The sequence below is a fragment of the Lycorma delicatula genome, chromosome 1 (assembly GCF_047948215.1).
Source record: "Lycorma delicatula isolate Av1 chromosome 1, ASM4794821v1, whole genome shotgun sequence".
Classification (NCBI taxonomy): Eukaryota; Metazoa; Arthropoda; class Insecta; order Hemiptera; family Fulgoridae; genus Lycorma; species Lycorma delicatula.
In genome coordinates this window covers 316,733,181-317,309,896 of record NC_134455.1, presented here as the reverse complement: position 1 = coordinate 317,309,896, position 576,716 = coordinate 316,733,181, and the positions used below count along the sequence as shown (strand labels likewise).

General features: G+C 31.9%; 2 long non-coding RNA genes across 2 annotated transcripts; both read right to left on the bottom strand.

The window, feature by feature from the left end:
* Positions 1–1,293: 1,293 nt before the first annotated feature.
* On the bottom strand, positions 1,294–98,900 carry LOC142318353 (uncharacterized). The gene is made up of 3 exons (XR_012754879.1): positions 98,799–98,900; positions 8,680–8,893; positions 1,294–1,768 (listed from the first exon to the last, which is right to left on the bottom strand). It is a non-coding gene; the product is annotated as an uncharacterized LOC142318353 (long non-coding RNA).
* Positions 98,901–311,748: 212,848 nt separating this feature from the next.
* Positions 311,749–573,712, bottom strand: LOC142318352 (uncharacterized). Its single transcript, XR_012754878.1, has 3 exons — positions 573,534–573,712; positions 389,311–389,460; positions 311,749–312,503 (listed from the first exon to the last, which is right to left on the bottom strand). It is a non-coding gene; the product is annotated as an uncharacterized LOC142318352 (long non-coding RNA).
* Positions 573,713–576,716: the final 3,004 nt, after the last annotated feature.

Sequence of the window (576,716 nt, the reverse complement as noted above, 5' to 3'; positions counted from 1 at the left end):
ACCTAGGACGTACTTTAATAGTTTTTTACGTGCAAGATAATGAAATTTTAGGTAAAACAGTATCGGATATTTGCAAGGTATTGAACCAAGATCAAATATAGAATTTTGATAACCACTACCAGAAAATAAGTTCTGTACTAACAGGTAGCCAATTTTTTCTCAGTAAAATTTTTGATTTATATTTTTGTAAATTTTCAATAAATGGAAATTCAATTAAGTTTGTTTTCTATATAAACCCACAGATTTCTAAATTTATTAAATTATCATTTATTATGATAACTTTTTTATATTTCCCTAATTTTTTGACTAAAAAATTACCATATATATATATTTTTTTTTTTAAATTTTATATTAATTCTGCAAATATAATATTTCTGAAATTATTTTTTCAAACACTTTTATTTCACACTTCATCTGATAAGATTCAAACGATGTTACCTTTCGGTTTGAATGACGGCCAACGCTATTTTATCCAACCCACAGCATACGAAGTGACATACGTTCAAGTTAGACGAATCGCTTGATACCTATTTAAGGAAAATCAGGGCAAACGTTCTAGAGCTACGCAAACAAACACACATTTACACAAGACTGTAAACAGATTATTCTACTTCTGCAGTTTATTAAACAAACATCATCCTAAATACCTGTTTGGAATGCGGCTGTGGGAGGGCTACTGATTTAGCCCCTACCAATTATTTATAACCTTTACTTAAAAATAAATATTTTATACATATCTGCCCAATTATTTTTTTAATCGATCTCCTCGTTTAACTTCATTAAATATTTATTTAAATGAATATTGAAAATTTACAAAAATATAAATAAAAAATCGGTAGTGAAAAAAAAAACTGGCTACCTGTTAGTACAGAACTTATTTTCTAGTAGTGGTTATCAAACCACTATTTACCTTACTTCATTTTTGCCAAACATGCTAAAAACTATTACTAAAGTTTTTATTTAAATTTTATCTACCTTTAATCAGAAAAAAAATTGACGAACAGTCATCTGCTTAAAAGATGGCTGTTCGTGAAGGAAGACAAGGCATGTTTTTCCATGCATGACCGTTCCTACCATGAATGACAAGAGGCATGGTAAAAGTACGTATACTTAAAAATATTGTGAAGACTTATGATGCAATATTTTTAAACTTCATGTTACATTTAATAAAAAACCTTTTAATAAAAATAAAACCGATTTATACATAAAACGCATTAAAAATTAAAAATAATAACAATTTCTATTCAAAATTTGTTGCCAAATTAGAATAGCAATAACTTATTAACATAAAACTTGTTATTTTTTTTTAATTGGTTTTATTATTCTTATTGTTTTTTAAATTTATAATATTCTGTATTTCTTAGTTTCTTTTTTTAATTTGAATTATGTAAACACCCATAAAAAACACTACCCGTACGAAAAAACCTTAAAAAAAACAACAAGAACCTGCGTTTTGATAAAACTAAATAAAAAACTACTAATTAGCATATATGCTAAATCTCTGGAGAGAGAGCTGTATTATTTCTTTTTACCTTACGTTTTGCAGATTTTTTTTTGCTGCAGTACTTTTAATATCAGAATTTATATTATATTGTTGGGAATGATGTTGATTACAACTCCAGTAAAATCATTACGATACCACAAAACAATAATGACAGCAAAAAAAATATTTAAACTGTCCATGTAGACAATGTAGTTTTTCAATGTTTTTCACATCTTCGGCTTAGTTACCCGCAAAAACTTAATGGAAGCACTGGAGGCATTACCTCTGTAAAAAAAGTAATAAATATGATCAAAACTGGTCCAATGTAAAGCTTAGAAATAAAACATAAAAAAATTAGATATCTTAGAAAAAGAAATAAGAATAAGAAAATTAGATATCTTAAAAGGAAAGGTATTTGTCTTAAAATACCATAATAAAATCTGAAAAATAAAACTTTTTTAATTATTTCTACTTATTTTTCCTCTTTCTACTTATTAAATTCGACGCCAAATTATGTCAGTAAATTGTTGGAGGTAATTTTTTAAAATTTATTTTCAACTTAATAAATTTGAAATTTAAAGATAATTAATTAAAAAAGTATTATTTTCAAGTTTTTAATAAATTTTTTGAAGTCGGCTTTACTGTTTTAACCCTTATTTTACTTTAGCTAAATATATATTATCATTTTTTTTTTTTGCAGTAAACTGGCAAGACCTAACTCCGGACAACACCCGGCTTGGCATCCGCTTTAACTTCAAGCCGAAAAACTTTGGCTTGGGATCGAAAAACTTCAAGCCGAGACCACTGGGCTCCTTCTGTATTTCTCCTCCACTCTGTCTTCTTAATCGGCCTTTCTCCCGTCAGTCTTCCAAGTATCAATCCTCCTTCTTCGTTCGAAGAACAGTGTGTGTTTAGCTTGCAACTGCCGTCCAATTTTCTCTGTTATGTAACATTCTCTCGATCACGTTATCAGAACTGATGCTGCCTATCATGTCTTCAAGATCTTGTGTTTCGTCCTGCCCGTAAAAAATGAGTGTTCTGCATTGTTTCTCTCTTCTCCGCAGTATTTACAACGCGGTGATCGAATTTTTCCCCATCTTGTGCAAATAGGCGCGGAAGTAGCCATGGTTTGACAGAAACTGGGTGAGGTGGAAGTCCACCTCCCCGTGCTGTCGCCCAACCCACTGCTTAACGTAATTTATCAGCCGCGCAGTCCATCTACCCCTTCGTCCTCTTCCAAGATAAGAAGTATCTTATGATCCTTTATCAGAATGTTCGAGGACTTCCTACAAAATCTGACGAGTTTTTGGCTTCCATCGCAACCTGTGAACATCAGATTGTTACTGTGACTGAGACTTTCTTCGATTCTGCACTCAATACTATCAGTACTGAGTATTATCAGTAATTCAATGATAAGTACCTTGTACATAGAGCTGACAGATATCCAGAGTCCACTAACAAACACCTTGGGGGAGGATCCCTCATTGCAGTCAGCACGGACTTGCACAGTTTTAGAAGACATGAACTGGAACCGGTAGAGAATGTGTGCGGATCGAGGTGAAATTGCGCGATGGGCTTAATTTACTGATCGGCAATCACTATTTTTGTCCTGGTTCTTCTCCTGTGATGCTAAAAAATTACTTTGACGCGATCGAGCCTGTTCTGTACATCACACGTTATCGAGTAATTATGCTTCGTGAATTCAACATTCAAAATGTACCTTGGAAGGATCGTTGTTTGGAGCCCGATATACATTTTTATGCCACGAAAAAACGAGCTATTCTTTGAATTTATGGATAGCATGAATTTAATACAGCTAAACAACCACATCCCTTTTAAGGATAAATCTTTACTTGATTTGGTGCTGTCCAATACTGGTGTACAAGTGTCTGCAGAAGCCTTCTGTTTAGTCAACCCTGATGATCCTCATGATCTGCTCACTGTTGATGTCAGTATGAATGGTGTGATTCGTAACCACAAGGCATGTTTGATAAGCGATTATCATAAGGCAGATTTCCTGGGACTCTATAGGGCAGCTGAGGCAACAGATTGGGAATCATCCTTTAAGCTGTTGATCTGAAGGTGGGTGCTGGTGATCTGAATGATGCTATTGATGGTTTAGTGAACAGATTTGTTTCATTTCGTCGCACCAGAGTGCAGATGTTCACCTCTTGGTCTCAACAGATTTAATTGTAGCTCTACACAACAAGAAGAAGTTCCACAGGAAATCTAAGAAGGCTAGTCTTCTGAGGCATTATATTACATTCTCTGAATAAAGGAAAAAAGTGAAGATGCTTATAGCACGTGACAAAGACAGAAGATCACAGTTGGCTGAGAACAATCTCCACAAGAAGTCTTCTGACTCTTTTAAATATATTAAGTCTCAGTTAAATGATAGTTCTAGTGCTAGATCCATCGATATGAATGGAGAGGTTATTACAGATCCTTCATGGCTAAGTAATTTATTTGGGGAATATTTCCATTCTGTTAAGAACCCAAGTAGTGGTAAACTATTGGTCGATAGTGGTAAGGCTATAGGCCTTCAGGACATCTCCTACAAAGTAGGGGAAACCCAACTTGTGGATTTGATAAAATCTCCCCGATTGTGATTAAGGGTATTGGAAGTATTTTAGCACCAGTGCTATGTTCTGTATTTAATTTAAGTTAAAATGTGGTAAGTTTGCAGACATTTGGAAAATTGCAGTTGTTTCTTCAGTCCCCGAAAAAGGTAACGCATGACATAACTAATTACAGGCCAATCTCTGTATTGGGAGTCATCTCTAAGCTAATCAAGAAGATTGTTCATGATCATCTATAAGATGCACTTAGAGGCTAAATTTCATCACAACAACATAGCTGTGCTAAAAATAAGTCTACAACAATCAACCTAGTTGATATGCTGACTTACATTTTGCCTAAGGTTGAACATTGCAGTCAAGTGGATACCATTTACTTTGATTTCAGTAAGGCATTCGATACTGTTCCTCACAGTACCTTGATGAGTAAATTGAGGTCTTATGGTCTTACTAATCTAATGCAATGTTGGTTAAAGTCTTATTTAACGGATCAATAATTTAAAGTGAAGGTTAAGGAAGAGCTTTCTGCTGAGTTCCCGGTTTCTTCTGGAGTTCCTCAGAATTCCAACTTGGGGCCATTACTGTTTGTATTGCTTATTAATGACAAAGCCAGACATATATCCTCATCATTATTCATGTACGCTGATGATCTGAAGATATGTGCTGAGATTAGGAGTGCATCTGCTTGGATTGCCCTACAGCAGAACAAGTGGTCAGACGGAGTTTAACATCAGTAAGATTAATGTCATTACGTATACTAGAAAAACTATACCGGTTATATATGATTATAGAGTGAATGACACAGTCATTCTGAAGTCAAAAATATCAAAGGTCTGGCTGTTAATATCGACAATACTAAGATGTTATTTAGTGAGCATGTAGCTGGAATTGTCTCTCTTGCTAGGAGGAACCTAGAATTGATTTTCTGGATTAATAGATATTATAATATCCTACTATTCCTGCATTTGTATAATGCAATCATTAGTCCATTGCTGGAGTACTGCAACGTTGCCTGGAATTACAAGTGCAAGTCTACCATAGAAAGTATTGAGGCCATCCAAAGGAAATTCATTAATTCCTCAGTTATTAGAGCTTTTGTTGATCCAGCCCCTTATGTGCACCTGTGCAGATTCTTTCAACTGCCTTTAGTCAGTCAGCATAGTAGTACAGCTTTTGTCTTGCATCTTTACAATGATGCTTGATGTATATGTACATGTTGCTTACTTGTAACATTGGCTTGGACATCGCTTGTTATTAAGTGTGAATATCTAATCAATGACAATGAATCAATGAAGTTTTTTCTTCATATTTTTCTCCTGTTTATATTTTATTTTTGAATATGTGTTTTTTTATGAGTTAAGATTAATAAGTATTTGGCATATTAAGGCTTAAGGCTGTTCTGTCATATTGTTTCCCCATTGGTGCATGGTTGCGGGTCACATTTGTGGAAGTGTGACTCCCTCTACAGTGTGTCACTCTCCCCTACAGAGTGTAGGGGAGAGTGATAGGCCTGCAAAAAAAATTATTATTAATAAGTGTGAATTGACCTACTGGGGACCATGTAACAAATTCTTTTGCATATTTATTTTCTTTTCTTTGGCTGTTCTGCCTTCTTGCACTTTTGCCAGACGTTTGGCTGTTAGTTTTCATTTTGCTTTATTTTCTTAGCCTCCTGGAATTCCTTAAACTCAGTTATTATTTTCCTGTACTTGCTTCTATCTAGCACATCAATTTCTGAGAGTCCAAGTTTGGTTAAGTCTCTCTTGATTTCTTCTAACCACGGGTTGGGAGATTTTCTTTGGCATTTAATTTTAAATATCCTTTTGTTGAGCTTACTGCCGTCCTTCGTTATTAAGTGTCCAAAGAATATCAGCCTTCTTTTTCTTACTTCTGTTGTTATTGATCTATGTTGATAGATTTTTCATTATTATTTTAACCCATTTGTTATTGCATTTCTTGTTTCCCCCAAGAATCATTCTCAGGATCACTCTTTATTTTTTTTCAAGTTTCACTACTAGTCCCTTCTTTTTGGGGGTGAGTGTATCTGCTCCTTACTGTACTTCTGTTCTTATCACTGTATTGTAGTGTCTCAGTTTTGTATTTCTAGAGATGGACTTGCTGTTGTACACTTTTTGTGTTAAGATTTTTCTCCTCTTTAATTTACATACTCAAAGTTTAATTGCTTCTTTCTCTATCATTGTGTCCTTTATTGTTTCTCATAGATATTTAAAATATCTTACTCTTTCCATATTTCCTATGTTTGTGTATAGTGTGCTGCATTATTTATACTGGTTGGACATGAATTTACACTTTCGATATCTGTAGATCGAATTTAGCTGCATGTTTTGCTAGGATTTCTATTTGTTCAATTGCATTTTTTATATTTGTGGATAGAAGAGCAATATCATTTGTAAAAGCTAATGCGTATATCCATTAGTCCTTTAACTGAGCCACCAAAACAGTCCTTTGATTTTGTTTTCTCTGTATTCTCCCAATGTCTCGCTCATTAATTTTTCTACAGCTACGTTGAAGAGAATTGGGAAGAGTCTGTCCCCTTGTCTCATTGTCTCAATCCAGTATTGATTTCAAATGGTTGGGAGAGTTTGACTCAAAATTTCACTCTGGATTTAGTGTTCATAAGTGTTTGTTTTAAGATTTCTCTAGTTTTCCTTTAATCAAAATTCTTCCAGGGTTTTGATTAAGCATGCTCCATCTTGAGTCATAAGCTTTTTTTAAAATCTACAAACGTTGTTACTTGTGATTGGTCATTTCCTGTTCCGATTATATTTTTATGGTTAATAATTTTCTCTGAACAACTTCTTCCTTGCTAAATCCTCCTTGATATTACCCTATTTGAGAATCAAAAATTGGTTCTATCCTGTTTAGTAATGTATTTGACAAGACTGATAGTAAGGAAATTCCTCTGTAGTTATTCAAATTTGATCTGTCCCCTTTCTTTTGATAGGGATGTGGACTATCTTCTAGAATTTTGGGATCCTTTCTTTATTCAAAATTTCCTTCATAATTGTGTTATTTTTCCTCACCAAGATTTAGAAATTCAGCCGTAATCTCATCTTCTCCAGGTTTGTTGTTCTCGAGGGTTTTTAATGGCTTGTCGGACTTCTATGGTTGGAGGATCTGATTCTGGTGGAATTGCGAATTCTGATTTTTTGGGTGATCTTTCAGAGTTAAGAAGTTCTTCAAAGTATTTTGCCAAATTCAGGCAGTTCTCCTGGCCATTTGTGCCTAATTTTCCTTATTTGTCTCGGACTTGAGGGTTCATAACATTTAATATGTCTTTTGAAAGTTTGGTAGTAATCCCTAGATTACTATCAAACTAGATTAGGGATAGTAATCCCTATATTTTAGTAAACTGCTGTTGTATTTGCTGAAGGAATTGTCTTTCATATTGTCTCTTTTATATCTGATTACACTGGAAGATACTTTCCTCTCTTGTCTGAATTTTTCTGTGTTGGTTGGAGTCAGATTTGATTTGAATTTTTGCTAGATTCTCTGTCTGTTTTCTAATACTTCATTTAATTTGGCACTCCACCAGATGTTTCTACTTCTGTTTTTAGTTGGGAAAGACTCTCTGCTCCTTTGATTATTCCATATTCATCTCTTCCCATGATGAGCTTTGTAAGTTGGATTCATATGAGTTTTGTATGCCAACCTTAATATTCTTGGTTACAAAATGCTTTACTTTAAGTTTGCTCATGTTTTGGTTATTTTATTTTCCAATCCTTTCCTATATATCATTCCTACACCTCTTTCCTTACATTCTTTTATTTTAAAAATTATTTTATAGCTTCCTGACACAAATTCTCCTTCTCTTTCCCGTTTTACTTTACTCAGGCCTAACAGATCTATTCTATGCTTCTCCATTGCTACCTTTATATTTTCCTATTTCCCTTTTAACATACAACAATTCCAGCCGCAGAGTAATTCATTGGTTGTATAAATTGTATACATTAAGTAATGACTGGTAGCGAATTATTAATAATCAATTCCTTTATTTACTTTTTAATTTACATTAAATTAGTTAAACATTAATAAACATTCTGGCTAGTACAGATATAGATTTTCATGTTAATTCGTTCACATTATAAAGGAAAGCAAAAGTCATACCATTAATAATTCTAACAATAATTAAGACCACTGGTTCATTAACAAATAATAAGAAAGCAGAAGATGACAGGAGATGTTTACATTAAGCAAGAGGGCAAAATAAATAAATGAATCTGAATATACTGCCTATCAAAAAAGAAGTTCTTTTTTTATAATAACATAAGAATATCAATAAAATTATGATATAATATAAGATAGATAAATGTTATACTAATGCAAATATAAATTATATCATTAGTATAATTCAGTAGTACAAGGAAAACCAAGTATATTTATTTTACTTTTTTTTTTATCAATATAATATAAAATAGTAATCACAAATCAATGACAATGTATAAAAATAGTACTACAATAAGCATAATAATCATAATTTTCATAATATTAATAACTTTTAATAATATACGCAAATATATATATACATTCTTGCAAACTTGTACCTACACAAACCTTATAGGGACTAGGATTTCTTTAAATATGTTGTTTTTGACGCACCTGTTGCAAGAAGTTGTGTCCAATGGTCTGAATTACCATGATACCATTGGCTAGTAAGTGTAATAATGATGACTAATTGCACATTTAGTGACTTATCGCATCTATCTTGTACCTATTATCTTATAGTGACTAGGATTTCTTGAAATATGTTGTTCGTGATGCACCTATTGCGAGAAGATGTGTCAAATGGCCCAAATTACCATGGTGTCATTGGCTAGAAAGTGTAAACAATTATGATTTATTGCATATTTAGTGACTTATCACAGCTAATATGTAATATCTGTGTGTGTGTGTGTGTGTGTGTGTTTCTATGTTGTATGTATTGTCTGTGTATGTGCCTGTGTATAGTACATATGTATATGTAAATGTAGTATAATAATTAGTCTGTAGATTAGAGTGTTAGAAGTTTAAGAGCATATGAGTAAGATATAAATATACTGACATAATACAGAATATTACATTTAATATTACATTATAATAACAATATGTAACATTTATGATCATAATATAAATCACAATTGAAACCATATTAATAAAATACAGAAATAAGGTATAATATCAATCAATAAAGTTATTATTTTAGAAATATTCTCATCAGTAACATGTGAAAGGTTTTTTTTAAATAAACAATAATTAATTAATTGTCAGCTACTGGCAGCAAACAACTTATGCATAGGTCTTTGGAGCTGAACATTAGCTGTCTTTAAATCAATAACTCGAACTAATTGGTCAGGACCTGGATAAACTTTAGTGATAATTCTGAATTTCCATTGCATTAGTTCTCCTTAGAGATTAATACTAAGTCTCCAATAAACAGATTACGCAAAGGGAAACACCATTTATTTCTCTGCTGAAGAAAATGAAGATAGTCCTTAGATCATTGTTTCCAGATGGATTAGACAAATTTCTGGAGTAAATGCCAATGACCTAGGCAGTTAATTTCAATTTCTTTGTAATCGGGTTCAGGTAAAGACATAAGTGGACAACTGATAAGAAAATGTCTAGACAACAGTGGTTCTGGGTCCCTATGATCTGTAGAAACAGTAAAAATGGGACAAAAATTAAGACAGGCTTCAACCTGTACTAAAACCGTATACAATTCTTCAAAGTTTACGATTGTTTGTCCTACTGCACGACATAGATGATATTTTATGCTTTTAATTGTGTTCACCCATAAGCCACCAAATGGGGCAAAGTAGGTGGAATAAATGACCACGATGTGTTTTGTTTGGATGAAAAGAGCTGTTTTGAAATTTGATTTGAGCTGATTTGATTTTAAATTTTCCAAATTTAAGAATTTAAATATGTCATACAAAATATTTTTGGCAGAATGGAAATTGGAACCATTATCTGAAAATATTTGGGTAGGAATACCTCTTCGTGAAATAAATCTCTTGAGTGTTGCCATGAATGACTGTGTAGTCAAATCTGAGACTAATTCAAAATTAATTGCCTTGGTACTGAGGCATATAAAACATGTGATATAAGATTTACTTAAGGCTTTGGATCACTGCCCACGATGACGAATTGTAAGTGGACATCTGCTGTAAGTGGAAGTAAGTGGAATTGTAAGTGGAAGTCTACTGCACAGACAGAGAATGAACAAGAAGATACTATTCTGAAAGGTGGTAAATGACCTAGTTTTTGCAATTGAGTTTTTGCATTAAAATGAAACAATTCAAACATTTATTGATTGATGAATTGCTTACTTTAGCATTTAAGATCCAGTATTTCTGGGATAATGAATGATGAGTCAATTGTATATCAGAATGTAAAAGATGTAAATGCTCAGCAGTAATAATTAATTTAGTTACATTTGCCTTTGAGTGTAGGATAATAGGATGTTTAGCTTGACAATAGAATAAAGAGTGTTGTAATCTACCTCCCACTCGTAATAATCCTAGGTCATCCAGAAATGGGTCAAGTGAATGATTTTGTTTGGTTAGAAATAATTTGATTGTTCTTAAATTTATTTATTTCATCACTAAAATATACATGTGAGACTGTTTTATGAAAAAGGTAAGGGTTTGATTTAATTCCCTTATAGTTAAATTACTAGTGATTTTTCAGACCGATTTAATTTAAGATTGTCCATAAATCAGAAACCAAAGCTAAATGTATGAATTAGCTTATACATTATAAAGATGAAAATCGTTGTGTATAGTCAACTAAAACAATATGTACAAAATATGTTTATATATTTTTATGTTTTTCTTTGAGACATTTCAGATCTTTACTATAATTATTAAAGTTAATATGCGTATATTTGGCTAATGACATGAAAATTGTAAGAGCCAAGGAGGAACATGCCACCATAGCGAAATATCAATTAATTTACTTGGATTACAACTGCTAGACAATATGTTAGCTGGATTTTCCAAAGACTTAATATATGCCATTTAGCATTTGAGGTATCTCATTGAATTTCAGTTATTCTATTACTTATACCTTCCAAGCAGACAGACAGATGTCCATGAATCCAGGACAATAATATTGTTTCTGAATACAAATGTATTTCACTAATATGTATATCCAGAGCACTTATTACCTTCACTAATAAATGTGAGAGAAGTAAAAAACCAGATAATTCAAGCCTTGGTAGTGTTATTTGCTTTATAGAAGCAAGTCTTGATACTTTGGAACAAAGTAAATTACATGAAATTGTCTGATTAGAAAATAAAGTTCGAATATAGATACAACAGCCATAACCCTTTATGGAGGCATCTGAAAATCCGTGTATTTGGATTTAGTTAACCTCAGCGCCATTGCTCAATTTAATTGAGTGCATCTGATTGTATAATTTATATCATCAAGATAACATCATTGTGGGTAATTACTCATCCCCAATTAATTTAAGTTACCATAAAGATTGCATAAAATATTTACGATAAAAAACAATAGGGCCAATAAGAACTAATGGGTCAAATACTCCTGCAATAATAAAGAGAATAATTCTTTTAGTATCAATAGATTGAGTAATTTGAAATAATATGTCTGTAGAATTGTTTCATAAAATGCCTAAAGTATAAAACTCATGTTCCTGGGCTAAAAGAACTGAACAATAATGCTCAGGAATAGTATTATTATTATTATTATTATTATTATTATTATTATTATTATTATTATTATTAGAGAACCATTGATGAAATGAAAAACCATTACATTGGAGTAAATTAGAAACATCAACCTTTGAATAGCTTCATCTAGATGGTCAGAACCTGAAATAAAATTGTCAACATAAAAATCATTTCTAATAGCATTGCATGCTGATGGGAATCTCTTTGGATTTCATTTGATATTTGAATTAGGCATCTAGTGGCTAAATATGGAACAGAAGCAGTTCTATATGTTATAATTCTAAGTGCAAAATGTTTTAGTTATTGATCTCTAGATTCACACCACAAAATGCGTTATAAATTAGTGTCATAAGGTTTAAATAGTATTTGACAAAACATTTTCACTATGTCCAGTGTAATGACGTAGTTATGAATTTTAAATCTACGTATTATTGAGAATAAATCCTGTTGGACAACAAGCCCAACTAATAGTACATCATTAAGAGATAAGCCATTAGAGGTTTATGCTGAGCCATCAAAGAAGACAACTCGCATTTTAGTAGTTAGACTTGTGGGCTTAAATATTGGGTTGTGAGGTAATATACATCTGATTCATTAGTTAATAAATCATCAGAATTAAGTAATGACATATTACCTAATCTTAAGTGTTCTTGCATAAAGGCGGAGTATTCCCTTTTAAAATTATAATTGTTGTATAATCTTCATTCTAGATATAAGAACCTATTTTAAGAGTTAATGAAAGAATCATTTAGCTAAAATTGATGGTAGGCAACCTGACAAAACTTTGAATAAAACATAATAATAATAATAATTTTTTTTCCCTCTTGCGGAGGGAGGTAAAAATACATTTATGTATGGGGTGTCGGGCTCCTGCTGATGGTATTATCCATGGGGTGTCGGGCTCCTGCTGATGGTATTATCCAATCTCTACCAGCAGACTACCGACTAAAACCACCCCCCTTTCTACTAGGACTCGATCTGGAACCGTTTAACACATTACTTCCGGTCGAGTCTTCCTATACAAGCCTGATTAGGTGCTACCTAATTTTCAGGACTATCCAAGTTAACCTTTTTGGCCCTGAGATGTTGCCGACGAATCGGGCTACACTTTCCCAGCTGCTCAGGTCACGAAGCATCATCGCAACCACGTTGTGGGGATCAGTGGTTCGAGATCCGCCTCTAGTGTCCCTCGATCAGCCGTCCACCGAGCACATTTGAAAAAGGTGTGCTCAGCGCCGTCCCGTACACCGGGGCAATAGAGGCAGTCAGGGGACGGCGTTTTCCCTATGACATGGAGGTAAGCGCGGAAGTAACCGTGACCCGTTAAAAATTGGGTCATGTAGTACTCCATCTCTTTATGCCGTCGCTCCGTCCACGGACTGACCAGAGGAATAAGCTTTGCGGTCCATCGTCCTCTGTTCTCGTGGTCCCAAGTCTCTTGTCATGCGAGGAACGTGTGAGTGCGTTCCTCATTGGCAATGGTCATCCGGTCTTCGCCTGCCCGTCGCCTACTGTAGATCACCTGGCGCTCCCTTGCCAATAGCAATGGGTATGACGCCGGCGACCAGAAGTACTGCAAGCTCGGAGACCGTCCTATACGCGGAAGCAACTCGCAAGGCTGCGGTGCGTTGCACCTGCGCGAGTCGCTTAAAGTATGTTGCAATCCTTAATGCCTGGGCCCACACCTCCCACCCTTATAACAGGATAGAATGCACCGTGGACATCAGCAATCGCCGTCTGCTGGCCTTCGTTCCGCCGACATTCGCCATGAGCCGGCTGAGAGCAGTTACGGCTCTTGCAGTTTTGTCGGCGGTTCTACGAAGCTGCTCAGCAAGCTGAGTTTCCGGTCAATCATCATACCGAGGTACTTTGCGGCCGGCTTGGTCTCGACAACCTCTAACCCGACCCGCAGGGAGAGCAGGGTGTCGATACGCTTCTTCGTTAGAACCACGATCTCCGTTTTGCTAAGGGTTAGAGACAATCCATGGTCGTCCAGCCAGGCACCGACTCTGTGCATGGCTCGACTGAGCCTCAGTTGGGCGCGCTCCACGTTGCGGTCTGCGGCAAGTAGCACAACGTTGTCAGCGTACCCAACCAAGACAGATTCTTCAGGCATCTCCAGCCTCAGCAAGGCATCATAAACGGCGTTCCAAAGGGCGGGGCCGAGAATCGACCCCTGCGCCGCCCCTGACGTAATCGTAGTCCTACGCCAGCCTGCCGCGGTCTCGTAAATGAGACCGCGGCTCCTCAGGCATGCGTCCACCATTCTGAGAAGGTATTGAGGCACATGAAATGAATGCTCCAGGGCTTGAATCATATTGCTCCACAGTGCGGAGTTGAAAGCGTTTTTAATGTCCAACGTAACGAAGGACCACACGTCGCAAAAAATGATTGTGGTCCTCTGCTCGCCGCACTGCCTCAACAACCTCTTGAATTGCGTCTAGGGTTGACCGACCCTGCCGGAAACCGAACTGGTTAGGTGACAGGCCACCTGCCTGATTCATCGCCGCAACCAGTCTTTTCTTTAACAGCTTCTCCAATACCTTCCCAGCCGTGTCAAGCATACACAATGGGCGGTAAGATGACGGCGACTCTGAGTTTTCTTTTCCCTTGGGAATTAGCGCAAGACGCGCGGTCTTCCACCTGCCGCTATATACCCAACCTTCAGACATGCATTATACATGTCTAGTAGAAGATAGGACCTGCAGCGCCTCACTAGCTTGAATACCTCGGCCGGTATACCGTCGGGGCTTTTTTGCATTTCAGCGACCGTAGGACTCCCTCCAGTTACTCCATCGAGAAGAGCGGGAAGTCGCCCACGTCACCGAAGTCCCGCTCGGCACGGATCGAATCTTCTCGGGCCGGGAACAACATTCTCGGAGGGAGTGCTCCGCTTTAGCATCGTCTAGTGAAGCTGGTAACTGCGAGATCCCCAATCACCGAGTTACTAAGTTACTATCTTGTAACCCAGCCCCCAAGGGGTTGAATCCACGGTATCTGTCAGTTCTCTCCAGCAGTGTGCCTTGTTCACGTTGATGGCTCGACGGAGCCGTTTTTGCCATCTTATACTCGGCTGACCTGGCATTTGCATCTGTGCGCTTCCTTGCACGTTGCGCCACTCGTCGTAGTCGAAGACACTCTCGGCGCAACCCCGCAATCTCCGGTGTCCACCAGTACACGGGTCGTTTCTGGTGCCTCGGACCCCCGTGGGGCATGGAAGCGTCGCATGCAGAAACGATCAGCCACATGGTCGAAGCAACTACGGCTTCAGCGCCAGAGTCCCCCCCGTTGGTGATGTTTCCAGAGGTTACCACCCCTGAGATCTTTCTTTTGAATTTCTTCTAGTCGATTTTATTGATGTTGTATTTTTTCACCAGCCGTGGGTGCCCCGGGCGCTCTCGTGTACTATCTAGGACTCTAAATGAGATAACGGGTTATACCGGTGGTCGCTACCGGTATAATCCTCAAGAACTCTCCAGTCCTGAACGAGCGTGACCAGCTCTTTGGAAGCGAGGGAAATAGCGGTTTCCAAATATCCTGGGCGGCGGAATGTCGTCGTGTTTCCTGTACTGAGGATCACGAGTCCAGTACGTGCCGCCATGTCCAGAATGTATTTCCCTCTGGAGTTGGTATGCGCTATACTCCACTCTACCGCCCTGGAGTTGAACAATAATATTAATGGTTATAAATTCAAAAATTTACATCTTATCTCCTTTATCCAATTACATTTGTTTTATAATTTAATTAGAATTTCTGGCACTTCTACAACAATGTCAGTATATAAATATATGTGCAGGTGAAAATAATCACTAAAGAAATTTACATCACTGTCATACAATATTAACTGATTTTAATTATTAAAATATTCATTTATTAATAGAAAATGGTTTTAATTTACATAAGTTAACTATGGACAAGCAAAGAGGATCTGCGTAGTTCTGCAGTAATCCAGTATTACAGCTTTATGTGTTTTTAATATCGTTTATTATACAGGAGTAAAACCTACTCAGTTCTAAAACAAAGTTCTTCCTTGGTTGGAAAAAGTCTATTTAACATATTTGTTTACAGCAGTTAAAGTGCATCTCTTTGTGGGTGAAATAACCTGTGTAGAGTATACAAGAGGACAAAAGTTTCTAATATTGCATCCGGGAATACGTAGCTGTATTTCATTTTCCGTAGGATTACACCCGTGTAATGCTTTATGGAAAAACAGTAAATCAAAGTATTCTCTTCGACATACAAGAGATGGTAAATTATGAAGTAACTTAAGCTGTTTGGCAAGATGCTGAAGTTTAAATTTGTGAGACAGCCAAGATAGAAAGTTGTTCTGAATGGATTCGATGTTATTCGAATATATATTAATATGTATATTAAATATATAATAATAATAATAAAAATAAAATACTTGGATATATAAAAAAAAAACCATTAAAGAAGATAATTTATATTGATTCACTGTACAATATTTAACCTAACAGTACTAAATCATCATCTTTACATATGAGTTATTATTATTAACAAAAAAACTAAAATAATAGCAAAATAATTTTTATAATATTTTAGGAAATTGATGTATGTATATTTAATAATGTAAATAAAATATTGCATCATATATAAATAAACAAATATTAAAATTTGGAATAATTATTTATTAAACTGATTCAATTCCAATATAAATAGTATAAAAGTAAAACATGCAATAATGTAATGAACGATTAACCTCATGAGATTAAAATATTACATATAAAATAACCAAACCTATATATTTTTATATGTAAAAAAAATAAAATTAGAAGTAATATTGATGATAAATGATTGATTAATTATAAATGATTAACAGATTAGTATTACTGACAAGAGTGATGAAATATAATATAACAATTTCGTATGTTATTTTACTGTTATTTATATAAATAATAATAATAATAAAATAATATATAGGATAATTATTTTATTGTTAATAATCAGGTTAAGCTCTGCAGGAAAGTTTTGTTGTAATAATTAACAATTATTGCATCATCTCTTCCCTTTTTGGTAATTTCTTACATTTTTATCAAACTCTTTTTTAAAGATTATAGTAAATTTACATATAATGTTAATATATTACCCTATGAGGGTCGTGGCACGCTCTTATCATATAATAAAAAATAATAATAATATTCAGCTATTATAAAAAAATGCTAATTTTATTAATCATAAAATTCAAACAAAAAAACTGATGTAGACACCACATAACTTCCTTGTACGCCTATTAAATTACATATACACATTTTTTTCCTGCACTTCAATCCAACTTATTTCATTTGAAAGTGAGATACGATCCTTCAATTCTTTAATAAAGTAGACAGTTACACTGTTGCTGAAATATTAGTTTTTATTAACATCAAATATTTATACAATTATTAATTCAACAATCTTACATGAAATATTAGGATAGAGTAAAAGTCCCTTTATTACTCATATTACTAAATAAGTATTATTCGTATCTTTGTGAGTTGTTGATTAACAGAAGTTTTAGATTTCTGGTGTGTCGTATAACCAAACATTATAATTAAACTATTCCGTTTAGTAAACGCCTGTTTACTGGTTACAAATGTTAATTTTTTATCTAACGGTGTAAAATATTCAGTTTTTATTGTTGAATTATTTGGTGAATAATGAAAAATGAAAAAGAAACAATCATACAGAAAAAAGAAAGAAAACGTGAAGAAATATATCTCAAAAAACGACAAGAAGATGAATATGAAGAGGAAGAAAATGTTAAGAACAAGGAAAGAATATAACAATTAAAAGAAGGTGATAAGTATAAAGAGGAAGAAAACGTTAAGACCAAGGAAAAAAATAAAAAGATTAAGAGAGGATGATGAATATAAAGAGAGAGAAAATTTGAAAACTAAAGAACGTGTACACAAATTAAGATCAGAAGAATTATATGAAACTAAAGATTAAATGATGGGCAACAAAAAACAAATAAACCAAATGATGATCAACTCCGACTTAGAGATAATATTGTCAGACAATATCAGAGGAGTAATGAACTAAAAGATAAGAATTTTTTGCAGTTTATTAAAGATCGGGCACGTACGCCTCAGTGTATATGTTGTGCTTGTGATGGTCTATTATTCAGTGACTCTGTAGTTAACTTTAATGTAGATAAAATTAAACAGAAATTAAACTAGAAAATCAAAAAAATAATACGATTCTAAATTATAATTTTCAATTAACAATCAGATATTTCATCAAATCTATTACATATACATATATGTAATTATGCCTATTAAATTGCATATACACATTTTTAAAAGCACAAAATTTTATTTCACTAATAATATTTTTTGTTATCATTGAATTATTTATTATTTATTACATTTTTGTTTTACAATCACTAGTTAACAATTATTAAATCAATATATCTGAATTAAAAAAATGTAAAGTTAAAAAAAAACAAAATTGATGAAGTCTAATTCCAGCCGATTTGCCTTCCCTTAAGATCAAAATATTACATTAATTAAAATTTTTATTTTAATTTTGATTGCAATCAAAAGGAGAGATGCACAACTAGATTTTAGCAACAGTCCTAAATAAAAAATTTCAACATCCTACGGCTAATCGTTTTTGAGTTATGCGAGATACATACGTACAGATGTCACGCCGAAACTAATCAAAATGGATTCAGGGATGTCATAATTGATATTTCCGTTGAAATTTGAAAACCGAAATTGTTCGCGATCACAATACTTCCTTATTTCATACAAAGAAGTAAAAATAGAATAAATAATTATATTAAAATAGTAACTGGATATAAAGTTCATAATCACGCTAGTATACTATTACGCAGATAGCTTTTGCACTTGTGTTGACAGATCCATACGTAACTGCATACTTATATACATATATATGAAGTTATATTAGTTTTACAGCACTTAGATATGTGATTTTAAAATGTTTAAGCCGTGGAATCTGTTGCATATTTTTTAAAGAAACTTTACTATTTACTGAATTACTCATCTGACAATTTGATTTCATTGGAAATTAATCTGTTTCCTATTTATTTTTTTTTAATTAATAATTTAAATTATATGCTAAGGTGTTTTAATCTATTACAGAACCTAGATCCTAAGGTTCTTTGGATGGATATTTTAAATTAAAAAAATATATCTTTCATATATATTTTGGGGACACAAAATATGTAATTCATTTAATATCAGTTTGGCAAATGTTGTGCCACATAATATGAAAGTTAACATTTTGAACATTATCGGCAAATCACTTGTTATAGACCTTGACTAAATTATAGTATCTTATACAAGAGATTGAATTGTTATAATTCATACTCGTCTAATAACGAGAGTTTAAAAGAGTCGTTAATAGATTCTTTGTAGCTAGAACAGAGTTGCTCTATCTTAACAAGTTCTTTATCGGATAATGTATTTAATGAAGAATCTGAGTTTTTTTTCATTAGAATTCCATTTATTCCGTATGTACGATTAATACTCAAACATTGGAGAATGTATATGATTTTAATGTGAATAGTCCAATTTTGACTGGTCCAAATGACCATGAAATAATTGTCTTCGGTTATTTATTTAAAAGACTAAATAAAATATTTTGTCTTTTATAAATAACTTTATTTGAATTTTGATTTATATTAAGATAGTTTGGAATATTTAGTATTGCGTACTTAGTACAAAAATTGTAGTATAATTAATGAATATCAGAATAAAAACTACTATTATAATTTTTTTTTTTGAAGGTTAAGCATTGACTTCTGTGGTCATTAGCCCTTTTCCAAAACAAAAAATAAAGAAAAAAACCTTTTTCCTTCCTGATAAAAACACTAGCGACGTAATCAAAAGATTAGTCTTGTCAAACAGTTCATCCAAAAAACGACTTGTCAAAGAATATTAAAATCCTAAAAGAATCACAAGAAGACCTTGCCACTTAAAACACTCAAACCATTTCTAACAAAATATCGATCCATTCCCCGCTTCAGCCTGTGGAGCGGCTGAAGGTGCGGCTGTGCTCGCCCTTCGCCTACAGGTTTCATTGTTGGTCGTTCGAAATCTTCTTTTTCTAACATCATTACTTCTGGCTTCTCCATTCTGTGAATGAGGATTTTCTTCAATCTGTACTTTAGCTCAGTCTTCATTTTGATTTCATTTTCCCTCGCCTTTTGACTGGTCGAAGGCTCATTCTTCGGTTGTGTAATAAAGTTTGTTTGGAACATCTGCTTTATTCTATTTACTCTTAGGTTTCTCTAATTGGTTAACTTTTGAATTTGTGATCGATGATACGTTTGACCATATTTTCTAAAGCTTGTGTCACTTCAGAGATTACGTCCTTTGGTTCAAAGAAAGCTGCAGGAACCGTAGCAATCTGAGTATAGGACGCAAATTTCGGTTATTTGCTGAGAACGATTTTTCTGGCTTCAAGGTAGCTGGCCTTTTTAATGGTCTTTACCTACTGTACTGTTACGTTCTCCTTATAAATGGGACAGTTTTTTGATCTAGCAGAATAATGCCCATGGCAGTTGACACGAACTTTGTGGGTCGCCACAAAGTCAAATTTGTTTCTTAGTGCATCTTGCTGCTGTATGTCAGAATTTCTGACATCCGAAATATGGGATGGAATCGGGAAGTAAGAACAATCATCCACTTTATGAGAGCTAGCTTTAATTTTTTCTGGACACTTGGGTTTGTTAAAGGTCAAAACATACGACGCGGAGGGTAAGACTTCTCCGTTTAGTCGGGTGTTCAATCGGCGATATAAAATAACTTCTTGTCCATGGAGCTTGTCAACAATGTTGCCCTCTGTGCAGTTCAGCAAATCTTTGAACATAAATACTCCACTAGAGGTATTTAGTGTACCATGTGGTACAAACTCAAAGACTAAAAGTCCAATCTCCTTGGGTTTAAGTAGCGACGATTTTAGGTCATTGACGGTTTCAACAAACACTCCCACAACCGTCTTCCTTGCTTTCTTAACAAATCTTTCTGCTGCTTTTGTGATCACTTTTCTGTTGCTCTTATGTCATTCTTTTGTACAATAGCAAAAGGGCATATCTTGGTAAAGTTTCCGCCTTTCCTCTTTATCACCAAATATTTTTGCAATGCTTCAATAAATTGGGTTCGATCCTTCCTTCTTTTCCGTATGTTCGATCCTTCTTTTCCGTATCTCTGAACACGACGCTCTTCCTTCTCTTTACTTGCGAAGAAAAGGCTGTCCTGGACGAGGGTTTTTATGTGGACCCACTGCCAAGGAAATCGTGAATATCTTTCCTTGGCGCACCAGTAGGTGTTATTTTGTGTCCGGGCGGACCAGTAGCGCCCGGACACAAAATAAGTAAATTAAATGATTAAAAATTAACAATGAAAATTTACTTTAAAAATTAAAACGATGTAAAATGCCTATACGGTAAGCTAAGAGCAAAATAAAAACAATATCAAAAATCCAGCATAAAAAACAAAATTGCTGTACATCAAAATGCAAAAACATATTACAGTTCTAATAAATTTGAATCCAGATGCACGGCCTTAAGAAATCGTAAAACATTAGATAAAATCGATACATTGTTGCCCAGGATATTCGGATGTTAGCTCCTAGTTTAAACTTCCGACGCAATGCCGCATAACAGATACAGTCAACAAACAAAGATATGGTGTACCGTTACTTGGTAGTCGCAGCAAACACAGACGGGTGCATCGGTTGTATTCATGTCGTGTCCATGAATAAGTTTAGTCATAATGAGTAAGTTTATTTGCAAACGGTAAATAATAACCTTCTCTCGGTGGTTATTCCTGCATGAGGAGCTCCTCGGTGACACAACTGGACGAAGTTTATTGTTATAGCATGACATTCATTATGTCATTCATCACTAACCAGCCTATTCAGAAAACGGATAAAATCTTTCGAAACAACAAGATTAATGATAGGAGGCTGCAAACAGAACTTTTTTGCCGCACTATCAGCGCGCTCATTGCCTGAAATTCCAATATGACTTTCGTCTCCAGCAGATCGAACCAAATCGCTCGAGACTAAAGCCATAATTCCCGAGGGAAGGCTATATAACGTTGAGTAACAGAAGGTACTGGAGGTAATTCTATATATAGAGATAAGAAAAGGGGATGAGCTTTGATAGCTAGCGGAGTAGTAGATCTTGGCCGTTCTTCATATCGATTAACATTATGATTGGAAATTACCGCATCAAAAGTAGGATAATTTGGTTGCGCTTTAACGAGAGCTACAAAGAAGCATATCATTTGGTTTCTTTATTCTAAAGAGATGGCTTACCACTGTCCACTAGTAGACTTATCAATGGGTTTGAGCAAAACACAGCTGTAGCAAAACGGATAAATGAATGGCGGACTGCATAGAGCATCTTTAGAGCGGTAGCCTGTAAGGATGATTAAGTTACGTCTTCATAATTTAAACGGAAACGGACCAGAGCTCGATAGAAGCGCAACATTCATATAATTCATCAGCTTACCAACGAGTATTAGATAAAACTGTCAGCATGTCTAGCTTCTGAAATATGGCGTCAGTGAAAGACTGAGAACCTGGATATTTTCGTTTTTAAGGAATAGAAGTTTTGTTATCCGATTTGGTGGTGTGACATCCAGGAAAGAACTTCGAATAACATCCCCGGCGTGTCACAGGGTTCCAATTTGGACTCCTTGTTTTTCATCCTATTCTTTAATTACATTTCCGAGTGTATTTCTGTTAACTTTGAATTATATGTTTACTTTTAAGTCGTGCTGAGTCGATTTAAAAGTAACTTAAACGTTTCTTTTTTTGCAAAAAATCCTTAGATATTTCACAAATTTGAGTCTCTTGAAGATCATCACACTCTGCAGAGTTACAGTTTCTCATTGGTGAGAGGTAAATGCTATGCCTTTGATTGTTGATAAGGTCCAACTGATCTTTTTCTCTTGGAAAACTGTTGTGTTATATTACGCATACAGCGTGATGGTACAGTTATACACTGGCAGAATTTCGTTAAAGACCTGGGTGTCTTATTGTATGCTTAACTGTATTTAACTGACCGTGTTCAAGTAATTACAATAAGATAAAAAGAAATCTTGTTCTAATTAAATGGCTTTTGAAGACGTTTCAAGATCCAGTAACTGTATACTGCTTTTCAATACCCTGGTCAAAGCGTTCTTGAATATTGTTCGGTGATATGGAATAGGAAGAGGAATTGTACAATCGATAAAGTAGAATCTGTACAGAATAATTTTCCACGCTGGCTTTCTCATAAATTCAGACTTAGCAATCACCATAATGATAATCTTCGGTGCTGTGAACCAGACGAAATTTCTTCCATGTTCATTTCTATTAAAACCACCTTCACGGTCTTCACCAGTTCCCTCCCTATTCCTCTTTCTTTGAGAGTTCCTAGAGAGAATGGTGAAGGTAGGGGCTATGTACTCTTCTATTTCTCCATTTTCTAGATCTTCCGTTACTGCTTCTCAGTACTCTAATGATGTTGATTTTTTCTTACCTCCCCGAGGTTTCAAACGTAGATTTAAATCCAAGTTTTACTCTTAATCTTCGACTCTTTTTATTCATTTTGTTGTCTGAAGTTTCTTGTAAGTTTTCAGTTATGCGCATTTTGTTTTTCAAATCATTTCCGCACTAGTAAAAAGGAAAAAATAAATAAAATAATAATTAAATTACATGTATAAACATTTTGTGAACTCTTCTTTCTTATCTTTCTTTTTGCTTGACAGGCACCGTCAAGCAATCATTCCCTCCGAGAAAAACACCTCTGATTACCTGAAGAATTGTTATGAGATTTTAAATATGCTAAAGGATTTTTTCTTTATAAACCAGGGATCAAAAATAACAAGTTTCAGTCTTCTATTAAGATTCAGACTTCTATTAAGATTCAACATCGGCATTCTCATTATAAAAATAAAAACGTAATTTTTTGGGGATCTTCGATCGTTTGACTAATTTAACTTATATCTAACTTTGTTTTTATTTGTGCAACCTGTAGATGTCAGTACAATTATAGAAGCCTATCTGTTATTTCAACTTCTCTACCTCTCTTGTTTGATAAATTTTCTGCTTTTATCATCTTTTCAATTGTTATGTTTTTATCTATCCATTCTAGTATATTTATCTTTACTTCGGCAGGATATCCTTTATTGAGTGGTTGTTCTCTGTTTTAGAATTATTTTATTTTGTTCGTCTGGACCTTTTCTTTATACCAATCTTCTATTTGAAGTATCTTTTGTTGTCTTAATAATTTTCTTTTTAAAAATTTATCCATTTGTTTTCTGCGTAATCTATATTTGCCGTAATAATTATTCCTAAGCCTATTATGTTTTTGTTCAAATTTTTACTTCATAACATTCCCTTTTAGTCTATATCATTTGTATGTATACCAGTCTGTCTCAAGGTATTATTATTATAACAACGCTTTTATATTTTTTTTCCTTTATTTTATTGTAGTTAGAATCAACATCTGATCCTAAATGCTATTTTTAAAGTTTTAGATGTTTGTTTTTGGAGATCACAATTTATTTTTTTGAAATTTCTTCCTAACCATTAAAAAAATAATTTTTCTAATACTTTCTATTACTTCTAATATAATCTCCTAGACTCTCCCAATATCTATCTTCTTTTTTTTCTTAAAAAGAGTATTGACAATACTAATGTGTGCTTTACACAAAATTCCTAAACTTATTCTTGTTTTTTCCTTTAGTCTACACTCTCCAACAATTTTTCTCTTCTTGTCCTTCTTATACTATGACATTTCATTCTCCCAATTTCTATAAAAATGCCTTATTCTTTTTCACATTTAATTAGATTATCTACTTCTTCGAATATATATTCTATCTCTTCATCTTTTGATAAAAATTTCCATATATTTTGACTACTATTATAGTTTGAAATCTAGACTGAGTAATAAAGAATTACTATTACGTCATCGCACACAGTTCATTATGTGATTATTATTATTATTTTAAATTTGTTTGTAGCTTTTTTCTAATAAAAATACACGATTTGTAATAATATTGTATACAATTATCTGTTTCATCTAACATAAAAATATGAACTTACTTTCTAAATCTAGTAATAAGTAAACATAAAAAAACATCATTGTGTACAAGAAATAAAGTTTAAAACAAAAGAAAAATAAATATAAACAATTATATTATAAACATGCGAGAAATGATGAATTTGTAATCGAACCTTTATTTTAAAAAAGGGGAACTCTTTTACTTAATAATAAAAATGGGTATTCTTAGGGGTATTCTATGGGTATTACTTAGTAATAAAATGGGTAACATAAAACTAAAACGATTTCCTATCAATTACTTGAATCATTTTTTCTCATAAATTTCTCTAGATTACCCATTTTAGATTTTTATATCATGTCTTTCCAGTTATCGACTTTCTTTCGATTATAAGCTATATCTAATCAGGACTGTTTTTTAATAACAAAAAATAAAAAAAAGTTTTGTATTAGTCTAAACTAAAATATCAAAATTTTGCTATTATTGCTTATTTATATTTTTACTTCATATTTATAAGCAAAATTAATATCTGTAGTAATAATTTTTTATTACGTATAAATATTTGAAAATTCTTTTTTTTTTAGAAGTAGCCATTAAATTAACTGTTGCGGGTTGTTAAAAATGATGGGTTACCGCACTTAAAACAACACACTGATTAATCACTTTCTTAGAAACGTTATAGGAGTTAGTAATACTACACAACGTAAAACTTTTTAATTAAACATTTAAATTCATTAAAACGTCAAAATACTGTGAAAATAAGAAAACTCTATAGTTATGGATTAAAATAAAATATATATTCAAATGTTACTTTCCTGCCATCATAACTCTAGAGCTATCCTGCAAGAAGGTATGTATGGCAATTAGTTAAAAGATAGGGTACAGGTTATACTGCATTTTCGACTTTCATAACCCATGTATCCCAAAAAACAAAATATAATATGAGTAACGTTATTCCTATTACGTACACGTTACACGTGTAAATACTACACGTGTACTATTACGTACACGTTACACGTGTACATAAATACGTATCCCGTATTTATGTACACGTGTTGGCGTGTTTGAAGCTTGATAACTTTTGACTGGATAGCTGATTTTCATGAAATTTTATTGAGAGACTCGAATATATGTGGCAATTTGTGGGTAAAACATTTGGGTGAATATCTCCAGGGGGTAGGGTAGGTAGATTTTTGGGGTCAATTTTCTCAAAATTTTGCCAACACAACGCCACTTTATATTAAGCTCAGTATTTGTTTGCGTGCTTATCTTATCATTTTAATAAAAATCTTGCCCCAAATTCGCCCTTCCCCAAAGATAAAAAAAAGGTATATTTTACTTGTTGAATATTTTTTAACGGATTTTCTAATGACTCTAAAAATAGAAGTAGTGCAATTAATCCAAAAAAATACTTTGGGTAATATTGGGGTTGGGGAAGCCTAATAAATTTAAAAAATATCGATTTTTTTAATTGTCTAAAACCTTTTTTCGGTTAGTTTTCACGTATCATTATTTTTCCACTGCATAAGAATAAACAACCAATGCCAGGAAAGTATTACAATTTTGTTTTCAGATTTTTTCATACAAGGTTTTTTTTTCAACTTTTGAAAAGAACTAATATAAGTAAGTGAAATTTCTTAAGCAAATAAAGATAATTTAAGATCACCACCCTTCAATTCTTTCCAGAAGTGTAAACGTTACTACGATTTTGATTGCTTTACTTTTAAAGCTACAGCCAGATCTAGTCTGTATTAAAAAAAAAAAAAACACAGCAACAAAGGGTTAGAAATCGATGCAAATTCAGTAAAAACAATTTCAGATATTTAAATCACGTATAATGAAAAGGATATGATTTTTTTTTTCATTTTGTGAAAATAAAAAAAATCATAGTATGATTGGTCATCATTTTTATAATACATTAATTTTATAGTAAATTATTATACATTACAGTAAATCAAGAAAAATTGTAATCATTTGTACATACAAAAATATTTGTTTAGATAATGTTTAGGTTTGATAAATTATAACAATATTTATTAGTAATGTTTAAAATTACAGATATTTAGGGGATTATTAAATAACTAAGAAGGTCAGTGTGTACTTTGTTGATTTGCAGTGACACTCGTTTAAATAGTATTTCATTTGTATAGCCTAAGCACAAACAGATAACGGATGATTTTTTTGCTTATAATCAAATATATTTTATTAACTGTTTATTTAATTTGTAAGTTTATTTATATGAAATCAATTACTACTGCGTTTTAGTACTGTTATTAATAATCAAATGCACTCGTACAGTGATGTCGTATGTCGTGTTAAAGAACAACTTTATTAAATATTGTGAAAAAGTCAATATTTACCCTAATAAATAAACATTTGTACTTAATGTTAGTATTTTTAATAATATGAGTATTTCAAATTAATTTAAAAAAATTAAAATTATTGAAAATCACATGGAAATAGTTTTTTTATGATTCTGATAAAAATTAAAAAGTAATAAAAATCGTTTCCATCAGCAAAGGAATTGAGTCCCCAAAAATTGAACTGAAATAAGTAAAAAAAATAAAAAATAAAAGTAAATAAAATAAAGTAGATTAGATGGAACTGGCATACGAATTTTATGTTACAATACGTAATATATACAGGAGGAAAAAATCTATTTCGATAAATGCCAAAATAAGACGATATACCACAATTCCTGAACAAATTAAGAGCCTGCTGGTAGTAGAATTCATATCCCTAAACAATAAAAATCTTACAGAAGAACTGGAAAAGAAGAAAAGGAAGGCCCAAAAAAGTGATCAGAAAAAATATAGATTAAAATCCAATGAAATGTTATACCAAACGTAGAAAAACTCACAATCACCTTTTGGAAAAAACTATGCTTCTATGGTCGCATCAAGAGTATACCAGTGAAAAGAATTTACTTAATGGGGAGGGGGTCATTTCCAGTTTATAATAGTAACAGAAAATAAACAGTTAAATGTATTCCTGTTCAGCATCTATTCATATAAAATACTGGTAAAGCCAATTAATTATTTAATTCGCATTATTCTAAAAATAAAAAAAAATATGTTTATGTGAAAAATTTCATTTTATTTTCTTGTATTTATTTATTAATTATTATTTTTTTTATTTAATAACAGCTAGTGGGTACCAATAAATGATACCAAAAAAAGAAAATTAGCGAGTAAAGTGGAGTTATTGAATGTATATTATAAAGAAACTTGGAGATTTAATTTCAAAGAATTTAGGTATGTATTTTTACTCTCCTAAAAAATATATCGTCTGATCTGTAGCCGTGTTTGAAATAAATTGTACTCATGTTTTAAATTAAAAATGTTACAAATTAAGAGAATATAAAAGTTATGTTGTCAAAAAACAAAGATTAAAAAACATATTAACGTAAATTAACAATATTTTAAAGTGCATTTATTGATAAAATAGTTTAAGCGTTTTGATTTTGTGGGAAAATCCGCTCGGATAACTTCATCTACTTCAGTTGCTGGGGAACAATATTACCCTGTGTCAACAATAGTACTGTGCTTGAAAAAGGTTATAATGTAAGCAAAAAAGACCTTTAAAATAAATCTGATGTAATGTTTTCAACAAATGGATAAACATCTTTGAATTAATAATAAAAGAGATTGTATGCGCTGTTAGAAGTGAATAAATTTAAAAAATAAAATAAAACCGGAAAACAAAAGAAAAGTAATAAAATAGAAATATTCGATCATTCTTTACATTTCAACTTTATAAAGTTTAAAAATAAAGATTACTTTTTCAGACAACTTTTTCAATTTTACTTTTATTTAAAATGTAGTCAGGGCAAAAAAAAAGAACATAAGCAAAGCATGGTTTATGCGCTAGTGTGCATAAACCAAAACTGTCTGGAATAGGATAATTTTTTTTTAATCACAAGTTTTACAATTTTTTTTTTCAATTTTTCTATAATAAAAAAATAATTGAATATCCGAATGTCTTCTCGCTATATATTAACACGATCAACAGTCTAAAATCAAACAATGATAACGAAAAATAAAAATTAGCTTTAAATCTTCTACGCGATCATAACATTTTCATTTATTTAATGCTTCATTGATGTAACGTAGAAGAAATTTACCACGGTTCCACCCGAGGTATTTCACTCTAAAATAAAAGACCTTTTAAATCGGTAAATTTTGGTAGTAAAAAACGCGGGTCGAATTCAAAACCTTCTGCTTTTCTTAAGTTGATAAAAAATGAATTTAATTTGTTCAATGTATATTTATTAAATATTTTAGAAAAATAATTTATTAGAAAATATTTATTTAATGAACAGAAAAAAAGGTAATTCAATGTTAAAAAAGCTCTTCAATCAATTAAGACGACAGTACTAATCGATGGACAATAATGTGAACGAGATGTGCAATGGTTTTTGTCACTATATTCTAGTCGAGGTATTTAAAAGTTCTAATGAAGAAGTGGAGGGAGAAAAAAGGAGAGAGAAAAAGAAAAATATGAAAGGGGAGAGCAAACAGAGTGACGTAAATAGTATGAAAGAGAAAAACAAAGATAGAAGATGCAGGAAGTGTTCTTGAATGAAGGCCAAGGTCACAGTACTTGATGCACCACTTCCCACTGCATTCTCCGCTGCAGTGGACTGGCAATGCTCATTGTATTGAATGCACTATGCACTCAGTTGCAAGAATAAGCCTGTCCATTAAAAAAATAACACAAAAAACACATAACTCCGCATATAAGCCATTCTCAATTCAACCGCTAAATAGCTATTTATTTTGTCATTTCCAATTTATAAAGTTTAAAACAGAATAACAATGGATATAAAAAATGTATTATAAATTAATCTTTAAAAATAAAACATTGCAATTATAATGGAAACTGTGACTTAACAATATTATTATATCCGAAATTTAATTCCTAAAAAAAATTATAACAAATAATATTAAATTTTATCATTTTATAGATAGCTAACATAAATAGTATTTATTTTGCGTTTTTAGATTAAGAATAAAATTATATAAAATAAAAATAAATGAGTGGAATTTTTTCAACTTTTTCTTCATTTAGTGAAATTAATACAACTCAAAATAAAAAACTACAGGAAAATCTCAATCATTCGGAGATGATTAGATAGCAATGTGTCTTAATCCAGAGGTCGAAGTAATGGTTTTTTTTTTCCTAATAATACCTTGGAGAATTTAGACTAATTTTTTTTATTTTTTTATTTTAGAGACGTTAACAATATACATAGTTTATTGAAAAAAAATATGCAAGCTCGTAAGTCTGAAAAGTAGGCTAACGAGTGTAGTTTATCATTAAAAATTTAACGTAAAATCGTGTGTGTATTTTAAGAAATCTTTTCTTTTACTTCGAATTTCTAAAAGATGAATCCCAATCTTAGATCACTCATTTACATTCCACTGGGTGAGATCTCCCAATCTTTATATATAAAATATTATGACCAAGTGTTTTTTGTAACGTATTCATTCAATAATTTGGTACCGCCGCGCCATTTCGATCTGAACGGTTCCATTGCTACTGTATTTATTTTAACGTAAAACGGAAGGCGTAATTTTACCCGGATAATTTCTTTATTGGGTAATCTGATAGCGTGGCATAAGTAATGTCAGGCATGAACTGGGAGCGTAATATAATTATTAAGTAATATCTTAAATCACTGAGTAAACACTTTCTGTAAGAAATAACTCCATTTTCTCAAAATAAATTTAGGACGTAAACTGAAAAATTTAATCAAAATTTTTGCTCTGTTTTGTGTACACAAGAGGCAAATTATTTTAAATAATATTTTTAAAGTTAGTTTTTTAAGTAGTAAAATGCGCCTTATTTACACATTTTCTTTGTCATTCGAATTAAAAACTGATGGAACGGATTTTATTTCGATTACTACCGATTATCATTTTAATGAACTATCTAATATTATATTAATATTACAAAAAATATTCAACGAAAAAATTCAATTTGTTTTCCTTGAAAGTTTTATTTTTAAAAAAAGAATGGGAATTTTCCACCAGACTTTTGAAAATTTATACATTTTTTAATTATACGAACTATTCTACGAATAATAATAATTATACGAATTATTCTAATTTACGAACTAAAGGTTTATTTTAGCAAAAACTTTCACGGTATAAAAATAAAAGCGATTAGAATTTTAAATAACTTTAATCAGAACTTTAAGATAAGGTACCTTATATAAGATAAGAAAGGAATTCTGTTTGAAGTATTAAAATACCTCAAATAGAATTCTTTCATTACATTACTCTAGTAGTTTCTTCTATAGTTTAGCGGCTGGAAATATATTTTAGCGGAAAATTTTGAGGTGACCAAAATGAAAGAACTTGAAAAAAATTTAGTGAAAAAAAAAATGGTGGAACGCAAGGTAATTCAGCTTATCAGATATAAGTTACTATCCAACAACTGAAAAAAAATTATAAAATATTTACCGACTAATGCTAGTGCAAATATACGACCACTACCCGAGGTGTGATTTCTTCTAAAAAGTTGTGACGCTCAACTTTGTTAAGAACTGAAAAAGGAAAAATCTCAAATAATTTTTACAGATTTTTTACTAAGCTTTACTCGATTAACTTCGTCATTGTAGCCTGCAAAAAAGTGATTCTAAAACTTTAGTGGATTAAGGAATAACTCTTTCGTATTTTAATCAAAAAAGACCATATCTTGAAAAATATAAAACTCAAAAAAAATTATCACAGATTTTTTTGTAAAAAATTGCACATAAAATATTTTGTAATGAACAACTAGGTGAAGAAAATATCGATGAGTAAATTAAATGTGATAAAATAAATCCGGTTTTCAGTTATTTACGGGGAAAAAATTGTTAACAAGATTCAGGGTGAGAATAAATCTATGAAAAAGGAACATGACTGAAAGAAAGAATTTTATGGAAGGTGCAGAGTCAGGTATGTACGCGTATTACTATTTTAACTAAGGTGTTTTTTAAACTTCTTAAGCGTCGATTTTATAAAAAATATTTTTCATATACTTTGTCTAGTAAAATTTTTAATAAACTTAAAGAGACTTGTATACAAACCTCACTTCTTACATGTTAATTTGAGTGATTTTGGGTTTAAAAATATCTACATGGATCGTTTACTGACTATATTGTGATGAAATGTATTTTTGATTAAGAAATAAAATTTTCTTAATTTTTAAAAGTCCCTTGTATAATTGTAGAACTTCCAACAAAATTTAAATCTTTTAGAAAATTAGAGTAATTAAAAATACAAAATATGTAATCACATACAGAATTCTGTGAGTGAAAATTTTAGAAGATTACTTGGAAATTTTTAATAATATTCGTATTTTATAAAAGTATAAAACTATTAATAAGTAAACTATGGAATATTGGCGTTAAATCAATGTTATTATTGACAAAATCATTACATTTCAGAACAATGTTAGCTGACCAGAACCTACTCGTTTATATTTAACTTTTAATTTATTCCTCCTTTAATAAATTAATATTCAAAATTATTTTCAGCTTATATTCAAAGATGCCTTTTTCAGCTCTTTAATATGAGTTCCGTTAATCTCCCTTCAATTTTTGAATGAAGCTGCAGCCAGATTGTAAACCAATTTTTTTTTTTTAGATTAGGCTTTGCAATGTCTCCGTATACGTATATATATAATTCCAGTGTTTCTTGCAGTAAATATCTAAGTTTGTATTCAAATGATATTCAGTTAATTCATTCATGTTTTGCGTGATGCCGTGTAAACGTTTATCCGACAGTGTCCGATTTAATCAACCTTGAAATACTGAATCGATTTCATTTGTAAGTGGCAATTGATTATGTTTCTTACGATCATATAGAATAATATAGCGTTAAGCACTTATTTCATTAGTTTATCATACAGTGAACTTTATTATGCAGTATAGTTAATATTAAATCGGAAAATTGTAATGGATCTTAATTAAAAAGAAAATTTCAGCGATTTGTCTTATTCTAAAGAAATAATCAGGGAAAATTTGAGGTTTTTTTTGAAAATAAAAATTAGATTTGTTCACAATTTAAATCCCCCTAAAAAGTTCATTCGAAATTTTAATAAAATTCTACGGTATTGATTTTTTTTAATATTTTTTTTTGTTATTAAATCAACCATAAGGATGCAATGAAATTTGTAATATGCATTTAAATGTCCAAAAAAGGATAATCAAAGAGAGAGAAATTAAGTATGGATTTTCTTTTAGACATAAGTTGAAACAATAGAAGCGATTCTTTTCCAGTACAAAAATCGCTCCAATATATACAATCATTCGGATCGTATATTAATCGTAATAAAGCAGTTTTCATGGTCTAATCTGAGGCCGACTACGTCAGAATAGTGCCATTACTTTAACCCCAACAAACAAACTACATCGTTAATAAAGAAATTCTTAAACAAATTAATATATTAACATATTTTTATTTATACTTCTCTTTAGACTATTTTCAAAAATAATAAATAATAAATTCCACACCTTTGTTATTAAAGAATATGAAGGGTAAAGTAGTTTTCTGTTTGTGTGAAGTTAAGTTTATTTGGAATTATTTTTGGTTGTTTGATTCTTTTTTTTATTGAGGTTAATATTTCATTGTACATATCAACATGCCAATCCCCAAACTAAATGCAGTTGATATTCATCTAAGCATATCGTACCTTCAGTTTGTTCATCACTGGGAATGATTGTTTAATGAACATCATTATTGTCAAAAATAGAAATTCCGACTACTGCCCCTTGTACGTCACATTCTCTTTGTGAATCACAGCCATAAAAATAACTAAAAGTTTCTGTGTAAAGCAACAAATTAATATAGGTGCATTAATTTTCCTTTTTATGAGGAACAATACATTAAATTAATAAAAAAATCATTTGTTTATTCATTAAATTACGAATGTAGAAAAATCAATATTAAATTAATAATTTTATTATGTAATATAAACTATCGTTCTTCCGTCGCGGCTTTACTCGCGGTAGCAGTGGGATTTCATTCGCAATATTTTTTTAATAGCAAACTTATTTATTTATATATAAAAATTAATTAATCAACAATATTATTTTTTAGATTTTCATTGATTGTTTTTTTGTTTTTCTTCCTATCTCTGTTCAGGAAAAGAGATATAAATAAATAGTGAAAATAGATTATTTAGGCTATTTAATTTTATAACTAAAAAGATAAATTTTATCAGATTTATTCAGTAGATTAATAAATAAGAAAATAAAAAAGCGGAAAAATTATTAAATAATAAATTAGATGTTTTTAATAGATTTCAATATAACATTTATCTATTAATATATATATATATATATATATATATATATATATATATATATATATATATATATATATGCAATTATAGTTTGTATTTAATGCGATGCTAATTTTCTTAAATGTGATATTGAAAAAGCAAAAGCAAGAGAACACCAAATAATAAACCAATTAATGAAAATCTAAAACAATATTTTTGAATAAATAATTTTTGTCTATAAATTAATAAGTTTGCTAATATAAAAATATTGCGGATAAAGTCGCATTGATATCGCGGGTGAAAACGCGTTGGGAGAACGGTAGTTTATATTATTACATAATAAAATTAATTTAATATTAATTAGCTACATCCGTAATTTAATAATTATCAGTTAAAATAATTCCGAATAAACGTTCCATACTTCGTAAGGGTTGATTAATATATATTTATATCCATCTCACAGAAATTTTAGTGTTAGTGTATGGAACATACATATGGTATTAAGCTGTCCAATTGTTTGAATAGCAATAGATACGTTGAGCGAAAGAAAAATTTATTTAACGATATGGTATTGGAATCAATATATTTTTAGGAAAATAAATGAGATTAAATACTAATAATGAAATAACACTAATAAAATGATCATGAATGTATTTTTTTTTTTTTTGGACCGATTTGATGGTATTACGTCACCCAGGGGAGTGTCCGTTACTTTTGAGGTTTATTTCATTTTTATCCTTTATGGCACCACACCATACCTCAATGCCGTGGTGTGGGCCATGGATCTTTTGATATTTTTTATTCCTACCAAACACACCCAAGGAGTTCTCAGCAGATCATTGAAACCAGCAGAATGTATATTGTTCCAACAAATCTAAACTTAATGTGCTCTGTATCTCGATAAATTCAACCAGCGTAAAAGTGAGAAAAACTATTCTATTTATTACCTTACAAGATATTTCCTATTTACTCCTGAACTTTCATTTAAAAAGTCATTTATTTTTTACAATACATTCTTTTCCTTTATCACAATCATTTTGGGATGTAACTATACTTAGAAACAAACTCCATTAAATTACAACAAATTTACCCATCCTGCCCGTGAAATTTAGCCCCAAAAAAATCCAGAAAGTTACTAAATTGAATAATAAAATTATCTGATTCCATCACTGACGAATAGGATTTAAAAATTAAACAATAAACAAAACCAACAATAGAAAATTGTCGGCTTGTATAGTACAAGATCGGCTATAGTAAGCGATCTTTACTAAATAGTTATATCAAAACATCCACTGAATATGTAAATAAATTATATGAAGAATAATAAAATAATAATAAAGGAAGAGAAGAAATGAATGATACGATTTTTATAAAGGATTTATGAACAGTAACAGCTGCAATGCTTCATAAATATTACATAATTGAAGCGAATAACCTTAATGATTGCAGGCATCTCACACGAGTCATAAATCAATTCCGAAAACGACATATTCATTCTCAAGAATAACAATCACTCCAAACCGTGCGATTCATTAATATCAAGAAGAACTAACAAGCAGTACCAGTCTTCGTTGCAGAGTGGTAGTATCTTTGCCTTTCATCCTATTGATTCCGACTTTGAATCTTGGTCGGGCATGTAATTTTTCACGAACTACAAAAGTTTTATATCGTACATCTATGCACAAGCTTTAAGCTTAGACGGTGAATTAATTATAAAAAAATATATACACGACTTTCTAGAAAAAGTAAAAAGTGCCTTTTTAACAAGCAACTTATTCACCTTCTCCGTAATCTTCTTCATTAAATCGAATGTAGTTTCTTATCAGCACGATAAGCTTTTAGAAATACAGGAGATCTTCAGCGTTACAAGTGAAAACTCTGAACTGTTTATCAGAGGCTCTGGCTGTAAACATTAAAAAACTGTTTTTATTAAACAATAATAACTGTAATTGTTGTTTATTGGAGTTGTCATGCAATGACATGCATCACAGCATAATAAAAATTGTATACGTGTAAATAAAATATATGTGCTTCTTTAATTCAAGTGGGAGACACAAATATCAAATTACTTTTTTTAATTTAGAGCAACAAGATAGGAGTACTATTTTTAAATTAAAGAATAATTTCAAACTGGCATATACATGTTGTCATGGACTGGATAGAAATGAGTAGTTTGATATATTTTATTTATAAATAATCTGTAGGCTTTTAATTTTTTTTTTTTTTTTTTTTAATAAGAAACATATTTTTTCCCATTTATTACGTGAGATGTTTTTCTTTTGATACTTTTTAATAGCAATTCAAACTATTATTTAACTCTTTCTAATGATATAATTTTAATTTAAACTATACTTTAGTTATTAATTTCTTTATTATTTACAAGCATCCCCGTTGCGGCTTCGCCCGCGCTATAAGTTACATATGATTAATTGTGTGTCGTCCAATATTTTGTAGTTTTGGACAAATATGAGCCAAATTGGACAAAAAATATAATATTTCGATCCTAGCGCCATCTAGCGGGTCCAAACTAATTCAGAAACCTTCGCGGGCGTTCGCACAACACTCACAAACTTTTAATAGAATTTTATTATCTTAATTATGCAACCGTATGTAAATTTGTTAAACATTTTTTCATTTATTTTTATTTTTTACACTTTATTCACTAATGCACTTTTTTACAGTCCTTTTTTTGACCACTTAAGAAAATGTTTCAGAGATTAGATACTTTTGCCTGCGAGATCTTCAGACTATTTTTTTGCTTAGGTACGTGTTTGCTTGCGAGATCTTCCGGACGAATTTAAAAAATGTAAAATTTTGTAATATGTATCTTGTCCGCACCGGTAATTTTCTATCTTCTATATATACGAGTATAAAGAAGAAAGTCTGTTTGTATATTTTTGTGAAAACAAATATACGAATATACCGGCGCCACTTAGCGGGTATAGTTTTTGCAAAGGTTTTTCTTTTCACGTAACTAATATATATTCCGAATATGAGCTAAATCGGATAATCAATACAATTTTTTGAAATATCTCAACCCCAGCATCACCAAGCGGGTTCAAAGTAATTAAGAAACCTTCGCGGGCGTTCGCACAACTCATCAAAGTTTCATCGCAATCGAATGAATGGTACAGGAACACATACGAGACAAACAAATATTCATTTATATATGTACTAGCTCTACCCGCCACGCTTCGCTGTGGCACATTGTGGTTGGATGGATGAGAAATGAGAAACAAAACAAAGCATACGTTTCATAGAAGTTTAATTTTGCAATACTTGTGGATATACAATATTTTTTGTTTTTCCACTGTCAGCGTAGATATAAAGGCTATCTTGTTTGCCGATCGGGAACACGCAACATACAGTTGCCCATGTGAGAAGCAATCCGCATCTAAATCTAAACCACACAATTCTAAAGATTGACCTTGAGCTTTATTGATTGTGATTGCAAATGCCAATCGAATTGGGAATTGCAATCTTTTAAATTAAAATTGTGTATCGGTCGGAATTATGGGTATTCGAGGAATGAGGACATCTTCACCTTTGAAAGGCCCCGTTAAAATCGTTGCGGCCATTACGTTATTCATCAATTTCTTAACTGCAAGTCGCGTGCTGTTGCAGAGTTTTGGCTGATTAATATTCCGCAACAGGATAATTGTCATTATTTGATCCAACCGTTGCTAGAATCAATCTAATGAGGAATGTTTTCCAAGTTCCTCCTGGCGCATCCAAGAAGAAGGTCCCCCCAACTCCGTCATTTATCATTTGCATTATGCGATCATAAATGCCTTTCTGTTCGCGCGTTAATTTGGGAATGTTTGATTGGACATTTGATTGGACTGAAGATCACCAATGTTGTAACCCTGTTCACGGCGCGTTAATTTGGGAATGTTTGATTGGACATTTGATTGGACTGAAGATCACCAATGTTGTAACTCTGTTCTCGGCGTAAATCCACATCAAATGAAGCAATCGCAGCTCGGGTGGGTGCTGCATTCCCAATTGACTAAGAACTTTATTTGCAATAGCTAAGCACTTGTCTTCAATATTTATCAATGCTTCGTTGTAAATGCTTTCTGTAAATTCCATGGTCATATTGGTATTTTCTAGGCGTACTCTATGCAAAATATCCTCAGCCATATGCGATCGATATCTTTCCCATAACTCAGTGGGAGATGAAGGGAAGCAAGCGGTCAATATAATTGCGAATAATGCGCGAATTTGGTTTGGATGTGCAGTGTTGCACGCGTCATTAATACATATATCCCACTGTTGGTCGTTTTCTAATAAATTCAGAGCTTGGTGAAAGGCGCAGCTCAATCACGACACGATCACACAAAAGTACCTCGATTAAAGTAAATATTTAATTCAGATTGTATAATAATCTGAATCAGATGCAAGTGGATACGTTTTTTGTTTTTTTTTTTTTTTTTTGTTAATAAACAATGTAATTGGGAACAGGTATTGTTTCACATGTGAATGCGGTTGTCGTTAGCTAGTATGGCGAGTGTTCCCCTCGCTTCCGGCAGATGGCGTGATCACTGGTACACAGCTGACCGTTAAAAAACTGTTTTCTCGCGGTCGCGGGTATGTGACTGATGCGAAAAATAGATAAAACAATCTTTGATGCGGGTTATATATCGTGCTAAAATTTGAGCTCAATCGGTGCAGAACGTTTTGAGTTTTTGTAGCTTACACAAACGAACTTAACATTTTTATATATAAAGATTTGTGGACTGCGAAAAAAAGCCCTTAAGTCGTGCGAAAAACACATCATTTTAAATGCTTACAAAAGTAGAGTAATGCTTACAAATTACAGAATAATCAAACGGCGTTGATTTCAGATGTTAATAAACTGCTAACGTAAGTAGAAGTTGTGCTGCCTCAGTGTACAACGTGATTCTCGAGTATGAATCTACTAATGAATTTCGGTCTCCAAAGAAAACAAAACCCCGCAGGTCAATTGAGGAAAAGGTGAGATTTTGTTAAAAACGCATTTCAAAAAAAAAAATTACACGAATTTGAATTATTTAGAAATAGTTTAGCGTTGTATTATGTCCTTTGGAAGAGAATTCGGTTATTGTCTTCGACAACGCTTCTTATCATTAAACGAAAAGAATTCCAGCCGTGTTATAGAAAAACAATGATATCATAATGTGGCTTAGTTCAAAAGGAATAATTTTTGAAGAGGTTTAAGTTAATGTTCAATCATTGTAAAGGGTTTCGCGTATTAAAAGTAATTATAGTCCGTATAAAATTGGTTTGACACACAACGCTATATTGGTAAGTCGTGTTTTTATTCGGCTCCTAACGAATATGTTTGCCGGCCTCCGTGGCGCGAGTGGTAACGTCTCGGACTTTAATCCGGTGGTTCCGAGTTGGAATTCCGGTCAGGCATGGCATTTTCATACGCTATAAATCATTCATATCATCATCTGAAGCAATGCATAACGGTGGTTTCGGAGGTTAGAAAAAACAAAAAAACGTTCTTTGCTTTTACATAGCAAAGAACGCTAAATGACCAAAAAACGATTGTTTGGTCATTCATATATATGTAAAAAAATAACCTAACAAAGGAATTTTTGGTCATTATGTAGGGATATTATTTTCTGAGTATTTGGTTATTTCGATTTTTTTTGTTTGCATAGTCTTAAGTCTATCTGGGCCATAAGAAAGTTGGGCGTTTTAATTTATTTACTGTAAGTCATCCTTCTTGGTGGCTTTTCTTTTTGTTTTGGTGTTTTTTGTTTTTTTTTAATAAAATACAGATGTTTTAGCTGTTAAATATAATTCAAAGAAATTTGTTACTTAATCAGTTGTGATTTTGTTTACATTGGCAACGGCCATACGGGCTCTTTGTGATTGGTCGTTGTGTTTGATAGCGGCCATCTTGCATTGATCTGATTGGTTTTCCTTTGTTTGCATTTCCATCTGATTTATTAGCCTCTTATTTATTTAAAAAACTGTAAAAATTAAAAATAGATAGATAGATTTATTAAAAATAGATGAAAACAATCTTTGATGCGGGTTATATATCGTGCTAAAATTTGAGTTCAATCGGTGCAGAACATTTTGAGTTTTTGAAGCCGTACTCAAACGAACTTAACATTTTTATATATATAGATAACATTTATCATTTAATTTTTTTTTATTTTCATGATATTTTAGCCACAAAGAAATTAATATTTTTATTAGATTTTTTGAAATCATTACTTTTATTTGATATCCTTGAATTTCAAACAATTGTGTTTATTTTATTTGGAAAAAATGGCGCTTATCCCCCAAAGAATCTAGTTTCTTTTACATCTTTGCTTATTGTCCCCTTGTGTAATTAAGAAAACTCGTTTGATATATTTTTTTTCATGAAAATTAGTGGAGCTGTTCTGGAATTACAGGAACACAAACAAACAACCCTTTTAAATACGTTATCTTCCCCTTAAGTCGCCGGAAAAATCATGACTAAAAGAAACCCATATTATGCAATATTAGAGAAATTCTGAGAAAAACATAAAATTGTCTTGTATAAAATTCATTAACTTCAACTACTAGCAGTAGAGAAAATGCATCTGAAGCATGACAATTTTGCAAAAATAACCTTCAATATATATATATACATATATTATATTCCAATAGCGAGAGTCGAAGCCTTTTAAAATAAAATACATAGTTTCAACTGATCGTGTAATTTTAACAATCATTTTTCCTGTTTAGAGAAAATTTGTAAAAAATGGTCAGACATCAAAAATATCATTTATACAAATTTAAATGTTATAATTAGTCGCTAAGAAAATTAAATATGTTTAGATCACACAAGTAATAATTACCCTGCTACATAGTCATTGCATACGATTATAATAACGCATTGCTTCATATGACGAAAGTAAATCACCTAAGTTACACGAGGCACCCGAGTAGCTGAATTTAAGAATAATCATATTCTGTATTCTATTTGAATGTAGAAGTTGAGTATTACAGATATATTTAGTAAATGCCGTTTAATTACATCATGTGTTGCTAGATCCGAAATATCCATCTTAACACAGGAAAATCATCTAACCAAAATATCCTGCAGTATACTGCGTTTTAATTTAAAAAAAAAAATAATATCACCCCTTTCATTTACCTCTACTTTAAAGTACCCACTTTTAATTTTAGATCTTAGAGGTTATATAGAAATTTATTTTTGTGTATCTAATGACACATATATAATGTACATATGATAACAAAGAACTGATTTTATACACACACGCGCGCGCAAGCGAACGCGCACAAAATGAAATATAATTCTGAAAGAATATTCAGTAAAGAGAAATATGAAACCAGATTTTACACTGAAAGTAAAACTGGCTATGATTTTAAAACTTGAATAACTTCGGGTTTTATTAATGAATACAGTACATCCTCCACTTTACTATTTTCTTTGTAGTCACCCTTTCCTGTCATCATATTTAACCCCTTTTATAGATTTCTTTAAGGAAGGGAGAAGATTTTTTTTTTATGACCTAATGCTTCTCTTTATACTTAATCCTAGTATTATCTACGTCCTTAAATCCATAATCTTTCTCAGTTTATTTGTTTCCATTTTAAAATTCTTTTAGTATTCTTCTACTTCTTTTTTTATTTATCCCTGTTTATTCTTTTTTTTATCTACTCCTTATTTCACCTTTCATCATTCCCCTATTACAATTCATATTATTACCTTTAGAAAATATTAAACTGACATTAATGTTGAAAAAATATTCTAACAAAACAATCTTACTAATAAATATCGATGTAAATGCTGCTGGTTCGCTGAAATTCTGTTAGCCTGGTATATTATGGGATTTTTACTATTTTAATTCATCCTATGAAACACCGGCTTTCTTTTAAATGGAATTTGTTTCGTACAGCAGTACACTGATCTGAAGTAACTATCTGCTAAAAATTGTTAGTAAGGCTAACTATCTACTTATCGCCGAGTATTAAAAAAATAAAATTTAGTACTGTCCAACCAACGGAATTTCCAGTTTTCTATAATATTCCAGCTCGCATTAAGTATATCTGCTTAGAATACGTGAATCAACCTCTTCCGCTTCAATATTACTCAACACTGATTTTTGTTGGGGTAAACCTGATTAGAGGACTTACAATAACATCAGGCCCGGCCAAATCATCCGATTTGGTAGCAATCATCCGACAGAGGTACTCCGCCGATGTACAACTGACCACAGGGATCTGATCGAGTCACCCGTTAAACCGCCTGGTACTCAGGTTCGTTCTGCAGAGATGAAGGCGCATACTACTTTAGATAGATTCAAAAGAGATTATTATATTTCTCTACGCAGGATTACACATTGAAATGAAAACTTTCCACTAAAACTCAGCCAATCCGACCTCAATCGGCTGAAACTGTCTTGATATTTTCTCCAACATACTAGGATTAACAGCCGTCCCGAGGTACCAGAAAGTTTGGTTAGTTTTTGTACTGATCAGAGCCTGGTTGAATAAAAGAGATGTTGATTGGACTAACCCTATAAAATTATCTTCTCCAGAATCTTCTTGAAACTATTGAAAATTATCACTGCTTCTATCCTCTTAATACAACTTTGTCATCGAGTACCAACCTCAAAACATCTTCTAAAAAAAAAGAATTTGGTTGGATAAATCTCCTCCATAAAATTATCCTCTACTAAATCTTGTTAAAATCCTCTGAGCAAATTTTTTACCCAGACATGCTTGATGGTAATTCTATTGTATAAAATGTAGCTGAAAGTTCATTAGAATAATGTAAATAAAACGATTAAAATTTTCTGAAATTGATGATTATTTGAGGTGAACGTAAAAAAAAAAAATTAAACTGATAAAACTGAATCCTGTATATTTCATAATTGTTTTGTTATTACTTTTACTATTATTATCGTACGAAAATGTTTGACCAAAGTTGGTAGTATTTTTAATTTATATATTTTTTTCACCTCTAGCAAAATAGCTCTGTTTCATCCTGAAATGTTTTTTAATTGATACACTTCCTTAAATAATAAACGCGTTTTTAAGGTAGTTTAAACATCGAGTAAATTCTATGAAATATAAATATTTTAATTTTATTTTAGAGAACATTTTTTTGTCACTGATGGATTTTATTAAAAATACGAATTTTTATGTGTTCCGTACATTCTTTCCTTTACTTACTGACGGATGATTAAACTGCAATAGAAATAATTTTAGTTGACATTCTATTAGTAGCATGCTGTCTGCCATTCTTTATGTAGATCAAACTGGAATAAACTTGGAAAAAGTTTTTAATTTTTTAAAGTTGCTGTAATATTTGTAAAACCGGAATAATAAATTTTCGTAATTATTTTTCTGAAATCATATTTCTAAATATTATAAATTCATGTATTTCTAATAATAAATAAAAGAAAAAGGCCAATTTTTATAAAAATTTCATTAAGCTATCTCATCCTCGGCTAAATTGAAAAAAATTTGTCAGCTTCTAAATTTGTTTAACGCTTGAAAAAATAGTTTGCCTGACCAGGATTCAAACCAGAGTCTCCGGATGAATAGAGATCGAAGAAATCAGGAGAAAATTATCATTATCTTACAAAAAAAATAAATAAGATAAAATAATAAAATAATTTTGTTATTAAATTATAACATTATTATTAGTAAGGATTATAATAAAATATTAATTATAATATTAAATTTAAGAAAATAATTTTATTATAATGACCTTTGTGACTGAGTAAGTAGCGACTCGGCATTTCGTGCGGAGGTCCCGGGTTCGAATCCCGGATAGGCATGACATCTTTTCTTAAGCTATCAATTTCCACCGGGCTAGGGACCGTAACTGTTTGACCGCTCTTTCATAATAATAAAAAAAATGATTATAAAATAATTGCAATCTTTAATTATTGAAAATGAAAATCAAATCAATTAAAAGTTGTAACTAAAACACTGTATCGAAATAATAAATCTAATGAGGAAGAGAACGCTTTATAAATTTTAATTTTTTCATATTTTAATAACTGATGCAAATTAAAGTATTATTTAGAAGCTCAAACATTTGGTAATTTTTATCTATTAAATTTATTCTTACACAGTAACATTTGACATAAGATCTTTATTCAAGGTTAAATACGCATTGATAATCCGTCCATATACATATAAACAGAATGTGAGAAAGAAAGCAGGAGACAGAATGCGAACCTTTACAAATGCATAATAATGCAGCAAAAAACCGGTTTAAAATAATATCATGCAGTTTTAATCGCAAAAAAAATGCGATTATCTAATTATGTAAGTTAATAAATGGGTGTCAAGTGATGCACTGTAAATTGCTTTTATTATCAACAATGGCCTCATACATTTATTATTATGTTTTAAGATAATTTTCTGACATACATACCTCCTGGTAACCCCGCAGTTTAATAACGACTATAAATTGTTGTAATAATTCTGTAATAGATCAATCATTAATTAATTAATAAATAGGCATATTATAGTACGTTAGTGCATATGTATATGTATTTTTATGCTAACTCTAATATAAATTGAACGAAAAGAGATATAAAAGGAGATTAACACTAGCAACGAAGTTTCCAGACTTTTCAGAATAAGCAAAGAGCTTAAAATTTATAAAAATTTTACTTATTAAAAATAAAAATAAATTAAAACTTCTATAATTTTATTATTATTGTTTTTTTTTTTTGTTTTGTGTTTTACGGGCATCGACTGCTAAGGTCATTCATTAGCCCTAGTCACATTCTTAAAAAGAGGTTAGTATCACCATCAGGGTTGTCATATGTAACTTTACATCTTTATTTAAAAACACGAAGTACACAAAAACATTAAAACACAACAATAAACAAACTATACTTTTGGGGTGTAAAGAGCGCCGATCTTAAAATTTGAGATAATATCTCAAAGAACATGAAGGAAAATATAAGTCTATACAATACAATTATCTCCTTCTACCTGTCTCGTTTATTTATTAATTTTAGCACCCTCGGGGCGACAAGAACCGCCGTTAAGCAGTATATCAGTTGCCCCAGGATGCCGTGGCAGTTGACTTCCCCCTATAAACAGTCCCGTAGGACGTAACCCATCGGGGACCTCCCAGCGTCATAAGAGCAATCTGACCACCTGGTCAGGACGCCCAAAAAGCCCCTCGGCGGGGAGGCTACCCTTCCCGGTCCTGACCTACTTGGCTACAGGCATGCATTGCGCTTACCCATAGCTTCGCGCTCTCAGTCCACCCTTGAGGGTTCCCCATCATTGGACACACACCGACTCCCTGCTCTTGCATGCAGGCGAGCCAAGGTGGCCTAGGCAAGAGGGCTACCTCCCGTCACTACACGAGTCACGCTTCGAGACTCCCTTATATACACAAAAATTACCTCTTAGAGTTTGTTTAACACAGTTTTAAATTTTTCACTTTTACAGACTTATAAGAAGTCCACTGGTGTGTAAATAAGCAACTATCTTTTCTTCATTTCCACTATCTAAATCAGCAGCAATATCATTTCTTAGCCGGGACCTCTTTCTGAGGTTCTTATATATCGTACACTCTTCCATTAGATGCTTTATTGTAAGTGTTTTATTACAAACACCGCACATCGGTCTCTCTTCGACGGTTATAAATAATTAAAATACCTTTTAATTATTCGCTTCAAGCTGTAACTGGACTAAACTCCTACAAAAAGGCCATTTTTTCTATATTAATTAAACGTTTGTTACATGGGTCGCATACGCGATGTCCACACGGTACGTAAATTACTTTTATCGAATTACTAAAACAAATTTTACAGGTTTTTTTCTTTTATTTCATCTTCACCTAAAGAAGTTATTTCAACATCTTGTTCCGGTTCTTGGCCTTGCAAATCTGTTTTTTATCATATTTAACGATAAGTATTACTGGTTCTTTTATGTCATTTGTAAATGGATATACTCTGTATAATCCATCCTCAATAATTGATTGGTTTGGCTGAAAAAAGGGGAAACAAAATAAAACTATGTATCAGTTTATAATAAAACTAAAAACATTTATTTAAAACTGAAGTTAAAGTTTCACATAGTAAACATTTGATTGGTAAGTTCAAAAAATATTTAAATTTACAGTTATGACAAATGGAATGTCCGCATGGTACCGTAATAAATTGAATTAAATTTTTTTTACAAAACTGACAAGTTATAGCTTCACGCTCATTTAACTCTTAGGTAAAAACAACCTTAATCGGAAAACTATTTTCGGATGGTTTTCCATCATTTTTTGAAGCTTCAAAGCCACAATTTAAAAATTTATGCATGATTGTTCCATTTTTTACCTTATAACAAAACCCAGAACATTTTTTTATTAACGAATCATTAACCGATAACATAACCACACCGCAATGTTTTACCTCTTGCAGTGGAGTATTTTCTACTTTCATTGATATTTTGTATCTCTCCGTTTCTTCCGTATTTAAACTCTGTTCAACCCCAAAATGTGCATCCTCTTCGTCACATAGAAGTAGTGAATGGTTTAATTATTTAACTAGTAATGAATACAAATCGATATTATATAGGAATAATTAGTTTAAAATGTATATTTTGTAATTAAAATATAAGTACTGTAATCAATTTAAAAAATCTATATATTACAATCACCTTACATAAATCTATAAATTGTAATCAACTTAAATAAATGTATATATTGTAATCACTTAAATATATGTATTTATTGTAATAAATTAAAAAATATATCAATATTAATTAAAATAAATAGTTTTAAAAATTTACATTAGTTTTCAATTTTCATATCCTTTTTTCTTTATTTAAACTTAAAGCTATTTATAATGGGAAAGGATTAACAAAATTAAGTCTGTTATTTTGTAATATATTTATTGAAATAAAAATTTACAATAATTGTTTTGAAATATTATCACAAGAAAACCACAAAAAATTACATTTAATATAGAATTCATTCTGTCCCCTCTAAACCGGTTTTTTAGGATAAACATGAAACTTGGTTATGAATTCGGTAAACTGTTTTAGGATACTATTACTATAATACAGTAAACCAAAAAGCTCATGATCTTTCTTTCCGAATCTAATCATTTTTTTGAAGAATTCGTTAAACTCATAGTAGTTTCCGTTCTTGAAAAAATAAAGCATTCCGTTGTTGAAACGGGTCACCCCTTCTATATTCGTCAATATTCCGGGAACAGAAACGAGGTCAGTTCTGATTACAGTGAAAGAACATTCTTCTATCTCTAACACGTAATCTTTGTTGTAGATAAAATATGTTTTTCCAGTATACCCTCCTCTATGAATCATGAGACCTTGCCGTTGGTGAGGGGGCTTGAGTGCTCAGGGATACAGAGTAGCTGGACCGAAGGTGCAACCATATCGGAGAGGTATCTGTTGAGAGCCAGACTAAGGAATGATTCCTGAAAGAGGGCAGCAGCTCTTTCAGTAGTTGTTAGGGGCGTGAGTCAGGACGACTTAAACGGCCGTATCAACATCACTCAGTCCTCTGAGTACTGCGCAGCTGAAAGCAATGGAAAACTACAGCTGCTTTTTTTCCAAGAAAATGTGGCTCTCTGCATTTTCACATAGCAATAATGGAGGCGCCTTCCTTGGTAAAATATTCCGGAGGTAAAATAGTCCCCCGTTCGGATCTCCGGGTGGGGACTACTAAGGAAGGGGTCACCAGAAAATTAAAAAATAACATTCTACGAGTCGGAGCGTGGAATGTTAGAAGCTTGAAAAAGGTTGGTAGGCTAGAAAATTTAAAAAGGGAAATGGGTAGGACAAATGTGGATATAGTAGGAATTAGTGAGGTTCGGTGGGAAGAGGAAGGCGACTTTTGGTCAGGTGATTTTAGAATAATTAACTCAGCGTCAAATAATGGGCAGGCAGGAGTAGGTTTCGTGATGAACAAGAAGATAGGGAGGAGAGTGGAGTATTTCAAAACGCATAGCGATAGAATCATTGTAATAAGGATAAAATCAAAACCTAAACCGACAACGATTGTTAACGTCTATATGCCTACAAGCGCCCATGATGATGATGAGGTAGAGTGTGTATACGAAGAGATTGATGAAGCAATTAAACACGTAAAAGGAGATGAAAATTTAATAATAGTTGGAGATTGGAATGCAAGCATTGGAAAAGGCAAGGAAGGAAATATAGTGGGTGAATACGGGCTGGGCAAAAGGAATGAAAGAGGGGACCGACTTATAGAATTTTGCACGAAGTATAATTTAGTATTTGCCAACACCCAATTTAAAAATCATAATAGAAGAATATACACTTGGAAAAAGCCAGGCGATACTGGAAGGTATCAGATAGATTATATCATGGTTAAGCAAAGATTTAGAAATCAACTCGTTGACTGCAAAACTTACCCTGGAGCAGACATTGATAGCGACCATAATTTGGTGATAATGAAATGTAGATTGGGGTTTAAAAACCTGAAGAAAAGGTGTCAGATGAATCGGTGGAATTTAGAGAAGCTTGAGGAAGAGGAGGTAAAGAAGATTTTTGAGGAGGACATCGCAAGAGGTCTGAGTAAAAAAGATAAGGTAGAAAATGTAGAAGAAGAATGGGAGAATGTTAAAAAGGAAATTCTTAAATCAGCAGAAGCAAACTTAGGCGGAATAAAGAGAACTGGTAGAAAACCTTGGGTTTCAGACGATATATTGCAGCTGATGGATGAACGTAGAAAATATAAGAATGCTAATGATGAAGAAAGTAAAAGGAACTATCGGAAATTAAGTAATGCTATAAACAGGAAGTGCAAACTGGTGAAAGAAGAGTGGATTAAAGAAAAGTGTTCAGAAGTGGAAAGAGAAATGAACATTGGTAAAATAGACGGAGCATACAGGAAAGTTAAGGAAAATTTTGGGGTACATAAATTAAAATCTAATAATGTGTTAAACAAAGATGGTACACCAATATATAATACGAAAGGTAAAGTCGATAGATGGGTGGAATATATTGAAGAGTTATACGGAGGAAATGATTTAGAAAATGGTGTTATAGAGGAAGAAGAGGAAGTTGAGGAGGATGAAATGGGAGAAACAATACTGAGATCTGAATTTAAGAGAGCATTAAAAGATTTAAATGGCAGAAAGGCTCCTGGAATAGACGGAATACCTGTAGAATTACTGCGCAGTGCAGGTGAGGAAGCGATTGATAGATTATACAAACTGGTGTGTAATATTTATGAAAATGGGGAATTTCCGTCAGACTTCAAAAAAAGTGTTATAGTTATGATACCAAAGAAAGCAGGGGCAGATAAATGTGAAGAATACAGAACAATTAGTTTAACTAGTCATGCATCAAAAATCTTAACTAGAATTTTATACAGAAGAATTGAGAGGAGAGTGGAAGAAGTGTTAGGAGAAGACCAATTTGGTTTCAGGAAAAGTATAGGGACAAGGGAAGCAATTTTAGGCCTCAGATTAATAGTAGAAGGTAGATTAAAGAAAAACAAACCAACATACTTGGCGTTTATAGACCTAGAAAAGGCTTTCGATAACGTAGACTGGAATAAAATGTTCAGCATTTTAAAAAAATTAGGGTTCAAATACAGAGATAGAAGAACAATTGCTAACATGTACAGGAACCAAACAGCAACAATAACAATTGAAGAACATAAGAAAGAAGCCCTAATAAGAAAGGGAGTCTGACAAGGATGTTCCCTATCTCCGTTACTTTTTAATCTTTACATGGAATTAGCAGTTAATGATGTTAAAGAACAATTTAGATTCGGAGTAACAGTACAAGGAGAAAAGATAAAGATGCTACGATTTGCTGATGATATAGTAATTCTAGCCGAGAGTAAAAAGGATTTAGAAGAAACAATGAACGGCATAGATGAAGTCCTACGCAAGAACTATCGCATGAAAATAAACAAGAACAAAACAAAAGTAATGAAATGTAGTAGAAATAATAAAGATGGACCGCTGAATGTGAAAATAGGAGGAGAAAAGATTATGGAGGTAGAAGAATTTTGTTATTTGGGAAGTAAAATTACTAAAGATGGACGAAGCAGGTGCGATATAAAATGCCGAATAGCACAAGCTAAACGAGCCTTCAGTAAGAAATATAATTTGTTTACATCAAAAATTAATTTAAATGTCAGGAAAAGATTTTTGAAAGTGTATGTTTGGAGTGTCGCTTTATATGGAAGTGAAACTTGGACAATCGGAGTATCTGAGAAGAAAAGATTAGAAGCTTTTGAAATGTGGTGCTATAGGAGAATGTTAAAAATCAGATGGGTGGATAAAGTGACAAATGAAGAGGTATTGCGGCAAATAGATGAAGAAAGAAGCATTTGGAAAAATATAGTTAAAAGAAGAGACAGACTTATAGGCCACATACTAAGGCATCCTGGAATAGTCGCTTTAATATTGGAAGGACAGGTAGAAGGGAAAAATTGTGTAGGCAGGCCACGTTTGGAGTATGTAAAACAAATTGTTAGGGATGTAGGATGTAGAGGGTATACTGAAATGAAACGACTAGCACTAGATAGGGAATCTTGGAGAGCTGCATCAAACCAGTCAAATGACTGAAGACAAAAAAAAAAAAAAAAAAAAAAAATTCCAGTATACGTGTTTACAACTCTGTTGATATTGCAGGGCTGTGCGATTTTGAAGTGTGAACATATATTTTTTGGATATCCATCGTTCAATGTTTGAGTGTGAAGGTTAAACATGTACAAACGTCGGTCCGCAAACAACTATTTCCCCATTCGGTCGCTGGTACACTGCATCTACACTTTGGAACTGACTGGATAGAAACCTTAACCAATTAGTAATCGTTAGCCTTTGTAAGAATTCTTAGTTTCATGTTCACCATCATCGGTGATGTCTATTATCCACAACTGTCTCTTGAAAATCACATAGAATTTTCCGTTGACAAGTAGGTAATAAATTTTATAACTTTCTTCTTTTATTGAGCAAACGGCAATGACTGTAGGGGTTATGAAAGGTGTAAATGGCCTTCGAGTTGGTTTGGTAGTAGTTGTCATCGATCTGCCGCTGACATAAAGCGATTGCACGGCTAGTGTGTCGCCTTTGCTCTAATTTATACGTCTGTTTAGAAAAGGATACATTAACGCATCTTTATTGTAAGAGTAACGAATACCCAAGGCGTGTCCGATTTCAAGCATCAACGTACTCAATAGACTAATCTTTCCGTTTTCCGCTTTACTTTCAAGATCAAGACTCCAATCCTCCTCTTCATCTATGTGGATCTCGATGGGTTTATTGTTGTTTATGTTGGGAAAAAATGAATGCCCCAAGACCCCTCCCGGTCCGTCGAGTTTACTTGAGCACCGAATTCGTTCGTTTTTTCTACATGTGTGGATACCGTATTTGTCCGTAATAAGGAGATCATATCCGTAGTAATCTTGTGTGAAACTCAGCGATGTGTGCTTTGCTCATTCAGCAAACGCTATTCTGGCCAATTCAATTTTCTCAGCTGTTATCCGCTGGTAGTGCCATCTTCGTTCTACTTTTATCCATGCAATTATTGAGATTGAACACGGGAATATATATTGAACACGGGAAGATTTGCCCGACTATAGTCGGGCAGATCTTCATACACTTTTGCAGGAACGTATCAACCATAATGATCGATGATAAATCGTTTGGGGAGGTAGCGGAGAACATCCCGTCCAGGACTGATTAAGCAGCACTCTTGCGTTTTTTCCATAGCGTCTCCTACCACATTTAGTATATCATAGAATCTGCTGTGCTCACTCCACCATGTATGCAACCATAGAGTTTTGTTCATAGCAGAGTCGTGATTTTCGCTAAAAGGACAGATTTTGTTCATTTTACAATTAGTCATTTCGAACGTAGGACAATCGTATCCATCGGGGTCGTTTACTGCATATCGGTTATCGTTTAGTAATTGTTCTACCAATTTCTTCTTGTCTCTACCTTTTACATATATTGTAAAATTAGTTCCAAAACTTTTGAGAATAGATGGTAACTTTACGTATGTAATAAAACCCGACCAACTGTGACCTATTTCTTTTTGTTGATTCTGTATTGCAGCTCTAGTAGATCGAGATGATATTTCCTAGTAATCGAAAGGTGGTTTAAATAGATAATGTTCGAATCGGTAATCGTCAGAAGAAATAATTGCTAATTCTTTAATGTACACATCGATATCGGTTAGACAAAAAAACTGAAATCGGCTATGAAGAAAGACATGTTTCACCGAGCAGAAAACAAACTATACTGGTTGAAAAATGCCTCTGACCGTACCTTTTAAAGGCATATATTGCATCTCACAATCGGTTATCATCAAACAATAAGCTATCGTACTGGCGGGGATAGGGCTGGTAGTTTGAACCTCGATTTTTATATCTACAGCGCCATTTTTTAAAGAATCGCTCTGTTCTAAACAGTCTATAAATATCAACGGGATTGAAACGTATTTACTCGGAAAAATTAACGTTCCTTCGGTGCAATCTCGTCTGGACGAGGCCTCGTTCAAGGAACGAGGCCTCTTCCAAATCGGTGTTCTGCTCTCGTATGAGAGGCTCAACGTTATTACTCCCCTTGTAGCCTTCTTTCGAAAAATTATTACTTTAGTTTTTGTCGTTATCACAGAAAGGTACACGAATCCGGTTATCCTACGAGAAAAACTTTATAATATTGTAAATAGCGTGAATCCAGATTTTATTGTTTATAAAGACTGCTCTAAACACGATCACTCTGTTGGTTGTGCTTTGTGGTTGGCAATGAACATTATATGGTCTTACCAGCAGCGCCAGTGTTTTTGTCGCGAAGCTGTATGCTATTAATAAAGCCTAGTTAGCCCAACATTCCAGCAGGTACACGTCTGCTCAGTTTCCATGAGTGCCTTGCAAGATATTAGTGACATGTACTCCAGACACCCTTTTATCTGTGAGATAAGTATATTATTTCTGCAATGACTCCGTGTAACACAAGTGTTGTATCTCCAGCCATATTGAAATTTTAGGTAATGAGCGCGCAGATCGAGTAGCAAAGGAGGCTTGTTTGCAGCCTCCTTTCACAAATTGCGTTATTTAGTACGATCTTGTCTGTTTTCTGAAGAGGGTGTGGTTTGTGATGAATGGCAAAACGAATGAAATGCTACCATCATCTACAATAGCACTATGGCACCGTGGAACTCTTCATGCAGGAATTACCGTCTAGAGGAGATTATTATTTGCCGTTTGCGAATAGGACACCTATTCAGACCGATTCACCCGTTAGTGATTGCTGCGACTGTCAACTAACGACACATCACATTCTTGTAGACTGTATCTATTATGCGGCATTGCGTTGGAAATTTAAATTAGGAAAAAATTCGACCATGTTATCGGATGAATTGTTGTTTCTTAAGGCCGTGAATCTTTATTCGAATATTTACTAATAATTTAATATGTTTTTAGTGTTTTATAATTTTTTTTCTATATTTCCTGTGTTATTGTGCGTTTTGACTGTTAGTTTTGATCGCCCCAAAACATAAATAAAGAAAAATAACTTAAAAAAACGTTGTGCTACGTTGCTTCTTAAAACTAATATGGTCAGAAAACATTTCTTTTCAAATAAGATGTTAGTAAAATTAATTATATTAAAAATTTTGATATCTTACCACGAATATACAATTTAAATTTTATTTTTGTCATTTTTTTTTTTTTTTTTTAATTTTTAAACTGAACTTTTCTCTACATCTTTTAAATAGGTTATTTTTAATGTTTATTTTTGTGATATAAAAATGAAATATTAACATGCTGAACTATAATCAAGCTGCTTTTGTAACGCTCTGATAATCTACTAAGCTAGTTAATCTCTGAAAAAGATATATATATATATATATATATATATATATATTTTAATTATAATGTTTGTTTTAATTAAATAATAATAATAATAAAAGTATACTTTTCAAGTTTATGAAATCGTTTCATGAAGAAGTATTTCTACACTGTACCCAACATTTATTTAACATTACTCCATTTTAATTTAAATCGTGGTTCAGCGCACGTTACTATATAATAATGGCTAATTACATGTCAGGATCATTATGTATTATGTTTCACAATTCATTTCATTTACTAAATCTAAATTTAGTTCTGTGAGCTATCAAAAAATTTTTTTCAGTAATTAATTTTATTCACTAAATTATTATTTTTAATAAAGCTCTTATGGTTTCATAAATAAAATAAAATTGAGAAATTTTATTATTTGAAATTGTGATTATAATCGTGAACACTAAAGCATCTAAAAACATATGTTTTATTGTACATCTCTCTCTCTCTCTCTCTCTGTGTGGGTGTTTGTGCGCGCGTGTATGTTGTTCAGCATCGTCAAAAATGTTAGATGCGGATGTTGTAGTTGAACGTAAAATTAAAACTTGAAATGTATAAAAAAACTAATAATAATTCTTTACGAACTCAAAAGTAAAAACAAGTAAAATTGGTAACAAAATACAAATTTAACAGAAAGTTTATTATAAAACCTAAAGAAGCCCGTCTTCAATAATTTAAACGAATGTTATTGCTAATAAGAAAAATAAATTTACTATCAGATCTACTTATTAATAGATAATTACTGACTAAAAACTTTTTACATTTCTAATTATTACTACCATATTTGTAACCTCAGTAAAGAAATGGAGGAATTAGGGACGGAAGAACGAACTGGATTCAGAAAAGAAAAGGGGGCAAATAATGAAATTGGGCAATTAAGAATTATTGGTGTGAGGGAATGTAGAAATAAGTAAACTATAAAAAAATTTATATTGATATGGAAAATGAGTTAGACTGTATCAAATGAGATAAACTGTTGAAAACCTTATGAAATCAAAGTGTAGGTTAAAAATAAATTAATTAAAGAATTGAATAAATTACCTGAATAAGAAAATGTCTATAAACGTAACTGAGTAATTTGATCTAAAAAGAGGAGTAAGACAAGGACGCTGTCCATCACAAACCTTTTTTAATATGTATGTTGAAGATATGATCAAAGATACTAACGAAGATGAAGGAAACAGTGTAGGAGGGAAAAAATAGATTCTATAAGGTTCTCAAATCACTTGATTTTTATATGAGATGAATTCCAAGTTGTCATGAAATAAGGAAAAAATGAAGACAGGACAATAAGTCGATGAATTTCAGCACAAAAGAAGAAAGAATTGAACAAGTAAAATAGTACAGGGGTACTTAGGTTTCACGTTGAAAGAAAACTGCAAAAATGAAAACGAAATAAAATCAAGAATAATAATTGTTAAGGAAGCATTTAACAGAAAGAAGCTATGTAGTAAGTTAGGGTTAAAGTTCTGTTTTGTGAACTGTTACGTTTCTTGTGTTATTTTTAGTTTTTCTTATATTATGTTTGTTTTATGCCTGTCTTGTGGATTTGAAAGTTACGGATAACAACAAATCCTATGAAAAACGGAAAAAAGGCTGGAGGAATTGAAATGTGGACATGGAGGAAATTGGGAAAGAGTAAATAAACGGACAAATGAAGTAGTAATGAGAAGAGTTATCGAATCAAAACAAAAATCAGAACAAAATAGAATACGAATGATAAATGTAAAGGATGTATTACGAGAGAAAAATTACAAAAATTTAATTTTCATAAGATTTTTTAAAAATTTGACTGATTCAATGAAACAAATTAAAAGCTTTTTATATTAATTGAAGTTCTATAAGTGTAGATATAACTTTTAAATGTAATATTCAGGTAGGTATTAAATGTTCTGATTTATCCTAAAAATTACCTTTCTGTTAAAATAATCAATAGCATGTATTTAAGATGTTTCTAATCATGTTTTATTTTACTTTACGATAGAAAACTTCAGCATAATCATCAATTTGTAATAATTTATATATATACTTTACTGCGTCAATAATTGCAACTTTTTTAAATTTCTTTTGTTAAGAAAATAAATAATAAGTAAGCTCTAAATGGCAGTATATGTATTTATATTTTACTGAGGGAAAAGTTTAAATTTTAAATTATGTAAATACTGAAAAGGTTCAACACATCTTCAACTTTTTTACCTATATGGTAATTGAGCCTTCATCATATCCTTCATCATATTTTCTGAGCTTTTATCGAACTACTCTCTATAAACATGCAATAATTAGAAGACCCGATAGGGACATATCAGATAATAAAAATACTGTCCAGTCACCATAAGTAAACAATGTTCTAACTCGATCCAGAAAAGGAAGATCTCACCCCCTTACCGCAACAAACAAGATTCATCTGCTCTAGTTTCATAATCCACAGCATGGTCCTCAGATCTTTAGACCTTTATACCCACAAAACCTAAAACGGGGATAAAGGTGTGAAGGATAAGGAAAAATGGGTTCTTGAGAAAGGGCGACCTATCTTCTAAGTAATTGATGTTCAAGGCAAATAACCCCACTTAAATGAACATGTAAGATTTCTTCCAAACTGCAGACTCATTCCCACACAATCCCTCAGAAAATTGGACATTTTTATCCAGATGCAAACAACGAATTACAATGCGATCGACCGATTCTACCTGGCCAAGTTCTTTTGCTGTAAAAATTAAACAGAAAAACGGGAACAGGTAAACAGTCCCAAACAAACCTCGTTACCCCTGGTGTAGAATTATCTGAGGAAATATACAACAGATAAACTACAACTGCCAGAACACAAGTACAAAAAATAAAGCCCTCCATTAAAACATCCATTAGTTGGAGGAAATATAATCTAGGCCTTTGTATGCTTTCCTTAAATTAATTAGATATTCTGATAAGCTTAAAAAAATTATATAAGGTTTACAAAAAAAAAAAACCTTTACAAGATATTTTACAGATGTAAAGGCAATGAAGTTACATAGAAATCAGACTGTAAATTATATGTAACTTAGTATTTCGTTTTGTTAAATGTAGGTTGACATCATGTTTCAGAATCTGTATCTGCTTATTCTTCAACAAATACTACGTCACAAAAATATTTTGATGATCTTTTTTAATATGGAATCTTAGTGTTTTTTTTTTTTTTTTTTTTTTTTTTTTTTTTTATTTCAGTTAATATGCTGATATACTTTGTAAATGATGTTCAAATGAATAGTAAATGTTTCGTTTCTTCTCCGAACAAACTAAAAAAAGAAAGTAAGGAAAGAAGGTATGGTAAGAAGATAAGGAACAAACTAAAAGAAGTAAGTTAGTATTAAAAGCAAATTTAATTTAATTAATCAAAAGAAAATTTTATGTAAACCTTTATTATTAAAGGCAATGGAAGTAATAATTCATGTTGTAGTATAATATTTTTTTTATTGAGAGGGGGGAGGTGGAAATGCATTTACACAGGGAGTGCTGAGCTCCCACTGGTATCTTATCAAACTGTCTAAAAATACCCCTCCCTCTTATACCAGGACTCAGTCCGGAACCGTTTTACATATTACTTCAGGCAGAGCTAGCCTAAGAAGGCCGCTTCACCTGGCTTAGGACTATCCAGGTCACCCTTCTTGACGCTGAGAATGCTCCCGACGAATCGAGCTACAGTCTCCCAGCTGCTCAGATAACGAAGCACCATCGCAATCACGTAATGGATGCTCAGAGCTCCGAGATCCACCTCTAGTTTCCCTCGATCTGCCATCCACCGAGCAAATTTGAAAAAGGTGTGTTCGGTGTCGTCCCGTACACTGAGGCATTCGCGGGACGGCTCTATCCCTGTGGCATGGAGATAAGCGCAGAAGTACCTGTGACCCGTTAAAAACTGGGTCACGTAATACTCCACTTCTTCATGCCACCGCTCTTTCCACGGTCTGATCAAAGGGAGAGTCTTGCGGTCCATCGACCTCTAGTCTCGCGGTCGCACGTTTCTCACCTGGCAGACCTCCCCGGTCTTGAGGACCTCCCGGTCTTCACCTGCCCGTCGCTTCCTGTAGGCCGCCTGGCGCTCCTTTGCCAAAAGAGCAATGGGTATAACGCCGACGACCAGAATGGCAGGCTCGAAAACCATCCGATACTACCGGTTGTCAAATAAAAATCCCTATCTGTCTAGATAATTTGCATTCATAAAAAATAATACGAAGAATTTATTGTCATTTATCTATTTTTGAACACATATATTTAAAAAGATAAATTTTTACTTACAAGCTCATGGGTAATTTTTATTCTAAAATAACTATTTACAGTAAGCAATATCTTCATCATTAAGAAGAAAACACGAAAGTGAAAATAGTGTATGTAGCAAACGTTATTTTCAACGCGACTGGATGGTTACCTCTCCGCTGATTATCAAGATAAAGGTTTATTGCACTTCTGTAACTTCTTTCCATTCTGTCCTCATTTTTTTATTATCAGTTGATCTTTTGATAACGTAACATTTCTTTTTTTTTACTTTTTACGACCTCGTAATAAGCATTTTAATAAGGAGGATGAGATAAAAGAAATTACGACTAAAAAAATGTTAGGCCATTTCTGAGCCAATCTATAACACATAACTTTAACCACTAAACCACCAAACTCACCGGCCAGTCAGTTGATGTTTAGGTATAAAAATTAAATATAAACTGTTATATTTACGAGGTATATGCCTGTTACCATTAAGTAATGTATTATTTGCATAGCTTTTGTGTTTTTTTTTTCAGTATACTATTGACTTTTTTCTTTAATATTATAAACAAATTTCCTCTTGAAAGTTATTATGTACAGAGAAGACTTCAATGCTGTATAGAGTTATACACATTTGTACTTATGGGTAAGAGATTACAGCGGTTGAAATCTTAGGGTAATAATAGAATACATAATTAGCAAATTATTTCGCTAAAGGTAGAATAACAACGCAAATAATACAGTGATTTAAATATAAGCTTAATATGGAAAAATATAAGTGCAGCATTCTTTAATAATGAACAGAGAAGATAGACTCTTCTGTTAAAGAGATGCTATAAGTGTACGAGTATTGTTTTACCCATCCCATTTCGTGATTCACGTTAAGCTAGTGGTTTTAGGCCAAGAGTTTACATTTTGTATAACTATCGAATCCTTTCCCTTTGAATTGTACTCATGTACATGCGCTCGTGGCTGTGTTCGATTAGTAATAAAATAAATCTCCAAGTGTTGAGGTAAACAACCAGCATAAATGTGTAGGTGGTAGAAAATATGAATTTAAAAAGGAGAGGACTAAATTTCATTCATCCGATTTTAATCTAATTTAAAAAAAATTTAATGAGACTTTCATTTACAAAAAATAAAAAAAAAGTTTTTTTAAGTATCTGGAAAGTGAGGTTTTTTTACAGAAAATATAAAAAAAACTTTATTTTAAATATACATTTTATTGATATAAATAATTATGAGATTTAATTTTTAGATCAGTTATACAAAATGGTTTTAAAAATACATATAAAAATGAGGAGTAAACAATTCCCTATTGGCCCACGACGTAACTAAGCTACTCGAAGCTATGTACTGTTTTGATGAGTAGCACTATATTACTACCCTTCCAGCGTCTCCATGAAATCTAAACATGTTTAATAAGCTTCCTTCAAAATATTTCTGGATATCGTTTTTTACAAAGGGCTAGTCGGTGGATTGGGAAAAGTGATTAATAATAGGTTGTTTAACAGATGCTTTTGTTGCAAATATATTTGTGATAAGTTCTCTATTGTTGTATTCTTGTAATTAATAAAATTATTATTGTAATCTGTGTTTTATACTTTTATTATTTAAAAGGGCTATTTTATTTTTAGCTTTATATTAATAATAGAAATAGTTTTCTTCTGTAATTAAGAGAATTGTTTATTGTCCTATTTTAATAATTTCAAAAAAATTGCATGTTTGCAAATATCACAGTTTGTGAGTATAATTTACCGTTGAGTTCTTGGTTCAACAAATTGGGAACATCCTGGGTCTGCTGATGACGGTGATTTCTAAACTTTGTTGATAAGGAATTACTTGAAACTCGCTGTATGGAACATCAATGGTGTAATAAATCGCCGGGAGGAACTGGAGACGCTGATCTTCTGCGAGCTGCTAGATGTCGTTCTTATTTCGGAAACTCATTTTACTGATAGGAACTATTAGAGAATTAGGGGCTGTTCAGTGTACACAACCAACCACCCTGATGGAATTATGCATGGGGGTACTGCGATTGTGGTACGAAATGGGCTATGGCACAACCAGCTACCTCCGTTCAGCACCGCCCACATTCAGGCGATCTCAATTGAGATCTTAGACTGGTTAGGGCCTCTGAAACTATCAGCAATCTACTGATTACTACCCCTCGTCACTCCATAACCAGTGACATGTTTTGTGAGTATTTTGGCACACTTGGGCTCCGGTTCATTGCGGGAGGTGACTGGAACGCGAAGGACATATTCTGGGGATCTCGGCTTACGACTACATGTGGAAGGTCCCTAAAAGTGTCCGTTGATAGGATGCGACTACTCGTTATCTTTGGACTTCAACAAACCAACTGGCCTTCGGATCCAACGAAGATTTCTGAGTTGCTGGATTTTTATGTCAGTTCGGGGGTTTCGTCTTTCTATACTGATCTGAAGAACTACGACTCTATGTCGGATCACTCGCCTGTTCTGACGGTTAGTACGATGGTCGTGAGGAAGAAAAGATCACTGCTTCTTCACAACATTCGGACGGACTGGAAGTCATATGGATTGGATTGAGGAGAAACTACCTTTCGATGTGGTGCTGATGACGTGGCCGTAGCTACCAAGTGCTTAACCGCTGTCATGCCGGAGACGGCGTGGCGCTACTCCGTTGGAGATGGACCGAATACAACGAGGTACGGATTATCCCAGGAAGGATATAGAATTGGTTAGAACAAATAGAACGTTCAGAAGGAAGTGGCAGCGGTTCGGGAGGCCTGAGGACAGGGCGGCCTACACATTAATAGTACTATTGCGTGTGCACAAGAATGAGTCGTTCATTGAGTATGTTGTAAGTCTACTTCCACTGAGGAGGGACGATTATTGTTTGTGGAGGATGACCAGGAAATTCAAGCGGCCGCCAGTCACTTTCCCGGCGTTGAAGACGGTTGATGGGTGGGCCTGTGACAACAGCCAAAAGGCCGAATTGTTTACTGAGCACTTAGGGAAGGTGTTTCGGCCGCATGAGATGCACAGTGGTATCGAGGAGTTCTTAAACTACAAGTTAGTGAGTTCTTAAGTAGCCCAATTCTTTTGTGTCTCCCTTTGAGGCCCTTCTCGAAGGTGTAGATAGCACAGCCGGTGAAGAGGATTGGGTGCATACGGAAGACTCCAAGGTTTGACTGCAATATGCATAATTTGATATCTTCACTACCGTTACGGACTGTTTCTTTCATACGGGACCGCTTTAATGTAGTCCTAAGGACAACTCACTACCCTCTGGAATGGAAAGTGATGCAAATAACGATAGTCTGGAAACCTGGGAAGCCTTGCAGGAGGTGTCTTCGTATAGCCCTATCCGCCTGCTACTGGTTTTGATCCTTGAGATCTTTGAGAAGCTGTTCCTGCGCAGACTATTGCCAGTGTTGGAAAGTGAAGGAGTGATACCCGATCATCAATTCGGCTTTAGGGTTGGTCACTCGACTGCGGAACAGGCCCATAGAAATTACTGGTGTTATCTTCAGATGTCTGGAAGAGAAACAGTACTGTTAGGCGGCCTTTTTGGACATAGAGCAGGCATTTGACAAAGTTTCGATACCTGGTCTCCTTTTCATTTTCAATTGAAATTGTGCCTACTAAAACCGTACTTTATAACTCTTTGAAGCTATCTAGATGGTCGCTTCTCGCGCGTTAATTGCAATCAAGAGATATCAGCGTTTTTCGATAACTCGGGGGTTGCACAGGGGTCAGTTCTGGGGCCGGTTCTGTTCCTGATCTACACTTCTGACCTGCCTACTTCAGCCAATGTCACGGTTGCGTGGTACGAGGATGACACGGCGATCTTGGTGGTTGACGATAGCCTGGCTATTGTTTCGGAGAAATTGCAATCTGCAATGGATGCCATCTGCGTTTGGTTGAGTACATGGATGATAAAGGTTAAGTCCAGCCACATGATATTTACGATGAGGAGGGAAGATTACCCTGCGGTTTGGTTATATGGTGTCAGGATACCTCAAGTCAGTACGGTACGGTATCTGGGCTTTTACCTTGATCGCCGTTTGACGTGGAGGGATCATTAGGGAGAAGAGGAAGTTGTTTGAAATTAGCTTAAGAAGATGTACTGGGTGTTGGGTAAGAGATCTCAACTTTCTTTGTCCAACAAGGTTGTGCTCTACAAGGCTTTCTTGAAACCGATATGGACGTATGAGATTGGACTCTGGGGAAGTGTCAGTAACAGCAACGTGGAGGTCATTCAACAGTTTCAGAACAAACTTCTACGGAACATAACCCACGCGCCGTGGTTCGCGAGGAATACTGAGATCAACGATTACGTAGATATTCCATACGTTCGAGAGGAAATTGGTCGTCTAGTTTCAAGGTATGTGTCCAGACCGGATAAGCATATTAACCATTTCGCTTTGAATCTGCCAGACAACAGAGTGGACGTTAGGAGACGAAAAAGGCTCCGTATGCTTGATCTTGTTGATGGTCCGTTATGAAGATTCGGTTTGGCGGTTTAGTGCTCACGGTTATTGTTTCTTGGATGTTACAAAGTTACTGTTTCGTTTACTGTTCTACATAAAGTTAATATTTATAATGTTTTAATTTTAATTTTGACTGGACATTCGAATGGACATTCAAAGATACTATCAAATATTATATTATTTATGTCATACTATTGTTTTTTCGTTAAGTTATGCTATTGTTTTTGTATTACCTGAGGATTACCATTGGGTGGTCCACTTTCACGTGATGGAGAATCATACGACTTGCTTATAGCTTTATTGTAGAAGCTGATTGTAAGTAAATAAAGGAATTCAGAAAAAAAGAATTCGTTTTGAAAAGCATTTCTGATATCTCTAACAAAAAAAAATTTATTAAGTGGTTGTTAAGAAAAACATTTGTAATTTAAAATACATGAAAAATGTTTTGTTAAGAAATTGATTTTTTTATTCAATTTTTATCATTCAACATTATTTTATATTAAGTAAACATCTCTTAAAAAAAAAATCTTCGTCAACATCCGAAATATTTTTTCCCACGAAATTCATTTTCTATGCTAGAGAGTAAAATTATATTCTGGTAAGGAAAATATAGATAAAATTTTATGATTTTGCAGGTTAAAAATATAGACTGCACATGCTTCAACATAAATATTTTTTAATAAAAGAAATTGTTGACGAATAATTGAGCTGTAATAGTGATGGCAGGAATTATTTATCACGTGTACCTAATTTTAAAAAAAAAGTTAGTTATTACTAGTTAAAGATATTCAAATTATGTACTGCGTAACTACTAAATAAAAAAAATAAATAAATATCCAGGTGATATTTACTCCTTGTTTGTTATTTATTATTCTTTTTACTAAGTAAAATTTTATAGCTTAATGAGCTTTCTTTAACATTTTTCGTTTAATTAGTTCAACCTACACCGTTTGCTAGTTAAGTTAATAGCGCAATAAAATACTAATAAAAAAGTATGTATGTTAATGTCCGGTTTCAGTGGTCTGACGTCATCAGACAACTTTTGAAATAATGTACATTTAAAGTAAACATATTTGTCACACTTTTTAGATTTTTTATACAAGTAGTTGGCTGATTTAAAGAGCGACCTGATTGTAATATTTAAATGTCTGATAAATTCTAGGTTGAGTGGCACTATTTTCCTTCATTTGCATACTATTTGGAATACTCGAAAGTAAATTTGTTTTTTATTATGACATGTATTACCGAATTAAATGTTCATTATAAAACAGAAGTAACAATAAACCTCATGACCAAATCTGTACGTAAATTAATTTAGAATAATTAATTTATTAAATTTTAAACATTTTAACTTGTCTCTAGCATAAAAATTATATAAAAACACGTTACACAAAAGAGGATAAACAATTTATTGATCATTTTAAATAATTTATACAAGATGGATGTTATAATTAAATATATTACTGTATAATCGTTAAAACAGTTCATGAAACTTAAAATACCGGTAGAGAAATTATTTAAACTTAAGTTTTTTGATAAGAAATTAATATTTGGGATTTTATTAAACAGAAAATTTACTACTCTTGTGCTGAAAAAATTTGCGTTGAGTTTTAGTTTTGATAGGTTATTTTATCCAGATCATTGTGAAATTGGTTACTTCTTAGCTACCGTAGAAACAAATTTAATTAAATTGTCTCATGTACGAATATTTGTTTTTATAGGAAGGATTTCGTATCATAGACATTCGATCTGATTCAATCATATTTATTCAAGAAAAGATAAAACGAATTTTAGATTAAAAATCCCTTTTTAATTTGTTTAGTGTACTTTAAATAACACGTAAATCATATTGCAAATAATTAAAATTCCGACAAAAAAAAATTATTTATTTTTTTTAAACAAAATCTGTGATACTAATGATCATATTCAAACTGGTTGAGTAAATTTATCGTTCAATAGAGAAGGCCAGATATTGAATTAATTTTTAGACGTTTCTTTTTTTTAATACCTTTAACCACATTTTATTTTTAAATTCAAAATTGTTTGAAGTGACTTACTCAGTCCTTACTTAATGCTAACTTCAAAAAATACAAACTTTACAAAACTTTAATTTTATTGAATTCTATTTCATTTTTTTACTTTAACAATGGCGGAGATTCTGTGTTCGATCCATGAATATTTTATTAATTTATATTCAATCTTTACTCTTCATTATATGGAGCAATTTCATGATTATTTTTTCATTTGGAAAATTTCTTATGGCATCTCTAGTGGTAAACCTTTTCCAGATAACTTAAGTGCAAGATTTTTAAAAGAAAAATTATCATATACGATTTGAAAAGAAATTTATCGTTTTTTTGACGCATCAATTAAACAATAAGTACTTTTATAGTCAAATTTGAAAAAGAATTTTTAAGAAAATTTAAAGTAAAAAATTACAATACATTCCCGCGTTCCAGAAAGAATGATGTCTTAGCTCGGGTTCAGTAATAGTTTACATTCCTGGTAGTGATCAGTTTTTTTTTGTTTTTTTACACTTTCAAACACAGCTACTTCGCGTTTTGCGGTTTTTATTTAAACTGTTTTAAATGAAATAAAACTTTTAAAAACAATAAAGAAAAATATTTTTTAATTCTTTAAATTTTTACTTTATGAATTCATGTCAAGTTAAAAGTCATTCTAATTTGTATTTTAATTTTGTATTATTTGAAACTGATACTTATAACCTTATCTTTCGTAAATAATAACTTCCACGTATATGTTGGCAGAAAAAAAGTTCCATAATTCATTTATTCATATTACCGCTACTGACTGAACGTGTAAAAGTGTTATTAAAAATAAATAAATTGTAAGTATTGAATTGTAAGAAGTGATTCAAAGAATCTACAAACGTCTAATCATCTGAAAAATTAATATTGAAAAAGAAAATCACAGTCACTGTATTATTTTTTATTACTCTTATAAGTAAAAGGAAAAAATATATATATTTACATCTTCATGTACAAGAATTTGTCAGATAAAATGTACATGTGATCACCAGCTGTAATATTTTTTTTTTTTTTGTAATATTATACAATTAAAAGTCATATTCCAGTATTATATATATATATATATTTAACTAAATGTGCAATAGAGTATAGTAAAAAATATTAAAAGCAATGATAAAATATCTTCCGTATACTTCCATTTCTGATTTCCGTAAAATATTATAATTCAACGATAATATCTACTACATCCAAAGAATAAAAAATAAAATATATATATATATATATATATATATATATATATATATATATATATATATATATTGAAATGAAAATCAATTTTTACAGAAATTTAAAAATAATTATACTATCTAGTAAAATAATAATTTTATCTAGTTTCATCAGATTTAATTATTTTAGGGTAAATTATATCCACTAGGATAAATGGAGCCTTAAAGTTAAAACAGAAGATATTATCTAATAGTCAAAATTAATAAACTCTTCCATAGGAAATTTTTTTTTAATAAATAATAAACATGTTATCATAAACAAAGGTCATTCTCCTATCTAATTTATTGAAAAAAATAAGTTTTTGTTAATATCATAAATATTCTATTTTACGTAAAATGGTTAAAAAATACTAAAAATAAAAATGTGCTTTGTTTTTATATTTTAGTATTGTTTTTTTTAATTTTAATATTGTTATTAATAATATTCTGTTAAATCATTAATTATTAATGGTATTTTACTGAGAATTTATATATATATATATATATATATGTGTGTGTGTGTGTGTGTGTGTGTGTGTGTGTGTGTGTGTGTGTGTGTGTGTGTGTGTGTATGTGTGTGTGTGTGTGTGTGTGTGTGTGTGTGTGTGTGTGTGTGTGTGTGTGTGTGTGTGTGTGTGTGTGTGTGTGTGTGTGTGTGTGTGTGTGTGTGTGTGTGTGTGTGTGTGTGTGTGTGTGTAAGTACGAGTATATACTCGTATAAAAGAAATATTAAACTTATTTGTTATTTTTTTAAATATATTATTATTAAAATATTTTAATACAAAAATTAAATAAATAAAAATAATTATGATTCCATACATCTTTAAAAAATTATTAAAATTTAGTATTCACAATTTTTATTTTTATTATCAAGTTTTTATTTTTAATTAAACCTTGTACTATTTTATTATTATTTTTTTAAATTTTTAACATAATGACATCATAATAATAAGAAAAATAAACCCAGTTTAATCTAATATTGACTTAACAAAAATTTTTAAATAGTTTATAATCATTATCTTTCCGGAAAATTATTTACTAAAATGACAAGTGATCTAAGACATTTGACCTAGATCTTTTATAAATTGTACACTTCTCAACTCATGTGTATATTGAATCATACTCTTTTTTATAAAAGTAAACTTGTAAGTTGCGTTGTAATTTTATTTCATGACAAAAAAATCTTTATTTTTAACTTACACTGATTTTACGCCCGTGGAAAGATAATTTCTTATTAACTACAAAATAAATAATTTTTCCTCACTGTTGTAGTTAAATTTAGATATTTTTAACCAATAGTTTTTGCAGCTAAACTACTTATCAGTTATACTAACCAAGATTTATACTATTAGAAAAAATATATCAACGTTGTCTTCTTGCCTTCTGTACATCTTATAAAACAAAATTTAAAAAATTTAGTAAAAAAATTATTCATCTTAACTTCCGCTAAAAATTTATTACATTGAATTTATATCAATTTTACCGCTATATATTGCAATTGTGGAACTACCACGTTTCCGAAAAAACAATATAAAATGTAAAACTATAAAATAAAAATGACACCGTGAAACTTTATACAAAAAAAAATGTTATATACTTTCCTGGCATTGGTTATTTATTCTTCTATACTAGAAAAATAATAATCCATGAAAAAAGTTTTAAAAATATAAAAAAGACTATATTCTTTTACTTTTTTTCGTTCCCCCACCACCAAAATCAGTTCCCAAGAAACTTTTTTGATTTGTCTACGTTAAATATTAAATGGAAGATACTAAAAAAATTTCACTGAAAAATATGCAACCAATAAAGAGTTATAATTCATTTTTTTTAGAAGGGGAAGAATTATGATGAATTTCTTTTGTAATATTTTGTTATTAATTAAATAAACTAAAAAAGTTTAAAGAAACTCAAAAAATCGATATTTTTAAACTTCATCAGCTACCCCACCTCGAATAGTGCCTCTAAAGTATTTTTTTTTTTTTTTGGGTGCCACTTGCAATGCTACTACTCCTAGGAAGACATAAAAAAACATCGGTTAAAAATATTTAATAAATAAAATAATAGTAGCTTTTTTCGATTTTTTACAGATAAGGGAGAGAATCTGGGAACAATTGTTTTTTAAAACGTTAAGATAAGCTTGCATGCATGTACTGAGCTTAATATAAAGTGAGGTTATTTTTGAAAAATTTGGAGAAAATTTACCCCAAAGACCCCACCTCCTGTAGATTTTGACCCCAAACTTTCACCAAAAAATTTCTCCATACGCACCAAACTCTATTCCAAATTTCATCAAAATCGGTTTTTCCAATCAAAAGTTATTTCGCCTCAAACACGCCAGCATACGTACATACATTTGTACTATCTACGATAGGTACGTACGTACGAAAATGGCCCCCCACTTTTATTCTTGATCACGTATCTTTTTGTTTAGGTTGTGTGGATTTAGGTCAGATTCTTGTTTTGGTGTAGTATCTCTTGAACATAATTTAATTTTTGAGCAGATTTTAAGACAATTTCCTTGTTTATAAATTTTTAAATAATTTTAATAATTTTTTTTTTAAATTAAGTTAATACACCACTAGTAAGTACCATTATAGTAAATAATATACTAATTTAAAAAAAAGAAGAAAACAGTTTTGATTAGTAGACTGTATAAATATAAAGAAAACTTAATGTTTAAACACTCCGACCAGAATTAGGGTTCCATTTGAGTTTTTTAACACATTATAAAACAACTACTTCCACTATTCCTACAAGAGAAAATTAATTCTACTAATTAATTTAATTATTATTTAGGGTTTACTTCAAAGAATAAAACTAAATATTCATAAATGTTATTTCAGTCTCCTTAGTAAGATTAAATTTAACTTATACCCTGGGATTAAATTCAGTTCTTTTTTTATGAAAAATAATAATTTGTGCTTTGAATAGATTTTGTGTAATTTCAATCAAATGAAATTTAAATGTATTTTATGTAATAAATACCTAGGTTTTACTTGAATAGTTGGGTTTCTTTCCATCGTATCATGTAATAATTTTGTCAGTTATTGTTGTTATAGTAGAGTACTACTACCAGTATAATTTACAGCCCAAATATTTCAAAAGTTGAATCTAAAAAAAATTGCTATGTGGGTTTGTTATCAATTTATATTAATTACTTAATGTACTTCGGTTATTTCCTGGATTAGTGTATTTGCTGCTTTCCATTGTAAACGTTGTTTCCACAACAGCTAGTTTCAACAGCTTGTTAACGTGGGAACAACGTTCCCACGTTAATGGAAAGGGGCGAAACTGTTTTTTTTTTTCGGAAACCCGGTAAGGAGGTCGATGATCCGGGAGGGTACCGACCTCTTTGCTTGCTTAGCTGCATGGCGAAGCAATTCGAGAGATTTGGTGACGGAGAGACTCGTGGAGAAAATTGATCGTGGTCAAGGACTCAGCCAACACCAAATTCGGTTTTTGTAGAGGTCTCATCACGACCTTAGCAATCAATAGGGTCATGCAGTTGGTGAATCAGGCGGCGAGCGGTTCTGGAGGAGACGATCCATCCCGGCGGTGGTGCTGTTGGACGTAAGTTATGCGTTAAACTCGCTGCCGTTCGGGTGGGTGGTTAAAGAACTTACGAGACGAAACCTCAGGCCATATTTGGTTAGGCTCATTCACAATTAATTTCAAGGGAGGACGGTGGTGGGATGTACAGAGAGTACAAATGTGGAGGATAATATGCAAGCTCTGTCCTTGCACCTATTCTGTGAAATGTGGCATATAACGGACTCCTCAGACCCTGAGGGTGTATATCCTACAGGATTCGCAGATGATCTATCCCTGGTCGTTACTGATAGGGCGGAAGAGGGCGTTATGGCCAGAGGTAATGCAACTATGTGGCTGGTGTACGACTGACTACGAGAAAGGAAGCTCCGTTTAGCAGTGGAGAAGACAAAATTAATTGCGATGACAGGACGTCGCCACTTGCGCCCGATAACACTCGCGGTAGGAGGTACTGAAATTGCCCATGTGACTAAGGCCAAGTACGTAAGGATCTGGCTCGACAGTAGGAATCATTCTCACCTCGCGTGATCGAAGCTGTTAACAAAGCGAGAAGGACGATGACACCGGTCACCAGGTTGATGAGTAGGACCAGTGGACCGAGCTGCTTGAAACAGCGGCTATTAGTGTCGGTGCCGAGGTAAGTTGTATTATACGCGGTGCCAGCCTGGAAAAAAACATTGCAGAAGAAGTTAGGCAGGATTAGGCTTATTGGATTGCAACGGCCATTTGTCATTGGTGTGTGGGCTCATCGGCGAGTCTCTACAGAGGCGGCGCTAGTGATAGCGGCCTTACACTTCTAGCGGGGGATTTTGCTGCCTGGTCAACCACCAGGGGCTCGATCAGGACTAATGCCCGCGGTGTTATACTAGCGAATATGGCTGCAGCACTGGATCTAATCTGCCTAAACACGGGCAGCACTCACACCTTTAGGAAGGATGCTACTGGTGCAGTTGTAGATGTGTCTTTTGCCACCCCAGACCTGGCATCCAGGATCCAAGAATGGAGAGTGTGGCAAGGATGCACGGCTAGTGATCATCAGGCTGTCATTATGACAATCGCTGACGATGAACGTGGAAGAGGACAACATACCAACGAGGGCTGGAGCACTAGGAATCTGAACCAGGCAGCATTCGCCGAGGGACTTGACCTAAGAACAATCGGGAAGACTCCTGCGGCAGAAGAGAAGGCTGCACACCTAGTGGATTGTCTGCGGGAGGCCTGCGACAGGTCACTACCTAGAAGACACCAGATAGAAGATCACCCTCCGTCCTATTGGTGGAACTTGGAGATAGGAAAAAAGGAAGGAATATCACCATCTCATGAGACTGACAACGAGGGCATATCATTGCGCCACCAGTGCCCTATATGCAGAACAACATAAAATATGCAAGAAAGAACTAAATAAGCTAATAAGGGAGTCGAGTATAGAATGCTGGAGAAAACTCCTAGCCGAAGTAGAGAATGACCCGTGGGGGAGACCCTATAAGCTTCTCGTGAAAAGTGCGTTAAAACCCAGAGCTGCTGCTTCACGGGATGAATCGGAGGTTAGACGCATTATAAAGGGACTCTTCCCACACGGGGACTTACTGACGGAAGATACTGAGACAGGAACGGAATTCCGATGCCGTTTACCGATACCGAACTCGCGGCAGTAGTTGCCCCCATATCAGCGGATAAATCTCCGGGCCCAGATCATCTACCGAACTTAATGGTAAAGGTGGCGACTCGGGCTCGGTCCGATACGATATTGGACGTACAAAACGCCTGCCTAAGGGAGGGCATTTTCCCAGGAAAATGGAGAACACAGAGACCAGTCTTTGTGCAAAAGCCTGGAAAGGACCCGTAGCTACCCTCATCATACAGACCTCTCGCTATGATCGACGCTCTAGCCAAGCTGTTTGAGCGGATGATTCAGCGGAGATTAGAAGATGCGATCGAAGAAAAGGGTGGCCTCTCCGAAAATCAATATGGTTTTCGGAGGCGTAGATCGGTCCTTGATGCAGTGGCTGTTGTCCGTCGAATAGCTGAAGGGATCATCAGGGAAAAAGAAAACCGGGTTAGAGGCAGCCTATGCGTATTGGTGACTCTTGATGTGAGAAATGCCTTCAACATTGTATCATATGCAGTAATACGTAGATTCTTGATAACACGCAGAGTTCCTCCATGGATAACAAACATTATAATGTCGTACTTGACCGGCCGTAAATTGCGCTGTGAGGTGGAGAGTGGGATAGTGGAGCGAATCATCGAAAGGGGAGTTCCGCAGGGGTCGGTACTTGGCCCGACTTTATAGAATATTGCGTATGACGGAGTATTCCGGCTCCCACTAACCCCAAAAGTTTCTTTACTAAGCTACGCTGATGACCTGGCCCTCGTAGCTGAAGCCAAGAACAGGAGAGAGGCAGTGGAGAAGATAACCAATGCTTTCAACACAATAAGCGGATGGATGAACGAGGTCGAGCTACAGATGGCGCCCGAAAAGACAGAAGCTGTCGTGATCACAAAGGCCAAACAAAAGACCCACCATAGTGATACCACTGTAAGGACAAAGAATATTGTCACGACCGGCGGTTAAGTACTAGGCGCCTGAATAGACGCCCGGCTTCGGTTCGGCACGCACGTAAAGGAGGTATGTGAAAAAGCCGAAAGAACAAGGAAGTTAGTTGCTGCCCTTCTCCCGAAGAGCCATAGCCCGACGCAGCAAAGGAGGAAACTACTTGTAAGCGTAGTTTATTCAACGCTACTCTACGGAGCAGAGGTATGGGGGTGAGTTACGAAGTACCAAAAGTACAAAGGATGATGGAGTCCTTACACAGGAGGTGCTGCCTAAGAATCACGACAGCATACAGGACCGTGTCGAAGAATGCCATAGAAGTTCTTGCGGGAATCCTTCCGATAGATCTGGTAATTGAAATAAGGATAAGATTACGAGAGCTTGGTGTCCTCTCTCCCGCAGACAGAAGAAAATGGACACGCAGACTGATGGAGGCGATGGAGAACAAGTGGCAAGAACGGTGGGACGGAAACACAAAAGGCAGATGGAGTTACGAAACAATAGGCGGCGACGGAGGGTGCGGGGGCGGACAGGTTCTCGAGTGAGCGACTATGGGGTCCCACGTACATGTGGGGGTCGCCTTGACGTGAAGAGGCCGCGGATACTCCGCTCCCGTATCTGATGGCATCCGCTGCAGGTAGTATGTATATGTGACAGGTTAGTTTATGATGTAACTTTGCTGTACTGATATTATGATGTAATGTTTTTTTTTTCTTAGGTATATATTTGAGCATTTTGCTTATGATGTATTATATGTCTTTATGATGTCTTTCTGATCTTGGGCTAATTCCCTTTTATTTGGGGCCTTGATGTAATATGTAGTATTTTGTATTTGTGCATTCTGTGAGATTTTACTGTTTGGCAGCAGGTTTTTTTTTTTTCTGCTGTCTGATTATCCATTTTTAGTGTTGTGTTTTTGCACTGATCATGTAATATTAATGAATGTCTCTTTTGAGGTGTATTTTTATGTTCTTGCTGTATTGGTTTTGATGATTTTTTTATGATGTTTATGTTGTTATGAGAGTTGTTTTCTTGAGTTTTTCTTGTCATGTATTTGTATATATTGTGTGACTTTTTTCTCTGTATGTAGTTTCATAATCCATTTTCTGTATCTTGATGTATGGTGATGTATCTTGTTTGCTGTTGTTTTGTTGTAACTGATGTTTTTTTGTTCATATTCCTATTATGATGGGATTGTTCTTTGACGTATAAGTGTGTGAGTGGGCGTGTAAACCTCCTTCCAGAAAGAATGCTTCGTTAGCGGTTCCAGGAAGGGTGGTAGCCAGGGGTGGCGGTTTAGTCGGTAGTGCGCAGGTTTACATACGGATATTAATAACATCTCTCGGCACCTGTTAGTGAGCCCGACACTGCTTAGGCGTCCGTAAACGGAATTCCCCATCTCTTTAACAAAAAAAAAAAAAAAAAAAAAAAAAAAAAAAAAAAAAAAAAATTATAGCGGCGTTGCCTCCGTTCGACCTAGTGGCAGACAAGGAGGAGGAGGAGAAGACCTAGTGGTATAAGGAGAGCAGAGAGCATGCCAAGAGGCCAGGCGAAACAGATGCTACTGAAAAGCTGGCAGGCGAGATGGGATAGGTCACAGATGGGTAGGTGGACCTGGAGGCTAATCCCGGAGTTGAAACCGTGGCTGACAAGAACACATGGAGAATTGTCGTTTGAGCTGATAATTCTTGTCCGGCCACGGGTGCTTCAATAAGTATCTGTTTGAGAAGAAGCGGAAGAGGTCGGATCGGTGTTTCTACTGCGAGAGCATCCTGACCCCGTAGGGAAGACACCCTCCTCCATCCCCTCCGTTCCAAGCTCTTATGGGCTTTACCGGAGGTCATCTTCGAAACCTCAGCTTTTGACATATTCCAGTCCGTCTCGGCCAGGATGCCGCCGATGCGAATGCCACCAGTGACATTGCCATCGGTGTACTACTAATTAATGAACTCAAAACAATTTCACACAGCTCACCAAGTTTTAAGCAAGACTGAAAATACCTAACTAACGAAGGAATTGAACTCCCCTACCCGTAGAAGGCAAAAGTGAGTTAACACGCAACGCGAAACATAAAAATATTACAAGGAACAATAACAACACAGTAACATTAAAACAAAACAAAACAAGGACAAGAACAACAAAAACATAATTTGTGAAACAAAACATCAACAAAAATAAAATAAAAGAGAAATCCAAGCAAAGCCCTAAATCCCCTCAGCAATCCTTTCCTTTGTTAAGTATACTACAAAACTCTCCACTATTGCCCATTAGGCCTGGCTCCTCCAGTTTACATAGAGATCCAACGCCGACCCGATAAGATCAAGCCGACGGGCGGTCTCCGTGCGCATTAACTCGTATTTCGCGCACTCATAAAGAACATGGTAGGTGTATTCCAATTGTCTACACTGAGGACACTCAGTGAGGACTCGGCGGAACACACCATCTTCCATTGCGCCAGGTGGACCAAGGATAGAAGGGAGGTCCTTGCGGTGATTGGCGAGGTTACGCCTGACAATATCGTATCAGCTATTCTGCATGGTCCTAGAAATTGGGCCTTGATCACTGGCATGATTAGCGGTATTCATGGCATGGTAGTGGTTCCGGAGGCTAAACGAAGTAAGAAGTAGGTTGTAGGTTTACCCAAAATATATTTAAAGCAGAGAAATAAAAAGTTAAATAAATAAATAAAAGCCAGTTATGTGATACAATACAGTGCTGAATTGAGCTATAAACTAATCCTCATCCAAATGGAAACGTAACAAATTTTACGTTTTAAGAACAGCTGATGCAAATTAAAAGGTTCTTCTTAATTTTTAAAAATAATCGTTCCTGACTGAAATAACTGTGTCTTAGAAAATCGCAAATAATTGAAAAACTATTTGTTGAAAAAATTTCCTAAATTACAAAAGGACCAATGTATAGTTATAAAGCAGTTATTCAAATATAATTTTACTTTTTACTTGTTTGACACGAGCGTAAATTGCCTCAACTTTAAAAATAATTAAAAAGAGTTTTTTATTCTTTTATTTTTGGGGAAAAAAGATCTTTATGTAAAATTGAATATATTAATTGAAAATTGATCGAGAAATAAATAAGACCCTCAATATTTTATTTTATATAAGTTGTTCAATATTCAAAATAATGGACAAACATATAGCGCGATTTGAATAGTACAATAAACATATTTGATATACATAATCATAACACTGTAACAATAATTACATAATATTCATGTTTATTATATCCCGAAGTAAATTACGAAAACACGATTTATGCGCTAAGTTTCTTGAACTTAATATCCGCGTACTATATGGAATTAAATTAAACGCTTAAGTTAAATTAACTCTACTTTTATTATTAATTAAACACGGAAATTCATTTACGAAGTATGATATTAAATGGAAGATCATTTATCAGTAAAAGGAGTTAATAACGTATTTATTCAATCGGAAGTACGGACATCTCTTTTGAAATGGGAGTATGGTTAGTGATAGCTTATTTGGACAATAGTTTTTATATATTTTCTGTTATGTTTATTTACTATTAATTTTTTTAAGAGAAATAAGTAACGTTTATTCTATATATTTATAAATAGTCCTTCATATTTAAAAACAAAAGTGAAACGAATTTCTTGATAAGTTTATACATCTAACGGACGATAATTTAATGAGCACAACAGTTGCAGATAGGCTCAACTCAAATCCTGCTACATAATGAAGCCTAATTAATTAATAATAAAACTGCTTACCAATTAAAAGTTTAACGGCCAATGACTACAATCTATGTCCATTCATTATAATTAATTAATATATATTACCTGATAAATATAAGTATTAACAGTCACACGATCACTACTTATTAAACTAATAAGCCTCAAGCACAATAAATTACAAAAAAGAAAATAATAATAAAATACTCAGCTATCAAATGTACAAGAAATAATTTTTCAAAATAGATTATTTTTTGTACATATAAATCGTACACTTTCATTAGATTTTTATAACGTTAATTTAAAAAAAATTAAATAAATAAAATTTTACATATACATAAAACGGAGAGTTCTATTAAATAGTTAATAGATAATTTTTGAATAACATACTTTCCTGTTGTTTTTTTTTATATTTTTTCTAAAATGAAATTCGTTTTTTTAATAATTTTTTGAAATCGATTCGGCTGCAATATCAACCTGAGTTATACTGGTTTACATATGAAAATTTATTAAAAATTAAAAAATGAATAAAAAACAATGTAGCATATTTTTACTTTTTAAAAACAGTAGTAAAAATTATATTAAATAAATGAAACAATTACAATAAAACAATTACAACACTTTTTGAATCCTTCATAAAATTTTAAAGTCAAAATTTAAATATACATTATTTTTTTTTATGATTAATTCATTACATAAGCTCGAAGTTTGTGCATGGTAATATGAAATGGAAATTTTTAGTGAATGAAAAATGCCATACCTGACCATGATTCGAACCCGGGACATCTCGATGAAAGGCTGAGATCCTACCACCCCGCCACGGAGGCCGGCATTTTGAAAAGTTATTAATATTATTTTACTGTCTAGTATGTTTTTTTTAATGTAGGTTTGATTTTATTTTAAATTTGTTAATTTCTTTTTAAACCTAGTAATTTAAAGCCAGTAATTTTAAATACTGTCACGCCTACAAAAAACGTCGCTTATATGAAAAAGCCGTTTGAAAGTAACTCAAAGGCGAGAATGCTGTATCTTGATAAAAATAAAAAGTGAGTGCAAATTCACGCAAAAAAAATTCTATTTAGCATAAGAAGTGGATCTTTGGAATGCGGGAATCTGTTTTTCCACATTAAATTTCTTAAATTTTCGTATGAAGGTAGATCATCACGCTATATATCAGTGATCATGACAAGAAATAAGAAATATCCATAACTCATACGTGATGACGTTATTATTTCATTAAAAATTATTCAAACTATCTGACAAAACTTATAATGGAATCACATAGAAAATTCCTTTATAAAATAAAGAAGAATTATCAAAATCTTCAGTTTGACCGAAAGATTTAAAAAAAGATTAATTAAATAATAAAACAGCAGTTTGATCTGAGAAATTATTTTTTTTTGAAATCCTAATTTTTATAATTTCTAAAAAACCTTTTTTAGCATTCCATTTAAAAAAATCTTAAGATATTGATGGTGGTGGTGATAAATGTAAAGAAAAATTTATTTTAAAGAAATATTAACAAATCTGAATAACATTGAACACGAATATTTATGACGCTATGGAAAAAGAGAAGAGGGGTTTATGAATGGAATGTTAAGCATTAATACGATATGGAATGAACCACACCCCGTTAACACATCATCGTAACCCATTAAACACATCTAAAACCATCTTTATCGTACTATAAAAGAAAAAGAAAAAATGTGTGCTATTAGTAAATAAAATTATGTAGCAGTTAAAAAGTTGCCTACTGACCAACACAAAACTACAATAACCGCAAAATGGATGGATTTTTATTAAAAAAAATACATTTCCTGGTTAAAAAATCAGTGGGTAATTAATAATCTAAATAAATAATCAAACACATAAAATCAAATAATAATGTTAAGCCTATCCTAATATAAAATATTTACTGTTTTGTTAACAATTTTACAGAATGTATGTAAATTGACTTCCCTCTTATTTTTTTTTTCTATAATTGTTAATTTACAAACTCCTGATCAATTTCGTTCATTGTATGAACATAAATACAATTTTCTAACGTATTCAAACATTTTCGCCGCCATATTGGATTCAACATTTTAAATGTCTCTATGATCACGACAGACATTATATCCCTGAAACATGTGACGAAAAAATCGATGGAAAAATCCGCGCTTCGATGTTTATATCTATTTTCACGATACATAACTATTGAAAAGTCTCCTGACTCGGGTTTTAATTCTCGATATCTAGATTTTTACTAATAATAAATAAATCAGGTGAATATAAAATTTACTTTGCTTTTCTGAACTTGAAACAATATTCAATAATTTTCACAGTTAATAAAAATTATAGAAAACTAAAATAAAAATTAAATTTTTTTTTAGAATGTTATTTTTAATATTATTAGCACACTAAAGTGCTCAAAATGAAATTCTTTAATCTTTAGGCAATATTACATTCTATCTTGAAATCCTACCGCAGATAAAAAAACATCAAATGCCTATTTGCAGGATCATACGAACTACGCTTCTAACTTGCCCGTTCAAAGTTTTCTATTATTAAACTGAGGGTAACTCAAGAACGACTCAACCAATATTCATCAAATTTTTACATACACAACTTCAGGTACTCTTCTACAGCATATCTAAATTTCAAAGAAATTGATTAAGTGGTTTTGGAGATTTTCATGCCACAGAAGGAATAAACCTTCTGTGGCTTGAAAATCTCTGTAGGCCCATGTATAAACATGGGCCTACATTTATAAGAAACCCCAAGTTAGTGAATGGTATTTTCGTATTCTAATACCTCAAAATGTAATGAAAATTCATTTTCATCTCCCCTTTCCTACCATGCGACCGAACGTAATAGCGTATTTTTCTTCGAAAAGTCGGAAAAAGCAGTATTTATGTCCAAAACAAAGATGTATTATTGGTCAGGATTCTATAAATTAACAATTATAGAAAAAAATAGATCAGGAACTTACTTCATATACACTCTGTAAAAAGTATCTGTAAAACAACTTTGGAATATTAAATTAGATTTATTTTACCACATTTAGAATTACAAATATAAGTATTTAAATTACATGAAAGTATAAAGTCTAAAGTTTTTTTTTGAATAAAAAACTTAACTTACTGAATTTTTTCTTGGTACACAATGACCAAGTAACCCCAAAAGAAAAAAACTGTATCAGCTAAAATCGGAATTTCATGATGACCAAGTGAGGTAGCTTTTCTACATATCTAGCCTTCTAGAACCTGTTGATGAGCGCATTGCGCAGAACTTCTGCATGATCTGGAAAGACTCCAATTCAATTGGAAAATTAGGCCCTCCATATTTTCAAAATCCAGAAATACAAAGTTACCTAACACATCCAAGTACTCTTCGCTTGTATAGCCTGCTCATGGAAAAAGTTGGCCCAAAAATTCGCTTTCGGGCAGTTGCGGAAGAATTCCACGATTCGTATGGATTTTCTGAGGCCCATACTCGACAATTATGGCAATTCTCGATTCAATGAAGATCAAATGCTTCTTCATCAGAAAATAAAATGCGCTTCAGGCAGTTTCCATCAGTAGAAATGAAGTCTAACATCGTTACAAATCATTACAATTTGAACTCTTTGTGGTTTATCGATAGTTTAAATTTCATAGAGTAGTTAATAAGCACGAAATTTTAATCGCTTCTAACAACTCATGGGCATCATGCTTCAACGTAAAAATATTTAACTAACAAATTTCGAGTTTTGGACTTCGTTGAAGACAGTCGAATTCTTTCCGTATTTCGGCACTTGTTTTAGACCTACCTCGTGAATATCCTTTAAAAACGTTTCCAAAAACTGTTCACACCACTTAAGTATGTTTTTATCACTCGGAAAATTTCTACGATAGGTTCGCGTATAATTTCTTTGTACGACAGTCCCCGATTATATTTCTCTAAACCAGTACACGCACTGTGCTTCTCTTGTAGCGTAATTACAGCTTAGCCTGTCCAACAGTCTAACGTAACTGCTATATGACACAAAATATGTAAACCAAAGCTTAATTGTTGTCGCTTCAAGATTGCTCATAAAACACTGTTGAGTGCTGCAAAATAAAAACTATACTTTTTCTTGAAACTCCGAAGTTCTTTTTCCGAAACCCGATATATACTATTTTTGGTAGATGTGTGATATACCCAATTTATTTGCGTAATGTACGTATCCTCTCTTTAAGAAAGAAAACAGGGGAAAAAATAACATATTTACATGGTAGCCTAAGAATATAGTGTACTGCTCTAATGTTAAAACTTCAGCTACATCAATGTTAAAAATAGGCATTTTTCTTTTTAATTATTATTATAATTTCGTATAAAACAAAAATTTTTATTTACAAACATTTTAAAAAAGAAATGGCTTATTTATGAAAAGCTGTGTAAAAAAACGTGAATGTAATATTTAAAAAAAGATAACCATTATTTTAATGGGGATGAAATTTTATTTGAATTGCAAAGTAAAACTTAAATGATAACTACATTAATCGTTGTTGAAGAAAAATACTATAACCATTTTATAATAAAAATACCATTCTACATTCTATTGCGAATTTTTTATATAAAATAGGCGCCTGTTAATTATTATCTCGCAAACGTTACTTTTTTTTAACTGTAAATGAGTAAAGAATTTTATAAAACTTTTACTATTTACAAAATCACTTCATCCGATAATTAATAATAGTTATTTTTCATTACTATTAAATGTTTCTGTATCATTTATCAATACCAACATACCAGAATTTAACTTTACACAAAACAATTTCTGAATGGAATTGATATTTTTTTAAACAGCCGATTACTGGATTAACCTGTACGTTGTAAAATGTTCAAATTATAGTGTTCGTGAATTATTTGAATAACTTTGATATAATGTAAATAATTTATTTATTGAAATACAAAAACGGATTGTATGAATTTAGAAACATTCAAATTGAAAGGTTTATTTTACTTATGACATTCAATGTATGCACGATTAGTAATTCGCAAAATATCCAACCGGTAATCGGTTTCATGCCATGTTCATTGTAACATATCAAGATCTATGAATTCTAACGTGTTAGAAATCTTTTCCTTAAGGTCATCAATATTCACTACACAAGTTTTGTATACATTATCCTTGACGAAACCCCATAGGAAAAAATCACATGGAGTTATATCCAACTTAATCAAATGGAACGTGTTGTTGAGGGTTTCACGCACTAATTAACCCCAATGGTGCGGAACTCTATCGTGTTGGAATATGATATCGGGTTAAAACCCGATATCTACCCGATAAATATGATATCGGGTTAAAACATACTTAAAGAATATGATATCGGGTTATAACTCTTCAAGCTGAGAGTAAACAAACCCTTCTAACAAGTCCAAATAGATATTCGCGTCAATTGGCGTATGCCGTTTCCGCAAAGAAAAGAAATCCAATTACACGAACGTGAAGCAGTCCTTACTAAATATTAAGTTTTGGGCTATCTCTAATACAGTCAAGTGTAACATGTGAGTTCTCTGATCCCCAAATTCAAGCGTTCTGAGTGTTCACTTTTCCAGATACATGAAATACAACCTCATCTGTGAACAAAACTGTTTTAAGGTAACAATCATAATTTTAAGTTCTTTCAATCATTTCCACAGCAAATTCGTTTCTAGCAGTGTGATCTTGAGGTGTAATGTGTTGCAATATTTGTATTTTGTATGGACTCGCGCGCTGCACTCCGAGTTGACTTTCCAGGGCTGCATGATCACCATTTTTTCATATGATGTTCTAAGCCTGCCTACACTCTTCTTATGTTCAGCACTGCCAGTTTCTTTGAATTTATCATACCATGAATACTTGTTCTAGATGGTGGCTCGAAGTTATACCGAATTCTAAAATCGAATCGAACTAGTGTGTCTGATTTTGTTTCAATAAACTACCCTCTCTACACATCGTGCTTTCATCTGAGGGATTCATGGCGGCTGACGTATGCTATCACAGTGCTACCTGGTATTTGCCGAGGGAAACTTTATGAGTTACCTATTAAAGAGAACCCAACCATTCATTAATAGGACTTTTTTTCTAATCAGACATCAAAGTTATTCAGATAATTCTCGGATACTCGTTATATCGGGAAAATAAGAAAAAAGTTTTTTATTTGATTGTCAATAGGACATAGTTTTATAATATATTTTATACGTAAAATTTGAATACATAATTGTTATAAAAAGTACTTTTGTCTATCTTTTCTTCAGATTTTTAAAAGATCACTGTTATTTTTAGAAGATCAAGTTATAAAATAATTACTTCACATTTTTTAGCAGTCTGCTTTTTCTTTTAACATCTTTACTTACATGACCTTGAAAACTGCAATTGTGGTTTTTTTTTCAGTTATACATCAAGTCCTCCAATTCAGTCATATTTTATTCAAACCTGTACCGGTTGGTTATCCATTCAATACTATTCTGATGAATTTTTTTTTAACTTCGTTATTTACTGAGGGGGGGGCGTTATTTTTTTATGAAAAACCAACTAGAGAAATTATTATTGTTAAAGACATTTTGCAAGAAACGGTGGACAGAAGAAACTAAATAGCATAAATGATTTGTAAAGGGAACACAATTTTTTTGAAAAACCAAACCAAAATGTATAAGTGAGTCACTCAGAAAATGAATTAATAAAAAATAATCACAAAGAAATTCTTATCGATTACAAAAAAGCAGATTTAACAAATTTTTTAAATAACAGCTATTTTTATATGACCGATAACTGAAGAACCGTACATGGCAAAGTAACCAAATTACAATAGAAACAATGAGAAAAAATCTGTTTATTAGAAAATTAATAGCACATAAGTTTTGAATATTTTTTAGGTAATTCACTATATTATAAGATGGTATAACACATTTCTGTAGCGCGCGCGAGTGTGTGTATTAATTTGAGTGCGCGTCCGTGTATGTGTATGTGCGTGAACGCAGGTATGTCTTTACCACATGGAAAAAATTTTCAATCTCAGTTAAGTCTTTCTTAAATAAAATATACCATGGTTACAATCTTTTTTCACCCACCACTGATAATAGCAAACAAAAAATAATCCTTTTGCTTTTCAAAGTCTGATGTACCAGTTTAAAGAAATCTTTGCTACAGAGTAATATAAAATGTATTACAAACATATATAATGTTTGATATCAAGTAAAATTCGGGATTGTAAATTATGATAATGAAATTTTTACCCTTAAATTTTAAATAATCTAAAACCCACTTATAAAATCGTTTGAGTAAAATTTTGGGCAGATTACTAGAACAAACACGTCTAGCTAAAAAGTATTTTAATACTGCAGCTCCTAATTTCAAACAGCCATACCATTCGAATATCGATATTTAGTGAGAAGTAAGTTTTGCTTTATATGAAGTAAAAATAAATTCATAGAAATTATTTAAAATAGTATTGAGTAGAAATTATAAGCTTTATTTTCCGCGAGGTTATCGATCATATTTTAACCATAATGAAAACAAACAATAGTCAATTATTAACAGCTTTCTTACGAACAAGTATTTAAATTTTTAATTAAGTCATTTTATTTTAGAAAAATAGAATAATAACCAGGAAAAATAATATTTTTACATTACGTTTGAAAAAAAATAACGAAGCTTTTATGACTGCAAACATTTTGAAAATTAATCAGATTAATCAGAGATAAGTTTCTTTAAAAAAACCTTATCAAATTTAAACAAGAATGTTGACAAAAATTATTAAACATTTTTGAATACAAAAAACCAACAATACAGACAAAAAAATTGTCAACTGAATTATTTTTATTATAAGAAGGAGTAAAACCTTATGACATCTGAGAACAGTATTCTCTAGTCCAAAATTAGCTTTAAATGCTTACAAATAGCCAATAATATTTTTTATTCAAACTATATAACTATACTGTTTCTATAAAAATAAAACAATAAGGAATCTGTACCGTATTCAAGAGTATTTAGAAATTTTCAAGTGTTATCAAATATTTTTTGAACCATACTTATAATCTGTAACTTCTGAACTGACAGTCTCGTGTTCGATTTCCAGAAAAATTCGGGTTTTTCAAGTTGAGATAGAGTAATCTTTAAAAGTCTCCATTTTTATACTTTTGAGATATTAAAATGAGTGCTAACTAAGTACTGTTATGATATTGCTATATGTTTCGTTTAAATATGAATTTTTAAAGCAATTTTATATGATATTACGCTTAATAAGTGTTAAAAGTTTGGTTTTTGCGAACTGAAGAAATTGGTATTTATGAAACCGCATTTTTTTAAAGCAATTCTTCAACAGTAACAGTCATTAACACGTTGGAGAATAAGTTCAGAATGATTACATGAAAATTAATTGGTATTCGTGAATTTAAATACGAATTAAATTGTGTAATTTCTTCCTTTTAAACGTGTTTTTTAAAGACGGTTTTATTATTTTTAACTTATTTTGTTTTAAATAGTTCACTTCTATTTAAAATATGGTACAAACAAATTTAGTGTCACGTCAAACAAAAAAACGTCATCAATAATAAATACAAAAAATATTAATCTATAAAAATTTCGAATAGATCGTTATATTAATTAAAAGGAGTTTAAGATTGTATTTCTACAAACAAGGCAAGCTTATTTTAGTTGTATAATAATTTCATGAAAATTTAAAAAATTATTTAATAGTTTAACTAATAACATAGAAGAACAAAAACCGCATTCAAATTTTAAAAATGGATACACATAAATATACCATGTAACCACAATAAATAGTTAGATATCAAATTAACTTAAAACAAAAATAATAATAAAATAAAAATAAAAATTATTATTATTATTAGTTATTATTATATTAATTTTATTATAATTTTCATTTCGACATATCTGGAATTAAGTAGGCTCCCCACCGGGCCCCCATAAAGGATTGGATGGATGTAGGACAACTGGCACGCGACGTTGCCAACTGTTGCAGGTGAAAGTAAGTATTACATCATAAAAATCTACCTCTCCCACCAAAGTATCCTCATAGCACTTAGTAAGAGAGTACACCGCTTTTGATCGACCGATGATGCTTATTTACTGAATAAGAAAGACATCTGCTAAAGTTACAGTGAATGCATATCCTAAATAAGGTAGTATCGATACAGCTGACAAAGGTTAAATTAAAATTTATTATATAATCATAAATACATTGTGATTAATGCTGCGGGAATAATTTTTATTTAAATTTATATGTGCGTACAAAAACACATAAAAGCAAATTAGATAACAAATACACCCAGATTGTTGCCTACGAAACTGTACGATGTATACAAATACTAACTGATCTGAGTTTCAAACTGCCAATTTATTTACAGAAAACAAATAATAGTACAGTTTTTATTAATGATCACATCAAACCAAAGAAAACGAACTTTCATTTTTTATTCATACTTTGCATTAACATATTTTTAAATTCTTATTTCTGTTTATTAATGAGAAAAAATGAGTTCTGAAATTGTGACTGAATTTTTACGGCGTTGAAAAATCACCATTAAAAATACACAGTTAGTACATTTACAGCATATTGCTGCTGTGTTTTTATACGACAAAAAATTAAAATAAATAAATAATTTAATCAAATGGAGAAGATGTTACTGAATTTTGCCGGCAGTTTTTAATTACAACATACAAATTTAACTCTTTTCGCCAGTGGTAAAACTGAAAATTATAATTAATTTAATAGTTTTACTTGTTTCTGTTTACGAATTTCCTAATAAAACAGTAATAATAATAAATAGAAGAAAGTTTTAGAATGATTTATCGAACTGAGCAGGTAAAATGTTATAAAAATTAGTAATGCAAATTCAATCATATGCTAAATTATTTTAATTTCCAATTTGAATTTGGATAATTTCAATGCCAAAACGCCTAATAACACTATACTACACTATATGCCTTAATAACAACCAAAGTAATAATCATTTGGGCTGTTTAAAACAAAAAGATTAATTTTTAAAAACATTCAGTGCATAAATTTTATTTCAATAACAAAGATTACAAATTATTTCCGTATTGATACTTTACATATTTTTTAAAACAATGAATAATTTTTCAAAAATTGTGAAGTTAAAATAATTCGTTAGAAAAGTTTTCAGGATTGTTTCAGAAGTGGGAGTTTATTACCTGCCTACTTTTTAACAAGTACTGTTTCCACCCTAATAACTTCTCATCCAAAGAAAAGTTATTTTAAAGATTAAAGCTCATTTAAAATTTAAGTGTATCAAAATAATATAAAGTTTTTAGGAGGGTTGAATTTTTTTTTTTTTTAGTGATATTTCAATATAAAGCACCACTCAATATCTTTGCACTCGTAACTTTTATTACTTCATTGAATGTAAGAGAGTCAAATTCTAAAACACATAAGCTACTTAATATAAACATATAAGTAATTCAAGTTGTTATATTAAATTTCATGATTATAAATTAAACTGTTCGTGACATATAAATCAAAATAATAGATAATAATTAAACAAACATAAGCAGTCACAATCAGTTGACAGAATTAGTGAACAAATTGGAATCTTATTTTTTTTTATCTTCTAAATTATATTTTGACATTAACATTTCATTAATTTTAAAAGTATACGCATGCGATCGTTTTTTTTTTTGTTTTTTTGTCATTAATTAGGACAGGTGGAATTCCTAATAAAACTATTTTAATAGTTACTATTTTAAACATATAATTCTATCTCACCGTTTGGAGTCCTGCCGGTCACGAATTTAATTTTACGCCGATGCATGTGGTTGTGCATATCTATAGTTTAATACGGATATTTTAGCAAGGAAATTGGTTCTTATTTATGCTATTTGCAATCAACAGTATTACCTAAACTTATAACAAAATAGAAATTTATGTAGAACAGTACATCATTTTTTGCTCTCTTTTAGGCTAATTTAGGAAGACGCGTAACATTTAGACCTTTAGACATTTACGCCAGTAAACTAACCCGGTGGGTTAGACCTCAATGATCTAATGAATGGAAAATATATTGTTCGTTTCTTAAAGGACCAAAAGATTCGTTGGCTTGGATATAGTGAATGAATGATAAATATTAGTACATAAAAAATAATATTCAAGAAGAGGTTGTTCAGTAGGAAAAAGAAGTGTCGACCCTGGAAACGATGATTTTGTTAAGTAGTTTTGCTGCAAAGGAGAGAATGAAAGGATGGTTGATGATAGAGTAGGATAGAACTAGGAAAGAGCTACCGTAATGAAGGCAAAATATGTAGAATGTAAAGGCAAAAAAATCTCATAAAAAAGTTGATAAAAAAAATTGCATGTATGAATAAACGTTTTTCAACTTACAACTTTTTATCTGTTGTATTACCATAATCTAGCATAAAACATTTTTTCCTCTATGAAAATGTCACCGAATTTTGTTTAATCTTTATTCTATCATGCATTAACAAATTTCTCCTAATAAATTACTTTGACCAAAATGATGATTCAATATTTAAATTTTTAGTGAAAAATAAATAGTTTTAAACTTTTAATACTTTATTTAGTGCGTACTTAAGTATTTCCCGTAGCCTAATTTTTAAAACTTCTCGAGAATATTATAATGCTTAAGATCCTATAACATTTATTTACTAAATTTTCTAGGTTTTTAAAAAGCAACTTAATAAAATTAGCTGGTACAGTAATATTTAAAAACATAATTGCACCGCCATTAATATATTAAATTTTTACTCCATCATTAATTAAATAAACTCTCATTGCTTGAGTTTGGATTAGACTAGTGAACAACAAACTGTAATTAGATATATAACCTTCACATAGGAAATATTTCTTTTTTTTTAAGTATTATTGATAAGGAAGGGAGGACTATGATTTAAAATAATACATTTTTTGATTATTTTTCTTCTGGAGAGTTTGTTTTTTATAGAAAAATGTCTAAATGAAGAAACAACAGAAAATGTTTTTTAAACAGCAAAGGATCAGAAAAAAGAGACATGTTTGGGAAATTCAATAAACGGTTTAGATAAAGTGTTTATAAAAAACAATTATAATCCAGTTAGCTGGATGCACTGAAAACCACGGTTAATATAGAATGATTTATGAAGAATGTAACAAACTTTCAGGTCATGTTCTCCTACTCGTCATCGCAAATCAGCTGATTTCGAAGTAGAGAGTTCTAAGGTTAAAGGCAGTAAATTTTATACGGATTTGAATACTAGATCCTGGATACCGGTGTTCTTTAGTGGCTTTCTTTATTTTTTTTTCCTGTTTAGCCTCCGGTAACTACCGTTTAGATAAATCTTCAGAGGATGATATGTATGAGTGTAAATGAAGTGTAGTCTTGTACATTCTCAGTTCGACCATTCCTGAGATGTGTGGTTAATTGAAACCCAACCACCAAACCTGGCTTTACTAGAACTTGAACGCTGTAACTCTCGACTTCCAAATTAGCTGATCTGGGAAGACGCGTTAACCACTAGACCAACCCGGTGGGTGTTCTTTAGTGGATGTGTGGTTCAATTAACCACACATCTTAGGAATGGTCGACCTGAGACTGCATAAGACTACACTTCATTTACATTCATACATATCATCCTCATTCATCCTGTGAAGTAATACCTTACGGTGGTTCCAGAAGCTAAACGGAAAAAGAGAGAGGACATGTTCTTCTAGTTAAAATAAAGAAGAGAGTTCATGTAAACATAGATTCGGAAACGCTTGTTAAAGATGTCAGCTGACGAAAGTTTTCGCCTTGATTTCTGTGTCTTTGGTTAAATTAAACCAGAGTGTAATTCTTGTGACCCAAATTAAGGGGTAGATTTAGTAGTTTAATATGAAATCTGATCTGAAACATTGCCAAAAATAGGTCCCAAAACTGTATTTTTTTTTTTTTTTTAATTTTTAAGAAATATGGAATTGGAGTCGAAAAACACAATTATTTTATGTTTGGATAAAGTAACTTTGTTTAATGGGTTATAAACAGATAAAGGTTTTAAACAAAACTTTTAGAGAATATGATTCTGACTGAAAAGGAATGAATACAGTCCACAGAAACTGTGCAAATTTAAACATAAGAATTCAGATGTTTATTAAAAACAAAACACATCAAAATGTGCCAGATTTTATCAAGGTATTAAACGAAACAAAATTTTCAATATTATAAAATAAAATGATTAAATATTTTAGAAAAAATAATGAATACAAATCATACAATTAAATATTGCTGAATAAGTCCTCCACCTTATTGAATACAGCACTCTGTCCGACGAACAATGTTTTTGGTTGCTTTCCGTATTTCAACAGGGTTGTTTTGTATTAGTTGTATCGAACCGAGAATTCTCTTGTGTTACACTTTTATTCATATACCAATGATTTAAAGTGGCCCTACAGGTAGGTGTTAAGTTCGGTGACCTTGGAGGTCATTTGATAGGTCTGCCATGGACCTATTTTTAAGCTCCTAAAAGAGCTATACTGAAAATACTTAATACTATTTATAAGGCTAAATATATTTAAAGCTAAACTTTTCGAAAACCAGCGATAAATTTGGAATAAATAATTTTAAAAAAGGAAGGCGTCATCAACAAATATTTCTATCTCTTTTAATGTTAAGCTTAGTGGCTGAATGGTTCTTAAAGTATAGAATAACTTCTATTTAGACGTAAGACAGGCAGAGGTAAGAAGGTGGTAAAAATATTAAATTACCTATCTAGTAAGATGGTAAAAAAGTAACCTTCAAAATTTTACAAAAATGTTAGTCTATACAGAAATAAATAAAAAAGAGTATAAATATACATTCTCATATTTACTTTTTATTATAAGTTAACTTATAAAAAGGAAATAAAAATTTTATTTCGAAAAATGTTTAACATAAAAGAAGTATTTTATATTATAAATCGTTTTAAGTCTTCCAATGAACATAAACGTCGGAAGTATGAGATCATATTCTTCTTTTCGACATGATTTTCAAAACTTCGATAAAATACGAGTATAATTAATATCATATCTTTTTATTTATTTGTTATTGATAAATTAAAATACTATTTTTGATAAGTTAAATCAGTTATTTTTTAATTCAAATTAGTATGACTTACTATAAATAAATTTATCTTGTACACCCGATTAGACTATTTTATTTTTATTTCATGACTATTATGCAGCCTCAAAATAGCTGGACAATCAATCTTTTCTGTCTCACAGAGACGAAAACGATGTAAATCTTTTAATTTCTTTTAATTGTATCCTAGAAATAAAGGTACACCTGTTGTAACAGAAATAGATTTTAAATCCATTATATTCTAGCTATATAAAATTTCTTATATTAAAATAAAACCGTGTTGATAAAAATTATAATTCATGTGATAATAATTAATATATAAATTATGTAATATAACTACTCGTATATTAATCTTATATACTGTTGAATTATTTATGTTACGATATTTCTAATTATTTATATAATTTATATTAATATAAACACGCCATATAACTGCAATATTTTTAATATATACACAATATTGAAGCTGGAAAGAAAGATATAAATTCTGTCCTACATCCTTTCATTTACAATACAAACGACTGTAAACGATCATATAACATCAATAGTAAATTCTTTTTTATTTTACGTTAAGATTTTAATGTTATAGATTTATTTATGTAATATTCTAAACAGATGTTATTATTTTATAGCAGCCGTTAAGCCGGATTCGCATGGGAAACCTTGAAAGGTAGATGTGTTTTAGTAAACTCTTTCAATGAAAATTATCTGATATTAAAGCCAAAACCTTAGTAACCGATAAAACAAAATTTTTTGACAATTATCAAAAAGTTTTTTGACATCTGGATTTACATGGAAAATAGTCATAAAATTAAAACATATATTTTAAAAACCAAACCGACCTGAAAAATGTACTAAATATTACTAAAATATAAATTATTTATAATTAAACTTTGACTGTTTAAACTCAGTACTAAATTAAAAACGAAAAAAAATCTCCAAAAAAGATTCCTTCAATTTATCAAATAAATCTAATGATTGGGTGGCAATTGTCCGTCTTAATCTACGACATCTACTAAGACATTCGTTTCATCTTCTTGTAATTGCCATCTCCGATATCTTCGGCGAATTGCTTTAAAAGTTGTTGCCAAAGCCTTCGTTTATCCCACTGTTCAGATACCATTCTGTCTAGAATATTAAACACACAAACAATTATTATGTTTGAGTTAATATCCTAACCGTAAATGAATTTTGATTATTATGTTTGGTAACCATAACGAGCGACACATAAACACAGTTTTTTCAAATCCAAACTAATGCTCTTTGAAGCGGCTGCAGAAAGTGTAAGTTTTGTAAGCGTAGTTTTCATTCAGGTAGAAAGGGGTACTTTTGACTCGGGTGCGGGATAAGTAAGGAACTTAGTTTTGCAGCGCCAGAGTGGAGATAAACATACACATATGATTGATTAAAGACTGAATAGTGTCTTATTGTAACAACATTCACAGTTTTTTGACAGCAGCAATATAACGAAATTTTTAACGCGCTTATATGACATCATTGTGCGCGCGCACACACAAACACACAGAGATTTTCAAATCTTGTTGATGGATGAGTGGAGTAGACTGCTCCCCGAGTCGGTTTTTAGGCTGTTTTTATTATTTTCATTTATTTCTTTGTATTACTCATTTTATATTTATTATTATTTCTTTTGTTTATAGTTTTTTATTATATTCTTTATACTGAAGATATTTTTCGTTAATGCAACTAAATTACTGTTGTTAAAATCACTGGAAGAAGGGAAAAAATTAATTTGCCAAGAATTGTTAGTGAAGTTGAAAAGCGTCTTGTTTTCATAATCATGAGTAATTCGTAAAAGAACAAAAGGAATATTGAGGGAGAAACGAAGAATGCATATTAATTTTTTATCTAAAATTTTCTTGAAAGTTTGCATGAAAATCCTTCGAATACGAGAATTATTTTAGCCTTACCAGAATTATTTAGCCTTACGTAATTACGTATAATAATCTAAGTTAATTATCATTAATTAATGATGGCAAATAAATATAAAACATATTTAATCATCTACATGAAGTCTTTTTTTAAATTATCCATTTAAGTTACCCGGAAGAAAATTACTACAGGACCACTAGAGAAAGTTCCTGAACAAAACAAAAAAGAAAAAATCTTTAAGAATTTGAAATCAGTGCATTTTGTTATGAGAAAAATTCTGAAGATCATTTTTTAATTAATAAAAAATTGACTTTGTAACATTTTAAAAAAATAAGTTTCTATAAGTAAAGAATATATTTAATAAGTAAGGAATATAAATAAATTTCTTAAAATTCAAAATATTTTTTAATATTCCTAATTTTTATATAATTTTTAATTTTTTTTATTTTTATTAAATATTATTAATATTAAAAAAGAAATACTATTATCATTTACTTCTTTAATGTTTCATTTATTTATTTATTTTTTATTTTATTAAATTTTCAGAATTTACAAATAATATATACTGGAAAACAAGATTGTACTAAAAAAAATCATTTACAAAACATTTTACTTAAAATGTTAACCTAAATGGCCATTTATTTTCATTGTTAATATGATACTACAAAAAAGTATATAAAGTATCTGTACAAAAAGCAATTTGTCCTGACAGTCTGATTCATCAACGCCCAGCTAATACTACTGAAGATAAATTGATGAAAATTGGTATAATGTTCTTCTTACGGCGTGAGTATATAATAAGAAAGAATATTTTTTTAAATTCTTAGTTTAAAGGATTAAAATGGAGTAACAACAAAATATACTATTTTTATCATTTCTCGGTAATAAATGAAGATATCAACTTGATTTTTGGTGTGTGTAAATTCATGTAAATATCTAAAAACCAGTTACTAGATTTTTCGAAATTCCACCTTGAAAAGGGTAAAGAAAAATAAAAGAATTGAACATGATTGCAAGTTTTTCCAATTTCTGACTATACTGAATGAGATATTCACTAGACTGGGATTTGAAAATGCTCTTCAGATAAATATCTAAAAATAATTTACGTTTTTTTTTAATTTCGATTTTATAAGGGATGAACGTGCACGGCTGCTTAACCGACACAACCAGTATCATTGTATGTGCAACGTTACTGGCTGCACCTGTCTCCGGATACTAGACTAAAATACATAAAATAGATAAAATTTTTTTTTAAAATGACAAATGAAGTACGGTCACCTCCTAATGGTTTTTGTCGGGTAACGCTTAAAAACCGGGCAAAATGGATTTTTATTATGGTAAAAGTGTATTTTGCCCGGTTTTTTTGCTGTACGAAGTACGATTCCTACGGGTAACCAGATAAAACTAATATTTTTAAGATGGAAACCGACTGATTTGAAACCCACTTTCTTAGATCACTCAAAGTTTTGGGTCCTATACTGATCAAATGTTGTTCTTAGGAAATTACAATACACTGGTATTTTTTATAAATTGAACAGGTTTTAATCATTATTATTTTCACAAACATGAGTTTAATGAAAACAGCAGGATCCAAGGGGCAAAGTTCTCTGGGTAGACTGAAAGGGCGAGCGAAGCAAGCCATGACCGGCTAAATATTCCCTGACCGCGTCGGGAAACGCAAGTTACCTTTGAGCGCGGGTTGAAGCAGGGATGGGGATGCCAGATTGGGGATTGTAATACATTTTTCTTTATCTTAATTGTGTTTTTGGTTATCAATTATTATATTGGATTATTTCAATTCATTAATAAGATGGATTGGTCTGACAGATTTTTTTTATCTTCCTTTTACTGTTTTTCTTTATTTAAGCGTTGGGCAACAATTTTTTGTTATAGTATATTCTATATTTTAATAAAACTTTTATTCGCTGTTTTATCAGGATTTAATTAAAATTTAAACACAATATTCTTGATTAAATAATCATTTTTATTTATAAGTATTTAAAAGTTTGATATTAAAATTATTGCGGTGAAGCCGCGATGCGGGAACGCTAGTATACGAGTATACGATCGTATATATATATATATATATATATATATATATTTATATATTTTGGGTAAAAAAATAAGTTGTTTAAAAAATCGTTCAATAATAATAAGCAATATTATTTTATACATGAATCGTACTTTTAAATAATAAAAAAAAAAATAAATATTTTAGCCGAGATTTTAAAATAGAAATAAAAGTAAATGATACAAATAACGCCTATGCAAAAGCGTAAATTAAGTTTAATAACATCTAAACCATTTAAACCGCCCAATATAATCTTTATGAACAGTTTTTGGAGTGCAATGTTGTTTTTTACTACATATGTCAATAACAGCTTAGTTCTTTATTTTACTGAATCAACTTATAATGAATAGTACTTTTTGATAATAAATACATTTTTGATATTAAATTTTTATTTATTATTTGTTTAACAATTGAAGCGCACATCTGATCACAGATTTTTATACTTCGTTAACAGTAACCGATTTTCTTTTTCTTTGTAATTTTAATTTTTTTTTATTTAATCATAATTGTAAATTGTACTTTGATGTTTATATTAATCTTTTGCTTAATTTGATTTTAAGAAGAAATCTGTGTTTTATAGATTACTTAGATTTCCTTCCGCATTTAAACATACCACGTACGGCTAGTAAATTTATTTATTTCTTCCTATTACCTTTTTTATTTTTTTTATTTATTGCACGATCTAGACTATTATGGTTTTGTTGCCTTAAATTGTTATTCCCTTTATTAAAATCTATTAATTAATTTTAAATGGATAAATTTCCCTTTATTTCACATTTACTTCTAATTAAAAACTTTTTCATTGTAATTCAGAGATTCATAACAGTTTAAAATATATACATTACGATTAACTTATTTTAATATTCCTTTTATATTATTTTAAAAATAAATTATACACTAGCGCAAGGAGAGGTGAATTTAAAAGTATTTCTTAAAAACCATTTGAATGAATTAAAAAAAGAGTAATAATAAAAAAGGAAAACAATAAACAGCCATTTTGTTTATCTTTTATACGAATTTACTTATGTAGATATGGGCTTGGAGAGTAGATTATACAGACAAGTTTTAAATGGTAGTGTATTTTATGATAAGGGATTGGCTCCATTCATGTCACCTGTTCCACCTCATCTTCTTCCGTAAATTATGGTAAATAATAATGAATAAAAGAAATAGAAATAATAAATTGCTTATTTATCAATGAAACAATGATTTTTTTTCATTATTTAGAAAAGACGTTAACACTCATTTAAGTTTATTTTATTATTAATGCCGTAAACTACAATTATTTAAACGAACTGAAAAATTATCTACCAACTAATAGTTAAAAATAATTTACAAGCATAATTTACAGTTATTAATCACGTTATCTATAGTGACATAGAATAAAAATGTGGTGGCGCTCCCATTATAGCTATATCATAGGGCAGGAATTGTGGGCGCCGGTTAATTTAAATCGATTCAGAAACAAATAGTTCTGTGAACGTATGACCTCAAGCATACTCCAGTTAACAAACATAGCAGAAATAGTCTATGGCTTCTCGTCGTTTAAATAAAAACTTTAAGGTAACTCTACCTTATTAAAAAAGATTTGTGTATTTCGTTTTTAATATGGTCCATAATTATTATAAAATGTAATAAAATTAAAATTGACGATAAAGTTAGCCACCGCGATGTTTTTAATGCAGTTTGAAATATTTTTACCGTTCCAGTCAATTGTATCTCTTTATATACAACTTAATAATTCATTTTAAAATCACTGTAAAATTCGGAGGTGGTTTTATTTACATTTCTAGTAATTAAATTAATACCAGTTTACAAACAGTAATTTTCTGAAAAAAATACTTAAAAAGCTAGACCAGTAACCGATTTAAACCGCTTTTTAATTTAGCACAATTTCATTCACGTATGAAACTATAAATTTCATAATGAATTTATAAATTTACTAGATATTATCTAATAACTAACCTTTTATTATTATCATTACCTAATTTTGACTTATGAATCAACAAGTTCCAATGATTACCCGCTTTATATTAATAATTATTTCCAGTAGGAGTGGTTACTTTAAAATTAATAAATATAAGTAAAATAAGTATATAAAAGTAAAATTAATACGAGAATAAATAAAAATAATTACCGTTACGTCACAGATGAATTTTTAAAAAATAAAAGTGTGATTATAGACTTTGAGCCAGTAATGTACAATAATACTGTCAAGAAAAATTTACTCGGCGCTTTACCTCAACAAGAGCAACTATAAGATCTGTTATAAAGGCTACGTTATAACATGGTTACAACAATATTTCCACCTCGCAACACTTAATAAATTGATCTTTTTTAAGAAAATTATTTATGATTAAAGTTCATATTAATTATTTAAAATGAAAACACATGAAGTAAAATAATTTTTTTTTTATTTTTTTCATATTAATTATTTAAAATGAAAACACATGAAGTAATGTTAAGGTAAATACATTAAATACATGAAGATATTTAGTATAAAATAATTTACAATCCAGAAGGCTTTAATAAAAATGATTTGAGCACATATTTATGTACTCATTAAGCAATATGCAGAAAACGCAGCGGTTTTTTAAATTTTTAATTAGGATTACATAAAAATTCATGGACACAGTAATATTTCTCTATAAAGGTCAATCATTTACCTGTATTTTAAATATTTTGGTGGGAAGATTTTTTAAATGTTAACTTATTAAAAATAGCAACGGAAGTATAATAAGGGACTTTCTTATAAGCGGAAGGATTTTTTGTTACTCCACCACGGTAAAGGACATGCTTTAATACGAACACAGCCCTTAGGAGAAACTCAGGGGAAATTATTCATTCCGGTTCTTCTTCCATCTTCTTACGAAAAAGTTTTATAAGCATCGCAGACACCGCGTACCACGTCCGTTCAGTCTCCAGATAGTCCTAATGATATTATCTGGCGAAAGCAAGCTGAATTCTTACCAGCATGCTTCCCTACGCTGCAGGAACCAATCATACATGATCACCGTGTGTTCTGGAGTATCCTTCTCTCCGCTGTGGCCGCATTCCGTAAAGAATTTAACGTCCGAGCGCACAGACATGCTTTGAAACACACGTTACCGATAAGGAACTGGGTCAATTCGTATCCCAGTTCTCCATATTTGCGGTCTAGCCATCTCTGGATGTCAAGAATCAGCCATTGGAAGTCGAAGCGCTGCGTTGAGTTATATGAAAACAGTTCTGCTTTCTTGTCGGCCTCCGTGGAACGAGTGGTAGCGTCTCGGCGACGAAGTTCTTATTTTTTTAAATTCTTTTACAAAGCGGGAAATAATATACAAATATGAAAAATTAAATAGATAAAAGGAGAAATAATAAATATTAATTTACCAAACATTAAAAAGAGTACATCTAACAGCATTTGTAGGACAAAAATAAAAAAATATGAACTGTTATTGTCATTTTAGGCAATCTCAAATGAAAGCTTAAAGATAAAAAAATAGATAAACGTCTAAACACCTGAAACTTCCAGTTCAAATTCCTTTTTTATCAGGTTTTTTTCTTTTTATTTAATTACTTAGCCTAATTACTAACCTCCGGAACACTGAAAGGTATTACCTCACAAGATGAATAAGAATGATATGTATGAATGTGAATGAAGTGTAGTCTTGTACAGTCTCAGGTTGATCATTCCTGAGATGTCTGGTTAATTGAAATCCAACCACCGAACACCGGTATCCACGATCTAGTATTCAAATCCATATAAAAGTAATTACAGTCTTTACTAGGATTTGAACCTTACAACTCCCGAATTCGAAATCAGCTAATTTGTGATAACACGTTAATTACAAGACCAGCCCGGCGGGCTGCTCTAGTCGGCGCGCTATGTTATAACGTCACAGGTGAGTGGTAGAATTAAATAAATGAATATTATTTAAAGTTTAAAAAAGTAATTAAAGTGGCCGCTAGTGGCCACTTTAATTACTTAAGCTAAAGTGGCCGGGCGAGTGTGGCAGTACACTCGCGCGAATGAATGAAATACGGTATGCGCGCGCGCTTTAGTTAGAATCATTGAATTAAATAAACAAAAAATATTATATTTATATAAAACGATAAATATTTTAAATTGTGTGAATAAGCAATGCATCAGAAAAAAGCCGCGTGGCGAGAAAGTCTTACAACAGTGTTGTCAGCTTTTTTAAAATTGAGATGAACTGCACGTTTAGAAAAAAATTAAATAATTATAACCTACTCATTAAAAACAAGGGTGTTAATTTTTGTTTCAAACTGCAATGTATCAGTGTCACTTCCAAGATATAGAAGAATACCTTATTGAAATAAAAATTAAACGTGATTATGAATATTTAAAATTAATATTGAATTTTAATCCTTTCCGTTATCAGTAGTTAACCGGAAATTCGCAAGTGATTCAATTACATTTTTTTTTATTAACACTTCATATTTATTGATTGAATAAATAAACTTCAAATTTATTTGTTTACAATAACACTAGATTACATACATGCAGTGTTACTTACGAAATAAGGATGAATAATTTGATACCGATTTAATAAAAATCGGTGCAATCATTCTAGTTATTTGAACATAGCAGCTAGACACACCTTATCCTATTTCTGAAGTAGTTGGGTAGTAATAAGTCTAAGTAATAAGTCCGAAAAAGGACGAATTACTTAGGGAACAAAAGACAATCAATTCATAAAGATTTAAAGCTTTGTGATTTGTAACTTAATATTCAACTATGTCTAACTGAAAATAATATGAATAATATTGACGATACATTTAATATTTCTTTCAAAAAAAAGCAAACAAAAAAACGAGTAATTTATCGGAAAGAGCTTAAAATGTATTAGTTTACTGTTGTCGGCATTGTTATTACTATTTTTTTTTTCATAAATATTAATCCAGATTGGAGCAAATTATATTATTTTTAAATAATATTTATTAATATATCATAATGTATTTATTATTAAGTTAATATAATAGACAATAAATAATTAGTACATCAATTTACACTTAAATAATATTCAATACAACAAATAACAGATACTTATGATGCAATACACGATAGAAAATATGGTACGAGCTGTCATAGAATTTAGGAGTAGGCTCAATAGAATAGATAAGCAGTTACCGTATTATAGTAATGCAGTTAACACTGAGAGTCAGACACAGACATGTAGCAGATAAAACAGGCCTCTCTTCTACTAGGATCGCCTGCCGAGTAGCCTCCTTCCCTGCCAATGTCAAGTTTGAAGCAATAAAAGCCGGACAATTTACATAAATTACAAACCGCTGATGCACGTGGTAACATAGACCTTGGTAAAACTGACTACTTTATTATTGTAATTATTATTAAAATTTTGGTCATAAAAGGTATTAAGTATTTTATTATTGTTGACATAAATTATTTAATAAAAAAATAATAATAAATTTTATTTACTTTCATTATGTTCTATTGGTATTTACATCAATCACGCAAACATATAAAAGTTATTTATTTTTTTAATATTTGAAATTACTCGCATAAAATATATTATTTTATAATCTAATGCCGTCATATATTGTTTTTTATACTTTAGCTTAATTTATATTATTTAAAATAAAAAAATCATCAATACCCTTCGGGCATATAAAAACAGATTATTTTCATATTATGGATTAAAAATAAATATGTTTTTATGTGTTAAAAAAGAAACAATCATCTCATATTTATATTAATTTCATCTAAATAGTCGAAAACGGAGTAAAACGTTTGAATAGTAAGTTGTAATATTAATGTGTTTATTAAATAACTTGTTTTAGTCAAAATTAAACGCTCGCTCGGCTTCACTTATCTCCGTTAATTATTTTTAATGAATTTTATTCGAAATATAAATTAGCTAACTTATTCAGAAAAAACGTCCATAATAATTCGATTAAACTACATTGCACACATGATATGATTATGTACGATAGACAATCCACTATGTACAAGATAGACAATGTACGAGATAGACTTATCCACAGTTAAGTGGGAAGGCAGACAAACATCCGTAATTACGTTGTATAAAGAGTAGCGGTTGGAACTCTCAGTTGTTTATAACTATCAGATATGTTTTGACAGATTAGTCGCGTAATATTATTGCCAAAGAGTTTTAAGCTAAATAACTCGCTTCAATAACAGTAAAGATTTGAGAATGGTTTTATTTTATTCTACAATCAATTTTTCTGTTAAATTATCCAATTTTATTTATTTCTTTAAAAAAAAAATTAAGAAAATTAAAGAAACTACTTTTAAATCTATTTTATGCCTGTATGAAATGATAATAAAATTAGGGTATAACATATCTATTTCAATTACATAATTATAATAATGTTTAGAACTGGTGTTTTAATCATAAAAAGAACTGGCATGTCCATTTTAATAAATATGAATGAAACTAAATAAGAAAATGGATAAAATAGTTAAAAGGTAATGTAATGTAAAAATGGTATTTTTTTAATGATTTTTTAAAAATTTGTTCCATGTTTCAAACGGGTGTAACAAACGGGTAAGAAAAGAGTACTTCAGTTTTTATTTATTTAGACGAAATATATCCGTAATAAGGTTAAACTTTTCTACCAAACTTCAGAAAATAGAAACAATACCTACTTACTGGCAAAAATATAATCCAAGCAAAAGCGGATGGAAATTGGGAGAATTAGTTTAGCAACATGCTTTGTTGATAAAGAAATATTAGGCATCAAGAAGAACAAAACAGGATAAAATAAGCGGATAATCACTTAAATGCTAGAGAAAATGGAAAAAAGAGAGAATGTTGGAACAGAAGAAGGAATATGTATAGAAAACGTTTAGGAAGCTGGAAGGTTCATCTTGCTGCTCTTCGCCAAAAAAAAAATTTAATTTGGAAAAGCAATTTGTGTTTAGAAAACGTAAGGATAATGGAGATACAATTACATTTCATTTTCATTTTTAACTTGTTAAAAATGATACAAAATAGATTTATTGAAAATAATATCTATTACAAGGGTATTTGTTGCTTTTGTAGATTATAAAAAGGCTTTAACAGAGTTAACGACAAGTTTATAGAGATCCGCCCATCTATACTTGTGCTCCTATCTACATTCGACTGGGCCTATCAAGTCCATTACTGAAAGGTGTTATTGGTGTAGAGATAGTAATTCATAATTAAAATTACAGAAAAAATTTTAGTAAAAATAAATGTTCATAAAAAAAAATTAGGGGACTTGTTAAGTAGAAATTGAGTGTTTTGTTTTACATTATGAGGATAATTTTTTTTTTACGTTTTTTTTCACTACGCTAATGTCTAGTTATTATAGATAAATTATTGAAAGTGTAGTTGTAAATAGCGTGGAATTATGAATCAAATTTATATTTGAATTGAATTAGAAAATTGGTACTGGAATAATACTAATAATGAGGCGGAACGCCAAATAATGCAACTGGAAGAGAATGACGGAAAAGACAATAATTATTAGGGAAACAATAACCAGTGGCATGTTGTAAATGTCTGCTCAAATGTAATTGACAACCTGAGAATATGTGGAAGTATCGAAAGATATATTAAGAGAACATTTTCACAATTAACTTTTTTTTAAATTATATTTTTGCGAGTATTTTATACTTAAATAGATAATAGTATCGGCCTAGAAGGGATGGAACCCTTATATATAACCCTATATCTGAACTATTATAAAGCCTAAGTATGAATACCAAATACGATCCGATTTAATGAAAATCGCATTTTAATTAAAACCTAATCAGAATTTAAAGTATAACATATTAGAGATATACTTAACCCGCCATCCCAATGGGTCTAGTGGTGAAATCGTCATCGCAAATCAGCTGATTTCGAAGTCGACAGTTTTAAGGTTCAAATCTTAGCAAATGTAGTTAGTCTTATACGGATTTGAACACTAGATCGTGGATAGTGGTATTCTTCAGTGGTTAGGTTTCAATTAACCACACAGCTCAGGAACGGCCGAACTGAGACTATAAAAAATTACACTTCATTTATATTCGTACTTATCATCCTCATTCATCCTCTGAAGTAATACCTTTCGCTGGTTCTGGAGGCTAAACAGAAAAAGGAAAAGAAAGAGATAGACTTATTTAGTGTCGGTCTGTTTAATTCCACGTGATTTTATAACTATATGAAAATTCGATGTAAAATGTGATCGAAAAATTTATTTGTGATTGTTACCTAATATAAAAAAATCTTCCATATACATTTTTGTTTCGGTTTTCTCGCTCAGATGGCTATAATAACTTAAAATACTCCAAGAGATTTAAGAAATGACGGAAGACAAAGAAGATCAGTAAAATAATTTTGGAGATCATGAATCACTTTTTACAAAAAAAAAAAAACTGATTTGGACACCGTATGACTTCCTTGCACGCGTATTAAATTACATATACATATGTTTTTTTTTTTTTTTTATATAAAAAGTACATAAAATTTTATTTCATTAATAATTTCTAATATTTATTTCTTTTTTTTTATTGTTATTATTGAATTATTTATTGTATTTTTTTTTACAATCAGAGGTTAATAATTATTAAATCAATATATTTAAATTAAAAGTAAGGGTTGAAGTCGGATTTGAAAGATGTGTCTTCCCCTTGTAGAATTCAAATACTTCATTAAATAAAATTTTATTTGGCTATAACTCTGAAACCAATGAAAATAAGTACCACTTATGATATATTGCTGAAAAGCTCTCAATGAGAGCTTATTATTACAGTTAAGAAAAAGTCCAAAATTCTAATTGTTTGGATTTGGGGCTTTTTGGACACTTTTGGTTCAGTCGATTGTAATCAAAAGGGGAGGGGCACACCTAATTGTTACAACAGTCCTAAATCCAAAATCTCAACATCCTACGGCTTATCGTTTTTGAGTTATGCGAGATACATTCGTAGGTACGTACAGAAGTCACGCCGAAACTAGTGAAAATGGATTCAGGGATGGTCAAAATGAATATTTCCGTTGAAATCTGAAAACCGAAAATTTTCGCGAACTAATAGGCGAAAATGAAACTGATAGGCGGGCCATAAAAACGATTTTAAAATGCTTTTAATGGTCGTAAGGCAGTACAATCTAGATTATGAATTTGGCGAAGCGCTCACTTTGTTCACATTTAGACATACATCCATACTGATCTGTATCAAACCAAAACGCAATTAAGTTTTGGGTCTGAAACCTTGCAGCATGCTTCATTGAAGATAAAAACTCTTGAATCGTTTCTCTTTATATAATATAGAATATACTACAATTTATATACTACAGTAATATACTACTATAATATACTACATTTTCTGAAGTGAATTCTGAAACGATTAGAGCAGTCCTGTTGTCTTATAGAAGCCACGATGTCTACAAAGAAAACCAACAGCTTTTTTGGGTTTCAAAAATAGCCGTTCACAGAGAGTTGTACCAGGAACTAATACAGGCTGGTAATTACAAAAAAACTGAGTTTTCGGAAATGAACTGATAACATTTTTATGAATAATTTTTTTAATGATCAACAAGGAAATTTATTTGAGTTTATGGTGACATAAGATGAAGTGCATTTTAAATTTTTTAGTTAAAAAGCGTATTTTTAATTGTTTACCGATAAAAAATGCAATTTTCTTTACTGGGCTGATGAGAAACCTAAATTGATTCATGAAAGATCTTTTTTTGTTTAGCCTCCGGAACCACCGTAAGATATTATTTCAGAGGATAAATGAGGATTATATGTATGAATATAATGAAGTGCAGTCTTGTACAGTCTCAGGTCGACCATTCCTGAGATGTGTGGTTAATTGAAATCCAACCGACAAAGTCTATGTCTACAGTGGCGAACATCAGGACCCAATAACATCTAGGGGTGACAATAACCTGATATGCTAAGGCTATCGAAGAGCGGAGAAGAGGCTTTTAGCTGGAGAGACTCTAGTGAGAATTTATTATATGTATGATATGTTATAGGTGTGAATCAAGACAGTGGCTGAAAAAATGAAAACCGGCGAAGACTGAAAAGATGAGGACGGGTGAGCGAGGGGGTGAAGCACAGCCTCCTGCAGAGCCGTCGCTAGTCCGCGCTTGCATGCATGGGCGACGGTATCCAAGATCCAGAGTTCAAATCCGTATAAAAGTAAGTTTACTAGGATTTGAACCTTAGAGCTCTCGATTTCGAAATCGGCTGATTTGCGATGAAAGGTTCGCCACTAGACCAACCGGGTTGGTCTAGTGGCAAACCGTTAATTCATGAAAGACTTACACAGATAGTGACAGTTTGGTGTGGCATTTCATTTTACAGAATTACTGACCTAACGTCTTCTATAGTTCGGCTATAGAAGCAATAGTCGAACTATAAGCTATAGTGTGCTGTATAACTGTGCTATACAGCACAGCGTTCTATCGGAATTCTGCCTACTTTTCTAGAACCACAGTTCCATTGTCATGAAAAATATACCGTAGTCTGTGATTTCAGCAGGATGAATCCAACACTAACACAACGGACAACAGTGAGTATATTAAGGAAAGACAAACACAATTGTCAATCTGTTCATCTTTACATAATAAACTCGTACAGCAGTCCTGTCCCCTTTACTTAAAGATCTCTTTGTTTTACTCCTTTTTTTATTAATTATTTTTTTTCTTTAATTCAATCTCTTCGTTTCCAATTCATGCAACCATTCCATTCCGGCTGACTAATTTTTCCTCAGTAATACTTAGAAATAGAAGTATAAAATATAGCTGTTTTTATTTATATTAAAAAAACAATTGAAAAGTGTAAGAAGAGGAAAAGTGGGTTGGGCAGATGTGAATGATAATTTCCACACCTTAGTTATAAACTGTTATATTGTATGGGTTTATAGGTACGGTAATTGCCTCATTTGTTGAAGAGATAGTACCACGACGTTCTTCTATTTTTAGATTTCTTTTACTAAGCAGCGTGTTTAAACAGCAAAAATTTAAGTTCATTTTAAATTTAAATAAATTAAATATATTTGTAAATAAATGATTTCTGATAAAATATACTTCAACAATTTCTACTGTCTGTAACTTATGCATGGCTACATTTCCTTTGTTTTTCGATGACTAAATTTTAGCTTATTTAAAGTAAAAGTAACTAAAGTAGTTCCTGTTATGTTGAATTTTTCTCAGATTTATTTAGAAAAAGTATAACTTCACAAGAACTTATAAAAGTTTTTATTTAAATTATGACAAATTCAAACTATAATCTACCTCGTTATTAAATTGAAGTACTTATTTTACTTTCTTGGCGTAGCACAAACCTACAAAGATTTAAACTTTTAAATTAAAATTTGTTTAAAAATAAATTACAAGCTAGTTCTTAACCTTTTTTTTTATTTAAAAACTTAATGCCGATATTACATTTTTATACACAATTTATCTCATGAAAGAAATAATGTACAATATATATATATATACACCGAAAATAAATTTCTTAATTAATACCTTGAGGGACGTTCTCTCAGGTAAGACGTAATGATGAGTTATTGAAATTCTTCGACATTAGATCAGGTGTCCCTCAGGCTCTGTACTAGATCCTGTGTTATATTCATTATTCACTACGGACCTTCTAAACCTGGAAGGCTGCATCGTCGCCAAATTTGCCGATGACACTACTATCGTTGCCGTTAACGAAGACCCTGAACTAGCCTCGCGGAAGCTGCAAATAATATTGGACCAGAGAAGGATATAGATGCGCAGAGCCTTGTCTGCGCATGGCAGAAAAAATGGAAGATTAAATTTAATCAGGATAAATCAAAGCACGTCACATTCTTCATGAGAAGGGGTGACTGTCCTAGTGTGAACATGGATGATGTGTTTATCCCACAAACAGAGAATGTGCGCCTAGGACTTTCCTTAGATCGGCTTTGACCTGGAAGTGTCACGTGAGGATGAAATGAAAACAACTGAACGCGAAGTATAGGGAACTGCCTTAGCTGCAACGGAGAAAGTCACACCGCAAGTTGTCCAATAAAGTTCTGATTTCAAAGCTATCCTACTACCAATCTGGACTTAAGGTGTGGAGTTGTGAAGAACAGCAAGTAATAGTGATGTAGATATCATACAACGCTTCCAAAACAAGGTAACTAGAACAATTGCAGAGGCGTCATGGTTCACACAGAGTGATGAGATACATGAATATCTGCAATTTCCTACGGTTCGTGAGGTTGTGAGACACAAATCTTAAATACCAACAACGTTTAGGAAATCACGTTAACCACTTAGCGATCAATCTTGATAACAGTGTGGATGTCCGAAGGTTGAAACGTCTCCATGTGCTTGACTTAGCGGCTACTAAACGACAGTTTGCAGTTGCTATCGCCAAATTTAGTGATATTATTTTTGCTTACTTTATTTATTTATTTATGTGTTTGTTAGATATATAATTACTTGTTTTTATTTGTTATACATCTACGAATTGTTTTGTTCCTTGTTCGACTAGCTATCGCTTGATTATTTGTTTGTTTCTTTTATTGACTATTTATTTGATAATTGTTGGTTTTTATGGACTATGAAGTGTCGGCAGAAATATTTTTTTCTAATGAGCTTTAAGATTACTGATAATTGTTATTGTGGATTGACTTTTTATGGGAGAGTTCCTTTAGAACCTCCTACCATGTGTTTATTATCAAACTACTTAGTTATGGGTCCATTTAAGGAGCCGATTAAAAATATATTGATTTTGGAACAAAAAAAAATTATATCTAACAATTATCTATATTAGTAGTATAAAATTACAATTATATTAATGATATAGGCTGTAATTTTTAATTATTTACAAATCTTTATACCTTCATTCGGCTAATTATAAACCTTTTGATAATTTCTTCCTATTAATATTTAATTTCCTGCACGACTTATTTAAACTGACGCGGAATTAATATTTTCAATGATTTAAGTAAAGCTAGGTAAAATATAATTAGAGAATTATTTTATATAGAAATTAAGCATAGAAGGTGTAATTTAATTATAAACAAACCACGCTTAAGAGATATTTACGGTGTAAAAAGAAACTAATAAATTAACTCACTAAACCTCTAAGTAACCCGAACAGTTAGCTGTCCGCAAATGTCAAGATACGGAATGTACAACCAAATAAAAAATAAATGGAAAATCAAGAGAGTATTGGTAGGCTTCTGTCAACCAAATCTTGGTTTGAAAATCAAACAAGATAGTTTACTTGAAAACGCAAAATTCACTTATTAAATTCACGTATTCTGATTTAAATACACAACATATCACCTTCATCCATAAAATTATAAAACTGGAATGTTACATAAAGCTAATAGGATACTTAAATTACTCTTGAAAAATTAAACTTATACCAGTATACTACTATCCGCACGCGAGGATGCATACATTTAATTATGACATTGATACACGTTCGAAATTGTACATGTCAATACAAGTTTTACAACACAAAATATTCTTAGACTTCTTCATTCCATAAGAAACTATTTTGTTACGCAACAAAAATTTGTAGTTTGTTGTAAAATTATTGTTAAAAACATTGTAACTCTTTGTGATACAACTGTGAGTAATTGTGGGAAATAATTACTATCCAACGTCACATTAATAGATCTATATTATAAACCGGTTAGGAATGCAGTTAATAGATAACAAATAAAATATATAAACAATAATTAAAAAAGGTTAACTTATTATGGAAGCTAACGTAAGATATTAGCTTAACTAGTAAGTCAGCACGTGTTATTTTTTATTAATTATTATTGTTTCATTGCAATCATTTCCTGTACAATAAATGACCTTCTTCTAACATATTAATCCCGTCGTTATATGTTTGCACCTGTGATCCTGCACTTGATTTTTATAAAATGACGTCATAATGCGTGTGAATGTACATTTCAATGCGTGTCTTTTTGTGAGTAGGTGTATATTTATTTATAGGTCAATATTAATTATCACCCTTCTCACAATTAAATACCATAAACAGACTAAAATGGTTATTCATTCACATAAAAACAGTCTTGAGTCATGTTTTATTACTTCATAATTTTATAAAAACGTTTATTTTTAAAAGAAATACCGCAACAACAAAAAATGTAGGAAAAGTAGCAATTAATAGATTATGTATTTTTATCCGACTACTCTGGAAGATTAATGTGTTCAGGTGTGTGTTTTTTATACGTTTAATTCTGTAAAGGTTATATCAAATTACTTAAAAAAATTCATCCAAATCTAACGAGAGAGAACAATGGAAAAAAACAGAAATTCGAAGAAAAAAATCATAGATGTCATTTACCCAAACCGAAAAATAACACTGATTGAGAATCATTCATTAAACATGCTTTAATGAATGATTTCCAATACATATGCTACTTTCCAATACATATAATTTTGTTTAATCATTTCAAATATTACCCGTGAAAAATACTTATAATTTTAACATTTTCATAATAATTATATGAAAACAAGCATCCTCGACGCGGCTTCGCACGCGCTATATAGTTACTTGCGTTTCCCTTCGCGGTCAGGGGATGTTTACCCGGTCTAGGGGATTTCTAGCCAGGAGGCTCTGCCCCCTGGGCCCCTGTATTCATTAAACCCATGCTAGTGAAAATAATAATTATAAATAAAAATTAAAATGTCAAGTTGAGAACTCATACGGGAGAAGTCGTGCTGTATTATCGCTCTGCGATTATTACGTGTTATAGTTGGGTTTTCGGGATTCTTTAACAGTAGGAACGTTGGATTATAGTGGATTGTGATTTCTGGATGTGTTTAGCAATTTTCGATTATTGGACAACAGACAGATTTGTTTTCTACGCGATTTTTTCACTTTGTGGTAAAGCCAACACAGTGTTTTAAGTGATATACTGTGCAAGGAAGTTATTTGAAATACGGAAAGATCATTTAATTGGTCTATTTAGCTTTAGGCAGTTAATGAATATTTTTAAGTATTTTAATATTAATTGGTTTTATTAAATTTAATAATAGTTTAATAGGGCTCTCAGTGGAGCCCATCTACAAGACCGAGACCCTGATTCTGAAGTCGACAAGAATGTAAGCGGGCCTCCTGAGGACTGTAAATCCTGGGTCGCAGTCCCCCCTACTGCTGAAATTCTCTCCATCAGGAAAGCTGGTGAAGCGAGGGAGATTAAGATTAAAGACAGCAAAGTGAATGCAGGAGAATTTAAACGAGCCATTGCAACAGCCATAACGGAGGGGACGGTTCATACTCAGACAAGGACGGTGGCTCTCGGGATAAGAGATTTGGAAGAAGATATACAACCAGAGGATATAGCCCTAGGACTCGGTGAGGTGGCCGGACTGGAGATGCCTGGCGGCCTGCACTTCACGTTGAGGGCTGGCTATAGAAAGACTAAAGTTGCGATATGCAGATTACAGTCCTCTATGGCCACGGCGATTGCGCAAAGACTTCGGGTCAGAATTGCCTTGTGTCATTCGGAGTAGACGTCACAGAGATACCACTGAGGTGCTACCGGTGTCTGGAAGCGGATCACACGGCGAGGAATTGCAATGAGCCACCTCCAGTTTTAATTGCGGAGGTGTAAGAAACATTATAGAGGGCCTCTTTCCCCATGGGGAAGAACTGGTGAACAATAACAATAGTAATAGCGATGACGTGGAGCTCCCGCTCCCCTTCACCCAAGAAGAGCTGGGCGACACCGGAACCGGATTTGCTGCAGGGTCTGATGATTAGGCTGGCTATAAGGACTGATCAGGGGATGATATTGGAGGTTGTCAACACCTGTTTGGCAGAGGGCATTTTTCCGGTTAGATAGAGGCGTCAGCGGCTGGTATTGGTCCCAAACCTGGGTGGAACCCAGCACTTCCATCCTCGTACCGGCCACTGTCGATGATAGACGCCTTAGCCAAGGTACTAGAGCGCATGCTACAACAGAGAATAGCAGGAGCAGTGGCAGAGGCGGGCAGACTCCCCCTGTCAATATGGATTTCACAAAGGCAGGTCAGCCTTGGATGCCGTACCGATGTTTGCAGGGTAGCGAGGAGGGTGGTGAGAGGCCCTGGAAGAGGGATGTCGGGCCGGTCCTTGAACCGACCCTCTGCACGGCGTATTTCGGGTGGTTCTAACGCGAGAATTCATAATAATGGGCTGTACTGATGACTTCGCCTTGGTAGTCGAAGCCTTATGTCGTATGGGAACACGATGTAAGGCCACGGTAAAAAACGGCCGACTTCTGTACTGCAATAAGGGAATGGATGGCCGGAGCAGGGTGTCGCTGGCCCCAAAAACGACAGAGGCGGTGGTGATCTCCTCCGCCAAACGGAAGAGAGCGATCACGCCTGTGATAGAAGGTAGAAGGATTGCCTGCAGGTCGGCAATCAAATATCTTGGAATCTGGATAAACTTCAGGCTCAGATTCAGTGTACACGCTATAGAAGCTTGTGGCAGGGCTGAAAACATGATGATATTGACCTACTTTCTACTTCCAAACACTGGTGGGTCGACGCAGCAGCGGAGTAAACAACTGGCCGGGGTGGCGTACTCCCCCCTGCTGTATGAGTTGAAGCTGTGGGCAGGTGCAGTTAGGTATGCCAGATACCGTGGCAGACTGAAGGCGTTGCATAGGAAGTACTGCCTCAGGATAATATCGACATACCAAACAGTCTCTTTAGAGGCTGCTAAGGTTTTAGCTGGTCACCTACCCAATCGACTTACGATATCGTTGCGGAGGAAATTGAGGGAACAGGAGACTTTGCCACCTGTGGATAAAAAACGGCTAGCCAATGGCATAGAAAAAGAGCTAATGGACGAATTGCAGGAGCGTTGGGACCTATCTACGAAGGAACGGTGGACGCAGCGGCTCATCGGAGACTCAAGGGTTGATATAGGTGATCGAAAGGCTCGCTAGGTAACAGTGTCACTCAGTTTCTGGCGGCCGTGGCGGATTTAGGGCATACCTATTCCGATTCGGTCTAGACCACACCGACCTCTGTCCGGAGTGTAGAGAGGATGAAAGCCCCTTGCTCGTCTACGTCAGATGTCCACGTTTCAGGGAAGAGCGAAAGGAGTTAATAGATATCCTGGGCTATGGAAATATGTTCTGGCCGGAAGACACTCAGCGAATATTAATTAGCGGAAAGGAAGAGTGGACTGCGGTGGATCGATATGCTAGGAAGGTGACAGACAAGCTCCGTCTATGGGAGGAGTTTCGTCAAAAAAGAAGACGTAAAGGGTGCTGGGTTGGCAGGTCCGTGGCTGAGTGCCTTGAAGACTTCTGTGAGAATGCGGGGATTGCCTTGGCGCGTTGAGGCCGTGGACACTCCATTCCCGGTGCCTGAGCATGTTACTCTCATCATTGAAACAACGACTGATGGTTGTTATGGGTAAGTATGTGAGTTGAGTGTATGTTTTGGTAGACCTTGTGAGTGTGTGTACGCGACGATTGCATGTGTGGTTAATGGGCGCCTCTTTCGAGAGTGCCTTTCGTGCTTGGTGTTTCTCTCCACTTGAGTTCTTGCGATGTCAGTGTCTGTGCGTTGGCAGGGTCTATTCCCGTGTGTGGTACACGTGCGTATCTGTGGAGTTTGTGTTTGAGGAGGTCTCATGTGCCTGTGGAAGTGTTTGTGTTGATTGGATCTGTGTTTGATATCCTTTTGTGATGTGCTGTATTTTGTGATGCGCATAATGATATGGCTTTGATGTTTCCTTGTAATGACCAATTGTGTGTGGGGGGGGGGCGTTAACCCCCTCCCTGAAGTAATGCTGTACTAGCTGTTCCACCACGACGAAGGGAAGATCGTTGTATAAATTTATACTGGATTTGGGGGATGGTACGCCTCATGCTCGTTTTTAAGGGCAACGGGTGCCCGGGTGCTCACCAACTACGCTAACTTGAACCAATATCTGTTTCGGTTCCGCCTGCCTGCTGATGAGCTGTGCGTCTGCGGGGAGGTCCAGTCAAATCAACACCTGATGTTTGACTGACCTGCTCTTGGGGGGGGGAGGGGCAGAGACCGGGCCATCCTGGAATAGAGATCACGGGAAAAATTGGCCACTAACAAGTAGTGAATCAATGTGGAGAGAGCCGCATTGTCGGACCGTGTGGGAGTTCCTAGATGCGGTTGCTTTGTTCAACCGTAATCCTTAGTTTACTTAAGGGAACGACTCTTATCGTATTGCCGTGGAAAGCTAACCCTGAGTATGGCTGACCACCAGCCAATTACTATGGCTCCAAGCGCTATAAAATGGTGAATAGATACTTGCTGGCATTCAGCGACCTAGGCGTGGCAACGAATTGCTGCCTAGACGAAAAAATTTAATTATGGATGTCATATATATTTTTAGTAGTTGTGGTGCGCTACCGATTTTAACAAATACGAGGTGTGATGAAAAAATATGGTGAATAATTTTTTATTAAAAAAAGTGATAAGGTTACATAGAATTTGATTTAATCTCCTTCAAAGTACTGTCCTTGGCTAGCAATGCACTTATCCCAACGTTGACTCCATGACTGGAGGCATTTCTGGAAGGCGTCTTTCGGAAGGGCTTTCAGCTGCTCGGTCGTGGCCCTCTCAATGTCAGCAATGGTGTCAAAACGTTTTCCCTTAAGCACAGTTTTAATTTTTGGGAAGAGCCAAAAGTCGCATGGTGCTAAATCCGGTGAGTATGGCGGATGTGGACAGATAGGAACACTTTTTTCGGCAAAAAACTCGCGAATGAGAATCGAGGTGTGACACGGTGCGTTGTCGTGGTGAAGAAGGAAGCCATTAGTCCATTTTTCTGGTCGCTTTCTTCGTACTCATTTGCAATTCATTAGTTGAAATGCTTTGAACGGATCCGTACGAGATGTTAAGGTCTTCCAATAGCTCTCGAATAGTCATTCGCCTGTTTGTACGAACCATTGTTTCCACTTTTTGCACATTTTCAACTGTTTTTGAGGTTACTGGACTTCCCGCACGGTGCTCGTCTTCAACAGACTTATTTCCGTTTTTAAATCGGTCATACCACTTGTACACAGTGTTCAAAGTTACCACATTATCGCCGTACACCGATTCTAACATTTCGTTAGCTTCTTTGGCACTCTTTTGCAACTTAAAACAAAACTTAATCTTAATGCGTTGTTCAAAATCCATGTTGCGCGACAGACACGATAAACACGACCTCACTATAGCGGCTCTGGTAGCTGACTGGCAAGCTCGAACGTGTTACAACTTGTCCCTGCCTGTCTCAGTTGATCACGCTATTGGACATAATACAGCATATGAATGTAGCGTCAGCAGTTGCCGCTATAAAAATTCATTCACCCTATTTTTTGATCACACCTCGTATATGACCAGTGATCGGTTGGGACGCGTAAGCCGGTGGTATATGGGTATATGGCACCGCACTTAGTCCGCTCACGCTGTTAGGTAAGCTCTAAGAGCTACGTTAGGATACTGGTTGCTAAACTGTTCGAGGCTCAGTGTTTGTGGCACAGACATTCAGTCTTATGCTTTAGGGCAATCGAACTGGGTGGTTGGCGGGAGAAATGCGAAGCAAACCAATAGCTGTTCCAGGGTGGGGGGTGCCAGGGGTGGAAGTAAGTCGGTAGTGCGCAGGTATACATACGCACTAAATAACTACCTGCGGAACCCTAACGAGCCCGGCACTGCTTAGACGCCGGTAAATGGGGTTCCTTCACCTCTAAAAAAAAAAAAAAAAAAAAAAATGTTCAATTTATAAAAACTATCAGTGTATTGTAATTTCTTAAGATCAGCAATTTGGTCTGTGCAGGACCCAATAATTGGTTTTTAGATTTCCCGTCACGTCTTAACTCGCGAACTACATACTTAGAATTACAAACATAAATTACCATGTTACCAAATCTCATAAAAATTGATTCAATAGCCGTAGCATAAACGGCAAAAACTTTAAAAATAGATTTAACCCTTGAAATTTTAGAAACCCGAAAATGGTTTTTAGAATTATATTTGAAGAGAATCTGTAAGCTCAAATCGAACGAATATTTTGTTTAGTATAGTCGGAAATGGGGAAAATTTGCAATCATTGTTCGAAATTTTTTACCTTTCTTCGTTTTTATGAAGATTACACATTCCAAAAATCAAGTTGATAGCTTCATTTGTCTCCCAAAAATTAAAAAAAAATAAATAAATTTCATTGTCATTCCATTTTAACCTTGTAAACAAGCAATTTCAAAAAAATCTTTGTTGGTGTGCAGTTACAACGTAAGAAGAATATGCGTACAAAATTTACACAATTTATCTTCAGCAGTTTTAGCTGGGCGTTGATGAATCAATCAGTCAGGACATATTCTTTTGTATAGATGTTTTATACATATTTATAGAAAATAGGTAGATATATAATTTTAAAATTAAATAAAATCACACTATACGTAAAACATTTAAAAATAAAATGGTTTTAATTTTTTTTTTTTAAATATAATTTTTTTAAAATCGTATTTTCATCTGTCTCAAAAATATACGGGATCCAAAATAGCTTGGAAAGAATTTTTATAAACCTAAAAAGTATTATTTAGTATTTATTTACAAAACCCACCGTCATTTCCGAGCTTAAAATTAATTCGTATAGTTTTCATCTTCCATTTATTTTCATAAAAATATTATTTATTTACAATTTCTTTTGAGTTAAGAAATTTAATAAAGATTCCACGTAGTTTGTTTATTAATTTTTAACATTCTAGTTGTAATTTAATTATTTATATGATGTACTCATTGTAAGCGAAAATTTAATGAAAAATATATTCAAAAGACTATCCAACGAGGAAACATTTCTAATGAGAAAAAAGCAGATAAAAACAACCATGGGTTGTTTGAATGGCATTCAAACAACTCATGAAGTGTAATTTATTTTAATTATGAAAAAAATTTATAAAGATACTATCATGTATCATTTTCCACGGTAAAGTTTTCGATTTTTTTAATAAAATCAACTAGCTTGGCTATTCAGAAATGTAAAAAGTTGCAGGAAAACTTTTAGTTGACGAAAAGCTACATAGCTGCCTTTTTTTTTTTTTGTCTTCAGTCATTTGACTGGTTTGATGCAGCTCTCCAAGATTCCCTATCTAGTGCTAGTCGTTTCATTTCAGTATACCCTCTACATCCTACATCCCCAACAATTTGTTTTACATACTCCAAACGTGGCCTGCCTACACAATTTTTCCCTTCTACCTGTCCTTCCAATATTAAAGCGACTATTCCAGGTTGCCTTAGTATGTGGCCTATAAGTCTGTCTCTTATTTTAACTATATTTTTCCAAATGCTACTTTCTTCATCTATTTGCCGCAATACCTCTTCATTTGTCACTTTATCCACCCATCTGATTTTTAACATTCTCCGATAGCACCACATTTCAAAAGCTTCTAATCTTTTCTTCTCAGATACTCCGATTGTCCAAGTTTCACTTCCATATAAAGCGACACTCCAAACATACACTTTCAAAAATCTTTTCCTGACATTTAAATTCATTTTTGATGTAAACAAATTATATTTCTTAAGGCTCGTTTAGCTTGTGCTATTCGGCATTTTATATCGCTCCTGCTTCGTCCATCTTTAGTAATTTTACTTCCCAAATAACAAAATTTTTCTACCTCCATAAACTTTTCTCCTCCTATTTTCACATTCAGTGGTCCATCTTTGTTATTTCTACTACATTTCATTACTTTTGTTTTGTTCTTGTTTATTTTCATGCGATAGTTTTTGCGTAGGACTTCATCTATGCCGTTCATTGTTTCTTCTAAATCCTTTTTACTCTCGGCTAGAATTACTATATCATCAGCAAATCGTAGCATCTTTATCTTTTCACCTTGTACTGTTACTCCGAATCTAAATTGTTCTTTAACATCATTAACTGCTAGTTCCATGTAAAGATTAAAAAGTAACGGCGATAGGGAACATCCTTGTCGGACTCCCTTTCTTATTAGGGCTTCTTTCTTATGGTCTTCAATTGTTATTGTTGCTGTTTGGTTCCTGTACATGTTAGCAATTGTTCTTCTATCTCTGTATTTGAACCCTAATTTTTTTAAAATGCTGAACATTTTATTCCAGTCTACGTTATCGAAAGCCTTTTCTAGGTCTATAAACGCCAAGTATGTTGGTTTGTTTTTCTTTAATCTTCCTTCTACTATTAATCTGAGACCTAAAATTGCTTCCCTTGTACCTATACTTTTCCTGAAACCAAATTGGTCTTCTCCTAACACTTCTTCCACTCTCCTCTCAATTCTTCTGTATAAAATTCTAGTTAAGATTTTTGATGCATGACTAGTTAAACTAATTGTTCTGTATTCTTCACATTTATCTGCCCCTGCTTTCTTTGGTATCATAACTATAACACTTTTTTTGAAGTCTGATGGAAATTCCCCATTTTCATAAATATTACACACCAGTTTGTATAATCTATCAATCGCTTCCTCACCTGCACTGCGCAGTAATTCTACAGGTATTCCGTCTATTCCAGGAGCCTTTCTGCCATTTAAATCTTTTAATGCTCTCTTAAATTCAGATCTCAGTATTGTTTCTCCCATTTCATCCTCCTCAACTTCCTCTTCTTCCTCTATAACACCATTTTCTAATTCATTTCCCCCATATAACTCTTCAATATATTCCACCCATCTATCGACTTTACCTTTCGTATTATATATTGGTGTACCATCTTTGTTTAACACATTATTACATTTTAATTTATGTACCCCAAAATTTTCCTTAACTTTCCTGTATGCTCCGTCTATTTTACCAATGTTCATTTCTCTTTCCACTTCTGAACACTTTTCTTTAATCCACTCTTCTTTCACCAGTTTGCACTTCCTGTTTATAGCATTTCTTAATTGCCGATAGTTCCTTTTACTTTCTTCATCACTAGCATTCTTATATTTTCTACGTTCATCCATCAGCTGCAATATATCGTCTGAAACCCAAGGTTTTCTACCAGTTCTCTTTATTCCGCCTAAGTTTGCTTCTGCTGATTTAAGAATTTCCTTTTTAACATTCTCCCATTCTTCTTCTACATTTTCTACCTTATCTTTTTTACTCAGACCTCTTGCGATGTCCTCCTCAAAAATCTTCTTTACCTCCTCTTCCTCAAGCTTCTCTAAATTCCACCGATTCATCTGACACCTTTTCTTCAGGTTTTTAAACCCCAATCTACATTTCATTATCACCAAATTATGGTCGCTATCAATGTCTGCTCCAGGGTAAGTTTTGCAGTCGAGTTGATTTCTAAATCTTTGCTTAACCATGATATAATCTATCTGATACCTTGCAGTATCGCCTGGCTTTTTCCAAGTGTATATTCTTCTGTTATGATTTTTAAATTGGGTGTTGGCAATTACTAAATTATACTTCGTGCAAAACTCTATAAGCCGGTCCCCTCTTTCATTCCTTTTGCCCAGCCCGTATTCACCCACTATATTTCCTTCCTTGCCTTCTCCAATGCTTGCATTCCAATCTCCAACTATTATTAAATTTTCATCTCCTTTTACGTGTTTAATTGCTTCATCAATCTCTTCGTATACACACTCTACCTCATCATCATGATGGGCGCTTGTAGGCATATAGACGTTAACAATCGTTGTCGGTTTAGGTTTTGATTTTATCCTTATTACAATGATTCTATCGCTATGCGTTTTGAAATACTCCACTCTCCTCCCTATCTTCTTGTTCATCACGAAACCTACTCCTGCCTGCCCATTATTTGACGCTGAGTTAATTACTCTAAAATCACCTGACCAAAAGTCGCCTTCCTCTTTCCACCGAACCTCACTAATTCCTACTATATCCACATTTGTCCTACCCATTTCCCTTTTTAAATTTTCTAGCCTACCAACCTTTTTTAAGCTTCTAACATTCCACGCTCCGACTCGTAGAATGTTATTTTTTAATTTTCTGGTGACCCCTTCCTTAGTAGTCCCCACCCGGAGATCCAAACGGGGGACTATTTTACCTCCGGAATATTTTACCACGGAAGGCGCCTCAATTATTGCTATGTGAAAATGCAGAGAGCCACATTTTCTTGGAAAAAAAGCAGCTGTAGTTTTCCATTGCTTTCAGCTGCGCAGTACTCAGAGGACTGAGTGATTTTGATACGGCCGTTTAAGTCGTCCTGACTCACGCCCCTAACAACTACTGAAAGAGCTGCTGCCCTCTTTCAGGAATCATTCCTTAGTCTGGCTCTCAACAGATACCTCTCCGATATGGTTGCACCTTCGGTCCAGCTACTCTGTATCCCTGAGCACTCAAGCCCCCTCACCAACGGCAAGGTCTCATGATTCATAGAGGAGGATAGCTGCCTAAGCATCCCGAATCAGAAAAGCTGTACTAGATATTCGGAGACTTTAGAACATAAGGCAAATCAATCAGTCAAGTATTCCCTAAAATCGGAGTATACATTATTATTCTGCTATATTAATTGCAATGATTCTGAATTTAATTTAATTGATGACACAATCCTCCCCCCTACTTTTACACCTAATATTAAAAATGTATTTAATTACTGAAAAAAAAAATGGATTATCGATTAGTTGGCAGTATCATAATTGAAATAATTGTAAGCAATCAGAAATTAAATATATTGTAAATTACATCCGAAAATAAAGAAATCACGAGTTAATACCTTTTTTATTTCCCTTAACGACCAAGTAGATAATTTCTCTGTAGAGTCTATGTATGTATCATTAGTCAATAAACAGTTTACATTTAAGAGTAATAATATTTTCACCACATTTTTTTAAAATAACTTAACAGTAAGGTTCCTCCCGCTTTAAACGAGAGGTTTCATTTTAAGTAACGAATTAAATATTACAACAATCGATTCTTGCTGATTTTATCGATAAATGTGATAAAGATTAAAAATATGATGGTACATAAAGAGAACAATATATAATAGAAACTAAAACAATTCTACATGCATATAATTATTTTATGAATGTAATTATACATGCATATATATATATATATATATATATATATATATATATATATATATGTTTATATAAATAAAAAAAACAATTTAAATTAACCAACGCGCATAAAACTGACGTATAAGGTAATTCGTGCGTGACGTTTTCATTTTTTTCCTAATTATTAATAATTTATTCTTTTACTATGTAGCGTATTTTATTAAAGATAATGCTTTATTTTTCATTTACATACATAAATAATAAATGAAGTCAAGGAAGGGTTTCTGCATAATCGGGAAAACATCAGGTAATTTTTATTTTTATGTACGTATGTGTTTGTGTATATATATATATATATATATATATATATATATAAAAATAAAAATTACCTAATGTTGTTCCCGATTATGCAGAAATCCTATATGTATACGAGGGTAAGTCAATTATTATCCGCAATTTAGTTATATTTTTGTTTATGTTGGTAGTACTGTCTTGTTGCGTAGATGACGCATGCGTGATTTAATTGTTGTTATGTCTGTGCAGGTTTGATGCTGATATGCTAGTTCCATTATCGCTGCCCTGCCGTCAAACATGGTTGCTCCACTTTCTGTTTGCACCAAAGATCAACGTTCAGTAATCCGTTTTTTGTGGTCGGAAGGTGTATCAGGGGCCGAAATTCATTGAAGACATTCGGTGCAGTACGGGATCAGTGTGTTGCCGCAACGGAGTGTTTACGAATGGATTGAAAAATGCAAAAATGATCGCACAAGTGTTACGCATGACGAAGGAGCCGGACGACCGTTTACCGCCACAAATGAGAGAAATATTGAGCGTGCACGAATGCAAATTTTGCCTACGAAATCATCGACAACAGACTTGGGTTTCATAAAGTCTGTGCAAGATGGGTCCCGAAACAACTCACACAGTTGCATAAACAAACGCACTTGGAAATCTGCCAAAAACATTTGGATAGTTATGGTAACAAACGGGACATCTTCATAGACAGAATCATCAGTGGTGACGAAACATGGATTCATCATTACGAGCCGGAGAGTAAACGGCAGAGTATGGAATGGAAACATCCAAATTCGCCCTGCAAAAAAAAGATCCAACCATCCGCAGGAAAATTGATACTTACTGTTTTTTGGGACTCACAAGGCCCAGAGTACTGGAACATTATGAGGAAAAGCGCAGGACAATAAATAGTGCGCGTTAGTGAGATGCTTACTGCCAAGCAGAAGTCTGCAATTCAAAGCAAACATCGAGGACTGCTGTCAAGAGGTGTTGTGTTGTTGCACGATAATGTCCGTCCACAAACTGCTGTCCACATTACTGAAACGCTCCAGAAACTCAACTTTGAAGTACTGGCTCATCCTCCGTATAGTCCTGATCTTGCCTCTTCTGACTACCACTTCTTTGGTCCACTCAAAGAGGCATTAAGGGGCCGTTGATTTACTTCGGACGAAACAGTGAAAGAAGCGGTGCATTCCTGGCTCACAGCTCAACCGAAATCCTTCTTTTATGAGGTCATCAGGAAGCTTGTGCAACGATGGACCAAGTGCGTTGAAATGCAAGGGGAGTATGTTGAAAAATGATGTACATGTAAGTTTCCTATTTGTATATATATATATGTGTGTGTGTGTGTGTATGTGGGAGGGAGGGTTTGGGTGTGGGTATATTTGTGTGTATACGCGCGCGCGCGCGCGCGCGAAGAATGTAAGATGAAAAAGTTTATCCTACTTTGAGAAGGGATTCGAGTCATTAAAATAAGGAAAATATTTTTCAGACCGAAAACGTTTCATTTTTCGTCGAGCAGCTTTTTAAAAATGAATGGAATAAAAATTAATTTTCGGAAAATAAAACTTATGAGCTTGCATGAAGAACACAAAGATTTTTTTGAAGTGGAAAAAATTAAAGTTTGTGAGATGACTTAAGTAACTCTAAGAAGCATACTTACTTTGAGTGGAAGCTGTGGTGGAGATATGAAACAGATTTACAATAGAAAAACAGCATTTGGAAGGATCGAAGGATTTGTAATAGAAAAATACTACTGGAATTAAAGAAAAGGTTAGAAAATGTTTTCTTTGGAATTTTATGATGTATAGAGGGGAAACGTGGACCATCAAGGAGAAGAAAAAAATCTTCACAGTTTCAAAACGTGGTTATAACAACCGTGAAAATTTTATTTAGCGTATGGTCCCAAGACACAACACCAATTACAGTCAAAAATTACAAACATCTAACAAATTAATATAAGCTATTGATTCTGGAGTCGCCATCAGGAAATCTTCAGGAGTCCCTTCTTAAGCTGTCCTAGAGCAAACTTCCATGATGTATTTAACAGTTTGATTTTCACCACACTCACAAAGGGGCATCGGTGTTTTACCCTATTTATACAGGAAATAGGCGCACCTACCATGCTGAATTCGAATTCTGATTAACGTTGACCATGTCTTACGTGGCAAGTTAAAACCTGGTGGCTTTTGACTAATACATGGAATTTGGTTATTCTGCTTTGTGGTCCATTCTTGGCGGTAGGCGTCAGTTATTTTGAATTTCCTCTGTGACAGCAATTGCTGATTTGACAGATGGCTTTCTAAATCGAAGGCGACCATGATTGGCATCCTCAATGTCATCATGAACTGGATTATTGTCCATAATCTTCTTGTACTATCTTATAAGAGCGTTCATACGGCGCAGATTTGAGGGTGGCATGTGGCTCAATACTGGAAGCTATTCCACAGGAGTAGACCTGATAACTCCGGCAATCATTCTCATAGTGTTATTAAGTTGAGCATCAATTCTATGAATATAAGGACTGTAAAGCCAAACTGGCGCACAATATGCTGCAGCCGAGAAGAGGAGATTCAGTTCCGATGTGCGCAAAGTGGAAGCAGATGGTCCCCACGTTGTTCAACAGAGCTTATGGATAATGTTGTTTCTCGCTTTCAATTTCTCTGCAGTTTTCATTAGGTGCTCCTTAAATGAAAGCGTTTTACCAAGTGTCACGCCTTGTATACCAAGAGCCATGTATTCTCGAATAGAATTTTAAGCTCCCCATTAGCAAACTTGTTACATAGATGGAAGCAAGACACCTCTGGTTTACTAGCATTTGGTTGGAGGCGCCATCTCCGGAAGTACCTTCTCAGTTTCTCCAGATCGGCCATCAAAACCTCCTCCGACTCTTCAAATTATCTACATTTTGTTGTTAGCAGCCAGTATCGGCGTAGCCATGCTTTTTAGATGATTTTGTCTCTGGCATGTCTGTAACATAGAGGCTGAAAAGGAGAGGCACAAGTACCGACCCTTGTGGCAGGCCGTTCTTGAGTTTCCTTGGTGAGCTTATATCGGATCCCATGATAACTTGGAACATTTTGTCGTTCTACATCTTATTAAGGAGGCGAGCTGTTAATTTGCATGGGATTACACGGAGGACCTTACAAATCATGCCTTCTCTCCAGACTGTGTCGTAAGCGGCTGATAAAGCAATGAATGCAGCAGAGGTTTTAAAATTTCTTTCGAACCCCGCTTCAATCTACTTTGTAAGCGAGAGAACTTGATCGGTGCAACTTCATTTTGGCCTGAAGCCTGCTTGTTCAATCGGTATAACATTAAATATTCTCTGACAGATTCTGTTGTAGATAAGCCTTTCTAGTAATTTATATGTTACTGACAGCAATGCTATAGACCTGTAGCTCTTAGGTAAGTTTGCCGGTTTCCCTGGTTTTAAGATGTCTACTACCTTCGATTGTTTGAACTCTCTGGGTACGCTACCGGTCTGCATTATGTCAGTGAAGAATCTGGCCAGCCAAAGATTTATGTATTTTCTGCCATCTCATATCTGATTATATAATTCTGTCAATCTAAATTTTTCAGCAGTGCTTAGCTATCATGACGTAATATATTTCATCTGGACCAGTGTTGTATTGCCGGTTTTCTACAACGCTTTCACGAGTACATCTATTTTGAAAGTTTGAAAAATTAATTTTAGTTGCAAAATTTAGGTGACCGTTCAAGTTTTGTTTTTTGATTTTTTTAAATTCGTCAAAATTAGCCGTTCTACTGGTTCCTCTGAATTGATTTGCTAATATTTCAGCAATTTCGTCTGGTGGATTCACTAATTTATTAGCAGATTGAAGGCAAGTTACAGGAGTAAAGTTTGTACGCCCACATATGGCCTTCACTTTCTTCCAAACGTCTGTCGCAGTCGTATTTTTGCTAATGGATGACATCTATTATTACCTAGATCATTTTTTTAAAGGCAATTATTGTGTTTTTAAAGTCAATTAGATTTTCCGATGTTAGACGGTTGTTGAAAGTGTTGTTTGCGTTTTACTAATTTTTTATCACTTATTTTATCATTCCACCACCATACGGGTGTCTTCTTGAGTTTCCCGGATTATGAGTTTTTGGGAATATATCTTGATGACGAGTCAAATGTAGCATTGGTTATAGCGTCGATATCATTTTTGATATCTCCTGTTGATTCGGATAATTTCGTGTTAGCAATAAAGCTCGTCCAATCTGCCTTATCAAACAACCATCTTTTTGGGATTGGATGTATTTTCAATTGTGATGTAACATCAGTGGAGATTTCCACATCAAAATTATAACTTCCGTAGATCTCTTCTAAAACCTTGAAAGTGTACTTCGATACTATCGATGGACTTATAAATGCTAAATCTGTACAGGAATTTGATCAGGCTGTGGCATTAAAATAAGCTCCTGAGCCAATGTTTATATAACAAAGTCAGAATTTACTAGGAACTTTTCCTACTGTCTTCCCCGTAGTCAATTTGATCCCACTCCCAAATAGGATTGTGTGCATTAAAATCAACCATTAACAATATTGGTGAAAGAAACTGAGTAATTAAATGCATTATGTCATCCTCCTTCCAATCAAAATTCGGTAAGTATATGCTGCAGATATTAATCTACAGCGGACGCTTCATTCTGATTACCCACGCCTGCAGATTTGTATTTATTTCAACGGTCTATGGTACCTCTGTTACTATGTCTACTAGTTAATATGGCTACGCCACCTCCAACTCTTATATTTGGCGGTTGATATCTCCGGAAAATATATCTTCTTAAATTGGGATTTACATCTTGGCGAAAAATTTATTTCTTGCAGACATATACAAATAGGGTCCACACATGTACCAAGCGTCACAGTTTAAGGATGTTTGACAAATATCTATTAACATTCCATTCAAAAACGACTCGTTTTTATTAGAAGGTTAATTTCTGGGTTTGTCTTTTGGCCAGTCCTTTTTTCTCTTGTTTTCCATCTACCAAACTGCTTTGGGTTCTAGAAGAATTTCATCACCCGTGCAGCTCCATGCCTCCGAGTCGCAGACCAAGGAACAATCAAATGCCAGGGGTCGCACGGACCGTTGCCTCAGAAAGGAGAGAAACAGGCCCCGCTTGTGTGGTTTTAGGTAGTCTCGTTGGTTTTGGTTGTGAAACCACCTCAGAAGAACATGGCTTCAAAACCTCCTTAGGGGTTCCCGATGCAATAACCGTCTTAACAAGCTCATCTGAAGGATTATGTAGACGAACCCGAACTTAGTGTTTGTCTTCATTCTTGTTCTCATGATTGCTTGTTTCTCCTTCTTGCTCTTCTTTGGGTAACTCATGTTAAACACATAGGTTTTGGTAAAAAATATACTATCAATAATTAAAACATGAAAATTTAAATAGAGTTAATAAAATCGAAGTAACTATTATTTTATAAAATTAAGTAATTGGTTGAGAGAATAATATTTTGTTAGCATTATTATTTACAACCTTGGAAAAAATTCGGTAAGTCAACAAATATAAACAATAATGCTACCTGAATTTTTTTGAGCTCTCAAACATCGAGGGATGTTTATTAAGAACTTATTTTTACCGTTAGTGTTAATTAACAATATGTCTGTTAATTAAGAACATTTTTTTAATTTAATATAATTCATTACATGTACGTACAGAATAAATAATTATGTCACACTCATTGTAAATTTCTTAAACATGACAACAATGTGTTAACTTGATTAATGTTGTTAATATAACAACATGATTAATACATCTGCAGAAATTATTATAAGTAATTCTTTTTTAATAATATCAAATACAAATAAAATCAAACTTGTAATAAAATTAACTTTTACCTCCTTATTTAATTTTTTTAATATCCCTCCAGCAAATGTATTTTTCTTTTAATTTTTTCAGTCTTAGTTATGAACAACATTTCAGAAAGCAGAATCATTCTATCTTAAATTTAGTATGAAATTCTAATTAATTTACTCGTCTAACCTACACAGTAAACTTAACCTATTTATTACACAGCTTTCGGTTAACATTCCACAATCTGTTTCGGTTTTTAATTGTTTTCCGTTCTTAATTCTCTAGAATGATTTTACCAATGCATTCCAAGGGAATAAATCACAAAAATGAATTTCTTAAGAAGGAGAAAAGTATTTAAAATTTAAAAATTATTTCGTTTTAAGTGTTAAACCTTGAAATTTATGATTAAAAGAGGGTAAACTCTGAGTAAATCTTAAAAAATAAAGCATCGTTACCCAGAAGAGAAGCATGTTCTTATCCTTATTTCTAATTCAAGAAACAGTCCAAGAAATTTGTTATAAAGAACATTTTTTTTCCAATCTTTTCCATTAATGGACAGCTATTTTATCAGTAAAATTATAAAAGTTCCTTTTAGTCGAAATCCTTAGAATTATGAGCTGTATAAAACAAAAACCTACTAGTGGAAAGGGAACCTTTGATGACAGTAAAATTCTTTCATTGCAAACAACAAATAAAAAGTATTTTTCTTTTAATTTTATACTTCAATATTTTCTCCTCTAAAAAAAAATTTTCAAAACTTAAGTACAATAGTGTATATCGTCAAAAGCAGGTAGAATTATTTAGTGACGAGAAATAGATTTCCTTCAAAAGTTGTTTCATATCTTTGTACTGTAACATTCAGTAGTTGTAAAATAAAATTAATTTATTTTTTTGCAAAATCTTAGACATTAACAGAATGAAAACTCAAATTAATATAAGCAATATTAAATTTGTACATTTGTTTTTTTTAAATTTCCACACTTAGTTTTATCTTAGCGAAGATGATTTAATACTCAAAATTATTTTATACAAACAATGACGATGCATGAATTAAGTCATCTCAGACTTAACTACTCGACAAATTGCAGATTTACTCGTATCTGTACAAATCGTATTTCTTAGATCATTCTCGGAGTTAAACAGAAATAATAGTAAAAAATAATTAAAGGTAGACCAGAGACTCATAATATAATAATTTAAAAAATGAATTAACCTTATATAAAAATTGACAGACTACATACTGTAGATGCTACCATATATATAGATGATTTTGAAAATTGTATATTGCAACACTTTACAAATATAAAAGTTATTTAAAAATCATTACCTTATATTACTGTTGCTACTCACTGATACGTTTTTGATCTTGCAAATGTTAAGATTCGTTAGCATAAATCATTTTGTGCTTCCAACAAGATGTTATGAATTAATGGTTAAAATATTCAACGTAGATGGTAGCAACATTATTAGACAATTATCCTTCTTAAGTTAAGACTTGAATGAGATATGAATGAAATAATTGAACTTTTAGCAATAAAATGTTGAGTGTTACTGTTGTTATCTGTATTAAATAAAAATAATTACTCATACTCATTATACGAACCTGGATGAACAATACTCATATTTTTGTTATATTTATATGAATTTGTAAATGTTTTAATACTTCGCCAACAAAGCTTAACATTATTAAAAGATCTTGGTTTATGAAAAAAAATACGTATTTAATATAAATGGAACACAAAAAGATAGATGATAATTCTCTATTATACATAAATTGCGAAATATATTCAGATATGAACTGCTTCAAATCACGCAATTGCACATCCTTAATTAAGTCTTAATTAATTCTACCTTCGTGGAAGTAATATTTCATTTCAATATTTCTTTGGAGTTAGACTTCCGATTAAATAATAATATATTCTAACAATAACAGATAAAAATTGTACTAAATTAATTCTTATTAATATATTGTTATTACCTGCACTTGTGTAGGATGTACATGCTACTATACAGAGCGATATTAAAGTATGGAAACGACTTTAGATTTCAAAACTAAGGGATACTAGAAGGTAGAAATAAATGTAGAAACAAGAATAACTAACTACATTATTTCTTAGGAGTAACCTAAGCCTTGTGGCAAACAACTTTATTATTCGTAAAAAAATCTTTTTTTTATTAATTAGTCCACCGGGCTGGTCTAGTAATTAATTCGTCGTCGCAAATCAGTTGTTTAGCCGGCCTCCGTGGCGCGAGTGGTAGCGTCTCAGCCTTTCATCTGGAGGTCCCGTGTTCGAATCCCGGTCATGCATGGCATTTTCACACGTTACAAATCATTCATCTCATCCCTCTCATCGCCCTCTGAAGAAGTACTTAACGGTGGTCACGAAGGTTAAAAAAAATCAGGTGATTTTCGACGTCAATGATTCTAAGATTTAAATCCTTGTAAAATTAGTTGCTTTTATACGGATTTGAATGCTGGTATGGAAAATGTGTCAATAGATATTGTGTACTGGGAGTGGACAACGGTGTACATTGGTGGTTGGGTTTCAATTAACCACACGTCTCAGGAATGGTCGGCTTGAATCTATACAAGATTACATCTCATTTACATATACCATCTCATGTGTTCGGGGAGGGGGTACTTATTGTTCACTACTTGAACAAACTGCAACGTATGAATTAGGAAAATCAAAAAAATAATTATGTGGTCTTTTTGCGTGATATCCTAATAATTAGATAAAAATTGAAATAATGGTTTTTAGTTTGCTTGGAATTTCTCCCGCCACCACCCCATTCGGTCGCCCTAAAGGATAAGACCGAATGTCTGTGCCACAAACGGACACTGAGCCTCGAACAGTTTAGCGACCAGTACCCTAACATAGCTCATAAAGCTTACCTAACAGCATGAGCGGACTAAGCGTGGTGCCATACATCATCGGCTTACGTGTCCCAACCGCTCAATTGTATATTTGCCAAAACGGTTAGGCGCAACCCGTAAACTACTAAAAATATATATGACATCCATAATAAAATTTGTTTCGTCTAGGCAGATATTCGCTGCCACGCCTAGGTCGCTGAATCTCAGCAAGTACCTGTTCACCATTTTATAGCGCTTGGAGCCATAATAAATGACGGGTGGTGTCACACTCATAGTTAGCTTCCCACGGCAATGCAGTAAGAGTTTTTCCATTAAGCAAGGATGCCGGTTGAACAAAGCAACCCCATCTAGGAACTCCCATACGGTCCGACAATGCGGCTCTCGCTACATTAACTCGCCGCTTGTGAGAGACCAATTTTTTCCCTGACCTCTAAGTTCCAGGGTGGCCTGGTCCTTCCCCCCCCCCCCCCGGAGCAGGGCAGTCAAATATCAGGTGTTAATTTGACTGGACCTCACCGCAGAGGCACAGCTCATCGGCTGCCAGGCAGAACCGAAACAGATATTGGTTCAAGTTAGCGTAAATGGTGAGCACCCGGGCGCCCGTTGCCTTAAAATCGAGCTCGAGGCGTACCATCCCCCAAATCCTGTATAAACTTATACAAGGATCTTCCTTTACTCGTGGTGTCCCATTCCACCTGCCATGCTTCCATCGCGAGGTTATGCAGCCTCTTCCTCAGGTGGAAGATAGGCAAATGATCGAAATTTAGAACCGGTGCATTGTGATCACCGTTACACTCCGATACTGGCCCGGCTCGAAACCTCATACCACCAAATACCTCGGCCTTCCCGGCCTCTTCACAATCTTCACATGACTGCCCGAACTTTCACAACTAAATCGATTGGGAGAGCCTTTCCCAACACGGTGGCAGCCTTGTAGGAAGTTGTTTTAAAAACACCAGTGTACACAATTAAGGCTCTGCGCTGGGCACTCCTTAAATTTTGAAGAAGTGCTTTATTCATATCCAACCTATGCGCCCAAACGGGCGCTGCGTAAGAGACATGCTTTCGAAGACAACTCGGTACACCGTGTACATTTGACGGCCCGACAACCCATAGTCTTTCCGAGCAATCCTCCTAAGTTTGTGCATTGCTGAGACGGCATCCGCCGCTACTTGCCTAATGTGGTTGCTAAACAGCAAATTTTCATCAAACAAAACACGTAGGTACTTATGAATTCTAACTCGGCTAATTACACACACTTTATATTTAATATGAAGGTTACGACTGTACGATAATTTGTCTCCACCTTTGAGAAGCATAAACTTCGTCTTGGGCTAAGAAATCTTTAAATTTTGAATGTCAATCCAGCCCTCTGCGATTGATAAAGCCGCCTGCGCTGGGACTTCTAGCTGCGGTTGTGAGTTACCACGAACTAACAGGAGACAGTCACCGGCAAAAGCCTGGGCCGTGACCTCTTCTGGGAATGTCAGCCCCAAAAATTATTCGAATACCAGGTTACACAGCAGGAATCCGAGAACGGAACCCTGCGGGCTTCCCCTGGTAACGGATTTTTCCACAACTAGTTGCGCATCCTTAAACAGAGCCGTACGGTTAGACAAGTAGTCTCATACTACGGCCTGCAGGGCTACGGGAATATTGCGACGTTCCAACTCATAGAGGACAGAACTCCACCGCAAGGAAGGAAATGCTGCCTCTATGTCAATAAAAATCGCCGAAACATATTTACAGTCGGCGCTTTCCACCTCGGCAAGAGCATTTAAAATGCAATGCTCGGTGCTAATCTCTTTCGTGTAGCCATACACCTCAATTTAGAAGAGTGCATATCGATGTTTTCTCAAAGAAGTTCCACAACCAGACTTTCAAGCAACTTGCTGATTACCGACAAGAGGCTGATGGCTTAAAAACCTGTGACCTCACTCGGAAACTTTTCTGATTTTAAGAGCACCCTCACCAACAACTTGTTGATGAGAGGACCCTCAACTTAGGCATCCCGAGAACAGCCTGCTAGGTGGCTCTCTTATGACAGGCAGCAGATGATAGAAAATAACCGGGACAAGTTGGTCAATCCCCGGTGCCTTTCTCAGTGCCATTCAAGAAATCACTGGGTCTATATCTACGGGTTCCACAGCCTGTACGGCAGAGAATGGTGTCTCACCCGCCTTAACGCCGACTTCTACTTCTACCTCCGAATCATCTAGTATCCAGGGACGCCTGGTAAGTCACCACTATGTTAAAGTGTGGTCCCGACTACCAAACCTGCATCGAACCACTGGACAGTACTTGCAATGGCTTTGGCCGATAACATGACTTTGCGATCTGCCAACAGTTGCGCTGCAACTCACACATGGAGTCTTGCCAAAACTTGAGTATGGATTCCTTGATGGCATAATCGTACTCATTATAGACGCGCCGGTTGATCCGCAGACTCTCAGCGCGCACGTCATCAACGATAATTCCCGTTATGGGGGGACGCTGGTATCTTCTCCTAGCGGACATAACTCTTGCGCGCAGCACGCTAAGGTCAGAAAACCACCACTTTTTCCCAGGTCTCTGCCTGTGGCTAACAGATGGCTCCCCGGAAGCGGAGGTCATGACGGCTCCAGGCACTCGTAGATCAGCGGACTGGATACTACCAAAGGGTCCGTCTATTGGCCGAGGCCGCCGTAGGATCCTATCGCAACCATCTCGATTCCCGCCCCCAGAGGAGAAGATCCCGCCTCGTAGCGTGTCTGGTCACTACACCAACCCCTCCGTTCCTTACCAGTTGTGGCTTTAACGGAGGTCATCTTCTCTCTCTCTAACTGATCTTATTATTCCACAGTGCTCAGTCCGGCCTCGTGCCCTATAGCAACCAGTCTTGATGGCTCGACCGAGTTGTTCAACCATCAATTCCACTTCTTCTCTGTGCTCCATGCGTTATTCCAATCTCTGTAATGCAGCCGCACACTCGCGCCGCAGCCTGTCCTGATCCAGGCCCCTTAGGTAATAGCCTCCGGAATCTGGAGCTCATGAACCGCCACTGAAGCGATCTCATAGGATATAAGTCTATGACAGTGTGAAGTCATTCACACTGTTCTGGGATCAGACAGTCCAACTACTTGTACACCTAAGCAGATCGCTCGTCACCAACGTGACGTCGTTAAAGTTACTGGATAAAAACTTACATTGTTGGTTCATTTTCCCAACTGTTGGAACAATCCCCTCCAATAGGTAATGTTGCGATGGCAACACAAACAGAACGTCTTGAAGAAAAATTGGAGAGAGGTATGATTGAGGAGGAATTGGTATCTGTTGATGCACTTAGATGGCCGGTATCAACTTTGGTGACAACCGAAATAATTAAACAGACTGGAGAGACAAAATAAAAGCTTCTATAATACCTGGAGAGGAGGTGGAAATGCCTGGGGCAGTGAATTACACTGTATTCTACAACTCAAAGAATGAACAAGAAGTACTGACTGATGTATTAAAAGCATATAAGCTTTGTCAACTCAGGTTGACAAAGCTTATACGCCCGGGTTGTCAACTCAGAGATGTTGACAACCCGGGTTTTCATCTATTCCGGCAGATAAAAATGGTCATTCTGCAAGACTTCTGCTGGCATATTTTGGTAGGGGCAAAGAAAAATCTATAAGTGATTTTTTATCCTAATTGGAGAAGGCGGTACCAGGAGGTAAAAAAGACTACAGAAGTAGTTAAACCAGTGAATCAAGATACTGAAACACTGTCCATAAAATTAGTGGGCCGTTCGTACGCAGAATTATTAAAATCGATGAAAGAACGAGTATCATCAGACAAAATCAATTATGTCTTTTCACTTAAAAAATGAAGCCAGGAAGCTAACATTACATTTCATTAGTGTGAAAAATATGAAAGCAGCAGAGTCAGTTAAAGAGGTTCTTCACACAAAGGCCGAAGATTTACAAGTTTCCATACGATCCAAGGCAGATCGTCGGACAATAGTGCATGTGTGCGACATTGACGATGATACGGATGAATTAACAGTTAGAAGGGCGGTGGCTAATATTATAGGTCACGAGGAAGAATTCAGAGTGGCATCACTTCGTCCTGCCTACGGTTCGAAGCAGAGAGCTACCATGATTATGACATCGAGGGCAGCTAAAAAACTTACAGAACAGAGGGTCAAGATTGAGTGGATTTCCTGTTGCGCATATATAAGAACAGATGAAGACCGTTGCTGTAGGTGTTGGGCCTCTGGCCACGTTTCGGCCAATTGTAGGAGCATAGAAAAAACTAAATTATGTTTTCGTTGCGTTAAAGAAGGGCATAGGCACGTGCAGTGTGATTTCCCAAGAGTATGTGCTATATGTGGTTTGGAGGGCCACAAAAATGTGAAGTGTAATAAAAAATAATGAAGATACTGTAATTAAATAGTAACCCGTGTAGACAGTCTATATTTGACGTGGGAAGTAGTACTCAGAAATAATGTAGAGATTATCCTGTTTTCCGAACTACATCTAGGGGCTGTGACTGGACCCACATGGCTCGTTCACTGAAATATTGATGCCGCTATTGGTTTTCCGGTGGCTAGAAATAGTAACGGATCTGGTTTTATTTGGGCGGATTTGGTAGATGTGGCAGTGATTTCTTGCTACCACTCCCCAAGTACTACAACTGAAGATTTTTTTTGGTTTTCTGGACGCTGTAGAAGAAGTGGTTAGTCAGCATAGAGGCAGAAATATTCTTATGGCTGGTGATTTTAACGCGTAGTTACCGGAATTCGCAAGTGATGTGCGTAATATAAGTAATAATTTATTGACCGAAAGAATTAACTCTTGGGGCCTGGCGTGTTCGAACGAAGAAGCAGTCACCTTCCAGAGGGCTCTATAAACTTTGGTAATAGATTTAACTTTTGTGTCTGATAACTATTTAGAAGATTATCGGGATTGGAGTGTTATGCAGGAAGAGAGCTTATCAGACCATTATATGATGCATAGAGTGGAGAGCAGAAGGCATTCGCAAAGAATGATTACAATGATTTCTGGACGCAAAAGCTTCGCTGAAGCAATAGACCGATGACCTTGGAGAGAAGCCTCTCCGGAAGAATTAATTATACAACAATTACAGGTGAATGTGACAGAGCTAAGGTGGTTGTTCCATGCTTTACTAATAGACACGCGTATTGGTGGAATTCAGAACTGGCTACATTCAGACAACGCGCGTGGTCGGCTCGACGCCGATATCAGCGAGTTGCGAGAGGAGGTGTGGAAGAAGAAAGGATATATGTACACCGAGATTATATTGCAGCCAGAAATTTATATTACTACAAGATTAAAGAGGCAAGGAAAAAAGCATGGAAAGAATTGGAAGCTGAAGTTGACACAGATCCCCGGTGAAGAGGGTAACGTAGTCACAAAACGATTTAGTAGAAGACGGCTCCTGAACCACAGAGGGATTGTATAGCCGTCGTAGAGATAGAGCCTTTCCAGATAGAAGAACTGTTTGCCGCAAGACGCAAAATCAAATTAAAAAGTGCCCATGACCAGATGGTCTCCCTGTTAAAGAAATCAAGATTTTCATAGAGGTCATACCGGTGGTCGTTCTTGAATTAATGAACAACATATTAATAAATGGAGAAATTCCAAGTCTTGGAAAGAAAACAGAACAATTTTGATCGGGAAGCCTAATGCTGTGGATGAACCAGAAGCCTATAGACGGATTTCGCTGACTAACTATATATGCAAACTGCTAGAAAGAATGATATCTAAACGAATTCTTGATGATGTAGACGCGAACGGCGGTTTTCACGAAAACCAGTACGGTTTTCGTGAAAGGAGATCGACAATTGACGGGCAAATTTTATTATTGTAAGGGCAGATCAGGCTGCTGCTGGAAGACTAAGCTAATAACTGTGTTGGTTTCATTAGACGTAAAGAACGATTTTGGCTCCCTTCGATAGGAGTCGATTTTCGCGGCGGGCAAAGATAAAAGAATTCGAGACTCTTTGCAAAGATTGATCCAGAATTATCCATCCGAACGTTTTTCACCCTGTACGATAGGGGATAGGACAAAAATGTAAAGTCCTGTGTGGTTTTCCGCAGAGGTTCGTGTTGGGTCCCATATTGTGGAATTGGTATATAATGGGTTGCTCAGCGCGGACTTCCTGGTAGGAGCTACGGTCTCAGTTTATGCTGATGATATGATGATGCTTACAGAGAGGACTGAGAATGAAGGAAATAGGATTGCAGGAGAGACAATGACGAAAATCCAAGGCTAGATGATAGACAAAGGTCTTTGTCTGTGTCCAGAAAAAACGTCCTTGTTTCCCATGACAGGTTGGAGGAGAATTCTGAATATTAATCTACAAGTAAACAGCACCGGGTGGAAGTTTGAGATGCGGTTAAATATATCGAGATCTGGATGGACACCCGGTGGTCCTTTATGAAGCACACAAAAGAGTTATGTCTACGTGCAGAGCAGGCAGTCAAAGATCTAAGTAAACTGATGGCGTATGTCACTGGTCCACGTATATAAGCGGCGTCTATACGCACATGTTGTTCTATTCTCTCATACGGAATACCGGTGTAGCACAGAGTTATCAATATAAAACGTAATTGCTGACTTCTGGAAAGTATGCAACGTCGAATGACTCTAAGGGTAGCAGCTGCATACAGTTCAGTTTCAACTGAAGCCGCTATAGTGATTACCCGAATGATACCGTTAAAACAACTTACTGAATACCATAAAAGAGTTTATGATGAAGCAATCTTTTGAGATCATGATGAACGACTGGCAGAAGAGGTGGGATGCCACTGACAAAGGTAGGTGGACCGACAGACTAATCCCGCATATTGCGTTGTGGCTCCGGAGGGAGTTTGGGTAGCTGAATTATTGGCTCTCCCAGTTTCTGACTGCCCATGGGTCTTTCAAGATATATTTATACCACAGGAGAAGAGCAGAAAACGAAGAGAGTCCTTACTGTTCAGAAATTGACACCCTCGGAGCATGTAGTGTTCCTATGTAGGAGATGGCGCGACGAGAGACAGGAATGTGAAGCGGCCGTGGGCCCACTTCAAGTTAATAACATAATCTCCCAAATGTTGGACAACGAAGAATGGTTCGTCACAATAGCAAATTTCGTGGCTAACATCATGCGATAGAAAGACTGGACCGTAAGGAGATGAACAGTCATGAACTGACGTAAGAAAAAGTTCAGAGATCAGAAGAGGAGCTGGACCGGAGACCAAAGGGGTAATAGACAGCCCTCTGCGGAGCCATCGTTTGTCTGCGCCTGTGCGGATGAGCGATGGTGATGAAGCACGGGGAATCTATGCCCCCAAGCTCAAAGGCACCACCGGGGTCGTGTAGTGCTTAATTGCTGATCCAACCTCGGGTGAGGAGAAACAGTGAACTAAAAGTTTTAGTCGTTAGGGCACACATAGGCTCTTAATAACATCTAGCCAAACCCGTATGAGTCCGACACTCCCCCACGTTTGGGGGTACGTAACTGGTATTTCTTCGCAACATCGATAAAAAAAAAAATCCCCCCATACACAATCTATCGGGTAACACCCAAACGAACAACGAACTGCCAGAGGACGTTTGGGTGTAGAAGAAGTCTGGAAAGCCTGGGAAATCGTAGGTGGACACTAACGTTTCAGTGGATACCCAGTCATGTCAAGTTGACATGACTGGGAGACGGTGGCTGGAGAATGTTGCAAATTGTAATTTCCAACATACGTGGAAATGGGGAGGCCAACAAACTGGCCAAGTTAGGAACGACTCTACCCCAACCTAGTTGCCTCGCGTTCATTCAGGGCACTGGCCGATGCGACAGTCAACAGATGGAACGAACAGTCTCTTCGAAACGGCAACTGGTAGGAGGTGGGAAACCTTGGTCACTGACGGCCCTATTAGCCCCGGCCACCCGCGTGCGGTCAGCGCAGCTGCCTTCCGACTAAAAATTCGCCACGACTATCTTGCCTGTCACCTTCACCGCATTCATGTGCTGCCGTCCCCTGAATGTCCGCTGTGTGATTGCAGGATGATGAATACTGATCACCTGAGGGATTGTCCGGCCCTTGACTACACCCAGCTGGATGAGAGCCCGGACTTCATAGAAGCTCGTCTTTATTGATCAGCGCGTCGCCAAATGGCTCAACAGCCAAGGGTGGGCGTTGGCTAATAAGTAAGTGTTTTAGCTAGATTATCCAAATTCTTCTTTCTTCATCAATTTTCCGTAACACCTCTTCATTTGTCACTTTATCCACACATTTGATTTTTAACATTCTCCTGTAGCACCACATTTTTAAAGTTTGTAATCTTTTCTGCTCAGGAAATCCGATGGTCCAAGTTTCACTTCCATATAAAGCTATTTTCCAAACATATACTTTCAAAAACGCTTTCCTCATGTTAAATTAATTTTTGATATAAGCAAATTATATTTTTGACTGAAAGCTCGTTTCGCTTGTGCTATGCGGCATTTTATATCGCTCCTGCTTCGTCCATCTTTAGTAATTCTACTTCCCAAATAACAAACTTCTTCTACCTTCATAGTCTTTATATTCAGTGGTCCATCTACTTTATTTCTACTACATTTCATTACTTTCGTTTTGTTCTTGTTTATTTTCATGTGATAGTTTTTGCGTAGGACTTGATCAATGCCATTTACTGTTTGTTGTAAATCGTTTTTACTCTCAGCTAGAATTACTGTATCATCAGCAAATCGTAGCATATTTATCTTTTTACCTTGCACTGTTACTCCGGATCTAAACTGTTCTTTATCATTAACTGCTAGGTTTTGTGCAAAGATTTAAAAGTAACGGTGATAGGGAACATTCTTGTCGGACTCCCTTTTTTATTACTGCTTTTTTCTTATGCTCTTCGACTGCTATTGTTGCAGTTTGGTTTCTGTAAATGTTAGCAATTTACAGGAATCAAATTACACTCTACATTCAATTTCACACTACACTTGAACCCTACATTTTTTATAATGCAGAACAATTTATTCCAGTTTACGTTACCTAATGCCTTTTCTAAGTCTATAAATGCCATGTATGTTGGTTTGTTTTTCTTTAATCTTCCTTCTTCTATTAATCTGAGCGCTAAAATTGCTTCCCTTGTCCCTATACTTTTCTTGAAACCAAATTGGTCTTCTCCTAATACTTCTTCCACTCTCCTCTCAATTATTCCGTACAGAATTCTAGTTAAAATTTTATATAAGTTTGAGAAATTTTTTTTTTGCTGAATGATATTACCACATGAAGCTTGTGTGTAGGATATAGAAATGGAATTTTGAACCGCATGAAATATGCCATGCGTGACCGGGATTCGAACCCAGGACCTCCGGATGAAAGGTCGAGACTCTACCACTCCATCACGGAGATCGGCAATAAGTTATTAGTAATTTATTGTAATACTGTTCTTACAAATATCTACGAAATCTATATCTACAATAATAGTAAAATAGTATTTTTATTTATATCGTAGATTAGATATCTACACATCAGGCTTGTAATCCAAATTAAATTCAGCAATTAGTCTTTCCTGATCTCAATTTGCCATTCTTAAAACAGTATTATTAACTAAACCTAAACAGTCTGAACATTAGTAATAAAAGCAAGACATATTTAATTAAATGCAGCCAAATGAAATTGTTTAAAGGTAAATATATTTTTTCATCGGAGGTCCTACAATATCAGAAAACAGCTGCTGTCTGTGAAGATTTAAAGGGCTCACTCACTGATAGATTGGCGAGTGTTTTTACTCGTATATACAGGTATATGTGTGCACATATTCGTTTGAATCTACGTATCTAAAGTGAATTATTTTCTATATGTCGTGCGCTAGAATCTAAAAATAAACAGGGGCAATCTACTCAAGTTAAATAAATGCGAACCCGAGAGTTAAGTGGTGGACTAGTCAACCAATGGACACCAGATTAAACTTGGATTCTTTGCGGAGAGGCGGTAGGGGTTGTGAGTCCACGTGCCTCACTTTATGAGAGGTCAAGGTGGTACGCTGCGGTGGAAGTGGACTGCTATAAGATTTGCCGCCAGCTCTGATCTAATTTAGAATTGAGTTGAACAAAATTATATTATTATGAAAAGGAAAAAAGAAACAATACATTCATTGATAGGCTATTTTTCGATAAATTGTTCATTAAAAAAAAAAACCGCACTATATATTTAAGAAATAAAATTAATTTTATCATTGTTATAAGACAACAACCATTTTTGGTATCGTCATGTAATTTAATTTAAAATAAATATTATTTTCACTATTTAACTTGATAAATTTTAATGGATTTGTATTTTATCGTTTCCGTTTACCATAGACCATGCCTACACACCATATTAATGTTAATTTTTTTGTTCGCGTCTATTCCGTACTCCTTTTATCCCATATCAGTGAATATTTTAGAGATATCATTATGTCTCAGTCATTCTTGTTAATACAATCCGTGTATTTATAGAGGTTAAAATATCTCACCACTTTTTTCTCTTGCTCTTGATAGAGATTGAATGAAATAACCATCTTTTAGTTTTTCATGAGATTCAGTCAGAATATTCTTCAAACACATATTCATATATTAATTGTTTGGTAAGGTCGTTAATGAAAATGTGAATTATTCCCCAGAATTATTGATTTTTTTTAGATTTTTATTCTGATTTCTGATCAGTACGTATTAACTAGTATTTTATTCGGGTCAATGTGACCAAACTTTTTCTAAAATATCATTTCAATAATTATTTATTTTTTAATTCTTGTTACTGAAATATTTTGTTAAAACGTAACTCCAGCAAGTAAATTTAACGTTCTCCTGTTCAAAATATACAGAACCCAAACCCCAATTGACAATTAAAAAAAATTATTGATTTAAATTAATAAATATTCCCTGTTTTAACTTGAAAAGAGAGAAATGTTTTCCTAAATTACATATTTGGAATAAATTGTTAAAAAAAGCATTTCTTACCTCTGGAGATTTTTCTATTGACCAATACCTTAGTTAAACATTTTAAGAGATTCTTTTCTTATAGTAAAACCTCAGTTAAAATGTTTTTCTTGGAAAATTATTTGTATTTATATTTAATTTATATTTTCTATGGATTGAAACTTTTATAATGATACATAATGTATAAATAATATAAACAGATTCTTCAAAAAAAGAAATGGTTTATTAAGATTACCCGTTTAACAAATAAAAAATGTTTTTTACAAAAACTTTAACTTTTCACTTTAGAATTTGTCCCTTTCAATTTTTTATTACAAAACTATTTTCGAAAAGTAAATCATAGACAATATTTAAAAGGGATGTAGATACCCCTCAAAGTTTCAAGTAATATTTTATGGAGAAAAGGTGAAAATTTTAAAAAAATTAATAAAAGAAGTGGAGCTCTAAGTAAATATTTTTACATAGCTTAAGATTTGGTGACAGTGGGAACTTGATAAGACCGAGATGCTTCGTCTACTTCAAAGCTCTTACATTTTATTGCACTCCTTAACACTAACTCCTGTCATTAAACTACTTCAAAATAATTTAACTATTCAGACCAGTTTTTTTTTTTTTTTTGAGGATTTTGAGGTCACAGTGGACCACTTTAGTCAAACTCAAGTTCGTCCTTTCTTTTTAGTTTTCTTCTTGATTACTTCCCAGTACTTCTTCATTCTCTCAGATCTGGCTTTTTTGAGTTCTGAACAAACCCTCGTTGTTGTTTTTTTTCTCTTTAGTTTTAAATCTGGAATTTGCTTCTTTTAGTATTTTTATATTGTCAGTTTTGTTTCGTAAATCTTCTATTGTGATTTCTAGCTCTTCCATATCTTCTTTAATTTCGGTTATCCAAGTCGGTGTTTTGGACATTTTCCAGCATTTCTCGACCAGTTTCCTGATGAGCCTGTTCGGTTCTGTTCTTATTATGTGTCCAAAGAAGAAGATTTTTTTCTTTCTCAAGTAGTCTAGAGCTGGTTCTACGTCTTTATGTATCTCTTGGTTTGGTATGAGTCTCCATTCTCCCCCATCAATAAGTCGTCTTTTATTTATGCATATTCTTAGTATTCTTCTTTCTATTCTTTGCATCTCTGCTGAGTAGGAAATGTTGGATCTTAGTTTGAAGAGTGTTTCGCTTCCATATGATATTATAGGGCTGATTACAGTTTTGCAATGTTTGAGTTCGGTATCTATTGAGATAGCATTACATTTTATTGCACTCCTTAGCATTCTTTAACTCCTGTCATTAAACTATTTCAAAATAATTTAACCGTTCAGTCTAGTTATTTATTATTATATGTTTTATATTGTAATTCGTAGAGACAAAAGGTGATGCTTCGTTCATTAACTTAAAGAATTTTTTTTCTTTCTTTAATCAATAAAATATTCATATAATAATGTAACTTACATAATTATTCTAATGAAGTACTTTTCTCATTATAACTTACAAAAAACTATACATTGTCGGTAAAAAACTTATTTTTATATAAAATGTCAAGTATTCCAATTTTAATAAAATTCGTTGGTGACTCATTAATAATTACAGAATGATTCAAAGTTGAATCGAAACCTATTCTTAAACTTCTTATTATTGGGGAAGGAAATCTTTAGAGAGATAAACCTATTTTTGATTAAAAATTAATTCAAATATATTTTTTTAGGGGAAACATTTAATTGTATTATCAGAGGTACTAATGTCATGACTTATTTTTCTACAATCATGCCGCATAGCTATAACTACGAATCTAGCTTTTTATTTCCTTGTTCGAAATAAAGGAACTATTGTGATCGTGAAAAATTTCGGTTTTCAGGTTTCAGCGGAAATATTCATTTTGACCATCCCTAAATCCATTTTGACTAGTTTAGGCGTGACGTCTATACATACGTACGTATGTATCCCACATAACTCAAAAACGATTATCCGCAGTATATTGAAATTTTGGATTTAGGACTGTTGAAATATCTCCCCTTTTCATTGCAATAGACTGAACCAAAAGTGTCCGAAAAAGCCCCAAATCCAAACAATTCGAATTTTGGACTTTTTCTTAACTGCAGTAATAAGCCCTCATTGAGAGAGCTTTTCAACGATGTATCATAAGTAGTACTTATTTTCATTGGTTCCAGAGTTATAGCCAAATTAAATTTTAATTAATGAAATATTTGGATCTTAGGCACGGGGAAGGCACATCGGTTCGAATCAGACTTTATATTCTTTCTTTTTAACGTTTTTTTTTTAATTTATTAACTTTTTTTTAAATTTAATTATAATGATTTGTTAATAATTATTAACCAGTGATTATAAAAAATTTGTTACAATAAATAATTATTAAATAACAAAAAAATATATATAAAAAGAAATCAGAAGTTATTAGTGAGATAAAAGTTTATGCACTTTTAAAAATGTATATATGTAATTCAATATGTATATGTAATAGAGTTGGTGAAACATCTGACTATTTAATATTAATTGAAAATTGTAATTTAGAATCGTATTATTTTTGGATTTTGTAGTTTCATTTTATTTAATTATTCTGGAATTTCTGTTTTATTTTATCTACATTAGATTAACCAAAAGTGACTGAAAATAGACCCTCACAAGAACAGATACACTGAAGCATGCACTCCCGATCTTAATTGCAAAAATTTATTATCGTTAAGTTCATTACTCCTCTGATATTGTCGGATAATATTCTCCCTAAGTCGAAGTTTATCAACACTTCGTTTGTTTTTTGTTGCCATTCATTTAATCGCTCTTTGGTTTGATATAATTCTTCTGATAATTTCTCTAGTTTTCAAATTTTCTCACTGTTTATATTCGTCATCATCATCTCTTAATCTTTTTATTCTTTCCTTGATTTTAACATTTTCTTCTTCTTTATATTTATCATCCCTTAATGTTTTTATTGTTTCTTTGGTTTTAACATTTTCTTCCCCCATCATATTCATCTTCTTGACGTTTATTGAGATATATTTCTCCTTGTTATCTTTCTTTATCCTATATGATTGTTTCTTTATTGAATTGTTTCTTTTTAATTTTTTGATTATTCACCAAATAATTCAAGTATAAAAACTGAATATTTTACACCGTAAGGTCGAAATCAACATTTGTAACCAGTATGCAGGAGTTCACTGTATACCGTAGTTTACACATCGTTTTGTTTATAGTTTTTATATTCGTTTTTGTATACAGATTTTACATCGTTTTCACAGTATGCAGTAGTTTAACGGAATATTTTAATTATTATTGACTTTTGTTTATACAGCACACCAGAAAGCTAAAACTTTTGTTAATCAGCAACTCACAGAGATACAAATAATGCTGATCTAGTAATACGATTAATAAAGAGACTTTTACTCTCACCTAATATTTCACGTAAGATTGTTAAATTAATAGTTTTATAAATTTGATGTTAATAAAAACTAATATTTCAGTATTTGTGTAACTTATCTCACTTGTGTAACTGTGTACCTCACTTTCAAATGAAATAAGTTTAAACGATTTGCAGCAAAAAATGGGTATGTGTAATTTAATAGGCTTACAAGGAAGTCATGTGGTGTCCACATAAGATTTTTTTATATCTCTCTGCCCATTACATGAAATAAAGAGTATTTAACAAATTACTTGAAAAACATGATGAGATGTGATAAAATGTAAACAATTACAAATAACTCGCTTTCAAATTGTACAAACAAATGTTCTTCAAGAAGAATTTTGTTACCAAATTAAGAACCTCACTATTTAGTAGAGTAACCTGTGGCGCTACTGATAAAAAAATAGTGAAGTCCGTCTTAAAAAGTTTAGAAAATTCTTCAATATATAGTCAAATATTGTTCTATCTATACTCATTGTTAATTTGAAAAGTTATTTTTTTAATTAAAAAAACACACTAACATAACGTTTTGACTAAATAAAACCAAAAACAACACATTAGATGAAGAAATAAGATTTAAATCATATATACTCTTCATTTATTTACTAAAGAAGTTCTGTAACCTACCCTAACTAAAAAAAAATCAAAAGCTGGTATTAAAAATAACACTATTGTTAACCACAGTGTAACGAAGGAGGAGTTTCATAATTAGCCCACAAAGATTCGAAATTTTAATTAAACAATTTATAATTTTTAATAATTTTAAATTTAAAATAAAAATACAGACTGATCAAAGATTATTAAGCGCAATTTAAGGGGTTAATAAAAAAAAAAAAGCAATGTACTTGCATGATTTATTATTGAACAAGTCATATCTAACAGTTATATTTACAACATTTTTTTAATTTAAAACAAGTTTCACATGAGCATCATTTCTGGCGCGTAAAGTGTCTAGAAGATATTAAATTCACACCATACATTTCAAAGATTATCCAGAATTATTCAATTAATTACACCTTAGATTCTTCTTCGTAGTTCATTGAATCTTGACAACCTTTTTGCGAAAAACCTGTCTTTGACAAACCTTCAAAGAAAGAAACTGAGTGGCTTAACGTCAGTCAGGAGATCGAGGAGACCTGGGAATTGTCCATTACAGTCAATCCAACGCTGCGGAAATTACTCATATAGGTAATCCCATACATGAAAGCCCCAGTGCAGTGATGCGTCACCTTGTTGGAAGTTGCGATGTTCAATTTATGGTACTGCATACACCTGTAACTTTCTAGATAATTAGCGCTATAAGTGTTGGCTTGGTGAAGAAAAATGTCCGATCACTTCATAAGCAGTCAACGCACACCAAAAGTTAAATTTCGGACTATCACGCTGTGTTTGTCGAACGGCATGCTGGCTCTCGCTACACCAAATCCGGCAATTCTAACGGTTAACGTGATCAGAAGCATGTAAGGTAGCTTCCTCAAAGAAGATTACTTTTTATAAAAACGCATTATCTTCATTCGCTTTATTAAGATTCTCCACAGTAAAATTATAACGGGTGGTTTATCATCTTCAATTGCATGCACCGACTGAAATTTGTATGTATGAAGCTTTAGGCGCCTGTGTAAAACCTTCACTGTTGTCGATTGCGGTATCCCCAGCTCTAAACTCGCACGAGTCGATTTACCCGGGCTTCTCTGAAAAGTTTCTCTTACTCGATGCACAACTTCCTCGGAGACGAGAGGTGTGCCAGTACCTTTTTTGTGTACTAAATTTCCCGTATCCTTGAACTTCTGCTATCAGAATTTAACGGTCTTTATTATGAAGATGGCCGTACTCTAAACGAAAACGTCTATTAACAGTAATAACAGATAAGCTTTCATGAAACCATAGTAGGCACATTGCTTTCTCCTGCACGGTAGCTATTGCTCAACTGACCATCTCCCCTATCGTTATATCGCGCCGGCGTATTCATTCATAGTGATTAGTAACTCTAGTACCTACACTAATATTTGAAAAAAGTCAACGCGCGCTACATTGTTTTGTTCATCTTTTATTAACCCCTAAAATTGGCTGTATAATTTATCCTTACCTTAACCTTACCTTAGTTCTTTTACCTATTGATTTTTTAAGAAATGGGAAAAAAAGTTAGAGTGTTATTAGTAGTGTTATGAACCGTATATTTGTTACGAAGAGAAAAAACGCTTAACTTAGAGGTTGATGGACCTCTTGCTTGTAATTCGTAATTCAATTAAGTTTGATAGTAATTTTTGCAACATTTTCAATTAATAATCTACGTACATCTGTAAGTAACCCTTAAATCCCGATAGGATTTTTAATTAACTTCCAAAAATTCCAACTTTTCTACTTGTAACAAATTAGTTACTATGAATATTGTAACTTGAGGATTAACTTTGAAAGAAACTTATGATGGAATTCTTGAATTCCGTCATAAGTTCGCTAAAACATTTAAATCTTGGACATTGGCAACGTTTGAATTTTATATTATACTAAATTACGGAAAGAAAATTTTTTAATCATTTACACTCTTACCGTGGTGGGATTTGAAACGCATTTGAACTTCGTATGACAATGATATCAACCCGATTTATCTGACTGTTAAGTGGAATTATTTAAACACAATGTTATCAATTCTGGTTTACTTGTTTAACAATGGAATAATTATATAATTATTTTATTCACTGACCTTCTCTTGATTTCCATCGATATCGAATGATAAGAATTTGATAAACTGAGATACTGGGTTCGACGTATATGTGCATAATATATTTTGATTCTACGTGCGTCATTAAATTATTACTACGATAATTTTATAATTTTTTGATCAAAATTAGTTGAAGATGCATTTACAATATTCTAAATATTAATTAATTTAAATAAAACTTATATATCATACAAATTTTAACCTGTCCTTTTGTAACTATTATGAATATATATGTATTTTCAACTTTGTATGCCATTCTCTACAAATAATACCCTAAAAATTGGCATTTCTCTTTTAGCGTCAAGTAGTGGTTTTTATTTATTAAATTCATTACATTTTTATTTATTATGTATCAACTCTAACCTTCGAAAAAAATATATATATATTATCAAATAACTGTGAAACTTCAAATTTCAACTTAATCAAAATAATCGCAATGGTAACAGCGTTTGTAGAATAACGATAAAGTATGGTATAGAACGTGGAAAAAAATAACAAATTGCAAAAACAGGATTCTATTGCCTTGAATAATAATGGTAAATAAATGCGAAATAAATTGAAACGATCACTGAATTAGCAATTCTTTATGCAATCATTTGTGAAACAGGGGCAAAGCTTCAGAATGTAATATATGATGCAGATAAAATAATTCATGACTTCAGCAACAAAAGTTTTGTAATGACGACTGGAGGTGCCAACGATATCAATCTTAAGAGTCTTTCCTATTATTTATCTCAATTGAACTTAAAAATTTATATCTGTATTTAAACATACTCTTTTCTTCTTTTTCCTCACTTTGAAATTAAGCACGCAGTTGCTTTATACGTGATTCTTTGTATACAATCTTTAATCTATCATCACTACTAGAAATAAATTCATAAAACTGATGATTTTCTGCATGACATGTCTTTTTCATAAAAGACATCACTTCTGCATGGTTTTCACACGAACATGAGAGGAAAAAATGACTCAATTATTCATCATGATTGATAAGTTGAAACTCTTACCTTTCTTAACTATAACGAGGATATAAAGGCCGAAATTTTATTACGTTCAATCTTACAAGACGACTGGACTCTCCAGATCATATTAGACAGAAATATTTATCACCACGACCCCGTTTCCAAGACAGGTAGAAGAGATTATTGATTGTTTCTCCGAAAAGTAAGATTATGGAATATTTATTTAAATGTGTACTGGATTCACCTAAAATGACAGTTTATTTCCTTCAAATTATTTTCTTGAGAAGTTACGCATTGGTTTAAGTGTCCTTTGCACTGATCATTGCAATACACGAAGCCATTTTCCGTAAATGGTTTTTTATATTTTCAAATGATAACCTTCAACTTCGAATTCAGCTTAGGAAAGCGATAGAATTCGCGCATCGCTAGATCTGGGAATTAGGAAAATCTGGAAAAAATGGAATGTTTAACTTCTCCAGAAATGCTCGAATTTACAGCGCAGCGTGTGCTAGTGCGTTATTGTAGTGCAGCACCTATTCTTCTTTAATGGCCCTTTAGACTGGCCGGATCTAATTATGAAATCGTTCCAAGTTATCTTTATAAAAGGAATAATTAACTTTCTATCATGGAGATACAAGTTCAACGTGGGCAAATGCCGCAGCTGTCAAAAAAAATAAACTAATAATTATCTTTTCATCCTCCATCTGTTCATCCATGATTTCTTTAAACGTGGAGAATTTTTCACGTATTATTCCACTTTTAGCCTTTTTTCTCAGTATCGTAGAAACACCATGAATCGGTATGGAATATGTGTGTAGTAACTTTATGCCTTTGACATAAAAGTAAAGAACAAGGCTATCACAATTTAACTTTATTACCAAAGAAAAGCCGTAACTATAGAAGACCGGTTTAAACGTCATTAAAATAGCTCAAAATGGAAAAACACTTAGTCAAAGCGTGACGTGGTCAAAGTGCACAAGTAATTATCGTCAATGAAGCGTACAAAAAGCATTGTTTGAGAATCATAATTTTTATTTTGTTATAACGCGGCTGAAGGGAACAATGATCTTCAATTTCATTTTATTTGAATTTTGTTTTATTATTAAAATTATATAACGTTTTTGTTAATTTTTAATTCCGTATTTATTTATTATTATATTACTTTTACTACAAGTGACTTATGCAGATGTATAAAACATTATAAATTAAGACTTAGCAGTGTTTGGAATTAAAAGAAATAAACTACTAGTTTCTTTCTTTATTATTATTATGCTTTTACGGCCAACATGGGACCACTTAAGTCAATTTTAGTTGGATATTTTCTGAGAAAAGCGTGTTATTTTACTCTTCCGAGCTGCCCAGTATTTCTTCATCCGTTCAGATCTTGCTTTCTTTTCTTCATCCGTAAACACCCTCTTCGTTGTATATATTGTATATATTCTTTCTTTATATATTTTATTATTGTACGGAAACATCAGTTATGGACACAAAGATGAAGATAAGATTGTTTTAACGTTATTATACTTCCGAATCGAATACTTCTTGACATGTAATAACTTTAAATGGGTAGCAAGCGAAGACCTACCAAAAATCACAGATTATCTCGTAACGAAAACTTTCACAAGTTATTTGTCTAATTAGAGTACAACATTTTATGTTATAATACACTATTATTATCCTAAAATTATTATTTTTTTTTTTAATAACTAAAGATCATACATTTTGTGCTTCAGCCATGCTGCATAAATTTCTTGCATCATTACTAACTTCGCTTCCAGTACATAACAAGACGAAGCACTATGATTCATCTAGTACCTACATTCGAAGGAAATACGTTTATTGTAGAAAGTTTAAAAATCGATTCAGAAATTCTTGTATTATTTATTTTTGCATATAAGATTAAAATGGAATCAATCTTATTTGATTCTGTTTAATTAGAACATAAAATAAATAGTAAATTTATTGATTAACTACGCACAGGCAAAACTTTCAGTTTTATTTTACGTACATCTCAAATACAGTATGACTACACAAAAGAAAAAACACATAAATTAATAATTTACGTAACTTACGATTATACATGTATAATATACATAGCATGATAGTTGAATATCTCTCTCTGATATGTGATTGATATCCAATTTACTACGGTGAAAGTTATGAGACTAGTTGTCCTTTTCAGTAAGAAAGGTGATTAATAAATGTAATGCATTATTATAATACAGTATAAACAAAACTACGAGTTTAAATACCTTGTAGCTAATAAATGAGATATTTGTGAGCAAAACCTTGAACTTAAGACTATTTATACATATATATTCTACATTTCACATACTACTGTATGTATTTTTATTCATACTAATACAGTCGTCGTGAGTTTTTGGAAAAAAATTATATTTTTTATAAAATCCATTTTAAATTAATACGTTTTTAATAAAATATAATTTCCAATCTTAGATTACTTTTTTTTATTTACATTAATTATAAATTTAAATCAACTTTTAATTAAAAATTGTTTTATTTTCAACGAAATTAATCGACTAAACTATTTCTTTTCAAATTTTCAAAAAGTCCGTTATTACATACGTAACGTGCAATTTTTTCGAAATTGATGATCCATCATCCCTTTCCTTATGTCATCCATCATTACGTAAATATACATCAATCAGTAAATACATAATCATGTTTTAATTTAACGTAAGTTTTTATCTGAGATCAAGTTATAAAAATGTAACTAATAACACCCTTGGTTGTATTATACAACCACTCTCCATTGGAGAGCGGTTATTTATCTCTGACAATTATACATTACTTATATAGTACTGATTGAATTACATACAATTTACTTGGTTAGGCCTTCATCAAAAACTAGGTAATTTCATAGATAATGCAGGATTTTCATTAAGGAAGCATAATAAGACTTGGATAGGTGTTCAGTATGTGGAGAAAAATTAACTTATTCCAGCGTATACTTGAGGTAACACAAAAACGTTGGTAAGTAATATGTTATCTCGCAGCGTTCTCTAGTTATATAGAAATCATTGTGGCTGTTCCCACCCATATTTGGGTAAGATTTAATTGTCTCGTTTCGCTCGGTTCTTCTATGGAGACCAGCCGAATGTTTCCTTTTATAGGTATGTGTTTCCTTCCCATTAACCTTAACTTTTTTCCTATGTGGTATTCTGTAGGTTATGGCAAAATTTAACTAGATTGTATGCTAAACATCTTGAGACCTTAAAAGTTATGTCTCCTTTCTCTCTGTAAAGATTGTTGGCAGCAGATTTTCTGACGGTTTACCCACCGGGTTGGTCTAGTGGTGAACGCGTCTTCGCAAATGCGCTGATTTCGAAGTCGAGTTCCAACGTTCAAATTCTAGTAAAAGTAGTTACTTTTATACGGATTTGAATACTAGATCGTGGATACCGTATTCTTTGGTGGTTGGGTTTCAATTAACCACACATCTCAGAAATGGTCGACCTGAGACTATGCAAGACTACACTTCACTTATACTCATACATGTCATCCTCTAAAGTAATACCTGACGGTGATTTCCGGTGGCTAAACAGGAAAAAAAAGTTTTCTGATGGAGCTACATAGGAATAAATATTTTCTTTCCGATAGCTGTAAATCCTAAGATGGTTTTTGTGCAGCTAAGTGGGCCTCAGTGGTTAAAATTCAGATGAAACAAAACGCGTATACACAGCTGTTTATTGTTTAATTGATATGAACCTCATCGTTTTAATAGTTTTATTTTCTTGACATCATTAAATGAATCATCCGTCGGAGTTTTCCCCTTCTAGCAGATTATGACGCAATCTTCTAATATAAGAAGGTAACTGAGTTTTTTTATAACGACTGCTTTGATCATTAGCCACTAATAACTGTCATCAGCGAAGAGTGAACTCGTTTAACTTCGGTGCTCTACGAAAACGATTTTATTAAATGTTGCTTACAATTCTTTTCTTTCATAATAAATATTTTATTTATTGTAATATAGGTCTATTAATAGATAGTTTAACATATATTTACATTTTTAAGTTCTTCCGCAGGCGAATTTTGTGTATTTTTTTTTTTTTTTTTTTTTTTTTTTTTTTATATATTCTACACCATTCTGCTTATTGTATTAATCTTTTGTCCTTTTTCCTTTATCCGTTTCCCTCTTCCTCTGGAATGATTTATGAATAAAATGATATGAACTTTCTTTATTAAACAAAATGAAAAAATGAGATTTTAGTATACCTAACCTAATCTATGAACCCAGAAATATTAAAAATACACATACATTTATAGCTAGTATATAATATAGGCTTATATATTTCAAACATTTTTTTATTGCGTAAGGCAGGGAGAAATTGGAGCAGGTCGTATATTTTAGTCTGCTGTGCCTAAATATTATTTTCATTAAAAATAAATTTAAACACATATCGTTAGGTAACACTAATAACTACTTAGGCTTTACCAGTTATAAAAAGCTACAATTCTCTTCTTCTCAGCCTCCTATTAAAAATAATAAATAAATCAAGGGTTATTTTTTGAGTACATAAGCTATACATTTTATTTACAGTGGTTTCGAAAAAAGTTAATTATTTTAAAGGAAATATTAATGATTGAACGTAATACCTCTTAATGCAACATTTTTAACTTGTAAATTTTTAACTTGTAAATTTTAAATTCTTTGGTGAACAAAGAATTTAAAATTTAAGTATTATTCTACTATATATTAAATAGGAATGAATTGAGGGTCGCAATGGAAGAATAAGTCGAATTCTTGGGATATTTTTTACTTAAATTATTAATAACTGAAACTTAACTGAATTATCCATCTAAGTTTTAAGCAGAAAATAAAGCTTGTGATTTTTGACTCTTCTTAAAGTATTTTAATGACTCTATTAAATTAATTAATTTGACTCTTCTTACTTTAAATTATTATTATTATTATTTTCATCCTCGTCGACCTCTTTGTCCTAGTCGTCGTCATCGACGAAATATAAAAACAAATAAAGATGAAGATTTTATTTTCTTAAAATATAGAACAGGATACACTAGAATGTTTCGAGTTAAGAGTTCCTTGATATTTTAACCAGAAATTATATTAATTGTTATTAATATGCTCAGAGACTATGTAGTTAATGCGTGGACTGAGCTGGCACAGATATATTCGTATTTATTTATTATTTTGATTCTTACTTCTTTATTTTTACTATTAATTTTTTTCTATTTATTCTTTATTTCTTTGATTCTTCGTCTTGTACTACTCTACATTTCTTTCTGTTCTACGCTAATCTTTTAACTTCAGTTTGATAGTTAGATCCAAATCCTCGGTTACTAGTATTACATATGTCAATTTTGTTTTCCTATACCCTCTACTTACCCCATTCTTACTAAATTAGTTAAACTTGGATGTCATAAAATATATTCTAAGTGTGTAATATGTACGAGGTGCGACAATAAAGTAATGAGACTGATTTTTCTTTGCGACATGTGGCAACCCTGCAGCTTTCGTAGGCACACCATCTTTGATCATGGTCTATAAGCTACTTCTAGTCCAAGCGGCACATTGATGCAACTGCTCAGTCGTGAGTTGTGCTGTAATAAGTGAACACGTGTTTGTGTCTCTCGTCACAGAAATGAAACCGAAAAAATTGCGCAACGGTATGCCATTTCTTTTTGCGTTAAATTTGGTGAAAACGCGACAACTTATGGTAAGCTTCAGCAGGCTTTTGGAGAGAAGGTTATGTCGAGAGCTCAAGTTTTTCGGTGGCATAAAATTTTTAGTGAAAGCAGAACGAATGTTGAAGATGAAGACCGCAGTGGACGACCATCAACCTCACGGACAGATGTCGACTTGACCAGGGTCCGTGAAATCGTACGATCTGATCGAAAATTATCCGTGAAAATGATTGCAGAAGAACTCAACATCAATCGAGAAACGGTTCGTCTAATATTAACTGAAGATCTTGGTATGAGAAAGATTTGTGCAAAAATGGTCCCCAAAAATCTCACACAACAACAGCGAGAAACACGGAAAAATGTGGCAGCCGATCTGTTAGAGCAAACGGAAATCAATCCAGATTTGTTGAGCCGTGTTATCACTGGTGATGAAGGTTGGTTTTTTCAATACGATCCAGAGACAAAACGCCAACGTTTGCAATGGTAAACGAGTTCTTCGTGTCCGTGCCAACATTGCTGATAATTGGATTCTGCATCACGATAATGCGCCACCCCATACTGCACATGTCAGTACAGCAATTTTTAACCTCAAAACAGATTTCAGTACTACCACAGCTACCTTATTCACCAGATATCGCTCCGTGCGACTTTTTCCTATTTCCAAGAGTCAAAATGGCGGTTAAGGGACACCATTTTCAAACAACACAAGATGTCCAAAAAGCTGTGTCGAGGGTCTTGGAGGATATTACAGAAGATGAGTTCCAGAAATGGTACCATCAATGGCAGAAGCGCTGGAATAAGTGTGTGCAATCAGAGGGGAACTATTTTGAAGGAGACAACACTAAACATGACTAAAACTGTAAGCAACATTTTTTTCACATCAGTCTCATTACTTTATTGTCGCACCTCGTATATAATACAATTATTGTAAGGAATTGCTAACCATCTTTTTCAATGTTTACAGTTAGTTATGTTAACAAAAATAGAGTTAAAATTACACCTAATTATTTAACAGTTTAAAACTGTTTTCCTGGAATTGAAAACGGAAACAGATTACATTCTTTATCAGTCCTTGCTGAATCAGAACTTGTTTATCTTTATTTTCTACTTTTATCATTACTACCTGACTGTTATATTTATTTCTTCATAAAAGTTCCCTTTCTTCATAAAACTCCTTTTTCCCTATTTTCGATCTAATATTTCTTAAAATGTTAAACATTTCATTCCATTCCACATGAATATATCTCGACTGTACAACGGAATAATAGCTCTTAGCCTTTATTCTAATTAAACTTGGCATTTTTCGTACAATAAAAAGTTTAAATCTTATCAGTGAATGAATTTGGTGTTACTCTGTAATTGCTGAAAAAGAAAATGAATTTATGTGTATAATGAGACTGTAAACATCGAAGAATAAACATTACTAACACCAAATCAACAGCATAACAGGGACGTCAAATCGGATATCCACTCTTTCCTGAAAAATAATTATCAAATAAAGAAAAAATGTGCGCTAAAACAAAACTAATAAAAGAAATATTGGACAGTAGAAGTAATTAACTGATAACAAAAGAGAAGTGAGCCTCATCTGCGTGACTAATAAGATAATAGTTTCAGACCGATGTAAAAATCTGTTAAAAAGAGTCTGAAAGGAGTTGATCACAATAATGAGTTGAAGAAACGTCATTATGTGAAAATCTTTTGAACGTAACATAATATGTAGGGGTGAGGCACCTATAAGCGTTAGATGCTAATGATTTTTTTTAATTGTTGCGCAATATTTCTTCTGGGTACTTTTCATATCCATCAGTCCACCAATGGATACGTGCTTGCTCAAATGAAGTGAAAGCGGAAACAAAGAGAATGTTAGAGAAATGGCATTTCCGTTATCTATTTGCGTATAACATAATCTGCGATTAAAATTTCCCAGAAATGCATACAGGTTTTAATGATTAATCTGGTATAAATACTGAATTTTATTATAGGACTTGTTTAGCCTACAGATATTATTTGTTTTTTATTGTTAGATTCTCAGAATTACTGCAACTGTGGAAACTTTACAGTTTTATTACCAGTAACTCTTAAGAATACAACAGATTAATTATTTTACGCATAAACATTTATAATCACACATGTTATATTTTAAGCTCTACTCAAAAATCAGGACAGCGCAGTCACGTCATTGCCAGATTTTTTCACTCCCTTACTTCGACAAAATTTTCATAAATTGTATACCTCATATTAGTTTTACATTTTTTTTATTAAAATGGATGCCGTTATCGAAAACTTTTTTATTTATCGTAACTATAAATATGAGTATTTAACCTTTTCTGACATTATTCAATTTGTTTCGTTTATACCTGAATATATTATACACTCAGGTGAAACACACTGATCTTAAATAAGAGTTAATCAAAATTAACTTCAGTTATTAGGTTAATATTCTTTTTTTTAACTTTTTTTTTAATGTACAAATTAAGTATTTAAACCGGTAATAACACATAGTGGACCTACAAGGTTGCAAGGGGTTAACCATATTGCCAAGACCTCTAAATTAATTTTTTTTAAATTTCCATTAAATTTTTCCCAGTTCTTTTCCCCGCCTATATTCTTATATTTATTTCATTCTTCTCTCTTCTATTATTTAGGCTGAATATTTTTTATTTATTTTTACTGTTCGATGTGGTTATTAATTCTTCCTTCTTTCAATGAATCAATTATAGGTGAAAAGATCTACCTCTTTTTTTTGCTTAGATCAATTTTTATTTGGGAGGTTGGGTTAAATTTTGGGTGCATTAATTAAAACACCTAAACAATTTTTTAATCGTCTTTATTAAAACCTTCTTTTTACTTAATATCTTATCTCAGTCGTTCTAACATTTTTTTCTTGAGTGCAATTTTATTATTTTCTAGTGCTAATATTTCTCACGTTATCGATTAGGATCATCAGCAAACCTGATATACAATTTATTTGCTTATCAGATTCAATCTGATTTCTAGATGGGTATGAATCATTTAAAATATAATTTTATTATTTGACCTGAAAATCTTTCATTGTAATCAAAACAGTATTCTGAAGATAAGGTAAATAATAATATTCTATTTTAAATAACAAATCTGTATGTTTATTTCATATTTTATGAGCCCTAATTGAAGTTCAAGAGAATTTCCTGTTTTTTTAAGTTAGATCAATTTTTTGGGCTAGGTTAAATTTTGTGTACGTTAATCAAGAACACCTAAAATTTTTAAAATATTTTACTTAATATTTTAATCCTATCCGCAAAATCACATCTGCATCTTCCTTCACTTCCTTTCCATGATTTCATGAAATAATCTTTTTATTATCTATTCCAAGATCGAATTGTGAACAGGTCGTATTCTTTTCGAATAATCTTGGACGAAGAAGTTAAAATAATAAATAATAAAATTATATATTTTAATAAAAATAACATGAATGAAATGATGTATTCCTATTAAAAAAACAGATCATCATCCTTGCCGAGGATTACACACGAGAAAAGGTTATTTAGTGACTTCGCAAATTACCTATTAGGTAATATCTAAGTCGGTGGAAAGTAATAAAAAAGAAAGAAAATTCAAACGGAAACTTTTGTTTGAAATCCTTTTGTAGTAATGCTGAAACGTCATTATCATTAACGTTTTCTTCACCGTTGTAGAAGGGAAAGAAAAACAAAGTCTTATAAAACATAAATATCTAGTCCAAGCTAAAAATATCAAATTAAATAAATCAAAATTTATTTATTTAATCTGATATTTTTCTTTCTTATCGTTGATGTAAGCCTATTATTTCAGAAATCAATAAATAAATACATAAGTATTTAATTCAGATAATTTAAGTGATTATAAAATTGTATAGGTCTCTCACTAATGAACACCTGAAATCAGATGTATTATTCCGGGAGTAACCAGTGGAACTGATCAATTATTTTCCAGGAAGGATCAAGGGAAATACTGATTATGGTAGCAATACATAATACATAATTAATATCAATAAAATGGAAAAGTGGTTACAGTACATATTCAAATACAAAAATAAAGATTGCATGAAATATACTATATGTAATAATGATGTAAATACATGAAGGTAATTAGTACAAAATAAAATACATTTAAAGAAGTTAACTGAAAAATATTTGAGAACTTATTTTAAGTACACATTAAATACGATACAGAAAAACTTGTTATATTTTATTTATATTAAACAGCCTACTCATCGATGAAGGAAAATTGCTTTTATAGAGGAACTATTTTAGTTTTTGTTTTAAACAGACCGATTAGAAAATATTTTAAATAATAATTTAATATATTACAAACCACAGAAATATGATATTCTTTTAGTAGTTTAAAGTGTTTACCCGTATAGTAGGAAAATAATTATATATTTAACGTCATTACAATTATTTTAAACTAGTTTTAATAAATTTTGGTAATAAGTATGCGGTAATAAGCGAATGAAAACCTTCAATCCTGACTGGGATTCGAACCCAGAACCTTCAAAACAGAAGTTACTCCCACCACGGAGGTTGGTAGCAGCGTCCTATAGTCGAGATCTCTAGTGTTCTATTTATGTCCAGCACCAGTAATTTCTGCAATGATAAAAAATAAATAAATAGCCAGCGGAAGTATTAGTTATATTTTTACTCATATTTCACAAAATGTTTATATAAGACTGACCACCAGGTTTGTTTAGTGGTGAACGTGTCTTCACAAATCAGCTGATTTCGAAGTCGAGAGTTCTAACGTTCAAATCCTAGTAAAGGCAGTTACTTTTAAATAGATTTGAATACTAGATTGTGGATACCGGTATTCTTTGGTGGTTGGGTTTCAGTTAACCACTCATCTCAGAAATGGTCGACCTGAAACTGTACAAGACTGCGCTTCACTTACAATCATACATATCATCCTCATTCATCCTCTGAAGTAATACATGACAGCGAAACAGGGAAAAAAGGTCATTAAATTAAAACATGTTAGTTTTGTGTTTATATATATATTTCTTCCAATAAATTGTAGAGTCAGTGGTAGACGCCGGGCTGCGATACGGCTGATATTATTTATCGGCATTACGTTACTGCCTTTAGCATTATTACGGCCTGAAAAATAGGTTATTTTGTTTTCTAAATAGGTATTTTACCTATTTAGAAAATGTTAACGATATGATATTCTACTAATATTCAAACAGGAGATTGCATTTTAAGTAACAGACAACGTTATTGGTGAACTTCCCTAGCATAGGGATATTCCCTTAAATCTTAACCCTTCCCTTAGAAATAAAATAGAAAATTATTATTATATATTATATAATTAATTACATACATCTATATAATATTATATGGCTGTTATTATTATTATTCGTATTATTATTATTTCCTTCTTCCTTTCTTAATTTCTTATCAAAAATAAATAATAAGTAAAACAATAGTTTTATAGGCCGAACATTTAATAGGCCGAACCTTCCTGAAACGGTACGAGCTGGCATCCACCGGCTTGATGTACGAGCATTCATTCCGCAGCCGATGAGATGTTTTAACTGTCAACGATTCGGACACACAGCAGCTAGATGTGAAGCGCAGGAAATATATATATGTGGAGTGAAAACACATGAGAGTGACCCATGTAAAGACCCTCCAATCTGCGTTAACTGTAAAGGGTACCACAACTGTCGTTCAAGGAACTGCCCTATATATAAATTAGAAACGGCAATTCAGGAAGTTAAAACGCTTCAAAAGGTCAGTTATCCTGAAGCGAAGAAAATTGTTGGTCAGCGTTCACCTCGACCATCGACTTCTTATGCAGAAGCAGCGGCTGCCCTTCCACATCTAAAATTAACTTGGAGCAGTTGCTTAACACGATGGCTCCAAGTCTTGCGACGATAATTGAAAGAATCATTGATTCAAAGATTGAGTCGACTCATCGGATGGAACAAACTAAACATGAAAAGGCTCACTCTCCGTCTGACGCCGTTGACATGAGAGACGCACCAGCGCAGTTTAAAACACCAGCCAAACCTGCGATTATTAAGCCACCAACTGAAGTAAGAATAAAAAATCTTGACTTATCTAGCAAAGAGAAACAGATCACTCCGTCGTCTAGTCACAAGCCTAAAGAAATTGTGACAAGAAAATCTGAATTTACGGAAATGGAGGTGGAAGTTATTATTGAGAAACCACCAGACGTAGAGAATATAAAGCCTGTACCAATAGAGTCTCCAAAAGCGCAAAGATCAGCTTCGGTGAGAGCATCTATTTCAGCTGGACCCAGTACTGCAGTAGAGATAGAATCCAGCTCATCAGCCGCGGATAGTGCATCGCTTGCTAGTTTAGATTCCTTAGCAACGATGCTAACAGCACCGACGAAACTTTCATTACCTGATGTAAGTCGGCGAACGTCATTGGCATCAGATAGAGAGGATGATGCCATGTCCGAGGCCTCAGACACTCTCTCGTCAGAAGTTGAGGCCGTTCGCAGGATGGAAAAACGGTGCAAGAAAGGATGGCTGAAAGGAAAGCCTAGGAAGTAATTTTTTTGATATAAGTTGTAGAAGAATGCAAAATTTTGAACATTTTCAATTCATGAAAATGAATTACTGAACCCTTTTTTTTATTTTTTTTTGAAGTGTGATGGGGCTAATGACCAAAGTAGTCGATGCCCCTAAAAACCTCAAAAAAATAAAAAATAGTTTTATAATAATTTGGAGAAGTAGTAAATTGTTTAAAAATCAATTTCGAGATCTGGCGATGAAAAAATAAAACAAAACATGAAATCACCACAAATTAAAATAGTTTAGATCAGTTGAACTAACTGTTTATCGGGATCACAATTGTTAATGAAATCGAATTAATTTTATCCCAGATATTTAATCAATTCATCATTAATAATCGATCACTTCAAATAGCCTATAATTTACAACAAATTTATTTTTCCACCAGTTACAACATACCGCACAAAAACGGGCTCAGACTTCCTTAAGAGAACCTTTACATGTTTCCAAAATTGTGGAAGTGTAGTACTATAAACTATTGAGCTACTAAAGCATAATGTATAACAAAATACACAGGAATAGCCTCAACTGCCTTGACTATGATTCCTTTTCATAATACCATTCATGGATTGTAAAAAAAATTGCACTAATGAACTCAAACAATGATATCATTGAACAAGCAACAATATATAAAGTACGTGCGTCAAACAGTTTCTGACTTTCTAAAACGTTATATATTCTACACTAATTTTAATTTTTTTTACACCATTTACAACGTCAACATTAACATAATGTAAACTTTAAAAGAATTAAAACTGACCAAAAAAAATATCCTGAAATTTAAAAATATAATATTGTTTCCAGTTCTTTAATTTTCGACTCCGAAGTTCAAAATTAAAGAAGTTGCTTTCATTTTTTAAGTTTACACCAAATTAAAAACAAACTAAAACCAATATTTAAATACTTATTAATAATTAAATTTAATTTCAAAATTTCCAGATTTATAGAAAACATTTTATGAGTTTTTTGAAGTTTGTTTATTATTATTTTTTTTAGTTTATTTTGTCTTACATATTTTGCAGTTATTTTTACTTAAATAAATATAGATACCCCTAGAAGAATGTAACTTTTGTAAAAACAAGAAAACGAATGTAAAGAAGTAAAGTAAAGAAGTAATGTAAATTTAGTAACTACCACCGAACGTGAGTTTAGGCTATCTGGAATGCTGGAATATGGATTATATTTCTATGAATCTTAAAAATTATTTACCGATTGTCCAAGTGTAACATGTAATTTTTCATTTAAACTGCCTTTCATTTAAGCTATCTAGAGGAAACTTACTACGGAGATACCAAAGAACTTCCTACGTAAAATAAAAAAGAATTACCAGACTTTTTGGTATATCTAAAAAAACGGGAAATATATTAAAAAGTAATTATTACGGAATAAATTGAGAATCTTCTCATTTTTTATTAATCTGCTAAAAATAAAAAAATTAAATTATTTGGGATATATAACTACTCTTACTCAGACTTTTGATCTGAGCCAATAAAGAAAAAAAATTAAGATTTCTGAAATTAACGAAAGGTTGTTCCACGACGCTAATCCAAAATACTGAAAATAATTTTTGTTTTAGTGACAAGAATTCTGGGAAATGTATAGAATTAAATAATAACAATAAAATAAATAAAAGAATTATATTTTATGAATTCATTAATAATATTATAATAATTTATTTATTTAATTTTTATATAAAAATAATCTGGCGTTCAACATTCCATTTAATAATGTTGAAACTATTTAAATGTTTCTAAGATGAATTCAATATACCTTTCGTTTACGGTCGGTTAAGTGAGTATTTAAATTACACTGTAAACCAGCGGTATATATTATATCAAAGAGCTGAACGAATATATTTAGCATCTAAGCACGCTCTAACATCGAATGACGTAACTGTATTCAAGGACAAATACAGTCCTTAAGGATCATAGATCAGGATATAATAAATGGTGGGGGGAGTGGTTAGGAGGCAGGATAACTGTGCCGTAATTATATAACACTCGTTGAAGGTGAAAGTTGTCCTGATTTCTCCTTCTACAGTCTAGCTAAAAAGGAAAACCCGACATCTCTTACTAGAATATAAAATGAATACAGAGTGTTCTTCGTGGTTTGTTTGTTAAATACTTCAGTAATGTTAAACACATTCACTAAAAATTATAACCAAAATATAATTGCAGTCTATTCATAAACTCCTTTTTTTTAAATAGCACAAAGAATAAAAATATTTTTTTTTTTATTAGAGATCATGAACAGGAAATAAACGTGTTTTTTTTTTCATCAGTATTACAAAAAATTATAAGTAGTTCAAGAGTATTTTATAAATATATATATATATATATATATATATCCAGTGGTTTTGTATTCTTTATGTCATCGACATTATAGGTAAAAAAGGCATCCAATTTTAATTTGATTTGAAAGAAAAATCTGTTAAGATTGCATAATATTTTTTAAAAAATTAAGATCTTTTCTTGTCGTCAGTTATCTAACTGGTTTATGCACTTCATTTTTTTAATATAAATTTATTAATCTGAAACCTACCTTCTACTTCTTATTAACTCAGTAGATTACTCAGTTAGTTTACCTGTTTATAAATTATAATTATTTCACTTCTTATTTTATGTTTTATTCTTGATTCTAAAATTAAATTAGACTGTATTCCTTGATATATGAACTAGCCATCATTTTCAAAATTCTGCCGTATCTATCTAATTTAATTCCTTTAAAAATTAAGATCTTTATTTCTATCAAATAAAGAGCTATATTGATCCGGCGTTCTATTTTTCAATTTTTTTTTCTGATTTTCCATATTTCAGTAGCTCTAGTGAAATGTATTTCATTAATTTAATAATTTTTTACGTTAATTTAATAAATTTATTATTTTGTAGGCCACCAATTTTAATTTATTTGTCTTGGCATGATTGAGTTAATATTATCTCAAAAAAAAGTATTAGTATTACTATAAGAATTTATCTTTATTATTTATAATTTTGTACTTTTTAATGCCTATTTGAACATAGCGTTTCCACGGTTTCCCTTAATTAGTTCACTTAGGCAAATTCTGAAAAGTTTTTTATCTGTGAGAGAGCAAACCTAACATTTTTGAATTGACCTATGTACCCTTAGGTCAATTAAACATATATAACAAAGTATATATGTATAATTTGTTATTAACTTATATAAAGTATTAAGAAGTAATTGTATATTTAAAGTAACATTTATATTTAACGTAATATGTAATGTAATATATATATATATAATAATTATTCATCTCGTTCCCTAGTAAGTCTGACATCGGATTCTTGTTATTCTATAATAACAAGAATCCGATGTCATTCTTGTTATTCTTAGGGATCAATATGTCATTTTTGAAAGTGACTTGTGACTGTGATGTCTAAAAAACGTTATGTATAACAGTTAACGTAGAACATAAAATTATATTTGCTTTTAAGGAGAAAAATGTCTTAGCACCATCTTATTAATCTTAGCCAATTTTATCTAGTATTTCTGCCTAATCTTTGTATAATTGATTAGTAATTAAACACCGCTTTTAAAACATTATATCAGTTTTATCACCCTATTTCTTTCGACAATAAAATTTAACCACCGTGACATTTCCTCTTAACACAGTAACCAAGATTTACAAAATAACTTGTTTTAATGTTTCTTTCTAGATGGTTATAATGATCTTATTGCATCGACTAATCATAACATTATAGATTTCTGCGTTAATTTAAATCGGTATCAATCATATCAAGTTTTCTTTGCAGTTAATAATACCTTAAGTGGAGTCCATTTGTTGTTATTTATGTATGAATAAATTGAAGTACAATTCAAGTTAGATAGTACTGCGTTTTAATAACTGTAAATTACAAATCAGACCTTGTTTCAGCTTAAAATTTTTGTTGTTGTCGCAATAGTTTCATTTTATTCGTTTCATGGAAGTTAAAAAAAATAATAATAAAAAAGTTAATCCGTTGTATGTAGGATAGTGACATAGTTTTGTTACTAAGTAATTTATTTGAGGAGATTCCGAATGACACATCGTAATAATTAGGTGTAGGTCGTATCTGATTTCTGGCATAGAATCTATTTATTCCATTACCATTATTGCATTAACTTGATTTAGTTGAATTTCTTGGTAATATAGAAAGGAGGCTTTTTTCCTTTTTTGTGAATAGAGATAAACATAGACTATTGATATTTTACCATTGTAAATAACGGATCTAAATATATATATATGTATATGTGTGTGTATGTGTGTGTGTATATATATATATATATATATATATATATATATATACATTTCAAAACCGGCACAATTTAACTCAACTAATTCCAGGAAATTTATAACCGGATGTCCCAATCTTGTGCAACCTGCGAATATGACAGTTATATCAAAATTTTCTCTAGTACAAAAATTTTAATACATTATATGTAAAAGGTTTGTTCAAAATATCAACCCAACATTGAATTTTATCTTCAATACTGCTTTTACAACCGAATATACAAAGTTATAAAAGCACTGATGAGCTATATTATAAATGTTCAAAGAGTTATGACGTGGATGGTTAGTCTTTTTCTTTACATGCATTTCAACAAAAGAGATCCACTGAAAATATGACTAAAAACGATAAATTTAATAAACTTCCATAGCTGCACGTTATTTTATATATTTAAACGCAAAACAGTAAACATTCCAAAAGTGATCTACAAACAAAATTGAGATGCCATCCCAATTGTGACGAAAGATACTTCGTGTAGTTCTATTACGATTTTTACAATTCTAATAAAATATATTACAGTTTCTTAAACATTTCCCTTTAAAAATGTATTATACAATTAGAAAAAAAAAAATTACATCCTTATCAAAAAGTAGAAGAAATTATTATAGTTTATGGTATTAACAAACTTTAGATGTACTAGTAATAACAGTTCAATCTGGTAATGGGTGTATTGATAAGGGTCGTTAAGAATAGTTACTATTATATTATTTTCAGATGATACTATCAGAAAATCTGTGACAACATCAGAAATACAAATTGAGAAGAGAAGAAATTAGAAAAAATTAAAGAAAATTCTAGAAAAGGGTATAAGTATTATTATACCAAAAAATAAAAATACGTTTTTACGGCATTGAAACGTAGGAAAGAGTATTTATAAAACTACAGTTAACAGTATTAAATAGACATAAATATCTGGATCAAACGTAGAGATGAATGGAGCAGTAGAGGCTGAGATAAAATATACAACATAACGCGAGTAGGTGGATAGAAGAAAGCTAAAAAGTTTAATAGGAGAGAAACTGAAAAAAATGAAAGGAAAGATTCTATAAAACTGGTGAGGTCAGCAACATTATATGACTTGGATGTAGGATAAACAGAGATGCAAATGAAGAAGATTGAGATAACCACGGGTGGAATAATGAGATAATAAGATGGGGTAAGTTAAGAAATAAAAAGAATAGATGAACATCACCGGGTTGGTCTAGTGATGAACGCGTCTTCACAAATCAGCTGATTTGGAAGTCGAGAGTTTCAGCGTTCAAGTTCTAGTAAAGGCAGTTACTTTTGTACGGATCTGAATACTAGATCGTGGATACCGGTGTCCTTTGGTGGTTGGGTTTCAATTAATCACACATCTCAGAAATGGACGAACTAAGACTGTACAAGACCACTTTATTTACAACCATAAATATCATCCTCTGAAGTAATACCTGAACGGTAATTCCCGGAGGCTAAACAGGAAAAAGAGAGAAAAAGAAAGAAATGAAAGGATAAATAGAGATGCAAATGAAGAAGATTGAGGTAATCATAGGTGGGATAATGAAATAATAAGATGGGGTAAGTTAAGAAATAAAAAGAATAGCTGAACACCAAGGCAGTTCCTACGAAAAGCTGAAGGAATATTTGGCTGAGATTATTAAGACACGTAGACTTCCCTGAAGAACATGTGAAAAATAGGATTTGGAAGTTGGAATGACAGTAAGTAGTAGGTCATTAATTAAAATAGAAAGAGAAGAAGAAAAAATAGTTGAGATAGAACGTTAAACGAGAAATCCTAGGTCAAAAAGTAACGGTGGAGAAGAATTAAAATCGAAAACAGCGACTCGCATATGATATGAAATAAATCAAAGAAGAATACCTGTATATCTGGTTCGAATACAAGGGATAACATAATATTACAACGAAAAAGACCAGTTAACAGAAGGAAAAATGCCGAGGCAGAGATGTTAGATAATATGAATAAAACAGGTAACATTGAATGAGAATAGGTAATATCTTTTTATACAGATTTTAAGGAAAGATTAAAAATAATAACCTATTCAAATCCACATCAAATCAATTTGTCAAAGCAAGATTCATTGTAGGAAATCGAACTTGAAAAATTCGTTATAACCGATGATTGATTGAATGCGTTTTACGTAATCGAGACGGAAACTGGCAGTAGTACATTATGCAGTACGAATTTGACAGATTATTTAAATCTTCATAATAAGTTAATAATAAATGAGTTTCGTAATTCTCTGGAAAGTTAAATTATTATTTTCGTTTTTTATGGGAATCTACCTGGATCATTTGATATTTTTTTTAGGGCATTATTAATAAATAAAACACGTTTTGTATTTTCTGCTTTACTTATGCTAAATACATTATTGAAACCCTCTTTAATTTATAGATAAAAAAGTAATAGATATTGAACAATTTTTTCTCGTAAAACATAAGCGCTTAAGCAGCGTTTTTATGCAAACACATACATACTCAATGTAATGACATACTCTGTAACTTGAGCATCATGTTCCAAATTATATCTCTTCACACTTTAAATATAACATATAATGAATCTAATCCTACATCAGTTATGAGAAGCTTTAAATACCATAATATTTCCTCTTTCTTGGTTTACTTAATACATTTTATATTTTCATTACTTTTCTCCTGTCATTTAAACTTACACCGTTCATTTATCAAATTATTGAATTTCATGTCTTCATCGGACATCAGTATTCTGCTTTCAGATGAATTTATCAAAAGTTTTAAAGTATTTTTCAAATTTTCCAAAATTTTGTTTAATTCGTATCTTAATCAAGATTTATTTATCTAATAGTAATTTCTTTTTAGAGTTATCCCCATTAACTCCCTAATTCTTATCCAAGAAAAACATCAAAACATTTTAATAAAAAAGTAGGTTTTCTGAAATCAATAATAAAATTCTGTTTTAGGGACGTACGAAATGTAATACATTAGTAATACATAAATTAGAGAAAAATAATTATTTTAACCCATTATTTCATTGATGGGATCGGCAAGGCATGAGAATGAAATATTTTTAATTAAACTTAGGAAACATAACCAAAATATTACAGCAATAAAATTAAGTTACAACAAATAAACTCATATAATAGCAATACATAAGTTATTAGTCAATATAATTTTCGACGTTTTCCTACATCTCAATTTACAACCCTCATTTCACATTATTTATTGTATTTTTATTCTCATGTGTTAACTACATTAAATTCTGTATTCTATAAATATGTTTTAATCATTTAATCTGCATTTCTGATTCAAGATGATATTACAGTTATTTTTTTTATATCACTTGAGATATTCAACATTTTCTTTCTTTGTTCATTATTTTTAGATAATTTAGATTGATTTCTTAAAAGAACGTATAATAAAATAGATATAATTTTTTTTTTTAATTTATTTATTGATAGTATTTTTTTTTTAATTGTACAGTAATTTCATTAATCGTTATAATTCAATAAAAAAGACTGTTTCAAAACCAAAAATATTATTTCTAAGCTTTCAAAGGTAACCACTAAACTAACCACCCACAAATTAGTTGCATATTCAACGAAGCAGAACATTTTTCGTAACATCTGTTTCTAATATAGTTTAAGAAATACTTATTTATTACAGATAAAAAGACATATTTAATTGTTAATTATTAATTAATTCTTTCATTTTTACGGTTCAATTACTGTAGTTAACCGTCTATAATGAAGAAGAGATTTTCAATGAAGTACTCGTATATATTAAGAAACTTTAATTAGTAGAAAATTATCCTGGAATGACGCATTAAATCAAAATGATTTAACCCCATAAAAATTACTTTTTTATATTGCTTTTTTGGTTGTTTGTTGTCACAGTCATACAGTATTAGGTAGTCTGACATAAAATATACATTACTTCCTTTAAAAATAGTGTAATCATCCTCAAGAACAAGAATTTACCATACCAGGCATAGTATGGAAAATAAGGAATGAAATCTCTTCTTATTCATTTTGGCTAAGTCAAAATATAAAATTGCGCATGATTATTTTAAGCCTACTGAAATGCAAGAGACAGTCGATGCTACTAAATTTTACTTTCACTCTCTTCAGTAAAGGAAGAGAACCTTTACTGAATAATATCATTACACTCGGAGAGAGCAAGTTTTGATTTTGACGTGTCTTTAATCAACGTTTTATACACGTCGTAGTCATAAGAAAGATTGTTAAATAATGATTTATAGTTATAGACGGCATCGTCAAGAGAAACGAAGTATTTAAGAATGTATAAAATTAAAAATTTTAGAGAAAAGACTATCGAAAATTAGAGGAGATACAGAATTAGAGTTAGAAATTAGAGGAATACTTTTATAAAATAATAAAAAACCGAATATAAAAAGGATATCAATTTAAAAAAGTCAACGCATAAATTGTTTACTATTTGTTATAAATAAAAATCTGATAGTAAAAGTAATATAGGTTGACCAGAGTAGAAATCCCTATCTCCGTGGCGTATAGGTAGCATCTCAGCCAAGTAATTTTCAGTAATCTGAAGATTTCGGGTTTAAATCCCGATCAGGCTTAATATTTTTATTTACTACATAATTTCCACAGAATACTTTGCATAAACTTATGAAAAAGAAAAAAGAAAAAGTGATTATCGAAGCATTTATATTAAAACTAACAAAATCCTCGAAATTGAAAAGGAAGGGAGATAACCGTATTATATTAAGAAGGATTACAAAATCCTCTTTACTCAAGCCAATGGTTGGTCATTTTGTAAAACCACGAGAGACTCGTACAAATTTATAGACAGAGCCATTCTCATCAAACCATATAAATAACAAATTATGTAGTCACTTACAACAGGTTAATGCATCCATTAACTTGGATCCAGTCGGTGTGTAGCAAAAACCCCACAGAAACCATCATAGAGATAAAGACCTAGCATTAAGAAAGGTGTTGAAGGTTCATCTACCCACACAGGGATCGTGAAATGAGGCAACCCTATCGAAAAGAACACCTTTATAGGCAATGAGCATCCTCCCAACAACAATCTTGGAAAATCAAGACTTAGGCTGGATGGAATATATTATCGGTCAATAGTTCTACGAAGACCGGCTTAATGCCAAAAGAAATTGATTTTCTTCTAGATACTAATGGGCCACTTAACGCAAAATTGAGACTTCCTTAAGGAAGAATACGAATATATTTCGCCTTCCTCGGAACTATCTGGCATATGAAGCAGTCGTCTCAATAATATAATCTGTCCAGCCGGATCTTAATGGAGTATTAAAAAAGATAATAATGTTGGCTGATTGTTTTTTCATTCCACGGAACCATTATTAAATAATTCAAAATATAATACCATAAGATATATACAACTACGATTATTATTATTATTAAATGGTAGAGATACAAGTAAGTTAAATGTTCAAAATGTTCGAATCATTTTAGTTTTGTTTTTTTTTAATAAGATATTTTCCATCTGTTCTTCTTTATTTTACCAGAGCAAAATAATATGAATATTAATCACTTTTTAAATACTTTTCCCGGGGATAAATGGAAAGAATATAAAGTACAACTACTTTTTACCACAAACAGCTGCAGAAGCCATACAATCAGAATATTTATCTGAAAAGGAATCACAGGAATTATCACAGTATTATCTGAAATCCCTGAGAAAGCTTCATTAAAGTTATATAATTGTGTACAATAATTTTTGTAAATTTAAGAGGACTTCAAATAGGTATTCATAACGCTAAAGATTTTTTTTTAGTTTCACTAAGTTTTATTTCAGAAATTAATGCTATGAATGGTTAAAGAAAGTTAGATATAATGGAGTAAAAAGAAGCTCGAACTACGGAATAGAAGTACTGAAAGCATGAAAAAAAATTGAAATTTAAAAAAAAAGATATCCGAAATGGTATTTCTTTATCACAAGTGGAAACTAATTTCGCTGTATATTGATTATTTTATTACTGTGTTCAGATAAATGAATTTAATGATGTAGACTATATATAGAAATAAAAAAAGGTAAAAAGATTGGAAGAAAACACTAGAAATATTAAATTTGTAGGAAAAGCTACAGTTATGATCACAGTCTGTTTTACTTTACAATGTAAATGGATCGAATTGTGAAAATTTCAGTCAAAATTCTTTATTGGCTTTAATAAAATACGAGTAAATGGAAACTGGCTAAAGTAATTCCAGAATTTAAATCGGGGGATTGTAATGAAGTATCTAATTGTCGTCTCATTACAAATATTACTGCTTTTTCCAAAGTCTGAAAAACTACTGTACAAAGATTTATAGTGACGGACACTTCAAACCTCAAATTTATATTAACCAAGGATTCATTATAGGCGTTCAGTTGTTACTAACTTGTTAACTGAAGATGCTGTGTAAGTCCAAGATAATGGGGCAAGAGTGGATGTTACTTATACTGGTTTTCATTAAAGTTTTTGTTACTGTTGATCATTCTGTATTATTAAAAAAAAATTAACCTCTTCGTTGTCTCTAATGGGTTATTGCAGTTAATTGGATCATATCTAATGAACAGGAGGCAGTAAGTAAGTTATTCAAACATGGTATCTGGGGTTCCCCAAACATCTTAATTTGTGGCCCTTGTTTTTTTTTTATTGTTTGTTAATGACTGCGTGATGTTTTTCCGTAAGTAAATTTTCTATTTGCGCCGCTAATTTTAAAATTTATCATGTTGTGAGAAACGATCTGACTGCCGATTTATTGTAGCAAATTGACTTATTTATTGATCTGGTGTAACATAAATAAATTGTATTTAAATCTAAAGAAATATAAACAGACGGTTGAGTCTAGACAGAAATATTTAGTATCCTTAGCTTCTTATTTCACGGTGATAACATATTACCTGTAGAGTTGTCTATTAGGGATCTAGGAATTACACTTGATAAAATTTTTTCGTTTTAATGAGCATCTTCAGTTTATTTTAAATTATGCTAATAGACGACTGGCGTTTATAAGATACTAAATATTTTCAGGATATTGAAAATATCTCTATTGTTCCTACTTGAGAAAACACCTTGAGTAACCAATGCAGATATGGGTTTCGTCACTAATTATTATCGGTTGCACCAATTTTAGTAAATACAAAAGAGGTTTTTAAGTATATAATATACATTATTTTTTTTGTAGGTACTTTAGACAAAAATTATGTAATCGTTCAATGTTAACAAGGTGCATCGGGGCTGATAGCTGTAATCTACATTAATTGCTTATAAATAAATACATATACTTCCAAAAAATATATTTAGAAGATAGGGTCAAGACTACATCTAGGTCATATATATATATATATATATATAAATATAAATATAAATCATCAATACAATTTAATTTATATTTAGGAATAAATCAAAAACATACATAATGTAAAATAACAATACATAAATTAAAAGTTGTATTTTAGTTAACTATATTTTTAACCAATAAAACTAGAAAAATAAATGCAGTGGCAAGATTTTATTTATCATTGTAAGATTGTAGTTGCTCAGTGTGAGGCCTCTTTATATATCCATGCGCTCAGAATATATATTACATATGTATATATTGGTAGAATGTGTGTATGTGTGAGTGTGTGTGCGCGCGCGCACATACAAATAAATAAATCGGAATCGAAGCTAGTACGCCTGTGGGTGGGAAAGAAACACTTTCACTTAACGACCTGGATAGCAGCAAACACCACGCACACAATATACAAAACATAACACATTCACATACAGACACGTTGGAGAGGGAAGTTGTGATAGAGATGGAGAGAGAGCGAGCGAGAGAGAAAAATGAAAGAGAGTAAACTAAAATAGAGGGTATACACACGCACAAATACACATAAATACACCCACATAAGGGTGCAAACAGAAAATAGAAATTTTTACTTTTGCATATAAATAAAAGAAGTAAGGAGGTATTCATTATTTATATTGTTATTCTGGTAGAAAACAAAAAACTTCTAACTTTCGCGTTTAAATTTAACTTGTATATGCTTATTTATGAAGTAAATAATATAAATAGCACCTATCCTTTGTTATATTTTATCCTTACCAAAAAAAAATTAAATATGCAATACGGAAATTATTTTTTTTTTAAATTATATATTATAGTGAAAATTAATGAATGAAAGATCCATTAAAAATGTAAAAAAAAATACATGTGTATTTTTATAAAACAAGAACGAATTACTTTCATATCAAAAAAATATGAAAAATTTAATTAAAAATGGGGTAACCAATATTAAATCCATATATTGAATTGAGTCAAGAATTGTCTAACAAAAACTGATAACATTTTTACTGAAATTTTAAATAACTGACCTTAAGCATTTCTTTAGTGATAAAGTCAAAAATTTGTATTACTAATTTTCTTATTAAAAGAAAAATAACAAAAACAGACAACAGACTCGTATAATAATTATTGTCCCAGCGTTAAATTATCGCAAAAGGATCTCGAGTTATTTTAACATAAAATAGCAAAAAAAAAGAAGAGATAAAATATTACTTTACTTTCCTATAAATAATATTAATACGAAAAGTTAATTGTTAGAATTCTGCCCTTCTCTTGTTAAAATTAAAAATCCACCCATACACTTCATGCTTAACTTATGAATGTTTGACACTGAAGTGCAGGGGAGGGATTTTATAAATCTTACTTTATTTTACTATTTCAATTCATGCAAACCCAGTCAAAATTACTTTCAAAATAGTTAGATAGAAATTATCTAAACAAGAATAAAAAAATTGATAAAATGTAGTTAAAACGCCAATGCAACTTTAAATTCGTTTACTTTGATTTTTTTTATTTGGAACCTTTTTATTCGCCCCTTCACCTTCAAGTCACTTTCTTCGCCACAGGTCTTGTGTACGGAACTCTGATTCCTTGCTGGTAATCTTCAGTTCTCTTACTGATCTGGCTCCTGAATCAGGCTCTATCCCGTTCTCTAGCTTCTCTAGCTTTAGTTTTCAGGATTCTAATAGCTAGGTGTACTACCTTGTCCCATTCCGTTCTTCCTGTCAGCATGTACGGAACTGTTTCTTCCGGAGAAAGCCAGCTTAGCCCGACATCTTGTCTTACCACGTCCCACGGCTGGCATTGGTAGATGGTGTGCTCAACGGTATCCTCAAGATCGCAGTACCTGCATAGAGGAGACACTCTCCTGCCAAATCGATGCAGGTAGGCTTCAAATTCGCCATGTCCAGAAAGGAGCTGGGTTATATAGAAACCTACCTCACCCAGTCCTCTCTGCACCCATACATCTATTCTCGGAATTAATTTACGCGTCAAACTGCATCCCTTGCCCCTTCTGAATACAAATTCTTCTTCTGCAATCTACTTGCTCCTTTTTTTTTTACTCGGCCGTCCCTTAATTCACAGGAAAAAATTAAACAATATGTGCAGAAAATTTCTTAAGGATGAACTCCTTAGTAATAACTGTGTAATTCTTAATGAGCGGAAGAAATACACTTACAAATTCTACAATACTCACTTACTTAGATTTGTAAAACCAACAATATATCAATCATCCTTCTGAGATTCAACATCCCTTTTAGAAAAAAATCAGTTAATAATGATTATATCCGTAAAATACCAATTAACGCTACCTCCTGAATATCGTTTTCGTCTAATGATGATTAGCAACAGGACTCGTATAAAAATGTATCCGTATATTGTTCGAAATACGATAGAAACCTTAAACATTTTCCACTACTCACGAATTATATCTACTGTAATTGGTAAATTTCTTACTTTTCTGGTTATTTTAACATTATTCAATCGTCTAACGTTTGGATTTAATCCATCTCATATATATTAAAGCAACGTCGTTAAAATTAAATTTATGAATGTTAGTTCTCTTACAGAAGAGTTGTAGGCTATCTGACACAAGACACTAGTACATATTGAACTGCCATAGTTATTCCTACGAACAAGATCGGATGCCGGGATTACAAGGGAAGTGAGAAATGAGATTCCCAATCCCGTCTTCACTCAATAGAATATAATGCTGCATATCAACATCTTAAGCCCACTGAAATGCGGAAGGAGTTTGACTTAGACATTCACTCTGTTCATCATAGAATTTGGCTGTACAATGAACATCATTATTCCCACAGTAAACAAATATACCTGCTTCTTCTTGTACCTCATATATATATATCACAGTCATAAGAAAGAGTGGGGTAGAAGTGTAAAACAACAAATTAATTCATTCCTTTCAGCGGGAAACAATGCATTACACTGTAATTCACATTGTCTCAATACAGTAGGGAAATGTTATTATTAAATACATTCATCAACAACTTCTACAATTTATGTCGATTACCACATACCTTAATGAATATAGTAAAATAGAAAATAATGGACTTATAATATTTATTTACACACATATACAATCGTTTAATATTTAGATTCTTTTTGCTTTCTCATGTAGGTCTGCTATCGGACAACTTATCAACTAAAAATGGTAGAAAATTAAGGCGACTTTTTTAAAAATTTCAAATTTATTATAATAAAAAATCGAATTTTAAATTAAATTTATTTATTTATTTTTTATAGATGAGATCATACGCTTTTTAAAATAATAAAATTTGAAAAATAATCGTACGTGTCAATTAAGCTATTTATTTATTAGGCATGGCATTTTTCACACACGCTACAAAACACTCATCTCATCCTCTGTGGAAAGAATTTCTTTGCGGACCCGGAGGTTAACAAACAAACAAAAAAAAGTGTAAATTCATAAATTTATTTTATAAATAAAAAATAAATATATACGAATTTATATATATATATATATATATATATATAATTACACATACATGTACTACTAATCTCGAGATTAAAATTTTTAAAAATGTACATATTTTTTTATATTAATATTTAATTATCTCATAATAAGTTATAAGCTCTATTATTGTTTTAGAGTCGATCATGATCAATCTCAGGTCGATCTTTTTTCAGAAAGTGTCATTAATTATACCGTGACTATAAAAAAAACGAAGTGTTAATAAATATATTTTAATTATTTGTTAGCAGCATTACAGAACGACCTATTTAGTAAGAAATCTTTAAAATATTTAAGGTTTTAATATTCATTTACAAAAAGATAATCTACTTTTTTATAAATCTAATTGATTTCTGATATTTTGAGTTAATAAGTATTCTTTTTTTAGAATTCTACATTAAATAGATATCTTACATGTGGAATTTTACTACAAATTTAAGTCCGTTTTCACTCTACCGTACACCTACGCCCAAACAAACGTGCTGTAAATATAGAGAGAATACATAATACTGTAAACATAGTACATATAGTATGTATATCTAAATTTTTTGTTCACGTAAATAATTTTTATATAGTATCTCTGTTATATTGTAAACTTTAACTTGAAAGTAATTTAATCAATAAATAAGGTATTAAATAATTACATACTTAAAATACAAGTATTCATTATTAGTACACATATAAATACTTAAAATGCAAGCATTCATTAAATATATCAGTATATATATATATATATATATATATATATTTTTTTTTTTTTTTTTTTCATTGTTAATAACAATGAATTTATTACTTTACTTTTTTTTTATGTTCAGTACTTCACAGATATCTCTGTTTCATTAGAACGGATTGTGGAAATTTTGTTAAAAATCTAGTACGTATTAAAAATATAAAGAGATATGTTTATCAACTCAGACACTGGTATAAAATTAACTATTTTGCCTCAATTGCAATATGCAGGAATTAATCGAACTAATGTCTTTTATCATTAATAAATTAATTAAAAAATATAAATTTAAATATAATAATAGGATAAATAAATTGTTAATACTAAACGAGAAAAAGGTATAATTCTCTTTTAAATATAATTCTAACATATATGAATATTAAAAAAAGATTAACTAATTTATTAAATTACCTATAAAACTAACAGTAAACATTTATATAAAATCCTTAATAAATTGCAATTTCCAAGTATAGAAAATATGCATATATAAACAATAAATAATAAAAAATTAAATCTCTTAATCTAGAGAATATACACAAAAAAGCAACGAAAATTTAATTGATGAAAAGAAAAATTTTAATTGTGACAGGTAATGGAACCGTTGGTTTGATTTCATAATTTGAATTTATATTTTTTTATCTAAATGTGAATAATTAAAATTAAATTATTTCCAAAGTAATATATTTAATATTCAAAATATTTTATGAAGTACAAATCTCTGCAAATGAAGAAACATAGAGAAAAAATAGTGCAACATATAGAAAAATATTTTTTCTACAATTAATTATATTTACTGCAAGGATGGAATTTGCTATTAAAAAAAAAATATATATATATATATATATATGTGTGTGTGACGTGTATGTTGCTGTTTTAAATAAAATTGTAAAGATAAAACACGTATTTATTAACCAACCAAATCAATTTTTACTAAACTGTATACATGTTTTAGAAAGAAAATGAAACGGTGAGATTCGGATAAACGGGGTTAATTCTAGACTCGATGATGTAAGTAAATTAAATAATTATCACCAAAATAGAAGTATTTGTAGTGGGAACTACTATTATTTTTTATAATTATATTGGCTATCCAAAATAAAAAAACTACGCCTCTTAATTACCTTAACTATATAAAAAAATTCATCGAATAACATCAACCTATATTTTTAAAATCTAATTGGAATATCAAATAAAAAAAAAATAGTTTTCTTAATTGCCAAGAAATAAAACAAAGTATAGAAAAGTTTTTGAAAACATTAAACAAAACTTACTATGTTTTACGAAATATAAAATAATGAATAGTGGCAGATATGATTGATTCTATCATAACAGTTTAAATAATTAAAATTATGGGGCATTTTTTTTTTGTTTGGAACTTAATAATTCTTTTAACTTTTATGCAATAAATATACGTGTAAAATGTAAAAGAAAAAATACTGACAAAAACAAAATTGGTAAAAGAGTTGAGATTTTCAATAAACGTATCAGTCTTATTCAACAATTTTCTACCCAAATTAATTAATTACTATCACACATTCAAGGATCAATCTTGTAAAATTAACCTAAAAACTTTATTAGTTGTTTGAGATGTATATTTTATCAAATAAATAAAAGTACAATATTAAATATCAGAAAAAAGTTATTATACTTAATTTATTGTATTATTAATATATTTTCTTAATACATCTCGTATTATATTAAGATAATTTTTAAACTACTGAAAGCGAAATCTTTGGGGGCCCTAGCTTTAAAAAACAAAACCTTCAGAGTTTAAATCCAATTAAAAATTACATCCGTAAATTCCTTACAAGTGTTCTTTACTCGATATAATTTGATATAAGTACTCGGATGCGCATTATCAATGAACTGGCATCCCGGTTGTTTTTGGCTGTTAGAAATAGCCAACGTTTTCATAAAATACCAACTTGTTCATAGAATTATGTAAAAGTTGCCTATTTTTAATTGTATTAAAATTATTTCCCCCAGTTTGAGAGTATAATAACAATCAACCCTGGGATCGAAGTTGGTTGTAATTTTTCTTTTTTATACAGCCTAAAAACTCAAATTGCATCCCATAATTTACCTGTAATTTTAGTATCGTATCTGAAGCCGATACTGGAAGAAGGACAGGTTCTGTAGATATTATCCTTTACCACTAAACTAATAAAGTATAATAAATTGATATCATACAATTGATATACAGTGACAATATTGTAGTTATATTACTACCGCATACTCAATGATTGTGGAATTTTAATAATGATTTAAGCCAAATAAATTACCTAATGAGAACCAGTACAAATAGAATTATTAAAATATTTACTTAAAAATATAGAAAAAATTGTGCAAAAGAAATATAAAAAGTAAAACAAAAATCATGTAAGATTTTTTGCTACGTAGAAATTCATATAATTTCAAGGAAATGATATAAATCCTTTAAAAACCAGAATATTCGGAATTCTGAAGAAGGTAAACTACTTAAACACCGCTGATTGGCTGCTCTTAGAGACTTCTAAAATGGTACAGATAGAATGATTCAAAAACAAATTAGATAGAAGTGAAACACAAGCTGAGGAAGCACAAATAATAAAAAAAAAAGGAAAAATGGGTAGAAGATAACAAAAATAGACAAAAAATAATAATAAAATATTGAAGAAGGAGGAAAAAAAGAAAATAATGATAAGGAAGAAGAAATAGAAAAGTGAAAGAAGTAGACGAAAAGAGCAAGCAGAGAAATAACGAGAAGAAGAAAAGGAATAAAAGAAACAGGAGGAGGCATGGAATTAAAGAGATTGATGATAGGTAATATCTATATCACCGGCGTTGTAATTGTTTGAATTGTTACAAAATTTATTGGACTAAATTTGCACACGCATATTCCGATTTTATATATATATATTATGGTAGTATCATCTAATTAAAGGCGTAAATCAGCCGAGGTAATTTTACAATTTTTTTTCCTTTTTGAGTAGACATAGTCAGTAACAGTTTGCTAGGAGGAAAGATATTTCAATTATCAAATTTTATATAAAAGTAAACATCCGGTTTTTTGTAGTATTAATTAATCAAATTAATTAAAATAAAATAAAAAATTAATTTAATATTTGTTTAAAAATAAAATATTATACTTTTATTGAAGCGTGACTATTCGTAGTCGATAAAGCAGGCTAAAACACTAATTATATTCTTTATCGAGAACAATGGAAATAAATCTATTTAAACTTCCTTTCGAACTAGGACGATTCAAATAGAAAGAAACCTTTCGCTATATAGACAGTAGTTCAATTTTATAGTGTCACAGCTTACCCAGTCTTTCTGTCTTGGTAGGCTATTCCACCACCCCACCTATAAACCTCCTACCGACTACTAAAGATATACTAGACACACTTTCCCTCTCAAATGACCCAGAATCACAGAAAAGGTGTTTTCACTTTCTGTATTACTTGCTGGAACCGATTATGTTGTGGGAAATACAGTCACTATAAAAAAAATTCAACTGTCACTTTTATTCAGCTGGTTTGGTATACAAATAAAAATGAGAACGCTGTTCTCCTTTTCAAGTGTAATGTTACGTCTTATACAGGCCTATTATTACCTATAATAATATCACTTTTTTTTAACTGTTTTCTTTAATTTAAATAGCAGCTTAACAAACAAAATATTTAAATATTAATTGTTGCTTCTGTTCATAACTTCTTACCAGTATTTTACAGTACAGATATAAAAAATCTTTATTCATCTTCATTCCTTTACTACTTTTATGTAAATCAATTCTTTAAAGGAAGAATATAGTTTTCTTTCATCAAACTATAAAGCTATTAAGAAAATTCTTTTTATTTATCCCAGTAAAACACTCGTGTTTTTAAAAAAGGTATTACATCTCGCTTAATTTGTAAAAATCATCTCATTTTAAATATCCTAATTAAATATTTAAAGTTCAAAATACGAAAAACTAAATTAAATTTAGTTGTAAAAACACGAAATTTTTTCTTATTAAAAATTTGATATTAATCCAAAAATTAAATAAAAACTTAGCTGCTATCCGGTTGTATTCTGCTGATATTGTCGGATATTTTAGATGACACCTTGCTATACGAAAACGTTCCAATGGAATCGAATCGACCGTACTTGTGCTATAATTCTTGAGAACTCGATTCTAACGTTTTCGATTCAACAACGATTTTATTATCGTTTCTGACCAATAAAATAAAAACACAAAATGATGACACAACTACATTTTTAAATAATCATCTTAAAAAATCTAATCGAGCTAACTGTTGTTAATTATACACTAATAGTACGATGTGACACATTTTTTGATGACCAAAACTTAGGGACAAAGGCTAGAGCCAAATATAAAATATTTATCTATATATTTACACAGGATTAAACCATCAAGAAATAAAATAAAATATTTTTCATTGTTCAAAATTGATCTCAAAACATCTCATTTAAAGCTTTCCATTTATTCTTACCCAAAATATATAGATATATATATATATATATATTTTTATATATATATATATAAAAAAATTTTTTTTTAAATAACATTAAAACAACCAGGTCTTCCTCTTGATTATCTCTCAAAATATAAACTGTTCATAAGTTACTGTTATACAGATTTGAATACTAGATGTGGATATCGGTGTTCTTTGGTGGTTGGATTTCAATTAACCACACCTCTTAGGAATGATCGACCTGAAACTGTATAAGGCTACACTTTATTTACATTCATACACGTCATCCTCATTCATCCCCTACAGTAATAACTTACGGTAGCTTCGGAGGCTGAACAGAAAATAAAAAAAATTGTAATGAAATAGCTACCTTTGGATTTTATATAAAAACTATATAATTAAATATTTATTATGACTGACATGAAAATGTATTCTTTGTACTCGCGCATATGTTTTGGCGAAAGGTAGACCTACAGCAGTGAACAATTTTCATTTTTCTCATTATTTTAATTTTATCTAAACAAGTAATTAAAATTTAATTATTTATAATAATAGTTTTTATATTCCAAATGAGAACAATATTTTTCAGTTAATAAAATTAAAACGACTATCTTATAATATTTAATGTTGTAGAACCGTCGTTGAAATCCAGTTAAATGTTTATTTATTGCAGAATGGTTTTGAACTTTTTTATCACCGGAATAATTTGATTGAAAGGGTTTAATAAACGATACAATCTCAGGAATGAAAGTACTGAAATTTGACAAGATCTGTAACATTAAACTTACAGCCGTTGCGTTGTAGTATATGCCGAAGTAAAAAAATCATATTTATTTTATACGAGTCATTTCAATATTTTCCTTTAAAAGAAAAAATTAGAAAAGCATAATTTATATACTTTCACATCAATTAATATCTAATATTCAATACTATACGTAATTTAATAATATTAACCTACAATTTATTATAACCTTTTAAAAGTAAACCGATTCTCTAACGTATCGGTATATATTTCAATGATATTGGTTCACGGAAGTTACGTTACAGTAATTTTTAAGATATTAAGGGTGTTTAATTATAGTAAAACAAAGAATATTTTCTGATATTTCCCTTTATTTATAAATATAAAATATTGTGTTTTTCGACTCCAACTGTTTGTCTTTTACCCCAGATTTCTCAGAAACTAATAAAGAAACAGTTCTAGGACCTGTGTATTTTATATTTTATGTCATATTTCTACAAAAAACTAATTTTACACCTTAATTTGTGTCCCAAGAATTAATTACAATTAAATAATTTCGATTAATGATTTCCAAGAGGATGAAAAAAGTAGTACCTGAATTTAAACTTAATTTATTTTCTATTCAATTGGGTTTGGATCTTGAATTCGCGTGATTATTTATAAGGGCCACTTGTAAGAAGGTTTTGTATAACACACATCATAAGTAAGGCCTTAACAGATTTTAACTTCGAAAAATCTAATGTGTTATTAATAAAAGAAACCCTCCTGGAATCAACGACACATAAACATTTTGAGCTTTATATTTGGGTTTATTATATTGGGGAAAGTAGATAATTTTTCTTTTTTCATAATTTTATTCGAATTGGCAATAATAATAATAAATAACGATATACTTATTTATATATTATATTATTAATTGATATTAACTTAATAAATTTCTTGAAGATTATAGCAATGATTAGAGTAATTAAAGTTTACGTATAATATAAAAATTTTATATTTAATATTAATAGCAAACACAATTTGGCTAAATATGATGTGTTCCCCCGTCACGGCTTCACCAGCAGTATCAATGAGGCTTCGCCTATAATATATTTTAACAGCGAATTTATTTATTTATAAATAAAAATTATTTAATCAAGTATATTGTTTTTATATTTTTATTAAATCCTGATAAAACGGTAATTTTTTTTGTTAAGGATATAGAAGGAAGATACGATAAACAACGAATTGTTGCCCACGCTTAAATAAAGAAAAATAAAAACTCTGATGTGGACATCATATGATTTCCTTGTACGCCTATTAAATTACATATACATATTTTTTGCTGCACTTCATTTAAACTTACTTCATTTGAAAGTGAGATACGATCCTCAAATTCTTTAATACATTTATTAATTTCCCTTTATTACTCGTATTAGTAGATCAGTATTATTCGTACCTTCGAGAGTTGCTGATTAACAAAAGTTTTAGATTTATGGTGTGTTGTATAAACAAAAGTTAATAATAATTAAATTATTCCGTTAAATGAACTCATGTTTACTGGTTAAAAATATTAATTTCGACATAACGTTGTAAAATATTCAGTTTTTGTTGTTGGAGAATTTGGTGGATAATAAAAATGAAAAAGAAACAATCATACAGGAAAAAGAAAGATAACGTGAAGAAATATATCTCAAAAAACGACAAGAAGATGAATATGAAGGGGAATAAATGTTCAGAACAAAGGAAGAATAAAAAAATTAAGAAAAGGTATCAAAATAAAGAGGAAGAAATAATTAAAACCAAGGAAAGAATAAAAAGATTAAGAGAGGATGATAAATATAAAGAGGAAGAAAATTTGAAAACTAGAGAACGTGTACACAAATTATCAGAAGAATTATATGAAACCAAAGAGCGATTAAATGAATGGCAACAAAAAACAAATAAACGAAGTGATGATAAACTTCGACTTAGGGAGAATATTATCCGACAATATCAGAGGAGTAATGAACTAAACGATAAGAATTTTTTACAATTTATTAAAGATCGGGAAGTATGCTTCAGTGTATCTGTTGTTCTTGTGAGGGTCTATTTTTCAGTCACTCTGCAGTTAACTTTAATGTAGATAAAATTAAACAGAAATTCCAGAATGATTAAATAAAATTAAACAGAAATTAAACTAGAGAATCCAAAAATAATGCGATTCTAAATTATAATTTTCAATTAATATTAGATAGTCAGATGATTCAACAAATCTATTACATATACATATTTGTAATAATGCCTATTAAATTACGTATACACATTTTTAAAAATACATAAAGGCGAGATCAACCGCCAAATGTTAGATTTAGAGGTGGAGTAGCCATACTAACATCGACCAGAGCTACCACCGAAACTGTTGATCTAAATACAAATCTACAAGCGGTCGCCATTAGAATGAAGCGTCCACTTCAGGTCACAGTTTGCAGCATATACCTGCCGTATTTTGATTGGAAGTAGGATGACAGAGCGCGATTAATTTCTGAGCTTCCCCCACCTATCTTTCTGGTGGGTGATTTTAATGCTCATAATACTCTTTGGGGATCGGATCGAGTAGATCCCCGCGGAAGAGTATTGGAAGGGTTCCTGATGAATTGTGAATTTATTCTTTTAGACGACGGGTCAGGAACCTTTTTCAATGCCAGAGATGGATCGACGTCCTGTATAGATCTTGCACTCATAAGCGGATCGATAGCACCGAGGTACAGCTTCCATGTTTTAGACGATTTCCATGGAACCGATAATTTCCCGGTGCAAATTGTAACTGATGTTACAAGAAAAATATATTCCATCTTTAAAAGATGGTTGTTTGAAATGGCAGATTGGACGAGCTTCACAGCTAGAACGATACTTCCTGAAACAACTGGAGTTATCGAAGACGATGTCGACGCTATAACAAATGCAATACTTGAGTCGGCATCGAGATTCATTCCCAAAACATCTGGGAAACATATGAAGAAACCCGTTCCATGGTGGAACGATGAAATAAGTGAAGCTTTAAAAAGAAAGAAAAGAGCGTATAACGCCTTGAAGAAACGTCCTACCACAGAAAATCTTATTGCCTTTAAGAAATACAGGGCGTATGAAAAACGTCTCATGATAGATTCTAAGTAACGATCCTGGCAGAAATACGTGTCATCCATCGACAGAACCACTAATGCATCAGACGTTTGGAGGAAAGTGAAGGCGATTTGTGGGCGTAAAAATTTTTCTTCCATAACTAGCCGTCAAGATGAAGATGAAATTAAAGACACCCCAAATGAAATTGCAGAGCTATTATTCAATCACTTCGAAAAGGCCAGCAAAACGGCCAACTACGAAGAAGATTTTCGGACAAAAAAAGAAGAACTTGAAGGTCTACTAAACTTCAGAACTGAGTATAATTGCGCATATAATGTACCATTTAAAATGGAAGAATTCATGAAAGCGTTGGAGAAAGCAGGGAACACAGCTGCTGGTCCGGATGAAATCCATTATAATATGATCAGGCAGCTGAATACCACTGCAAAACGCAGATTATTAGAACTGTATAATCAAATATGGCGGGATGGAATGTACCCGCAGCAGTGGAAAAAAGCTCATGTTGTTCCAGTACCAAAGACAAATAAAAATGTAACAGATCCCAATAGCTACCGTCCCATTTCCTTGACGTGCGCTATGGGAAAAATACTCGAAAAAATGATTAATAATAGACTCGTTTCGGTTTTAGAAAAAGAAAACCTGATATCACCATATCAAGCAGGTTTTCGACAATACCATTCTACCACCGATCAAATGATCAACTTAGAGAACATTATATATAACAGCTTTATTACAAGGAAACATAGTGTCGGAGTCTTCTTTGATCTTCAGAAGGCTTTCGATATGACCTGGCGTCATGGTATAATGCTCCAGATACATGAATGGGGCATTCGTGGCAATCTGCCAGTCTTACTGAGCTACTATATCAATGATCGTACTTTCCAAGTACGTGTCAACAATGAAGTCGTGACACGTACGTGTCAACAAAGTCCTACGTTGACAATCGGCAATAATCCAATACAATATAATGTGAGATAATGTGAGATTTTTAGGACTAGTATTGGATAAATCCCTTATGTGGGGATTACACATACAGGACTTGAGTGTTAGATGCAAAAAAGCCCTAAACATTATCAAATGTTTATCGAACATTAATTGGGGCTCAGATAAAGAGATATTATTGAGATTGTATAAGGCATTGGTTCAATGAAAACTGGACTACGGATGTATTGTATATTCATCCGCTAGGAAGTCGCATCTAAGAAAGTTAGACGTTATGCATAATAGCGGAATAAGATATGCGACAGGCGCTTTCCGCACAAGTCCGACGACTAGCCTAATGTCCGAAGCCGGAATAATGCCACTACATTACAAAAGAGAGATCCTTTTACTAAGATATGCAGCAAACGTATGGGCTTTTCCTGCCCATATAAATTACAAACTTTTTACGAATCATTCTATGGCTGCATTATACGAACGTCGTGCTACCTATTCCAGACCAGCCAGAATTAGGTACCACGAATTAAGAAGAAAACACGAAATTGCTATTCCTGAGACACTAGCAATTTCCATTTGAGAAATACCGCCATGGCTCCTGCCGGCGGTAAATACAAGGTTGGATCTCTCTCAGGGAGAAATAAAAAAGAAGCCAGCAGTGATCATCCAACAGGAATTTTTAGCCACCGTCAGTAACTACGAAGAACATATCAGAATTTGTACTGACGGCTCTAAAACTGAACATGGTGTCAGATGCTCCATATATGTAAATGGAGAAGCCCATTGTTGGAAACTGCCAGATATGGCCAGTGTTTATACGGCAGAACTTACTGCCATTCAGCAAGCTCTTTGCTTCACAGAACATTATTGCGAAGAGAGAGTGCTAATTTGTTCCGATTCTCTAAGTGCACTTTTTGTAATTCGGAACAAAAACATTAAGGATGTCTTAATTTCAAACATCCTGTCCATTTTATACGTTTTAAATCAATGAGGACAGCGATGCATATTTGTATGGACTCCAAGGTATGCTGGTATTACAAGTAATGAGAGCGCAGACAAAGCTGCCAGAAAGGCAACAGTCTGCGATGATTTGGATGCATTTCCTGTAAGAGTGGCAGATGTTAAAAATTGTTTAACTAACGTAGTAAAAAACAAGTGGAAAACTGAATGGAGGAGTTTAAATACAAAATTAAACTCAGTAAAAACTTAACCATATAAATGGAAAAGCGACGTGAAGTTGACTCGCCGAGAACAAGTAGCTGTGACCACACTTAGAATCGGTCACATGCGATTTACAAATTCATATTTGTTAACCGGCGATGAGAGACCAATTTGCGGTGTTTGCAATAAAACACTTACAATTAAGCATCTAATAGAAGAGTGTACAATATATGAGGACCTCAGAAAGAGGTTCCGTCTAAGAAATGATATTACTGCTGATTTAGTTAATGGAAATGAAAGAAAAATAGTTGCATATTTACACGCCAGTAGACTTGTTAAAAGTCTATAAAAATGGAAATTTTAAATCTGTGTTAAAGAGTCTCTAAGTAGTTTCATTCATATATGGGAGTCTCGAAACGTGGCACGCATAGTGACGGGAGGTAGCCCTATTGGGCTACCCTGGCAAGCCAACTTGGCTTGTCTGCATTCAAGAGCAGTGAGTCGGGGTGTGTCCAATGATGGCATGGGGGACCCTCAAGGGTGGACTGAAGGCGCGAGGCTATAGGTGGGCGCAATGCATGCCTGTAGCCTGTTTATATGGAAAGTCAACTGCCACGGCATCCTGGCGCGACTGATATTCTGCTTAACGGCGGTTCTGGTCACCTCGAAGGTGCTCAAATTAACAAATAATCGAGACAGGTAGAAGAAGATAATGGTATTAATAACTTGTATTTTTAATTTCATGGTTTTTTGAGAACCTTATCTCAAATTTTAATATCGGGGCCCTTTATACCCCGTAAGTGTTGTGCTTGTCTTTGTTATTTGTGTTTTAATGTTCTGTGTAGTTTGTGCTTTTAAATAAAATGTAAGGGCCCTTTACACCCTTACATATGACGATCCTGATGGAGATAATAATTTCTTTTAAAGAATGTGACGAGGGCTAATGACCTTAGGAGTCGATGCCCGTAAAAATTCAGTTATATATATATAATAATAATAATAATAAGAATAATAAGAAGAGGATCTTCTGGCCTTTTGAATCGCTGACAATTTCGCCGAAGACGCCGCTTCTAGACAATTACTTCTGTCACTTCCCTCAGATAGGTATTGTCTCTGGCTGAGTGCAAATCATCAGTTGTAGACCGCCATGCTCCCTCCTGCATGACCGACGTCAAAACGTACGTCGCGTAATCAATATCCCCAGGGGTATCGAGTGGAAACGAGTCAGTCAGTTTCTCTTCGATCCAATCCTGGTAAGAAACCCAATCCGTTCGTCTCGTATGAAGAATAGGCCTCTCTTTCCTTCTTAGCACCGTCGTGCTCAATGTAAGTAGAACGGGCGAGTGGTCCGACGATGAATCATAGTTGTTCTCCACCAGACTGTATGCAGATGATATACCCGAGGTAACAAAAAAGCCAAGCAAATCCGGGATCTTCCGGAAAAGTTTTCGCGACTCCCTCACCCAACCCCCAAACCCCACCAAAAAAAGGCGTGAGCACTTAAATTACTGGTTTTTTGGCAAGGAACTCGCTTTTGAGATTGTTGAAGTATTTTTCGGTTTCGGTGGCCGATAATTGATACAGGACACAGCAAACCCATTCTTGTTTATGAGGGCGTTGGATCGCTTGCCGGCGAGAAATGAGGCGGCGACTGGCAGTGTGAAACAGCAGGCAGCATCAACGGCTAATTCAGCGACAGCGGCAATGGAGATTACGCCGACATTGCCGGTCAGAGAAGTAAAGGCCAGAGAGGACAGGAAGAGAAGGCCCCCTCCCAGCTCGGAGGAGTGAGAATTTGTTATTTAATTGGTGGGATTGATAGATAAATTGGAGGAGCTCCCAGTAACTCTGCACAGGTCAATCGAGAAGAACAGCAAGAAATTAAACTAGTAGGGAGTGAGCTGTACAAGCTTGACAGTCTAATATCAGGTATTAAGCCTGTTTTGCCCACTAGGACGATCGTGCCCTCTATGCAGGAAGTAGCTACACAGACCGATGCTAATGAGGTGCTAGAGGGGATTCTAGAACGGTTGGACAAAGGGGTTGAAGATAAGGAATTAGTGGACCTTATTCACAAACGGTGGCCGATGGAGTCCTTCCGATTCGCGGTGAATAGAAAGGACTCTTGTCTTGGTTAGAGGGAGGCGAATATTGCGGTGGTATTGGACACAGGGTCGCCGAACGATTCTTTTGTAGCCAACGTTGACAAGAAGGTCCCCAGTGCCAAAAACGTACCAGCCAAGAGCAGGCTGAAGGCCTTCAACTCTTGGCCTTCAACCGAAATACGAAACTCCTCACGGGAGAGGAGGTGGAGTAGGAGGAGGCGGCACATACGGTTTTTGTGATTGTTGTAGATTCCTCGCAGAGTGAGCGTAAAGTGGTGGAGGATATGAGGAATGGTTTCGGAAGAAGTTTTGAATTATCCAACAACAGAACGATATTTGGGGCGACCGAAGAAAGAACGGGCGTATTCAAGAAAAACTTCTTGAATACGCAGTGAGGAGAAAAGCAATTAAGATGGAGGTCTACCTTAAACAAGGTAAGCCATGAACTAAGTCAACGGTGAGGACCAGGGGACCTACGTCAAAGACGGTGGCAGTCAAGGCGATTAATAAAAGTTATGCGGACCTGCTACAGAAGGTAAAGAATGGCGTTGAGAGAGAGCTACCTGAAGTCTTGTTGATGAGGAGGGACTAGGCTGGGGAAGTGCTGATAAGGGTTAAGGAATATAAGGCAATTAAGGCAATATTGATGTTACCATTGGTAAGGATATCCCAGGTAGAATTCAGAATTGGTCTGTAGTCGATGATTGCGCGAGTGATCATCGACTAATAGTTTTCAATTTTGTAAGCGGGCTGCGCGATGTCTATACCCCTATAGACATACAGGAATGTACAGGGTACATCCCTGTTCAACAGTGGCGCTCCTGTACAGGCGGGCGGATTACCTTAGGTTTTCGATATATCTTGTGGCCAGACTTCGAGTTTTTGCTCGAATTTTTCTTCTGCGGTAGTTGAAGCCGCTGACCAGTCAATCGCCAGAGGTACGGGTTGACAGAGAATAGCTGGATGGTAGACTCGGGATTTGACTGCGATGAAGCAGACTGTAGGCCGGCTCTGAAGAGCCGCACAGCGTGAGGCTGACCCTGATCGGCGTACAGCTCTGCTTGCGGACTATCGTCGGAAAAGGACCGAGTATTTTCATAAAGTTAGGACTTCAAAGCGTTATTCCTGGCGCTCTTTTGTACAACAGCAGGGAAATAAAGACCCATGGTGAGTCGTTTATAGAGTACTCGGACACAAGAAGAAAATAGATATTCTTCTATCGGCACTCTTGACCCAGGATGGAGTTGTAATAGAAAAAGATAGCCTCCTCACTCTTCTGATGAACGATCTGCTTCCGTATGATACCGGGGTAGGTGAAACCTCGTATCATCAACGTGTTGGAAGGGAAGCTGTAGGTTTTTGCTCCGAAAATTGATCTTCTAAGATTACTGAGGCGAAGGTCCGCCAAATAATCTATAGCCTCGCTAGAAATAAAACCCCCGGATATAATTGTATCACGGTGGAACTCCTTGTTCGCACTTTGCAGGTGATTCTTGGCCCCCTGACTAGGGTATTCAATAGGTTCCTCTTTCCTGGACATTTCCCAGCGTGTTGGAACTGATATTGTGATGAACTGAAATTTCTCCTCAAAGGTGGCGACAAGGACCCCACCTTGAGCTCTTCTTACCGTCCTCTGACGCTCTTGCCTGTAATAGGTAAAGTTTTCGAGAAGGTTTTGTACCTCCGCATTAATAGCAGGTTGACTTCTAATCGTATGATGATGGACGACCGGTATGGTTTCCGCCCTGGCAAGGACACAGAGGACACTATTCTTAGGATGATGGATTTGGCTTCGATCAGCGAGTGCAAGTATGTACTCGGCATCTTTCTGGACATATCCAGGGCCTTCAATAACTTGTGGTAGCCCTCTGCCTTGTTTCAGATAGATTTCTGGACGGCCCAGTGGCTCACGGTCATTCAGAAAATACCTGTGTTTTATAGGGAAAGAAGCTACCGCTGGATGTTCGTACTTTAGCAAGGATGATAATGATGTGATCCATACTTTCTTCGAGTGCTCAAGGTGGGAGAGGTTTCGACCGATTAACGAGGGTCTTGACTCATTGGAAGCAGCCGTTCGGATTATGCTGCAGGGCCAGAGCGGGTGGAGAAAATGTCAGGAATAGTTTGGAAAGGTTCTTAAGCGAAAGGCCTTGGAGGAGTGAATGGTAGCTGGACGGTGGTGAAGAATAGCCGGAGCATGGAGGTTGTGGGGGCCTCCGCGTCACCACCACTGATGAAGTGTTTAGGATTTCTCGATCCACCCGCTCCCTGGATCTTTGATAAGCACGTTGTTTGGCATCACCTATTGGTATGAGGGTGCGGTAGAACGGCCTGTCTTCTACATCTCCCAGATTGCGCTGTATGTAAAGAGCAGAGGATAAAGATCCTGTCCAATAGGTGGACAAAGTATACATGGGGAAGGCCGGGAAGGAACAGCTTGTATGCGGTGATGGGAGGGGTCCTCGGATTGCTGCCATCGATGAGGTGTGTTAGACTCTTGACCCGGTTTTCAGATGACCCATGTGGTGAACAACGCGTCCCGGGTTAATGCTATCGAGGCGGGTACTGGGGCGTGTTGTTTCATAAGAGGAGTTTTTTTTAGTGAGTCCCCGTCTCTGACGGAAACCTCACACATCCAGTAGTGTGAGCTGCTGGGCGTCTTGACGTAGATTTTTCCTCCACCTGCGCCAAAAAAAAAAATAAATAAATAAAAAGTAGTCATTTTATAAAAAAAAGCAAATAAAAATATTTACTGGTTGTAAAATTGAGGTATTAGACCTATTAAACATAGCTTGTATAAAATTAAAGGTAATAGAAAATCATACGAGAGATCAAAATTAAGGGAAGAAATATTCATAAAAACAGCTTAATTTATAGTGTACAAAAATTAATATCAGAATTATAAAGCAGTTTATATCTTTTAAGTTTGACGTTTCTTTTCCGATTGCGTAAGACGTTTTTTTATCGAAAATGTAACATTTTTTTTTTCATTCAATAATATTTTCACTTTCAAAGGAGTTTTTTTCTTAATAATCATGAGAATCAGGTATTATTATTTTACAGGCATATTTTAAAATTTTCATTCCCCCTTTCCGTTTTATACCAAATAATCCTTGTCATTCATGTTTTTCTCTACCACTGTCATCAACTAGGTTTTCTACAGGACGGGTCGCTCTTCCCCTACTCATAGTCAACTGGACCGGCTGACCCAGTTCCCACAGGTCACTGCTTCTCATCTCTCCTCCTTGTTCAATACTTCATAGTTACTCTACTGTGTATTCCTCTGTTACGTAACAAATAATAATTTGGCACAACACGGTACGCTTTTTCTTCCTTCCAAATTATTGTTCAGTCGTGCATATCTTTAAAATTTACCTCAAAATAAATATAATGTTAAAATATAACGTTGAACACTATCTTTAAAATTACAAATTTTAAAATAAATATCTTAATGGATAAAAAAAAATAGTCTAGTATCGGTTAATTTTATAATATTTTTTGAAGTCTGATTTAATTGTATAACTTTATTACCAGGATAAAAAAAATAACTTTAAACAACATTTTGGGTAGTTATGGATATCGTAATAATTTCTAAAAATTTTACCGAGTTCAATTCCCAGTGCAAAGGTTTCATCATTTTTATGAAATAATATTATTTTTATAACCAATGCACTGGTTATACTTTGTGAGTATAATTCAATAATAAAAATTTAAAAAGTTTACTTTTTTCTTACAAGAAGATGAAGTAATTTTAAATTTTGCTGTGGCATAGTGATATGCTCTATGCTTTTATCCGAAAGATTTTGGAGGTTCGAATTCCCGAAATTTTGGGGGGTTAGTATTTTTATATTATAAAAACATTCATTGATCATAGAGTAACTGTAATTGTGCGTCTGCCTGTTATTTGAAAATAAATAATGGTTTAAATTATTTTAATTTTTCTTGAGATTTACACTTGTTAGATTTCTGTTATATTTTTAACTGAATGAAATAAATTACAATAAGTAATATGAGCTTCTTATTTTGGAAGAGAACTATCTTTCTTCTTTTTGTGTTTAAATTAAGAAAGTGACGTTTTTTTTATGTACCTTAATCATTTATGTATGTTGTCATTTATTTAATGATCAAGTCTATATCTCTAATCTCAGCTTGTAAGTTTTCTAACCTAACATATTTAATAATCGTACCAGGATAAATTAATTTGCATTACGTTTTTCAAAATGATGTATTAAATTTGTTAAATTGTGTAATTTCTCAACTGAGAAGATTCATTAATTTACAACGCTTGAGATATAAGAAGCATCAATCATAATCATCCCTGTCCCTGACCATGGCCCTGTAATGAAGAGATAAAGATGTGACTTGTAAGGCTGAATGTCACCTACATTTTGGTGTGATTGGCATAGGCCTAATAATTTTCAAAAGTATATTTTACTCATTGAAGAAAGCAAATGTTAACCACCTCCATCCGTAGCTTTCCTAATAAACCTGATCTCGGATGCTTCTTATCACTGAGAATTTCTACGCCATGCTAAGTTAGACCTTTTAAAATAGTCCGGATATAGCGTAGCTCCTAATAAACAAACATTACATGTTATCGAAGCGATTCATTGGTAATTGTGCTTGCCTTTTGGTATAGGATATCGCTAAATCAAGTTCCATTTCAATTAATACTATAAATACTCAGTTTTGTTTCCCTTCCACTTTCTTATAGATTATAATTAACAACACATCTTGAGATAGTGGACTTAAGACGTTACTCTGCTAGCTGCACATATAGTCTCACTTTACGCACAGGGACGAAATTATGAGCCAAGATATGAATCTAAAAGCAGCAAATTAATAAAGGTTTCCGCTCAGTACTGTTTATTCAACCAATTACCGTATGAATCACTAGTTTTTTTATAGTATAAGCACAAAGTTTTATTTAGTTTTATATTTATAATAATTAAGAGAGAAGTTGGATTTCTTATTCTGATCATATCATCGTAATCAGTTACTATCTAAGACCTATCTATTAAGCTTTAGAACCAGCTTTACGAGATTAGATTACTCTTCTTTTCTATGGAGTTTTTTTATTTCTCTTTGCTAGAGAAATAAAATTCTTCCTCTAACACTACATACTAATAAAAAACCCAAACAAAATAGACTCTTAAAGTTGATTAGACTGCTTCGTATTTCGATAAATAAGTCCGTAAAAAACAAAAAAAAACTTTCTTGTTTAGGATTCATAAATATAATTGTACAATTTTATGACATCATAATGTAATAATAAGATTATTATAATCCAAGTGTTATTATTGATTAATAAGAAAGAATAATAATGTAATAATTTTTTCAAACCTTAATTAGATATAAAATAGAGCACATTATAGAGAAAAAAAGATTATTTTTTTACTGTTTTCCATTCCATTTTAAATTCCTGAAATTTAGTTAACAAGTAGGGGAATAACAATTTTTAATAATAGGTCTACCTTTCAGAAATTAGAAAATATATTCATTATTATTACTTTTTTGCAATTTAATAAATAACTTTTAAGCAACAAAATTCTGGAATTTGTTTGATTTTTACCCCTATATTACAAACCAATCATCTTAATTCAACCACAGGTAACCTTTACAGTAAAATAGCTTAAAAATATGAATTTTTAGGTATGAAAAATACCAATCTGACTTGGATTAGAACTTAGAACATTCCTTATGAAAGGCAATAACACTACGACTCCGCTACGGAGGTAGCGTTATCAAGTTAACGTTATTATATTCCTAGTAACAACAAGCTATTTTATACTATTCAAGGACTGCAACTCCAGTAACTGTCCTCATTTGATTAATAAAGGTACAACCTCGTAGTTATGTACATCTTAATGATAGGGAATACGATATTAATTTAAATGCGTCAAAATTTTGGGTATTAGATTTTTTCATTTCTAGTTCACTTTCGGTACAAAAATGAAAAATAAAACCTAGAGCTTGTAATGTAAGTACACGCATAAACAACGTACGTGTGTATGTAAGTATGTGTGCATGTAGGAAGTCTATTTTGCTTAATATCTCTGGTGTGAAGATATAATTATGAAATTTAGGATGAAGTTAAATTTTCATGCGAATCGGATGAAAGGTGAAGTTGTTCCTATTTTATAAATTAATGTTATCTCTAGATACATACATTTTAAAGAAAATTACATCGGTTAAATTTTTAAATCTATCCCATCCTATTTTCGTCCTCATAAAAATCAGATGTGGACACCACATGACTTCCTTGTACACCTATTAAATTACATAAATGTTTATTGCATATATCTTTATCTTTTCATATTTTTTTGTTGTTATTGTTGAATTATTATTTACTACTTTTTTTTACTTTTACTACTTTTACTACTTTGATTTAGAGCTTTTTTGGATACTTTTGGTCCAGTCGATTGCATTCACAATGAGAGGTACACAACTAAATGATACAACAGTCCTAAATTCAAAATTTCAACATTCGACGGCTTATCGTTTTTCAGTTACGCGAGATACATACGTACAGATGTCACGCCAAAACTAGTCAAAATGAATTCAGGGATGGTCAAAATGGATATTTCCGTTGAAATCTGAAAACCAGAATTTTTCACGATTACAATACTTCGTTGAACTTTGTACAAGGAAGCAAACAGATCAATAAAGAAATAAGGTAATTCAATTTATTGTAGCTTAACGATGACTGATCTCGTATATATATATATATATATATATATATATACAAGTATATTTAATTATTATTAATATCTAATACTAATCTAATTATATATATCGGATTTATTCATGCTCGGCGAGATAAAAAAAATTGACCAGTAACGTGTTATTTCAACTTAAAAATGTTTTCATAAGCACTGTAAGAGAGATGGAAGTTCCTTGCCTGGATACTGGTCTTGAGCTTTCCTCTGGCTACCTAGAGACTTGTTTTACTCGTTGTGTATTTCCTCCGAAGTAGTTCATTCTTTCTCTCCTCTCATCCTTTTTCTTCATTTTTGTTCCCTTTTCCTTAATAACGGTTCTGCGACTGTAGGTCTAATATCAGTAATTTCCATTCTGAGGATGGTCTAAAGAGTCAGTTAATTCTTGTTGCAATCTGGTCGGAGGCCTGTTCGAGGGCTGACTTCAGGACTCCCTTTATTGGTCCGTAGCTGCACAATAATCTTAATGTCATATAACCAATTAAAAGTGCCTGTTGGGTAATAAAAACATAACCCGGCATATTATATTCACCAAAAATAGTCTAATACTCGTGTTCAGTGAGTTTAAAGCTTTTACGCCACCGTTTGGTGTTCAATCAAATTAAAGCACTGAAAACTGCATAAATAATACCAATTATTTAATTTCTACTAGCCTTGATTAAAGAGAAAAGCTGTTACCCACAATTAAAACATAATATACTGCCTTAGTTCATTATGCAGTTCAAGTATTAACGGCATGTATTAAATGAACGTAATTTCTACTATAAACGCATTAAAATATTCTACTTTGAATTAAATATTATTTTATTTATATGTAAATTTATCTTTGTTATTTACTTTGTATTGTTTACTAATATTTAAACCATATAAAATATGTATTAATATCGTATTACAAAACAATGTTTAATTTTTATTACCTGTTTAATAAGTGGTAATTTTTAAATAAAAAATTCTACTTAATATGCAATGCATTTGTATATAATACAGGTCATAGTCCTGAGGCTTAACAGTAAAATTAAAACAACATAAATTAGTATTCATCTGTAAGTCTTAATATTTTATTCAGAATTAAAATTATAATTTATGCCTAAATTAAGTGCTTTATTCATGTGTATTTTTTTAATTTAGTAATGAATTATATTGCTGAAATTCATTTTATCATTCGGCTTTGTTAGGATAATGTTAAATGGATTTGAGAGACAGAATAGTTTTTCTTAGTACCTTATACATCCATAACGGCGCCTTTTATAAAATAGATATCAGACGATTTATATCAATGAAGCGAGCGGGAATAGATATATGACAATTATATTATATATATATATATATATATAATAATATTATTTAATAATATATATTTAATATAATATATATATTCAATATATATATATATATTTTACGATTACTTATGCAGATAGGTAATTAATGATGCCCTTTTCTTAAAACAAAAACACGGAATTACCTCGTGTTTAAAAACTTTCCATAACAAAGGTGAACTTTGGCAAATATTTATATAAATATAATCTCTATAACGAATATCAGAAAATACGTGAAATGAAACAACAGGATGATGACTAATAACAGTTATAAATGATAAAGAATTTTGGAGTCTGTGAAAAATGCTTCGCCGAGCCGAGACTCAAATAGGGAATCTAGATATTGGATTCTCAAACTTTTTCGCCCACCGTCCACATTGAAAATCAAACATTTTCTAGCGCCCCCAAAGTTTTAAATTTACCATCTCTTTAATTGAAAATAATAACTGCAACTTCTTTTTTTCAAACTTAACATTTTACTTTGAAATATCAGGAAAACATAACTTTTGCCTTATTTTTAATCAGCCATCGCCTACCTAGACCTCCTGAACGCCCCGAATTTTCTGTCGGCCTTCTACCGCCACCCCTGAAGTCATCCAGCGCCCACAAGGGGGAGTCATTGCCCACTTTGAGAATGAATGCTGTAGATGAAAGGCAGAAAACATCATCATGTTTAATAAACATAAAACCGACTTCTTTAATTCGCACTTAATATTACAAAACAATTCTTATTCTTTTTGTCCTTTTTTTCTTCCTTTTTAGGGGGGGGGGACGAAAAACGCTTTCGCGTTAACATCGCCGGAGTTAAAAATTAATAAAAATCCCCTTCTCCGATATTAAAATATTAATAAAATAAGGTTAAAACTAAGATACATTTCCTTGCATACTGTGAATGTCCTGGGTAATTTAAACTTAATAAAGGCGAGAAACATGCGCCTTTGTGTTAAAATAAAAATAAAAAATTTGATGTGGAAAACATATGACTTCCTTGTATGCCTGTGCATATTAAATTACATTTATACATTTTTTTTTTTTTTTTTTTTTAATGTAAAGTTCATAAAATTTTATTTCATTATAAACTTGAGATATATTTTTTCATCTTTTTTTTGTTATTGAATTATTATTCATCGTAAATTTTTTTGCAATGAAAGGTTAATAACTATTATTAATAAATCAATATATTTAAATTAAAAGAAAAAGAAGTTAAAGAAGAAAGTTTGATTCGAACCGATGTACCAAATATTTCATTAATTAAAATTGTATTTGGCTATAACGCTGGAAACAATCAAAATAAGTATCACTTATGGTATATCGTTTAAAAGCTCTCAATGAGGGCTTATTAATGCAGTTAAAAAAAAGTCGTAAATCTAAATTTTTGGAAATTTTGAGCTTTTTTGAACACTTTTGATTCAGTCGATGGCAATCAAATGGGAGGTGCACAAACAGATTGTAGAACAGTCCTAATTCAAAATTTTAACATCTTACGGCTAATGGTGTTTGAGTTAAGCGAAATGCATCCGTACGTACAGAAGTCACGCCGAAACTAGTCAAAATGGATTCAGGGATGGTCAAAATGGATATTTCCGATGAAATGTGAAAACCGAAATTTTTCGCGATCGCAATTCTTCCTTTACTTCCTATAAGGAAGTAAAAAGACTTTTAACCTAAGTAATCACACTAATGTTCTTGAATTTTCGCGTGATAATAATGTCATGAATATACATATTATTGAATTATAATTATCAGTTCTAACTAAAGAAGAAGAAAAAATGAAATAAATCTTTAAAATTTTTATTAAGGTAACTAAATTTTTCGTTTAAAAATTTTTATATAATATTAAAAAATAAATTTAAATCGGTAATAACAAAAAAACTTCCTCTACGAAATTTAAAAAAAAAGTCGGTTTACTTGCTAAAGAGCTCTGTTTCAATCGTAAAAAAGCCGTGCCTAAGAATGTATAAAGGTAAACGTATCTACAAAATACATAATTACAAGTAATCATGGAAGGAATAGACTCACTAAAACTCATTAAAATTCAAACAACATTCTAAAAACTTAAAAAACTTTCAATAGTGACTAATTTAAACACATCATCCTCGTCAAAAATACTCTTCATCTGACCAGTACTGCGACTAATTGCTTCGTTGTACGAAGTAAAGAAAGTAGTGCGATCGCAAAAAATTTCGGTTTTGAGATTTCAAAGATTCATTTCAAGGGTACGTACGCATCTCGTATACCTCAAAAACAACTAACCGTAGGATGCTGAAATTTTGGATTTAGAAATTTTGTAACATCTAGTTTTGCACCTCCCCTTTGCATTTCAATCTACTGAACCAAAACTGACCAAAAAAACCTTTTTCTTACATGCAGTAATAAGCCCTCATTGAGAGCTCTTCAACGATATACCATACGTGGTACTTATTTTCATTGGTTTCAGAGTTATAGCCAAATAATGAGAAGGCAAATAATCCGTTGGAATCAGATGTTTTTTTAATTAATTTTTTAACTTTTCTTTTTTATAAATTTAAATAAATTGATTAATAATTATTAACACGTTATTGTAAAAAAAATTACAATAAATAATAATTCAATGATACAAAAAAATTGTTAGTGAAATAAAATTTTATGTACTTTTAAAAATGTGTAAATGTAATTTAATAGGCGTTACATATGTGTATATGTAATAGATTTTGTGAAACATCTGATTATCTAATATTAATTGAAAATTATAATTTAGAATCGTATTTTTTCTAGTTAAATTTTTGTTTAATTTTATTTAATTATTCTGGAATTTCTGTTTAATTTTATCTACATCAAATTAAGAATATAGTAATCAGATTATTAATAAATTGCAAAAAATTCTTATCTTTTAGTTCATTACTCCTCTGATATTGTCGGACAACATTCTCTCTACCTCGGGACTTGATCATCATTTTGTTTGTTTTTGTTGCCATTCATTTAATCAATCGCTCTTTGGTTTGATATAATTCTTCTGATAATTTGTGTACACGTTCTCTAGTTTTCAAATTTTCTCACTCTTTATATTCATCATCCTCTCTTAATCTTTTTATTCTTTCTTTGGTTTTAGCATTTTCTTTCTCTTTATATTTATCATCTTCTCTTAATTTTTTTATTCTTCCCTTGTTCTGAACATTTTCTTCCTCTTCATATTCATCTTCTTGTCGTTTTCTGGGATATATTTCTTCCACGTAATCTTTCTTTTTCTTGTAAATTGTTTCTTTTTCATTTTTGATTATTCATTTAATAATCCAGTAATAAAAACTGAATATTTTACCCGGTAAGGTCGAAATAAAGATTTGTAAGCAGTATACAGGAGTTCACTACGAACCACGACGAGGATCTCCAGCGCGCGGGTGACGCCTCCAAGTGCTGCGGCCACGACGACCAGGATCCTTCTCTAGGTATGTCTACACACATATAATTGTTTTTTAATTAAGGTTATGTTGCATTGACTCTAGCGCCCCTAGCTAGATGCCAATCCAAGATTGAAATTAGGATACACACAAATTGTTAAGCGAAATTCCAAGATGGCAGAGAGTGGAAGGTTAAATTATGTAATATTAGGTAATGACGTCTGACGGCCACCGTAGCGCGAATGTTAGCGTCTCGGCCTTTCATCCGGAGGTCCTGGGTTCGAATCCCCGTTAGGCATGGCATTACCACACGGTACAAAAATTATCATTCATCCCCTCCTCTGAAGCAATACCTAACGGTGGTCCTGGAAGTTTTAATAAAATAGTTATGACGTCTAATCCACCAGTTTGGTCTAGTGGTGAACGCGTGTTCGCAAATCAGCTGATTTCAAAGTCGAGATTTCCAACGTTCAGCTCCTAGTAAAGGCAACTGCCTTTGATCGGATTTGAATACTAGATCGTGGATACCGGTGTTCTTTGGTGGTTGAGTTTCAGTTAACCACACATCTCAGAAATGGTCAACCTGAGACTGTACAAGAGACTACACTTCACGTACACTCATACATATCATCCTCATTCATACTCTGAAGTAATACATTACGGTGGTTCCGAAGGCTAAACAGAAAAAGAGAAAGATTGTATTACGAACACTTGAACAAAGTAACGGAGCGTGCTCTAATTGTTATCAGTAAACTAGGAAGGTGTTGAATAACCAACGAGGCCAGCGCTCGTCGAGACGAAGGTTAATTCTATCTGTTGCATCATCAGTTATTTTCTAGGCGGTTCCGGCGTGGGCAGAGGCCTTTGAGAAGAAGATAATCCTTGATCGGGTCTCGGCGCTGCAGAAGAGAGCTGCAATTCGTATTGCTTCATGCTATAAGACGGTATCCAAAAACGCTGTTGAGGTTATAGCACATATACCCCTGTAAACTTGCGGGCCCAGATGTTGCGGAGAGTTTATGATTCGATTCAAGGATCAAGGCAAGGAGACAGATGATTGATGAATGGCAAGTAATGTGGGAGACATCTAGAACTGGTAGTCGGACCAGAAGGATCATTCCGCAAGTTGTTGTGTGGATTAACAGGGGTTACGGAGTGGTTGGTTTCTATCTTTCACAGTTACTAACAGGACATGGTGGGTTTGAGGCCTACCTCCATCGGTTTGGCAGACGTGCAATTCCTGAGTGCCAATGTTGTAGATGGGATCAGGTGAGACAAGCACTTGGATTAAATGATCTGATACCTCAGAATACGATACGGTATATGATGAGAGGGAGGCATGAATGGGATGCAGTAATTGCTATAGTAACTAGAATTATAAAAAATAAAGAAAGACCCGCCAGGGAATGGGACGGGGTTTAATTTAATTTAATTCTGTTGGTAGGTATTTACAAGAGCAACCCTGATCATGAGAAGGCGGCTCGCTGAGGTGGGCCGTCTTTGATGACTGATTGGGAAAAATAAAAGACCAAGACCCGGCTGGAGCCACCTTCACGGGAGGGCACCGGTTAGAGGTGTGGCAAAAAAAAGGACCGAGTCCCGGCCTACCGGGTGAGCGACCCCTGCAGGGCAGGGCATAGCCGGACCCTGGGGGGTCTCAGGAGGTTACAAGGCATCTACTGAGAATGCGTAGCTGCGTAACTGGTGGTCCAGCCTCAGAAAAAAAAAATTGGAACATCGACCCACTGGGTTGGTCTAGTGGTGAACGCGTCTTCGCAAATCAGCTATTTCGAAGTCGAGAGTTCCAACGTTCAAATCCTAGTATAGGCAGTTACGTTTCTACGGATTTGGATACCAAATCGTGGATACCGGTGTTCTTTGGTGGTTTGGTTTCAAGTAACCACACATCTCACAAATGTTCGACCTGAGTCTGTTCAAAACTACACTTCGCTTACACTCATACATATCATCCTCTGAAGTAATGCCTAACGGTGATTCCCAGAATGCTACAAAGGGGAAAAAATGGAAAAAATATATTGGAACATCACCAGGGAGGGGCATAGCGTAAACCTGCTCTGTCCCAAACGCAGACAGCTTAAAGAATATGGAATAGCAAATTATCATCTTCTCCATTATAGAAAACAAAAACGATAAGGAATTATTTTTGTGGGGAATCAAATAAAATTGCTTGAATCCAAAATTTAAATATTGTATGATTAAATAATAATATTATCTATGAAAATAAGATATTTATTATATATATTTATATATAATTTATTAAAACTTATTATTAAAGAATACATTAATTAAATTTAAAGATAATCTATTAAACTTGTAAATACTGCAACTATGTAAGAGAAATAGTTTGAAATTTGTAGAAAAAACATACATCATAAATAAAATTAATGGTTGATGTATTATAACATTGATAACATACATTAAATTATAATGTTTTTTTTAGAAGTTCACAGTATAATTAACCCAAAATACTTTAAAACAAAGCAAAACCAAAATATAATTATTTATTTAAAAAATTGCAGACATTTATTTCATGGTCATCTGCTTGTATGAACTAGTAATATGAAATAGTAATAAATAAAAAAATTAAAAAAATAAATTTGAAATTAAACGAAAAAAGTAAATTGATATAAGAGAAAATTCAACAATTAAATTCCATGATAAGTGAATATCTATATTTCCTAGACGATTTACATATAATTTTACTTTTAACTAGTTAATACCATTTAAATGACCTTTAAGATCACTGAAACACTAAAATCTGTATTAAAAAACTTTAATCTAAATTCAGATGAGCAAATTGTACATTTTTTTAAAATAAAAAATTATACAACTTATCTCTGCTTCAGTCTTACACATACAACTTTCTTTTATTAGAAAAATAAGAACCAAACTAATTATAAATTCCAATTCCTTGTATAATATACGTTTCGTATACTATTCTTAGTCGAGCAGTGTAACTAGCAACAAGTGGTTTTCTGATTTTGTACAAAATTTCAACTTTCACATTATCATACACGAAATTTACAAAATCAACAATGAATGAATTACACACATTATATCTTGACTACTTATAAAAGGATATTTTTCTACTTAAAATTTATATTAAGAGAATTTTACGGTAACGGTTCTATAGTAGATAAAATCGTGAGTTTTTGTGTACGAAGTATTTAAATCATTTAATGTAAAAGATAAATAATAAAATAAAAAACAATAGATAGCAGGTTAATTTCCAATAGGAAAGGTGAGTAATCCGGTGAACTGTAGACTTTCTTTGAAAAGATATGGTATAAACTTTTTGTAGCAACTTAAAACTCATGAGATTTGTAATTATTCACCCGTTTAATATTTATCCATATCGTTTAAGAGCAGGGAAAAAGATATTTGACTTAGAAGCCCCCTTGATAGAGACCCATCAGACCTTCCAAGAACTCAGAAACACTTTCTAAATTCCAAATCGCAGCAGATGTTTCAACAAATAAAAGTTACATTTTACCCTTAAAAAAAGATATCTATGAAAGTTTTCAGTACGACAGAACTGGTCATCACAGGGCGTTACAAGTTAGCGTGTGTTTTGACAGGTCCCAACTTGCACTGTAGCCGCTCTAGTCAATGTCTTAGTGTCATTCGCCTTTTTTTCCGTGCAGTGAAAAGAGTTAGTGACATCGTCGTGGTAGAAAACTAAATACCGGGAAATTTTGCTCATGAATTAAGTGTGAAGTAGTGTTAAGAGGAAATGATTTCTGTGTTTGGAGAGAATTGTCCTCATCCTACAACAATATTTAGGTGGTACCGAGAGTTTGAAAGAGGAAATTTTGGCCTTGAGAATACTCAAAGGTAGCTCGACCATCTTCGTCTATAACCGGAGGAAACATTGCTGCAACACAAAAAATGCTTGGACAGGCGTGTGATCTAATACCAAATAGTGGTATCCTTGGGTATTATTGTATCCAAAATTCATGTTACTCTGTGAGATCACCTTCAAGTTAGAAAGCGTTGTACTCTTTGAGTGTCACATAACTTGAACGACGATCAGATGGCGCGTCGTATTTCATCGTGCTGTAAAATGATGAAAAGTTTCAAAATGTGAAATCTCCCTACGTGAACAGTATTGTGATAGACTTGTGATAGACGAGACTTGACATTATTATTTTGACGTCTCAACTAAAGCTCAGAAGAAAGTGTGGGTGTTCAAAAATGGGAGACTCCCTTGGCGTTCGAAAATCCAGATCAGTGAAGAAGAGAACGGTGGCAGTATTTTTTAGTGTGAAAAGAGCTTTAATGCGAGTTATGTTGGAAACTCAGACAACAGGTACACGGAGTTGCTATACTGAGGAAGGTCTGCTTTAAGTTGTCAAGAAGCTGCACCCAAACTCAAAAACGAACACATGGTTTCTTCACCACGGTAACGCTTTAGCTCACCGCTCCAAATATTTTACCAACACTGAAATAAAACTGTTACGCACCCTCCCTACAGTCCTGACCACTCTCCATATGATTTTGCGCTGTTCCCCCAGGTAAAGAACAGATTGAAAAGAAGGCATTTTACAATCGATGATGAGCTTTTAAGGCCTATAGACGATGATTGTGCCCTGATCTCCGACAAAACATGGCAGGGTTACTTTGAAAAATTTTATTTCGAGGAATGGAATAAGTATGTGGTATAATTATTTTGACAAATTATAAAATATCAAGTCGTACTGCAAAACTTTCCTACTGCCCTTTGAGTATACATAAACACACACATACACACACACAAACACACACACACACACAGAGAGAGAATTTATTCTGGATTTCATGAATCCATATAAAATTCACTTTTTCTTCCATCTGTGATACTGGATACATGCCAATCTATTTATATTTATAAATATATAAAACACAAATAATGTCTTAGCTTAATGTGGTGATTCGGATCATTAGCTCAATAAAAAAACGAACATCTGCAAACTTTTCTTTTTCCGTCTGAGTCCCTTTTTATTTACTTTTTTTTAAAATAAAGCTTCAAGTCACAAGAATGAAATGAAATATTCTACTCTTCTAATAATCTATATACACATATTTAATCTGATATACTCGATGAAAAATTAATGTAGTATTTTTGTCATCAAAATAGATAAATTATGGGCATTTAACATGTGGAATCATTAAATAAATGCGGTTAGCTATTTGTTCACTAAATTATGGTTTTTGTAAATTTGGTTTTTAAGTAATTTTTAACAAAATGATACATTATTTACTGAAATACGGTTTTACAATTGAAATCATTACGGCAATTCATTTGCTATTCCAAAATAACGACAAAAATCGAATTTCACACCGGATTGTTTTTTCCTCCGCTATATAAAAAGAACATAAAGTTTATTAATAAATGAATAATAAAACATTTATTGGTTTTAAAAATATATTTTTATTACAGTCATAAATATAAAATTTTTATAAACATTCGCAGATATTTTTATTCATAACGTTTTGAGATTTATGAATAAGACAAGAAAAAAATAAAAATACTATATCACAGAAAACAGCACAAGGGTCAAACATTCAAGATAGTACATAGCTCTTCAAAAGGATTGAAACTATCTGAGATTATATATCGTAAATATTTATGGCTTGAGACTCATCTAAAAGGTTTGTGCATGCTGTTCATCTCTAAGATCCAAGAATTTTTATGTAAGGGGCGAGTAATCATCATACCATCTAAGATTACCTAAATAGGACTTACCTTTAAAACCTCAATTTTTAATATCTCAAGTTTAGAACATATTGTGATGACTGAATTATAAATCTCTATTTTATAAATAAGTAGGAAAATTCCTTTTTAAACATTTAGGTTTAATATTAGAACTTCTGGGTTTTTACTTTATTTAAGTATCATTTCAATGATACCTTTATGGAATTTTATCTCAATCCAATTAAAAAAGAAAATCAGTATATTTTATTTTGTCGGGTTAAACAACTTTAGGTCCCTAGAAAGTATTATTAAATATGTAAAATAAAACAAACAACTTTAGGTCCCTAGAAAGTATCATTAAATATGTAAAATAAAACAAACTCCGCAATTTCTGCTTTCCAGTTCTTTTTTTTTTTTTTTGTAAGAAAAGAACTGTAGGATTTTTACCATCAATTTTAATTCGTTATATACCCTTCCAATTTTTTATAATTTAAAAAAAATTCTTTGTGAAAACCAGAGCTTAACTGAAATCCGCAAAAAAAATTCAATTTTTTAGAACCACGGGTTCGATAGAAATTATGATCAATAAGGGAATGAATGAGAGTAAGTGATATTTTGTGTTTACAAAAAAACAATTCAAATAAATAGAATGCTATTAAAATATAAAATGTTAAATTTTCTGATAAATTAGATGATTAACAAATAGATACTGTGGGTTTTTATCATTTTTGTTTCACAAATTATAAATTTGTAAGATGTCAAATTTATATTAATTTGGTTGTACTACCGTTAGCATATTTACAAACACGCTAAGCGTGCCCACACAAAACGTACAAGTCTATTATATTATTTACATTCTTCATAGATTCCTTTCTTAGCTAACAATATATTTCCTATCATTTAAATAACACGTATTCCATTAAAATGTTATTTTCTTCCGCCCTTTTTGTTATTTGTCACTAATTTTATACGAGAAATGAATATGTTAGTGGGAACTGCAAGGGTGGGAATTCTGTCTAAACGAATAGGCCAATAAAAATGAAAGGAATTAAAGGCTATAAATGGAAGAGACAATCGCATAGGCTTTTATCGTTTTTTGTTGTGGGCTGAGATTAATGCACTCGAATAGGTTGAGATGTTTCTTTGGATATTTCAACCGTTTTAACATATCATATATATTAGAAGAAACAGGAAAAGGTTTCTGGTTTTCCTGACATAATATTAGAGGAGGAGGTGGTGAAGAAGGAAATAAAAACAGGAGGATGAAGTCAAACAGAGGTTGTCGTACAGCAAATTGAGAATTCTTTCGCCTACACAATCACACATAAAAACCGGGTATAAGGTGTGAGGACATTTGTAGAGGACAAATTTCGACTTTCGACCCGAACAATCACCTGACCTCTTCCGCCTCCTCTTTTTGATAGCAAAGAATATACACGTGACAAAATTGTGAACGTTATAAATAAAATTTATATAATTCATAATTTTTGAAATAATAGAAAAACATACTCCAAATAAAAATTCGAATATTATTATTGAAAAAAAAAATCAAAAAACAATATAACTTTATATTTGGTTCTAATTACAAGATTAATTAAAATAAAGTATGGGTATAAATACTACGCGGTATCTACATAAAATAGAAAAAAGAATCGACTAACAAAAAATTTCCAAATCTAGTAAATCGGATCCGATAAACTGACATTACATATTCATCGGATAATTAGTTACACTGAGCTGTCAAAATACTAAAAAAAAAATGTTAACTCAATGCTAATGTTAAAATAGAAATGTTAAAACTTTACTGGATATTACGTAAGATAAAACCTGGTTTTTTCGAAATTTATACTTCTTGAAAACAACATATCGGTTGACGTAGGTTTCTCTGATATTAGTGATATTAAATTCATAGCTTTTGATGAAGCGAGTGAAGATGTAACTCATAGATTTAAATGCATCCTTTTAACGAACATGATATTCTAACGTGAAATTGTATAATTTGGTTAGTAAACCAACCAATGAAAGATTTTTCATTATTATACATCCACAGTAAAACTGGCTTGGAATACGTTTTTTTCTTAACCATACGTAATTATGCATGACAAAATTCTTTTTTTTTCTTTTTTTTTGGGGGCGAGAAACGCCTGTGCGTTATCGTCGCCCGGAAGTTTCTTCAATAAAATGATAAAATAACACTGAAATAATAAAACTAAATAAGGTTTAAAACTAATATAAATTATATAATAAAAAATGTATTAAAACAAAAGTTAAAAAAGTGAAAAACTATTATCGCGGAGTCTTTAAAATATAAAAGCTAAAATGATAGAAAAAGGAAACTATATAAAACTTAATTAATAGGGACTGCAAAAGGCTCCCTACTCGGATAATAAAATTAAAGACATAGAAACAAAAAAATCAAAATTGAAAGTAAAGGAAAAAAATTATCAAAAACTCTTCTAGCCTAAAATATATATGATAATATTAGATTTTTTCAGTAATCTAGTACTACACAAACATCAGAAACATCCGGTTCAAAATTTCATTATCATTGTACAAGATACCACGGATGTTTCTGGGTAGATTAAATTTACGACCCAACGCCGCATAACATATGCAGTCTGTGAGAATGTGGTGCACAGTCATGCGGCAGTTGCATCGTATGCATAGGGGTTCGTGTCATCCTGACATTGGGTACTCGTGTGTGATCTTCATATGTCCTATCCCTAATCGGCAGAGGACTACTTCTTCACGACGAGTTTTTCTGCAAAGGAGTCCCATGACAAAATTCAAGTATCCTCTCAATTAGAATAAAATTATTTTTTTTGTCTTCAGTCACTTGACTGGTTTGATGCAGATCTCTCAGATCCCCTATCTAGTGCCAGTCGTACCATTTCGGCATACCCCTACATCCTTCATACCTAATAATTTGTTTTACATATTCCAATCGTTGCCTACCTGCAAAATTTATCCCATCACATGTCCCTCCAATATTAAAGCGACTACTCCAGGATGCCTATAAGTTTGTCTCTTCTTTTAACTATATTTTTCCAAATGCTACTCTCGTCTTCACTTTGCCGCAACAACTCTTCATTTGTCACTTTATCCACCCATCTGATTTTTAACATTCTCTTATCGCACCACATTTCAGAAACTTCTAATCTTTCTTCTCAGATACTCCGATCGTCCAAGTTTCATTTCCATGGAAAACTACACTCTATACATATACTTTCAAAAATGTTTTCCTGACGTTTAAATTAATTTTTTATGTAAGCAAATTATATTTTTGACTGAAAGCTCGTTTCCCTTGTGCTATACGACATTTTATTTCGCGTCTGCGTCGTCCATCTTCAGTAATTCTACTTCCCAAATAAGAAAATTGTTCTACCTCCGTTATCTTTTCTCTTACTATTTTTATATACAGGTGGTCCATCTACATTATTACTACTACATTTCATTACTTTCGTTCTGTTCTTGTTTATTTTCATGCGGTAGTTTTTGCGTAGGACTTCATCCATGCCATTCACTGTTTCTTCTAAATTTTGTTTATTCTCGGCAAGAATTACTACATCATCAGCAAATCGTAATATCCTTTCACCTTGCACTGTTACTCCGAATCTAAATTGTACGTTAACATCATTAGTTCTATGTAAAGATTAAAAAGTAACGGAGATAGGGAACATCCTTGTAAGACTCCGTTTTTTATTACTGCATCTTTCTTATGTTATTCGATAATTACTATTGCAGTTTGGTTCCTGTAAATTTTAGCAATTGTTCTTGTATCTCTACTCTATACTTGAACCCTAAATTTTTCTGAATTCTGAACATTTTATTCCAGTCTACGTTATCAAATGCCTTTTCTAAGTCTATAAATGCTAGTGTGTTGGTTTTTGTTTATTTGATCTTCCTTCTACTATTAATCTGAGTGCCAAAATTGCTTCCCTTGTCCCTAAATTTGGTTCCTGAAACCAAATTGGTCTTCTGCTAACACTTCTTCCACTCTCCTCTCAGTTCTTCTGTACAGAACTATAGTTAAGATTTTTGATGCATGAGTAGTTAAACTAATTGTTCTGTATTCTTCATATTTGTTTGTTCCTGTTTCTTTGGTACAATAACACTCTTTTTGAAGTCTGACGGGATTCCCCTTTTTCATAAATATTACACACCAGTTTATATAATCTATCGCTCCCTCACTTGCATTGCGCAGTAATTCTGCAGGTACATCCCGTCTACCCCAGGAGCCTTTCTGCTAGTCAAATCTTTTAATGCTCTATTAAATTCAGTATTGTAAATCCCTTTTCAACCTCTTCGACTTCCTTTTCTTCCTCTATAACACCAGTTTCTAATCAATATCCTCCGTATAACTCTTCAATATATTCTACCCACCTATCGACCTTTTCTTTCGTATTATAAATCGGTTTACCATCTTTGTTTAACACAATATTAAATTTTAATTTATGCACCACAAAATTCTTTTTAACCTTCCTGTATGCTCCGTTTTTTTACCAATGATCATTTCATTTCCATTTCTGAACACTTTTTTTAATCCACTCTTCTTTCGCTAACTCGAACTTCCTGATTATAGTATTTCTTAATTCCCGATAGTTCCTTTTTACCTTCTTTATCACTAGCATTCCTATACTTTCTACGTTCATCCATCAGCTCCAATATACCGTCCGATAACCAAGGTTTTCTACCGGTTTTATTTTTTCCGCCTAAGTTCGCTTCTGATGATTTAAATATTTCCTTTTTAACATTCTCTCACTCTTCTTCTATATTTTCTACGTTATCGTTTTTACTCAGAGCTTTTGCGAGTCCTCCTCAAAAATCTTCTTTACCACCTATTTTTAAGCTTCTCTAAATTCCACCGATTCATTTGATACCTTTTCTTTAGGGTTTTCAACCCCAATCTACATTTCATCATCATTAAATTATGGTCGCTATCAATGTCTGCCCCAGGATAAGCTTTGCAGTCGACGAGTTGATTTCTAAATCTTTGTTTAACCGTCATATAATCTATCTGATACCTTGCAGTATCGCCCGGCTTTTTCCATGTGTATATTCTTCTATTATGATTTTTAAACTGGGTGTTGGCAATTACTAAACTATATTTCGTGCAAAACTCTATAAGTCGTTCCCCCCTTTCATTCCTTTTGCCCAGCCCGTATTCACCCACTATATTTCCTTCGTTGCCTTTTCCAATACTCGCATTCCAGTCTCCAACTACCATTAAATTTTCATACCCTTTTATGTGTTTAATTGCTTTGTAAATTTCTTTCGTATATACAATCTACCTCGTCATCATGGGTACTTGTAGGCATATAAAAGTTAACTATCGTTGTCCGCTTAGGTTTTGATTTTATCCTTATTACAATGATTCTATCGCTATGCATTTTGAAATACTCTACTCTCTTTCCATCTTTGTTCATTAGGAAACCTACTCATGCCTGCCCTTTATTTGAAGCTGAGTTAATTATTGTAAAATCACCTGACCAAAAGTCGTTTTCCTCTTCCTACCGAACCTCGCTAACTCCTACTGCATCAACATTTGACCTATCCATTCTCCTCTTTAAATTTTCTAACCTAGCAGCCTTTTTTTAGATTTCTAACATTCCATGCGCCGACTAGTAGAATGTTTTTAATTTTCTGGTGACCCTTTCCTTAGTAGTCCCCACCTGGAAAACTGAACGGGGGACTAGTTTATTTCCGGAATAGTTTACCAAGGAAAGCACCTTCATCTTTGTTACATGGAAATGCAGATGGCTCCATTTACTATGGAAAAAAACAGCTACAGTTTTTCACTGCTTTCAGCTGCGCAGTACTCAGAAGATAGAGTGATGTTGATGTGGCTGTTTAAGTCCTCCTGACCTACTGAAAGAGCTGCTGTCCTCTTTCAGGAATTATTCCTTAGTCTGGCTCTCAACAGATACCTCTCCGATGGGGTCGCACCTTCGGTCCAGCTACTATTATCTCTGAGCACTCAAGCCCCCTCACCATCGGCAAGGTCTCATGATTCATAGAGGGAGATAAAATTATTATGGCACTAATATTCAAAATTTAAGAGAATACAAAACTTGTCCACGTAAATTATTTTTTTAAATGTTTAGATTCTTAAGAAGAATGTTTGATAATTGATTTATAATTTTTTTAAAAATATACTTCGATCCATTTAATTTAACCACTAATACAAGTTACAAAAGAAATTTGAAGAGTGCTTATGATTTTAAGCAAAGATAAAATGTAGTTTTTAGGATCATACGCTTCTTGCAGATCATCTTTTTTTTTTAATTATACTCCACTGATTTACAGCTTACTCTTATCTACAATTTGCATTTTGTAGCACACAACAAACATCATAAAAAATGAGCGAACCCTTAATAACTCTTTTATCAAAAAAGTTCATCTTTTATTAGTCTTTTCTCATAAAAGTTTTATAAAACAAGCATCCCAATCCCCGTAGGGGAAGACAACCACTTGCGACGATTCTGGTCGTCACCCCCCCCCCCCTTTCATAGCTCTGATGGGCTTTAACGGGAAATATTAAACAAGCAGTAGGCCTACATTCAATTCCAAACAAAAATATTTTGGAAAACCTTTTTCATTTTTACTTGCTTAAGCTTATAAAATCTCAGCCTACTGCAAAGAGTTCAGAAATTCAGTGGTTTTAAAGGAAATCGTTTCCCAGAAATGTATTAATTAGTTCAAACGCTTCCATCGTATAAATTATTAATAATGAAATAAAGAAAGTTTTAAAAAAATTAAATATACATACAAATTTTTCCATTACATTGGGAATTATGTAATTATTTCCGAAAATAAAATACAATCGTTATGAAATTCTACAAAGAGCCTCATTAGCATCTTCTCATATACGAAAATCATCCGAATTCAGCCAAAATTAATTATAATTAGTCCGTGCTAAGGATATCAGGAATTATATAAATTTTGCTTTTTTATGGGAATGTAAGTTGTACAATTTTTCGCAAGGAAATCTTACTACAAAACTGGATTGTTTAAATCTTTAAAGATTTATAGTTTAAGATAAAAAAATAATATTAAAACATAATAAAAAAAAAAAAAAAAAAAAAAAAAACAATTATACAGATTGTATTTCAAATGCTACTAATAAATGTAAGGAATTACAAACTTTAGATAAACGTGATAAACTAAAAAATATAATAAATTTGTTTACAATAAAATGAAATAAGAAGTGTGAAATTGAATGAAAACAATTATAGGTTTGAAAAGTTCATTAGCCAATATATAAAAATACATACACTTAAAATTTAGTAAACAAGCATCTGAAATAAACGTCTATTTAATTCAAGATGATTGTTTAAACTTCTCGTTTATTTTAAATAAATATTTAACACAACTATAATACAGATAATAAACTGTAAATCATCATGGAATTACACTACGGATCACCTGATCAAATTAAAAATTTTTTTTTTACTTCCGGGACCACCGTTATGTACTAGTTCAGAGGATAAGACGAATGACAAGTAGCGTTTGAAAATGCCATGCCTGACCGGGATTCGAACTCGGGACCTCCGAATGAAAGGCCGAGACGCTACCACTCGCGCCACGGAGGTCTTTACCTGATCGAAACTATTTAAATGTAATTCACCATTCCTTAAAGAATAATTAACTATATTAAAAAAATTTTGAAAAATTCTGTCGACTTTCTTTTAAAAGTTTGAAGACAGGATACATACACAAATTGAATGAAGAAATTAATCCCAAAATGTTATAAAATAAAATACAATCGACTGAACCGGATCTAAATGTACATACTAAATATCATATGGTCGAATCTTGGTGTGTTAGATGACATGACTGGTTATAGCATTATATGACTAAGACAAGACAATGGAGGAAATTTAACTCTCGGTCTAAATACATCAGATACCGATGTTGGATCAAATGTATTTTGCATACTACAACATTTCCCTTGTATTGATTTGATAGAAAATGTGTTTGGGGAAAATATTTTAATTTAATTTTTTAATTTTTAAAAATGTGTAGTAAGAAAAATGATTTAGAATTGTTTTCAAGATAAAAAAAAAATACCTTGAGAATTTTTTCCATTTTCTACAGATGAAATAACGATTTTATAGACCAAGCGTGCTAAGATTCGTTCCCATGATAATTTATCACGATTCTATTCTGTTTATAAATATTGAATTAGTCTATACATATTTTAAAATTCATAAGAGTCTCCTGAATGTTACCTAAAACCTCAAGCATAATTGCGATCAGTTGTTCAACGAATTAAAATCCGTTAATTTTGATCCGTTTCAACCATTTATAAAACATTTCTTGAGGAAGGTATATAAGAAAATGGTGGAAAATCGTAAAAACTGTTAACGTCTTAACCGCTTGAGATATCAAATTGGTACCTTTTTAATCGAATTCCTCCTCTAAAATTAGAAACAAAGTGTGTCAAAAAATAAATTTCATAAATTTAGCGACACATTTTTCTTCTTTATTTGATATGATGACGTAATATAATCGTGGCCGGACCAGCGCAGCGTGTAAGAAAAGGCCGTGCTGTATCAGAGCGGCTAATACACCAGACTCGAGTTAGTTATTAAGGAACTAATACACGCGATCGGTCAGCTACACTGCATGTCTTCTCTGTGAAACTATTATTTCAAATTATTACTGCTGTAGATTTCAGTGGTAGGAAAAAGTGGCTTTGTGGTCTGATAAAACCGGATAAAACAGATAATTGGCAAATAGTTTTGTTTCTTTTTACGAAGAAACAAATAATTATTCATTGTGCTTATAAAACTCCTTTGTTGTATCTTCTTCAATCTACGGGTCCATGTGTTAGCTACTCATACTCATACCAACATTTGGTGAAATAAATAACGTGCATCAATCGGTCTAAAAATATGAATTTGTTGTATTTATTCAAATTGAGTTGAAAGATAAATTATTATTATTTTATAATTACTTTCTAAAAAAATGATGTAGACACTACATAACTTCCTTTTACGCCTATTAAATTACATGTACATGTTTTTTTACTATCAGAGGTTAATAACACTGGTCAACAAAATTTAATTTTTTGTTTGTTAAATGAGAGTGAATAGCTGATTCTTATAGTATTTTTTATGCCGTATTTTTTTATGATTCTTATAGTATTTTATATTTTTTTAGTATTTTTTTTTTCTTATAGTATTTTTTTATAGTATTTTTATAGTATTTTTTCAGATGTGTTAATAGATTTTTTATCGGGCTCAGTTTTTTGTAATTGAAATTTCTTTTGAAACAGAAACTGTGTGGTGAACGAAATATGACAATACATTACATGCATTTTGTACTCACCTAAAATCTATTTCTTTGGGATTTTCCACTGTAATTTGCTGTAGATAGATCCGTCTTTAGATTCCAACAGTAGTCAGCAAATATTTTTGAGTTCAATTTTCCCTGGTATCGTGTTTCCATTGTAAATATCTGCTGGTGAAATCGTTCTCCGCGTTCATCACTGATAGCGCCGAGATTGTTAGAGAAAAAATCCAAATGTGAATGTAAGAAATGAATTTTGAGTGACATGTTTCATACAAGTTCTTTGTAATTTTGAAGGAGTTCACTCAAAAGTTCTCTGTAGTTACTGGCCTTATGGTTTCCAAGGAACTTGTTTAACACATTTTGAAATGATTTCCATGCAGCAACTTCGAAGTCATTGAAGCATTCTTCAAATGCTGCATCACTCATTAGTTTTCTTATTTGTGGTCCAACAAATATACCTTCCTTTATTTTAGCATCGCTTATATTAGGGAATTTGTTGTTTTTTTTGAAACTGGAACCCTGCACCATTACGATCCATACCTTTAACAAAATTTGTTAATAAACCTAACTTAATCTGCAATGGCGGAAGATAAACTTTTTCTGACTTTACTAATGCCTGACTAATAACATTCTTCTCTCCTACAGTTAGTACCTCTCTCTTTGGCCACTGCTGTTTTATGTAATGGATTTTCCTATCCTGTTGTCCCACTAAAACAAAAAGCAACAGAACTTAGTCTATTCAAGTTGCAGTCCAAGTAAAAGTGCTATTACTTTCAGATCTCCATAAATATGCCACAAATATTTCTCATGCTGAATCCTGATCAATACAAGTTTCATATTTTCTGAAAATTCATTTATGTAAACAGCGTATGCTAATGGTATTGATGGGTATTTATTTCTAATGTGAAACAGAACAGCTTTCAAACTAAGCTTTGACGAATCAATAAAAAGTCGCCATTCGTCAGGATGGTCCATATGTCCCTAAACTTCCAGTAAAGGGTCTACATAATTACAGTATACTAAGTTTTCGTATTGAAAGAAGAAATGTTCAAATTCTGGCTGTCTGTCACGGAAAGCACTTAGTGTTTTACATTTTGTGTTTTTCTGATTGTAAAAGATTCAATCTTGATGCTTGTATTTCTGCTTGATTCTATGATAAATTTATATCACGAACCAGATCATTTAATTCTGACTGATTAATTAAATGATGTTCAGTATATCTATTTTCTAAAAAGTTTGGATCTCTTTCTTCATCGCCTAATAAGTCGGCACAAGATTCTACATTTTCATCTACATCTAAGTTCCACATTTCTGGTGATACTGGAATTGGAAGCTCTTGACTATATGGCACTGGCCGCATGCAGAGGCAATATAGCTAGCAATAGTTTTAACTGTAACCCAGATATCTTTATTTCACAAAAATAACAGTCTGTGGTGTGATCCTTCGGTTCTCTCCAAACCATTGGAAATGAACTCACTTTACTGAACAATATGTAGCCCACAAATACGAAACCCAATTTTAAAACTGAATGTTACACATACACGAGAACTCGCACTTAAATGAGAATAAAAAATATTTCTCTAGTCTGCGCAACAGTTTATAAGTAAATAACGCGACAGAAATAACTAATTTACTGGATGATATGTTTAAATGAAAATAGGAAGAATGAATCATATTCTTATTCATTTTAATTAGTGTGTAAATAATAAACATAATGACTATGTCTATAAAATCAATGTGACAACAATTACAGAACTGTAATAAATAAACAAAAGCTATTTATTCCATAAAAAATATAATAAAATAAGTTCACAAAATGCTATGTTTATGGAGTTCATGCATGATACTACCTGAAAATAAGAATGGTAGTTACAAAAAAACTAAGCCTGATAGAAGAATTCTGAATCTGATTCTGATTCTGAAGACCACTAAATTCCTTCTTAATTGACCTACCAAGACCTTCAAAAATCTCACTATGATGAAAGTTTGGTTCACTCCTAGACATATGTTTAATGATTCAAATCATTTCAGGACTATTCCTAGCAATACATTACTCTCCAAGAATTGATAAAGCATTTAAAAGAATTGTGCATATTTAATCAGCATGACAAATACTATAAGAATCAATTATTCACTTTCATTTATCAGTATAATTATTAATAAATCAATATATTTAAATTAAAAAAAAGTTATAAAAAGGAAATGAAGTCGTCGGATTCGAGCCGATGTGCCTTTCCCTTGTATGAACCAAATAGTTAATTAATTAAAATTTTATTTGGCTATAATCTGGAACCAATGAAAATAAGTACCAGTTATGATATATTGTTGAAAAGCTCTCAATGAGGGCTGATTACTACAGTTAAGAAAAAGTTCAGAATCCAATTTTCTTTGGATTTTTGGACAGTTTTGGTCAAGTCGATTGCAACCAAAAGGGGAGGTACATAACTAGATGTTACAGCAGTCCTAAATCCAATATTTCAACATTCTACGGATAACTGTCACGCCGAAACTAGTCAAAATGATTCAGGGATGGTCAAAATGGATATTTCCGCTGAAATCTGAAAACCGAAATTTCTCTCGATAACATTAATTCCTTGTACTTCGACAAGGAAATAAAAAAGATTATTTATAAAATCTTGTCTGAAAAGTCTTCCACTTAGAGATTTATACGGAATAACTAGAAGAACTTTTACAATAAAATTAAAATAAATTCATTGAAATCTTATATTGTTAAGATGCAATTCTAGATACATAAAATATTACATGCATCACTGACTGAGCACGTCCTCCTTTCTTTGAAATAAGTGAAGTGTTATTTACAAACTACCTGGAAGAATTTTACATTATTGAGGAAAAACTAGAATAATTTATATACCATGCATTCAAATGTTCAATCTACTTATGAATGTACATATATATGTACATACATTATAGAAATCATACTATTAATATTATACGTACCTTACTTATTCGAATTGAAGACAATAAGTTTTATTTCTTAATCAGTAAAGAGACGAAATGGTGTTTGTGACACCATTAGCCATAAGATGTAAACATTTTGGATTTAGGACTGTTGTAACATCTAGTTGTGCACCTCCCTTTTTGATTGCAATCGACTGAACCAAAAGTATCCAAAAAATACCAAAAATTAGGATTTTGGATTTTTTCTTACTGCAGTAATAAGCTCCCACTGAGAACTTTTCAACGATATACCATAAATGGTACTTATTTTCATTGGTTTTAAAGTTATAGCCAAATAAAAGTTTAATAATGAAATATTTGGATCTTAGAGGAAGGCACATTGGTTCAAATCAGACGTCATCTATTTTTTTAACTTTTTTTTTTAATTTCAGTGTATGGGTTTATTAATAATTGTTAACCTCTCATTATAAAAAAAATGTACGATGAATAATAATTCAGTAGTAAAAAAAAATATCAGAAGTTTTTAAAGAAATAAAATTTGATGTACTTTTAAGTTTAAAAAAATTTGTAAATGTAATTTAATAGCGTTACAAGGAAGTCATGTGTTGTCCACATCAGATTTTTTTTAAACACAAGGTTTGGTAACGTTATATATATATCAAATAGAAAATTTGTATTATATAATTACTGAAATCGAGTTATTTTAAAGGAGTTATTTTCTTAAACTCTTTTATACGGGATTTTTGGAAACAAGACTATTTTATAATCAGAATTTCTGTATTTTAACAACTTTATGAGAAAATAAGAGTTTTTTATAAGCTAGATTTATCGAAGCCAAATGGTTATGTCCTGCAACTATTTTGATTTATTACACTTTAATTCTCTTTTTCTTATTTAAATCCACCATTTACAAATTATTTGTGTAAGTGAGATTATTAATAATGTAATGTGGAGTGTTAATAGTGTAATGTGGATTTTTACTAACTTGAATTTTATTAACCTCGTCTACCTAAGACTGAATTCGTGACGTTTGTATTTTAAATGTCAAATTTCTTACATGGGAATCGATTTGAAGGAACGCTTAATCATTCAGAAGTAATTCTTTAAAAGTAGATTATTTACAAAGTATACTATCCTCACAGACATTTGGCTTTTTATAGACGTACGATGGGGTTTTTGATCTGCATTTCCGAGTGAGATAATGAAAGGCATATATACAACATTCTTTTCTTTTTCATCTTTTTGTTACTCATATTCATTTTAATTTTTTATAAATTTACAGAAATAATTCTTGAGTAAGAACATTTTCTGTTTTATGATTCTGTTTTTTTCCTGTTTAGCCTCTGGGAATCACCGTCAGGTATTACTTCACAGAATGAATAAATCTCAGGTAGACCATTTCTGAGATGTGTGGCTAATTGAAACCCAACCACCAAAGAACACTGGTATCCACGATGTAGTATTCAAATCCATATAAACATAATTGCCTTTACTAAGATTTAAACGTTGGAACTCTCGACTTCGAAATCTGCTGATTTGCGAAGACGCGTTCACTACTAGACCAACCCGGTGGGTTGTTTTAAGCGCCTAGTGAAGTGTTATTGCTTCTTATACGTATTTTATTTTTCATCTGTACAGCATTTAAAACATACGAATTTTTTTTAATGAATTAAGATAGAGTTGAATAGCTATCTCTTTTTTTATATTTTATAATTAGAAAACAGATTTATTTTTTATAATTATATCTAAATTGTTTTTCATAATTATAAAATAAATATATATACGTTTTTTCAACCAAATTGCAGTGAAATGATTTGCATTAAATTTTGATTCCGTTTACAAAAATAATAAACTGGAGTAAGCAGCAGAATTTTTTAGTTTTAGAATAATTAGTTAAAATCATACTATGTATAAATTATTAATGTAGGAGAACTTAAGTTGTAGTTTGTATTACATTAATTGAATTTAGGATGACTAGTCTTTTTATAGAGTCATTAATATATCGCTTGACCGATTTGATGAATTTTACCACTCTGCTCTGTTCTGCCATAATCTAATTTTTTCCAACATGTCTATTATATCTAATATCTACAAATACTTGCTTAATTCATTATAACCTCCATTTCCCTCTATTTTTTTAAAATTCTAATATTCCACATTCGACTCGAATATCATGATTTTTATATTTTATGATGACCTCCTCATGCTCATGAGTGATTTCTTAAATGAGAAGAGATACGGGAAGGTTAATTTTCTTGCAGAATATTTGACACAAAAAGAAGCTCCGTAATAGTAGCGATGATTATCTGGAGTGGTATACTTAGTACAAATACGTATTTCTCAAACAATCTCTCTCATCAATCCCACGAGCACATGTTTCGTAAAGTGAAAGCCAAATTTTATCGGCATACCCTTTTAGTTTTCAGATTTTTTTTGAATAGACATCCAGACAGTTATACAGTTTCCAGATATTCCATATTGCACAAACAAATTTCGCGGCCTGTTAGATCATATCAAAGATGTACTGGCTCCTAGTTTTTCATATTTTTTACTTGGAATGTTTAACGATTTGCCCAAGACTCAAAGAAATTAATGTTGGAGCAAGGTGTAAAGTACAAGTATATAAAAAAGGGTGTAAGAATTCAAGATTTTTGTAATACATTAGTTACCTATCAATCCTACCGTTAATAAAGATCCTGGAAGATATTGTAATCACTCAAAAGATGCGAGCACTTTTAGGATATGAATTACGTATAAGTGATCAACGAGTTTCGCTGTCCAACGGATATAAATCTATAATAAAATTTATTTTCCTCCAGAATGAATTCAAGTTTCATAATGGAATATCCTACCCCATGATATTTAATTGTATTTCAATACACATCTGAAACATAGCCATTTAAATAACAAACTGTTACCCAACCCTCTTTGGACAAAGTTTACATATGAAAGTATTACAGCTAACTGTATGTATATAAAATAATACCTATTTGTACACAAAAGCAAGCTGACAACCACAACTGCAGGACTTTCCCGTCACGCGGATAAAGCCGCGTTCCAGGTCCTACAATTGTGGGTTTTATTCTGATGCACAACTTACACATATACACACACAATTTAATTAAAAATATTTATCATTTTATTTAAATATAATATTTTTTCGTTTATTTAATTCAAGGATTCTAACTAATGCGCGCGCGCATACCGTATTTAATTCGCGTTTGTGTGGCGGTACTAGCGGCAACGATCGGCACTAAGTAAACTAATGTAATTTCACAACTTACATACAACAAATTGTGTTTGTACAGTAGGAAGACTGGTGTAGCCACGAGACTTAACGCACTAGGTCCGAGTCCACCGGGCGATCGAGTTCGAAACCCAGCCAAATCGCGTTACTTTTTTACACTTTAAATATTATTCATTCATTTAATTCTACCGCTCACTTGTGCTGATTCACAGCAGACAAATACAACAGCGATTTTTTGGGATGGGGGTGCGATTTTGCAAAATTTTATTTAAATACGGTTATTTTTTAATTGTTAACAAATGTGCCTAAGAAATAAATGACCTTAATTAGGCAAAATCTCAAGATTTTGAGGGTGACCTTGCCCTGCAGCCGCACCCCCATGATATTTTAAATTGAAAATTTAACGGTATCAATACCCTATATATAGAAGTAATCTGTCCTAGTTTGGTGAAAATTGGTCTAGTAGTTCTGCAGAAATAAGGTGATTTAGAAGCCAACACCGAACACACACACTAACACGTACGTACGAGAACACTGACAACCGGAAAATTTCCATTCGGTTTCTTGGTTTTTGTGTTCCTTAGATGTCAAGACGTCAAGATCCGGTGAAAACCGCATATGCCCAAATTGAAGCGCTATCTACCCGGGAAAGTCAAAACAGACTATATTAATATTTAATTAAACTAAAATTGATTTAATAAAACTTAAATTTCTAATAATATTAATAACAGCATTAAATTATAAATTTAAACGTACCTAATTATGTACAATGCAACATGATATTATGCATTATTGTATAAGTGAAATATATAATTTTAGAATTTAAAAAAATTAAGAATAAAATTAAACAAATAATATCTGAGCTAGTGGTTCCCAAACTTTTCCGAGTCGCGGTGCCCTTTTTTCAATTAACATTTTTCCATGGCGCCCTACCCTAAGTAAAAGTATGACTACTCGTAAGTAAGAGATAAAAATTTACCGGCCTCCGTGGCGCAAGTGATAGCGTCTCCGCCTTTCATCCGGAGGTCCCGCGTTCGAATCCCGGTCAGGCATGGCATTTTCACATACGGTACAAGTCATTCATAGCATCCTTTGTAGCATGCCTAACGGTGGACACGGAGATTATACTCTCATACATCTTTATTATTTAACAATTTTTCTTTACCTTATTAACATTAAATTAGTAATTATAAATGCTTTGGTTCAATTAATTATGAAGCTTTTATTTTACAATATTTCGCGGCGCCCCTGTGAAGAGGCCGCGGCTCCCCGGGACGCCGCGGAGCGCAGTTTGGGAATCACTGATCTAAGCAATTACATTATTATTCGATTTTTTTATGCAAATTATAGAAGACCGTTAAACATCCTAATTCAAAATTTAGAAATTAGGAGACAGTACTACAGTTTTTATCTGTTTCTTCACTCGTTTACGACAAACGATTTAGCATGAAATCAATGATTTTACTTTATTACTCACGCACTATTCAATTTTTTTTTTAATTTTGTTAAAAAAATTAAAAATTTTAGATAAAATATTGAGTGGTATTTAAATGATAAATAGAATAAATTTACATACGTAAATACTTGTCTTGTAATATGACTTAAAACCACATCTGTTAATAATATAATCTGATATAACCGTTATTTAAAATGACCTTAACAAATAAGCTTTTTTTATCTTGAATGAAATAATGCTAATTAAACGTCAAAAAAGTCAATAATCCCATTAAAAGAAAGAAAAAAAATAGTAATTATAATAAGCATAATGTGTTTCAAAAATAACAAAAACTATTCAAATTAAAAAAAAATATATACTTATATATATTTTAATTTAAATAATACCGATTTAAATAAAAATGAATTTAAAGTAGTGTTAATTTTATCGTTCCTATAAAAATAGATCAAATTACAGCTAATGTTTCTTAATTATACTGAATGCGCCTATCCAAATATAAATTAAATAATTATCCTCAAAAAAAAAATACTCTACATTTGTGGGCCTTTATCTCAAACCCTCAATTAGATAGTTTTCATCTTAAATATATATATATTTTTAATATTAATGTCAGGATTTTCCCATTGAATAGAAGCTTTCTCTTAATGTAAAAAGAATTTTTTTACTAGAGGAAATGGTTCATTAACTTCATGTGTTTTGCAAAATTTGTATTTGTCATTATCATGTCTCTAATACATGTTAAGCACCTGAGAAAAAGAAACATCAATTACAGTAAGGTTTTCTCTGAGAGTATTTATATAGTATATAGACCCAGTCCGTTTACGACTAGAGTGAAATCATAGATTTGAATGTATGTTTTTGATGAGTACGATATGCTAACATGAAATTGTATATTCCGCTAAGTGAAATTTACAATAAAAATTTGTTACTTTACTCTTCACTTTGGATACTATAATCGGTACAAAGTTCTTTTTTTATTTTTAAGTATAGATATCTTATACTTTTATGTAATTAATTTCTTGTTTCATTTCATTTACAATAAAATTATTATAGCATTAATATTCAACATTTAAAAAAAAACTTTTCGATGTAACATATTTTTTAAATGTTCAGAATATTACGACAAATGGTTGAGGTGATCTATAAATTTTATCAAAATATATAGTAGTTCCTTTTCTTTATATGAATGGGTCCTTACGTCAAACTGATAACCATTCTGTATTATTCTGGGACAAATATATAATTTTTTTATATTATCTGAATTCCCCCAAAAGATTATACACCACAATGAAGTTGCGGTTATACAGAATATAATAAAATATGTCTATTTTAAGTTAATTTCCATAACAATTAAGGAATAAAAAAAGAGTGCTTAAAATTTTAGGTGAAATAATTTGTAAAAAAATCAGGCTATAATATGAGTAAAGAACAAAGAAAGGTATGCAGTGATACAGAAAACAGTAGGCGAAAGATGAAACCTAGCTATTTAGCTTTAAATTTCAAGAAGTGTATGGAATTAAAAGAAAACTAAAAAACATTTAAACGTAATAACATAAAAATCCAAGGAAAAACATAAAAATTCTAAAATTCCGTGATGAAATTGTTATTTGACTGAAACTAGGAATAGATTTAAGTGAGAAATACAGAATAATATCTACAATCATGAAAAATTAATTAAATTTAAAACAAAAGTAATGACAAGTTACAGAAAGGAGGATAAAGTGTAGTTAAATATTAAAATAGAAGAATGTAACTTATCAAAGAATTAAAGAAGACTTAAATCAAAGGATTATGCTGTTAAGGCAGTAAAATTAAAAAGGGTAGAGAAAGTAAAGAAAATAACAAAAGTAAAATTTTATAGACATTAAAATTTTTATGCAGAAAAGAAATCCGGTAACATTAAACAAGAATGTGGAATTAGAAAGAAATTCTTAGGAAATATTTGTATGAATGTAGCCATATTAAATAGCCGCAAAACATGGACCATAAGAAAAAACATCAAGAATGAAGGGTTTTGATGACATAAAAATTGAGTGAGATGACGAAGAGGTTTTGAAGATGAATTGAAGTACAAATAAATTTATTTATAAAAGGAAATAAAAACTGGTGGCCATATACTTAGGCATTAAAGTGACTTTAATTACAGAAGTGTAGCGATAAAAGATAAAGGTAGACAAACAACAGAATATGGAAAATAGGTGATTGAGGATGTAGAATGTAAAACATGTGTTGAGGCTAAATGTCTGGCACAGAATAGAAAAAATGGAGAATTACCTCAAACCAGTCAAACGAATGAACATATAAAAAAGGAATAAGAAAAATTAATACCATGTTAATAACAATGAAAAATAAAAATTTAATAATAATTCTTAAGAATCACATGTACCGATTATTTTAAGATCAAATTAATTAGATTACTGATAACAATTAAATCATGATATCAATCGATACAACATTTAAATATTACATGACATCTGATTAGGAATTATAAAAATTACATAATTTGGTTTGTAAATTAAATATTATGTTAAGAATTAAACACTTTACATAAATAATAACCTGTGAGGTAACAGTAATAATCAATATTTAATAATAAAACCAATAATTTAGGTAATATTTAATAAATACTACCTCTCTCTTTTCCTGTTTAGCCTCCGGTACCTACCGTTAAGATAATTCTTCAGAGGATGAATGAGGATGATATGTATGAGTGTAAATGAAGTGTAGTCTTGTACATTCTCAGTTCGACCATTCCTGAGATGTGTGGTTAATTGAAACCCAACCACCACCAAAGAACACCGGTATCCACGACCTAGTATTCCACGATCTAGTATTCAAATCCGAGTAAAAATATCTGGTTTTACTAGGACTTGAACGCTGGAACTCTCGACTTCCAAATCAGCTGATTTGGGAAGACGCGTTCACCACTAGACCAACCCGGTGGGTTTAATAAATACTACCTAAATTTAGTATACTATACAAGATATTTAAATTACAGGCTCGTAATTTTTTTTGGGGGGGCAAGGGGGCTGATGATGATAAAATAATAATAATAATAATAATAATAATAATAATAATAATAATAGTAATAATAATAATAATAATGAAAATCATTTTATATTGAAATGGTTTTTTATACTTTATTGCATTTGAAAAATATAAAACACAAGCTTAGATTTTATGCATCATTTAATCCGCAAATAAGAATCATAATGTTAGTATATAATTTTTTTCATAATCCACATTTATAATTCACACTCGCACAGTAAAACTTACGAATTATTAGAAAGCTAATCGACGATTTTTGTTTCTCGCCATAACATCTGAAACGTCATCAGAATTAACAGTAATATTTCTATGAACTGCAAAGACACTAACAAACTTAATCTTCCACCCCCCGACTTGTTACGCACAATCGTTTTGACTCTCTTCATTGTGGAGAATGAGCATTCATTAGTACATGTTTTTACCGAAAGAGTCGCTAAACCTTGCAAGAGATAATGTGTATTCGGCAAATATTCTTTATTGCAGTGATCCAATATTTCAATCACTTCTAGATCGAATTTTTAATTTAATGACTATCTCTCCGCACCAAATAAGATACTCCGCTTGCAGGACAGATTCAGAACATTTATTATCATAATACATCGTTAAGATTTCTAGTTCATCCACTTTTCCAGGACTAGTTGGGCCTAGTAAAAGAACTTGAAAACATTTTAAGAAGATAGTACTGTTACTGAATTTATTTTCCAAATGCTCCTTCATTGTATCGATGCAGGGAATAAAACAAGATATTGGGTAGTATTCTTCTTTCGTCGTAGTATTTGATTTTCTCTAGGTCCTTGATTATTGTTTATTCGCGGAAGTTTTATTTCAGCTTCAAAAAACTTGCGCGACAATTGTTCAGCAATTACAAAAATATTTTCTGTGTCATCTCTCATTCCTTGCAGTAATGATGGTGTTGATTTGACAAGTTGAATAGCGATATTCAAGTTAATAGTCTTGTTTTGAAGTAGTATTGACAAGGGTAGTGTAACATTAAGAAGCTTTTCACAAACCAGTAATGAAACAATAAATTCAAATGTTTCTGTTGCTGCAAGAAAAGCATACCCTTTAGGCGATGCGATTGCTTTTGATTTTTGTGAAATTTCGTCAAGACTTACGCAAATACATCCAAATTATTGAAAAGAACACATCAATAATCGTACGACGCTCAATAAACCTAGTTTCACACAAGCTGATGAGTAGTCCACTGCTTTTTAAAAATGGAAATCTTTAAATAATCAAATTGAATGAAACATACTGTTTTGTACGATTTAGACGTGGTTCTACGCTACGGAGAGTCATGAGTACGTTAATGTGAGAGAAATACGTGTTGCACGTACTGCCGTTTTACTATCTAATTAAATATTATTAAATAGAGTTCGAGGATAAATATTTTTAGAATGGACTATCACTTTTTAAAACTAATTTCACTCGATAATATTTAATTTTTTTCGGTTTTAATTTTTTTTTTATTATTAATAATAACAGTGCCGACCTCCGTAGTGGAGGTGTTCCACTTTTTCTCTATCATACATCCAGACAGGGATGAATTCAATTTTACATTTTTTTTTTTTTTTGTCTTCAGTCATTTGACTGGTTTGATGCAGCTCTCCAAGATTCCCTATCTAGTGCTAGTCGTTTCATTTCAGTATACCCTCTACATCCTACATCCCTAACAATTTGTTTTACATATTCCAAACGTGGCCTGCCTACACAATTTTTCCCTTCTACCTGTCCTTCCAAAATTAAAGCGACTATTCCAGGATGCCTTAGTATGTGGCCTATAAGTCTGTCTCTTCTTTTAACTATATTTTTCCAAATGCTTCTTTCTTCATCTATTTGCCGCAATACCTCCTCATTTGTCACTTTATCCACCCATCTGATTTTTAACATTCTCCTATAGCACCACATTTCAAAAGCTTCTAACCTTTTCTTCTCAGATACTCCGATTGTCCAAGTTTCACTTCCATATAAAGCGACACTCCAAACATACACTTTCAAAAATCTTTTCCTGACATTTAAATTAATTTTTGATGTAAACAACTTATATTTCTTACTGAAGGCTCGTTTAGCTTGTGCTATTCGGCATTTTATATCGCTCCTGCTTCGTCCATCTTTAGTAATTCTACTTCCCAAATAACAAAATTCTTCTACCTCCATAATCTTTTCTCCTCCTATTTTCACATTCAGTGGTCCATCTTTGTTATTTCTACTACATTTCATTACTTTTGTTTTGTTCTTGTTTATTTTCATGCGATAGTTCTTGCGTAGGACTTCATCTATGCCGTTCATTGTTTCTTCTAAATCCTTTTTATTCTCGGCTAGAATTACTATATCATCAGCAAATCGTAGCATCTTTATCTTTTTACCTTGTACTGTTACTCCGAATCTAAATTGTTCTTTAACATCATTAACTGCTAGTTCCATGTACAATTTTACATACGCTACAAAATTAATCTAGCTGTAATTGGACGTATTAGCCTGTAATTGCTAAAATAAATAAATTGCTGATACAAAATAAAGAGTATGCAAAGATATCATAAGAAAACATGACAATAAAAATATTACGATGAAATTAATCAAACCCACAAATATGATAAAAATAAAATAAATTATAAAATATAATCCGCACCGACATAATCAACGTGTGTTTGTTGGTTACTTTTAACAACTTTTTATTTGAGAAGTTTTCATCAGTAAATCTCAAGAGAGAGCCTATTTTTAGAGAATTTACTCTGAAGGCCTTACTTAGTTTTTGTTGATTATAATTTGTGAAATCCATAATCAGATTTTTTCAAATTTTTAAATATTATTCACCTAAGTGTTTTTGAATGGGTCAGTCCAACCTCAAATTTCAGAAAACTTTTAATCTCTTTTTTTACTTTTCTAATTTTTCGCTTTCCTAATTTTTGTTGTATGAAAACCTGAAATCTCCGGGTTTACAACTGGTAGATACATAGTACACTTTATTGGTTAAACAACTTTCAGTGACAAATTAATTGTATTTAAATTAACGTCAATAATTGTTTTTTTAATTTAATTTATTATTATTTTCAAATTTATATGCCGACCTCAATGGCGTGTTGGTCTCAATGGTGATCTCTGACTTTTATCCAAAAGATTTTAGGTTCTAATTCCGGTCAGGCTTAACATTTTCATACTCTATAACATTTATCGATGATAAAGTAACTTTAATTGGACGTATGCCTGATGCTGCTTTGAGAATAAATAAATAATTACATTATGGACATGGCTGAGAAGAGATGGCGACGTAGCCAAATTTCTTTCAGCTAACAAACTTTGAGATATCTATTACTTTAATAACGAATTAGTAGTACTCAATATAAAACATTAGTTCACTAAGAGACGTTTACATTAAGAAATATTTGAATCACTCTGATACAGCTAAAAAACTACGTAAAATTACATCAATTTAAAAAAATAAATTATAATAATCTTTTTTACAGCTTCAATTTGATCAGTCTTTTTTTTACAATATTTGGTAAAAATAAAAATAAAATGCTTTTATTTTTAAAGTAATCGTTGTCTTAACCTTTTCAGATCATGTAGCCACTAAACTGGCTGTGGCGTTAGTTTTAAAACGCTGTTAAAAAACATTTTATATGGGATCTAAGTCGTTTATTTTTTTTATATTCACAAAGGAATCAGTTTTATTACACAATTTGATCGATGTTTATACGATGTAAAATGTTTTATTTAGACTAGAAAGAATATGACCATTTTTTTCTCAGAAATGTGCTTGTGTTGTGTGTGTGTGACTTGTGTATTATAATTGCTATGAGGGTTACGGATTTATTTATTATTTACATTTATTTATTTATTTTTTAACGATTCGTAATTAATAACACTGTAGAGTAAAAATTGTTTTTTGTCAATCTGAATAGCCTTTTGATTGGTGGGAATTTTTATAAAACGTAGTTTTCAAAATCTCTTTCACTTATACTAACATATGTTACGAATCTGTGATTTATGACATGGGTTTTTCATCATATTTTGCCCAATTTTCAACCGATTTGCTTGAAAGTATTATTTTTAAAATCAGCAAACTATGTTTCATAAACACAAAGCAAAAAAAAAATTTCGCTAATAAAAAACGCGGTAGAAATGCGCAAAAAAAATTCTGCAATTAAATTATCGTAATTTTTGTACTGTTTCAGGCATAAAAAATATTCAATCGTAACGGGTTTTTTTGTCAAAATCTGTTAAATCTCTTTAATATATGTAATTTTTTTTAAGTTTTTTTTCACAAGAAGGTAGCATAAGAGTATGAAGGGAGGCAATCAGATACCAACATATTTTCGCGGAGCGCTAATCAACCGCGGATCATTGTGATGGGAAAAGGTTTTAAAATACAAAAGTAGTAGCATTCCTCACAAAATTAAACTGGTCTTTTAATATAGTTTATATCATTTTTTTCAAAATCTGATAAAGTATTTGAATATTTATAATTTCATAACTTATTAAATAATTGTTTCTTGGTTCGTGGTATACCATATCAAAATTATCATTACATATAATTAATGGAAGTTGTAAAAAGTATATATAAAATCTTAGGAACACCAATGGACCATTTATTAATTAAACGAACACTTTGATTGTCTTTTTTAATTTATTATTATATTAATAAATTTTGCTGCTCTCTTTTTTATTTTATAATTTGGAGAAAAAATTTGCGTCCAGGTTTGGCTAACACAAAACTTCTCTTCCTTACTTAAGGAAAATTTTCATATATTTATAGAAATTACGAAGATATTAGATATTAATATTGAAAAATTGCATTAAAGAAATTTGCAGGATTACGAATCACTGTTTCATCCTTCTATCGCAAATTATAAATGAAATATCTGCGATTTATTTTTATGATATGTGTATTCTTACCTATTCTTGCGGCAGTGTCCTCAGTCAAGTTTCATACTCTGATGAAGCAACTGCAATGTATCAAATTTTGAATTTTCACTTAACGTAAGACTGCTCGTCCATTGGAAGAGACTACGAGCGATTATGGCCGACTTTGATACATAAGACTATGAGAGACAGAAGCCGTTTTTTATAGGCTAGACCGCGCGACTGTCAGTTGGCGTTTGTACAAAGCTTATATAATATTAGTAGTATAGGTGTCTGCATTTTTTTGAATTGTTTTTGTAGTGTTGAAAACGTTATTGACAAACTTATAAGATTCTGGGAAATGGATGCTACGGATATTTACTTTTTAGAGCGTTCCTTTTACGAACCGTCGGAGGTAAATTCATTAAAGGAGACATCATTCTTGATTAAACGCAATCCTAGCTAAAAGGAACTTATCGGAGCGAATTCCATCATCTGTACAAGAATTTGGATAAAGATTCCCAGAAGTTCTTTGGTTATTAACAAATGCAGCCAGAGACGTTTCATTAAATTCGAATGTTTAGAGCCATCAATAACAAAAATGTCTAATTCAGGGAGACCGTAATACCGGTAAAACATTTAACTGTTACTCTAAAGTTAGAAATATCTTCTTTTTTTGTAAAAGCTTATTCTTAAAAAATTTGAAAATACAAATTGGAATATATTGCTTATTTAGGACGTGAATGTACAAAAAAAATTAAAATTAAAGAGAGTTTAACAGAAGAAAAAACTTGAAATCTAATCGGAAAACAGGTTGAAAGAACGGTAGTGTACCAACGACTGCGAAAGACAAATCCCAATCCGAGAGGATCTGCCCCTTGTTGCCTGTTGTAGCAGTCGTCGGACGTAGTCGGCCGCTCATGGTTGCTTGCAATGGACGCGGTTCCGTTTCACCCTTGAATAAGGATCAAACGCGCTACTACGAACGTACTCGCATGATCCGTAGTCTCTTCCAGCGGACGAGCGGCCTAAGTGTAAAACAACTGTAATGCAGACAATAATTTTTGCATCTTTATCAACGAGACACATTTAAAAGAGAAAAAGGTATTTTTTTTAATAGTAAAAAAGTGACTTTTACGAAAAATACTTACAATGCTATTTGCATTATTCGTTGTCTCATAATTAAAAGTACGTCCCTTAACTATTTACCTTCAGCGAGTAAATGACAAAAAATTGTTCCTGTATGATGGGAGCTATTTTCGTAATTTTATAATTTTTTTTTTCGGAAGTTGCTTAAAATTCTGTTTGTTTTAATTCTCATCGCTTGCAGGTTTTCGCAAAAATACATCATAACTGTAAAATCATGAGAGCAATGTGTTGATTTGCCAAATTAGAGTGAATCCTTTGTTCCCCACTCAAAATAAAAAATAGAATATTCAAATAAGTAGTTTTAAAGTTTATTTACATCCTATACAATTATTTGTTAAAATTCATTGTTTAATTTATTTTCTGACACTATATTTAATTACTTTTTTTTATCAAAATTCATTCTGAACAATTTAATGACCAAAATGTATTTTTTTTGTCACGAAGAGGTAGTATTAGTAAATATCTTAATCGGATCTACTTCTTGATCAGTTCTTTTTTTCCTTTTTTCTGCATTTTTCTTTATAGATCTACTGACTAAAATTAAACTTGAATTTGGACAAAGATTTATTTCATTTTAAATCTCTCATCAAATGATAAAAAGCGTACATTTGTAATTTTGTTGTAATTAATAATCAAAAACATTATTGGGACATAATGATTATCAACAAAACATGAAAAGTTTTATACCGCAAATGTTTTTTTTTTTTAATTTATCGATTTTTGTTTCAACTAAATCTTAATAAATAAATTACAAAAATGATTTTTATAGTAATACAGCGTTTATGTTCTTATTTATTTTTTTCCAGAATTGTTATCAGCAAACTAACTTATGTTTCTAATATACTCCCAAGAAAATTTCTTATTTGTTTTTTTATATTTACAATTTGTTTTGTTTACTTTTCAACAAAAAAGTGAATTTAATATTATATAGCTAAGAAAAATAAGTGAACTAACAAATGAATATGTAGAAAATGAATATGTCTAAAAACAGAATCAAAATCGGTTACTTGACCTCGGAAGTTTAAAACTAAGCTTTTAAAAAAAAAGAAAAACCAAAAAGAGTAATTATAAAAAATTCCAGTACAGAATGAAGGGACTCTACAATAATTGGCATAGTAAGGGGTTTAGAGGGCAGATCTTACTCGCAAAATCTGAGTAAAAGACCTATATATATATATAATCATAAATACAATCTGTTGATTTGCCAAAATAATAGACTGAAATTTCTGTTCCCCAATCAAAATGAAAAATAAAATATTCCTACAAGTGTTTTTAAAGTTTATTTTCATCCGATAAAATAATTTCTTAAAATACATTGTTTAATTTTTTTCTTACAATTTATTTAGCGGTTGGATTGTAGGAGATTTAAAGAAAACAAGAAAGGGGTATCTTATGCAAATAAAGAAAAATGTTTCAGAACAACGAAATCATTTATTTCATTAAAAATTCTAAGATTCGATTAGTTTGTTTTCTGAACAAGTTTTGTAAACATTATTCAAATTAGTTTTTATTTAGATTAATTAAATTATTACGCCTGAAAAAGTAATTATGTAGTATATTTAGAGCGTTAATAGTAATATAAAGTACACGGAGAATTAAATAATCGAAAGAATTCCTAAAATTACGTAGATAATATCAATGATGCCGATTTATCTTGTTACCTAGATGGACGGTGGCCTGGAGGGACGGATGGATGACCATAATAAAAACAAATAAATAAACAAAAAGAGAGAGAAAAAGTGTGGCCGAATAAACTAGCGCTGCAGTTGTAAGCAGCGGCAGCAGAAGTAGGAATGCAGTGGAGGCCAATGGCCGTCCTTCTCGACGGGGAAAATACCCAAAACACGGCACGAGGCCGAGCGAGGGAGCAGGAACGTGGATTGTGTTGAATTGTGCGTGTGTGCTCGAGCGGCCAATGAACCGACAGCGTATAGTTAGTTATAACATAAGCCGCAACATGCGTGCGGCGTGCGTGTATTTGTGCGTACAGTGCGACGTACACGTATTTTGCTTTTGTTGGTACAGTAATTTATTAACATTCACGTTGGCCTACATACGATGTTATAAATAGCAATATGCGAGTATAAAGATTATTTCATGGAGCCGCTTGCGTGCCCTTTTAAAAAAAAAAAACTGGCGCGAGCTACTCGATGAATTTAATCAATTAAAAAAAAATGAAATGTAAATTTTTCTAGCTTTTAACTCTCAAAACAAGCAGGATCTTCATTTTTGTTACCCCGCTTTTAGCAACATAATACGTTGTACGAATAACATATTTATTTCCATTTTTAAGTAACTATCTGCTAACCGCCTAATTACTGCCGCTGATTGAATGAATTTTCGTAGCTTGTGAAAAACGCTGAGCTCGATTGGGATTTGAACCCACCGAATAAAACCTATGAAATAAAAGAACAAACCAAATAAAAGAACCTACCAAATAAAAGGCTAACCTACTTCTTTAGAATAATCTGAAATAATTTTAACAAAATTATGTACCACATTTCATTTAACCTATCTATAATTACTTTTTGTAATATTCAAATTATAAAAATAAACTTTATAATTACTATTTCTTCCACATTGGAATTATATAAGATAAAAAAAAATGAAAATGAAACTTTAAATAACGCTCCAAGACGGAATAATATTATTTAATTCTTTTAAATTTTAACATCTCAAGTTTGCACTAAATTCAAATCAAATACTTACATCTTATCAACCTTTATTATGAAGGTTTCTTCAAAAAACCGAAATTTAAAGATCTGAAAAAGTGTGACTTTTTTAATACGTTTACTTTTATGTATTTTTTTAAATTAATTTTAGATTTTTTAGTTTAAGTTTTATTTTAAATATGGCATAGACCCTGTAATATCTCTATCCGTATGAAAAAAAGCCGTTCATAGGGAACACGAAAAACCTTCCTCTTTTAAAATAAAGTAAAAATGTAAAAAAAAACAGCAGATACGCAAAAGATTAACAAGATTACCAAGCGTGAGCTACAGCAATTGCAATGCGAAAGTATGAATTATTTCTTACTACTTACCAAGTTTATTAAATTTTTCAAAGTATTTTTGTTTATTAATTGACATTAGGCTACAAAAATTTAATACTATAAATAAATCTTCAATTACCCAATGCAGTTTTCATAAAAAACTACTTATTGTAATGGGTACCATGATTCGACTTCCGGAAAATTTCGACATATCTTCGCGTTTCAAATTCCCCAGACCCCAAAATCACCGTCAGTTCAAATGTTTATATATATATTTAACTTTTTTGTGAACACGATAACTGCTGTAATTTTGCGCTAATAACTTTCAAATTGATACATAAAAAATATTACGATACAAAATCTCGGTATAGTTTGTTAATTGGCAAAATCAAATGAAAAGGGGTGGGGCTTTTCGAAAAAATAAAATTTCTCTATAACTTTCTTAATAAATAAAATATCGAATTCGTTTAAAGTTTTTACTATTCTTTGGATAAGGGCCTAAAACTTATCTAAGCAAAGGTTTTTGATATCACCAACCATTAGCCCAGGGGGTTGAAAAAATGAGGTTTCGAAAACAAAAAACATCATACCTCACTTAATAAACAGAGTATCGAATCAGTTTAAAGTGGTCGTTAGGCCTCTAAATGTTACCTAAAACGTTTGTCTGAAACAATTTTTCATATGACCAATTACTCTCCTAATACAAAACTACACAAGCTTGAGCTAAACATTCCGAAATGGTTGAATAAAATTTAAAATAACTAAGAAGAAAGGTGCAATTTTATTCAATTTTTTACGTATGTAAAAAAACAATTAAATTTGGACCAAATGATCTAGACTTACCCTTCGAACTAAATGTTTCCTTTAAGGAATGATGTTAAAATATTTTACAAGTAAGCTCACATCGAATAATAACTTTTTTTTTAAGTCTTATTTACTAAAAGAAATCTAATAAAAATAGAATCTCTATCTGGCCACAAAATTAAGACTAAGTAATTATCCTAGCTGATCTCCAAAGCGGAATGGTAGGTAGCTTCTCATCTTTCATCCGGAAGGTCGAGAATAGAGTCCCGAACATGCATTGCATATTTTCACAAGGTACAAAAAATTCGTTTATTATTATCATCAGTCGACGACTGTTACAGTGTGCCAGCTAGAATAAACAGAATTTTCTAATCTACTTTTACCGACTTTTCGAAAAAAGTAGGATATTACTTTCGGTCGCACTGTAGGATTGGGGAGTGAAATTGAATTTTTTTTAAATTTTGAAAAATGAATTTCTTTACGTTTTTGAAAAAGGATTACGAAAATACCATTCACTTAAAATTTAATTCCCTTAATAGGGAATTCCCTTAATAGGCCTATATATATATATATATATATATATATATAGGCCTATCTATAAATTGTGTGGCTCGAAAACCTCCAAAAATATTAGATCAACTTCACTGAAATTTAGATATGCTGTAATAATGTATCTGAAATAGTGTATTTGAGAATTTTATGAAGATAAAAGTTGGTCAACATACCAACTTACTCTCAGTTAGTCCTGCGTTCAATTCCCAATAAGAATCTAGAGTTTTTTTTTCATTATTCATCCTGTGAAAATAAAACCCTCTAATTATTATTAAATCAGAAATAAATTGTGTTTAATTTTATAATAGAAACATTGAAATAGTTAATTAGAGAGAAAAGAAATGGGCAAACAGCTCAATATTATTTATTTGAAGATTCCGAAATTAAATCAAATTATCGGATGGCTTTACATGGCTCAATTCCAGATAGTGAGTGAATGATCCCTTATTATGTAAACGTAAAGCGTATTTATGAATATAAATACAGCTCTATAGGTACTGATATGAATATACATTTATGTATAAACACGAAATTTTACGTACGTAAACGAAAACACAAATAAAAAAACCAAGCCAAACAAAATCATTACAGCATAATCCATTAATTATTTGATTCTTTGTTCATTGATTGTAATTTGCACAATTAAATGGGAAGTTCTTGGCTAAAACCTATGTAAATAAACGCAATAACAATTCAACATGCAAACAGTTAAACTAAAAAACTGTAAAATATTAATTTTATGCCAATAAAAATCGTTAATAATCGACAATTACTCGTAGATGGTTTAAATAATATAAATATTACTCCAAATATATAACTTTGCTAATTTTATTCTAAATTAGAATTCAATAATCCTCCTAATGAATACTAATTTTAATGGATATGAAAATAATGTGAGTTAATTCTACAATAATCAGTAAATTATTTGTTATATTATACTGAAATAATCATTCGTTTTTTACTTCCTTCTACGAAGCAAAGGAAGTATTGTGATCGTAAAAAATTTCGGTTTTCAGATTTCAACGGAAATACCCATTTTGATCATCCCTAAATCCATTTTGACTAATTTCGGCGTGACGTCTGTATGCAAGTACGTATGTATCTCGCATAACTCAAAAACGATTAGCCGCATTATGTTGAAATTTTGGATTTAGGATTGTCGTAACATGTAATTGTGTACCTCCCTTTTTGATTGCAATCGACAGGAACAAAAGTGTCCTAAAATGCCCAAAATCCAAAACATTTGGATCATGGACTTTCTGTTAACTGCATTAATAAGCCCTCATTGAGAGATTTTCAACGGTATATCATAAGTGGTTCTTATTTTCATTGGTTCCAGAATTATAGCCAAATGAAGTTTTAATTAAAGAAATATTTTTTTGAAGTTTTAATTAACAAAATAAGATAATTGGATTTTGGACTTTTTTTTACAAAGGTGTGCCTTCCCTTGTAGGAAGGCACATCGATTCGAATCAGATTTCAGCTCATTTTTTGTAACTTTTTTTTTTTTAATTTAAATATTTTGATTTATTAATAAATTATTAACCCGTGACTGTAAAAAAATTTACAATAAATAATTATTCAATAATAACAATAAGAAAAAAAGTATAAAAAAATTAGAAGTTATTAATGAAATAAAATTGCATGTACTTTTAAAAATGTGTATATGTAATCTAATAAGCATTATTCCATATGTGTATATGTAAAAGATTTGGTGAACCCTCTGATTATTTAATATTAGCTGAAAATTATAATTTAGAATCGTATAATAGTTTTATCATCATCTTCTCTTAATTTGTTTATTCTTCGCTTGTTCTTAACATTTTCTTCCTTTTCATCTTCTTCTGCATCTTCTTGTCGTTTTTTGAGATATATTTCTTCATGTTATCTACCTTCTTCCTGTATGATTGTTTCTTTTTCATTTTTGATTATTCACCAAATAATCAATACAAACTGAATATTTTACACCGTAAGGTCGAAATTAACATTTGTAACCAGTATACATGAGTTTAATTATTTTAATTATTATTAACTTTTATTTATAAGACACACCAGAAATCTGCAACTTTTGTTAATCATCAACTCAAGAAGATATGAATAATACTGTTCTAGTAATATGAGCAATAAATGGACTTTTACACTATCTTAATATTTCGTGTAAGATTATCAAATTAATAATTGTATAAATATTTGATGTTAATAAAAACTAATATTTCAGCAATTGTGTAAATTTCCACTTTATTAAAGAATTGGAGAATCGTATCTCCCTTTCAAATCAAATAAGTTTAAATGAAGTGCATCAAAATGTGTATACGTAATTTAATAGGCGTATAAGGAAGTCATGTGATGTCCACATCAGAATTTTTTTACAAATTTATTTTAATTAAAGAAGAAAAATATGGATCAAAACCATATTTGGACCGTACCAGACAAGGTTTACCGACAAACTGGAAAAGATTGAAAGACAGATTCTACGACGATGCATCGGGAAAAACATTAAAAAAGACGAGATTTGGAGAATTATTATATTATAGAGATTTACAAAACGATCATCCCAATAACTAATAAATTTAGAAAAAAGAGAATTTCTTTTCTAGAACATATATTCAGAATGGAAGAGACCAGACTTATCAGACGGATAATCGAACTTTTCTGGAACAAGAAAAGCAGACCGAACTGGTTATACGAAGTACAGAAAGACATGGAGGAATTAGACATAACTCGTGAAAACCTAAAAACGAAAACCGGAAACTATGAGAAACTAAAAAATAAAGAAACAAGATTGCTATCAAAACCCAAGAAAACAATAAGCCGGGTGTACTCTGAACAAGAAAGAACAAGAAGATCTGAAACCCTTAGAAATTACTGGCAAAAAAGAAAAGCTGAAAAACAACAAATCAGCAAGAAAAGAAAGAACTTGCCAAAAAAAAATTAACTAAAGTGATCCATTATGGTCATAAAAGTAAAAGAAAAAATAAAAGAAGAAAAAATAAAAACAAGGATGCTTTTTTTTGACAATCTGTTTGGGAGTAGATGAAGAAATCTAAAAATAAATCAAACTTTTTTTTTTATAAGATATAAAGCTAAAAAAAGTAACAATAATAACAACAAAAAATAATTTATTATTTATCGCCTAATACCGGATTAAATGAATGAGATGCTATTTACGTCCACTCACGCAATTTATTTAATAATTAAATAGTAAACCTATTAATAGGTTTAACAATAAAATTACATAGCAACAAGAAAAATCATAACATTAATTTTTATACCATGTGAATAAAATAGCATTACACTCTACTGACAATCAAATTAGTCATCATGATGTATTGTCGGTGCATATTATATTTTTTCTTACTTCAACAATTTGAAATAAAAGACAAATATAGATTTTATTCACCTGCTAACAAAGAATTAATAAATAAAAGTATATAAATGTAAATATATGTTTGACTACACGCATAGTAATATATATATATATATATATATATATATATATATATATAATATGTAAAATATTATAATGCATGTAAAACGGCAACATATTAAAATTCATAGTATTAATAAATGCATTTTTTTTCTAAAAGTACATTTTTCTTTGTTAAGTTGAAAAAATAAACATTGAATACAAATATGTATACACTCAGTCAGGATGCAGTAATGCAAACCATGTCAACTAAACATACACAAGGTCATTATAGTATATAATAAGTGAAAAAGAAGCTGCTTCTTGCTGCAAAAACTAGTTTCTGTCCACCATGATAATTTTTTAGTACGTTGTTAAGTCGCTGAATAAAGGATAATTATAAACTGTAGTTTTAATAACTGTCATATTGCCACACAGTTATTCTGAAAAGAATACAATCTACACTCTATATATATATAAATTTTAAATGTTCCTTATTGTTAGAATAAACATAATAAAATATATAATTTGTATAATTAGTAGTTTGTAAAAATGAAATTATCTATTTCCAGAGCTTGATTTCATCTTAAAATTTATTAAAATTATAAGATTAATATAGCTATAAAAATTAGTTATAATATAATTAAAAATGGTAATCGAAATAAAATAATAATCCCATACAAAAATATATAAAAATGATTTATGTATCGCCAGAAATTCTTTTCATACTATGCAGTATATAAAAATATTATAGATAGCTTCCACAACGACGATTTTCAGGGCAAACTGGATGCCATTTGATATGGAATCTTATCACATAAAAATAAATTTTATTAAAGATAAAACTGGTTTTACTTCAAAGAAGAAGAAAAAACGGTCTTACTTGAGAAATCATTGATTGAATACAGGAAAAGTAACATATTAATCTAAAAATATAAAATTTTCTAAAGACAATTTGAACCTAATTTTATAATAAAACCGTTTTTACAGAACTTTTCAGTCATTTTTGGGACCATCTAGAGTAACTAGTAGTGGAGCTCCGCTCAACCATTGAATCACCGAGAAAACAGTCAAAGTATTTGGAGTTACTAAAGTATTATTAAATGATTAGTCATTACAAAAGTTTATATTTACGGATTACTATGATCGTTGACCGTCACGGCCAAAAATGTAGTAACTTAAAAACGTTATCGTATCCAGAAAATAGATGCTGTCTTCGGAAACGCAATAAATAAAATTAAATCCGTCGAAAGAACAAGTAAATTTCGTTTAAAGTAAAAGCAATTTCAAAAACCATTTTGAAAAAAACACCTTTATTTTGTAATTTTTAAAAACCTTTTCTTTGTTTAAGGTACATTAAAACGTTTTAATTTTTGGTTTATATAAATTTTGGAAAATTATACACTTTTTTGATATCTCAAAAAAAGATGTAACAAAAAAACATAAACGATTTACAAAAAAACACATATTTCAATTTTAACAAATGGGAGTTGATTTTTTGAAAACTTTTTTATGAAAAGGCCTTTGAAGAAAACCGTAATTGGTTTGTTTACAATATTCTCCACCCCTTAAAGAATTTTGAAAAAAATGAATTTGATCAATGCTACTATATATAGAAATATTTGAAACTCATCTGAAGATCACTTCGGTCATTCCTAAGATATACGGCCAAAAGCAGTGCGACGCACATACATACATAGTACGTTCATGCAAACATGATTTTTTGTTGAAGATAAATTACTTGGGCCTGAAACGTAAAGATTTGCAAAAATCCGATACCCGATTTTGACACGATCACCATACTTTCCAGTTTAATACAGTGATTCTACCTACTTTCGCCGGCAAAGTAATATATATATCCTAAATGTAGGTAGAGAATTGGAAGCACTATATCCTACACTTACGAAGACCTATAGAAATTATTGCTTTGTAAATGTTGGTTAATTTTAATGATATCTATTTTTTTTTAATTTTTCACATTTACATTAACTTTTAACTTACCTCATTATAACTAATGATAATTAATAACAATTATCATTGTTATTAAACAATGATAATTGTTTAATAGTCAATAGACGCTTCTAATTGCAATTTTCATTTTTATTTTTTACTTTTTTTTTTCTTTACACTTTACTATTTGCTAGATATAGTTGTCAATTTATTTATAATATTTTGAACAAAGGAGAAATAATAATGGGATGAAAATCAATATACCCATAAGATCAAAATATAATTTTTGCCTAATACTCACACTAGTCAAAACGTGAGTGAAATTTGAAGATGGAGATTACAGACTAGAGGAAGAATAAGAGGGGTAAAAGAAAATAAAAATCAGTCAATGACTGTATAAGTCAGTTAGCTCTTATGTGGCACAATCAACACGCAAGAGATCTTTTCTTGAGAAGGGATAGTTTATGTATACTCCATCTTCCCGTAAATATATGTGCATATGTAGCGTCAGTCACGCCGTAGCTAATCTATAAAAGCAATGTATTCCACGAGGGATATTTTAAAAGTAAGAATCCGCCTGTATAAGCGATGTAAACGGATGCTAAGTGCCATCTGTTATTTCATTCAATAATTTGCTTATAGAAACAATAGTTTAGTAATTTTCTTGTTAGTTGTTTATATTTTCTATAATTAGCGCTACAATTTGTGACTCTTTCTTTACTGTTTAGCCTCCGGAACCACCGTAAGGTATTACTTCAGAGGATGAATGAGAATGATATATGAATGTAAGTGAAGTGTAGTCTTATACGTCTCAGGTCGACCATTCCTGAGATGTGTGGTTAATTGAAACCCAACCACTAAAAAACACTGGCATCCACGATCTAGAATTCAAATCCGTATAAAAGTATCGGTCTTTACTAGGATTTAAAACCTTAGAACCCTCAACTTCGAAATCAGCTGATTTGCGATGATGAGTTCACCACTAGACCAATTCGGTGGGTTACAATTTGTGACTCAGGATCACAAATGCGTGAAGTATGCGCAGTAATTCGACTCTGGATGAGAAAAAAACAATTCTGCGGTTGAAATTCACAGATAATTGGAAAGATTTTCAATCATCCACCCATTAGCCTTGACGTTGCTCTCAGTTTTTATTTTCTTTATCTTCACAGTAAACAGTGCCTTGCATCAAAAAGATTTGATGATGAGGTCGAATTGAAAAATGGCGTAACTGCGTGGTTTAACTCATCGGCGGCGAAATTTCTAGAAGAGGAAATAAAGAAACTCGTGAAACGCTATGAAAAATGAGTTAAGTTGAAGGAAGCTACGTTAAAAATTAGTAAATAAATGTATTTTTTTTGTATTTGTATTAAAGTTTTCTTCATATTTTTCAGTTTCTTTTTTTTAAATTCAAAACGGACCATTCGTTAAAAGCACGCCTCGTATTTCAATTGATTTTCAATTTGTATTTTAAGAAATAATAAAGGAGACTAAATGAGAATGTTAAAAGCTTAGTAACAAAACAAGAAGAAAAAATTAAAATTAAAAATTTTTCTTTAGATAATTCTATTAACGAAAACTAAAAATGAATTATAAACAATATGTATGGAGTGAGCTATTAACTTAGGAGAAAAATATAAAGCAGAAGAGCCAAAAAAATAATAATAACTTTTAGAATACTTAAAAATTATGAGAAAAGATAATTTAGTAAAAATAAAGAGATTTTACATGAGTAGAAGAAAACAGAATTTTAAGACGAAAATTGAATAAAACAGATCATTTTCAATTAGAATCATTCTTAAAGCATCCACAGTTGATTTGGCACTACAATTAAGACTACTAACTTAAAGTTATAAAGAAAAATATAACAATTAGACATTGGTCAGGCGAAGCAGAAAATCTTTGATTTATAGGATGTAATAACTAGTAATTTTTTTTGAGATGAATTAATTAACATAAAGTAGAAAGAAATGTAAAATAAAATTTCAAACTAGTAAAATTATTTCGCAGGTGTTGAAATTTATATATTTATTTTAAGAAAAAAAGGATTCGGCAAGTTTTTAATGACTTGCTTGTGAATTGTTACTTAGTTTTTTAAGAGATAAACTAAAAAAGAAATGAATAATTCTACACCGACTGTAAATAGATTGGAAACGATATTTTTATTAACTGTTAACAGAACTAACGACCTTCATTATTTTAACGATCTTCATTATTTCTTAAATCGGCGTAACATACGAAAAAAATCAACAGTATTGTATCTATTAGTGAGATTAATAATAAAACCAATACTAATACAATGCACAAGTAGAAATACAATATCCTTTCACAGGAATGTTGATTTACAAACATGGAAGCAAAACTTTAATTTTTTTATGTCTCATTTTGGATTATAGCAAATGAATCCATTCTTGTATGAACCAGGCTTGAATTTTGATAAATTAAAATAGTACATGAAACTTTAAAAGTGACAAGAAACTACCATTAACAAAATTCGGTAGATTCTTCATAGGAAAATTTCAGTTTATCAATCTTATCCAACCTGTTTAGGAAAATCAATTTTAACTTTATCAAATCTTGAATTTAACTAATAAAAACTTTTATGACAGCTTAGTACTTTCTACAATTATTTTTTTTAATGGTAATCATTGATACAAAAATGCGAAAAATACGTTGTTGTAAAATGTCGGCCCTTGTTAACAATTGAATCAAATGTTAATATTTTCAATGATGCGACAGAATATGCTAAGAATTAAAATCGTCTTTTATAACTCTTGATATTAACCTTGAGAACTAATATATACTAGAACTTTCTTTTCTTTCTTTTTCCTGTTTAGCCTCCGGGAATTATCGTTCAGGTATTACTTCAGAGGATGAATGAGATTGATATATATGAGTGTAACTGAAGTGTAGTCTTCTACAGTCTCAGTTCGACCATTCCTGAGGTGTGTGGTTAATTGAAACCCAACCACCGAAGAACACCTGTATCCACGATTTAGTATTCAAATCTGTATAAAAGTAACTGCCTTTACTAGGATTTGAACGCTGAAAGTCTCGACAATATCTAGTAGAACTAAAAGAAAGCAAGAAAGTTACAGAGAAAAATTAAAAATCTCCTTTAATAGGAAAAAAATCCCACTCAAATATCCAACAAAACCGTCAGTATTTGTAAATCGTATTTGCTACGGAGCTGTTTGAAATTACACGGTTTAATTTTTTTCGATAATCGTTTGTTATATAATGCATCATGGTAGAATATATACACAAAAATAAAAAAAAGTATCAGTTTTTTAGTAATATTACTACAAATAAATTCATAGTTCTAATTTTATAAACATATATACGAGAGATATACACGTATACTCATATATACACAGAGTGAACAACATAAAACCGAACCTATATCGTAACCGTTGCAGAATCGGTAGGTTATGGTGGAATGAAATTTTATGAATGATACGGATAAATTAAATAAGAAAAACGTAAAACGTAATTTAAACGTTGCATTTATTCATCTTATTGTTCCAAATATGTTTAAAATGATGACTCTTGGTATCGATGTACTTTTGTGCTCGAATGATCATATTGAGAGTCGTCTGACGGAAAACATTGTCAATTGCGTTGATTTCTCGTTCAATGTTCACCTTCAGTTCATCAGTATTGCTGGGAATTAGATTCATAAACTTTCTCCTTTAAATAGCCCCAAAGGAAAAAATCCCAAGTAGGCATCTCTGGGGAACGTGGAGACCACCGTCTCTGCTGACAGCTCGTTCATTTGTGAAAGCTGCTTGAACGCGATTCAGTGAAACGTTTGATATGTGACACGTCTCTCCATCTGTTGGAAGAAGATGTATCATTTTTCATTATTATTTTCGCATAGATTTCTTCGAAAATTGTGCGGTAAACTTGTTTATTGACAGTCCGGTCAAAAAATATTGGTCCCACTCTACCATTACAGGAAACGGTACACCAAACACCAATTTTCTCATCGCGAAGTGCACGCTCGAATATCTCGTGAGGATTCCTCGCCATCCAATACCTGGTGTTCTGCGAATTAACATGGCCTGATAACTGAAACCATGCCTCTTCTGACATGATATACGACAACGGATCTATTTGTATACCACAATGTTTTCAAGAAGCCAGTTGCAATAATCAACTCTTTCCGGTTTTCCTGTCTCCTTCAGTTGTTGCACAGTTGTAACGCGGTATGGTTTCAATTTTAATTCATGAAGAATTTTACGACGTGTATTTAACACCAGATTGTCGGGATAAGTTGCATAGTAATCTTTTTGGACTGGCAGTAATTTCCTTTCAATACCGGCAATGTCCTGTGGAGTCCTAACGGAAGGTTGCCTATTTCATTTTGGATTTGAAACCGCACCTGTTGTGCGCCATTTTTTGACTAAATCGTGCATGCTACTCTTCGCTGGGATACAGCATTCGGAAAGTTTTCTACGAATACTTGACGTGATTCTTCAAAAGATCCAGATGGAGTATAGGCCTCAACTATAGTTATCCTTTCCTGGATTGAATAAGGCATTTTACACTAACACAACTGCACCGCAACAAAACGTATACTGCACTGATACATAATCACCTGACAAACGGCAGCATACGATATGTATATTGTTGTATTTGTTACCAAATATATTCACTAGTCGCGCTGGTTGTGTGAGAGTCTTTCATAAATGGTGTTGGGTAGCGGTTTCATTATGGGTTCGGTTTTATGTTGCTCACTTTGTGTGTGTATATATATATATATATATATATGTGTGTGTGTGTGTGTGTGTGTGTGTGTGTGTGTGTGTATCCTAATCGGGTAAATATAAATAAATAAATCATAGAATAAATTATGTTCAAAGAGCACTCAAATATAATTACATGTACGAGTATTTCTCCACCAACGTTTTACAACTTATTTTTTTGTTATTTTTCGTGTATTAAATTCCAAACAATTTATTAAGGAAATATTTTTTTTAAGAGAGTTGATAGTCCTGTCTAAATATTTTAAATTATTACTTGATCAGCAGGATTATGATAAATACAGCCAGTTCCGTGTATGTATGCATTTACCTATTCTTATTAGAAAGTATAAATCTAGAAACTTGACAGATTTCCCAATTTTTAGGAAAATTTTAGGAAATTTTCAGAGAAGTGTTTTCAGGAAAATTAGGAAATTTCTCATACAAAGATTAAGAAAGAATTTTTGCCTGCATCATTTTTTAATCAGAAATTTACGCACAAATTAAAGTCTTTTAAATTTTTAAATGTGTTTCTTTGTTTTTCATTACGAAAATAAAAAAAAACTTATTTTACCATAAATATTCATTCTGTAATTAATCTAAGCGGTAAAGTTTGCAAATACTAAATGTATTGGCATTTCTGATTTCTGATTTGACACATTTCTAACTTGAATACTTAATCAGAATAACTCTTCATTTCAACTGTTTTCATTCCAAGTAAAATTCCAGTTCTACGAAAAAAATTTGGCTACGCAAGAAGAATGTAATATAAATTAATGCCAACTTTAACAGATTGTTGTAAAACATGAAACTGTTTAATGTTGGTCAATAAAAATTTAATTCCGAAAATTATTTTATTTTAAACGCATGAACTTTAAGTATTTTTTTTAATATTTTGGAATAAAATAAAACAAGTAACTTTAAAATAAACCATTTTAAAATAAAATAATTATTAATAAATCAATATATTTAATTTAAAAATAAGTTAAAAAAAGAAAATGAAGTCTGATTCGAACCGATGTGCCTTCCCCTGTAAGATCCAAATATTTCATTAATTAATTTTTTTTTTGGCTATAACTCTGGAATGAAAATAAGTACCACTTATACCGTTGAAAATCTCTCAATGAGGGCTTATTACTGCAGTTAAGAAAAAGTCTAAAATCCAAATTCTTTTGGATTTTGGGCTTTTTAAAATACTTTTGGTTCAGTCAATTCCAATGAAAAAGGGAGGTGTACAACAATCCTAAATCCAAAATTTCAACATCCTACGGCTAATCGTTTGAGCTATGCGGGATAAATACTACGTATATATATATATATATATATATATATATATATATATATATATATATATATATACATACGTACCTAGACGTCACGCCAAAATTAGTCAAAATGGATTTCAGGGATGGTCAAAATGAATATTTCCATTGAAATCTGAAGCCGACATTTTTTCGAAATTTATCACAATACTTCCTTTATTTCATAAAAAGAAGTAAAGATACAACAATATTTTAAAGATTTTTTATCTCAAGAATAAACAAAACTATCTCACCAGTATTGCAAAAAAGACTTTGCAATACCGGCTAAAACGTACTACATTTACAAAGCCACAGGTATTCTTTTGAAAAACTCGCTATCATCCTCTTAGATCCGATCTAAATGGATGTTTACTGAATTAATCTTTTCAAATATTAACCTTATAATGATCTATAAAATCATTATCACAATAGCCGTGATGGATAAATACGCTTGTCTTTGAAGAGTTAGGTGTATTTTATGAATCACTTAATAAAAGATCTAGTTTTATACCACATTAATTTTTTTTTTCAAAGTTATTCTCGAGATTATTAATTAAAAAGAAAAACGTGGATTACAGAAAATTAAGCATAATAAATAAAAAGCGTAAAAAGTAAAATTGGGCATTTTCAGCACATGTCGGTGCTTCGGAAGACTCCGTGGCTTAGGGACTTGGCCACTGCTGGCAGGTTGAAACCTGGCCAGATCTCCTCCATTTACCCTCGAGTACTGCTCTCCGAAGAGGATAGCAGCTGTGAAGTAGCACTTCGGTGGACCGATTACGCTCTGGTCATTGATTTTGCGGCAGGGGATCGTGGGATGGTCTCTGCTATTAGCAGGTCCATCCCACGGGTGTTGGAGAATGGACAAGGTCGCCGGGTTTGCTTCTATGGTCCACAAGAGCGGGTCGGACAAGTCTTACGGCAGTCCGTGGAGTATGCAGTGAGAAGAATAGGGAAACGCCATCTCCTTCATCTGACACGGGCATCCCCGCGGGTCCGCCGACTACTACAGTTTTGGTCAAGGTGGAGGGGCGAACCTTTGCAGATCTGCTCCGCTCGGTGAAAGGGGCAGTTTCACCAGGGGAAACCAGAGTCCTCTCCGTCCGGCAGGGCCAAGGGGAGGATCTTCTTCTTCGGGCGGCAGTAGCGAGGTGGACCAACTCAGCAAGGATATTGCAGAAAAGGTAGAGGGTGCTACTACGGCCCTGAGTGGTAGGGGCGGCAGAAGAACCCACGTCTTGATTAAGGATGTGGATGGCCTAACGTCACAGGATGAGTTTCTTCGGGAGCTTCGCTACACGGAGTCGGTCACTATTGACGTCCTGTCAATGCGGCCAGCTTACGGGTCCACTCAGGTGGTTACAGTGGCAGTGCCGCCAATCCTGGCCAACAAACTACTATCTGACAGGCGAGTTCGGATTGGGTGGGTGGCTTGTCGAGTGGTGCGGCATACATCCGACGGCCCTTGCTTTAGATGTTGGAATCCAGGCCACAGGGCCTTCTGTTCCGGCGCAGACAGAAGCGGTCACTGTTTTATGAGTGGTAAGGCTGGCCATTTACGCAAGGACTGCCAGCAGGACCCTAGATGCTTATCTTGCAAGTCACATAGTCATGCGCCTGAGGGTCGGAGATGTAAGCTGGCTCCATCGGCAACTGCTTCTTCGTAGGAACATCATGGTGTCTGTAAGGGACAGCTCCACCCATGAGGGGGGCGGGCCTCGGTCCCCCGCTTACTATGATTGGGTGGGGACTCCCTTGCAGTACCGTTGGGGGGAAAAGTAAGACCTAGTCCCGATGGGGGATCCTTTCGGGGGTTCACCACTGGAGGCAAGGCATATAGACCGAGTCCCCGTGGGGGGATCTTATGGGGTCCCCTCATTAGAGGCATGGCGCCTAAAATCCGACTTCCGGCTATCTGGCGAGAATTTTGTTCCCGACGAGATAGTTAGAGGCTATGGCACCCCTCGGAGGCGAGTTTATGTTTAGTTGCGGATTCGGCTCCGGAGGGTGGAGAAAAAAGAGATAAAAAAGCATAAAAAGTATCCTATTTTTGTGGTAGTAGAATTTCAACCTTGCCATAACTTCGTTTATAGTACATTATGTAAAAAAAAAAAAAAATAGTCTTAAGTATTTTTATTTCCTTGTACGAAGTAAAGGAAGTAAGGATCGCGAAAAATTTCAGATTTCAACGGAAATGTCCATTTTAACCATTCCTGAATCCATGTTGGCTAATTTCGGCGTGACGTCTATACGTACGTATGCATGTATGTACGTACGTATTTATTTCGCATAACTCAAACGATTAGCCGTAGGATGTTGAAATTTTGGGTTTAGGATTGTTGTAACATCTAGTTGTGCATCTCCCCTTTCGATTGCAATCGACTAAACCAAAAGTGTCCAAGTAAGCCCAAAATCGAAAACATTTGGATTTTAGACTTTTTCATAACTGCAGTAATAGGCCCTCATTGACAGCTTTTTAACAACATTCCATTAGTGGACCTTATTTTCATTAGTTCTAGAGTTATAACCAAATAAAATTTTAATTAATGAAATATTTTGATTTCACAAGGGGAAGGTACATCGATTTGAATCAGACTTTATCTCCTTTTTTTAATTTAAATATATTGATTTATCAATAATTATTAACCTCTGATTGTAAAAAATGTTACGATAAATAATAATTCAATAATAACAATAAAAAAATATATATATATATATATCAGAAGTTATTAATGAAATTAAATTTTATGTACTTTTCATTTAAAAAAAAATATGTATATATAATTTAATAGGCGTAGAAGGAAGAGTGTTGTGCACATCAGATATTTAGGAACAGAATTTTGTATATTGTTTAACAATTTTTCAATATTTTTATGATGGTTGTTTCAATATAGTGTAGGCCGATTATAAGTCGCAGCAACGGTCTAATCAACATATAACTGTAATGATTTTGGATTAAGTAAGGATTTTTTTGGCTAAGGAATATTGTAAAACTCCATTTTTTACACAATATTACGAATGCTTAATTTTGTTCCTCTAACCTGTTATTTATTTGAGAGTTTATCTACTTAGTATTATTATCTCATCAGACATAGATACTAGAAAATTTATTATGAAGAACGGTTTGAAATTAATTTTCTGTTACCTTATAACCTGATCTTTCTTTTAGTAATTGGTAATTAGCTGTATTTGGTTAGTATCGCGATGCTAAACGTTACTCGATCCGTTACTGAACTGGAGGAGATGACATTATTACGACTAATATTTATAAAGCGTGTGCACTAAAAACTGGCGAATTTACATCCTTCTAAAGATGCAAATAAAGTATTAAAAAAGAAGTATAAATAAAAAAACCCAAGTAAAGTAGTTTATTCAATTATAAAAGAATTACCTAATTATCTTCTTTATACTAATCATTTAAGTTTAATAAAATAAATGCTAATAATCTCATCAGAAAAATTATTCTAAATAACCTACTGTCATCTATAGAAATAAATCAGTCACGATTTGATTTTAAATTTTTGTATTAAAACTGATAAACTATGGAATTATAATTTTATCTTAACAAAAACTTACAATTTTTAGAAATGTGTTTGTCAGGATAAGTTGGTAGAACATTCAAATGCTGTACCAAAGAGTTTAATTAGTTTTTCACGTTTCATAGTAGAGTAAATGGTCACAAACTAAAACCTCGTGTTTAGTTTTCCCAAATAAAATGAAAATGTCGCATGAAACGGCAATTCCTGTAATTTTTGTAAAACTTTAATAAGGTAATAAAAAAATTGGGTCAACTTTTATAGTAGCCGATTTTGAAAAGACTACTCTTAACACAGTGGAAACAAAAGAGACCCCAAATATTTAAGCTCTGTCTTTTTTTTTTGTCTTCAGTCATTTGACTGGTTTGATGCAGCTCTCCAAGATTCCCTATCTAGAGTTAGTCGTTTCATTTCAGTATACCCTCTACATCCTACATCCCTAACAATTTGTTTTACATATTCCAAACGTGGCCTGCCTACACAATTTTTTCCTTCTACCTGTCCCTCCAATATTAAAGCGACTATTCCAGGATGCCTTAGTATGTGGCCTATAAGTCTGTCTCTTCTTTCAACTATATTTTTCCAAATGCTTCTTTCTTCATCAATTTGCCGCAATACCTCTTCATTTGTCACTTTATCCACCCATCTGATTTTTAACATTCTCCTATAGCACCACATTTCAAAAGCTTCTAATCTTTTCTTCTCAGATACTCCGATCGTCCAAGTTTCACTTCCATATAAAGCGACACTCCAAACATACACTTTCAAAAATCTTTTCCTGACATTTAAATTAATTTTTGATGTAAACAAATTATATTTCTTACTGAAGGCTCGTTTAGCTTGTGCTATTCAGCATTTTATATCGCTCCTGCTTCGTCCATCTTTAGTAATTCTACTTCCCAAATAACAAAATTTTTATACCTCCATAATCTTTTCTCCTCCTATTTTCACATTCAGCGGTCCATCTTTGTTATTTCTACTACATTTCATTACTTTTGTTTTGTTCTTGTTTATTTTCATGCGATAGTTTTTGCGTAGGACTTCATCTATGCCGTTCATTGTTTCTTCTAAATCGTTTTTACTCTCGGCTAGAATTACTATATCATCAGCAAATCGTAGCATCTTTATCTTTTCACCTTGTACTGTTACTCCGAATGTAAATTGTTCTTTCACATCATTAACTGCTAGTTCCATGTAAAGATTAAAAAGTAACCGAGATAGGAAACAACCTTGTCGGACTCCCTTTCTTATTACGGCTTCTTTCTTATGTTCTTCAATTGTTACTGTTGCTGTTTGGTTCCTGTACATGTTAGCAATTGTTCTTCTATCTCTGTATTTGAACCCTAATTTTTTTAAATGCTGAACATTTTATTCCAGTATACGTTATCGAATGACTTTTCTAGGTCTATAAACGCCAAGTATGTTGGTTTGTTTTTCTTTAATCTTCCTTCTACTATTCTTTTCTGAAAACAAATAGTTCTTCTCCTAACACTTCTTCCACTCTCCTCTCAATTCTTCTGTATAGAATTCTAGTTAAGATTAATAGTATACTACTTATTAAATAAGTATTTAATAAGCTGCTATTAATTAGTTATCGTGAGTAGTTTTTCTTAAATAAAAAACAGGGTCATTACCATATATTTTGGTTTTTATTTTTTATGAATTAACTCCCTGATCAAAACTATGTCAAATTTTGTACATTCAATGAAAAAAATAAAAGAAATTTATGTTGGCAAATAAGGATACTGCAGTATTTGAATGAATTAGCTGATCATTTAAATTTATATTTTCATCATTTTTATTTTCATCAATTTCTTAAAAAGAGTTTTCAAAGGTACATTCGGCCAAGTTCAGCAATTTTAATTTTACTATGAAATGGTTTGGAAGATAAAGCAATTAAGTGGTATTTCATGATTACATTTTTTTTATTAATAAGATTTAAGAAAACATTAAATAAGACAAATGGCAAATTTCTTTTAATTAAAATTTTATCGTAAATTTTCCCAACTATAATCCATTTAAATAAATAACTCTCTTTAGTCAATTAATTAAAATTTATGCATGTTATATTAAAGAAGAATAATTTTTTAAAAATCATGTGATATAGATCTATTTAAATATATAAATCAATTTTTGAAAAAATAAGACAACAGTTATTTACAAACTATGGAAATTAATGTCGGTCAGTTGGCGACACTGTATTAGGTGCATCTGCAATTGGCATACTGCCGACAGTGCGGAACTATAGTGCCAGAATAATTTTAGAACAACGGAACCGATATAATGAGAAGTCATTCTGATGAATAATGCTTCGTATTTAATATTCGAGGAACCTACCTGTCTACCCGATTACTTGTATACGACTATTTGAAAGTAACGTCCTTCAGAAATGCGTGGATAATAAATTAAAAGAGTTTAATTGTTAGCACTTTTGAATTTATTAATGGTTAAATATATGTAGTATATATTGTAACATAAAACATATGTAGAACATTAGCATTAATGTTACACCTATAATAATTGTAATTGTGGTTAATTAAGATTTGTTATATTAGATTTTAATAAAGAAATTAATTAATGTAAAAGCCATAATTAAACCTCTAATATAAATCTCTGCATACATTTCAACTACACTTTTTAACACTGAATGCATGTTTTGTAACAGCATGTACATCAAATCATAATAATTTTAAAAAATTTCGTTTCTAATTTTCGTCCGTTCTCAGGAATGTTTGCTTATCACAAAAACTTATTCATTCACATTACTGATTCTTTTGACAAATAATACTTTTCTTTATTCACAAGGAGGCAAGTTGTTCTTTGTAAAACAAAAATTAATATTTAAAAGTTAATAAGTCGATAAAATTTGCAACTTTCGTAGGAAAATTTATTTTTATTTTTCAATTTAAACAAGCTCCATAAATCTGCTTCCGGTTAAAACGGTTTTTATGATTTATTTACAGAGAGCACATTATAGAAAACGATTTACAAGCACAAAATTATTGAAAATATTGAAAAATATTTATAGAAAGATTCTTTTTTAATTTCATTCAGGTGCTCGTTTTTCATAATTTAAATATTCAAAAGGCATAAAGGACAATATTAACATAAAGTTTCATTACAACAACTTTTCTGGAAAGGATGTTTTTAAAATTTCAAAGTAGCACTTACACTGGAAAAAAGTGATTTCTTTTTTTAAGATTACTTTCTGTGTATTTAGATGAAAACTATTAAGGAATAAAACACAGATATACTCATATTTTTGGGAATTTCAAACAGGTGCTCCGTATGACGTGTAATTTTATTTGTTTGGGATGCTTTTTATCAAAAGATTTTAGGAGAGACAAGAATTAAAAAAAGTAAAAATTTAAATAACTTTCGATGAAAAATGTATATTATTATAATAATAATATACTGTTATTTTTTATTATTATAACAATTTTTTTACTCAGTTTATCAACAATATATATATATATATATATTGTTGTATTATTTATATATATATATATATTATTGTAACAGTATATATATATATATATATATATATATATATACTGTTAGTTTTGATAACAAAACTAACTATTCGTATATTTAAAAAGTAAACGTTCTTGATAGAAGTAGCTATTACTCATAAAATGACAATCAGATCACCGTTTGGTTCAAATTAGAATAAAAAATTAAGTTATTAGGCAATTAACAGGACAAATCATACTCTGCGTTTCACACAACCAAACAATATTTTAGCTAAAATGTGATCGAAAAAGTTTCATAGTCTTTTTTTTCTGGTTAACGTAATAAAGAGTTAGGAAATAGAAGATAATCCCTGAAGTTTTATTCTTATTATGAAACGTGTATCTACGCTTGAAACGTATTGGCAAAAATAAAATCGAACAAGTAAATACATTTCTATTTGTCCCCCCATTTTTAGTAATATATAAATGCACCTTTTTGAGTTTTACATTAATTTAATTTTTTTATTATTTATTTAATTTTTTATTTAAAAAAAGAAAGAAAATTGTAGATATGCAAGGAAGCAGCAAATAAATTGATTGTTAATTTAATATATGATATAATATGGCAATAATAAACTGCTGTATATTTAATTTATCATCTATCAGTGGTCTGGCAATTTTTGTTACACCACATATAGTAACTTGCCGGTCCCCGCGGCACGAGTGATAGCGTCTCGGTCTTTCATCCGGAGGTCCCGGGTTCGAATCCCGGTCAGGCACGGCATTTTTCATACGCTACAAAAACTACATTTCTGTTTCCTATGTGCAAGCTTCGAGTTTCTGTAGTGAACTTCATCAAGCAAAAAAAATAAACACTGCTATACCGTGTAAGTCATCGTTCTGTTTATCTCGTGATAAACATTTTCTTGCTGAATTCTAAAATGTTACAGCTAGCATTTTTATTCAATGGATTATTGCTAAATGTGTAAGTTGTAATTATTATTATTATAATACGTATTCTAGGATTCAAGAAGAGTCCTTAATTTAATTTCAGTTCTTATCAACTGAAATATTTTGGGTTAATTACAAATTAAACAAGTTGTAGTAAATAAATATAAATTTTTACCTGAAAAGATGTATCATCTATAAATATGATAACAGAAACAGAATTAACTCGTCATTACGTAGTTGTGATTTATAAACGTATAAATCATTATCCTATCAGTTGGGTATGCACACGGATCGCATCAGCTATAAACACAGCTGTTTCGTAATGCTGTGTGTTTCATAAATGCAAGAAAAAGTAGTTTAATTTTTTATTTAGATTTATCTATATATTATGTTATTATAGTTTTCGTATTAATACGCACCTTAATAAAATATAAGCTTTTACTATAATCTCAGACACATATTTACTGGCCTATTTAAACGAAGATGATATATATATATATATATATACACACACACACACACACACACACACACTGTGACCTATAATCTTTACGAAATTGTTTAAATATGTTTATAACAAAAGTCTAATACATATATATAAAACCTATATCTTCTTGACCATAATAGTTTTTATTAACTTACAAAAGGAAAAATATTTCAAGCGATTAATTAATTTTGTATTAGTTCTGAAAAATATAAAATAATAAATGCCACATTAATTGAAAGAGACGAAGTTTCTTTTCAGAGATAACTTTGTCTTATAAAATTCAACAGAAATCCGACGCGGACATGTGTTACAAGGACAGACATGTTCACCAGTGATTTTTTTTGCATCATGTTATACCAAAATTGTAAAATTAATGTCTAGTTCCCTGTTTTTCTTTAATTTATGAAATCAAAATTTAAAAAAAAATTTAAATTAATTATTTCTTTCAATTTTTAAAACATTTACTCCATCACAAAGCATAAATTATAAAATTTCTGTTCCGAAGTAATTATCATTATTTTAACTATAATTGAAAAACATCACTAATAATTTTAATTATACTAATAATTTTAATAACGTGAAATACTTTTATTATTGATTTAATACGAACTGTAATAGCCGTATTATATGTATTTACATGTTCCGTTTGAAGCTTATGGCAACATGAAATTGAACATGGTCTTTTTTGGTTCAAGATGACAGTAAAACTTATTTATTTATTAATTTGTCAACTATGCAATTACAATTTATTAATTAAATCTTTCTTCAAACTAAAATGATAAAAACTAAAGAAAATCTATGACTTTTCTTATTTATGACAATTTTTAATCTAACAGAAATGTTCACCAAATTAACTATAAAGCTGTGTTCTACTCGTATTAACTATACACCTCATTTTTCTTATTTTCCTCGAAAAATTAAGTATTTTCGACGAACTATTTTCAGTTATCGATAATTTTTCTAATATAGCCGTTATTTTATAATGAATTGTTGTTTTTACTAAAATTAAAAAATTCTTATGTTTGTGTTGATAAGTTGAATACAATAATAATTCTAATTAAATTTTTCATAAAAAACAACGGATGCAAAATACTATTTAAAAAAGAATATATATTTTAAAATATTTATTATATTAATCGATATGAATAGAAAAAAATTACTGAAACAATCACATAATAATATAAACCACATAGCAGAAAGTTTCTCGTATGACTAAATACCATCTAATAATTCTCTTTCAAAGATAGGTATAGTATATATTCACAGCACATACTTGAAATATTTCAAGTTTACAAATACCAATTCATGCACAATATATAAATAGTATATTTTCATTATTACATATATATTTTTTGTTCGATTTATCGAAACAAACATACCAGTTTTTTTTAATTTTTTTTAATTATCATTCCTGATTAATCTAGTTTTTATTTCGAAAATGAAAAATTGTTTCAAAAAAGCCGAAATTCGGTAAGATGAATGAAAAAAATAATAATTTTAATTTAAATAGGGAATATTTTTAGTTACAAAAAAAAATACATAATTTTCTGTCATTGTCATTAATTCTGAGGTTACGTTTCTTTAATCTGTGGTTATATGAAAATTAATAATAGATTTATTTCTAGTAGAGAAATTCAATTCGAAAAAAGATGGGAATGATTGTGAGAAAATGAGATAATGTAATGGAGAATTAAATATTAAGATAGATGAACATAATACATCAGATGTTAAAGTTTGCTGTTTAATCATAATGGATTGCCAAAGTAAGATAGAGATAGAAAGCAAACTGACAAGCAAAGACAGCTTACAAGCTAAAAAGAAGGCGGTTAGCTTTCAAATGTAGATCTAAGGATTAAAAGGAAATTCTTGAAAATATTTGCGTAAAGTGTATGCTTTATTAAACCGAAATATGTATAATAAATAAAAGAAAAATAATAGAAACTTAATTGAAAAGAGAAACGCAATGTTAAATGAGAATTTTGTAACCTAGATTCTTCAGACTCTTTTTCAACAACTGGAATTTTCGACATTTCGGTCTACAAGCTCTCCAATTTTTCGTAAAAATAATAGGAAAAGAGAAAAATTTGTGTCAAAATCTTATAATGACCAAGTAGGCTGGTGGGTCATGTTTTAAAACTTCATTTAAACTCTGTTTAACTGGTTTAATTAATTTAGTGATACTTGGAAGTATAGCAAATTAATACTGTAGAAGGAAAATCGAATATATAAAACAGATTATTGATGTTGTCTACGTAGTAAATAAATATGTTTAGATTAAAAAATTTACAACAGAAAGAAATGAAAAATAGTATGAAACCAGTCATCTAAATGATGATTTTTTTTTTAAAGCATAAAGTGATTGGGGGAAAATAATACTTTTTTATCGTTATTATGAAAAGAGTTACTAAACTTCAAGCTCATGATAAAGGATATAACGCTTTAGGATTATAATAGTACAATCCTAAACTCCTTCCTTCTTCTTTCGTTATGGTCGCCTAAGGACCAAGTAACAATTTCATTTCCTTCTTTTTTGTTGTTTCCTTGTCCTCTTTCATCTTTTCGTTATCCTTTTCTTAGACCACTTTGTTCCAGTTCTCTTATCCTTCTTATCTTGAGATCATTCTATTTTTCCCACTTCACTAAGAAACACATATTTTTTTGTTATTTCATCCTCTTTTATGTTCTTTCTTTCTAGCTCTTTATTGATTTCTTAGTGTGTACAGATTAGAATAAATTTTTTTCAACACTTTATCATAGCGGTCGTAATATAATCCCCCCACCAAAAAAAAATTAATACAACAAACACATTCAAAATAAATTCTTGAATAACTTATGTTATAAATAGCAGGGGATGTTTTCAGTCTTTTAGTCTAACTCCTTTATTATTCAGAAGTTTATTTTTTCCACATAGCAGCTGTGTAGGAATAACGTCACACCTTACTATGATCCCTGATTCTACGCTCTTTTTCTAACACTTAATGATAATATTATTAATAATAATGGTATATACATTAAGAATAAAATCTTACTGTGAATATACAGTTTACAATGACAAGCAGTTACGGGAATAACGATTTATTTTTGAGATACGATTCCAAAACTAAACTCTACGAATATAATTCTTTGGTTCAAAACGTGGAATCATCACTAGGTTCAGTAGGAATACAAATATATTATTTATATATATATTTATATTGTAATAATATATATTTGTATATTATTTGGTAGCTATTATCTCGTGTGTGTGTCGTAAAACTAATACAGATAAGTCTATGCTCATTTGTATTGTTAATTCTTAGTTTATCAGTCGACAATAGAACGGATTTTAATGAAACTTGCATGAGATAATAATTATTACGACTTTTGTACATTCTATTTTTCGAAATAAAATATTTATAAGAGAGAGCGTCCACCTTTATATTTATTTATTTTTTAATAACATACCGTATTTTTCTGAAACTTCTAACGGAAATCTGGCCATCCATCCTATTAAGCAAATCATTTTGCTCAATATTTACTCGCTCAGGATTCAGTTTAAGAAATTTTATTCAAATTAAAATACAAAAATTGTAACAGCTTTTATAAAAATAAAACATTAAATAATTCACTAAAAGATTCCCGGCTATAATATAAGTTACTCAAGAATATATTTTGAATGCGTTTGTTTTAATAAATTTTTTTTTGGGGGGGGAATATATTAAGACCCCTATGATTAAGTGTAAAAAAAAATTATTCTAATCTGTATTATACGTAAAGATCATGACAAGATTGGGTAGGTTTTCTACGGATAAAAGTAAGAACTCTGCGTAGATGGATCAAGGGAAACCGGATAGAAACGTGATCAGTGTATTGTCACAAAAAACACAATTAAATTTAAAATTAAAAAAGCTGTTACAGCTCACAGTAATATATATTTACAATATAAATAATTGGGAATAATAATAAATAAATTAACATACTAAACGGATAATATAAATACAAATAAACAACAATTCAGAAGACGTTAATAAAAATTATTTAACTTTAAGCATTAAACGGAAGTACAGAGAATTTAGAGTTATTTTTTTTTTATTTAGTACCCAATATTATTTAAAGTTTCATAAAGTAATATTATTTCTGTAAAAATAAAACATTATTTTAAGTAAACTGGTGGAAAAATCGTTTACGGTATATACTTGGTAGGTCATTAAAAAGTATCAGTAGAAGATACTAAGGTTCTTTCTCGTCCGACAAATTATTTTGTTGAGTTAACACGAAAACAGTCCTGTTGTTTTGTTTGATAGAGGTGGATATTGTTTTTTTTTCAGAATAGTGTCTTTTTTATCAATGGTTACACGTTCGTAATCGTTAACAAATACATTAGCTAAATTATAATTATTATTTTATTAAGCATCATTCTACATTATTCATACTTACGGTGTCAAACAATAATAATTTTATTCCGGTTTCAAAAAGCAATGATCATCCGGATGAAGGCTGATACTGACGTTATTAGTTCATAATAAAACTATTACATGATGATAATTCTCGTGAATATACTACCTCTAATCATTACGATATTGCAATTTAAGTTCTATTAACTGTTTTCGTTATTTAAAAAAGTGATTTTTAAAACCGATTATATACACTTCAAGTTTTATAAATTGAAATTTTTAGATGGTGGAGCTGGAAAAATAGAATTTTAGACATCACATTAAATTCTGTTAACTGTAAAATTTCTCCCTCCCCTTCTAAACCAATTACCAATAATATTTTAATTATAAAATCAAGTAGCAAAACGTGACACGGCCGATGCTGACCTCTACATCAACTAGGGCCGCCCAGTTGATGTAATGAACAGCATAGTGAATTTTTTCAACTAGTTCTGGTTTCGATGCCCAGCAAGTTTCCAGCATTATCTGATATATATAACTTTATGATTGAGCATATGCAAAAATTGAGAATAAATAAATAATTTTTTAAATCGACTTAAAAAATAGGAAGTTTTCAATTCAACCTGCATATTTATTTTTTTAATCTGTAGTCCAACCTTACTTTTTTTATTTTCCCGGCGAATATAGCTAGAATAACTAATTGTATTAAAGGGAAAATTATGGTGATCGAGTAAAAATGAGTTATCGGGTTTTTGCAAATCTTTACGTTTTAGGGTCCAATTCATCTAGAATATTCATTCTCAAAGTAGACGATAATGTCCCCTTGTGGGCGATGGGGGCCTTCAGGGGGGCGGTAGAAGGCCCACAGAAAATTGGGGGCGTTCAGACGGTCTAGGAAGGCGAAACTGATTAAAAATAAAAGGCGAAAATTATGTTTTCCTGATATTTCAAACCAAAATGTAAAGTAAAAAGTAAGTGAAATCAGAATTAGGATATGCCACGTTTAAAAACAATAATTGGAATTACTATTTTTAAGAGAGCATCTTAAGAAAACCATTTGCAATTACTATTTTTAACAAATGGTAAGTTTAAACATCTGGAGTGATAGAAAATTGTTGATCCTCAATTTGGGCGATCGGCGAAGAAGTTTGATAATCAATGATCTAGACCAAAAAAAAAAACATATGTATGTGTGTCACACTGCTTTTGATCTTAAATCTCAGGATTGACTGAACCGATTTTCTTCAAATTTGGCTGAAATATTTCTATATAGAAACAGGGCCATTAACTATATAATTTTTTTTTTAATTCGTTAAGACTGTGTGGGGAATATCACGAAAAATCAATTTCTATTTTTTAGAAAATCTTTATTAAAGCAAATTTGATATCTACAAGGCATGTTTAAATGATACAAAAAAGTCTTTTAAAAAACAATCAACTCCCACCTGTTAACCCACCGGGTTGGTCAAGTGGTGAACGCCTCTTCCCTAATCAGTTGATTTGGAAGTCGAAAGTTCAAGCGTTCAAGTCCTAGTAAAGGTTTGGTGGTCGGGTTTCAATTAACCACACATCTCAGGAATGGTCAAATTGAGACTATACAAGAATACACTTCATTTACACTCATACATATCATCCTCATTCATCCTTTGAAGTAATACCTGAACGGTAATTCCCGGAGGCTAAACAGGAAAAAGGAAAACCCCATCTTTTAAAATTTTTGTTTTCCTTCCGTCGTAATATTTTTAAAAAATTGTTTATTATTTATACATCATATTAGGACAACAAAAAATGTCCATAATTATCAAAAATTATAAACCCCGGTTTCATCCGGTGGTACCAGGTTCGAATCCCGGTCAGGAATGACATTTTCACAGGCTACAAAATTGTCATTTCATCTCATCCTCTGAAAAATGCCTAACGGAGGTCCCGAAGGCTAAAAAACCGGACCTTAACCATAGAAAACTTTTTTTAAAAGTTTTACGTTCTTGTTTTAGCCTCCATTGAGGAAGTGTAAGATTTAGAGAAAACTTTACTTAAGCAAATTTGTTAAGCTTAACGTATGTATTATTATTTTTAGAAGATTTTTTTTCTTATTATTAATTCTCTATCTAAAAAAATACATATTCTGTTTTTTTTTTTTCATTTTAGTTCTATAGTACTAAACCTTTACTCAGATTTGTCCCACGGCGAGGGAGGACATTATGTTCCCCTTCCACACAAGGTTGTACAGATGACAACCCAATACCGCGATCCATTACTCTGTAAAGCAAGTCAGGCAATGAGAGAGGGAGCAAGTCCAAGTGAGTTTACGTAGGAAGCTTACAAGTGGTTGCTAGGTAACTGGAGAGGAATAAAACATAACCCACCGGTTGTAGTGGAAGCTAACTAAGCCTTGGATTAGGAGACACTGCCAGCAGGAAAGGGAATTTCTGTTGAACAAGTTAGGATAAAAATACATTAATTCTTTTGATTTCTATTTAAAAGAAAAAAAAAACATTTTTGTATTTTTCATCATCATTTAGAGCTATTAAAATTACTTGTAGCTTTCACACCACATTATATTCCGGACCCCAAATGAGAAGCAACTTTTTCCATTACTTTCATAAAAGTTTTTATGTTTAAAGATAGTTAAAACTACTTTTATGTTTAAAATAGTTTAGAGTTTAAAAATATTTTTCATTATTTTTAAACTCTTCTCATTTGAATTTATTTTTTTAGGAATCACTTCTTTATAAATAATGTTTTTCCCACAAATAAGGAAGTCCCCGCAAAAAAAATTTATTCGAAATTTTTTAATTTTGATCCTTAGATCTTATTTTGGATATCATGACTTGAATAACGTAGCTCCGAAAGTCATGCAATGATTTCCCAGATTTTTCTTAAATATATCGATATCAATGATCAATTTTTTTTTTCTTTATAAAAGAATTTCCTTCGAAGCTTTCGCGTTATAACTTTCTTTCAGAAAACGTTCGTAGATGATTTTTTAAAAGAAAGACTATAACCTGTTGGTTTAAAAAGAGCTGTAGATATTTTTTATTTGCTTTTCGTCAACATTACTAACTAATGTTGTTTAATAACTGTCATTGTACAATGTTACAATACAAAGCCTTAAGAAATTCCGAATTATATATTACAATAACATATAGTAATACATTCATCCCTTGCTGATTAAAACAAATTATATATCTCATTATTTCACAACAGAAAAGTATGCATAAATATGCTTCTCTATATTACCTCTCTTTTTTTTTTATGTCTGTGACGCATGTCACAGACATAAAAAAGTTATACAAGAGGCGCCGGTTAATGTTGCTTTCTCTAAGAGTGATGATGTATAGTGATGATGTATACCATATAGCCTGTCCATAAAGTGAACTGAGTGAAGAATCTATAGTAGGTCTGAATATCACCTTTACTTTGGTGGGTCTAGCATGATGATATGCAGCAATATATTCGGATTATTTAAGTGGGCAGCAGGGGAATCCACGACTTCACTTTTCTTAGTTATGAAGAGTAAAGAATGCTTAGTATTTATGAAATGGCTACGTAATTTTCAAGGGTGACTTGCTGCTCGTATCAGGTTATTCACAACAATTACGGCTATGACACAACATGCAAGGTTAACACATACAGGAAAACGTATGTAATTTAGTAAGGAAAGAATATTTATTTTTAGCTTTCTAAAAATAATAAACATTAAAATGTTATCAAAATCATACGAACATTTTTTTCTGTTCTAAATCGTGAAATTAGGCACTTTTAAAGTATATTAATAAATAATTATTTTCAGTAATATTGTTAAAATAGATAACTGATAGTAAATTAGTTATGAGGAAAACTAAAGTAAAATACAAGAACAGACTAAATTTTATCAAATTAGTGCAAACCATTTTTGAGATTTCATCCTCAAAATAATGATTTTAATCCTACGAAAGACGTTTAACAAATTAGGGATCGAAGCATATTTTTCTGCTTTATTGACATCGCATTTTTCACAAACGTGGACGAAAACATTGTAAGTAGAAACGTGAGTTCAATGAATATAACTATCCTTTAAGCAATATGATTACATAAAATCTTGTTATATAAGAGTAATTTTACTTTAAAATTTTAATTTTTTTCTTTTTAATGATTTCATCAAAATTTATATTAATTTAATTTTGTGAATGAAAGGGGATATAACCTTGATGTCTAACTTAAGTGCACTATAATCTTTACACTGGAAAAATTGTCAATATCATTATCATTGTAAAAAACGATTGTTATCGTTGTTGATAATGATTTTTATCATTATCACTGTGTGTGTGTGTGTGTGTGTGTGTGTGTGTGTGTGTGTGTGTGTGTGTGTGTGTGTGTGTGTATAATATATATATATATATATATATATATATATATGTGTGTGTGTGTGTGTGTGTGTGTGTGTGTGTGTGTGTGTGTGTTGCTATTCACACATATATATAAACACACACAGTCTCCCGAGTGGTGTTGGCCAAACTTAAGGAGATTAATATCAGGTCATCAAAAAAAAACAAAAAAGGTCATATGGAATCCTCTACCACGATTCATTTTCCCTTTGTTCTTTTTGTGTTTTTTTTAATAAAAATTTATATTTTAAAAACCGGTTGTAATATTTTAATGAAATCTGGTGAACATACACACAACAAAATCTTTTACAAAATAAATAAGTCTGAAAATGTTGCCTTTGAAAATTCTATTAATTAAAAAATAACTTTTTAATCATTATGATCTGTGTTAATATTAGTTTTATCGACTTATTTTCACTTCAAAGTTAATTTTATATATATTTTTTTTTTAGTTCTGCTTTCCATAAGCAAAGTTTTGCAAAATTGGTCGGTAAAATGGAATAGTTACAGCAAAAAACACGTTAATCTCTCTTTAAGATGTGGTTTAAGAATAATTACCTTATTTTATTATTAAATTAATTTCTATTGGCAAGAAGAACCTTTTGCAATCAAATCATTTTTAAAAACATTTTTAGTAAATATCGTAAATGTATGATTTTTTCAAAGAAGAAACTTATAATTGTACTTTATAAGTAGATTTGTTTAATCAGTATCTAATGATGTGACAGCCCTCTACAGAGCGGCTGTTCGCTCGTGCTTGCACGAGTGGGCGGTAGCGATGAGACACGGGGACTGTCGAATCCCCATACGAAAAAGACCGAGTTCCGGCGAGGGTGCTCCACTCGGGATGTCCCCGTAAGAGACGCTGGCTTAAAGACCGAGTCGCGGCTCCCAGAGCGGGGACCCAGAGAAGGCATAACCGAGCCTGGTGGATCCTACACTGGGGGTTACAGCCGGGCGCAAAGTAAGATCAGACCTGCGGGCCGAAACGGGGAGGCCCGTTTAGGATACTCCCCGTTTAGAATACTCGTTTATAGGATACTCCCCTGGGCTGTGTTATGCTTAACTGCAGGATCCGGCCCAGGATCCAGGATTTGAATAATTACGAGTTTTAAATAAATTTAAATCAATAATTTTTGTACGTTGTAATCAGTGAATGTTTTGAGTGTTGTATAGGAGGTTGAGTGCTAAATGAGTTTGATACTTTTCTAGATGTAGGAGTATTTTTCATTTCTTAGAACAATTTATTCCTTTATTTCTGGTATTTCAAGTTCATATGTAATATTTCGTTTATAAAATACCACGGCGATTGATGTCCAGTTCCACAATCATTTTAATGGAAAACTTTGAAGTATTTTAAGGTGTGATGGCACGGCCAGTCACCAAAAACGCATTCCGAACGTTCAGACCGACTTTAATATATTTTACTGAGTATTTTTTTCTAAGGAGAACTGTGATTTATAACCAAAATCTAAAACAACTGATACAGTCATTCCAAGTAGTTTGCGTATGTTTTTTTCTCATGAGACATGTATCCATACGCATGCCTAAATATTTTACATTCGTTACGTAGGAATTATTTTTGCCGTTAATTGTTAAAGTTAGACGTGTTTCCTTCTTTAAAGAAAGGATTACATCTTCATCGTTACAGGTTAAACCTTTACTGATTTTAACTTTCTATTTTGTTTTATTAAAACCCTTTCTGTTCGTTCTAAAAATATGTAACGTCGATGGAAAGTTTAATTCAAATAGTTTTTTACAATTCCGGATTCCATAAGGAAATATAATTTCAAAAAATTATGCCAAAGAAATTTTCCTGTTTCATTTAATCAGTCTTAAAATCTCTCATTCGATACTTTATCAAAACCATCTAATTTTTTACTTCCGTATACGAAGTAAAGGAAGTATTGTGATCGCGAAAAATTTCGGTTTTCAAATTTCAACGGAAATTTCCATTTTGACCATCCCTGAATCCATTTTGACTAGTTTCGGCGTGATCTCTGTACGTACCTATGTATGTATATACGTACGTACGTAATTACGTATCTCGCATAACTCAAAAACGAATAGTCGTAGGATGTTGAAATTTTGGATTTAGGACTGTTGCAACATCTAGTTATACACCTCCCCTTTTGACTGCAATCGACTGGACCAAAAGTGTCCAAAAAAAGCCCAAAATCCAAAATATTTGGATCATGGACTTTTTGTTAACCGCATTAATAAGCCCTTATTGAGAGGTCTTCAACGGTGTATCATAAGTGGTACTTATTTTCGTTGGTTCCAGAGTTATAGCCAGATGAAGTTTTAATCAAAGAAATATTTGTATCTTACAAGGAGAAGATACATCGGTTCAAATCTGACTTCCTCATCTCTTTTTTTAACTTTCTTTTTTAATTTAAACATACATTTATTTATTAATAATTATTAACTTCTGATTGTAAAAAAAAATTACAATAAATAATAGTTCAATAATAACAATAAATAATAAAATATGAAAAAATATCAGAAGTTATTAATGAAATAAGATTTTATGTACTTTTCATTTAAAAAAAAAAAATCCTAAAACGCTGCAAACTACAAGAAATATTTTTCTTATTGTTTCAGACTTCTACATTGAATAAACATTCTCCTTGTTTGGGCAGTCTTCATTAGAGGAAGAAATTTCTTTATAACAATTAATATGAAATAAAAAGTTTTTAATCTACAGGTCTTTTACTGAAATGTATAAGGAGATCTAAAATCGCGATTAAATTACGCACGAAAAACTTCACTAAACTATTTATGTTCATTAATTTAGTCAAATTGTACATATGTATTTTTAATACTTCAGTTGCATTAAATCAAACCCGAAGCAGCTCAAATTAGTAAAATTCTTTTTAATGTCGTTTAGCTAAAATAAAAAAAATTCTCCTATACACCGATATGATTATTTAAAAAAATAATAATATAATTTGTAATAATATATTAATATTAATAATAATAATAAATTAATTTTTAAATGTGCTTAATTTTATATTTTTCATTTTGAATAATTTTAGATTGAGAATTTAAAAAATAATTACTATTTCTAATTTTTAATTTTTTCTAAAATTTATTATAGAAGCAAAAACAGTTTCTTAAAAATATAATAATAATAATAATAATAATAATATAATTATTAATTATTATTATTTCATAAAACTGTAATATTTTATTTGTACCTATAAATGTACTTTATATATAGTCGGTATTTCCGTAACTGCAATAAAAATTATAGCATATTTACCAGACAGGTTGATTCAATGTTTGGATAAAAAACAAATTCGTTTTTGTTCCTATTTCACGAAAAAAAGGTTAATAATCCATAAATTCGTATTATACGTAAAAATAATCAGGAATATGCAGTTTATTAAGATATTTTCTGTACAACTTCTCTTTTATCTTAATATAAAATTATGATATAATCTACGGTGCCTGTAATGATTAAGTAAATAAATAAAATAAAAAATTGTTGGTTATTTGTTAAATTCATCAATGAAATAGGATGGCTCGCACGGTTAAACTTTAACAGTAGAAACAGGTCTGAATATCCTAAAGAATAAAAAAGTAAATAATTCGATAGCAACATGTGTGTGTGTGTGTGTGTGTGTGTGTGTGTGTGTGTGTGTGTGTGTGTGTGCGGTGTCGTTTTACTGACAAGAGTTAAAATTTTATTGGTAGGGGGAAATAACCAGTTAGGAAGAGAACTGTACATGACAAACTCGTGTGTTTAGTTCTTATATGAAAGTAAACTCGTCGGAGCGCGGAACGCGGTTCTGTAGAGCGAGAGGAAAATGTGTCAAGGACTTTCAAACAAGCGCATGCGCTGTAGTATAACTGTTGGCGCGCTAGTAAGTAAAAGATTCGCTCGTTTTAGTCGTAAATAAGAATACAAAGCTGTTTCCCTTTCCGTATTTATTTCTTCCTGCACTTTACTGCAGTATCAGTCTTACTTTACAATAGAAAAATGAACACGCACAAATTACACAATTTTCGTTTTTTAAATAAAACAATGACATCCTCTAAACAAATATATAAATATTAATATAAAGAAAAATAAATGGCCATTTCCTCTGTCACGTCTTCTTTCATCTATACACACCTAAAAGGACTCGTACTGATGACGGAAAATGTCGAACGTGGTAGACTCAAAATCTTTGATCCAAAATGAGGAAGCAGTGATAACTGTTTAATGGGAGATCTAGAAAGGAGGAATTTTTAAAATTATTTTCTTTTTACATCAGTCATGACGAAAATCAAAAATATTAAAGGCAATTTAATAATTTAACTCTACATAATTAAATCAACAAAATACAAGATTTCCAAAATAAAAAAGTAATTATTAAATATTTTTAAAAAATCAATAGTTCTTTATGAAAATGAACATTTTGTTTAAGATTCTTTTTTATTTTATTTACCATTTCTACTATGATTAATTTTTTAACTGGCTTCAAAAATAAAAATAAAATTAAAAATCTGGTACTAAATATTACATGGTCACATAGGTTATAGCAAAATAAAATTTTCCTCACCCCAAAATGCAAATGGAATTTATTTTATTGAATTAAAAAAATAAATTTATGTTTTTCTTTATTACGTTAAAAGAAAATTAATTATTCATTGATTTACTAGGTATAATAATATAAAAATCTTACTTGATTTTTACTTACAGTTAGTCAGACGTACATTTAAGCTCTTAAGATATTTAATTAGTTTAGTACCTCAAACACAAAAAAATAATTATTAAAATCTATTATGTAAGTATCATCCAAGTTCTTTTAGCTCACAGTTGACAAAAATTACTTAGGAAATAGTACAGTCATTACCAAGAATATCAAGCAGCCTACATCACTTATTGGATATATTTACTTTCGACATATCTGTCAGTAAATCTCTTTCTCCAAACATTTAGTTCCTTCAAGATTATTATCAGAAAATCTGGATGAAGCCACGTATTTCGCTAGTAATTTATACCTTTCAAATTTAAATATAATTAACACTCCATTTACTGTTAAAAACTTCGTGTCTGTTGCGTTGTAGCCAACCAAAACATGAGGCACCATTTACCAGTATGTTTATATATGCAATTTCATGAAGAATAACCATGCCTAGGAAACTATAAAAATGAGAACTGAAGTGGTTTCTTTACTTTCTACATTGAGCTGACACATTGTGGCTCATCAGCACGTCAAGCCCACCAACCCAACAAGTGACAGCTTCATATTCTGCAGGAAATGACAGTACAATGGGCAAAATTCAAAGAAGTAAGCTCAGAATTGTGCTTGTGTTGAATTTATTCTGAGATATATACCTTAATATTTTACATGCTTCATACACATAAGTGAGTCTAAGAGAAACATTATAATGAGACAGAATCAATCTAATTTTACTGTCAATTAATAAATGAAATAAATAATTTAAAAACTTTTAAAATCGTTTCTTGTTAGTGAAGAAAAATCTAATTGACCTTAAAATTTCCGACTTCTATGACGAGGTGAAAGATTTTGAATTCAAATCCCTGTCAGAGTTGGCATTTCTCCCAACTACATAATGTGTTAATAGATTATGATTTTAATAAGAAAAATTAAGATATTAATATAAACACAATATAAACAATTTTATATATATTATTAAAATTATAATTATATAATTTTTTTTTTTTTAAACAGTAAACCTAAACTTATGTTTAAAAAAACGAAATGAATTTGTGTTAACATTAATACGTAATTTTATTAAAAATTTAAGATTTTTTCTTTCAAATCTCCTATTTTTGTGTTATTATTTAGTTTCAGCAGATAAAATTATTTTCTAAGTAGAAAATTAAACGTTATAAAACACGAAATAACCTCCAGATAAATTTTTAAAAAGTTTAGAATTTTGGAAATCCCCATGTTTTATACCGTTATAATTACGTTGAAATAAAAAAAATTACATTTTACTTTTTCATCAGTTTCGGTCACGTTACAGTAAAGATCGATAAGGAAATACAACCGATTCTTCTTTATAGATTGAAAGATCGATATTGATGAATTATTAAGACAACTGACATTTTATTAAACTATATTTCATTCTTTAAAATGTCTATAGGATATTTGTACACATAAATAAATATATTATATATATACTAGCGGACCCGACAGACGTTGTCCTGACGCGGCATTATTCTGTAATAAATGCACACACATAAATATAAGTAACTTAATTAAGTTAAAATTAGCAGGAATGTGTTCTAAATTTCATTAAAATGACTATTAGTATTATATTATCGGTTTGTGATTGCTGTATTATTGTAATGGGTTTATTGATTAATTATGTGTAGTATGGTTAATATTTATTTTCACTAAATATTGAGATGTCCGATGAAAATTGAATTAAAAAATCGAAACGTCGTAAAATTAATAATTAGTGTAAATAATAAATTTTCATCCACATTACTACTAACTTTCACTTAACATCATTCTAAAAAAGTACCTCCTACAATTTTTTTTTTTTATTTAATAATTTTGATGTTTCATAACCATGTAACAGCTTAATTAATCAATAAATAAAAAAATTAAAGCACTGTAAAAAAGCAACGTATTTAAAATTTTAGTAGAAATTTTTATCATTTTTCTCATTCTTTATTTTAACATCTATTTTACCAAATTTTAGATAATTGTAAATTAAAAATAATTTTAGAAAACTTTTTATAAAATTAATCAGCTAAAACATTATAAATTCAATTTTTTTAAATATACTTTAAACTATATTATAAGTAACTTATATTTTAATTTTATAAATGTTATAATTTATTTTACAAACTTAAATTTTTATTTTCAAAGAGCCGTTCAATACTTCATAAGTTGCATACAATCAAATGAGAACTGACAATTTAAATTTGTAGGTTAAATTGATTGTTATTGAATGCACGTGTATACATCATTAAAATTCATGAAAAATCATGTAAAATACTCACTTCAATACTGCACCTTACAAATTTGCACAATGTACATTTTTTAATTAAACTTTAAAACGTTATTTCAATAAATAATAATATAGCGCGCAATTCTAGCAGACTCGGCAATGCTTCGCTATTGCTAGATCTGAGTATACATACAGATTAAATGACAACAATTGAAAGTTTCATAAAACCTTAAAAAACTGAACATTAGCAATTTTACAAAATTTAACCTTTCACTTTATAAAAGTCAGAATGTAAATAAATCCAAATGGCAAAACAACAGCACTACCTATCGGATTTAATTCAAACTATTCTCTAAATACGAATTTTAATGTAAGAACAACACTAAGCTACGACGCAAGTAACTGATATGCGAAAAAGCAACAAAATAAAAACAATTCCTAGAATCCGATCGCAGCACCAACTACCGGGTTTGACTGATAAACCAAAAATTTTTTAAAAAAACTTCTAAAACGCGATCGCAGCTCTGCCTACCGGACCCAATAGTGAACCTTAACCATCCCAAGATCAACAACACATAAATAAATTTAAAAAAAACATTTTCACTTCAATACTGTACCTTACAAACTTGCACATTGTATATTTTTTAATTACACTTTAAAACGTTATTTCAATAAATAATAATATAATATTTCTCAATACGCGCACAATTCTAAACGCGATCGCAGTGCTGCCTACTTGTTACTTAATCAGTTGTGATTTTGTTTACATTGGCAACGGCCATACGGGCTCTTTGTGATTGGTCGTTGTGTTTGACAGCGGCCATCTTGCATTGATCTGATTGGTTTTCCTTTGTTTACATTTCCATCTGATTTATTAGCCTCTTATTTATTAAAAAACTGCTTTCTCGCGATTTTTTGTAACATAATAATAACACAAAATTACGAAATATTTTTCTCAATTTGATCGCAGCACCAACTGTCGGGACAAACTAAAATTAAAATAGAATATTATTGAATATTCGGTACTGCAATGGTAGTGCAGTCTGCCGGATCCAATGTAAAACATTCCAAAATCAACAACTACTTATAAATAAAAAATTAATCAAAATGACATTTTCCAGTAGACCAAATTGTGAATCTAAATCATTCTCGAATCCCCTTGAACATACACACAAAATTTCATCAAAATCAGTCCAGCCGTTTAGGAGGAGTTCACTTTCATACACATGCACACAAGAAATATATATATATATATATATATATATATATATATATATATATATATGCTAAACATTTAAATTTCTTAATTGAGAATTTGAGAATGTTTGATTATATTAATATCTTTTATTGTTCTTATATATTGAAAACATTTCGAGTGTTACTTTTAAAAAAGAAAACAAATAACAGTAATACTTGTTCACAAAAAATCCCCTATCAGGCAATTTGTGGTGGTATCACAAAGATAGCTTCGTAAGTAACGATAAAACTTAAAATAGTATTGTTAGAAGGTTCGATTTCCGTCACGTGCCTGAATTTCTTTCCTCCTATTAATTTTTACTAATCTTCCTCATTAGAATACAAACGAATGTTCAAAAACTAAAATTGAATAATACTAAACAGTTGCTTATGGCTCCCAAACACCGGCTTCTCTCACAAAACAATTTTAATAATCACACAAAATAAAGGATATTAAATTAATGTAAAAAATGTTTTCTAATCAACATTTACATTTACATTATCGTGGTATGAATTTTTGAAAAACTCCACCCCGTTTAGTTCCTTCTGCCCCCCTTAGACAAAACATTTAATTGTTTTTAGCTGGTCGTGAAAACCGTGATATTATTAAATAATTAATACGAGTTTATTTCACTGATTTATAAATAATGATACAAATATTACACCAAATTGTATAATATTTTCGTCGAATTAAGTTGAAGTGCTTGTTCTAATAAAGACCACTCAAAAGTCTAATTTTAATTTAATTTATTTTATTATATAACACGATTTGGTCATATACAAGAAAATGCAACGGACGAAAAAATGTATTTCGTTAAAATAATGATTTTTAAAAACTTTATGGGATACCAAAAAATTTTTAGAAGCCTACAATTTCGATTATGAGGCTTTTAAAAAAATAAATTATTATCTAACTAAACAAAGGAAAGATATATTATGAGTATCCACATGGAATTGTAGAAAAATTGTAAAGCCTACTCTTCATCAGAACTGTTTCCATTACATCTCGAATTCATAAACCATTAGAAATCTTTTAAAAAAATAAAATAATTTTAGCGAATCTATATCGTAAGTAATTTATTAAAATTTCATGCAAGAATCGTAAAAATCAGAAGATTAAAACATAAAAACTAAGATAATTTTCAAAAGTTTTTTTTTAGTATCGAAATTTATCACTTTAATTTTAATAAAAATCTTAAATAGCGGTTTTAAATATTTCATATACTGTATAATAAACTTATATATACAAAACGTCTGATATACAAAAGCCAAAAACGACATGAAATGACTAGTTCGCTTTGTATAATGTGTTCTACAAAGGAGTGAAGCAGAGAACAGAAAGTAGTGATTTAATGAAATCCTGATTCCACCATAAATTGCACAAGAACGAAATTACATAATGAATTAATTTTTATTATAATTAAACAATCAATGAAAGCAATGTTTTTAAATTTATATTTAATACTACTTTCGCTGTTCAATATTAAATATGTCGTTCAGTTTTATTAATCCAAAAACAAAATATATTAACTTAAAATGATTTTTTATTACGTAAAAATAATTAATTGTACTTGGAATCAGTTGATATTCATTACATCATACAACTACAGAATCAATTGAACTAATAAAAAATAAATCTTGCAAATTCAATTTTCACCTTTTTTGTTATTCAAACAAATTTTTAATTAAGATCAAAGAGTGTAAGATTCTCTTTAGAAAAAATTATTTTTATATTAGCGTTTTAGAGGATACGATGAACTTCATTGTCTTAGCTACGGTAATACTATCATTGTGATTTTTTTAAATAATTTTTATCATGCTGCTTTACGGAAAGAAAGATGCAATTTTTGTTCATCCTTCCTTCGATCCTTTTAATATATATGTATATATTGAAGAAAGGTTATTTAATTATATTTCGAAATTTTTGTAAGTGGTTTCTTTAACAAAAAATAGCTGTATCTTTAATAAAACTCATTTCTCCACGATAAGTTTTCAAACCAGGCGGCATCCGGTTTCCTTCGTACCCACCGCATTACAACCTGCTGCCATACGTTTCGTAGGATTAAAAGAATTATTGGTGGTATTTCAATCAATGTGAATAATTTCCCTGTAAATAGAGAAAATTATTTAATCACTTTAATCACGAAAGGTAAATTTTATATTTTTGTTAGTTTCGATCAGTTTTTTAACAAAAATTTCGATATGTTAAGATAAATGTTATATGTTATAAATATTTGAATAAACTTATTGAGTTGAAGGAGAACCATTTTATATAAGCATTTCCTTGTTATAAAAACAATTCTAACAGGTAATTAGTTTCACAGAAATCAGATAGCGTACTCCTGTTAGTTATAATGTAATATACGAAAACTACAAAAATAGTACATCTAAAATTGTACTTTTTTCTTTGTTTTACAATAATTATTTAAATAGATAATGATAATTTTTCCAAAGCAGATAATACATAAAATAAGATAGTATGTTGTCTACAGTAAATAATGTTTAACAAGCAAGGGGCAAAGTCATTTGTTATTATATTACTTTTTTAATATTTCTTATTTTAATTAATTTTATACACATAATTTTCCGTTTAATTTTTGCACCAATTAGTATTGTTTTCCTTATATAATTATTCTTTTCATATTTTTTATCGTTCTTAGAAACGTCTTATTCATTAAATATATGTATTTGTTTTTAATAAATAATAATGGTAAAATTACACTAATAAGCCTTCTGAACTGGTCATTGCCCTTTCATATACATAAAGATAGCTCAAGAAAATTAATAAATTTTACGATAAATAAAATATCTATTAAAAACAAATATAATTTTTAATTTTTGAAATTTTCAAGCCTGATTTACAAATACGTTTTTAAAAAAAATTACAACTGCAATAATTTTTTTTAAGTTGTAGAAAAGATTCATTTAATTTCATATCTGTTACATTCAAAAACAAATGGTTTAAGTAACAAGTGTGTTCACATTTCATTATTGAAATTTTTTTAGATTTTTTGTTTCAGTGTCTTATTCTAGAAAATGTGAGTTGTTCAATTTGACGAGTTGTAAGAGTATTTATATATTTACCCTTATATTATTTAGCAGACATTTTATTTTTCTCAAGCGCTAAATCGACCTTTGGGTTAACCTAGAACCTCTGGTAAGGGCTTAAAGTATTAATCAGTCTTTGGCTGTGCCCATGAATGCAAATGAGTCGACAACCGGCAATTCCGATGTAACGTCGTCTAGAAAACAAGTAACCTTTTCAGTTTCTAGTAGAGATCCAAGAAAACAATCTCAACCCAGACTTATCAAAGTCGATATTACATTTGATGTATCTGATAACAGCGAAACCAAAACTTACAACACGACCCGCGTGCAACACCTTTACCATGGCAGATTGTGCAATGGACAAGAGATTTGCGAGGACGTAGCACATTTCAGTCCCATGTATCACCTAGTGATTTATCCTTATCGAATCGTTTTCGAGACCTCCCGATGGTGGAAACCGATCGGAAGGACACAATTAAGCCACCACCTATAGTCCTGTATGGCATTAATGATGTTATCCGGGTATACGTATTGATCGAAACAGCAGTAATAAATCCGATTACAATATAGAGTATTCAGTCCTAAACAACTACACACTGTTTCAAAGCATGTGGCTTCCTACATAAAGATAACTGACTTAGTGAACACCAACTGATCGGCCTCAACTTCACCAGAAAGAATGAAAGAACCTTTCGTAGAATAGTGAGGAACCTACATTTTTCTGTTCCATGTGACCTTATCAAAGAAGAACTTGAGAGTCACGGCCATGCAATCATGCAAAACAGCCATTAAGAAGTTTCTTTATTAATCTTCAGCTAAGAGATAACTAGAAGGAGGTGTTTGGGTTAAAATATATCGCCAATTGTAGGGTTGTCACTGAGGCGACCAGACGGTCTCCAGAACAGGTGCAGCGTATGCGCTGTCAACAGTACGGTCATACGAGAAATTATTGTATGTGGCTTTATCGATGTGTGAAATGCGATAAAGTACATAGGACAGCTGATTGTACTAATAATAGGAAGACTCCAGCAGGTTGCGAGATATGCCAGTATACAAATCCGGCTAACTATCGGGGATTAAGGGTTTATAAAGTGTCTGCAGTATACTATCCTCCACGATTCTAGTCGACGGTTGCCTCTTTCTCTGATTTCTTCAAAACTCTTTGTTCGCGTTTTATTGTGGGCGGCAATTGGAATGCTAAGCATCCTCTCTGGAGATCTAGACTGATTTCACCTAGAGGCAGGGCTCTGAAAGACTGCGTTATTAGCATGGATATGAATGTGATCTCTGGAATGTAGCCTATCTACTAGCTGTCGGATCCTAACAAGATTCCTGTACTCACCTGTACTCTACACCTGTACACCTACACCTGTACACCTGTATCACCTGTACTCTACAACAACAGGACAGACTGGGATTCATATCATAACTGGATTGAGGATGAGTTGGTAGTGCCTGTTCAATTGAAATTTTCCGATAATATCGATATTGGAATGCAATGCTTGACCTCAATCCTACAGCAAGCTGACTGATGATCGACACTGGAGGTTAAACATGGCAGTCGAATGAATATGGGCCACCCGAGGAAGGTTTTAGACCTTATTGCTACGAAAAGGAGGTTAAGGAGAAGGTGGCAATATTACAGGAGAGACAAGGATAAATATTTCTGAACAGCACCACTCGTAGGTTGAAACGGCTATTGCAAAGCTATAAGAATGAGACATATCTTATTTTGATATCTTGAAAGCCTGTCGCCTTTACATAAAGACTCTTTATGGAGGACCATGATGAGTTTCCGTCGACCTCCATCTTCATATCCTCCAATGAAAATATTTGATGGATCTTGGGCTAAGAATGACAAGGAGAAGACTGAAATATTTGCTTCTTACTTAGGTGATGTATTCCAACCACTTGACATACAAAGTCCTTGTGAGGAAGAAATCATTGGATTCTTATATAGACCCATCCCTATGGGTTTTCCTATTAAGTCTTTCTCTATAGCTAAAGTTATTAAGGTGATCAAAAGGGGGGAAAATTAAATAGAAGATTCCTGGCTTTGATTTAATCAAAACAAAATTCTTTATACTACCTTCCAAAGCCATTGTGCATATAACACACCTATTTAATGGCATTCTCCAAACAACATACTTACCAAGACATGGAAGACTTTGGAAATAATCATGGTCTTGAAACCACGAAAACCAGTACGCAATGTAGCCTAACACATGAGTTAAGGACCTTGTACAGGCCAGTAAGCCTATTCTATCAAAGGTATTCTAAAGATTGTTCCTTTGGGAGATGTGGCCTGTTTTGGAGTATGACTGTGTATTCCAGACCACCAGTTTGGTTTCCTCTATGGGGATTCCATTATAGAGCAAACACACAGGCTTGTAAACATAATTAGCAGAAGGCTTAAAGAGAAAAATATTGTTTGGCAGCCTTCTTATACATCCAAAAGCCTTTTGCATAAAGTAAAGATGAGCCTTCTTCAACCATAATACCTTATTCTATGTGACAACCTACAAGGGACATTTCTCTCAAGTGAATTATAAGCAGGAGTTGTCCACATTCTTCAAAATCAAGTTGGGAGTTCCTCAAGGTACTATGTTATGGCTCATGTTATATTCAATCTTTACTGCAGACCTTCTGACTACAGACAAAGTTACTATCACTTTGTTTGTGGATTACATTGCTGTTCACGGAGTTGATGCCAGCCCAACTGTAAAACATCAAATACCCTATAATCTGAGTTGGATTTATTCAAAACATGATAAGAGTACATGGAGAATACCCATTACCCAAGAAAAATCATGGAACATTAATAATGAAGAAAAAAAGGAAAAAAAGAGGTAATTCCCCAGGTCCTCCTTGATGGTATTGTAATTCTGCAAACTGAGAGTGGAAGGTACCTAGACACCTCCTACAACTAAACTGTCGACTTAACATAAAAAGTTCATATAAGATAGAAGAGACAGCAACTTGAGATAAAGTTTAGGGAAATGTGTTGGTTGCTTGGCAGATGTTCTTGTTTGTGCTTGTCTAATAAGCTGCTGGTATACTCAACAATTCTAAAACCTACCAGGACCTATGGGATCGAACTATGGGGTATCGCAAGCAGAAGCAATACCAACATCTTATAGCAGTTTCAGACTAAGCTAGTGACATGTTTAACAGAAGCTACTTGGTTTATAAGTAACAATGAGATCCTGGACTATTTATGATTATGGTTCATGCAGGAGGAAATACAATATTTCAGTTCAAAATATGAATTTCGGCTTAACTACCAAACAAATCATTTGGCAGTGAACCTCATAAACAAGGGGGATGGTAGGATATAGAATTGACTGCACGTTCTAGACCTAAGCATTCTGATATTATCTTAATGTGTCTACAGCAACCTTGGATGTGAGTATTGTGCGTTATCTATTTGAGACTCATAACCCCAAACATGTTACATATTACTTTCTTTACATTAGTTCATTATGGTTTTTATTTCCATTTATTATGATAAGTTATTTTGCTTTCTATCATTCAAGTGGTGTTTGAGTGTCATTCATAATTGCTAATTATATGTGCTTGATATAAAAGATTTTACTATACTAGTGTGTAGTTTTGAGGAGTTTCACTGAGGACTCCTTATCATGTGATTTGGGATGTGATCCAGTTTACTAAAGGTTTATGTAAATCTAACCAATTGTAAATAAATTTTTAAATAATAAAAAAAAAAAAAATATCTGTTACAGTAGAGATTTAATAAAAAAATTTTCTGTATAGCGTGAAAATAGATACGATCTTAGAGAAATTAAAAATATTGACATAATGTTTTACTTGAGCAAAACAGATTCTGATACTACTTAAAAAACCCAATGTGTATTTTAAGAAAACATCAACAACAAAAACATATTAATTAAGTAATCTATCTCTTTCTCTCATTCTCTCTACTTCTTTCTACATACATTTGTAAATATGTCGTTTTAACAAATTTATGTGTTTATATGTAGCTTTATAGACTTACTACTAAGAAAGACATTTAGTCTTAAAATAAGATAAAAAAAGAACAATAAGGAATTAAATGTTGTAGGTAAATGTAACGAAAGAGAAGGTACAGAGTTTCTATTGTTTAAACAATAAAAATGTCAATGAGTGGAGAAGTTAATGTAGAAATCAAAAAGAAACTGGCAAAAGAAGCCAGTTTCAAACATAGACAGTAGAATTAGAAAGAAATTCTCAAAAATATTTGTCAGGAGTGCACCCATTTATTAAGCAAAACAAGTTCATACAATAGTAAAAACAAAAAGGAAAAGAAGAAAAGAAGTCAGGAAAATGTGTTGTTATTGAAGAATGTTGATAAATTTGAGATGAGAGATTTTAAGATGAATAAGAGAGAAAAAAAAATTAGGTCGGTGACTATGTATTAAGACAAATGGTTTGCTTAATTTGTAGATAAAGAGATGTGTAGAAGGCAAAAAATGTAATAACAAAGATTAGAATTTATAACACAGATAGTTAAGGAAATAAGATATATATAGTAAGTAAATAGTCATTAAAATCACAAAAGAGAAAGGAATGAAGAAGAACATTAAACAAGTTAACTGACAACTGAATGATGATTCCAAAAAAATGGACAAGTAGATTAATGAGAAGATAGTAAACAAATATTTTAATATCTTATCTAATATAGTAGATTTAATAACAACCTATTTATTACACAGCTGTCGTTTGTCAAAGTATACACAAGAAAAACAATAATCATAATCCCTACTATAATGTAATGTGTTATGCTTTTTGATGAAATAATCTCTACAGTCACTTTTTACACCAGATTTTTTGTATGAAGATATCCTATTTTTGAAAAAAGTGTGTGATCTGTTATAGACTTTTAAGAATGGAAGCATTCTACATCATCAGCGTATGAATCAAAAATTGTTTCTATTGACGATGGAATTTCACAACTAATGAGCACTAACGTAAGAGAATCTAGAACTGACAAGATGGTACACCAACCCATACACAGAAGAAATGTAAAATAATTCCATTTCAAAAACGACGAAATAAATTAAAAAAATAATTGCAGGTTGGAAACTTAATTTGTGAAGATCATGCCATACATTATTAAATCCTTGTGAATATTAAAGGAAATACCAGTACTTTGTTTATTCTTTTTCTATGGGTTATTTTAATTTAATAAGTTACAAGTGAAAAATAAGCAAATTATTTTTGTGAAAGCTGTTTATTATTTCATCAGAAATTAGTTAGTAGGTTTGATAATGATTTCTTTAATGGAAAATTCAGTAGAAAATTTCTGAGGTCAAAATCTGTTTTCAATGGTAATAAGAAAAAGAGGGCCATAGAAATTTTTTTTTATTTCATTAAAGAATTTAATATTTATTATTAGATTCAACATCCTTTGGTTTGAATACTTTGAATAGATGAAAAGGAATTATGTACTTTTTTATGTAATATTACAAAAATGATATAAATATAATATATGATATAAAAAGGTATTTTTCCTTTACTCAGTACTTCAATTATAAATTAATGAAATAGTTAGATGGAAATTTGTATGAGTTGTACTAAAATAATAACTATACTTCAGACATCCGGTTGAAACCACTTTCATTTATTGTCATCTGCTTTATTAAATCTTAATAAACACAGGCTACAAAATAAAAACAGAGGTAAAATAATTTATTGAAGAAACTTTAATCGTAAAATTATATTTAAGGTGGCTTGGTTGTAAGAATATGAGTATAATTAACTCTAATCTTTATATACAGTATAAATCAGAATATTTTGTGTGTTGTTTTTATATAATAGTTCACTTAGAACTCAGAAACTGCTGACAGGATATTATTAATTCTTTTACAACTGTTTTAAAATAATTTTATTATTATAACTACATTAGCAGATGAGCAGTAAAGCTCAGACAGAGAGAGTATCACATTTTACATCATTATTTTTCATTCAGGTAATATTTAGGTGATGATTACATCAGATTATGTAAAAGATACTGAGGTATAATACTTGCAAATCCAGTTCAGAAAATAAACTTCGTTTAGTTTGATATTTCATGCATAAAAATCGGCTAACTGTTTTTTACTGTTTGTATAGAAATGTTAATAAAATAAAATGAAACTCTAAATGGTAATTAAAATTATTCTTAAAGAAAAGTCTTTTAATTATTATAAGTTCTTTAGGAAATGTGCAAGAGTAGATTTTCAAATTTTATAAGTTTAAACAATTTTCATAAATTGACGAGCGATCAAATTATTCGTTTGTGAAAGCTATCTAACTATAAACTAACACACTAAAGTTATATCTGTAAATTTCTCAGCTACTTGTAATATTCAATCTACATTTAAAATAATACATAATCAAAGCCATTATATCAATTTCTGTCCATTACGATGTCAGTGTGGGTTTTTTTAACAGTTAAAACTACATATACGAGTAAATTGTAAAATCTCGTAAAATGAAATTTTAACCAGCTATAGCAATTAACTTATTGAAATCTTAGTCTTCTGTTGGATATTTATTTGAAATATTTACAAGCTGACTAATCTTTCTAGAGAAAAAATATACTTTTGTCATTTAATCCGAATGTATTAGTAAAAAGATTTTACTCATTCCGTTTCCAATAATTTTTTTTACATGCATATACATGTAGGATGTAAATTAATCAATGCACAAAAATTATATTTTAAAAGACTATCCTTAGAATTTTCCTTCTTTATTTAAAATGTGGAATGAAGATTCCAACCATCTTTTGGCAAAATTGTATAATTTTATTTTTTTTTTATTTATTGATTGAGGATACATTTTTAGCAAAAATTTTCAAACGAAGATTTAAAGGAAAACTTCAACTTCTTATATAAAAATGTATTTTTTATTTCAAACATGGATTCCTTTCCCTATTTTATGAGAACTAGTATTTTGGGGGTTTACTTACTGATCATGTATTTTAATAAAAGATTTCACACGGAAAGAACAAAAAAATAAAAATTAAAAAGTTTTCTCGTGAATTGTCTTTTCTGGAAATTTCATATATCAGAATCTTCTTAGTGCTTTTTGAAACACCCAATAGTTTAGGTTATAATTAATTATTTATCTATATGCGACAAGGTTGACATAATTTAGTTTCTTAGAAAAAGATAGAATTCTAATAAAACAAACAGGATATTAAAAATCTTACTATTATATAAAGAGACAACGTCTTTTTCGTTTGTTCCCGATAAACACGAAAACTACAGAACCAATAATTACGAAATTTTAACTGCATCCCCTAGAATGTTTACTACAGTTCAAACCTCACTAATATCACTTATCACTACTATATAAATCATAAATAAACAAATATATATAAATAAATAACCAAAACCTTCTTTTACTAAATTTAATGTCGTTGTCTACATCGATCGTCACTATTTATACCCGATCATTATCTATGTCAATATAGATTTCTTCAGACGGTTATATGTGATTACTGAATTTAATGTCATTGTCTAATCTGGCGGTGAGCTGCGAAAACTCATCCTCATGCAATTAAAGTAACAGTGTAGATTTTTACATTCTGCAAGAAGTTATCAAGGTAAGCGATACACATAATTGGCGTAAATTCGATTTTCAATTTGATATTAACATTTCATAATGCCTAGGTCAGCAGATCCACATAGGAAAAACGTCTTGAATTTATGATCACAGCGTGAACCTTTCTTAATACGCTCAGCTCAAAATCGAGTTCAACCTTCGAGAAATATGTTAGACCTTAAATCAGCTTTTGATTATCACCCTGAAATTGTAAATTTTCATGAGTGAAATTTTCTGAAATTATCTGAATCTGAGAGATATTCAGAAAGGTAAATTGATTAAAATATATAACTACTGCAATGCCAAAAAATGGAATGATGAAACTCCTGAACTTTACTGTGATGGGAGCAAAGTTTTTCAATATCCTCCTGATCTCATTAAAAGTTTGATTTTGGGTACACACATCCTATATCTAAATATTTCCGAGATAATTCTAGATAGTACAATAATCTACTTCAAATAACATCATTTGTAGCAAAAGACAACAGGGAAGGGAATTTCAAGCCCATTTTTAAAATACAGGGCCAAGTTTATTATTTGACTGGAAATTTATTCCCTGAAACTGAAAACATTTCCTAATTCTTACAGATTTATTTTATGCCTGAACTGATCAAATATTAGTCCGAGCAAATATAAATTCAACTTTGAAAAGGGAACTCACTGAATCATTGCAAAAATACTTGCAACATAATTATGATCACATAAAGAATTTCCAATACAATCTTGAGTCAAGATCTATTAATAAATTTTACAATTTGAAATTGATTATTCATGCTGACCGGATTCCGGTAGGTGAACATAGAGGGCGATAGAATGCGCCTGTAATTGATGAAGTAGTGGTATCAATAATGACGAAGAAAAAGGTCCAAGTGATACTGTGTTACATGGTCGATTACAACGTGTTTCTAATAATACAGTATGTATAATATAAACAAGAAGTATATTTTTATAGTAGCAGAAATTTTATAGTTTCTCTTATTTTAACATGTTTTATTAATTTCATTTAACTGATAAGTTGTTATGCATCCAAATTAATCTATTTTATCCGGTAATTTGTGAGTAGCAATAACTCTGAGAGCAACAGCCCATTCATAATTATTAAAAAATTATTCCCAATTTTTGAAGCTATGTATGCATAATCGGCCTTAACGAGGGATGCTAGTTAAAACATAAAATCCGATTATGTAAAAAAAACCCATAACATTAAGGGATCTTCTAATTTTTGTCAATTCTACTTTGAAGAAAATTAATTAAATTAAAATGGTTATTGTGAAATAAACGGTTTTATTATGCCGTTTTAATAAACGGGTTTGTTATGAAAATAATACTGATGTAGTTTTTGTTTGAATTAAATCGGACTTGCAGCTCTTTTGTTTTAATTAAAAATGTAATACGGCTTGTCACTATGAGAATTTAAACGAAATTTGATACCTTAAAATTAAATTATATTTATTAAATTTTATATATAAAAAAGGTATAAGTACATTAATATTTGAATTATAAAAATTACAGCCATTTTTTTTTTTTTTTCTTATACACAGCCCGAAAAATGCAAGCGCACTCCCCACGAAGTGTATATACTCGTATTACACACATACACTTCCATTATTACCATACGTACCCTCTTACTGCACTAGCTTCATTAGGGGGGGCTATATTAAAATTGTATGAAACCAAGATAATATATTGTGTATCTTAACGGAAATACTTGACATATGAATAATGACAATTTATTTTTAGCGTACTTATTTTTCTAAAAAAATAATAATAATAAGAAAAATAATTGATGAAAGTTTATATAGATAAAGAAACCCATGATTTTTCAGCTGTCGGGAATTTCCAGTGATAAATTAATAGCTGCAATGAATATAACATGCAAAAATAAATGCGATATGATAATTTTTAACAGATTCACAATTTTAAAAATAATATGATATCCATTAATACGAAATTGCTATAAATAAATGTTTTTTTTCTTGAATTTTTACGGGCATGGACTACTAATAAATTATTTTTACTGGTAATCAGTTAAAAGTCATTTCGAATTGTAATTTATAAAGAATATTGTTGTTATTACAGAAGTTTATATTTACAACGATGCTATTTAATTTATTTAAAATGACTTTTTTTTTAAATTAACTAATTACGTCAGGTAAATTTTATCTTAACGTAGCATAGCAAAGATAACACAATAAAAACTTTCAAAATACTTGTTCGAAAACCATAAAAAAATGCAAGAACTAAATATAACATTATAAATCAGAATAAAATAAGAAATTTACTAATTTTCTGCTTGAAATTTAGTTTACTTTATCGAGTAGATTACAAACGAGAAAATCTTAATGATTTTTACAGAAGGTGTGACAATTTTCAATATGAGGCTGCTGTTGGAAATTTTTTAGGAACAGGTTCATATCAAGGAATTTTTAATCACATCGTACACTCATATGTGTTGCCGTTTGGTCTCTTTTTGCCGCATATTTTTTATTTTTCTACACTTCTTTCTTACAATCTCCAGGAACTCCAAAATTTGCTTAGTGTGCGTATTAGAACATTTCTCCAGTTATTATTGGTTTTTAATAACTTTATAAAATCTTGTATAACCATGAAAAGTACCAGATAATGGGAATATTCCATGCCTATACCAATCTCTTAGCTTACAGATAATAAAATCATTACTTTGACATTAACATAGTTTATGAACCATATCGGGAAAATAATGCTTTATATACAAAATTTTGTTCACCAGTAGAAGGTTTATGAAATATAATTCTCAATCAGCTTTCAAAGCTAAATTAGAAGTATATAATATATTAGAAGAATATATAATATAAACTACATTCAAATAGAAAATCCATTTTACTGGATAAAATAAAAGTTTCCCATCTGTATTTAATACGACGTGATTCAGAGTTAGGTAGTAGAGGAATGAATGTAATTTATCTTCCTTGCTTCCTTTTTCCTATTTAGCTTCCGGAAATTACTGTCAGGTATTATTTCAGAGGATGAATGAGGATGATATGTATGAGTGATTGTAGTCTTGTACAGTCTCAGGTAGAACATTTCTGAGATGTGTGGTTAATTGATACCAACAACCAAAGAACACCGGTATCCACGATTTAGTATTCCAATCCGTGTAAAATTAACTACCTTTCCTTGGACGGAAGAATTTCGCATCTTGAAATGTATTTTTATGACACTGGTTTCAAAATAAGAGTTGATAAAAAGATACATGGAATTTCTCGGTATTTATACAGACTTAAAATTAACGAGTAATAATACATAAAACTTCGTTCAATGTTAACTTAGTAAGTTTGAACTTAAGTGTTCTACTTCAGGATGCACTTAAATTATTTACAGTATTTTATATTTGAATAAAGGAATAGTTAAAAACATTTTGTTTACCTTTCCATTATGAGGAAAATCATAAAATGTTCACATTTTGAAGTCTCATTTCGAAACAAAAATAATAATAAAACAATATTTTGAAGTCCGTATTTTGGAATGACTTGGACGAGTGTCCAATCCTCTTTTTAAGAGTGACTGTATAATTCTTTGATATACGTCGCATATTGTTACCTTATTAATAATTTTATTTTTGTTTAGGAAAAAATAATATAAGATTTTAAAGCAATTAGATGCAAACAGGAAAAGTTTTACAAAATCTGATGTGGACCCCACATGATTTCCTTGTACGCCTACGCAATTACATATAGCCATTTTTTACTGCAGTTCATTTAAATTTATTTCATTTGAAAGTGAGATACGATCCTCCAATTCTTTAATAAAGCGGACAATAACAGAATTACTGAAATATTAGTTTTTATTAACATTAAATATTTATACGATTATTAATTGAACAATCTTACATGTAATATTAGGATAGAGTAAAAGTCTGTTTAGTACTCGTATTACTAGATCAGTATTATTCGTATCTTCATGAGTTGCTGATTAACAAAAGTTTCAGAGTTCTGTTCTGTCTATAAATAAAAGTTAATAATAATTAAACTATTCCGTTTAGTGAACTCTTGTATACTGGTTACAAATGTTAATTTCGACCTTAAGGTGTAAAATATTCAGTTTTTATTATTGGATTATTTGGTGAATAATCAAAAATGAAAAAGAAACAATCATACAGGAAGAAGGTAGATAACATGAAGAAATATATCTCAAAAGTCAAAATTCAAGAAGATGAATATGAAGAGAAAGAAAATGTTAAAACCACAGAAAGAATAAAAAGGAAGAAAATATTCCAAACAAAAAAAAATAATAAACGGGAAGAAAATTTTGCAAACAAAGAAAGAATAAAAAGATTAAGAGAAGATGATAAATACAAAGGGGAAGAGAACGTTAAGTCCAAGGATATATAGAATAAAAAGATTAAGAGAGGATGATGAATATAAAGAAAGAAAATTTGAAAACTAGAGAACGTGTACACAAATTAAAATGAGAAGAATTATATCAAATCAAAGAGCGATTAAATGATTGGCAACAAAGAAAAAATAAACGAAATGATCAACTACGACTTAGGGAGAATATTGTTCGACAGTATCAGAGGAGTGATGAACTAAAAGATAAGAATTTTTGCAATTTATTAAAAATCAGGCACGCATGCCTCAGTGTATATGTTGTTCTTGTGAGGGACTATTTTTCAGTCACTCTGTAGTTAACTTTAATGAAGATAAAATTAAACAGAAATTAGAGATTAATTAAATAAAATTAAACAGAAATTAAACTAGAAAATCCAAAAATAATATGATTCTAAAATTATAGTTTTCAATTAATATTAAATAATCAGGTGTATCACCAAATCTATTACACAATGTAATAATAATACCTATTAAATAGCATACGAGTATACACGTTTTTAAAAGTACACAAAATTTTATTTCACAAATAACTTCTGATTTCATATATTTATTTTTATTGTTATTATTGAATAAATGATTTCTTGCAAAATTTTTTTACAATCATGGGTAAATAATTATAAATATATATATATATATATATATATATATATATATATATATATATATATATATATATTATAATTAAAAAAATAAAAGGTAAAAAATAAATTTAAAAAAAAGGAGATGAAGTCTGATTCGAACTGATTTGCCTTCCCTTGTAAGATACAAATATTTCATTAATTAAAATTTGTTTTAGCTATAACTCTAGAACCAATGAAACTGAGTACCACTTATAAAATATATCATTGAGATTCTCTCAATGAAGGCTTATTAGTGCAGTTAAGAAAAAGTCCAAAACCCATATTTTTGGGGCCTTTTTTGGACACTTTTGTTTCAGTCGATTGCAATCAAAAGGGGAGATGCACAACTAGATGTTGCAACAGTCCTAAAACCAAAATTTCAACATCCTACAGCTAATCGTTTCTGAGTTATGCGAGATGCATACTTACGTACGTACGTATGTACGTACGTACGTACGTACCTAAGTATGCATCTCGTATATACTTACTCATATATACTTACTCTCGTATACTTTATACGTATATACTCATATACGTATATTTTTACTCATATATATTAGTCTTATTAAGACTAATATATATGTACGTACAGACGTCACGCCGAAACTAGTAAAAATGGATTCAGGGAGGTGAAAATGGATATTTCCGTTGAAATCTAAAAACCAAAATCTTTCGCGATCACAATATTTCCTTTATTTCATACAAGGAAGTAATTATTGACTTATATTTTAGATGTAAATATCTTTTTTACACATGTCTTTTTCTCTGAATATTTTATAAATCAAAATAAACAGCACATAAAACAACCCTGTTTCAGAGATATTAAAAAAGATCAGAAACGACACTAAGTTGCAAATGAGTTGAAAAAATCATTAAAGAATAGATCTCTTATCGATCACTCAAATTATTCTATTTTCTATGTAAAAATATATCAGTTAAACTTTTGAAAGGTTAAAGGTTAATCAAAGTAGATATTAAAGTCTATTAAAGGATTCTATTAAAGTCTGGGAATCAAATATATCTATTTCATTATTCTTGACTAATTCTATTTACCGTTAAGATATTTTAATTCATTAACTCATTTAATTAATTTTAAACTCATTTTTGATTTCTCAACTCATTCGATTTTAAATTTTAACTATTCTGGTTTATTCTTACTAATTAAATGTACTTCACCTCCCCTAACTTGAGTAAGACTTTATTAGGAAGGTTTAATGTTAGTGATGACTGTTGTACACGAAACCAATTCACTGCCCAGTATAGAAAATGTATACAATGTTATGTTTTTTACGGAAAGTGGAACAATAATTTATTTTTTGTTTGCATTACCTATCCTAAACATTATTCTAGCCATTATGAATATAAAGCACCTATTCAGAGTACGATGTAGTAGTAATTACAGTTTCTTTCTCTGAGAATAAAGATCTTTATGTTACAGCCACCCTTGTGGGGAGCATTATGAAAGGAGTAAATATTACCTATATTTTAGGCATGCTTATATAAAACAGGCATATTAATAAAGGCGTGTTAATGTAGAACAGTACAATTGGCTTGTAAGGAATGCAATGGGAAACTACTACACTCCTTGCTTTCCCTAATAACCATAATATTGGAATTTTTTTATTCTTAAGTATTTCATTCTCGGGAATAATTTTTATTTATGCCAGATCGAGTAATCTACTACCTCTTGTTGGTTGTGCCACCCTACATGCATACAAATATGAAATTTTAAATTTACTCCAACATAAAATTCTCAAATCTTGAAGTAAAATCAAACGTCATTAAATAAATCTAATTTATTCAATTGTTATTAGTTCTTAATAAAGCAAAAGGTAAAAACTTTACTCGAGAAATAAAAAAGATGAAAAATCATTGAACAAACGGTATTAACAAAGATTTTTGATGAAGATAGATCGGTTAATCAAAATTTAAGTATGTAATGAGAAGGGTAAAATAACGTACTTACGAAGGGTTCTAACGACACCTTTGAAAATACGTAAAATAAGGAAAATACACTTTAAGAAACGCCCTAAAAACCAACAATCGTTCAAATCTCCAAACGTAAAGCTTTGAGAAGTTCAAAAAATCGTATTATCATCTCTCGTAAAAATTACAAGACTAAAATTTAACGAAAATAATGAATTTTAAAGTCCAAAAAAGGAGAGAGCATGTATTTGGATCATTATTTAACGAGAACAGAAGTAAAATTTATCCCTAACAGAAATGGAACTCCCATAATATACAATAATGTAGTATAGAAATGTAAAAACTAAATTAAAACATTAAACAATTTTAAAAGATTAATATTCGCTTATTTTGTTAAAAAATATCTGAAGGAATCAAGGAAGCAATAGAAAAAAAATCTTTCGGCAAAAAAAAGAAACAGATGGAACGAAAGGTACGAAGTAGCTCTTCTCAGAAGATTTGAGCTCTGGAAAAAATGGAACTCAATCAAAAATCCAGGCTACTTACATAGCTGAAAACAGCATAGAAATTAAATAGCCAAAGTCTTAATAAAATCATGAAACGACATCGAGAAACAACAGCTAAACTAAATCGAAGAATATTTAAAAAATAACAATATAGGAATATTTTACCAAATAATTAGATCCAAAATTAAACAACTTAAGGTCGTAGTCTAAGTTTTAAAAATGGAAAAGTGAAATTAAGCCATTACAATAGAGATAATTCTAAACATTTTGCAAAGTACTCTGAGAAACTATTAAATCGTGTTCCCTAAAAGAAAGGATAATAACAAAAATCATCCAAAATAAAACCAGATTCCTTACCGTCGAAAAGAGATGAAATTAAAGGAATAATTAAAAACTTTAAGAATAATAATAATAAGGCATCTGGAAAAGCCATAACGGTAAATCTTTTCAAATATGCTCAAAAAAATGTTCCAGAATTTAAAAAAAAATTCCAAAAAATTATTGGAAATGAATCAATTCCAGATAAATGAAGTTCAGTTGTAATTCTTCTTCTGCACAAAAAAGACGACAAAAAATATTAAATAACTATCATGGAATGATAATTAATAATATTTTCATCCGTTTTACCTCTTTTATACAAAATATTATCTAAAGCACTGCAGAATCAAATCGAACCCAAAATAGAAAAAGAACTAAGATAATATCCTCCTCCTTTAAATTCATTAAAGAACTAAGATAATTTCCAAGAAATTTCTTCTTTTTATCTAGAAAGAAAAACTAAAAATGTATATTGAAATAAAGTTAAAAAATACTTAAATAAAGCAGAATTAGAAATCCCGGACTTACAAAATTGGGAATTAAGAAAAACTTATAAGAAATCTAAGGGAAAGAAGGTTTTCTAAGCAGAAGAAGTTCTAAGACAAAAAAGAGTAGTAACAGAGAATTCAAAATAAAGGCCAGTGAATGATTTAAAATGAAATAGCAGGAAAGAATAGAAATGCTAAGAAAAGTCTTAAACGCGATCCATATTTAACCCAAAACGAAAAAAATAAAATATAAAAAGTTCATCTTTTATTACAATATTAAGGTCTACTGCAGCGAAAGGTACAAAAATACAAAAAATAAATATAAATTTTGAACAATTCATAAAAATCAGTAAACAAAGTCGCTGTGATTTACTATCATTCGTAAATGTAAAAAATTAAACTTTTCAACACAAATAAACTTAAAAATTATTATCATCTTAACGACTACTTATTTACTATATATATTTTTCAAATATTTAATTATCCTATACAAGGAAAAGAGTTATCAAAACACAATTCATAAAGATTAGTTAAAAAAATAGACACATTATAAAAATTATCATGTAAAATAAAATTGTATTTATCATATACGTATTGTTACATTTAAAAAAATGAAGTATATCTTAATTTGTCCTAAAGTCTGCTAATCATATTATTTTCATTAATATTTCTGATGAAATTTTTTCGATGAGTTAAAAAAATGTAAAGGAATGAAATTTTCATTTTTAAGTCCACTGTAAAAGATAGCAACCCCTTCATATCTCGTCACGTTTACCAATACGTTAAAAAAATAATAGAATTAATATACCTTATACATAAGCGTCCATATAATAACTCCTGTTTCTAAGTTAAAACTTCTGTATTTTATAGATATAAAGCCAAAAAATACGCCTACACGCGTACATAATAGTAATCAATATTAGCTGTAAAGCAAAAAGTAATGGAAACAATATAAGCTGTATTTAACCAAAATTTGCTTTTTCTGAGTACAAAACATCGAGAAAAACAAAAATTTTAGGGAGATCATTTTTTATCATTATTAGTACGGTAGAACAGCCGGCAAAGTAATAATGCTGAACATAATACAAAGATTTAATTCTGCAAAATTTGTAACAAACTGCCAATTTTTCACCATGGGGTTGGAAAGAGGAAGCAGTGAGATTCCTTGGAATTCATTTAATTGATAAAGAAAAGGAAAAAAGAAAAATTAAACAATCAAAAGAAATTCTGATGCTCTTTTTTAATTATTGTTGTTGTTATTATTAATGTATTATTAAACTGAAGAGTTAATTATAGATACAACTATCAGACGATGTTATTTTCCATAACATTATTGCACAATTTGCGCATTTATGATATAATTTATATAGTTTTCCTTAAAAATACCAAACATTTCTTTTGAAAATAAATCACTTACGTTATAATGATGTGTCATATTCCTAAAATCCTGTAAAATCCCTAACATATGATTTTAATTGATAAATTTTATAAAAATTATAATTAGTCAAAATAATGTTGTTTGTTAATTCTATGTTTTTGTTCGATTAGTTTTATTCCACCCCTGTTGTCTATTATTTGTCGTGCAGTTTATGAAATAATGCGAATCACAAAAAAAACAAAGTTTTCTATGCATTATAAAATAAGGGAGAAACGTTATACGATCATCTAACATTTTATAAAAGTTTTTTAAGCTAACATATTAAGGTTATTCCAAACTTCGTTCAAAATTCATTGATCTGACATTAGGCATTTTAAGAAACAAGGAATAATGGAATACTGAAAAACTCATCAAAGTCCCTTACAGACTGACAGTTATGCATTCCTTGGAATGTCTTAGTCATAGTCATTAAAAAAAATTTAAGGAAAATTAAGGATAAAAAATAAAAGGAAATTTAAGGGTATTAAATAAAGATCGCACGTCAAATGCCGGACAGTACATTTAATAAACCAGTTACCGTTTAGCAGTGAAATTAAACAACATTGGAAACAAGTTCATTACGTATTAATGACTTTTAAGTGTTTAATAACAACAGTCGAAATTATTTAAAAATTTAAGGAGGAATGGAATACATATTCCTTTATACTTATATACTTTAAAAAATTACTCCATTCCGTTAAACTAACCTCATAAACAAGAATTGTTAATGATATATAACACACTTACTTCATAGTGCACAGTGAAGTCAGGTACCTATTAATTTTTATGTAGGATAGTTTTGCCCTACTCCAAGAAATATAAAAAAGATTATCTTTCCTTAACCTTCTCAGAAATTAGGGACTGTTGAGAAAACTCTTTTACATGAAATTACAAAACAAAATTTGAGCTAGATCGTTCATAACCCATCTCTTTTTGCAAGAGGAAATCCTATAAAAATAAAACAAAATAAAATATATTAGAATACAGTTCTTGTGTTTAATTATTCTTTGTGCAGTTCTTATTATAATGTATTCCTTGTAATCTATATGTATAGTCATTATTATTAGTCTTTATGTATAATTTATTCTCGTATTATATTTTTTTGATTTCCTTTATTAATACAATATTTAAATTATTTTGCTATGAATCATGACAAACACCACGAGGAGATGACCGTAATTTTTTCTCTTTTCTTTTTGTTTTTTTATTTTACGTTATTTTACTATTTCTTTGTTGTTTGTGGAACAGTTTGTGAACAACATAATCTAAAGATGGAATTTACAATATTTACAGCTTCTCTCTCTGGAATGTATACACACAGATTTTTCCCATAGAAAGCTCTGGAGCATGGCATATATAGCTGCCCAAGCAACAAACATTAATTCTCCAAGTGAAGACCAGTCACTTGAAGCGTCTGTTTTTTTGTCATCGAAAAAGCAATTTTAAGTGGAAACTGGAGGCGCTTGAAAGTAAAGGGAAAGTGTAATGAATGTACCCCTTACACAGTCGCATATTATCGATAAACGAAAGACATATCGAATAAGACGAGATCTTTTTTATAGAACATTTAATTTCAAATACGGCACGTGATTGTTGAATACGATATGATCAACGTAAACTAAAGTTGAATATCGGCAAGGAACTTAGTCCGGTTTTTACCGCAACCGATTAAAACACCGCCATCTTTAATCGTGTTATTTCCGGGTATAAAAAATATGTTCGTGCAAAATTTCAGCTCAATCGGTTGAGACGTTTTTATATAAAAAAAGTAACAGACTCACAAAAACCACTAGAGTTTAATATACATATATTCTGTATATATACGTATTGTGTATAATAAATAATATTAGATGAAGGAAGTTAAAAAATTTAATGGAAAGTTAAATTACATGTAAAAAAGCGGGAACTTTCCAGATTGGTCAGATTTAATAAGTTGAGATTTTTTAAAAGGTTTTTTTATCTTTCTTGTTCACTCAGACAGAATGTTTTTAAGAAAAAATTTAATTATAAAAAAAATTCATTGATAAAAGAATGTGATATTTATAACTTCGTTTGAATAATAATCAGTTTACGTTAAATTTGTCAGTATTCCGTAAAAAACACGTATCCGATTTACAAATATTACAATTAAACTAGTTGATAGATTTTTTAAAGTGTTTATTTTTCTAGTAAACGATTAAAAAAATAAATCAATCATAAATTAAACGGAAAAAATTCTACTCCGTATTAATAATAATAGTAATAAAGTAATTTGATGATAGTCAGGATAAATTGGATTTTATTAATGGAGTGAAAGTAATTTAATCTTTTGGATTTGATTTAATTTAAAATTATGATTCATACTATAAAAAAAATACCTAACTGTAACACATTATTATATCGTATTAAAATATGTGCATTATATATTCAAAACAGTATTAATGTAGGCTAACGATACAAAGTAATATAAACTAAAAAGAAACTAAGAATTAAATCCTAAATCAGATTATGTATTATTATACTGTTACCCCATTATTAATTATAACGGATAATTAAATGTGTTATTATTATGTGTTATTTTGTAATAATTTCAATGGATATAGGTTATTTCCTTTCTCCTTATGAGATGCTACGTTTGTATGTCATATACAAAAACATTTCTGACTATCTGTGCAAATTTATTTATCAGCTTTAATAAATCGAATAGAATTAAAAAAAAAAAAAAACAACCGCACTTTATCGATAACTTCCTTTCTTTTATGTATATTTATTACATTAAAGTATTAACATCAATTCAATATGCTCATGTTCCTTTTTATTCCCGGACAGCTAGACAAAGATCGAGTTCACACGTTTCTTCATTGCTACGCAGTTTTAATAAATGTATTTTGATTTTTTTTTTTTTTTTTTTAATGGAAATAAACTTATAGGTTAATAGCAATGAAAGATATAAATGTCCGCGACCTAGTACCTCATTTATTTTACAGTGCCCAAAATTGCATGTTTAAATTAACTCTTCGGTAATAATGAACATTTTCTCCACTCGAAGACATTATTTATGTTTTGTAAATGTATAGACTACTTTAATTTATAAATTCATAAATATATTATAAATAAATGTAAATATAGGTATTCTGTCTCTTTAACAGCGAAAAGCGTTCAGATAAGTTTCTAAAATTGATTTTTATTCATACATTCTATGTTTCAAAGAAATACCAGAAATTAAATTTAGATTTATTTTATTTCAATTAAAACAACTTTGAAGTATTGAAATTATACAAATACATTTTTTCAGCTTTATATATTTAAATAAACAAAGTGAGTCAAAAGTATAGAAACCCCTCAACAACTTTAAAACCGTTTCAAAAAGAATACTGCAACTTTCAGGATAAGATATCGGTCAATTACTTTTTACCCTTTGACGAGAAATAGGATTTGGCCACTCCTTCTTGAGGGGTGGCCCAGGGGTTCTAACTCAAGCAATTTAAATAGTAACACCATTTTGGTGTATTACACCATGTGTGATAAATTATTTTAAAAGTTACTTTAAGATAAGAAAAATGGAATTTTTTCTTGGTTGGTACGATTTCTGTACCCAGAATGGCGGCCGAATAAAAACTGAATTTTGAAAATTACTAAAGTTAGTAAGTTTAAATAATAAAATTAAATAAAAAGAAACTAAACTAAATTAAATTAAAATTTATTTTGAAAGTTAAATTTTAATTTAAAAAAAAAATAAAATTTTTTTTTTTTTTAACATTAGAAATTGTTTTTGATATAATTTAATGAATAAATATATAAAAATATGGTCACCTATCATTCTGATCAATTAATCACTGATGGACTCTTACCCTTGTTACAAAAATTAAGCTTAGTTTATGGTTGGATAACATTCCATTTAGTTTTTCATTATTGCACTCTTAAATCCTTATGAGAATCTATTGTGATCAGTTGGTTAATTGATTTTGTCTAGCTTTGCTACATTTGCAAGCCACTTTTGTTATTTGTCTTTTTTTACCTTTTTTGTAATGGTTTTTAGTGAATTAATTTTTTTCTTTGCTACCTGCTGACATTGCTATCAACATGTTCCTTAGTGAACAGGAGAAAGTCACACTTGATCACAATTATGAGGGGTTTTAATGATAGAAAAAAGGCCGTATAATGAAGTTTATGAATTGTTCATTGCAATATTTAATAATCATATCGCTATTTCAAAAGATACAGTATCAAAAACTACCACACGATTTGAAGAAATAGGGAGCTATTGATAATAGAGGAAAGCCATGGAGGCCTAAATCTGCACAAATAGTAACAAATCGCTAGAGATTATGCAAGAATTTATCGAGAATCCTCCTCCTCTACTCGAACAGCAGTACGAAAACATAAAATTAGCCAAAGTTCAGTTATTCGGGCATTAAAAAGTGAAAACATCAAACCCTTCAAAATTCGGCTTGTACAAGAACTTAATAAAGTTGACTACGATCGAACAATTGAGTTCTGCGAAATTATGATGAACAACATTTTTGCAGATCCTAATTTGTTAAACAACATAGGTTTTATGTTGTTTATCAATATAAAGCCTCATATTTTTAAATATAAGGCTTTGCTTCTCGACCATATCGTTCCAAACATTCAAAACGTTATTAGCCCCGACTTCCAAAACATTTGGTTTCAACAAGATGGTGTCCCGCTTCATATTATTCTTCAGGTACGTAAAATTTTAAATGAATTTTTTCTTGGAAGATGGATTGCCCGAAGGGGTCAAATAGAATGGCCAACGAGATCACCCGAATTGTCACCATTTGATTACTTTCTATGGTACCACTTAAAAAGTATTGTTTTATAATAAGTCCAAAGATATCGATGACTTACAAAATAGAATTTGATAATCAGCACAAAATATCACTAAGGAATCAATGAATCATTCAGTATTACCCTTTTATAACTGACTAGCACGATGTCAAACAACGGAAGGATATTGTGAAAATTTATTTATATGAAATATAAGTAAATAAGCAAACGTTATGCTTATATTTTTAATAAATTGAATATTAAAAATGTAATATTTGCTAATTGAACCCTGCTAATATTTTTTTTTATAAATTTATTCTATAATATCCACTTAATCAAATTTTTATAAATTTATTTATTTACGATAATAGTTTCTGAAAATTATCACTGTAATTTTTTTCAAAATCAAAACTTTATCCAGTCGCCATTTTGGGTACACACATCGTACCAACTTTCTATTTATACTATTTTTATTGGCTTAAAGAGATTGGCTTTAAAATAATTTATGACACAAAGGGTGTTACCATTTAAAATAATTGTACAATCTCTGAGCCACTCCCCAAGAAGTTGAAATTCTATTTCTCGTCAAAAGGCAAAGTATTTGACCGATACCTTATCCTGAAAGTTACTGTATTCTATCTAGAACGGTTTCAAAGCTGTTGAGAGGTTTACATACTTTTGACACTTACTTTGCGTGTATGTATATATATATATATATATATATATATACATCTTACTTTATTTTCTAAAAGAAATTTATGTAATTTAACTCACAACAAAAATCACGGTATACATTCTTAGATGAATTTGAATCTTAAATCTCGCTAAGTAATAAAGATAACCCCCGCATCTGCAAGATGCTGAATGAGGGGAAGGTGGTGCCGGGCAGCGTGCTTCGAGATTCCGTGGGGGCGGACGTCCTGCTCGGGGAGCTTCGGAGGCGCTGAACGAGACGTTCGTCCTGGCAGTGGACTCCAGGGTTACTGGGATGGAGACTGCCCGGCATGTCGTCGAAGGCCTGCGAAAAATTGAGGCTGTTGCAGGTGCGGCGGTTCCTGTGGCTTTAGTAGCAGGGAAGGTGTCCAAGGATGTGCGGAGGCTTCAGGAATATCTGGCGAGGAGAGATGGGGCTAAACGCACTGTATATGTAGCCAGAGAGGAGGCGGGAAGAAAGAAGATGGCAAATAAGCCAGTGACGCCGACCAGGACTGTCGTCATTCAGAAAGAAGAGATGACTTATGCGCAGCTGCTCAGAGAGGTCAAGGCGGGGACCGGAGACGAGTTTGCGGGGCAGTTGTCTCCGCAAAGAAAAGAAGAGGAGAGCAGCTGAGGCGCTTGTTGCTAAGGAAAGGTTGCGAGTCGGGTGGCAGTAGTGCCGGGTGCTCCTGTGGGAGGAAGAGCCCAGATGCTACCGCTGCTGGGAACAGGGGCACAGGGCGGCGGCATGCAAGGAGCCGGACAGGTCCAAGTCCTGCTTTAACTGCGGAGGGGCGGGCCACTTTAAAAAGGATTGTAAAGAGCAGCCCAACTGCATCAGGTGTGGCCAGAGCGGCCACGGCTTCGGAGATCGGCGGTGCAGGGGAGCAGTCGATGGAAAATGAGGCTGCTCTACATTAATGCCAACAAGAGCGGGCTGGTACACGACCTCCTGTGGGAAGCTGCCTCGCAGAACAACGTGGACTTCGCCTTGGTGGCGGAGCCGAATGGACGGGTGGTCAGAGACGGAGGTTGGCTGATCGACCGACGAGAAGATGTTGCATTGAGGGACCTCACTGGGAGGTTTGCAGTATCCGAACAACATACAGGAGACGGGTTCGTTAGGGCAAAGGTGGGGGAGATCTACGTCTATTGCTGTTACATCTCCCCCAACTCCACGTGGCAGGCCTATGTGGAGTTCCTTAACGAACTCGGCGACGATCTACGACGGGTTGGGGTTCCCGCCCTGGTAGTGGGGGACTTCAATGCAAAAAATGCAGAAGTCGGCGGTGATGTGACGGACGAGCGAGGAGAGGAGTTAGCGGGCCTAACCGCCTCGCTCGGGTTGGTCAGCCTCAACGACGACACCCCCCACCATTTGGAGGGGTACCAGAGGATCGGTCCTTGACCACGCGTACATAACAGACACGACGGTTCGGCGAGTGGACGAGTGCAGGGTGATGGAAGCAGAACTCGGCAGCGACCACAGGGGGATATGGATCAAGCTGAGTGGCCCGCGGCCAGCGGAGAGACCGGCGGCGTGGTTTGTCGACGGAAGACACTTACCGGGGCTTCGGAGGCGGCTGGTGGATCGCTTTGCCGTAAACTATCCAGAAGATCCAGATGAATTAGCGGAGGCGGTCCAGCAGGCATGCGAAGAGGCGCTTACGGCCAGACGGAGCCCTCGAAGGCGAGTGTATTGGTGGACGACGATCGGGGAACTGAGAGCCAACGTGCAGCGTCTGCGGCGTCGTCTCAACAGGAGTAGAGCTAGAGAGAGGGACGACGTCGAGGAGCTGGCCCGCGACCTGAAAGCGGGACGGAATCGTCTGAAAAGGGAGATCCGGAAGGAGAAGAGCGAGTCATGGAAGAGACTTCTCGAGGAGCTGCAGGAGGACCCTTGGGGGCAAGCCTACAAGCTTGCCACCAAGAGGTTGGGAAGGAGGCTGCCGATCATCGCCGGGGACATGATCGGTGGCATAATCGACTAGCTCTTCCCCAGTTTACCTGAGGTGGAGTGGAGAGTGGCGCCGATGGACGACGCAAGACGGATCTGCCTTCCAGAACTTCAGGGAGCCGCTGCGATGATCAACACTAGGAAGAGCCCGGGCCCAGACGGGGTGCCGAGGGCAGTGGCTCGGATGGTCGTGGAGGCGTTCCCGTGACTGGTACTGGACTGTATGAACAGTGCCTTCGTGCGGAGCGTCTTCCCGGCGTGCTGGATGGTCGCGCGGTTGGTCCTGCTGCCTAAGCCGGGCCGAGCTCTGGGGGATCCTGGAGCATTCCGGCCAGTGTGCTTGCTCAGCACACTGGGTAAAGTCTACGAGAGAATCGTCGAGGGCCGGCTGATGGCGGAAGTGGAGGCGGGTGGTGGGCTATCTCCCCCGCCAATACGGATTTCGACGAGGCAGGTCTTCGGTCCACGCAATACAGGAGGTTATGGAATTCGTCGACAACGCCGCCGGCGGGACTTAGAGGACACGGAGGATTCCGGCCCTGGTGCTGCTAGACGTCCGCAACGCCTTTAACAGTCTGCCTTGGGAGGCCATCGGGCAGGCGTTGGAGGAGAGAGGGATCTCCGGTCAGCTGCAGCATATCTTACGGGAGTATTTGAGCGACCGGAGAGTGCACGCGGATACAGATGCCGGACAGCGGATATTCCACATGCGAGCGGGGGTTCCGCAGGGTTCAGTATTGGGACCCCTGCTGTGGAATATCACCTACGACGGAGTGCTGCGGCAGCAGTATCCCGAGGGAGTGGAAGTCATCGGCTTTGCGGATGACCTGGCCCTGCTTATAAAAGGAATAACCGAGCGAGAGGTCAAAGTGAAGGGAAACGAGGCGCTGAGGGGCGTTCACAACTGGATGGTTGCGCACGGGCTGTCGATAGCCCCAGAGAAGTCGGAGGTCGTCGTCTTCGCTGGACGGCGGTCTCTGAGAGAAATACGACTGGCTATCGACGGCCAAGAGATTCGCCATGTGCCGCGAGCCAAATACCTTGGGGTCTGGATGGACAAGAACCGTTCATTCGGGCCCCATGTAGAAGAAGCGGCGTTGAAGGGGGAACGCCTCTTGGCAGCGATCTCTCGCCTCATGGCCAATACGGCAGGGCCTACAGAGAAGAAGAGGAAGGTCATCGCGACGACGGTGACTTCAGTACTGCTCTACGCGGCCCCTGCGTGGAGCAGGGTGGTGAAGGTAGAAAAGAACCAAAGGCGGTTGGCATCGATCCACAGGAGGCTGCTCCTGCGCACGTCTTGTGCGTATAGGACGGTCTCCTACACAGACGACACAGATGCAATCTGTGTCGTCGCGGGGTCCCCGCCAATCGATTTACTAGTGGAAGAGAGGTGTATGCGGTTCGGCGGGGTCTCCATGGAAGAGGCGAGGACACAGATCCTGGATCGGTGGCAGGCGAGATGGGCGGTGAGTCAGGTGGGCCAGTGGACCAGGCGTCTGATCCCGGACGTGAGAGCAGCTTGGATGGGGCGGCGACATGGAGAGGTGGATTACTTCCTCACCCAGCTGCTCACGGGCCACGGCGATTTCGGCAGTTACCTGCACAGGTTTAAACGCAGAAGATCAGCGGTGTGCAGGTACTGCGACGAACTGGACACGGTCGAGCACACTTGGTTCGACTGCGTCCGGTGGGACGCCGGCAGGAGAAGGGTTGCGGCGTTCACACCCGACGATGTGGTCAGGCGCATGGTCAGATCTCAAGAGGAATGGCAGGAGATTGCTAACTTGGCTCACCATCTACTAGAGACCAAGGCCAAGGAAGAGCCCCCGAGATTGCGTGCACGCCTCTGAGGAAGGCGAGGTAGATGACTGGTCGGCTTCGTAGAAGTTTATTTCTTGTACTTTTTTAATTTTTATTGTGGTTTTTGTATATTTAATAATGCGTGAATGTGTGGGAAATTAGTGTGAACGACGATGTAAGTGTGTTTGTTAAAACTGTTAGCTTATAACTTGATAAAAAAAAAAAAAAAAAAAATTTCAATCAAGGTGTTTAGATTTTGTGTTTTGTATTTGTATAATTGCGGTTAATATTTTTAGTGGTACATACTTCTTGATTTGGTCCGGACATGGGAGAAGGGTGGCCGGACCAAGAGGCATGACGTTAAAATGTCCAATGGGGTAAAAAAATAAAAAATAAAAAGCCTCAAAAGATTCTGGAGGCTGGGGATGAAGCGTGGCGACGAGTAGGGTCCAGGGAGGTAGCCTTATTGCCTAGGGTGTTCTGGCTTCACTGGCAAGTGTAGTGGGGTCGGGGCTCCCCGATGATGGCATTAAGGACCCTCGGGTATGAGGGGAACGCGAGGGGGCAGCGGTACGCAGGAAGCGTGCCGGCTGCAAGTAGGTTAGGGACGGGGAGGATAGCTCTAGCGGAGGAGGGAGTTAGTTGTCCGGAAGAGGTGGTTGGCTCGCTTCGATGAGGCTTTGGGGACCCCGGTGGGAGATCCTCCGGAAGGAGGCAGCTAGGGTGGGCAGAGACTGCTGCCATGGCACTGCAAGGCGACCATGCTATGTCTTAACAGGCGGAGGCTGGTTTCCTTGGGGTGCTTAATAAGTTAAAACAAAAAAAAAAAAAGTAATAAAGATAAAAAGTTAAAGGTTATCTTACTTTACACTCCATTAATTTAAATGTTAACCTATAAGATTCATTTCGTTGCAGCAAGTTTTCTTAAAAACACTGAAGAAAAACAGTGATTCTCTGTTTTATTTCTCTGATTTATTTTTTTTTTAACCTAACTTGATGTTATAATCAAATGAATTGAAAAAAATGATTCTAAATAGTAAGTCAAGGAAATAAAATTATATGTAATTTTTTCCTCTCTTTCTCATCAAATTAGGCGTTTTTTGGACAAACAGAGTTGCATTTATTAAAAATTTTGTAAGTAAAACTTACTTAAGTCAGGAATGGCTGATTTTTTTTTATTATTTAAAAAATGATACGTTCGTTTTTTAATCTGAAGAAAAAAGATAAATATAATAATTAAAAGTAACCATAATTACGAGTATGAGATTGTATTTGAAAAAAAAAATGGTTTAAGATAACCGCGACGTTTAATGCTGCAGAGAGGAAAAGTATGCAATGATTACATAACAACACTCGTATACAGTGGTGTTACTATGAACTGATGCATGACAGGAGACTTATGCAGCATTTTTTAACGTGAATAAATTACCCGCATTAGTGCAAAATATTTAATCACATTATTTTTATTTTCAAATATTTATTCACCCACGATAAAACAGTTTCTCATTGTTATTACTTTGAACATTAAATTCATGAAAAATGAACATTCAAGTCGTTTTTTAAGAAAAATAAACAACCATTACTTTTTTTTAAAAACCTCCGGGCCACCGGTTAAGTATAATTACTCCGGTGGTGTATGAGTATGATATCTCCGGATGAAAGGCCGAGACGCTGCCACTCGGCCTTTCATCCGGAGGTCACGGGTTCGAATCCCGGTCAGGAGTGTTATTTTCACACGCTACACAAAATTTGTCATTCATCTCATCCACTGAAGTAATACCTAACGGTGGTTCCGCTGATTTAAAAAATAAAAAAAAAAACATTATTTGAACAAGAAAAGTACATCATTTTTCAAAAAATATAGAGGATTATATCAATCACCTCTTTCAGTAGTTGTTATTAAGGGCGTCGTAGGTCACGAGGACTTAAATGGCTATACCAACATTACTCAATCTTCTGAGTACTGCGCAGTTGAAAGCAATGGAAAACTACAGCTTTTTTCAGCAGAAACAAATAAGGGATCATATAGAAACGGTAATGAAATTAAACTACGTAGTTTAACAGGAAAGTGATCGGGTAATATATAAAGACGATCCTCAAATTTCTGCTCAAATCTTTCTCAAATAGTATAACTCTTTAAATCTTGTTTTAATGTGATTGATAAATTTTTTTATTGTCTCTTTGAATTTCATCTAAACAAAAAATTATATGAATAATATTTTTACCGTAAGGCGTAATACATAGTAAACAAGGTTATTAATTCATCATAAAGTATACAGTAAGTACATTTAAGGAAAAAAAATGACTATAATTCAATAGTCATTGAATTATAGTCATTGTATTCAATACAATGACAAATACAATTCGGGAATACAAATTCCCGAATACAATTCGGGAATTCCGAGTTCCAATCACGGTCAGGCATGGTATTTTTCATACGCTACAAAATCCCATTTACATATTCCCACGCACAAGCTTCTCTGTAAACTTCTGCGGTGAATTAATTCATCAAATAAAAATAATTGAATAATTATTCAAGATTTGCTGGTTTAAAAGTTTGAAGATAAAATTCGGATTCATTTGACAATCTCAATAATCACAGTTTCGGGGAAGCTAATTTTCACCATCTACGTAAGTTATAAACCATCTTCTTTGAATTCTGTAGAGAGATTTCCGTAAATGTTGAGAAAATTGAATCGTAAAAGTTTTTATATTGAATCGATCAGACTGCTTAACTTAGATGAGATACTTTCAGTCCAGAACTCATTGGCAATTCTGAAATTGTCTATATCGCATTATATTAAAATAACATAAGCAGATAAATGAAATTACTATTTCGTAACAGTAGGAATATAAAAAACAATATCAGAGATGATGAAGATAAAGCAGTCACTTACATGCACTCGAATCAATCCAAAAAAAAAAAAAAAAAATAGCAAGATACTTTTTCTAGTCAAATTACAAAAAAAAGTACGATAGCCAAATAGTAATCAAAAACAACAATAAATAAATCCGGAAAGATTTCTGTTGCTTAATTGAACTTAATAGAGTGCAGAAATGCTTAGTTTCATAAACGTATCTAAAACAAAATCAAACATCCTTTTCAAAATAGTAAACTTAGGTATTCAACAAATCGTACTGATTTTTTCTCACATTAGACATCATTTAAATAATCATGGTATTTATAATTAAAATCTGTTTGTTGTTTAAAAATGGAATCCATACAATGTATTAAAAAGAAATGATAAACGTAATTTTTTGGGGGACTCTTTATCATTGGGGTTTTTTTACTGATTATAATGATTACCTAAATAAAATCTTAAGCATCAAAATTTTTACATTTCAAATTAAAAATGTTTAATTTCTAGGGTTCCCTTAATCAACGGGACGGTTTAATAAAAACTTTTTTAAAAGAAATTATCCTTAATAAAACAAAAAAAATTAAAACAAAATATTTTTAAAATATTGAAAAACTAAAATTTTTATGTTAGTAATGAAAAAAATTCCTTCTTTTTTGGGTCCGGGATATAAAGGGCAAAAACTACTTAAATTCTAATTGTCCTTAAAGTGACAATTTTTTTTTTTTCTAATAATAATAATGAAATAGAGCCAAAATACAAAAACAGAATATTTTGTTTTTTAGAGTTGGGAAATAATTTTTTTTTAACTAAAAAGTATTTATATATAGGTTAACCTTAATAAATTTGCTTAAGTAAAGTTTTCTCTAAATCTAATATACACTCCAATAAAGGCTAAATCAAGAAGGTAAACATTTTCAGAAAACCTTTCTATGATTAAGGCCGGGGTCTATAGTTTTGGAAAATTTTAGACTTTTTTTGGTAGCTCTAAATATGGTGTATAACATATAAAAACAATTTAATATTAAAACTGAAGGAAGATAGAAGAGAAAAATAGAAATCATGTTTTTCAATTTTAACAAGTGCTGTTGATTTAATTTTTTTTTTTTTTTTGTAACATTTATATATGTGATGTAGAGTTAACAAGATTTGCCAAAGTACATTTTCTCTTAATATACTCTGAAGAAAATCTAAATTGGTTTTATCGTGATATCCCCCCAATCCCCAGAATGAATTTTGAAGAAAAATTAATATGATAGGACCCAAATTTGAAGAAAGTCGCTTTGGTTAATCCTGAGATATAAAGCCAAAAGCAGTGCAACACACGTACATACATACGCAAATGCATACGCATACATACATACATATGTTTTTTTTTTGTCAAGATGAACTAGTTGGGCTCTAAAACATACAGATTGCTAAAAATTAGATACGCTATTTTTGACATGATCACTATACTTTCCCCTTTAATAAAGCTGTTCTAGCTATATTCGCGGGGAAAGTAAAACTATTATTTTCTTTTAAATTTTACAGCTTGATCATTTTTAGGAGGAAATACTAGAAAATTTATACAAAATGATATTAACTATTTCCTAAAACATTAAACATTTAATATATATTTAATATTTCGAAAATAGTAAAAAAATTCATCCATATCAATTATGATTAGCTAAAGAGAATGACAGAGATTTGATATAATTAGAGAATGATCAATTAAAAGAAAAATTTATAGAATAAACCAAAAACGTAATGTATTATAATTAAGTGGAAATGATGGATGATGTATTGTAATATGGAATTTCGAAATTGCTGGTTCTTACCAGAGCCGACTGAATCAAAATAGGGTATTACTGTTAACGTCTGCACTACATTTTGTTTTGTAGTTTTGAGAATAAACCTTCATAAATTTTTGTTTCCCATAAATATCAAATTAGGTTGAAATAAAAACTGAAAAAAATGCTTATTTATTTAATTGTTCAGTTACAATTAAATAAATGAAGTAATCAGACGAAGTAGATTAGATTTTTGTTTTTAGAGTAAAAAATTAGTATAAATGAATGGATATGTGAATTGAAAATTGTAATAATTTTTTTAAATAAGTTAATAAAATGCAACCGATTTTACCAGAAATCCATATTAGCTGTTTTTAAAAATAATGACTGAAAAACACTTTTTTTCACGAAAACTATAGAATTTACCTTTAAGGAAGTACTACTCTACTATTATCACAGCTACTGATGTCCAAGATGGGATTTGGCTTCACCAACAATTTGCCTTTGGCTCCCTCCTTCTTTCTCTGTCCTCCGACTCATCACCTATCGCCTCCAATTTAGTCATATACTTTTTAACTTGATCTCACCATCTCTGTTTTGGTCTGCCTAGTAGCCTCCTTCCTTCCGGTTTGCCCAGTGCTACATATTTTAGGAGGAATCTCGCTTCTCTTCGTAAAACTTTACCTGCCCACCTAATTTTGTGCTTCTCACTTGGGCCGCTATGTCAGGCTCCTAATCTAAGTCCCTTACCTCCTTGTATTTCCTGATCCTCCACTTTCTATCTTCATTTACGGTACCAAAGACCAACCTTAGTATTTTGTCCTCAAAAACCATAAGTCTTCTTTCTTGTTCTATTACAGTATCCATATTTTGGCGCATACAGTACAACTGGTCAGATAATAGTATGGTGTAATCTGAATTTGTGTCGTGCGATAATATTCTTGATGACATAACATTGTTGGTTGCATGAACGCATCTACTGGCAAGATTGATTCTATTCTTTATTTCTGGCTCCTCCGTGTTTATATGTGACATTATGACCCCCCTCGATTACTTAAATTACCTATTTCCTCAAAACAATGTCCCCCTACCCGTACTTTGTACACCTGTGTTTTGTCTTGTAAAATATAAGCATTTTGTGTTAAGGAAATTCTCCAGCTTCAAAATAACAGTAAAATTTATATTTTCAAAGATGGTTACAGTCAAAATGTTCATTATAGAAATACGATTTATAAATTAATTTAGTTCTATTACCTTTTTAGTTTTTTAGATACGTAGATTATCTTAAGTTTTGACTAGTTGATTAAAGCAAATAAGTACAATTTTATTCGTAAAATATATAGATATATGCTCTTAAAATTATAATATCGGTGATGTATTTTATGATTATTATTAAAGTAATCATTCTCAAAATTGTTGCAGATCGTTATGTTTTTTAAAAAAAGTTTTTTGGACCGAATATACAATTAGATTAGTGTAAAGATATATAATAATAGATTACGAGAGATGATATAAATTAATAAATGAGAATATTTTTTATTTATAATAATAAATAAATAAAATCTTTTGGCTTGCTCAACAATAAATAGGATAAATAATGAAGCTAGATACGATAAAATAATTATAAAAAAGCTTTATTTTAAAAATAATCAAACCTTTTTTCAGTTATTAAAAGTAAATTCGTTACATTTATTTTGGTATTGTATAAGGTAAAGGAAGTTAAGACTAGCCTGGTGACATTTCAGTAAAATAGCAGTCCATAGTAGTCCAAGGTTCGAGATTTTTTTTAACCGTTACAAACTTCACGCTCCGTTTCTACTAACTCACGTAACATACCCTAACAGCTAATAAAAGTATGAATTCCTTACGTAGAATATTAATAAGATTATTTTATAATAAAACTTATCATAAATAATTTTATTATAAGTTTTTTTTTCTAAATGCGAAAGATTTATCCTGTAATAATAGTTTGATTTTACAACACTGCTATTAGTTGTATAATCTCTTTATTTAGTATGGAGAAGAATTAATTTTTATAATGCATTGTTTCAGTCCAGAAAGAGGTAAATTAATTTATAAGTTTACTCCTCGTCTAACTTTTTTTTAACGGTAGTAACACATATAAAGATGATACAAAAACATCAGTTATATTTGATTGTTCTGAGTGAACTTTATTATTTCTAATAATGTTTGTTCATTGTACAACCAGTCGCTTTGATGAACAGAAACTGAAGGTATCAATTGTGCTGAATATTAGCTTTATTTTAGTGAGCTTGGCAAACCGATGTGCTACAGTATATTTGACTCGGTAAAAAATGAAATGGGAAATAACTTTTGGAATGTTTCTTATTCTTGAGGATTGCTATGTCATTTTTAGGAGTTACTTGTGATTTATTTATATAACTATAATCGTATGGTAGGTAATCTAACATAATAGTTCCATAACAGATTAATATTTTAGAAAAGAATAGGTTTCTCGTAATTTTTTAATCCTTAATTAGAAATGAACAGTTTATTCTTTTTTTTATATTAACAAACAAAAAATTTACACCTAATAATAATTGTAAATCGACGTCCATCCAAAAAAAAAAACAAAAAAGGTGTGTAACAGTCTGAGGTAGGTGAACCTTCATGAGGTACAACCCTCGGCTCGCAAAGTAAATTCCTTACATCGAATAACCTTTTCACCAAGCACTTGTAAACTTTTGGAAAAGTTTGTTTTTCAGCGAACTTAATTACGCTGCTATTTTCATATCAGGTCAACATGTTCTGACTAAACAAAAGATTTCTTTTTAAAATTCTGAGGATCATAAAATTTTATCAATGTAACATACAAACAGAAAGTTATTAAAAAAAAAAAAATTATAAACTAAAAACTTTATCACTTAATAATGCAAAACTGAAAATCCAAGTGAGTCGTACAATAAAATATTGTAGTAATATTATAGACTTAGAGAATTAGTTCGTTCAGTCATTTTTATTATAGATTACATAGTTAACATTATTTAAAATATTTCCCGGGAGACTTCGGAAGGAAACAATCGAAATATGCAGACCCTTACTGAGGATTGAAGACACGACTTTTGATTTAGAATCTAGCAACTTAACTCGTTAACTCATCAAAAAATCGTTTAAATAGTAATGATTAATTTGAAAAGCAGATCTGGCGTATATCACAATGAACACATTTTTAACGTCAAACTTATATAAGCAAAACATAAATATGTTTAGTCTACATACCTTTAAAACTATTAATTATAATCTAAGTACTTTTCCTTCATTATGTTTCAAAAATTAAAGAGCTTTCTTAATCGTCATATATCGAATCAGGATTTTTTTTCCTAACAGGATTACTAACTTGAAGATTCTTTGCGCTTATAAGAATTCTTTTTGCACAATTCCTAGAGAGAATTAATAATAATAAAAAAGATCAACTAAATAAAAAGCAAAAAAAGTAAAAAAAAAAAAAAATAGGTCAAAAGAGCACGACAGCTTATCGGAGTGAACTTTGAATGAAAATCTTGGTAAGGAGTACACGATTTCGTAGTGAAGACAATCTTCCTGCGATAGTAAACTCTAAAATGTATTAGCGTACATTAATAAGGACAGATGACAGGCAAACCCAAACTAATATCATTCAGTACACCAAGTATAATTCAAATTGGGGGCTTTTTAATTTTTTACTAAATTTCAATAGGTATAACCTATAAATTTCAATAGTTACTCGTATAATGTAGACCAAGTTAAAATATAAAAGTGATAAAATATTAGCATCCTATTTATTGTCTGTTGGAAGCCAAAATCGCAATTGTTTTAAATGACCTGATATGAAAAGAAATCATTCCCAAAAATTAAATAACACCTAAATAAAACCTGAACCTACTAAGAAATAACCTTTTAAAGTAAACTTTAAAAGGTTATTTTTCGTTTTCTTCTTTACTACATTGCAAATCAGGATTCCATACTCAACGACATTCAGTTTTAAAACTTCCGTACTTATTAATTTTGGTCAAAATAAACTAGCTGTTCAATGAAGATGATTATTATTATTATTACCACAAAAAGTAACTCGGGAGTTTTTTGCAACTTCTGGTGCTGTTTGTCATAGTCATACGAATATTATAGTGTATACAATTAACTATCCCTGTTCAGTAAGGAGAACCTGTTTAGTGTGAGTCAAAAATATTAATTTTTGATTTACAATACTACAGATAGAATGTATGTTTTTTCGAAAATATATATATTGTCTGTTTTTTTTACCAATTCTATTTAATGATTATTCGTTTACCAGAATTACAAAAATCAAATTTTACTATTTTTAACCCTCAAGCAAAAATAAAATGTAATGTTGTGTCTAGTTTTGATTCCTTAATACCGGGTGATTCAAAAAGTACTTCACAACTTTTTAAAAGCATATAAAGATTTAACGAGATAGCTTGATTGAGATTTCATTTCATATTAAAACACATGAACTTTGAACTCACCTGGTTCATTAGTACCGAATTCAGCCAACAGCGCTATCACCAGTGTTGTATATAATGGATACATTTACTGGCGAGGAACGTGCTCGATGTGTGTTTTTGTTTCACGATTTACAGTCTGCAAATACAATTCAACGTAAATTTTGTAAAGAGTACGGTAGGGAACCTCCTAGTAGCCGTACAATTTACTCTTCTACTAGACACGCTTCAAAATTCTATAATTCCTCAAGACGATGGTAACTAAGATAGACGCCATTACTACTAGCAAAACGGGACACCACCTCACTACCGCCTAGAAGTCCAAGATTTTCTTGATACTCAATTCCCAGGTAGGTGGGTCGGTTGCATGGCCACCTTGCTCCCCAGATATGACCCTGCAAGATTATTTCTTGTGGAGTTTCATTAAACATAGGTTTTATGTACCACTTTTACCTGCTGATGTTGTTGAGCTAAAACTTCGAATTAACGCCTGACTTACTGACTACAGTCGAATAAAATCGACTTTAGGTGAGATGTATGCCGTGTTAAAAAATTGAACTCATATCAAACCAAAGTGAATTTTGGGTGATAAACTTGATGTGTTTTTTTATGAAATGAGATTTCACTCGAATCTGTAGGTTACCTCAATAAATTTTATATGTTTTTAAAGTTGTGAAATCCTTTTTTAATCACCCAGTGTAGTATGAAGTCAAAATATCGATGTTCACTGCATTGCAACTAAACGGACTTGAAAATTTGATGCGGTCTTTTTTTATTAAATAATAAATTTATTGTATTTGACCATAGATTTTTAGTAACTATTACAAATCACTAGTATTTTTGATTGAACAATTAAATATCCATTCTTATATTTAGAGAATATATCTAAGCGTCTCAGGTCTGTTCAATAAAGTTGGTGATCTACAATTAAATTTTAACTTTTAATGTCTCATGGCAATGTAAATTCTTCATTTTTACGGGTTTTGGCAGACCTCGAATCGGATCTACGTCTTGTCATTCTCTCTACCACGTCGTAGGTTTAGTTTCTTACTATCTACTGAAAGGAAAAAGGGTTTTCCTTAATACCCTTAACTTCTGCAACCTTCCTAAAAACTTTTAATAACCTACAATTAATACCAAAGAATAATACCTATTAATCTTCTCCTTATTTTATACTCCTCCGTTAAGTATTACCACACATTCCTGCGCTTTGATAAATTTCTTATTTATTATCCCCTCTTTCCAACTAATTATTAGAATGCTTTTAAATACTGCTGTTAAAAAGAATTTAGATTCCTTTTTATCCCCTGCTTCTATCATCCGATTTCACACATGTTCAGGTAATACTCCAAATACGTTTTTAATAATCTTCACTCGTTGTCGTTGTTGGCGTGTTTCTGATGATTTCAGTAAATTCTAGGACGGAAGTGAAGTTTTGTTGAAAAGACTATAGAAAAAGGGAAATTAATGTATAAACTGGTATTTAAAGCTCCAAAAAATCGATAATATTACAAGATATTTTGTCCAAGACACTTATAAGTTTATTGTATAAAGTTATACATATTATATAATTAAAATTTTCCAGGTAAGAACTGCCATATAAAATTTTAATCTTCTAAAAAATTACGTAGTCGTAGTGCTATTATGAATGTAAACTTAGTTTTGATTACCATTCATGGGCAGGAAGTAGAACTGATAATTTCCGCTTTTATTCTTTATAGAGTAAATTGCTTTATACGCTGCAGTTTTATGAAAGTAATTTTCTCCAAATTTTATACTATATTTTACAACAATGGTACCTACCTCAGTTGTATTTAATTGATTTTAAAATCAAATCGCCATATTAATGTCCTATAAAAAAATTTATCTATCAAAGAGAATTTGATGAAAGATTTCTCTTTAATTTTATCTTTTAAGAAATTAGGTCAATTTCTTTTAAAAAAATCAGTAAAAGTTTTAAATTCACAAGATGTTTATAACAATTAAAAATGTTACATAATATTGTTTGTATAAAAATAGAACAACAATTACTATTAATCTCTTCAACAACAAAAAAATAATTTAAAATTACAAAGAAAAAAACAAGAGTGCAGTATTAGATATTACGTGCAGGCAAGTATCAATTAATGAAACAGAATTTAGAGAAACAAGCTATTATTTTAGTTTGAGGTTAGGAATCCCCTTAATTATTACCGGTTACTATGGAAACCAGTACAAGTACATTAATAGCAAATGCAATGTAGGTCTTTTAAGTTTATAAACAGATTGCATAGCAGGTAATGCCAAGCGTTAAGGAGCTAATGTTAATGGTAATGGCTGGTTAGGTTGAATCGAGAATTGAGGTTATGTTGGCCGGCCTAAGTGTGTCGAACCGTGACTGTATTGTAGGTGACGCAACAGTGAAAGTGACTTTCCCTTTCAGACTTAACAGCAGAGCATGCGCATTATACTACAAACGTTCCACCACTGTATACCTACTACGCTATTCCATAATAATACTAAAAGTAATAATAATAATAGTAATAATAACAACAATAATATAATAATAATAATAATACATAGCAACAGCAACAATGCTAGCCAGAATTATTATGTTTCATTTCACCCACTGTTCGCTATGCTGGATACACTGTTCTAAATTGAATCCAGTCTGAACGTTTTGCATCGCCAGTTTTTTCTTCGAGACCTACATCACAATATTTAAAGTGGGGGAATAAAATAATAATCATCTACTATGTATATATATTATTTATTATATCTGTATAAGTAAACATTAAACAAATACACAAACAAAAAACACGCAAAATTTATGAGTAAGCAATTAATTTTCACTATGACAAATTCTTTGTTGTTTTTTCTTCTAATTTTTATTTATTACAATACATTTTATAACCCGCACACGTTGTTTTATATTTCTATTTATATAGGTAACTTAAATATTAGAAAAAAATATATATATATAAACAACACCTTTCAAATTTATTTTTTTTTACATTGTAACTTTGACCATTTTCCAAGACGATTTTTAAATAACCATTGTTTTAATTAATAAAATAATTTATTTTTTAATAGAATTACAAAAGAATAAATGGAAATTCTCGATCTGAACCGATATTTTAATATAAATGGTCAAGCGTTGCTCGTGATCGTGATTCGTCCATTTCGATGATTTGTTTTTAGGTTTTCTTTTTTTTAATGTTAATTTCATTAATGGTTCTAAATTTCTTTAAAATAATTTAAATGAAAGGATTTTTAAATAAATAATAATATTATGGTTACGAAAACAGTTTTAAGACACTTATTACCACATTTTGAAAAAAAATACGCTATTACTTTCGGTCGTATGGTGTTAGGGACCGGGGGGATGAAAATTCATTTTCTTACGTTTTGAAGTATTAGGAGTAACAAAATACCATTCACTTTAGATTGAGGATTCCTTTTATATGTAGGTCTATGTATAAACTTTTGTGACTAGAAAATCTACAAAACTATTAATCAATTTCATTGAAATTTAAATATGCTGTAGTAGTCTTTCTGAAGTTGTGCATATGAAAATTGGATGAAGATTGGTTGAGTCATCCTTTAGTTACTTTCAATTTAAGATCGAACAAATTTGAGCGGGGCAGTTAGAAGCGTGGTTCGTTATGATGCTGCAAGCTGAAACATTTATTTATCTTATTTAGCAATTAAATCAAATTTTAAAAAAACAATAAAATATTAAAGTCAAATTAAATTAACGAAAAATTCTGCCTTCTTGCGCAGAACTGCACATGAATTTTTTATTTATTAAAAATGTTACTTTGTCATCATTACATAGTTAGGTGGTTAATCACAGGCGTTTGATAGTCGAAACTCATTCGTTAATAATAAGCATTATACAGAAGAAACCTTGCTGGAATAGAACAGGGAATTTTTATAAAACCTTATTTTTATTGTATTATTTTAATCTTCTTATGGCTGAAGCGCGAAAATGGTATTTTAGGGCATTTTATTTTTATATTTACTAATTCTTACATTTATAAAATAATCCAACAAACTGTATCCAGCTGTAGAATATTATCATTAGTTGTAAAAATTAATTTTTCCAATTACATTTTTATTTTTTCTTCTACTTATTACTTTCACAGATATCTCTGCTTCAAATATATATAGATAAGTTTGTCACACTAATATGAAAGAAACTTTTATACTTTTCCAGTACTGGAACGCTACTGTTATATTTTTCTACTTCAGTATTGGAACAACGCAACAGTGTTCGTTATTTCACTTTATCTTTTCATTCATGGTTTACTTCAAACAATATTATTATTATGAATTTTTATGAGTTATTTTTTTTTTACAATTGATTTAATTTTTCTCAATTTAATGAAGACTTTTTCCAACTATGATACCAAAGTCCTGAAAAAATAACATATCAGTTCATCTGGTTCTAGCAATTGCTCTGTACAATACTGTACGGTTTGTGGTAGCTTTAATTTAACTTCTTTAATTTCTTAAATCTTAGTCATTAAACTGCGGGATTCATTCACCATGGAAAAAAAACCGTCCCTTTTTTACATGAACGTGGATTCTCCCTTGTTCTTATACATGTAAAAATGGGCACAAAATGACACTGCACTTCATTTACAGAATTCAGTGGAGTTGCAATCGTAGATCTTGCCGCAGTAAGATGAACATGCGCTTAGGTAATTGGTTTGAGAACTCGCGCATAGCTGTTAGATTACAGCTGTGCGATTACTGACGGATGGATTGAAGAGGTGACCTCCATTTCTTCACGAGAACGACAACTACGTATGTTCCGGGAAAATGGTAGTAGATTATACGAAACACTATATGAGACAGCTTTGCATTGAAATTTTACCCCAATACCTAAAATCGGTGGAGAAGGGCTGTTGGTAGAAGTAGTCGAAACCATGTTTACTAGACACAAAAATAACACAGGAAGCATGCTTTCCCTATAATAGATGGCGAGGGCTGTGGCATTAAAGAAAGGGCTCATTCCTTTTGTTAGTGCCCGGCAGATCCCTCGGTAAAATTACGAATACTAAGAAAAATAACTTTGAGGAAGGATGTATCATTTACAATGTGACTCATTGCATTCGTTTTGCGTAATTTTTGTAGAAGCTTCTAATTCGAACACTTCAAAGTTAATCAGAAATATAGCTTTATGGATTCAGATAGCAATGTACATATACAAACCATTGAAAGATTTTAGAAAACTCTGTATGACAAAACATAAAGCACCGAGCCACCATTCAGAGGCATCCAAGCTTTACTCTAGTGATGTCATCATTGTAACAATATAATGGTACTTACACACACATATAAAAAATAATTACGTTAAATTTAAGTCTTTTTTTTAGTAAGATTTAACTGATTTTTAGGGTTTTAAAGAATGTTCATCACCGTAATCGCATAATGTTTATACAAAAAATATGAACATGATTTTGTTTATTATACTTTCGAATCGAATACGACTTGAGATATTTAGTAGCTTAAATTGTTGGAGAAAGGAAAGCCAAAAGAAGCCAACCCAAAACAATCTTCTCAAAAATGAAAGGACAGAATACAATGGAAATTTTTAATTATCATTTGTCTGTACGACACATTCTGTACTACGTTAAAAGTAAATCGAATTGAGTTCTTTGTTATCACTAAAGGGCATATATTATGCGGGTCAGTAGAACTGTGTGTGCACTGTGCACTGCCACCTATTATGTAATAATAGGTGTAATAATAGGGTATTATGTAATAATGTACAGCCTGTTAGTTCTGATGTTCAAATTAATTTTATACGAAATTTCAATAAAATTTATTGGTAAACATTAGGTAAAAATGATAAATGTACATACAATCCAGACTGTCTTAGCTTACCGCGGTTAAAGTTACTTAATGCAATCTTTCTGTTTTAATTTTTTTACCAACTTTTCGAAGAAAAGTACGGTATACTTTCGGTTGCACAGAGGTAATGGGGAGGGGGAAAATTGAATTTTCCGTTACCTTTTGAGAGATGAGTAGAACGAAGATAACATTCACTTAAAATGTAATTTCCTTATTTATATATATATCTATATATATATATATATATATATATATATAAAATCTTGTGGCTTAAAAATCTCCAAAATTACTGCATTAATTTCACTGAAATTGATATATGCTATAATAGTGTATCTGAAGTTGTGCATGTGAAAATTTAATAAAGATTGGTTGATTGGTTCTTCAGTTACGCCGCTTAATTTAAGTTCGACAACGGATAACATAGCCTCAATTCGTGGTTGTGTAGACTGTGCAGAGGTGTATATTTCAGACGCGCTTATGCAGCGAATCATAGGGGTAAGTGAGTTGATAATTAATGCTTGTGTGTAGGGTCTACTCATAAATCGAACGTAAATAGTGCTGTTGTACTCTGAAAGTCTGTGCGTTTCTGACTGCGAAATAGTTAAGGCATCGGAAACGAAAAGCCGGTCTTCTTGCGCAGAACTGCGCAAGTTTTTTCTTTTTTATGAAAACGCCTGTTTCTTTTTATTTTGTGTTTTAGAAAACGGAATTCTTTTATACAACTGAAACAAATTTTTATGAAGCATGCTTTAAAAATAAATAAATAGAACAGGTTTTTAAAAAAACGCCCTAAAAATTAAGACTAATAATATTTAGCCGATGGTATTTTTTAAATCTGTGCCAAATTAAAAATTAGTAATATTTTGGTATTTCTAACCTGGTACAAACTTCAAAAAGTTCAAATTTAAAAGAGATTTGAACACTATTATTTTTAATTTTTTAATCAGTTTATTTATGGCTTCAGTCTTTGTACAATATTCATTTAAATGCGGCCCTCATTTTATTTCTGAGCTTATAAAAGCAATTTTAAACATTAAACGGAGAACTTTCTCTACTATAAGGATATTAAGAGAAATATAATATTTTTATGACAAAACCTGCTATCAATTTTCTTATAAAAGCCACCTTTTTTCTTCCTTTTTTTTTGTAGTTGTTCTTACATTTTATGGTACTTTTACAGATAAAAACATTTAAGACTTTCATACTCATAAATAATTCTTTTTAAACCCAACCATTTAAAAAACAAAATGATTAAATTTTGGCAATTCATTCAAGAAATAAAACTATCGTGTAATAAATAAATATTAATTTCCCAAACACGGTACCGCTGATATGTTAAGTAAATAAATTAACAATTAATATAATCCACTTTACCAGCACGTTGATATGTACTCTAGATCTTTCAGCTTACTTGGAAGCCATCATCAGGAGTAAAAATTAATATATTTAAAGTCGGAAGTATAAAATCTCATAGTTAAAATAAAAAAATTGAATAACAGTCATGACTGTCCCGGTCCTACTTTCTTTTTCCTGTTTAGCCTCCGGTAATTACCGTTCAGATAATACTTCAGAGGATGAGTGAGGATGATCTGTATGAGTGTAAATGAAGTATAGTCTTGTACAGTCTCAGTTCGACCATTCCTGAGATGTGTAGTTAGTTGAAACCCAACCACCAAAGAACACCGGTACCCACGATCTAGTATTCAAATCCGTGTAAAATTATCTGACTTTACTAGTCAGAAGATTAGAGAAGGACTTTACTAGTTCCCAAATCAGCTGATTTGGGAAGACGTGTTCACCACTAGACCAACCAAGTTGGTTAGTCCCGGTCTAAATAAACTACTAGGTGGGATAGTCTAAGTTTCCTACTTACTAGTTTACTCTAAGTATACTCTAAATATACTAGTAGGACCGAGAATATTAATAAAATTATCAAATAAATATCGAAAAGAATTTTTATAATTTTCGGCAATAATATGACCACATTAGCAAATGCAGTTAGCATTTTATTATCCTTATATTATGCAAAATATTATTTTACCCTTAATATTATTTAAGGATATAATAGCTTAAATATTATAATGACTTGTGAGAGGGCTCTGAAAGATATATGGCTGACATAGCTTGGAAAGACTATGAGCTGTCGGGCCATCAATTGTATATTGTGTACCGTGGTGTCTTCAAGAGTATGATCACTTACGCGGCGCCCGTACGGGATCATAGGTTGGACAGAAATGTAGCACTTATTGCAATTTAAAGAGTAACCAGCGCAGACCCTTAATTGTATGCACTGGTGTTTTTAAAACAACCTCCTACGAGACGACTACCGTATTGGGAAAGGCTCTCCCAAACGATTTACTGGTGAAACTTCGGACAGTCATGTGGGGATCGAAGAGGTCGGGAGGCCGAGGTATTTGGGATGTGGTTTCGACCCGGTCCAGTACCTGAGCGAAACGGTGATCACAATGCACCGAATCTAACTTTCGAATAGTTACTCATCTCCCGCCTGCGGAAGAGGCTTCAGAGCCTCGCGATGGAAGCATGGCAGCAGGAATGGAACACCACGACTAAGGGATGATCCTTGTATAAATTTATATAGGATCAGAGGGAATGGTACGCCTCAAGTTTATTTTTAAGGGCCACAGTATCCGAGGTGCTCACCAACCATGTTAATTTGAGACAATATCTGTTCAACTTCTGCCTGGAAACTAATTTGGTGTGCGTATACGTGGAGATCCATTTGAATGAGCATATTATGTTCGACTGCCCCGCTCTTGGGGGGCCCAGAAATTTTGGAGGCCACCCTGGAACTTAATCAAGGAGAAAATATGTCACTCATAAACCGCGAGTCAATGTGGCATGAGCCGCATTGTCGGACCGTGTGGGGAGTTCCTTGGTGCAGTTGTTCAACCGGCATCAGTAGCTTATTAATGGAAAAGACTCCAACTGAGCTGCTGTAGTAGGCTACCTTCGAGGAATAGCCGGCTATCGGCCAACGGCTCAAAGCAATATAAATGGTGGACAGGTACTTGCTGGTACTCAGCGAACTAGGTGTGGCAGCGAATTCCTGTCTTTAGATTTAAGGTGACAAGTTAAATTTTATATTTACGATAGTCATGTATTATAGCATAAACGGTGTGCGCTTACCCAATTTAGTTTAATATAAGTCAAGTGAACGGTTGGACACAAAATCTAATGGTGTATTTACCAAGCTTGTACCGTTCACGCCATTAGGTTAGCTCTGGAACCTAAATAGGATATTGGCATAAACTGTTTGAGGCACAGTAGCCCTTCGTGGGCTACAGTGGCATACCAGGAAAGCGACTAAACGTGCAGGAAGTAGGTAGGTGCCCCTGCTTGCAGGAGTAACTGACTACTATGATGGCCACAGGTCTCCTGCGGTAGGTGCCTCGACAATACACCATGACGGTGTCTCGTTAAACACTCACGATGCTGTGTAATACAAAATATAGTGGATCCGGCAACTTGATGGTGAGGGGGAGAGGTTTCAGTCGGTGAGAGCCTGATACCACCGTATGCCCGTACATACGGTGGCTGGTAGAGCTTTCCCCTCCACTGTTGCAAAATAAAGAAAAAAGCGACAGATAAATATCACTAAACAATTAATTATAATGACTTTAGGTCAGTAAAGATGGATTAACTCTTACATATACCACAGCTGATCGTCTTGTTTTCAGAGTGTATTTTTCTTAATTAAACTATTAATTATTAAAAAAGTCACTTCTATCTTTCACTATTTGGTTAACTTTAGAGTTAATATAAGTATAATAACTAAGAATAAAGTTGTAACAAGTGAAAAAATAATTTTTTTAAACATCTATTCATAGACATGCATAAAGTTTCATAAAATTCACACAACGATTCGTGACCCATATATAAAACTCTAGTTTTTTAAAACATAAATTAAACTGGTTTATTTCTTGTTTTAAATGCGTTTGAGATTGAAAAGATAAAATAAATCATACAGCACAAATTTAATACAGGTTACGTAATACAAAAGCACCTATTAAAAAACTAGTTAGCAAATTGAGTAGTTAAACATCTTCCACAATTAAATCAATTTTAAACAGCATAATTCTGTATCATTTAACTGCTGAATTTCCTCTGCTTAATAGTATTAATAAATTGTCCTTTACTTCATTTATTTTTTTTAATTTCATTAAATTTCAAAATTGCACTTATCTGAATTTTAAAGTAAACAATAACTGTAGGTAAGCTATTCGTTATAAAAAAGACCCCGGTTTGTTTTATTTTTTAATAAACTAAAATCCCATGATTCTAAACTAAAAAAAGTAAGGTTTAATTTTTTTTTGTATTCGGATGTATGTTAGCATGGAATTTTCTACAAATATCTTCGAAACGGTTAAACCTAAAATCAAAAAATTCGGTTAATAAATTATGTTTGAAACGACAAGTAAAATATCACAAATTCAAAGGTTATTAATTAAGTACGCTTTTTCGAAATTAACAATGTTCGCTTTACAGCCAGACTGAGTGAATGAAATGAATCTGAAGAATGACTTACTTTTATAGTTGATGTCTGTCTGGTACGAAGCATGTTTTTTAAGTAAATATCGTTTTAAAATAAAAAATAACAAACCATTTTTTTTTTTAATTTATATTCACCTAAAAACCTGGATCTTAATCTAAAATTTCTTCCCAGCTAAATGACGCGATGAAATCTTGGCTGCAATGAGCTGAGTGTGGCCGAACGTTGTGAGAAACAGCACTATTCCCGTACTGAGAATGCCACTTCTACTGTTTTGGATCGCGCGAAGCAGTTTAGTTAAGACCTCACAATATGTCTTGGTAATTATCGTTTCACCTACAGGGAAAAAATCAACAAGTAACGATTCTCTCTATTCCAAAACACAGTGTACATGATTCTCCAGGCTTACATTGTTTGCATGAAGTTCTCTTTCTTGGGAGATGTTAAGCGTCTCCATTCCATGAACTGTTGTTCTGATTCTGATGTAATGTGAGACACCCACGTCTCATCACCATTAATAATTCAACTTAAAAACGAATCGCCTTCATTGCTGTATCTCGTGAGAAAAATAAAAGCACTGGCTAAACGTTTGTTTTTGTACATCTCGGTCAGTATTTTTGGAACCCAGCGTGAGCACAACTTCTGATAATTTAAGCGTACAACAAAATTTCATACAGAAGCTTTCGTGAAATGAAAGGAAATTTATTATATAGAGAAGAAATCTTAAACCGTCTGTTCTCACGGACTTTTCCATTAACCGTCTGGACCTTGTCATCAGTAATAACAGACGGTCGCACACTCCTTGCCACATCGTGTACGTTTTACGAACATCTTTAAATGCCCTAACCCATTTTCTCACCATTTAATCCGACATACCCGTTTGTAGCAATACCCGGGTAGCAATACCCGTTTAATTTACTAACCTGTCGATGAAAGGCCGCTTTCGTACCTTTTGCATTTAAGAAACAAATTACAGCACGTATTTCACAATCGGCTGCACTGTTTAAAGTCATAGGCTTTTTAAGCACGTGTAGGAAACTGTAAATAATATCTGACAATTACGTAATGGCGCTATTTGTAGCAAGCCAATAGATGTAGTTACTCAGTGCGCATGCGTGAAACGGCGACATCTGCGCTGCAGTGGATATATATCAACATAGTAGTCACTTAAAATATATAACTCATATTTTGGTGGATTAGACGTGATGATATGCAACATTCGTTTGACTCAGTGATGAAGGCAAAAGGGAACCATTTCATTCTTACTTCCTGGGTAAAGAATGGCCTCCCTAATCTTGATGATTGTTGTCTTGAAAATGGCTATGGAGATTTCAAAAATGTCTTATATCTCACAACGAGTCATCAAAAATAATGGCTTTTAACATAAAAATGCAGCTTGTATTTTAAGTCATTGATTTTTATTTATTTATCTCTTTTTACTGAATGAGGGAAGGGGTGATATTAAGGAAGTTAAATATTTGAGAAGGGTCTAGATTTAATGAAAATTTATCAAGTTTCGCCAGCATATATTTTTTAGTTTCTTTAATAACAAATCATCAAAATGCCTCAACCAAAACACCTAAAAATTAGTTTAAATCGGATTCATCGATTCGTCGAACATTATGCGTTAAAAAAATTAAATTTTTTTCATATCGTTTACTTAAAGCAAATTTTTAAATAAGGATGTTTTTACTCAATCAGCTGGATAAATGTTCAAAGAGACAACTTCCTCTAATTGTACTTCCTGCAGCAGTAAAGTGCTTCCAAAATAAAAAAGATATAGATATTTTATAATCTCGGATATAAATTAAATTCAGTAATCATGAACATAGATTCATTTTGGTGAAGAGTAAGGATAAATACACGTAAAACAAAAATAATTAAAAAACTCTGATCGAATTAAGAACTTTCTACCGCTTTTTTCTGAATCGAATAAAAATCCTTTTGATAAAAATATTACTAAGAGAGAAAATTTGAGGGATCACTTTCATCAAGAAAAGAGGAATGTTTCTCGCTCTAACAAAGTCTTAAAGTAATATATTGAACTAGGAGCACAACACCAAACAAAATAAGTTATCCAGATATGTTTATTATACTAGTCAGCATGTTTTTTATCTTAAAAACATAACAGAATTTTTTTTAAATACATAAATAATAATTGTATTTTTTTATTAAAAAAAGAACCAGTAACACTGGATATTATTAATTATATAAGAAAAATAAAGAATAATTTGTTATGTATATATACATATATATATTTTTTTTTTTTAACTGATTAAATCAATAACTGACAAATTTATAGTAAACCTTACCTATCATGTTTTTACATACTTAAATACGGTTACAACAAAAAACTCGATTAAACGTTAAGTAATAATAAACACATTGAAGCAATAATTGTCTACTGATAAATATTTCAACTTACATTAGAATATGGCAGTAAAACAGGATTAATTTAACCGACATTAAAATTTGAAAACCAGCTTTTATTTAAATAATTACAATAATGTATATTAATCTTCCTTTTATGGAAAAGCATTTTTTTAATTCTCAGATAACAATTCCCAGGTAACTTTTATTTAGAAAACCGTAATTATTTGTGGACATGAATAAACGAAAAAAGGATTCAAGAATTGAAAAGGATTTTTAGAGAAAACGATTTTTAGATGGTCAATTTTTAAAAATAAATAAGAGATTAAGTACCAACTACATAGATACACGAGTCGAACTTCTATTTGTGAATCCATTAGTGTGTCACCAATTTATGCTGTTTTGACTTATATTTTTCAAATACCACTTTAAGATGAACGCATTAAGATCTACCTATCATAAAAATGATCAATTTACAAAAAGATATGTTTAGTATCTGGATTCCACAAACTGGAGGTTCTCAATGGAAAAAGTTCGACTGTATCTACTCCCTAACCAATTCTTATACACAATATGTCCCAAGAATATATTCAGAGATCTACTATTAAATTTAATAAATATAAAAATATGAAACTTTTATTAAAATCAAATTAAAAGTTTTCGGGAGATTCAGTTCTGATTTTGAATTTCTCAAAATCAAAAGCTCCTTTTTTAAGTAAGCTAATTTCAAATTTTGAACTCTATATGCCGTAGTTATAGCTCTCAAAAAACTATCAAAATCGTTTTTAAAAAGTTATTAGACAATCGAAAAAAATATCTTGATCGTTTCAAAATTAAATTAAAAACCGAAGCTTTCGATAACATGTTACTGACTTTCTATAACACTTAACTCGTAATTGAATTAAATGTTAGATCATAACGTTAAATCGATTAACTTAAAGTTAGATCGATTAAGATTAAATGTAATTGAGATCGTAAAATTGCATAGTATGTTGTAATTCGATCAATTTTACTTACAATCTAATTCTTCTTATTTCTGATTTTCTTATGTGCAGTTTGTCTTATAAATTTAGATCTAAATTTATAAGTCGGGATCTCTGTAATCAGTTCTGCCTCAGGTATGATGTGAACGAGAGGCCTACCTGTGAATATATCAAAGAATCTATTTTCTGACCGGTGACACTGCACAATAAGTCTTATAGACGAAGTTAACAGCATTATCTATCGTGTATAATTGACTCTTCTACACCTTCCTTAAATAAAAAATTAAAAAAATGGCGAAAGGAAGTAGTACTTTGAAAAGGTCCATTTCGAAATTTGTAAATAAAACGTAAAGAAATGCATGTAAAGTTAAATTTTTCAAATTCAAATAAAAATCAGTATATTAATAACATTTTTATTTTTGCTGTTAATTACAGTTAAAATTATAAACAGAAGATGGCAGTTAGAGAAGATTTACACATTATTTGTAAATTCCTGAAAATCATTTATTTAATTATGCCCATTTTATGTCAATAGAATTAAATGATACTATTTATTTTATTCCAGTGCATTGACGTCCTATGTAAGATAACAATAACAAATAGAGCTTATCTTAATATAGAAGTCAAACAGTCAAAGTATATTAAACTATGTTCTAGAAATCACGTACGCACGATTCACGTACAAACTGGAAGCCTACAATTTGGGAACAGAAATTAGGTAGACAAAGGTTTTAAGATAAATTTTTAAAAATAACAAAATTGCTTTAGCGGTAATTATAAAATAATTACAACATGTATTGTTAATACAAATGCTTCACTATTTATGTATTACCAATACCGTTACAAATATCTCAGTTAATACAAATATTATTGTTATTATTTTCTAAGGGAATTTTTCTATTCCGTTAATTTATTTGAATCAGATTCATAGTGCACTATTTGAATATTAGATATACCCAAATTAAAAGTATGAACCAATCAAACAACAAAAAATAAAGCATATTTTTTTTTTATTTCACCAAAGTAAATTTTTTAATATTTTTTCTTATTTATGCGTGAATCATTGGGAAAGTTCTCGGCCTGACAAGAAAGTACAAAGTTTTTCAGAAATCTTTTTTTTATTATTTAACGACTATTCAACGCAGTCACCTTACAATTCGATGCATTTAGACCAAGAACTTTCCAACATTTTTTATACCTCAGTATAATGCGATTAGTCAAATTCTCCAAAGTACACGGTTATCTTAGATTTGACCACATCATTTGAAGTGAAGCCATTTCTTCAGGAAAGAGGAAGTAATCGCTGGAGCTAAATCGGCGAATACGATACATGTGGAAACTCTTCGAAACCATAGGTCACTGAGTTTTGCGGCATTATCGCGGTGAAGCACTTTCTTGTTTGCTACACATAGACTTTAACCTGAATATAACCGATTCAGTCACTCCAGCAGTGAAAGGTAATACATCCGGTGATGATCCTCCCTTTTTCCAGTTAGTCCATGAGCACTACACTATGAGAGTAACAAAAAACAGTAGCCGTGACGTTCCTGCGAATGAAACCGTTTTCGCTTTCTTTGGCTCACTTTTACCTCCTCCCACCCACTGTCTGGATTACTGTTTGATCACTGGTGTGTAATAGTGAATCATCATGTTTCATCATGTATCCATTACTTGATTTGTACCTGGATAGTTTGACAATTTTTCATCCAGAAACACGAGATGGAGCAATTGTAACAAATAACTACGATATTTGTCAAGTATGATCCTTTGGATGGCGTTCTGTGAAGTTTCAGACGCGTCTGTTAAGTTGCTAATTTGTAGTGATCGCGTAAAGAAAAATGTTTTGACATTTTATGAGAAATGTGTAAAACTGAAGTTCGAGCTATTATAAGGTTTTCTTTTAAAAAGGTTTAACCCCAACGGACTTACAAAAAGAGCTAGGATTCACTTTTCCCCTTCAAATGAACTTCACTTTTCCCCTGGTAAAGGTAAAGGATCCTTTACCTTCATTTTAGATGATTAAAAAAGTAGGCTGCTGAATTTAAAAATTATTATACTTCCATTCAAGATGATAAACGCTCGAGACATCCACGAAAACCGCTACTACTGACGAAATCGTCACAGAAACTACAATGTTGTATTAAATAATACCGCACTGAAGATGAGGCTAGTAGTTAACATTGAAAACATCTCGACAAACATTGACTGCTACATTTTACACGAAGTTTTGAGTATGAAAAAACTTTCCGCTCGATGGGTGCCACGTTTGTTAACAGTCGACCAAAAATGCAGCCCACTGAACACTTTTCGAGGGTGTTTATACTTATTTAAAAACGATTCCGATGAGCTTTTTCGAATTTTTGGAACATTAAATAAAATATGGATTCACCATTACATGCCAGATACCAAACAGTGGATGGAAGCAGCAGATGAAAATAAAAACGAAACCGAAGACGATTTCATTGTTTCCATGGTTTTTTTTTTATTCTCATGGTGTAGTACTCATAGTCTACCTAGAAAAATCCAGGAACAAAACCGGGGAGTACTACGCTTCACTGCTGAAGGGCGCTATTTTCAGGCACTGCATCCAAAATGAAAGTACTCTTTCATCACTATAAAAAGCCTGCATACACGTCTCAGGTTGTTGCTTCAAAACTCCATGATCTTGGCTTTGAAGTGCTTCAAATGCGCCGTATTCGCCGGATTTTGCTCCCAGCAATTACTCTCCCTTTTCAAATGATCTGCCGGACGACGATTCATTTCATATGATGTGGTCAAAGTTGAGACAACCGCTTATTTTACAGGTTTGAACATATTTCATTGTACTGAGAGTATTAAAACATTTGAAAATCGTTGGTCTACTGTGTATTGGATTGAAGATGACTAAGTTTAAAAATATAAATCAAAATTTCTGAAAATCTTGTGTGTTCTATATCAGGCCGAGAATTTTCCAAACGGCCCTCATACCTCGAGTGTTTTTACATTCGGCTTAATACTGACACAAAAGTTTTTCTTCACCTAAATTATACTATACATACGATGATTTCCTGTTAAGGAAATCATCGTAACCTCCAGCATAAATATAAATCACATAAAGAAATGGTTCTTTAACATATATAAAGTATGTTCCGACAAATACCAGTTTATCAAATTAATTATAAGACATATTGGTAGATTTTACAGAATAATTTAGGTATAAAAAAATCCTTAAAAGTATTGTTAAAATAAATCGTTTTTATATGGAATTCAGACGAAACAACAAATCAGTACTACCTATCAAAGCGTTGTAGAGATCAAATAGAAATTTAATTTGAAAACGACGACATTGTTTTTACTTCAGTAGTCTATTTTCAAATATAACAGTAAAACAAACAACAAGAAAATTTAAATTCTTTGGAGTAGATAAAATATCTTCAACATTCCACAAATGCAAAATTTATTGATATATATTCTCAAAAATAACAAATTCGTTCAAAAATCCCGTGCCAGAAGTACTGTGCATACTGACTGGATAAATTGATTCTGTATATTTTTTTAATTTTATAAAATAATAATTACATTACTATTAAGAGGTTTAATTATAAACCTACAAAAAGCATCCATACTTATACTTTTATTTAACCTCTGTCGTCTTTTTATGAAGATCCTTTTGAGAAACGATAATTAGGGTTGATTGTTAATACCTATATAATTTACAACTAAATGAATAAGTATAATACACGTTGACCAAACGTCCAGTATTATCTGTTTCTACAGAAGGATAATAAACATTATACGGATATGGGACTGATAAATATTAAGATTTGGATACAAACATAACTGTCAAAGTTTCGTCCATTTTTATCTATTTACTTAAATTCTTTATGACTGTACCAGGAAGATGATGAAAATATATTACAAAACAATAGATTATCTTACTACACTTAAACTATTTTCCTCACGATGGAGCAAGTTTAAACAAAAAACTTTTGTAAATTATTAGTTAAAAAATTGTTTGACCCAATCCATTGTAGTCGTTAAAAGATTGTTAACCTACATCTTATTATGTGCATACGATTTGGCGACAGGCTACGCGTGATTGATTCAATCATCACTGCTTACATTCATTATTTTTATTTTTTTATAAGAAATAATATTGTTCTGAAGCGTATTATTATTAAAAAACTACTATATTATGATTATTATCATGACTATGTAAGTACTATAAAAAATTTAGAAATGTATAAATATGATTAATATTCCATTTGCTATTTTTAATAAATGCTTAAGGAATAATTTCTTTATGAAAATAAGTAAGTATATTAAAAAAAAATGTATACGTTAGATTTTAAAGGGAATTATCATTTTTCACAAAATAACCGAAGAATGGTTATACTTTAAGCTCTATGGATATAATAGAAAAAGCTCGTGACATCAGTGCCAGCTTTTTCTTTCAGTTAATAGATTGATTCGGTCTTCAATTGCATCTGAAATATGGCACCGATTTTATAGTAATTAATTTAACAATTTTTTGTTAATTTGTCCATCACTTCTTATTTCCTCAAATTTCATTGATTAAATTTGTTTACATATGGATAAAAACATTTTTTTATTTTTTTACTAGCATTATTGTTATTTGGAAATCATGAGTAAGGTACGACAAGCTATTCATTATTCTTTGAAAATATTGTAATTTTAATACAAAATAATACGTCGGATTTTTTAATGATTTATCAATAGAAACTAAATTTGGTCGTCCTCCGTTATCTTTCCCCCCAGTCTGTCAAAAGTCACTACCCCAATTTATATTACATCTACTGCTTCAAGTATAAAATACAGTGTTAACGAAATTTTTAACTTAAGTTCATGTTCTTTCCTGTCTGTCTAAGATAGTTATAAGTTTAAGTTAAATTTGACATAATGATGTTTCAAGCAATTCTGAAACATATTATCGCTTTTTGGCCTACACAACAAATATTTATTTTCATACATAAGTATTCAATGTTCCAAATATTATTACCGTAGTTACAGCTTTGATTAATTTGTATTTAATCATTTAAATTTGCAATGTTTTTTTAATATTTAAAAAAATATTTTTGCACTTTTTTATATTTTTTTTTTTTAAATGTTAACTAAGTCTAAGAATTTTTAAAATATTTTTCCCGAAATTCTAATTAATTTTCTGCCAAAAATGTGCACAAAAGAAATTATGTGAGGATAACGGAGGACAACCCTGAATTTTTAATTAATTTGCAAGTAGTACTTTGACCACTACACCACCATCGCCGCTTAACCCGGTGGGTTTTTTTAACCCACCGGGTTGGTCTAGTGGTTAACGCGTCTTCCCAAATCAGCTGATTTGGAAGTCGAGAGTTACAGCGTTCAAGTCCTAGTAAAGCCAATTATTTTTACACGGATTTGAATACTAGATCGTGGATACCGGTGTTCTTTGGTGGTTGGGTTTCAATTAACCACACATCTCAGGAACGGTCGAACTGAGAATGTACAAGACTACACTTCATTTACACTCATACATATCATCCTCATTCATTCTCTGAAGAATTATCTAAACGGTAGTTACCGGAGGCTAAACAGGAAAAAGAAAGAAAGAACCCTGAATTTTTGGTTCCACCAACATCCAGTTGCTCATCCTGTTTTCTTCTTTTTTTCGTGGTAACCGACTTCGTCTTTTTTTGAGATTTTCAGTCAAGTGACAGGAGTTAAACTATTCAAAATTCCTTCTGTTCTGTGTTCTAATGTAAAGATAATAAAATTCGAAAAATTTGAGAACTCCATTATTAGTTAATTTAATAAAATGGTTCATTGTTTTAATTAGATAGATTTAGATACAGTATTATCAGGTACAGAAATTACTCAAATCAAATAATTAAATAATTTTAATATTTGTAATATATAAATGTAACTGGTTTATTAATTTTATTACAATTAATAAAGTATCAATCATAAAATAGCTATAAACATAAATCTATTTAAAAATTGATTTATCATAACTCCATATCCATCCCAATATTAATTCACTGTAATATCGAACTAATGTTATATCGAAATCAGCAGCCGTTTTAAAAATTTAAATAATACAGAAAACAATTATGTCTTTAATAAGATTAAATTTAAACTAGTATTTTTAGCCTATATCCTTTTTAAACAACTTTTTAACAAATTTAAATTTACTAAAACGAAGTTAAAAACCAATAAGTAGGCTAAACCAACTTTTTTTTTATGAGTAATTCATATTGATTTGCATTAAATAAATTTTAACCCAGATGAATCAAATTAAAAACCTACCAGCTTTAATTTAATATATATTTTCCTTCATTGCACGTATTAAATGACAAAGCTAACGTTATCTACAAGAAGGAGAAGCACTTGTTATGTTTAATGTGCCAGGAAAAAATAGCACTATAGAATTTGATACAAACGTTTTTACTACATGTTTACTATTATAAGTAACGCCTTGACCGTTATTATAAATAATAAATAAAGAATTTTTATTCGTCATTAAAAATACGTTTATATGTCACACGCTTTTCCAACTACCCATCTGCGTGGCTGACTCTGGGGCAAATCACTATTATCGACTGAGATAATAACCGGTCTCTGATCGCTTCCAAAGACGTTTTTAGGAACGCGGCAGGTAAGACGTGGAAGTAGAGATGCTGAACACAAGGACTGATCGATGCACGAAAATGTACCTGGTAAAGATGAGATAAACGTGTACGACCCTCCGTTCAATAAGCAGAGATCTACGTTCTGCCTCGGAAGAACATGATAATGAGCTCCATGAATAGTCGCTCCATTGAAGTCGCCAATTATTGGGCAGGGTAAAGGAATCTGTGAAAATAGATTGAACAGACCATCTTCACTGATATCGGAATTCGGCGGATAATATTAGTTGCAGATATTCAGTTTAAATGGTACTAATATCTTCACTGAGACTCCAGGAATGTTTGTCGTTAGCGGAATACGCGTAGGTAATACAATTTCCTTCAGGAAAATAGCCACACCTTTACGCCCTCTGTCCTCAGTTTGTAGACCGCATCTTTCACAGATATATCCGCGAAACGACACATCAACCTGGGGACGGAGGTGAGGTTCTGCAGACACAGTAGTATAGGATCTTCTTCCTTTAGAAGAATTTCGATATCCTCACGGCGAGTACGGAGACCGCAAACATTCCACTGAATAATATTTTTACCCATAAAAAATACTTTTTCTTCTTATAATCTCGGGATGCAGATTACTTGTGAAATAGTGTCTGGCTTTTATTTTTTGATTTTTTAACGTTTAGGAAGTGCTATGCTTCTTCGGGTACTTTATCCACCTCCTTATTCTCGAAGAAACCTCGAAATGTGGAGGAGATTTGGAAGCCTGGCCAGAAAAAGACAGGATAATAGGATAGGTAGTTGTTCGAACATCAACACAATTTTCCTTCCTCATGATCCTCTCCACAGACGTGACAGCTCTGTGAACTCTTTGATAGTTCAATATTAGTCAAGTCACGATAGTTACTCCCTTCCTGGAATTTAGCGTGTTACACGGCTCCATTATTACTTCACCCTTCTCTATATTCCTAAGGACTAAGAACTTCCAAATTTTCTCGTCATTACTTTCTCCGATTAACAGGGCACCACTCCTAAGTTTTTTTATACACTTCCGAGCGCCACAAGCTGCTACTACACACTTATATATTAGGAATGGAGAAACCTTTGCCCAGGATTTACCTTCTTGTTTACACTTCACTACAAAGAAAGGGATATTAAAAACTTGGCACTTTCTATTACATCCCTTGTTTCCGTATCGATCAATAAGGAAAAGTTATCTTCGGCTGTCAACGTCGGTCGAAATCTTTTTAAACTCCCGGGTTTTTTTTGTTGATTTTTTCAAGCGTACCAACACACACTGAAGGATTATTAAATGGGTCTGACATACGGTTCCCACGAGTACCGGCGAAATAACGGACCTCTGCAGCAGAGGGCGCGCGTACTGGAGCTAAGGCTGCATAGAATTGGGTTCACCCTCGTGCCCAGAGGACATCGTTTGAGACTGACTACGTTAAGCCAATCACCCATCAGCGCGATATTCCCCACCTTGCATTACGGTTGCGTTTCGTTAGGTTTCGCAACACCACCGACTGTAAGAAGCAGTGTAAGATGTTGTGTAGCTATGTAAGGGTATATGTTGTAATTTTTGTAGCTTTCTTGGTAAGATGTATGTGTACGGTGTAAAAGGTTCAGCAGCTCGGTAGATAGCGGAAAGAAAAGCTGGTGAGGTTACGGATGCTAATCCCCAAAGTCTTAAAGGGTAAGACTCCCCATCTGAGATTTTTATATTAAGAATGTAGTTACGGCCAAACCTGTTTTTGCAATTTTAATGAAATATTTTTTCAAACTTTTTGTTATTAGACCGAATGACCGTTATATAACAATTACTCATAAAATATTCCATATCAAAATGGTGGCCAGTACAGCTGTAGTTTTTATAATTTAAAAAATAACTGCTAGACAAGTGATGTGATCAAATTTTGAAGCCTCCTTCAGTGTAGAGAATCAAATTTTCCTCAAACTCCGTAATTTTATGTCTTTAATTGTAATCCATCTTTAAAAAAAAAATAAATAAAATGTAGGCCTATTAACCAATGAGTTAGAAAATGTGAACATAAACTATTTTATAGGAAATTTAATTCTTAAGACTGTATATGCTGTTTAAAGTTTTATTGGGTCAATTGTTTGGTTGCTATCTGTCTCTAACAGGAATGGTGGTGGAGGGTAAGTTTCCGTAGCCAAGTCACCGCTGCTGGCTCACCGAGTACATGGTATGTCTTCACTTTTCACGAAATTTGGCTGCAATGCACTTCTGTTTCTTTTTACCTTCTCCCCTGGGCTGGATCCTGCAGTTAAGTATTACACATCCCAGGGAAGTGTCCTTTACTCTAACGGATCTCCACGACTCGGCCCGCCGGTCGGATCTTACTTTTGCATCCGCCTCAAACCCCTAGAGTAGGATCCACCGATCCACCAGGCCCGGGAGCCGGGATTCGATCTTTATACCAAAGCCTCTAAATGATGCTCTACTCGGGGTTGCCTCCGAGTGGAGCATCCCAGCCGGGACTCAGTCTTCTTCACTCGGGAGGCTACAATGCACTTTGGGAAATATGGACGCACTTAGTACTTGTAACGAAATCTCTTCCTAACAGTAATCAGTTAGTGACATCCGGTTTACCTGGAAAGAGTGATGATTACCTACAAATAGTGACTGTCAGTCACGAAGTAAAGAATTTATTTTAAATAACACTTTTTTTATTCGGTTTCGTTTTGTAAATCTCAATTTTTTTAATTCATTATAAAATTAGAGTATTCTTTATAAAATTAATAATTTGGGAAGAGTTAAATTTTGTGCACTGTGTAAATTCAAAAACATTTCAACATTTTTTGAAATATTTTTACTTTTGAATTCATCATAAAAAATTTACTGAACTATTATAAATGAATAGTTAATATTTCAATCAGTTTTGTAACATGGTGTGGCTCTACTGTTTAACATAATTAGATTCATTTATTGTGACTAACTGGAAATTCCAAAGGATGATATTCGTACGGTACTAATACAACAGAATTACCATCCGGATCTAATAAATAAAAGTATACCTTAGCATAAACCTATAAATAAACTTAAGTAGGTCAAGGAAAAGAGTGCAACTTTTTCTTATTTATTTTTTGTTTCATTGATGAATTAATTCACCAAAGAAGCTTACTAAGAATCTTGTAAGAAGGAATATGGAAATAGAATTTTGTAGCGTGTGAAAAATGACCGGGATTCGAACCCGAGATTCCAGGATGAAAGGCCAAGATGCTACCACTCCACCACAGAGATCGGAATTTTTTAAAATTGGAATCTTTTTAATTCTATTTTAGACGTTTTTCAAATTGTCAAGTTTTATCTCTTCGACAAACTAAATTAAAAATTTATAATTTACAAGCTTCCCCTCCAAAAAAAAATAATTAACTTATTTACTATCTGTAAAAAAAATATGAATATACATATAGATCTCTTTATTATAAGCGAGTTATGCCTGTAAAAATCTATTCTATGTCTAATTTACAAACGAAAATCTTGAGTAAAAATTATAAATATTCTAATAAAATAGCTTAAAAATTAATACTATCTTAAATAAACTATTTGAAAGTATTAAAAATAATAGATGTCATTTCTTTTTCGATATATTATCCTAAAAACAAAATAATTATCAAAGCAAGACAACGATGATTATTTCACATAACATAACTAAACAAAATTAAATAAATAATTTTATTTTTAAGAGGATCTCTCTTAGAAAGAGAGAATTTTTTTTCATGAATGGAAAAATGATGACTTAAATGTGCGCGTAAAATTGGTTTTCATATAGTTTTTTCTCTCCCTCTTAATTTATGGGCACTAAAATTGTTGTCTTTGATTTGAAATGAGACACAAGTCACTCATGAAAATAGAAAAACAATTTAAAAAATAAGAGAATCGATGCCACGTTTATTAGAGGAAATAAGACGTGACGTTTATTCCCACTGACGTTTTCACTGAGCCAAATATAGCTATTGTTCCTATAAACATGACAGAACTATCGAAATGCAGGAGATATTCAAAACTGTAAGATGATGATATCTTTACTCTGTTTACGACAGAAGAAACTGGCTGGTAGAATATCAGTATTCTCAGAGAAAGTAACTCTGACAAATTAAATACTGTCTCAAGAATTTCAATAAATCTATTTTACCGTTGGAGCATAAATCAGGACAAAATTGTTCGTTAGCTGTAACTCGATAACAAAGCTTTTTTCGACCAATCGATCAAAATTAATATATACCTTAACGAGATTTATAAAACGATGTCAATTATTTCAATCAGTGGAAATTTTAAGAAACAGAATTTTCACACATCTAAATAATTGTATGATATAATAAATAAATTATTATTTTATTTTGGTTTTAAGAATTATTACTTTTTTTGTTATTTTTAATACTTTTTAATGAATCTTATATTTAATTAATTACAGCTATTCACTGATTTCTCAACGGAAAAAATGTAGAATAATTAAAATAATTACGTGTAAAAAATGAGGTCAATAGTAATTCGAGTGCAAACTCCAAGTCTTAGGTTAGATTTAAAGAAAAACGTTGATAGTAAAAAATAAAGTGTGTGAAGTAAATTTGATTTCTAAGATTCAGCTCCTTCTCGGCGAATATTTGACCTATTTTTTCAGATTTCTAAAAATAACGATTTTTAAGTCATTGTGTACACCTGTTAATAAAAAATAAATTATTAAAATTATTGTTTTGCAAAGAAACTTCTTGTTAAAGAGGAGGACAACGAATTGTTCAAGTAATACTACGCCTCTTGATTGTTTTGATAGCCTACTGGACGATCTGGTTTAAAACTATTGAGTTACTATTTACTGTTGAGTTAAAGCCACCGAATTGGAAATAAGATTTGCAGAATGGTGCGTATGCAAAAGTGACCCCAGACTAAATCTATAAATGCTAAGGTTTCCAACTGGAATATAGACAAACTACGGGGAGGGGATATAATAATGAAGATTACCACTCTCCATCCATCCATCATCTACTATACATTTCACGCTTACTGCTTCGGGAAACGGCTTTATCTTCATCCAGAATGAGTAGCAGGATGCATAGCTCTTCGGATTAAGCAGGGCATCTTTACGTAGCAGCATGGGACTAGCACGTATTAAATATAAATTGAGTAGTGAATTGCAACAAATTGATTTTCCTTCAAATACTTCCAACGAACAGAATCAATTTATTTATTGAAATTCTTAAAACTATTCTTAGAATTGTGTGAAGTATTAAAGCATCCAAATCTTCTGTATAATTTGTTAACTCAGATGTTTAACTCTTCTTGGAGTATTCCTATTTTTAATTAATCTTGCTTACATATTTCAGGTTACTTAAGTTCAGTTACTAGAGTCTGAAAGCTTAATGTTTAAAAACTACTTGCAATAAACTAAAATATATGAAAATTATAATATGACTGATTCAAGTTTTTTTTATAAAATATTCTCACAAATAAATGTAAAAATACGAGTAAAAAATTAATTTATTCATTATATAAATGAGAATTTTAAATAATGTATTAGGTTAAAATAAATTGTGTTTTTTTATTTATAATAACGTAAAAAATTGAAGTTTAAATGCGTTCACATAGTTACAATATCACTTAAGAAAATTATGCAACATTGGAATCAACATTACAGAATGTATCCGTGGGAAAAGTAATGCGCGCTCTCACAAGCCCCCCACTTATTGAGTAATCACACATTATGAAGTTATTTCAAGTAAAATAGTATAATTGTTTACCTTTTTTTTATTTCACCTGAAATTAAATGGAAAAAAGTAATGATGTGGTTAAAAATAATGCAACTGAAAATTTCGTTCTCGTTATATGGTTTTATGTTTGTTTTTGTTTTTAGGTTTTTTAATCGACAATAAAAATTTTTCCTCTACAATTTCTAAACATTTTTTTTTTTTTTTTAATTAAATATTACATTACGTTAAATTTATTGCGCTAAATTAAATAATAATATTATTATTAATTGAATGACAAATCTTTTTAAATATTTTTTTTAAATTTTACAATTTAACATTATAATTTATTAAAAGTTATATGTGTAAAACTGATGCATTAAAGCATCTATCTATTTTTTCCCATAGAAATTACGTATTTTTCTGATAATTATAAAAATAGATGGAAACTGAATTTTTTCTTTAATCAACATTATGATCAAATTTAGGTAATATAAAAAATATTCCAGAAGGCGATACAATATGTTTCGAGAAATTTTTACCTCTACATTATTTTCGTAAAGAAATTTAAAAAAATAAAATTTAAACATTATAAACTTTTTAAAAATTCAAATGAATAACATCAAATAACTGAAATGATTAATCAGTATTTTGAAATTCGGGCGGTTTTTTCTTATTTTTTTCTAATAATTGCTATTTATTTACACCATAATGACCCGTAAACTTAGAGTATAAAACCAAAACGAATAATTTCTACTTTTTTAAAAATGTTGTAAAGAATAAAAGCAAATTTCGCGATAAAGGAGGCATAAATTATTAAAACAAGTTTTTAATTAGTTCACCTAAGTGAATTGATTGATTGTGTTTAAAATAGTACAGTACACTTCCTTTATATATCTGAGCTTTAATATGGTACAAAGTATTGGCAATGGCATACAATTTATCGCTTTTTTTACTGTCTGATAATAGCCGAAATGAAAATTTAAAAAAAAAAATCAAAGCAAGAAAATTACGTGATATTTTTTATAAACATTTTATTAATTTATAAACTGTTCTTACGCAAAATCTTAAAATTTCCATTATTTTTAATTTTCTTTATTTTATTTACACTATTTATACAACCGATATCAGGAAAATTAAAATTTGGCAAACACAAGTCGTTTAAACCAAATGAGTAAAGCAAATAAAAATATCTTGAGATTTTTCAACGGTGGCCTCTAAAATTGATGTTTTACCAAAATTATATAATTCTTTAATTCGAGCTTTTTTTCGCGTATTAAAGGGTAATTATTTAAAAATATTTGTTTACCTACTTAAATCAAATAAGTAAAAAAAAATAACATTAAATATTTTATTTAAAATGTCCAGAAGTTGGAAATTCATGATCATCCCAAAATTCAAAATTAAATGTTTTTGTAAACCTTCCAGAGAAATAATTCAAGATATGAAACCACCCCTTTAAGATATGATTCCAAACTTTAATAGCATCAATTAAAAATACATAAAAGTTACCGCACAAAAAATACTAAGATTTTTAATTCAAGAAAATTTTTAGTGTGTGTGTGCGCGCGCGCGCACACCCTCATAAAAACACATGTATATGCGCGCGCGCACACACAGATTTAAACAACGTTAATAATATTAAAAAATAGCTTCGGATTTCTAAGAATACACAACACCAGTTAGAAAGCGACAACCACGTGAAAAAGAGCATGGGTAAAAGCAAACAATCATTAGCTGATGATAAAACTATTGGTGGACGTAGCCGATTATAGGACCCAGTTATTGATGAAATAAAAACTAGTTATGGTTATGCTATTTTGAGAAGCACCAAAAGTGTTAATGACATGAGACGTGCTGCTTGAGCTCAGTATTTCCACTTGTCATCTACTAATGAAGAACCTACCCAGGTTTCAGCCTATAGTCTGATGACACGTGGTGTAAATATGTACATATTCGTTCAGCTAAAGAACCATATGACCATAATAAACAAACATTCCTACCAAAAGCAGTAATGCAAGAAATTAAGAAAATATTTAAAGATCTTTTAAATTCAATCCTGCTCCCACGCAATAAGTGTCTGCACAGTGGTACACAATTGCGAGCGAGTCATTGAACAATGTTATCTGATCAAGGAAATTTTAAAATATGTTCGTATGTAGGAAAACTCTGAAATTTGGCGTTTATGAGACTGCGAAATCCTGCAATGCTGGAAATATGACAAAATGTTTAATGTTAATAGTGTTAAATCTTGGGATTTAATCTTGGGACCTGTGTCAAAGTTTCGAAATATTTTGATAAAACGAAAGAAGGCTGAAGGGATATACAAGAAATATTTTTAAAAAATGCAAAAATAGAGACTCGAAAAAAATCTTCTGGAAACAGAAAGAAAAAGATTTTCCAGGTGTTAAAAAAATGGAACACGATTTTTTATGGAACACAATAAGGAAGAATAGTTATTTAATTTTCAATAAATATGAGCTTACATGTTTTATTTATTTAACCTAAACCGCAATTTTTAAGTTACTGAAGTCGATTTATCGATTAATTTACACAGTCTAATTGTTTATTTTACTATATTACGAATCCATGACAAAAAAATTGTCCATCATTGCACTGTTTCATCAGACTAGAAAATTACATTAATTTATTTCTTTACACTAAAGTTTCAGGCTTTCAAAAGCATGTAACGTAGATAAAATAATAACTGAGGTACCAGAGGCACCAGTTAGTTATAGTTGCTTTCCCTGATAACCGTAATTTTTTCAACACAATTCTCTGGGGCAAACGGAATGAAGGTGTTACCAATACATAAATTTGGTTCATTTGCGATGTTAATTAGGAGAGGTAGATTCGGCTCAGTTGAAACATCTTGGTTCTTCAATTTTCCTTTTAGACATGACTGTTATTCATGATAATGACAGAATTTCGGATACCATTTGTTGAATGTTGGATCTATAGGACCATCTTTGGAGACATGAATCTAAGTGTCAATTAATAAATAAGACGGTTGGTATTTTACTATATTGTATACATTTACATCTAGCAAGTGCACTGGTCTTAGTTGTATATTTGTACAATTCCAATGAAAAGTAACTTGCTCCATTCTCCCACAATTAAGCCAATCCAGCTTTCAGACTGATGAACATACTACATATGCAGATTAAGGTCATGTAAACACACATTATATGGTCATTGGATCGGACCGAGCATCGATTATTTTAGACAGAGCCGATATATGAAAGATGATCTGACGCTGCCTATCGTAGGACGATGGACAGACGGAATTCCCTTGTCATGGACGAACGACTTGACTTATTAATTGTAGTTAGAGCTGCACACTGTGTATGTGTGAAGGTTTCTCGGTTCTCAGTTGTTCTATGAATACACATCCTTTATGGGATAAGTATATATCTGCGCGAAACCACTCTTTCTTCTACGTACGATGTTTCTTCATCTCCTTTTTATATAACAAAAGCATATAATTAGAAGCAAGCATCTCGTCAGTCGATGTTCAACAAACGTAAAATAAATAAAAAATTCTAATATTCAAAGAATAAGAATAATATACATTCAAAGAATAAAACAAGAAATTTCACCTCTCCGCTCTATAATGGAACCTAATGTTTAACTTGTGTTAAAACAAATAAAATGTATTTAAATTGACATTTTTTAATAAAAGCGGGTAATCAATAATATATACAGCTAACCTTTTTGAAACATCAAAATAACTGCAATTATTATTCATGGTAGTCACTAACATCGCTAGAATTAAAGTAGAAACGAACGATGTAAATTTTTAAATTAAAATTAGGTAAAACACATTAAGAATTTAGAAAAGTTTATTAGTTTTTTATCATTAAAAAGCATGTAATAAATGTCGTTTTTTGTATTTGAAGTAAAGACAATGTTACATAATTTTTATTACTAATTTACTAAGAACTAAAAAAAAAAAAAACATTGTCTAAATATTTTACTTAAACGCATGAATTCGCAAATCATTTATCAGAAAACAACGTCTTACATGTCTCCTGTGATGACACATGTAATCTTATTCATGAATGGCATTTTAGTTACTGAAATAGAAACAAGTACTACATTTTATGTATAAATTACTTAAAATTAGTCTAATCGCCTAGCAACTATATTAGATGATAATAATTGTAAATATTCAAAACAAAACTAATATTTAAAATAACAAATACTTAAAAAATCACGCTTAGGAGATATTTTCGGTTTACTGTTTATTTTTCAAAAATAACGAATTTCGTCTTTTATCTATACTAAAACAAAATTATTAAATAAATCTTAATTATTAGTTATAATTTAACGATAAATAAGTGCCGTTTTGGAAGAATATTCAGAAAATAAGTCGTAAAATATTTAATAATAATATCGGTATTATAATAAAATAGAAAAAAGTTATGTGTTTTGACTTTTTAAATTAAAAAAGTTAGAAGCTTTTTAAGCTACAGACATTTCATATAACTATTTAGGTCAGAAACTTAAATCTAATAATTAATGAATAACGCCTACCATGTACTTGACCAGTTGTATACAGAATAATCAAGAATGTCAATTAATTTTCTTTAAAAATCAATTTGAATGTTAGCATTTGATGTTTTTAGCTATTTACAGAATGCAATTACACATAATGGCGTCTGATTTTAAATATTCAGAATTTATATCAGTTATCAACATACCGCCCCTATTCGATATCCCAAAACAAAAAGAGCGAAATTTAACTAGGAATATTGTTATTTTTATTAAAACACAAACGATATGTACACATATGAGTTAAAATTTGTTAATGTATAACATTGATAATAAACAATATAATAATATCTTAAATAAATATTCAAGACTGAATATTTATCGACCTCGAACTCAATTTACCTTTTAATTAATTTATAAATAAAAGAATTTATCTATTTACTACCATATTCCTTAAAATAATAAACATTTAATAATGTATAATCAGCTTTTTTTTTTATATTTGGAAAACAGGTGCAACATTGTTAAGCTGACTGCAAATTTATATTTTCCTGCCATTGGTTCTTTGTTCTTGTATAGTGGAAAAATAATTATACATGAAAAAAGTAAGATTTCTTTTTTGGGGTGGAGATAATTTTTGATTAAATTTATTATAAGATTATCATTATTTGCTTAAATAAGCCAAAAAAGGCTAAAAAAATTTTTAAAAAACCGGTATTTTTTTCTGCTCTTTCACCTCAAAATCACCTTCCAGAAGATTATATCTGATTTTTCTACGTTTATTACGTTAAATAGAAGAAACTATAAAAATTTCCACTGAAAAATGTACAACCAATAAAAAGATACCTAATATTTCTTTTTTTTATGGTTGAAGATGAATTATGATGAAATTTTATTGTAACATTATTAAAAGTTTATTATTTAAACCTATAATATTAAATTTAAATAAATAAAAAAAATTAAAAAATTCATAAAATCGATATTTTTAAACATCGGCTCCCCTACCGCCAATATTGCTCCCAAAATATTTTTTTTGGGTCATTTGCGCTATTTTTATGCTAAAAAAGCGACAAAAAAAATCTGTTAAAAATACGCAATAAATACGAAGATAGGGACAAAATGTTTTTAAAACTTTTAAGGTAAATATGCAACCATGTACTGACCTTAATAAGAAGTAGGAGTTATGTTTGCAAAATTTCGAGAAAATTGACTTCAAAAAACTTATTTGTCCAGCCTGTAGATATTGACCCCAAAATATTACCAACAAATTGCCCCATATTCACGAGTCTCTGTACAAAATTTCATCAAAATCGGTTTTCCCACTCAAAACTTCAAACACGCCAATACACGTACATACATAAAAACATATCACCTTAAATTTATTTTTTTTATAGGTTTCTTGGGTCATGAAACGTCCAGAAATACGAAAAAAGCCCATATCCCATTCTTTGACTGATTACCATACTTTCCTTCTTGCAGCATAGCTGTAGAGCTATGACAAGCAAGGTAATATTATTTTAGTAATAAATAATTTCAAATGTTAATTTACTATAAGAAAAAATTAAAAAGGTTCAAACGTAGAAAAAACCCAACCGCAAATTAAATAGTAACGTTGTTTAATATTAAAAAAAATATTTTTTCTATTGTAATTTTCTTTTTACAATCCAATAAAAAGATTAAGATATTACGGTGTGAATCACTCCATAACCGGAAAAGGACATATTTAAATAAGTTACAAAAAAAACTCCAATTTTAATAATTAATGTGAAAGAATTTTTTTTAAGAAAAAAATGTTATAAATCTTACGGTGGCCTGTAAGATTTATATTATCATTAGATTTATTTTTAATACTTTTTTTTAGCAATTATTTATTATTTTTATTTGTTTTAGTTGAAGCTAAATCCTGTAGCTTTTACAGTACTGAATCAACAAGTACTCATTATCACGTAAAAATCTTACACTGCAAGAATGAATAATTTTTAAATTCAAAAAACGAGGAGATTCTCAATTAGTTCCTTGTTTAGTTAATTTTTATATATGATTAGATTTCATGTCTAATGTAACAATTTAAATGATTATTTTTATTTTATACAGAAAATTGCTCCGATGGTGCAGTAATAATATTTTCTAATATTTCTAATGCTAGAGTTATATACAGTGACATAAACTTTGACATATTTTTAAATACGATTTGAATTTATTGTGATAAATTTTTAATAATGGCACAAATGCTGTGGTCTAAAACTAATTATTTTCCGCTTTTTTTATCCACGATAGTAACGGATGAAAATTATTAAACATTTATATATTCTACTTAAGCATTATAAACTTTTTAAACGACAATTCGAAACAAATTTTAGAAAATTTTTTGTAGTAAATAACTTCAAAACATATTATTTGTTAAATATAATTCGATTTTTCGTATTATTGTATAGTTTAAAATAACTATATTTGCCTCCTTCCCTATGAATAATAATAATATTAGTAATAATGATAAACCAACGATAAAAACAATATACGTAAGAAGCAAATTGTTGATATAAAAGTGTTCTATTTCCCTGATCGATTAACAGAATCATCATGCGATTGAATTAGACAAGGATTCGTGATTCATTGTAGTAATACGGTATTATACAGCATATATCAAAAAGAATGACGCGATTTCAAAACCATACACCTGTGCAACCACGCACCGTCAGTGAATGAAATTTGCACCATATGAAACTATTCTTCCTAGAGCTTCGAATACCAGCCTTCAGATTTTCACTACTAACGCTCAAACGAACCCTAATCTCAATCGTGAATAACACGGCTTCTATCCAACAGAAGACGTTTTGGGTTCTACAATTTTGCAAGGCAGAATCTGTAATAACGGTTCAGCATGTGCTTCGACAGCGTTTAGGATTGATCCACCAACGGCTAAGAACATACGTCGCTAGAATTAACAATTTAAGAATCGGGAAGAGTACAGAGTGACTGCGCACAAGAAAATGTACAACGAATTCAAGAACCTTTGCAGAGAAATCCGAAAAAGTTCATGTATCGCGGTAGCCGAGAACTTGTGATCCCTCATGTAACTGGCATGTTTTAAGACGACGCTTTAATTTCAGGCCATAGCGATTACAACTAGTACAATCTCTTCACGTCAAGACAAAAGAAAACGTAACGATTTTTTTGATATGGTCTTAGTTGACAGACTCAGTGAAAGACGATAGGTTCTTACCGCGGTTAATTTTTAGTCATAAAGAAACATTTCATTTAAGTGGTAAAGTTTCACTTCATAAAGTTCTCATATGGGAACTTGAGAATCCGCACAAGACTGCACAGCAGATTCAACAAAAGTTAAAGTTCTTTTGCGCAGTTTCGTTTACAAAAATATGTCCCTTTTTTTTAAGGAAGCGCATAACAAGACATTCTTATCATGAGATGCAGCAGGACTGGGTTTTTACAAAATTAAACGAAGACTCTAAAAAATCCATTTTTCAGCTAGATAGGGCCTCCCTCTACATCGGCACAACCGAATTCTTTGGTTTCTAAATGAAACATTGCCTCAACACTGGTTAGGACTTACGGGAACCGTAACCGTAGACAGTCTTCTGTAGCAGAAGACTGTCTACAATGCATTGTAGATAGTCCCTGTATCGTTTTGATGTTATCCGAGCAGGAGGTGGAAGGCATATAGAATATTTATACCCCTCTAAGTGACAACATTTTTGAATAGTGCATAATTTGTTTGCTAATCTATTATGAAATATATATCTGTTTAAAATCGGTCCTTTTTTTTTATATATACTGTATATTGTTATATTTTTTACATAATTTTATAATTTTTAAGTTTAATTTTGTAAAGTAAATAGTTTTTTCTTTATTTTTACTCACAGTTGCAATTAACTGAAAAAAATGTATACACCGAAGCAGAAAACAAGCTACGGATATGAGGTACCTACAAAAGTTTTAAATAAAACAACGAGTAATAGGTTCGTAAGAAGACTATTAGAAAGTAGCTAAATGTAATCAATGAACTACAATTATAATTGGAAATTTACATATTCACGGTTAGGGAGCTTACCCTGAATGTCATAAGGAAAATATCCTAAACAGATCTACAAAACAGAAAAGAAATCAACCTGGAAGAAGATCTTATTAAAAATAGGAAGAAAAGGAGACATTGATAAAAAAGAAATGAAGATTAGAGGGAAGCCAGAGTTATGACAGGAGTGAAAGAAGTATGAATGAATATCTTTATAAAACTTCTACAATTGAGTTGTATGAATATTTTGCAACAAATGTTGTTAGGAAGATGAATGACTAAAAATGATTAATCTATATATAATTTTTTTTCAAATGAATGGCATTAGTAACTTAAAATTAAAGAATGTGAATAATCTTAAAAATAAATAAAAAATCCATGATGGATGGCATAATTCTCTCGCTGATTACAGTAAAAATATTCCTTTTCAAATGTCAGATTATCTTATTGAAATGAAATAAGAAATACAAATGGAATATTGTTAATGAAAACAGAAAAACTCTGTCGCAGTAAGTACGTCAGAAGGGTGGATTTCCGGTTATATTTAAGAAAGAAAGGATATTGCACTTCAGTAATGATTTTTTTAAATAATATTGCTTTCGTTGTTGTAGATAACTTGCGTTTTTTTGTGTTTTTATTTAATTTTATGGTTTTTTTGTTTTATCATGTGTTCAAAACGATTAAAACATCAAAATTAATTTTTTGGACACTAACCCCTTTCCTTCATATTAGATTACATTTTGGATTATTGTGAAACTAAAGTCGAAAACAACAAGTCTAAATTGGCGAAACAACAAGTCTGTTTTTTTAGGGAATTACGTTTTTTTACCCACTTTTAGAAAAAAAGTACGGTGTTACTTTCGATCGCATGGTACAGTGGAGGGATGAAAATTAATTTCTATCACGTTTTAACGTATGAGAAGTACGATAATACCATTCACTTAAATTGGAGTTTCTTTATAAATATATGCCTATGTATAAGATTTTGTGGCTCAGAAATCTCCAAAACTAAAAAATCAATTTCTTTAAAATTTAGAAGTGCATAGTAGTGCATGTGAAGTTATACATGTGAAAATTTGTTGAGTTTTTCAGTTACTCTCAATTTAATGTCGAAAAAAAATCTTCTCCGTTACGACCACTGAATAAATAAAATAGACTAGATCGCAGCATATACAATTTTATTGAAAGTACATTTTACTGAAATTTTTTGTAAAATATTTTTTATTGCTTTCATTTTAAATATTAAGCTAATTATTTCTGCGTTTTTTCGTCTATATTATTATTATAATTTTTATTTTAGAAAACATTTAAAAATATTTAGCTTAATATTTGATGTATACTTAAATACAGCTGTAGCTTTCATGAAAATATCAGTTTAAGTGAATGATTTAATAGTGACAATAGTAAGAAGAAAAAAGCTAAAAATGTACCCAATAACCCCATTTTTTGTTTCTAACTTCTAATCCCGTGAATCGATTCGCTTTAAAATCAATAGGGCTCTGTTCACAATAGGTTTACATCATCCCACCAAGTTTCGTCGAATCGGTTAAGATTAGTTTGAAGCTTGTACAAGCGATTATGGAAATGGAATTTTGTAGAATATGAAGATGTCTTGCCTGACCGGAATTAGAACACGGGACCCCGGATGAAAGTCCGAGTCGCTACCCCTCCACCATGGAGATAGGCTACTATAAATATTCTTGAAATATTTTTTTCAAAATTTCTATTAATGTTAGTTGTAAAAACCAATAGTAAAGCAATTTCTTATCCGTTACATTTTGACTGAACAATTTATTTTTGATGGTATTATTCTATAAAGGAATATAAAATTCTTTTTGTTCTCTTCAAATGTTGCGAATTTATTTATTTTATTATGTTTAAATCGATATTTATTAATTAATTAATTTATAATATATTTTATTTAATATGTGTTCTAATAATTATTTCATTTATCTGAAATTAAAATCATACCACAGTAATTTTCTTCTTTTTGGTTGATCTATTAATAATTATTTTTACTAATAATATTTGTTTTCTCAAAGATACGAACTCGATGAAATATATTTTTATTTTCTATTTCTAAAGGGTGCAAATATTTTTATATTATTTAATTCCCTAGATTCTCTAAATTGATTTGTAAGTACATTAGAAAGCGGTTATTATAAAACCTTTCTTCGGTACTTTGAAAGTTATCGATATATTGGCAATCCATAAAACCAAACGGTCTTAATTTTTAACTAAATAATTGTTAATCTGAATTAATTTGTACTTACTATACCCGAATAATTTTACGTTAAATTTAGTGTGAATTTTAAGAAAAATCATGTGTTATTAAAAGATAATTTATTTCTTTAAATGTTCGATGCATAATATACTACATTTTTTACGTTGAAAAAAAAATGGTGCAGTAGTGCAATGATGCATTAACTGTATAATAAAAAATGGTGTAACGGCTCACGGAATCTCAGTCATCCATCAAAGATCTCGTAGTTTTATTTTAACCGTAGCAAAATCTAAAAATAAATTTTAAAAAACTATATTATTTTCAGTTTTTTTTAACTGTCAGAAAATGAAGTTGAGAGTTAATTTTTCTAGGTCAAACGTATCTTTTTTTTCATTTTATTATTTACTATTGTTACAAAAAAAAAGTGTATTAAAATTTAAAGAATGATGATGTTCATTGTTCCATAATACGTTCCAAACGAGAGTAATGTAATGTTAAACAATATTCAATACTAAAGGAATACAAAACAAAAAAACAAAAATTTTGAATTGAGGGATATAAATAAACTTCGGTTATTTTTTTTACAACATCAAACCCTAAAAAATATCTTTTTACTACTGTGTACTCCTGTCATTTATAAATCACTGATAGACAAAAGTAATCTTTATTTTAAAAACCTTGCTTTAATCTATTAATAAAGATGTATTTGTTTCAGCATCGCGACAAAAGAGAGAATACATTTTTTGGTTTTCAAACCATATAAACTGGAAGTTAAAAAAAACTTGAAAGAGAATAAATTAATATGATTGTGGGAACAGTAATTTTCCCACTACTTTCTAAAAGTACCTTAATTAATCCGCCTGCAACAAGGAATTATAGAATTATTAGACGATAGAGAAGTAAACTCTTCCCGATGTAGATGACGTTTCATTCAAATTTACACCGTCATATTTCCAAACTTTTTTTTTCTGTTTAGCCTCCGGAACCACCTCCTTTGAAGTATAAATTCAAAGGATTAATGAGGACGATATGTGTGAATGTAAATGAAGTATAACCCTGTACAGTACAAGGTCGAACATTCTTGAGATGTGTGGTTAATTGAAACCCAACCACCAAAGAACCCCGGTATCCATCATCTAATATTAAAACCCGTATAAAAGTAACTGCCTTTACTAGGATTTAAATCTCTCGACTTCGAAATCAGCTGATTTGCGATGTCAAATTACTAGACCAACCCGATGGGTTGATATTTCCAAACTAGAGATATTGAACTCGTTTACTGTGTGGCACCTTAAAATTAATTTCACTGAAAGTACATACGTGATATTTACTCTTAAATTTCAGACTTGCTTACCAGTTTTCATATTTGACTACAATTTCACTGGCTGATAGAAGTCGTTAATTTGGACTTCAAATTAATCAATGCTTTAATTAGAATGCACATACAATAAAAAAAGCTGATATCAAAGTTGTAATACTTTTCTGGATTTTTTTTATTTACTCTTATATAGTGGAAATACAGTAATACATGAAAATAACCAAAAAAAGTTTTCAGAAAAGGTCAATATTTTTAAACTTTGATTCCCCAGCCCCAGTATTGCCCCGAAGTTTTTTTTTCTGATCATTTACACTCCTACTACGCCTAGGAATACATAAAAAATTCTGTTAAAAAATATGCAATAAATAAAAAGATAGCTTTTTTTTGTGCAACAGGAATTTTGGGGCCAGATATTTTTTAAATGATAAGATATGCATGCACGAATGGTCCGAGCTTAATATAAACTGGGGTTACGTTCGCATATTTTTGAAAAGATTGACCCCAAAAAAGTATCTACCCCACCAACTCAGATATTGACCCCAAAATTTAAAAGCCAATTGCCTTATATACATAAGTCTTTGTAGAAAACATCATGAAATTCGGTTTATCCAGTCAAACGTTATTAAGCTTCAAACACCCCAACGCACGTACGTGCGAAATCACCCACACTTTTGTTTTGTTGTTGGAGTTCATAAATCATGAAATGTCGAAAAATGCAAAAAGCAATACCCATTTTTTGACTTGTTACCATACTTTCCTTCATAGCTTCTAGAGCTATGATGCTAGGAAAGTAAAAATGTAAACCGCAGGAGAATAGATGGAAACAGCTCTACTCATTACTAGATGGACGGTCGGTCTTATTTGATAATAGAATTAAAATTAACGCTAAACAACACAATCCTCCGAGAATTTTGGTTCTGCTAAGCTTAGCAGAACCAAAATCCTAATAGAACTAATCCTAAACTAAATCCTAACGTAATTAGAAATAGAACCTAAATAGAAACAATACCTAAATTGTATTGTTTTCAATCAAAATTATAACTAATGATGTATGATGCCCTTCGTACTTTACCAAAGAAAGTTATTCGTCATAAGGACATTATTCTTTACAAGATAATTTTTCTTCATCTCTAGACATATCTAAATAAATTTTGTTGCAAAAATGAATCTTACCTCATATCCGTTTTAAATAAGTCACGTTACATTCCTGAAAAACTACAAGTTAATAAAGAAGCGATTGGAGTGGAGACATTTTATGATTTTAACAAATTCCCCGCTATCCATTAACATTTTATTTCCAGCGAGTCAGAGTATGTTCTCTTTACCACATTTCATATCATTTTACAATTCATCCCTTTTTAATCACTGCATATGACGTAGTTGTAAATAAAGATAAATATTTCTATAATAAAATCTCGAACAAAAACGCACAAATGCACGTCTAAATCACCTGATGTAACAGTAAAATAAACTCTTATTTTAGTAATACCTAGTTTTAGTACAATATGACACATGGGTTCAAAAAAAACTGCATATTAAAAGGCACAAATTTTCCCTAGGAACATTCAGGGTTTCTGAAAAAATAATCTCGAAATACGATCGTTTGGTATATTTTTATCAAATGGAACATGAATGTTTTTTACACAAATTCTTGGAAAATGCATAGGTTTTGTTAATAAGTTTTTATCTGGGAACAATTTGTAGCACGAACGATAGACATTAGAACGACATTCTGTTTCTAATCACACTCTCTGGAACAAATCTAGCATGTTCATAGAAGCAGCTCTTAAGTTCTTAACATGGCCCAAAAATAATCTAACGGCATCAAATCTGGATTTGATTGTAGTTAAAAAATAAAGCCCCCACTATCAATCCACCGATCAGGAAACTTTATATCCAGTACATTTCTAACCTGAGTACTGTATCATCTTAACAGTAAAAACCGAAATCTAACATTCAAAAATATCATCTACCACTTGTTTTTTTACAAATATCAGTTCATTTTTAAAGTAGTAATATATTTTTCTTCATTATTATATACATTTTCTCATACATCTTAACAAAACGGATAGGGTTATCTTTTCATAGTAAAATACTTCCTTTACTAAAATAGGAATCACGTGGAAAATGGCAAATAACAGTTGACAAAAATGTTCAAACTGGTTGGAGACAAAAAGAAAAGATGTTTTATTTGCTAACTATTAATAAAGCACATTTTTAAGTTTTGAATGCGCATTTATAGCAGTTGTATATTTGAGTAACATCAAATATTAACCGAAGAAGAATATATTTTTTTTTGTTTTACTAATTCTTTTTTTTAAGAAAATGTTTTAGTAAAGCTCGTTAAAAGAGGAATAAAATAGGATCACCCTGGATTTTTTAATTTTAATGTGACTTAATAAGTTTTAAAATTGTCATCATCAAATATACAACACAGCTATTATAAGCACAGCTCCTTAAATAAAGCGTAGCCTAATGTAATTTTGTGTTAGTAATTTTCAAAGAGTTAGATTATAAAAAGAAGCCGCTAAATTTCAATACAATTTAATTAATATTGATAAATATAAAATCAAATTATCAGTCCCCTCCACTAACCTCTTATCATAGCGTATTCCAACACCTTTACAGTTCTATATAGATAAGGATGTCTGTCACTAGGTATGCTATCTACAAAAAATGATAAACATAACACGGACCTATTAACCAAAATAACATTTAAAAGTAAACCGATACAATTTAAAAAATTAATTCTGTATAATCAGTTTCAAAATAAATTAGATAACACTCCACACAATAAGCTTACCTGCTACTAATAGCAGGTATGTAAAATAATTGTACATACAAGTAACCATTTTTTAAGTGAAAAGCAACGTGTGCTAGTAACGTTTTCTGTGATAAGTACTTATGTTTTTAAAATACTCACATTTTAAAAACTCGAATCGGCTATACGACGCCACCACTTGTTTACAGATGGCGTCAAATACGTCATAGATGACAGATGAATCATGTCACTCATACCTGAATTCCAGCTAATCATAAATCTACAACTTGTTAAACAAAATACCTTATTAGGTTTTTATAATTCTTTTTTCCTTAATAAATTTTTAAAAAATAAGTTGCATAATTTTCTTTAAAAATATGCAAAAACGGTACTCGGACAAATAGAAACACGAAAAGGGCACAAATAACATTCTTTAATAAGTTTACAAGTATAAAATATTAAAGTAATATAAATTTGATTGAAGTTTATGATCTTCAACTAAAATTTGTTATCCTTTCGTAAGTAACTGAGCATATAAAACTTTGTTTCGCACAAAAAAAAAAAAGAGTAAATTTATTATTCTATAATGTTTTATTTCTACCGGTTTCTTAACTTCTTAATTGCTGTGACACAATTGAAAAATCTGTAGCGCAAGATACATTCGTACATTTACTTTCTCTGAGAGTAATAATGTTTTATTTGTACTACCATCCTAGTGAAGAACGAAATTTTGATTGTCCTCTCAGCGAAATTGTATACATAATATTATCACCATAATAATATGTTGATAATATTATTATCAATATTATACATATAATTTCGCCGAGCGGCTTGGCATGCTGAAGCGTATCTATAATCAGAAGAATAAAAATTACATCGTGTACAATTTCATTACATTTCTCACTGCGGCATTGACGTTGTTATTCTTGAGCATTCCTATATCAATTTACGATTTTTTATTATGTCAATTCCATAAACCAACGGTAATTGCGGTTATCAAACAATAAGTGTTAAGTTGACAGAAAAGATAAGGTATGAGTTGATAAAAATTATTGTGAATAAAATATAAACTTTAAAAAACATTAATACTTTTTTTTATACATATATAGGCAGCAAATCTTTTATAAAAAATAAATAAAAAAGTTATTAAAAATAAATAAAAGCAAATATTGGATGATAAATAATAAAATTTTGTTTTCATCAATCCAAGACAAAAGTAAAAATTTTTTTCCTCCTCTTCTTCTTCTACTTCTTCTCCGCCGAACCAGATTCTGCAGGTAGGACACAGCCCAGGGGAGTGTCCTTTACTCTAACGGACCTCCATGTCTCGACCCACCAGTCGGATCTCACTTTGCGCCCGCCTCAAACCCCCAGAATAGGATCCATCAGGCCTGGCTATGCCGTCCCTGGGTCCCCGCTCCGGGATTCGGTCTTTATGCCATTACCTCTAACGGGGACACCCCGAATGGGGCATCCCCGCCGAATCCTGCGATGGTGTCAAAGCTCTTGGAGTTTCGCAACATGGTGGTGATGACGTTCTCCACGCTGAGCGGTCCGGTAATCGCCGAGCATGATAGGCGGTAATCAACCCTCTGCAGGCACCAGAACACCACGTGTTCTGGGGTATCCGGGTCGCCACAGTAAGAGCAGTAGGAGTCATCCACCCTCCTCCTACTACACAGGTAGGCGCGGAAGACCCCATGGCCGGTAAGGAATTGCGTGAGCCAGTAGTTCAGCTCACCAAACCTCCGACCGGCCCACGGCTTTATATCTGCGATAAGGCGGTATGTCTACTTGCCCTTGGTGGACGCATCCCACCTAGCTTGCCAATCCCGGAACAGGGCCGCTTGTATCTCCCGCTTGGGAACTTCCTGGTGGCCCAACACTCGAGCCTCTGCCAGCTGTTGAAGAGGTGGCTGCCCCATGATCACCAGCACGGCCTCTGTCGGCACCGAGGCATATGCTGATGCCACCTTGAGGACCATGCGGTGCTCTAGGATTCTCCTGTTGCGCCCCACTTAGTGTTAGGGCTTAGTCTTAGTGTTAGGGCTCTCTTCCACGCTGGATTTCCGTAGAGAAGTATTGCATTGACCACGTGAGAATGCAGCCTTCTTTTCGATGCTCATGGTACGCCGATGTTTGAGAGCAACCTAGCAAGACCTAGCAACCTGCACCATTCTCGCGCCTTCTCGATAATCTCTTTCACATGGTGGGTGAACGATCGCTTGTGGTCCAGCCACACTCCCAAGTACTTGGTGGTTTCCCACGACTGGACCACCTCTCTCTCGATGTTGATTGTGATGGCGCCAGTACCCGTCTCCCCGCCAGCGGCACGACAACAGATTCCTTCGAGCAGCTGCAACCCCTTTTTCGTCATCCATCTTCCGATCTTAGCGATCGCAGCGTCAGCCACCCTCTCCTCAGTCTTCCCCTCTACCACGAGGGCCAAATCATCAGCGTAGGCAATGGGAGTCAACCCCCCCCCCCCACCCTACGGGTAACGCAGCCGAAGTTCCTCATCGTTGAGGGAGTTGAACGCGTTCCGCACATCGAGTAATATTACGATTGGTATGTGTCTGGTCCTCCAGGTACCGGCCACCCGCTTTGTCAACTATCTCCATTACTGCGTTGACAGCATCAACTGTAGATCTTCCAGGCCGAAAACCAAACTGTCGATCGTGGAGACCTCCGTTGCGGTCAATCTCTTCCCGGAGCCTTACGTCGATCATCCGCTCCAATAACTTTGTAATGTTGTTCACCAGATATATAGGCCTATACGAAGAACCTATAACTCCTCAGTGTTGGGTTTCTTGACTAAGACCAGCCGTGATCTTTTCCAGTCCTCCGGGATGGATCCTCGACTCAAAACACTATTTAATACCCAAAGGACCTCTGTTGGCGCTTCCTCAACCAAGATTCGGATCACCTCGACCGGTATTCCACCCGGACCCGTGCTTTTGTGCAGCTTCATCCGCCTGCAGGCCCGGATAAGCTCTTCAATTCTGAAAGGCGGTATGTGATCAGTCACAATCTCCTCCCTAGGCTGGGCTTCTCCGGGAGGGAAGAGTGCCTTAACACTAGCCCGCACTAAAAGTAGCCCGAAAGATTAACTTACAATATAATTTATATCATTTAAAGACCTACATATTTTACCTTATTCTTTTGTTTGTTTCTTGTTTTGTTATGTCATTATTTTTTTATTATTTCTTCTATTAACAATTTATCTTTTAATAATTCTGCTGGTTGTTTAAAACTCGAAACGTTCATCTTTTTTTGTTTTTTATTTCTTATAAATGATTTTAAAGAGTTCATAGTTAATAGTTTAGGAGGAGAGTAGTAATTAATTCCAAATAAAAATCGTTTTTCAAGAAAGTTGTAAACCATTTATATTCTGGCATTTAATCTTGTCCGATCTCAGACTAATAATCTGAAATAGTATTCTTAATTCTTATCCTAAAATGAAAAGAACTAGTACACAAATATTTCAATTAATTAAAATAATATCTTTATGTATACTTTAATAGTACGTAACAAAAGGATCAAACATTTATTTGAAATAATTTTTCCTGTATGAAGTTTTCAGTGAAATATTAAAACGAGGTAATAACATTTTCAACGAAGTGATTTTAGGTTAATAGTTTTCTTTTTAAACTGATTAATTTAAATCACTCTTTTAGGAATAAGTAACTCTTTAATTATCATAAATACAGAGTAATTAAAATTTGTATAAACATATGCTAAATTACTATAATTAGGGAAAAGGAAACTACTGTTTCCTGCATTTCTTACTACACTTCACCTCGGTTGTCCTATTAATGTTTTATTTCATCTTATGATTAATTGAAGACATTCGAAAACATAAAATAAACTGATTTAGATCATTTTTGATTCAGAATTCATAAATCCTCTATTTTTTGATCGACTCAAAAAAAAAGGAAAGTTCTCAATTCGTAACGTATTTTTAATCAAGCCTTATTCCCACCTACTAATTTGTACTAATTTGTACTGATTTTTTTTTTTTTTTTTTTAAGTTTCCGGCAGCAAGTCTCTTTCAAATAACTTTAAAGCGTAAAAATATTTAACAAAGAATTATAGTCGATTTTTTTTTTCAACATTATTTAGCAGAGGGCTGTTATAGATAACAGCGATATATCGCCTGAAGTCTTCCTGATATTAAAAAAAATGTTCAAGGGAAACTTCATGAAAATTGGTTGTATTATTACAAATAAAAAAATAACACACTTTCCGCATTCTATTCAACTTACGCTCGTTAATAGTTACTTAATGTTTTTCTTTAATGTTATCCTTATTTTTATTCAGAAACATTGTGTCCTTAGAATTTCTTATAAACGATATTTTTTCATATATTCAGAATTTTACTTTTTAATAAGAATAAAATTTTAAAATATATAAATTTCGCTTCGGTCGCCCTTCCCGTTTAGCCAGCTGCATGATTGTGAGAGTAATACCGACAAATAACAATTTAAGCTAATTACAGTAATAATATTAATAACAATACTAGTTTAAAAATAATAAATGAATAAAATATTAAAATATTTAGAACATTAAATATTTTACAGATTAGGTTAGATGATTAGTACGTAGATCAGAACTTAATATCTTTTTCTTTTACCACGGTAAAAGAAATATAATAAGTAGAGGATTCTTTTTTCTTTAATAAATATTTTTAATATCTTAATCTCCATTAGGAATATTGTAATAATTTTAACTGGAGATAATGACCAAGCCTCTTAGCCTCATATCTACAAATTTTTATTAAAATCTGTCCAGTAATTTTTGCATGATGCTCGCACAGGGACGACTCTTGTTATCATTTTATTATATTCATACCAAAAACCAATCTTTATTTAAACCAAAAAAATCCCTGTCGGCGCGCCGGTAGGCGGAGGTAGATTTCACCGGTGCTAAGAAGGGAATAAAAAAGATTTCCACCTTAAAGTTAAGAAAAACTTCAAATTTATTCAATCCGACAATGGTTGCATGTGAAAAAAGTTTCACATGTTTAGCATACGATAAGCCCCATCTTCTTACAATTCCAGCAATATTTTGGTCATCCCTTGCCGTAAGTGTTGGTCATATCAAAAATTGTTTCAGAAAAAAGTTTTAGCTAATGTTTACAAAACTAAGGACCACTTTAAATCGATTCGATACTGTGCCCAATAAGGGAGGCATGATTTTTTTTTGTCTTTAAAACCCCATGTTTTTCCATTCCCTGAGCCAATGGTTGGTGATATCAAATAACTTTACCTAGAAAGATTTAGGCCCTTATCCAAAAAATAGTCGGAACTTCAAACGAATTCAATATTTTACTTTAAAAAAAGTTATACGGTTATTTTGTTTTGTTCGAAAAAGCTCTCGATTTCCAATCCTATAGTCCAATTTTGGCCGTTAACGAAATCGACTGAGATTTTGGGACGAGTTATTTTTAAGGAACATTTTTAGAAGTGACTGGCGCAAAATTACGGCAGTTATCGGGTCCACAAGAAAGTGAAATATATATATAAATGTATTTATAACATATTGAGCTGTTTTCGTAAGAGCTAGTTACATTTGAGCTGACGGTGGTTTTGGGGGCTGGGGGATGTGAAACGCGAACATATGTAAAAAATTTTCCGCAAGTCGAATCATGGTACCCAGTACTTTCTTATGGAATCTACCTAAAAGACCAGTTTTTTTAGAAAACAGTAATAAAAATAAGTTACTAACTAATTAATTAAAAATATAGTATATATTAACAGGAATATCCAGAGAGGTATCCGTAGATTACCACTATCTATTAATACTAATAATAAATTGTATTCCCATAAATAAATTTTGAAAGAAAATAGATAAAAAATACAAGGTTTTTTTAAGGAGAAATCATTTCGTCAAAACTTCTTAAAAATTCTAGAAATTTTTTTTGTTTAATTTTACAGGATATATATAGGGTGCATTGGAGAACAGTAGGGCCTGAACTTTTATAAACAGCATTTATTCTATAAAAGCTTTCGGTAGCAGTTATCTGTTTTTAAAAATAATGATATTAATAGCACAATACTTCATATATATATTAAATATACATCTCTCTCGCTCTCTCTCTCTCACTCGCTCTTTCTTTCTTTCTTTCTCTCTCACTCTCTGACTGTCTGTTTGTCTGGCTGTCTGTCTGTCTGTCTCTGTCTCTCTCTCTCTCTCTCTCTCTGTGTGTGTGTGTGTGTGTGTATGCATATTATATATTACTTACAAATAATTGTAATTGAGCTAAATAAAAATAATAGCTTTTAATTACTTTACAATTAAAAAGAAATAATATTTTTTTTACTTACTAGAAATTGTTTTAAAACAATTTAACTGTTTCATTAGGTTAAATTGAGTTATTATTTAAATTAAGTCAACAAATTTTGTATTTATAAAGTAAAACACAAAAGTAATTTTAGTTTAAATAAATAATAATAATTTAGTATTATATATAAGTAGCTTCAATTTATTTTTATATACAGAGCAATTCTTAATGATAGATTCAATTTAGTAACGCTATATTCCTGAACTAAACATTGTATTTGAACGATCTACGTAGTAGTTGAGAGAGTTGGTCCGAAAGTTTAGAATAACATCGAATGCACGCAGTTCATTCAAAATCCAAATCCAAAATCCAATTTTTTTGGATTTTGCTTTTTGGACACTTTTGGTCCAGTCAATTCCAATCAAAATAGAAGGTGCACAACTAGATGTTACAACAGTCCTAAATCCAAAACTTCAACATCCTACGACTAATTGTTTTTTGAGTTATAAGAGATGCATATGCACATACGTAGGTACGTACAGACGTCACGCCGAAACTGGTCAAAATAGATTCAGGGATGGTCAAAATGGATATTTTCGTTGAAATCTGGAAACCGAAATTTTTTGCGATTACAATACTTCCTTTACTTCGTACAAGGAAGTAAAAATTTATTTTTTACTTCGAATATATATTTTAATTACTTTACAAATATATTTTTTATATATTATTTATAAACAATAATTAAAATAATAGTAATATACTATTATTATTAATAATATTTTATTATTATTAATACTAATTAATAATAATAACATATAATTTTTATTTTTTATATATTTAATTTCCACATATATTTTTTAATTCTAGAGCGTTTTTTTGGTGTTTTTTAAGGTTCGTTATTACTTTACACACACACACACACACACACACACACACACACACACACACACACACACACACACACACACACACACACACACACACTCACACACACTCACACACAAAATATATATATATATATTTTTAATATTTGCATTCTTGCTATAAAAAAAAATCGACGCTTGTGTAAAATACACCACTTCGAAAGAAACATGAAAGACGAGAAATCAACATTTTGGTTAAAGTAAGAAAAGGAATACTAAAGATGATAAGTAATTATAATCGAGCGTGATCGATCAAGCGTGATTAATATGAGAATGAATTTAAAGTTGTATATCATTACTTTACAACAATGCTAAGTAATGATAAAAAATCAACCAATTATCTACGCGACCACGTAATGGTTTTATATTACGCGAAAAAATTTACAACGGGACAACTATGTGAGCTGTTGTTAAGTTTTTTCTTATGAACTTTCTTCCTTATGAAAAAAACATGATAAATATAGTGAAATAAAATAAATTATATATCAATTATTTATAATTGTTGTAAAAAAAAACCAGCCTTCTGTTACATCTATTACGTAAGCAAACACATATATGATACTGTTTTACTGTAAACCTTTTTTTATGTATTTATTGTTTTTTGAATGAACAAAAAACTCTATCATTATCTAAAGTATACATTAACCACTTTACTAATTCAGGATTATCTGAAAAACAAGTAATACAAACTTCAAAATTGCACAATGAAGTCTATAAACGTTTATAGGAAATTTCCAGGTCCCCAGTACTAGCTCACTCTAATGACATGGATGTTTCAATGCCGACCTAAGTAACCTATCTCACAGTCCGTGAAGGAACGCCAGATTAGAAAAGTTTTTTCTTATTTTATAGCATGTATGTACAAATTACTTACGGCCGAAAAGTTTCTCGCCAAGTGACTTCATGATGTTAACCCGAACATTAATCATAACACATGAAAAAAGTCTGTCTCGCAAAACAAATAAAAACTTATGTTTATTTTTATGTTAAAAATGTTAACGCTTTTAACTTGAATGGCGGTTAAAACAAAAAGTATAGTTTTTTTTTATTATTTAGATTTTATGTAATCTTCCTAATAACTTTAAAAAATTTAATTCTGAGTTAAAATTTTACTGGACAAAAAAGATATGTAATACTAGATTTTATAAGAATAATAAATTACAAGGTGATTTTAAAATATAGAGATCAGCAATATTAGAAAAAGCCCAAGCTAACCGGAGAATGAATTCCTGGAATTCGTACAAATTTAAAAAAACCGCATTGATGATGTGATGAAAGCGATGATGTGACGCTGAGTGGTTCACTGAAACCGTTACGATTTTTTTTTTAACTGTTCTTTACTTATTCTAATTTTACTTTGTAGTGAATAAACTATTTTACTAACAAAATTTTAATTTATATGTAGCCTCCTTTGAAATAATTGTAAATTGCTTTCGCAACCATCATAATTTAGTAATAGGTAATTGTGGATAACTAGTGTTCTTTTTTTAAAAATATAACTGCAAAAATCTTTGACTAACATACAACCGATTATCACATCCAATTTAATAACCGAAGTATATTAGATCAATTCAGAAATAATTCACTGATAAGGATGAAAAAAATTTGTAGTAATCTGTTTAGAAGAATAATCTTATAAAAGAATCTTTCATATTGATTAGCACTTTCTAGATAGGTGAAAATATATTTGAATAATTTTTCGGCGTTTTTATTTTATTCTTTTGACATTGGTGTTGAATTTGGTGTTGTTAATGGTAAATATTTTCAGATGTTTAGGGAAAAAGTATGCTACAATATGAGAACGAATACGTTTTACAGTCGTATATTTAATACGTCTTGTTCATGTTTGTTTAATACGCAGGTTTTTTCCTACATTTTAGGAGCTTATAAATTCATTATTTTTCGAATGGATTGAATTTGTAGCTTTATAATTAAAATGTTAAAATTCTGATTAATGTCATCTGAAAATTCTGTTCATCATCTCTAAAATTATTTCGAAGGCTGATTCTCTAGTTTATTAAATGCTTAGATGAGTTCTTTGTAAACGTGATAGAATTACCGTGTACACACATGTACTACACGTACCAATTTTTCGGATGATGATTGTAAAAACAGCCTGCGTACATGGATTTTATGGTTTCACACTGATGATGATGATAAAGGCTAATGTCATTAAACCTATATATACTGAATATTCAAAAAAAAATCCGGGATTGCAAGAATAAATATAGTTTATATTTTTCAGCACTCAATAGTGTTTTATGCGTAATCTTGAAGAGTCAACGATTAAGTTTTGGTTTACACATTCTCCGTCAAATAACAGCTGCGGTAGATCGTTACACAAACCAAGCTGTTACGATCCCAGACTTCAGTATCATGATGTCACCTCAAGAGAAAGCACGGTGCGTACACTGGTTCGCAGAAACAAGATCACTCACTGCCATATAAATAGATTAAATGTAAGTCTATCGTAGAATTCTCCGAATACCGAAAGCAGGAGCGAGTGATGCGAACAGTTTTCAGAAACCGAAAGCGTTTTGAAAGTTCCTCGCAAGCGATTGAAACTTCGTGCTTATTAACTGCAGCTACTCCATGAAATTGAACCTAACGAGGCACAAAGAGTTCAATTTGTAACGTCCATGATAGACTTCATTTCTGCTTCTGAAAACTACCTGCACCGCATTCTGTTTTCTGATGAAGCAACATTTCATGTTCATGGAGTCGTTAATCACCATAATTATCGAGTATGAGGCTCAGAAAATCCACACGAATCGATAGAATTCATCGGAAAGTTTTCGAAAGTGAATGTCGGGTGTGATATCATACAATCGAATTTTGGACCAATTTTTTTTTCATGAACTATTACGAACACAGTGTATACGGGTATGCTAGAGAAATTTATATTTCTACGGATAGAAAATATGGAGAAACTAGTTTTGCAATAGGATGGAACCATTCACAATATGCAGAGTTTATGCTGACTGCGCTCAACGCCAAGCTCCCAGTAGGGTGAATAGGCAGAGAATCTCCCACCAGCGAAGCCGCGAAGTCCCATTTGACCCCGATGGATTTCTTCTTTTAGGGTTATGTAAAAAACATCGTATATAGAAAAATCCAGTCACTTGAAAACCTGCGCCAAAGAATATCAGCAGTTACGGAAGCGATTGCTGTAGACATTCTCGAGTACGGAATGAACGGGTGGATTATCGGTTTGACGTCTGCAAGGTGTAAACGGTGCTCATATTGAGTTACATTAAGATGTAAAAAAATGTTGTCTTTGAACTTTCATTTATTTGGAATTCCAAATAACGTAAATTTAATTTAAAATCACGGAGTTTTCATTGCGACAACGACCATTAAGAACGTAAACGTTTTGTGTATATCCCAATCACCGTAGGAGAAGACACCCACCTTGTGAGACAATTCCGGTCGTCACCCCCCCCCCCCTAATCGTTGGGGCTTTAACGGAGGTCGTCTTTAAACCCTCCAACTGATTACATCTCACAGTAATAAGCCAGGCTCGATTGGAATACAACCACCGATGTAAATGCCTCGGTGGACATTTACATCAGTGATTTTTAACTCACCCTTCGCCTTCGCTGGAGGCCTCTTCCGGACATACGTTTCGTGTACAGTAGAAATACTGAATATGTGTGAACAAAGAGATTATGATCATTCAGTGTTGCAGAAAAGTTACGTGTTATTTTCTTTTGTAAAGGAGTAAGGAAATCACTGCACAGGCAGAAAATTATATAGCAGCATTCATGAGTAGCAAAAGAAAAACAAAAATTGAGGTAGCCGATAAAAATGAGCATTTTGGCGGAAAAATATGAAATTATCATAAATAGAAAAAAACTTGCAACGCATATATGAAATACATGTCAGCTTGTACAAGCGATTTCTACAGAATGTGTCAGATGTAAGCCCTGGAATTTGCCGTTGAAATAAATATCAACAGGGATGAATTTAAAGCTAGTCTTAACTGGATAAGCCGATTTCTTTGCGAGCATTCTTTTCTGTTCGAAGAAGGACGAAAATAATATAGCGGCTACCAGAAGCATAAGAAGATAAACTGATAAAGTATCAGAAAAAATGTAATAAATTTACAAAAGAGGAACGATTATTCCCTAGACCAAACTGGGAATGTGAATTAGACACCGGTGACTTTCGAAACGCCAACTACAAAAACAATTAAAAATTTACGTGCTAAGAATGTATAAATTTCGAGATTTATCAAGATTTTGCTACATTAAAATTTCCATGATATTAGATGAACCTTTAAACAACTTAAATATATAACAAATAGCCAAGGCAATTAGAACCGATTCTGTTTATTTTCTTTTAATTTTAACGCTCGATTTTCCCCAGTTTTCACGATTAGTCGAGTGCAATATAGCCATATTTTTACGGCCAGCTGTCAGAAATTTATGTTAAATTTTATGGCCTAAATGGAATAAACTAGTATGGAAACGTTTACCATGTAAAAAATCTCATGCCTGATCGGGATTCGAATTCGGAATCTGCGGATGAAAGGTAAAGACTATTTATTATTCGTCAAGGCCAGAGTTCACCACAGCCAATTGCAGAATCGTACTTACTTTTTAAGTAAACACGTCGTGTTTTATCCACTTTATTGTAGTGGAGAAAAAAAATATTAAATACATATTTTTTAATACGTTAAAATTAGATAAGTTATCACCATACTACTCTAATTGCTTTAATTACTTGGAAAAAAGTCCCAGTTATTTTTATTTAATTTTTGTGTTTGTATAATTAATAAACAGATAATATTTATATAAATTCTGTTGTTTACTTGATTTTACGTATATATGTAGTACACAATCATACTGAATATACACACGTGCCAGTAGAATTATTGTTATCAAAAGCTGTCATTTGGTATAAATTTAATTTATCAATAAAAATGATAAAATGGCAGGAATACCTTTAATCATACAATACAATTTCTTTTACTCGTAAATGGAATATGGATATTTATAAAAACGTTTACAAGTAGACACACCTTCCGAATTTTTTTTGTTTTTTTTTATGACTGTACATTTTACTACATGAAATACAAGAGGTTGTGCAACACATAAATAGTATATAGTAATTTTACAATGAATATACACTAAAAAATAATAAATAAATTAAAACTGTACATACCAAAATTTTTATCTTATCGTAAATACTTCTTTTATTACTTTTATTATATTTTTGTCGTTTCTGCTAGCACTGAATTTTTTTTGTGGTATAATTTTAATCTCAAAATTATTATTGACTTTTTAACAGGAATAAGTACTGTTACAGACCAAAAGATATTACTCCCGGATTCTCAATTTTTTCAGTTCTGTGAGTCTGAAAATATAACTAAAAAAGTAGTTTTTAAGTAAAACTAAACATTTACTGGTATAAATATTTGGGTTTCCTTTTCATTAATGTTCAATAATTATTTAACCTCGTTTTAATCATTATTTCTGTTTAATTATTTAATTTCGTTTTAATCACGAAATTTTATGTAGTTATACCACAGGAAATACCTTTAATAATATCATCTCCACCACTAAAAATCTGAATATGTGACTTCTAAATTTTTACAGTCCCATCCGATCACCTTAAAAGCAATCTAGTATTTCTATTTTTTATGAGATATTATCAGAGTGGAAAAAGTTTTAACTCTTATCAAAACGAGGATGATGTGCCCCCACTTCTAATTTTAAAAAAAAGTCACAACAATTTTTTGTAATTTTTTTTACTGATATATCAACAAATTTTTTATTATTGTTTTAACTTAAGATGGTAAGAATAAAAATAATCTTTAATCATCCAATAAAAAAGGAGTTTAATATTAAGGTGGAAAAGAGAACTCAGCTACAAAAAGTTCAGCTACATAGTTTTGTTTTTAGGATTTGGTTCTAAATTTTGAGAGATGAAATGGGAAAATCTAACATTTTCCATCATTGAATCTGCTATTAACTACACAAGTACAAAATATTTTATATTAATAGAAAAATATAGCATTCTATAGGAATAATTTACTTTTTTCTTTTTTTTTACTCAAGTCACCTCAGGGTGTCGTGGCAACAGCCTGCCCTCCCAGTCTAGCCCCCTGTCGGGGCATCCCACCGGGGTCTTCCTAGCGTCAAGAGGACACGCAGACTTCCTCTTCTGGATATCCATTCCATCCCTCAACTGGAGAGCTACCCTTGCCGTTCCTAACCTACAAAACACCAGGTGTGCGTTGCACACATCTAGTGCGTAACACACACCTACTTTACTTAGATGCCTACTTTACACACCTACTTTACTTCTTTTTTTTTTGTTTTACTTTGATGCTGTCTTTGGTGGCTAGCAAACTGGTGTCTCTTTTGTACAGCTGCGTTGTGGCTTTCTCGGTGTTCCCGTAAGCCGGTCTGAGGGGCGAGACACGAACCGAGACCTCGTACCCCCCTCACTTCTTATTGCAGCGGTGATTTCCTCCGAGGTGGCATCCAGATCTAATCCTGCATCGCGGTACTACAAGAATAATTTACTTGTAATCTATTTTCTAGCAAAGATTTAGGACAATAAATTCACTAAACGGAAATACGGATAAATTATAATCTTTATCTAAATAATGGTTATAGAAGTATTTTTCAGTCATAAAATTTTATTTTGAACATCACTTGTTAAAAAAGTATAAATCGAATCGATAAAATAATTCATTTTTGAGTACCTAGTAGTTTTCTGGTTCATTTTTTCTTTCCATGAACACAACTTTTTTTCTACCTTGCTTATAATACAACATTAACAGCATTTGAGTATGTCACAGCCACTCGAGCAGTAAAGAAAAATCCCTATATTTCACAACAGTGCCTAAAACAATTCCGACTGTACTTCGTGTAAAATTGACAGGATAAGTGAAGAATAAATCAAATAAAAATAAAAAAATTTTAATAAGTGACCTTTTCTCTTGAAAAAGAAACGTGCTGACCGATAGTTAACAAAAAAAAATACAAAAATATCACAGTCAAAAACTGTCGAGTCATTACAAATTTATATCCATGGTAGTACGCACCAACTTGAACTTATCTAGTTAAATGAAATATAGCTAATATACATAACTTATGAACGTTCTTATTATTAATTAAAAAATTAAACACTTCAGCACAAAATGTAGAAAAAAATCTAAAATTACTCAAAATTTATACCTTTACAACAGCAAAACAAATACGATTACACCTTAAAAACTTACTTTAACAATTATACAGCCACAACTTATTGGTGACTAAACATTAACGGGATACCAGTTCTGAACATTAAAAATTTAACATATTAATTATTATTCTACAAATGCATGCAGGTATTCTATATACAAATACATGAAAAAATATATGGATAAGTAAAAAAAAATGTATAGGTTAAATATGATAAAACTTTTATGAATCTCGGATGTCGGATTCCATAACAACCAGCAGGCAATTCCTGGATATTTTGATTCGTATGGCTAGCCTAAAATTTTTATTTATCTATAAATGTGATAATTTTTACGAGAAAAAATTGGTATTATTTTGTCTGCATTAGCGTTTGTAAGGTTTTATTGTAAGGAGGCAGAAGAAACTTTATTCACGATATCTGTATCAAACTTCCAAGTACCTATATTTGTAACTAAATTTTTAGCATAATTTAATATAACCCGAATATCTATTAATTGAGGTTCAGAGACTCATAGTAATACCGAGGTAAATTTTATTTTCAATAGCAATCATTAGCGTACGTGCACGAGCATAACAGGCGATGCTAGCTATGTTTATATTTCATAATAACACTGATAAACATAATTTCTGTTTCCTAACATGCGATACATGATTTTAATCTATTTTTTGATGCTGAAAACAAATATGGACTCAGAATCTTTCTATCACCCACCACTTTTGAAAAATTTTTTAATTTTAATTAAAGATATTTTTCATTTTTCAACATACAGTTAATAAGCTCCTATATTTTTTTAGCTCATTTTTTATTCTTTAACTTTGTTAACATAATTTGTAAGTTATAAGTAAACAATACTAGATAAAGAAAAAATCATATCATAGTCACATATCTAATAGTGTAAAGTGAGCCTTCATGGACAAGATTAATCATGTCTATACAGGTCAAGCCATGTAGTTGAAAACACAGCTGTGTTGTTTGCATTAAGCACTGGATTTAGGAATGAATTAAGTTTGTTCAGTCTTATTGCTGTCGTAAGTTTGTTCAGTATCATAATGCCTCGAAATTGTGTAAATGATGTGGATGCCTTTTGTTATGTATGTGGTGAATTTACTGTAAAATCAAATAGAAAAAACATTACACCTTTAATTAAAAAAGCATACCATTTGTACTCTCAGTGTAAAATTGGTGACCAAGATAAAACGTGGGCTCGTCATATAGTATGCAATAATTGTTCTGTATATTTAAGAGGATGGCTGAAAGGTACATGGAAGGCTGTGCAGTTTGTTTTAGCTATGGTTTGGCTCATGTAACCGATTGTTACTTTTGTTTAACAGGTGTGTCTGGAATTTCTAAAAATCTAAACATACTGTAAAATATCCTTCATTGCAATCTGCAATCAGGCCTGTACCTCACAGAGAAATTATTCCAGTTCCTGAGCCACCTGTAAATGTATGTTTCGAAAGCAGCAATGAAGAATCAGGCAGTACTGAAGAAGACAACAATGATTTTGATTTTTGAATTATCTTCCAATAAGCCACATTTTATATTATAAGGTGAATTGAATGACTTGGTTAGGGATTTAAATTTATCAAAAAATCAAGCTGAACTATTAGTATGAAGACGCAAGGTTGGAATTTACTTCAAAAAATGTCAAGTAGTACAAAAATTTCGGGATTTCGAAATCGACAAAAAGAACTTTCTCAGTACTTTATTGATGAAAATAATTTGGTTACGTTGCACTTAGGACAAGTTCATAAACCTGAGGACTGGTGCCTTTTCATAGATTCGTCCAAGTATAGTTTAAAAGTGGTTCTACTACATAACGGTAACAAATATCCTTCAATACCAATCGCTTACGGTATTAATTTGAAAGAGACATACGATGTGGTGAAAGACGTTCTTGAAAAAATAAATTATAAAAAACATAGCTGGAACATACGTGGTGATTTGAAAGTTATAGCTATTTTGTTAAGCATGCAGTTAGGCTATACTAAGTACACGTATTTTCACTGCGAATGGGACAGCCGAGCTAGGGTAAACATTATGTTACCAAAGAGTGGAAAAAACGAGATAACTTAACTCCAATTGGGAAAATATTATTCATGAGCCCTTAGTTGAACCCAACAAAATATTTTTACCCCCTCTCCATATCAAGCTAGGACTAATGAAAAATTTTGTAAAAGCAATGAAGAAGGATAGTCCCGGATTTTTGTACATCAGGCAGAAATTTACGAATGTAAGTAAAGGAAAAATTAAAGAAGGAATATTTGTTGGTCCTCAAATAAGAGAGTTGATCAAAGATGATGTACTTAACTCGGTGTTAAATAATGTAGAAAGTGAGCTTGGGTTTCATTTAAAGACATTTGCAAAAATATTCTTAGCAAAACAAAAATCCGACAATTACCACGATATTGTTAATATAACTTCTTACTTCATACAGAGCTATGGGATGTAATATGTCTTTGAAAATACAATTCCTCCACTCATATCTGGATTTTTTTCCGGACAACCTCGGAGACGTAAGTGACGAACACAGTGAACGTTTTCACCAAGACATTTCGGTGATGGAAAGCCGCTGTAAAGGGAAATGGAATACTAACATACTAGCCGATTAGATTACTCTTGGACATTACTTTGGGATGTGCCTGAGGCTATTTATAAAAGAAAAGCATCAACGAAATCATTCTAACACAGGTATGGCCATGCAAAATTATAAAAAAAATTAGAAAAAAATTCAATTATAAATTCGATCAATACTACATTTTGAAATAAATTTATCGTAGGTTGATCTCGCCAAAAAAATCTTTGTTTTCAACATTAAAAAATCAATGTATTTCCATTAAAATTACAATAAAAAGTTTGGAGTACCTAGTAAAATTAAAAAACAGCTGACAACGAAGTTGTAATACTTTCCTGGCAACAGATATTTATTCTTATATAGTGGAAAAATAATGATGCATGAAAAAAGTTACCTTAAAGTTAAAAAAGTATAAATAATTTTTAAAAAAAAATTTAACCCCAACAGTACTCCCAAAATATTTTTTGGAGTCACTTGTACTACTACTACTTTTTTTTTGTTAAAGAGTTAGAGGAACCCCATTTACGGGCGCCGAAGCAGTGTCGGACTCGCTGACAGGTTCCGCAAGATCATAGGTGCGTATTGTATTCCTGCGCACTACCGATTAAACCTCCACCCCTGACAACCCCGTTCCTGGTACAGCTACGGTGTATTTCATCAGGAAGGGGCTAAACCGCACATACACACAATCAAACACCACTCAGAAAGTCACGCACACAAACAAGATCGCATAAGGCAAAAGCGCACCAGACACGCAACACAACTTAACAGCAAATTACACAGGTCGCTACACATCACAAGTCACATCCATCTCCTTAACAACAACACATTCGTCAAAACTTACTCAGCATACAATAGTAACACACCAATCGCACACCATGCGCGCGCACACACACACACACAATCGCATCATAGACACATCCCTCAACAACACACTACCTCAAAGTAGTAACTACTACTATGTAGTAATACTAGTAGTAGTATAAAGTAGTACAATATTACTACTATGTCTTTTTTTTAAGAGGTGAAGGAACCCTATTTCCGGGCGTTTAAGCAGTGTCGAGCTCGCTAACAGGTTCCGCCAGTTATAACCAAGGGTATATGTATACCTGCGCACTACCGACTAAACTTCCACCCCTGGTTTCCCCCTTCCTGGGACTGCTTATAAAAACATTTCATCAGAAGAAGGGGAAATCGTCCGCACACACAGTAATAATAAACTAACAGATGTCACACACCACACAAACAACACCACTGGAACAACAGACACACAACACGTGAAAACAGACACCGACAACAACATCGCACATCACTTACCAGTGGCCACCATCAGACGCACAAGCAGAATATCCCCGGCCTCATCTCACCCAGGCGATCCCCACACCTACGGGGCACCCCCTAGGCACTCAGCCGAGAACCTGTACGACCCCGCGCCTTCTGGGGCCATTCTTCTCTGCGGGACTCCTCATATAAATGCAGCTTCCTCATGACCGTCCTGACGAACCTTTCCACAGTCTTCCAATGGAAATATTGACTAAAAGATTTTACCAACAAATTGCCCCGTATATATGAGTCTCTATGCCGCATTATATAAAAATCGATTTATTCAGTCAAAAGTTAGTAAGTTTCAACACGCTAATACATGTACATACGTACGTACGAACATTACCCTCCACTTTTTTTTTGGGGGGTCCCTGTGTCATCAAACGTCGAGAAATGCAAAAAAATCCATACCCTATTTTTTAACTGATACCATACTTTCCTTTTCCTTGCAGCATAGCTATAGACCTAAGAAGCCAGGAAAGTAAAAACTTTATAAGCTTTGTATGGCGATGAATAAATCGCCATCGTTAACAAATAACCTTAGCTTCCCTACCTTGTTGTCAAACAATAGTAATATAAACTATAAGAGGAGAAGTTCAATTTTGGGGGTAGCTTTGACAGATTAAGGTACCAGCCGTAATCCAACATTCCTTATTAAATCTAGCCTTCTTCTGGACATATCGCTAATAGTTTTCCCTCATTTTAAATATCTTTTTCCCTTTCATGTTATGCCACGGAGGCTTGTTATAGATATTTCCTTGGCCATTAACCAGATATACGTACTTGAAATTTATTGTCATAAAACAAGAAGATTAGGAATGTTCAAAGAAGTAAGATTAACTATGTTCCCTTTCTGTACCTGTGAAAATAGAATCAAAACAATAAATTTATCAGCCTCCTTTCTAATACGTTTTGGAAAAACGTAGGCCTGATGAAGTCAGCTACAAAGAACAGTTTCAACTAGATATTTGCAAATAATGCTCGATGTATTATGAAATTTTCTCAGTAATGAAATATCAGGATTTCATTTATTTGGTTGTATGTATGTGATGTAGATATCAAATTTTACAGTGTATTTTATATTGGTAAAACCTTACTTGTAAAGAAACTTTATCAATATGTAACCATGAAACTGTGCGACTCCACACATTTGACTGAGTGTTGACACATCGAACCTCCTATATATACATATAAATATCTACACACACACTCGCGCACGCACACACACACACACACACACACACACACACACACACAGAGAGAGAGAGAGAGAGAGAGAGAGAGAGAGAGAGAGAGAGAGCGAGGGGGGGAGACAATATATATATCTTTGTGTGTGCGGTGTACACATTATAGATATAGAGAGTGAAATATATTAAAAGAAAGTAATAGAGATAAAGAATGAAAGACATTAAAGAAACTGAATGACAAGACATAAATATTCACGCAAAAACAGATGTACTCATACTTATCCCCATAACACAGAAAAGCAAAACATAAACATAAAGAAAGAGGGAGAGAAAACGAGTGAGAGGAAAGAGATGAACAAGCATTTTAACTCTCCCTTTGTCTCTTCAGACAGAGAGATAGCGACAGACGGAAAAATAAAAGAGGGCCGTAGAGTGACTGAATGGTAGAAGACTGCACTGAGGAGGCCACGTGTACCGAAGGAACTGTTTTAGCATAGTGACCTCCCTGGCTTTAGTCCAACACAGAAATAATAGCGGTCAGAGATAAACTGGCAAAAACACTAGCGCGCGCACACATACACATACATAAGTGCACGCGTGTATATAACATGATTGCAAGATGTAAGAGAAATTGTTGAGAGAGACAGAATGAAAGGACAGAAAACATGCACGTCTTTGCTTGCATTCTACCGTCCGCTCATTGTAGGATTCATGCATCCAAGAATAAAATAAATGCATCTAACTATTATAAAAATACATTCACGTCTAAATTATTTCTAAATGTTATCCGTACAATTTATAATACAAAATATTACGTTTATATTTCAATGAATATATCATCATAAAATGGATCTTTTTAGAAAATTATTTCAGTGGAAAATAATATCTTTATTACAAACTAATACTGTGACTGAAAATACTTTTTCAAATTAACTTAAAGATCTTAGAAAAATATTATACCAACCCGTTTCAGAATAGAACATTCATATTACAAGGGCGCTTCATCATCTGTATCAGTAATACTGGTTTGAAACTGAAGAAAAACTAACTTACAAAACAGACTGATTTAAAAAAATATAAACCAAAAATAAGTCAAATAAAAAATTACGGTATAAAAGGTTAATTACAATGATAAATCAAAATGTTAATTATACTATTTTCATACTGATAACTGCAGTAACCTGGCACTATGCAAAAAGAGAAACATCCGATCCTAAGCTCCGTTATTATTGCACAAGATATCACGTATCTTTCTAGGTAGATTAAACTGACGACGTAAGTTTAATCCAGAAATTCTTACTGGTTAACTGCAAATAAACTGAAAAAAAATTACTACAATAACTCATAAAGAACAAGGTTTAATTCTAGAAAAACTTCAATTTGTTTTCCATTTACGATACAACTTTTCATATGCAACAGTTAAATTTGTTAAAAATACCAAGACATGTTTTGTGCGAGTGCACTTCAAACATATGTTCTATCAACAAAAGGTTACAGCCACAATTATGGAAAATGAGAAAATCAAGCAAAATGATATATTTAGTAACAAACTAGGAAATATTATTTGTAATTTTGTATAAACTAATGTGATATTCGTATTCAAATTTATTTGATGATAAAAATTTATTTAACAGTAGTCTAGAAGAAGGTGCGGTGTGCATCAAATGACATTCCATCCGCATTACTTGGTTTAAATAGATTATCTGTATGCTATAAATAAAATTGCATAGATATCCAAGTTAAAACAAAAGAAAATAAATTTAGGTCGAAGAAACTAATTTAAAAATACGAACGAATAGCAATCGTGTGAGGAGATACACAATCAAAAATCCTGTCACTAAATTTTAGTGAAATTCTTTTTATGTAAAATTTTGGTTTTAAACAAAAAATATTTTATAATAAAATAAATGACTAATCCTTTCAACTCCTACTCCTCATTGACATCAGTTAAATCTCAATCAGTACTAAATAATGACCCATTTTTTAAACCCCCCTCGACATTGAGCCAATTAATTCTCAATCAGCATTAATTAACTATTTCCAGTAATCAAAACATTATTTTTTTTAAATTATTGATTTGTTAACACAAAAGACTTTCAGATCTGTATTAAATAATGTATAAAGAAATATTTCTCACTTGAAATTTTCCTCTGGTTATTTACTTTGCTGAATACAAGAAACATGATGGAGTAATTAGTTATAAATATTCAGTAGATTTTTAATTTTAACAGCGTACATAATTATTTAGTAATATGTTTTCTAATACGGAAAGAAACTGATTACTATCATCAAACCTTTGTCGAGTACAAGCTCTGATGCAACAGAGAATATATGTAATGTAATGACTGATGACGATGTCATAAACTGCTCTCCAGGCTGATAAATATAAGTATGTGCATTTACATTTTCCGGAAACGTAAGTTAGTCAGTAATATTAACTGATAAATATTTATCATAATTTTGTTAAGCATCATTATATTAACTATAATGATAAATGTTTACGTTATAAAACAAAAGTCACTCTCGAAAATGACTGTTATTCTCCAAAATAATAAGCCCTCTCATGCTAAGATTAAGTGAAATTTAATAACCGGGCTGGCTGGAATTTCGCTCCGATCTGGCTCCTTTTTTCATACGCTACAAAATTAATTTCTTATTAGTACAAAAAATAGTAATAAGCAGAGCAATGGTATTGAACATTTATTTGGTTCACTTTATAGGCTAGTTATAAGCATCATTACTAACAGAGAAATAAATATTTATCAGAGCATTTTATACCTCAGATGCTTTATACGCATTACTTGATAAACTACAAACCGATAAATAAGTAGAAAAACCAAACCAATAAATAAACAAGTAGTTTTAGCTTTTCTATCGATATACAATAAAATACACTATTCTTAGTAGGAATCATATAGTAACATTAAATTGAAATATAATTTTTTTCTAAATGGAAAAACTACGAAAACACTGTCCATTAGTTTTGTATTTTCATATCTAAACAAAAATGCAAATAAAATCATATCAGGAATTTTTTAAAAGAAATTGAGTAAGAAGTTTTCAAAACAGATTTGAGCGCAATTTATGAATCAACAGACATATACTTTTGAAAATTTTTGCATTCAAGGATTTTTTCCAACTTCACGAACAGAATATTTTTCGAAAATCCCAAATACGATAAAATTAATTAATAATCGACAATTATTCAATGTCCTTAAGCATATTAGACGACCAACTATTAGGATTGAAGGCGACCTGACATAATTCGCGTATTACTTCGAAAAACGGCATAACTCTTCTCAAAAACAATAAGAATTCCATTCCGAGCTTACTAAGGAACGTTAGAAGTGAGGTAGTTTGAGGAATTATTTTTTATTACCTTCTACACATAGGAGAAAATAGAACTGCAAATCACCATTCAGATTCGACCAAAATACAGCTGATATTCAACCCTATTATTGCCCCCCTTTCACTCTGTTCATTACACTGTTTAGATAATGAACATCATTACTCACAGAGAAATAACTCAGATCAGCGGATCTTTTTTATACAACAAATGATTTATATAGCCATATTAAAAAAAAAATAGTGAAAAATAATGTGAAGCCACAAATTCGTTGGTACCCCTTATTGTGAGAACCAATGAATTTTAATGAATTCAGTAAAGGAAAATAATTTTATACACATAGGTAAATTCTCTAAACTGTTACTTTTTTTATAGTCAATCATTAAGTACGTACATTTCTCTACTTCTATCTATTCTATCCAAATGTTTTAAATTTATTACAAAATTTTATATTCTCAATTTGTCTCTTTTATCTATCCTAATACTTATCTCCCTTTAAAATCAATTGTGATCTAACATTTTTTCTAGCATTAAAGAAATCAATCCTGGAAACTATAAGATCCATGATCTAATATGCTTAAGCAACGAAAAGTAACATAGAGTAGGAGAAAGATGGTAATACTGTAAAAGGTAATACTGAAATATACCTGTTTTTTTTTAAAAACGTTAATTAATATGTCATTTAAGAAGAAAGTAATCAAATCTTTTGGGAGAATTATTTTTATGACGAATATTATTCGATTAATCTATACACCAGTATTCACCAGCTTCCTTACCCCGCAATCTGTAACAGTCTATCTAACTTCAATTGAAACGGTTACAAAATATTCTTTTTTTAAATTTCTCTCACAAAATTCTTTCATCATAAAAACCAATATAAAAGCATAATATAGAAATATTACTCGTACAATATCAGCAACAAATAAATCTTATAATTAGAAATACTTCAATTTAATGGAACAGAATTAAACGGTTTGTTCTAACTATTTTCTTCAAAAATAATTTTGTTTTAATTTGTTTAATCTCTCTCTCTCTCTCTCTCTCTCTCTATGTGTGTGTGTGTGTGTGTGTGTGTGTGTGTGTGTGTGTGTGTGTGTGTGTGTGTGTGTGTGTGTGTGTGTGTGTGTGCGTGTGTGTGGGCGCGCGGGCGCGTGAGTGTTTCTCTGCCATCGGCATACCGATATAAAGAGTAAAATGGACTATTTCGACTGTTTTATCGGTTTATAGTAATGACGATTAGAAATTTGCGAATTATCTACGAAAAAAATCGTTTCAAACACAATCGGATTTTAAAAACGTATTTCTTAATTTCTGTTCTGTATTGGTTTTATATTATAAGTAAAGAATAATATTCATAATTAGAATTCTCTTGAAAAAAAAGTGATGAAATACAGGTAGGGGGTTACATTGAATGAAAATAACTTTACTTACTGTAGATTCACCCCTCTTTCATAACCTTAGCAGGTTATCAATCTTGGACAAACCCTCCCTATTATAATGTTAAAAAAAGATGTCAGATATCTAAGCAACTATTTCAATGATGAGATTAAAATGGTAAAAAGCTCAGATCCGGTCTCGTATACCCCCCTCAAAGATATTCTTCCCGTTTCCTGTTAAAAACCTGTTTTTATTCTATACGATAAAAAGAGGAAAATGGATCTATAACTCACAATATCCTCACGATTTGCAAACATTATTAACTTATACAATTTTTCCCGATCGCAACTCCAGTCAAACATGAATAATTTTCCGTGTATTTTTTAACATTTTAACAGATTTACACCGTTATTTTCTCTAAATATATATACAAATGATGTACTATCAAATTAATCTTTTATCGAATCAATATCATACATTTATAGTCTGTATGACGTGACAAAATACTGTAATGATATTAAAAATACATAAAAATTACCTTTAAATAACACGATATTATATAAATAGTACAATAATACAAAATAGCTTCTTACAGCAACACGCAGTTTCTTTCTCTAACATGGAGATAAAAATTTAATAATCACAAATATTATTTATTCATGCTACCTATTTGTTTAGGTACGTTATACGTTAATAGTCCTTTAAATTTAGACTTTTAGAAGTTGGTGTTAAATTTAAAACAACCCACAACTTTCTAATTGTAAATTTGACTTCTACTTCAATAAACCGAAATACAAAGAATTCATAATCTTCTTTTTACCTAATGTGTTTCGCAATCTTTTCAACTAGCGAACAATAAGCAACCCCTACGGCCCGATGAGATGAGGATTATATGTATGACATGTAAATGAAGTTTAGTCTTGTACAGACTCAGGCCGTCATTCCTGAGATGTGTGGTTAATTGGACCCTAACCACCAAAGTATACCGGTATCCACTGTCTAGTAATCAAATCCTGAATGCTGAACGTAGTATCCAATTGTTATAAAAGCGACTAACTTTTATTAGCATTTGAACCTCAATACCTTCGACTTCGAAAATCAACTGTTAAACTACTGACTTGCGACGCGTTAACCACTAGACCAGCCCGGTGGGCTTTAAACTTTTTAACATTATATTTCTAACTTTTAGATTACTTTTATAAGTAGGTTTCGTTTTAAAGTGTATTTGTTTTTGATTTCTTAGTTATTTTAGTAAAAAAAAAGCTTACGCAACAACCAGAGGTGTGAAACATGTCGTGATAAACTAAGGAAGAAATCTAGAGAACGACGTAAAGATATTGTTACCGACCGTAAGCTAATGCTCTCTGGAATGTACAAATAAGTATTTTTATCTCAAATTTTCCAAATAATTTTCTTAAACTTTTTCGCTTAATGTTATGAACAGGATAAATGACATCAGACCACGTCACAATACTACGATATAATCAGTCGAACGATAAATATTACAACTAAAATGAAGAAAAGATTCTAACGTATTTAATTATGTATATAATAAGAATATAAATTTTAAAAATGTAAAAAAGACATTGGTTTAATGGAAAGCCTCTTTTTTTTAAGCGAATTAAAATCAAGGTTAAATAGTAGTATCTAGAAGCATTAAATAACAGAAAATTATCTATAAATAAAATTCGAAAATAATGTAAATCTTTAGCCTTTATTACCATTAGCTGAATTATCCGTTAGTTCTTCGCACAGAAAAATACTAAAATTTTAAGTTATCCCCTTTTAACATTAAACTTACCTCTTTTAGGATTAACTGTCCATTATTTACTCGGGAAATGGAAAAATCTGATGACCAGAGTTCACCAGAACTCAATGAGGGGTTATTTCAGTGAGGGCTTTGAATTTAAGTACATAATCTACATAAATTTTGTATCTCAGTAGTTCATCATTTCCAAATTATATGTTTCCAGCATTTTCGAATTACAGAATAAAAATAATTTTTCCTATTTTAGGTTCCTAACGATGTTTTAAAGGAAAAATCTAGAAATATTTATGTTTTTAATTTCATAATTAGTATCTATCTGTGATGAAAATTTTATTTTTATTCGGTTGAAAATATAGCAACTGGACTTAATGAATCCGTGTTTTTCCTGCTTTAAGGTTTGGTTAAAAGGAAAGTCTTTAATTTTTTCTTCTAATATTTTTCAAGCCACTTTCAGAATTGAACTCTGAATTCTAGTTTCTAGCACAATTAGATTTTAAAAAATACAGAAAGTATGAAATCCGTATTCAATTTTGTAAAATTAGTGATGATTTAAAGGAAGGCTGATGAGTGTTTCCATAGAATGTTTAGTTTTAACATTTCTGCTAAATTTTAAGATACTATTACATATTAAGAAAATATTTTACGATTGTGTTACAAAATTAATCTTATTTAGTACTCAATGAGGTGCCGTAAAGGAAAATTCCTGAACTAGGATTAAATATTACTCCGAGTATCATTGAATCAGATATTCTTGACAAATGTTAATGCTGAAAATATCTAAAAGGGAAATTCTTAAATTTCTGTCAGGTTTCAAATCTGCAGCTTTTTTGGTTTTGGCAAAACTAATTATTTAATTGTATAACTTTGGATTAGTAATCGAAAATCGTTTTGTTTACTATAGAAACAGACCTCTTTAGAAATAATTATGATATTTTCCAGCTTTATAACTATCAGGGAAATGTGACAGTTGCTAACGAATAAGGCAGTGAGGGTTTTTTATTTATAATGTACATGTAAATAAATAAATCGTTGGCTGGAGCGTTATGTTGGGTGCAAATATTTTCACAATTTCCCCAGTCGTTTCGTTGCGAGGAGTAAATCTCATTTCTAGTGACATCATCTTGCTCTATACGAGTAGATAGAAGTTAATAAAAAATAACTGATCAATTATTCATTTACAAACAAAAATGCAGTTGCCCAAACAAATTAAATCTGAACGTAAATATCAATCAAGAGAAATATAGATCCTGTACTTGTACATATTAATATTCATACTTTTTTCATAAAGTTAGAGATAGACCTTAATTGATTTTAAAAAATGAGTGGTAGTACAAATTTGTAGCGCGAAATGAAATCTGTCAGAAAAACTTGATTTCACTGAACTGTTTCAAAGAAAAATATCCTTAGGTAAAAAATATGTATAAAATTATTTATATATTTAAATTAAAAGTAATTGAATTTAAAGTAAATCAAGACACAGTGATTACCTTCTTACCTTCCAAAATACCCTTCTTGAATTTTCTGTAACCCTCACTTGAAATCGCTACACTTTTTAAGAATCTCTATTATAGTCTTAATATATAACAGGGAATTATAATTAAAGTAGATGTTGGAAATATTTCTTTATAAAAATCGCTTTTTGGAAAGTTTTACTCGATCCAAAACAAAAATTTCAGACTATAAATGTAAAGGTAATGCGATTTAAAAGGACGGCCGCCTTGTTTACGCAAACAAAATTTTAGTGAAATCAATCTCATGAACACCTTCAATAAGAAAAAATATAATCTTCAGGAAGAACAAGACGAATACAACAATAATTCCTTTAAAAACTGAAACTCGCAAACATTCTTATATTCAAGGATCTATCATTCATAATTTGTATTCCATCATATTCCTTTCTATCAAACGTAATCACTTATAAATTATAAGTTGAATTCAAATAGAAAATTAGTGAAAAAAAACATAAACACAGAATAAGAAATGAACTTCTAGTAGGAAACTGGAAGAAGGATAAGAATAATAAAAGTGATTGAAAGAAACTTTTGATCATTTAATGAGAATTGATTATAAAAGAGTGGCTGAACAAATGTTCAGGAAATAGAAGATACTCTAGAGAAAAACATTTAAGATTAGATTAGATAATAAGAAAGATGACACTATGAAAAGTGTTTAGATATTCCAAGAACACTGAAATAAGATTTATGGAAATATATACGATAATACGTAAATGGAAGTCGTCTCTCAAGGGCGTACCCGACTTCCATTCGAATATAAAGAAAGAAAGCGAAGATAAATAAAAATATTATTCATAATAAATAGCCACTAAAAAGAAAACTACAAAGATAAAGACTTCCATAAAATTTAATATTCCACTTCAATTAAATTATGTTATGACCAAAACTTTTCTAGCATTTTCACATTACTGAAATAAAAAACATAACATTTGTTAAATTTATTCTTTTTCATAAAATGGAACACAAAAAAGAAAAATTTTTACATAGAATTAGAGAAATGTTTTTACGAATCACAGTATATATGATACTTCACAACCTTAATAAAGTTTAACCAATATGACCACTTTTAAAAAATAATTACGTCACTGTTAAACACATGGTGACTCTCATGTTACCAATGGATATTTAACTATTTGATGAAATTCCAGCCGAATCTATCAATTTAAAAAACCTTAATTTAGCAACCAAGATTTGATATTTTCAAAAAATATATTTTTTAAAATATATAACAAAAAATAAAAGAGCTTGGTCTGGGCATTTCAAATAAGAACTACAGACCTTGCAGGTAGTTATTTACCAGCCCAAATTATGTAAAAGAAATTTTGCTCGCTCTATATGTCCATTAATTTCATTAAATCCCCCAAAAAAAATAATTTAAAAAAAATCAGAAAAAAATTGTTCTTTTCACTAATTGCTATAAGCAATAAAAAAAAGAAATCCCTGTTGTAAATATATAAAGAGTATTTCTAAATACCGAAATCATTCAGGTATCAAAAGATGTGTAAACTACATAGCCTGCCTGCTGATATTCATTATACATTGATTTATTTTTTCTTGTATCCTTTCACATATCACAAATATTTCACATTATAATGTTATAATTTATGTTATTTACACGTAATATAATTTTATTTCACGTAACAATTTACTTTGGGTTAAAAACCAATGGGAGAAAAATAAAATAATATTTTTTTAAAAAAATCTTTATTTTAAAGAAAAATTTAAAAAAAATTACATTACTCTCCCCCTTTTTTAAGTCGAACAACCGAATAGGTTGCTCCCTATTTCACGTGAGTCACAGCTAATAGAAAACTGTAATTCAGACCAAATATTGGCAACGGTTTTGTAGTTACGCAAAATGTGAAACTTAATAAACTTTAATAATATGTTATAAAGAATCTACCAATGAATGAATGAATATAAATACAAAGGGCGTCAGGAAAGTTTTGCAATACGATGGAACGGATCATCAAAGTTAGTGCGTGATTGGCAGGTTGGGACCTGCACTGTAGCCGCTTTAGTACTGTCTCATTGTCATTTGTTTTTTAGCAGTTTTAATGAAAAGAAGTGTGATGTCATCGTGGTTGAAAACTGATTAACCGGTAATGCTGTGCTGCAATTTTGCCTTAAAAACGCTCCAAGGTCAGGCCGACCGCCTTCGTCTGTGACCAAGGGAAACGTTGTTGCAGAACATAAAATGCTTGAGACAGACAAGCACGTGACATACCATCAAACAGAGGTGTCCTTCGGCTTCACTAACCTTTCGTACTATTTTACTAGATCTCTTTCAGGTTAGAAAGCTTTGTACCCTTTGGGTGCCGCATAACTTGACCGATGAGATGGCACGCCGTGTTTCGTGATGTTGTAACATTTGAAAAGGTTTGTTAATGGGAAATATGCCTGCCTATGTGAACAGTATTGTGGCAGGTGGCGAAACTTGACTTTACTATTATGACGTCCCGTCCAAGGCTTAGAACAATGTCTGGTGTTCAAAGATGAGGAAACCCCCTGTGGATGTTTGAAAATCCAGATCAGTGAGGAAGAGAACGGTGGCCGTATTTTTATTGCGAGAGGAGTTTTAGAGCGAGTTGTGTAGGAAACTCAAAAGATACATACAGTGAAGTGGTTCACCGAAAATCCTTGCCTAAAATTGTTAAAGCTCTCAAGAACTTCTGCTCAAACTCAAGAATGTACACATGGTTTCTTCACCACGATAACGCTCTAGCCCATCACTTCAAAATTTGCTCCGAGTATTTGGCCAATACTGGAAAAGAACTGTTTGAGTATCCACTCTGGAATCTTCACTTCACTCCATGTGACTTATACAGGATGAAAGATCATAACTATAATTCACAGTTTAGCAATAAATAAACAGCATCTGTGAAGTAGACTGAGCCTGTAAACTCTGTGATCTACTACAAAGAGGAAACATCAAAATGTACATCACCTTATCTGAGTGCACCTGGCAAAACATCGGGTGATTAGGATTGCTTTTCTTATAGATAATTAGCTGAAAATGGCATTAAACGGCCCTCAATTTGTGCCTTAATGAGATACATGAATATATTAAATGATAAGAAGAGAAGTTTCACTGCTCTCCGCTAAAATTCTTTTTACTGAGCTGGATCAGAACGCACTAGCAGCAAGCTGTGTTACAATAAATAATCTTATATAAACAAAGATTTTCATGTAACAGCATATGGACAAACAGCAACTATAATAAAGGGTTATTAAAGAAACCTGCAAGCAAGAAAAAAATAAAATTATATTACGCAAAAGAACCACCATTTGCAAAGATGAACAAACAAAAAATTGTCATGAAACAAATGTAAATTAATTTATCCTCGAAGTGAAATATAAAGAGTTCTCAACAAAAATGAAAACAACCTTTAATTACACCGTTAAACAAAAGTTAACATCTTTCAAAACTTTTAATAGTTATACCTCCAGGGTGAAACTGTTCGTGGTCACTCATATTTGCCACGCAACAGAGATTTTAGCATGGTCATAAGGGCTTTAAGCATCATAATCGGTTTTACTGTATGGAAAAAATTTCAAAAATGGTAATCGACAATTCATTGAAGTCAAAAATGTTGATGAAATAAGTTAATGGAGATGATATTCTTTATTTTAAAAATTAGTGGAAACTGTATAATAAGAATAAATCAGTTATCTTGAGACATTTGGAAGAAAATTTCCAAAAGAACAGAAGTCATGTACAGTGTTAGTAAGTTTGAACACTTCACCTATGACTCAGAAAAGAAAAAATCATTGTAGCTGGCAATTTTAATATCTCTATCATTAAATATTTTTATTTATGAAACATATAAATTTACCTCCAATTCAGTTTCCTTAGAGTAAAGCATACTCTAACAAAATTCCTATGCATCAAGCAAAACTTAACGATAATCAAAAGTGCATGTATTAATTCCAGAAGAAACAGACAGTTTTATAAACAGACACTTCAGTGGCATGGAACTTAACATGGATGACGAAAATTGTGACCCACAGTGAACGTTTGTACATTACAAATATTTCATTATAAATTTTTTTTTTTTTTTTATTAAGTTTATTTCTATTTTTTGTAATATATTGTCATTTCAGCTGCTTTATAGCGATTAGTAATATGGTACAGTACTTTACATTACACATTATTTTTTTCTGTTGTTATATCAATTATCGGTTAACAGCGAACATAATTTAATTTAGCTTAATTTCTACTAGAATATTAGAATAAACGTTTATTTATATTACTGGATGATTAATTAACGTTTAACTTTCACTACTTTACTCCTGTAATGCAGATTATAAATTACAGGTTTTGTCGAACTTTTCTAAAAAGAGAGGAGTCAATACCTTTTAAAGGGGCGTAAATTGGCAGAGATTGATTTTATTTTTATTTTATCATGTACAATTAAAAAGTAGGGCAAATGAACACTTGTAACCTAATGTCAGCATTATAAAAGCAGCTTTCAAAAATAAAAACGGTTTTTGTAATTTTTCTCAAAATAAGATCTGATTGACTGAATCCCTTTTAGCATCCCCTGTTTCAGACATCATCCCACAGGTAATCACTGCTTGATGACACTTTTTTTTAGCGGTTAAACCTTATTTTGACACCTTTAATAAGATGACTTAGGAAATTATCCATTAGCAGCAAATTACATACGCTCAATAACCTTTTCCAAACAAGTTTTATTCAACCGACTGATCATCTTAACTTAATCGCTTATCGAAATTGTCTCTTTAGATAGCATATTTCTTTTGAGTACATATACAATTACTCTACAAAAACTATACTACGTTTTTTTTTTTTGTACAGATAGTTATCTACAGAGAAATTTATGAATTATGATAAACATATTTGGACTAATAAGATTACGCCAACCTTTTATTAGACTATATGCTACATTTTTAAATCGGCGGTAGCATTTATTTTCCATAATAATGTTTGTATCACCCAGGAAATAATCATTTTAAATAAATATTTTTCGTTGAAGTTTAGAAAACTCAGTTTACGGGCAGGACGAGGAGAGAATGCTGAACCGGTGACTGGTTTCTTGCTACCTACGACGGTACTGCTGCAGTACACTATCCCTTTCGTTGTACTATTAATAGTGCCAACACTATTTTAAACATCCTAGGTAGAACTAACACACATTTATATGTTTACGCTTTCTAAATATTGACGAGTAATAATAATATTATTGTTTATAGAAAGCCTGCATCTATCTATAATAATTATGGTATACACCTTAACTTTAGAGTATCGTGGCTTGAAAGTTCACGTGCCATTACACGAACTACGGTAAAAGTTATCAAAATGATAAATTGAATAAATATTAAAATTCTTTAATTTCAAATCATGGAGTTTATTGTAGTTATCAATAACACAACGACAAGTTACATACTTCCGGAAAAACTAATTATTCATAACTTCATTTAGGAAGCGTGTATTTAGACACATATCATTGTAAATATTATAACTGTATCGTTTTTCAATACATATGTTGTTTTAGTATTTGGATATTGGCCCTGGAAATGACGAAGCATTATAAGTTTACTCCCATGTTGTTTGTGTGGTGAGCAATTGTTATCATTATGACACAGAGTTAAAAGATAAAGCGTTATGTGAATAAGATAACGTATTATCACTTGTATGTATGATATAAATATGAATACGCCTATTCTTTAATTGTTGGCGCATGTACAATAATTATAGTACATTCAACTATATCATACTAGTATTTTAACTTATAATAATGCTTAAAAGAAAGAAAAAAAGAATTCATTAAAAATTAATGAATAGTTTAAGAAAAAAATAACTAAAATAATATTTTAACTACACGTATTTTATATTTATTTATTATTTTATATTTACATATATATTTTTACATATTTTCTTCTTGTTACTTACAGACATGGTAATAGTTCAGTCATATCATAATCGTGGATGAATGAAGCCAATTGATCATTTTTACTGTAATGGATTCTTCGTCGTAGATATCTTGAAAAAAAGTTGTGAAGGAACATAATGAATTTTTATGTATACAGAGCGTACCACGATGTTCTCCAAAGACTTTCATAACCTATTCTACTCGTGAAAATAATGGAAAAAGTTCATATAAACATACGTCCTAAAATACTTCGTTTGCGAGTTACGGCTAATGAAAGATTTCGCTCGGATTTCAGCTACCACGGTGAAATGAGGTCGTACTGATATTTTAAGGACGTTAATTAAGGGGGAAATTTAGTGATATTTTTATGGTTTTTAACCTGAAAATCGAATAAGTAGATACCAGAACAGTATCTGCAGTAGTTTTTTTTTTTTGAGAAATCGGATATTGACACCAATAAATTGGGGTGAAACCCCCCTTTTTTATGTTTGATATACAATAACTTTTTTAAATGGGTAAAAATGTATAAAACTTTTTAAAAACAAAACTTGTAGAGAATTTAATTCCGAACAAAATCATTTAGAATAAGTTGAATAAAACAAAGAAAAGTTAGGAAAATTCGAATTTTGTTTAGAAACTGTATACTAGACCAAAGAGCATTCATTATACGTACCAGTTTATAAAACATGTTCAAAATCAGCCCGTCATTTTCAAACATTTCTTGGTACGCTTCTATACTGCTTTTGTTGCTCTTTTTAGTTCTTCAAAGCTATCTTTAACTTGCACAGCTTCACCTGATACGGAAAATTAATTCCTCACGAGAATGTATTTTTGTTTTGTTACGATATTTATTATCCTCAGACGCAAAAATCCAAAGGTATTAGATAAGGCGATCTTGGTGACCAGGAATGTGGAGCTCCATAACCGATCCATTTCTCAGGTAAATGATGATTTAAGTGAGTGGAAACGGTACAAGTAAAATGTGGAGGCGCGCCATCGTTCTGGAAATACTTTGCGCTTCAGCGTTAATGGAATATCTTCAAACAACTGCAGCGATTCTTCTTGAAAAAAGAGCAAGCTGACCTCAGGATTTAACTGGCCAGGTAATATGAACGGTCCAAACAGCTGATTGTGAAGAAGGCCGCACCGTACATTGACGCTAAATCGGTGATGAAAATTGCCTTCCAATTTCGTGAGGATTTACTTCTGCCAATGTTGCGTGAGTTCTGATGCCATCTCGAGTAAAATTTGCCTCGTCGGTAAACAAAATATACTTGTAGAGTTGTAGAGTTGACTACTTCAACCCTGTTGTCTATAATCCAGTTACATCCGACTACAACCTACCGACCGACCTATTCCGGAGTTACATCCGACCGACCTATTCGGTTCAGTCGTTACAAGAAAATCGAAATGAAGTTCTTTAGCTAGCTCCCCTACGTGATGATGGGAGAGCGAGCATCTATTTGCATTAGAAAGCAGCACCACTCTTAGCATGATGTCGGATGTTTACAGCCTCTGTCCCCAGTCCGATGGCCCAAATCATCATAGTCAAGGCATCTGCAAGATTCCGTAGAGGACACGGCTTTATGGCCGCCACCGCTACAGTTGAAACAAAGCGTAGATCTGTCTTGGACGCAATAAAATTCACTCCTGTGACCAATACCCCCAAAAACGATAGCATTTGTTCTGAGACTCACTCCTTCTGAGATGTGTCAAGGTCCAAGTCCTTGACACAAATAGACTGCAATCTGATGTTCCCACTTGCGTCTTCTCAAATCAGCCGATTTGAAAGTCGAGAGTTCCAGCGTACAAGTCCTAGTAAAACCAGCTATTTTTACACGGACTTGAATACTAGATCGTGGATACCGGTGTTCTTTGGTGGTTGGGTTTCAATTAACCACACATCTCACGAACGGTCGAACTGAGAATGTACAAGACTACACTTCATTCACACTTATACATATCATCCTCATTAATCCTCTGAAGTATTATTATCTAAACGGTAGTTACCGGAGGCTAAACAGGAAAAAAAAGAAAGCACAAAACCAAAGAAAGCACAAAACCAAAGAAACCGGGATTTTGTTTCATGGCTTTATTTATTTCAAATTGTGCCCATTATTTTCATTTGTTTTGGTTCTGATGTTTGTACGTGATTATGTATGAAAAATGCTAACCTGTTTAATGAAACTTGAATAGTGAATTAATTTTAACCAGATATAGCAATTTACGCAACTGAAATCTGTGATGTCTGCTATTTCGTAATTTGATATATTTACTGTGCTGCTCCTCTGATGAAAAACGAATATTTAGAATTTACATGCTCACTTTACAAAAATAAAAAGTAAAGGGAAAAGAAATTAAATTTACTTTTTTTTAATTCAGTTCTTTTTATTTACTCTTTCAGGTTGCGTGTTAGCAGTAAATTTTAAGCTGCGAATATTAAAGCAATTAGAATTTTATATAAATTTACACAGAATTTTTGAAATTTCAAACGCAGGAATTTATTTCTTTTCCTTTGAATGGATCAGTAAAAGGTTTAAAAAAAGATTAAAGCAAATAAACAGTTTTCGTATGAAATATTTTTTAATAGTTAAAAAAAATAATTTCTTTACAACTAATAAATAAGATATAGTACCTGGGGAATCTTGTATATAACTTTATTAAAATAGAGTAAACTGTAATTTAGTAAATGTATTATTTTCGAAAAATCATTTACAAAATTGTTACAGTACAAACTCGGATATTTTATTTCGTTAGTAAATTACAGTACTGTTTCTCATCCACCGAGTTATACGTATGAAGGTGTAAACTAGATAAACCATAAAGAAAAATCTTATGCTATAGCTATACTTAAAAAGAAACTGAATGAAATAAATCATCACACCGTGAATCGGCTCAAATGGAAGTCTAAAGATTCTTTATATGATTACTACAATACTATAAGGTCTATTAATATTCATTTTATACAATTTTTTTTCAGCAAAGAAAAATGAGTAAAAATAATTGAAAAAAAATTACACGCTATTGAATTTACTGAACTTTTTAATTTTTCGAAACTGAAATCTTTTGATATATTATTTAAAAATATTTCTGGTAAAATATTGTATCTATTGGTATCACTGTACCAATCTACGAATATAATATCAAAATAATATCTATCGATAATATCATATTACTATTATATTTAAGGTAGTATGCCCCTTAAAGATGTAAGAAAACGTTTTCCACAATAACACATGTGCTAAGCTTATGAGAAATAAAAAAATACTAGTATCTAATTTTTTTTTATTGATGATTAATTAAAGACATAAATTCAAAGCTTGCACGATGGTATATGAAAAAGAAACTGTAACGTATGAAAAATCAGGATTTGGACCCGATCAGGGTACAGAGTTTGACGATTTCCGTGGTAACTCATCCGGAAATATCCAGATTGAAAACGCATAAATATTGTCTTCGTTCCTTGAAAATGAAATTAATACTCTCTTAAAAACAAAATTTACGTGCAATTAAATGTTTAACGGGTAATTTTCGCAATTTTTAAAATAGGTTATTTCGAATAAAACACAACTATTCTTTTGAGATATTATCTAGTGGGACCAGGGATAATACAGGGTTCTTCAATCCAGTTCTTCTTTATCTTGGAACTTCTGACTAACTCAGGAGATAGTAGATGTCTTCAAAAATAAAGACGGTATTAAAAAAAAGGGGGGGGCATAGAAAGCATGAAGACAATCAAGTAATCAGATGATCGTTAGATTTTGGCGTATTCAGATGAGGAATAACTAACTACTCATAAAGGAAAGTATTACAAGTATGAGGAAAGTACTTGAGGAAAATATAAAATTCATTAAATTTAGAGTTGGCAAAAAAGAAAATTAATATTGTACATTGCTGGAAAGAGAGGTTATACAACATGTAAAAGCATTTAAGTTTAGGAATATATGCTATATGGTGAAAGTAATAAGCAATAAGCAGAATATCTGTGGAAAAAACAGCTTTAGGAAAGATAATATGATTATTGATAGTAAGAAGCATTCAGTTTAAACTTAGAAGGAGATTACTCCTTCTAAGTTTAAACTTAGAAGGGACGGTCTATAAGGAATGTATTAAAATATGGATCTGAATCGTGGGCGGTCAGAAAGAAGGAAGAAATGTACTTAAGATAGTTTTGAAATATGACTGCAAAGAGAGTAGTGAAAATGAATGGAACAATGAGGAACTATTGCAAAGAATAGGAGAGGAACATTTAATGAAGATGATAAAGAGGGGAAAAACAGTTTGATTTCGTATATTCTAGTAGATATTGTCGTCACTGAAGATTTATAGAAAGGAAAAGTAGAAGGAAAAAGAGATTCAGCAAGAATGATTGTTAACCTTAAGATTAGTAAGTAATTAGTAAGTTTCCGTCAAAGAAGAAATTTAAAGACCAGATTTAACTGCAAATATTTTTATACGAGTACAATATAAAATTCTTTGGGTTTTAGTGTAGATTATTCCAAAAACTTATTAATATTTAGTTAAATTTCACGTTATACTAGCCTCAAAAAAGCCGTCAGATGAATGTATTACAGTTCATTACACCCAGACTCAAGCAAACTACTCATGAGATATAACCATTTAATGAACTCTATCGGGAGGAAATATATCTAAAACAAGAGAACTCTTGAAGGAATAATTCTTTAAGAGAAAATTTAACCAGCTCATCTTGGAAAAGACAACGTAAAATAATCTAAATTATTATCCTCAAGAATCTATCACCCAGAAAAAGAAATCATATATCTCGATGTTGAAGCGTCACCTTCAACATTGAGAACCGTCGTCACCTCAGAAATGAGCCTAATATTATTAATCTGCCTTAGACTCTATGAATGGCATTATACTGGAAGTATATATATATATATATATATAGTGTAATGATTTTAGTTATTTTAAGGGGAATTGTAGTTACTAATTTCAATATTTTAGGATATATTTATATTAAATTTTTTTAATGTTTATTTACCACAAATCCATTACAAAAACCAATACCTAACGACTACTTTGAACGAAATACAACTAATATTAAATAACAAAACATAATACTAATAATTTATATTTTATTAACTAATTTACTACCTCTTTGTAAAACAAACATTTTGATAAAAATACTATTTTTCTTAAATTAAAAATGCAAAAAAAAACCACTGAAATGAGATGAATATTACACATAAAGCAATCAAAAATATTCTTTGATTGATGCCAAAATATGTATAATGTTACATCTGTCGTTGAAATAAAGATTCTTTTTTTTATATCACTAGAACTACTTATATTTTCACAGCAATCTTTCGCAAACTAGTAAATACACTCTACATACAAAAGAGATGAAAAGAATGTTTTAAAATCAAATCTTTTTGATGTTTTATAGGTCTTTTATATTTAAAATAAAATATTTTGTAAAAAGTAACTAACTTCTCTTTGAGATATAAGTACTGTTAAATTTAAATGCAAGGGCATGCGTGATTGTGAGTGCTGTTTATATTTAGTAATGAATGCAGAAAAAAATTAGTATTCCATTTAAAGTTGCTAACTTTAAAGTTGGAACTTTGATCAAACACATACTGTTCACAAGCTATTTTTCTAATCAGTAGATGAAAAAAGTAGAATCTACTCGTACATCCAACCCAACCTACTCCACATAGCGCAAAAGAACGTATAGAACAATTATCCAGTAAAGTCCATCGAAAAAATTCTTATTATAAATTACTAAAATACGTTAATGATGACCAAAAGACTCATTCTTCCCCAATTCCCATGTTCCTCAATACAACTCTTTGATATACGGCTTTTGTGTAGGTTATGATATATAAAATATATTGCGTGCGAAAAATATCGTATAAACTCTATCAGTTTGATGAGGCACGGGGACTCTCTCGTCCTCTTGTAGAAAAGACCGTAGTCCAGGCGAGAATGCTCGTTTGGGTGTTCTCGATTGAGGCAAACAAGGCATAAAGACCGATTCCCAGCTCCTAGGGTGGGGGAACAGGGACGACATAGTTGAGCCTGGTAACCCTACTCTGGGAGTTAAGAGGCAGGCATTAATAGTTGATCCAGCCGGCTTATAAAAGGACAATCCGCCGGATCGTGTTATGCTTCACTGTCAAATCCGATTCGGGGGAAAAAACTCTTATCAGTTGTATTAATAATTGTAATTACTTATTTTAAATTAAAAAATAATTGAAACCTTTACATTTTGATCCTTTTAAGTGAAGACAACTGGTTAAGCTCAATAAAAGAAATGAAGAAAACCAATTTGATTCCACGTCACATAACCTTGCTAATCAAATGTCAAATGACTTAAAGGATCTTCAAGTGGACTGAAAACTATATCTTCTCAATTCTGAAACAGAAAACAAAGGTATTATTTAGTTTTGAAACAAACATATATTTTCAAGAATAAATATTAAGTACACCAGTGACAATAGTTTATTTGTAAAAACAAATATTGAATAAATGTGAGTAAAAAAAGGTTTAAAATTTTAACAGTTAGCACTAATTAGTTCCATTATAGTCAAAAGTAGATGTAATCACTTTGATCCTTAAGTCCTGATATTTTATATTAAGAATGGGAAAAACTAATAAATCTGAATAGTAATATAAATTAATACAATAGATAGTAATACTGTAACTCGAAGTAAGCATGATTAAAATAGACGTAATAACACTAACGTACTTAATAACTTAAATATGCTGAAAGGTTATCTTCATTCAATTAACCTACACGCTTATTACTTATACGAAAAACAGAAGTGTAAGGTGAAGTTAAATTTTAATTAAAAAAATAAACAAAACAGTTTATACTGTGTAAACTTTTATATTAACTAAAGCACCAGATAATAATCTTTTAGGGTCCAGAACCATTACTCTTCAATCTCACCAAGATGTGTTTTATAGATTTCTTCAGTTTCTACTTAACATAATTAATACAAGTTACTTAAAGCACAATTTTTTACGTACTATACTATAAATTGCAATAATCACTGTTATTGTAAAATAACAAATAATTGTTGTAAATTATAGTTACTGTAAAATAGTAACTACAATAATTCAATTATCATATGCTATTACCTTCATCATTATTTCTCCTATAGGATGATCCGAAAGTACTTTACTCCCACTATTAGAAATTAAATATCAGTTGATTAGCTTATGATGTTCCCCCACAGCTTCCTACAAATCACCATCTACCAATCAATCAATAGTAATCACTAACGATCGACAAATCTGTGTAAACTTTATCTGTAACTCTTTTCCTCATTTAGTAATGGATTTATTCATGATTGGTTAAGATAGATTTTCGGAATTCTTTTATAAACCTAATTTAAACTAATTTTCGTTTAAAAGCAATCAAAGATTCTCAATATTAAAATATTTATTGAAATTGGATCGTACGATTCACAATAACATTTCTAATAATCATACGTAGAAAAACGAATGATTATAAATAAAATTTATAGGTTTTATTATAATTAATAATTTTGAAGATAATTTTATAAAACTAGAAGAAGGAAACTGAACTAAAATCCCCAAAATTATTTTTTTAAATATTTGAGTTCTGTTTTATTTACTAGGTCGAATCAGGTAAGCTCTTTGTTATGAGATAGTAATTAAATTAACTTTTATTTAAATTTTCCAATGTTATTTTGTATTCTCTGATGTTTAGAATAAACTGAAATTAACACGTGTATCTTAGGAATTCATGCAAATAATACGACTAATGTTCTTAATTTCCTTTTATCATAAAAATCGGAGAGGAAATGTACATAAAATGTCATATTCTTTTATCAAATCTATTAAATTAAAAATGTATTACTGTAAATTTCGGTAAACTTCGAGTTCCAAATTCCCGTTATCAGACATGTTTTTTAAAACATAATTTTTTCCCATTATAATAAAAATGCTGTTAAAATCGTAAATTTTGTTTTAAATTGTTAACAAAATGTTTGTGCATTGCTTTTTCTTTCTAAACTGAGAAAATATTTTTATGGATATTCAAACGGATTCTACTTAGTATAAGAGCATATACATTGTTTTTAACGACCGTAGTTGCAAAAATACTGCTTATAAACCAACTACATCGTGGTTGAAAAAAAATTAGATAGCTACTATATCGTTGCTAATATCTTTGAACTAGTTGTTTCACTGCATTTTTTATAAAATGTTTCCCACGGCCGATTAAGATTTAACAGATTTTAAAAAATTTATCACCATCTACGGGCTGACTTAATTGGTTTGCTTGGCATTTCTCCTCCCACCACCCCATTCGGTCGCCCTAAAGCATAAGATGACTGTGGCACAAATAATCTCTGTGCCACAAACAGCTACAGAGCCTCGAAACAGTTTAGCGACCAGTGTCCTAAATAACTCTTAGAGCTTACCTAACAGCGTGAGCGGACCTAACAGCGTACGTCTCCCAACCGATCACTTGTCATATATTTACCATATTAAAGTGCTTGGAGCCTTAATTGGGTGGTGGGGAGCCATATATCTCCAGATTAGCTTCCCTCAGCAATGCGGTAGGAGCCTTTTCCTTAAGTAAACTACTGATGTCGGTTGAACAAAGCAACCGCAACAAGGAACTCCCACACTGTCCGACAATGCGGCTCTCGCCACTTTTGAATGGCCAATTTTCCCCTTGACCTCTAAGTTCCAGGGTGCCTCGGTCTCTGCCCCCTCCCCCCCCCCCAGAACAGGGCAATTAAACATCAGGTGTTCATTTGACTGAACCTCCCCGCGGACGCACAGCTCATCAGCTGCCAGGCGGACCCGAAACAGACACTGGGTCAAATTAACATGGTTGGTGAGCACCTGAGCACCCGTTACCCTTAAAAACGAACTCGAGGCATACCATCCCTCCAGATCCCGTATAAACTTGTACAGGGATCTTCCCTTAGTTGTTGTGTCCCATTCCAGCTGCCATAATTTCATCGCGAAGCTCTTCATCCTCTTCCGCAGGCGGGAGATGGGTAACTGAACGAAATTTAGATTCAGTGCATTGCCATCACCGTTCCGTTCCGGTACTTGCCTGGCCCGAAACCCCATCCCAAATACCTCGGCCTCCCGGCCTCTTCGAATCTTCACATGACTGCTCGAACTTTTACCACAAAATCCATTCGGAGAACCTTTCCCAATACGGTGGTAGCCTCGTAGGAGGTCATGCAATTCATATATTTTAGTATGTAGACAGGGTGCGCCTACCCATTTTAGTAATATATGACAAGTGAGCGGTGGGACACGCAAGCGAATAGTGTAGGTAAGATCTACGAGCTAATTAGTATATTGGTCGCTAAACCGTGTTGTGGCACAGTAGCGGTTTGTGGCACGGACATTCGATCATATGCTTTAGGGCGACCGAATGTGGAGAATGTGGTGGTGGAGAAATGTCAGACAAACCAACAACCACCGCTATTCCTAGTTTCCAATCAGATTCCATCATACCTGCTCAAAAACTGCATGAACTATCCCCAAAACAAGTAGGGTTCAATACATCCCAACCCCGTAGGGGAAGACACCCGCCTAGTGACGTTCCGGTCGCCACATCAGCCCCACTCCCGTAGGGTTCAATACAGATAGGAACTGATTTTAGTTGAGCGGTCCTGATATGGGGGCTACTGGAACGTCCAAATGCTATTCCAGTTTATTCACCCGACTCGCCGCACGAGATGGAGCTGCTCCGTCGATGAAATAACCTCACCAACCTAACCCAGACCGGGGTTACCAGCTGCGCGGTTTGGTAATGTTTACTTATTTTGTAACTAAAGTTAGCCGACGGATGACGTAGCACGCGAAAATTAAATTGTATTTCTTTTTTGGTACTCTTTCTTTTATACAATATAAAACTTTAAATATAAATCATCGGCAAAAAAAGGCTTTGAAGGAAACTAAAAAATAGCATTAACCGAACGAATGAATGAGATAATGACATGACAAAGTTTCATTCAATCGTTTTGCTTTGTGTATGGCACCAAAGTTAAAGTGGTAGTTAATCAACAATTTGTACAGGTCACTATCGGCCAACACATATATTTCAGCTGTAGATGTATGCAAAGATATAAAATTCATAATGTAACATTTGAACTTTTAGTGTGTTGTTTAGTAACGTATACAAAAATGACAGCATATATTATTGAGTATTTTGTGTTGACATACAAACACCATATGTCTTTCTATAATCAATACCCAATTCTTAATAGTTACAAAAATATAAATTCTTATATTACTTTACTTTAAATAATTTATATTTCATAGTTCAGCTTATCAGTAGTTATTACAAGTCGTGCAAAATAGAATTTAATTTTTTGTTTTCATTTGTATAATATTTATACATTAAAATAAATATTTAATAGTTAAATAATCATAAAGCTATAAATAAATAAACACAATATTTTAATGAATATTGAACAATTTAATTTAATGAACAGTTTTGTTATGTAAACTTTTTTTTAACTTAGATATTATTATAAGATATTTTAAATCTATTTATCTAGGAAAATTTATCGAACCTGCTAAAATATTAAATTTATTTGGTTCTTCAGTTCTTAACTTTTAACAACCTGTAAAAAAATAAATTAATTTATCATTTTAAAAACCAAAAGTTGAAAATACCACCTATAAACTTGCTTTTACTTATGTGTATCTAGATTATGTTTTAAACGAAGTATTCAAAATTTAATGAGCTTTCACGTTTTTCCTTGAATTTTATTTTCAAAAATTTATCCTGAACAAGTAATTTACGAAAAAGTTGTTTTACCAATGTGGAGAATATCTGTGACTACAACCGGGCAACATGTAGAAGAGATATGCTGTTCTACATATCATTTAAGAAGCAATGCCCAATGCCCGAGCGGTGCTGTAGGTGCTGCCGCCAGTACGCGTACATGCGGCCTTTCATTTCCGTTTTCTTCAAAGACAATACAATACCGTAGTTATTAAAAATTATGATAAATGAAATCTATTAACTTACTAATAATATTTATTCAACGATTTTAACAAACGCAATATCAAATTTAGGAGAAAATACGGCTTTTAATAATATTTGATTTTAAAAAATAAGACTATTCAGAAGAAATAAAACGTAATAATGCCGAACTCCATGGCTGAGTAGGTAGCGTCTCGGCATTTCGTGCGGAGTCCCGAGCTTTAAACCCGGTTAGGCATGTCATATTTTCCTACGCTACTAATTTCCACCGGCTAATGACCTCAGCTGTCGATCCCAGCTCTTAAAAAATAAAAAATGTAATAACTGATGATGATAAATAATTGTAGATGATAAATATTTTTTTTAAATCGGGTTAGTTTACTGCCTTTTTCAAGATCCGGGCATATATTAGTCAGTCCGCCATGTAAATTAACATGCCAGTCTCTATTTTTATTGTTTTTTGAAAGAAGGATAATTTGGTCATGCACCACATAATTTCTGACCCAGAATACTTACTTATGTTAGTTAGGCTCTGTATAATAATCGACGATAGTGTGAGATGCATGAAAGAAAAAGATAGTAGGGAAATTTATGTTTCTGGCGGGAAAATAAGTGATAACCTATAAAAAATATTAATCGAGAATACCTAAAAAGATAATCGCTTACTCTTTGTATACCATTTACTAAAAAAATTTAACCATAATTTCCATTAATATTACCACGACTGCGCAAACAGCGCGTACGAACAGTTACAGTGTTAGGCGAATGTTATTTAGCAATGACTAGAATATCAATATAAGATAAATAATAAAATGATCTACATAATAAACCATTCATATTGAAATATGTTTAAAAACATTGTTTAATCATTGAATAATTTTGATTACTGTATGAACACAAGCTTTGTATAGTTACGATATGACAGAGACGAGCGAAAAGCCCCCGTGGGTAAAAAAGGTAAAGCGGGTAAAAATACCTGTGTTAGCATTTAATATGCTAACAACGTCAACTTCTGATTAATATAACAGCAATGTATTTTAATTGTTTGGTAGCAGATACCGCTAAAATTACAGCTTGAGATAACTCACTGTATGTAACTGTAGACCATTAGGGAAGTACCACAAACAAACAAAAAGTAGGAGAGATGATTGTAGACGAAATCGCTCTAAAAGTAGGAGAAATATTATACTCCCACCATTATTACAATGGCAGTAATGCCTTCTTGGCCAAATATCATCTCTTGACATTATTATTTATGTCTGCTCTGATAATCAATTGGTCAACATAAATTGGTAAGCCATATTTACAATTTACATTATTCAACAAGAAATTATTAACGTAAACGATCGTATCAAATACATTAGAATCTGAAGTAGCATAACAAATTTATTTATTACTTATAAGCAAATTGGTATACAAATAAAAATTAAATTATTACTATTAACAATAAAGAGTAAAACAAATTGGATGTCAAATTTTGTTTCAAAATTTAAAACGTTCTATCATACAATATACTGCATTTTTGTCACTTCATGTGTTGCGTGGAAAGAACTCTACTGCAATTTATTAGAATGTTCCTCCCGTCTTAATATTATATTGTCTTATAAATTTAACTTAATATGCAAATAAAAGCATTATACATATTTATTAGTTTACGTTCGTGCATATATATTTATAAAACTTGGAACTACTTTATCCATCGGTTTAAAATAACCAACATTTTTTAAATGTAAACACATTTATTTTATAAAATATTCAATAACTGCCGACGTTATTTATAGGGATAATTAAATATGTCTATAATATTGTTCTGACTTAATATTTAACAATACACATTAAGCAAATAAATTAGGATGAAATATATTGAATGGTAAATGATAATGATTAAATTTAAAAAGTGTTAGAATACAATAAATTAAAAACAAACTTAGAAATATCTTAATTCATTACTTAAACTCTGATTAGAATGTTAAAGGAAAGAAATAATTACAGCAATGTTACGGCGTTTTTATTTTCAAATACTTAGTACGCGGGAACTACTTGCCTTAAAAACGGGACTGATTAAATTCATCTCATTTGCCTTTAAGGTTTTTTTGCATAAAAAGAAAGGGTAAGCATCGTATCAACCAGCCGGCGCATGCTTACCAGAACAAATTTTTAATCACGATGAAGTTATAATAAAAGCGCATTCTCCCACTACAATATTACCAAACTGCATTCCTTCTACTTCCAAAACGTCAGCACCAACTGATGAATTTCCCAATATTTACGAAGGGTTAAAATTTACCTCCTTTATAAGTTAATTTTTAAGTAATTAATCGAATACACTTTTCTCATGAACTTATTTACTTTGTTTAAAAAAATATATATATATTAATTATTAATTAATGTATATATATATATATATATATATATATATATATGTGTGTGTGTGTGTGTGTCTGTGTGTGTGTGTGTGTGTGTGTGTGTGTGTGTGTGTGTGTGTGTGTGTGTGTGTGTGTGTGTGTGTGTGTGTGTGTGTGTGTGATCGCTCAGATGTTTTATAGTAAAAAACAGTACTTTTTTTTAATTTTAATATTTACCCGAACCCGTCATAAAGATAGATAACTGTTCTCATTGAGATAACTCCTTATATAGTGAAAAAATTGATAAGAAATAACTGCAAGCTCATATGTTATCAGAACACTTGAAAGTGAAGACTTTTTTTTTTATGGGTGAGATGCTCTTATAATTTTTTTTTTTTATTGTTTAAGTTTTGATTATCTTTTAAAAATGTTATATGGTATTATTTTAACTGTATTTTCAGAGATAATTTTTTTACAACTAAAAAAATAGAAATTGGTAAAATTTTCATAGTCTAAGCTGTTTAATATTTCTAACTCTTAAGACACCAAATAGTTCATTCTGCAGAAAAAAATATTTTTTAAGTTTTGGGTGAGGGATTTTTAAAGTTAAGAAATACAAAATATCAAGAGAAGGTAGGTTATTTTTTACTGGAGGAAAAGCAAAACTTTCCCTCTTATGTATATTATAACAATCGAAAAAATAAAATGGTAAGCTTTTTCATGAATTTTAATAGTAAATATATTAATATCTAATATTTTATAAGCCGAATAAACTAATAAAATTATTACCATAAACGAATGAAATTCGTTTATACTCCGTCTCACCACACACTTGTTAGTCATCTAGTCCCGTTGCAGGCATTTCACGGGATTTGTATTTTACTGGAGCAGAGAAACAAGTCTCCGCCAAAAAATTTTCTGCTAATTTTTCTAGCAATCGTTTTTCTCTTTTCTCTAGGGATTGCGGCACCCCACACGCAGCAGCTATACATTCTTCAAATATTTTAATATAAATGAGTTGTTTGACTTCGAAGATCGATCACCATCTTGCTTCATAATTTCATACACACTATTTATTATTTCCTGGGTCTGCCGTTTTAGTTTTTTTGTATTACGGTAGACTTAAATTGTATCGTTCACGCATAATTATAACACTAAAATTACACCGATTACAAAACGTGACTATCTTTTCTCAATCAAAACTCGAATAAAAAGAAACGGAATTTGCACAAATGCTCTTACAGGATCAACAAATATAGAAAATTAGTAATTGCATTACACTCAAGCATTCAATAACGTACGCTTACGGCTAATTATTTATTTTTACATTTGCCTAGTTGTATCTGAAACTATGATCACTTAGCAAACAATATAGTAACATTGTTTCTTGATATTATTCTGATTCATTTCCTAAATTAAAAAAACTTGGCTTGTCCGTCTTTATTTTTATGATCAATAAAGCCACGGTATACTATGTTTATATATGTCAATTACAACGTTAATTAATTTATCATTTAGCGTTTGTCTCCTAACCCACCAGGTTGGTCTAGTGATGAACGCGTCTTCCCAAATCAGCTGATTTCGAAGTCGAGAGTTCCAGTGTTCAAGTCCTATTAAAGACAGTTATTTGAATACTAGATCGTGGGATGATACCGGTGTTCTTTGGGTGGCTGGGTTTCAATTAACCACACTTCTCACGAATGGTCGAACTGAGAATGCACAAGACTACACTTCATTTACACTCATACATATCATCCTCATTCATCCTCTGAAGTATTATCTGAACGGTAATTACCGGAGGCTAAATAGGAAAAGAAAGAAAGCGTTCGTCTGCTGACGTAACTATAATAATTGTTGAGAATAGGCCTACATTTAAAAATATATAACATAAAATTTCGTTTTATGACTAAATATATAATCATTTATAAAGTATAAACAGCAGAATTAGAACATATTTAAAAGTTATCTAACCATCCAGCATCATGAAACAAGTTGTATTTACATGAAAGCAATTTGCTTCTGCGCATGAAAAGTAAACTGAGAATGTTTTCAGTTTGGTTAATAGGCACCGTATTAGCCGTCGTAGCTCAAGCTTCAAAATTCATCCCGGCACCTACAAGTTGGCAGCATTCATGATGACCAACATAGCGTTCTTGTTTCCTCTCCAGTAACAATAATAATTACGGGTTTGAGTAAGATGCATTTTTTTAGCTTTGCGATTAAAAATGTTCATCATTGTAAAGAAAGCAAATTTTTAGTTACGATTCAATAATTGCTGTCAAAGAGACTTATGTTGCATGAAAAACTATATTATGAAACTTTAATACCGTTAGCCGCGGTCTTCTACTAAAAAATAATGAAAATATTATTGTTGGTTAAGATGTGAATGATAGGAAGGAAATTTACGGGGAAGTAGGATCATAAAATATTATTAGTAAATTGCCACAAATTGCAACTGGAATTATCAGTAGGAAGCTGCCACACTATTCTCTTCAATGATCTGAATTCATAATGTTTTCAACACATTACTGCAAATATACTGTCTGCCAGATCAGAATAAATAACGAATGACAATGTGGCAGGAGATTTTATCACTACGACTGATCAAGATTTTGCATTTGCTTGATCCGCTTAAGACGTCAATCGTCTTCAGAATTGAAAAATCTATACCAAGTCTTGCTCATATGGAAATTTCTAATTGACAAGAGCTAAAAAAAAAAAAACTTCCATAGTTTTTTGTGTTTTTTTTCGTTTATTATTCACCTTTAACTCACTTAGGATATATAAAACTAAGGAAAGGTAAAAATGGAATATACGTTAATATCCTTCGTCGACTAATATATACGGTCAAGCCTCTTGAAAAACCTGAAAAAATCGCAAGTGAATAATTTTACATGAAAGTTCTACAGCATATCGACTCATCCAGGTGATAAATTCAGCCCATCCAGTACGATACCACTGATTTTTTTTCTGTTACTGTCTCTTGAGAAAAATGAATAAAGCGATACCAGGAACCGCTGACTCGACAAAGTAGCTGAAGGACATTTCTAATAATAGGTTTTGTGACACTTTCTAAAACCTTTGTGTACGTTGTTCAGAGGAAGTAGCTCCCAAAGGAAAAATGAATAGATACGAGAATAACACTTTTTGATATTTACAGTCTTTGTAAAATAATAATATTCGTTTATAATTTGCAAAAATAAGTTTTCCAATTTTAATATTATGTTTATCAACATTTTGTACAGATGAACACCGGGCTTCTCTATTATAAATATATATTATTAACTTATTAATATTAATAGCCATTAATACTTATTGATAACTTTTCCAGTTAATAAATTAATAAAATTCTACCATAATATGTAATCGAATCTGTTTTTTTGAATTTAGGTAACAGTAAAAAAAAACTAAGTAACAAAAAATTAAGCTTATAAAAAGCATAACATGTAATGTAGGCCTATATTTCCTAAGAAAAATAAATAGGTCAATCGAAACGACAAAATTTTGGCACCAACCCATAAAGACCTATGAATATGCGATTAGAATATAAAATTAGGTCTAGCGTCGTCCACAAACACGTCGATCCCATATGGGCTGCACAATAGATAAAATACATTCGACTATATTACTTGCATACAAATAAATTACTCGAATGTAAACTAAAAGCATAAATAAATACATCTAAAATTACAAAATAAATTTAACACACGTGCCCGTACGCGCCTAAATTTTCACAGTTCTATGTTCATGTAAGTAAATTATACTTTCTTAAATAAAAATTTAATCAAACTACTTAATAAATTGTTTTATTCCATAACGAAAAAAATATTGTTGTAAAACTTATTGTGGTTAAATTGTGAATAATTGCACAGAGTTACGATGCGAATACAGTCTTTAATGCTGTGAGAACATTACTCAACTCTTGCTCCCTAGTGAGCAAAAAGCGCTTCTCTCCCTCACTACAAAAAGGGAGCTTGTTTATTATTTATATATATATATATATAGCCTACGCATACCGGGTAGAAAGAAACCTTTGTTATTATTCCTGCGTTCTTTGTTGTTTTTATTAGACTGTAAAGTGCATTATTAGATTGATTTTCATTGCGTATTATGTAGTAATCTTGACATTTTTATCGATATAATTTACAGTATTCGTTTTTATATCGATTACAGTAGAATTTCATAGCAATGATTTTTTTATTCTTTTAAATATGAAGTGGACGTTTTTCACTTATATTAAAAATCAGCAATAAAAAAACGAATTATATTTAAAAATTGGGCTGTAAAATTTAGAATAAAATAGAATATTTAAGATTTTAAAATACGTATGATTCAATATAATAATAAGAAACGTTACAAGTTATTTGTACAAGAAGCAAATAGTTATAATAAAATCAAACATGAGGAATGGCAAGGTATAGTAGAGAAAAAAGAGATTAATGAACCCATAATTGAATTCAATTACAGTTTAATTAATACGAGAAAAATACAATAAAAGAACTAAAATAAAAATTCTAAAGTGGACCACTGAAATGTTGAACTTTTTATAAACACCTTTTCTATTGCTACTGAAGACTTGTGCCACTACCCTTCTGAAATTCAAACAGAAATTTTCGTTTAATTGTTTTCATTTTTGCTGCTGCCTGATGTGATACTTAGGTAATATTTAAAAAATAAATTGTTAAGAAAATTATCACGTAAAATGTAAGTGAAGACATAAACTTAAAGATAAAAGAAAGGCAGAGGGTGGATTGAACTTGGTCATGAAAGTGGCATTCTTAAGATTCAACGCTCAAAAAGTGGCACCTTATTGAAAAATATTGGCCACGGACGCTCTAGAGCTATGCTGCAAGAAGGAAAGTTTGGTAATCAGACGAAAAATGGTGTATGGGTTTTTTTGCATTTCTCGACGTTTACCTACATACATAAACGTACGAACGACATTTACATACGTACTCATACATATATTCATAAAAAACAAATGCTTATGAATATGAAATTTGGAGTGGATTGGTATTCGAAAATTATTTCTGTTATTATGAAATAACAAATTCATGGTTACTATTTTAACAAGGAAAAAATATATTGTTTGAAAAGTCCACGAAATAGATAGGAATAAAAACGGGCCAATGAAAATGACTGTTATCACCCTTTTTCAAAATCAGAAGGACTGAAAATAATAAGTGGCCTTAATTCGTTTGTCAAAATTCAAAATAACATGAACAGATTTCAACTAATCTGAATGTTGAGAAGATGGGGTAAGCAAGATAAAGTCCATTCGAAAATGAGATACGCATCGATCTTTTGTTTATGTATTTTTACCTCATATATGCCTAATTTAATATCGGCGGACGATAACGGTAGCAACGATGTGAGCGGGGCGCACAGTATACGGATGCGCTGATACAAGCATCACTACCACAGCGCAGATGACCGCGCAGTTTTCCCACCATAGCGGCGCTGCAGCCTCACCACTCTCAGGCTCCAATAAAAGAGCGTGCACGAGAGTGAATTTGCAATTAATTCATCGTCGACCACCATCTGGAGAAGACCAAGCAGAAGAAGAAGAAGATGGAAGAAGTTCCCTGGCCGGCTCAACGTGGGACCTCCCGGCGAATTCCAGAATCCCCGCCGGAGCAGCAGGCCTGGGCGGCCCGCCGAGGTAGTCGCTGGACGCGGACGCTACCTTTCCGCTCCAGCTCTAGCTTGCTGGGCTTCAATCGCCCTGGTCGGCGGACTCGGCATCAGTAGCTGGCACAGGGTGGAATCGTTCGGGGAGAACCGCCTCGGCCGCGCCAGCGAAGGACCACTGACGCCGACCCGACACTGGTGGGCCCCAACTGCCGCTGAGGGAAAGCCCTGTCGGACTTCAATGGACGTGCCGCAACTCCCCGACTTCGCCGGAGACCAGCTTCCAAACCTAACAGCTCTTCTCAGAGCTAACGCAAAAAACGGCCCTTTTCAGAGCCACCACGAAGTTATGGATTACGAACCGTCGAAGCCATTCGACGGCAACAGCCCTTCTCAGGGCTACCCTAAGCTTAGCAATTACAACTAGCTGTCGAAGCCATTCGACGACAGAGTCGGCCCCTTTTCAGGGCCACCATAAGGTTATTAAGTGCCACGTGCCGTCGAAGCCATTCGGCGACAGTATGTAACAATGATAGCAGATATAAATAAAATTGTCAGTACTTAATCAATGTAAACTTTAAGATTAAAAAAAAAAGTATTACAATAACTTCGTTAAAATGTGTTATACATTTACTTATATATATATACACACACACATAGTGTATTTCATTTTAATCGCCTTAGGCAGTTTCTCTTAAACTAAGGTTATTAAGTGCCACGTGCCGTCGAAGCCATTCGGCGACAATATCTAACAATGATAGCAGATATATTTAAAATTGTCTGTACTTAATCAATGTAAACTTTAAGATTAAAAAAAAGGATTATTAAAACTTCGTTAAAATGTGTTTTATATATATATATACACACACACACACACACACACACACACACACACACACACACACAAAGAGTGTTTCGTTTTAATCGCCTCAGGCAATTTTCTCTTAAAGTACGCACAATACAAAAAAATTACCTAAACAAAGGTTACTCAGATTGGAGGGGGACACTTCATGTTGACCTTGGATTGGACCTTGAATTTGATCTTATTTCAAGGTTAGCATGATTTTTTCCAAATGGAATGAACTATTTTTGACCCCACCAATGAGAAGAGAGAAATTTTACATTGGAACATGCGGTCACAATATGACCATGGACCGTTTTTCAGGATGTTTTATTTTAATTTTCTCAGGCGAATTCCTCGTAAACTACGCACAATACAAAAAAATTACCCTAACAACATTTACTCAGATTGGAGGGAGATACCTCGTGGTGACCTTGTATTTGACCTTAAACTTGACCTTGACCTTATTTCAAGTTTAATATGATTTCTTTTCAAATGGTATGACCTACTGTTGACCTCACCAATGAAAAGAGCAAAAACTTTTTACATTGAAACATGTGGCTATATGTATATTAAACATAAGACTTGTAATTTTTTTGATGGTCATATGGCCTAACCATTAGAGGTAGTGTTATATGGGTGATAGTCATTTTATGCTCCCTATAGTTTGCGAGATATAAATACAGCCTATATAGATATAAATAGAGCCTGGAGTATAAATACTCCGAGAATATTGTATGACTTTCAAAAACGTGTAACTCGTACAACACTATCTCCATATAATACTCTACGCGCGCGCGTGTGTGTGTGTGTGTGTGTGTGTGTGTGTGTGTGTGTGGGATAGACCGATGTTGCATAGTAGTAATAGTTGTATCTCATACACAACCACATTCAAGACTAAGACTCACGCTAGGCTAATCAGGAAGAGTAAAGAAGAAATGTCCCGTTCTCTTCACTAAGCCGAATTTAACATATTGTGTGGCCAATCACGACAAAAAAAAAACACTAAAATACTGTTGATATTCAGCCTTACATTTGGTAGCACCTCTCTGTTCAAAACAGGGACTAACTTTAAAGTGAATGTCATTACTCTCAAAGAAAAGAGCTGTGACAGATATGTCGTATAATAAATAATTACGTTGCATGCGTCAGGTCTTAATAAGAGCTAGGGTAACTACCCTACAACTACAACTACAACTAACAACTATAAGTTGGGGTAACAACTATGCTAAACAATCATCATGGTTAGATAAAGGGAAATAAAAAACAAAACTTACAAAAATATGAGTAAATAAAAATAACAATTAATTATAAAATGATAACAAGAGAAGGACACTTTCAAAAGAAAAGAAAAAAATTATATAATAACCATTCACTTAATTTTGACTAATTTAAACTCCATAATTAATATTTTTGATTCGAATTTTTGTGAGCGACGGATAAGGTATATTATAAGAAATCTAAAACTTCTAAAATTTGATATCAATGTGATAATCAAGGACAAAAATTCTGATATTCTTTTAAAGCATATGATTTTTCGTGAAGTTCCAAGAGAATTTTATAGGGAGATTTTAAGGGAAATCGATGAAGTTAGTGCTTTATAATTCGCAACGTCACAGTTTAAAAAGTAAATTATAAATACGAGTATATTAAGATAATAATTTTTATCAGATAATTTAAATCGTGACGTTCAATTTGTGGTCGTGCGTTATGCGATTCATGCTATTATTTCTGATAACATCTATGGTTTTTGAAACTTTTAAGTAATAGACAATATTACTGAAAATGTTTCACTGCAAAAAATATTTAAATATCAACTAATAAAAAAAAGTTTTTTTTGGCTTTTAATCAACAATCTATAATCTGTTTTTAATATGTGTGTAATAAAAATGTGAATTATTATATAATATTTTCATGTTCTGTGACATCTTAGTGAAAGGTTGGTGACTGGCGTTTCTTATTGTAGTTCCTTGAAGCTGTGATTGTTTTCTCATAATTTGGTAATTTCAAATGTATTTTTTTTTTAATCAACGGTTATAACGTTTTACATTTTCTTTAAAATTTTGTATCTTTTTCTCTCTGCTTTACAATAAATCTATTGAAAGTCGGTATCGTATCCTAAGAGCTTTAACTTTTGGTAATTATGATAATTTTCTAACTTTAAATGATATGTTCGGGGAAGACCGCGAATTTTTTTCTTTAATGGTGAGAGTATTCAACTCTCAGTAGATAATTTAGTTATAAATTTACAGTAGTGTTTTTTGATTGTGTGAAGAAGTTAGAATTAAAATCGTTGTAAAATTTAAATTGTAGAATTGCTTCTTATTACCCACATTGTTTTCATGTAAATTGCTTTCATAACAATTTTTTGGTAAAGCAAAAGGATCGATGTTTTCCCAAAAATTCAGTAAAGCTGAATTTAATTCAGTTGAAGCTTATGACTTAATCGGTTCGTTTTATCTGTAAGTGTTTCCAAATTAGTATTTTTTCAAGACATATTCAGAAATTCCCACACAATATGGGAAGTTGAACACTGCTAGATATAAGGGTGTATATTTTTCTCTTAAGTGAAATAAACGCTTTTATTCTCATACTTCTTTTACTGCCTTAAATGAAGTTTTAATGTTCTTGTAAACATGTAAAGCCATACTTGGGGAATCATTTATAAATTACATTGCAGTATCGTCTGTAAATATTACCTAATGTGGATAAGTCAGAAGGGTAAATAAGCAAGCAAAACAGGTACCAGCATACTTTCTTGTTAACCCACCGGGTTGGTCTAGTGGTGAACGCGTCTTTTCAAATCAGCTGATTTGGAAGTAGAGGGTTCCAGCGTTCAAGTCCTAGTAGTCAGTCATTTTTATACGGATTTTTATACTAGAATATGGATACCGGTGTCCTTTGGTGGTTGGGTTTCAATTAACCACACATCTCAGTAATAGTCGAACTGAGACAGTACAAGACTACATGCATACATATACAAAATACATCATCATATATATAATACATCATCAAACATATATAATTTACACTCATAATATTATCCTCATTCATCCTCTGAAGTAATATCTCAACGGTAATTCCCGGAGGCTAAACAGGAAAAAGAAAAGCAGGCTTTCTAGTGGCACACCAAAATGTAAAATATACAATTTTGTTTGCTATTCTTGGAGTTTTACCACGAAAACCTACTTAAGACAAGATTTAAAAATATCAAAAACCTGACAAGGTTGTTTCATTGTTTTGTAAAGAGAACCTTGATCCCTCACTTTGACGAATGCCTGATTTAACTTAGTTGAACAGAACTTCTCTGCCGTGGACTTGTTTTCTGTCAGAGACCAAATGGATAATTTAGTGATAAATTTAATTTTTCTAATAATAGCTGTAGTCTTCTAAGCAAGAATTTTTCGAATACTTTTAATGGCATAGGTAGCAAGCAAGTAGGTTGTATTTTCTTAACAGTCTGTACGAAGAGATTTTATTTAAAAGTTTTTAGGCACAGTAATAATCATAATTTAAAGCATTTTCCACTGATCAGTCAGTTACAAAAATAGTCTGGGCATCGTACATGGATTTTAAGGTTTCACACTGATGATGATGATGATGATATATATTAATCATACATACATATTAATCAGTCTATATAGAATTGTAATGCAAAATGCTTTGTTTTGACTACGACCCTACATCCAGTGAAATAAAATTATTTAGATAAAACAAAAAATATGGCTACGAGTAATTACAATTATTAGAAAATTAAACACTTAACTATGATGAGGCGCCGGACTTATATCTTTTGGATTTTCCTCACAAATAGGCTATTGTTATTTCATACTTTTTTCCCTTTTTAGCCTCTAGCAATCACCGTCAGGTATTACTTCAGAGGATGATATATATGATTTTAAGTGAAGTGTTGTAGTCTTGTACAGTTTCAGGTCGACCATTTCTGAGATGTGTGGTTAATTCAATCCCAACCACCAAAGAACATCGATATCCGCTATCAAGTATTCAAATCCGTATAAAAGAAACTTTTACGAGAATTTGAACGTTGGAACTCTTCACTTTGAAATCAGCTGATTTGCGAAGACGCGTTCACCACTAGACCAACTGGTGGGTTCTTATTTCATACTAAAATATTTTTATCGATCATTATGTAGTCATTTGTCACCAGTTTTCATTGTCACGACGACCATTCAATACGAAAAGTTTTCGTGCTGAGTAAGTAGTATAGTGCGTACAATGAAAATAAAAGTTGTGTTGGAGAAAATTAAGATTTCATTGCTACCGAACCTGAAAACATTCACTCCTATCTAACAGGACAAACAATAATCGTTGATAAATAACGTTTATTTATCCAAGTTAAATTTATCTCCGCTTTCATGTTTTATTAGTTATAATTCAATAAATAAAGATTGCAAAAACAAGAATTTTAATTTAGATATATTTTTAAACTAATACAATCGTAAGTAGTAGTTGAATGTACATTGTATCCGTAATGACACTAAATTAGATGTACATTTATTAATGTGCAATTCTTTTTTGTACAATATTTTATTTATTTATTTTTTTTTTAACGATTATTTCCATTGTAGATTGTACTATTATTATTAACACATAACTGAAATTTTCATTATACGTCCTGTTCATATGTAAGTTCAGCATCTTTTCTGTCCTCATCGGAACAGTCACTTTCACTACTACTAAAATTTATCATACATCGTCTAGATGTATGATAAATTTTACTGTCATTTCGTAAATTAGTGATTCCATGTTCTTATACTCAGTTTCAGGTTTTTTACGTGTTCGCAATATGGTTTCCTATCATCCTTATTCATTTCATTCATTTTTTCCTCAGCTATTTATTTTAACATCTAACAATAAAAATGTTGAGTTATTTCTACCAACATCTTTAAGAGTCCACCATACCACCTCGATCGGATTTAAATCGGGATAGGATGGAAGTTGCAGATCCTGATGATCGTGTTTTTTTAAATAGTTTATTAAGAAGGTACCAGCCAAATTGGTTTCTACCCAATTAATCATGCCACTTTTCTTATCATTTGAATTCGGAGGATTCTCTAGAAATGAAATGTGGTGTGGCGCATTACCGATAACAACCATTGACTGGAAGCGGGGAAGACCAGGAAATTATTTTTCAGATGTCCACTTCATGAAATTGTTGTTGTTGACGCTGTCATGATAGTCACCGCTTTTTGAACGTGTTTTCTAACTTAACATCGCGTTCGCAATGAACCCCAAATCTCCTTCAGCATGGATTATGATTAACCAATGACCTTTATTAATCGGCATATATACTCCTGCACCACTGTCATCCAACCACGATTTTGTCGTCAAATGGGACGTTCAAATATACGATCCGTCCAAATAAATAATCGAAGAATTTTCTTTTCTGCAATCGGTCAGTTTTGTTAACTATTCTACCGGATGACTTCTTTCTCAATCAAAATTATTTTATTATTGTTAGTTTTACACCACTTAAACCCTAACGCTATTTCAGGATAGCTACTAGCGTATTTCTAGAATTTTTAAATTGAATAGTCTTTTAAAGTTCTTCACGTTATTTATTTAATGTACGCAGTTCATTATGTTTTAGTGAAAATCATTAACTGTTCGTCTTACATCTCCATTAAAACTGTCTAATCCATTAACTGGTTTTGAACGTTGATTATACTTTGATATACTGAATGAGTACGACTACGATTTAGATTTAAGAAGATTTCTTTTCTTTTCGGAGTTTTTGAACTTGTGATCTGAAAATCCCACAAACTGCAGCTCCAGCGGTTCTTTCTTCATACTTTTGAATGGTATTAAATTTTTGTAATCTTCTAATTTTCCTAACTTTATAGCTTCTTTCTTCATAAAATCGTATACATTTTTAACTAATTCACGAGCCTGACTACGGAGCTCTTTATTCTCTTCATAAACAAGTGTACGATAAATATTATGTTACATTTTTTCAGGACTTCCACCCACCCACTACCCAAAATCTGCCCACCTACCACCAACTACTCACTATCCGCCCACTCTTCATTCAACCCCGCCAATCATCCACCCAATCAGACTATCCACCAAAATCAAAAAACTCAAAAACCAAAATCAAAATAAAGGTACTTCAACAAGTAATAACCTTAGGTCCTTAGGTAATTTTGTCTTCAGTCATTTGACTGGTTTAATGCAGCTCTCCAAGATTCCCTATCTAGTACCAATCGTTTCATTTCGGTATACTCCATATATCCTACATCCTAACAATTTTTTTTACATATTCCAGGGCCTATAAGTCTGTCTCTTCTTTTAACTATATTTTTCCAAATGCTTCTTTCTTCATCGATTTGCCGCATACCTCTTCATTTATCACTTTATCCATCCATCTGATTTTTAACATTCTCCTTTAGCACCGCATTTATATGGAAGTTTCACTTTCATATAAAGCTACGCTCCAAACATATACTTTCAAAAATGTTTTGAAAAGAAGAAACACATACTTTTAACTATATTTTTATTTTGAAATACTATAAAATACCTAAATACCAGAAAATGATATTTAAAACAGTAAATATCATAAAATTATTATAATTAGATATTTATTATTAATGTCGTAAAATGAAAATTATATAATTATATAATTTTGATAACCTTATTCATATAAAGTGGGTCATTCATTTTATGATTCACTTGATGGAGGGAGTGTAAGTTATCTGTTAATACAAGGATAAACATAAACTATTGTTTTTTGTACTGTATACAGTAAGAAATATAAGTACGCTAAATATCTTTAAAGAAATTATTGTCTGAAATTAAGCAAAATGATAATAAGTTTTAATTGAGGAAATAATTTTTGTTATTTATGAAAATAGTTGTACACGCTGTATTGCAGAATATTCGGTTTCTGAATGAGATTTCCTTATTATTAGATTTCGGCTCTAAATCCACAAAATAAAGCGGCAGCAGTTCCTTCGTCTGACGATTTAGAACGTTAGTGACATTTCTAACCTCGTGTCCTAATTTAGCAAACTCGTCAATGATTACAGTTTTGTCTACCGTGTGATGCATGCCCCGCATGACCACTCTGTATGCCCTCTCATGTTTAAGCTGGTATGTATAATGACTGACGCTGCTTTCAAGCATTTTCGACCTGATGACTTTATATGTCTCAATGTCTACCGGCAGAACTTTCACCGTGTGGCCTGATCTCATCGTCGTCAAAGTGTATTTCGTTAATAAGCGTGCTAAAAAATTCCTTATTGAGTTAATGCTTGTCACATAAATAGGCTCTGGTTTCAATGTTTCCTCATGAAAACCTCCATTTTCCACAATTTTTTCAAGAAGACAAAATTTGTTAGATGTAGTTACTGTAAAACTAGACCGGTCGGCCGATGGAACCCGAATAGGTTCTGTATAATGCATTCGTTGGCAATTTTTCGCCACCGGAATCTCATCAGCCTGCCAATTGATCCTTTCGGTTTGCACGCGAGGTACTGCGTGCAGGGAGAGTTCGCTTCACTAAGGTCTGTAATGTCACCTTCACTGTCCGTTCCTGACACGTCAACCATGTTGTCGACAATGCCACCTCTAATCGACTTACGCCGCGCCGGCTTTCTAGGATCCCTGTCTGAACATTCTAGTCTGCATATTCCATTACTTGATAGAATAAGGTTCACGTGAGGTAAAACGTTATTGCTTACATCTGATGAACCGCCGTTGCTATGGGTAACAGCTTGGAGCTGGTCCATAGCAACGCGCTAGTGAAATAAATAAAATTAGTTTAAATGAAACCTTAAGAAACTAAAAATAAACTAGAAAGAATACAAAACAAAACAAGAACACGGAAACCAAAAACGAAAACTTATTGAGTCAGAATAAAAACATGTCCGTACTGCTTGCTACACATCAGCTGACGTAACTTTAAAGTAATTTAAACAGTATTTCACCCGGAAGTCCCGGGTTCAAATCCCGGTCAGGCATGGCATTTTTCACACACGCTACAAATCATTAATCTCATCCTCTAAAATAATACTAAACTGCGGTAAAAAAAAAATAAAAAATAACCAGTATTAATAATTTAACACTTTCATTAAATTTCTATTATTGCAATTAACTACAGCATTCATGTACTACTTCATAGCAGCAGTTTGGAAAAAACTAATAACTACCATCACTACAAAGCTATCAAATTAGTTATCAGTTACAAAACACTAAGAAATAAAAGTCATTAAAACCGCTGATTCTTTTTTATGAACAGTTTTTTTGTACATTTTGAAGAGCATATTTTTTCAAAACAGATTGAAAATAACTAACTATTAACAAATATTTATTGATTGCACTGCAGTTTTATAAGTTGCACAAATAAATATACTAACTTTAATAAAATTTACATAAATAAAAAATATTATGAATTGATTTTATGTATTAAAGACCCGTGATATGATTTATGATGATAGATAGCTGATATCTTGCAAAAAATAATAAATTTGTATATATATAAATTTATTATTAGTTCCTCCCTCTATGAATCATGAGACCTTGCCATTGGTGACGGGGTTTGAGTGCTCAGTGATACAGAGTAACTGGACTGAAGGTGCAACCATATCGGAGAGGTATCTGTTGAGAGCCAGACTAAGGAATGATTCCTGAAAGAGGGCAGCAGCTCTTTCAGAAGTTGTTAAGGGCGTAAGTCAGGACGACTTAAACGGCCATATCAACATCACTCAGGCCCCTTGAGTACTGTACAGCTGAAAGCAATGGAAAACTACAGCTGCTTTTTTTCCAAGAAAATGTAGCTCTCTGCATTTTCATATAACAATGATAGAGGCGCCTTCCTTGGTAAAATATATCGGAGGTAAACTAGTCCCCCGTTCGGATCTCCAGGTGGAGACTACTAAGGAAGGGGTCACCAGAAAATTAAAAAATAACAGTCTACGAGTCGGAGCGTGGAATGTTAGAAGTAATGTTAGAAGTTTAAAAAATGTTGGTAGGTTAGAAAATTTAAAGAGAGAAATGGGTAGGATAAATGTAGATGTAGTAGGAATTAGTGAGGTTCGGTGGGAAGAGGAAAACGACTTTTGGTCAGGTGATTTCAAAATAATTAACTCAGCTTCAAATAATGGGCAAGCAGGAGTAGGTTTCGTAATGAACAAGAAGATAGGGAAGATAGTAAAGTACTTCAAAATGCATAGCGACAGAATCATTGTAATAAGGATAAAATCAAAACCTAAACCGACGATTGTTATCTTTTAGTTTGCCTTTGTATATTTATTATAATTCTTCAGCACGCTTACGAATTGTTATAAAGCTTGCTGCCTTAAATGTAACCAACCAGTCAAACATTTTTTTGATTAAAACTGTTAAACATTTTTTTTTAATATATGTACGGAAATTTATGGAACTTCCAACTTCAATTAGGCAACATCACAAATTATTTAAAGGTAAAACTGAAATTAAATTTACGAAGAATGTTGAATTTAATATTCATACTAGAATTCAAGTCGCAATCTCAATGGATTTTAAATAAAAACAGTAATTAAGGATTCGATCTTAATTTTAATTTTTTAGGGGTGCGATTTATAAGGAAATCCTTAATTGTTTTTAAACCTTAGAATAAACGAATATTCTTGATAGATTACATCTCCTAAGAGGTAAGAAAGATAAAATTCCTTTTGTATTAGTAGTAGTAGTAGTAGTAGTGAAAACACAATATTTTAACGGAAAACTCAGCTGTTTTTCAAGTTTCTCCGTGGTGTTCGTATCGTTGAACAAGAACGTGTTTATTTCATGTAAAATATCTACTTTATTCAAACATAAAAGCTACTATTTGGCTTTTAAATTTAAAAACTGAATTTCTCAAAGTCTGCCCGCACGAATTTGGTGAGATTCTAATAAACCAGTATTTAAATTTACGAAAAATACTTGATTTTTTCACACATATTTATTGTATGTAAGTAATTTTAACAAAATGATTGAAAAATAATTTTTTCTACGATTCTTAAAATTTTCCAATTATATTCTTAAAAATCTGCTCGTATGATTTTACATAAATTTAACTTTTAGATTGTTACTTACAAAATACTTATCGTAGAACTCCCCTTACTCATTGTTAGTTGAAGTAGGTAGTACGAATAAAGCATCGTTCCTAAACAGAATATAGTATTAAAGTTTTGTTTTATAATATACCACACATTCTCTCCTACGATTACGAGATTTGTATAATACTTAATATACAATAGTTAACAATTACAAATACTTTTTCTGAGAATAATGATGTTTTTTACAAGCAATTCTTGTAATAAACAAGGTTAAAGTATCACTTGCACGATTTAATATCTCATGAATTTTATTTTATGGAATGTTGTACAGGTTTATATTCGACTCAATGAAGAAGTCAATGAGAACCACTTCATTCCTTACTTTTCCTAGTAACCACAGCAGTAGAAGTTTGGTATTGTCTTAATATGGCTATGTCGTTTTCGAGAAAGACTTGCCACTTTTCACTGTTACCTACGATCATTACGCTTACGGCAGCTGACACAAATTTTTAGAACTACATATTTTTGCAAATCAACTTCAAAAAAGTTGTTTTTTTAATTAGATCTATAATTTTTTTTAAGTATATTTTTATTGTATAAGCCTCTTTACTAAATACCCCAATTTTGATGATTTTTTTTAAGTTAATTTAAATAGTTTAGGTTTTATTTTGTTTGCAACAAAATCAAACTGTACTGTTGAATTGTTTTGAAGTGTCTTGATAACAACACGCTAATTTTGTCACAATTATTAAATATTTATTATCCATCACATATTAACTCAATACAATACTTCGGAGTTCAGGAAAGATTTTTTTTATACTTCCGTTATAATTTTTTTTTTTATATATATATATATATATATATATATTACCAACCCATCTAAAAAATCTTACTACCAGTTTATTTGAAATAAGACAAAAGGATTTTCTTTTACAGAAAGAATATTACTCTGGCAATGAATTTTAAAATAATACTTTAAAAATAATAATAATTTTAAACTTTAAAATATGTGAATTTTTATGGACCTCTATTTAACGTGTATATAGTATTGGCTCAAATAATTTTCGTAAACGTCTACAAAGTTGTTAAATATTTTGTATCTTCAAATAGTTAATTTATTATTATTTTAAGTTATTATCATTACGGATTTAACCACTTTTAGTTTTCATTTTATAATTAAACTGTGTATTTTATGACGGTTTCTGATTCAAGGTTTTATCACGATTTTCCTCTTCTCATTCAGGAAAATGCTGAGGGAGTTCCTCAGCATTTGTTTGTCCGTTTTATAACTATTCGTTCTTGACGTAATCTAAGTGATGTATGCATATGCATCGATCAGAATAAAATATTCATATTTATTTACTTAATAAATATGCAGGTTTACAAGTGAAAGACATCTGTATAAAAATATTCTTAAGAAACTCAATAGGCAGAAAACCAACCTTTAGAAAAATAAATAAATAAAGCAAAGAAATGACGTAAAGAGATCATTATAGTGGACGAACTAAGGCTTATGGAAAAGAAGAAATTATCAATCGGTGCTGTTTGTTTATACCTACTGCATTTATTTACGTATATTCTTCTTCACTAATTGAACCGTTTCTGTGATTCAGTTTTTATTTTTTGAAAGATAGAAACATCATGTACTTTTAATGCTGAAGTTCCTCTTTTTTCAAAATAATTCAACTGAAAATGATTTTTATTGAAAGGTTATATGATCTACATTGACGATTTGGTGATCAATTTTATTTATTTTTCGTCCTTACCAATTAGCACAGAATTATTATACTGAAATTAATTGTTATACAAGATTATTATACCTAAAAAAAATCGATCTGATGTGTTTAAAGGAAGAAACAACAAATATTCCTGTATTATATAAAGAATGACATACATTCGGTAATAGTGTCTTTCTTTACATTGTTTTTCATTTTTTTTATTTCTTTCAAACAAATTTTTTGATATAGATGTCTCCTAGTAATAACATCCACACTTTAAATAAATAGAAAACTTTACACTTTTAATCTAAAAAACCTGTTTTTTTCTTAGAAAAAACAACACAATTCTAAAATCACATTGAAAATTTAAAAAATAATTCTATATAAAATGAATTATTTTTTAAATGTTACTTTTTATTTATATTTTTAAAGAATTAAAAAAAAAATTAACTTTTTAATAGGCTGTTTTTGTGTTGGTTTTTTAGTTAATTTTTGTTTAAATTTATTTTATTTATATTTTAAGCTAAATTTATTGGTAATTTTCGTAAAATTTTAAATAAAAAACTTTTTTTATTTAAACCGTTGCATACTATCTTCTACAACTTTGAAATATTGATAGTACTGGCTACTTATTAATGACATTTCAAACAAGCCTAAATTAAAAAAAAAATTAATCCAGCAGAAAAATATAAAACTTTTCTTTTAATTTTTATAAAAGTTGATAAAAAACGTAACATGAATTCTTTGTAGACTTACATAAAGGAAAATTCAGAATTTCTTGAAAGCAGTTATTTTTTTAAAATGTTTAATTTTTAAGAAAATACCATTTTTTGTAATCCCAAGATTAATAAACCACTTTCTATTTAGATATTGTCCATATCTATAAATAGCCTTCATAAAATAAACAGTGATAGCTTGCGTTCTGTGTTTGTGTTCGATTTTATGTGTGCGTGAGTGAGTATATAAAACAGGATAATAATTATAGAAAAGATTATTTAATCCAATTTATTTCATTCTACCAGTGATATGGTGTTTATAATATGTAATACATAAGCCAAGTGTGTATTAACTAACGAAGGTTATATACAATGTAACTTACTATTCTTTCATATTATGTAACACTCCATAATATGAACATTATTTAATATTTAAATAAATAAAGCATTAGTTTATTTTATATAAAAAATAAAGTTAGATTAAATACTATTTAATTAATAATAAATAATAAGTAAAATAATTATAATTAAATCATTTTACGCACACATTGTTTTCGTTAAATAATCTTTTTTTTTAATTTCATACAATTATTACATGGTAAATATAAAATGAATCAGTTAAAGTTTCACCGGGCTCCAGATCTGAGATTCCACACATATCAGGAATGGTCAACCTGAGGCTGTACAAGACTACATTTCATTTACATTCATATACTAGCAGACCCGGCATTGCTTCGCTATTGCTAGATTTGAGTGCATATATATATAGATTAAATGAACACAATTGAAAGTTTGATAAAACATTAACAAAATTAACATTACGGAACTTCACAAAATTTAATCTTTCCCTTTTTTCCTTTTACTCTTTCCAGCTTTTCTCTTTCCCCCTTTCCTTTTTTCCTTTTCCCGTTTGCATTTTTATCATATTCCCTTTCCCCATTTTCTCCTTCCCCTTTTCTTCCCCTTCCCCTTTCCGACCCCTTTTCTCTTTCCCTTATTTTCCTTTCCCTCTTCCTCTTTCTCCTTTTTTCTCCTTCCCCTTTCCATTTCCTTTTCCCCGTTTTTTCACCCTTTTTTATTTTTTTTCCATTTTCCCCTTCTTCCCTTTTACCTTTTTTGATTTTTCCCTTTCTCCCTTTTTCCCCGCGCGTAAATCGGTGTAGTAGTTTTTTAGTCTATAGCAGACACACATATCGGAAAAATTGAAATGGAATCGTAAAATATTTAGTATACCACGTGTTGCTTTTACGTCCAACAGATAGCGTTGCTTTCAAAAAAAGCATGTTATTACCTGTCAAAGATGTGACATCTTAGATATATAAATAGTAAGTAAATAAAAAAACGCGCGTATTCGAATGCAGCGATGTGTCAAAATTTCAAAGCAATCTCTGAAGGACTTTCGGAGATTTAAGGTTTTGAACAAATGAACATTTACATGTTTATTTATATAGATATCATCCTCATTAATCCTTTGAAGTAATACCTTACAGTGATACCGGAGGCTAAACAGAGAAAGAAGGGGTTCTAAATCTAATTCACTAACTACAAGAGATCCTTCAGTCAAAATTACAAAGAATGTTTGAACGAAAATTGATTAAAATATTTCTTTTAATTTTCATTTTCTCCCCTAAAATTTTTTATTAAAATGTAGCGCTAGTAAGTAATTGATATTAAAAAATCCTGAAAAAGTGAAAGAAAAAGAATCCCTTTTAAAGAATTTTTTAAAACTTTAATGAAAGTAATTTGGAATTCATTTTCTTTAATATTGATTGCTTAAAAATAATATTTCTGCTAATATTCCTCCTACAAATTTTTTTTTTACCATATTTCCTTTCCCCATTTTTTCCTTCCCCTTCCCGAACCCTTTTCTCTTTCCCTTATTTTCCTTTCCCCCTTCCTCTTTCTCCTTTTCTTTTTTCTCCCTCCCCTTTCCATTTCCTTTTCCTCGTTTTTTTACCCTTTTTTTCTTTTTTCCATCTTCTTCCCTTTTACCTTTTTTGATTTTTCCCTTTTCGGTTTTTTCCTCTTTCCCTTTTCCGATTTTTCCCTTTCTCCCTTTTCCCTGCGCGTAAATCGGTGTAGTAGTTTTATTTCTTCGAAATAAAAATTTCAGAGCATTTTGTTTCAAATATATCTTTATTCAGTTCAGACGTTTGTGTAAAAAGACCATCTGAACTGTGTAAATTAATATATTTTTTTAACTACGAAAAAAATAGTTTAAATTTTTTCCTTTTACTTTTTTAAGCTTATCCTGAATTAATAAATAACAAAAATTATTTTTCGTTAACAGGAATCGATTTGCAGATAAATATTTCATATAAAGCTAGAACAAACTTGATTTTATTCTTATAAATTGCTACGTCCAAATAAAATAATTTCATTCTGAAAAATTTTACAAATAGAAAAAATAAACAATTTAAGGTAATAATGCTATCATGACTTGAGCGTCAATTGAATTATCGGCTTTTTTATCAGTTTTGTATGAATCATATATGTGAAATTAAAATGTTAAAAAGATATAAATTTTAAATAGCTTTACATGCGGCATAGAGTTCGGCAGCGAAGACACTTGTGATGCTAGACAGACCGAACATATGGGTTCTGTCATTAACAAAAAATGTGTACCCAACAGTGTCATTCTGTTTTGACCCATCTGTGTGTACTATTGCGTCTAGGTTTGTCTTGGAGAGAAATTCGTAAAATATTTGTTGAAAGACGATAAGCGTTGTTGATTTTTTTATTATATACGTATGGTAAGGTCAAAATAAAATTTTATGGGTTCGAATGTCCACGGAGGATATAGGCTGGGAAAATAGATGGTGTATCAAAATTTAAAAGATACAGTAAACGCCGGGTACGAACATCCCATTGGTGCTGTATAACTTGGATGGTCTTCATACCGTTATAAATGAGGTTTCGCGAGGACTGCTTTAAAAACTGGGTGTTTCATTGTCCTTTAAGACGGGCAGAATAAGATATTATTACCACACAAATAATGAATGTATAACGTACGTCAGGTGGTTTAAATTTTACTAATTACATAATAATGGAATATATGGTGGATAAACTGACACATGAAATAAAAAGTTTAAAATATAAAAAGTACAAGATTCATTCATTCAGATCGGTCCAAAATATTACAATCACTAACCTAAAAAATACATTAATTTCTTAGTACACGCTATCTGTCTCCTTCTTTCTTAAGGATGTAAGGAATGTAAAGTAACTGAAATTAACACTAATCTGAATAATTGTCTCTAAAAGTAATAATGTTCATAATATTGCCCGTTCCCTGCGCTGAATACAGAGGAAGAACGTATAGGAATAAATATCACCTTTCTGATTGGTTTGACATGATGACATTCAGCATTTTATTCGGTCCAACGAAGAATGCAATGTAAAACCACTTCACTTCTCACTTTTCGTAGTAAGTCTTTTATTACAAGTTTATTAAATTTGAGAAGTGTTACATCGTTTTAATTAGTAACTTACGTAAAATCACTTACAACCGTTAAGGTTACAGTAATTAACATGCATATGTACCACAGTATCAGCCTGAATAATAAACAAAAATTTAATACTCTTACATTGCTACATCTAATTTTTATCCTGTCATCAGCCAATATACACGATACAAATAGGGCCGTATCATCAGCTTCTGAACAACACTTGAAAAAATAAAACGAATTAATATTGTACATGTACATTTTTATAAAGACATCTTCATTCATGCAGTTCTATATATCTTATATCAAAATCTCTTAACTTGAAATAAAAAAAAATGATTGATAAACAAAAACAACCGCCTATCAGGAACTGGAACACGTCGAGATTTATTTGGAGGCTGAATGTGTAAATGCGTGTAAAAAGATTGAGAGAGAGAGAAGAAAGGAAAAAGAAATATAGTATAGAATATGAATGTAGTAAAATAGGAGGGGATATCTGAAGAAAAAACAGAATCCCAAAACAAGGCAAGCCCCTCTCCGTCATCCCTAGTCCTATGTGTGGCGCATGCGTGACCCAGAATGAATGCTGGGTCAACGAACTCCAAGGTCATTCCGTCCTTTCGTATACACCACATACACGCATTCGGTGCATGTGTATATTTGTGTACTCATACGAATAACAACTGGTCGACCGTCTTCACATGCATAATTAATTATAAATAAAAGGGATGAATATACTTACGTAAATATTATTATTCATTTACATAATTTTTTTTTTAATGTAGGCTACGTAAATACACATAATGTTATAAACACAAAAGTTTATTTTTACTATATTTTACATAGTTGCACAGTTGACATAATCGTATACTACTTAAAAAAAAAGATACAACCCAATATTATTAGGTTAAATCAACTACACGCATGATATCCGTACAATTATGTAAATATTAACCATAAAATGTGTGACTTAATTTAAATTAGTGAGTGTGTGTGGGTCTGTATGTGTGTGTTCGCATCACACTCGTCAAACTCGGTTAGTATAATTTTATTTCAATTAAAAATATTTACGTAAATCGTTTCCGGTAAAAGTACGAATTTCATCAGGGATCTTTGTTGAATCCATTCCTAATTATTTTGATAAACAGAATAATGATATTAACAAGGTTGCTGTATCCACAATTCTAGGAACAGCGTGTCAGCTAGGTAAGGAATGCATGGAGCCCATCAGAAGTAGGGCAGTCAGGATGCGTGAAGTTTCAGGAGTTTAAAAGACAAAAGGGAGCTTAAAAATTTAATAACAAAAAAAAGGCAGGATTACAAACAGGTTGTACGAGCAAGTTTGTTACATGGCTGTGTTAAGTTTTTTTTGAGAAGGATGAAAGAATGATTGATACCTGTTGAAGAGATGTATACACTGAGATGTTGATTAGGGTTTTCCTCATACACTAGGAAGTAGGAAAAGTAAAAGTAAGGATAAAAAAGCCAAAATGAAAATTGCAAGTGTGTACTACATGAAAGAGTAACGTCTTTGATTTATGGTGGAACAGCGTACGCTGAAGAGGGTGGAAACGTTAAAGTAAATGGCAAAAAGGAGAGGAGTAAAATCGAGATAACAGTAGAAACAAAATATTCAGCCCTCCGGAATAAGTTCAGGGATCCAGAAGAACCCGTTTTTTCATAAAGAAAAAGATGGAAGCACAACTATTATCTCACGGGCCTGTTTAGGGAAAAAAGAGAGATTATAGTAAGCAGTCTCTCAAAGAAACCTAAACTTATAGAATAGTTAGTATAATTAATTTTGAAAAAGATTTGGAGAATATTATTGTATCGGTCACAGAAAAATCGTTGATGGTCCGATTTAAGGATTTAAAGGAAATCCTTCTTCCCCAAGGAAATACGGAAAGATTTAATGAGTAACACCTTGAAAATGTTGAAGCATTCCTGTAATGGATTTGTCTCCTTTTGCAGATCCTGTAATAGATAGATAGCCATCTCCATTCTTGACTTTTTTCTCGAAGTACGCTGTGGATAGTTCCTAGATTTTTATTGAATTCGTGTAAAAGATCAAGAGTTATATCTCTTAGCGTTTATGTGGTTTGAAGGAGGTAACATTCCAATGAATCTGAACAAATTTTCTAATCTGTGGCTTTTCAAAAAATTTGACCTGAGGCTAAGCTGCTTATTAAGTTAAGCCAGAGCCAATTACTACATATGCAATCAAACACAATATTCATCGTAAACAATACTCTACAATATTCTGATTTTTCTCTTACTAATAATTAAAACAGCGAATGTTAGGTGAATTCTCCTTGATGTTCCTTTTTTTCAGAAAAAATGCAAATAAATAAATCGACTTTAGTGCCGTCCTAAAATTTGAAAAATATACAACAAAATATTAAAAACGAAAAACGCCAGTGATACATTTTTATTTTTAATATTCACTGACTGATTCTTTATAACTGATCTTGTTTTGTAACATTGCCCTTTTACAAAATGTAAATCTTAATTTACACGCAACTGGACAATAAGACATAGTATTATGTACACTTAATAAGTAATACGTTAACTAATTTTTTCTTCTTTTTATTCTTAGGAATAAGGTATATTTATTTGGTAGTGGTAAATTACATCACCTACGTCATCAAAAATAAACTATAATTCTCACTTATTCGATCTTTGTACATTATATATTTTAAAGCGAACAACTGGGCCTATTTTTATGTAACATTCACCGATGAAATTCTTATTCGTCGCTTTCAACATAGGTATATTTATTACAAATGACTTGTATCTGTTTCCATACCATCGCGTTTTTTCATAATTTTACTAGCCTACAAAAAAATTAGATGCTAGAAAATTTTAATAAAATTATTAAATGGGGGTCTCATTATTCTCCTGATGATTCTGTTATATTATTTTAGGTCAGATTTTATAGCACAAGATAACAATGGAAAAAACCTTTACAGAAAAATATTTAAATTATGTATATTAGGGTTTCTAGAATCTTGGACTTCTACTGAAATTTTAACAGAAGCTTCTGTTTCTACTTTGATAAAAAATAGATTTTTGTCTACGATGTTTTTTAAAATATTAACAAAGATCCCAAATTTGTTTCTTAGTTGGAAAGGTTTTTTTTAACATTTTACTAATACATTTTCAATTAATTATAGTAGTTTGTTTATATTTTATTTACGGGAGTAAACATTGCCCAATACAGAATACCGATATTTTAAAAGAGTAACACTACATGAAGGAATATTTTTTTTTGGTTGATGTGTAAGTTGGCTGCCAAACTAAAAGTTACAGGTAACCTGAAATGTGTCAGTCATCACCGAAATGCTGATGATATTCAATCCTAGTAAGTATCCTCTCCTGTTCACCGCAGATCATGGTTATACAGTGAACATCATTACTCTCAATGAAAGCAACTCGAACTAGTGCCTGTTATATTTCAGGTATTATACATGTATTACTGCTGTTAAAAAGCAAAGGGACAGCTAAAGCAATAAATGAATGTTTACCTTTCTACTGTGAAGCAATGCTTTATGAACTCTTCTTCAAATGAACAGGAATTCGTTTTGGCTATGAATAACTAATTATACTAACAGTTTTTTATGGACTTCTGCTAACTTCTGCTAACCTCACTGAACGTTCGTATAATTAACTAAAATATATCTATAAAAGAAGAGTAAAAGAATGTTTTATTATTGTAATTAGAAGAGAAATGAGGAGTCTAAACCGATTTTGGTCGGTATTGAATTTCAGTTTGCATCTTTGTGTGAGTGAATTTAAGAGAAGTTCACGCACATTACTGTTTAAGGGGATTTGTGGAAGGCTTATCTAAAGTTTTGAGTGGGTTATGTTTTATGTGCATTTGTAATTTATGAGGAATTAGGAAACTTAGCTTTATCTCATACGGATATATTTATCAGATATATAAGTAGTTAACTTTATTGAGTAGCCGCCACCGGACGGTGTATTCCGTAGGGCAGCCTATCTACTCTAGATCACACCTACGATGCGTTATTTATTTCTTCACCTGATCCGATCTGTATCCAAAGCACTTAAAGCGGATAAAAAAGTTTAAGTGGTTTCGGATCAAGGATAAGGAAATGGATTGATGGTGAGAAAGGATAATCGACTGACAAAGGTAAATAATCTAGAAAAGAGTTCAAGGCTTTCCTTCAGGAAGTGGGCGTAATCCAAACCATAACTCTTCGATAGATCAGGGAATCTTATCCAGAATGAATAAGATTCTGAGTATGATACCCCGAAAACAACTGCTGATAAAGGATTCTGCGATAACCAGCTCGAATATATGATGCAATATTCCTTTTAAAGATCACCGAACAACCTAAGGGAGGAAAAGCTCCACTTTCCAGAACTTTGTAGGATTTGGATTTTTAAAGTAAATGTAAACTCTTCAGTGTTTCCAAACGGGTGGTTAATGTTTAGTTTGTTGGATCTGGAAAATTTTCTTTTGTTTTTTAGCTCTAATTTAAAGTAGACTTTTAAGTTAAATGTTTTCAGATGTTAAAATACGTTAACATTTTAGATTCATCTGTAACTAACATAATTAGTTAATTTAATCACAATCGTTATTAACAATCTTTTTTTGGTACTTACGTATTAACGCCATCGCAGCTACAGCTTTATTTAAAAACAAAGTAGTCAATCGGATTTCGATGGAAAATGAACAGTCTCTTTATTAATTTTACTAAATGGTTATTTATATTTATTTATTTTATAAATATAATTTAACGAAACTTAACCTACGCTTGATTCGTTCGCTAACCTTCACTAATTAACACCGTAATTTTTTGAGTATTTATTTAATAAATTCAGTAATTATTGCAATTATTATTTAAATAATCAATCAACAACACTCCTGTTAATTAGTCAAGGTTAGCGAGCGAAGCGAGCGTAGGTTAAGTTTGGTTAAATTATATTTATAAAATAAATAAATATAAATAACCATTTATTAGAATTAATAAACAGACTGTTTTGAATCTATGTTAAACTCTATATCGGCCCATTTTCCACCGAAATCCAATTGACGACTCTGTTTTTAAATAAAGCTGTAGCTGCGGTGGTGTTAATACGCAAGTACCCTTTTTTTTTCAAAACCTTAATATTTAACTAAAACTTTACCGACAAAAATTAATCTTTAAATTATTTAAAGCAAATTTTAATGTAGCTCATAAAACTAGTAATTTAAACTCTCTTTTAAAAAATTAGAAACACTGCAGTCAAATTCTACAGCCAAAACCGTAGCTTAACTTCACCTGTAAAAAACAAAAAAATTAAAAAACTCAAAGATCCAAATTTCAAAAATTATATTTTATAAGAAATTCTCCGTTAATCACATTTTATTATTTCAAAGCGTAAATCTCATTTTCCTTAATAGTATGTAATGTAGGTCTTTGCATTTAGAATAGATTACGAGAACGTAACACTACGAATAGTGGCGGTTTATATGAATAAAAATGAGAAAGAATTTGATAAGAAATAAATCAATGGTAATACTATACATTCACAATAATTGCAACAGGTTGTAATAAAATAATAACTATTATATTCCGTACCTATTACGTTTCATGAATCTAAATAAGTATCCTTCATGATTACAAGCAAATGTACGTGTAGACTACCACCATTATAATGTTACTACAGTACGTTACTTGCATATGCATTGCTATATTATTATATGTAATTTAACAAGGGTTAGGGTTACATAGCTATTATTCCATACATACTTTGAGTATATATATATATATATATATATATTTTTTTTTTTTTTAATATTATTTTTTAACGTTAATAATAATAACAGTAATAAAAACATTTAAGAAAATGCTAAAATTTAATCTTTTTTTTAATAATAGTTAACCAACATAATTCTAAAGTTTAATTACCTTAACTAATTAGTTAAATTCCCAAATAAACATAGCTATCTGAAATGTATAAAATTATTAAACTAATGTAAAATTACGGTATTATATTATTTTTCTTTTTTTCTTTAATTTATAGTAATATCGAGGTTTTAATCGTATAAAATAGAGGAAACGGTATATTATCATAAAAAAAATGAAAAACAATATTCTGTTTCTTGACTCTTACCCAAAAATCGAAATACATTGTTACAAAATTTTCTATGAATTATAGAACTATTACGTTTGGAATAATTTATACAAAGTATCGAATTTTTTTTATATCTCATGAAGAATTTAACCGATATTCGTGAAATCTGATTACGTTTATTTAAGGAATTGATGGTATTCATTTTCTTTTAACTGTTAAAAGAATTGATGAAATACTAATTGTCATTAAATCAAAATTTTAATTTAGTTAATTTATAATTAGAGACCAGGATTATATGTATTTGCATATTAAGCCCACACTCACCAGTTATTGCATATTTTCCTTAAAGCGATGATGCATATTTTCGCTATATTTACAATATTTTTCGGTGGGTACCTTGTTAATAAATGAAATCTGAGGTTGTAGCCGGCCAAACCTATTAGTTGCACGGCTATTAGAGCGCACTTAGCAGTCGCGGAATAGTACCTCTGATTGTTTATGTTCACAAAAGTAACAAAATGTTAAATAATTGTTAATTATCAAATTTATCGATATGTTATTCAACTTCTTACTAACTTTATGCTGATTTTGAAATAAAGAAACTAAAAATTACTATTTTTGTATTATTTAAAGTTGAATATTTTGACACTTTTTCATATTTGACATCCATATTTTAAGCATTTTATGTTGCATATAATCCGGTCTCTATTTATAATAATATTTACTCAGGTTTCGTAGGTTATTCGAGCAATTAACCATGCATGGTTAGATTCAAGCTGCCTCTAGATCAATTGTTTTTTTTTACAATGGAAATTTGTTTTATTTTTTATTTTCAGTAAAAATAAAAACATCTATTTTTATTAATCAATTATAATAATACTTGTTAATGTGATCATCTGAATAATGTGATCATTTTACTAAATTTACCATCTTTTTTTCCCGGATATAAATATTAAGAATTTCATTCTTAATAATATTGTGACCAGTCTAAACGCTTCTTTTTTTTTTCTTGTAAAAAAAATATTATTATAATTAGTAGGATTATTGAACTATAATTTAAAATATGAATCATAAATACATGAGAAAGGTAGACTTAATAGATGAAAACACGAACCATCGTATGGTTATTTTCCCTAAGGCAAGTCCCTTGCATCATGTCCTCTATTCCAAGGTAAACGTTTGAGTTCCTTATACAGCCCATTCCCTTTTACATCGTCCATAATTTTTACTCGTTTATGACTTCTCGGCTATACTCCTTCTACAACTATTCTAAATAAATAGTCCCATTCTGATTTATTTTGATTAAGCTATTCTATTCTGTTGAGTTTCATTATACAAGTAATAAAAAAATTAATTCGTCTTTTATATATTACTTTTAATAAGCACGTATTTCTTAAGCCACTGTCTCCCGAAGTGTCTACTTTTTTGTTCGTCCCCCAGAGCTAAGAAAATTGTACGAAATATATATCTATTAAACAATTTAATAATATGTTTTTTTTTTTTTGTGCAAAAGCTTATGCACGATGACTTATTTTTTGACCGCACTTAAGATACGATAGAGAAAAACACGCTTCAAAAATGTTTTTTCAATTCCTAGGAAATACCCTTTCTCCGTTACAGAATAGACAATATATCCAGAAAGATGTACCAATATATCCAGATTATATATTGTCTAGATATATTGTCCAATGGACAATATATCCAGATGTACCAATAAAGACTTCGGGAAATGAGATAAAGAAACGCAATTATAAAGATGTACCAAAGCCTATTCATGTAATATGTCTATCCAACCTTAATTTTTCGGGAGATCGATGTATCTACATCGAGAATGAAGGTAGTGTATTAGCCGTTTTGATTAACGATTTTCCGCGTAGTTTAGGTTAAATATATTCTGAAAAAACATTTTTCCCTCCATTTTCAAAAGAGTCAACAGAAAAGAAAGGAGTGGTTTACTTAATGAAAGCCCCTTTACTTATCTCATGAATAGATAGATTCAAAAGACCATAAATAATTTAGAATTAGATCCCTATCAGATTAAGAGATTTTTTTTTTCATCGTACTTATTTGTTTTATTATTATATTTACAAAGAATATATATTACTAGATTAGTAATATTAATGTTCAAGAACAGGTTTGGATGGATAAAAACTTTCTTTTAGGATTTTAAAAAATGTATCTGGATCGGAGGAGTTCCCAGACACATTACACATTCCTCATAAAACCGAATATGCTATGGAATCTTTTGGGTAATTTGATCAAAGACGTTAAAATAAAGATGGCTGTTAAATAAAAATGTTAACATGACATTCCTGGTAACATGACATTAATCTTTTTTTTATTTTTCTGTTTAGCTTCCGGAACCACCGTCAGTACTACTTCAGAGGATGACTTGTAAAAGTGCAGTCTTGTGCAGTCTCAGGTCGACCATTTCTGAGATGTGTGGTTAACTGAAATCCAACCACCAAGAACACCGGTATCCGCGATCTAATATTCAAAACCGTATAAAAGTAACTGCCTTTACTAGGATTTGAATCCTAGAACTCTCGACTTCGAAATCACCTGCTTTGCGAAGATTCGTTCACCACTAGACCAACCCGGTGAGTTTGACATTAATTTTCCACCAATTGATGGATATATTTTGTAAACTACTCATTAAACAATAAATGACATTTTTTTAATGAAATTAATGGTGAAAAATAAACATGAAATAATCCGTTTGGTAAAATCCAGAAGCCGTTTTCTTTAGTTTGGGCATGGATTGTAAAAGACATGGGGCGAAATTCTAAAAGTAAAGATTAAAATATTTGGTAAATTGAAAAGATTAAAATGTTTTATACAGAATGATTCAGAGTTTATTCAGAATGATTCACGAAGAATATAATAAATTTCAGGATATGTTCTATTGATGAAAATAAAGAAGAAATTTCATAAAATCATAGGTTCGCAAACGCTTCGTTAGCGAGCTTCGACTGACGAAAGATTTCGCCCTGGTTTCTGCCCTTTGTCAAATTAAGTCAAACTGTATAATTCCTGGTACCCAAATTAAGCTAAATTTAGTGGTTTTATATGAATTCAGATTTGAATAACTAAAAAATTAGACCTTAGAACTGTATTATTAGTAATTTTTAGAAATCTGGGGTAAAACACAAAAGACTGGAGTTGAAAAACACACTATTTTACGTTTACGGAAAATAGCTTTGGTAAATTGGTAGTAAACCATTTATAGAGAATTTAATTTTGAGGAAATCGGTACGAATAAATTCTACAGAAACTAATACAAACGTTAGAATTTCGAAGTTTTTTAAAAACAAATAAATGAAATATTTATTTAAATTTTACGTTATTCATGCATTCCATGAATGGTTTTTATTTCAATGTTGTATTGAATATTATTGAAAATAAGTTATCTATATTTTTATCTGTATTTAAAAAAGCATAATTTTCTCAATTTGACCATGCGAACTCTTTTTGTTTTTCATATATATGTTCAAAAATGAAAATCCTTGCTTTCCACCAAATGCTCAGACTTCAACGATTACTTTATTATATGGTACAGAAAGTTCCTCTGATGGTTATATAGAAACATTCTCCCAAACAACACTATAGAAAGATTTTTGAATTTTAAATTACTTTTTCTAAGGAAAGGATTTAAAGAATTTTTACTCTTGACATTGCTTAATATTATATTTTTAGGATATAATAATTGGCCTATATACCCATTCTGATATTCAAATTATTTTCAAGTGGAACTTAAAGAAAATTTGTTGGAAAATTTGTGATAATGTTTCCTAAAATCAAAAAAGAAAATTTACAAACAATTCGAGTATACTTTTTTAGCGCTCTTCTTTAACGTTACCGCTCTTGCCCGCACAGAAACGAGCATAAATGTAGATACATGAGGCGTATAAGATTAAATTGTAGTCATTGTCGCAATCCAGAGAGCTCTTTCTTGATCTCAGTAATAATCGTTCATGTCATTTATCTACATTCCTTTACGTACCTTTAATAATTTTACTTTTGTTTTCAATTTATTTTTTCACGTTTTTTCAGGTGTAGTCTTAAAAACTTGGAGTGCTTGTTACACAAATGCGCGGGCTACATGAGTATGTATGATACTACAGAAAAGTAACTGTTTAATACAGAGAATTTTTTTATATAGAAATTTAAAGAAAAATGTAAGATAAAAGATAAATAAAAATGAATAACAGTGATTTGAAATTGAAATTAAAAAAAATTTCGAAAAATATTTTTCAAAACGCAGAATATAAAATGGGTAAGTATAATAATCTTAAGGCAATATGTTAATTTAAGCAAAAACTAGGTAAAAGGGCAAAAGACTAAATTTAGTGTGCAGATGATATTATCGAAAGAAAGTACAACGATTAATGCTTAACACATAAGATAAATAATATTAATTTGAAATATGGAACAAATATGTAGTAATCATATCAACAGAAAACGGAAATGAATGGGAAAAACAATTAAATTATGAAAGAAATAACATAAAGATGTGCGTAATAGTACTTCCTACCACAAAAATTAAATGAAAGATAAAAAAATAAAGGTATCAAGTTACTTAAAATATGCAAATATTGATGTAAATAAAAAAAGAGATAAAAAAATAATGTTAAGGAAGCATTCAAATATATATGGACACAAGTCGCAATAGGTTACGTACGGTTCACTGAATACCTGTTACCCAATTAATCGTTCTTGTGAGGAGAGATACGACAAAAGAAGGACATAAAATGTTTACCGGGGTGCTTGCCCCTTTCAAAAACAAAGCGGGTTCTACACAAAGGAATTCTCCCTTCATACCTCTCTATGGTCAAAGGGTGATTTTTGATTCTTGCCCTAAGCAGCTTCTGCTACCCTTCCTTAAAGTATTGCAAAACCTGCTTATTCTCCCCTTTTCCATCGCCATATCAACTCTAAAATTTCTTCACAACCTAAGATTTAATTCCTGTATTAGATCTGGGAACGAATAATTAAGGATTAAACGTTATGTCGGACCTTACTTCAACAACCAGTAAACACGTTCAAATATACTGAGATGAAAAGTGCCGATAGATTTAATTTTTCTTTTCTGGCCCTGATAGTAAAATTATATATTAAGTTAGATAAGTATACTACGAAGTACATACAAATATAAATTAAGATGGATAAAGTAGTTAAAAATCTCTTAAATCGTTCACTTCGCTCAGGATTGGCAAAGGTCTTTCGTTAGAATTAAGACTACTTTATTATTGTTCACTTAACCGTTAAAGAAGCGGTAAAATGAAATTATATTCCTGAAAAGTAAAAATAAATCGTTTTCTTCCATGGGAGTTAACAATATTTTACTAAGTAGCAGTTTCAGACCAAAGGTGACTATATCATCAGATTATGGTAGGAGTAATTCTGAGACGGAGTTTTTTTTTGGGGGGAGCGAAAAACGCCTGTGTGTTATCATCGCCCGGAATTTTTTAATAAAAAGGTAAAATAACACTAAAATAATAAAACTAAATATGGCTTAAAACTAATATAAATTATATAATTAAAATTTAAAACTAAGTTAAAACAAAAGTTAAAAAAGTGAAATAAAACTCAAAACTAATATCACAGATGGAATTTTTTAAATATAGAAGCTAAAATAATAGAAAAGGAAACTATATGAAATTTAACTAATTCCGATACAGAGTGCAAAAGATTCCCTACTCGGATAATAAAATTAAAGATATAGAACTAAAAAAATCAAAATTGAAAGCAAGGGAAAAAATTATCAAAAACCCTTCTCCCGTAAATAATATATATGACAATATTAAATTTTTTTCAATAACCTAGTACTACGCAAAAACAGAAACATCCGGTCCAAAATTTCATTATCATTGTACAAGATACCACGGATATTTCTGGGTAGATTAAATTTATGACGCAACGCTGCATAACGTATGCAATCTATGAGTATGTGGTGCACAGTCATGCGGCAGTTGCATCGTGTGCATAGGGGTGCGTGTCCTCCTGACATTAGGTACTCGTGTGTGACCCTCGTATGTCCTATCCGCAATCGGCAGAGGCTAATTCTTCACGTCGAGTTTTTCTGTATGAGGAGTCCCATGCCAACACAGAATCTTTAATCTGCCGGAGTTTATTATCGACGGTAGTCGTCCATTCACCTAGCCACCTTGCTCTCAGTGACGTTTTACGCGATTAATAAAATCAGAGGTAGTAACTCGGGTGGTAAAAGGAGGCTGAATTTTGAGGTAAATAATAAAATTATAATTAAATTATGAAAAAAACAATATAAAGGTGTGCGCAACAGTACTTCCTACCACAAAAATGAAATGAAAGATCAAAAAATAAAGGTATCAAGTTACTTAAAATATGCAAATATTGATGTAAATAAAGAAAATATATAAAAAAAATAATGTTAAGGAAGCATTCAAATATATATGGACACAAGTCGCAATAGGTTACGTATGGTTCACGTAATTGGTTTTTCCAGATTATGCTTCTTTGGCAGCATAATCTGACAGGATGTTTGGAATAAAAGTTTTCTAACTTCTGGAGAACACTAAACGAGTCACTCCAAATAAGAATGTTTCTATATTTAGGGCTAATGATATTTAGAGCCTTATTCATAGCGAGCAAGCGAGCAGTTCAGCAGTGAACACACTCGTAATACCTGGTAGGCCAAACATATAAGTTCTTTCATTGACAACAAAAGCACAATCATCGGTATCGTTTTGTTTCGATCCATCAGTGTATTTCACCGCTTCTGGGTTCATCTTGGAGAGAACACACTAAACATTTGCCGGAAGATAGTAGGTAGTGTTGATTGTTTATTATATGTCGTAAGGTCAAAAGTAAAACTTACAAGCTTTATTCTCCACGGAGGATATGAGCACGGATATGATGGAAAGAATGACGGTGTGTCAACATTTATATGCTGCAGCAGAAGTCGGGTACGGACACCTACAGGTGAAGTACAGCGTGGACGATCTTCATACTTTCCTAAATTAGGATTTCTAAGAACTGAGTCAAAAGCCGCGTGATTTGGCTGTTCTGTCAGACGAACAAAGTAAGATAACAAAAGCTGGTCTCGTCTATCCCAAAGTGATGCTTCACCACAGTCTACAAGTAAGCTTGCGACAGGGCTTGATCTAAACGCACCTGTGGCAAGCCGAAGAAAAGCGTGATGTACACCATCCAGCATTTTAAGCACGGTTTGACGAGCTGAAGAGTAGGCGACACAACCATAATCTAAACGGGAACGAACAAGAGAATAGTTAAAACGTAACATACATGACCGATCGGCTCCCCAATTGGTGTTACTAAGGACCCGCGTCATATCTAAAAGTTTGGAACATTTTGTCCTCAATTCCTTTATATGTTTGACCCAAGTAAGACGGCTATCAAAAAACAAACCTAGAAACGTGACGTAAGGAGAGATAGCAATAAGCAACCTGTTCAGAAAAACTTGCGGAATAGAAGGGTTTCGTAGCCAGTATATGGGGTAGTGATGGAGGAGATATTAGAATGGGATGCCGCAATTGACATCCCAGAGGGTGTGGTTAAATGGGTTCCCTTTACGGGAAGCATATTAGGTGGCTTACTGCCAGCTGTGATAGTCTCTGCCCGTACCGGTAGGACTTTGGGAACAGGAACTTTCGTATGGATCACACTGTTGGATTCATTAACTGGGACGGAAGACTTTTTATTCATCTTTGTCAGCTCTGAAATAGTTGCTGTAAGTGAAGCAACTTGATGAGGAAGCATCTGAACAAGTTTTTTAAGTTCATTGCAGGATCCGCACTGCTGATTATTAACATTTCTAGGAGTTTGTTTTGACGTAGCGGTGGCGAAAGATAAATCTGGTTTAACCAGGTTCCGTGAGTTAGTTATCTTTTTATATTCCCTGCTTGCAGCCGGGAAAGATAGCTTCTGCTCAGTACAGATTTTCAGAATTTCCTGTTCTTTAAACATTGGGCAATTTCGGGAGCGGGCTATATGTGGACCACTGCAGTTCGCACATTTTTCACTTTCTTCGCAGTTAGTGCCGTTGTGACCTTCGTTAGCACATCGAGCACAGATCTCCGTTGTCGGGCAAGATGTTGTAGTGTGACCATACCCTTGGCATCTGAAACATCGCCGTGGGTTAGGTATGAATGGTCGTACCCGAACCGAGACGTAACCCACTTTAATAATCTCTCGTGGAACAGGAAGACTGAATGTCAGTATAAGAGACGGTGTCGGTTTTTCTGTTCCGTTCTGCCGTTTCATTATACGTTTCACTTCTATAACACCTTGAACACGAAGTTCGTCAGCAATTTCACTTAAATCCATTTCCAGAAAGTCGCGGCAAAAAAATTACTCCGCGGCTGGTATTTAGGGTCTTGTGGTATGTCGTACTTATGTTTATGCCGCCCATATTAATGAGACGTAACAGGGAGCGACTCTGCCCATCATTAAATGTTTCCACCAGAATTGTTCCATGACGTAATTTCCTAATGTTCTTCGGAGAACAAATACATTTGTTAATAAGGAAAGGTCTCACCTTTTGAAGGGAGCCACCTTCCTGATTATTTCGAATAAACACAAAGCGAACATTCTTACACTTGATATTACCTTCGTCTTCCGAAGCTCACCGAGGCCTTTTCACTAGACTAAAATTGGTGGTTTTTTTAGATGGACCACCAACCATCATAGAATTTACTGATTGAACTGAAATTTTGGTTCCACTAGTACCGGCGATATAATAGACCACTCCAGCAGAGCGCACGCGTATTGGAGCTAGAGCTAAATACAACTGGCTTTGCTCTGGTGCCCAGAGGACATCGTTCGAAACTCACTACGTAGAGCCATTCACCCATCGGCACGATAGTTCCCACCTTAGGTTACGGTTGCGTTTCGTAAGATGTCGCAACACCACCGAGTGTAAATGAAAAAAAAACTGAAATGGATGTTGTTGTGTAGTTGAGTAAATGTATATGTTGTAATTTGTGTAGCGTTTTGGTGTAGTATATGTATACATTGTAACGTATTCTGCAGCTCAGTGTGTAGTGGGAAGAAAAGCTGCAGAGGCTAGGTCCGTAGGGACGCCAACCCCCAAAGTCTTACAGAACAAGACTCCCCGTCGGCATACTGACGGAGTTACTCAATTTAAATTCCACATAAATATGTCCCTTGACGAGGATTTGACGGACCGGGTAAGTACCAAAATTAAAAAAAAAACATTACCAAGTTTCTCAATGGTCTTTATCATCGATGAGGACGTTCCCCACGTCAAAGTCATTAGAGGAGTTAAGGGAGTAAACACTGGATAAAATGATGTAGAGAAGGGATTCACAATTATATTAAATAAATATCATATAACCACCTAAAATATAATTAAACATATACTTAACAGATAACCTAAAAGATTATTATGCAGGTTGAGATTCAGCAAGGTAGCTAGCTACCCTACTATTATCTTAACTCCGATTGGGTTGGTTTTCTACCCAGGAACATACAACAACTTGCAATCATAACACAGATAGTTCAGATTACTTAAGATAGTTTTTATTAAATCAAATAATTCATTCACCAACCTTAATACTTCATTACGTTTATTAGTTTCATTTAAAACTGTATGGCTGTTCTCAGATGAATTAAAGGACTTGAAACAATCGTAGACGATAAAAATTAATTTACTTCATGAAAAACGTAAAGATTTTATGGAAAGGAGATTTTGGGATCAATTCATCAACAAAGCCTAAGCAAATAAAAAACAAATCTCATGGGGACACCACATAAATTCTTTGTACGCCTATTAAATGACATACACACTTTTTTTTTAAAAATCAGATGTTAATAATTATTCATAAATCAATATATTAAAATTTAAAAAACAAAAGTTAAAAAAATGAGATGAAGTCCAATTCGAACCACATTGGTTCGAATTCCCGTTGTACGATCCAAATATTTAATTAATTAAAATTTTACTTGGCTATAACTCTGGAACCAATGAAAATAAGTTGAAATGATATATCGTTGAAATGCTCTCAATGAAAGCTGTTACTACAGTTAAGAAAAAGTCCAAAATCCAGACTTGTTTTGGATTTTGGGCTCTTTTAGCCCAGTTGATTGCAATCAAAAAGAGAGGTGCACAAGTAGATGTTACAACAGCCCTAAATCCAAAATTTCAACAACCTACGGCTAATCGTTTTTGAGTTATGCGAGATACATATGTACAGACGTCACGACGAAACTAGTCAAAATGGATTCAGGGGAAGGTCAAAACGGATATTTCCGTTGAAATGTGAAAACCGAAATTTTTCGCGATTACAATACTTCCTTTATTTCGTACAAGGAAGAAAAAATTATAAAGTTGCTAATATAAAAAAATTGTTTTACTAATAGAAGAAAATAACCAGTAAAAAAAAAAATTAAACAGAAATGGTTTATTTCCTTCCTCAGTTATAATTCTGAAAATCTCTTTTATATATATATATATATTTTTTTTTAAATTCTTCCCCTCACCTATGACAGACTAAAATTGTACCCATTCTGATAATTTCTCATTTAGAAAATAAAATTAATTAAAAAAATAAATCATTCTAGTTTTAAAGTGTAATGTTCAAAAATTTTATAGAAATCCCATTTTTGGGGTAGAGATATTACACCTAACTTAAAATACAGTTTTAGAAGGTTTTTCCGTTAACAAAAAAAAGTTAGTAGAACAAAAAAAAAGTTAATAAAAAAAAAATAATAATAAAATTGAAATCGGTCGGTTGAAACAGTAAAAAGTATAAAATAGATTTATAATTTATATAATTTTTAGCACTGAAATGCTTTGAAAAAAATGTTGAACGATGCCTCCTTTAGAATTATTATACTGAATAAAATCCGACAGATATATTTTTCAAACAGTGACAGTACCATTTTTCTTGTATTATATTTTTCAGAAGCTGTGAAAAAAAATTGCCTAATATTTTATGTAAGGTACGTTTGATTTCAGAAAAATTTCCAACAAATATCAAATGCAGCTTTAATGGGTTTTAATAAATTGTACTATAAATTTTTACGGTAAAATGCATCCTGTACAACTGTATTGTTCGTCAATGGTGGGCGGGACCGTTGTGATTATTTCTATTTAATACGTAGCTTATATTTGTATCAATTTTAAATCAAATTCATCCAGGAACTTCCCTTTAAATTAGTTCCGTTAATTGAAGGGTGGGGTATACGAAAATTTTATGTTTGCTTATAGTTATTAATGACATGAGACTGTGTACATGTTATGAGCATCTACGACATTTACATTCCCGGAACTTCCCAGGTTTATGAGCTTGTTTTGAAATTCCCTCAGTCGTTCCACAATTATGAATAAAATTGTTCAAATTAACAATACATGGTTTTATTTTGTCACTTCTTAAAAGAAAGGATTTTACAGATTTATAGTTACATTAATTTTATAAACTTTCTGATGCAGAAAACTTAAGTTCGCCTTTTTTAAACTTCAAATCATGGATTAATAAAAATTTTCCCTTTAATCCTTAAATCCAATAATTACTAAAATATGAGTAAAATTTAAATTAAAAAGTTTTAAGCAATATAACTTGAAATTATACTTAAGTAAAATCTACTATTAACTTCAATTAAATAAACTAGAATAAAGAACCTTAAAACAATGAAAAATACAAACATCTTAAAAAATATACAAATTAAAATATAATTTAAAACAACAGGTAAGTAACTCCTTCAACATAAATATATCAACTTATCATAACGATACCGATGAAAAGAACCATGAACCCACACAAAAATATAAATTACAAAAACAATCCTAAAAAAACTAATACCATCACCAAGAAAAATTAAACAAGATAAAAAATTCCAAGAATAAAAAATATTTCATTCTCAAAATTAAAAAAAAAATATTTCTCGCTGGAAAACTAGGGAAAGCAAGGAGCGAAGTGGTTTTCATCAACTGACTCCTTCATTATAATTTTTACAGAACCTGACCACCCAATAAATCACGTTCAAAATCGTGCCTTTACAAAAAAAAAAAAATAAGTAGGTATTCAATAAAAACAATAGCTCATTTCATTAATTTAAAAAATCTGATGTGGACACCACATGACTTCCTTGTACGCCCTTTCCTTTCTTTTTCCTGTTTAGCCTCCGGGAATTACCGTTCAGGTATTACTTCAGAGGATGAATGAAGATGATATGTATAAATGTAAATGAAATGTACAGTCTCAGTTCGACCACTCCTGAGATGTGTGGTTAATTGAAATCTAACCACCAAAGAACACCGGTATCCTCGATCTAGTAATCAATCCTTGTTCGCCTATTAAATTACATATACACATTTTTAAAAGTACATAACACGTTATTTCGCTAATAAATTCTGATTTATTTAATTTTTTTATTTTTATTATTGAATTATTTATTGTAAAACATTTTTTTACAATCAGAGATTAATAATTATTAATAAATCAATATATTTAAATTAAAAAAAAAGTTAAAAAAAGGAAGAAAAAGTTGCAAACAAAGAACAAAAAAAGTTAAGAGAAGATGATAAATACAAAGAGGAATAAAAAATGTTATAACCAAAGAATGAATAAAAATATTAAGAGAAGATGATGAATATAAAGAGGAAGAAAATGTTAAATCCAACGAAAGAATAAAAAGATTAACAGAGGATGATAAATATAAAGAGAGAGATTTTGAAAACTAGAGAACGTGTACACAAATTAAGATCAGAAGAATTATACCAAACCAAATAGTGATTAAATTATTGGCAACAAAAAAAATAAACGAAATGATAAATTCCGACTTAGGGAGAATATTGTCCGACAATATTAGAGGAGTAATGAACTAAAAAATAAGACATTTTTGCAATTTATTAAAAATCGGGCTTGTATGCCTTCAGTCTATATGTTGTTCTTGTGAAGGTCTATTTTTCAGTTATTCTGTAGTTAACTTTAATGTACATGAAAGTAAACAGTAATTCCAAAATAATTACATAAAACTGAACAGAAATTAAACTAGAAAATTCGAAAATTATACGGTTCTAAATTATAATTTTCAATTAATATTAAATAATCAGAGGTTTCACCAAATATATTACATATACATATGTAATAATGCTTATTAGATTACATATACACATTTTTTAAAGTATATAAAATTTTATTTCACTAATAACTTCTGATTTTTTTACTCTTATTATTGAATAATTATTTATTGTAATTTTTTTTCAATCACGAGTTAACAGTTATTAATAAATCAATATATTTAGATTAAAAAAAAAGGAGATGACGTCTGATTCGAACCGAAGATCCAAATATTTCATTAATTAAAATTTTATTTGTCTATAACTCTGGAACCAATGAAAATAAGTACCACTGATGACATATCGTTGAAAAACTCTCAATGAGGGCTTATTACTGCAGTTAAGAAAAACTCCAAAATCCAATTTTTTTTATTTTGGGCTTTTTTGGAGACTTTTGGTTCAGTCGATTGCAATCAAAAGGGGAGGTGCACAACTAGATGTTACAACAGTCCTAAAACCAGAATTTCAACATCCTAAGGGTAATTGTTTTTTAGTTATGCGAGATACCTATATACGTATGTACAGACGTCATGCCGAAACTAGTCAAAATGTATATTTCCCTTGAAATCTGAAAACCGAAATTTTTCGCAATCACAATACTTGCTTTACTTCGTACAAGGAAGTAAAAAGTGTCAAAAAAGTAAGTGTTAAAAAAGGAAGTAAAAAGTTTTGGTGCATCTATTATATATTCTATTGATAAATCCAATTTCTTCTGTATAATTACAACTAAGATATAATATAAGTATAATTATAGCTAAGATATTGTGTGTGTGTCAAGAAATGAAACATTTTTGCTCTATTTATTATAAGAACTGGGTATAAAATATAAATTATTACTTTCAAAGAAAGAAATCCCTATTGGTTTTTCTTTATTTCAAGTACAAAGTTATTATACTTCAAATTACAAAGTAATAATTTTCCTACTACACTATTATTATTACTTTAGTATAAGGATATTTTAAACTAAAGAGAATACTTCACATTTATTCTAGGAATATTCGTTTTAAAGATCAGAATAATTTTACGTGAGAGGAAGTGGAGATGTTATGATGAAATCTTATATACCTAAGAAGTAGATTTAATAGTTTAAAAATAAGGAATTTTATCCTTACATAATGAATGATTCCCCTATATTAAGCTAATTTTCACTTTATTTGTTTTATTAGAAAACCAGACATATAAAAAGAGGGTATGGTTATTAAGTAAACTTTTACGGTTACGTTACTTACAGGACTTACACATGTATAGGCATATCTAAATTGTAAAAATGTAAGATGTATTAGTTAAATTGTAATTCAAACATAAAAAAATAAATAAATTCGAACACACATTAATTTATTTTTATTTATAAAATACTAGCTTGGTTACCCGACGTTGCCCGGGCTTTGCGCATAGTACGGGAAAGGAGGCTTCATTTAAATATTTTTATTTCTTATGTATATATACTCCCTCTATGAATCATAAGACCTTGCCGTTGGTGAGGGGGCTTCAGTGGTCAGTGATACAGAGTAGCTGGACCGAAGGTGCAACCATATCGAAGAGGTATCTGTTGAGAGCCAGACTAAGGAATGATTCCTGAAAGAGGGCAGCAGCACTTTCGGTAGTTGTAAGGGCGTAAGTCAGGACGACTTAAACGGCCATATCAACATCACTCAGTCCTCCGAGTACTGCGCAGCTGAAAGCAATGGAAAACTACAGCTGCTTTTTTTCCCAAGAAACTATAGCTCTCTCCATTCTCAAGTAACAAAGATGGAGACTTCCTTGGAAATATATTCCGGAGGTAAATAAGTACCCTGTTCGGATCTCCGGGTGGAGACTATTAAGGAAGGGATCACCAGAAAATAAAAAAATAACATTCTACAAGTCGGAGCGTGGAATGTTAGAAGTTTAAAAAAGGTTGTTAGGTTAGAAAATTTAAAGAGGGAAATGGATAGGATAAATGTAGATGTAGTAGGAATTAGTGAAGTGTAGTGGGAAGAGGAAAACGACTTTTGGTCAGATGATTTCAAAATAATTAACTCAGCTTCAAATAATGGGCAAGCAGGAGTAGGTTTCGTAATGAACGAGAAGAAAGGGAAGAGAGTAGAGTATTTCAAAATGATCAGCGATAGAACCATTGAAATAAGGATAAAATCAAAACCTAAACCGACAACGATTGTTAACGTCTATATGCCTACAAGCGCCCATGATGATAATGATGAGGTAGAGTCTGTATACGAAGAAATTGATGAAGCAATTAAACACATAAAAGGAGATGAAAATTTAATAATAGTTGGAGATTGAAATGCAAGCATTGGAAAAGGCAAGGAAGGAAATATAGTGGATGAATATGGGTTGAGAAAAAGGAATGAATGACGGGACCGACATCTAGAGTTTTGCACGAAGTATAACTTAGTAATTGCCAACACCCAGTTTAAAAATCATAATATAAGAATATACACTCGGAAAAAGCCAAGTGATACTGCAAGGTATCAGATAGATTATATCATGGTTAAGGAAAGATTTAGAAATCAACTGGTTGACTGCAAAACTTACCCTGGAACAGACATTGATAGCGACCATAATTTAGTGATAATGAAATGTAGATTGGGGTTTAAAAACCTGAAGAAAAGGTGTCAGATGAATCGGTGGAATTTAGCTTGAGGAAAAAGGAGGTAAAGAAGAAGAAGTCTGAGTAAAAAAGAAAAGGTAGAAAATGTAGAAGAAGAATGGGAGAATGTTAAAAAGGAAATTCTTAAATCAGCAGACGCGAACTTAAGCGGAACAAAGAGAACTGGTAGAAAACCTTGGTTTTCAGACGATATATTGGAGCTGATGGATGAACGTAGAAAATGTAAGAATGCTAGTGATGAAGAAAGTAAAAAGAACTACGAAAATTAAGAAATACTATAAACAGGAAGTGCAAACTAGCGCAAGAAGAGTGGATTAAAGAAAAGTGTTCAGAAGTGGAAAGAGAAATGAACATTGGTAAAATAGACTGAGCATACAGGAAAGTTAAGGAAAATTTTGGGGTACATAAATTAAAATCCAATGTGTTAAAAAAAGATGGTACACCGATTTATAATACGAAAGGTAAAGTCGATAGGTGGGTGGAATATATTGAAGAGTTATACAGAGGAAATGAATTAGAAATTGGTGTTATAGAGGAAGAAGAGAAAGTTGAAGAGTTTGAAATGGGAGAAACAATACAGAGTTCTGAATTTAAGAGAGCATTAAAAGATTTGAATGGCAGAAAGGCTCCTGGAATAGACGGAATACCTGTAGAATTACTGCACATTATAGGTGAGAAAGCGATTGATAGATTATACAAACTGGTGTGTAATATTTATGAAAAAGGAAAGTTCCGTCAGACATCAAAAAAAGTGTTATAGTCATGATACCAAAGAAAGCAGGGACAGATAAATGTGAAGAATACAGAACAATTAGTTTAACTAGTCATGCATCAAAAATCTTATCTAGAATTCTATACAGAAGAATTGAGAGGAGAGTGGGAGAAGTGTTAGGAGAAGACCAATTTGGTTTCAGGAAAATTATAGGGACAAGGGAAGCAATTTTAGGCCTCAGATTAATAGTAGAAGGAAGATTAAAGAAAAACAAACCAACATACTTGGCGTTTATAGACCTAGAAAAGGCATTCGATAACGTAGACTGGAATAAAATGTTCAGCATTTAAAAAAAATTAGGGTTCAAATACAGAGATAGAAGAACAATTGCTAACATTTACAGAAACCAAACAGCAACAGTAATAATTGAAGAGCATAAGAAAGAAGCCATAATAAGAAAGGCAGTCCCAAAGGATGTTCCCTATCCCTTACTTTTTAATCTTTACATGAAAGTAGGAGTTAATGATGTTAAAGAATAATTTAGATCTGGAGTAACAGAACAAGGTGAAAAGATAAACATGCTATGATTTACTGATGATATAGTAATTCTAGATGAGAGTAAAAAGGGTTTAGAAGAAGCAATGAATGGCACGGATAACGTCCTACGTAAGAACTACCGCATGAAAATAAACAAGAACAAAACGAAAGTAATGAAATGTAGTAGAAATAACAAAGATGGACTACTAAATGTGAAAATAGGAGGAGAAAAGATTATGGAGGTAGAAGAATTTTGTTATTTGGGAAGTAGAATTACTAAAGGTGGTCGAAGCAGGAGCGATATTAAATGCCGAATAGCACAGGCGAAACGAGTCTTCAGTCAGAAATATAATTTCTTTACATCAAAAATTAATTTAAACGTCAGGTAAAGATTTTTGAAAGTATATGTTTGGAGTGTCGCTTTATATGGAAGTGTAACTTGGACGATCGGAGTATCTGAGAAGAAAAGATTAGAAGCTTTTGAAATGTGGTGCTATAGGAGAATGTTAAAAATCAGATGGGTGGATAAAGTGACAAATGAAGAGGTTGCGGCAAATAGATGAAGAAAGAAGCATTTGGAAAAATATAGCTAAAAGAAGAAACAGACTTACAGGCCACATATTAAGACATCCTGGAATAGTCGCTTTAATATTGGAGGGACAGGTAGAAGAAAAAAATTGTGTAGGCAGGTCACGTTTGGAATATGTAAAATAAATTGTTAGGGATGTAGGATGTAGGGGTATACCGAAATGAAACGACTAGCACTAGCCGAATGCAAGCCGGATTTGAAACTGCCGCCGTTTTTACTCAAAAGGCTTATTGTGTCACTGGGTATCACCGTTCCGTTGATACCCAGTGACGCACCGTAACATAAGTGACACAAGTCATAAATATGAATTTTCCTGCAGCATTTCCCGTGATGATCGTGGCTTCTACTACCTTTCTTTCTTTTTCCTGTTTAGCCTGCGGTAATTACCATTCAGATAATACTTCAGAGGATGTATGAGGATGATAGGTATGAGTGGAATGAAGTGTAGTCTTGTACAGTCTCAGTTCGACCATTCCTGAGATGTGTGTTTAATTGAAACCCAACCACCAAAGAACACCGGTATCCACGATCTAGAATTCAAATCCGTGTAAAAATAACTGACTTTAATAAGACTTGAACACTGGAACTCTCGACTTCCAAATCATCTGGAAAGACGCGTTCACCATTAGAACAACCCGGTTGGTTGCTTCTACTACCTTGGACAACAGATTCTTTACTATGTATCTTATTTTCTTTGGTGGAATTTAGATAGGTTTGAAGGGTACAAATCCATGCAAAATTTCCAAAATTATTAATTTTCCAACATTATTTTTTTTCAACATATTTTCTAGCACATCTTTTCTCAATATTATTATTTTTCCATTTCCAATTGTACTACTGTTCCAAAATAATTTTTCCAATATTCATTGATTTCCATAGTAACGATTTATTTTCTTGCAATATTTTTGTAAATTTTATAGCAAAATTTGAGGTTATTTATAGGCTACACTGAGCGAGAGAAAAGAGGGTGGTTGGAGGTAGTATTTATTTCAAAATAGAATGTAGATAACAATTTCCCTCTTGTTTAGAACTGTTAGTGTAAACATTTCATCACGATTGGAATAAAACTGTAGATTTGTGTAAAAGATAAACGGACACAGAAGCATAATAATTATTTGGATATGATTTGCAAATTATTTTCATTTTCTTTTGTATAAATAAATATCTAGTTTAACGATACGCAATTTACTCATTCATTCAGAATACATTTGATAAGATTTGGAATATATGAAAATAACTTAATTTTAATTTTTGAAAATAATAGCCTAGAAATAAACTTTAAACAAAAAAAATTACAAACCGTACAAAATCAAGTTCCGTCTTGTTTCAATTTAATACATGAACAAATCGTTTATTAAACAATCATTCTCTTTTCTTTACTTGTTGCGTAATCTTTTAACATTACTATCACATAAACGAACAGAATACAAATCAGTACTGTTCTAAACATGGTAAAAACAACCGTAGAAACAAAGAAAATAATATACGTAAATTAGTTGCAAGTCAAGTTTTTTAGTCATATATAAACAATAAATAGACTTCCTGGGAAACCGCATACAGGTAGGTCAGAATAAGGTCAAATAACACGGACAAATGGACATATTTTTCAAGTTCATGCAACAAGTAAAAATAGTTTGTTGCATGTAAATAAATAGAGCACAATAAAATATATCTGAAATTATATATGACCATATAAAAGTAAAAATAGAATTCGTGAGAAAGAACAAAGTAATATTATGAATAGTTTCCGTAGTTATGGTTTAAAATTTAGTTATTTTACAAAACAGCTCACTCAGAAATTATAAAGTTAGTATTGCTTAAGTAATAACATTTTAAATAGAACACAGACTATTAAAATAATAGTAATATTATTATTATTATTTATTGTTACAAAATAAATAAAGTGTAACCACAATATTCGTGATGAGAAATGGATGAAATTGCGGTTCATATTTTAATAGCTGCTAAATCGTATAATGAAGAAGACGGTTGATGAAATACCACGCAACAATACATTTGATAAACTTTTAGCTAAAAAGAAACAAATGTATTATTATTGTTATTTCATTAACAATAAAACTTTTTTCTCTTTATATTTTCTTTTGAAATCTTTTTTTTTATAAATTGAAAACTGGCTTAAAAATATTTCTTTCTTCAGAATTTATAGGCTAACAATTTGCAATACAACCTGTTTATTTGAAATTATATTTAAATAAATTAGGTGCCAATTTATTCACAACAAAACGCATAACATTATACGTGCTAAAATATAATTTTATAGAACTGAAAATTCTTAATGATTTATAAAAAAAGAATTATAAAATTAAAATTTAATTACTTTTATATTTTTTAGAGCATAATAGCGTAAATACTTAAAACAAATATGAATGATATATCAATTAAAGGTGTGTATGTGTGTGTGTGTGTGTGTGTGTGTGTGTGTGTGTGTGTGTGTGTGTGTGTGTGTGTGTGTGTGTGTGTGTGTGTGTGTGTGTGTGTGTGTGTGTGTGTGTGTGTGTGTGTGTGTGTGTGTGTGTGTGTGTGTGTGTGTGTGTGTGTGTGTGTGTGTGTGTGTGTGTGTGTGTGTGTGTGTGTGTGTGTCTGTGTCTGTGTCTGTGTCTGTGTCTGTGTCTGTGTCTGTGTCTGTGTCTGTGTCTGTGTCTGTGTCTGTGTCTGTGTCTGTGTCTGTGTCTGTGTCTGTGTCTGTGTCTGTGTCTGTGTCTGTGTCTGTGTCTGTGTCTGTGTCTGTGTCTGTGTCTGTGTCTGTGTCTGTGTCTGTGTCTGTGTCTGTGTCTGTGTCTGTGTCTGTGTCTGTGTCTGTGTCTGTGTCTGTGTCTGTGTCTGTGTCTGTGTCTGTGTCTGTGTCTGTGTCTGTGTCTGTGTCTGTGTCTGTGTCTGTGTCTGTGTCTGTGTCTGTGTCTGTGTCTGTGTCTGTGTCTGTGTCTGTGTCTGTGTCTGTGTCTGTGTCTGTGTCTGTGTCTGTGTCTGTGTGTGTGCGTGTGTGTGTGTGTGTGTGTGTGTGTGTGTGTGTGTGTGTGTGTGTGTGTGTGTGTGTGTCTGTGTCTGTGTCTGTGTCTGTGTCTGTGTCTGTGTCTGTGTCTGTGTCTGTGTCTGTGTCTGTGTCTGTGTCTGTGTCTGTGTCTGTGTCTGTGTCTGTGTCTGTGTCTGTGTCTGTGTCTGTGTCTGTGTCTGTGTCTGTGTCTGTGTCTGTGTCTGTGTCTGTGTCTGTGTCTGTGTCTGTGTCTGTGTCTGTGTCTGTGTCTGTGTCTGTGTCTGTGTCTGTGTCTGTGTCTGTGTCTGTGTCTGTGTCTGTGTCTGTGTCTGTCTCTCTCTCTCTCTCTCTCTCTCTCTCTCTCTCTCTCTCTCTCTCTCTCTCTCTCTCTCTCTCTCTCTCTCTCTCTCTCTCTCTCTCTCTCTCTCTCTCTCTCTCTCTCTCTCTCTCTCTCTCTCTCTGTGTGTGTGTGTGTGTGTGTGTGTGTGTGTGTGTGTGTGTGTGTGTGTGTGTGTGTGTGTGTGTGTGTGTGTGTGTGTGTGTGTGTGTGGAGGGAGTTGGGGGGGAGTTAAGGGGAGAGTTTATATTGAAAATATTTGTAAGTTTCAGATGTTAAATATCATAACATCACAGCTGACAGCCCATTTGATGTGTGATACAAGCTTTTCCTATACACCAAAAAAGCACGACAGGATTATTAGATGTGATGAATGGAGTTCTTTTTTGTCTTTTACATTGAGTCGGATACATTGCCATACATCAGTATGCTAAGGGTATAAATCCATTAAAATTTGACAACATTCAGACCTGTAAATGACATACTTTTATTTTATTTATCACAAGAATTGGCTGTAAAGTATGCATAATTACTTTCAGAGATAGAAACCCCGTTTGGTGTTTCTTGTACTTTAAATGGTTTTCCATAAGTCACAACCATAATAAAGACTGAACAGAGATATTGCATATCAACGAATTGATTTAACACTTTTTATCGAAAAATAATTCCTTATATAACTTACCAAAGGGAAATAAATTAAATAACAGTTACTTTTAGTCTTTCTCAAACATAAACAATTACAATAAAATAAATAAAATTATAATAATAAAATTTATTGAATGGAATAAATTACCAACATCAAATTTCGAAGCGCCTGAAATCACGACTGCATATTCTCTCTCATAGAGACAAACAACTAAATAATTTATATTCATTCCCAAGAATAATAAATTTTACATGTACAACCATCCTATTTTGATTTCTTTTCTGGTTGAGTAAATTAAAAAAAAGTAACATAGTATTTTTCAATCTACTTTAAAAAAAAAAACACTGACCAACTTAGGTCTACAAGATTTCAAAAATTTTTTAAAACTGATTACAAGCTTCATTTTGTTTATCTCTATTTTTTACTTAATATCTTCCTTCCGTACCCTAAAAAAAATATTTTTATACTAATTTATTCGCTCTACTTTGCTGATGAATTTCAATTACAATAATGTTCTATTTAAGACCGGTCTTATTTTATTTCCCAATCATTTTTTTTCCCATAAAAAAGACAGTGCGTGGGTTTGTTTGTTTGTTTGATGTATGTGCTCACATTTTTATTTTAGCTACTATTGGCGCAGGGCGGACCACGTAGTGCGCCGAGCAGCTGTGCGCAGCGCAGCGCACGAACGATTCGTTCGAACGATTTATATTCTTTATACAAACGATTTATCTAAAATTATATTTGTGTTTTGGGGATAAAAAGGAAAACATTGGGGTTAGAGCTGTGTTAAAGAATCACATCTCAAGAAACAGCTAAAAATGTTCAGGATTTTGAAGCTTTTCGTTCTAAAAGTTTTTGTTGTGGTTAGTACGCTAAATTCATTAACGGCAAGAACATTTAACAAAATCGTGTGTAATGAAACATAAACATTGTAACATTTTCGCGGCGGGCCGTAGCCTGATTTTTTTCTGGATTCTATAAATATATGCATTTCATTTTATTATTTAAACTTTTTCTTCAAAAAACTGAACGTAAGTACTTTTTAACTACTTTTAAACTTACACCATTTTATACCCGTGTGAAACACGCAAAAATAATTATAAAATATGCCCAATCAGCTTCATAATAATCATATTTTCTCATTGATGTTGACCAAATAAGGATATTTTTTCGGATCAACGGCTTTTCGATTTTCCAGTAATACACAGTTAGTATTTTCCAGTAATATATTTTCATTTCTCAAGTAATAATATTTCAATAAAAAATGGTTATTTAAAAAAATTTTTTAAATTAGTATGATCGTTTTGTAAGAAAATGCGAATCGTAACTAAAATTCAAACGTTATTATGGAGATCAAATTATATCTGTAAATCAAAATATAATCAAGTGACTTAACATTTCACCATAGCCCAAGGAATATAAACTAATATTCACAAGAGGATGGATTAGCAAACCTTTATCTTATTTTAGCAAATGACAATAGCAGATATAAGAAAATATATAACAGAACGTGTTTTTTTCATAAAGTACTTTACTATCTACAACATTTTCGCTAAAAGATTTTTTTTAAATTACTCTTTCGTCCAATCATACAATCATAATAATCAACATTATCTTTTTTACACAAATTTTTCTATTCATCTTTTAAAACCGACTTACCAACTTTTCTTTTAACACGGACGTAAAATTAGAATAAAAAATAAACTAAAAACATTTTTTTTTAATTCATTAATTGAACTAAATTCATACAAAATGAAGAGGAGAATAAAAAAAGACCACCCTTAATTATGATGCGATTTGTTAAGCTTCAAACTTATGAGCAAATATACAAAGAAACTAATCTAAACTTTGCTGGTGATGATAATGATGATCCGTAAAACAGTATTAGTACACGAGAGATTATAAATCTATCTTAGAGATAATAAGTAGGCGTATAATAAATAATACCCGGGACTTAAAGTTATTTAATATCTCTTAACTTTAACTCAGTAATAATCACAAATAAAGAGATACCAGTAACTCTTGCAACTTTTCTCTACAAGTGTTCATTGTGAGACCTTTCGTCACGCCTCATACATCCAGCCGACAAGAGAGTTCGTCATATACTTTAACCAGCAGCGACAGCTGCTTCATTCCTGTGTCTCAAATCAGGTATATCAGGATAACGGAGGCACATACCAAAGATCCTTTATAAAACCCCCAAAGTAAAAAATCACATGAGGTGATATCGGATCCCTTCGGAGATAACCACCAAAAGATTTTTCTGTCGAGTCCATCCCGACCTATCCATCGGTTGGGAATAACGTCTTTCAGCCAATCTCAAAGAAAGTATGCTAATGAGAAGTTAACGGCCTCTAAACTGGCCGTCAGGATATTACAAAGAGAACCTTTAATTTTGGGGAGTTCCTGTCGCATTGTAAGGGACCATGGGGATTTCATAATCCCCAGATACGGATATTATGTATATTAACTTTTCCACTAAGACGAAATGTGAACTCATCACTAAACAAATACTACCGTCGTCTTCATGCTGCAATATTGCGATTGCGAAGACAGCACGCACAGCGAACTCGGTAGCCTTCAAAGGCTGAAACAAATATATAATCGGTATGGATGTTTCCTTAAAACATTCCACATTGTCTTCACCGGCATTGATAGTTCGTGGCTGACCTTCTTAATAGATTTTTTAGGACTACATAGGAAAAATTCCCTGACACAAAAAATATTCTTCAGACACCCTTAGTCGTCCTTACTCTTCCCTTAGACATCCGGAAATTTCAGACTGATTATGTCATCAATGTTTTCACATGGAGAGAATCATATTTAAACTTTTTACGGTTCGCACGTTGAACTGCAACTACAGATTAATATTCAGCAAACTGTAAAACAGAGAAGACTTTCTATTCAGGAGTCCCCATCTTTGCTAATGGCTCTTTCAAGTGGAAAGATAAGAAGTTAATCTACGTCCTTGCTCACAACTAAGACCGTCCTTTTATCTCTTAATTTTAGCCTTAAATCAACACTGTACTCTCCAAAACTTAAAACCGTTATATTCTTTTTTCATATATTGCTCTCATTAATTTGTTACTACTAGATTCTTGTAAAAATTAAAAGGATTTTTTTTTGAGCATATTTTTTGCGAATGTAATCTATATGGTCATGTTTAATCTTTAATTTTATTTATTATTTTTTTAAATTAATATGTTGGTATTAACTATGTATGCAGATGAATTCGTTATCATTTAATTTTTCTAAATAATTATTTTTTTATTATTACATTAAAGATTACCAAAAATAATACGTTATTTTAAAAATTCTAAATATAGATAATCAATTACTTATGCATTAATTTATTACGAGTGATTAATGCAGTTTTATTTTAATACTTGTATACTAATTACTGATAACTTTGAATATGACATAAGTAATTTAATTAATGATAGCAAATTCACTTTTTATAAACTCGTAATTCATTTTTTTTTTCTTTGGTCTATTCTGTATTATGATACTAATAGTATTAACTCAAAAAATTAACGAACAATATTATCTTTAACGAACAGAAATTAATAATCTGAATTGAAAGATATACATTAATTCTCGTACGCTATCATTTTACTCTCAATTTTTCTGCTTTATATCGTAAATTATATAAAACAATATGCATAATCTCTTTTTTACACAATTTCAAAAAAAAAAGTAATTATACTTTTTAAGCGATTTCAGTAAAACGATATTCAATTCGACCCGTATATAATTGATTAATTAATTATTATATACAAAGTGCCTTGAGATGTACTGGCCAAACCAAAGGGACTAATTTTGGACATCGAAGTAAATAAAAAATTTCATGTGGTCATACCTCTCCCCTTTCTTGATTTATTTTTCTCTGCCATTTTGTATTTTTCAATAAAAATGTATATTTTAAGAACGAATTGTAATATTTTAAGGAAATTTGGGTATTTGTACTTAACATCTTCTACAAAATAAATAAATGTTGAACATTTTACCTGTAAAAATTCCAAAATGGCGACATTAAATCTTTTTAATCATTAATAGCTCCGTAAATATTAGTTTTATCGAATTATTTTTTATTAAATAAAATGTTAAATCTATTACAATAACAAAATGATAGCTTATTTCTTCATATCGATTAAGAAGAGTAGATATATGGCTAAAATCTTTAAAGTGGATCGTAAAATTTATCTATTCTATTTTGTGCCTATTTTCACTTTCTTCACAAACTGAATTATAAATAATTAATAATAATTTTTATTATTAGTAATAAGAGGACAGTAATATTGGACACATGAATATTTTTGTTTAATTTAACCTCCTGATTCATTCCTTTAAGTTTCGCCTCCTGGGACATTCTGTATATATTTTTTTAATATACATTCAAGTCCTATTTCATCAGATCGATCAGATTTAATTATCTTATTTTTTTTTTAATCATGTATAGAAAGTTCTTTAATAGAGTTATAAGCATTTAAAGTTGCAATGATGGAAAACTCGTGTTTACAATAAAGCGAGGTAAAACGCGCTGCATGAACAATTTTATTGCGTTTTACATTCATAATGCATATTCAAATTCAGTGAGGGTTAAAACAAACTTAAATTACTGTTTATGGTTTCACAAAGGATTAAACCGATAAAAATAGAAATAATGGGGAGGAAATTTCCTTCAGATTTGTATGAGACGAAAAGATATCATTAAAAGATTATATTTTGGGCCACATATAGAAAAAACTTTCATTTTCACTGTAAATATTACTCCAGAGTATTATATATATATATTAATACTAAGCTTTACTCCGGTACAGACAAAAATTAATAATAAAAATAAGACTAAGACATATTTTTTCTCCTCGTAATTTTTTCATCTGTACCAATGGGAAAAAAATAAACCCCAAAGAAATCATCTAATTTCCATTGTGTAGATTAATTTCGTTAAATAAATATGAAGAACTAGTAAAAATAATTCCTTTAAAACAACCGAACCGTGTAATTAACAAGTAAGAAAATCAAAGATTGAAGATTGTTATTTAATTCTGCAAATCCAGTTAATGCTTCAAATTGATACCGAGTCAAAGTTATAATATTAATGACATTTTAAATCTTAGTTGTAGGTTTAATTAAACCCAACTGGTTGTATGAGTTTGAACTGATGAGCTTGAGTTTATAGAATTTCAACTCCAAAACTGTAATTAGCTTAACAGACTGTGAAGCTTTGTTCGAAAAAAAAATTGTACTTATAATTTTCTATGCTTTTCAAGAATGAGAATGAGAGTCTGTGTAAATCCATCACTATAAATGATCGGTATAAAACGTATGTGGAAAGAAAAAGGAATAAAATAAAAGTAATAATATTTTAAGAAACAGAAATTAAAAAAGTGATAAAATTGAATATAGCTCGCGCTAAATTTATACAAAGAACAGAGTTATTACAGGGAACTCCCCCAGTGGGTTCTTTAAGGTTAGGGGGAACTTGTGTAATAATAAAAATCTATTGAATTTCAAAGTGCGTCCAATAAGAAACAAACCGGTCCCCATATTCTAAGATCCAGAACCCAGATCACTACTACTCTCACCTTTACAAAAAGCAGTAACACACACACACACACACACAAAATATACGAAAGATGAATGCCAGCACGCGCGCGTATATGGGTACATAAGGGACAAAACACACAAATGAATCGGTCGTGTTATTATCTTTAGAATGAAGAAGAAATTATTGTTCATATGTTGAAGCAAAATAATGAATATTTTAAACTATCATTGGCTATCGATCAGCTTCCCATACTGATACTGGCCTGGTCTTCAATCCATCTGGCATCTTCCAAAAAAAAAAAAAAAAAAAAAAATTTATGTATATATATAAAGAAGGAGTGTTTAAAAAAATCAATGAAGTTATTCTGTATAATAAATAAGTTTAACTAAAAATTCAGTTGTTTATGGACTCATAGTAGTCTCCCCACAAATATTCACAACTTAGGAGACATTTTTTAATTAATTAAGCAAACTTTTAGTGTTTTTTTATTCCTACCCTACCTGTATAAGATGACTAAAACTTAGAAAGCTCACTTCCCCTCTTAGGTAACATTGTCAATAATTAAAAGTATTTTAACATTAGAATAATTAAAATTATGAGTATATAAAATAATTAAAATTAGCTGTATATAAATAATTAAAATTATGTGTATTCGGGAAAATGAATTACAGCAGCACAACTTCTATAAAACAACTAGTAAAATATGTTACATTTCCCGGCTACTAATAATAAAAATTAAAGTTATATTTCTTAGAGGTGGTGAATAAATTTTAAGAAAACATTTTCTAAAAATAGTCATAAGATTAACAGATTTAACTTAAATAAAATTTTCTCTAAACCTAACGCCCCCTTCAATAAAGACTAAAGTAAGAAAAATAAAATTTTCAAAAGCTTTTCTGCATTTTAGGTCCATGGTCTATATTTTAAAAAATTGCAGAAATTTCTTGATAATTCTGTACATTAAGATAAAGATGCAAAAATATTTTTTTAAATATTTAAACTGAAGGGAGATAGAGCAAAAGAACAAAAAATACATATTTTAATTTTAAGATCTGGAGTTTGATTTTTAGAAAAAAGGTTTATTGAATTATTTATATATGTAATGTGGGTAACAAATTTGCTGTAATAAATTTTTTTCTAAAATGACTCTGAAGAAAATCGAAATTGGTTTTATCGTGATATACCCACCCCCTAAACGGATTTTGAAAAAAAATTGATACGATCAATTTCTAATATGTATAAATATTTGTGCCAAATTGAAAAAGAATCGATTTGGTCAATCCTGAGACATAAAACCAAAAGCACTGCGACACACATAAGTACATACATATATAGAGTGTTTCATTTTAGTCGCCCCAGACGATTTTCTCGTAAACTACACACTATACAAAAAAACTACCTAAATAAAAGTTAACCAAATGAGGGGGGGAACACCTCATGGTGACCTTGACCGTTATTTCAAGGTTAATACGATTTTTTACATTTAAGAGAAGATAATTTTACATTTAAATATGTGGTCACACGTATGATATTGGACCCTTTTTGAAGGTCATACGGCTAACCATCAGAGATAGTGTTATATGATAGTGTAAAGTCATTTTTATGCTCTTTTCCATAGTTTTCAAGATAAATGGCCTGGAATATTGTAATATTGTACGACCTTCAAAACGTGTAAATCGTATAACATTATCCCGTATAACATACTATCTCTGATGATTAACAGATCTCGTTAAAGCCCATCAGGACTACGGAACGGGGGCGGTGGTGTGGCAACCAGAAGCGTCAAAAGGCGGGTGTCTTCCCCAACGGGGTTGGGATGATGGTTAACAGTATGACCTTAAAAAGAAAATCAAAGGTCATATGTGTTACCACACATTTCAACGTAAAATTTTCTACTCTTTTCATTGGTGGGGTCAAAAACAGGTTATTCCATTTTAAAAAATCCTGTTAACCTTGAAATAAAGATCAAGGTCAAGTTCAAGTCATATCCAAGGTCACCATGAGGTGAGCCCCTTCGATTTGAATAACCTATCTTCTGTTTGGGTAATTTTTTGTATCGTGCGTAGTTTACGAGAAAATCGCTCTGGGCGATTAAAATGAATCTGTATATTTTTTGCCTTGAACTAAAAACTAAAGACTCCAAAAAAAACCCGATACCCCATTTTTGACATGATCATCATATTTTCCACTTTAATATAGCTATTCTAGCTATATTCGCCGGGAAAGTAATACATAAATATGCACATACTGTACTAATAAGCAAAATACTATAAAAAATATGAGTACAAATATTGTAGCAAATTATATAAATTAAAAAAAATAATAATAAAATCTCTATTAATTGCTTATTTATAAAACTACACTGACAAGTAGAAATATGAGAAATATCTCATTTTTTAAAAATGAAATATTTCATCTTTTTTTTTTAATTTAATCAAATAAATACATTTCATAGAAAATGAAATAATTTTTAGAAATTCTTTATAACATTACTAATATGAACATGCTCATCGTTTATTACATTATTTTTACTATTTAACTATCAACTGGCCACAAATTCGTAAGTTACTTTTGTAATGAGTTAACTAAAGGCATTTCAGATTGACTATCAAAATTATTATTTATACTTATATTAACTTTGAAAAATGTGTTTTATATGATTTTTTTTTCAATTGTTTCTACAAAATCAATAGTTTCTAAATTTGTGCCAACTGTTCATAGGCACAATCTTTTTTTTATTGCTGATGTTTTGCAGCTAAGTATATATCCCCATTCTTTAAAATGTCTACGCTCTAACTTATTAAGTACAATAGGAGAGTAATAATCATAAGAAACTTTGCTACATTTATGAGGTACTGGGAAATTTAGTACAATTTTTTGGAAGTGATAAAAAAGCTTCTTTCTATGTAATTAAATTGTGAAATTAAGATTTTTTAGTCATAATTTTGAATTTAATAAAGTTTGTGACATTTTAGGGATTTTTCATTGAATTTTCTTTCCGTTTTTGTTATAAGTATGATTTAGAATAGTCTGAAGATTAAATGATCAAATATTCTTCTCAGTATTACTAAATTCTTATAGTAAATTGGGTGATTTACAACAAGAAATGCCATGCCTGACCGGGATTCGAACCCGGGTCCTCTGGATGAATGGCAGAGACGCTACTACTCGCGCCTCGGAGGCCGGCAACATAGTTTCCTTATGAGAACTAAAAAAACTGAAACATTTTTAAATTCCCATAAATCCACAATAAATCATTAAGTATATCACCATACCTTCTCTGTCAAAATAAGAAAATCAAACAATTGAAAAGTTGGAGTTGATTATACTGTACTAGTTAAAAAAATGTGCCCGTAATATGTTTATTTTACTAAATCAGTGTATTAAAGGTTTAGATTATGTTTCCCTTCGACTGCTAAACAGGTTTTCCAAAATTCATAAAGATTTTGTAAACATTCCTGGAACCGATTCTTAAAAACTTCCTTCAATTGATCCTTGTGAAATTTTTATATCCAAGATAACATCGACTGATAACCACGTTATGTCAATTTTTTATTTTATTGCAAACGAAATCTCACTCAGATCTTTTCTCGAAAATATATCATCTAACAAAACAATCAACAGAAATATTATTTCTATAAGAAATTGCTACAAGTGACGTCCAGATACAGTTACCAAGGCAATTTGTATGAAAGATGAAACAATTAGGTGTGAAAATGCCAAGCTCATCTAGATTCACACCCAGTACCTCTTGGATGCAAAAAGAAATTATGGCTCCTATATAGAGGTTGGCAGAGCCATAGCACCGTAGCTCCCATTATTATCAATAATAATAGTATTAACAGTGATAAAATTTCCTATAATTCCTGGTAATCCTAAACTTCCGATCAGGTTTTAAATTTGAAACAACTCTGAATACTGTAAACATGATAAACAAATTTAGTCTTTTTCCATTCTAGAAATTTTGATAAAATTTCAAAAAGATTTTTCCTTTAAAAAATGTATTCCTTTTAGAAGAATCTGGATTTTTAAGTAAATAAAATTTGAAAAAAATTACCCAAGAAAATTATTTTTTTTAGAATTTAAAAATTTATTTTTATGGTTAACAAGTACAAATCGTGAAACGTTTTGAGAAATTTAATGACTTAATAACAATATGCAAAAGAAATTAAATATGAAGAGAGGGAAACAAGTAATAGGATAAATCCTTTTACATTACTTCGGACTATTTCCTGAAATTTCTTTATCGAATTTTTCTATTTCATTGAACAGTGTGTTAATCTATACAAAAATTTTGTCTGGTGTAAAAGTTTACAAAAATTTTCCTGTAACTATTTTCGGATGAAGAGTTTTCCTGTATCTTTAGAACAATCTAAATAAATGCATCGGTTCACAATATTATACGTATGTGTAATTACGACTTCAAATTAGATACAGAGTATATGTAATCGTTACTGACACATCGATAAATCTGATGAAATAGAAATTATAAATTGAAAATGAAAGGGTAAAAAAAGAGTTAAAACATAATTATTATCTACATAACAGGACTTACAAATTTCACTGTAACCTTCAAATCGTTTAAATGATGTCGCGTAACATAATTAAATTATACTTAAGTTAATATTTATTTATCCATCCTTTAAGTAGAAATATTAGCAATTCTTTTCACTTTTCATTAATAAAATATGCAGTTTTTATTTTTACAGATTAAATAATAAAATTTTAAAAAATATATAATACGAAGTTTCAAAGTGCACGTTTTATTTACTATTACTTTTTTTAATAACTAGGTTACCCTAAATAAAATAGTAACGCTAATTAATCATAAAAGTTCTTTATTTATATATCTTTAGCCAATAGAATAAAAATAAGTCACAATCCACGTAAAAAGAAACAAAAATCAAGTTAAGCAGGGAATTTTTCTCAATAAGTATCGCCAACCATTTTATGTGAATTTTTCGGAAGACCTATATAATTTCTTGTTTTTAGTCATACACTATTTATAATAAATTACAAGAGCTTTATAAAAAGAAAATATGAGTATGATTAAATATTACCCTGCAAAATCTAATAAGAAATTTTATTACTTTTTAACCATTGAGAATTTAAAATACACCCCAAAACAATAAATATAAAAGAAACGTTAACAAACACAAAATCAAAAATAAAATTTTTAGGAAAATGATCAGAACCAATCGAAATTAAAAGTAGAATCCGACAAGGAGATGGGTTGTCACTAATCCTCTTTAAATTCAACCTAGAAAAATTTATAAGAGAATAGGAAAAAAATTTAAAAAGTAAAAAAACTTGAAAACATAAGACTGGGCACAAAAACTAAATTCATAAATACAAACCATTAATATATGCAGACGATATTGCATGCAATTTTTTCAAAAGATTAGACCGTTAGACAAAGCGAAACTCAAAATTAAAAAAATAAACCAATATGCAAGTAAAATAGAGTTACAAATTTCCTATAGAAAAGCAAAATGGTTTTTCAATGGCAATGAAAATAAAGTTCAAATCTTTAAAATTTCTGAAAACTAAGAACTAAATAGTCCAAAAATTTAAATATTTGGGAAAAATCATTACACCAACAAATTTAATTAAAAAAATGACATGAAAAGACATTGAAAATGACATTGGGGATTTAATTCAATAAAGAAGATTAAGATTTTATGGAATTTTATACAGAACGAACAACAAATTTACATAACAAACATTTAATTTTTATCAAAACAGAACAATAAAAATCCCCATATTTAAAAAAAAAAAAATAGAGATTCAAAAGAGATCCTAAAGATTTAATTAAAGACAGGGAGAAATTTAAAAAATTGATACAAGAATAAGTTTCCAGAGATAAAATAGAAAGGATAAACCCACAACCTCAATAAATGAACAGAAGAAAAGAAACAGAAACTGAGTGAAAGAATGAAGGAAAATCTTTTGGGTAAAGAAAAATTAATCCAAACTACGTAAACGCGATCCTTATTGATTGGAACAAAAAAATAATGATTCAGAATTTATTACAATTTAAAAAAATTATAAGTTCATTAATTGAATTTTAACACGCTAATATAGTCCTGAAATTCTAAATACACGTTTAAGAAAATAGGACAGCATTTACGATGTAAACCATTTGTCTATGTCAGAGACCAAAACTTTTTCTATACGAAACTTACCGAATTTTACGAAGTAAATTGCTAGCCAGTGCTGCTTTCAAAAAAGTCAGAACCAGGTTTAATCATATGTAATGTTGGAAATTAAAACATAGATACCAATATACAATTATCCCTGGCCAATATTTTTGGAACAGTTGGCCAGTTCCTTTGTATTTCGAGAAGCATACATTATCATATCCGTAAATGACGTACGATGCACCCTTTACGTGTGCATCCTTTCTTTTTTCTGTTTAGCCTCCGGGAATCACCGATCAGGTATTACTTCAGAGGATGAATGAGGATGATATGTATGAGTTTAAATGAAGTGTAGTCTTGTACAGTCTCAGTTCGACCATTCCTGAGATGTGTAGTTAATTAAAATCCAACCACCAAAGAACACCGATATCCACGATCTAGTATTCAAATCCGTATAAAAGTAACTGCCTTTACTAGAACTTGAACGCTGGAACTCTTGACTTCGAAATCAGCTGATTTGGGAAGACGCGTTCACCACTAGACTTACCCGATGAGTTACGTGTGCATCCTAATAAAACATAACTTTTTTTTCTTTTCCCTGTTTAGCCTCCGGTAACTACCGTTTAGGTAATTCTTCAGAGGATGAATGAGGATGATATGTATGAGTTTAAATGAAGTATAGTCTTGTACATTCTCAGTTCGACCATTCCTGAGATGTGTGGTTAATTGAAACCCAACCACCAAAGAACACCGGTGTCCACGATCTAGTATTCAAATCCGCTTTACTAGCTTTACTAGGACTTCAACGCTGTAACTCTCGACTTCCAAATCAGCTGATTTGGGAAGACGCGTTAACCACTAGACCAACCCGGTGGGTTAGTAAAACATAATTAGCTCAATCCTGCTTGTAGGCATATCAAATACGACAAGCGCTGATTACAGTATAATAATTTAGCATATCAGTGATGAGTTGCGAGGTAAAAGCGACTTTTATTTTCCTAAAAACCATACGTTAAAAATAAGTGACTAGTCAGTTAACCTCCAATACGTTGTTCTGTGCGTGTTTATGGTTCATAAGATGACAAAACCGAAGTAATTATAGGAGACCCAACGAGTCAAGAGCAAAGTCATTATCAAAAATTACATGCGTCCCGAGCCAGACCTACAAAGGAAAGTGAGAAGTGATGTTGTTTTCCGTTATCTTTTAAAGTGAGTAAAAAATATTTCTTAATAGCATGTTTAGCCCATCAAATACAGATTTTATTCATCCCTAAAATCAAAACTTACCTATCTAAAAAGTGACAACTAAATACTATTCAAAAGCTTGTTTTAAGGCACAATTAATTTGTGTTATGGGCGTCCATCCTGTTTAATTATTCGAGTCATATTTACCCAGGTTGGTAAAGAAAAAGTTTCAAATTACTGATCTATGAGTATGCATCGATCAAATCAAGTGTGTATTAACACGAAGTACTTTTCGTCTCAAAGACAAGGTTAGGTTTCCCTAACGAAAATCCATTCCCATTCTCATCACTGAAAGACATGAATGCATGTGGAAGTATCCGGCTGAACTAAAATCCATTTAGCCAGATTACAATTGATTAGATTATAGGAAAAGAGGTCAATCCTCTTCAGCCTAAAAGGTTTTATGCCCATTCCAATCTTTTTGACTCTATTATCCCAGTTTGGGCCTGTAGTAATTTCAGAAATAAGAAACTTAAGAGTTATTCACCTTCAGTTTTGTTGCACATCACCTATTCAGTTGATTTAAGAACCTTTCAGTCAAACCTTCACTGTTTTTTTTTTTGTCTTCAGTCATTTGACTGGTTTGATGCAGCTCTCCAAGATTCCCTATCTAGTGCTAGTCGTTTCATTTCAGTATACCCTCTACATCCTACATCCCTAACAATTTGTTTTGCATATTCCAAACCTGGCCTGCCTACACAATCTTTTCCTTCTACCTGTCCTTCCATATTAAAGCGACTATTCCAGGATGCCTTAGTATGTGGCCTATAAGTCTGTCTCTTCTTTTAACTATATTTTTCCAAATGCTTCTAAAATTGCCTAAAATTGCTTCCCTTGTCCCTATACTTTTCCTGAAACCAAATTGGTCTTCTCCTAACACTTCTTCCACTCTCCTCTCAATTCTTCTGTATAGAATTCTAGTTAAGATTTTGATGCATGACTAGTTAAACTAATTGTTCTGTATTCTTCACATTTATCTGCCCCTGTTTTCTTTGGTATCATGACTATAACACTTTTTTTGAAGTCTGACGGAAATTCCCCTTTTTCATAAATATTACACACCAGTTTGTATAATCTATCAATCGCTTCCTCACCTGCACTGCGCAGTAATTCTACAGGTATTCCGTCTATTCCAGGAGCCTTTCTGCCATTTAAATCTTTTAATGCTCTCTTAAATTCAGATCTCAGTATTGTTTCTCCCATTTCATCCTCCTCAACTTCCTCTTCTTCCTCTATAACACCATTTTCTAATTCATTTCCTCCGTATAACTCTTCAATATATTCCACCCATCTATCGACTTTACCTTTCGTATTATATATTGGTGTACCATGTTTGTTTAACACATTATTAGATTTTAATTTATGTATCCCAAAATTTTCCTTAACTTTCCTGTATGCTCCGTCTATTTTACCAATGTTCATTTCTCTTTCCACTTCTGAACACTTTTCTTTAATCCATTCTTCTTTCCCCAGTTTGCACTTCCTGTTTATAGCATTTCTTAATTGACGATAGTTCCTTTTAGTTTCTTCATCACTAGCATCACAACCTTCACTGAGAGATGTATAATAATAATTCCAATACTTATTAAAAATTACATATCCATAAAATCAACAATAGTACATGCTATGTTCAATTAACATCCAAATTTAATTCTAGGTTAAACCTTCTTTTAGTTAATTTATTCTGATTATTGATACCAAGAATTATGTTTACAATATAATTTTAGATATTTTAATTTAGTTGATTACCAGTCAACGGTAAAGGAATATTTAGAAATAAAAATAGTGATCTGATGGTGCAAACAAAAGTTGAAACTGAACGAAATACAGTAGTATATACAATAAAAGAAAAAATTACATAATATACTTTTAGTTTACACGACAATATTTCGATTTTCAGGATTAATCTTTTTTTGGAATTGTTAAGATTCCAAGTTAAAAAGCTATTATCAATCGTATAATGTTGTTGTTTTTTTTTTTTTCTATAAATAACGTTTCATAATATTAAATTAAATTATAACCATCTAAACGAAATAGTTACAGAAGATTGTATTTTAAATTTACTTATTTCTATATAACTTTTTCTTGAAAGATGGATGACCAACCCAGTGACGGTTTATTTATCTAATTTATCAATTATTAATTTTTAGAAAAAGTTTGCTTTGAAATAGAAAGTAGTTAAAAAAGGAAGAGGCCATTTGGCTTGGATTTTGCGATGTAAAAGGACGGTTTATTCACTCTTTAATGAATATGATTTCTCCAGCAGGTGACAGTGTTATTGATAAAATAAATTAACTTTAAATTTACAGAATGATGAAAAACCCATCTTGAATCAGAAAAAATTATTTTATAAACACTTGCAAGATCGCAAGCCTTCCTAGTAATTTACCATAACAGAATAGAATCATCCTTGAGATGTGCGAACCCAGCAGGAAGTTATGGTAACCACTCTATTCTTCATTAAAGCATAATTTACTTCTGAAAGGCGATTAAGGTATATTTATTTTTATTAAAATCAAATTACCGTCTTTTTGTAATCATTGAGTTTAAAAACAGACTGCTCGGTACCATTAAGTACAGATAAGATTAACTGGACGAACAGGTTGTTGTAAGGCAGCGTACTCTGCTCATGAGAAATTTTACACACGAATGTCCCGAAATAGCTCAAATATTTAAGCGAACAAAATTCTTGCGTAATGTTTTCGTATAGATATTAAGAACCGTTCGGCACTTTCGCAATGAGCCTCTCCAAGTATTTTGGAGTGCTTTAATAGTTAACTAACTTTCCTGACAACACCCCAGTAATATCAAAATAAAATAAGTCAACAAATATTATATTCAATTCAGTAAGAGTTCACGTAACATTAAATACAAATAGTGTTACTATTTACTTCCTTGTACTAAGTAAAGGAAGTATTGTGATCGCGAAAAAAAGGGTCTTCAGATTTCAACTGAAATATCCATTTTGACTAGTTTCGGCGTGACGTCTGTACGTACGTATGTATGTATGTGCGTATGTATCCCTCATAACTCAAAAACGATTAGCCATAGGATGTTGACATTTTGGATTTAGCATTGTTGTAACATCTAGTTGTGCACCTCCCTTTTTGATGGCAATCAAAATTAAATTTAAAATAATAATTTTAATTAATGAAATGTTTGGATCCTAAAGGAAAGGCACTCGGTTCGAATCAGACTTCATCTCTTTTAGTTTTTTTTAACTTTTTTATTTAATTAAAAATGTTGATTTAATAATTATTAACCCGTGATTGTAAAAAAAGTTATACAATAAATAATAATTAGTGATGATAAAAAAAAATTATTAGGGAAATAAAATTTTATGTACTTTTAAAACTGTGTAAATATAATTTAGTAGGTATTACATATGTGAATATGTAATGTATTTGGTGAAACATCTGATTATTTAATATTAATTGAACATTATAATTTAGAATCGAATTATTTTTGGATTTTCCTAGCAAATTCTTATAAAAATTGTATATTTTTTTTTTTAAATCATTTTCTTTAATTATTTGACAGAAAAATAAAATACATTTTTGAATAGTATTCAATTTAAAGGGATGAAAATGTTTTTTTTCACTTGTGCATATTCACAAGATTTCTGGTGTGTCGTATAAATAATAGTTAATAATAATTAAACTATTTCGATTAGTGAACTCCTGTATACGGGTTACAAATATTAATTTTGACCTTACGGTATAGAATAATCAGTTTTTATTATTGGATTATTTGTTAAACACTTTATTTAAAGAGTTACAAGGGACTTTTACTCTAACCTAATATTTCATGTAAGATTGTTGAATTAATAATTGTATAAATATTTGATGCTAATAAAAACTAATATTTTAGCAATTGTGTAACTGTCCACTTTTATCAAAGAACTGAAGGATCGTATCCCACTTTCAAATGAAATAAGTTTAAATGAAGTGAAGCAAAAATGTGTATATGTAATTTAGTAGACGTATAATGAAGGTATGTGGTGTCCACATCAGATCTTTTTTTGAAATCATTTTTATTAAATGTAACGGTTTATAATATAGTATTCAAAATTTACTAAGAACTTTTTTATTGACATTCAACAGTATTTCAGAACAAAATACAGTACGTAATTAAACAAGAATTCATTTTCGTGTTTTAATAATAGTAAAACCTAATAAAAGAAAGATAGATGTGATTACATTAATTCATTAAATACATTTATGTATTATTTATCAGTGATTTCTTTTCACCTTTAACCGATCTCATATTTTACTCTTCTGTTTGTTATTTGTCTATCTTTAATATCTAGGTTAACCTTGCGGGGAAATATCCTTAATATGTCCGGTTTTATGCACCGCAAATTAAAAGTATGTCTGGTTATAACACTATTTTATTATACACTATGTGTATATATATATATATATATATATATAAAAGAGTATTATAATGTATTACTGCCTAGTCTTACTATTGATACCGGAATGTGTTGCGTCAGCACTTCATAGTATGAAAAGTGAAATTCAGCCCACTGTGACGTGACAATCTAAGTGGGTCACAATCGCCAACGAACAAACAACGTATATATATATATATATATATATATATATATATATATAATAATATATATATATATAAATACAGACCGACCCAGCCTAGCCTAGGCTAGCCTACCCAGTCAACCGAGTCTGACCCGTGTGAGACATTACGAGCCATTCAGCGCTTAAAACTAAACCACAGTAAAAAAACTTAGTACGACTATAATAATAATCATTAGTATTATTATAACTATGATTATAACAAAAACTAAGCCTAAACTGCAAATTAGCTATATATATATATATATAAATGTACCGTAATATTACGAAATTCAAAAAGTAAATAAATACTATATTTAATTCCCTTTAATTATATGAAAACATTACTTTAATAATTCTATTTTAGAAATAAAGGACTACTAATTTAGTAATCTATTTTTAAAAGAAAACATACTTACTAATGTTTTTAAAATTTCAGAACAGAAGCACGGAGAAAAGTGTTTATCCGAATTAAGAGTGTTTATCTCGTATGTTAAGTGTTCATCCAAATAATCGTAAATGAGCTGACATGAGTTACAAATCACTCCTAAAAAATGACAACAGTTCTTAAGAGTAACAAGTAACTGCTTACCAAGCATACTAAGATAGTGATTTACCGTTTACTACTTCTCTGAGCCAAATATAGGTTGTATATCAGTATTCCAAACCCATTGAAATGTGTAAGATATTCAGTCCTACAAGTAACAACTTCACTTTGTACACAACAGAGCTCGACTTAATTCTAACATCATAATTCTCAGAGAAAGCAAATCTAATTGTTGTCTATTGTACCACAGATATTTTATACGTGTCATAGCCGTTACAAAGGTTGAACATAGAGTAAAAAAATAATTTGAATACTAGGTCGTGAATACCGGTATTCTTTGGCGGTTGGGTTTCAATTAACCACACATCTCAGGAATGGTCGGTCGTACTGAGACTGTACCAGACTACACTCATACGTAACACTCTCATTCATCCTCTGAAGTATTATCTGAACGGTAATTACCCGAGGCTAACAGGAAAAAAGAAAAAGAAAGAGAGTAAAACAATAAAAGTGAGATAACTTGATACATATATTGTTTCAATTCAACCTGGGAAGAATAATTATTTGTGAATAAATTCAATAGTGTTTTTCGTATAAATGACAGTTTAGAAGATATAATGACAAAAAATCAAAATTAATACTGCCAGTACAACTTCTATTGTCCTGGTAGAACGGTTTATACTTAGGTTAAACATTTTCACAAACTATTAAATTTTGCGGTAGGCGAAAGCATTTCTTAAAAGGAAAGCTTCGATTTGTTCTCAGTTTGATCTTTGTTATATGAAGGTAAAATGACTTGTAACATGTTTAATTTAGTGTACACAAAATCGTAGATAATCACGCGCTTTATGGAGAACTACCAATTACGACTTGACTGAAACGTTTGTAGTGATGAAATTAAAAAAAAAATATTGGATAGCATGTTTCAATAAATTATGGCCTTAGGTCTAAGTGACTTCCAACAGTTCAAAAAACTTAACGAATTTTTGGATAGTAAGCGATATGCCAATGAAAATAATTTGAAAGAAGCTATAAAGCAGTAATGGACTGACTAGCAAAAAAGTGTAACAATATGAGAAAGCTATTTTGAAACTGTTTGATGCTGCAATAAATGCCTCGGAGTTATGCACAGAAGTGGAAAATATTACAATTATTATATATATATATATATATATATATATATATATATATAAAGCTTTTTTTGTTCACCCCTTCATTTACCCCATCTCCCAAAGCCGGAACAGCATCTAAGCATAACTCATCTCCGGAGGTTGCCTTCGCCTCAAACTACCTCGACAGAATACAAGGTCCCGACCAGGTAGCCTGAACTCGGTCTTGTAGTACATACCACGCCTCTAATGCGAGGACCCTAAAGGGGTCCCCTGACCGGGCTCCGGTCTTAATGCCCTGCCTGTAATGAAGAACCCCCAAAGGGATCCCCGATCGGGACTACGGTCGTACATTCCCTCCCACAGAAGTGCTGCGAAGGAGTCGTCGTCCAATCATTAAAGGTGGGACGCCGGAGTCTCCCACCCCTGCTGGAAGGTGCTGTCCCCCGCAGATACCCATCAGCTCTGAGCAGGCGCCGCATCTTCATGTAGCAAGTGAAGCCTTACATCACCTACCCTCGGGAGCATGTCCATGCAACCGACAAGAAGGACACCGAACCTCTCGCCGGCAGCACTTCCGTAAATGATCGGCTTCACCATAGGTGAAACAGTGACCACTTCGATCTGGCCCGGTACACGAATTGGCCCTGCGGCCTGGCTTCCAGCGGGGAAAACAAAGGTCGTGAAATGAACGTCATTTTATCCGCAAGGATGCTCAGTACAGCCACAGTGACCACCTGCGTCGCACCATAGGCCGGTCGCATAGACGTGATTCGATCGACACTGACTCCCCCGTGATTTTCCGAAACTCTGTAATGAATTCATCCTGAGTGGTGAGTATATCTACATCCTTAGTAATGATGTGAACCCTCCTACCACCCCTCCCTGTCAGAGCCGTAGTGGTGCCCTCGACCTTCGCATAAATATCCTTGCTTATCCTTTCAGCAGCACCACTATCGGCCAGCACCCGGATGTGGAGGTCCTCAGCCTGTCCCTTACGCACAGAGGACCCCGCGGAGAGGTTACGTAAGCTCTAGATGCGTTCCGACATGTTTTTTTCCCGTTCCATATTTCTGTAGTTTTCCTTACGGTTTTGTATTACAATTTAGTTGTTTTTTCCGTTTTTGAGTTAAATTTGTTGTTTTATGTTACTGTTAATCGTTTTGTTTGTTTTAAATTTTATTTTCTGGTGTTTACCTAAGGTAACCAAGGCTTGTATGCTTGGTTACACAGCTGTTAAACAATTAATTTATTCAATTTGTTTACATTCGTTATTTGGTTTTCTTATATATATAGGTTTAGTAGAAAAATCTCTCACTATAATATTTTCATAATAAAATCTGTTAAATAGAATAGCATTTACTTTTAAGATAGTTCCCTTGTATCATTTGATTTACATATTAGTTCTACATCTATTTTATTCCAGAATTACTTAATTCGAATTTATGATTATTTACTTTCCTAAATGAAAATTTTAACAGATTCACTTACTAGTAAATAATTATTGAAATTTTACTTAATTTAACGTCTTTCACAGTTATTACTATACAAATAAAGGAGTAGGTCCAATTAATGTACGGCAGGTGACTACGTCCTCCATGAAAAATTAATTTACCGAACACCAAAAATCGGTAAAATGCTTTTTAGTATTGGTGTAGATGTGCAACTAAGAAATATTGCGTATTATTTTCTCTTAACATTCTCTGTACGGGTTAGAGAGGAGAGCAACCCGAGGCATATGTATCCGGCGCTAGAAATATAAGAAGGCGCTACTAATGTCTTATAGCTATAAAGTCGGTAATATGGTTATTTCTATCTTTAGACGAATTATTTAATATTATGAGAGATTTGTAATATTGAATGTATGTATTTATTTGTTACCCAGAAATGGTATAATACTGTAATTTATGGACAGGGAAATAAGTTTTTATAGTTAGGCAAATTGTTAAGAAAATATTCGCTTGGTCTAAATATAATCGATGTTTGATTTTTTATGCATATATTGTGTTATTTATAAATCAAATAATTTAAAGATCATCCATAAAAAAGAAAAATAATAATAATAATAAAACGACACCAATAATTATTACAGTCTCGCTGTATTACCTACTTACAGAATCATTTCATTCAGACCAGTAGGATAATGTGTTTTCAGTCACATAAAAAAAAGGAGTGTGGTTAACTAACAGCATAACCACAATACTAGGTAATTTTGTGTTATCTAATCCACCTTTACTTTTAAAAAAAGAAATAAATTTTATGCGAGTTCTAAATAAGAAAATTATGTTTGTGTTAAAATTATTTTTACTTATTTTTTTACATGAAAAATAATTTGTATAAATTCTGAAGATTTAAGCTATTTTTGGGTAGATCAAAATTCGAAACAAGAGACAGGCGTTGCCCGTCTCATTTCGTTTGCTCTGGCAAAAACTGTTGTACAGTTTTACAAAACTATACTGTCAATAAATCGGTCAAGCTAATGTATTATAGCTTTTTTTTACCAATATTAAAAATTTCTAAACTATCTTTATAACCGATTAACAAGAATATCTGGAAAACGCAAACAAAAAGAAGTCTTGAAGTATAAAGACAATATCATGTTCAAAACATTAATAAAACAATACTGCGTGAGGGAATTTATTTCTCAAAATTTCCTGCTTGAAACAGCTGATAGAAAAATTAAATTTTTTTAAGTCTATAAACATGTAACGATTTATTTACGAAAAAATAATATAACCAGCTAAAGTATTAGCTAGTTACCCTAGGCCAAAGTATTAAAATAAAGTTTAATATCACAAAAGATACACTAAATTAAATTGCACAATCGCTTGATCTGTTCGGTGATTCCAATTGGAAGTTATTAATTGAATGACGAGTTACAGCTCTAAAATACGACGCGTTCTCTAAACTATGAAGTCCATTATCAATAACATCAGAATGTCATTTGTGAACCCCTCCCGTTGCCGATTTTGTAAAGGCCGGTGCAACTTTCTAAGCTTTTCACAAAATATCACAGAAATTCATAGGAACCGATTGAATGTAACAAATAATAATAACGAATCATCGTCCCCAATTTCATATTCTACGGCAACATCGATTATGTTATTAGTTTTAACATTTTTAATTCATACTTAAGTAACCATTGGGAGGAGAGGCAAATGAGTGGTGGTCTGCACAAACCTATGTGAGTGAACCGTTTAACTGTGAGTCTAAAATGATACTGACCTCCTAAGAGTAATTAATGAATCCGGTTATTAATTTCAAGACATTTTATCAACAATCTGTTACCTAAAGAGATAGCCTCAAGACAACAGTAATTAGATTTGAATGCCTGTAGTCGGTGGTATATTTCGTTTGTTGAAGTTTAATTAGTTTCTCTCTAAAATGACAAACATGTAGTTGGATTTTCTCTCAAAAACTGCCAACATATAGTTGTGTAACTCCAACACTACGTAACTGTGCTAAAATTCTGTTTCGATGGAGAACTGTTCTAATACCAAAGCAGAACCTATAAGAATAAACAAAAGTAATTCTCAGACATTAACAATGAACAGCATCTAGACTATTCTTTCAAATACATAAAGAAAAAACTTCTTAAAAATTACCAAACTATATTAAATCTTCATTATTTGTAACAAATTAATTACATTTAATTTCATATAAAAAAAATTATATATATTTTACCGTCATAATTTCAACAACTTTTTAGTTATTATTAAAATTATATAAATTTGGCATATAAGTTAAGAACTACTCGTAATGTATCGGAGCAGAGCTAGTTCCTCCTTTTCAGAGCCAAAAATGTATTCGTATGAAATGAAAACTTTGCCAGAGTTAAATGCATCTAACTAAAGCATTATCAACATTAGCCAACAGTTAAAATTATAAATAAAATATCACGAAACAAAAAATAATTCTCTCCAATGATTACTTTTATTAAACCATTTTTTTTTTTTTTTAAATAAAAAAATCAGTGAATCTGTATGTTCTTTATACGTAATGTTAATTCGTTTTTACATATAATTTTAGATTTTTTTTTTTAAACTCTAGGATAAATTAGAAGCCTGTTAGAATTCTCAGAATATGTGAAGTACTTCTAAATGAGAATTATTCAAAACTGGCAAATTCATAGCCTTAACTTGCTCAACGAGTAAAAAATTACCCACTGCATAAAAAACGAAGTTGATATAAAAATTGGCACGGCATAAGTTTATTATTGCAACAAAGAATAATGGCAAAGGGACAAATTGAAAAAAAGACAAATGTCAACAATCGTACCCCCATGTAGAAAGTTGTCTATCATGATTAAATACTAATCATTTATAATAAATAAAAAAATAAAAAGATAAGAATTTATTCTTTGAATCGATGATCTCTGTATTTAAAGTTTTTCCTTAATAAATTTTTTTATAGAGGTGACGAATCATTTTTAATTTTTTTATGTTTTTATTATTACTTTTTATTATTATTTATTTATTTTTCCTCGATGATTACAAAAGAATTTTTATATTAAAATTAGTAATAAAAGTCTATTACCGGTTTAATAAATCGAAAGAAAATTATTTTACAATTACAAGTCATTAACAATTGATCAAATATCAATTCATAATATTATTATAAATTTTAAGAGGAAAACAGAATAAAACATATCAAAGCACACAACCAAACATATACATGTATGGTAATAATATAGATTTCTATTAATATTAATAAACAAATAACTAAAAAGCTGGTAAAGTATTGCATGACTTTCCTAGCTATTAATAATAAAAATTAAAAGAGTTAGGGCGAAAAATCAAAATACAGAAATATATTTTTTTAGAGAAGGGAAACAAGTTTTAAGATTTTTTTTTAAAATACTGATATATAGGTTAAACTTAACAAAGTTTCTTAAGTAAACTTTTCTCTAAATCTAACACCCCTTCAATAAAGGCTAAAATACGAAAAATAGAATTTTCAAAGAAACGTTTCTCCATTTTAAGCCGAGGTCTTGTAATTTAAAAATATTGTGGAAATTTCTTGAGAGCTCAATTTTTAAAGTTTATACGAGTATAAACTTTAACGATTTTTTGAAAAATATTTAAACCGAAGAGAGACAGACCAAAAGAAAAAAAACATATTTTAATTTTAAGAGGCGGGAGTTGATTTTTGATTATTTATGTATACATTGTAGGTAGCAAATTTGCTTTACTAAAGTTTTTTTCTAAAACGCCTCGGGTGAAAAACGAAACTGGGTTTTTGTCTATTCCCCCACCCAACGAATTTTAAAAAGAATTATTACGATCAATGCCCCATATAAAGAAATAATAGTTGTTTTTTTTTTTTAGTTACGCGAGATACAGACTTTTTTTTTTCTCTCAGCTCCCCTGGGCCGGACTTGTTGGTATTACGCCGCCCATGGGAGTGTCTTTAAACTCAAATAGGCCTCCCCACCTACCGGCTATATACCGGCAAGGCAGGTCGGCCTACCGGTTAGCTCTTTTTGAGAGTTCTTTATCAATATTGCCCCATTGGGGACCCAAAAGGGCAATATTAATACACTACATTATTACACCACGCCAGACCCAGTTCGCCGCGACGCGGCGCCGGGTCCCTTCAGTATTCAGTGTGCTGTTGCCTGACTGTTACCCGTGGAGTCCTTGGTGGCTCATCAGTGCCAACACACCGCAGCATGCTGGACCTCACCAGCAAGGCTGTCCACCCAGTCCTATTCTAGCCAACACCTTGTCTTCTCTCATCGGAGTATTTCTGTAGAACAACTTGTCTAACAAAACTAGCAAAATTATTCCAGTTTGACTCGCTTCTTAGCATGTAGTCTATTGTTGTCTCTGGAGTTATACCTGTGAGTGCCTTACTATGTCTAAGTGTGTCCCACCTATTGCACTCAAAAAAGGTGTGCTCAGCATCATCCATCTCGTTGCAGTAGTTGCAAACTCTTCTCTCTTGCCTATTTTGTGCAGGTAGTTATTGAAGGAACCATGTCCTGCAAAAAACTGCGATAGGTGATGATCAACCTCACCAAATCTTCTCGACAACCATGGCTTGATGTTGGGGATGAGGGTTCTCGTCCATCGACCCACAGCTTCCTGCGACCATCTTTCCTGCCAGATATTATAAACGGCATCACTGACCTCTTGTTCTGGCTAGCCTGGTGCCCTCTCCACCCTCTTTTTTGCGATTAGGTCAATAGGAGGTGTACCCGATAACACGCACAGGGCGGCATAGGACACTGTCCTGTATGCGGACACAACACCTAGGAGCACACACCTGTGCGTCCTCGCCAGTCTCTCTTTGTTGCGCCTGATGGCGATAGAGCGCCACCAGGCCGGAATTGCATACATAAGCGAAGACACGACGGTGGTCGCCAGTAAACGGCGCTTTGAGGCCCGAGGGGCATTCTGCGATGACATAATGATGTTTAGACTTTTTATCATCCTTTCTGCCTTGTTGCATACATTGACTATGTGCTCGGTGTATCTACCGTTTTTCTGGAGGATAACTCCTAAGTACTTGATGTTATTCGCTTCTTCTATAGCATGACCGTTGATGGAAATATTGAACGGTTCTAGCACTCTTCTACCCGTAAAGGCAACACACCGGCATTTTTCCGTAGACAGTTGCAGACCCCTGGACCTCAACCACTCCTGTATAGTGTCGATGGCCGCATACACCCTCTCCTGCACCTCCAAGACCATCCTTCCCTCTACGAGGACTACAAGGTCATCTGCATAAGCCAGGACCTGGACGCCGACAGGAAACTCCTTCTGAAGGAGTTCATCTATAATCACCAGCCACAACAACGGCCCCAGAACAGAGCCCTGCGAAACTCCACCGTGCATTTGAAAATATACTGTTTCTTCCTGTGCTTCCACCAGACATCCTCTGTTGGACAAGTAACATTCAATTTGCCTACACAGGTACGGGCCCTTGTCCCTCAGGATAGATGTAAATTGTTCCGCTTTCTCTGCACCCTGTATCCTAACGTGGAGCTCCTCGTTACGGCCCTTTTGCAATGAGATGACGTTATTTGCCTCCTCGCTGGTGACAGCATCCTTCATGGACCGGAGGAGCTCTGCGTACGTTTTTCCTTCCGCCTTAACAATCACTGTTCGGCTTTGCTCCGCCGGTGGAGTAGCCTTCTTTATCGGGATTTGATTATTACCGATGTGAGATACAGACTTACGTACGTACAGACGTCACGCTGAAACTAGTTAAAATGGATTCAGGCATGGTGAGAATGGATATTCCCGTAGAAATTTGAAAAACCGAAATTTTTCGCGATCACAATACTTCCTTTACAAGGAAGTAAAATTATAGGCCTAACTAAGAAAAGAAAAATTAAGTTTAAAAAAAACTTTTTTAAATATACAAGTAAAATTTGAATTTTTTGAGTGATTTTCCAAGTTTGAAACGGGTTTTCTCTTATAAAACGGCTCATATAATGAAAAATATTTAAGAAACTTAGGGAAAAATATTAAAGAAAACAACTTGTTATTAAGCTGGAGGAGTTAAAGTTAATAGAGCCCTATTTTTAATGATTGATATGTATCATCCCACATGTAAAATTATTTGTTGTTTGCATTTATATTTTAAATGAAATTAGAAAGCTTTACCCGACAAACAAGCACTTTAGTATTAGGGTAATTTTAATCCACGGCATGGAACAGAAAACGAAGTTCCTGAGCTACAAAAACACTTAAGTTCTGATCCCACCCCGATTACGGTTACGCTGTCTCTATAGATTCTTGAGTCTTTAGCATGGACCTACACTGATAGAACCCAGAATTAGGAAGAAAGACTCAAGGATAACCAAAAGGTATGGAAAAAAAGTTGGCCTACTCTCGGAAAAGGATGAGGCAATAACTCTAAAAAATTTGATGTAGACACCTTCCTTGTACGCTTATAAAATTACATATACACATTTTTAAAAGTACATAAAATTTTATTTCAGTAATAACGTCTGATTGTTTCATATTTTATTTATTGTTATTATTGAATTATTATTTAATGTATTTTTTTTTTTTTACAATCAGAGATTAATAATTTATTAATAAATCAATATATTTAAATTACAAAAAAAGTTAAAAAAAAGGATGAAGTCAGATTCGAATTGATATGCCTTCCCCTTGTAAGATCCAAACATCTCAATTAAAATTTTATTTGGCTATAACTCTGGAACCAATGAAAATAAGTACCACTTATGATACATCGTTGAAAAACTCAATGAGGGCTTATATACTGCAGTTAAGAAAAAGTCCAAAATCAATTTTTTTTTTTTGAGCTTTTTTGGACATTTTTTATGAAATCGATTGCAATAAAAAGAGGAGGTTCACAAGTAGATAGATGTACAACAGTTCTAAATCCAAAATTTCAACATCCTACGGCTAATCGTTTTTGAGTTTTGCAAGATACATACTCACATACGTACGTACATGCGACGTCACGCCGAAACTAGTCAAAATGGATTCAGGGATGATCAAAATAGATATTTACGTTGAAATCTGGAAACCGAAATTTTTCGCGATTACAATACTTTCTTTACTTCGTACAAGGAAGTAAAAAGGACTCCCGAAAGGAGCGGGTGTTTTCCTGCTCATAATCCCTCGGGAGGTTTGGACATTTTTACTTCGCTGTGAATAGTACGATACTGATTAATAAATTTGTGTATATTCGCTTAAATATATAATGTAATGAAAATGGCTTTTTCATATTAATGAAAGATACTATCCTCACCGAATAAGGAACTAAATTGGAAGGATAAAACATGGAAATTAAAACAAAAATAAAACAAGCCATAAGGAAAAAATAAAAACAGAATGTAAATGTCGATAGTTAAGTCTGAAACGTAACTCGTACAATATGTTTGGAGGAACAAGTATTCTTTAAATAACAAATTATTTTAATATTTCCTACAATCGATAAATACATTCTTATTTATTCTTAATCAATTTAAAAAGCAGTCGGGTAAAAAATGAAAACACAGTTTATAAATATGTTTAATACTACTTTTAAATGTTATACAGTCAAAATTGTAATTAATATTTATAAAAGTTTATTTTTAAAAACTATTCATCGTGTCATTTTCAGATTTTTCTTTTGTATGTAGAAGCAGTGATTTTGCATAAGGTAAAACGGGCACCCTATTAAAGGTAGCATGTCCGGTTCGTTAATAGATAAGGAAATAAAATGGTAAATAGTCAAGTTAAAAATAATTATTACTAATTTCATTATTAGTTACTTATTTTCTAACTATAAATGATAATTAATTTATTAATTATTCATAATTTACTCATTTTATTTATCGCTAATATGTTATTAACATAATTACATTTAATTAACAGTAATAAAAACTGGACTATTATAATACTAGTTTTAACGCATTTAATACTTGAACACATCAGATTATAGCTGAGAATGCTATAGAACGACTCTGCAATTTGGAAGTGCAGTTACCAATTCACCTACCTCGGAACTGAGGGCAGACGAGGATGTATCGAGCACAAAGAAAGTAATGCTTTATCTTAGTTTATAAAAATTGATTCGCATACACATCATATTCTGTACATCATTTACTCACCCGTTAATGAAAATATTATATCTTATATATTCCATCCTTAACCAATAAATATAAGTAATAATTTTTTAATCGGCTATTATAAACATGATTAACATTTTTAAGATTTACTCGTAATAATGAGAATGCACCATTCATACTATAGTGTATATAAAATCTAAAGGCGGGTCTCCCTACAAGCTGCCTCTACACCATTACTAACCCGGCATGCGGAACATTTGCTACTGGTTCCTACAAAAGTAAGACCTTTAAATGATATTGCTTGTATTTATTATTTTTTATTTTTTTTTATTGTTTATTCTAATATATTCATTTATTTTTGCCATTATTTATTTAAATTTGTCGTTTAATTATTAATTTCATCTGTTATTTATTTATTCTACTATATTTATTTATTCTACTATATTTATTTACGCTACTGTACAAATTATTTTGTATGACATCATTTCATGTTTTCCGTTTAAAAATATAGTACGAATTAACGTTTTAATTAATTAAATTAATTGAGCCAGTCATTTAAGAAAGAACTCGATTACAATTTCTGCACAAATGGATTTTTTGTATGTATGTGTTTCTATGGTATAGATACAAATTGCTTGGATTTCCGTTTTATCGTTATGAACTCAATCCAATCGAGTTAATTTGGGGACAAATCAAAAGATACGCAGCGTCAGAAAATACTACTTTAAAATATCTGATGTTAAAGTTTATGCTTAAAAGTCATCGACAAAAGGAGAAGGAGTGGAAAAAGTGTATAAAACGTAACGGATTCTGCTGAATTAAATTATTAGAAATTGGAAACAGATAACAAAATTGATCATGCATCTCATCGCATCTCTTAATACTGACAGCACTACGGATTTCTCGCAGTCAGATGACAACTGATTTGAATTTATTTATTATCAAAGAAATTTTATATAAAATATTGGTGAACTTCTACTGTTAATGGACAACTGACGATTTCATAACTCTTAAAACTCACGGAAACTATGTAACAGCAAACAATTTTAATGAATAAAATACTCATGGATTATCAGATGGGCTGTACACAAGTACATGGATATTATTCATTTAACTCGTGTTAATTTATTTAAATATAAAATATACGTATAATTTTTGTAAAATATATATAGCACGTGGTTACTGAATAACAACGTTTCGTAGTTTCTTTTTTAAGGATTTACAGAGAAGCTTGTGAATCTGCCACCTGAACACTTGTACGCACAGTGTATTTACTTCAACTTTATAAGCTAACTGAATTCAGTATAGTTTCCATTAAAACAAACTGTAATTAAAGAAATACGTAAAAATCATACTTTTGGGGATGGAAATAAAAATCGTTAAAAATCTAATCGTATTTCTGATAATATCTTTTTCTTAAATGAAAATACAATACATGCAGAAGTAATATACATAAAAGCATACACATACACAAGTATACACATAAAAGCGGGTAAAACATTTTCATACAGAATTTATAAAGCAGAAAATCATAAAAATAAAATTAATTGAACAGCAACTGAAAAATAAAAAAAAAATGGTAACATTAACGCTTTGTCACGCAGTACACAACGTGTAAAGCATATTATTATCGTAGCAGTACATAACCTTTATGTTATTATTTTTTATAGTTTTTCAAGTGACACGTTGTTAGAAAATTAATCACGAACCCTACATCAACTACCCGTATGAATCATGTTAACGCGGGTTTTGTTATTCAATCACCTGTTATTTGAAAAACTAATCCATAAAATTTTACGATGATCTCTTCTCAAAACAAGCTGAAAGCAATTATTTTAAATAACCGCTATGTAAATATGTCAGTTTAGGCAATAAAAAAAGTAAATTAAAAAAATATATATACTTTTTATGTTTATTTCGAAAATATAATTTATTAATGAATCAAAAAAGATGGGAAAAATTAAAGTAAAAATTCACTAACACGTGTAAAATAAAATTTTGATTAACTGGAATATTTGATTTTTTTTTTTTTGATTTTATTTTATTATTATTACTTTTATTTTTTAAATACAGAGTGATTCAAAGAAACGGGAAATTTTAAAAATTAAATAACGTTACTGAAAAATTTTTTTTAGAAAATGATTTTTATTTCATGTAATTGTACAAATGTTGCCATTTTAGGATACATGTATTTTAGTTTATTTTTTAAAGGTAAATCTTGCAGGTGACCTCCTCTTCTACGTAAACACTCATGAAGTCTCTCCGTTAAATTGTTCATGGTTTGACGTAACATCTTAACTGGAATTTCCGCAATTGCTTCTCGGATCTTTGCCTTCAGTTCTTCCGTTGTAGCAAGTCTACTGCGGAACACTTTGCTTTTAAGATGACCCCACAAAAAGTAATCCCAAGCTGAGAGATCTGGCGATCTGGGAGCCCAGCTAATGTCACCATTTCTTGAAATTACACGTTGTCCAAACAATCGGCGTACAGCTGCCAACGATATTCGTGCAGTATGTGACGTTGCTCCGTCTTGTTGAAACCAGGCTGTGTTAAGAATCGGTGGAAATCTCTTTTGTTGTTCCACAACAAAGGTTTCAAGCATGGCTACGTAACGAGCCGACGTCACTGTAATCGCAAGACCGTTGTCATCCTCAAAAAAATAAGGCCCTATAACACTGTAAGATGACATACCACACCACACGGTCTCTTTCTGGCTGTGCAACGGACGCTGGTAGGATTTTCTTGTGCCCAGTATCTGAAATTTTGCTTGTTAACAAATCCACTGAGGTGGAAATGCGCTTCGTCTGACATCCACAGTTCATGAACAAACTCTTTGTTATCATTTTTCTTCTGAAGCATTACATTTCAGAATTGTGCTCGCACAACTGCATCGTTCGGTTTCAGTTCCTGGACGATCTGCAACTTGTATGGATGGAATTGCAAGTCCTTCACTAACATTCTTCGAACACTTGAATTATGCGATTGTAAAGATGCTGAGAGACGACGGATTGACCGATGTGGACTTCGTGTGACAGCATCTTGTAAAGCTTGAATATTCTGTGGTGTACGGACGGTGTGCTCACGGCCTGGAGGTTTCTTTTTCATTGCCGAACCAGTTTCCTCAAAATTAGATATCCATGTTTTAATTGCATGTGCTGATGGAACACGGTCGTGCCGTCCCAGATTAAAATGACGGCAGATTTCTCTACGCGCTCCCTCCACACTGTCATTGTTTTTGTAAAACGCTTTGATAGCAAACGCACGTTGCGCACCACTCCAAGGATCCATGACAACTAAATGGCAGGTTAGGTTAGAGAGCCTGGCGCCACTGGTACCAATCGCCCACGGCTACCAACACAACTTTCAAAATTTCCCGTTTCTTTGAATCACTCTGTACGTTACTTATTCATGAGTTCAAATTTTCATTCATTTTTTGGTTTGTTATTTTCAGTTAAATAATTACCGTTATAAACAATTATTTTATTTTTTATTAATAATAAAATCTTATTTTAGTAACAACGGGCGTAAAAGAACACGCAAGTATCAATAAAACAGAAATATAGTAATGACAACAAAAATAAGAAAAAATAAATTGTTAATAAATTACAAAATCAATTATTTTTAAAAACAATATTGAGTAAATTAAAATAATAAATATTAATTACTCTCCTTGAAATTGTGTTAACCACAAGATTTAAGCCAAGTTACACCATGTGGTCTATTACGATTGACAGTGCAGCGTTACAGCGTGACGTAACTTTGCTATCTGGAGAAGATGCTCTCACAGCAGAATTAAAATTAAGTTCCGTTTCAATCATTAGTTTTATATCTGAACGGTATATTAAATTTACCAGTCTTCCAAAAATTCTTCTTACACCAAAAGATTTTTTTAATTTTCCAGCTGTATAGTAAAATTGCATAAAAAATGAATTAAAACGTGTAATACCCATTAAAATTGTATGACATAGGATTAAAACCAGTTTATACAATATGTATGAGAATAATATACAAGGAAATTATGCAGTAAAACTGTACGGTTAGTATACTAGATGAGGGAAAGTATGCTTATTGGGTCAAATTGTGCATGTCGCGGTTTTGCAGATCATGATGTTTTATGATTTTCTCAAAAAATGAAAACAAAATAAAAAAATAATCTTGACATCGAAAAATTTCGGAAGGATGGATGTATGTTAACCCACTTTTTGGTTGATACCTCAAGACTGGATGGACCGATTTGGAGAAATTTGGCACAATAATTTCTGTAAATGGAGCATTCATGCCATTTAATTTTGGTCATAATCGGTCAAAGGAGCAAGGACACGGATCTATGGGTACCGTATATTAATCGCTTAAGTAGCTAAAATATTTTCTGATGGTGTTCTGTCTTTTAGATTTTCGTAACATACCGCTAGTAGGGATCTTGAATAAAATCTTCGGTAATAAAGATCTCTGCATATTTTATGTTATGAACACGATTGTGATTATTTACACGGATTTCTTTTAAAAATTAAACTTTTTAACTGCATTTATAGGTTATAAGTATTTAATTTTGGAATTTTTCATTAAATTTAACACATATCGAATAGAAAAAAAGTGATATCAAATTTAAACTATATTATGTAAATACCAGTGTTACAATAATTGTATAAAAAAAATATTTTTATAACAGAAAAATCAATTAAATTAAAATTTTAAATTATTAATCACAAAAATGGGATAACTTAATAAAAATTCATTAACACGTGCAGTAAAACACGGGATAAGTATTATTAAAAATTAAAAAACACGACTGCCAAAAAAATATTGCTGACAAACATCGCTCTTTAATATAGGATAGTTAAAGCATGCGGGTGACAATTTTTATATCTATTTTAGTATTTTAGTATTTTAGTATTAATATAGTATAATAGTATACTATAGTAATTAGTACGTAGTATTTTTATGTAGTATAATTTTTTCAAATATTTTAAATATAAAGATTTATTTTTTCAAATATTATAAATAGGGCCACGAAATGGGCCGTTTGAAACGGAGCGCAGGGCTAAGTACCCAACATCGTTTATTAGGAAAACGACATAGCTCCAAACCGGTCAACTATCCGATTCCTATTCTCTACCTCCCCGTGGTGTGATCCGGGCAACGCGAGACCTAAGAGGTGGAGCGGCAGACAGAGAAGGGTGGGGGTCATGTCTAATGGCCTTTTTTGAATCAAATGCAGCTACAAAGTAAACACCATAAGATGAGGCTGCGGCGTCAGTAACACCTTAAGCACTGATCCCAACAGTGTCATGAAGCCTTGGGTTACCATGACTGGAGACCACCGGTGGAAAGAAAAGAAAGATCGAAATTGATTATAGGCAACATGAAGACGTCAAACAAACAAAACCTTTTAAATCCAGACAGGTTCAAAAGAATGGATTCGTGCTTTATGGAAATGATGGTTGAAATAAATAACACTACCCTGCCTTCGGATTCGTGATCCCGGGACGTCCACTCTTGGACGGATCAGAGCTCGAGACGTTTCGGGGGCGAACAAAATGAAGCATCCAATTGGACCCAGGATTTTGCGCATTGGCTCATGGAACGTGGGTAGCATGAACGGAAAGAGCTACCAACTGGAGGATGTGATGAAGAGACGGAGATTGGATGTTCTGTGTGTCCAAGAAACAAAGTGGCGTAACCAAGCAAACAAGACCCGTTTTTTGGATACGAACACAAAGAAATTTAAACTACACTATCACGGGCTCGAGAATCATCGAAATGGAGTCGGCATCATACTCTGTCACGAGCTACAAAACAACATAATCGATATTGAAAAATTGGTGATCGTCAGTTGGTGATCGACAGGGGAATTTGGAACATCATCAGTGCCTATGCACCTCAAACAGGATGTCCAGCAGCAGAAAAAGAGGCTTTTTGGCTTGAACTGGAGAACTTGCTTAAAAACCTCCCCAAGAAGGAGAAGGTGTTTCTGGGTGCGAATCTCTACGGAAATGTCGGCACGCAAAATCAAGGCGATAAAAGTTGGCATGGTGGTTACGGATATGGTTGCAGAAATGAGCAGGGAAATGAGATACTTCGACTTGCCAAGGCTCATGAGTTAGCGATACTGAACACATTCTTCAGAAAACAGCCCCGTCACCTGATCACTTACAGCAGCGGGGGCCGTACGACCCAGATCGATTACCATCTGTGCACTGCCGACATGAGAAAGCTTGTGAGGGATTGTAAGGTCATCTTGTGAGAGGACGTTGTGGATCAACATCGTTTGCTACTGACTGAAATGCGCCTTCCAGCTGCCTCTCGAACTAAAGGCAAGTCGGTTAAAGTGGAAAAGATTCGATGGCAAAGACTGGTTACTGAACAGGGCGTGCAGCTTCTGACAGAGTTGCAAGACTGGATTCATGATGTTGTTGAGGCAGAGACTGAACTGGATACTGGCGAGATGTGGCAGGCTTTCCAAGATGTCTGTTTGTTGAAAGCTAAAGTACTGCTTGGAGTGTCGAAAGGTCGATTGAAAAACGGAAGGGAAGCCTGGTTTTGGAAAGGTGTCTCTGTCATGGCAGTGACAGCCAAGACTTCGATCACGCCTTGAATGCTGCCCATTCAAGGCGTGGTCGAAGTGTGATTCACTACTAACAATAGAAAAAGAGCGGCTCCGAAAACAAAAAGTTGAAACGAAGAAAGCCTTTAAAGATCTTCTTTATGAAGATCTCGAATCTCCGGACGGCGGTGACATGATCTTTAAAGTGGCGGCACAGCGTCGAAACAATGCAAAAACAATAACTTCACCTAAGTTTATTGAGGATGCAAATGGCAGGCTGCTTACTGACGACCATGACATAACGCAGGGATGGAGAGACTACTTTGATAATCTGTTGAACGAGGAGTTCCCACGAACCGAATGGGTATTCGGTTATGGGTATCCTGTGAACCCGTCTTAGACGAAGATGTGGAAGACATAACCGAATTGGAAGTCGAAGCTGCACTGGAAGAAATGAAAAGAGGTAAAGCAGTGGGACCGGACGAAGTGCCCATAGAGCTCTGGAAGTCTGTTGGAGCGATAGGCATCCTCTTTCTCTCTATTTTGTTCAACAAAATTAAAAACGGAAGTTCGATGCCTGCGGCTTTTCGTCAACGCTTCCTCTTGGCGTTCTTCAAAAGCAAAGGAGACTGCAGAAAATGCAGCAATTACAGAGGTATAAAACTACTGTCGCACACTATGAAGCTTTGGGAAAGAGTCATTAACAACCGCCTGATGAAAATTGTACTGTCAAAAATTCACGTTAATCAATGTGGTTTCGTGCCTGACAGATCAACAGTGGATGCAATTCAAGCTATGCGTATACTGGTGGAAAAGTTTAGAGACGCTGTTAGGAATTTGCATATGATATTCATAGACCTCGAGAAAGCTTTCGATCGAGTGGCGCGAGATTTGATATGGACGGCATTGAGAAGTCACGGTGTTCCAGAACGATATGTTGAAATCATTGAGGACATGTATCACGATGCGACCACAAAGGTGTGATGCATGGCAGGAACATCAATGGCTTTTCATGTGAACATGGGGGTACACCAAGGCAGCGTGCTGAGCCCACTCTTTAACATTGTTATTAATTATCTGACATCGCACATCATGGATGAATTGCTGCTGAGCGTACTTTTTGCTGACGATGTGGATCTCGCGAGTGAAAGTGTTGCGGTGCTACAAGATGTTTTCAATCGCTGGAAATGTGCACTTGAAAGTCACGGTCTGAAGATCTGTGAATCCAAAACGGAATATATGTTCTTGCCATTCAGCGACGCACAATCACCATCGCCTGACATTATGATCAACGGTCGAGTTATGCCGAAGTGTACAGTTTTAAGTATCTTGGATCTATATTGAATCAAAGAGGCGGCTGTGAGCAAGATGTGAATCATCGAATCACCGTCGCATGAAGTGGCAGCAGATTTCGGCTATTCTTTGTGACAAGCGTATGCCTCCAAAACTTAAGGGCCGAATGTATACTTCAGTGGTTAGACCCGCACTTACATATGGAGCAAAGTGTTGGACACGATATGAGCAGTGTGATCGAGATCTCACGACGGCAGAAATGAAAATGTGTCGAAAGTCTCTTGGTGTGACTAAGTTGGACCGCATCAGAAGCGAACGATTACGAGGCTCCCTTCAAATAAAAGAGTCAGTGGCGGAGAAAATCTCTCGAGAGCGAAACGATTGGTTCGAAAAGGTTTATTCTCAGCACCCTTCAAGTGTTACAAAAAAGATAATGGCTCTTGATATTCCGCCAGTCAAGAAACGACGAAGACCGAATAACAGTTGGTGTAGGCAGTTGGAAGATCGACGATTGAAACATGGCTGGCCCCAACAAGAGAAAGACGATAGAATGAACTCCAGAATGACACTTCGTTCAATGAGACCAAATTTAATTGAAATTTTACTGTTTTACTCCTTACCCTGGAGACTTTTGTCTCACAATAGGAATTATATATGTATTATGTATACATATTAGTCATTATGTATATTAATAAAGCAAGGAAGAAGAAGAAATATTTTAAATTTATAAATATATATATATATAGATAGATAGAGAGAGAGAGAGAGAGAGAGAGAGAGAGAGTGAGAGAGAGGTAGCCTGTGACACTTCCGGTAATGTAACGATTCCAATGCGGGGTCATACATCCAAATCGGTTCAGTCGTTCAGATGCTACGGTGGAACAAACATACATACATACACCCTAAATACATTACACTCCTTTTTGGGCAGACGTATAATAAAAATTTAACTGGCATATATGATTTTTTGTTTAGATTACTTATTTCAATAAGTTCAATGGTTTTTTTCACCCCATCAACATAAAGGGAAGGGGATAAAATTACGTCTTTTTTTATCGTTTCTGGACTCGAACATCTTTGAACACTTTCTTTCACTAACTACTCGATTTTATTACATTAGTTTAGCACTTTGGTTATATATTCGGGAAATTTTTATTCAAGCAAATGATAATATGACTTTTTTGTCGGTAATTGTTTTGCTTGAATTCTTCAGAATGGATTAACTATTTTTTATGACATTTGCACGATGACTTCTGAATATTGATGCCATTTAATTTTGATTTCAATGGTCTGTAAAGTGGAGAGATACGACCACCATGGGTCCCTTATTCCCAAAATTTTAGTTTAAGAGTAAAATAAATATAAATAATTTTACATTACTGTTTACGTGCCATAACATTACGTGTTTACGTACATACTTTGATATTCCACTAAATTTTTTTCCGAAGTAGTCAGCAGTTTGTCGAGAGCCAAAGCCCTTGTAGCCAGAGTTGACAGCTTTTTATTTTTTTAGGTAAGTAGCAATAATAAGATTTTTTATTGTAATTACATATTACAAAAGAATATATTTGTTTCGTATAAAGTGCATGTTGAAAGTGCATTGAAAGTGCATTTGAAAGTGTATGTTTGGAGTGTCGCTTTATATGGAAGTGAAACTTGGACAATCGGAGTATCTGAGAAGAAAAGATTAGAAGCTTTTGAAATGTGGTGCTATAGGAGAATGTTAAAAATCAGATGGGTGGATAAAGTGACAAATGAAGAGGTATTGCGGCAAATAGATGAAGAAAGAAGCATTAGGAAAAATATAGTTAAAAGAAGAGACAGACTTATAGGCCACATACTAAGGCATCCTGGAATAGTCGCTTTAATATTGGAAGGACAGGTAGAAGGGAAAAATTGTGTAGGCAGGCCACGTTTGGAGTATGTAAAACAAATTGTTGGGGATGTAGGATGTAGAGGGTATACTGAAATGAAACGACTAGCACTAGATAGGGAATCTTGGAGAGCTGCATCAAACCAGTCAAATGACTGAAGACAAAAAAAAAAATAAAGTGCATATCATTCTATCATTATATAAGCGATCAATAAACAATTTTATAATTAACATATATTATATACAAATTAATTTAAATTAAAATTGTAATCATATATTACTTTTTTATTTTTTCTAATAAAGCTTAGCAATTACATATGAAGTAGTAATACTAATTGACTAATTACAAAAATATACAACGTAAGTATTATTTTAATGATTTTTTTTATTCAGTTGTTATTATATTCAATATGTATACTATAAATTATACGTTTTTAATGATACAGGTTACTTGTAAATGGAGAATATAAATAAAATTATATAGTATTTAATTAATAGGAAGTAATTGTGAAGTTTATCATTAAAAAAAAAAGCCTAAAAATACTTCGTGTAACATTTTGTATGATTATATTGTGTGAACAGTTATTAAAGTAATATTGAACCGTTCATCATATCACATTATAATATTAACCCTAAAATACATTCAAAACATGAACTTTCTTCTTTTTCCTGTTTAGCCTCCGGTAGCTACCGTTTAGATAATTCTTCAGAGGATGAATGAGGATGGATGATATGTATGAGTGTAAATAAAGAGTAGTCTTGTACATTCTCAGTTCGACCATTCTTGAGATGTGTGGTTAATTGAAACCTAACCACCAAAGAACACCGGTATCCACGACCTAGTATTCAAATCCGTGTAAAAAAACTGGCTTTACTAGGACTTGAACGCTGTAACTCTCGACTTCCAAATCAGCTGATTCGGCCGTTAACCCCGGTGGGTTTTCAAAACATGAACTGTAATATTTATACCTCGCGTGGATGTACGATCTAAGTTAATACTCAACTGACGAGCCAATCGGTCCAATTTTAATCAACCTTTTATCATCCCATCTGTTAGTTCCGATTTTTATTGCATTTTCCAGCACGGTTTTTTTTTTTTATTAGACGGAAAGACGTATACTAAGTGATAAGTTTAGTTGAAACTGTTGTAAAAATTGAGATTACTTTAAGTAATATTTTTTTAAAATTACATTCACGGCCCGCGTTGGAAAAGGAATGAAATGTTAACATTTGATATCGCATATTGTTTAACATTTCCATGGGTATTTATTTTTATCATTAACACATATTACGTCATTTTTTTTAATATATATGTATTTATAGATCAGTTGACAGATTTCGACAATTAATTGTGATTAATGACTGATTATAATGTTCTGATTCATACAGAAATCTTTTCCTTTACATTTAAACCTCCTTAATCAATATTTTTATATTTGTTATGATACTGTAGCTATCGTACAACTACCATAAATTATATCTATAACCTGGGTGGTGCACCGCCTAGTTATCACACCACCGCGGTAGTGTGATACTGGCCGTATCAGAATAGAATGTTTTTATTGAGAATAGCAGGTATAAATTCCCATAAGAAAGTTACGATGTATGTTAACCCGTAGTCTCAACTAAACGTGTCATTGAGTGTACGTGTAACTATTAACAAAATCTTCTATTTATTAATTGCAGTTATTTTTTAAACAGAGGGGGGTGACGTGAGGTATGATGGAATTGAAATTTCCTCTCTCTGTACTAGTGGAACTCTCTTTTTCTGTTTGGCCTCCGAAACCACCGTAAGGTATTCCTTCAGAGGATTAATGAGGATGATGTGTATGAATGTAAATGAAGTGTAATCTTATAGCCTCAAATCGACCATTCCTAAGATGCGTGGTTAATTGAAACCCAACCACCAAAGAAAACCGGTATCCACGATCTAGTATAAGTAATCTAGTAGTAATAACAAATTTAAGGTATATAATAAATTATATACCTTAAGTCTCGTATTTAAGTTAATAATCATTAAGTTCTTCTAAGCAATCAAAACTTTTGATGAATAATTAAAAATAATTCAAAACGTGATCTAATTACCAATATTGCTTTTGGCAAATGTTCAGTTTTTATATCAGTAAAATCGGCTCGTTTTCAGTTTATCTTGAATTCATCAGTAAAGAAAATAAATCATTTAACTACCTCGTAACAAATTTATGATTATGATACGGATATATCTTTTTTGGGATCCCTGAGTTTGGGGCCGCGGATGTGAGTCCACGTCTACGTCAAATTAAATTATTCAAATTAAGTTTATTTATTCGCTTGAATTTAAAACGAAAAAAAATACCAGCAGCAGCGATGAGAATGAGCATAAGGAAGTACAACCACCCTCTGGTTCAAACACTGCGACTGCGGAGCCTTCTTGTACGGTTCAAACCAATGTGCAACACAATGAAAGTGAAATAGAAGACGACGGTTGTCATGAAGATTAAATTGGAAAATTTTTCAGTCTGGCGAGCACTATGCCGGTTGATAAGAAAAAAAGATCTTGGAAAATGGTTGGGTATCTATGAAGAACTACGATTGTGCGGCAAATGCCAAGCATATCAAGAGGAAATTCAATCACCAGTGGCTGGACGCACATTCAACACGGTTAGCTTACTCAAGGCGACTCGAAGATGCTTTCTTTAAATATTGAGCGTTGTTTCCGCCATCAGTCAGAACGATTAGAAGTGGTTGGGATTCTTTTACCATCAGACCTTTCACGAAGTACAAGGACGTGCACGAATACTGCAAAGTACATGTGAAATACTCGTGAACGACTTAAACGTTACCCAGAAATTCAAAACTACTTTAGAACTTCAAGGAGATAATCACATTTTTTCGCGAATCCGTTTTACGACGCAAGCTTATCGGTAACATTCCTGAACTGTGTGAGACTGGCTGGTCAGAGAAATAGAAGAACATCCGTGTTTTTAAGGATCATTTTGTTGACATTGTTAATGCATTACAGACCTTAGCTGAAGAGGAAAATGCAACAACAAGAAAAAATGCTTATCAAATTCATGCAGCAGCGTGCAGATCTTCATTTATTGTGTCAATAGTATTAACTGCAAAGTATTCCTCTATACTGGAACCCGTAGTAAATTCACTTCAATTGAATGCACTTTATATAAAGTGCATTCAATTGGTTGGTTTTACTATATAGTAAAACCAACCAACACAACATGCTACGAGTTCATCGGGAACACGTGGAGAATCACTACTGCCGTTTTAAAAGAAGCAGGCGACATTGAAAAGCATTTGAATGTTTGTTATACTACATTTTCACTGATAAATTTCCATCCGAGTAACATTATAGGTGTTTCACTGGAAGAATGGAGTGAAAGTACTTAATTTTGTGCAACTTTCTACAATTTTGAAGGCACTGAAAGAGAAAGGGAATTGTGGTTTAAAATACGGATTGAGATGCAGGAACAGCCATACATAATTGAGGTTCTTAAAAAGAGAGAATCGTATTTCCCGACTTTTAGAAAATTTCTGCTAATATTACTTTTACAGCCCTCTACAACAAGTACTATCGAGCGTTCATTTAGTTTCTTTCGTAGAATTAAAAACATGGCTAAGAAGTAACATTGGTGAAAACAGGTTAAATGGGTTAGCTATTTAAGCATTCACCGACAATGGATTTCGCTAACAAGGAGCAATTAGTTTAAGCTGTAGTTAGACAAAGTGCATCTAATCCTCGCAAACAACGGTTTGCGAAAATTATTTTTTTTACATTTTTTGTTCTTCCTTTTGTTATTTTGTGTATTATTGCATAGCACCCCCTCATGAACTACTTTTCCCCATGAAAGAAGTTAAATTGAGAAACGTGCCCCCCTTCCGTTTTGAGCTGGATACGTCCCTGCCATATTAAACAAACAAATTAAAAGAATGAGTAGCTTCTTGCCCTATGTACGAGTAAATACACATAACCAAATACTTATTGTGGTATTCCCTGAATAAAAATCTTTACTGCGTAACAAAATTAATATTCCTTAACCATTAACCGTTTCCAACAGTCAATGGTATAGTGCAATGCACCTAAAAAAAATTACGCTATCTTAGTCAAACAACTTAACATAGATTTGAAAAAAATATTTACGGAATTCATAATTTTAAGCAACCGAATTGTTCGTAATAAATATTTGATATTTGACCAGAATTACTGAAAAATTGATCCCGGTTTTATGAAACTAAAGCTTGTAATGATTTTATTGTTTTCCTGCAATTACGTACGACTTACTTAAAATTTAATACTACTTCCAGAAATAAGGCTGAAAATTTTTATTACTGTCGAGGATGGATAAAGTGACAAATGAAGAGGTGTTGCGGCAAATTGATGAAAAAAGAAGTATTTGGAAAAGGACAGTTAAAAGAAGAGACAAACTTATAGGCCACATATTAAGGAATACTAGAATAGTCGCTTTGATATTAGAGGGACAGGTAGAAGGGGAAAATTGTGCAGGCAGGTAACGTTTGGAATATGTAAAACAAATTTTTAGGGATGTAGGGGGTATACCGAAATGAAACGACTGGCACTACATAAAGAATCTTGGAGAGCTGATGAAACCAATCAAATGACTGAAGACAAAAAAAAAATTACTATCGAGAAGTTATATTACTTTTAGAAATTTTTTTCAGCCCAAAAGAAAAACTATGTATAAATTCATTTAATTAGTAACAAAATTATTACGAATTTAATCTATTGCTAAGATAATTAATTTAAGATATCATAGAATACAGTTAAAACACTGTAGTGAGAGATATTTTACAATGTATTAATAAAGAAAAAATTTATTTAAAAAAAAAAATTGCGAAAAAGCTTGAAAAATAATTCCATCCTAATACTGTTTCGTTTCAATAAATGCAACAAAAAAAAAATGTTTTATGTTGAAATAGTAAAATGGTAAATTGGTAAAAATAGTAAACAAATTGTAAAAAAAAATAATGAATTTTTGAATGGTAAAAATGGTAATTTGCATTGTAAATAAATAAGTTTTTATTCATTATACAGGTCACATCAATATAAGATAAATTACTCGTATAAACATAAAAATAATTTTAAGATTAATAGATAAAGTGATATGATTTAAAGTCTATATTAAACACAAGAAATAATGTTAGGTAAATACAATCAATGTAAAAGTTACTAGAAAATAATTCCTAAATCAAACGCCTCTAACCAGATAAGCGAGTTTTTTGTTTGATTTTAATTAGTATTTTTTTTTTTTTAATTCATCAACAGATTAATATTGGACCCGTAAAGGAAGTCTTTTAATTATATTTAAAATAAATAGGTGGGAAGATTTTCCAAATACAGTTCGGCATTTTGTTAAAAATGGTACCGGAAACATAATAACACCCTTTCTCGTAATCCAACGTTTTAAGTTGAGTTACATGAAAACAGTTCCGTTGTCTGCTCGAACTTACTAAAGTAAAAGTTTATTAATTTTTACAAAAGAAAAATGTACTATACCCCCGAATAATCAGGCAAGGTTTTAAACCTGTTACCTTGAAAATGAAATACAAAAAAAAAGTTTTTTCTATTTTAAAATATTAACAAGAGTTTTTTTATTATTAATACTTTTATTTTAGTCCGTACCAACAATTAAAGTCATTAGCGACTTTTTAGTGTAATGTAACTGTAAATTTGTAGTCTTTAAACAAATTCAGGTCGACTACTCCTCAGACATGTAGTTAATTGAAATCCAACCACTGATGAACACCGGTATCCACGATCTAGTATTCAAATCCAAATAAAAGTACCTTAATTATATACCTAAATAACATACCTTAAATTATAAATAATACCTTAATTAGAATTTGAATCTGAGAACTTCGAAATCAGCCGATTTACGACGAGTTTACCACTAGACCAACCCGGTGGGTTAACACGAGTTAGTAGATAAAATTTTTCACTTTACTCGATTATTATTTTATACATAAAGAATGAAATTTTGTAGAATTCATTTAAATATTCAAGGAAAAATTACAGAAAAAAAATGTCTATAGAAATGATTTTATGAAGAATAAAATCATTTCTTATTACTTTAACATTATTTATTTATTTACAAGAAAAATTTATTTTATTTACAATACGAGTAAGTTATTATTTGAGCCTTTCGCCGATTGGAATATACCATTGTTTATATAACTGTTTAATTATTTATTTTATTTATTCCAAATAAATTAATTAACCAATGAATAAGATTATTATTCATTCGTAAAATCAATCGTGTTCTTTAAAATATAATTCTGGTAATTTTGTATTTACTTTCATGAGAATTTTATCAAAGCTGATTAACGTTTAGTTTTTATTTTGAACATTACGTGAATACTAGAAGAAACTTTTTCCTGAAATAATCATGCCAATATTACCTCCTTGGCAGAATGGTAATGTCTCTCCCTCCTTTTTAACCAGATTAGTAAGGGTTGGATTCTATTACAGGTAAAAAAATTCATCTCTTTTCATTATAGTTGTAATAAGAAAGTAAGTATATACCCGGTTTATTATAAAATCAGAACCAAAAAGTTACAGTGTAATATGAGAATTAAGAGGATGTTTACTTTAAGCTGAAAAACTGGATAAGACAATACGGAATTTGATAGTTTATTAACAGAAATAATTTTTTGTCTTATCCCAGATTTTGATTTATATGTATTTAATTGTGTTCTTTTATTAAGAACATTTCATATTTTTAACAAGTATGATTTTTTACGATTAATATTCTAACAAATGAGCAAAAATTCACGGAATAAACGAAGCTATTGATATAAAAAATATGACTTTACAAAGGGATACCCCATTTTTATATCAAAACATCCTTGTCACTCTTAACGAAAATTTGATTGATCTTTTCACTGAGCAAATTACCTTGAAGAAGGATGGGACCGCCCTAAACGGGATTTTCTAACATTTATAATCGATAATCCAAAATAGAATTTTTTTTAACTAAAAATATCCCATTATAAGTAAATATTCCGTCGCAAATCGTTCTCCTTTTAACAATATATTACGCTTTTAACACCTGAACTACTGTATTTTCGATTGGACGAAACAAAAATAAAAATATAATTTAGAAAAGTGTCCTTTTTCAATTTTCTAACAAAAATAGACTATACACCTTTGAGAAACTCAAAAAAATCCCAAAAATATATTCTGCAAATTATCAACCGACTAATCTTTCCTCATCTCAGTCAGAAATGATAATTTTTAAAAAGGAAAAGGAATAGGATATACCTTTTCAGAAATAATAAATAAGAAAATCTACATTGTAATTTGAAAGTTATCAATAAATAGGGAAGAAATGCCTTTTTAACTTAAAAAAGAATTCTCTTATAATAACTTATATTAAATTGTTAGGAGTATAAGTATAATATATGTACATAACTACTGTATTATAGGGGACTATCGCTGATAAAACAAAACCCTGGCTAATCACTTTCACGTCAATCGACTAGAGTTTCTACCGGATTTTCTACTTATAAATACCACGTCACATTTTCGTAATAATTGTTATTTTTCATTACTGTACACGTTTCCTTAAATAACTAAACTATAGGAAAATACTAGCACTTTCAATTTTAATTTCCTGATATCATAGCTCTAGAGCTATTAACAGAATATGGTAATTAGTCAAAAAAGGGGTAGGTGTTTTGCATTTCTCCATTTTTCATGGCCTATGGACTCCAAAAAACAAAACAAAAAGTAGGGGTAATGGTCATACGTACATGTAAACGCGTGTTAGCGAGTTTGAATCTTAATAACATTTGACGGGATACATCGATTTTGATGAAATTTTGTACATATATTCGTGTATAAGGGGCAATTTGATGGTAAATTTAGGGGTCAATATTTCCACGGGAGGATAAACGGTTTTTCAAGGATCAATTTTCTCAAAGTTTTGCAAAGATAACGCTACTTTATAAGCTCAGTACATGCCTACCAGCTTATCTTAACATTTTTTTTTTTTAAATTTACCCCAAAAACCGAAAAATCTTTTTGTGTTTTTACAAATAAAATAAAAAGATTTTTATTTTTTAACCGAATTTTCTTCACGCCTTCCTAGGCATAGTAGTAGCGCAAGCGACCCCAAAAACAGACTTTGGGGGCAACAATATTGGGGGTATGGGAGCATATCAAAATTTAAAAATTACAATTTTTTGAATTTTCAAAAAGTTTTTTTCAGTTTAATTAATATTATTATTATTAAAATAAAATTTCATCATATTCACCCCTACCACCAAAAAAAAAAATATTAGGTAATTTTTTATTTGTACATTTTTCATTGATTTTTTTTTTTTTAGTTCCTTCCATTTAACAATGTAAACTTATAAAAATCAAAAAGGCTGCTGGAAGGTCATATTGCAGGTGGAGAAGCAGAAAAAATTTACAAGTATACATTTAAAAAATTTTTAAATTTGTTAATTTAATCATTTAACGATAATTTTACAATAAAACTTCATCATAAATTACCCCCACCCCAAAAAAGAAATCTTAGGTAACCTTTTTCGCGTATCATTATTTTTTCACTAAATAAGAATAAATAACCAATGCCAGGTCAGTATTACAACTTTTTTTCAGATTTTTTAAATGTGTACTTTCTCATAAAATTGTTTGTTACGGTGTACGATAAATAGTTACAAACGTTAAAATCATTAGTCCAAATTCAAAACTGACCGAGAAAGATGAAAAAAATCAGTTCTTAGGCAATAATGGGGCAGCTTTTTAGATTTTTTCTCCCGTTTTACAGGGGGATGAACCATTTTTATTTTTAAAAAGCAATAATTTATTTTTATTTTTTTAATTTCTGTAAGGAAGTAAAATAATAATACGTACGTAAACAAGAAATAAAATAAAATATTAAAAACTCTGTAATTTTTACGGTAATTATGAAGCGATTTTTTAACTTTCAAACTTGTCGCTAAGGACATAATGAAAACAGTAAATAAGTAACATAAATACAGATTATAAGCACTGAATTGTTCTTATAAAAAATTAGCCTAGATAAATTAGTCCACAAATAATTTATACATATTCATCTTTTATATCATGTAATGGAATCTAGCATTGAGAAACGAAAGTAAATTAATATGTTATTTCATCAGATATATTAAGAGGACAGATCTCAGATTCCTTCATTTTTCACCAGAAGCAAAATAACAATTAAGGAGTATAATTACAGGCAAGTAAATTTAATTTATAATTAACTTAATTATCTTGTCATTCGATTGCTTCATTCTGCAATATATCTACTGCTCATCCGGAAAATTACCCCTCTCTCTCCCGCCTCACAACTTTCTGTTTATGTATGCAGTAGTTACATTTGTATTCTAGCCCCACCCAATATTTGCCTTGCTTCAAAAATTAATTTCATGTACAGTAAGTTATTCTTTTATAAAATATTATAATTAAAAATATACAATTTAAGTATTTAAAAAAATTTTAATACGAATTTTTTAAGCTATTACATTCGTTCTTTACACTACACTTACGTATTTTCTTATTTTTGTGATATTTATTCCTAGGACTTAATATACGTAAATATCATTTAAATATATCATTTTATGGAGGTAATAGAAAGGTAAATTTTTATTAATTAAGGTTAATTTAGTTAATTTTTATTCCAAAGATAAACATGTATTTGCTGATGAACATGATCGACGTTGTGATTTAATGCGAACACGTATCCAAAAATATAATTTAAAATTTAAAAAAGGCTTATAGAAGGAAAATTTTATCCACGATTTCAAAAATATGGTGAATAACATTGTTTCATTCCATGATGTAATAGATTTTAATTTACCGACAAAACATCAGTACATCGATTTAGTACAAAATCTTTATCAATAGATATCAAAACTAAAATAATAGATGTAAAAACTTTCATAAAATAATGTAAGTGATTTAGTTAAACAAGTGGAAAATTTACTGAAATATTTATAATTTAAAAAAAAAATGGCATAAAGTATTCCAGCTACTCTGAGCTGGGGGTTCCTTTTTTACTTCCTTGTACGAAGTAAAAGAAGTATTGTGATTGCGGAAAATTTCGGTTTCCAGATTTCAATGGAAAAATCCATCCATTTTTACCATTCTGAATCCATTTTGACTAGTTTCGGCGTGTATGTACATACGTATGTATGTATCTCACATAACTCAAAAACGATTAGCCGTAGGATGTTGAAATTTTCGATTTAGGACTGTTGTAACAACTAGTTGTGCATCCCTTTTTGATTGCAATCGACGGAAACAAAAGTGCCCAAAAAAGCTTAAAATCCAAAAATTTGCATTTTGGACTTTTTCTTAACTGAAGTAATAAGCCCTCATTAAGAACTTTTCAACGATATACAGTGGTACTTATTTTCGTTGGTTCCAGAGTTATAGCCAAATAAAATTTGAATTAATGAAATATTTGGATCTTACAAGTGGAAGCCACATCGGTTCGAGTCAGACTTCATATCCCTTTTTTTTTACTTTTTTTCTAATTTAAATATATTAATTTATTTATAATTATTAACCTTTGATTGTAAAAAACATTTACGATCAGAGGTTAATAATGAAATAAAATTTTATATACTTTTCATTTAAAAAAAAATGTGCATATATAATTTAACAGACGTACCAGGAAGTCATGTGGTGTCCACATCAGATCTTTTACCTATCAAAATGAAAGTTTTTGTTTTAGTATTTAAAATAAATATCCCCACTGAAATATTTTTCTAGTAATGGTCGATGAATGGAAAATTGTTAATGGTTCTAAAGGCCCTTTTTTGTAGTATAAATCGTTTTAATGAAACTGTCATAGTTTAAAATATATCTGTATCCGGAATTTCACTGTGGTATCTTTGAAATCAAAAGCTGTATAATAATATGTTAAGTAGCTGTATAATATGTCTCAACCCATATTTGACCTGCTAGGATTGATTGATAGCTTGATTCATATTTAGTACTTTTTTTTAGAATTTGAGACAGTTTTTTCAATTTATATTATAATAGCAATCCCCTTTCGCGGAATGCATATAGAACTTAAAAAATTGGAGATAGTTATGTAGTAATTATGTGTGGGCTCTAGCTCTCAAAGTTATCGTTGCTCACAACTTATAATATATTTATGAAAAACTGAACTCGATTTTGAGACGATCGTATATGTTGCTCTTCAAATTTTTGAGGACGCTCTGACGTAGATTCACGTTCACGACGATCATAAATTCTAGTCAGTACTTTTAGAAGGTTTTCTCCCTGTATGTAACCTCACCGACCTAGGCATTATGAAAATATCAATGCCATATTGAAAGGCGATTAGGGTAAGGCTTACCCTGATGGAACTTCTTAGTTCAGGATATAAAAATTTTCAGAATGCTTCTTTATTCGTGAAAGAAAGAGTTCTCGCGGGACGCTGCCAGATTAGACAATGCGAATAAGTTTAATAAAACATATATACCTTTCCAAAAGTCTTATCAAAATTCACTTTTCCTGGAACCATCAAAACTTTGTTAAATGTAATTAATTTTAAATAATGTAATTTTCTTTAATTTTATTATCAAATTAATTTGCTTTTACGTGTATTACGATAATACAAATTGATTTGTTGTAGGCAATTACATTAAATTTTGTAAATCAAACAACTCCTGAAGAAGTCGATATTAATATAGGCAATTATCCACATAGATTTTATCTATCGATATTAAATTTAGTAAAAGAGATTCTAGGATGTTTATTTATTTTTTTATTTACGATTTACGGAGTAGTGATATTTTGGTGAGGTTTGAACAGTAGTAAATATTTCGAGGCTCATATGAAAGCTACAGTTAAACTTTCGTAATTACTGGTTCGGAAGTTTTCGTGGTTATCGGAAACAAACGAAAAAGACTCCGTTTATATAACAGTGAGATTAAATAAAAAAATATTTAATATGTTTTTATTCTTTTTAAATAAGAGCTATTTTTAAAAAAATAAAAATTTATTGATAAAAGAAATGATGTATGAAATAAAAAATAACGGTTTAAAACGAAAATATGGTGATAAGTAAATAAGCACAAGTAGTGATATAAACGAAAGAAAATACAGCTTTTATTTATTAATTAGCGTTTAAAATCTGACTTATGATAATTATATTTTAAATGAATATTTATGAAATTCTGGCAAGGAAGTGATAGCAAGGCCTGTCAGCAGGACATTTCTAGCCTTATAGAACATACGCCATGAAATATCGGTAACAAAAGAAGTAAAGGTAATGTTAGGAAGTACATGTTAATGATCAAATGAAATTTCGTGAAGAAAACAAATAATAGTTTTCGTTAGTTTTGCAGAAGTAAGAAATATTTAAATAACATTAATAAATTTGTTCATTTTGTATTATAATAAATAATTTTTTAAATGTTATTTTATCGGAAAATTTAGTTAGGATAGCTAATTAAAGGTGAAAGTATAATGATCAAGTCAAAAACGAATTATCGGGGTTTTTTTTTGCAAATCTTACGTTTTAGGCTCCAACTAGTTCATCCAGACCAAAAAAAAAACATATGTTCGTAAATGTCGCACTGCTTTTGGCCTTATATTTCAGGATTGACCAAACTGATTTTTGTCGAACTTGGTTCAAATATTTCCATATATGGGCAATTGATTATATGAATTATTTTCAAAATTCGTTAACGGAGTGAGGGGATATCGCGAAAAAACCATTTCGGTTTTCAGATGCCTTTTAGGGAAAATTTTAATGCAAATTTGTTATCTACAATGCATGTATAAATAATCAAAAGGAAAAATTTCCAGAAAATCAACCCAAAGCTGTTACAAATGAAATGTATGTTTTTTGTTCTTTTACTCTATTTTCTTACGATTTAAATATTTTTCAAAAATTTTTTGAACGTTTATAATACATATATAGAGAGCTACCAAGACAGGTCTACAATTTTTTTAAATTTTAGACCTCGAATCTAAATTCAGAAAAGTTATTGGAAAATTTTCTTTTTCTTATTTTAGCCTTTATTAAAAAGGGATGATGTTAAAGAATACTTTACTTAAGCAAATTAATGTTTAACCTACGTAGTAATATTTTTAGAAATTTGTTCGTAAAATTTATTTTTAATTTTTGTTTTTGGCTCTAATTCTTTTAAATTTTATTATTAATAGCCGGAAAAGTCATGTAATACTTTGCCAATTTTTTTGTAAATAAAATTCTTTATTTAAATGTAGCATGTTGATGTTACATTATCTACTGTTGATATACATTATATGTAATATATAAAGATATATCTGTATATTATGATTTCGGAAGAACCTAATCTTCATGACAAAATACTGATTAATGGAAAAAAGAGAGGTCGTAATCAATGGTATTAAAAAGATAATTTTTAAAATGTTAAAAACAGTGATCAAAATACCAGTTTTCCATATTTTTTCACAGATTTTGTTGAAGATAAAAAAACAATTTATTTAGGCATAATTAAAAATTTTAATCGAGGTACCCAGAACCATAGTTTCAGAGACTAAAGACTTTCTCTCCATTCACGTCTTAAATTTTTATGCGGTAATGAAATTTCGACCCGGATTAAAATACATTTAAAAAAAAAATCTGATGAGGGCACAACATGATTTCCTTGAACGCCTATTAAATTCCATATACTACACATTTTTTTTAAAAAATAAAAAGTAATAAAATTTGATTTCGTTAGTAACTTCTGATATTTTTTCATATTTTTATTATTATTATTATTATTGAATTATTATTTATCGTAACTTTTTTTTTTTACAATCAAAGGTTAATAATTATTAATAAATAAATATATTTAAATTAGAAAAAAAAAGTTAAAAAAAAGGGACATGAAGTCTGATTCGAACCGATGTGCCTTCCCCTTGTAAGATCCAAATATTTCATTAATTAAACTTTTATTTGGCTATAACTCTAGAACTAATGAAAATAAGTACCACTTATGATATATCGTTGAAAAGTCCTCAATAAGTGCTTATTACTGCAGTTAAGAAAAAGTCTAAATTCCAAATTTGTTTGGATTTTTTCGACACTTTTGATTCAATCGATTGTAATCAAAAAGGGAGGTGCACAACTAGATGTTACAACAGTCTTAAATTCAAATCTTCAACATGCTACGGCTAAAAAGCGAGAAACGTACATACGTACGTACAGACGTCACGCCGAAACTAGTCAAAATGGATATTTCCGTTGTTATCTGAAAATCGAAACTTTTCGCGATCGCAATACTTCCTTTACCCCATACAAGGAAGCAAAAGGGTTTTCATTCATTTTTTATCAGTTTACAGAAATTTAATTCTATAACATAAAACAGATACTTATACAAATACTTAAATTCTTACTTATACAAATACTAAATACTAATACTACCGATTATCCGCCAGCGGTTTAATGGCGTTGCCTCTCAGAAAGAAATAATCTTTTAAAACTTATAAAGAAACCAAAAATTTAAAGTTTTTTAATCGTTCGGTGATAGGTTTTATTCCTGCATTAATTTGCTACTTAAATGCGTACTTGTTTTGAATATGATAATATTGTACTGTAGTTCATTGTGCGATATTATTACCCTAAGCAAACTGCGTATTACAATTAAAAGAAAGTGTTTTCAGTCGTTAAAACAACAATCAATCGAGTCTTATTTAAACAAAACAAAACAAAATCTGAATAAGTAAAATCCACAATTTATTAATTATTATTTTTAATGTCTATTTTTTTTCTCGATAGTTACTGTAGTTTGTTAATAAGTATTTGTTACTGCATTACGTAGTACAAATACTACTGTATGTTCAGTCTGTTTAAGTGCAGTATTAGTGATAGTGAAAATTTATTATATGTTCATACGTATTTTTAATAAACTTCTGGATATTACTTTTATCAAGAAGATAATAGTATAGTGTAGTGTACTGTATTTTATTTTATTATTTACCATTATACAGTATTAGGTCATTCTAACACTTTATTAAATATTTTACTTTGATCAAGCCCCATTTTGCTATCAATTTTGGATTATCCACAATTCTCTTCCCGTTTATTATCGCGGATAACCGGGAGTTGACTGTATTAACTTGAAAGTGATTGGTGAATAAAATAAGTTCCTTCTCGAATTTTTAACGTGCATTTTGTTAAGCTTCGCCTCATCGACATTGATATAACTGGGTAAAAATTAAATATCTATAATTATGTGAGGTTTTCTGTCAATTTTTATTAAACTATTGTGGTTAAAACTGAATTATTATTGCACTAGTAAGTATATAATGTAACAAATCAATAAAAATGTATATAAATAAATTGTAATCAATTATCCATACATAATGAAACAGATGATACAGTATAATTAGATAAATTATTCAATTATTTTTCGCTATAATTCAATAAGATAACTGAAAGCTGATAACAGAATTATATTAGTAATAATAGCAACAACAATAATAATAACAGTAACGATGTTATAATGGTTACGGATGGAGACATAATGTTAATGTTTTCATGTCGGTAAGTTGGCAATAGAGCGTGTATTCCAGCACAGCACACGGCACACTTTCTCTTTCACTGACCCAGTTCGGTTTGCTTGTGTTGTTCGCACGTCCGTCAGTTTCACTTTCCTACAACATATATACAATCATTCAAAACACACACACACAAACACACATATATATATATATATGCCCTACTGTTAATTCCCAGTAAGCCTGTATTATGAATAATAGTAATACGTGTAAGTTGCATAGTAGAACCTAAAAAAAATATATAGTACGTTTTTTTATGTACTCTTCCTCTCTTTCTATTTATTTACCTATCTCTGTCTTTCCTTCTCGTGTTCTCACTCTACACTTCCATTTACATGTTACGTGTATATATATATATATATATATAGATGTGTGAATTTTATTTTATGCGTGTGTGTTTTAAACAATTACAACTGGATAAATACGAATATAGAGAACACAATACATAAATACGAGTATATTTAATCGTATTCGTATTTACGCAGAAAGTAAATAAAAATGGTACACAAGAATTACATTTGTACCAATATAAGAAATAATTTTGCATACAAATTCTTGCTGTATATAATAATACTGCAATATTTATTAGGTACATTTTATTATCGTTACTGTAGTTAATAGGTGATTAACCCGTCATTTCTTTTCCATATTTATTTATTAACCATTTCATTATTAACTTTCATTCAAAATATAAAATGTTTCCAATATAAATTGCTTCAATCAAGACTCCCCGTCGGGGAATCGATTGAATTTCCGCCAAAAAACTCAAACAAAACAGTGAAAGAAAAATGCAAGAAAACGACAAACAGGAGTTATATACGGTAATGTTTAAGCTTCTTACAAAAGGTCGCGACTTTTCGTTCACTAAAAAACATACACTAACATGATAACCGGTAATACCCCCTTGTTATGAATTTTTCTTTAGGTAAACGCTATTTTCTCTTTAAACGTGTTAATTAATATTCATTAATTACACGTTTACATGTTTTTATTATTTTCTCATCACGCAAAATGAAACCGCCAATTTTATTCTTCTCCGACTATATTTCGTCAGATACTTCAAGCTACAATCATATATTTTACTCTTTTCTCAGGAATAAAAATGAAACCACCAATTTTTCCGTCTACATTTTGACAGACGGTGCAAGCTATAAGGGTTCTAAAAATACTATATGTATCAAAATGTTATTATGAATAAACTGTTTAATAAATTATAACAGAATATAAATATATAATAAAACAATGATAATGAATAATTATTAACAAAAATATAAATATGGTAATTATACTCTTTATGTATTATTATGATGGTCCATGATAAGACAGTCTCCAGTTAAACGAAAATAGTTGTTTGTAAATAAATAAATCGTAAAAATTAGTAAAATACATGCATGAAATAAATGTTTTTTTCCGAGAAAATGGTGCTTTCGGCTTTGAAAACAACGGTTTTGTTGTTGATATCGGTAGACGGCGCTTATTGCAGGGAGTTCAAGGAAATCGACAACCACAATCTAAAGGTAATTTCTATGTATATTGTTGATTGTTTTATTAAACTGATCTAAAAACGTTGTTTTTTATTTACTTTATGTCAAAAATAACTGATATCACAACCACAAGAAAAAACAATTTCATTGTAAAAGTGTTGTGAATCTCCTTATCACAAAAACAGAATGATATAAAAATTATGAATAATACAGACCTAGAAAAATACTTACAGTGTGAAGGTATCCCTCAAAAACCAATTATCTACCCCGAATCCGAAAAAATCGATTTACCAAAAAACTGAATCCTATTTGCTACTCTCAAATTTCTTTAAAGTACAATTCTTTATTTCAAACATAAAGGAAAAATATTTAATAAATTAAGTCGTGCAAAAACTGAAGAAAATTTACAAAAATTCACTCACCACGGGGCTTTTCTATTAGAAAATATAAAACACCAAAATAATTTTAGTCTAAATAGATATTGCGATCGAGTAGACTGCTTTTTCGTGTTTTTTTCGAAAACGGTTATTTATGTTTTGAAACAGCCACGTGGTGAGTGGATTTTTGTAATATTTTCAAGTTTATATACGAGTTACGTAATTATTACTAATAAATATATTTCTATTTTTTTAAAATTATTATTAATTTTTTTTTTTTTTTTTTTGTTTGTTTAATAAATCATTCAGTCATTAAACAGCATTTCATCAAAAAATAAAAATTAATATTTTATTAAAATTATGAAAATATTATTACAGCCATACCTATACACAAAATTAAAAAAAATAAATAAAAATATTTATTTTTTGTTATAGTCAAGATGTATATCTTAATGTTATGGAACGAAAAAATAAGAAGATTCTAAAAAAATATTTCATAGAAAGATTATTTTAGATTTTATTTCTCCCGAACAAATATTTTGTTAAAATACATTCTAAGTTTTAAAATAAAGAAGACATTTTTTTTGCTAAGAATAAAAGAAGTTTCTACAAAAAATACGAAAAAGTGATTTCTACAAAAATCATTGAAATATTACTGTAAATCTCTGTATTATTCTAATGTGGGAATCTTTTATTGAGTTTCTTACAGCGAGTAAATTATAATGCAAATTAAGTCCTTCTGTCGAGAGAGTTTCAAACACTGTTCAATTTTCTTTATCTAAAGCGGATATATAAACAGTTTATGCTAATATTGGCCTAATCTGCTTTAGCTATTTATGATACGTGAAGATACCAGAAAAATTTTGTATTCTGAGCAATTTACATACAGGTATTCCATTTTTTAATGTGAAATTTTTTTTTAAAAACTATTATGTTTAAAGTATCTTTGAAAGTTATTTCTGTAATTTTACAGAATAAAATGTATAATTATTTTCAAAATTAAATCTAACTAATAATGTGACAGAAACGGGAATAATGAAAAACTAAAAGATAGAACATATCAGAAGATGCTGTATAGCTATTAAATTTAATCAGATACTAAAATTAAAAAGGATACAAATGTACAGCAGGCGAGACTAAAAATTAGAAAAAAATTTCTGAAAATATTTGTTTCGAGTAACCGCTTTACGACTGTGAAATATGAATGATATACCCTATGAAATGTGATGTTCCAGGAGGACGTTGAAAATCAGGTTAGTCGGTAAAGTAAAAAATTAAATTGTCTTAAGAAGAATAGAAAGCAAGACAAATTTTTGGCAAAATCTAGAAAAGAGAATAAATTAATTTGGTAGATTTAAACATCCAGATTTAGTTCATTTGAAAATGAGGGAATTTGCAAAAGATAAATTAAAACATTTATTGGAAAACATAAACGACTGACCACTCCAAAAACACGATTTTTTTCAAAGGAAATTTTTACATCAAATCTACGGTCAATATTTATTTATTTATTATATTTTTATTTTTTTGCCTTAATAATAAATAAATCTGTAATACTTATTTACTTTGAATAGGTATTTCACTTTGAAAAATTTGTTTAGTATAATGTAATAACCGACTTTTATGTTATTAATTCGCAGATGAATTTAAAGACAATTTATTTTCAGATGTTCTATATGTTTAATATTTAACTACTATATATATATATGATATCGATATATATAAACGAACAACTTAAAAGATGTTGCAAAACTGGTCGAGCGCAAAAATTCCCAACTTTTTTTTTAGGAAAGGTAAGTTATATTGACCAACACAGAAAATGTTACAATGTTGTACAATATAAAAGGAATGTTATTAATAAAATTAGCCTAAGCTAAACTTATTAAATGTTTTTTCAGTCGCCATATATTTGAAACAATTATCAAAACAGACTTATAAGGAATTCCAAATGCGAAACCGATAAATAGATTACTTATATGATAATTTCTATAAAATAAAGAACGGATACTTAGGGTTTGTTGAACATTTCGTTTAAAACTGATATTAGACAAACTTAAATAAGGAAATTTTTTTATAAAACGACAACTTTGTCAATAAAAGTAACATTAAAATCGAACTTGAAAAACTAACTTCCTAAAAGATAAAATATTAACACTTTTTTTAACTTGTTTTGAATTCGACTTCAGAAGACGACTCTAATTTAAAATTAACTACAGATTAATGGTAGAAAACAAATACCATCTAGCTAGTTGTTCTTTAGAAAAAAACTGGCTAATCAAGACAAGGGAAGGCAGAATGTAACAAGTTGAAAAGTACAAATTTTGGGAATATGCTAATAGAGAAATGGATGAAAAAAGTAAAAATAAGACAAAAACAGAAACGGCAAAGGTTGATAATGTAACCGATTTATTAAACAAAAAGGAATGTTTTTAGAGCTAAAGAAAAAACCAGTGAAACTAGTAGAGTGTGAGATGAAAATGTGCTAATTGGATTGTTGAGAAACAAATCACAGGAGGAAAGCAGATTAGATTATGAGAAGGAAACAATTATTAATATCAGCTTTTTAGATATTATTTGAAGGGGAGAGGACGATAGGAAAGAAAACATTGAAATGAAGTAGAAAAAAAGAAAGAAAAATCGTGAGAAAATCCTAGGACCAATAAAAATAGATGAAAACAAACATAAATTCAGAGGTAACAAAGATCTTTACAAATGCTATGAAACAAAGGAAATGTAAGATGCCATCAGAAAAAGAAGAGCCAAATTCTTCGGCCAAATTTTGAGAATGACTGATAACAGGCTCACAAAATAAATTTTCCACCAGATTTACAACAGAAAGAACGGAAATCAATGGATCTCAATGGATCAAAGTACGTAAACAAAATTAAACTATCTGAAGAGATAATTCAAAATATGGAAATATTTAGAAAACTGGTACAAGATTTCAAACGTTTCCAAGAGAGGTAGAAAAAAGAAATTAACAACGACTGGTTAGAAAAGAGAAGGCGAAAACAAAACTAAAGAATAAAAATTATTCGAAGACTAGTAAAGAAAACGCCTAGAAGAAACAGAAATGAAGGCAAAATGTTGCTTCAAATACTCCTTAGTCGGCCAAACTCGGAAAAAAGTGTAATTTTACATATTCTTCCATTTTGAAAATTGTATCAATTACTTTTATTATAGTTAAAATAATTTGTATGTTACCAGTGCTCATTTAAATGTTAATAACGAATAATTTGATTATATTATTATCAATGTATATCTTAAGATTTCAAGGTTGTACGCGTATATATTCAGTACGATTTTAACTCCTAATTTATGTTCATCCCATTTTTTTTTATCTCGTAACTACTGCATACCAAATAGTTCTAATCCAATGAACCCAGTATTTATTTTCAGTTACATCCGTCAATATTTTGCTATTATAAGTAAAATACATTATGTATTTTAAATGACATTAGCATTTCATAAATAACACGTACAGGCAAATAAGTAGTATAGATAGTAATTTACATATTTATTTATAAATAAATACTATGTATGTATAATTATACATAATATTTATTCATTAACGTATTTAAAATTGTTAGATGAGAAAGTATAAAAATTATTTTTGACTAAATATCAATTTATTTGTACATAGGTAGAAGAGAGTAACTATAATTAAATTTGTGAGTAATATCGATTTGTTTCTACTTTCCCTTAGTCTGTATATATTTAGATTATAAGAAGAAACTAAATGTATTTATAGGATGATGTTCAATTTCACATCGTTCTGAAATAAAATTAAATCGATACCTCTAACTGAAGGAAAAGACTATTTTCAAGCATATCGATGATATACGTTGTTCCCGTATCAGTGTTTTCTAACTACACATATATTAAATGTTAGAAAAATTGAACTTATGAATATATATATGTACACATTTATTTGGACAACTTGAGCTGTGTCCTTCATCTGATAAATTTGATTACTTAAAAACAGAACTTAGTGGTTTTTTTTTTTTAATCTTTTCAAATATTTACAATTTTATTTTTTATACGTGCTAGGTTTTTAAGTGTAGCATTTCTGGCAGACATAACATCATTTATTTTATGGCTTAGACTTGTTGTAATGCATAAGAAAGTAAAATCGCCAAAATGAGATGTAAGATAAGTAATTAGAAACATTTATTTATATTTAATAACAGATGATCACAGAATAACAATTGATGACACGGAAAGAAAATTGCACGAAGGAAAACAAATATGCCTACAAATTATTATGTATATATAAAAAAAATCAAAAAGAAAAAAATTGAAATCATAAAAAAGAATATATTTTTATAATTTTCATATTTGTCTGAAATCTATGAACTTCAGTAAGAAAGTAGCTAAGTATAAAATATATATTTGACTTCCTCTATGATACAAACGATAGCATGCTTGTCTGCTGCAACGAAAGTAATCGGTTCAATTTCCGGTTACGATCTGGAAAATTTATAACCAAGCAATTCCAACGTACAGTTGTTAATGTATGACCCAAAATAAGAAATTAAATAAGTTTAAAAGATTAGAATAAACTATAAAATTATAAAAAGTTTTTGGAACAATAAAATAATTAAAACCAATCATTTTTGTATTGTAAAAAATTATAACAATATTTTTTTTATTTATAACATTAATAATTGTTGGAATTTTTATCAGATGGATTGACCTATTGTCATGCTAAATGATGAATGGAAAAACTGAGTTGTAACCAACGTCCCAAAGTTTACTGATACTGCTCAACGGCGGTTCTGGTCGCCCCGAGGGTGCTTAAATAAAACAATAAATGAGACTTCGTAGAAGAAAGAAAGAAAGCTATGGTATTGATAAGTTTAATTTTAATTTTAATTTCATGGTCTTTTGAGAACCTATCTCAAATTTTAATATTGGGGCCCTTTACACCCCGTAAGTGTTTGTGATTGTCCTTGTCTTTTATGTTTTAATGTTTATTGTGAAGTTTGTGTTTTTAAATAAAATGTAAGGGCCCTTTACACCCTTACATATGACGATCCTGGTGGAGATAATAATTTCTTTTAAAGAATGTGACGAGGGCTAATGACCTTAACAGTCGATGCCCGTAAAAATTCAGTTAAAAAAAAAAAAAAAAAAAATACCTTGTTTTTCATATTACAGTAATATTTCTTCTATAAGCATACCCATCCGAGCATGTGTTTTAATATTTCGATAAAATCGTAGCGTCCGACAATCTATAAGCAGTAATGTTTCACTTGCAATATTAAACGATCGTTGAAGGAATGTATTGTTCTTCGTAATCCGAATTCCATTTTCTTTTGTGAAGATGAATTGATGTATGTAAAACCAACCGAACGCAGAATACACTAAGTCAAGAAATTCGCATATAACCAGTACGTTGTGATATTTACAGGAGTGAACTGGTGTCGGAATGCTGTTCCGGTACTGCTTTTTGGGAGAAATAAAAAATTTTCCTTCACATAAAATTTGTTTTAACTTAAAGTACGACCTACGTTTTATTTTAACATTAAATATTTATTATTACCATATTCCTTTATGAAAGATATCATTGTCTGATTCCGCGACCCTATATTCACTTTTATTTTTATTGATGTGTTATTAAAATTATCAACTGATAAAAAATGTGAGCTAAATTATAAAACTCAGACAACACGAAAACGGCCTTGGTTTTAGATATCCTTAGGCAAACGGTGAGAAAATAAGTCTCGGAAAAATTTAATTCATGAAAAAGTTAAGTTTTGCTTCTTATCAATCTAAATATCGAAATAAATGCGCTTTTTTCATAACACTGTCATGTAGCCAGCCGCCTTTGGCTGTGGACCATATTCTTAAGGTCTACTATAATGTAAAATTAAACATTTAGGTACTGGAAAATTTACGAGTGTACACATGGGCATTTATAAAAAAAACGGATCCGATCCATTCCTCTACATTGAGGATGTGCTTCTATTTTGCCGTTTGATATCACAATACGCATATTATCTACGTCATTAAATGCAGAAAATGTGCTGTAAAAAATGTTCTTTTAGCCAAAGTCTTGAACCAATCCAAAACTGTTTCAAAAACACGAATAAAGAAAAATGCCAAAAATAATTTAAGATCGTCTAGAAACATTTTCATAATAATAAATATGTACTAATTATGTGAATGTTTATTCATATAAGTAATTTAATTAATTTATTACTACGTTTAATATTAAATTTATCCATTAATATATATATTTATAATGTTTTTCTTAAAATAATAACACGAAAAAACTTTATCGTTATGAATCAATATATTATTCTGATTTTATTAACGCATGACGTAATTTATAAATTCAGATGCGTTAATATTAATAGTCTTACTTTTATATTACGTTCTTAACGTTCAAATATTAAGAAGTTATTGAACTCTAAAATAATGCAAACTAAGGTTTCGGATTCACGTTCTCAGCTTTCAAAAACTAATATAATTTATAAGCGTTGTAAAAATTAAAAAAAAAAATTAATGAAGGGTCTCGTAATGATAAAGGAATGGTTTAACCACGATCAAATACAGTAAAGTAATACTTAAGTGTAACGTAACGCTCATTATTTAATAACCAATTATCTCAACTGCTACTATAGTAAACAAAAGAAGTATTTAGAAGTACGTAGGATTATAAAAGTTCACAGATCAGTTTGAAACTTAATAACTGGAGGGTGGTCTTATTTTTCCCTTATTCTATTTGCTGTTAAGAAATCCAACTTTGTTTCGTTAACTAAATTTGTCTTAAATAAAATTTAAGAAAATATTCTTCTTCGGCTACTTTTTATTCTAAAAAAAATTTACGCCTTTGCGAAACACGTAAATAAAATTTTAAAGCAGTACATTCTGCTAACTTCCTAATAACAAATCCTTTTTTAGTGGGCTGACTGCATCCGCTAAATTCCGGTGTATTTTGATCAACGGTTTAACATTATCAACCATTTTTTCAAATATCAGCTACTTCGACATTAATGTTACAATTACTTTCCCGGTTACAGCTCCATTGCTGCTTAAGCAGGGTAGCTATAAAGAGGAAAATACAAATATCGACATTTCAAGATTCCCTCAGTCCAAAAAATTAATAGAAACTTCCAGAAGATAGTTTTCACCATTTTTATGTTTGTACAGTGATCGTAGAAAATTGAGCTTTAGTACAATGAAAATAACTACTTAGTACTAATTAAATAGTTAATTAAAATTCGATAGTAATTTGTCAATCGGATTTAGGGGTGGAAGGATATTCAAAATTATTTGTAAACAGCTTTTACTTCCTACTTCGAAAACCCGTTGAATAAAAAAATTGAAACTTGGCAAAATATTTCGGTACATGTGTTCCAGCCATCTTTTAAAAGCAAATAACTACTCCAATAAATAAATTTTTAAGCCCCTCCCAAAAAAAAAAAAAAAAAAAAAAAAAAAAAAAAAACAAGGCGGAGGCTGAAGGGACCTGTATTTAAAAGATCATTTCTTTCAACTTTAATTTTCAAGAATGAAAATCTAACTGTACTTAGCCTTAATGTAGAGACGTGGGATTTTTTTAAAAACCATGGGACCCGACATACAATTAAACATTTTTTTTAATTTGAAATACTTGCTGATAAAAATCTCTCCTTTAGACTCGGATCAAACATGTTTTTTCTAACAATTTTGATTTTTTCCTCAATTGTATTTTTAATATTGCATAATTATTAAAGTAAATAGTCATTTGATCAAGGGGGATCCGTTCTTATCTCCTTAATCAAATTTTTCTACTGAACATTTTGATTTTTTGAAATCATGGGTCAAATCTGCTTCCTGTACCCGGTCAGCCAAACTAATAAAAACACTTATTTTCACTATTATTAATAGCAATGATGATTGTAATCGTTAATATTCACAATTTTTATTTCTATTTATTTTTTTAAATAAAATTATTAACTACATGGTACTAAATTAACATATTTGACTTTTTTGATTCGTAAAAGCTGAAAAATACTTAATGCTATTATATAATTTCCATCTTTAGATTTTGTTGAACATGAGGTATATTCCGGGATAGTTTGCAGTCCTTTGTAAGTTGCTTTTTCTTTTAATTAAAACGAGAAGACATGCATGTTCGTTTCAATAAGCTGAGTAAAAAAAAAAATGTATAGTAATGAAAAAATAACTACGTTACATAGCGGTAAGTGTTTTCTGTTAATAAAAATGTGATGATTTAATAATTCGCTTCGGTAAAAGCGAGTAATTTTCATAAAAAAATGATTAGCCAATACTAGTCTTATTAACGCTAATCAATAACAGGAGGTATGTTATTATTTTATCATTGCAGCACTTTCCCCTCTACGGTGCTTAATAAAGTAGTTATGGGTACTTTTGATTATGGTACGCACTTCTTATTAAGCTTTATTGTACAGTGTAAAACATAAACCAATTTTGTTTCGTTTTTTATTTTATTTCTGACTGAAAGTGTTATTAATTGAAAAATATCCTAACCGATAAACTTAGATCGAAAATCGGGCAAAATGGTGTAGAATAATGAGAAAATATTTTTAAAACTTTTGAGTTTCACATATGGAATAAATCAAGTTATGTTAAAAAAATGTTTTTCTTTGGTACTTTTGAAGAGAAATTTCAGTAATAGAATTAATTAAAATATTTAACAGATAACTATCTGGGGAACAAAATAAAACCTTTTTCGATATAGAATAATAATTATGAAGTAACTTATTAAGCTTCCAATTCATATTAAACATACAAACTGAATAACACAAAATATTAATACAAAAATATCATTTAAATGATTTTATTGAAAATAAAACATAGGCATGGAAACACTATGTTAGCAATTGCCGGCTAGCGAAAGATTTTGTTCTGATTTGTGCGCCTTCAGTAAAATTAAACCGGACTGTAATTCTTGGGACCCAAATTAAAGGATAAATTTAGTGGTTTTTACATGAAATTTGACTTGAAAAAATAGGTCCCAGAACTGTATTTTTGGTAGTTTTCTTTTTTTTTAAATCTTGTCTAAAAGACGAAAGGGTGGGGTCGAAAAACACACTATTTTGCGTCTGGGTTTCTAAAAAGTTAGTTTGGATCCAAATCCAGTTTAGCCGGGGATCAGAAATCAGAGCGAAATATTTTGCTAGTCTTACCTAAAAACAAAGCGTTTTCGAATATATGTTTACAAGAAATATTTTGTTTATATTATTATCCCAAAATCAATTCCGAAGTATTACCGTGCAATTAATACGCGCGCGCACACAGACACGCACAAACACACAGTACTAATAATGAATTAATTCCTTTATTTACTCATACAGTATTTGTTAGAAGATTAACTAAGACGTAGGCATAGTTAAGACTAGTCGAATTATGATGTTCCGAGAAACAAACGTAAAATTTGCAAATATAACAATTTTTCCACTGTACTTACTGTATGTAAAGTAAGATTTTTTGTATTTAAAGGTTTTCTTTAAATAAAATTTACACCTGATTTTAATTTTTACATGTAACTTATTATATGAAGGTTGATGAGCTTCAAAACTGAAGCAAGTTCATCTACAAATTAATCTGTATATATAATCTATATGTATAAATTTTATTTAAAGAAAATATTTACACACTTTTAAAGAAACCACGATTCATCACCACTGATTCTCTTTCCAATCTTTCTTGTACGTTTCACTCATGTAAAGCATCTCTGTTACAAGTGGTACCACTAATAATTTTCTGAAAGCGTAATGACGTTCGTTGTACAATCAGTCTATGTGATAAAAAAGAGGTTTCAGCTGTAAAACTTAATACACTGATGTAAACATTATTTTCTGTTAAGCAAATAAAGAAACGGGATATCTCTTCATTTGTCACATTCCCTAGTAAGCCTGGCATTAAATTCTTTTTGTTCTTGTGGATGGTTAATGTATTTAGATACTTTTGACTCATGTTACATCTTCTAAAAACGATTGGTCTTGGCACGTGATAAAAAATAAGTATCGAAATTAAACAACTAACCGATTAAGAATTAACTCATTGATTAAGAAAACTAGCAATTAAGCATTTTATGCGAAAAAAATGTTTTAATTTTCAATTTTTCTTTTTTGAAAATTTCACCCTTCAACTTAACTTATAAGGTATTGATAAAATGTTCAAAATTGTTACATCAGAAGACAATGTAGGATTTTATATAATAAACATTTATTTTTTAAAGTTCAAGAATTTAAAATTAAAATAACAGAATACTATAACATCCACAAAAATACCTTCCATATTCAAGATCGAATTAAACAATCATGTTTAGGAAAGAAAGAAAATAAAAGAAATAAGGGTCACTTGCATGACTCATAGAATTAAAATGTTAGGACGGCATAATATACAAGATATTTAAATGTTAAGGTATAATAAAATACTAAAGAAAATATTTTATTTTTTTAACTCGCAGATATTAAAAACCCTCACAATACAGTAATTACTGCTTCCAGTTCAATTTCATTGAGAGTACACCAAACCCAGCTTTATAATATAGGTTTATGGAATACGACGGCTTAGTTGTCTGCCGCTAGACCTACTATACTTGCATCGAATTGCGCAACAGTGACCCATTTCAGAGTTCATTTCTAACTTACAGTCAAGCATTGTAGTCAATTACTGCACCAGACGCCAGACAGCGTCACGACGCGATTCCTACTACAAAACGTTATGTGTGGCTTAGAGCGTTATCGTATGTTAACACGATAAATAAACCGTAACATTTCACCTTATCTAATTCAATATATTGTTCACTATTAAAATACAATTACATTATGAAGCTTACTTTCTATTCGTAATTAAATAATACGATAAAATTTGTAACTAAAATTACAATTTTTATAGCTAATTTATATAATACAAGCCATAATAAATAAAAAATGTATTAGGTGATTTTCTTAAAGATAATTTAAAGAAAGAAATTTTCATAATCAAAAATAATGACTATTTATATATATTTTAAGAATTCTTTTCCATTTGAGGAGTGTTTCACCTTCCCCCTAAAAAAAATTATAAAATTTAATGATATAACGTGAATTGTGCGTATTCAAAAAAAAGTACAATACCTGTAATTGTTGGTACTAAATGAAATTTTGGTAAATAATCAATGGAGTAAAAATGTTAAGTTTTTTCTGTTTTCTATGATAGATCAGAAAGTCAGATTTAATCAAATCCTTATACAGTATTTACCCTTCTATTAAAAATTGTATATATTACATAAAATTATTTTTTTTAAATTAAAGAATGCAGTTAAAAAGGGATGTACTAATCCCTAAGTTATTAAATGTCGTACTTCGTGCTTGTATCTACAGTTATTCCATTCTACTGTTTTGGTGTGACGGTCAGCGACGCGACGTTAATTACAATTACCATCGGTAATCTATATGCAAACTTATAACAGAATCTATTCAAATCTTTTACTCCCCAAACTACTTGAATTGAATACATAAAACAAAATTTCAAATTAAAAAGAATGCTTTTTATTATAAACGGTTGCCACGTAGTATCCAACTAAAAAACAATGGGAAAAACCACTGGAAGAAAAAACTAAAAAATCTGATGTGGATATCACATGACTTCCTTGTACTTCTATTAAATTACATATACAAATTTTTTTTTAAATGAAAAGTACATAAAATTTTATTTCATTAATAACTTCTGATATTTTTTCATATTTATTTTTTTTATTATTATTGAATTATATTTATTGTAAAAATTGTTTTACAATCAGAGGCTTAATATAATTAATAAATCAATATATTTAAATTAGAAAACAAGTTCAAGAAAAAAGGGAGATGAAGTCGGATTTGAACCGATGTGCCTTCCCCTTGTAAGATCCATATATTTCATTAATTAAAATTTTATTTGGCTATAACTCTGGAACCAATGAAAATAAGTACCACTTATGGTATATCGTTGAAAATCTCTCAATGAGGGCTTATTATTGCAGTTAAGAAAGAGTTCAAAATCCAAATTTGTTTGGATTTTTGGAACACTTTTGGGTCAGTCGATTGCAATCAAAAGGGGATGTGCACAACTAGATGTTACAACAGTCTTAAGTCCAAAATTTCAACATCCTAAGGCTAATCGTTTTTGTGTTATGCGAGATTGAGCACGGGAGCCGTCATACCTAGCAGCACAGTGGTTAGGGACTCTTTTAATACTGAGTATCTCTAACCGGAGGATGCAAATGAAGACAAAACTACAGTATTTGCCATAGTTGTAGATGAAGGCAATAAAGACATGGTGAGGCATGTTATGAAGGCCCTCACCAAAGTAAGGAGGACGGAGACTGGTAGACAATGGTTTTGCGCCCCAATGATGAGGTAGGAGACTAATTCTCCAAGATATTAGAGTTCTGGACCAGACGAGAGGATAAATCAGGGGGAACATGACCCCTTTACCGTATCGATAAAGGAGGCAGACTGAAACGTGAACATCATCGAGTATGAACTGCCTTCAGATTAATGTTGGCAAAAGGTGAGTCGCACATGAGCTAGTGGGGAATGTTGCGATGGAGAAGAGCATCGACATTATTTTGGTAGTATGTCAGCAATCACTTCGCTAAACTGGATGTTAAAACTGGCAAGAGAATTGTGGCAGTGAAGGTAAATATTTTCACCCTACAGAATAGCTACATTTCCCCAAACTGCGATGATGCGGAATTTGCGAGTTCTTTGCGAGGACCAGGAAGCAGTAATCAGAGAGTGGGGAGGCCTGTGGTTCTTTCTGGTGATTATAATGCAGAATGTGTTGAGTTGGGGGGGAACAGTTCTACCCATCTAGGTTTTAAACTGGCTGCTCTTCTCGGAGTTCTAAATTTGTCGGTTATAAACACGCCGAGAATACGGACTTTCATTGTGCGTGGAGGAGGATCCACAATAGACATCACTGCGGTAACGGAAGGGCTGCTCCCGAGAATGATTTTCGATACTGCACTGGACTGGAGAGTCAGGTAATTCAGGCCAAGGGTATAAATGGAAACTATCGACGTCACGGACCCAAGCTTTTGCCAATGCCGTGGTTGAGAGAGTGGAAGGGATGCAGGACGGACTCCAGAGGTCTTCCTACAAATGTTTTGTGAATAAAATGAAAAATTAAATCGAGGAACGGTGGGGACCGACGTAAAGTCCAGGACAGACGTAAAGTCCACTGGTGAAATAATGAAATTGCGGAACTACGAATTGTGACTTTTGCGGCTAGGAGAAAAATGCAAAGAGCAAGACGGAACCAACCGGCGGAGGTGGCAGAAGTTCAGTTCGCACACAAGACCGCACGCTCACATTATCCAGAGATCAAGTTCAAAAAGCGATTACAGAATTATTTCAAACCGTGGAAGTGCCCCGCGTGATTGTCACAACACAGAAGGAAAGAAGGTTCACTATAGAAGAATTACACGAAGCAGTTGGTAGAATACATACAAAGAAGATCCCGGTTCAAGACAGGGTCTCGGGTACCCTATTAAAAGCGTTACCAAAATCACATCGATGATTTCTATTGCATGCAATCAACAAGGCGTTGACTACAGGGAGTATTCCTACGACATAAAAAGTGGGTAAATTGCTGATGAAACAGGTGAATGCAGATCAGCAACAATCATAGAGACCAATATGTCTATTGCCGACGAACAGCAAGTTATACGAGAGGCTTTTGGCGAGAAGAGTTCAGTCTGAGTAAGAGGCATCCAGAAGATTGGCACCACTGCAATTAGGGAAAATCCACGGTGGATTCCTTCACCAAGGTAGTGAGGTGGATAGACAAGTACAGCGGGCATCCGGAAGACCAGAAAGGAACCACTGATGGCCCTTCTGGATGTCCGCAATGCTTTTAATAGCATTCCGTGGAGACAGGTCTTGGAAGAAATGCGGAGGAGGAACATAATTTCATACCTGAGTACCTCAATAAGTAATCACCTACAGGACAGAGAGCTGCTGACACCAGTAGAAGGAGAATAAATATAAGTTTCCGGATGTATGGAAGGGTCCCTCAAGGATCTGTGCTAAGCCTCCTGTTGTGGAATCTAGTCTTTGACGGGGACTTGTGGTGAGATTCCCGGAGCGAGTGACACTAGTTGCGTATCCTGACGATTTGGCGATACCGCTGATGGCTCCACAAAAGATGAAGTGGAGGAAAATGGGAATAGGGTCATAAGACAGATCAACATGTGATTGGCGACAAGACGGCAACGACTCGCTCCAAAAAAACGTAAATCGTATTTGTGGCAGGCCGACGTGAGATTAGAATAATTCGAGTTAGAGTCGATGGGGTTAGTCTAAATATTTTTGTGAAAAATCTTGAAGTATGGTTCGATCAAAATGGGCTATACAACCGACACCTCAATGAAGTATGGAGTAAAGCGGAGCGGATCGTCAACGCTCTGAGTAGCTGAGTAGACTGATGGGCGCCAAGTGAGGACCCAGAACAGTTAAAAAAAAGTTATTTTTGATAGCAGTGACTTCTAAAATATTGTATGCAGTGCCTGCCAGGTTTTCGGCACTAAACAGCAAGAGGAATGTGAAAATGATAACATCACTGCAGAGACGAATGAATTTCAGGATCGTGGCGAACTGAACGGTATCGGTGGGTGCGGAGAGTCCTGGCCGAGGTACCGCCGATCCAGTTACGAGCTACCCAAAGAAACGAATCTATGAGGGCATACATAGGGAAGATGCCACTAATCTCTTGACAAGGGAGCGGTAAGGACACGTAAGCCGATGGTGTATGGTACCACGCTTAGTCCGCTCACACTGTTAGGTAAGCTTTAGGAGCTGTGTTAGGATACTGGTCGCTAAATTTTTCGAGGCTCAGTAGTCGTTTGTGGCACAGAAATTCGGTCTTATGCTTTAGGGCGACCGAATGGGTGGCGGGAGAAATGTCAAGCAAACAAAAAAAAATAAAAAACCAATGCCTCTAATGTGTTGTTACCAGAGTGGCAAGAGAATTGGAACACCGCTACAGCTGGAGAGTGGACAAAGAAGCTCATTCCTGAGATAGGACCGTGGCTGAGGAGGACACGAAGGAAAATTCCTCTTCCCTGTGCAATTCCTCTCCGGTCACGAAGGATTTAGTGTATACTTACACAGGTTTAGAAGAAGGGAGCTCCCAAATTGTGTGTACTGCAGTAAAGAGGAGACTCCCTGCTACACCTGTTTTGAATGTGCACGTTGGGAAGATCTAAAAACAAGACATAATAAACATTACCCCGGAAAGTACAACAAAATATATACTGAGAGGTAAAGAGAAATGGCACACAATAGAGAGATTCGTGGCTGAGGTTATACGAGTAAAGAAAGTGGATTACAAGAAACGGGAGGAGTTAGTTTAAGAAAATAAATAAAAAACTTCCGACCGAGACCCGGCTGCCGGGGCAGGGCCCAGGAACAGCATAGCCGGGCCCGGTGTCCCTGGCCGTAGTGGTTAGAGGCAGAGGCAAGGTGAAAATAAGGAAAAGATCCGGAACCGGTGAGCCGACCTGCCATACCGGACGTACCGACCGTAAGTGGGGAAGCTCATTAGAGTCACAAAGACATTCCCCTGGACTGAGTAATACTTGATTGTCGAGCCGGTCCAGGGGAGCAGGAGAAAAAAAAAGATGTGCGTGATACATATGCACAAGCGTACGTACAAACGTCACGCCGATACTAGTCAAAATGGATTCAGGGATGGTCAAAATGGATATTTCCGTTGGAATCTGAAAAACGAAGTTTTTCGCGATCATAATACTTCCTTTACTTCGTACAAGGAACTAAAAACTGGAAGCTGAGAGCAACCTTTTGGATTTTAATGCCTTAGATAAGAGAACCCAGTTTAATTATTCACAGAAATCACAGTAACGACTTTTCTAAAGGTTAATAATAACGGTATAAAATCTATATCACTTCATCGTCGTCGAAACAGTGATTACTTTTAATTTTACTACACATGTTTTCTTATTTAACTTATCAAAAGACAAACCAACCAGATTTTAATTTTTAGAAATAACCACTTCTAACAGAATGAACATTTAATTGGATATAAGCTGATAAATAGAGTATAGTTAGCCAAAAATACCCAAACTGAGTGAGAACTATAGAAAAAAAATCCCTTTCTTGACGCCAAAAGGCGGAGGTAGATTTCACCAATGCAGGTAGGGGATAGAAAAAATTTCCACCTAAGTTAAGAAAAACTTCAAATTTACTCAATACGACAATGGTTGCATATGAAAAAAAGTTTCATATGTTTAGCATACGACAAGCTCCACCTTTTTACATTTCCAGCAACATTTTGGTCATCCCTTGCCGTAAGGGTTGGTCATATCAAAAACTATTACACACAAAAATTTTAGGTAATGTTTAGAGGACTAACGACCACTTTAAACCGATTCGATACTGTGCCTATTAAGGGAGGTATGATTATTTTTTATCTTCGAAACCTCATTTTTTTCACCCATTGGGCAAACAGTTGGTGATATCAAAACACTTTACTTAGATAAGTTTTAGGCCTTTATTCAAAGAAGAGTAGCTAAAGAGTAACTTTAAACGAATTCGATATTTTACAATAAGAAAGTTACACCAATATATTTTTTTTCGAAAAAGCCCAACCCATTTCTACCCCCACGGTCCGATTTTGCCCATTAACGAATTTGACCGAGATTTTGGGTCGTTATGTTTTCAATTTGAAAGTGATTGGCGCAAAATTACAGCAGTTATCGTGTGCGCAAGAAACTGAAATACATATATAAATGTATATATAAATTTTTGAGCTGACGGTGGTTTTACGGTCTGGGGGATGTGAAACGCGAAGACATGTCAAAATTTTCCGGAAGTCGAATCATGGTACTCATTACAATAGGTAGTTTTTTTATAAAATCTACCTAAAAATTAGATAATTATAATGTAGATAGAATTAACTGACTTTATAAAAGGAGGTGGTTCTTATTTTATTTATTATCTAACAGAATGGTAGCCATTTCAGAATAACTGACGTCACGATTAAAATATATAAAAAACCAAACATAAAAACAATTGGAGAATTACTGGATAAAATACAAATACCAAATATCATAACGGTGTGTATCATTTTTTAAGGGTGAATGATGAATATTTAAATGTGTATGTGATTTAATAGAGTAAAAGCATAATGTTTAAGAAGTGTCACTATTTAAGAAAATTGTATACGAGTAACGGTAAAAAATAGCGAGATAAGCAGATTTCAATATTACACACCATTATTTTAAATCCAAAATTATTGAAATTATTTATAAGAGATATTCAAAATATTGTATATTTCTTTTAATGGTACTGGTATATTCGTAGAAGTCAATTTTTTATGTTGAAAATTCATGTATCAGGTTCTTTTCTTTATAAAAAATAATAATTATTATAAGTTAATCTACATGCTGTTAATTATAACCATTAAAGATCTATTATAGTAATATTTTGTGCAATTTTCAGTTAACTATCTCTTCGTTCACTATATATAATATATTTCGACATAGACTTAATTGATAATTAAAGTGAACTAACCAGATATTTAAGTAGAATTTTAATGGCAGCAAAATAATAATTTATCGATTAATTTCGACACAAAAATAGGTTATATCGACCTGTCTTATTTTTAACGTAATAAATATGTAACGAATATCATAGTATTAATTTATAATAATAATAAAAAATGAAAATACAAAAATTACTGTAATAAAATAAATTTAAAAAAATTTAAAACTTCCTCAATATTTTTACATAGCATTAATTGAGATTAAAGGAAAAAATATATATATTTACAAAAGGAAATAATTTAAATGATTACGAAATAAAGGTTAATAGAATTTAAATATAGTAAGAGAGATGAGGCTTCTTATTTATTGATTACATAATCATGGAATCTGGGACACAAACCCTGGTCCTTCTGGTTAAACTAGACGACTTGGTTTTTTAAGTATGCCATTTGGCCGGCTGGTTTGTTGTTTAGCTGTTTAACTGCATCCAGGCTGGTTTAATTTCTTTCTTAAACTGGTATCAGTGTCACAATCATAAAAAGGAAAAGTAGTTAACAGATTTTTAAATAAATAAAATACAAAATAATATAAATATACGTAACCTTTATGTAAACAAAAATTATTTAATATTAAAATAAAATAAAAATATTTAAATGGAGGTTATCACTTAAAAAGGAAATTTTACTTTCTAAACTGTTAAAATGTATAAAATTTAACAATAAGGGGAAAAAGCAATAAATTTTAATAGCATCTAATCGAACTAATGCGATTGTATACTATCGAAGTTCCATTGTAAGAAGATTTTGTAAACAATAAAATTATTTCGTTTTTTTTTCCAAAATATTATAAAATATGAAAGAAACTGGCAACTAATTTTGATTCTATCATGATTTTACCAGAGTTCAATTTTAGTACGTGTGTTAGTGCAGTTAGTTTGCAAATCTGTTAGTTTATATTAGTGATACCTAACAGTCGCACCGATTTTCGTAAAATATACATCAAAAGAGTTTTCTTGATCAGACAAATGACGAGTGTATTCCATTTAAAAAACAAAATACTAAGTTTTAGGCGTAATTTCTCTGATTTAAAAAACAGCAACATTTTTAAATTCATCAAATGAAACAAAAGTAATTGTTTGAAAAACAAATTGACGTATAAATCCGCTACAGGATTCCGTTAAGTAATATTATACATAAAAACTAATTATAAAATTCAAATAAAATAAACTTTAAAAATCACACTTTAATAAAAAGCAACAAACATTTTTTTTTTTAATATTTCAGTTACCTTTGTCTTAAACAATTAGACACAAATTCAGTCTTTTAATTTGGCATCAACTTCTACTAAATAACAAAATTTTTAAAAAAATTGAAAAATTATTATTTTCTAATTTTGAGTTCATTTTGTTGGTTGTAGCCTTTTATTTTTGTAGTTAGGTCAACTGTGGACCACACAAATATCAATTCTTCTGGTTTTTTTTCTCCCAATATTCTTTCATTCCAACTGCGTTTGTCTTTTCTCTCTTCTGACAGTTTCACTTTGGTGTGATATTTTTCCTTCCTCAACGTTTAAAACCCGACTTCGTGTCTGAATAGCTTTCTATCTTTCATTTCCTGTTCTTGAAAATCCCTAGGTTTTGTTATTCTTTCTTCACTTGTTGTAAGTGTAATGATTACTCATATGTTCCTAGAATTTAATGAATATTTGTTTATCCAATCTCTGGGTGATCTTCTGTAAACGTGGCCCAGGAATCTCAGTCTTCTTCTTATCGCTTTTTCGATATCATCTATTTCTTCATACACTTTTTGATTGGATTTCAATGTGCATCCTTCTGCTGTTTTCTTGAGGCCTAGGATTGTTTCAGTGTTTAGGATTCTTTTCTCTACTTTCTTTATGGGTTCCAGGTCGATAAAGTGTAACCGTTTCACTTCCGTATAGTACTACTGGCCTCACCACTATAGCGTAATGATTAAAGCTTTATTATTATTTAATTAATTTTCTTCACATTTTTGATTATAATTTTATTTAAAATTTTTACAGTCCTACAAAAAAGAAAGCTGCATGTATGAATAAACCGTTTGCATGAGACACAAAAGGTGAGAGACCATTTTTATAAAAATAATTAAATGAATTAAAGAAATGACGTCGACTGTTTTCAAACATTAACTTTGATACAATTTGATTCCAAGCAATTTCATCTTTTAATTCCAAGCATGACTTTGCGACATGAGAATATATTAAATTCGTTACCCTAACTTTTAAAATTAATTTTCCTTTAATTTCGAGTGAAAATACTTTAGGTATGTAAGAGATAAGAGTTTATATTATTCTGTATAAAGAACTGATATAAAATTCTACGACATGAATAGAAATTAAATTATCATCAAAAAGGCTATATAAATTTTTTGATAAAAAATTTTTTACATAAGGTATGTAGTTCCTTAAGGTACGTACGTTCCACTTTCAATGGAACGTTCCCGAAAAATCTTCTGTTAGACATAAAAAAATTATATTTTTCCTAAATTTAAATTGTTTTAAATAGATTCAATTCTATATATCTCTTATACAATTAGTGAGGTAATGAATGGCAGTCTTATGGATGGTAGTAATTGTTTGGAAGTCGTATAAGGAAAACACTATTTAATATAATTAAGACCTAAATATTCCACAGAATAACTAATTATTCCGTGACTATTAGGTAATAACTACGAATTTATATCTCTAATCCATCATTACTTTAGCAATGACAGAGGATTTCCAGGGACTATTAGAAGAGACCAGCGAGAAACCAGTTGGTTTGGGATAATTCATTAATTTGTTTCTAAATTGATCAATATAATTTGAATTAAATTTCGTTGAGCCAAAGTGAAGATCACTATGGTTTTATTTTAGAACGAAATGGTTCGTTGGTTTTTACAGCGTTAAAAGAAAAAAACTAAATTTTCGTGAGTAGGGCATCAAGCATTTTTTTATTTTACCTTCTATGAGTTATACATACGCTAATATAAAAAAATAACTGTTTAATTTCCAACATCCTTCTTATCTAAAAAAAATATTTTGATTATTAAGATCTCAAACATACTTTTACGTGTATTTTAACGAGGAAATGAATGGATGGAATAGCTGATAAAAAATGCGAAAACTCCCAAAAACTCCTCCAGTGAGGATCTAAAAGAAAGATTTATAAAGTTCGAGTACATATCACATAACTGCTAGCTCGGCGGTAAATAATTTCCTCGCATTGTAGTATCTTCTTCATTTTTCTTCCGAATAGTTCTGGGTTTGAATGTGCGTCAGGCATGTATTTTTCATTCGTTATGAATATCGCATATCATATTCCTCTATATACATACCCTCAAAAGTATTGATCATCCAACAATCATCTTCCCTGACAATGCAATACTTTCAAAAAAAATTTAACGGTTGAAATTTTTGAAAAAATTTAAATGTAACTATTATAAGGTTAAATAGATTCCAATTTTGTTTTACTCTCAACCGCCACACTAATTTAAAAAAAAACTTTATACTTCAGACATAAACAAATTAAAAATATTGCGAAATCTTATAAACTACCAATTTTTTTTGTGTTTATATCTTATATATATAACTATAGGATCAATTTTTTTTTTTTTTAAAAACAGAGATCATTATATAAGAGACGATGCACGATATCATAATGACGTCTAACGAAAATTGGTTTTGGTCAAAAAAGAACTCGAATCCTTACGAAAATTGATTTTATATAAAAATTGTTTGTTAATAAATTTTGCTGTACTGATATTTTTGTAAATAGAAGTCCTTTAGTAAATCTCAGCCACAAACAAAACTGAAACAACCACTTTCCAAGTAATGAAAGAGTCATAAATAAAAAATTAAACATTTCAGAAATTATGAATGAATTTTGAATTTTAATATTTCTGATAATTTAAAAATACATCGTGGACCTATATTCCTGATTATTTTTATATTCTATTTTGTTCTTGTGAACCTCTTACTGAGATTTATTAAAACGGAAAGAGTGACAGGGTGGTTTTAAGTAGAATCTGTTGATGGATTTTTAATTTCGGATGACAAAGCGATATTTTAGTAGTAGGTATTTCAGCTGGTAAACGCAAAATCTTAATTAGTAATATTCTATTCCCAAACTTCGGTAAAAATGTTCAGATCTTCCAAAAGGTTTTAAATCTCCCAAATAATCCTTTGGAGTTTTTATCTACTGCTGCGGCTCCTTCAGATAGCTCTTTCCCATAATCAACCTCTTTTCTTAATCCTTTATCTTCCTACCCCTGTGAGTTCATAGGTGTAGATCAGACCCGATTAATATCATGCCGAGTAGTGTAGGCCTATATAGATATCTGTCAAACCAGTGCATCCTTTTTGTTTTTAACACATTAAGTTCAGTTATTATTTAGTTAACAAGGCTTTTATTTTAGAATGTTCTTTTAAGCGATTCAGATGAGAATAAAGTCGAGTTAGGTGAAAAGTAGTTCAAAGGGTATGTTACTTTTACTTTAGCACTTTACTTTTTACGTTGTTTTACTTTTATAATACTAAGAAAATTTAAAAAAATTTTTCATTGAAGAAAATAATTGTTTAAGATAAATGAAAATAGATTGGAGAATAAAAGAAAACAGCTCTCAATTTTTTATTGTAATTATACAGCAAGATATTATACTTCAAATGTATCGCAAAATGCATAAAACGAATATTTCAAGTGTAAAACAGATGTACGTACACCAGCGTTTCTCAACCTTTCAGTATTTCCAACCAATTTTCAATCATAATTTTCATCCCGCACCCCGACTCATATAATATCAATGTATTTTGAGTATTTTGACGCTAAAGCAACACTACTACCTTAATTATAAACCTTACAGATTACCACAAATAAGTAAATTATTGATATTTGACAATACCGATCTCCTGCATTGACAAAACCAGAATCGATGCCTTTCTTGATCACTGTTTTACGTCCACCATATCGGACATTCTCGCGACTTCGCGAGTTTTGATTTGTCTCGAACATTCTAGAACGTCTGCGCTAACGTGTATAAATGCTGCACCTCGTTCAATTCCAGACAGTCTCAGTCGAGCCGATCCTTCTATCGCTATCGAATCTATCGTGAATGTATATGCAGCTAATTTGCATGTTATTTGTAATTAACGGTATTAAATATTCACGGCAGTAAATTTAAACAGAATCATGGATAAATCTTTAAGTAGGCGTAAGCGAGTATTAGACGATACTGAAGCATCAAAAAGTGCACAGACGAGCCCGGTTCCAAAAATAAAATCAAGAATACTTAAATTTTGGGTTTACCAGTACTGAAGTAAATGTAGAAAGGCCCCTATGTGTCATTTGCTCAAAAGTTATGGCAGCAGACAGCATGAAACCTAATAGACTTAAACGACGTTTCGAAACGCTTCTTAGTGAGTACGTTAACAAACCCCGCGAATTCTTATTAAAATTAAAATCATATGAAAACCAAACGTAATTTTTAAAAAAATCTTCATGAATTAAATAGCTTTACTTGCCTCTTGCAAAGTTTCATATAAAACAGTCGGATGAAAAAAGCGTCACACCACTGGTGAAGGGCTTATTTTGCCAGCTGCAATTGAGATAACTGATAAACTATGTTTGGAGATAATTTTGCCTGACAAATACAATCCATACCTCAACCAAGTGATACTGTTGCCCGTCGAATTAGTGATATAGCGGAAGATGTACAGCATTTGTTTTTCGGGAAGATGCGTGTCAAATTGTTTTCAATTCAGCTGAATGATGTAAATATAGCAATAAGGATGCTCATTTTATTGCCTATGTACGATTTTGTGAGGTATGTCAGCAGTAGAAAAACTATTTTTCTGCAAACCAATAGAACTCAAAGCAAAGCACTCGCCTTATTTTCTATCTTAAATATGATTTTATAAACGAGGTAACATAGAGTGGAAAAACTGGGTCGGAATATACACCGATAGTGCTCGTTCAATTTCTGGAAGATCCTAAGTATACAAGCACTTGTGAAACAAAAATCTCCACAATGTGACTAGACACACTGCATGATCCACAGAGAAGCTCTTGCTTCCAAAGAAATGAGTTCTGGTCTGAATATTGTGCTAACGACGGTTGTAAACGTAGTAAATTATATAAAAATGAGACCCTTAAAATCAAGAATCTTTTCTGTACTTTGTAAAGATGTGGGTGCAGTACATCCTGACTCCGTAGGGGAAGGCACCCTCCATGTGGTAGTTTCGGTCACCAAGCCATCCCCCTGTACCTAGCCCTTATGGGCTTTACCGGAGGTCATCTTCAGAACCTCGGCAAAAGGCATCTCTCTCAGCCTTGCTCTTGCCTCAGTCAGGATGGCACCGATGCGAATACTACATGTGATATTCCTTCCCATCGGTATATTACTAGGAGATAAACTCATTAAAGCAAAACACACCTATGTCAAATCTTTAACAAGACTGAGTGACATGAAGGAACTGAAATTAAAAACGCAACTTCCTGTCGGATAGGTTAGAAGTTGAGTTCGATACGCAATCTAACACAAAAAAAAAATTAAAATGAATTTAAAAATAAAACTAAATAAACAAAACATTACAAAAATATCAAACCTTATAACACAAGAACAACAAACCAAAACATAGGAAAGACCAGGCGGAATGCTAAATTTCCTCTGCAATCCGTTCTCTTGCCATGTACCCGATGAAACATTCATCGATGAATCGGACCGGTTTTTCCGGTTTTTCCAATTTTCACGGATATCTAATATCGACCCGGTAATGTCGAGCCAATAAATAGTCTCCGTCCGCATATAAGTTCGTATTTTTCGCATTCGTAAATAACACGGTAAGCGTCATCTAGTTGTCCACTATCTGGACCTGAATCCACCAGGCCAAATCGCTGGAGTCTGTCTCGGAAGGCGCCATGATCAGAAAGAAATTGCGTCACATACTTGTTAGGGTGAACCCAAGGGGCGCCTCGCAAACCAACAACGTCTGTGAAAAGATCATGTATAAAGCCCACCCTCTGCCATAATCCCATTTGGCCTCCCATAAAGCATTGCCATGCCGTTCTATATCGCGAATTTTTTATGAAGTCAATTCAACTGATTTCTTAGAAGCATAACGCTGCTGCTTTTCTGACACAATTCAATCTATCGGTTTCACTCCTGCAATCATCAAGAATGCCTCCCGTGAAATAGTACGGTAACCTCCCGTTACCGTTAATAATGTAAGGCGTTGAGCTCTGAATAATATATCCCGATAGCTTTTAAATTTTAGCCTATCCGCTCAAACAGGTGCCGCATATAGCATAATTGCCTCGCACACGCCCTTATGCAGGATACTCATAGTCTTAAAATTAAGACCCCAATCAGAATTGACCAGTCGTCGAATACCAAAGAAGGCACGACAGGCCTTCTCCGCGACGTAATTAAGATCTTTCTTGAATTGCAATTTCTCGTCAAGAAAGACCCCGAGGTACTTTTGAACTTGAGCATATCTAATACGAAGGCTTGACATCGAAACAAGAACCTTTCCCCTCACTGCGAAACGGCCTTTAAGAAGCATCATTGTGGTCTTCTACGGGCTGAACATCATCTTATGTTGACGATCCCACAACTCAAGTATCCTGCATGCCTGGGTGGCTCGGAACTCTACCTTTGTCCGCAAGCTTCCTTCGACCAGCAGGAGCCCATCGTCGGCATAAGCCACAATGAGACACCCGCCGGGCAATCCCAGCCGCAGAAGGAAATCAAACTCCACCATCTACAACAATTGACCCAAGAAACTGCCTTGAGGACAATCCCTGGACAAGGTCTTGCCTACCTCATGACTGTCCTTGCAGAACAGCACATCCCGATGCCTGAAGTTATTTTGCATTACTCGCGGTTAACTGTCAGTGCATTGTCTCTTTCGTAATTGACGAACGACAGAAGGCCACCACAGGTTATTAAAGGCACCGGAGATGTCCAGGAAAATTCTCAAAACATATTCCTTCTCGCTAGCTCTTACCATACTCATCACACGGAGTATGGCGTCCTCGGTACCCTTTCCGGGACATAACCCGTACTTATTTTCCATCACTAAACTTTGAGAGATCAGCCTCTCATTCAGCGTTACTATTTTATTGCAAGATGGTTGTCACGTGGTGAATTTTTGCAACGTGTTTATGAATTAAGAGATGAAATCGCCATTTTTCTAGAAGAGGAAAACTGACCGAAATCCGCGAAGTTTCGAGATGGTTTATTACTGATGGAATTGAGCTATGTGGTCGACATATTCGAGAAATGAAATTCCTTGAATTTTCAACTCCAAGGAGCAAATACACATATGTTGGATACGAGTGATAAAGATAATGCTGTTTGTGAAAATTGAAATTCTGGAGAGGAAATTTAAACCTGAAAACCAGAGATGAATGTGGATGAACCAAACGTGGATGAATGTGTTAAAACTTAAAGTCTGAAGAACAACACGTGAAAGTTATTTTTGTAAACATTGAAAATCATTTAATCATACCGGCAAAGAATTTTAAAAATTGTTTTCTTGCTGACGAAAACTTGGTAGCAAGCCAGGGATCCATTTCAAAATACTCCCGAAGGGCTCCAACTGCCGAAGAAGAAATCGTCATAGACTTCACGGCAAGTGGAGAAATCAAGAGCACTTTAGTAATAAATCACTCTTTGAATTTTGGGCGGGGGTGGATGATGAGTTTTCTGCACTGAAAACAAGAGAATTTCGTATACTACTACCATTTTCAACATAGTACCTTTGCGAAACCGGATTTTCTGCGATGGCTGCTTTGAAGACTAATATAGATCTCAGTTAAATATAGAAAAAGAACTCGAGTGTCTATTTCTAATATTAAACCTTCCTTCAAAAAGCTTTGCTCTGCAAGACAGGCCCAAGGGAGTCACTAATAATTATTAAACTTGTTTTTAATTTAATATTGATAAGTTAATTATTAATACATTGTACAGTACTGATACTATCCTACTTATAAATGTATTAAATCAGTGTAAATGTGTATTTTATTATTTATTAAGTCAGAATATATTTTATTTTACTTTCCTTTTAGTACATTAATAATTTTTTTAATAATATTTTTTTTCGATAAGCTCGCCAACCTATCTCCCTCGTTTAGTGTTACCACGCCAACCCTCACATGTTGAGAAGCACCGATGTACACTGTTATTTCACGAACAATGGACACTGCTAATTCTGAATCAGAAATAGAATCAACTTATGATTTTATTTTTAAAGAGTGTTAAATCGATCATGAACGAATGAAGCATTCTGATATACAAAGGTTAATTTAAACGTAAAAGAAATATCACTTCTTATAAATATCAACTCTTTACAAAGAAAATGATTTAAGTAAGGATATTCATGAAAGAATAAGGTTACTTATTTAGATCATTGTTACAACGTTGTATTGTTCGATACCAGATCTTTTTAATTTTGTTATGCTTTAAATCAGTTACAACTTCCTTATTATAGAAATAATGAGGAACTGTAAGCATATTGCTCTTCAAGTTATCATTGTTAATTTTACTCTTATAAATAATATTACATGTACATAAATGAATTCACGGAAGGTGGACGGACATCTTTCTTCCAAACGCTGTTATACTACATAAATTTAGCGATTTTAATCAAAAGCTTTATATCTTATTATACAGACACTACATAAGTTTAGTACTTTTGAGATTCATTACGTAATTAACTTAAATAAAAACTGAATTGAAAACATCATACTATAGTAAGAAATTTTTTTTACAAAAAAATAATATATGAACCCAAATTCATGTTTATGCTAAGCACATAACCATTGTACCAATGATATGGTACCATTCAATTTTTGGAAAATAGTGAACTCGAATCTCGCAAGTAGTTAGCGCTAGCCTTTGGGTGCGAGAAGTTGTTGGTTAGAAACCCAACCAAGCCGGTTATAATTTAATTTAACTTATGATTAGAGACCGGATTATATGTAACATAAAAAGCTTGAAATATACATGCGGTTTGCATGAAAAATGCTTAAAATATGGATGTCAAAAATGAAAAAGTGTCAAAATATGCACTTTAATAATGAAAAAATAGTAATTTTTAATTTTTTTATTTCAAAATCAGCGGTATAGTTTGTAAGTAGTTGAATAACAGAGTCTTTATTGTGCCCTTTCTTGACGCCGTGTCCGGACATATCTGCCCAAAACACAGCGCCGAGTCCTTTCTCTTTTACTGTGCCTACCATCCCCTGGAGTCCCGAACACATCCTGACCTGGCGATCCATCCCTGTTACAAGTTACGAGTACATTCATTATATTAACAAGATACGCAACTGCCTAAAGGTCCCAAATCAAGAAAGCTGCACTACGATATTTTGAGACTTCCGAATATATATATATATGACTAATCAATCTTCAAAAAATCTATAAAAAAGAGCGTTAATCAAGGAGAACTTAAAAGAAGACAAGATATATGACACATCAAATTTTTTTTTATTTTAAAAGTAATGAAAAGTCTTTCTAAGTCATTTAAGGAAAGAAAAATATAAATATATATGAAGTGACGATGAATACCGATTCAGAAGCGACAAAAAGTGAGTGAATAAACCGCATGTTAATGTGGAAAGTCCAGAATGTTACGAATTTATTTACCGGTACCGGTAAGTAACAGCGTTCATTTTTCTTGAAGAGACACTAACTGTTATACACATAATGATCGTGTTATATCTCAGCTAATGAGTTTGAAGCTTATTATTTTGCTTCACAATTAAAGCAAAAAAAGGGGATTTGTTCTAATCTACAATGTTTCTTCTGGTAATTTATTTAATTTGATCTCATAACTGAAAATGTACTTAAAAATAATCTGTTAAAAAGTAAACTCCGGGTAGACTTATTGACTACTTTTTAAATTAACTTGACTTTACCCTCGAGTGATACACGCAACAAAAACGTTTTTAAAATGCCTATTAATAAGACCCCTAAAAAATAATAATTTTACTTCATCATTCTTGCCAAGTTTTTCAAGAATTTGAATAACGATTTTTTCCAGTTATCTCTCATTTTTCCCACTTTATAAGAATTTATTTGAATTATTTATTTCACTAAGGAATAATTAGTTTACCTTTAAAAATAATTAACTAGTTTGTTTTTGATAGCCTTAATATTAATAAAAAAATAAAAAGTTGGGAATATTAATGAAAAATATAGTTATTTTTAACGGTTTAATCTTGGTTTTATGGTTATGATTTAATGGTTTAAGTCGATATTGAAATTATATTTTTAAGAATAAATAAGATTAGGTACTTGCGTTGACACAAGTAATGTAGGATATTTAATTTTTTTTTTTTAATATTACTGGCCCCTTTGCTTCCCCGCAGCGTTATTATTACAAGTTAATATCATATATTACAAAAAAATCGGCTAAAAACCTACTTCATTTACAACATGTCTCACCCCCAACCACCGTTGTTTTTTATATCACGGTATATTTTTCGTATTACAGGTAAATTGTGTGCTCAAACCTACTTCCAGTCCATCCAGACGTTCCACTTGGACGGTTCGGGATGATTTTTTTTATTCGACTCGAAATGGCCTGCATATGTCATCAAGTATCGACGGATCTTCAAAATGATTTTCCTATGAGTAATAATCTCGGAAAGATCCTCAGTTAATGAATAAAGTAGGATCTTTTGATAAATTCTCAGATGAGACTCAAGTTTACGATCCGATGACGCTTAATAATATATCTGAGGGTCATTCCTACCACAATAAAAAAAAATCAGCCCGATCCAGTAGAACGCCCAAGCGGATTGGAAATAGGTTTTCAGCCTAATTTTTTTAATATATAAGATTAGCCGATTAAACATATTAAAATTTTTATTGTGAATTTGATACTGATAAAATCAGTCTGATTAAAAATTGGTCAAAAATGACATTTCTTATTTTTCTTCAGTTTTTTTTTTTAATAAATTTCAATAATATAATTAAATAACGTAGATTAATAGAAAAATGATTGTCGGGGGAAATAAGACCACCCTCGCGATGTCTCAATCTAATTATTTTACAACCAATTAAATTACTTACTTTCAATCTCACTGATATAAAAATAAAGTGATTAGTTTAGGTTTACCAGACTTGGAAAGACGTAATTAAATATCAACCCCCAGAAAGTGAAGAGTGCCGAAGATTTAATGATATGGGAATATTTTGAGATTTATTTTTACCAGTATTCTTTAAACAGAAAGCAGTTCGTTTGAAAATTTGAACACATTCTGGTTCACGTTACATGGATGCAGCCTTTGTCGCAGTAATGAAATTTCAAGTGAGATGAGCAAAAAACTGCCTTAGAGAGAATGTTTACCAAAGAGGTGGTTAAAAAACCGTATTAAAATTCGTTCCTTCACCCTATTTATTTATTAATTAATCACAGTTTCAGTTTAATACGTTTTTATCAAATTGTTTTCTGATACGGCCTTAAAAAATTTTAAAAAAACTCTTTGCCAATTCTACGCATCTCTTTTGGAAGAGTTGAATAAACGTAACATTAATTACTGTCAAAATCTTGCTTTTAATAAAAAAATTTATATATGTGCGCGCGCGCGTAGTTGTGTGTGTGTGTGTTTGTGTATGTGTGTATATATATATATAGGGATCACGAATCATGCAAAACCAAACAATCTTTTTGATTTGTACTATTGATGAAAAACAAAAAATTAAGTTCATACAAACATAGGTTCGGAAAAACTAAGTTAACGAGTCTCGGCTGGTGGAAAGTTCGCCCTGATTTCTCCGCCTTCGGTAAAATCACGTCAGATTGTAATTTAGGATCCCAAAATAAGGAGTAAATTTAATGATTTTATGTGATATTTGACGTGAAAAATTGAAATAATTAAGTCTCAAACTGTATTTTTAGTAGTTGTCGAAAAATCTGGAGTAAAAGATAAAATATTGGGTCAAAACGATTTTATGTTTAGCGTAAAATAATTTTGTTAAATGGGTAATAAAGTTTTAAACAAAACCTGTAGAGAATTTGATTTTGAGTACGAAAATAGTATGAATAAAATCGACAGAAATGTTAAAAATTTCGTAGTTAGTTAAAAACAAAGCATATCAAAATGGGCTGATTTTTAACTAGGTATTAAACGAAAAAAAATTTTCAATATTACATAACAAAAGAATTAAATATATTAGTAAAATAACAAATACAAACACATACAATAAAATCAACTTGCAAACAATTAAATAAACTGGTGAAAATGTGTACACATCACAGTGTATACAGTACTCTGAACGACGAACTATGTTTTTGGTGGCTTCCGTATTTGAATAGGGTTGTTTTGTATTAGTTGCATCGCACTGAGAATTCTAATAACTAACTCTTGTCTTCCATTAAACGTTTTTTCACGTAATGATTTCTAAAATTTTTATTAAAAAAAAATCCTGAAGAAATAAAACCCGTTTCTGATTAAAAATGAAAAAAACCATCATTTTTATGTTTTAATTTTTTTATAACTATAACTGATACTACAACCCGGTATTCTGATTTATGAAAAATCATTGAAATTTTTAAGAAACAGGTAAGGAATCTTATTATTGCCAACATCTGCTAGGTAAATCATCATAGATTATCTTCATGACACTTAGTTAAACCCTAAACGCTAATCTATTTTCATATTTACACAGACTTAAGTTAATGTTAGTAAAAAAAATATCAGAGGATCGATTTAGGCCAAGGTACAGAGATTTTAACTGAATTACAGAAAGTCTTCCTGGTGCATACAAGGACATGTTTTCTGTATTTCTATTAGATAACGAGAATTTAATAACACTTTCTTCAGCGATTCTGCTGAAGAAATTTGCGTCATATATTGCGCAATTTAATGTTAATTCGTTGGCATTATATCTTACGTATACAGTACGGCTTTTTTTCTAGATGATTCCCAGAAATAAAAAGGTTTTAAGTGACAATTCGAATCAGAGTATAGATAAAAATTATGTATTATCGTTTGAAAAACTTTTGGTAAACATTTTAAATTATCTAAAAAAAAATTAGGCTTGTTGTTTACTTTCAGATTTACCTGAATAACATTAAATTTTAGACTACATGAAAATACATAATTCGTCAGTTGGGTTTGTTCAGTCTCAGATCGACATTCCCATCACAGTGAAAAGGTTTATCCCGAAGTAAAATTACATATGTAAGACGTAACGCTATATAGTAGTCCTATATCATAAACTCGATTACTTCAAAACAAAAACCAGAATCCTTTTATTTCTCAACTAGCAGACTCGGCAATGCTTCACTGTTGCTAAATTTGAATATATATATATATATATATATATATATATATTGAATGAACACAATTGAAAGTTTGATGAAATATTAACATTACGGAACATCGCAAAATTTAACCTTTATGTTTTACCCCTTTTTCCTTTTCCCATTTTCATTTTTACCATATACCCTTTCCCTTTCCCTTTTCCCCATTTCCCTTTTATCTTCCCCCGTTATCTTTCCTTTATTCCCTTCACCCCTTCCTCTTCCCCATTTAATATTTTTTTCTTTTGCCCTTTCCTTTTCCTTTTCCCAGTTTTCCCCTTTATCTGTTTTCATTTTTCCCTTCTTCCCTTTTATTTTTATCGATTTTTCCCTTTTCCGATTTTTCGCTTTCTTCCTTTTTCCACGCGCGTAAAACGGTCCAGTAGTTTTTTAGTCTATAGCGGACACACATATAGGAAACAATGAAATGGAATCGTAAAATATTTAGTATACCGTGTGTTGCTTTTACGTCCAACGGATAGCGCTGTTTTAAAAAAAAAACATGTTTTTACCTGTCACAGCTGTGACATCTTAGGTGCATAAATAGTAGGTATATAAAAACACGCGCGTATTCCAATACAACGTTGTGTCAGAATTTCAAAACAATCGGTGAAGAACATTCGGAGATTTAAGATTTTCAACAAACGAACATTTACATTTTTATTTATATAGATTATTCTGTTCTCAAATGTGTCTGTTCACAGCTGGATCTACTAGAAAAGTTTATGTTAACTCTGATAAACAATCCATTTTAAATAAAAATAAAAACAAATTTAATTTAAGTAATGTTACTAAACTTTCCCTATATCTATGTAAGGCCTAATATTCAACCGGTCTCCCATCGGGCCCTTATGACATTTTTATTAACGGTCTTAATTATTAGTTATAAAAATTTGTTAAAAAATTCATCTAAAATGAGAAAAAATCAAAGAAGTTTTCAGTCCTTATCACTGAGGAAGTGGTAATACATCCAACTAATAGAAGTAGGAGTTTTTAGAATTTTTTTGTTTTATCATATCGGATGTTTTAAAAACATATCTAAAATGTTGATTTTTATCTCAACGTTGGAAAATGTTTTCAAAGAATTAAAAAGTTAAATAATAAAGTACTTTTAACTAATTAATAGTAGAATAGTAAAGTTATGGAAACAATAAAAAAGCGCTAAATAAAATAATTATTAACAAACAAAAAACCGGTTTACTAATTGTATACATGTGCTTGGAATAATTATGAAAAACGAACAAAAAATTGTTAAACAAGTTTAAGTTTTTCAGACTTACTTTCAGGATACAGTAAGTTAGCGATCTGAAATTTAATATTACTTCTAAATTTTATGTTTCAGTCGGTTACCTGTGCAGGCTGTATGAGATGGTGACATTAATGGCTTCCACTTTGTTAAGACTAACAGGCACCCGAATAGAACGTAAAATGTAAAAGTAATAATAAAATTTAACGTCGCTGACTAAAATGTATACTGAAAAAGCATGCAAGAAAAGAAAGAAAATTTTGCTTAACTATTTTTTGTTCGTTATTCATAATTACTCTGGATAGATTTGTACAATTAGTAGTCGGAGTTTTTGTTTTTTAAAAACTATTTTATTTTAGATTAAATATTTACATATTTATTAGAACCTTATACATGTAAATATAATGTAATCGTTATTTAGCGTACTCCAAACCTGACTTAAATTCGAGCATGGCACTTTATGAATGAAAGGCGCTACTATTTCATTACGGAGTTCAGCTAACTTAATACAGTAATAGTTTCGCGCGCTATATAAGAGGGTTATTCAGTAATTAACACACGTTGCTCTGTAGCTAAATCGGTTTATTTAATCAATTGGACATTTTTTTTTTCAATTTTCAACGTAATCTCAGGAAATTACGTTGAAAATTTCCTGCTGCAAAGAAAGCTTTGTCTTGATGCTTTGAAAGCTTTAAAGAGAGTTTTGTCAATTAAGCACACTCTTTACACATAGTAAAGAGCGGGTATGGTAGTACTTCCCAATGAATTTTATCGATAATTTCTCTAGTTAATTGTGCTGTGTGAGACCTGCATTATCGTAAAGTAGATGGGTTCCAAGAGAACCAATCTTGCGCTTGTTTACGGTACTTGAACTTGTAGGTGATAATGTTATGAACTGTGCCGACATTTACTTATAATTTTTCAGCGATAACCTCAACTATAATCCGTCGGTCTTCTTGGATGAGAGAGTCTATACGAGTTTCAAGCGCTGGAGTTGAAATTGAACGTCCAGAACGGTGCCCGTCAATCGCTGAAGTTTACATGTCTTTAAGTTTTTCTATCCGCTTGTAAAAATGTCTGCGGTTCATACAACTAACTTCATCCCTATTGTTTGGTCACACAAGAGTAGATTTTAACTGGTTTTTCACCGTTTGGAAAGCAAAAAAAATCACCGCATGCTGTTAAACTAATTCGCAAACATCAAGACACTCGCCATCGTAAAATGAGATTTTGAGATTAAAAAACATAACAATTTTACTCAAACAACAATTCAAAAGTCATCACAGGGTTACCAACTTACTGTTCTGAAAGTATCATAATCCTTTTACCAACTGTTTTGACTCCACAGCTTTTTGTGTCTTTGATTATAAAATGTGATCCTCAAATATATGTTGTAAATACTGTGATAGTAATTAATTTTTGTTCAATTATAATGTCTAAATATCTTTTCCAACCTTTCAATTGGGGGGTACGGATTTTTACTTTTCGTTCTATAAGAATACCGGGAAAATTTAGTAATATCGTCACCAATTTTTTTTTTTTTTTTTTTTTTTAATAAAACTACTTACGGTTAGATAATTAAAAGGGAATTTGAAAAGTTAAAAACTTTCCAAATCCGTACCAATTTTCATAGTTCCTAATGCCTATTTCACATAATTTGGGAATTAAGTAAAACTTTCTTTCTGTAAAAAAAAGAATTTATAAAATTAGAAATTGAAAACTACAAAAGTTGAATATCATGAAATTTTTTCTGATTCTTCATCACTGTTACTTTTTTACTATCTATTTTATAATACTGTGGTGGTTATGATAACTTTTTTAATAAATTTTATCCTTCTTTAACCTTAAATAAATTAAACTAATTAGAATAAAATACTGCCAAACTGAAACCAATAAAATGATTGGTTCATAATATTTTCAGTGTCAAACGAAGTTGGATAATTTATTTGCAGAATAAAATAATTTCAAGTTACGAAAAAAAATCTCAATTTAAACCGAAATAGAGTATGTGTTCTAGTTAAATTAGTCTCGAAATAATACAAAAATAAAGGTACGTTTAGATAACGAAATTATTGTAAAGATCAAACCTCAGTTATTCAATTATTGAAATTTAATAATAAATCTACACATTTCTATTGACTAATTCGGAAGTTCAGACGAAAGAATATGTTAAATAAAAAGGATACTAAATATATACTAAATACTTATAAAAATCGGATAAAAGGTTTGGGTATGTCTCTTTTAACCAATTTTCAGATTAAATAAAGGCATGAAAGTTTAGCAAGTATGTTGTTATGAATTTGCACTGATAAGCAAATTTCTAAAAAACTAGTTTTTCTAACTCGTATTTCTAAAACTAGGTAGACTACACGTTTACTGTATTCAGTATAATTTTTTTTTTTTTTTAAAGTTCGTTCTTCTTTAACTCGCGTTAATAAAAAAGAAACTCATATCACAAAAATTTCAGTTTTAAATTTTAATTAAAAAAAGGAGTCTTTTTTTGAATCGATATCACCTGTGCTCATAATATTATTAGAATGAATCTCCTTATTATACTATCAAATTTCTTAATCGTTAGTTATTAATCTGTTCGTGGAATAAAAAGCCAAATATAGACCAACACAAATACATACGATACTAACGCGTGCGCACAGAACTAGACATTTAATTTTTTAAGCACATTTTTTTTCTTTTCAATAAATTAAAATCGATTTCTTTATTTTTTCCATGTAAATAGTTCTTACATATTTTAGTGCTACACCTCCATTTACCTACACGTTTTATTTATTTTATTTGTTGAAGTTTTACAAGATACACAATTTAAAAATTATTTAAATTACATTTATCAACTCTACCTGCAAATCTAAAACTAAAAGATGCAACATGCAGCCAAGAGCACGTGTAGGTGTTCAAACATAAAACATTATCATAAAATAAACAAATAATACGGCAATTATTTTGAAATCTTTACACTCAGGATAAATTGAATGTAATTATGGATGCGACTGAGCAACTTAAGGACAGTTCTGAAGAATTAAAAAGAGCAACAAAAGCAGTATAGAAGTGTCCCAACAATGAGATGAAAATGGCGGAATCATTTTTGAGCATTTATTATAAACTGGTACGCATAAAGCACTTCGGTCTAGTGTACTGTTTCTAAATAAAATTCGAATTTTTCTAACCTTTCTTTGTTGTTTTCAACTAATCTTACATCACCGCATCTTTTAGAATTAAATTCTCTAAAAGTTTTGTTTTACAACAGTGTTTATAACCCATTTAAAAGTAATTTTACATCAAAAATAAAAAGCAGGGGAGTTTTTACCCAATTTACTAGCTTTCCTCCCAGATTTCTCATAAACTACTGCAGATATGGTTCTGGAACTTATTTGATTAAAATTTTCAGCTCAAAAACTATAAGAAATTGCTAATTATGAAACTTAATTAACTTCCTAAAAATTTCAGTACGTTCTCATTTCACCGGAGTGGTTGAGATCAGTTAAATCTTTCCCTAACCGTAACTCGCAAACGAAGCATTTTAGGACATATGTTTATGTGAACTTTTTCCATTATTTTCACGAGTAGAATAGGTTACGAAGAGTGTTTCACTCTGTATAATATATAGTAGAGCGTATGAAAATATATATGCGCGCGCGCGTGTATAGAAATACCAGATTTATTGAGGTTAGATATTTTAATTTAATAATTAATTTTTTGATTTATAATAATTTGATATTTTATTAGGTAAACCTTTCCTGTTATGTTTAACTTTTCCTCGTATATTAGAAGAACCAAGGAAAAAACCTACTTTACGTCAAGAGAAGTAATGTTTAAGTATTTAAATATAGGCGTATATACATAATTTTATTATTTTACAGACTAATTCTAATAATGCTTAAAATTAAATTCACCCAGCTAGTTTCTTTAAAAAAAATTCCGCCGTTCTTAAAAAATGCACGAGAATATAAATAATTAGCTACAAATGCATGAAATGTTCTTCGTAACGTAAAGATAATAACTTAATTTATATAGACCTGCCTTATTAATATTATAAACTTTTTCCCGTCAGAAAGGGGAACATCAATTTGTTTTACAGTATCTGTTCTTTTTCTTTTACTGTTTAGCCTCCGGAACCACCATAAGATATTACCTCAGAGGATGATATGTATGAATGTAAATGAAAGGTGTTTAACATTTATTATAAACTGGTACGCACAATGCACTTTGGTCTAGTGTACTGTTTCTAAATAAAATTCGAATTTTTCAACTTATCTTGCATTACAATGTTTAGAATTAAATTCTCTACACGTTTTGTTTTACAAGTTTTATGTGTTTATTACCCATTTAACAGTTATTTTACACCAAAAATAAAAAAAACATGGAGGTTTTCCCAATTTTCTGGTTTTCACCCCAGATTTCTCATGAACTACTGCAGAATGGTTCAAATAATAAAAAATGTCAAATACCAAAGCCAAAATAAAACCAAATATAGACCAACTTTTTAAATCTGAAAAAGGTTGGTAGGTTAGAAAATTTAAAGACGGAAATGGATAGGTTAAATGTAGATGTAGTACGAATTAAGAGTGGCTCGGTGGGAAGAGGAAAATTACTTTTGGTCTGGTGGTTTTTTGTACAGTCTCAGGTTGATCATTTCTGAGGTATGTGGTTAATTGAAACCCCAACCACCAAAGAACACCGGTATCCATTATCTTGTAGTCAAATTCGTATAAAAGTAACTGCCTTTACTAGGATTTGAACCTTAAAACTCTCGACTTCGAAATAAGCTGATTTGCGATGACGAGTTCACCACAAGACCATCCTGGTGGGTACAGTATCTGTTCTAGACTTCCTTATGCGACTCATAAAAAGAATCCTGATGTACAAGCCACACTAGCCACAAACTTTAAACAACTTTGTTACTAAGGAGACTGTAGTATTCCAGTAGTACTGTAATACGTCAATCATAAAGTCGTCTGATATGGTTGTTTATGTCACATCCCTCTATGAATCAAGAGACCTTCCCGATGGTGAGGGGGCTTGAGTGCTCAGTGATAAAGAGTAGCTGGAACGGACGTACAACCATATCGGAGAGCTATTTGTTGAAAGCCAGACTAAGTAGTGATTCCTGAAAGAGGACAGCAGCTATGTCAGTAGTTGTTAAAGAAGTAGGTCAGGAGGACTGAGTACTGCGCAGCTGAAAACAATGGAAAACTACAGCTGTTTTTTCTTCCAAGAAACTATAGCTCTCTCTCCATTTTCAAGTAACAAAGATGGACTTCCTTGGAAATATATTCCGGAGGTAAACAAGTCCCCCGTTCGGATCTCCGGGTGGAGACTACTAAGGGGGTCACCAGAAAATTAAAAAATAACATTCTACGAGTCGGAGCGTGGAATGTTAGAAGTCTAAAAAAAATTTGGTAGATTAGAAAATTTAAAGAGGGACATGGATAGGTTAAATGTAGATGTAGTAAGAATTAGTGAGGTTCGGTGGGAAGAGGAAAACGACTTTTGGTCAGGTGATTTTAGAATAATTAACTCAGCGGTAAATAAAGGGCAAGCAGGAGTAGATTTCGTAACGAACGAGAAGAGAGGGAAGAGAGTAGAGTATTTCAAAACGTTTAGCAATAAGATCATTCTAATAAGGATAAAATTAAAACCTAAGCCGACAACGATTGTTAACGTTTATATGCCTACAAGTGCCCATGATGATGATGATCATGAGATAGAGAGTGTGTGAAGAAATTGACAAAGCAATTAAGAACATAAAAGGGAATGAAAATTTAATAATAGTTGGAGATTGGAATGCAAGCATCGGAAAAGGCACGGTAGGAAATAATCTGGGTGAATACGGGCTGGACAAAAGGAATGAAAGAGGGGACCAACTTATTGAGTTTTGCACGAAGTATAATTTAGTAACTGCTAACATCCAGTTTAAAAATCATAATAGAAGAATAAACATCGAAAAAGTCTGGTGGTACTGCAAGATATCGGATAGATTATATCATGGTTAAACAAAGATTTAGACATCAACTCCTCAACTCCAAAGCATATCCTGAAGCAGACATTGATAGCGACCACAATTTAGTGTTAATAAAATGTAGATTGGGGTTTAAAAACCTGAAGAAAAGGTGTCAGATGAATCGGTGGAATTAAGAGAAACTTGAAGAAGAGGAGATAAAGAAGATTTTTGAAGACATTCCATGAAGTCTGAGTAAAAATGATAAGGTAGAAAATATAGAAAAATGATGGGAGAATATTAAAAATGAAATTCTTAAATCAGGAGAAGTGAACTTAGGTGGAATAAAGAGAACTGGTAGGAAACATTGGCTATTAGAGGATATATTGCAGCTGATGGATAAATGTAGGAAGTAGAAGAATGCAAAAGATGAAGAAGGTAAAAGGAACTAACGAAAATTAAGAAATACTATAAAGAGGAAGTGCAAATTAACGAAAGAAAAGTGGATTAAAGAGTAAAGATAAATTGTTCATAAGTGGAAAGAGAAACAAACTTAGTAAAATAGACTGAGCATACAGGAAAATTAAGTAGAATTTTGTGGTAGATAAATTAAAATCTAATAATGTGTTAAATAAAGATGGTACACCGATTTATAATACGAAAAGCAGAGTGGATAGGTGGGTGGAATATATTGAAGAGTTATACAGAGGAAATTAATTAGAAATTGGTGTTATAGAGGAAGAAGAGAAAGTCGAAGAGAATGAAAAGGGAGATAATATACTGAGATCTGAATTTAATAGAGCATTAAAAGATTTGAATGGGAGAAAGGCTCCTGGGATAGATGGATACCTGTCAAATTACTGCGCAGTGCAGGAGCGGAAGCGGTAGATTGATTACACAAACTGGTGTGTAATATTTTCTAAAAAGAGGAAATTCTGTGAGACTTCAAAAAAACTGTTATTGTCATGTTATCAAATAAACCAGGAGCAGATAAATGTGAAGAATACAGAACAATTAGTTTAACTACTGACGCATCAAATATCTTAACTAGAATTCTGTACAGAAGAATTGAGAGGAGAATGGAAGAAGGGTTAGGAGAACACCAATTTGGTTTCAGGAAAAGTATGGGGACAAAGGAAGCAATTTTAGCACTGAGATTAATAGCAGAAGGAAGATCAAAGAAAAACAAGCCAACATACTTAGCATTTATAAACGTAGAAAAGGCATTTGATAACGTAGACTGGAATAAAATGTTCAGCATTTTAAAAAATTTAGGGTTCAAGCAAGAGATAGAAAACCAATTGCTAACATTTACAGGACCAAACTGCAATAGTGACAATCGAAGAACTTAAGGCAGACGCCGTAATAAAACAGGAAGTCCGACAAGGATGTTCCCTATCCCTTACTTTTTATAATCTTTACATAGAACAAGCAGTTACTGATGTTAAAAAAAAATTAAGATCCGGAGTAACAGTTCAAGTTGAAAAGATACATGTGTTAGAATTTGCCGATGATATAGTAATTCTTCCTGAGAATAAAAAAAATTTAGAAGAAACAGTAAATGGGATGGCTGAAGTCCGTACGATGTTGAAATTTTGGATTTAGGTCAAACAGTTGTAGCATGTACTTGCTACATGCTACAACTGTTAGCATGTACTTGCTACATGCTACAACTGTTAGCATGTAACTAACAGCTAACAACTAACAGTTGCCATGCTGTTAGTTGACAGCATGACAACTAACAGCATGCTGTTAGTTGATTTAACAGCATGCTGTTAAATGCTGTTATTAGCATTTAACAGTTAAATGCTAATAACAGCATTTAACAGGATTAAATATCATAACAGCATTCGATACGGTTGGTATTTCCGGCCTGATAATGATAAGAATTACTCTCACCTTATGATTGGTTAAAAACAAAGATTTTGATTGGTTGGAATTTGGGTCCTGATAATGATAAGAATTACTCTCACCTTACGATTGGTTAAAAAACAAAGAATACGATTGGTTGGAATTTTGTACCCGATAATGATAAGAATTACTCTCACCTTATGATTGGTTAAAAAACAAAGAATTCGATTGGTTGGTATTTCCGGCCTGATAATGATAAGAATTACGCTCACCTTATGATTGGTTAAAAAACAAAGAATTTGAGGTTGGAATTTGGGGCCTGATAATGATAAGAATTACTCTCACCTTATGATTGGTTAAAAAACAAAGAATTCGATTGTTTACCCTTTCGAAGGGTAGGTTTACCCTTCGTTTACCCTACCAAATTTTTGTTACACTTATTAACACTTGTAACACTTATTAACTTTAAACAATTTCCTCATGAGCACCTTTTGTGGAGCGTAAAATTTCTAGACGATATTCAATTTCACGCCACGCATTACGAAGAATATCTGGAGTTATTATATTAATTACACCTTCGGTTCTTCTTTTTAGTTCAATGATGTTGACAACCTTCGTTGCGTACATCCTGTCTGACAAACACAAAGAAAGAAATTAATGGCGTAAGTTCAGGGGATTGAGGCGGCCAGAGAATTGATCCATCACTGCCAATCCAACGTTGAGGAAATTGTTCACGTAGGTAATTCCTAACATGTAAACCCCAATCTGGTGATGCGCCATCTTTTGGAAGAAAACGTTAGGCTACCGATGGTCGGTTGGTTGGTACTGTTGTACAGCTGGCTGTACATACTCCTATAATATTTTTAGATAACTAGCACTAGTAGGAGACGTACACAACTAGATGTTACAACAGTCCTAAATTCAAAATTTCAACATCCTACGGCTAGTCGTTTTTGAGTTATGCGAGATACATACTTACGTACAAACGTCACGCTGAAACTAGTCAAAATGGATTCAGGGATGGCCAAAGTGGATATTTCCGTTGAAATCTGAAAATCGAAAGTTTTCGCCGTCACAATTCTTCCTTTACTTTGTACAAGGTAGTAAAAACAAAGCGCGCGCTAAAGTGCTTTATACATTTTTTTTTATTAACCCCGAAAATGCACTGAATAATTTATGTTCAACATATATTATAATTGTGCTTGTTACAAATATTTCCTCCTAACAGTTAAAGTAGCAGTTAAAAGAATTTTTTTTCAAGTAATTATAATTTCCTCCTACTTATTGTTAATAATAAATTATACTTTGTTTATACCTCACAAAAATCTTCAGATTCAGTTTACCAAAATTTTTAAACTATATCATCCTTTCCTGATTAAAAGTTATTTTCTAAAAAAAAAAAAAAACTGTAGAAAAGACTAGTAGACAATTAACAGCGATATTTTTACGGACTTTTCAAAGAAAAGTATGGTATTACTTTCGGTCCCATGGTGGGAGTGAGAGGTGAAAATGATTTTCTGACACATTTTGAGGTAGAAATACGAAAACACCATTCACTTAAATTGGGGTTTCCTTACATATATATATATATAAGGAAACATATAAACATAAAACATATATATCAATTTCACTGCAATTTAGATGTGGTATAATAGTGTATCTGAAGTTGAGTATGTGAAAATGTGATGAAGATTGGTTCAGTCGTTCATGAGTTACGCTAAATTTAATTGAGCAAGCTTTGACTGGTGGCCAAGAGAATTAGCGTAGATAACAGTCCTGGGCCGGACGAGGTCCCTGGATCTCTCGTTAGATTAATGGTAACAAGACATCCTTGGGTCGTACTAGTCGCCTATAATAGAGCTCTTTAAAGCTGTCGCTTACCTTCATGTTGGAAGGTTTGTCTTCGTGCCAAAGAAGGGTGACATGCTTGGTTAAAGTATCTCATATCGTCCGATATGCCTGCTCAGCAGCCTAGGCAAGCTGTTAGAGAGACTTATCATTGACAGGCTCTAGTGCGAGGTGGCAGCGAAGGGTGGGAGCCTTCCCCTGATCAATATGGCTGGCTGGCACCAGGCGTCGACGGAGGATCCCATTAGTGATTCTCTTAGACGTCAGGAACGCCTTTGGTAGTCTTCAATGGCCGACGATTATTTACGTGCTGAGAAAGAGGAATATAAGTGGGTATCTTCTTGACATTTGATTTGCATGGCATTTCTCCCCCCACCACCCCATTCGGTCGCCCTAAGACCGAATGTGTTTGCCACAAACAGCTACTGAGCCCCGAATCAGTTTAGCGACCAGTGTCCTAACTAGCTCCTAGAGCTAACCTAACTGTGTGAGCGAACTAAGCATGATGCCACACACCACTTGCTTCGTGTCCCACCGCTCACTTGTCATATATTCTAAAATGGGTGGGCGCACCCCGTCAACTACTAAAATATATATGACATTCAATAAATTAAATTTATCTCGTCAAGAAGCAATTCGCTGCCACGCCTAGATCGCTGAATGCCAGCAAGAACCTGTCCACCAATATTAAAGTACTTGGCGCTTCAATTGGCTGATGGCCAACCATAACTCTCGGGTAGCTTACTACAGCAGTGAGGTAGGAGACTTTCCCATAAATAAACTACTGATGCCGGTTGAACAAAACAACGGCATCAAGGAACACCCACACGGTCCTAGAATGTGGCCACTCGCCGCTTATGAGTGGTTTCCCCTTGACCTCTAAGTTCCAGGGTGGTCTGAGTTCTAGCACCCCCCCCCCCCACCAAAGAGCTGGGCAGTCGAACATTATATGCTCGTTAGACTGGACCTCTCCGCAGACGCACAGCTTATCAGCTGCCAGACGGAACCGAAACAAATACTGGTTCATGTTCGCGTGGTTGGAGAGCATTTGGGCACCTGTTGCCATTAGGCAACAAGGAGAGGCATACCATCCCCGCAAGTCCTGTATAAATCTATACATGGACCTTCCCTTAGTCGTGGTGTGCCATTCCTGCTGCCATACATCCATCTCGAGGCTATAAATCCTCCTCTTCAGGCGGGAGATGGTCAACTGAACGAAATTTAGAACCGGTGCATTGTGATGACCATCCGCTCCGGTACAGGCCCGGCTCGAAACCGCATCCCAAGTATCTCGGCCTCCCTGCCTTTTCGCAACTTCCACATGGCTGCCTGAACTTTCACCACTAAATCGATTGGGAGAGCCTTTCCCAATATGGTGGTAGCCTCGTAGGAGGTTGTTTTAAAAATACCAGTTGCTACTATTAATGTCCAGTGCTGGGCACTCCTTAAATTCTGAATAAGTGCTCGATTTCTATCCAAACTATACGCCCAAACGGATGCAGCATAAGAGGCCATACTTTTGAAGACACGTCGGTACACCATTTACAAATGATGGCCCGACAGCTCGTAATCCTTCCGAGCAATCCTCCTAAGTTTGTGCATCACAGAGATGGCGTCCGCTGCTACTTGCCTAATGTGATTGCTACACAGCATCTTATCAAACAAAGCACCTAGGTACTTATAACTCTAACTCGGCTGATCACACAGCCTTTATTCTTAATGTGGGGGTTACGACTGAACGATAATTTGTCTGCACTCTGTGAAGCAAGACCAAAACTTCGCCCTGGCACAGAAATCTTTAAATTTTGCATGTCCATGCAGCCCTCCGGATGGACATGCAAAACATGTCCATGTCTCCGCATGGTCGACAAAGGCGCCTGCGCCCGGCCTTCTAGTTGCGGTCGTGAATTACCACGAACTAACAGGAGACAGTCATCGGCGAAAGCGTGGGCCGTGACCTCTTCTCGGAATGTCAGTCTCAGATATCCGTCAAATACCAGGTTCCACAGCAGGGGACCGAGAACGCAATCGTGCGAGCTTCCTCTAGTGACGCACTTTTCCACAGCCAGGTGCGCATCTCTAAACAGAGCCGTACGGTTAGACAGATAGTCACGCACTACGACTTGCAGGGCTACGGGAACATTGCGACGTATCCATAAAGGATAGAACTCCAACACAAGGAAGGAAATGCTGCCTCTATGTCAATAAAAATTGCCAAAACATATTTACAGTAGGCGCCTTCCACCTCGGCAAGAGCATTTAAGATGCAATTCTCGGTGCCAACCTCTTTCATGAAGACATACTGGCCTCGGGTTAGAAGTGAGTTCATACCGATGCTTTCCCAGAGCCGTTCCACAACCAGCCTTTCAACCAACTTGCCGATTACCAGAAAAAGGCTGATAGGTCGATAACTGCTCACCTCACTCAGATTGTTTCCTGATTTTAAGAGCACCTTCACCAAAGCCATTCTCCAACAAGTTGGAAAGCAACCCCAGCTCAGGCATCCCGAGAAAAGCCTGCCAAGCAGTTCTCTTATGACAGGCAGCAGATGATAGAAAATATCCGGGTCAAGTTGGTCAACCCCCGGTGTCTTTCTCAGTGCCATTCGAGAAACCATTCGGTCTATCTCTACGGGTTCCACAGCCCGTACGCCAGGGAATAGTGTCTCACCCGCCCTAACGCCGACTTCTGCTTTACCTTCCGGAGCATATGGAAAAAGAGTATCTAGAAAAGCCTGGTAAGTCGCCACAGATGTTAAAGTGTGTTCACGACCAACAAACCGGCATCGAACATCGGACAGCACGAACAATGGCTTTGGCCGATAACATGACTTCGCGAGCTGCCAGGGGCTGCACTGCAACTCGCGCAAGGAGTCTTACCAAAACTTGAGTTTGGCTTCCTCGATGGCATGAAGGTACTCATTACGGACGCGCCGGTAGATCCGCAGACCCTCAGCGCGCACGTCATCATCGATAATCCCCGTTAGGGGGCGATGCTGGTATCTTCTGCTAGCAGACCTAACTCTTGCGCGCAGCACGCTAAGGTCAGAAAACCACCACATCTTCTTGCATAATTAACAGGTACCTACATGGCAGAACACTTAAAACCCCCACAGAAGATGGTGAGTTAGTTTTTGTTGTGTTTGGTGGGTTCCGCAGGGGTCGGTTCTCGGCCCACTGCTGTGGAACCTCGCTTTTGAGACTTGAGTTTGATGGAGACGTTGAACTTGTGGCATATGCAGATGATTTGGCCCTCCTTGTGGCCGGACATACTGAAACAGAAGTAAAGGAGGTGTCCAATAATGGGGTTCCACGAATAAGCTGCTGGTTTGAGTCGAGAGGTCTACAGTTAGCACCTACTAAAACCTCCGTAGTAGCATTGGTCGGGAGAAGAAGACTGCGAGAAGTGCAGATAAATTGCTGGAACCAGTCAGTATTCCCACGTCGGGATGCATCAACGCGGCGTGCGGTTTAAGAGGAGCCGAAACTACAACGTCCACCTGCAGGGGCTCTTGGCACGTGCTGAGACAGTTGTTGTTAATATCGGTAAGCTTATGCGTAACCACAGAGGTTCTCATGCTTCTAGACGACGTATAATACTGACTGTGGTTTCTCAATCATATTTTATGCCGTTCCTGCGTGGGTAGAGGCTCATGAAAAGAAAAGGAACTTAAATAAAATAACCTCGCTTCAAAGACGTGCTGTATTGAACATTGCGGCCACATACTGCACGGTTTCGCTAAACCGTGCAAATGCTACTCAGGTCATCTCCGGAATTCCACCGGTGGGGCTGGGTGCATTGATGCTCCGGCGGGTTTATCTTGGTATGATTAAGACCGAGGCTAAGAACTTACTTCTGGCCGAGTGGCAGGAGGCCTGGAACGCCTCACCTAATTGTGGATGGACCGTTAATTAATTCCAAGAATAGATATATGGGTGCAGAGGCGAGTTGGTGAGGTTGGTTTCTATATCACGCAGCTCCTTTCTGGGCATGGCGAGTTTGAAGCCTACCTGCATCAATTTGGCAGGAAAGCGTCTCCACCATGCAGGTACTGCGATTTTGGAGATACCGTTGAGCACACCATCTACGAATGCCAGCGGTGGGAGGTAGTCAGACAAGACCTCGGGTTAAGCTGGCTTTCTCCGGAAGAAACAATTCGATACATGTTGTCAGGAAGAGCGGAATAGGACAATGTAGTACAGCTAGCAACGAGTATCCTGAAAAGTAAAGCGAGAAAAGCTAGAGAATGGGATGGAGCCTGATTTAGAGAACCTAGATCAGTAAGAGAATTGAAGATCACCCAGTAAGGAATCAGAATTACGTATAAAAGACCTGAGACTCAGACGAAGAAATGGACCTGAGGGGACAGCCGTCGTGCGTCTGCACTTGTGCGGATAGGCGACGGTGATGAAGCACGGGAACTCTGGACCCTAAGAGCAGCTCCTGGAACCGCGCAATGCTTAACTGCAGGATCGGCCCCGGAGGGGGAGAAACGGTGAGATAGGAGTTTTAGTCGGTAGGGTAGAGTTCTACCTGAACTCGTGCGAGTCCGACATTCCCCCATTTATGGGGGGTGAGTAAATGGCATTTCTCCGACTCATCAATAACAAAAAAAAAAAGTTAGAAGCGTGGTTCGTTATGACGCTGCAAGTTGGCAAGTTAGGCGTTAACGATTCTTTATGTGCAGTATCTATTGTCGAGTTAAACGTGATATTTTTTCCAAGTACAGAAATTTTTTTTTAATATTTTATTGTAGTGCATTTTTGACGTGTAACTATTTTTTATGGATCAAAGAAATTTTGTTGTTTTTTTTAATTTCGAATGACTTGATACGTTTTCAAAAGGAAGTTTTAGTAAGGACCACTTCCTGTTGCGTTGTATTGTTTTTAGACAGACGGCGAAGTACTACAATCGGTAAAACAAAATAACAACTCACGGAATTTTAAATCTAATCGTCGTTTTGAGGTTTGTTGTATCCAAAAATAGTAAAATCTTACTAAATTATGCATGCTTTAAATTTGTCTGCATAGTTTTATATACGGCTTTATATAACAGGAACGGCTTTACCTACACACAAACATAAAATTTTCTTTGGGAACGTGTGAGAAAATCAGAAGAGGAAATATTTATATATGAGTACTAGTAATGTTATAGATATATAAACACGAAATGGAGTAACTCAATAGATTTAGACTGAATATTTTATTCATTATATTTATCGAACTAAAAAAAAATATATCAGAAATATCAGTGGAAATAATTATGAAAAATCTTTGACAAAATTCAATTAAATACACCACGCCCAAAACTCTAATTAAAAAAAAAATATTTTCTTATGTTCTAAATTACAGATTTGAAAATTTTACGTTATTTTTCTCTTATATTGTTTAATAAGTCTAATAATAAGAGCGGGAAACGTTTCGTAGGGTTATGGTTTGTTAAATTACTCGCACATTTCATTTGAAGATAACTATTTTGTAAACTTTTCTAATTTATTACTTTTATAACCTATCGAACGTGATTGAAAGGAATCATATACACTAAAAGGGAATGGTCTCTATATTTAAATTTTACTAGCTTTAAAAATTAAATACCAATTTAAAAAAAGAAACAAATTGGAAACAGTGTCACTGAAAAATTGTGAAAAATATTCATAAACTACCCATTTCTAAAAATTAAAGTTTGAAACTTTCTTTATGCTTCTTTATGCTTAGTTTTATTTCTCTAAAAGATACGTTATTTTTCAAACGTAGATGGTTTTCAAAGAGATACTGGACTAGAGAAGAGTCCGCAAAAACATTGTAAGTTTTTTCCATATTTCACTGTTTCAGTCTAATAACTGACTTGTCAATTGCTTATATGTTTTTTCTACGGGTGTATTATAACTTTTGAATTACGCGGCTGGAACCCGTATTATAATGAGGGTAATTATGAAATTACCCTCAACAAGGGGTTTTCAAGGGGTTCAACAGATCAAAAACCTGTCCTTTTCAACTACTGACCAATCAGAAGCGGATATTATTTAATTTATCAGCTGTCTTTTTACTTTGATTTTAGTACGATTTAGCAGTAGCAAGCAGAAGCTAATCAGAAAGTACACAAATAGATAATAGTTAATTGTCTATATTATACTGTTTATCATTTTGTTAATCATGTCGGATTCAGAAAAAAAAAGTCTTTAACTCGGATCGATATTAAAGAGAAGTCAGAACTAATTTTTGATTAATAACCTGCTGCCACAGAAATGTATTGTTTAGTACATTTATTTTTTCTACAGTCGTAGAAAAAATACGGTATGCAACTCTATCGCATTACTGCAATCTTGCAAACTTACCTCGCAATCGTGCATTAATGACAATCATAGGCTCGCTGCATAATGTACTATTTTTCTAAATTATAAGTTACTAGGGGGATAGGATTAATTTATAATCATTATGTCATGTTCAAGTAAAATTATAAGAATTTTGTAGAAAAGGAGCTTTTTTCAAACAGCCTAAAATATGATTTTTAAGATTTGGATTTTTATCACATTAATAAAAAAGATTTTTGAAAGTTATTTTACTTTAAATCGGTAGGGTTGTTAGGGTGAAATATCTTTTAGCTCTATCAATGAGATTAAGGACACAATTTAAGCTTTATATTGATTCCAGAGAAATTTAAGCAACAATTTTTTCCTGCTGTTATTTTTTTTATAATTTAAAAAAGTTAACAATAAAGTTGTTATACTTTCTGGCATTGTTATTTATTCTTATGTAGTGGAAATTGACCCCAAAGAAACTACCTACACCGCTCCCTGGAGATATACACCCAAAACATTTAACAATAGATTGCCGCATATATTCGACTTTCTGTACAAAATTTCATCAAAATCGGTTTATACAGTCAAACGTAATTACGATTCAAACACGCCAACACACGTACATGCGTACAAATATTACCCCCCACTTTTCTTTTGGAGTCTCTGTGGCATCCCTTTAAATAACGAGAAATGGAAAAATCCATACCCCATTTTTTGACTAATTACCATACTTTGCTTCTTACAGCGTAGTTCTAGAGCTACGATGTCAGGAAAATAAAAAAGGTTGCATTAAGGATGCATTATGGCAAAATCTTTTAAAGGATAAAAGTTAAACAGAATTTGAAACATCTTTTTACCAATTTAAAAAAAATTTAAAATAGGAGTACTACCACTTTTTATTTTTATTTTTTCTTATCTACTTTCTAATGCGCATTTTAGAGGAAAATGTTATGCAGTAATAATTAGAGAACATAATATTTCAAACGGTTTTCGAAGATAGTATTTCTGCGAATGGTGTCAGAGGATCCCATTCAAACAAGAGAAATAACTGAAATCTAAGAATTAATATGAATAGTAGTGTTACAAATAAAACTAAATGTAATTACACAGACATTCTTCATTCACGTAGACAACTATGTACTACTTTGCTTTCATTAATCATAGATGATGTCATATTACGTGCATTTATCGTGGCCTGCGATACAAATGAATATATCATTCATTAGTAATCACACTTGTATGGTAATTTAAAAAATCTAAAATTCAGAATAAAAAATTGTAGGGCTTGGTGATCTGAATAATAACCGTACAACTACTAAATCGATAATTCTATATTTATGAAGCGCCTTGTGTGTAACTTTTATTGTATGCACCAGTATTTTTGTATGACTTCCTAGAAAGCATTCGCTGCCGGTTCTGACAGAGGAGCAGGTGCGTGCCAGTGTGAGAGCAATGTTCCCGAATGGTGAAGATATCCTGCGGGAAGAGATAGTGTTTGACATCATTCCGCCCTTTCGGGTCGAGGAGCTAGTCCGGGCCAGTAGACGGATGACATTATACAAGTCCTGGCCCGGATGGCGTACCGGTCGAAGTAGTCCGCATCTTAGTGGAGGAGACGCCGGCGGAGGTCTTCCGAGTATTTAATAACATACTGCACCGTGGTTCCTTTCCGGAAGATTGGAAGTAGTCGAGGTTGGTCTTTGTGAAGAAACCTGGACGGTGGTGGCGGCCACATCGTATAGACCCATCTGCCTTATTAATAATCTCACGAAGCTTTTCGTGAGGATGCTCGATGCCAGGTTCAGTGAGGAGACACATACATTTTACTTCCCCCCCCCAAACCCCCCAAAATTTTTTGGAGGGCACCCGCCCGTGTGGGGTATCATAGAACTCGGAATCAACCCCTGATTTCGAATCCGAGTCATGAGAAGACGAAGCTCGCTTCCAATAGAAGATAAGGCCTCTCCAGAGGCTGGGCCCTCGAGGGGAACTGCCGGAAGGAGGGATGGTGTTTCTGAAGTCTCAGAAGACATGGACATTACAGGATTAAATCAAGGAAAAGCAAAGTGGAAGACAGTAGAGGGGAGAACCGCCAAGCGGCCGAGAGCAGGCTCATCAGAAGAAGAGGAGGCCCCCCTTAATTTGAAGGAGGTTACGTACAGGCTGGGTAATGCACTATTACAGCTTAGGCAACTAACTGGCAAGGCCAGTGTAACGGCAATCAAGGCTCATGAGAGGGAGCTGACAGAAATTTATAAAGATTTACAACGAATAAATGATGAGACTCCAGACACAGTTGACCAAAGTACGCAAACCGAAAGTCATGGCAGGAACGAGATGTCAGATATTCTAAATGTAGAGCTGACAGATGAACAACTGATAGACAGATTACCCACACGATGGTCAACCTGGGTAATGAACAGGCTGACCCAGGAGAAAGATCTAAGACCAGGAGATGACAGCTGTTTTTTAATCGATTTGAATGGATTAAAGCCATCCAGCCGGTATGCTGGGACGGCACCTGGGGCAATGATCTTACAAGACTCCACCATCCTCGAAGATGGAAAGATCACAAATACCGGAACTAGGTACACGGTAATCTATGACTCTAGAGAAGGAGATAAGATAATGGCCTCTCATATTATAAAGGCCTTACGAAGAGCTGTAGGTAAGCTGGAGTCAGCTGTCTTTGTGGTTCCCAGTGGTCCAGCGGGCATCATAGTGAGAAAAATAGTAATATACATGATGAGGAAGGGTAACACCTTGCCGAGAGGATGTTACTCCCCAGCCTGAGCGAACAAGGGAGGGCAAGGTCGAGGTCGGTATCAACAAGAAGGGGAACCCCCCCCGGTCGTTGAAAGTAAAACGGTCGTAGTAAGGGCACCCGGTAAATCTTATGCAAATCTGTTGAAAACCATGAAAGAAAAGGTTAAGGTTGAGGAGGCCGGCGAAATACTGTCAATTAAACAGGGAAGGGATCAACAACTAGAGGTCCGAATTAGTGGGGCGCAGAAGGCGGGGGAGTTTTCCTCCCTGCTGAAGAACAGAGCAGAGGATCTCCAGGTGGATATAAGAACAAGAGGAGACCGCAGAACAGTCGTTCATGTAAAAGACATGCTAGGCGACACTACTGAGCGAGAGGTCAGGGAAGCGGTAGAGAAGGTACTAGGACAAGGAGAAAACTTTCAGGTCACATCACTAAGGGAGGCATTTGGAAACACAAAAAATGCCACGGTGGTCACAAGTCAAAGGAACGCAACGAAATTAATTGCAGCAAGGCTGAGAGTAGGGTGGGTGAGTTGCAGGGCCTACATCCGGACGGATATAGAGAAATGTTATCGATGCTGGGATGTCGGTCACAGCAGAAGAGAGTGCAGAGGCCAGGACCGTTCAAACCTCTGCTTCAACTGTGGTAAACCCGGCCATGAAAGTAAAGATTGCAAGGAGGCGACCATATGCCTGGACTGTGGAGCCACTTCACATAGGACCGGGAACCCGTGCTGTAACAAAGGTCATGACTAAAGTAATACTAGTTAATAATAACAGGAGCCTACTCTCTAGTGATTTGAGCATAGAAATAGCAGCTAGATACGAAGCGGACTTCCTGGTGGCCACCGAACCTAATGTGTATTCGGCGGCCAGAGAACAGTGGCTGACCGATGGGAATGGTGATTTGGCAATTAGAAAGATCGTTGGAAATGTGGTTTATGATCTGTATGGTAGAGGTGACGGACTCATTGCTGTTGAGGTAAGCGATAAGATTATAATAGGTGTATATATCAGCCCTAACTGCAGCAGGGAATCTCTTAAGAACAGACTCCTTGACCTCCAACATGTCATTATACGAGCTCGGAAGAGAATTGTAGTCCTTGGAGACTTTAACTGCACGACTGTTCTAGCTGGAGCGGTCTCCTCGAACGCTAGAGGAAAACTCCTGGAGGAATTGCTGGCAGCGACAGGAATGACATGTATTAATGACGGAACAGCCACCTACCAAGCAAGAGGGCATCAATCGGTCCTGGATTTAGTTATAATTGATGGAAGGATGCGCACTGATGCAGCTGATTTCATGGTTCTTAATGACGAAACAGCCAGCGATCACAGAGCCATCTTTGTTAACTTCAGAGAGCAACGGCCAGAAATAAGACAGATAAATAACAATATCAGACTGTCTGATCAACAGATATATAGAGTGGCTAATAATGCGGCAAATAGAATTAGAAATAGTACTCAGATAACACCTGAAATATTCCAAAATATAGTTAAAGAAGAGATGGCGAACATACCGAGGAGAAATAATATTAAACATAATATGGTCTACTGGTGGTCCAGGGAGATAGAGGAATAGCGTAGAATTATGCAAAGACACAAGAGGAGGTTGCGAGCTAGAGTTGGTTCGGAAATAGGATGTAACATTGCGACAGAGCAATATAGGCAAGCGAGAAAGACGCTTAACTTCCTCATAAAGCAGGCCAAAAGAAGGAAATGGTTAGAACTATGCGAGGAGTTGAATGCTGATCCGTGGGGAAGGGCTTTCAAAATAGTAACCAAGCGGCTTGGGAGACAAGCTCCGACACTGAATGAAGAAACGGCTGCGTTGCAGATCAGAAAGTTATTCCCCAGAACGGAGGAGCAATATAATAGAGAGGTGATAGAATGCCAGAGAGGAAGATTTACACATAAAGAGGTCATGGAAGCTATAAATAAATTAAAAAATAAGAAAAGCCCCGGCCCAGATGGCATCCCAGCGGCCATCATTAAGATAATAGCTAGGATCGTACCTTGGGAAATAGTCGTTGTAGCCAGCTACGGCCTACAAAATAGAAGCTTCCCTGAATGCTGGAAGGAAGCAAGAACAGTCTTCCTCCCAAAGGCAGGACAAATTCAAGAGAACACAGCATATAGACCGATTACGCTCATAAATAATATGGGAAAACTAGTTGAAAGGTTGTTAGAAAATAGACTTAGAGAGGAAATAGAGGAAAAACAATGCCTACATCCGGAACAATACGGATTTAGAAAGGGACGGTCCACGGTGACCACAGTCGAGAAGGTAAAAAACTGGGCATTAAATTGCAGAAGCGGTACATGGAGGACTAGAAAAATCCCCATGATCATAATGCTTGATGTTAGAAACGCATTTGGTACGGTCCCCTGGACAGCCATCATTGAGGCGCTTCAAGCCATGCAAATAAGTAAATACTTAGTAAATCAGATAGATCAATATCTGCAAAATAGGTTCATAGAGGTCAAAACCCTAGAAAGGAAAGCCATATTTCAGGTATTCGGAGGGGTGCCGTAGGGATCTGTCCTTGGCCCAACCTTATGGAATGTTTTCTACGATAAAGTCTTCAGGCTGAACTACCCCGAAGGGGTATCGATAGTAGGATACGCGGATGATATCGCAATATTAGTAGAAGACAGAGATATTAATGAACTGGAGAACAAGGCAAACCAAGCGCTTAGAACAATTGATGAATGGATGGAGGATAACAAATTAGAAATAGCTCCTAATAAATCCTGTTGCCTGGTCCTCTCGGGTAGAAGACCATTAAGAAGTATGAATCTAAATATCAGAGGACAGAGAATTGATGAAGTAAAAGAAACAAAATACTTGGGGGTACTTCTGGACAAAAGTTTAAGGTTCAGCAAGCATATTGATATGATTTGTGGGAGAGTTACTCCTGCTGTAAAGGGATTAAGAGGATTATTTCAAAACCACGGCACACCTAAAATGGTTATTCGAAGATTGATAACCGCGGCTATCACTTCGACGGTACTGTATGCGGCTCCCATATGGGGGGCGGCAATGAACATACAGCGAAATAAAAAGAAGTTGAGAAGTGTCCATAGACTGGCATTGCTGCGTGTAGCTGCTAGTTACTGTACGGTATCGTATTACGCACTGTGCGTACTGACCGGGGTCCTACCCATAGACCTTCAGATAAAAGCCAGAACCCTCAGACACAGCGGTATGTCGAAAGAAGAGATGGAAGGGATTATAGAACAAGATTGGCAAGAAGAGTGGACAGGGTCCAGAGTGGGAGAATGGACCAGACGCCTAATCCCTAATATTAAAACCTGGAATAACAATAGACTCGGAGATGTCAATTTTTACATGACACAATTACTGACGGGGCACGGCTCTTTCGGTCAGTATTTGTATAGGATCGGGAAGAGAGCCACCCCGCAGTGCATCTATTGTCCAGAGAACGACGATGCCGAACATACGTTGTTCATATGTCCAAGATGGGCCGTTAACAGAGGTCAAATAGTAATTAATGGTCTTACACCAGAAAATCGCATAAACTGGTTGGGGTACAACAATGAGAACTGGGAATGGTTCCGCAGGTTCGCCGGGGAGGTCCTGCGGGCCAAAGAGGATGAAGACAGAAGAATGGAAGTATAAACAGTAGGGTAGGGTGGACAGTCACTCCCTCGCCTGTACGCCTTGGTGTGCGGGAACCTGAGAAGGGGGTGAACTCCAGGGGAGTTTGAGTTTGGGTTAAAATAAAGACCAAGTCCCGGTCGGCGGGGTCGTCCCTGCGGGAGCCTAGGCTCTTTGTGGGGTCGGCGCTGTCGATTAGAGGCCAAAGGCGTAAAGACCGAGTCCCGGTTCCCTGCTGAGGCGCTGGGGGACGGCATAGCCGGACCTTGGCTCTAAAGCGGGGGATTAGAGGCAGGCAATGATGTAAAACAAAAGATCCGAGACCGGGCCTGCCGTGCCGGACGTATAGCCGGCGGGTGGGGGACGCCTCCTTTGAGAGTAAAAGGACACTCTCCCCGACTGAGTATACTTAATTGGATATCCGGACGGGGAAAGTAGGAAAAAAAAAAAAAAAAAAAAAAAGGTTCAGTGAGGAGATTATGGTGAACGGAGGGCTGCACGTGAGGCAACATGGCTTTCGACGGTCGATGCAGTCGACGCGGTAATGAAAATTGTGGATGCAGCAGCGGCGGGCACTTGGAGGACACGCAGGATTCCGGTGTTGATACTCCTCAACGTCCGAAATGCTTTTAACTCCCTCAGGTGGGACTCCGTCTTCCGGGGGCTTAGGGGGTGGGGTGTGAGCGGCTATCTCAGGAGGATGTTGGAAGACTATCTTAATCATAGCAAGCTGGTGACGCTTCCTACAAGCTTGGTGACGCTGATCTCTGGTTCTGGTCCACGTGTGGGGTGCCCCAGGGTTCCGTTCCCATCTATGGAATATAGTGTACGATGGAGCCCTCCGATTGCAATACCCGCTGGATGTCCCCCCTATCGACTACGCTGATGATTTGGCCCTGATGATGGTGGCAATTCCGAAGAGGAGGCGGGTGACACGTGCCGCGAATGCCGCTATCGCGATGGTCGGTGAGCGGATGACCGAGGTGGGACTCTATCCGTCCTGCGATAAATTTCTGTTTGTCCCAGTGGCAAAAGGCGGCGACTGGCGCCCTTCCCGATTTCGATGGAGGGAACGATGTTCCAATCACGAGAGGCTGCCATGTATCTTGGGGTGTGGTTGGACCATAGGCGGTCATTCACTCGTCACATCCAGGTGATGAGTGAGAAAGCTATGCAGATTGTCAAGAACTTGGTTAAGTTACTATCGAACGTTGGAGGGCCCCGTATGTCGAAGACGAGGCTGTACGCACATATGGCGACCTCGATCCTCCTCTGTGGCGCCCCAATGTGGAAGAGAGCCATGTCGGTAAGGCGTAAGACTGTTTGAGGGAGTACAGCGCCGTATAGCTCTTAAGGTGCCGTCGGCATACGCCTCGGTCTCGACTGAGGCGGTACTGGTGGTGACTGGGATGCCGCCACTAAGGACAATGCCAACGTAACTGTCTACAGGGATTGGCAAGCCAGGTGGGATGCGTCCACGAATGGGAAGTAGACGCATCGTTTGATCACGCGCATTGAACCGTGGGCCGGGAGGAAGTTTCGCAAACTGGGATTCTGATTGACACAATTCCTAACCGGCCATCGGATCTTTCGTTCATACCTGTATGGAAGAAGAACATCTGTAGACCCCTTCTGCCCCTACTGTCGGGAGTTATAAAATATCACGCCAGAACATATGATATTTCAGTGCCTGCAGTGGGACGAGGAACGCCGCGACTGTGCTGCCGTTACTGGGAATCTCGAGGTGGGGATCATCGCTGGAACGATGTTACGCAGTTCGGTGGACTTCGACACTAACTCGTTTTGTATCGGGAATACTGCAAATGAAATATCGGGAAGCGAGGATGTGAGGGACTGCTCCGTACGGAGCTGCCGTTCGCACGGGTGTCCGGTGGTGAAGAATTGCGGGGATTCTCAAGCCCCTGAGCTTAAAAAATTGAATCCCGGCGGGGCCGTCCCTTCGGGGGTATCCCGTTAAGGACGAAGTACAAAGGATCGAGTCCCGGTTGCTGGGTGGTGGAGGCCGGGAACACCATAGCCGGGGAGGATCATTGCTGGTTTAAATTTGTAATTTTTTCAATTACTATGGATCATTTATTATTTCTGCGATTTTGTCATTCTTGTCACGTTTACCATTTTGAAAAATGCATAACATATTTTTCGCAGAAAATGGTCGGATATTAATTAAAACTTTTACAGTGAACCAATTAAATTTGACCTATTTGATAATGTCAAATTAAATTTTAAAATGTAATTATGTTGAAAATGTTAGCATTATTATAAAATGAGGAGACTAAAATTTCAAAAAATTGTGTTCTGCGACCTAGCACCACAGTACATCTTACGAAAGCCCATTCGCTGTTAGATAATGAAATAAATGTTATGCTAAAAGGATAGTAGAATGGTTGGAAGTGCGGCTGTCGCTGCCGCAGCACCAAGCATCAAGATTCGATGCGCACCTATACTACCTCTCTTACCCCGTCATTGCTACACTAGCGGACAAGAAATGTAGACAGTCGTTTAGTAGTCACATATAAGGTGATGCATCATTATTATTACCAACAAGCATTTTATTTCTATTTGCTAAAGGAAAGGTCGACTCACTTTCATGTATAAATAAGACCCTCTCACAGTGTTGGGTTAAATGTAGTCCTGTTATTGTTCATAGATGATAGGAGGGGAAATTATAATTCTCATACAGAATGAAACGTAAAAGAAATATTCGTGTCTACGCATACGAATCAAGTTTAAAACTAATTCCAGCTTATAAAGGAATAGTATAGCAAAGTTATTATAATAAGAAAACCGAACCAAAAAAGAAACAAAATTTTTAATACAATCATAACATCAATTAACTACCTATAACATATTCTGAAAACAGAGAATAAAAAATTAAAAGAAAAGATTATATCCAAAAGTGATCCAACTTTTATAATAATGCACAAACAAATTAAAGATAAAATAATTTACAACATCTAAACATTCATTGCCTGGATCATTCAAACTGAAGATTCTTAAAATTATTTACATTTCTCTCTCAAAAAATAAAATATATGTATTACATTTAAAATTCAATCATCAAAGTGTAAAATATCTTACAAAATTATAAATTTTGTTTTTTTAACAAAATAAAAATTTTCGAAACCCACCAGGTTGGTCTGGTGGTAAATTCGTCGTCGTAAATCAGCTGATTTCGAAGTCGAAGTTCCCAGGTTCAAAACCTAATAAAGGTAGTTAGTTACTTTTATTCGGATGAATACTAGTTCATGGATACTGGTATTCTCCTGAGACGTGGTCTCACACACGTCTCAGAAGTAATCGACCTGAGTTTGTTCAAGACTACAGATTTACTGGTACAGTTACATTACACTGATAAGTCGCTAATGACTTTAATATTTGATGCAACTATAAATAAAAGTACTAAAAAAAAACTTTGAAAAAAATAAGAAATTCTTTTAACACTGTTGAAAGAGAGGAAAATATAACACTATGGAGGAATAATAAAAGTTTTTACGTTTTAATCCTGAAAGTGTAAAAAGTTAAAGAAAAACTTATCTTGAAAATTTAACCTCATATCTATAAAATATAAAACAGATTTTAGATTTTCGTCATCCTCTCTTTGATCATGAAAAGGAACACATTCGCGTAAAGTCGATAGAGAGATTTCTTCGTCGGTCAGAACCACTTGTCTTTCTCCCGAAGCATAGAGATATGACAAAATCTAATTTCACAACCCTTCATTACATTAAAAAAATCTCATCTCAGATTCGCATCTACAGTACATCACCTAGCGAGCTTTAAATCGTCTACGAATAAGCGTGACAAGATGCTAAACAAATCTCGTTAAGTGGAGGATACATTGAAGGAGGCAGCAGTTCTCGCTATGGACTTATCCTGGACTATTAATACTTTCTCTCTCTGATGACTCCTACATCTACGACGACCTGATATCAAGCAATAACAAGGCTATCCGCTTAGCGAAGTATTGGAAGAATCAAATCTAATTCCCTCTGGACAGGAACTAATGAAAATATAACAGTACATTATATGAAGATATGTTAAATCTTCCTCTTGTATTCATGCAAAATAATGGTATTTATATACCATAAAAATTGTAGGTTAAGTGTTTCAGAAAACTGTTATAAAATCCTAAAAAAAATATACGGTACCTTGACACCTTTGTGATCTTAAAAAATTCAACAAAGGTTTTAAACGAAAATTAAACATGTATTTAAAAAAAAATTTTTAAAAATTAAAAATGTAAATAAAAATCGCCTATGTCAGATCGGATCTCTTGTATTATAAAACTCTTCATGAAGTGTTTCAGACGAAAACTGTATTAAATTATTATACTCGTATATATAAAGGAATAACTTATGGTTAGATTATTTATAGAGATTTTTTTGGAGGGATTGTCTTACTCCTTTCCCTACAACACGTATTACAAATTTTTTCACCCGGATTATGACCTAATTTTTAAAATATATTCAAACATAAAATAAAAAATTAATAAAAACTACGTTTTCACTACATTTTTGTTACAATCAGAGATTAATAATTATTAACAAATCAATATATCTAAATTCAAAAAAAAATTTTAACAAAAGGAAATGAAGTCGGATTCGAACCAACGTGCCTTCCCGTTGTAAGACTCAAGTATTTCATTAATTAAAGTTTTATTGATATATAACTCTGTAACCAATGAAAATAAGTACCACTTCTGATATATCGTTGAAAAGCTCTCAAAGAGGGCTTATTACTGCAGTTAAGAAAAAATAAAAAATCCAGATTTTTTGGAGACTTAGGTCCAGCCGACTGCAATCAAAGTGCACAACTAGATGTGACAATAGTCCTAAATCCAAAATTTCAACATTCTACGGTTAATCGTTTTTGAGTTATGCGAGATACATACGTACAGACGTCACGCCGAAACTAATCAAAATGGATTCAGGGATGGTCAAAATGGATATTTCCGTTGAAATCTGAAAACCGACATTTTTCGCGATTACAACCAAACCTGATAATAAAACTTGTGCACTCTATCTCACATCGAGATGCAACACCTGATCAACATCATTCTATCCTGTCATCCGATTTTTTTTAAAGATTTAATAAAAGCAGTCGGATTAATCCAATACCAGATTTCATGATTCTAGATCAAACCTTTTGTGAGATATAAATCAATTTCTACGCTGCAACAGACCAAGAAATTAAAATAGCAAATTCATAACCGAATAATAAATGTTATAATTTTCTAGTTTTTTTTTATTTTTTTTGAGGATGAGATGAATGACAATTTTTGTAGCATGTGAAAATCCGTATCTGACCGGGATTCGAACCCAGGACCTCCGGATGAAGACCGAGATACTACCACTCGCGCCACAGAGGCCGGCAATAGCTTAATAGTTAAGTAAATTTTACCTTAAGTCCAACATTTCTTTGATATTTAAAAATTTAGCCTCTTTGCACCGTGTTTAAGACAAATACATAATTTAAAAAATAATTTTGTTAAAATTCCAAAAAAATTAGTATTTCTTATGGAAGACGCAAGAAAAAATATTTGGATAATATTCAGAACTATTCGTATTAAAAGAAAGTTTTGAGAGAAACCTACTATTTTTTTTTTTTTTTTTTTAATGTCAACATAAGTAGTTGGAAAATAATTGGAATTTATTTCCAAAACAAAGATATTATGAAAATATGACCTTTCATAAAAGAAAAAGTAAGAATTACTTTTACCTGATTTTATATACAAAATACCTGATTTTATATAGAAAATGGGAAGAGATTACTGAATTTACTTTACAAGAAGGTAGTGGAATTATTTAAAAGGTATTCATTCTCAATTATGATTGATAGATGGAGCGGACAGATATCTTGCTGATCATAGATCTTTGAAGTTTCATTAATGATAAAGCGTTTACGTAAAGAATTTAATAATGTATTTTTTTTAAAAATGAACTTAAAATAAGTTGTAAGTATTATTATTATTATTTTTTTTTTAATAAACATCAAAAGGTTTACGTTTATATGTAGTTTTTGGGGACTTTATTCATGGCATTTTACTCAGACTCAAATTCTATACAAAGTTTTCTATACAAATTCTATATAAAGTTTTTTATACAAAGTGTTTATTACCATTTAACAAAGATATTTTACCCTAAACATAAAATAGTGTTTTTCGATCCCAATTTTTTGTCTTTTACTCCAAATTTCTCGAAAACCACTAAAACTACATTCTGGGACGTATTATTTTCAATTTTTTAGATCATATTTTATATAAAATCAATAAATTTTCCCCTAAACTTAGATTTCAAGAATTATTGTCTGGCTTAATTTTACCGAAGGTTCAGAAAAATCAGGGCAAAATTTTTCGCCATCCGATACTAGTTAACGAATAGTTTCTGAACTTATGAACCCAAGTTTGAACTTTCTTCTTTACTTTCACCAGTAGAACATGTTCTGAAAGTTTATTAAATTTTTCGTGAATTACTCTATCTACATGCGCGCGTGTGGTCAACGCAAAATTTGATTTGATCAATTCACGCATCATCCTGAGTAACTTGATTTCCTTTGGGAAGGATTATTCTTATTTATTCGTCTCAGTCCCTCTGTGGACAGATCATTCCTTTTTCACAATCAATTCTTTACATATTACTGATCCCTTCTCTCCTTGGAGGAATTTATTTTTGGAGAGGGGGTTGGTCAGGTAGAATCCAATAAATTCATGTTAAGCAAATGGAGAGTTGTTTGATTTATTAAGTTTTAGATATTCGTGTTTTTAGTGAAAACAGTTCTGTCATCGGATCTACACGTTTGCAGAGTCCCCTATCAACGGGGACTATATTTCTTAGCCAGTAGCTATGTAAAAAGGCCAATCTGAAGATGAGACATTTCTTGAATATAAACGAGCCACTAAATCCCTGTGACTATAAAAATGTATACGTACAAATGTTTTTTATAAAATTTCGCAGTAAATAATTATATAATAAGCCAATTTTAAAAGTAATTAAATTTACGCGTGATGATCATTGTCCCATTCGCTGGATCTGAGGAAGGAGCAGAGAAGTGTTGAAAATGTTCTTTTGCAAAAAATATCGTCACTTTACTTATGAGGAACATACCCGCGAAGTTTCGAGCTTCTAATTCGACAGGTCCGAGATAGACGACGAGTCATTAAGTAAGGACACTTTCACTCAGCGTATATGACAAATAATGGAGAAAAAAAAGTTATGGTTTTCATCCCTCCTACTGATCACTTGCAGTAAGTATTTTAAATAAAATACATGATACCTCATCCACAATGACATTTATTTTAAATACAATAATGAAATGTTTAAGGGCAGCAAGCAATGATGGAATTCAATCGTAATCAAAATTTCACAGAAATAAGAATTAATTATCCTACTTATTAGGTAAATATCATAAGAAAGCTACCTATTGTAAGGGGTACCAAGATTCGACTTCCAGAAAATTTCGACATATCTTCGCCTTTCACATACCCCAGACCCTAAAACCACCGTCAGTTCAAAAGTTTATATATACATTTATATATATATATAATATACACACACACATATATATTTCATTTTCTTGTGGACACGATAACTGCCGTAATTTCTCGCCAATCACTTTCAAATTTATATATAAAATATAACTACCCAAAATCTCAGTCGAGTTCGTTAATGAGCAAAATCGAACCATGGGGTTAAAAATGATGTGGCTTTTTCGAAAACACAAAATATCGCTATAACATTCCTATTAAGTAAAATATCGAACTCGTTTAAGTTCCTACTATTCTTTGGATAAGGGCCTAAAACTTATCTAAGTAAATCCTTTTGATATCACCAACCATTGGCCCAGGAGGTGGTAAAAATGGGGATTCTAAGGCAAAAAAATCATACCTCCCTTAATAGGCCCAGTATTGAATCGGTTTAAAGTGGTTGTTAGTCCTCTAAACATTACCTAAAACTTTTGTCTGAAACAATTTTTGACATGACCAACCCTTACGGCAAGGGTTGACCGAAATGTTGCCGGAATTGTAAAAAAGATGGGGCTTGTCGTATGCTAAACATGTCAAAATTTTTTCACATGTAACCGTTGTCGTATTGAGTAAATTTGAAGTTCTTCTTAACTTTAAGGCGGAAATCTTTTGTATCCCCTACTTAGAACCGGTGAAATCTACCTTCGCCTTCCGGCGTGCCGAAAGAGATTTTTTATTTATTTGATAGCTTATTTTATATCGCATGAATCTTCAGAATGAAATAAACAACATTATTTTCTTTGTAATCAATTTAACGTTTAAGGAAAATAAACATGTAATTAAACCGACGAGTCACACATCAATATAAACTCATTACAAAAAACAACTGTATCGTTTAGCGGTTAGAAAACTGATATTCAAAACAAAAATTCATTTAACTCACAGCGCGGTTGTAGCTGGTTAACAGTATCATCATGCTTTCGGCTCCATAATCGTTTTAACGATCACGTTTTTTACGATCATAAGTGATCGTCATTGACGATAAATTGGAATTACATAACCTTTATTGGTAACAGTTCACATTTTTTTTTTAATCTTAAAGGAATGTTAAGTAAATGGTTAATCCAATCTTCTACACCTTTTAACGATCTACTTCAATGAAAGTGTAATATGTTTGTAATCCTCTATAATTTTAGAACGTCTGAACCGATTTTCAAGAAACAGATATCAAACTACTTTCTTCGCAGTGATGGTAGCAATACGATCTTTAAAGAAAACAAAAAGAAGAGGGAAAGAAAAAGTAACTGAAAAAAAAATGTCGGATGGTAGCGCCAGCAAAAAAAATCAAACTTACGTGAAATTTAAATATAGTATCAAATAATTTGGTAACAGATTTATATATACATGACCAAAGCACGCGCGTGAGTATGTGTAAACTAAAAGTCGCAGTCCAGCAGATGTTTCATGAAAACAAGAAACGAAACCTTATCAAAAATAATACGGATCTGTAAACCGATCCGTAAGTTCTTGTTATTTATAAGCCCACGAAAACCTAGAGTAACGTAAACAATTTACAAGCACATATAAGCGTCACAAGGTTTCGCGACTAATAAATTTAGATATAGATTTATTTTCCAAACATCAAGTAAATGTATACATTATCTTACAATTAACTCTTTAAATAATAGTGTGCATAAAAGGTTCTTACAGCCAGAAAGTAAGAAGAAAAGCCATAGTTACATCAGTTAATAGAAATAATGATATTTTTTTTTTTTTTTTAATAATTAGATAAATTTTAACATTATTTTGTAAATCAATGAATATAAAAATTAATTTGAATTGTAATGCCTAATTTAAAATAAATTTAAATCGGATTAGAGAAAATTTCTTCCAATTTTTCTTCCAAATTAAGCAAAATTACATAAACCTTCACAAATACCAATTTCATAAACTTTCCTGATACTACCCTACAAAAAGAATAAAGTACAAAAAAATTAGTACATGTTGTAATAAGGCTATGCCTGACCGGGACACGATCCAGAAGATTCCGGATGAAAGACGTACATGCAAACACTCCGCTATGCTGGTCGATAAAAATTAAAGTTGGTAAGTAGGGATTAAATAATTTTTTCTCATTACGAATATATACATAGATCAAATTATTTATCTATGTCACATGCGACATTTTAGTATAGAAAATAAAATAATTTTCTTTCGGTTTACAAATGCCGATTAGTACTCGTGATTCTACACTTCAACCCACCCCTGGTTGAAATTATTGGTCATAAATGGTTTTTCTTCCTCGTCTTACATAAAAAAAACTTATTACTCTTTCGTCAGATCTCTTGACATAAATTTACAATATTTACCATTATATTCCATTTGTAAGTTTAATAAAAAATATCAACAGTAATTAAACATAAAAAAATATTTATCGTGGTAGAATTGCAGTTTCATCGAGAGCACATATAATCGGTTATCGTTATATAATCAAGAGAAATTTCTTTTTAATTATACTAACAGCGGTTTGACAGAGAAACGATTCAATAAGTGTTTGTAGAAGTTTCCGACAATATTTTAACACATATTTCTTATTAATATCCGATTAAATGTTACGTTCTGTCAATTAAGAGTTAACTGGGCAGTCAGATTTTCATAAATTATACGTAAAATTTTATTCTGTTCAGTTTTACGCTTGATAGATTAAAAAAGTAGAGATAATGTGTCTAAAAAAAAGGTTTTACTAAATTTCCTATTATGATAAAAACAGATTAAAACGGCAATGTACACACAAAACTCCAATTTTATTAAAAATATTTAATAAGTGACCGCAAATTTTGGACTCCTAGATAAATAAAGAAAATAAGTTCGGAAATATTCAAATATTTACAAAAATCCAACAAAAGATTGGTACGGTACAACAATAAGATCAGTTTTATATTCTGGAAAATGTTTACTATTATTATCCGCTTTTTGACACTTGTAATACGTTTTCGAATTCTGTCATTTTTGAGCTTTAATAATTATTAGAAAGTCTAAGAGGCTTAATTCACTTAAAAATATTGATAAAACTCGCAAAGAATACATGAATTTAGATAGTTAATACTTTTGAATTTTTCGGCGTGAGAGCTGATCATGTTGACAAATCAATGCGTATCAGGTTTATGAGAAATCAATTAGCACTATAATCCTGCAAAAAACACTTGTTTAAGATCATTTATATCGGTCGAAATGAGGAAAACTTTGAATTCTTTAGCCTTTACGCCAAAAGATTTTGTAAAACGTTATTTATTTTCACGCGTATAAGCTACAAGTACTATAATAATTATCACCGACTGCTGCAAAAAATGTGAATTTGGTTAACACAGCTACCGGATAATAAATCCGAAATTAAAAGATTTCTCTTCGTATATGAATTTCTGTGTAAATGATATATTGAATAAACAGAAACCCTATCGGTCACAAAACAATCTGCGGAGGATGACCTGTACCAATGAGTAAGGAACATCTAAGATGATTCTACGGTGGTATGTACTGCGTAAAGCATATTGTTATTTTTATTTGAAGTTAGTCCAAATACTAAATAATATCTAACCGTATCAGTTACTGCCTGAATTTGAACAGCCTGAATATTTCCTGTATAGCTCACAATCTCATAATTCAGTTAATGAGAAATTAACTGGATAAAAGTTAATCTTATTGGACATCGTAGCCGTCTGGATTTGGCTTTCTCGTGATGTGAATTAATTAGATTTTTTTTTTAACTCTGCATCACAGCTTTAGAGCTTGCTGCACGAAGGAAAGTATGGTATTCAGTCAAAAAAGTGGAGTATGGGTTTTTTTCCGTTTCTTGATGTTTTATGACCCAGGAATTCCCCCCAAAAAAAAAACTTGGAAGTAAGTTCGTACTTATGTTCGTGTGTTGGTGTGTTTGAAGTTTAAAACGTTTGGCTGGATAAACCGATTTTGATGAAATTTGACTCAGAGACTCGTGTATATGTGGAATTTTGTCGGTAAAAGTTTGGCGTCAATATCTCCAGAGTTGAGGTAGATAATTTCTTTGAGGGCAAAATTCTCAAAATTTTGCAAACAAAATCCCTTTTTATATTAAGCTCAGTAAATATGTGTACATGCTTATCTAATTCATTTCTTCAAAACTATCTAATCATTTCTTTTAAACTTTTCCGCAAAATTCCTCCTTCACCGAAAATCAAAAACAAGCTGTCTATTTATTGCATATATTTTGATTTTGTTTTATTAGGTATAGTAATAGTGTAAGTAAACCAAAAAAAAACTTTTACTTTGCAGGCATACTGGGAGGTGGATCAAAGTTTTTAAAATGTAAATTTTTCGAATTTTTTTAAACTTTTTTTGTTTAATTTAATTTTGAAATATTTTTAAAAGTTCATTATTTAAACTTTTAATAATAATATTACAATAAAATTTCATCGTATTCATCCCCACCTGCAAAAAATAAATCTTAGGTAACTTTTTGATTGTACAGTTTTCAGTTGAAATTTGTTTAGTTTCTTCCATTTAACATAATAAACGTAGAAAAACAAAATGTTCTTGGAAGGTAATTTTGAAGGAGGGAGTAGAAAAAAAATATCGATTTTTTTAATTAATTTTTTTTATTTTTATTTAAGCATATAATGATAATTTTTCAATAAAACTTCATCATAAACTACTCCCACCCCTAAAAATAAATCTTATGAAATTTTTTTCATGTATCATTATTTTTCCACTATATAAGAAATAACCAATGTCAGGAAAGTATTATTAGTTTTTTTGGGGGAGAATATTACAGGAAGAGGGTAGTAATCAATTAAAAAAGAAACATGGATGCATTTTGAGCATTGCGACATTAAAACATGTACGCAAATTGATGGAATGCATTATTTTATTTTTATGAAATTTTTTTGTGCGAAATACATAATTCTTAGAAAAATTACTATTTAAATTTTATAAAAATTATTATTTCATAGAAATTGAAAAATGAGCTGAAGTTATAAAGTAAATTTTTTTTACAAAAAAAATTATAATTACATCCAATTTAACATAAAAATTACTGTTAACTTACTCAATTTATAGTAATTACTCGGCGTTTAAACAGCTACAAAATTAAAAATATAAATGAGCTTTATTATTTTTGTTACTAATTAATCATTATTGTTATATAATAACGATTTAATTAATTAATTTCATTATACATAATTTCATTAAGTTTATTAATTATATTACATAATTAATAAAACATAACAATTACGTATTTAAAATTTACGCATCTAAACTAACAGTTCTGCCAACTGTAAAGTTGTGTTCATTACATGATCACAAATGTGCTCTTTTTGAAACTACAGAGTCGACAGTTATTGAAAAGAAAAACAAAAAGATTTAAAAAGCATGGTATATAAAAAACAGAAATCTAAACGAAATGAAATGATTAATAAAATTATTATTTCATACTGTATAAAAATACATTTTAAAAATATTATAAACGAAATTCATCATATAACAGAAAAAAAATTATTTTTTAAAAATTTAAAAGAATAACGAAATATTTTAAAGCTCCAAGAAAATCAGTGCGCTTCATTTTCCCATTGGAACAGAAATTAAGGAGTAATTATTCGCAAGCTATAACTCGTAAACGAAGAGTTTCTGGATTCATGTTTATATAAGTATTTTAATTTATTTTCACTTGTGTTCATGACCTGAAATTGTGAACTGTCCTGAAATTTTTTTCTGTTTCTCAATATATGTATTTTTTCTTCAACTTTTCAAAACAAACATAACTTTTTTTATAAATTTTCATATATAACTATTCCTAAATGAGATATCTGTTGCTTGAAAACTGGTCGCAAATTGGAAAATTGTAGGCCCCCTCACAAAACTGGGCAGACAGTAAGAATACGATAGTTATTAAGCAATTAAGACGACATATTTTATATTTTCTTTTTTGTGACTTTTGTACGGGCTTAGAATAGAAATAGAACTTAAAAAAAAAAACCAAAAAAGGCTACTTTCGTTTAACTTCATCATAAGATGAAAAACTGTATATATATATATATATATATTTTTTTTTTTTTTAACTTTTACGTTAAGTTAATTTTGATCTTTTTCATATTTGTATTTACATGTTTATTGCGTCACTAGATACAATTATTAGATTATACTACGTTAACGAAATGTTTGTCGGTATAGTTATGAACGAAAACGTTTTTTACATATAACATTTACGATTTATAGTTCAATTTATTAACTAGTATAACTTTTAGATAAAGATTTAATAAAAATTTAATTTAATTTAATTACTGATCATTTAATTATAGAGTGACGCTTGTGAACTATAACAAATAAATGTATTTAATAAGAGGACCTAAATTCGCTAACTTAGTAAAAAATGGTTAAAAATAAACCTGAAAGTATTTTAAAGCATTAGGTGATTATAAAGTTTCCTGTAAATAGAGTTATTGAAGTTAAAAATTATATTACAATAATGATAATTTTTACTAACAGGAAATCCCGACTTTGTAAAATGTACTTTATAAAAGCTGATAACAAAGTTATGTTTTCCTGACATTGATTATTTGTTCTTATATAGTGGAAAAATAATGATGCATGAAAAAAGTTTAAAAATTCAAAATATCGATATTTTTAAACTTCGATCCGCTTCCCCATACCCTATACTTCCCCAATTATTATTTTTTTTTGGCCACCTATACTCTATACTTAGGAAGACAAAAAGGTTCGGTTAAAAAAATATTCAATAAATAAAAAGATAGCGTTGTTTCGATCTTTGTGGAAAGGGAAAATGAATTTGGAGGCAATTTCATATTTTAAATGGTAAGATAAGCATGTACGCACGTACTGAACTTAAAAAAGGGTCGTGTTTACAAAACTTTGAAAAATTTGACTCCAAAGAAAGCACCTACCACCCCGCTCCTGGAGATATTGACGCCAAACGTTTACCGACAAATTGCCCCATATACACGAGTCTCTGAGCCACAAATTTCATCTAAATCAGTTTATCCAATCCAAACGTTACTAAGTTTAAAATACGGCAACCCAATCATGTACGTACGAACTTACCTCCACTTTTTTTTTTGTTTTTGGGAGTTGCTGGGTCACGAAACATCGAAAAATGCAAAATAAAAACCATACCCCATTTTTTGACTAATTACCACACTTTCCTTCTTGCAGCATATCTCTAGAGCGACGATGCAGCAATGTAAAATCGTCGAATATTCAAAAACATCTAAATAAATTTCTGTATTGACGAACTATCGTAGGAGTTAAAAATTAAAATACATCCAACTTTCATAAATATATTTTGCCGAAAATGTTAAATGTACATATTAAACACGCTAACGCACGAATTTAATTATTAAAGGATTAAAATAACAACTTAATAAAAACGAAAAATTTTAGCAAATTAAATTTAGGAATTCTGGATTTATACACTTACGCATTAACGAAGGGCCAAAATAAACAATGTTACAACTGAATCGTTTTCTGACATTTATTTACGTTATTGTTAGAGACTGTGTTCAGAAGCCGATTGAAACTACACGGGGGACGTTTAACAACAACAGCGCAAAAAAGAAAATGGTAGCCAGTTCGTTATGGTAGCTCTGACGAAAACATGTAGTTACGGATTGTATGCACAAGCCATATTCATAACTCTCAGAAATTCAATGATATGTTAAAACAAGCCAACATATTAACCTGCCTATTGATTTAATTATATTTTATTTATTACTATCACTACGTTTAACTGAAATTGTTTGCTTACATGTTTCAGAATGTTATTGGCATTAATAAATTTCTACATTAAATTAATTTGAACTGAACCCTGTTGGATAATGAAATATTTTAATCCTTATCTGAACATGTAAAAATAGAGTAAACTAGATATCAAATTTACATTAAAATTAAATTTAACATTTCTTTTAACGGTTATACAAATGTTTTTCTTATACAATTTCAGTAACAGATACAACTTAAAGCATTTAAAAAAAGAAAACTTAATCTCCATTTGAAAAAAGAAACTCAAATTATTTGTAATTATTTACAAGTAATTAGTTAGCAACTTCAAGAGTGATATGAATCTTAAAAAGGTAAAAGTCTGCTGTACACAAAGTCTAGGCTGTACTAGGCCAACCGTTTTAGAGTAGCATACTATTAAAACAAGTATAATTGGTAGCATAACTAGAATTGATCCAAACTGAAATCTAAATCTAACATTTAAATCATATTAATAACAACAATGAATTACATACATTAATACGTTACGGGAAATAAGTTGACTTATAATCATCTAATAACTTTTAGTTCAGTTTACCTTTTCGTATTCAAATTAGCCTTTATATAATTATGTAGAAGAGCACTGTCCAAATATTTTGAAAAAAATACGGTTAATTTTCATATTTATGTAATTAATGATTAAAATAAACAATATTACCTTTAAAAAGAAACGAAAATGACGAATTGTAGTGGCTTAATTGAGGTTATGTCTCATATCGATGTTAAATAATGAATTAAAACGCCCATAAAACAAGTAGAATTTAACATAAATTAACTGTAAGCTAATTAACAGCATTATTAGTAACTAACTATACTGTCCAAATTTAAAACTTAGTACAGAAACAAAATCTAGTTACAAAACAATCACTCTACATAAATTAACTGTATTGATAAATTAAGAGAATAAATGTAATATAAAATTATTTGACTGATTTTTTGTCAACTGAAAAATCACTTCACATAAAATAGTTGCACACATACGTCTTGTTTACAGAGCTAACGTTAAACCTGACAGTTGATGAACACAAATGGTTCAAAATTTCCCTTTTGCTGCAAAATTGAAAATAAAATTTGTTACGTAACTCTTTAGTAACTCAAAAACTATTGTAACATTATTTATAAAATGTAAAATATTTTTTAATATTAAATTATAATAAAAATATGTGAAATAATGGTTTAATAATTTTATTATTTATATATAAATAAAATTTTATTTAGGTATAATTTTTTCGTATTTAACATAACCTGGTAGTATTCTATACAAACAACACCGACCTATACCGGAAATTATCGAATGTAGCCGAGTTCTTTACTACCACCTCATCTCTTGTCGTCTGAGCAAATAATTTAAAGGCTAGGTTGTTTGTAAGATCGTGCAGCGTTGTTATTATGTTTACTGACCGTAATCGGTAGACATTAAAAAAAACTTTATACATCTGTTTAAAAAATTCTTATACAACGTTAACGTTATGTTTTCTTATGCCTGTTACATACAGTTATTATGGTTTTTTCTTTAAAAAAAATTCACGTTTCAAGGATAATTACATTATAGTTATCATTAAGTTATTATTATTATTATATAACTGTATGCAACTGTACTGTTGTTGCATTATGAACATTACCAACTATCCAAGTCTAATGTCAAATTACATATAATCCCATTGTCAATGGAAAGGAACGTTATATCTTCTTTTTTTATTTTAAATTAAAATATAATTTACATTTTTAAAAGTTTTAAATAAAATTAATTTTATTAAATACTTACGTTTTATTTTATCTGTTTAATTAAATAAAATGTTACCAACGAAATAAATATTTTTCAATTCTCTGCAATCACCAAATTATAAATTTCTCATGCGTTTACTAAACTGAAGAATTGAATGCAACCCACAAATTAAACTTAATTTAATTTTGTTTTTATACAACAAATAGAAAAAAATGTTTATTTTTTCTGTTTAGTCTTCGGAACTACCGTAAGGTATTACTTCAGAGGATGATATGTATGAATGTAAATGAAGTGTAGTCTTGTACAATCTCAGGTGGACCATTCCTGAGATGTGTGGTTAATTGAAACCCAACCACCAAATACCAACGGTATCCACGATTTAGTATTCAAAAATTTCTAAAAATACAAAACATAAAAGTTTTTTTATTATGTTTAATCATATAACACGGGTACTCATTTTTAAAGATAAGTAAACAAGAAAATATATTAAACTTTACCTTCAGTTACATGTACGAAGAATTTAAAATTATTAAATTGTAAAATGATAACCGAAGTATTATGGTTAGTCCAGGTTTCCATTCGCATTTTACTTCACCTACACTAACTAGTTATCCATTCAACCGTGTTTATATGAACATGATAAACACAAAATAAAGTATAAACCGATGAAAAGCACTTGAACTTTTAAGAAGTCTCTTTAACAAAAATCACATATAGCGGTAATTTTCCAGTTGATAAAATATATTTGGTTAATAAAAATATATTTGCTTTTTAAGCAAAGATGAAGAAAGCCCCAATGAATTAATTTTAACGAAATAAAATGTCATTCCCTTAAAATTAATTTAATTTTTGAATTTGAGTTTTGAATTTTTAACGTGCATCTTAATGTACAATGAGTAATAGAAAAATTTGTGAACATATCTCCCAAACTATAAAATATATATATATTATCTTATCATATAAGAATCCCTTGTGAGACTAACAGTAAAGCATTTTACGTGAGATTAGGCTATCTGTTTTTACCCGATAAATTGAGTTCAGCCGTTAGACTTATTGTGTAGCCATCGCATAGAAAAGTAATTCCACAGGACGGTCCTTAAAACAGGCGACCCTACCGGAAAACACGAATAATCAAGAGTTCTATAGTTCCTAATATCCTCAGCATGGATCTTGCAGGTAGCCAGGATACAAGACAAACAAAACTCGGTGATCTCACCAGGTAGCAAGCATCCATCCCGGAAACATTCCCGATCGGAACATTTTTACTCTGCAGAGAACAATAAATTACGGTTACATATATGTTGTAACAAAACATTCTCTTCTTGACCACGAATTGAAAAAAAAGAAGAGTGATGTGGTACACTTTTCTCCTTATGTCGCACCGTCCTCCTTATTGTATAGCTTAAAGACAACTGAACTATCAACCGCTCGTTCACCCGAAACCCCATTAAAGGTTTAAAAAGAATATTATCATTAACAGATACAAATTAAGTTCTGTTATCATTTATTTACAAAATATCTAATCAGTTAAGTTACTTGCTATAAAATAGCTTTCAACTCCGTTTAACTAAAATTATATACGAGTTAATGCTTTGTTAAACAATATACTATTACAAAAAGATAAAGTAAATTAAATAGAGATTAAGGAATTTATCGATTAGTTTTTCCTTCTTATCCTAAGTTTATTGTACGAAGTATGTTCGGAAAGCAACATTTTACAAAAATCGAAAAATGTATATTTTTATTAATGTAACTTATACAGCATTTTACACAAGTATACCGCTATTTTTCTACGTATCCGTCATTCACTTCCAGGTATAATCAGCCGGGGTCAACTTAAATATTCCTGTGTCACACGTCCATGCCCCACTTCCTTCGACCATTTGTATACGGCATTCTTCATTTCTTCGTCATCTGAAAAGCGTTTTCCACCCATTTGGTCTTTCAAAAGGATGGAAAGAAAAACGACACTCGGTCCAGGTCGGGACTAGGTTAGTTCAGAATATCCCAACCAAAACTATTGAGATCGATCGTTTTGCATGCGATGTGGGGCAGAGCAGCAGACCTCTTCCACAAGGAAGCTTTCGAAGGGTCTCGCAGTATCTGACGGCATTT